The sequence below is a fragment of the Pleurodeles waltl genome, chromosome 12 (genome assembly GCF_031143425.1).
Source record: "Pleurodeles waltl isolate 20211129_DDA chromosome 12, aPleWal1.hap1.20221129, whole genome shotgun sequence".
Lineage (NCBI taxonomy): Eukaryota > Metazoa > Chordata > Amphibia > Caudata > Salamandridae > Pleurodeles > Pleurodeles waltl.
The window spans coordinates 53,906,913-54,483,628 of NC_090451.1; the positions used below are offsets into that span (position 1 = coordinate 53,906,913).

General features: G+C 45.3%; 2 protein-coding genes across 4 annotated transcripts; one reads left to right on the forward strand and one right to left on the reverse strand.

Moving 5' to 3' along the window:
- The first annotated feature begins 10,367 nt into the window (after nucleotides 1-10,367).
- SSBP4 (single stranded DNA binding protein 4) lies at nucleotides 10,368-454,603 on the forward strand. Of its 2 annotated transcripts, XM_069215621.1 has the most exons (18): nucleotides 10,368-10,553; nucleotides 77,401-77,473; nucleotides 107,925-107,986; nucleotides 139,911-139,995; nucleotides 339,856-339,945; nucleotides 386,132-386,215; nucleotides 399,608-399,667; nucleotides 402,340-402,406; nucleotides 404,294-404,364; nucleotides 405,272-405,339; nucleotides 412,743-412,788; nucleotides 414,498-414,533; nucleotides 421,365-421,419; nucleotides 426,117-426,187; nucleotides 428,637-428,715; nucleotides 433,926-433,954; nucleotides 434,625-434,726; nucleotides 450,680-454,603. In XM_069215621.1, exons 1-18 carry the CDS (start codon nucleotides 10,498-10,500, stop codon nucleotides 450,707-450,709), a joined length of 1,164 nt encoding a protein of 387 aa, XP_069071722.1. In that variant the 5' UTR covers nucleotides 10,368-10,497; the 3' UTR covers nucleotides 450,710-454,603. The 2 variants fall into 2 exon arrangements, with proteins under 2 accessions (XP_069071722.1, XP_069071723.1); XM_069215622.1 differs by lacking the exon at nucleotides 386,132-386,215.
- Nucleotides 454,604-527,135: 72,532 nt separating this feature from the next.
- ISYNA1 (inositol-3-phosphate synthase 1) lies at nucleotides 527,136-547,678 on the reverse strand. Of its 2 annotated transcripts, none has more exons than XM_069218508.1 (11): nucleotides 547,361-547,678; nucleotides 545,235-545,373; nucleotides 543,192-543,353; nucleotides 542,099-542,228; nucleotides 541,344-541,537; nucleotides 539,101-539,250; nucleotides 537,099-537,314; nucleotides 534,965-535,129; nucleotides 532,874-532,987; nucleotides 530,488-530,705; nucleotides 527,136-528,156 (listed from the first exon to the last, which is right to left on the reverse strand). In XM_069218508.1, exons 2-11 carry the CDS (start codon nucleotides 545,346-545,348, stop codon nucleotides 527,931-527,933), a joined length of 1,689 nt encoding a protein of 562 aa, XP_069074609.1. In that variant the 5' UTR covers nucleotides 545,349-545,373; nucleotides 547,361-547,678; the 3' UTR covers nucleotides 527,136-527,930. The 2 variants fall into 2 exon arrangements, with proteins under 2 accessions (XP_069074609.1, XP_069074608.1); XM_069218507.1 differs by lacking the exon at nucleotides 547,361-547,678 and adding an exon at nucleotides 546,982-547,125.
- Between the last annotated feature and the right edge of the window lie 29,038 nt (nucleotides 547,679-576,716).

The window sequence follows — 576,716 nt, forward strand, 5'->3', positions numbered from 1 at the left end:
AAAAACATCAGAAATTTATTGAATAAGAAGTCAGAATATGATCCGGTTTGGAAAGCCTTAACGGCACATCTTGAGGAAAGAGCAGATCATTTTTTACATAAATTCGGACACCCAAAGTACCTTAAGAAGGTACGTTTGAAGATACCCAGACATGCATGCAACGTTTGGATGTATTTTCGGGAGGCGCTAGAGATAACTTATTTTTGCAGTTCCGCTCCCATCTGGGACTCACCTGGTACTCCTGAATGCCTTATCGATAAATTATCAATTCCCTTGAGAACGAGTGGGACGGCAAGATGGGGTCAGATAATAGAAGGATCGGAATTGTTAAGCTGGTCTGCATTCCATGAAGGGACTGGAGGGACAGTTTCTAAATTCAAGTATCTTCAGTTATCTAGTTGGGTGAAATCACAACGAAAAGGAGAAATAGGGAGGAGTTCATGGGAAGGGAAATTAAACCAGAAAATCATTAATAAAGAAGTTGCTCTGTGGTATCATGCTCTGTTGGAAACGACAGAGGATGGGGCATCCCTTCCCCTGTTGAAGTGGGGGGGGGATTTTCCAACCCTAGATGTGAAAGCATTGTGGCATAGGTCCTGTTCAGAAATGTGGTTTACTACCAATCCGGCAGGGTTGAAGAAAAACCATTTGTTCACACTCCACAGGGTTTATTGGACACCGGCTAGATTAACAGCTATTGGGAAAACTCAGAAAAACTGTCTGAGGTGTGGGGAAGATAAGGCAAATGATATACATATGTTTTGGCAATGTTCAAGGTTGTTGGAATATTGGGAGGAGATAGGAAACACCCTAAATATAATCTTTAATGTAAACTTAAAATTAAATCTTTCTATGGTGGTGTTAGGGGTTTGTGAACAGGGTACAAATTATCAAAGATTGTCAGTACATCAGGAGCATTTGTTGTTTATATTAATGCTTTTAGCTAGACGAGAAATTTGCCGTAAATGGGTCGATCCCTTTCCCCCCCGTTTTCAGGATTGGCAAACATCTGTAAATCGAATGTGTAAAATGGAACAATGAGGTCCCCTTTCTAGAAGGGACAATTTTTGGGTGAATTGGGAAAATGTTTATCAATAGTGTATCAATTTTGTGTTTCATTGTTTCTGTGTTTGGTCTCCTCCTCTTGCAACTTAAGTCCAATGATTAGAACTCCCCTTTCCCCTTTTGGGTGCTGCTTTGGTTATGACCAGGTTTTGAAGAAAATAGTAATACTTGGTCGATGGCACGTGATTGGGAGAAGAGTAATAAGTAGAATCGGTGGGACGGCTCAATAGAGGTATGGACCGCATACCTGCAGTCATAGTACTGTTCCCCGTGACCTGTGCTTTTCTTCTTTCACCAAAGCATGGGTGATGAATATGAGGACACAAAAAAAAGAAATTTTGAGTCTAAATAATTAGGTACTACAAGTACAGGACATTTTTGCTTCCATGTCACTAGATGCGGTTTGCTTGAACCCCCTACACCATTCACCTACCTGCTTTCTGCTTCCTGTGCCCCCTGGCGCCCTTGCTGTCTGGTGTGCAAGAGGCACTTTGATCAGATCTAGTCCAAGTGCCTGTTTTCCAGACTCAAGTGCTGCCGGAGGGGAGGTCTGTGAGAGGATGTGGTACAGGAGGAGGGTGTATGTTTGTGAAGGTTGGCCACTGACAGCCAATATCTCTCCATGGCAGCCACCTTCATTTGACCCATGGTATCTCATGCAACTCATGGCATTTGATGCCTCCAGCAAAGGAGTTATTCTCAGCCTTGAAGACTATTCTTAAGAAAGTCTCCCCTAGTCCAGCAGTAAAACATCACTGCTCACAGGATCTGCTTTGGAAATTGTGCATTGGTATTCAGATGTAATTCACAACTGAAACAGGATTAAGACTCAATAATCACAGAAAATAATCTTTGTGAATCAGCATCTCTGCTTTGCTCTTTACTCTTGCAAAGTCTGCCATCCTGCACAGATTATTGGCGAGTGGAAAACTATTAACAGGTCAGCTCACTGGTCTTGTGAGCTGCAGAGCACACAAGGTGACCATCTCCTTGGCAATGCTTCAAATAACTCTACCAGAGTACACCCCCACATCTTCACAACAATTCCACTGCATGCGTATCCTGTACTTATTTCTTGATATTGTTGGATTTGAGATTTGTGATTTTTGAGATTGGCTTCCTGATCTTCCATTATCATTGCCTGTGTATTTTTTATTCTAGCTGTTGATTCTCTGAACTCTTCCCGATCTGGAGTCTAACGTTTCACCCTCTTCTGCCTCTGCTCTTAAATCACGACGTAGGTCATAGACATTTATGGTGCAAGATAGTGCTAGCTAAAAATGAAATGGGGAGTTTGTGGGGAAAAAAATGATGAGAAGAAATACACGTGGCTTGTTTTTAGTCGCCTTTTTTCTAATTCTATATCGTTAGTGAAGCGAGAGGAAAATTTGTTTTAAAGAGAGCGTATGTTGAGAGACGATGGCATTGGTGATCAATCAATCAATCATGGATTTGTAGAGCGCGGCTAATCACCCATAGGGTCTCAAGGCGCTGTATGTGGGCGTGCTGCTCAGTCGAAGAGCCCGGTCTTGAGGTCCTTCCTGAACTGCTTCAGTGATGCAGTCTGCCTGAGCTTGAGAGATAGCGCCTTCCGTGTCCGGGCTGCTAGGTAGGACAAGGATCTTCCTCCGGCTGTACTATTTTCGGATCTTGTGGACGGCTGCAAGGGCGAGCTGGGAGGAACGGAGACATCTGTTGGGTACGTAGAAGGCGAGGCGGTGGTTAAGGTATGCCGGTCCTATGTTGTGCAGTGCATTGTAGGTGTGGATCAGGAGTTTGTATGTGATGCACTTGTTGACGGAGCCAGTGTAGGTCTCTGAGGTGGGAGGAGATGCGGCTGTGTCGGGGGATGTCCAGGATGAGTCTGGCTGCTGCATTCTGGATTCTTTGTAGTCTTGATTGAAGTTTCTTGGTGATGCCGGCACAGAGTGCGTTGCTGTAGTCTAGTTTGCTGGTGGATGGACTTGGATACCTTGAGCAGCTCTGGCAGTGGATCGAAATCAAGAAGAGGAATGCCATGGCACTCTGGGCATGGGCTATCGCGGAGGATAACTGCACCATCTGCAGGAGCCACATCATGGGAGATCCGGGACATATACGATCATTCATGGCAGTCTGAAATATTGAGAACTGTTTTTGCTGTAGTACTTTTGCCTGAATATTAAGCATATTTAGAATTTGAAATCATACACTTATAATTTGTCCTGCTGGTTTTCTATTCTAATTTGTCTTGTACATTGTAGGTTTTTCCTCCATCTTCGTACCAAGTGTCACAATTTTATTATGGCCGTCATTAATTCCTCAGAATACCAAGCTGCGTGTTTTCTATGTTTAGTTATCGATTTAGAGAATACAGCAGTATGTACATCAGCAGTGGCACCAGGCCAACACTCAAAGACCTTACAAGACAGTGATAAGCGCAATGGGGCTGTCCATGGGGGGCCTGGGCAGTGCAGGGGCCACCACGGGGCCCCCGGCACCCCATCTCTGCCGGCTTTTACCTGGTAAAAGCCGACAGAGAGGGGACTCGTAATCCCCAGGGCAGCGCTGCCCTGGCGGATTAAGATCGCTGGCACCGCCAGTCCATCGGCAGGCGAAAAAGTGCCGGTGCTGGCGGTCCGACCCTGGCACGTTCGCCACGGCCATAATGTGGAGGCTGGACCGCCGCACTGGCGATGGTCAGACCGCCACCGCGCGTCTGGCAAGGCCTAGGACCACCAGACTTATAATGAGAGCCTTGGTCTTTTTTAGAAGTAATCTTCATATTAGGAAGAGACATTTACAATCTAATGATGAAATGGTCTGACCACATGCTAGGATAGATCTAGAGATCATTTATGTCTATATTAATGGATCACAACTGGTCCCTCCCATGAATCAACAATTCCCAAAGCAAAATGAATCCTCACATAAAGAAACAGCCCCCATTTAGAGGACAATTGATTCTAAAAACTACCCGAAGTCTAAGGTCAATCTAAGAAACATTCTGTAATATGAAAATATAATCATATTGTGTATAAATTTAAGAAAGTGGCTCACATATGAAGTTAAACATTCATCTTTCATAAACATATCATTTGTATGTCAGCTCGGGGAAGTCACAGAGTTGCAACCAACCATAGTCTTGCACAGAGATAGTCACTGGGCTTTTGTATGTCATATCAGGAGTAGGTAATTGGTACTTGAATGACAAAATACTGATAGAGTTATTTCTTGTTGTATATGTTATATATGTCAATGCTACAGCCCTGGAGGTTGATCCATACTGTAAGAACAGCCAAAGAAAAGATATCCAATGTCTCTGTTTTTCTCTCTCTTGTCCCTTTCCCCTTTTCCTTTGTCTGCTGTTAACGAGCATAACCATCCTTCGTATGATCGTCAATGGTTTCAAGGAAGTGCGGATATTACTATTGCTCCCGTTGGATCAGGATTACTGGGCTAGTGCAAACCGGACAGAAAATTATTAGCATACGGAACAAGACTTGAGGAAAACAATGCATTCAACAGGGGAATTAAAGATGACCCTACAAAGGTGCAGACCTCTAGATTTTAACTAACAAATGTTTTGGGCAATGTTATCTTGGAACATATACTGCTAGTTCAATGGATAATTCCAAAGTGGGCAGATTTCTATGGCATATTCAGAATTCTAATCGTTCTAACTTGCAAAAGTGGGCAAGTCCTTGAGACTGGCAGCATTACTAACCTATTTTTAAGATATTGTGGCATAGAGAGGACAGTTGAGGTGGATAAGGTATTTTGGCAAAGGTGTTTTTAATCCAACTTGAATTTAATTGGCTATAAACACCTAGAAAAGGAATAGTTTACTAACTCTTCAGGGTGTTTTCTACATGACTACTTCACGCCGATAAGGTCTTGTTGCATCTTCACTGCTAGGGTTCAAATTGGCCACTGTACAGAGTCATGGAAGATAAAACAAAAACAAAAAAACAGGAGTCAGGTGGGATGGTCCTAAGCAAACACTTCCCCAATCACCATATAACAATGTTTGTGTCTAGCAATGACTTCATCAGAGTCTCCTCCAGTGAAAAGCTGATGAACTGATCAATCAATGCTTGGTTAGGAACAGAAAAAGTTAAAAGTAAGACCATACCTCAACCCCAGCAGCTCCTTTACACAGGCCTTGGACCGCTCCCGGGAGTGCAGCAGATGGAGACCTTTTGTTTCGCTCTTTGCTTGAATTCAATCTTGGTGGCGCTATCTATAGGATATGGCGGCTCACAGTTCTGAGGCTTCAGTCTGCTGGGTTTGATGGGGACATTGGGGTGAGTAAAAAGTTTCAACACTGTGTCCATCATTTTATTTTGTGGTGTTGCTCTGTGCACCTTAAGTGGATAGGGTATGTCCCGAAATGGATCCCTTGCTTGCTGCGCAACTGGTTTTCAAGCTAGCCTGGCTGATGAGGGGTGATACCCAGAAACCAATCCCAGGATGCTTGTTTCTGGTCCAGGGAGGACCTGGCTTGGCTGTTCGGGCATGGACTGTTCCCATGGGAAGCAGGGTCAAGACTGATTTGCATTTGGCTGGGTCCAAACTGGGGTGGCATGGTAAGCAAAAGAACAATGGATTAAACCCAGATATGTAACTGGGGGTGAGTGTTTGCATTGTTCAGCACTCCGTCCATCATCCTTTTGTGTTGCTAAAGTTGCCCTAAGTGGGAAGGGTATGCCCAGACGTGGGTCCCTTGCTCACTGTGCCACTGGATTCAAGCTAGCCTGACTGATGAAGGGTGATGCCCTAAAACCGGTCCCAGGATGCTTTTTTCCTGTCCAGGGAGGGCCTGGCTTGGCAGTTCAGGCTGGTCTGTTCTCATGGGAAGCAGGGTGAAGACTGTTTGCGTATGGCTGGGTCCAAACTGGGGTGGCATGGTGAGCAAAATAACGATGGATTAAACTCAGATCTGTGGCTAGGGGTGAGAGTTTGAAAGGTTTTAACACTCCATCCATCATCCTTTTGTGTTGCCCTAAGTGGGAAGGGTATGCCCAGGCGTAGGTCTCGTGCTCACTGTGCCACAAGATTCAAGCTACGCTGGCTGAGGGGTATACTGGTCCCAGGATGCTTGTTTCCTGTCCAGGGAGGACCTGGCCTGGCAGTTCGGGCTGGACTGTTCTCATAGGGAACAGGGTCAAGACTGATTTGCATACGGCTGGGTCCAAACTGGGGTGGCAGGGTGAGCAAAATTAACAATGGATTAAACCCAGATCTGGGACTGGGGGTGAGTGTTTGAAAAGTTTCAACACTTTGTCCATCATTTTAGTTTGTGGTTTGGTGGGGACACACTCCATTTGTCAACAACTCCCTCTTCTCACCTTTGGATGGAACTTCTGGCACCAGCACTGAGTACCCTGGTGCTCCTTTTCTTGGTGCAACAGTTAGCTCTGCTCTTCTTACAGATTCTGGGCCTGCCTGCCAACCAAGAAAACTGTTTTACTTCTGGTTTCATCCAACAAATGACAGAAATAATGTTTGTTATGTACTTGATATTATCTAACCTAAAAAGTGGTAATGACGTACTAAAAGCTTTATTGGGCACTCACACAGGGAAAAAACTTGACAATATGAAGTGGGACTTGCCACGGTGATTTTTGTTGATTCCGTGACACTGAGGACACATGCCCAGGATGTGCACCTGAGAGGTATTCTTTCAGATCTGTTTGAATTTTCTAAAGTTACAAAGCAGAAATGCCCTTTTTGAGATTGTTATTTAATCTTACTTCATAGTTTATAGGTACCGGCCAAATGTCCTTGTCAGGCTGAGGGCTTTACATGTTGATACCCAGGGTTTGTGATCATAATTCTGGTCTCAATCCATTGATAAGTTACAGACTCCCAAGACGGGGTGAAAACTGATTTACAAACTAGAAGGGGGTTCCCCCTTGGACCACGTAACCTTTGCCAATCACCGTGACGGCTTCAGGTGACGCAAGCAGTGGGCTCGCACTGACGTTTTTCAAAAAGAAAAAAACTTTTATTGATGCGGCCTCGTTTCATTTATGGAACTCAGGCTGCTTTAAAAAAAAAAAATCCATGTTTGAAATAGTTTCACATGGATGGTGGTTTGCTGTCACTTGGAGGACACCACCCCTGTGAAGGTAGCCAATCAGAGGGAGGCCCGAGTCACGACCTGCCTCATGAATATTAATGATAGAAAGTTTGGGAGTGATTTTGGCCCTCTGTGTTGTTTCGTGTTTTCCTGGTTTTCTTTGTGGATCTTGGAGCGCTTCAAAGTTGTGGTCCGATGACAGCCAGCGCTTTACAAAACACTCAAATAAATGAAAACTCATAGTGCAATATTGGACCCCTGCCTTCTCTTTCATTATAAAGACATGATTGACTGCACGAGACGTGGAGGGAACGATGGCAACGTTGGCAAGGGTCTGCACCAGCCTCCAGAGAGAAAGTTCATCGTTTGGTACCAACCTGCAAACTTCTGGTCAAGTTCAGCTTCACAGCGCGTGCCAATGGTTATATTTTTGTACATGGAAAGAACATTAGGAATTGGGCGGCTACAAAATGTGAATGTTACATATAGCCAGCAAAGGGAGCATTCTGATTGGTGGCTATGATCCGCAGTGCTTAATTTGTAGACGTAACAGGTGCATGGCCCAAAGCCCTGCTCAGAAGCCTGCGGGAGACACCGGCGTGCCGAACACCGGTGCTGCTGGAACCCAGCTCATGCCTCTTTAATCCACCATCAGACCCTCCCGGCCCCTTTACCGCCATCCCGCAGTCTCTTGCTTTCCCTCTTTGTGCGTCTTCCCTCTCATGCTTTTGGGAAATGCCCGAGGAGGAATAATAAGTGCCAATGGGCCCCACCGGCTCAAATTAAGCACTGATCCTCTGGGAGCGAATAGGGTTTAGAAGATGGATCTATACCAAACATACTGTTTTGAAAAGTAAGATATTATTTGTTACCTGTCTTCTGGTGCACAAATTGTTTGTCACTGATTTTTACCCCCCAAAAAAAGTTAGGAGTTAGGTTACAAAACTATTACAGGAGGACTCTTCAGATGATCAATAACAAAGGTGCACTGTTCCTGACTATAGGGTGAACAGTTAAAGTTTAGGAGCTAGAACCCTCACACACCCAGTGGGTGTCATGCTTCATCATCGGGAAGCTCCTCGTCAGACCGGCTGGTGCAATGTCTGACGGGCTCCCCTTTCGGGGGCTCTTTGCCGGAGATCTTTTTTGGTGTGTGGTGGCTGCCGTTGAAGTTGTGGAGGTCAGACACTCTGAATGGCAGGAGAGTGGAAAGAATTTAAGATTGATTAGAAACCCCTGAACTCATTCTGTTTAATATGTATCCAGAGGGGTTACGATCAAGATTAAAAACACTATTAAGTGGAGATTGAGAATAATGCTCAGCCACTTAAGAAAGCCTGGAGTACTGGGAAATTGTCACCTGCCCCCTAGGGTCTGGTCAACATGTTTCGCGTAATATTGGTCGTGAAAGATCCTTTAACGCTTCATCAGGACCTACATCAAACTAGACTTCTCCTGGCTATATACAAAAAGAAAGAAAACACTATCTAATAATGTGTATGGAAGGTAAGTAGCAGTCACTTACATTTATGTGAACTGTCTCGTCAGTAGTCTGTAACAATAAATGTCGCCCGCCCTCTTCGTATGGGGGGCCCCTTAGGGAGTAGCACGATCCAGCCTATAGCTTTTGTCTATAGGCGTCTTCAATTTGAGACACCTACCCGCAGGCGTGCTCACCCTGGAAGTCTCACCACTTAATAGTGTTTTTAATCTTGATCGTAACCCCTCTGGATACATATTAAACAGAATGAGTTCAGGGGTTTCTAATCAATCTTAAATTCTTTCCACTCTCCTGCCATTCAGAGTGTCTGACCTCCACAACTTCAACGGCAGCCACCACACACCAAAAAAGATCTCCGGCAAAGAGCCCCCGAAAGGGGAGCCCGTCAGACATTGCACCAGCCGGTCTGACGAGGAGCTTCCCGATGATGAAGCATGACACCCACTGGGTGTGTGAGGGTTCTAGCTCCTAAACTTTAACTGTTCACCCTATAGTCAGGAACAGTGCACCTTTGTTATTGATTATATGTATAGGGAGCATGTGCACTGGACCTTTAATTCTCCCGATCCCTCTCTTGGTTGGGACTCTTCAGATGAACATGTGTGGACAGAAAGAAGGATGAACATAGGTTATGCAATGGAATTCATGACGCGTAATTTCCAAGAAGAGCCCGAGTTCTGCAGCAGAAGGACGCTTTTCTTTCTTACATATTTAGATTTCTAAGAAGTCATTTTGCCCATTCCCTCCTAGCCAAGCTTTATAAACGCAGCTTCCGCCGGGAAAGCTTGCAATTAATTATCTAGTTAGCAAAATAAAAAAAACTATTTACTGTTTTGTCATGCAAATGCTATTTGTATTTGTATATGAATTTGAGCATGTTCTTTATAAAATTACCCATATGTAAGCCTACATTTGTAGATTTTAAATATTCTCTTAACTGCATATCTGTACAGAGCACTCAACTTGTGAAGGCCGTTAAAGGAGAACCTCGAACTGGCCACTCTTTCGCTTTGCATTCTGGGACTTGCAGTCCAGAATGAACAATTGGATGAAAACGAACTACTGATCACGGGAAGAAAAGTAAAAACCCGGACTGGGTGAACTAGGACCTGGGAACTTTTAAAGCTCCCCGTCGGTGACATCACGAGGACAGCATTACATAGGGACTGTGAAATGTAATGTGTCTTCCCACTGCTACCAAAAAATCTCTCCTTATTTTTTTAGGGGGGGCGGGGCTCAATCGGCGGCAACAATTGTGGTATTCAGAAATCGTGTGTCGAGCAATGCTAAGGCAAAGTCAGCTGTCCACCCTTTTGCGATGTGTAAATCGAGAACATTAATTAGATTTTAATAATATATGTTATTTACAGGCTCGGAATCGGCCACGTCGTGGTATTTAGCGCTATTTAAAACGGTTATTATTATTATGTACATAGGTATTAATTATATATGCGAGATTATTCATTATACATATCGATCTTTTCTGCCTATATGCATTATTGATGATACACAGATATATGGTTGTACGTGTATTATCAGAATCTGCCCATTGGCGGGCGCGGGGCCCGGCCCCCCCTGGCTGCACGCTCTGCCATTGCCCTTTTAAGAGGAAAAAAACACCATCTCATCAGCGTGGGAGGAGAGCGCGATTCCTGGAACAGCTGAACAAAAAAAAAAAAAAGTAAAAAAAAAAAAAAGAAAAAAAAAAACCTCGAGCCCCGGCGGTTTCAAGCTCCCCGCTGGAAAAAGTGCCTGATTTGTGGCCAGGGCTTTGGATGTGGAATCGGGAGGTAGCTATGGAGATAGGGCGCAGCCGGGCTCCTTTCTCTGACAGGTGCTGAGCGGGGCAGGTCCTGAGCGGAGCAGCATGTATGCCAAGGGGAAGGGCTCCAGCGTGCCCTCCGACAGCCAGGCCCGCGAGAAGTAAGTGCCCCCCGCGCCCCGCGCACTTTCCCGGCTCTTTGTGCCTTCTTGGGGGCAGAGGGGAGGCCCCGGGCTCCGGCGAGGGAGGCTGGCAGCATCCTCTGCCCTGCGCCCCGGGGGTGGCTGCCGCGGGCCAGTGGGGTGCGGAAGCTGCTGCTTGGCCCCCCACGAATGCGCAGCTCTTTGGAGGGGGTCTGTCGGGAACCCGGGGCAGGATCTCCCCTGTCCTGGGACCGGGTCCACGTTCCCTGCACGCACACACTCCCCAGTACACACAGACTCACACACAAAGGTGCACCGCGCTGGCCAGAAATTGGTCCACGCTCCATCCCGTGCGCACACACACTCCCGGCGATCCAGTGCCCATCTCTGCCACCCCAGATTATCTGTCTGTGCCGTCCGCTTGGCCATGGCTCTCCATGCTGGCCACACTGCCCATCTACCCTCTCCCCACCTAGTGCCAAGCTCTGCCCAAGTCACGTCATCTGCCCTATGGTGGACTCCTGCCCAACTCTCACATTGCTGGTCCCACTGGCCAGACCTACCCATGGTTCATCAGCTGCCCAGCAGTCCTGATGCACTGCCCATGCCGACCAGAGTTCTGCCCTTTGCCCACCCTCATCCCCTATACTAGCCTCTGCCCAGCTGGATTCACTGTCCTCTCTCTGCTAGACCCACTGCCCAGTTCTCCCATGCTGTGTCTGCTGCCCAACTCTGCCCACTGTGGAGCCCCTGACTTCACCTGCCCCTTCTGCTCTCAAACTATCTGCACTGTGTTCTCCTGGGCAACTCTGAGCCCCGCGCGGGCCGGGGAAGAGCAGGAGATGCCGTTTTAAGCATGCTGTGTTTTTAAATGCAGTTTAAAGAGCGCGGGCGGCCATTTGGAGGAGGAACCTTCTCAGCACGGGTTCAAGAGCGCAGGTCTTTACTGCTGGTCTCAGACCGGGTGCGAGTCTGAACATTTACAGTGTAACCCTAAGAAAAGTTTGCGCACTGGTCCTTACAGCACAAAGGTTATTCTAGTGCCCCGTGGCGGGACTTCGCCGTGACCGCTGCGTTTTTAATAAATGGCATGTCTCTTTGTACCTACATGTCTTAAACTGCCCAGAAACGAATCGTGAACAGTTGGCCACGTTACCCGGTTTTGCGTGCTTCTAGGAACATTTAAGAGCACACTGAGGCGCTTAGACGCCCGTTTCATTGTCTAAGCTCTGTTTTGGGAGAGTGCTTCGTTGGTGGTGTTGAGGCGCAGAGGTCGGAGACAGGCTGCCGGTTAGAAGTGGGCTGAGGTCCTGTGTGTTTAGTCTCTTTGGCGGTGTGCATGCTGTTACACGGGGTGTCTCGGAAGGGGACACGCTTTGTACGCACACGGACTGTTAACAGTGCGTACCTAGCACTGCATGCTATGCACATGGGGCGTCTCAAGAGGGCTGTGCAGGGCACACAAGGTGCCTCGAGCAGTGCACGCGGTTACACTGGATGTCTCGGGAGGGTGCATGCTTTGTATGCACGGTGTGCACACTTGGGGGTGCGTGGAATGCATGGTGCGAGTCTCATGTGCTACATACTGTTAGACGGGATGTTTCGGGGTGTGCATGATGCATGACACATGGGGTGTCTCAGGAGAGTGCGTGCTGTGTACATGGGGTGTCTCAAGGACTGTGTACCCAGGATGACAGGGCTATTCACATCGGTGTCTCACGAGGGTCCATGCAGTGCGGTGCACACGGGTTGTCCCGGGAGAGTGCATGCTGTGCTGTGTATACGGGGTGTCTCAGGAGAGAGAGCTTGTTGTGTACAAGTGGTGTTTCGGGAGAGAGCATGCTGTGCTGTGTACATGGGGTGTCTCAGGAGAGAGCTTGCTGTATACAAGTGGTGTCTCGGGAGAGTGCACGCTGTGCTGTGTACATGGGGTGTCTCGGGAGAGTGCATGCTGTGCTGTGTATACGGGGTGTCTCAGAAGAGTGCTTGCTGTGTACAAGTTGTGTCTCGGGAGAGTGCGTGCTGTGCTTACGGGGTGTCTCAAGAGAGTGTTTGCTGTGTACACGAGGTGCCTCGGGAGACTGCATGCTGTGCTGTGTACACGAGGTGTCTCAAGAGAGTGCTTGCAGTGTACACGAGGTGCCTCGGGAGACTGCATGCTGTGCTGTGTACACGAGGTATGTCAGAGGGCTGTGTACCCAGGATGACAGGGCTCGTACAGGCTGTGCATTTGGGCTGTCTCATGAGAGTGCATGCTGTGCCGGGCACATGCGGTGTCTCATGAGAGTGCATGTTGCGCCTTGCACATGGGGTATCTCAGGGTGGTGCATGCTGTGCCGTTCACATGGGGTGTCTCGTGAGAGTGCATGCTGTGCCGGGCACATGGGGTGTCTCGTGAGAGTGCATGCTGTGCCGGGCACATGGGGTGTCTCGTGAGAGTGCATGCTGTGCCGGGCACATGGGGTGTCTCGTGAGAGTGCATGCTGTGCCGCGCACATGGGGTGGTGCATGTTGTGCCGTGCACATGCGGTGTCTCATGAGAGTGCATGCTGTGCCGGGCACATGGGGTGTCTCGTGAGAGTGCATGCTGTGCCGGGCACATGGGGTGTCTCGTGAGAGTGCATGCTGTGCCGGGCACATGGGGTGTCTCGTGAGAGTGCATGCTGTGCCGGGCACATGCGGTGTCTCATGAGAGTGCATGCTGTGCCTTGCACATGGGGTGTCTCAGGGTGGTGCATGCTGTGCCTTGCACATGGGGTGTCTCAGGGTGGTGCATGCTGTGCCTTGCACATGGGGTGTCTCAGGGTGGTGCATGCTGTGCCGTGCACATGGGGTGTCTCATGAGAGTGCATGTTGTGCCGTGCACATGGGGTGTCTCAGGGTGGTGCATGCTGTGCCGTGCACATGGGGTGTCTCATGAGAGTGCATGCTGTGCCGTGCACATGGGGTGTCTCAGGGTGGTGCATGCTGTGCCGTGCACATGGGGTGTCTCATGAGAGTGCATGCTGTGCCGTGCACATGGGGTGTCTCATGAGAGTGCATGCTGTGCCGTGCACATGGGGTGTCTCATGAGAGTGCATGTCTTACCCACAGGCTGCCTCGTGTGCCCTCTGTGCACAGGGTGTCTCTGAAGCCTCCACAGCCCTCTTGCTTCCGGCTGCGGGCACCCTTGGCTCGCGTGTGTAAACACTCTCTGCCCCCGGGTGTGTGCTGTGGGTATATGGGGTGTGCTTCTGCGGAGTGGGTCTTGAGTGGGTAATGTTGTGGGGGCAGGGGTGGTTGGGGGATGGGGTCTCCCAGCGGTTCCCTTTTGGTGTGTGTGTTTTTTTTGTTTTGGGTGTGCATTGTTTGCAGTTTTATATAGCACGAACTCGCCCAAGGTACTGGAGCTCTTTAGACGAGCACCACTTGCATTACACAAGGTCATATTCATGTTTAGGCACGGGGAGACCGAGGTTTGCCCAGAATCACAGGACGTTGCGCCGACGCCGAGACTCAAACCCGCAGCAACGGTGCATCCTCTCCCCTCTTTGTGTCGGTCTTGCTGGGGGAGGGGCCGCTGCCGGTCTCGGATCTGACTGTGAAGAAACTTTCACATTACAGGACAGCGCGCGGCAGTCATGGGGTACAGGGTGCTGGGGGTACCCTAGGTGTGAACTGGTACGGGTGGTGTGCCCTGCTACTCTTGGCCTGCTGGGAGCATGGGACCACGTGCCTTGTGTGCAGGTGGAGACAGGGTACCGTGTGCCTCTGCTGTGCTGTGGGTACATGGTACCTTATGCCCGGCTGTGTGGGTGGGTAAATGGTACGGTCTAGCCTGCTGTGTGGGCGCCTGGGGGCAGGGTACCAGTGCCCTGCTGTGCTGGTGACAGCATGGCACAGTAGACCATGCTACCCTGGTGGGCGCATGGGGGCTGGGCACCAGTGCCCTGCTGTGCTGGTAGTACTGGGGCAAATGTACCCTGCAGTCAGCTCTCAATGGTATAACTATGAGGTGGTTTGAGCGGTAGTAGAAGTAATTGCAGGGTATCCCATGCCATGCTGAGCTGCTGCTGCTGGTGGGAGCAGGGTACCCTGCACTCTGCTCTCACGGTATAACTGTCTGCTGGTTGGAGCAGGGTACCCTGCACTCTGCTCTCATGGTATAACTGTGTGCTGGTTGGTGCAGGGTACCCTGCACTCTGCTCTCATGGTATAACTGTCTGCTGGTTGGAGCAGGGTACCCTGCACTGTGCTGTGATAATAGAAGTGGTTGCAGGGTATGCCATTCCATGCTGAACTGCTAGTACTGGCTGCTGGTTGGAGCAGGGTACCCTGCACTCTGCTCTCGTGGTATAATTGTATGTGGGTTGGAGCAGGGTACCCTGCACTCTGCTCTCATGGTGTAACTGTCTGCTGGTTGGGACAGGGTACCCTGCACTCTGCTCTCATGGTATAACTGTCTGCTGGTTGGGACAGGGTACCCTGCACTGTGCTGTGATAATAGAAGTGGTTGCAGGGTATGCCATTCCATGCTGAGCTGCTAGTACTGGCTGCTGGTTGGAGCAGGGTACCCTACACTCTGCTCTCATGGTATAACTGTCTGCTGGTTGGAGCAGGGTACCCTGCACTCTGCTCTCATGGTATACCTGTGTGCTTGTTGGTGCAGGGTACCCTGCACTGTGCTGTGATAATAGAAGTGGTTGCAGGGTATGCCATTCCATGCTGAGCTGCTAGTACTGGCTGCTGGTTGGAGCAGGGTACCCTGCACTCTGCTCTCACGGTATAACTGTCTGCTGGTTGGAGCAGGGTACCCTGCACTCTGCTCTCACGGTATAACTGTCAGCTGGTACCCTTGCTGTGATAGTAGAAGAGGGTGCAGTGTGTCCCATGCCACGCTGAGCTGCAAAGGCTGGGCGCTGCTGGGAGCCCCATACCTTGTACTCAGCTCGCATGGTATTAGGGTGTGTTGGTGGGAGCATGGTACCACGTGCCGTGCTGTATCAGTGGACGCAGGGTACCGGGAGCTGTGCTGGTGGTAGTATGTGTCAGTGTGCACCACTGTGATGGTAGTACTTGGTGCTGGGGGAGCACTGTACCCTGCTCTGTGCTGGTAGTAGAGGGTACCTACGGTAGCAGGCTGCCCTGGGCTCTGCTTGTCTGGTAGGGATGGCAGGAGCAGGGTATCCCTTGCCATGCCTTCCTGATGCGGCAGGGTGCGGAACGGAGCCGGGTACCCTGGGGTCTGCATGAGTGGTAGTGCATGGTGCGAAAGGGAGCAGGGTACCCTGGGGTCTGCATGAGTGGTAGTGCATGGTGCTGAAGGGCGCAGGGTACCCTGGAGTCTGCATGAGTGGTAGTGCATGGTGCGGAAGGGAGCAGGGTACCCTGGTGTCTGCATGATCGGTAGTGCATGGTGCGGAAGGGAGCAGGGTACCCTGAAGTCTGCATGAGTGGTAGTGCATGGTGCTGAAGGGCGCAGGGTACCCTGGAGTCTGCATGAGTGGTAGTGCATGGAGCGGAAGGGAGCAGGTTACCCTGGAGTCTGCATGAGTGGTAGTGCATGGTGCGAAAGGGAGCAGGGTGCCCTGGGGTCTGCATGAGCGGTAGTGCATGGTGCTGAAGGGCGCAGGGTACCCTGGAGTCTGCATGAGTGGTAGTGCATGGTGCGAAAGGGAGCAGGGTACCCTGGGGTCTGCATGAGTGGTAGTGCATGGTGCTGAAGGGAGCAGGGAACCCTGGGGTCTGCATGAGTGGTAGTGCATGGTGCGAAAGGGTGCAGGGTACCCTGTACTCCCCTAGGCTGGCAGTGCTGGGTGCTGGCGGGAGCAGGGTGCCCTGTACTCCCCTAGGCTGGAAGTGCTGGGTGCTGGCGGAAGCAGGGTGCCCTGTACTCCCCTAGGCTAGCAGTGCTGGCTGCTGGTAGGGGCAGGGCATGCTGTTCTCTCCTAGGCTGGCAGTGCTGGGGGTAGCAGGGTACCCTATACTCTACTAGGCTGGGAGTGCTGGCGGGAGCAGGGTACCCTGTTCTCTCCTAGGCTGGCAGTTGGTGGGGGCAGGGCATGCTGTACTCCCCTAGGCTGGCAGTGCTAGGTGCTGGCGGGAGCAGGGTACCCTGTACTCCCCTAGGCTGGCAGTGCTAGGTGCTGGCGGGAGCAGGGTACCCTGTACTCCCCTAGGCTGGCAGTGCTGGCGGGAGCAGGGTACCCTGTACTTCCCTAGGCTGGCAGTGCTGGGTGGTGGCGGGAGCAGGGTGCCCTGTACTCCCCTAGGCTGGCAGTGCTGGCTGCTGGTGGGGGCAGGGCATGCTGTTCTCTCCTAGGCTGGAAGTGCTGGCGGGAGCAGGGTACCCTGTTCTCTCCTAGGCTGGCAGTTGGTGGGGGCAGGGCATGCTGTACTCCACTAGGCTGGCAGTGCTGGGTGCTGGCGGGAGCAGGGTACCCTGTACTTCCCTAGGCTGGAAGTGCTGGCAGGAGCAGGGTACTCTGTACTCCCCTAGGCTGGCAGTGCTGGGTGCTGGCGGGAGCAGGATGCCCTGTACTCCCCTAGGCTGGCAGTGCTGGGTGCTGGCGGGAGCAGGGTACCCTGTACTTCCCTAGGCTGGAAGTGCTGGCAGGAGCAGGGTACTCTGTACTCCCCTAGGCTGGCAGTGCTGGGTGCTGGCGGGAGCAGGGTGCCCTGTACTCCCCTAGGCTGGCAGTGCTGGCGGGAGCAGGGTACCCTGTACTCCCCTAGGCTGGAATTGCTGGCGGGAGCAGGGTACCCTGTACTCCCCTAGGCTGGCAGTGCTGGGTGCTGGCGGGAGCAGGGTGCCCTGTACTCTCCTAGGCTGGCATTGCTGGGGGAGCAGGGTACCCTGTACGCTGTGCAGGTGGGAGTGTAGCACGGATACTTCAGGTTTTGGACTCTGGTGCGGGCAGGCGTGCCATGCTGAGTACACTAGGTGGGTGACAGGGCGGGGGGTCGTGCTGATGCCATCACCCCTATCTGTACTGATAATGGTCGTTAAAGCAGGGGCGCTCTATGCCCCGCTGTTTTGGTCAAGCTGTACCAGCGGGAGCATGAGTTTTCCATGCCCACCTGTGCCAATTATAGAGGGTACTGCTGGGTGCATACGTGTTTTGTGGCCAACCGTGCCAGGTATAAGCGGAGACGCTGGATATGGGGGCGCTGTGTGCCCTGCTGCGCGGAATGTGTAATTTGACGGCGGGTGCAGGGTTGTTCTGTGTCCCCGCCCCCCTCCGTGCCAGCTGTACAGGGTACCGCTAGGGGCAGGGTGCTGTGTGCCCTGCTGTGCCGGATGATTTGTGTGCTGCAAGGAGCAGGGCCGTGCCAGCTGAAGGGGGCTGCTGTGTGCCCAACCGTGCCAGGTATAAGAGGGGACGTTGGATATGGGGGCGCTGTGTGCCCTGTTGCACGGAATGTGTAATGTGACGGGTGCAGGGGTGTGCTGTGTGCCCTGCTGTGCCGGGAGGAGCAGTGCTGTGCCAGCTGTGGGCTGTGCGTCCTCCTCTGCGGGTACCACTGGGAGCGGGGATGCTCTGCTCCCTCCGGGTGGCACACACGCAGCCCTGGGCATGCCCACTCCTGCCCGCCGGCCTGTGTTTCCTTTCCACTTCACGCTCCGGTGCCCTCGCATCGATTCCAAATCGCCACTGTTTATAGGGTATCAACAGCCCTGATCTCAGGGGGCACCGGCAGCCCTGACTTACCGGCTGTGGTTCTCATACCCGTGTGTGGGAGGGGGCAAATCTGGTGAGGGGGGGCACTTATATCTGTCTTCTGTACCATGCCACCCCAAATTCCACACACTAGTCTCTTTGGTGGCAATCATCTTCGCGCATTGTTTTTACTGGTGGCGCCATTGTGGGCCCCTCCCCACATAATATCCAAGGTGTGACCCCCGACTGCTCCCCCCACCCCCACTCCAACCAGGTACAAATCTCAGTTCAAGTCAGTGCGGGGTGTGATTCCCCACTCAGAATCATGTGTGAGAGACTGAGTGCCCCCACCCTGCCCTCATCTTGCGCCCCCAACCCCCAGACACCAAGCATCAATCTCTCTGTAGCTGTCACTGGTGTCACCCCAAGACCTCAGCGGCACACCCCTCTGCTGGTTCCACTGGTGTCTGCACCATCTGCGCCCCAGCCACTGGTACATCTCCTGCCCCCTGCCCACACACGCATCCCTGCTGGCCGTCCCGCTCTGACTGATGGAGGACCAGGACATCCAGGTCCATTTAACCTTGGGACTCCAGTTCCCACAACCCCCTCCGCGCTCAGGTTGAGGGTGGCGCGCGCCGCGGGCCTGGGTGGGCACGTGCTGTGTCCCTCTTCAGTTCCGATCGTGTGGTCACCAGAAAACAACTCGTGACCCGCCTTGCCCCGTCCAGCGCCTCGTCCCCACCGTGCCGCTGATGAGTCCATCTCCGTCCATTACCACTCTGCATCTGGAAGACTTCAGTGTCACTTTCCTGTTTCCCCATTACCTCAGCAGTTACTTTTCTGCAGTTTTCAGTTCGCATCAGCGCTCTGGTAGACGCCTCTCGCGCTTGGTTAAGGCACACAACCCCCCCATGGCTGTTCTTCGGTGTCTCTCACTTGTGTAGTTGTATCACTGACGATGAGTCCCCCCGATTCTGCTGCCACAGTTTTCAACAAAGTTATGAACCTGCCACATGACCCTTCACCTGATGCACAAACTAGAGGGCGGAACGAAACCTTGTTTACAGCTCAGAGACGGACCAAACCCCATTAAAAGACGGCAGCCCCTTTATAGTCTCTTTTCATTGCTACATCTGGATGTGAAAGTGTTACTGGTGAGGTCAAACGTCTGCCCAGTATTAGCTTCTTTAAGGAGTAAATATCACAGAATGTACAGCAGGAGGGTACATCACTTGCCTTTTCTTGCAGCATAATGTAGTCCTTCTCTTCCGCATAATTCCAGTGACCCTAGAGCCCGAGTACCCGAGTACCTCACTTGAGGTGATCTGCCTCCTGTACATTCCCCCCTGGTTTAAGGCTTGTTTGGTTTTCATCATGCCTCTGGTACATTGCACTTCAGCAAATCCTTTTTTTTTTTTTTTTTTTTTTTATAGCTATCTTCATGGCCTATCCCTCGGTGTGAGTTACCCAGTCGCTGATGCTTTGAAATGCTCTTGTTTTCCTCTAGGCATGACTGCCGTACCCCAAATAAACCATTCATTCACTCATTTAGTCACTCACTCTTTGCTCTCCCCTGGCATTACAAGATCCTGGAATGATAGGTTGAGAACAGGCGGGGGGGGGGGATGAACCCTGCACCATCCCACGACTCCTGAATGCACCAAAAGGGGAGGCCACTGACAGAATATCGAAAACACAAATCTAATTGGACAAAATATTGTCAAAAATATCCAGAACCAAAATATTGAGAAGAGTGCAAATAGCTAGTTAGGGATTTAATATTCTTAACTCCACATCTACGGACCTTGAAGATAAACAAATCGCCAAGGTACATATTTGTGGAGTTACATATTGTAAATGTTTACTTCTCTTTAGAAACACACCTTCACAGTATTTTTGGCCTCGATATTCTTGACACAATATTTTGTCCAGGTGATATTTCTGTTTTTGATATTCTAGCTAACTACCCCTCATACCAAGAACACTAGGGTCTTCTCTAGAGCAGCATCTGGGTAACCTGGGGTGAAGCCCTCCCCTCTACACCCTAGCCCAGGCCGCCCTAGGGTATGGTGGTATGTCTGTCTGTCGGAGACCACCGTGAACCCTGAAACCTCTGCCTCACAGAAGACGCTGGTGATGGTCACTCCCAACTAGCTTGATGTTTAATCCATAAGAGACCCCGATTTACGTCACCAAACAGACCCACATACTAATTCACCTGTCCAGATAAATAGAAATGTATTCCTTGTGCATCAATGTTAATAAGTATTGTACCAGTGGCGGCTGGTAATTTTATGAGGGGGTGAGTTACACATGCACCTCACCCACACCCGTCACACCCATTCATTCACACACGCACTTGCATACCCATTCACAATCACTAACACATACATTCATATATGTACACACACAACATTTTAAAAAAACTTACCTCAAGAGCAGCAGCTTTGACAGTGAAGCCTCAAGGTCTCAGGAGGGCTGGGACTGCTGCCTTCCCTCATTGGCTGACCTTAGGTCCGCCAGTGAGGGAAGGCAACAGTCCCAGCCCATCAGAGTGGGATGTGGTCAGTGAGACTACTGACCCCACCCCACTTTGTGACAAGTTCTCACTGATTGGCACTCTTAAAACTGAAGCACCCAGGTCCAAAGCAACCCGTAACTCCCCTTTGTTATGAGGTCATGAGGCGGAGGGCCTCGAGGCGCCCTTGCCAGGCTGAAGTGGTCAGGCCCACAGGAGCTGTGACGTCCTCAGCCTAGCAAAGTTCAGCTCAGGCAGCCAGGAGTCTGCCTTTGTCCAGCTCCTGGCTGTCTGACCTGAACCACAAGAGTGTCTGTCAGGCTGACTTTTGTTCAGCCTGACAGACACGTTTCAAGTCAGGAAGAGGGTGGGGCCCTGGGTGGAGGGGGTGGGGCTCAGCTCGTATGGGTATGTTCTTTATATAATATGGCCCATATTTATACTTTTTTAACACCGCATTCGCGCCGCATTTTGACGCAAAAGCGGCGCAAACTAACAGAATCCAACTGTATTTTGTTTGTTTGCGCACTTTTGCATCGAAAAGCGGCGCAAATGCGGCACTAAAAAAGTATAAATATGGGCCTAAGTATGTTCAGGAGTGTGTGTGTGTGTGTGTACATGGCTTCATGCCTGCCTTCTTCGAAAGTACATATATCGCAGTATATCAATATCATTATAGGAAAGTGTTACAATATATTTAGATTAAAAATATTACATATTTTTCTCCCTCTCTAGTTCTGTGTGTGTATACATATTCATATATATATGTGTGTTTGTGTATATTTATTTATATGTGTGTGTGTATATCTTTTGAATACCAGAATTAACACACTATGCATCTTAGGGTAAGGAGATGAGGTTGTTGGTATACATTGTCCTTCTACATGGAACTCTGCTTCCTTTGGAAAGTAGGTACCTTAAAACAAATTAAAAATATTGTGTACTTTGACAGAAAATACCTGTGTAATCAGATCATGTAAATGTTGCTGCTTCTATGTATGAGTGTTTATATAGAGGGAGTTACATTTGCTCCTAAAAGTTTACCAAGTGTTGTGTACATATGCTTTTATACAAGTAAATTTGCTATTTGTTGGAGGAAAAAAAAAAGCCTCCCTTTAGCCTTTGTCCCCTCACACCCATTCCAACCCTTTCTGAAGATTATGAGCTCCCGAACATCCTTTTACAAACTTCTGCTTCCTTCTTGGGCAACTCACCCAATGTCCTCCAATCCCGATAACACTGTACAACTTTCCTTTTCTAATCTCCCATCATGCTATCCCTTCCCAAAACACTAAGGCCCAGATCCGAGGGCACAAACTCACCACAACTAATCCACAAGGAGACATCGCAAGGGAGCACTTCCCACTAGTCTGGTGTTCACCTCTAGGTGGGTTATGGAATACCTGCTCTCGGCCCCAGAACGCGTCACTGCCCTGGCAGGGGGAGTAAAAGATATATAAAAACAACGTTCACCCACTTTCTGTACTCTCTACTTCAGGGCTCTCTAGCCCCCACCCTTTGCTGTCAGTCCCTTGGCCCTTACCACCCCCCTTCCTACACCGCCACCTTGGCGCTTAAGGGGGTGGGTGGGGGGCATCCTTTTTGCATTTCCTTGCCACCTCTTTTGGGGGGTCACCTTTTGGAGCAAGATCTGTCTGTTCACAAAGTGTCCCTCGTATGCGTTCTCCAGTAGGTCTCCTCTTCCCTCCATGTAGCGCCTTGAGCCTTTTTTTACGACTGCATTAAACTCTTTACAAGCAACCACCGGCTTCACAACTATCCTACGTGCAGCACATCTCCCGGCCATGTGCTTTCTGGTGGCTACTTGTTGGGACAGGCGCAGCATAGCCGACATGTGTGCCATCTCAAGGGGGCGCAACACTCTCCAAATCCAGAATCAGGAGTGTCAAGCTCCAGGGACCCTGTCTTCCGGTTTGAGGTGTAAGAGGGTGGCACCTTCAAGTTTCAGTGGTCTCGTCCCGGTGTGGCGGGTCCACAGCTGTGACCCTTGTTCACGCCTCCTCGATCCCGTCTTTGCAGTATGTGGTTAAAAGTGGCCCGTGTCTCCTGGCCGCCGTTATCAGCGCATTAATACCCTTCGGTGTTCATCTCTCACGCAGTTAGAGGTTTTTAAGTTCCAGCATCTGTTAACATCTAAATGGAAATTATCAAAAACCCTTTCATTTTTTCTAAATGGCAGAGACTGTATTTTGAAGTGCGCCTCAAAACTTCTTACTGAAATGCGTGTATAAAGTTAGACATTAAACAAAATAACTTTGTAGTGTGGACATGTGGGTTAAACAAAAAGTTAGTGAATAAGAGATTTATAAATTGTCGTTGAAGGGTTCTGAACTGTGGGGGCCAAGCTTTGGGACAGCCTGAAGAAATTGAAAAAGAATCGCCAACTTTTTGGGCACCTGTGTTAAAATTTGTTGAATTTGCGGTCAGAACATCTGATTCACAGTATCAGGATTTATAGTTTTCCACCTAAAAAAATTAAAATAATAATAATAATTCCTGGGGAAATTCACAAACGGTGGCTCAGTTTCTACAGTAGTAAGTTTAGGGTTAGAATCGTCCGTGTAAGCCCACTGATTCGCCACTTTCCTCTCTTATTGTTTTTTTTGTATTTTTTTTAATTGAGGAACCTTTTTGAAGTGTGAACTTGAGCAGCTGCATTGTTCCCTTGTTCTTACCCCCACAGCTGAATGTCCCCTTCCACATACCCATGGGGTCTCCTCGCTCCTGCGCCCCCTCTACATACCCCTCCAGGAGCTGAGTTCCACCCCTGCACCCTCCCCATAAACGCAGAACCCCCCAAGCCCCTGCTCATACCTGCCAATCACTTCCCAGACTTCCCTGGGGTTCTCCATTCTACAGGATGTTCCGCCCTTCATTGACGCAACTTCCTGCAAGGAGTTAATCAGTACATTCTAGGCAGAGAAACTTTGCAGACACAAATCTTCGACTACTCACGACTTGAGAGCGAAGGTTTGTTTCCCCCCCTTGCCACGCTTTCAATAGTGGCCAGCCCACCCTCCTTACCAGCCAACCAGCCCCCAAGGAAGTAATAGTGGTTATCCACGGTGCAAACGCACATGTTTGTGGAGAGGGGATGTTTCTTCACGAGGGAAATGCATTTCAGGTGGAGGAAAAAGAACAGGCCTATGGAGATCTCCACAAATCTCACTCCTGCTGGAGTTTGTAGTAGGAAGTAGTCCTTGAGCAATACACCCCAAAGCGTTACTTGTAAAGGTATATTCAGGGTTTGAAGATTAAACGGGACTTGCCTCCCAGGGCTGGCCCCTTCCCGCAGCCTCTGCGCGCCGGATGCAGATAATCAATGTTTCCTGTTAGCGCGCTGAAGTCCAGGCCGCAACCCCAGAATCCATCACTGTGCCACAATGGTGCAAGCGCGTTTGTGGGAGCCAGTTCACCAATGTGCTCCGAGAAATTCATTACCACCCCCTCAAGTACGTTCACACTTTTATTGTAAAAGAACTATCGACTGCCAAGGGGGTACCAGGTGCTAAATGCGTGCTTTTTAGGGCACCTTAGTTTTGTTAAATTATAACCATTTATAAAGCGCACGTTCACTAAACGGTCTCTTGGCGCTTTTGCAGTTTTATGCAGAGCACATTGGGGCGCGTTACACGACCACCAGTTACATTACACATTCGTGTTTCTAAGCACAGGGTGACTACGTGATTTGCCCAGAATCACCGGACATTGAACCGACGCCGAGACTCGAACCTGGTTCCCCAGCTCCGGCCTTTACCCCACAACCTCTCGCCAGAAGGGGGGGGGCATGCAGAACTGGACTTGGTATTATGGGGTTCACATGCATTCCACATTCTGGGGGAAATAACTGCTAATCCCCGGATATAGTTGTATGGGAAACCTCTGCTGGTCTTGGAGTGGGGTCCGCGCCTGCAGTGGTCGCGGGGGGCAGCTTCCAGGAAGGCAGACCTCGCCCTGCGCGTGTTGTAGTGCGTGTTGTAGTGCGTGTGTGTGTGAATTGTGAGTTTTCTACTGCACATCACTGGATTCCTTCTTTACTCATCCACTGAGAGTGTACTATGTTCTTCTTCATAACAGCAGTAATCGTAGAGGGCACAGGTGCCGTGGACAGGCAGGGCGAGCCCCTGCACTCTGAGGACTGAAGCATATTCTGGGGCCGGAGACGGGGCTCTCTCGTGCCGGCCTTGCAAACACTGGGTCCCCGTTCCCTAATCCCAGCGTTCTAGGGTATCCCGTGTGGTTATGTATTGAGACCTAAGGTGAGGACGTGGGGCCTGTTCTGACATCACTACCCCCAAGAGACTTACCGTAGCCTCGTTCACTGCATGAATCCCGTCGTGGCATCTTTCAGTGCGACCCAAGTGCTTTACATGACAACATTTACTGGTTGAGCCCTACTGTGAAGTCATTCTGTGCTTGAGCCCTTTTGTGGCAGCTTCCGGTGCGACCTGACCGGACAAAAGTAAAAGAGCTTTACTACGGCATAATTTACTGGTTGAGATCTACTGTGACATCATTCTGTGCTTGAGACCTACTGTGACGTCATTCTGTGCTTGACACCTATTGTGACGTCATTCTGTCCTTGAAACTTATTGTGACATCGTTCAGTGCGACCTAACCTGACACAAGTAGGAGTGCTCTACTCTTACATTATTTACTGGGTGAGAGCTACTGTGACATCATTCTGTGCTTGAGACGTATTTTGACATTTTCTGCCCTTTGGAACTATTGTGACATCTTTCAGTGCGACCTAATCCGACAAAATTAGGAGTACTCTACTATGACATCATTTACTGGTTTAGACCTACTGTGACATCATTATGTGCTTGGGACCCACTGTGACATAATTTAGTGGATGAAACCTAACCTAACGTCACTCAGCAGATCAGAGTTATTGTGCTAGCTTTCACTATGTAATATGTACTGTCACGTCACTAGACGAGTCCTATTGTGACATTATCTGAATTCTGGTGTGACATCATTCATATGTAAATAACATACATCATCTCATTCAGTCTAAGAGCACACAGTGAAATCATCCACTGTGTCCTTGTTCAGCTATCGTGGCAGTCTTCACTTGATGAGAATTATTGTAATGAGCTTCACAAGGATAATCTCTATTATGACATCATTCAGTGAATTAATCCTATTGTGACATATTTCCCTGGAGGAGTTGTGCTGCGATATCATTAACTGACTGATTTCTCGTGTGACATAAGTCATTGAACGAGCTCTGTTGTGATAGCACTTAAATGTGTCCTATCGTGACACTGTTCACTGGATACGACATATTGTGACGTCAATGGCTGCTTGAAAGTCATTGCAATGGCTTCATTGGGTCCCACATGTTGTGATACCATGAACTGGGTGAGAGCTATTGTGACATCATCCACAGAAAGGGGGCCCTTTTGTCCAAGAGATACATTGTGTCCTTTCATTAATGAGGCCTTTTGTGATGTGAATCACTGGATGTGAGCTGTTGTGTCCCGCGCACTCCATAGGACCTCTTGTCGCACCAGTCACTCCATGGGAGCTGTTGTGTCCCGCGCACTCCATAGGACCTCTTGTCGCACCAGTCACTCCATGGGAGCTGTTGTGTCCCGCGCACTCCATAGGACCTCTTGTCGCACCAGTCACTCCATGGGAGCTGTTGTGTCCCGGGCACTCCATAGGACCTCTTGTCGCACCAGTCACTCCATGGGAGCTGTTGTGTCCCGCGCACTCCATAGGACCTCTTGTCGCACCAGTCACTCCATGGGAGCTGTTGTGTCTCGCGCACTACATAGGACCTCTTGTTGCACTAGTCACTCCATGGGAGCTGTTGTGGCACTAGTCACTCCGTGGGACCTGTGGTCCCACCAGTCACTCCGTGGGACCTGTGGTCCCACCAGTCACTCCGTGGGACCTGTGGTCGCACCAGTCACTCCGTGGGACCTGTGGTCGCACCAGTCACTCCGTGGGACCTGTGGTCGCACCAGTCACTCCGTGGGACCTGTGGTCGCACCAGTCACTCCGTGGGACCTGTGGTCGCACCAGTCACTCCGTGGGACCTGTGGTCGCACCAGTCACTCCGTGGGACCTGTGGTCGCACCAGTCACTCCGTGGGACCTGTCGTCACACCAGTCACTCCGTGGGACCTGTCGTCACACCAGTCACTCCGTGGGACCTGTCGTCGCACCAGTCACTCCGTGGGACCTGTCGTCGCACCAGTCACTCCGTGGGACCTGTCGTCGCACCAGTCACTCCGTGGGACCTGTCGTCGCACCAGTCACTCCGTGGGACCTGTCGTCGCACCAGTCACTCCGTGGGACCTGTCGTCGCACCAGTCACTCCGTGGGACCTGTCGTCGCACCAGTCACTCCGTGGGACCTGTCGTCGCACCAGTCACTCCGTGGGACCTGTGGTCGCACCAGTCACTCCGTGGGACCTGTGGTCGCACCAGTCACTCCGTGGGACCTGTCGTCACACTAGTCACTCCGTGGGACCTGTCGTCGCACTAGTCACTCCGTGGGAGCTGTTGTCGCACCAGTCACTCCGTGGGAGCTGTTGTCGCACCAGTCACTCCGTGGGACCTGTCGTCACACCAGTCACTCCATGGGAGCTGTTGTGGCACTAGTCACTCCGTGGGACCTGTGGTCACACCAGTCACTCCGTGGGACCTGTCGTCGCACTAGTCACTCCGTGGGACCTGTGGTCACACCAGTCACTCCGTGGGACCTGTGGTCACACCAGTCACTCCGTGGGACCTGTCGTCGCACCAGTCACTCCGTGGGACCTGTCGTCGCACCAGTCACTCCGTGGGACCTGTTGTCGCACCAGTCACTCCGGAGTGTGGGACCTGTTGTCGCACCAGTCACTCCGTGGGACCTGTTGTCGCACCAGTCACTCCGTGGGACCTGTTGTCGCACCAGTCACTCCGTGGGACCTGTCGTCGCACCAGTCACTCCGTGGGACCTGTCGTCACACCAGTCACTCCGTGGGACCTGTCGTCACACCAGTCACTCCGTGGGACCTGTGGTCACACCAGTTACTCCGTGGGACCTGTTGTCACATTGTTTACTCCATGACACGTGTTATGGGATCCTTCGCCGGTAGCCTCCATCCCTGTGTTGGACTCAGTGCGACACTGAGGACCGTCCTTGAGGTACTGATTACTAGATTAGGCCGGTCTAGTGTCGCCTCTGTGCGCCCTGCCATGAGGTCAATGGCTCCATGAGGCCTACCGTGAAACTTCCCACTGAGTGAGACCGGTGCTGACGTCATACGTGGCTAATATAAACATTTCTGTCCCTCCCTACGTCACTTCCTTGCCTTACATGTTCTATGTGTGCTCCGGAGAAAGATGTAAACACATGCCCTGTGGGCAGTGGTTCAACGAAACTTGAGGGCGCCCCCAGCAAAATACATTGTAGGACACTCACTCCCCCCCCTTGAGAGCTCATCACAGGCCCGGGCACTCTGTTGAATGCCCCCCTGGAGTTCTGGGAGTCCCTCGCACCGCAGAGACTGTCGGAGCCTTTGTTATGCCACTGCCTGTGATTGGCCCAGAGAGGGCTGTAAAAAGATGTCCCCTGGCTACTCCAGAGGGGTCTGTAAAGACATTCCCCGTGGGTGACCCAAAGAGGGCTGGAAAAACATGCCCAGTGGGTGCCGCAGAAGGGCACAGACTACTAAGCTACGGGATGCTTCGGAGGGCAGTGTAATGCAAAAGCATGCCCACTGGTGCTCCCGGGGGTGCAGCTGACTGAACACCTGCCCCGTGGGCAGAGCTGTCTTTATAGCAGCTTGGTGTGAGCCTGTGGCCCTCTGCAGGGGGCAGCGCTTTACAAAGACATGCCCATGGGTGCTGGAGCGAGGGCCAAGGACTGCACAGAAATGCCCAGCGGGTGCTCTTCAGAGGACGGGAGACGGAAAAGAAATGCCCCGGGGGCCCCAGAGAGGGATGTAAAGAGATGCCCCGGGGGCCACAGAGAGGGATGTAAAGAGATGCCCCGGGGGCCCCAGAGAGGGATGTAAAGAGATGCCCCGGGGGCCCCAGAGAGGGATGTAAGACATGCCCCGGGGGCCACAGAGAGGGATGTAAGACATGCCCCGGGGGCCACAGAGAGGGATGTAAGACATGCCCCGGGGGCCACAGAGAGGGATGTAAGACATGCCCCGGGGGCCACAGAGAGGGATGTAAGACATGCCCCGGGGGCCACAGAGAGGGATGTAAAGAAATGCCCCGGGGGCCACAGAGAGGGATGTAAAGACATGCCCCGGGGGCCACAGAGAGGGATGTAAAGACATGCCCCGGGGGCCACAGAGAGGGATGTAAAGAGATGCCCCGGGGGTGCCACAGAGAGGGATGTAAAGACATGCCCCGGGGGCCACAGAGAGGGATGTAAGACATGCCCCGGGGGCCACAGAGAGGGATGTAAAGAAATGCCCCGGGGGCCCCAGAGAGGGATGTAAAGAGATGCCCCGGGGGCCCCAGAGAGGGATGTAAAGACATGCCCCGGGGGCCCCAGAGAGGGATGTAAAGACATGCCCCGGGGGCCCCAGAGAGGGATGTAAAGACATGCCCCGGGGGCCCCAGAGAGGGATGTAAAGACATGCCCCGGGGGCCCCAGAGAGGGATGTAAAGACATGCCCCGGGGGCCCCAGAGAGGGATGTAAAGACATGCCCCGGGGGCCCCAGAGAGGGATGTAAAGAGATGCCCCGGGGGCCCCAGAGAGGGATGTAAAGACATGCCCCGGGGGCCACAGAGAGGGATGTAAAGAGATGCCTCGGGGGCCACAGAGAGGGATGTAAAGACATGCCCCGGGGGCCACAGAGAGGGATGTAAAGACATGCCCCGGGGGCGCCCCAGAGAGGGATGTAAAGACATGCCCCGGGGGCCACAGAGAGGGATGTAAAGACATGCCCCGGGGGCCACAGAGAGGGATGTAAAGACATGCCCCGGGGGCCACAGAGAGGGATGTAAAGAGATGCCCCGGGAGCCCCAGAGAGGGATGTAAAGAGATGCCCCGGGGCCCACAGAGAGGGATGTAAAGACATGCCCCGGGGGTGCCCCAGAGAGGGATGTAAAGAGATGCCCCGGGGGTGCCCCAGAGAGGGATGTGAAGACATGCCCCGGGGGCCCCAGAGAGGGATGTGAAGAGATGCCCCGGGGGCCACAGAGAGGGATGTGAAGACATGTCCCGGGGGTGCCCCAGAGAGGGATGTAAAGAGATGCCCCAGGGGCCACAGAGAGGGATGTAAAGAGATGCCCCTGGGGTGCCACAGAGAGGGATGTAAGACATGCACCGGGGGCCACAGAGAGGGATGTAAAGAGATGCCCCGGGGGCCACAGAGAGGGATGTAAAGAGATGCCCCGGGGGTGCCACAGAGAGGGATGTAAAGACATGTCCTGGGGGCCACAGAGAGGGATGTAAAGAGATGCCCCGGGGGCCCCAGAGAGGGATGTAAAGACATGTCCCGGGGGCCACAGAGAGGGATGTAAAGAGATGCCCCGGGGGTGCCACAGAGAGGGATGTAAAGAGATGCCCCGGGGGTGCCCCAGAGAGGGATGTAAAGAGATGCCCCGGGCCCACAGAGAGGGATGTAAAGACATGCCCCGGGGGCCACAGAGAGGGATGTAAAGACATGCCCCGGGGGCCACAGAGAGGGATGTAAAGACATGTCCCGGGGGCCACAGAGAGGGATGTAAAGAGATGCCCCGGGGGTGCCACAGAGAGGGATGTAAAGAGATGCCCCAGGGGTGCCCCAGAGAGGGATGTAAAGACATGTCCTGGGGGCCACAGAGAGGGATGTAAAGAGATGCCCCGGGGGTGCCCCAGAGAGGGATGTGAAGACATGCCCCGGGGGCCCCAGAGAGGGATGTGAAGAGATGCCCCGGGGGTGCCACAGAGAGGGATGTAAAGACATGCCCCGGGGGCCACAGAGAGGGATGTAAGACATGCCCCGGGGGCCCCAGAGAGGGATGTAAAGACATGCCCCGGGGGCCCCAGAGAGGGATGTGAAGACATGCCCCGGGGGCCACAGAGAGGGATGTGAAGACATGCCCCGGGGGCCACAGAGAGGGATGTAAAGAGATGCCCCGGGGGTGCCACAGAGAGGGATGTAAAGACATGCCCCGGGGGCCACAGAGAGGGATGTAAGACATGCCCCGGGGGCCACAGAGAGGGATGTAAAGAGATGCCCCGGGGGTGCCACAGAGAGGGATGTAAAGAGATGCCCCGGGTGCCACAGAGAGGGATGTAAGACATGCCCCGGGGGCCCCAGAGAGGGATGTAAAGAGATGCCCCGGGGGTGCCCCAGAGAGGGATGTAAAGAGATGCCCCGGGGGCCCCAGAGAGGGATGTGAAGACATGTCCCGGGGGTGCCCCAGAGAGGGATGTAAAGAGATGCCCCGGGGGTGCCCCAGAGAGGGATGTAAAGACATGCCCCGGGGGCCCCAGAGAGGGATGTGAAGACATGTCCCGGGGGTGCCCCAGAGAGGGATGTAAAGAGATGCCCCGGGGGTGCCCCAGAGAGGGATGTAAAGAGATGCCCCGGGGGCCCCAGAGAGGCCAGTGGACTACAAGGACATACCTCAACCTTTAGGGTCTACAGTGCGTGTAGGGTTAAGTAATTCGGGGTTCGGTTCCATTGAAATCATTGAAGATTAACCCTTTGTTTGGAGGTGGAGGGGGGCTTCTAGGGCATGCCACTGTCACTGGGGGACAGTCTCTGCTTCTCTGGAAGGTGATAGGTGGGTGACCCCCTCCACATGAGGGGCGCCAGGGGTGCTCGAGAGAGGTATGTGCCTCGCCATGGGCCTCACACCGCGCTGAACGAGGCGCTGCCTCATGGATGGGAACAAGGCCAAGGCGCATAGTCTCTGAGGCAGGGGAGCAGGGCGGGGATGAAGGTACAAGGGGGGGGGGGAGGGGAGGCGAGGAGGGAGCCGAGGAATGTAAGCTGAGAGGGGGAGGCCGGAGGCCCCGCACTGGGGGCACGTCTCAGTCAACCACAGCGGCTGCAGCCCTTTGTGTCTCGGAATGCAGGGACCGTGCTGTCTCTGGAGCAGGGAGGGGTCACCCAGAGCTGCAGGGACGGTGCTGTCTCTGGAGCAGGGAGAGATCACCCAGAGCTGCAGGGACGGTGCTGTCTCTGGAGCAGGGAGAGATCACCCAGAGCTGCAGGGACGGTGCTGTCTCTGGAGCAGGGAGGGGTCACCCAGGGCTGCAGGGACGGTGCTGTCTCTGGAGCAGGGAGGGGTCACCCAGGGCTGCAGGGACCGAACTGTCTCTGGAGCAGGGAGGGGTCACCCAGGGCTGCAGGGACGGTGCTGTCTCTGGAGCAGGGAGAGATCACCCAGAGCTGCAGGGACGGTGCTGTCTCTGGAGCAGGGAGGGGTCACCCAGGGCTGCAGGGACCGAGCTGTCTCTGGAGCAGGGAGGGGTCATCCAGAGCTGCAGGGACGGTGCTGTCTCTGGAGCAGGGAGGGGTCACCCAGGGCTGCAGGGACCGAGCTGTCTCTGGAGCAGGGAGGGGTCACCCAGAGCTGCAGGGACGGTGCTGTCTCTGGAGCAGGGAGGGGTCACCCAGAGCTGCAGGGACGGTGCTGTCTCGCGATCAGGAAGAGGTCACTTAGGAATGCAGGGACCGAGATGTCTCTGGAGCAGGGACAGGTCACCTAGGATTGCAGGGACCGTGCTGTCTCTGGAGCAACGAGAGGTCATCTAGGGCTACAGGGATCGAGCTGTCTCTGGAGCAGGGAGAGGTCACCTAGGAATGCAGGGACCGAACTGTCTCTGGAGCAGGGAGGGGTCATCCAGAGCTGCAGGGACCGAGATGTCTCTGGAGCAGGGAGAGGTCACCTAGGAATGCAGGGACCGAGATGTCTCTGGAGCAGGGAGAGGTCATCTAGGAGTGCAGGGACCGTGCTGTCTCTGGAGCAACGAGAGGTCACCTAGGAATGCAGGGTGGATGCTGTCTCTGGAGCAGGGAGAGGTCACCTAGGAATGCAGGGACCGAACTGTCTCTGGAGCAGGGAGAGGTCACCTAGGAATGCAGGGACCGAGCTGTCTCTGGAGCAGGGAGAGGTCACCTAGGAATGCAGGGACCGAGCTGTCTCTGGAGCAGGGAGAGGTCCCCCAGGGCTGCAGGGACGGTGCTATCTCTGGAGCAGGGAGAGGTCACCTAGGAATGCAGGGACCGAGATGTCTCTGGGGCAGGGAGAGGTCACCTAGGAATGCAGGGACGGTGCTGTCTCGGGGACAGGGAGAGGTCACCTAGGAATGCAGGGACCGAACTGTCTCTGGAGCAGGGAGAGGTCACCTAGGAATGCAGGGACTGAGCTGTCTCTAGAGCAGGGAGTGGTCACCTAGGAATGCAGGGACCGAGCTGTCTCTAGAGCAGGGAGAGGTCACCCATGGCCACAGGGACCGAGCTGTCTCTGGAGCAGGGAGAGGTCACCCATGGCCACAGGGACCGAGCTGTCTCTGGAGCAGGGAGAGGTCACCCATGGCCACAGGGACCGAGCTGTCTCTGGAGCAGGGAGGGGTCACCCAGGGCTGCAGGGACCGTGCTGTCCCTGGAGCAGGGTGGGGTCACTCAGGGCTGCAGGGACCGAGCTGTCTCTGGATCAGGGAGGGGTCATCCAGGGCTGCAGGGACGGTGCTGTCTCTGGAGCAGGGAGATGTCACCCAGGGCTGCAGGGACGGTGCTGTCTCTGGGACAGGGAGAGGTCACCCAGGGCTGCAGGGACCGAGCTGTCTCTGGAGCAGGGAGGGGTCATCCAGGGCTGCAGGGACGGTGCTGTCTCTGGAGCAGGGAGAGGTCACCCAGGGCTGCAGGGACCGTGCTGTCTCTGTAGCAGGGAGAGGTCACCCAGGGCTGCAGGGACCGAGCTGTCTCTGGAGCAGAGAGGGGTCACCTAGGAATGCAGGGACGGTGCTGTCTCTGGAGCAGGGAGAGGTCACCTAGGAATGCAGGGACGGTGCTGTCTCTGGAGCAGGGAGAGGTCACCCAGGGCTGCAGGGACCGAGCTGTCTCTGGAGCAGGGAGGGGTCATCCAGGGCTGCAGGAACGGTGCTGTCTCTGGAGCAGGGAGAGGTCACCCAGGGCTGCAGGGACCGTGCTGTCTCTGTAGCAGGGAGAGGTCACCCAGGGCTGCAGGGACCGAGCTGTCTCTGGAGCAGGGAGGGGTCACCTAGGAATGCAGGGACGGTGCTGTCTCTGGAGCAGGGAGAGGTCACCTAGGAATGCAGGGACGGTGCTGTCTCTGGAGCAGGGAGAGGTCACCCAGGGCTGCAGGGACCGAGCTGTCTCTGGAGCAGGGAGGGGTCATCCAGGGCTGCAGGGACGGTGCTGTCTCTGGAGCAGGGAGAGGTCACCCAGGGCTGCAGGGACCGTGCTGTCTCTGTAGCAGGGAGAGGTCACCCAGGGCTGCAGGGACCGAGCTGTCTCTGGAGCAGGGAGGGGTCACCTAGGAATGCAGGGACGGTGCTGTCTCTGGAGCAGGGAGAGGTCACCTAGGGCTGCAGGGACGGTGCTGTCTCTGGAGCAGGGAGGGGTCACCCATGGCCACAGGGACCGTGCAGTCTCTGGAGCAGAGAGAGGTCAGGCAGGGCTGCAGGGACCTTGCCCTTTCTTGAGCCGGGAGAGGTCCCTCTGGGCTGCAGGGAAGGTGCAGTCTCTTGGGTAGTTTGAGGTCACCTAGGAAAGGTGCCTGGAGACGCATCATGGGTTGTGCCTGGAGAGATATCACATCCGGGACTGTCCCTGGAGACACCTCCGTGGCTGTGCCTGGAGACCCCTCAGGGGCGGGGCGGTGCCTAGAGACCCCTCAGGGGTGTTGCCTGGACACATCATATCAGGGACGGTGCCTGGAGACACGTCAGGGACGGTGCCTGGAGACACGTCAGGGGCGGTGCCTGGAGAGTGCTGGACTCTGGTGTCTGCCTGGTGTGAGTGGACTTCAATCCCCCCCTCCCCCCCCCCCCCCCCCGGCTGAACCCCTCCTTCTGTCAGGCCCCGGAGTAACCACGAGCAGGAATGAAGCCTCCTTAAATAAGTGGAAACACCTTTTAAGCCCAGGGTGATGGGCCGGGCCTGGGTGCTGGTAACCCCGCACTCTGATGTCACGGCTTCACCGCCTAATAACCACAATTAACAGTAATGACTCAATAGTGGGTAATATTTGGGACAGAACTTGAAAGGGGGTATCGGAAATATATAAATATCAATGTCTGCCTAGCAAACCAGCACATGATGCATTACAAGTCTCCGCTCCGCCACCAGTTCTATTACAGCCTGAAGGCAGTGCTCAACCTGCTTCTAAGCGCTTGCAGTTATTTGGCAAAATGAGAGGTTTTGGTGCTGGGAAATATATTATTTGCGAAGTATCACACAGTTTGGTCAGGAAAAGGAAGCCGGGAATAGACTCTTGGAGACAGATCTATTTTGTCATCTCTCCCCTCGCACGGGCCCTGGGATCCGAGTCCACTATAAGTCTGTCTTCACTGTATATAGTATTTGTTCATTCTTGGGCACTCTTGTTTCTCCTTGAGTTTTCACCTACATTCATTTTGTAACCCCGACTTTTGGTATCACTTCACAACATAGTTGTATGCGTAATGACATTTAGTATGGGTTACCAGGGCCATTGGAATTATATGCTTCTGCAGCTGCGGCTTTGCTTTTTATTTATTTATTCTTTTTTTTTTTTTTTTTTTTTGCACAATTCTGGAGTGACATATTTGCCACATAATCCACGATCTCTTGCAAAATCTGCTGATTTTAACAAAAACAAGTTTCTAGCTCAAACTGATCAACATTTACTAAAAGCAAGGCAGCGTGTGTTTGCGTGAAGTGGGGGCTCCTCGCAAGAGTTAACTGGTCATCTTTCACTTGCCTATTTCTGTATTAGACGGTTAAACTGCTACTAAACAGATCACTATTACCATGTGTAACAATGAGAAAATAATTCGGTTTTGCTATCAACAAATGCGCCGCGTTCTGCTACATAATCCCAGTTTCTTGCCCCATAATTTAGACAACCGTCCTGTATTATGTGGTGCTACCGTGCCGCATAATTCGAGTGGCCTTGGCTTTCACGTATGAATGGTGTATCGGTCTTGCGTGCTGAATTCCAGCGTTATGATTGAATACTACAACGTGCATACATTTTTTTAATCTGTGCTTATATATGGAACTTGTGTTTAGTTATGGGGAAAGTATTTCTCAAAAGTTACAAACAAATGTTTTGGGTTGGAATATAGCGCCTTGATGCTTTAGTTGAAATAAGAGCGTCAATAACTAGTGTCCTGTTGGCAGAGAGTTTGATGGAGAGAGGTGGAGTAGTAATTAGAAATGTCACATTTTATTCTCTAAGAATAGATGGATCCCTGCCAAAGCGCCTGCTCGATGTCGCTGGTTGCAGCGCGTCTCCCTGGACGTAGCGCTGTGATTCCCCTGCGCATGCGCGCATTAATAATGACCGAGGCCAGTTGCCCCCTCTCCCCCCCACTCAGCCCTGCTTCCTTCTACAGAACTGTTAATTGTATCTGGTTTTTAATCAAGGCTGTTACTTTGTCTCCGTTCGTGCAGGGAAATCCTTCCCGGTCGCTACATTTGCAATTGATTGTTTCATTTTTAGTATTGGCAACACTTTCAGTGCTTAGAAGCCAAGTGTTTTGTGTTCGAAGAGAAACAATCTGGCATGTTTGTGATATACTGTAGCCACACCTCCCTCTTTGACTTCTGTAAACCCGAGTGCTAGTTAGCTCTGCCGAAGCTCGCTTCGGAGCGCTAGTGGCTCGAGATGGCCACGGGTAACGTCATGGAAGAAAGGACATAGCGCTGCGACTTTCGTACCGCGGGCTTATCGCTATCAGCAATGCCCACAAGCGTTGGCAAAGCCAAAAGGCTATACCTTTCATCTTCGGTCCATGCTTACAAGAAGAAAAACTGCAGCATGAAAAGGCGAAAAATACATCATTTCTTTTTGCATACCCTGCATGTGTGTGGAAAATAATTAAACATGTGATGAGTGCTCTGTTGATACGTAAAATAGTCCCTCGCGTGTGTGGATGCAGAACTGCATAGAAAGCGGCGTGATAATCATAACACCCAATAGCATGAGGCGAGAGAGCCGCCCTCCTCTCAGAACCAGGCATGTCCCGTGTGTGTCTCAAAGAACTGGTAACAACAGCTGGATTGGATAGCTCCGCTGTCCAGCGGTATCTTGTGCTTTGTGTCAGCGTGCACGACTACAGAGTGTAAACACTGCACTGTTTGTGTCGTGCTGTGTGTCAGCGTGAACAACTACAGGGTGTAAACACTGCACTGTTTGTGCCGTGCTTTATGACAGCGTGAACTACAGAGTGTAAACACTGCACTGTTTGTGTCACGTGCTTTGTGTCAGCGTGCACGACTACAGAGTGTAAACACTGCACTGTTTGTGTCATGTGCTTTGTGTCAGCGTGCACGACTACAGAGTGTAAACACTGCACTGTTTGTGTCATGTGCTGTGTGTCAGCGTGAACAACTACAGAGTGTAAACACTGCACTGTTTGTGTCACGTGCTTTGTGTCAGCGTGCACTGTTAGAGTGTAAACACTGCACTGTTTGTGTCACGTGCTTTGTGTCGGCGTGCACTGCTAGAGTGTAAACACTGCACTGTTTGTGTTATGTGCTGTCATCATGTACATATACATAGTGTATACACTGCACTCTTTGTATCTTGTGCTTTGTGTCAGCGTGCACACCTACAGAGTGTAAACACTGCACTGGTTGTCACGTGCTTTGTGTCAGCGTGCACTGCTAGAGTGTAAACACTGCACTGTTTGTGTCACGTGCTTTGTGTCAGCGTGCACTACTTCAGAGTGTAAACACTGCACGGTTTGTGTCACGTGCTTTGTGTCGGCGTGCACTGCTAGAGTGTAAACACTGCACTGTTTGTGTTATGTGCTGTCATAATGTACATACATAGTGTATACACTGCACTCTTTGTATCTTGTGCTTTGTGTCAGCGTGCACACCTACAGAGTGTAAACACTGCACTGGTTGTCACGTGCTTTGTGTCAGCGTGCACTGCTAGAGTGTAAACACTGCACTGTTTGTATCCTGTGCTGTCATCTTGTACACATACATAGTGTATACACTGCACTGGTTGTCATGTGCTTTGTGTCAGCGTGCACACCTACAGAGTGTAAACACTGCACTGTTTGTGTCACGTGCTTTGTGTCAGCATGCACTGCTAGAGTGTAAACACTGCACTGTTTGTGTCACGTGCTTTGGGCCGGCGTGCACTGCTAGAGTGTAAACACTGCACTGTTTGTGTCATGTGCTGTCATCATGTACACATACAGAGTGTATACACTGCACTCTTTGTATCTTGTGCTTTGTGTCAGCTTGCACACCTACAGAGCGTAAACACTGCACTGGTTGTCATGTGCTTTATGTCAGCGTGCACTACTACAGAGTGTAAACACTGCACTGTTTGTGTCACGTGCTTTGTGTCAGCGTGCACTGCTAGAGTGTAAACACTGCACTGTTTGTGTCACGTGCTTTGGGCCGGCGTGCACTGCTAGAGTGTAAACACTGCACTGTTTGTGTCATGTGCTGTCATCATGTACACATACAGAGTGTATACACTGCACTCTTTGTATCTTGTGCTTTATGTCAGCTTGCACACCTACAGAGTGTAAACACTGCACTGGTAGTCATGTGCTTTATGTCAGCGTGCACTACTACAGAGTGTAAACACTGTACTGTTTGTGTCACGTGCTTTGTGTCAGCGTGCACTGCTAGAGTGTAAACACTGCACTGTTTGTGTCATGTGCTGTCATCATGTACACATACAGAGTGTATACACTGCACTCTTTGTATCTTGTGCTTTATGTCAGCGTGCACTACTACAGAGTGTAAACACTGCACTGTTAGTGGCGTGTGCTTTGTGTCAGCCTGCAGTCCTACAGAGTGTAAACAATGCACTGCCTCCATGAAGCGTGATACCCTGAAACCGGTCCCAGGATGCTGGTTTCTGGTCCATGGAAGACCTGGCATGGCAGTTCGGGCTGGACTGTTCCCATGGGGATCAGGGTCAAGACTGATTTTCATACGCTGGGTCCAAACTGGAATGGCATGGCAAGCAAACAAAACGGATGGATTAAACCTAGATCTGTGGCTGGGGGAGAATGTTTGATTTGCTCTGCATTCTGCCCATCATCTGTTGTTTATATGTTGTATCTTAAATCACATGCTTTACGTAAACCTGCACACCTACAGCGTGTCAACACTGCACTCCTTTGTAGGCCTGCATGTTTACATAAAGCATGTGATACAAGGAGTGCAGTGTATACACTCTGTAGGCCTGCATGTTTACATAAAGCATGTGATGCAGAGTGTATACACTGCACTCGTTGTATCACATGCTTTATGTAAACATGCAGGCCTACAGAGTGTATACACTGCACTCTTTGTATCACATGCTTTATGTAAACATGCACGCCTACAGCGTGTAAACACTGCACTCCTTGTGTTGTGCGCTTAGTATCAGTCTGCACTGCTGCAGACATAAACACTGCACCCTTGGGTCAGGCATCAGCGCAGGGTGGCATCAGGGCCTGGCCAGATGCCAGCCAGTGACGGGTCCGGAAGTTGTAGTTTGTGACTAAACTATATCTGGTGTATTTTAGTGGGTTTTAGGTTTTTAGCATTGACTCATCTTGTTCCAACACCTAATTATAACGTCAGTCTAACCTTTGCTTGTATGTAAACATTATTTTTTATATATATATATATATATATATGTGTGTGTGTGTGTGTGTGTGTGTATATATATATATATATATATATATATATATATATACACGTGTGTATATATTATGTGTGTGTAGATATATATAAATATATCTTTATATAATCAAACACTCAGTGCCCATTCCCTACAGGCGTACCACCCCGAAACACCGCAAGTGTGAATCTAGCACAACACACAGTTGAAGCGTAACCTCAGAGGAGGAGATTGTTGTTCGCGGGAGGTGTGTGAATGATAATAGATTTTGTGCCAATGCTTTGTATGTGGGACTAGCAGCTCGTCTGTTGAATAAACTCCTGCGGGCACCAAATGTGGCTGCGTCCCGCTTGCTGAGTCTGCAGACGAGAACCCCCTCCGCTCAGCATTCAAGCCCCTTCATTGATTCTCGGGCACATTTATCAAAGCAATGCCTTGATCTTGTGTGCCTGGCACACTCCTTTGATGGGCCTGTGCCAACGTGCGCGCATGGCCATTTACCATCCGAAAGCCTGTGGCCTGACTTGCAAAGCCTCCCGTTAGCGCCCTGCCAGGGCTTCCATTGGAGAACTTCTGCATGAAAGGTGGACACGTTTTCAAAGGTCTGGTATCAGACATCAAGGTGCGCCATTTCCCCTGCTCTCTTACATTCTCTTAAATTGAAACCACAGCTTGTAGTTGAGCAGAGTGGCCACTTCTAAAGCCAACCACTGACTATGCTCCCTCTCTGAGAATGGAGGGGGCAATGCCCAGAACTTTCAATTGTTTTGATTTTGAAGGGATGGCAGTGGGACATGAAACGGGCACCCGGCAGAAGTGGTGGGCACAAGAAGGCTTTATTCGAATTCAAAGAGTTTTGGGTAGGAGAGCCGTCATATAGACCTAAACAGCTGGGGATCATTAGAAGGGAAAACAAGGAAATGGAATGTGCCCAGACTTTCTGCCTTTTTTTGCACCGTTCTGTTTCTACATTTCCTATATTGGGCAACTACAGGCATTTTTGACAGGTCCTTGTGAGGTTCTGATTTTTCCAGGACTTTCTGGTTTTCAGTCTGAGGGAGAGATCTTTGTGATAAAAAAAACAATCACCAGAGTTGAGGCAGCCATTTTAATAATGATGGCCTCTTCCATGTACGAGATACATTTACCAGGGACAGTGTGCCAGAGGTCCTCGGTCAAGGACCTACCAGCTCCTCACGGCCACTGAATGCGAGTTTTAACTGGCAGGGGTCTCTCATTGCAACCCCCTATCTAGGTATGGTGACAGGAAATTTGCTTCAGATCAGGAAGGTTTCCTCTCAGAGCAAAGGCTTGTCTCCAGCTCTGTGATGGACGTTTTCTTGAGCGTGTTGTTGCAGCAGGATCCTGTTCTGACGCTCTACGAGCGACGTCAGCAGAGGACTCAGATGTTGGGTGAATGATTAAACAAGAGGGTTGAAGTGGAGGCTTGGATGGGAATATATATATATTTATATGGAAATTCTATAGAACAAACCTAACTAAAAGACGTCCAGCTCTGTAGATGGTGAAAGTCGAGTATGAAGTCCACAAGAGGCCAGGAAACTAGCTGGTTTGTGTGCGGTTAATCCCATGTGATGTAGTGTTCTTTAAAGAGGTTCGTCTTCAACCCTTTAGTAAATTGGAACGGCGTTGGGCGCTCTTGATGGATACCGGGATGTTGTTCCAGAACCTGGGAGCATAGATGGGAAAAGTCTGTTGGCTTAATTTTTTCTTTTCTTTTTTACACTTCGAAGTCCGTAGTCTGATGTTGTCCTTACCTCAGGGGTGCCAAGAACCCTGATGATGCTGAACTTCTCTACAAGGCCCCGGTGCTTGGCGTGACGCCTTTGTAAATGATGCACCTGGTTTTGAAGATGGTCTGAGCCTGAAAGGGGAGCCAATGGAGTTTCATTCGGATTTGGGGGGATAGATAGGCATTTTGTGCACCCCACAGAAGCAATCTTTTTTCAGTCAATGCATCAAAGATTTTTGCCCAAACATTTAATCCCTGAGACTTCTAAACGTCTACATTTGCTGCGTGAAGGGCGATCGAAAAAGACCAAAAGGCGCTGTTGAAGATTTCACATGCTGGAGATGTGTTTCTCACTAGAATTTGAATCGAGACCTAAAAAAGTGACTTCCATGTTCTTCTTGCCTCTTCGATGACTATTTATGGATTGGGAACAGAGGTGAAGCTTACAAAGTAAACAGAATCTGAAACCCCCATTAATACTTGTATTCAAAAGCCTCTCCATAGACCAGACATAGGTTTTCAGAAACAAAGTTCCCACTCCCCCACGTGTTACTAGGCAACGGGCCCCCCCGAGGCAGGCTGTTCAAGGAGAAGGCCTCACCCTCAGTGGGGGAGGGGCTGAGACCCCCAAACGAACAATGGGGCGGCCAGATGGCTGCATTCATGAGACTCTGTCTGTTTTGTCCATTTTGTTTTCGTATTTCTGTTATAAAGCATTGGAAGGATGAAAATTCTGTCCACCTCTGAGGGGAAATACATCCCCCATCGCCCTCCCCTCGCCCTCGTGCCCACCACAGGCCCCAGGTCCATGCAAGTGTCAGATGCAGACTGTGGGGCGGCTGGAAGGCACCTTGTGCTGGAACCCAAGGGCTGCACACTTGCAGCAGGGCCTCAGCCTCAAACAGTTTTCATGACCAATAGATGGGCAGTGGAGAATGAACCATTGAATGAATGTGTGCCTCTCTGGATTGGACTAGTGGCATGTGAAATCGCCAGGCAATTGTAGCATTTTAGGCAGTGAGACTTCAAAGCCTAGAACTTTTAATTGTACTTTTCACACCCTACAAATCACAGGAGTCAAACTAATAAAAGTATTTTATTTTTTAAATTACAGGCTGAAGATGTGCCACAAATCTGTGGTGCACGTGGAAATGTTGAGTTTCCACTCAGAAGGATCCACCTATATCAACTTTCTTTTTTAAGTTTCTCCCAAGCTGCGCATGCGCATTCTTTGCGGGACTTGTTGTTTACGTACAGTGGGCTTACGGACCATGAGGATCACTACAAGCATGCTACGAGCCCAGCCTGTACCCCGCCTCCGTGCGCATTATCAGAGCCTTTGTATGATTTGCCAGAGTCTCCCAATCTTCATTGCCGTTCCATGACATTGTGCACGCGTCACGCGACAAGTAGTTGAGCACAGTGCGGAGTCGCTATGAGTCGTATGTGATTATTTGAAATAGCGCGGGGAATACTTTGTGTTCAATGCAAACTCCCTTATAGGCCCACAGCACCTCATCTTCCCGTCCACAAATTAACCATCAGTTGGAGATTTTTAGGTCTGGCATTAGCAAAGATTTTTTTGGATTTATTGAAACTATACTCATAAATATTATTTCTTTTAGCAACTTTGTCAGCCCTCTTCACTCATAGGTCTGTTATCGTGTCATTCACGTTCCTCTTCCACCCACCACACAACACAGGGCAGTGGGGTCAGCCCACTTCAACCATTGGATAACTTGTCTGTGAGTGACATCATTCTGCTCTTTCACATGTATCACTTTCACACACAAAATAGTTCCCTTAAGTGCCAGGGCCTACTATGGCAAAGTGTGCTGTGTGAAACCAAAAATATTTTTGCTTTAACCAGTGTCCTTTATTTTTTTTTTATTTTTTTATCATGACGAGGGAGCAGCAGCTGGAACAACAATAAAGGGGTTGCAAAAAACATTACAAAACAAGCATTGACAAAGTCAAAACATTAGCTGTCTGAGCTACATCTATTAGCTCTGCCAATGCTTGTTAGATCAAACAGTAGGGAAGGTTATGGAAAGGACTCCGAGCAGCAGTCATAGTGTAAACACACTGATAACTGTGGCTTTTTTTCTAATTGCAGCAGATCCATTTTGATACTACCCTAAAATTTCCAAGAAACAGTTTTTAACATTTAGTTTGCATGTTTCTATTCCATATGAATTTTCCAAATATCTCAAAGGGGCTCAGACACCCTCCTGGGAGAGGTTTGGACATTGGCAAAAATACAAAAAGAAATATTCAATACCGCTATAGTAGACCTTGAGCCTGAGCGGGCCACTGCCTGCGCCAGGAGGCCGATCCATCTTCCCAAAGCATTTTTTCCATCACTTAGTGGATAAAAATTCTAATTTCTGTCGGGAACCTGAGCACAGGAGGAGAATGATGCTCTTGTTTGTCACTGACTGTCGCACCCGAGGATTTAAGGCTGCGCGCCCGGTGGACTCCTTTTACGCCAGGTTGCACAGGAAAACAATAGCAGATTGCTTACCACACAGAAGCAGGTTGGACTCAGTGCAGATTTTGCCTTGGGGAGAAGTACTCATCCACCACTACTCATTCCATCACTTTCTGCCCAGTCCCTCAGCCACCATTTATCTGAGTGTGAAGCTCTTTTCTATTTTCATTACAGTCTCCTGACTTCTGCTGATCTGTGCAAATGGGGGTTGTGTATAGAAGCTTGCAGAGTGTCTTTAAAAAATTTGGTAATTTGTCGTTAAAAAAATAGATAATATAATAAAAATAGATAATGTGTCTATAAAAAAGTGTGCAAAATGTGGTTGTGGGTTATCTTTTTTTCAAATATTTCTCAGCAAAGGTATTTTTTTAGTGCCTTTTCAAGCAAATTTAAGAAACCACAAAATATTTTCATTAAAAATGTGCATTTGGACAAAAATGCGAAGTGGGTGGTCGAGCAAAAATGGAGCTGTTTATACTCCAAAAACAGCCCAAAAGTTTGTAAATGTGCAGGGACTTTTGGAGATACTTAACTGTCGTGTTATAAATATTTTTATGTGCTTAGAATGCCAGCATCTATGTTGAAATTAGACACTGCAAGAAATACACAAGTGTCCTGTGTCACAGGATGTGGCTAAGTGGGGAGGGCGGCAGTGGGGGTGTCTCCTGCGTTCACAGTCTGCCAAATTAGCTGGAAGAAAAGAAGAGTGATAACGTTTTACTTCCCTGCACATTACTCCCACATGACTTTCGTGACCAAATTGTCTAGAACTGGAGTTTGGATTTGAAATTAGATATGATGACGTGATGGTGGCGAGATTCAAGAGTAAGTACGAGGCGTTGCAGTGGTGACTTGCATCCACACTCCGTAAGATAGTGGCGGGTCTCCCTCGCTGCTGAGGCTAAGTGTGTAACTCACAGGTAGGTTTATATCCCATTTAAGGGATTTAGATCTTCCAACTCCGAGATCAGTATACAGACTATTACTAAACTGACTGGTAATTAACTGACTATTATTCAATTGACTTATTATATTGACTATTATTAAATTGACTTATTAAACTGACTATTATTAAATTGACATATTACATTGACTATTAAACTGCCGATTATTAAATTGACTTGTTAAACTATTATTAAACGGACTATTACTAAACTGACTATTATTAAACTGACTTATTAAATTGACTTGTTAAACTAAACTATTATTAAACCGACTATTTTTAAACGGACTATTAAACTATTATTTAACGGATTATTATTAAATGGACCATTATTAAACAAAGTATTATAAACTGACTTATTAAATTGACTATTATTAAACTGACTTATAGAGTATGTTAGAGTGCTGTGATATTGGCAAACTTCCTTGCTAGGCACTTTATGAAAATAAACTTATTGTTGGTTTTGCTATTGCTTTTACTACTAATAGTAAACTCTTTAGCATTAAAGAATTCTAGCAATGAGGTCAGGTCCTGTACTACATCAGGATGAATGAAATGTCTCTGTTTGAATTCCCAGCAAATCTTAAAGGGAGCAAAAGTGAATGTTTATTTTTTTTACTTACTTATACAAGTGATCGGAATTGATCAAGGGGGATTACGCAGATTGATGTGGCACTACTGCTGGCTTTTTTAACAAAATATACAAATTAGATTCTAATAATGTTTAATAAGAAACAAAACTAATGAAAATATGTCCGTAAACCCTGAAGAAGACCGGTGTCTCAAAACACGTGTGAGATAAAGTCTTGGAAAATAATCAGCAATGTTGTTTTCCCTCTTTTACATTTGTGGTTTCTCAGTTTAAGATTTTATATAATTTGTAGTCTAACAACAATACAGACTGCACGATTCTGCAAGAGAATACTTGTTTCTTCGTCAGGGCACGATTACCACTGGAGCACAAATCCAGTCCCTAAAAAAATATTAAACATATTTTTGTTGTTTCCTAGAACTTGTTCCCTGACACCTCCAGAACTTGTCACACAAAGATCTTCCTTAATGGCTAAAAAATATATGGACCATCCCCTATTGCCTCTCATTAGGAACTGTACTCCGCATCCACGGTCTTTTCTCAGACAAGGCATATTTAGGCTGTCACCTAGGGTGCAAGCGGCAGGGGGCACCAGATCACATCTTAATTCTGCAAAAGAGATTGGGGCAGCAAAAAGGCTCTTCTCCTAGTGACGTAACACTACAAAGAGTGCCTCACTTCCCCTCACAGTTTCATCTGCCAAAGAAGATGCTCTTCAGTCCCACATTTATACAGACATGATGAGTTCTTGCACAATGTTAAGCCAGCACCGTGAGCACTCCGTGTGCAAGCAGAGCAGGAGACCTCCAAAAATCCCTGTGAAATTCCAGCTGCGGAGCAGGATTTCCACACGTGTCCGCTAAGCTCCCTCTGGCACCATCGAGTGGGGTTTGCAACATGTCCCTCTCCGGTTGCAGGGCACATTTCACCCTACTTCTCAGTGAAATCAATACATGGCCACAGAGTTTCTTCTGCATAATTGACACAAGGCAGGGGCTGGCTGACTGTTCAGCTTCACCAACATAGGACATGTATGTGCTCGGTAAGCTCTCACCACCTCTGCCCTGTAAAAATACCTTTCATCACTGGATTTGACTCTAAGCGCAGCAGAGCACTAGCCGAAACATCAATACTCTAACCGTGGGTCCTGGAGTAGTGTGAAATTCAGCATATAAGCTCTTAACGACTTCATCGGGTAATAAGCACTATATAAGCTTAAAACTTGTCAAACGGAGGGCGGGATATCCGTCACGTTTGCGACTGAGTAATCCCCTCCGCCAAGGTCAAAATCAGGCCCTCTATTTATTTCCATCGATCCCTATTCTCCATTGACTGCATGAAATATTCATACCTCAGTTGTAGCAATGTGTGATCTTGGGCATGTTCTGGTAAAGAGATCATGTGAGGGCACACTTGAGAAGAATGACCCAGCGCAGGAGCTTGGATCTTGAGTTAATAATTTTTTTGGTTAAAAAAAGAAAGATGTAAAATATTGTTAAGAAGGTAACCCTAGGCAAGAGGGACTGTGCCTTCAAGAAATGTGGACGTATCTAGTATTGAGATTTTGTGTTTGTAATTATCAATAAGAATACATATCAATCAATCTATGAAATTACATTTTTCGTGTGGCGCTCAAGTGGGGCATTTCAACACAAAAGTTCAAAGTTATGTTCTTTGTTGTTGTTTTTTTCTCAGAGTATGTAAAGTGAAAAATATTTTAATTCAGTGGACTAAAATTTTGCATTCCATTGTGAATCGTTAAGAAAGTGGGGACGTCCATTTCACAGCACCCTTTACCTAACAATTATTGGTAAATTGCACAACAAGGCTGTGCTTTCTGGACTGTGGGCTTCGCCATTAAACAAACTGTAGGTGCATCAAGCCCCCAGTATTTAAATGCAAGTCAAACATTGTAAAGAATGACTCCCTCTTCAAGCAAAGGTGTTGTTTCACTATTCCGGCAAATCCTTAGTTGCAGGAACCATCAATTAGTGCAAGTGGATCTGCAGACATTGAAGACCCCTCCTTAAGAGCTTTGTCTCTTCATTCGATCATGTTGGAACTGATGTTCAGCCATCGTACTCGCACATCTGGATGGTGATACTGCTTCCCATACTTCACACTGCACCCCATAAAGGCACCCTACACACCGCAGAACATCTCATCCAGGGCCAGAAGAAATACCATCCCATCCCTGCCATCCTGATGGAACTCCATTGGCCCCCTTGCTGGCCCGCACCATCTTCAAAACTAGCTGCATCATTTCCAAAGCCATCAGGGCCAGCACCCCGCTTACAATGCTGATAAGCCCCCCATCTCTGGTGGCTCTGGGCAAACCCACAGCCAGGACACCATCAGGCTAAGAAAACGGAGATTTAGAAGTGCAGACTAAGAAATGTAAAAATAAGACGAGGCCTTTTCCGTCTGCGAACCCAGGTTCTGGAACAGCATCCCCATATCGATCAGGACCACCTCAACGCTGCTCCAAATTAGGAAAAAATTAAGACTTATCTCGTCAAAGAACACTAGATCACAAGGCTTCAACCGTCTACAATCCAGCTGCCTCTCGTATCACTCGTCGACTCTAAGCTGGCCTATGACCATGTTCATCATTCCACAGTCTTTCATTTCATGCTATAGTAATCTATATATTCATACGTTTTTCCTCCGCACCTCTGCTTCACTCATCTGCTTTCTCCATTAATCACTACATCAGGCCCGTCCGCTGAGGTCACTCGTAGAGCGCCGGCCTACTCCTTCCTGTGTGCTTCTGAAATTTCTTGACAAACTGGCTTCTCTCTGTTTTTTAATGGCTTAGCAGGTCGTATCATTTTTAATGGCTTAACAGGTCATGTTATATTTAATGGCTTAGCGGTCATATCTACCGCTTTCAGATGTTCCACGGGGGTCTGACAAGTGGGTTTGATGCACACCAGGATTAATGCACTGTGATGGAAGTCGCACGCTTTACATGGCCTTGATGGCCCTAAAGCCTTTGACACATTCGTAATATTTGTCCAGTTGATAGAATTTAGTCCAACAGATGTCTGTAATTACATTTACAAATGTAACAATACAATAATTTTAATGAGGGACATAAGGTTTCAAAGGGGGCAGGCTACCACCCTTCATATAACATCAGAAAAATACTAACATTTTAACACTGTGGGCCTGATTGCAACTTTGGAGGAGGTGTTAATCCGTCCCAAAAGTGACGGTAAAGTGACGGATATACCACCAGCCGTATTACGAGTCCATTATATCGGCTGGTGGTATATCCGTCACATTTGGGACGGATTAACACCTCCTCCAAAGTTGTAATCAGGACCTGTGTTTTTTAATCATATCGTATTCCATACAAAAGGTTTTACTCACCCTTATTTTTTGTAGTGTTGTACTTTGGTGTGCTGATACTCCTGTTGATTTTAGAGATGTTTTTAATGCACTTTCCTATGTTCGAGACTTTGGAAGTTATTTAAAGTTGCACAGGAGGCCCGGCAGCCCTGCAGTGTAGTCCCGCCCACAGCCAAGCTCTATTCTGATGTCATCCACCTGCCGGCGAAGATGGCACCGCCTTCAGAGTGGACAGCGGTGTGGAGCACGCGCTGAAGGCGGAAGACTTTGCAGAGTGGGGGTCATGTTGTCCAGGCATTTTTTTTTTTTTATACTCCGTCAACTTACAAAGCAGAATTTTTGTTTGTGAAAAACGCAGAGATACTAACCCTGATGTATAAAATTCTTTCCCCAAGTGTAAGGGTCATAATTTCGTTTACCGGCCTGGGATCCTGCGGACCAGGCCATGAACAGCTAGTGGCGGTCGGCTTGCTATATCCTAGCTTGGGCGACCGTCGCTGAGGCCTGGAGGCCCCATGGGAAGTGGTCAGTATCTCACTGATGAAGCCAGCTGAGTCCTCATTGGTGGAAAATCTGTGGTTACCGCACTTCTAAACGAGAGGGCGGAGTCACGAGTATGGAGATGTGGGTGACATCATTTAATGGCAGTTCACAATCTCTGCTGTACTCTCAACCAGCCTATTTGTATTTTTTAAGCATTTTAATTTGCGTCCAATGTAACCCCAGCAGTCAATTAACCTTTTTCCCAATTTAGCCCTATTTGCTTAAAGTGAATGAAAGCACCTCTGCTAACAAGGGCGCTGCTCTGAGATGTTCAGCTCAGTATGGAGTGTTAACGCGCTCCCTTAGTAGTGCTGGCGAGTGTAATTTTCCTGCGCCTCTCTGGCTTATCTCATGGTGGAACATTCCAAGTCCTACCTACAATCATTGGTCTGCATGTAAAGTCCAGGTGGCGAGTGTACCTTTGCCCCACAGGTCTACAAGCATTGTAATGTAAGTTACTTTCTTACAATGAAAATTTGGCAGTAATAATATAGATTTGTTTCGGTGCAGTTTAATGTACTTTGCATACCTAACAAAGTACGGTTTGTACCAGCTTCGTAATCTTTTAATTATCTTTAAGTCCGGCCAATATTAGAACATTCATTATCAATGGCTTTGTTAGACCTGCCCTGTATGTTTTGGGGATTCTTAGCCCTTCCTGTATTTATAAATCTCGAATGAATTCTGTTACGCCTGCCTGTGCCAAAACTGCAGGATAATTCCTCCTCCCCCCATTATTTAAGGATCACCTGTGGTCCAAGGTGCAGTTCAGATTTCGCGAAAAGTGTTGTAACCAGTTTTGCACTTGTTTGTGTGTTTGCCTGAACACAACATGATAAAGTAAAGTGTGTAAACCACATACTTAAAAAAGTGCCTTACGCTGTGCAGTGCTAGACCAGTGCTCACCAAACTTCACTTATGAAAGTGCCAATGAGTTCAGGCAATTGTTAGAAATTTGGTACACTTTGGGAAACAATTGCCAGCGTTATAGACTAAACATGATTTATTAATTTCCGGTTGAAAATATATCTGACCTGAACAATACAAGCGTCTCAATGACGGCGTAGTATATATTTTGTTCTTCTCAAACAACCATTTTATTGGCTTATACAAGGAAAACAAAAAACATATATTTACTACATGCCAAAAAACTCTGCATAAAGGACGGAGTTCCTTTATGAGATAAGTCTAGCAGCAATATAAACATACATGTGTGGTATATATTGTACTGGTATGCAAGCAGCAAGAAAACATAGGGTCATGTGACTAGCAAAGGAGGAAAGCGATTGAAACGCTGAGATGAGGCGCCCACAATGCGGTCACACTGGGTACTGGTGAAGCGAGTTGATTTTTATAAACCCATCAGATGGCGTTAAACTTCATAACATTCGAATGGACGTGCTAAAAAGGAATGGTTTAATAGGGAGGAGCAGGGGGAGGATGAGGCGCAGATTAGGCTGAATCAAGTACGACGCACAAAAAAGCAGGCGGTGGTAGGCCGCTAACCAAAGACCAGATTAACTGAGCTGAAAAGAAATCTCCCCACTGCAACCCTTAAAACCATGTTCTGGAGAAGAGATCATTGAAAAGCCTGCAAGAAATGCTCTGTTCTCTCTTTCATGCCATCAGCACTGCAAAAAAGCATTGGCAAAGCAAATAGGCCTGGCTTTGTAGTGTAGTGAAAATGGGATTGTAAGGGATTTTGCACTAAAAGATGTTTTGTGTATGTTAGAGAATTATTTAAAGCAAAACCCCATTGTAAGACGTTGTGAGCGTAAGACAACAATAAAGAACATTTAGGATGCTAATGGTTTCTCCACACCTCATTCCATAAGTTTAAGTCTAGGCACTAGTTTTCAAAGATAGTGAAAGAATTAAAGGTGTGACAGCAAACACAAAGCTGGCGATCACATGTATGTATCCTCCCTATAGACCAGGACATGTGCTGGGTTGACTGAATCAGTCGAGGCACAGTGAAATACCAGGGCTGTCCCAACAAATCTTTCAGAAAAGCCAGGGCTGTCCACTGTCACCCTACCAGGGATTCAGATGCAAACTTTATTCTGTTATCGTACTTGCGGATTCATATGATGTGGGGTAACTCCTGTTACAACACCGACCGCAATTACAAGTTGTGTGGCCAGCACCGCATAAATATCTGCAGGTAAAATATTCCTAAATTTACAGGGGGAAATGCCCAATAAATAATGGGAGATGCAGATTCTGTGGAGGTGAGCGTCACAATCCACAAGGAATGACCTTTCCAATTTCCAGGTCAGTAGTGCTAAATGAATGCTATTTAACACACACAATAAATTCCAGTCACTATGTGGTGATGGAATATATTGGGTACCATAATTTAGCACTCTTTTCTGGAACGAGAACTCTTTTTCCCTCCAGAATCTGTTTTCTTTTAAGTGAGACTTTAAAGAGAATGAACACGAATATCACAATTGTCAGATATACAAGTCTGCCTGAAAGAATCTTCCTCCTTCAGTATTTCATGTTACTCCTTTCTTGCCCTTTTCCTTGATGACTAGCTACGTCTGAACAGTTGTGGTCAGTGCTGTGGATAACATTGGTCACCACTTGAGTTGCGCTGCTTTTCTGTCCGTAAGTTTGTTCCTGGTGCATCCAATCATGAGACAACTGATGGATCGAAACGCTTGGGTCGGTTTCACAGCCAGTGTTAATTGCCCATCGCGTGTTCAAATCCGTAATTTTTTTAATTTTTATTCCAAGGGAACTAACCTTTCCCGCTTGTACTCCCAAATTAGCATCCTATCATGTTCTGATTATTAGACAATGGGACAATCCTTACCTACTGAGCCATCCTGTCTGGGCATATCATCTGGAGTCCCATAAGGTCTGAAATGTACTATCTAGCTCTTTCTAGATTTTTCAGATTATTGGTTATAGGTGAACATTGTGGATCATGCGCAGTCCGCTAGAAAGAGCATTGTATGCAATGAAGAGTGTTCCGCTTGGTATAGCAATGTTCTCCTTTTATTTGCACCTCTGGGCTTGCACTTTTGCACTTAAATAAATGGCTAAATTAGACCTCGCTTTAGCTGCTTTTTAGGTCGAGCGTGCAAGCGCTCTGATGTGTTGTAATCTATCTGTGAACGTTTAACCACGTCCACTGCATGCTCATCCCTATCTCTTGTTAATGGGCTTGCCTTTCAAAAATCCTTTGTTATCATTGGTAAATGCTTTACGTTTCTCCCTCCTTGGGGCAGTTTTTCTACCACCCTGCTCATCGACCCTGTTACATGGATAATTGCACGATTGCCGATACGTTTGACTGCGAGCGAACTTCTTTTTCTTTTTGTGTTTCTCCATCACGCTCATGGCGGCATGGTGCTTTGACTTGGCTCGCTTATGTCAACTGTTTTACTTTTAATTTTCAATTTATGTGGCAAGAAAAGTCCAGTTAGGAATTTACAACGCTAATAGCTCTAACTCGAGCAAACGCGAGACCCATTGCATTGCAAATGCTTGTTAGTTTATGTGCACTCCTGGATTTCCGATCTGTAATTGGTCTTGTTTTTCTTGCTCTCTAGTAACTTTTCAAAATGTATTTTATAAAACACATTCTCCCCACATATAATTAACATCTTGTGTAGAAGTGTATTTACTTTTAGATTAACGGTTCTTTCTTTTAATACTTTCACTGGAGTTACTTTGAAAATTATGCCTTTTTAACTTTTTTTCTGAATATTTAAAATCTGAAAGCTGCGTAATTGTAAGACTTCTTAGTAAATCCTCCGTAAAATATTCCTTAAATCCTCATTTTCATGGGTAGCATCTCTCAGTTCAGATGGTGCACTATCGTCTTAGTAATTTAGGAGTAAATGTTGCCCACGATGAGTGTCTGAGTGCACTTTGTGGTTTGGGTCAGAACGCCTTTTAAAAGATTTGGGTGTTTATTTTTGCCTCGTGCCAACATTGCATTGAAAATGAAGCGGGGACCCCAATGTTTGTAGCTTGTGATATGAATTAGGTTTAGCTACGCTGTTGCTGCAAATGGGTCCTGGGTGCCTAGGGGTAACCTTCCCACATTCAATTATATATTTTGGAGCACTGGTTTCTGCAGTTATGATATTAATCTCTGTGAAACCTGACACGACACTTTGGCTTTTTCGTGTAAATGTTCTAATAGCCAGATGACAAATATTTGTTCAAGGAAGATGTGTGAATCATTCTGTTCTTCTCAAAGCTGACCGCTTGGGTATTTAAATCTTAGTAGAATACAGGGGTATCGCCCATGAACCCACCTGCCCTACCATGTGGTTGGCTTTCCTACTAGGACACGACCGTCCAAATCTCTCCTTTTTGGCTTTGATGAGCGTTGGTCTAATGTCGGGCAGAAGTCGAAAGTGGAGGTGTGGGCGCTTCATTTCAAATAGAAAGGGGTTCATCAGGAGCGAGGCGCTTGTGCATGGACTACAAGCCTGCACATTGCGTTCTAAGTTTATAGAATAGTTTGAGAATTTCCTTTCCTGCTAGCTGATAAAGCAACTAAAATGGCCATTGACAAAATAGGGTTTTACATCTGTTTAACTCTTTAATTTCCCAGTTTCGTTTCCTAGAGGCATTGACTGCTTTTAGGATAGCAAGTGTTCCCATGTTTGAATGATTTGTTGGATTTTTGGGTCAATTATTTATCACCAAACCACACCCCAGACTCAGTTAGTCTGACCTCTGGTTTTTAAGAACAATTTGTTTAGATTCTCAGATGGAATACGCGACCTCTGTGCAGTTCTGGTAATCTGACATTTTTAGGTCGAGCGTGCAAGCACGCTGACATGTTGTAATCTATCTGTGGGCTTTTAACCACGCCCACCGCCTGCCCATCACTATCACTCGTTCATGGGCTTGCCTTTCAAAAATCCTTTGTTATCATTGGTAAATGCTTTACGTTTGTCCCTCCTTGGGGCAGTTTTGTTACCACCTTGGCCATCGATCCTGTTAGGTGGAAAATTGCACATTTGCCGATACGTTTAACTGTGAGCAAACTGCTGTTTGCTTTTGTGTCTCTCCTTCACGCTCATGGCAGCCGTGGTGCTTTGAAACGGCTTGCTTGTGTCATTTGTTTTACTTTTCATTTTCAATTTATGTGGGAAGAAAAGTCAATTTAGGAATTTACAATGCTAATAGCTCTAACCCGACAAACGAGAGACCCACTGCAAATGCTTGTTATGCTTTGGTGCTGCCAGGTCTGAGGCCGTGCTTCACAAGTCCGGGCAGTTTTGCATAGACACTCTGTCACCGGACTCAGTGTGAGTTTAATGGGAAATGCAGTCTGATTCAGTGCAAATGTCATAACAGGAAGTCCTGTCTCAGACCAGGAAGTACCCTGGAAGTATCACCTGCCAAACAACGCATCATTAAAAAAAAAAAAAAAACAGTGTGGTCAAATAATCCATTTGTACAAGATCATAACGAGTAGAGGAGAGATGGAACGTGTGTGTCTGTGCGTGAGGTTGGTGTGTGTGTGTGTGTAAAATATATTTATGTAAAAATAATACTGTACACGTGTATTTGCATGAAAATGTACTGCCTAATTAAAACACCCTGGAGACAAGATGTGTTGCCAACACGTTTCGGTCTCACAACCCTGACCATAGCACAAATATATGTACATATGTTTGCGAAGCAACAGAACTGTGCACTTTAAGTGAATACAGAATGCTAGAGTACGGCAGGAGATGGAGTCTCTTTGGTTGAAGCCACGTGGCCTGTGTCTTTATGGAGGGTGGAGGAGGGTCTTCGTTAATCAGTGAGCGTCAAGGGGGCGAGTCTAATGTTGTTTACAGTTTTGGGTGGATAGGTTTATAAGGCCTGTTTCATAGTTTCCCTTCCACAGTTTTAACTGGAGCCTGGCAATCTCTTGGCTTCTGGTGTGGTGGGCTCCTCCGGAGATGGTGAGGTATCTCTTGGCTTCTGGTGTGGTGGGCTCCTCCGGAGATGGTGAGGTATCTCTTGGCTTCTGGTGTGGTGGGCTCCTCCGGAGATGGTGAGGTCTCTCTTGGCTTCTGGTGTGTTGGGCTCCTCCGGAGATGGTGAGGTATCTCTTGGCTTCTGGTGTGGTGGGCTCCTCCGGAGATGGTGAGCTCTCTCCACCACTAAAGTAGTAGTTGGTCGTAGCGTTGATGCAGTGAATTTTCTTCGCCTTTTGATGGAGTGAGTTGTGGCAAGCAACACACCTTTCAGCGGTTCAACCGTTGTTTGGGAAGCTCGTGTGCATAGATCTAAGGAGAATACAGGAATGGTGTAGGGTTTTCCAGCACTCGGGGCAAACTGAATTTAAGGAACTTTTTAGGCCCTGTGCAGTAATATTGCGCCGCCACTAGGCGGCTTCCTAAAGCTGCGGTTGTACCTCTCCTTACGAAATCGCTGGTCCTTTGTGGTTCTGATGTGTGTCTTGGGAAAGGAGTGGTTTATTTTTAGAGGAAGGATGCGACTTAAATGTAATTCCCTCGTGTGCTGCTGGCCATGCAGCCAACACTTTCCCACCCCGGCTCCTAGAAAGGGTTTGTCCTAGGGTTGCTTGTTTTGATAGTAGTGATTTTCACACTGGTTCATTGATGGAGGGAAGAGTTATCTAGTGGACAAATGCATCCTCCTGCAGCCTGGTCCTCCGAACAGCCTCATCCATCTCCATCTCCAGCCTCCCCCGACCCTGCCTTCTGCCCTGTAGCCCTTCTGACCGCACTGGAACTTCAGAACTCTCTCTAATGGACCCTTAAATATTTGATGCCACGCACTACTGCGGTGGGATACAGGTGGTCCTGGAGCACCCCGTTCCTCCACTTAACTTTCCATAATGTCGCTTCCCTCGTTCGTGGTATTCTTTCGGCGCTCTGTCCAAGGCTGGACCATTTCCACCTTTGGAGGCCGATGGAGTCCACCACATTTCAGTTTGGTGGCCTGAAAAGTTGCCACCGTTCCCAAGATAAACTCTGCTGGAGTCCACTGAATGTTCCTGAAGTCGACTTGAATTCAATCATAAAAACATACATTTAAATGAAAACCTAAAAGAAACATACATCGATTTTTTTTTTTTTTTTTTTTTTTTTTTTAAAGTTTACCTTAGTTGAATCTGTTCAATGTAATTTTTCTAATTAAACATCAGTGGCGGCCCGTCCTTTAGGGCGGAGGAGCCACGCCCCCCCACCCCATGAAGAGTGTCTGTCAGGCTGAACAAAGGAAAGCCTGACAGACACTCTTCATGTTCAGCTCAGGCAGCCAGGAGCAGACCTGGCTGCCTGAGTTGAACTTTGCTGGGCTGAGGAGATCACAGCTCCTATGGGCGTGACCTCCTAGGCTCAGCAAAGGTGCCTCAAGGCCCTCCCCTGGGTGATGAGGAAAGCGTCACCCATTGATTTCGACCTGGGCGCTTCAGGTTTAAGCCCTGAAGCGCCCAGGGCGAATGTCAATCAGTGACGCTTCGTCACAGAGTGGGGTGGGGTCAGCAGTCTCACTGACCCCATCCCACTCTGTGACGAGGCTGGGACTGCTGCCTTCCCTCATTGGCTGACCAGAGGTCAGCCAATGAGGGAAGGCAGCAGTCCCAACCCTCCTGGGACCTGGAGGCTGAAGGTAAGTGTGTGTGTGTGTGATGTTTTAAATTGAATGTTTGGTGCGCGCGTGCATGTTTGAGTGTTATGAGTGGTGTTAATGGATGTGCATGCGTGAAAGAATGAGTGTGTGCGATCTTTTAAAATTAATGTTTGGTGCGTGCGTGCATGTTTGAATGGTATGAGTGTTGTTAATGGATGTGCGTGCGTGTGTGTGAAAGAATGAGTATGTGTGTGTCCTGCCCACCCCCCTCCCTCCTAAAGCTGACGGCCGCCACTGTTAAACATGTATTAGTTCTCATTAGTAGGCATGCTCAACGAATCAGCGCACCTAGGATTTATGAGCCAAATGCAATTTTGCCTGTGAGTACAATATATCAATGGAGAACACCTGGTGAGTGATGTCACAATCCATTCGGAAACCCAAGGTGACAACAGCAAACAAATCAACATATTAGAATGCAGATCTTTAGTGTTTGTGGCACAGGACTATTTAAAGAGAACTGTTTTTTTTAAATCTACAGTGCGTGGCCCATTTAAAATAATTTGTAATTGAAAGCAAAATATGCTTCAGTCAGAAGGAAATCACCTAACTGTTATACTCTAGGCACTGTTAAATTACAAATTTCCCCTGAAAATAGTCCTCAGTAGACGCAAGTTGGAATAAATGCCCTCACTTATTGTACCGCCTAGTTACTGTAACAAGCAGCTTGTTGTTTGATTGTTAGTAAAAACTGTACATAGTTATAAATAATATTCACTTGATAAATAAAACTTTGAAGAATAAGTTGTCAGCTCGCGGAGTTTGCTTGCCGCAATGAGCCTTTTCCTGTTTTGGCCGGTCCTCCAGGGTAGCTCTGCTTCAGTTTTTTCGCTCGAGAGACGTGAGCTTCTGAGGTTGTGGGACAGTGCCATCAGGTTTTTTCTGTGGTTGTGTATTGGTTGCACACAGTAACCTGTTACTTTACTCCACAGTGCAAAAAACATTGCAGAAGAAAGAGTGCCGGGCATGCGCTAACTTGTCACCTTAGCGAATTGGCTGCAGAAATGGCACAACTTGGAACCACAGAACGAGGCCATTTTGTGAATGTGCGCCAACCATTTAGGGAGTGGCCATAAGCTCTTTTTCATGGGTGCGTCACGTGCCCATGAGGACAAGGCGAAAGGCTGATACTTTCAGCTCCCTCCAGTGGTTGGCTGTAGGATGCGCCGGCAGGGACCGGCAGGGGAGAGCGGGCCTGCCTCCCTGTCAGTATCCCTGCAGGACATGATGGCCTGTCTTTCAAGGGGCACCAGCCATCACCAAAGTAGGTGGGGGAAGTCTGTGGCTCCACCCCTCTACACAGGAGGGGTCTGTACGGTTCCTGGATTCTAATGGCCCGCCACCAGTCTCTTCTATCTGCGTCACCCTGGTGTAGCATGCAGGTTTTTTTTGTACCTATAAAACAGTGTCTGTACTGGGGTGTGGGCAGACTGGCAAGGGCAACCCCTCATTTGCACAATCCAACATCCCAATCAAAGGGGGGAACCCTCACTTTATACAAGCAGGCACCTGCTTATGCCCAGTCAATAAGGATTACAAAAGAGCCCCACTTGTAGCGCATTATGCTTCTTGCACAGTTTCTGTGACCTGCACCTCAGGGCCTGGTTTCCATGGCTTTCACTGGAACCACTGGATCACATCTCCTTCCTGGAGATCTTCTCGACCTCCAGGTGATCCGTAATTACTACCCCCAACTCTCCGCCAACCCCAGCGCTCCCCGTAGTGTTGTGGTGCTGGCCCAGCGGCGGCTTAAGGTGGCCCAGGGCTATCACTGGGAGCCGACATGGTTGCCATCAAGCACTCCTGCTCGGTGTTCCAAGCACACATGAGTTAGACAGAGTTCCCCGAAGACCCATCATTGCCCAATCCCAATGCAGCCGTCAATCTGTTCATCCTTCGGGTTGGTTTCCTGCGGGACAGCGGTGAGAGTACACAACGGACCGTAATGAAATGTGGGGCACTCGACGCGACAGGATCTATTCCTGCAGAGAGCTCACCGGGCTGTGGCTACAGATTCCCGTTGAGGGATTAGAAGCGCCTGCCGGCACTCCCGATCCGCCAAGAAATTGGCCATTTTTCCATGTTGCAAATGTTCCTTAAATCGGTACTTTCATGCTGTGCTTAGCTCTTAGTCCACAACTGCCCCTTTGGCTGCCGGCTGCAAGCTACTGCATGGAACGAGCCTCAATTTTAGCAAATACAAAGAAATTCAGTCTCTAAAAATAAATGAAATGTTGTGCATATTAAAGTCTCAGAGAACTATGTTTGCAAAGGGCCATATATGACCTTTTTTGTTGCTTTTCGACTTCATGGCCATGCCCCGAACGATACATGGTGTAATATATAGAATCTGGGTGCTTGTTGAGGATGCTCCGATATATGGGACATCCACAATTAATATTCATGAGATAAATTTACATATGATAGGTTCAGGCAACGGCTCATGTACGCAATGGTTGGTTTTATTAAAATTCAAACATGGAGCAGTCTGGCAGTCACTATACAAGAACTGAAAGTGGTTGTTCAGACACTGTTGAAGGACATGCCCGGCCTGCAGATCCTACTAGCTATTGGCTCGTCTCGGCCCAGGCTCCAGGGAGAGGTAGTGATGGAACAAGGCGGCCATTTTTGGACAGCAGGCACCGGTGTCTTCAAATCTTTCTAAGCTAGCCTGTGTCAACAGCGTCTGTGTGCGACTTCTCTTCAGTTTACGCGAGCAGCTGCCGTCTCCACATAATGCCTGTATGGCAGCTAACCTCTGTATGGCTCCATATGTAGCTAGAGATGTAAAGAGATGCTCAAAGCCCCTTGCATTTTCATTGCGCAGGATTTAGCATTGGACTCCGTTTCCTGGCCAGTCGATATACCTTTGAGTGAACATTTAGAGTTCTGCATCCTTCCCCGTCACACCTCTTGACTGCTTCTTCTGGGTCCTATGGACAAGCGTGAGATGAGATGGTCCGTGCGAGTTCCTTGTTCTTCTTTCTCTAAGGATGTCATGATTAATAAAAGAGAACAACCAGTAATTGCAGAATAGGAAGGCATCTTTTGGGAGCTGTCAAAATAGATTTTTTTGAACAAGTGCCTGCAGCCATAGTAGCCTTTTAAGAGTCGCCTGCAACTCCCTGTCCCGGTCCTCCTGCGCCCGCCGGCGTGCCCTGGGGTGCTCTCAGCTCCTTTGGCAACAGCAGGGCGGTGGCGGTCGTTTAGAGCAGATGAGAAGAGAATTTATGGTGTTTTCTCATTTTTGCATTTTATATTTATGCATTTTATTCAAATCTGTGGACTGGGGACCTTCCTGGACACACTGTAGGTACAACACTGGAAGTACCCAATGGACAGGCTTGCTTGCATGTATAGGAAAACCCAGATAGAAGGACAGAACTGAGTGCACGTTTCTTCTTCCTGCAAATAGGTTGTGCTGGGCCATTCTGACCATGCATGTAGTCAATATCCAGAGTTTTTAATGTTTTGTAGGATAAGACGCTTCTCCAATCCGAGCCACGATATCGTGGGATTAAGCACAGCCCATGAATCTAGAACAGCTTTAGGGTTTAGGACTTTGTTGCAGGTGACTAGCTTCTTTCCTTTGGTTCAGTATTGCCATCTCAGGTTTCCGGTGACATTCACAACCCTCTTGATTTTTTGGTCTCAAAGTAAATCCTCAGATCCTAAGACCCTTCGGTGCTATTTTGCAGCAATTATCACACAGACCTCGATGATCTTGGACTGGTCTTTCCTGAATCTTGGGAGCGAGGGTCCGGCCAACATAATCCGCCAGGCTGCGTCAGAGGTTGGGGAAAAGGAGGCCTGTCTGTTGCTTTCTCTTTTCTTACCCTGGTGGCCTGGAGCTCAGCATAACTGCCAACAAAATAGTTTAAAATTAGAATTTAGGTAGAACAATTTGGTTCTCTTTATTGAAGCTTAAATCTTGAGTCTCCCTGCAGTGCTTTGTGCATCTAGAACAGAATTCATAGCAAAAAAAGATGCGTACCTATGTTTAGTTCAACATATTTTCGCTTTAAAAACAAGGGTGACTTCTATTTTGGGTGTAAACGATTAAGCGAAATACAAAAGTTGACGAAACATCAGAAGATGTCAGATGTCTCAAAGGCCCGGCCTTGATTATTTTGCTGCCCGATGATGAGAGAACCCCGTGATGGTACATCCCAACTTAGAGACAATTGCCATTTTTCTTGCCTCTATATAATTGTTGGACGCATGAAGTTGGATCCCTCTAACAACTACGAGACATGTCTGACCGTCCATCCATCCTCAGGGATTGTAACCGGAGGCCGGTGACCATCATGCCTCAGGCAACACCATCTGCAACTGGGAAAACACTTCTATTCCAATTTTAGGTCCAGCTTGGGCAAGCAGCTGCGTGCACCCCTCTCTCACAAATTCTTTAAAATATACATAGAGTGGACTTTGGCTCCATCCAGAGCGGCACGACTCTCTCACCTCATGTCATTGGTGTTTTATGTTCCATTCTGCCCCCTATAGAGTGGTTGCATTGCAGCGTATGAGGGACTATTTACATCTCAAAAGTGCACTGAATCCTCACATATAAACCTATTTACTTTATAGGCACACCGTGATGGGGAAACCCTTTTTTTACTTATTTCACTGAAAAAGGTTTTTTTTCTATTTTGTAGTCTGGAACCATGTGCCAGTCCCAAATATGTGTACTTATATATGTTTATATGTGCATGTCTAAGGATGCACAGGTCAGCTTCCTAAAACCAAACAAGTACAGACAAATATCTTGATCTGGCTTTAATAGTTACACCGGGCGCCACAGACATGCCAAATGCAATTTGAATGCCTTAGTACATTAAAGCCAGACTTATTCACTTTGCCAATGCTTGTTTTTAGATGAGGCTTTTTATTTTTATTTTCTCTCTCTCTGTAATTTCCCTAACTAAAATCCCACCAAATATTTGTAATTTGTTGTTACGCCTGCCGCCTGTGTCCTTATTTGCTGTATTAACTTAGAGCTTATAAATTACAAACTGTGTCAGTGTGCTTTACAATAACGGTTACAACACATATAACACTGTAGCGTCATTACATTACAGCAGGCAAGGCTCATGGGAAGGAAAAGGGGCGGTGGGGGGGAACCAAAAAAAAATAATAACAATAATTAAAAGAAAACTTACCTTTTTCCACGCCACGTCACGCCACTCCATCCGCTCTGCTCTCCCCCGTCATTGCAGGCACGGGCTCCCAGCCTGTCCTGCGGCCGATCCTGATGCTGCTCTGAGCAGCGTTAGGATTGGCTGGGAGCGCCCAGCCAGGGTGCTCCCAGGCAGACTGTGAGCCTGTGCAGACTCTCGCCAGCCTGGCAACTCTGTTGCTGGGCTGGAGAGAGCCTGCTGCGCATGTGTGTTTGGCCAGCCCGAGACAGCCGGCCACACATACATGCACACTGAGGGGGAGTGCTGTGCACTCCCCCTCCGTCCCTGTCATACCTGTGGCCCCACCCACTTGTGTAAGTTAAAACATAATAAACAGAGTTTATTATGTTTTTGCTATAAAAGTTTTGCAGCTCTTGCTGGTGGGGGGGGGGGGGGGGGAGTGCGATGCTCCTCCGCCATAGCGGAGGAGCCGTCCCTGCAAGACTAGGTCACCGCAACAATGAGACATACTTCCCATCCCCTCGTGTTTCAAGAGGCCTAATCCCAGTTGTCTTTCTTGATCCAGGGGTTGGGGCGGAGGGGAGTCCTGGGCAGCCCCCACTCCTTGCTACTCTCAAGAGGTACCATGTGTAGGGCTTTTTAAAAGGTTGTCAGGAAGTCCTGAATAATTGATCGCTTGCAGTGCCGATAAATGGATGTGTGAAAATACACCGGGGTCACGTAAGGTGCTCCCACTGTGTGGGGTAATGGCTCCTAGTGGGAGGGCACAGGAAGTTGTGTGATTGACAGACAGCCAAGGAGAGCCACAGAAGACAGTGATTGGTGGTGGTTGACAGAAAGTAACAGGTAAATAAGTTACTTTAGGGGCTCACAGTGAGTACTTGCCAATATCTTTCTTTACGCTGTCTGCTAGTGCGCATGTCATGCCCAACCAATAGAAATCGAGGAATTCAGCAGGAAGTAATGAAGAAACAAGCTAAAGGCCATTGTGTGTCTCAAGTTGTCTCTGAAGCCTGGATTACTGGACTAACTTTGTAAAAGTAATGCGGGGTTTAAGGAAGGGTAAACAATTCAGCTCTGCCAAATTCTCCAGGTCCAAAGCGTGACCAACTGCTTCAGTCCAGGTGTTTTCTTTGAATTCTGGGACCTGTAGTCTAGTTTACTGTTTTATAAATTCCAATGCACTAACTAGGAGCTAAAGAGAGAATCTATAAACAAGGACGCCCACCACTCAAAAACTAGTATATTTATAATAATCTTGTTTTATAAAACCAGGATTACAAGTTGGGAAGCCAGATATAGCAATGCCCCGTATGCATAAGAAGGTAACTGGAAATACTTCTGGCCGGATCAGTGATGGTGGATTTTCATGCGACCACAGATTGTCAGGCTGCTGTGGGTGTTAGCTTTCCGACTGTGCTTTTATGTGCTTTTTTCGAAGTCCCCGGGCTTGTCCTACAAGCACCCATTCATGATCTGATTTATTTATTCCTTTTCTCCCCCAGTAGCTGGAGTAAGCAGTAACCTTTAAGCAGTTGTGGTAGGGGCGCGCAGCCACAGTGCCCAGGTTCAGACTGTGCAACTGTAAAACCGAAGCGCTTAGAAGCCGACATCTGTAATTAACTCTGACCCCTCGTGCGCCCGCGTGTGTGTAAGCGTGCTTGGTGTGTGTGTATTCACGTGTGTGGTTCGAGTGTCTGCATCCGGTTGTTGTGTATGTGGCTCTGTACAAGTGTGTTCATACATTCATGATTTGGATTGTGTTCATGTTGTTTGCGCACATGCATTTGGGTGTTTGAGGTGTGCGTGGCAGTGTATATGTGTACAAGTGTGTTTTACATGCATGTTTGGGACTTACGCGCAAGATGTGTTTGTATGCACTTGTATGTGTTTGAGGGTGTGTGTACCTTTGTCTGGGTGCAGGGTGAGTTGGGATAGCTGCACCATTCACTACCTTACAGACACACACACACACACGTACAGAACAACCTGTGAGCAAGTTAGGGGACCATTAATTCGTTTTTGTTTTTTCCATTCCTGGTAAAGTTTTGCTCTAACCAGGTGCAGTGGGTCTCTTGGCTTGTACATAGTTTTATGGACTTCACCTGCTCTAGAGGAAGCTCTTGTTTTGGGTGTTACACCTTGAAACTGGCGAATACTGACTTTTTCTTCTGGCCTGATGGAAGGCAGTTCACAGGCCTGTGTGCCGAGACCCCCGCGGATGTAGTCATTTGCCTACATCTGGGTGTAAACCTCCGCCTGGATGCAGTTCACAAAGAATCCTAGGTGTCCCCACAACCTCCAGAGGAGCCGGTGACAAGAACAACTGCAGAAACTTTATGGGTGCATCTTTGGTGTCAAGGTCCTTAACCTCGGCCTACTTGTGGTAGGCAGAGACCTCCACTTCCACCAGGTGGAACTGAAAGTTGAAAAGAAAAGGGAATAGCCAATACCCCCCCTCTCACTCCCCCCGCCCCCGTGGGCTCGAGCTCTTCATCTTATGCTGCGAGACCCTCTAGGGCCAGGAATTGACAACAGGGGTAGTTGTGTATCAGTGTGTGGGACGTAAGGTGAGTTATGATGTCTGTGAGTGGATGTAATGTAGTTATTTATTTAGGTTTTTACAATTATAAATAATGTATGTATGTGTAATTATCTAAGGATTGCCATCTGATCTATTTACATTTTAAAACTAATTTGTATGGCGCCTGCAATGCCTTATGTTCTCTGACGATTTCTTAAAATCATATTTGGTTCTGCATTTTTCACTTTTTTTTACAAATATGCTATTGCAACTTATTTTTTATGGATTTCAGCAGAATGTGCAACGTTATTTGAATCTTTTTACGTAGATTTTGCGACTTACGCCGGCATCGTTCTGCCTCCGTCGCCAGTGATGTTTGTGCGATTTCCTTTGCAGTCAGTGAGTGGCCGTTTGTGGAGTGTGACTTACTCCAGTGTTTGGCCGGGGTGCATTTGAGCCTGTGCGGACTGCGGCGCGGCTCGAACGTTAGTGAATTGCAACCCACTTACCCTTTTGGCTTCCCCTTCTCGAGGCATGTTTTCTACCTGCTTGTTCCTTCCTGTGTCACTAGTTAATTTTCAGGTTCATCCTACCAGGTTGTAGTGGCTACTCCCACATTTTCATCCTTTGGTTTTTCATTCTCGCCTACATTTTCACCTAAAACATAGAACGACACGCGTTTAGTTCAACCCGCCCCATGGGCAGAGGACTCCAGGTGGGGCTGCCCACACCCCCTCCCAGAACTGAATTTATAAGTAAGTGGAGCGGTCCTGCAGGAGACTTGAACCCATAAAGTTCATTGGCCAAAAATTCACAATTTGGAACTGATCGAGAACCAACCATTTGTGACTCGGTCCGCGGAAGAGGCGCGCGCCTCTGGCCCATATGAGGTCTTTGAGTTACTGGTTTTGTGTTCTAACCTCTTCCAGATCGCACTGTCTGCAACACAAGAAAGCACATTAAGGCGAGCTAATCAGTGCAGTCCTTAATTAAGATGCATTGAGTGCGGCTACGTTTCAAAAAGGGTATATTCGCGTTTCACTTGGCTCCTGAGGAATGGTCCAAGCTTTGTGAATGTCGAGATTGTGTTGTAATTATTGAGGTATTTTGTGTGTGTCATCGGGGCTCTGTACATTCATTTCCACTGTGATTACTGTACAATTTACGTGATTTCTGTACGACTGTGTTGGTACCCGGGCCTGGTCTTTGGCACAGCTTCTCTGTGCAGCCTCCACGGGGACCCCCACAATGGGGCCTAAAAAACGTCGTTGTTGTAGGGGCAATCGAGCACTCCCAGGGCGAATCACGGTTTTGCCTGGTGACTTGACTGTACAAAGCCGCAAACTAGATAAATCCGTCCATACAGTCACCGAGAAAGGTGTAACTTTGTTAAGCCGGAGGCAGAGTATATAGAAGTGGAAGGCCTGTTAAGTGTATGACTATATATTGTTTAATGTTATTGTACAGACTCAACATGCCGGTTAAAACCATTAAACTGATATCTAATCGATCGACAGCGCCGCCTGTTAATCGCTCAAACCTGAGATTTGTTGTGTCCCGCATCTCCTAATCTTGGATCCCGCAGGGCTGGCACTGCCTGCCATTCTTTCAAGGTTGATAAATTGAGCACTACTAAGCTAGACCTTAACAATACATGTTGTATCAGCATTATGAAACATTACACACAGCAGCACAAGAAGGTCTAAAAATAAGTTTAGTATAAAAATGTACATACTCATGTTCTAGCTAGACATTTAAAATATAGTATATGTACAGAGTGTAATATGGTGTTTATTACTTATGAGTCATCGGAGAGGTAGTAACTCGCAAGAGGGCAGCGCGTGACACTCGCTGGATCTCCTTATATGTAGATAGGGGCAACATTTAAATTGCGCTGGCGTAGTTCATGTAATTTTGTGAATCTTGCATTATGCTGGTTACCTGGCATTCCGCCATCACACGACATTGTGTAATTACACACCATTTGTGACAAAAATGTACAGCAGATGCATAGAAAAAAAAGAGTACTCAAGTGACTGATGTTTTAGGACCTTTTCTGTTTTTTGCCCTTTTTTAGCACAAAATGCGTCGCTTCAGAAATTGATGAAAAGGCCCATTATGGGCTAAAATATTTTCATTTTGTGCAATTGTGAGTAATTTCACATGGTTTTGTCAGACTTTTGTATAATTACCCAAATGGTTATATGGTTAAAACCGTAACGTTGTGTGATGTGTAGTGAAGATCACCGAAGGTACTTAACCTTAACCAGCACCAGGATTCTAGGGCTAAATTCATGTAAAGATACAGTCACTGAAATAGCTTTGTTAGTACTAGCAAAGTCATTTCAGCATCCAGTGTGTGGGTATCCAGCCTTTTTCTCATGTCCCTTGCAATGTTCCTTTTCACACATCTTGGATAACGTGTCAGTATCTCTGCATCCTCACAGTGTGTAGATTTTGCAAGGGCTGAGACATGATACCTAAATAAGACTTCAAATAATCCATTGTCATTTTTCACACTTCTTTTCTGCCTTTCTTTTATTAAACTATCATTCAAGGATCATTAGGGCAGCTCTCCAACACATTTTAAAGTGCTTTATTCTCGTGTTTGCTGTTTTAACTAGGCACTGATAAGAAGAAAAAAATACTGACTCCAGGTGATACTCTGAATGTTTGTACTAGCCAGGAAAAGCAAAAAACTGGTCATGCTGGTAAAAAAACACATAGCCAAGTGGCAACTGCATTGCACCCACTCCTCCCATATGAGAGAGGACCTCTGTGTGTGGCTGGCTGAATCGGGCTGGGTAGCGTCTCCACAGGATCTAGTAGGTGCCCACTGCTCAGCCAGGGCCGGCTTTAGCACTGGTGGCACACTGTGCGACAATCCTTTTTGGTACAAACCCCCACCCACCCCCGTCATAACCTCCTCCTACGATTCCTGTACCACCACCCGGCAAAAGTGCTCCTCATCTCTCCATAGCCTCCCTCACGTACATTTGATTTGTTTTAAAGCGCTGGTAAAGGCTGGCTTTACTAACCCACTTAGCTATCCACATAAAATACAGATCTGTTCTTTGCAGCAGGCACATTAACCCTCTGCACTATTATATGGCGAGTGAAAAGTGCCACTGGACGAAACCCCCGATCTCTCTTTACCATGAACAATAATCACAAGAGTTATCACAGCAGTTTTATTGTTATCTGACAGCTGGAACTCTGCTTCAGGTGCTTTTAAATTATAAGTTGGTGCTAAACACAGTCCCCCCCCCCCCTCCCCTGAGCTCAGTGCCCCCCTCCAGGTCCGCACCCGTGTAGCTGTATCAGTCGCACTCCCTTAAAGCAGGCCCTGTGCACACTTCAGCATGCAGCTCCCCTGAGGTGCATTGCACGTGCCCATCAGTCAGTGTACGCGTCAGTGTGTGAATGTGTTTGTAACTTGTGCTGATGCTGCCTCCTTGACCCCAGCCATTGCTACCTTCTTTTCTGATTCTAATCCATGGATTTTCTCTTCCTGGCCATATGAATACAGATAGGAAATCTGTGGTACATTTAAAAAATGTTCGATTTCTGCAGGACAAAAACAAATCCTAAACTCTGGAGGGAATTCAAAATCTGCTTTCTACTGATAATAATCCATACTGAAGATCTCGACTATCCCAAGGGAAGACTTTTAGAAAGATATGCCACCAATTCAGCAAATTTTGTATTTCAAAATATACTATTTTTATTTCTCTGCTTCGTTTCTGCGGTTCAGTGTGTGTTTTTTTTGTTTTTTTGTTTTTTTTTTTAATTTAAAAAAAAAAAATGACACAAGGGGCAAAACCAAGAGTTGGCTCCTGGCTGCTTGAGTTCCCGCAGTCAGGATGTAGTGCGCTTCCTGGACCTCCGCTTACAGTAACTCTTGGGTGCCGCTGTTTCCTACTTAGTTGGAGACCAGACTTCACCGTTTATCAGCTGGAAAATGAATTGCCGGACATAGTTTCTTTTGCAATACAAGATAATTGGTCTCTGTAGTGGCCACTTTTACTGATACCAGTGGAGATCAGACGAGTGGCAATGTTGAGTTGGCGACTCGCGTACAGCAGACGTTGACCATCGTTTTTAATGTTTTTTTATTGTTGCGGAGGTGGCCATGCTAGAGCACTGCCAAAGTCAACAATGCAAGCGCACAGTAGCCATCATGTTGAAAGAGAACTTGAGAATTTGTAAAATAATGCAGAGAAAGAATCACTACACTAAACAAAGCCGCGCAACCTAGAGTATCAGAGATGAGGGTAAGGAGCGGTGGCCCTTTGTGGCAGAGTTGTGGCTACCGAACCAACAATATGAATAGTGGAGTGCCCTAACATGGAACTGCTTTCAACAGTGTCCCAAGTGTACCGATAATTAGATTATTTAACAGAAACAGATTAATTTCATATGAGAAAAAAGTAAACCGCATCCGGGCGAACCTTTAGCTATGAAAGATAACTGTCCTTGTCACTCCCAAGCATGCTTCTAAACAAGTATTGAGTTGGTCTGCGGATTCAGCCTGTAATTCCTTGTAGCCATTTTTCATTCGCCACATGGTATATGAACGAAAAATACACACATACACAATCACTTTGCTAATTTGTATCATGTAATATTAGTGTTGACAGGGTAGACCAATGCAACATTCGGTCCAGAAATCTGCGCCAGTCCAGTGCAATTTAGGCAGTCAATAAATCATGTTTCCCCGGCTCCCTGGGTAGGTGCCCAGGAACAGCCTTCCAGTGTTGGCAACACCATTGGCATACGCAGCCAATGTAGACGAATCAGTCCTTTTAATTGTGTAAACCTCGACAGTTGGCCTGCGTAGAGTTTTTCACATATGGCCGCACTCCCAGTCATGCAGTTCGTTATCTGAAGTAGCTTGTTGGAACAGTGAGCCTTGCACGAGCAGCCCTCCAGAGGACCGGGCTTTGGGCGGAGTTGTGTGCGAGCAATCACCAAGAACTGCTTCCTTCAGACCGCCACAAGATGGGACACTCTGCCCCAAATAGCTTTGAAGATTTTAAAGCTCTGAAGATGGCGACCAAATAAAGAGCCTTTACTAATTGAGTTATATCGGGCATTGGAAAGACACAGGTATACACATCTCCAGGTCAAACATGATCCCTAAAACCCTACTTACCACTCTGTACCACCAATCTAAACCTTTGTCAAAGTCCAGCCTAAATAAATGAGTTTCCAAGAGTTTTCTGGATTCCAAAAGTTGGTGTCTTCCCTCAGTGATGGATTCTGGTCTTAAAACGTTGAGCCTTAAACTCCTAGAAAACTGCTTCAGTATTTTTTAGTCTTTGGAAAGTTGGTTGAGTAATGCAGTGTGAAGTAGCCGACCAGTATTGCAGGTGCAGAGGTTGAGAAGCAAAGTTTTAATTTTACTCAAGGCTTCTCTTCCAGTGAACTTTGTGGAAAGCAAGAAGACTTTTCAGCTTATTTCTAGATTCCACCGACTGCCAATGGAGTGCTTTCAAGACTGGTTTTACATAGACACGCTCCTGAATCTTCAGGCCCAGTTTGGCGGCCTGGTTCTGCAGTCTTTCAATTGGCAGAGTCGGTCAGCGTTCCTCGAGTCCAGGTGGGAGTAATAGGGTCTTCCTACATAATTCCTTGTTGAGGCCCTTGAGCACTGCATTGATTTAGAACGAAAATGTTTCATCGGTATGAAGCAACGTCAGTATGTACATTCATCTTGAGTAAACCAAGCAAAACTCTGGCAGATCCCATTAAACCCAACTGAAGTGGAGATCTATCCGAATGGGGAACCAGTTGGTACAAATATGGATCATACATTAGAAAAGCAGGCATGAGGAGTTTGATCAATTACATTTTAGATTTGTAAACTAATTTAGCATTATTTTGGATTTCATGTACATTGTATTAATTGAACTCTATGTTCACCGTAGGACTTTTTGGCACTAGCATCTGAAAATCTGGTCCTTAGTTGAGACTGAGGTGTGAAAAGAACTTTAGCGGAATTTATGGGTGAAAATTCAAAGGTTCCACCACCTCATAGGATGATTCCTCTTTTGGTGAGAGGGATCCTCTTTGGTTAAAGAGCGCTTTATAAAAACGCCATTCATTCTTTCAATGAGTTTACACAGCACAGTGGCTCAGACTACAGTCTGGAAACCTTTTCAGAATGATTTTACTTCACCACACAAATCTAAGCCCTTGTACCCAGATTTTGACTAAGTACTTATTTTTCAAAACAGATGCACATGAAAAAGCATTGGCAAAACCAGGTGGTCTGGAGTTGGCTACCAGCTTTTGACTTTACCCATGTTTCTTTTGTTTTGCTGTGGTTTTTGTAGAACATTATCGTTCAGGGATCTTCCGGGCTTGCACTGTCATAGTAGTCCCTGGCTCTTAAGGGAACTACTTTATCTGTGGAAGTACTCTTGTGAAAAGGCTGAATGCTGTCACTCAGAGTGAAGTTAGCCATCGGCTGAAGTGGGCTGACCCAGTGCCCGTGCTGGAATGGGCAGAATAAAATGTGAATGACACCGTAACAGACCAATGGATGAAGAGGTCAGCCTGAAAGTCCCTGTCCATAAGTATATTTTATACTATAATTTTAGTAAATTCAAAAGGACTTGCCCAACACCAGACCTATATAAACGTCATGGTGAGTAAACCATAGCCAGATGTGCCCTCATGTGATACGCTGTTTATCACTATTGCTGAGGGAGGGGCATCCTGACCCATTCAAGGCTTCCTGAGTCACAGCCCCTCCCCCACACACAACAATGGCGGTAAATGCCATATTACACACTCTGCGTCTGTTTCTGTGTATGGTCAGGCCCCCCCCCCCCCCCCCCCGGGTTTCCTGCAGTACTCTGATGGTGTTACCCAAAAGATGAAAGGGGTCTCTGCTCCCCCTGCTTGCTGAGTGTCACGTCCAGGCCAGAGCAAGCCACGGAGACATTCCCTTACCTACAAAACTAGACAGGTCTGAAAAAATGTAGAAGATACCATGAAAGGGGTCAAATAGAAAATACCCTTTTACATCCATTTATATATCTCTTTCTTTGTAGAGCTTCATCTTTTTCTGACATGTTCCTTAAATTATTTTTTCACTTAACTGTGGGCCTTTTTTTGCAGATAAACTCTTGCTTTTCTAGGTAGGGATTCCGGGTGGAGGGTAATTCCAGCCTGTAGAAGGCTAGAAAACCGGAAAAAAACATCGAAATGTATAATAAACCAAAAGATTATTAATCGCTGTAAAAAACCCTGCAGAGCATGACCGCCCAGTGCCTTTCTGATCATTCTTAAAAATAGAAATTCTTACAATTGATACCAAAGTCTATGTTCTTTTTCGTTTTGATGTGCAACTCACAAGAGATCTTGTCCTGTACTTGGGATATTTTTTATTCTAATTAGTTTCCATAGACATTTCTCTTTTCTGCCCATAGTAGTGAAAAGACAAGTGTTCAGTGTAGCATGTACAATTGGTTTGGAACATTTCTATGTAGTTGTAATTTGGGCATGTTATGAATTAAGACTGAAGGAGGTATTGATTTACCCAGGATCACACTGTCTAGATGGCAAAGGATGATTCGTACTCACGTCTCTCGGTTTCACAATAAGCAATTTCATTAAAAAAGCACTGTACCTCCCCAGCCCACTTTTGTTTTTCTCAACCCCCTTCCATGCAGAGTAGTATATCACATTGCTTCTGAGAGCACCATGCTGCCTGGGTGTTGCATAAAAAAGGGAGAAACCATTATGAAGAAAAATACCCTGGTCAAAATAAAAAATAAATAATGGAAAAAGAGGAATTTTGAGTCCTAGAAAAGAAAATCCAGTGAAATTATGAACTTTTCCTTTCATTAGTGACATCAGGGCTGAGGTGGACATAAAGTAAGTATAAGGGTTTTCTGTCTAGTTCTTTGCTTCAGTGATGAGTGGGGTCTTTTGGACTTTGGTTTGGTTTAGAGTTAATAGGCCAGGTGTACGTAGATGCAATTTTGTGTTTCCTAAATAGCGACTTCATAGAAATCGCTATTTAGGAAATGCAAAATGCTACTTACCAAGATACTAAGGGTCAGATGTAGGAAGACGGTAAATTGCAAGTCGCAATTTGCAATGCAGAACGGTGTCTCAGACACCGTCTGCGAGTCGCTATGGGGTCGCAGAGACCCAGCTCATTAATATTAATGAGGTGGGTCGCAAATTGCGGCCCCATAGCGACTCAGGGCACTCACGGGTATGGGGGCCTGCTGTAGTCAGCAGACCTTCATGTCCGTGACTGCTTTTAAATAAAGCAGTTTTTTTTTTCCAAGTGTGGCCCGTTTTCCTTAAAGGAAAACGAGCTGCACTTAAAAAAAAAAACGAAACCTTTTGTTTCGGATTTTTTCAGGGCAGGGAGTGGTCCCTTGGACCACTCCCTGCTCTGAAAAAATAATTTGGGGTCCAGTCACAAAGGGGAAGGGGTCCCATGGGGACCCCTTACCGTTTGCGAGTGGGTTACCATCCACTTCAAGTGGATGGTAACTGTGACTCCATTTCGCGGTCGCAAATGGTATTGCATACCACTGCGACTCGCAAATAGGAAGGGAACACCCCTTCTTATTTGCAACTGTGAAATGCATTTTGCGAGTCGGTCCCGACTCGCAAAATGCATTTCTGCATAGCAAATACACGTTTGCGACTCGCAAACAGCGATTTTCGCCGTTTGCGACTCGCAAACAGTTAGCTACATCTGGCCCTTAGTTTCTAACAGGGAGTCCTACAAAGCAGGAATCACTATTAGGAAATCACAAATAAGATATCCCGTGCCATTTTTGACAATGGGCATTTTTGCATTTCCCAGATAGATATTTCCTATTAGGAAATTGCTGTTTGGAAAATGCAAAACCAGGGATGGCTTTGGACAAAAGCCCCTCAAAATGCACCCCAAAATAGAGCACACACATGCCCAAGGGGCGTGTGTGTGCTCTATTGCGCTTTTAAAAAAGCATCTGGGGGTGCTTTTTTAAAATTGCACATGGTTACCATCAACCTGAAGTCAATGGTAACTGCACCCTCTAAATGCCCAATTTTGTTTTAGGAAATGCTTTGTACATCTGTACAGGAATAACAAATAGGGAATCCATATTTGTGATTTCCTACTCGGATATTCACAAATTGCGATTCCTACGGGGTAGAAATCGCAGTTTGCAATTCCCTAAAGGGCTTTGTACATCTGAAAAGCTCATTTTGCTTCTCTTAATGGTTCAAAATAGCGATTCAGACCAGTAAGAAATGCAAACATTTTTTGTACATCTGGCTCAATATTACTTTTATGGTTAGAATTATGTTGAAGGTCACGGTTAGTATACAGGCCCTGATTAATGTGACGGTTAGGTTAGGAATAAAGTTTCTTCGGGTTGAATACTAAATTTGTGCTCCTTGTTAGCTTTGAAGTTGTTCGCAGCTTTTGTGAGTGTTTGACCTGCTTTCAGAGGTCCGGGTTCTGATAACCGAGAGGTGTCCAGCGTTGGTCTAGGAGAACCGGAACCGTGCAACGTGTTCAAGGTATCTCTTGTGGATATCTTGACCTGGGCTTCTCTAGTACCTGTAGGGTGACCACTTCCCTCCGTCCGTGTCATTACGGACACTCTTTTTTGCCCTGGGCTTTTGTGTGGTAGTCTGATGCATTGCGGGAGTTTGTCTTGTTTTGCATTAGGGGTGGAGACATTGTCTGTATTCGCTTGGAGTGAGAAGGTCACTCTAGGGCCCACCAGTATTCGATAATGGACCACATATTATTAGTCTCATTGAATATTTGCGGAGATTGTGTGTCTGAAAGATGTATTATTACCAATTCTTTAAAATGTATACGGAGTCTGATTTAACTCCACATGCAAAGCTTTTATGGTCTCACTTCATACTATTGGTTATTTGTATGTCATTCCACCATCTAAAACTTCCATTGCAGTGCATGAACTGGACTATATTACGTCCAAAAACAGCACTCAATCATCACATTCTCATAAATTCTATATGCATTTTATAGAGTAAGCAATATTTTTTGCTACTTTTTACCCAGCATTAGCAAAGCCAGTAAGCAGACTTTAAGATGCTGACCATCATTTCTTCATTCAGCTCACTCAGAACTGATTTTAGATACCTGTGTTCACAGGCGTTGGCACATTAAAGCCGCCAGTCGTATTGGATTTGCCAGTGCTTGTTCAAACTGCTGTCACCGTTCTGCAAATGATAATCTAAAAAGTGGGGGGAAGATATTGTTCGAGGTGAACCTGACAGTGGTGATGATGATGTGACTCACTCGTCGGCGGATCACGGCAGCAAGGGCTGTCAAACTGTGATATCACCAGTGTGTGATACGCTGATAAATTAGGTGTGACATCTGGAAGTGTGCTTTCAAAAGCATTGAAGAGTGTTTACCTTCAAGTGTCACATTTTTACAAAATTGCCTTAAACATGAGTGATTGTTCCTCGAAACGAGTGACAATTTAGCGGAATATAGTGTGTCGCTGCTCGTCTTGGATAATTTGTACTTCACGCTTGCTGGGTGTTGAGCTGCACACCTTCGGCCTTGGCCACAGAGATTGGCACATGATTATCTTGCTCTGTTTATCTAATGAAGTGTTTGTGGTAAGTGACTGTTTTAGAAATGCACCGCCATGTAGAAACAGGAGCAAACCACAAGCTACTCGCTTCCCCCCAGTACTACCTGTCTTTATGGGGCAACCGCCTGTCCTATAAACCTCCTAATTATTAGACAAAAGGGCTAATGTGGTCCTTCTAACAACGTAGGGCGGGCCTACGGCCTGCCCATTGCTTACCAGTGGTTGGCTTTTTTGGAACTCTCATCTCATTCCTTTTTATTCGATGTCTGCCTTCGTATTCTTGCGTTTGACCCTCCCCTTGTGCAGTCTCTTTACCTTTGTTTTAATTGGCTGACTTCGCTAACATGTATCCTTTCACAGCTCACTTTTAAGGGAACTACTTTTTTCTTTCTCGTTATGCGCTCCATGAGTGTGCATGTGTGTGGTTTCCCTTGTTTGTTGCTCTCTCTTGCCCTAGTCATTCTGCCCCTCAGCCGCTCTATCCCTTGTGTGGCACTTTTCCCTTTAACCTTCTCCTACCCAGCTTTATTTTAATTTTAGTCCCTGTACCCACACCATGCTTCTTCCCCTCACCGCATCTCCCTTCTTGCCCTCATAAAACCCCAGTTTTGTTAAAAAAAATTTTTAATATATATATATCTATATATATATATATATATATATGTGTTTAATAGGAGGGCCAAGTAACAAATTTATGTCAGGCATTCTGCCTTTAAAAAGAAACTTTTGCCCTAGGTAAACGTCATTTTTTCTCGATTTATTTGTGTGTACATCATCACGTATTTGCGTAAAATAGTGTGGTGTGTGGCTCCATGAACATCACTTACTGGCAAATTCAGGGCAGCATGGAATATTCAATCAAAGCTGGTGCAAAAGTACCACCCACACCCTACGACAAAGAAATATTGTGGCACCTATGTGGCTGTAGTTAATAAGTAATAATCACCGCTTGTAAGGAAAAGCTGCTGCTTGAGGCCCTGGTGACTGCTAGGAGTGAGTTCCAAGAGACCAAGCTTGTGTGAAGTGCATCCCTTCTCTACTCATCCACAGCCCGAGTCTTTGGAATGTCTCGGCTGAGGGGTCTTTCACTCACTTGTCCGTTTCATCCATTGCCTGCTCTCACCCGCTAACAACCAAGCAGCTGTCCGTGCTGATGGTTGAGTGGCAAACGCTCCTTCCCCTTGAAAGTGGTCAACCTCACATTTTTTGCCAGGTTTCAACTGATAAATACTAGGAATTGAGTTTTTTGTTTTCAATTTAGTATCAAAATAGGACAACCTTGACGTGTTAACATTGTACAATCTAATTGTTACTCATTGGGCGTGAGTGTCACCCCTTGAAGCCTAATCTGACTGTTCATTAGGACTCGATATCCTCCTCTCAAATGCAGTTCCCGTTGACCTTCATATGGCCGTATATTTGAAGTAGACGCCAGGAGCAGTCGGTGCTCCATGGCTTTGGATGACTGGTATTGGGTTAGCAAAAAAAAAAAGAATGCTTCAAATATGTGGCCTAGTGAAAGTCAACGGGAGCAGCATTGGAGAGGTTATTGAGTCCTGATGAACAGTCAGAATATGCCTCAAGGTGTGTCTTGGAAGCGCTCAGAGGCAGGGAGGTGAGAGTAGGACTACAATGGATGGATCCAAGTGAGATTCCTAGGATATTCATAAGATAAATCTACAAACAGTGGACTAGAAGAACTTGGTGAAAACAAGCAGCTCTGGTTCAGCAAAGTGCAACAGATTCCACCTCAGTGGAGAGAACATGGTAAGGTCATTTGCAGTGCTTAATTTGTGCCGGTGTTTGCCGGAGCACAGCTCTGGCACCTATTTTTAAACGGCAGCAACTCTTTGACAGATCACCACAGGATGGCGCTGTCTGTACAGTATATTAATGCCTGAAACTGAATTGGTCGTCTTTCTTGCCGTACAGTGGCGTGCTAATATGAAAGGCTTGAATGGCAACTGGTCTTTACGAATAGGTTGATGGCCTGGCCCAGCTCTTCCTTGTGCGATACCTGGCCGAAGACCTTTTTTGTGGTCGCCCATTCAGATGAGCAAGTACCACTCAGAACCATCACCTGAGTTCAAAATAAATGACTTAAGACCAAAAGGGACCATTCAGGCAGCATAAATGAGCCAGTAATTGTGATCGCATTAAGTCTGACTTTTAAGTACTTTTTAAATATATACAGTGGCCCACTGAGACCATTAAAGGCAGGAAGCACTGCTTCATTTTCTATTATGCTTTTATACATGCATAGAAGGAGTGTCGTAATTTGAAGAAACGCAGATTGCTCAATTAAGCCGAACATGTGACCGAAATATATTTCTCTTTTCTTGCAGGTTAGCTTTATACGTTTATGAATATTTGCTGCATGTTGGAGCTCAGAAATCAGCACAGACTTTCCTGTCAGAGGTAAGACTATCATTTCAGATCCTAACACACTCTAGTGATCCAGGTGCCTCATCCCTAAAAGAGATCCAGGTGCCCCACCCCTAAGACAGATCCAGGTGCCCCACCCCTAAGACAGATCCAAGTGCCCCACCCCTAAAAGAGATCCAAGTGCCCCACCCCTAAAAGAGATCCAGGTGCCCCACCCCTAAGAGGGATCCAGGTGCCCCACCCCTAAGAGGGATCCAGGTGCCCCATCCCTAAGAGAGATCCAGGTGCCCCACCCTAAGAGAGATCCAGGTGCCCCATCCCTAAGAGGGATCCAGGGGCCCCATCCCTAAGAGGGATCCAGGGGCCCCATCCCTAAGAGAGATTCTGGAGCCCCACCCCTAAGAGGGATCCAGGCGCCCCACCCCTAAGAGGGATCCAGGCGCCCCACCCCTAAGAGGGATCCAGGCGCCCCACCCCTAAGAGAGATCCAGGCGCCCCATCCCTAAGTTAGATCCAGGCGCCCCACCGCTAAGAGAGATCCTGGAGCCCCATTCCTAAGAGGGATCAAGGCGCCCCACCCCTAAAAGAGATCCAGGCGCCCCATCCCTAAGAGGGATCCAGGTGCCCCACCTCTAAGAGAGATCCTGGTGCCCCACCCCTAAGAGAGATAAGAGAGATCCTGGTGCCCCACCCCTAAGAGAGATAAGAGAGATCCTGGTGCCCCACCCCTAAGAGAGATAAGTGATCCAGGTGCCCCATCCCTAAAGGCTGCAACAGATATTGGTTAACTCCTTTTGGGGCATCATCCTCCTTATATAAAAGTAAAATACAATAGGATATATTTTAGTCCAGGGTCATGATGCAGTAACTATCTTGTAAACCTACCACGGATGACACTCCAGTCCCTGCATAGTTCACTTTGCTATCACCTCCAATCCAAGAAAGTGTCTTTGAAATCTCTTGAAGATAGGTGGTAAGATTCAAGGTCATGTACATTCCGTGTGACGCTATCCTGCCCCCCTCAAACCCGAGGTAAAATTTAGTTTGTGTCCTTTCTTGCAGTTATTGCATCACCCAAAAGATATAGAAGTGCATGAATTTAGAGGTGTGATTGTTGGGGGAAATGTGGTATTGAATATCTGGAAATACTTCATATTACCGCTTTGGCACATTTGTAGTGAAAACTGCAATGCCACTAGTGTGGGTACCGTGTGTTTCCTGCCCTATCCTATATAACCGTGGAAAAAACAATATGACGGATTTTACAACTCTGCACAAAAGAATGCACAGGTACGATCTTATTAATCAGGACATCAAATTTCCAGTGACCTCTATACCACATTTTGCACACATTTTTTAATTGCTGTGCCTAAAGTATAAGGTGGACAGTTGAGTCTGAAAGGTGTAACCGGCTGAACATCATGTTAAATTTCCATGAACGTCCACCACATCCAGTAAAGTGCTGCTGAGGTCTGAGAGACCTGATCGTTTCTTTGTGTTGAACTTGAAGTCTGTTAAGAAAATTGTCCCCATCTCCCAGGATGAGCATTTTTCATGGTCTGGTCCAGGGGTGTCCATCACCGCTTCAGGAGTCTGATCTAGGCCAGATTTTCACTCGTATTTAAATGCAGCACCTGTACATAGTCAAGGTTGTCCTGAAATTCTGGCATGGATCGGGCACTCCTGAACCTACGCTGGAAATCTCTGGTCTATCCGAGATGAGGCGTATGTGTCTGTTCCATCCATCCTATTGGTTGATCAAGAGAGGCTTGTCTCGCTTGTGTTTTTGGTCCTCATGATTGAGTCAGCTTCTGCTGCAAACCTCAGGCTTCTACGCCGTGACCTGCGCGGTTGCACGTGGTCACCAGCAGTCCTACCTGAAGTATATGCGGACCCGCGCCCATTGTAGGGATTGCCTGACCTTCTTAGCATGTGCATCGGTCATATCCTCTGCGACTGGCGTAGATAGGCGCCATTTCCTCCCTTAACCCTTGAACGTTTTCACAAGCGCTTACACATGATATCTGATGTGTTTGTGAATAAATTATTCTAAATCATGCGTAAAAATGTTAACTCTTTGAAGGACGACCGTGCTTGAGTGCGCTTCAATTACTTTTTTGGTTTTCTGAGGTAATTATTTTTTTTCCCTCTGAATTGGCTTTTATTAAGGCCAACCATTACAAATTTTAGGTACCCACAATGGATCGTTCCATGAAAAAATTGCAATATGGAAGTCAATAGAATATTTCTGCATATCTGCATATCTGCATATTATTATGAAGTGACATTAGATCTATTTGTTTACTAATTTTGCCAATTTACACAGTCTTCAACTTACTCAGCGCCCCTTGTATGTGTGGATGCACGGTTGGGAAATCTACATTCAGCCGCACTTCGAACACAAGAGTAACAGACACCAATGCTGATAGATTAGGAGATGGTCATATGAGACCGCGACAAGGTCCTGTGGTTCTTCACTGGTCATTCGTCCATGTGGGATAGTGTTTTAAATAGACAGGAACTGGGCACCTGAACTTCTTTAATTTGAAAGGTAGAGCAGTGGTTCCCAACCTGTGGTCCGGGGACCCCTGGGGGTCCGCGAAGTCATCTCAGGGGGTCCGCGACTACTTAGAAAATTAAAAAATATTGACAAATTAGGTCCCCAGCTTCCAGTCATGACTCAGGCGGGGGTCCCCAGATTCCAATGATGATATAGTGGGGATCCCTGGGTTCCATTAATGTTAAAGTGGGGGTCCACAGAAATCAAAAGGTTGGGAACCATTGAGGTAGAGGATGTTTTAATGTGACTTTAGAGCTGATATACAGGAAATGCAGAAACAATATATTTTCTGCCATAGGTTATTAATCTCATCTGGACCCCTCTCACTTTCCCTTCAGTGCCCCAGATGCAGGGCCACTAATTGGGCCCAGTTCACGTTTGACCAGTAAAATATACTTTACAAGGGTGCACCTAAAGTTTGAGCCCGCCGGTCCTGGTTCTGAGCCAACACCTTTCTGTACGGAGAGGGATAGCCTGCGAGAGCAGATGCAACACACTTGCAGCCCCGCGTAATGCAGACAGGCAGATGCGCGGCTCCCTCTCTGGTATGGATGCAATGGGAGAGGCTTACTTACACGTTACCTGCCAGTCATGTGCCGCACACCCATTCCACCCAAGGGAGCATGGTCCGGTGTACAGGCTTAATGGATCAGTAACGATTAGTTGCCGTCAGTTGTTATTTTGAAATTCTGGTGTGGACCTCTCTGGTGTGGACCCACCATGGATCCGGGTTAAAAAATATTTTGGCTACAAGGAAAACACAATATATAGCAACTTTAGGTAGGGGCAATATTCAAAAAATGTTTAGTAAAAGAGTAGTCCCTAGGGGCGATTGTACACCTTTCTTCAAGTGACACCCAACAGGAATGTCTAAAAAGTAAATTCTGTGAATCGCTTCTGTGGAAGGTATAATTTTGGTAGGAAGCTTACAACGTTTATTGATCCTTATATTTGCTATCGTGAAACAGTGTGTAACTTGATAGATTACTAGTTTTGCACAACAACCACAATCAAAAGTTTTTATTAGTTACAAAATTCAAATTTGATTTGAGTCTATCTGGTGTGATACTCAAGCTACCTGCATGCTCAAGTCAAACGGACATACGCAATAGCCTTGCATTCGAGGGCGAAATGATCTTCCCTCATCTAGATAAGTTGGGGTCCCACTCATAAAAAGATTTACTCACATAAAGATTTTCATGTGTGTAGATCTTTGAGAAGGGGTTGCGGGTGGAGGGGGACTTTGTGGTTAAAGGGAGTGGAAGTCTTAGTTTGTGAACACGCAGAAGGTTACTGGTCGGGGGTTTCCAACAAATTCTCCTTTGGACCTGTCTCCCCCCAGACTAGTCAGGGATTTGCTGTCAAGGGATAAGAGTACATCCTTTCCAGGCCAGGAGTGGAAATAAATACCTCCAGATTTGGTGCAGGGAAGTGAAATTCCTACCAGCAAAAATAATTCCCCCTTGGTGGAAAAAAGTTTTGAGTTGTTGTTTTTCTTAAGAAAAAATGTGTGCATAAATATTTTTGCAAGAGAACATTGGATTCTCTAAACCTTTCCAAACCAGCTGTCAAAAGTTTTAAGTTGCAAAAAAGTCAAAAATCTCCACAAGTTCAGTGTAAATCTTGCAAAAAATAGACTGGGAACATTTTCATGGTAATCTTTCACGCGGCATTAAGAACGACTTTAAATTCACGTACGTAGAGTAAATAATGGAGGTAAAGTGAATCACAGCGCCCCCTATCTTCCGGGCAGGACCAAACTTCAGAAGCAAACACTCCTGAAACCCTCTAAACCTTTAGTTATCATCCAGATCCTATAGAAACACCAGATTTCATAAACATATATCCTATGTACTTTATTAGATTATTTTTTGAGTTTCTTTTAATTGTGCACCCCAGGATCAGTAATACGAATTTGCTGAAAATTGTGTAGTTAAGTTATCTCTGGTGGACAACTTGACACCATAGAAGAACAACGGATTTGTAAATGTGAATGTTTTGCTTTTTTGTGTACTGCCCAATATCAGTTTTTAGCATGGATATGTAGAAAGTAAGCAAACTGAAGGACGGAAATATGTTGATTGCCTCAAGATTACACATTGTGATAAATTAATTTGAGCCAGGAGTATGGAACTTCGGTTGCTTCCTGGACAAAGAGTGGCTGTGGCGGGGTCTTCTCAGCACGCCGGCAGACCCACCAGGGGAAAACACTCTACTTGTGTTTTGCAGACCCCGAGAAACTTTCATGGTCTTTACTGCCTTGCGGAAGAAAGTCATTGTAAGGCCATATTTATTTCTGAGCTAATGTAATCATTCCTAATGAAAAATCGGTCGCCGCCTGCAGTAATGGCTGCATCCAGTACTTTAAAGGTCGTTAATAGTCTATTACCGTCCTGTGTTTGCCAAGATGCTAATTCGGTTAAGTCGTGAGTCAGGCTTAAGACAGTGGGTCAATGAAAGCGTTAATTCAGAAAGATGTCTCACTGAGTCCTCCTCCATTGGCACTGCTCCTAGGTGGACTATATTCCTCCAGGGTAAGCAATGCTTCCTTTAAGTACAGATTATGTGCCTTGAACTGGTGATCAACGAAACCTGGACAATTGTCTATAGCTTATGATGGCTATATATATAATTGTCTCTCTCTGTTTTTTCAAAATCTGGTTGTGACATCTCTATTCTCCTGTAATAAGAAAGTGACATCGCTACTCCACCTTAATAAGTTGTTACACTTCAGTATTAGCCTCCTAGAGCAGTGGTTCCCAACCTGTGGTCTGGGGACCCCTGGGGGTCCGCGAAGTCTCCTCAGGGGTCAGCGACTGCTTAGAAAAATAAATAATATTGACAGATTAGCTCCCCATCTTTCAGTAATGACTCAGTGGGGGGGGGGGGGTCCCTGGATTCCAATAAGGATTCAGTGGGGGGGGTCCCTGGGTTCCAGTAATGATAATGTGAGTGTCCACAAAAGTCAAAAGGTTGGGAACCACTGTCCTAGAGCCGGCAGGGTCACAGAATTCCAGCTCCTTTGTGAATCAGAAAACGTTAAAATAGCATTTCAACTCTCCAACCTTTTTAGGCTGCAAATTCACTGTCACTGGCTGATAGGGAGACATTTATGACAATCTGTTAATTGTTTACACTGCTGGAATTCTTTGCAAGCATGCAGGAATCTGACTGTTAAAACACAGTCTAAGCTGCAGCCACTGAAAATATAATTTACCATCAATTACTAATGCTTATTAGTGAGTTTATTTTCACAGGACTAATTCTTATTTATTATACTTATCTGGAAACAGTGGTATATTCACAAGAAGAAACAGGAGGCCAAGAATTTAAAAGCAGGCAAGGGAAACATTGTGGCGTGACCTTGTATTATAAGAAATAAACTACCCCCACCACCTGCCACTAGGATATTCCAAGCCACATCCAATATCCGTGACTGTAAATTAGCTTTGCCTGTGGCCTTTTGCCTCTTTCTTCACAGAACCCCTAAGTGACATACAATATCCTTACTATGTATGATAGGGATACTTTATTTCATATCATCTATATGCTTAGCAAGCATCCTTGTGTAAGAAATGGTTTCTAAGTTGGTAAATAATGACAGTGACGTGAAACCTGTACTTTGAGCAGCCATTAGCAGGCCCTGTATTTTGCCTAAGTAATGCCAGGAAAACCATCTTTCTTTAATTCGATGGCTTGCAGAAAGAAAAGTGAACAATTTCATATGATTGCTGAAGCTAAGTGTCTGTATTTTGCACCGCAGGCTGTAAATAGCACTCAGAGACCCCTGCTACACTTCTAGAGTCTGGACACTGAATGGACATATTAATCTGGCCAGAGTCCCACAGTTGACCCTTTCATGCCCTCTTGTGCCCCTCCTCCCAGGCCCCCTTCAATGGAGGCCTTTGTATTGTGTCTGGCACTAGGTGAAACCGCATGTAACATTTCCCCTAAAAGTGGGGGCGCGTTGTCATAAAATGAAAGCAACAGAAAGGCGAACTGACTGAAATTTTAAAAGTTTTAAAACTTGTCAACACCAACATTGACAAAAATATTAGCTCGGTGTTAAGTCTGCAGTGAAAGGCGTCTCCTCATTGAGGACAAAGAAGTGTGTATACCCAACAAGTAGCAGAAGTGTATGTTCTTATGAAAATTGTAGAAAGACATATTTTATCATCCTGATGATTAGTTGGGACCTTTTTAGTGTAAGATTAAAAGTTGATATAGAGACATGCAGTGTAGTGTACAAGACAACTTTTCATGTTACCATCTTAATGGTGCCCAGATCATGCCAGTTATTCTCTATCAGCACTCACCTCGCCTGTTTACAATCAATCCTACTTTCTTACAAGCTTTTAACTTGCCACCTTTTGCTATTTCAATTTTATTACATCCCTCTGGAAAATGTATTAGTGTACTCATTTATCTTTCATCATGCAATAACTCACTTTACGTCTGATTTTATCCTGCTCCACAAATACGATGCACAACCATAATTCTGATTCTAGGCAGCTTTTTAGGGTCGAGTGCGCAAGCTCTCTGTCCCTGTTGTAATCTCTCTGGGGGCTTTCAACAACGCCTGTCACTTTGATTGGCTCCTGGGCTTGCCTTCTAAAATTCTCTTGATTTCAATAGTGAAAGGCATGCATACGTCATGCCTTTTCTGGTGTTTAGATCTCCTCGAGAGCACCGGCCAACTACTGAAAACATACGAGGCTCCATGTTTTCCGTATGGTTTCTGGACTACTTTTTCTCTTTATTTTGTAGGCCATGTGATCTCGCATCGAGCGCTTTTCATGACTACCAGTTTAATTCTATTGTTTATCCTTGTGCTCCTTCGTGAAATGTAGGTTTTACACAGCGCAATCATGCTTACATTTTTTTTTTTACTATGCAAAGGCTAAAATGGACCGTTTTTTTTTGTTCTGATTGGTCACCTCCATGCTCATGCCATGGTGCTTTAAATCGGTTCCCTAATGTGAAACTGTATTACTTTTCATTTTCAGTTTATGTGGCAAGAAAAGTCCGGTTAGGAGTTAACGCCACTAATAGCTCTAACTCGAGCAAACACAAGACCCATTGCATTGCAAATGCTTGTTTTCAACAGCATCCTAAATGTCTGCCCACAGTACAGTATCTTTGGCCACAAATGTGTCATCCTGTTTGAAATCCTGTCATAGCTGCAGGATTCAAGCTTCTGCTTTGTCCCTCAATCTCAAATATAAGATTTCACTACGTAAATTCCCTTAAGACAATCTTTTCCTACCTTCATTTGCCTTGTAGCGTGAAGGCAGTCACCTGATTGCAGTCAACTGATTACTGTCTATTGTGGAATACTCCTTTTCTCTTTGCTATCCAGCCCTCCGGCTTCATGAGTTGAAATGACAGAAGAGCGTTCAGTGTCCAGCCTCCTTACTAGGACTTTCTGAGATTTAGATCCTGATACTCCCAAGTTTTCATTGGCTACTTCTCAATAAAGGTTCCTGTGTAGAGCCCACGGATCAGTTTCTATCAATATTAACTTGTTCCATGTAGCAATTTATACCACACGTTGCCATTTCTAAGCATTGTTAAAAACAGGTGTTACCAGTACGCAATCTAATGGTATTTGTTCTTACGGTCTTTCAAGGGGGTTGGTCTGAGTGCTTTCCTTGGATTCCAGTTCATGACTTGCTGGTCGCATCATAGCTCACGGGCAAGTGTTAAGCTCACTGAGCCATCCAGTCAGCTTTGACACAGGGCCACCTCTCCCCAAGTCATGGTTGATCCATTACGTTTCAAGACACCACCCTCTGCCAGTAACATCATTGGCTCCATACTAATCACTTTAAACAGGACCTGGTTGACTAGCCATGCTGTCTCAGTTCTGGCTCCCATCCGCTAAATACTGTTTCCTCCAAGACACCACCTGAAAGCCCAGCTTCTCTTGCATTAAGTGGCACCTGCACATCCCTCCTCTGCACATTAGACTACGCAAGCGTTAAGAAGCAACTTTAATGTTTTATGCTAGACAAATTAACTACATAACAAGCGTGCAAGACTCCAAAATACCAAACTATTTGAAAGCTATTGGTTCAAAACCCAAAGGAAAAAAAACACTCAAGTGAGTGGCAACGTTTCATCAAATACATGGATTTTTGGAATAGCCTTGTATTCAAGGTTATCGGAAGATTATCGACGAAAGGTTCATGGATAAAGCAATGGGTACCATGGTGAAGAAACATTACCTTCCAGGAGGCCTGTCACACAATTGTATTCCAAAATACTGAGTTTTTACATGGATACCTATATATACACATACCTTGACATTATAGGAGAATCCGGTGTACTGGATACAGTATTTTTGTAGAGTGATATAATTAGGATCAAATACAACTTAGTATATATATATGCCTTTTGTATAAATAGATGTGGAGGTAATAACAATAAATCTATACTGACCCTATACATTTACTTTCACAGCACAGTAAGAGTCAATGTTCTGGATTCAATACTTTGAAGTTTTATATACCACAAATATATGGAGGCTCACAAACACCTAAAACTGAATATCTCTTCCATATATCTTCCATGTGTGATGATGTGTGGAGGTAATAACAGTAAATCTATAGTTACCCCTATAAATTTACCTTTCGGGTACAGCAGTGGTCGATGTCCTGGACTCAATATTTTGTAGGTTGATTTTTAAAAAACTATATAAGTAAGGTCTTATAAAACTAAGATTAAATCTCTTCCAGGTGCCTTGATGTAGAGTTAAGAATAGTAAAACTATACGTACCTCTACATTTACCTTCATGGTACAGTAATAGGAAATGTTTGGGATTCAATATTTTTGTAGGTTAATTGAAAAACAGTATTTGGACATTCATCCATGCGATTAGCCCTACAGAGGATAACTTACAACTTACAACAACTTCAACGTATGTAGATGTGGTGTTTAAAAATAGTAAATCAATACTTTATTTTATATATTTACATTGAAGATGTAGCAGTGGTAGTTGATTGTCTGGATTTTAAATTTTATAAGAAGAGTTTTTAAAAAACTTGATAATGTGGTGGCACACCCAAGCTCATTTGTATAACCTTTGGAACCTCAGCTGGAGTTCCACATGATGTCCATTAAACCCTTTCACAGTGGTACATCAGGCTATGTATGTATGTGTGTATGTTTGTGTGTATGTATGTGTGTGTGTGTGTATATGTATATATTTATATATATATATATGTTCGATGGCATGGGTAGCTGCAGATACACATGCTGTGCACATCCCGCCATCTGGTGTTGGGCTCGGAGTGTTACAAGTTGTTTTTCTTCGAAGAAGTCTTTTTTCGAGTCACGAGACCGAGGGACTCCTCCCATTTCGACTCCATTGCGCATGGGCGTCGACTCCATCTTAGATTGTTTTTTTTCCGCCATCGGGTTCGGACATGTTCCTTTTCGCTCCATGTTTCGGGTCGGAAAGTTAGTTAGAATCTCGGAAAAATCGTCGGTATTGTTTTCGTTCGGTATCGGGTTAGTTACAACAGATCGACACCGAATTAAGAAGAGCTCCGGTGGCCCTTCGGGTTTTTTTTCCATCCCCGTCGGGGCCTGGTCGGCCCGGCCACGTGTCTCTTCAAGGCTGATGGAACGGACCCCATTCCGCTTCTGTCCAAAATGCCATAACAAGTATCCATATACAGATCAACATCTGGTCTGTAACTTGTGTTTGTCACCAGAACACAAGGAGGATACTTGTGAGGCCTGTCGAGCGTTTCGGTCCAGGAAGACACTCAGGGACCGAAGAGCAAGAAGACTGCAAATGGCGTCGGAGCCGACAGGACAAGAGCGTTTCGAGGAGGAGGAAGAAACATTCTCCACCCAGGAGTCGGACTCTGAGGAGATCGATCCCGAGGAAACGCCTAAAACCGTGAGTAAGACGTCGAAACCAAGAACTCACGAGAAAAGCGCTAAAGCCCAGGGGATGCCACCGCCAACAGGCCATGGCTTAACCCGAAAAATAGGTGACCGTTCATCGGCACCAAAAAAGGGCGAGCTGGTGTCGAAGTCATCCGACTCCGGTCGAGATACCGGCACACAGCAATCTCAGGCCCGAGATAGTGGCTCAGAGAAGGTTCGGCACCGAAACGGGTCGGCACCGAGAGAGCACGACGCCGAAAGTAAAGAAGGGTTCGTCGGAGCCGAAAAAAGCAGCCGAAAAGGTTTCGGTACCGAAATATCCGGCCTCGGAACCGAAAACAAGTTCCTACACTGAGGAACAAGGACTGTCCACACAAATGAAGACACATAGATTTGGACAGGAATTAGAGACAATAGAGCCAGATCACACACAAAGACGGCTCTTTATTCAAAAAGATACAGGGAAGATCAGCACTCTTCCTCCAGTCAAAATGAAACGCAAGCTTGCCTTCCAAGACAAGGACAAACAGCCACACGCAAAGGTGGCTAAACAAGTAACACCGCCACCATCCCCACATCACTCTCCGCAACCATCACCGGTAGCCACTCCACCAATGATGCAATCCCCAACTCATACAGGAATGAGTCAAGATGACCCTGACGCATGGGACCTTTATGACGCACCAGTGTCAGATAATAGTCCACAATGCTATCCAGCTAAACCATCGCCACCAGAGGATAGTACAGGCTACGCACAGGTGGTGTCAAGAGCAGCGGCATTTCATAATGTCAGCCTTCATTCAGAGCCCATTGAAGACGACTTTCTTTTTAATACACTGTCGTCCACACACAGCCAATATCAGAGTCTTCCTATGCTACCCGGAATGCTAAAACACTCCAAACAAGTGTTTGAGGAGCCTGTTAAAGGGAGAGCCATTACTCCAAGAGTAGATAAAAAATATAAACCGCCACCAACAGACCCAGTGTACATTACACAACAGCTAACACCAGACTCTGTTGTAGTGGGAGCAGCGCGCAAAAGAGCCAACTCTCATACTTCAGGAGATCCACCACCTCCAGATAAAGAAAGTCGAAAATTCGATGCTGCAGGCAAAAGGGTGGCGGCACAGGCAGCAAACCAGTGGCGTATTGCAAATTCGCAAGCTTTGCTAGCCAGATATGATAGGGCCCATTGGGATGAGATGCAACACCTTATTGAACATTTACCCAAGGAGTTCCAAAAAAGAGCGCAGCAAGTAGTAGAAGAAGGACGGAGTATCTCCAATAATCGGATACGGTCAGCAATGGATGCTGCAGACACAGCTGCTGGAACTGTCAACACAGCAGTAACAATAAGGAGACATGCATGGCTGCGTACATCAGGATTTAAACCAGAGATACAGCAAGCTGTGCTGAATATGCCATTCAACGGACAGCAGTTGTTTGGGCCGGAAGTGGACACTGCGATCGAAAAACGTAAGAAAGACACTGACACAGCCAAAGCCATGGGCGCACTCTACTCCCCACAGAGCAAAGGCACATTTCGAAAGACACAATTTCGAGGGGGGTTTCAAGGGCAAACCACAGAAGCCACAACCTCACAAACAAAGCCCACTTACCAGAGCCAGTATCAGCGGGGAGGTTTTCGGGGACAATATAGAGGGGGGCAATTTCAAAGGAATAGAGGAAAGTTCCAAAGTCCCAAAACTCATCCAAACAAGCAGTGACTTCAAGGTCACAAATCCCCAACACATAACACCTGTGGGGGGAGACTGACCAAGTTTTACAAACATTGGGAGGAAATAACAACAGACACTTGGGTCCTAGCAATTATCCAGCATAGTTATTGCATAGAATTTCTCAAATTCCCTCCAAACATACCACCGAAAACACAAAATATGTCAAAACAACATATAAATCTTCTAGGACTAGAAGTTCAGGCATAGCTACAGAAAGAAGCAATAGAGTTAGTACCAAAACAACAAATAAACACAGGAGTTTACTCCCTGTACTTTCTGATACCCAAAAAAGACAAAACTCTAAGACACATACTAGATCTCAGAATAGTAAATACCTACATCAAATCAGATCACTTTCACATGGTTACATTACAAGACGTAATCCCACTGCTCAAACAACAAGACTACATGACAACATTAGACCTAAAGGATGCATATTTCCATATACCAATACATCCTTCACACAGAAAGTACCTAAGGTTTGTATTCCAAACGGATACATTACCAATTCAAAGTGTTGCCATTCGGAATAACAACTGCACCAAGAGTTTTTACAAAATGTCTAGCAGTAGTAGCTGCACATATCAGAAGGCAGCAAATACATGTGTTCCCGTACCTAGACGATTGGTTAATCAAAACCAACACGCTAAGACGGTGTTCACAACACACAAAATATGTCATAGAAATCCTCCACAAACTAGGTTTCTCAATCAACTACACAAAGTCACACCTTCTGCCGTGTCAAACACAGCAATACTTAGGAGCAACAATCAACACAGCAAAAGGGATTGCCACTCCAAGTCCACAAAGAGTTCACACATTTCACAATGTAATACAGACCATGTATCCAAATCAAAAGATACAAGTCAAACTGGTGATGAAACTACTAGGCATGATGTCTTCATGCATAGCCATTGTCCCAAACGCAAGGTTGCACATGCGGCCCTTACAACAGTGCCTAGCATCACAATGGTCACAAGCACAGGGTCAGCTTCTAGATCTGGTGTTGATAGACGGCCAAATATACATCTCGCTTCAATGGTGGAACAGTATAAATTTAAACCAAGGGCGGCCTTTTCAAGACACAGTGCCACAATACGTAATAACAACAGATGCTTCCATGATAAGGTGGGGGAGCACACCTCAATCAACACAGCATCCAAGGACAATGGGACATACAGCAAAAACAGTTTCACATAAATCACTTAGAACTGTTAGCGGTATTTCTAGCGCTCAAAGCATTTCAACCCATAATAAGCCACAAACACATTCTTGTCAAAACAGACAACATGACAACAATGTATTACCTAAACAAACAGGGAGGCACACACTCGACACAGTTGTGTCTCCTAACACAGAAAATATGGCATTGGGCGATTCACAACCACATTCGCCTAATAGCACAATTTATTCCAGGAATTCAGAACCAGTTAGCAGACAATCTCTCTCGGGATCACCAACAGATCCATGAATGGGAGATTCACCCCCAAATACTAAACACTTACTTCCAAATGTGGGGAACACCACAAATAGATCTATTTACAACAAAGGAAAACTCAAAATGCCAAAACTTCGCATCCAGGTACCCACAAGATCAGTCTCAGGGCAATGCGTTATGGATGAGCTGGTCAGGGATATTTGCTTACGCTTTTCCCCCTCTCCCACTCCTTCCATATCTAGTAAACAAATTGAGTCAAAACAAACTCAAACTCATACTAATAGCACCGACATGGGCAAGACAACCTTGGTTCACAACACTACTAGACCTCTCAGTAGTACCTCATGTCAAACTACCAAACAGACCAGATCTGTTAACACAACACAAACAACAGATCAGACATCCAAATCCAGCATCGCTGAATCTAGCAATTTGGCTCCTGAAATCCTAGAATTCGGACACTTAGACCTCACACAAGAATGTATGGAGGTCATAAGACAAGCTAGGAAACTTACCACTAGACACTGCTATGCAAATAAGTGGAAAAGATTTGTTTATTACTGCCATAATAATCAAATTCAACCCTTACACGCATCTGCCAAAGATATAGTAGGATACTTACTACAATTGCAAAAGTCAAAGCTAGCTTTCTCTTCAATAAAGATACATCTTACCGCAATTTCAGCCTACCTGCAAATTACGCACTCAACTTCATTATTTAGGATACCAGTCATAAAAGCATTTATGGAAGGCCTAAAGAGAATTATACCACTACGAACACCACCAGTTCCTTCATGGAACCTCAACATTGTCTTAACACGACTCATGGGTCCACCTTTTGAGCCCATGCACTCTTGTGAAATGCAATACTTAACATGGAAAGTTGCATTTTTGATTGCCATCACATCTCTAAGAAGAGTGAGTGAAATTCAAGCATTTACCATACAAGAACCATTTATTCAAATACACAAGCATAAAGTAGTTCTACGGACAAATCCACATTTTTTACCAAAAGTGATCTCACCGTTCCACTTGAATCAAACGGTAGAATTACCAGTGTTCTTCCCACAGCCAGATTCTGTAGCTGAAAGAGCACTGCATACATTAGACATCAAAAGAGCGCTAATGTACTACATTGACGGAACAAAACTAATTAAAAAAACAAAACAACTATTTATTGCTTTCCAAAAACCTCATACAGGGAATCCAATTTCTAAACAAGGCATTGCTAGATTGATAGTTAAGTGTATTCGAACCTGCTATCTTAAAGCAAAAAGAGAGCTGCCTATTACACCAAAGGCACACTCAACCAGAAAGAAAGGTGCTACCATGGCCTTTCTAGGAAATATTCCAATGAACGAAATATGTAAGGCAGCTACATGGTCTACGCCTCATACATTTACCAAACACTACTGTGTAGATGTGTTAACTGCACAACAGGCCACAGTAGGTCAAGCTGTACTACGAACATTATTTCAAACAACTTCAACTCCTACAGGCTGAACCACCGCTTTTGGGGAGATAACTGCTTACTAGTCTATGCTAAACATGTGTATCTGCAGCTACACATGCCATCGAACGGAAAATGTCACTTAACCAGTGTACATCTGTTCGCGGCATTAGTCGCTGCAGATTCACATGCGCCCGGGAGCCTGTAGCCGTTTAGAAGTTGATCTTGAACATTTGTAAATATATTAGTTTAAACTTCATTATGTACATACGTATTCACTCCATTGCATGGGCACTATTACTAGCATACACAACTCCTACCTCACCCTCTGCGGGGAAAACAATCTAAGATGGAGTCGACACCCATGCGCAATGGAGTCGAAATGGGAGGAGTCCCTCGGTCTCATGACTCGAAAAAAGACTTATTCGAAGAAAAACAACTTGTAACACTCCGAGCCCAACACCAGATGGCGGGATGTGCACAGCATGTGAATCTGCAGCGACTAATGCCACGAACAGATGTACACTGGGTAAGTGACATTTTCCATATATATATAATCATACCACAAAGCTCTTTGTTTATTCCAAAGAGAACCAGGACACCTCTGTATACTGCTCCAAATTTTATTCACAGAAAACAAATGAAATCCACAAATGAAATCCAACGAATACAGTAATTTGTGTATTTCAGATATTGAGATTTTGCACACACTTGCAGACTTGCATGATGGGATATCTGTACATGAGGATGCAATTTTGAATTTAGAAGGACTAGGTATTTCTTTAGATGATCCTTGTCCCAGTAATTTGAAGCCAAAGTCTACATTCTTACTGGCGATTCAATGCGATGCTATCAATGTATTTGAACGTGAGGTCATCAAACACTTGAAAAGAATGAGATACAAGGGGAGAGATGGCAAAATGAATCTACCAAAAGTACAGTGGAAAGCTCTTCAAGAATTTAAAAAAGATCGGACTATTGTCATCCGAAAGTCTGATAAGGGTGGCTATGTAGTGGTTCAGGATGTTAGTAAATATGTGGCTGAAGGTTTAAGACAGTTAAATTTGAGCGAGTGTTCTAAACAAATTCGCCATGAGGATATTAAAATGATGAGTACTATGGTATGTTGGTTGACTGGAGGAAGAAAGGTTTAATAGATTGGGATGAATTCTTGTTCCTTAAATGTGACCAACCCAGAATTCCAGTATTATACCTCCTACCCAAGGTCCACAAGGATAAGAAAAAAAAACCATGTAGACCAATAGTTTCGGCCATGGGTTCTCTCTTAGAGAATACATCAAAGTATATAGACTACTTTCTACGTCCTTTTGTTGAGGCATTACCATCTTATTTGAAGGATACAACACACTTTCTTAAGATCGTTGAAGGCATCCAGTGGGAGGATGATTATCTCTTGTTAACATTAGATGTTACCAGCTTGTATACCTGTATAGATCACGATCTAGGGGTGAATGCCACCAAACATTTTTTAAGGGCAAGATCATTGTCATTGTTTTTTTATTCAGAAATGCTGTGTGATATGATGAAGTTCTGCCTTAGGAACAATTTATTTATTTTTCACAATAAGCTGTATAAACAGTTGCAGGGCACAGCAATGGGTACGTATTTTGCCCCGAGCTACGCAAATGTATTCATGGGCTGGTGGGAGGAACAGGTATCTGCAACAATGACAGAATTTGATGAGAATGTAATTTTATGGTCTCGTTTTATAGATGACATCTTTGTGATGTGGAAGGGGGATGAGAAGTCAGCAGTGCATTTTGTACAGAAACTGAATAAAAATGAGTACAATTTGAGATTTAGAAAACATTTACATCCTAAACAGGCAGAGTTTTTAGATGTGGAAATTACAGCAACCACAGAAGGTCTGATTTCAAAATTACATAGGAAGGAAACAGCTGGTAACAGTCTACTGGATGCTCGTAGTGCACATCTGAGGAGCCTGATACAGAGTATTCCTTATGGGGAGTTACCAAGAGCCCGTAGGAACTGTGGTAATGAGTTGGATTTTCAACAAGAATGTGACAAGATCTGTGAGAGATTCAAAGAGAGGGGTTATGGGTCTAAGACTATTGAATTAGCTAGACACAAGGTGGAGAAATTGAGGAGGGAAAATCTACTTTACCATGTTGATAAGAACAGAAACAAAAGTGAGGATAAAGTTAGATTTGTAACAACCTTCAGCAATCTAGCCTATGAGGTACGGAAGGTATTTAACAAGAGCTGGCATATTTTATAAACGGATCCTCTACTGGATAAGTGCATTGAAGAAGAACCACAAATAACATTTAGGAGAAGCAGGTCCCTTAGGGATGACCTATGCAAAAATGAAATAGTAAGTGAGAGTGATACTAGAGTCAACCTAGGAAATTGATTTTCATGTTGTATGAAGTGCAAAGCTTGTAAGACGAGTAACAACTGTAAAAAGTTGAAAATACCAGGGAGAGATGAGGCCTTCATTATTAAAGGAAGCTACAGTTGTGTGACAAGTTACGGTGTGTATTGCCTAATATGTCCATGCAACACATTATATGTAGGAAGCACAATACATACTGCTAAGAAGCGTGTGTTGGAACATAGGAGGGCAATTAAAAATCAGGATAAGAGTTATCCAGTGGCGAAGCATTTCTTCAGCCACCATGAGGGCAATGAGAATCTCCTAAAGTTTGTGGTTATTGACCAGGTTAATCAGAGTAAAAGGGGAGGTAACAGAGAACAGAAGTTGAGCATATTGGAGTCACGTTTTTTATTATAGACTTTGAGACATTGGACCTCATGAGGCTGAACTCCAGTGAGGAACTAAGTACACATTTGGGATGAATAAGGTAGATTGAAGGTGGATTTACATTCCTCTAAAATTTAGATGTGGGTTGAGTTTTTTAAAAAACTTTTGAGGACTATATTAGATCTGAGAAGTAGAGGAAGGTGTGAAAAAGAAAAAAAGAAAAAACAAAAGGAGGAAAAGAAATATTAGGTAGAGAACAGTAACATGGCAAAGCAATCATGCCCACTTGGGCAGAGTTACTTTATGTATAGATTCATTGAATGTGTATCTAGGTATACCATTAGTAACAATATTGGAAGTTTTGTGTAATAGGAAATACACCATGTAGTGAATTGTTAGGAATTGAAGTGTTTTGATAATAATGGTATAGCAAATGATTGAATTATAAAGGTATATTTCTTCAAAGAAGTTCTTTAGTAGGCAAATATAAGTACACCAAAATGGCCGCCATTGGCAAGAATCGAACTAGTCCTCTTTTTATGTTTATGTATTAGGATATTTAAATGAGATGGAGGAATGTTGTTCTATCCGTGATCAAGGCTGATTGCCGAAACGCGTTGGATTTCATTTGTGGATTTCATTTGTTTGCTGTGAATAAAATTTGGAGCAGTATTCAGAGGTGTCCTGGTTCTCTTTGGAATAAACAAAGAGCTTCGTGGTATGATATTTGGGCGTCCCCTGTGCCCGACCAGGACCGCTGTGTTGAAGCTGCCGCACTATGGGGATTAACTTTGGTGAATAGCATATATATATAGACATACATACATATCGTGGTTCTTAACAGAGAACACCTGTGAAGAGAACTTTGATGCACCCCAAGCTGTAGCTCATAAGGGACTGAGCGTATCCTGGCGGTGGTCTGTTGCTCGTAAAAACTCCTGGGAAAACGAGCAACATGCAACTGTCAGAAAGCTTTCAGGTCTTCAGGCAAGTGCCAAAAATCCCCCGCTAAATGATCATAATTAACCGAATTAAAAAATAATTATGTACAAATTGCATTTGGGAATTAATTATATATGAAGTGTTTAAGTGTGTAATGGCATTTGTACGGTCTCTAGCGAGGCAAACATTACTAAATGGGTAAAGTATACTAATCGCCACCCCTTGTCTTTGTCAGACACTGAGTTGATCTATTTCCGGCGATAATATACCTACTGACCTTTAATTAACATTCTGACAGGTGACACCCTTGCTTTAGTCTCATAGTCACACCATAATCTGCCTATCATATGTGCATCGCATACAGAAGTCCATAATGCAGCTTCTGAAGGCCGGTTCAGCGTAGTTACCTGACCCGCACATCTATCTTCATGCTTACCGCACAGCTCTTTCAGAGTCATCTATTACTTGGACATTGCACGAATCACTATTCCGTAAACTCCTATTGAATATCATTTTTCAAAAAATTTCTGCTCCCCCAAACCAACCTCCATTCCAGTGACCTATTTTCAGTATTTTTAAAATGTTTTCTATTGAATTTAATTAGTGAAAGTATATCACGGATGGTCAACACAAAAGGGAAAAAAACACAACAATTGAAAAAATGTAAATCAGTACACCTCACCTTCAAAAGACAATAGAAAAACAACTGGCAATTATAAAGGCAATAGATAAATAAATGTTAGACATCCTAAAACAAGCCCATGCATTTCATTGTAATAACTCCGTCACGCACAAACCAATCAACTCACTTTGAACAAGTGTATATATGTACCCAAGAATATCTACAAACTGAACGTGCCTTGGGTAAATGTTGTAAGTGTTGCAAGGTAAGCTAATTTCTAAAGAGACTCCAAAAAGGGCAGTTGGGTATAGCTTTATCGTACATTTGGATTATTAAAACCCAACTACCCTTTTGTTAATGCAAACCGGTCCCACCACTTATGCACAGACGTTCTTCAAGCAGGTTTCCAGTTAGAGGTTTGAACTTGATGGGATTGGACATTGCTACATCAAAAAGTTGCTTCCGAGTCAGACTTACTTTACCCAACGGACCATACAATTTAAAAATGAAAATGTCATACAAAAGGAATTGTGGGATGCAAATAACTACTTATTGTTATCGTTGTAAGTTGATAGCAAAACACCGAACACTGAGACTCCACCGATATTTCTATGAATTCTATGTGTCTAGTAGATGTATTGAGTACAATGTCGAAATTAAGTACCGATGCATCCCGGATGATGGGACCTAAGAGCTAATAATGAGCATCAGTGGAGGAAGTGGTGTAATGCCAAACAAATTTAAAAGGTATTTCCTTACTCCAAAACTGAAAAAATAGAATCATTGGTCCCAGACACTAGTTTCTGGGATGAAGATAAAATTGTATTTTCATACAGTATGGCCTTTAACAATTTTTCAAATGTCCCTCCTAAAACATGAGGTGAATGTGGAGAATTTGTTTTAAAATGAGGGCAGCAGTAGATCCCACTACATTGCTCACCTTTCCAAAATGTGTATCTTGTAAGTATTCAGTTGGGATCTTGGTGCATCAGTTAGTTCACTTTTCCGACACACATCGATTACTTACGTTAAGACAAACCAGTTTATCACGGTGGCAAGTGCCCTTCATTGATCATCTGATAATTTTCTTTCTCAATGTTCTGGAAGATTCTCTCCCATCAGTAGCTTTCTGCTAATCCTGGCTGCAATCATTAATATACATAATGAGTGGAATGACTGAACCCCGGTTTACGGAGAATGTTGGCACCCAGCCACGCAGTGCATTGTATTTCACTCGCAGGACGGCATCCAACTAGAAGTCTGCCTGACTCTAAACTTTAGAAACACACTCTTATAAAAGCATTTCGATTTTCTAATTATTAGAGGGAATTCTGCCTTTAGTCTTGGTTAGTGAATACAGCAAGACCGCTTCCCTCTGGGCCAACTATAGGCCCCTTAGACATTGTGGTTCCAACAAGATCAAGCCTGATGGTATGCAAATTACTGCATTGAAAGATTTATTCTTGGACGGTGCTTTTAGCACGAGACACTGTGGAGAGCCCTCAATGAATCCCTAATTCCTCCATCATTCTGCTCCAAATGACAATGTCACTCCCAACTCACCTTCTGCGATAATCCTGCAGTTCAACCATTATCAATTATTGTATATAAAATGCGTTGCCTCACTACCTCCTTGCCGTTACAGCAAATTCAGAAAAAGATCTTTACAACCACATATCTCATCGTTATTCTTTACTATATCTGAAGTGACGTTTACTTATCCCTTACCACATCCTCTTTCTTACTGCAATATCATCAATTATCTCGCATATCTTATCCCGAAACCCACTGTATCTAAAACGAAGAATGTTCCAAACCTCTGCTTCTCCCTTAATGCAATTTAATTCATGTTCTTGCACATCGTGCCTTACAAACCAAGCGCTGGCAGTAACCCTTCAGCAGATCTTAAACTCTCCTATCTCCTTCCCTCAAGCCGAGATCAGTTCTCCATTCTTAATTTGTTAATTGCAAGATGTTTCTGTGCCTTAAATTGAGAATCACACTATGTGGATTTATTTAAAAAATAAAGAAATTCTTGTTTCCGTGTTAGCTCACACCCTGGCTACATTTCCAGTCTCTTGAATGCAGTCTCCTAATCATCTTTGTTAAAGATGCAATAAAAAAAATACTTTATGTAGGTTTCCTGAATAACTTCTGACTCTGGGTCATGATAGATAAATTTATCTTTTCCAGGTCACGATGTCTTAAGTTGTTCGCAATGGCGCTCTTTCAAGGCTAAACGCCGGTAGACTTCCTTCACATCAAGTGAAATTGACTATTCTTTGTTGCACAATTTACATTTTGCATTGGATGGCTGAGGGCCTACTTAAGAGGTATCTCTAACTGATACCTTGTACTCCCAGGCACATTTGCCCTATTAGAGAGATAGCCCTGGAAACAGTCATATTATGAAAGGTCTCTGTGCGGCAGCCGAGCTTCATTTCCACGTCATACAGTCAGAGTAATAAGTGTGATGTCCAGCGGAGGCATCAGTAGTACAGTGGTGTTACCTGCGCTCTAATGCTCTTATCGCGCAGCAGGATCGACATTACTGCTAGATCTGTATTACCTGCTTCATGCCTGTTTATTAATTCAGTCAACCATTTAAAAACGTTCCCCCCCCCCTTTTAAATATTTTGTATTATTTTTCACAAGTAAGAGTTTGATTTTCAAGTGCCAAATCTTTGGACTTTTTTTTTATCCGTATCGACTTTTAGCTTCATACAACAAGAAAGATAGGGGTACAATATAGCTTAAGATGTATGGCATGAGAAAAGTTGAATATATCGTGACAACTCCCACTATATTGTCAAGGTAGGTAGATGTGGAATTCAGAATAATAGTTACATACTTGTTTTGATGATATATTAGATGCAGTATATTTGTTGGTAGATGTGATTGACTTCGATACAGTGACACGCGAGAGTGGTGGTAAATCAAAGTGTCTCTTTCTGCAATAAGCTCGTTGTCAAGAAATGTTTGTGACCAACTGGCCATAAGACTTAATTCCAGAAGAAAAGACTCCAACTTTCATCACGGATAATATGAGTATCTTTGAGCGGGTTAATGTGACATGTTATAAACACTGTCACCCCCCAGCTTCTACCTACTCCTTTCACCTGTTCATCTCAATTTACCTCTCCGTCGTCATCACCGCCAGGGACTGAGTATCTAAGTCCAGCCACACACAACACACTTGTCCTGTCTGGTGAGGTTCACACTCTATTGTGACTCCTCCCACACCCCGCCACATTTAAGGAGGACTTAGGCTGGCATAAAGTGACCAACATAACGTAACCCGGCATGAGTTGCGCATTTTGACTCCACAAGTAATAAAAAAACTAACTGAGCCCAGCTCACTCTTTACCACTACTTGATAGATTTTCTTTGTATGTCACTTCCCTAGTGTAGGAGACCAGCCGTGGTCATTGACAAACACCTAAAACGTAAGGAGTGTGTAAGCGTACCTCTGGAGTTTGCCCTGTCTTACACCGCAAGAGGCTGCCTACCTGCATCAAGTATACAAAACAAAATTAAAAAGCATTGAACGGCAAAACACAAAAAAACAAAATGCTACTGATGAATCACAAGAGAACAAGCAGCAAAAGAGGCTACACGCCCAAAGCAAAACCGAAAAACAGGAAACAGAATCACAAAATGCCTATAATGGAAAAGGAGAGCAACACTGGGCTGGGAGATGTAGATATGGGGGAGGTGAAAGCGGTTTCCAACATTTAAAACAAGCATTGGCAAAGCCAATAGGTCTGGTGTAGGCATTCTGGTGTGAGGGTTAATTTGTTTTATTTGCATAAACCTCAAAAATAAAAAGAAGAAAGGGAAAATTTGCTGCCACCGTGGGTTCTTCATAATTGCAATAAACATTTTAAGTTAAAAAATATTAATCTATGCAGCTGGTTTAACAGTGAAGTTTAAAAAAAATCAAAAATCCCTTTCAGTGGTGCCATGAAATGTGTTTGTGAAGGAGACAAATGTAAATTACCACTCAAATTATAACCAGCTGTAATGATAAGATTTCACTAAAGTACTTTATAAAATACCTTTTAAAAAGGATTCACTCCAAAATGAGTAGCTGGTATTTAAAGATAATAGACAAAAAATAAGATTCAAAGCATCCATTGACCCAACCTTGCAACTGTAGAAAAAGGAAAAATGTTCAGAGCGATATGATGAGATGGATAGCTAGATGGATAATGGATACATGGATGGATGGATGGATAGATAGAGGGATAGAAAGATGGTTAGATGGATGAAGATTGGACGGCTGGCTAGATGGATGGATGGACGGATGGCTAGATGGATGGATGGACGGACGGACGGCTAGATGGACGGACGGCTAGATGGACGAATGGATGGATAGATGGTGGATAGATGGCAGATAGATGGCTAGATGGATGGACAGCTAGATGGATGGATGGGTGGATTTTTGGATGGCTAGACAATGGATGGGTAGCTGGATGGATGGATAGACAGGTGGATGGATAGAGGGTTAGATGGATAGACGGTTAGACAGTTAGATGGATAGACGGTTAGATGGTTAGATAGATGGATAGATAGATCTAGTGTAGGATTCTTCGGCAAAAAACATTTGCGTGAGCCAGCGAAAGCTGTCTGCAAGGCCAGTTTACTGGATGGGCATGCGCATCTGGGTCTAAACTTAAGGGTTTTTATTCATGACTGTATTTCAGACTAAATTAACAATACTACATCTATTACCTACCTGGGGTGTAGCAGGGAGTACAAGCTAGCCTTGGCTCACCCATGCAAGCACATAACGTCTAACTTTACATTTATCAATGATGGGATTTTTAGGACCGGCTTCCTTTGTTTGCTAATACAGGGGTGTCCAACTTTGGTCCAACAGTGCCACGTCCGCGATGGAATTTCAGGCTACTCAATGGTTTTGTAAATGATTTCCATTTAGATTCATTGTATGTAAATTTATGTCCATGTGAAGATCTCAAACCGAGGCATATCACTTCTGAGACAGTATTTCCCTGTCGCCCTGCAATGCTCTTCAGATATGACTTTCTTGTTGGAACGTCAGCAGGAGAAACCTCAAATCTCTTGTTCCCTGAAGAGTTTTCCAAGCTCAGTCATACACTGTCCTCTTCAGACACTTAATGAAGTCTTCAGCAAGACCCGTCTCTGCTTTCCAATAGCACTCCATCGCAGGAATGATGTCCCTGGCCATTATGTCCTTCCATGCAATCCAAAGGGGGAGGCAGGTTTCTGAAAAAGTGCCGCATTATCAGGTTTGAGATGGGAAGCTCAGCATTTGCTTTTTACTTAAAATGGCGGAATAATAGTTTATATGATGAAATTCACACTGAAATGTCTTAGCTAGCCTAGCACTGGAAGGGAGGTGGAATAGAAAGAGACTGCTTGCTGGGTTTCAGATTAGAATAATTCTCCTGCGATAGTACAGGTATCTCTCCGCCCGGGGATGGATGAGTCGCATCGGGTGCCCCATCGTTCTCAAGTGATCCGATGTACTCTCAACAGTCCTGTTTGCGTCTCGCGTTATATGAAATGTTTATTCTTTCGATTTTTGTTAATACCACAAAGAAAAAACTAGGAGTGCGCGAAATTCAGGTCATTTGGTTTTCCATAATTGTGTAAAATTTCAGCAAAATTACATGAAATACAAAGCCATCATTTTGAGCTACATTTTAGCGTGAAATGCGTCCCCGCATTACTTTTTGATTCAAGGTTTAATTTTAACAAAGCACCCATGAGCAACAGTTGCTCGCATTCCGTTGTTCGCGTGTTTGCAGTAAATGTTTACCTCAAAAAGCGCATGATTACGCAAGGTGTGGTAATGGCATAGTTTCAGGACTTTCGCCAAACAAGTGTAATGTAAATGATGCAGATTTTGCTGCCGTAAATTAAATTTCGCACAGGCCAAGAAAAAATACAGAATACATAGCCTGCAAAGTTGAGACAACAATTTGTAGGTAGCTGTAAATCTGGGCTACCAGGCACCTGGATACACACTCATAACAGTCTGCTGAGGATATGGCCGATGGGACGAACCAACCAATAGCCTCCAAGCTAGAGTCACCGCTTCACAACTACCAGAGAACCCCAGGAAAAAGGAACTGCTGATTCACAATACTCCTTGCCTCTGAAGAGGCTGAAACACAAGTAGTCATCTGTTTTTGAGGAAACAACTAAAACGCATATTTTTCACCAAGCAAACACAATCCTAGTCTTGGCAAACGCAATCCTAGTCTTGGCAAACGCAACCTTAGTCTTGGCAAACGCAACCTTAGACTTGGCAAACACAACCTTAGACTTGGCAAACACAACCTTAGACTTGGCAAACACAACCTTAGTCTTTGTGGATGGAACCTTAGTCTTTGTGGATGGAACCTTAGTCTCTGCGGATGGAACCTTAGTCTTTGCGGATGGAACCTTAGTCTTTGCGGATGGAACCTTAGTCTTTGCAGATGGAACCTTAGTCTTTGCAGATGGAACCTTAGTCTTTGCAGATGGAACCTTAGTCTTTGCAGATGGAACCTTAGTCTTCGCATTGTGATGCAAAGGTTTATCTTGCCCTGCTGACACTATAGTTTTTCTGGTAGTGCATCAAGTTCCCTTGCCTTTGGGTAACAATCGAGAGCCACAAGCCGGTGGCACACTGGGCATATATTGCCTTCATCGAAAACAAGCTTTGAAGACAAACCTCTTGTTCTGCTGTTGGTGCGACTGTGTTCATTGCACCGGCTGCTGACCACAGGAAGTTCAATAGGGGGCACCCAAGATTCCATAGGAGTCAAAGCTCTTACCCAAAAAAAGGTAATCTTTGTTTAGGCACTACCGGTACAGAGTTAGTATAGAGAGAGGACCTTCACAAATGAGATGTGACCTAATTACTATAAAACAGAATAATAATATTTGCTAAACATAACACGTAGCAAGACGTTGGTCCTCGGAGGAGGCACCCGCAGTGTCAGAATGGCTGAGAGGGATGAGCTGTAGAGCCAAGGCAAAGGAAGATGTATATTCTAACAGGTGATTCAAGAGTGGGCACAAGAAAATGTGGACTCCTGGTTCAAATGTTTTAGCATTGTCTTTCCAGCTTAGCAGCGGCATATTGTTTACAGGTGTTGCTCTGTATTGATACAACTACCCTCCATTCTCACTCTGACTCATCCCAAATCCCTTCGACCACTTTCATCTCCTAAATATCTCTGCCTAAGCTCTTCCCTCCACCTCCACATCTAACTCACCAAACCTCACTCTACCTCTGTGACCTCCCACACAACCCTACTAAATTCTCCTGCATTCATCTCACCCTGCTACTATGCTCTCCCTAACCCTTCCACATACTCTTCCCTCCTCCGCCCCCCTGTATTCATCCCAAGCCTTTGGGTTGAGTAAATGAAGGATATACTCCCAATTAACACTTCTGGATTTCTTTCCTCCTCCACCCCTACATTACTCCAGTCAATCTAACTAACAAACTCTCATATCCGCGGCTCAAATTAACTCATAATAATACTAAAACTGTACTCATTATTAAATGATACTAATCCATCACTAATTCTCGTTGGGTTCCGGAGTAGCGTGCTACTCATCGAAAAGCGCTTCGACGCCTCGTCAGGGGTAGTAAGCGCTATATAAATACAATTACAATACAATACAATATTCCTCTTTCTCATTGGCTATTAAGGATCTGTTGTTTAATTTCTTAAACCAATAAAAGAACTGTAAAACAAATGAGAAGTGACATCAAGACTTTGAGAGCCATTCGGTATACACAGAAAATACTAAATCATTGCAAGGCGCAGACATGCTCTTTTGTACGTAAGATAATTAACAACAGTGTAAGGAAATCCTGTCTTCATCAAAATGCCCAACCAGAGATGCCCCAAATGTGTTTCACAGGTCGCGAGACACCACCCATTGTGTTTTAGGTTTTCCCAGGGGTTGCACTGCACAGCTTCTGTTTGGTTTGTTTTTTCATATGATGCTGACTTTTAGACTTTTTTCATTGGTACTGCCAGAAGGACATTCTCCGTTATAGCCCGCTGCCGAGGTCTGTACCGGTTGTTAAAGGCCCTGAGCAGATTTCCTAACAGATGATCCTGGAATGTTGGAGCAGAGGCCTATACCAGCCATTGTTGGCCCTGAGCCGCTTCATTGTCTTGAGTGGCTCTCCCAGCGTCCCACGTTCTGATAGTTGTTATTGTTCGACTAGTTTTGAGATGGTTGAATGTGTGATGCCCCAGTTGCAGACACTTCATCAGACCATGCCTTGACATTTGGGGACGTTAAGGAGTTCAAGAAATTTGGTATTGTAAGTATGCATTGAGACTTCATGAAACCATTCCCCCTGCATTCGAGATTAAAGGTGGGTGGGCATGGGCCGGTTGATTGTACGTGGGTGGGTAAGAAGTGTTAACATAAAAGATGACCAGGTGCCCAATGGGGCTGTAGGACCTTCTCTGAGCTGTAATATTGGGATTGTCAGATCATACATTTTTGCATCCAATCCCTAGTGTCCAACTCTAAAATAGAACTCCAGCAGTCGATTGACAATCAGGATAAACCTTTGAATCTCCAACAGGCTTGTATCTCCGAAGGGTTCCTAGGGTTGTGGTAGAACGAGTCGTGAATTAGGATGTACATAACCAGGCGTGACCGACTCTGCTCCAGCTCTTTAAACAACTCAGAGGGAATCCAGCGGATGGGAGCCCATTTAATTGTAGATACGTGCTCTGAGCAGAGACAACATGGCCGCCATGCTGCGTATCCATCCACCCAGCTGCTGGCGTGGACGAGTAGCGAGCGGGCAGTCGTCAGCCAATGGCAGCAGGATGACAGTTGGTGTCAGCAGGCTACTTTGTTCCTGCAGAGTGTGGGATAATGGTGCACAGAGCAGCCGGTGTGCCTGCGATGTTCCACGGTGTGATCCCTAAGCGGCTTCCATGGTGCCTTCTGCACGCCGGCTTTGTTTCCACTGACAATGGACCTTGTGATAGCTGCGCCAAAAACCCCAGGCAACAAAGTCATTGTGCCAAATCGAGTCCTCGTACTCCATGTAAATTGTGATTTGCTTCCTGGCACAGTCAGACAAAATTATAGAAATGACTGGCTGGTATTTGCAAAATGTTACGCGGTTGCAGAATCACCAGTAGCCTGCCCCAGCACCAGCCTACTGAAGAAGCAGGTAGAAGGTATTCTGCAGGCAGGCACAAGAGCTGGTGTTGACAATAAACTGCCAGCGCTGAGCACCGGAGACCACTGGTTCAAATAAAGCCCTGGTGAGCGGCATTTGATGTAAGAGGTGGTGGTGTTGCCACTCCATGCACTGTGTTCCACATGCGCACTTCCAGTGTTACCACGCAGGCTCTTGCTAAACTATCTTTGTATTATCACCGGCCCTGGCTCCTCTTGGTCACTCTGCCCTTCTCTGGTGCTGCCAACTCTTGGTGTTCAGAATCACATTGTACCAGGCCGAGGCCTTTTCAAAGACTACGCCGTGCCACCTCAGGTTGACTTTCTAGGTGGCACCTGCAGTGCTTTGAGGGAGATGTTGTCTGGTGGAAACGAGCTGTAAACATCAGTGCACCTATAAATACCTACTGCAGCCGACACAGTCTGAGCAGTGCAGGAAAAACTCACACCAGCATTTGTCAGAGTTTATGTAGTTCTTCATTGTGTATGTAGGCAGGCGTGCAGCTTCGCACATTTTCTTCTTTGTGCTGGTTATTGTATTTTGCACAGCCCCGGTCCAGTAGTGACTTAAAATATTCACCGACCAGCATAATGGGTGTCTCTCGCACCGTCAGTTCTTCTTACCAACTCATGACCCAGCAAACCAATGCTGACCACTATCAGATGAGCGGGGAACTTCCATGACCAGGTGAGAGGAGATGGCAGCCACAACTAAACAGAAAGGCACACACCATGGTTCAGAATATTAGGAACTACAGGGCCTTCCTTCCTGTGCAGCCCACCTGGTGCGCAGGAAATAAAGCCCCCCTCCCTTAGGGTGCATCAAACCAGGAGCATAGGAAGTGCAAAGCTTCCCTTTTTGTGTACCCAACCAGGTGCAAAGGAGATGCAAGATCTACCTTCCTTTACGGGCAGTCAGGTACATGGGACATAGAATGCCTGCCTTTCTGTGTAACTGCCCAGGTGCATAGGAAGTGCAAGGCCTACCTTCTGGTACAGCCAGCCAACTGCACAGGGAAGAATTCCTACTTCCTGTACAGCCAACAAAGCACTTTGTAAATACAAGGCCTAGCTTTCAGCCCTGGCCACTAGGGAAGCAGAGAAGATGGCCGCCTGAAAGTTTAGAATTTGTGTAGATTTCTCAGGCATGTTTCTAGCAGTTTGATGAGCACTAAAAATACAGAAATCAAATCGAATTTTGACAAAAACGAGATGTACTTTTCTGCCTGTACTTTTTCGAATTGGGACATAGTATTTGCACACAGCAGACGAGCTTCTGGAAACTTTTTAATGAAAATTGATGTGCAGGTGTATTAGTGCCGGATTTTTCTTTATTAATCTGAATAAACCTTAACATTTGTATCAAGACTTTTCTGTAGGCGGGGAAGGGGTGTTTGGGGACTTTGAGACCTTCTAGACTCAGATGACGCTGGGTGTTGGACCAGAAGCTTGAAAAACATGACATGTGTCCAGCTCAACCTTACCTCGTGACTGGCTTTTCATAACTTAAGTGTAAATATGTACTATGGATCCAAGGCAAGTGTACAAAGGAGAGTAGGTTGTTCTTCTACAACAGGCTACCTCCTAACCCGCATATTGCCCGGAGCTTTGACATAACCCCCGATACCTCCAGCTAACTCCACAGCTGCAGCAGTGGTATCCCATGGTGCACTGGGTGAGTAAAGAACTAGAGCGGTTTAAAAAAAAGATGAATAACTAAATGTGAGTTTTGACTTTTTTCCAAAGATTTTAAGAGTCTTTAGAATCTGTAAATAATGTTCAAACTGCAGAGAATTAGTTATATGACTATACGCACACGCGGTTGTACGCCGGCTGAACTTGTCTCGCATTAACTCTTTTTTTTTTTTGCCTGATTTTTACAGATACGATGGGAGAAAAATATTACGTTAGGAGAACCTCCTGGGTTTTTGCATTCATGGTGGTGGTAAGTACAATCTTGTTCTTTAAACGTCTCCCTGATCGACAGACGTAAGATGCTAGGAGTGGCCGCGTGAGAGGAGAGAGTTGTATTAGTAGCTACTGAGGAGGATAGTGAGACGCATTCCAAAATAAACTACCTGAAACAAGAATGGACAGATTAGAGAAACTTAAGATTAAAATCAAAATGTTCATGTTATGTGGATCAAATATCAGTGTTTTTAGACAGACAAATTAATTGGAGAAAACTTAACTAGTTATCAAACCCTACTTGCATGTGTCCGTGCACTGTCAAATGTCTGCTGCCGTTCGTCTCTGGCACCTTTCCCCCATTTTGGCCTGGCTTTACCCATTTACATTGTAGTAGCATTTGTGCTCTTACCAGGACGTGCTTTAAAGTGGGCTGGTAGAACGCTGGTCCATTTCTTTTTCTTGCTTGGTAAAGAGTGGGTTTATTGAGTGGCCTCTATGAGGAGTTTTGGTGTTGTGTGAGGATCAGAGAGGTGCGCTTGTTAGGCGGCAAGCGTGTAGCCACACTTAGGTGGTGAGTGAATCGAAGAACGAGAAATGAAGTTGTGTATGGCTGATATATGCCATATGTTCTATAATTATACGTTTTGCGTGGGTGACTTATTCCTCCTTCGTGGATGTAGTTGTAGGTCTAGTACTGGTTGTACACACCGTGTGTATACATGCATTTACCTTCTTTGTGTGAGTGGCGAGTCATCCTTTGTGGAGGTGGTCCGGGTCGGCACTGGTTATGTATGTATCTGTATGTACTGTCTTTGTGATTCCTACTTGGTGGAGGTATTTTAGGTTGTACATATTGTACCTATGGACTGTCTCTATGAGGATGACTGATTTGTATTTCATGGACATAGTTGGGATCCGCACTGGTTGCATATACCGTATTTAAGTATGTATCATCTTTGTGTGAGTGACTGATTCCTCCTTGTGTGAGGTGGTTAGGCTTACGACTGGTTGCACATAACGTATTTATATACGTACAGTCTCTGTATGGGTGATTGATTCCTCCTTGTTGGAAGTAGTTAGGGTCACGACTGGTTGCACAAACTGTATGTATGTACCGCCTTTGTGTGGATGATTCATTCCTTTTTGTTGAAGGTAGTTAGAGTCACGAGTAGGTGTACATAACATATGTATGTATGTACCGTCTATGTGTGGTTGCTTGATTCCTCCTTGTTGGAGGTAGTTAGGGTCACGACTGGTTGCACATACCGTGTGTATGTACTGTCTTTGTGTGGGGGGTAACTGATTCCTTCTTGTTGGAGGTAGTTGGGCTCATGAGTAGGTGCACATACGGTATGTATGTACCGTCTTTGTGTGGATGACTGATTCCTCCTTGTTCGAGGTAGTTAGGCTCACGAGGTGTACATAACGTATGTATGTACCGTCTCTCTGTGGATGACTGATTCCTCCCGTTGGAGGTAGTTAGGGTTACGACTGGTTGCACATACACCTGTATGTACGTACGGTCTCCGGATGGGTGATTGATTCCTCATCATGGAGTTAGTTGGGTCTAGCAGTGATTTGGCAGCTTTTATGATAATTGTGTTCTCTGTTTGTAAACAGTCAGGTCTTTACCTCCTCCCTGAATTCCAGGTCCTCTATACAAGCGACGCTTTATTGATGATAAAATCAGATGTGGGTCAGAGCCCCATTTCTCTGAAGATGGAGATTTGTAGGATAAAGACGGAGAAGAGGTGAGAGGACTTTGCATTAGACCTGTCACACTCTAGATTATAAGGTGACTCCACAATGTGGCTCTAGACAAGCGCGGCCGTCTCTACGGAGTCGAGCGTCAGAGCTTTACTGCAGGAGGACTGTGGTCCAAACCAGGTCCAAAGGGGCAGAATCAAAGCTGGAATTTCAGGATGTCCACGTGGGATAAATATGTATTCAATTATTCTGAATGGAAGTCATTTACAATGTTGATGGTTTCCTGAAAAAACAGGGACTGGATCTTGCCCTCCTGGACCTGTTTTGGAGTCCCCTGCATCAAGGTGGTCTTGTAGTGTTATATGTGGGTGTGGTGGGGGGCGCTGGTTATGTTGAGGCACACTGTAGGTGGAACCTGATGGGCTCTTGGACAGGATCCTAGTTAAATCGGACCCTAACTAGGGGTTGTCAGGAGGTTAGTGTGAAGAATATTTACTTGTCAGGTTGTGATCTTCTTTGCAGGCTGTCTTTGCACCATCCTTCTAGAGACAAGAGCACTAAAGTGTGTCTTTTCTGACTTTTGAAATCCGCCTTCCCCCATAGCTTGCTTACTGAAGAATGCTGCACATCCCGATGCCTTAGCACATGGGCCTCATGGCTGCCTCAGGGCTGTGGAGTTTACCAGGCCCTTGCATGAATAATCATCCAGTCCAGTTTTAGGTTTTTTAATTCCTGTAGTCCTAAATGTATAATGGGATAAGCAGGACTACAACTACCAGAATGCAAAGGAAAGACCTGGACTGGATCAGGTACTCGGTGGCCTGGGAGACTTGAGAGCCCTCAAGTGCCTTGGAACGTTTATCATTATACCCCAAGATCCTTGTATTCTCTGTCCAGGTGCCTCCAGGACCTCGAACTGTATTGTCCATAGAGTCAAAGGTGGACACACTCTGTCCATAGGCCTCAGGTTTTGTCAACAGTCTGCCCTTGGGCCCCACACTGCTCACACTATGTGTCCATGAGCTCTAGCCTCCTAGGTCAGTCTCTGCAGGGGTCCCAAGCTCCTCCAGTTGTCTGCACATGTGCCCTAAGCTCCCCAGACTGTCTGTCCAGGGTCCAAACCCCTCACACGTGCTCCGAGGTCACGAATGTAAATAGGTGGAAAGATCCAGTCAATGGTATTGAAATGTGGGTGCAGGCGTGGCCAAACAGAGCTGCTTTTATATACAGAAGCGATAGCGTGACAGGTGAGCAGACATTGTTAGAGCCCACGAATGACTTCTTATTTAGAGTTTATCTAGCAGAGCATATGCCCAACTTTTGTGGCTGGCCCAGCCGCCATATTTTGGGTGCCATTGAGATTGATGCGCTCTTGATACAGCTGACCAGGGCACCACACGTTTTGGCAGATGGACCACTTCTGCCAAAGTTTTGAGTATGTATGACCCATAGTCTGGAATGACACTCTGTAGTGGAACTTGGGATCAGAGAACTCATGTTAACCAGTCGTTATGTACATTGGTATCGTAGTTTATTTTTAAAACAAAAAAAGCAAGCATGGGCAGAGACAATTGTTCTAGCTTTTCTTAAACTTGCTATGGCAAAGCTAATAGGCCTGGCTTTGTGTTAGGGAACTTGTATGGTAATAGTTGAGAGTATTTGCCTGTGTGTGCCTCATAGCTGTAGCTGTCCTTGAAGTAACATCTTGGTTACAACAAAATGGAAACTTGGAGTAGGGTCGTTTTGTTGAAGTGATTGTATGAGCATAGTTGAGTTGAAACTAAAAAGCATAAACAGCAAAATATTGTTTTGTAGATAGTTCTGACAATCGACCAATATTTTTGCAGCACATATAACAATGCTTGTCAGCAGTGGCGTAGCGTGGGAGGTGCAGGGGGGGGCGGCCGCACCGGGCGCAACATCTTGGAAGAGACTAAATCCACGGGTTAGGGGGCGCAAATTACTTGCCTTGCCTCGGGTTAGGGGGCGCAAATTACTTGCCTTGCCCCGGGTGCGGACAACCCACGCTACGCCACTGCTTATCAGCATGCATGCCTCTACCTTGTGAACAAAAGGTTGTAAATCGATGAGCATGTTATCAAGCGAACGGAGGAAAAACAATTGAACCTGGAAGGTTTATTAGCGATTAGCTTTAGCCTGCCATAAAGACTAAAAGAATGTCCTTCTGGGGGAAAAAAGACCAAAATCCAACAATTAGTCTAATCATGTGGGTATACATAAGTAACCCCCACCGACTCAGAATTACAAGCTACACATCATGGTTCATCTAAAGTTTATCAAAGGGACTACTTGAGCACCAATGAGAACACAGATGTGACAGTGTAACAATGAGACAATGTAACAACCCGTGAAATGCCTCAGCCTTGATGGACAGCGCATCCAAGCAATAGCCAACCTGAAAAAGCCATGAAAGCCGGAATGGGCTGTCCCAACCCCGCTCTCTGAACTACTTCTTACATGTACTTTTTTAAAGTATTGACGACGGGATGTCTCCTGGATAGCTAAAGCTGCCTGCAGCGAGACCTAAAAAGGAAACTTCCGTAACATTTCATGAGCGCTTTGGAAGGGCTTGTTGAACTGGTATTGAAGGCCCTCGACTTTATTCCGAACAGTCTGCTGGAAGCTCAGTAGCGGAGGTGGCCAAAAGCCGAGAGCCGGCAGGGAGCCTAAATTGACCCTGGAAGCAGCAAGAGTATACTAACTCCTCACGCCTCTTAGCGTTATTGGCACTAGAATTAAACGTCCCCTGTTCAGCACCTGCTGCGACGGGGCCTCTGAGACCTCCATCTTGGCTTCACATCTGGAGAAGCGCTGGCGCGAAGCTCGACGCGCAGCAGCGGAGCCGTTTACAGGCATTTCATAAACAAATAACACAGGCATTGGGCCTATTCCGAAAATAATCAGACGCGGCGTCTGACCGAGCAAGCACCAGCCTAACGTTCAAGGCTCAATCTTCCCCAGGTGGTGTCCAGCTCTGGGAGGACCAAGGTAGCGCCCAGGGCATCCGCGACAGGATAACCACTGAGCAAAGCTTCTTGAGATGGGCTATTGTGAACCAGTCGGACCAGCACTTGGACGTGCCCCAGGTTGGCACTTGATGCATGAGAGGTGGCACGGATTAGTCGCCACTGTGTTTGATTCGTGGAGAGCACAGTTTCAATGTTGCGTTCAACTCCACTGATTTGAGAAGCACTCAACATCCCCAGCCAGAGCAAACTCACACTGGGTACAGAGTGTGATGCGGCCACTTTAAATCTAAGGTGAGACTCTTGTTTGCGGATTGAGTGGGCATCTGAGCAGAAAAGGAACCGCCACTGGGTCAGATGCTGCGGAAACATTGCTTAGCCAGCACTTTCCTTGAGTGAGATCAGAGCTTATATATATATTCTGATTTCAGCAACTCGAATCCACTCTATGTAGTAAGTATTTAAGGACCTGTAGAAATCATTACATATGGTATATAATCAACTGTGATCCCCATTAATGTTCACTAGTGGCTCACAGGCAGTCTGCCTTCTAAGTCACCCCCACCCACCCCCCATTTTTCCTGGATCTCATCTCATCTGAAGGAGAAGCATACCATTATTTGAAATAAATGATATAATCATCCTAGTTTATCCTTAATTGGCAAACCCTGGTGTGGAGGTAGGCTGTGGTGTCCCGGGCTACCTTCGACGGAACCTGGGCACCTTGGTTTGAATCCCAGCCACGCCAATTGTCCCAGCATTGTGTGATTTTGGGCAAATCGCTTCATCTACCTGTACCTAAAACTCTGAAATGTAAATGTGGGTAACGTAAGTATTTGTGTAATTCCCTCTAGATATGCGCAATATCGATTGCCTTCCAAGACCCCACGTAATACACTGTGCTCCCTAGCTAGCCACTCTATAGAAAGATATATATTTATATTAAAAATAAGTCTCACGGGCTCTCCTGTGAATATATATATATATATATATATATATATATATATATATATATATATATACACTCATGTACACTTCCTGTTGGAAAGTGTGCAGCGCTAAGAAGCTGGCTCGACCAGAAAGCTTAGAATTGAGATTTTTCTGCAGCCATTTCTCCACTGCTCCCCTCTGACACTTCATTTCCTTAGATACTTTGGTGCTGGCCAGATGGACTTTTAAATGCCAGCCTGCCTTCTGCACTATTCACTAAATCTATTATTTAGCCCTCTGGTGTCTTATCACACTGAAGAAAACAAGTGCCAGGCAGGATGATCTCTTTTATGTGGCAGCCTTTTAGGACACTTAGAATAGGTAACCCCTTAAACTATTTGGAAATATTCTGCTATTTTTATACAGCATCTAATAATGGTGTTTTGACACTCTTTCAAGATGAGGGCCTCAAAGTGATCTGCAGAAGGTCGCACGGTGTCTGGCAGCGGGGAAGCCAGAACTGGAAGCCTCTCTTCGGTCACAGCCGTGCTCCTGACGGATTAACAATGTGGTGGAGCATCTTTTCACTGACTAATCACGACTCTGGAGAGAAGTCAGAACTAGGCCGAGGAGACAAATAGGCCCGTCAAAGTATTCACAATGTTATTGTTAGGTCTGCTTCAACAGCTTGGGTGTCTCCAAGACCTATTGCACCAGTTATTTAAAGGTATATGTACGATAGACTTTGGTTCCATCCAGAGGAGTATGAATCTCTCACTAACTGCTATTGGCTGTTTGGTAGCTTGTTCCACCTTCCAGGAAGAAATTCTATTGGAGAGCATGAGGGACTATTTTAAATCTGAAAACTGCTTTGTCACTCAGTTTCTCGAATGTAATCCTTGTATTTCCTGTAAGCATGTTCCCAAAAAGCTACCCTCCCTTTTCCTCTGCATTAGCACAACCAATAAGGCAGTCTTTAATTTGCATGCAACACATTTAAACAGCATAATTTTGAATGTCTATACTTACATGTGTTAGCACAGTAATGTCAGTCTTATTGTCTTTGCCAATGCTTGTTCTCATTTATTGTTCATCCATATTAGTAATATGTGAGTGAAATGCAAACCGGTTCGGAAAAGTTTGTAGGGACCACCAACAAAAAGATATGGTCCAGAGTGTCATCTACGGAAGGAACTCCTGTTTGGCCCATTCTGCCCTTCTTCAGGTCTCTTTGAGATGATCTGCTGTCCTCAGCACTGCGGCGCAAAGAGTCGAAGGGCCCAAGCTTAGGTGCTGTAAAAGCATCTTCTCTTGCTTGCTTTAACCACTGCCGAGACTGATATTTATCAAATACCGCTGTCATTGGTGCCTGCAGGGGTGATCTGTGAGCAGAGTCTTTCTAGAACCTCAAGGTTACATCTTGTCGGTCCAATGGAGCGAAAAGTCTTTTGCTCGAAACCAGCATGTTTCGGTCTTAATACAGCTCAGTCTCGCTAGTCCTTGTGGATGGGATTGTCTGTCTCGAATAGGATTACCAACTAATAAAGAAACTTTAAGAATAAGAGCGGAGACATAATACAGTATTGATGCAAGCAAATCCTGGCTTGGCTGCAAATTGATTTAAACACTCCAGAGTGCGAGGGGAAACCTTCAAAGGTTGGCACTGGAGCATGATGGAGGGCGCGTTGCAGTTCGAGTGCTGCAGGGAAGCAGTCGGGTTCCCCTACTAGTTGTGGGAAAGGAACAAAAGTTATATTGTCCAGCCTGCGAATTATGTCACATTGTATCCCAAAACCCAAGCGGACGTCATCAAACAAAACAACATTGTAGAATGTCTTTTGTCGGCAAGGCCGGACTGGCCATACCGGGCAACAGGCATTTCCCCGGGTGGCTGGAAGAGCACGGCAACTTTTGTTACTCGGGGCCGGTTTCATAGCAATTTTAAAAGCACTGCCAAGTTCCTTGTATATCCGACAGTTTTCAGGCAACAATAAAAGTGCTAAGATAACTCTGGTGATTAATGTACTTGCTGGAGACAGACCTGAGTTTTGTCTGGAGGCAGAATTGACTCATCTAAGGTAGCGCAAAGGGCTAACATGCCTGCTGCAAAGAACTTGTACTATGCAGATTACAGAACCGTATGTTAATGCTTAGCTCAGTGGGTTAATGCTTTTGTCACAGAGATCCTTTTGTCACTGTGCAGTTCATAAGTTGCAATAGTAATCTAGCACAGTGAGCTATGAACTGCCAGCAAGGAGCTGCGTGCAGAGTGCATGGTACAGGTTACAAATTTATGTTTTGCCCAGTCTTTCATTATCCTAATTTTGCTAAAAAGGGATTATTTGGATGGAAATACATTATTGGTAAAGCCAACTCTAACCCCGTTTTGAATCCTGAGTTTGTGCTTCCCCAGAACAATCACTCTTCAAGAATAGGAGTCGGAACAACGCATGCTGGAACCATGCATGCCTAAACAACGCGCTCAGAACAACGACCGTATTGTTACCATGAATACCTTTACCACGAATGCCTTAACAACGATTTTTTGTTGTAAAGGCATTCCTGGTAAAGGCATGTGTGAACAGCATGCGTGGTTCCAGCATGCAACTCGACCCCTACAACTACTTCGACCCCCCTAAAACTGGAACTACCCCCACCCCCCACCCCATCTCTAAAACTACAATGACCCCCCAAAACCTAAACTACCCTGAACCCCCACCCCCTAAAACCTAAACTGCCTGCCCCCCCTCCCCAAACCTAAACTACCCGACCCCCCACCCTGCCCCTAAAAACTAAAAGTACCCCAACCCCCCCACTGCCCCTAAACTAACCCGACCCCACCCCTAAAACTAGAAATGCCCCAACCCCCTCACCCCCGCCCCTAAACCTAAACTACCCTGACCGCCCGCCCCTACTCCTAAAACTAAACTACCCTGACCCCCTACCCCTAAAACTAAAACTGCCCCGACCACCCTACCCAGCCTCTAAACCACCGGACCCACCCAACTTCCCCACCCCTGCCCCTAAAACTAAAAATGCCCTGACCCCCATCCCTAAACTACCCCGACCCCCCGCCTAGGGTGACCACCTGGCATTGAGGCAAATTCTGGACAGGACTGTAAAAAATTCAGGACAAAGGGTCAAAATTCAGGACAAAAAATCAAGAACAAACGTCAGTTCTACAGACACACAGGAGAGGCCATGTTATCAGTGCATTTATTTACTCTTTTTTTAACATAGCATTATTTATTCACTGTGGTCTTTTTGTGGTTGCCTCCTGGTACGCTACATTCAGATGTCACATTGCGTCCTTGTTCAGTAGTAAATTAATACCCTTCAGTACTGCAGCAAGGCCATCACCCCTTCCCAAACCTACCCAATCTTTCTGGAAGAGAAAGTAAGAGCAACATTTTGATTGTTTCTGAACATTTTAAAAACCCCTGCACTACCTTTGCCAAGCCTTCTCACTCACACAGGACGGCTGTGCTCAGAACAACTCCATCAGTGGCATGCTGCAGGTGTCTTCAAATTTGGGGATTTGTTTCTGGATGGCGAGCTACTAAATTTCTAAACCCTTGTGGCAGACTACTATCTTCACTCCGGTCAACTCCTCACTTACAAACACCTTAAATAATCATCAAATGCTCTATTTCATGTCTACCACCTAGCACTAACCCTACACAAGGTGTGCCAGAAGCTCTACACCATAGGAACTGGTGGCAAACTGATAGAATGGGTGTACAGACCTTTCCTGCAACATGGAAACCACTCCACATCTTCTCGTCATACTACCTGGGTGATTGATGCGGCCAAACCTCTGCAAGATAGGGACTGGACTAAAATACTAGACTTTCCCCACAAAGTATCCCACGGCTGTCACTTTAGGTACATTCATATTGCTTCCTTGTGAATGTACTTGCTGGAGACAGACCTGAGTTTTGTCTGGAGGCAGAATTGACTCATCTAAGGTAGCGCAAAGGGCTAATATGCCTGCTGCAAAGAACTTGTACTATGCAGATTACAGACCATATGTTAGGTGCATAGCTCAGTGGGTTAATGCTTTTGTCACAGATCCTTTTGTCACTGTGCAGTTCATAAGTTGCAATAGTAATCTAGCACAGTGAGCTATGAACTGCCATCAAGGAGCTGCGTGCAAACTGCATGGTACAGTTTACAAAGTTATGTTTTGCCCAGTCTTTCATTATCCTAATTTTGCTAAAAAGGGATTCCACTGTTGCTTACCATTGGCCTTGTGGTTTCTAACTCACATTTTGTTGCTTTCAATTTGCTGGTTTTATTTGTTTTAGGCTATGCAGCTTGAGTTCGACTCTTCCCTTGCCAAAACCTTATTTGCAGTATCCTTCCGAGTGCTCCTTTTTTGTAAACAAGCCTGTATATCTTGTTCTTATCTCATCACATTTGCTGTGCATTAAAGAAAACAAAGTCAAATGTCGGGCTCTGTCTTCTGTGGGAACATAGGGGGTCATTACAACCCTGGCGGACGGTGTTAAAGCGGCCGTAAGACCGCCAACAGGCTGGCGGTCTTATTTTTAGTATTATGACCATGGCGGTTACCGCCATGGTCATCCGCCGCTTCACTGTTCCGCCCGCCAGGGCGGAGACGACCGCTGGACTGGAGACCTGGGTCTCCAGCCCTCCGGCCATCACAATACCGCCGCCGGTATTTTGACCCGGCTTACCGCTGTGGATTTCCAGCGGTAGGAACCGCCATGAAATCCATGGCGGTAAGCCCTATCAGTGCCAGGGAATTCCTTCCCTGGCACTGATAGGGGTCTCCCCCACCCCCACCCGGACTCCCTGCCCGACACCACCCACCACACCTGCCACCCCCCAAAGGTGGCAGGGCCCCCCTCCCCACCCAACCCCCAACATCACATAACTCACACACACACGACACGCACGCAGGCACCACCAACACACATACACGTACACACACCAACATACATGTCTACATCCACACACTCAGACACGCACACCCATATACAGACATACACGCACACATCCATACAGACATACATACAGACATACAAGCACTTATTCCCAACACACGCAACACACCCGCAAGCATACACGCACTCACACCCCCCTCTACATACACAGACGCACACCCCCATGCACCCACACAACACCCCTCCACCCCCTCCCCTAACGGACGATCGACTTACCTTGTCCGTTGATCCTCCGGGAGGGGACGGGAGCCATGGGGGCTGCTCCGCCGACACCACACCGCCAACAGAACACCGCCGTGCCGAATCACAGGACGTGATTCGGTGGGCGGTGTTCTGTTGGCGTGGCGGTGGAGGTGGAGCAACCTCCACTTCCCTGCCGCCCCCCAGTATGGCTGTTGGCGGCTCTCCGTCGTAAAAAGGACGGAGAGCAGCCAACAGTCATAATACGGCCAGCGGCAAACCGCCACTACTGGCGGTCTTCCGCACGGCGGTCCCTCCGCGGTCTTGTTAAAAGACCGCCAAGGTTGTAATGACCACCATAGTGTTTACTTTTCTTTCTCTGACTTCAAAGTGAGGATTTATGCGACAATCTTGCTGGATACTGGGGTTAGGAAAGAGTTTTTTCTATCACATGACAACATTTAAATAAACGTCAGAATTTATCAGAATTAGGAGTACAAATGAAGCAAATTTTTGTTAATTCTGAATTGTGCTGAAAACAAATACCTTTATATGGTTAAAACAAATCATTGCATTGCAATTTCCACACATAATCGTCTGTGCACAGTATAGTTTGATTTGAAAAACTGTATATCTGAGCAAATGTAATGGTAATTTCAATCAAAAATGTGTTGTCTCTAATGGCAGTGTGTTACCACACCATGCACACTCCACTCCGCTCTGCACCACTGCACCCTACTCTGTATCACTTCACTTTACACCACTCCATGCCACTGCACTGCACTCATCTCCATTCTGAAGCACTCCACATTATGCCACTGCACGCTATGCTTCTCTACACTACTCTGTACCACTCTACTCTATGCCAATGCAGTTTACACCTCTCTACACCACTGCGCTCTCTTCCTATACACGCTATACCACTCCAGTCTAGCAAACGCCAATCTAGTCCGCACAACTCCACTCTGTGCCACTCTGCAACACTGCACTGTACGCCACTGCACTCTAAGCTAATACACTCTATGCTAGTGCACTTTACTCTGTAACACTCAACTCTATGCCCCTGCACTCTACACCAATACAATGTAAGTCACTCTAATCTACTCTGCACCCCTGCACTCTATGCCCCTGCACTCTACACCAATACAATGTAAGTCACTCTAATCTACTCTGCACCTCTGCACTCTACGCCACGGCACTATACACCACTTTACTCTCTGCCATCACACTCTATGCCACTCTATGCAACTCCACTCCGCCCTGCACCTGTCCACTCTAAGCCACCTCACTCTACTGTGAAACAATCTACTTTATGCCACTGCACTCTGTGCCACTGCATTCTATGCCACTGCACTCTACCCTGCACCTCTCCACTCTATGCAACTGCACTCTACTCTGAAACAATCTATTCTACGCCACTGCACTCTACGCCACTCTGATCACTGCGCTCTAGTTCAATGCACTCTACACCACTGCACGCTGACACTCTACTCTGCAACACTGCACTGGCCACCACTATATTCTACACCACTCTACTCTGTACTACTACATTCTGCACCAATACACTCTATGCCACTCTACTCTGCCCCATGCCACTCTATGCCATTGCACTCTACACCAGTGCACTCTAAACAACTGCACTGTATGCCACTGCCCTTTACTCTGCACCACTGTACTCTATGCCACTGTTCTCTGTACCACTCTACACCACGGCACTGACACTCTACTCTGCAACACTGCACTCTACTCTGCAACACTGCACTCTATGCCACTGCACTCTATACCACTGCACTGTGCATCACTGGACTCTACGCCACTGCACTCTAGGCACTATACTCTACTCTGCACTGCACCACTCTACAATACTCCACTCTGCACCATCTACGCCACTCTACGCCACTGCACTTTGTCACATGAGTCTACTCTGCACTCTGACACTGCTCCACTCTGCATTACTGCACTCTCTGCCACTCTGTTGTATGCCACTCTACTCCACTGCACTCTATGCTACACTACCCCATGCCACTCTATGCCACTGCACTTTGTGCCAATACACTCTAAACAACTGCACCGTACGCCACTGCCCTCTACTCTGCACCACTGTACTCTACGCCACTGCTCTCTGTGCCACTCTACTCCACTCTACATCACTGCACTGACACTCTACCCTGCAACATTGCACTCTCCGCCACTGTACTGTACACCAATCTACTCTGTACTACTGCACTCTATGCCACTGCACTCTATGCCACTGCACTCTATGCCATTCTACTGTGCATCACTCCACTCTACGCGACTGCACTCTACAGCACTATACTCTACTCTGCACTATGCCACTGCACTTTCTGCCATGCAAGTCAACTCTGCACTCTATGCCACTGCACCACTCTACACTACTGCATTCTCTTCCACTCTATTGTATGCCACTCTATTCCACTGCACTCGATGCCACTCTACTCTGTCCCACGCCACTCCATGCCACTGTACTCTAAACCACTGCACTGTACGGCAACACACTCTAAACATCTGCACTGTACCCCACTGCACTATACTCTGCACCATTGGGCTCTACGCCACTGCTCCTATGCCACTCTACTCCACTCCACACCACGATGCTACTAACTTTTAGCCATGCTGAACAGCAGCCACTCTGGTGTATAACACGGCTAAAACACATTGGCAAAGCCAATAACTCTTGCGTAGACAAGACCTATTGGCTTTGCCAATGTTTGTTAGTACTATGAGGTACCGAGGTCCCTGAAAGAACTGTGAATGTGTAAGTTCCTATTTTAAACATGCATTCGACACCTTGTCAGGGGTAGTAAGCGCTATAAAAATACAATTATATCATAATAAAGGCTGCTACAAAATGCGCGAATACATTTTGGTTAAATAAAAAATAAGTGCTTCTCAAATACACATTTGAATATTATACAGTTTATACCTAGTACTACCAATTTTTATAACGCACCATTAAAACCACACACTCCACAGCTCACCTTGGAACACCATTACAGTACCTCTGTAAAAGAAAATATATTTGCCATCAAAAAGCTTCAAGTGACCCCTTTGGTTAAAGTCAATGCAGGTTTTCAAGCCCCTTTGCATTTGCAGATTTACTAGACTAGTTGCCCACATTTGCATTTCTGTAGGGAAGGAGACACCCTGGCAAGAGGCCTTTTCTTATCTGTCTGCCCCTCCCTCAGAGCAAAGGAGACACCCTGCCTTCCAATCCAGCTAGGGAAACTAATCTGCCGTAATTTTCCCCTGCCGTCTGCTGTCCTTTTGGTGAAAGGCTAAAATTACAGACAAATGCCTCCGTTAAACCTTTCATCACGGACAACGGATGGCAGGGAGAAATTACGGGCCGTCCGTGAAATTTATGGATTGATGGTCACCCTACCCCCTCCCCTAAACCTAAACCACTCCGACCTCCCACCCCCAAAAACTAAAAATACCCCCACCCCTGCCCCTAAAACAAAAAATGCCCGACCCCCCTCACCACCTAAACCACTCCAACCCTCCACCCCCAAAAACTAAAAATGCCCCGACCCCCTCACACCCGCAACTAAAACAGCCCCAGCCCCACTTACCCGATCACATCCTCCGATGAAGCCGAATCCCTTCTGTGCCTTAACCACGCATGTGCGTTGTTCAGCACATGTGTGGTTAAGGCACCGAACAAGGAAGTTGTGGTTAACGAAAGCGTTGTTCCCCTTTCGTTGTCCACAACTTCGTTGTTCGGGAGTCGTGGTTGGGAATGTTTCCAACTCTTAAACAATGCCTACCAGTATGGATGACACGTGAATCCTACACCTTGCAGTACACTTTTTCGTATGTAACATTTTCTATAAACTGATCTACACGTATGTCCATACATGTGTGTGTGATGTAAAGTGCTCCAACATCCTAAGCTGGTATGAGAGGCACTTAAAACACATTAAATAAGTGTGAGAGAGGGGCTATGGACAGATGAGGCACTGTTGAAGGGTGATGGAGAGGGAATCATTGAAGAGCCCCAGTAAAGATTGCTGTATCCTGGTGCACTGTAAGGTTGTCATTTACTTTGCTTTAAAAACTTAAACATCTGCATAGATAACAAAACGTGTTGTAGAGAGCACCATTTTGACACTTTTTCCCCAAACTTTCTTGGCCCCCAAAACTCCCCCGAAAGCCCCTTGAAGTGGTCAGTCTTACTCGCTGCGCTCTCTATGCACTGTATGGGGACTGATCTAACCAAATGTGCCGGGGCTGCTTTGGGTTCCCAGTCAAGCCTTGTTTGTTGGCGATTCTTGTCTAGGTGTATAGAATTGTTTATTCTGGATGGCCCAGTCGAGGCACCTTGAGCAGGGTCACGTCTTCAGCCACCACTTTGCCTGAGACCAAAGGTATAATTGGAAATCTCTGTCCCTTCGTACGGGATTTTAGGTGTTGGAGCAGATGACTGCAGTTGGTTTAGGAAGCTGCAATGAAATATCCTCCTCACAGGATTCACAAATTTCCAAAATTATTCCCTCTCATCTATAAACACATTATTCCAAATCAAGTATACTTGGGTCCACATTGCCGAGTTGAGTATGTTTATGGGCAATTTATAAAACCTATTAGTTGAATCCAAAATCCACAGACACTCAATTTACACCTACTCAAGGTAAGTGGTCCCTAGTGCATGGGTGTGCAAAAAAGGTTGGCAGAATTGGAAAGCACTATTTTAGCAGACTAGAGAAAAGGCTAGTTTTCATTCCTGAATACCGAGGCCTGTGTTCAGGCTGCTAGGCTACCTCGGACACAAGGCAAGCACAGACTTCCTGCAAAAAAGCCAGTCAGAATGGGTCTTACACAGGTACTTCTTTTGATTGGTTGAAAGGGTGCCCAATCCGATTATTGTAAGTTGATATCAGTAGGCTCTGTGATTGGCTGCTAAAAGCCAGTCAGGGACATTGTGGGACAAATAGCCAGAGGCGTGTGTGTGGCTGGTTATTTTCCATAGGTCGATGGACTGCTGAAGGTTAAAGTTTGCCAGTCTCATTTTTTTCTCGGTCTGTGACAAGAAAAGGCTGATCCCATTATAAGGGTGGAATTGCCTTGGGGTTCCCGTTCTCGGACAGTAGCCCATGTGTTGAAACAAACCTTCAGTTTCCTAACATGATAGCTTAGTCCTGCAAAGTTGGAAGGACAACAAAGGCTGCATCGACATGACCGAAACCTCGATCGATCATCCTATAATGAGGGGAGGTTTCTAGGCTGATTCCAGTCCAAAAGACACTGGTCATGGAGTCAATTCGAGGTATCACTGCTGTTCAAGCTCTTAGGTCACACTCTTGTCAAATTACTGGGGTCAATCTCCTGGGATTCGAGGTGATCTGGTAGTTTACCCTCCTTAGAAGTATTTCCTTGCCATGCTACTTTGGTGTGTCATTGTGCCTATGCGCTGGAGCAGACGGATAAAACTCCGCAATTCATCGTCTCTTGACTTCCTCATTTGTGTTGCGATCCCTTCGATGACCTAGGCAGATGAAAGTAATCCTTTATTCTCACTCCAAATTGCTAGTCGGCACATAGTGGAAACACTATTCAAGCTGCCTGTCTCCGAGTCCGATCCAAACGCACATCTGTCCTGCTTCGAATTCCATGCCGGAGAGCCCTCCATCGAAGGAAAGCGCATTCGCCGCCGTGCGGTAGAGCTGATATACCTGGTCCGTAATGACTACCCCGTGATTGCTCATTGGGTTTTCCAGGTTATTCATACAGTGCCGAAGGCTTGCATCATAGACCGCTGATGGTAGCTGGTCCACCCACTGAGTTATCGCCTTGGATACCCTCCGCAGCCATCTATTACTCTTCATACGAAGAGAGGAAGTTATTTATTGGGACGCTGAAGTATTAAAGGCCTTCTTATCTATTGAACGCGACATCACCGGAAATGGAGCTATTTCCTCCTGCATGGGGTCTACGATAAACCCTGCAAGTGACACCAGAGGTTGCAGCATTAATACACGCCACACGGCAGGGCTGTACGTGATCATGTCCATTAATACGATGCTGATGTGCCCGCATCCCTATCTTGAATATTTTCTATCTCTAAGGGGGTTTAAATCCTCCTAGTTTGCTGTACAAATTCCTCTTGTGTATGGTTGTAGATCTCTTGCTTGAAGCCTTTTGTCTACTCCCTGGGACCTCGTGGGCACACTCCTCTTCCAGAAGTGACGGTGATGTTGTGTGTACACAGACGTCACCTCTTCTATGTATCCTAATTCACATGTAATAATGTCTTCAGAGATTTGTGTAAAAGTATTATCGCAGATTCCAGGAACCTCTTGTATAATTTTATATTGTACCAGCTAAAATGACTTGTATTTAAGTATGTGATACAAATCCTACTGGCCTCTTGTCTAAATTCTCATTTACAAGTTTTAGGAAAATTGTACAGAACCCTTCCGCTAATAGTTTATAATGGGGAAATGTGTTTCTGTGGGTGGCTGGGTACAAGATGTATCAGATATCTTGCCCTTTTTATAACGCCTAAAGCTGTAATAGTTTTAAAAACTCAGTACAAGCCCTTGTGTTGGCCTTGGAAGGATGCACGGCTCAGTTGTCCCCACCAGAATGTGACCTTGGAAGCTGCAGGTTAATGGCACACAGTAGAATAGAGCATAACACTTACACAACTTTATTAACCCAGTTGGATGGTTTCACAATTATGGGGCGCCCAAACAATGCATCACAGACTTGCATTCAGCTGCCAAATTGAGAGGTCCCTTATTCAGATAAGGTTCATGGCAGACTCGCCAGCCCACGGAGGCGAGAACCACATAATTTGCGACCGGAGAAAGAACCCACCGAATAGAAAAGGGTGAGGCAGGCAGGCAGGGTCCCAAACTGAAATTAGTGGAAATTCGAACCCACTTGGCCTGCGACTGAAAGATAAAATCATACATATTGCCAGGAGACACAGGTAAAGGAAACAGCTAAGGGGATGTGAAAATCAGACTATTGTCTATTAAAGTGGAGTTGGTACAGTGTTGTCCTTAAGCAAAGGACAAAGTGCTCGGTATCAAAGAATACAGTGAAAATTTCCATCTGCTAAAGAGGCACAGACCCAGTAAATAGTTTGCAACTTTTAAGGTGACAGCGATAAGTGCGCCAGTGACTAATAAAGAGCCTTTACGTTGGAGCTCAAAGAGCGACCTTTGTGCGGACGCAGGTGGAATCCAGTGAAGTAGAAGATGAGGGGACGATGGGTGACCAACTGGTCCAGGGATGGCCCAGTAGAGGCTGAAAAAGCAAGCCATGGGGAAGCAGTCTCAAGCATAGCTGCATGCAGGGTGAATTACCGTGTGGAACAAAATCCAAAACGCCAAACAAAAGGAGTCCAAGTGAGGTCAGATCCAGGACCAAGAAATGAACAGACCAAGCAACACAATCCAGGAGAAGATTTGTGGAGTTTTTAAATGAGGACAATCACCCTTTCTATTGGGCTTGTGCTGTTTTTTTCCATTTAATGGCAGTACAGTCATGGCGGCTTGTATTGTCTTCATATAGGTCTGTAATTTTGTGGTTCTCCTGCCAGAGTGTGTTGCTAACCCTCTCCCTGTGAAAAGGCTCATCTGACTGGAGTTATGGAGGTTCAGCCATTGAGGTTCTTGCTGATCCAGACTTCTGGGAACCCACTTGAACCTGCTAGTTCTTTGAGCAGCCTCAGACAAAGTTAAAAAGTCTTGGCTTATTGTGGAAACACATGCAGCAATTGCACATCAGAGCAAAACCCATGAGATGGAGATGACTATAGTTTGTAAAGTAGTCTGTCATGCTATTCAGTGCTAGAACTCTTGGAGGTGGAAGGATGCATCCAACCAACCAGTGGCATTAGGTGAGAGACGACCACTGGGCCTGTCAAGACCTAATTGACAAAGTCTAAAGCCAATGGCTCAAAGAACCCATTGGTTGACATAGGCTCATCCAAAGTCCACTGTATTTTGTTAGCAGTAGGTCTGCTTGACAACTGTGATGTCAAAACCCAGATCTAAAAATGAGCTGTAGATGGGGAAATAAATGGGATCTGGCTTAACCTGGCTTCAGCCAGGAAACTCATCCCAAGAGGGAGTAACTTTGAGTTAAGATGGGATATTTCATATGCCTGGTGTGGACAATTTGAGCCACAATTTGCTCATGAGTAATGTGTATGTCTTCATCAGCCCAAGACAGTTTATCTGTGCTGGATACTCTTACCAGCACACCTCGAGGTCACTGATCATCTTGACTTTTTTTGACAGCGGTTTTACGGATTTATTTGTCCTCAGTCCTTCTTGAACCTCCTCTGACTTCAGCGTTAGGACACCGCAAGGGACCTGGAGGGAAGTTGTGTTGACTTGGGTCATCATCGCTTGTTGTGTGTTGCCCCATCCCTCCTTTCTTTTCAGTTCTCCTTTTCAGCTTTATAAAGTGTCAAATGGAGTTATTCGCCCGATTAGTGGCTGTTGAAGCAGAAAAATTAGAACCAATACCCATTTATTTTTGCAAAATTCTGATGCCTGGGAGTCTGGATGGTGATTCCTATCTTGTTTTTTAGAAATACATCTAATATGTGGCTTTTTCAGGGGTTTAGATAATATTTCTGTGTATTTCACTCTCAGTAAAAGTAAAAAATAAAATGGAAAACATAACATGTCGCCCATCCCCACAGCTCCCTTGTGAAGCCTTGCGTGCACGCCTTGGTGGGAGTGCTAAGGTGAGTGCATACTCTGTATGTTGCACTGAGGTGTAAATAGCAGGTGTTATTATCACCTAGTATTATACTACCTCATTTATCAACATCAAAGGTGGAATGGCCAAGTCAACCCCGCCATCGATTAGAAACTATTATTGAAAGGTGTAGTGTAAAACCTCAGCACTGGCTGCTCACCTCACTCGATGTACCTTACTCATACGCTTACTCGTCGGTTCCTCCACCCAAAACTCATTCAATTACACACATGCTCACCCTCTCTGTGCAGCTCACTCTGAGGAGGATTATACCTTTCTAAAATCAAGCTGGAGTGTCGAAGTTCGCTTTGAGAGGCTGAAACCCCATGCTGTCCACTCATGACAACAGATAACTGGTGACAGGTTTGACCTGGAAGCATGGTCCCTGCAGTAACTCTTAAAAACAAAATAAATCAGAAACTTTTCTTTAAGCGGTCCAACATAGGACCAAGATTGATATTAGGGATTCTGGTGTCACTAGTGTAGCTAATTGTGATCTAAAACTCGCCCTAAGGTCTGGAATGTTCATGTTCATCTACTGATGAGGGTCATTGGCACGAGAACACACTGACATTGTCTTCTTCCAAAACGGAGTTTTACAACATCCCTTGGAAAGTTCAACAGTTTCTTCAGCTTACCTCTCTGAACACCAACGTTTTCTTGACTTTGTGGGTAAAAGAGGTCATGCGAAAAAGTTTACTTTTTCTTTAAACACAAAGCTACGCTTAAACCTTCGTGGCATGCCCTCTATTGGGCGATCACTTGCACCGAGATGTCTGTAGAGGGTCCATGGCAGCGAGGCATGCCCACTGCTCTTAGACAAAGAGACTCTTCCAGCAGATGGAGCGAGGCGGCATGGAAGTCAGGTCAGCCTGTCACCAGAACAAAGACCGAGGAATTGACTTTCTCGCTCACTCCCACCATGACAAATCCTCCTTTGCATGGTCGCCGACGGCTGAGAATGGAGTAGTCTTCCATTATCCGGTTGATCGTCAAACTTGAAATGCCAGAATTGGTTGTACACCTTCTGGAGGTTGTAAAGTAGACTCCATACAACACAAGCCACTGTCAGTAGGAGGCGGGATGCTTTTTGTACTATTGGGTGCAAGAAGGAATTCTTTCACAACTCTGCTTCAGAAAGAGAAAAATTATTCTGTATGTGATGAAAATTGAAAAGTTATCCATGCCTAATGCATCTTAATCCTATGTCGTATACAAAGCCGCAATCTTCCCACCCTGGCTGCTAACCAACTTTAATGCACGTATAATGTTTAGCACTATATATCTTAGTGATCTCAATCTAAGCAAACTAATTATACATTAATTGTATGACATGTCTGTTTTCTTTTATTTTTTTCTCCCTTTTTTTCCTCTTTTCGATGCATGTATGTGTACTTCTGATACACTCAGTAAAGCTTAAGTGATACATTTAATATCACGTCTGGTGGAAATGGGTTGATATGAGGCTCGGATACCGTCAATAGATAACATTTTCTTAGTTTTAAAAACAAATGGGATAAAATCACTCAAAATAATTAGGATTGAACTTGAGAAAGTAACAATGCACAGTGGATAAATCTGAGAAAAGCCAGGTAAGGATTGCAACGAGGATCACTCTGAATTATGGTCTTACGCAGAAGGGGTCAGATATGAATGTCCTGACGGAGTCGTGGGCAAATCATTGTGGAGACTGAAACATCAGTAATAATGCCCACATTTTCAGGATGCCCACGAGGTGTTTATTTGCATTCTATATACATAAAATCTACACAAATCAATTCTGGCATGGATCTGGCTATAAACTGGACTGTATTTGTTTAGCAGAATTTTGATTATGCTCTTGAGATGGGTGAAGATGCAGGTTTATTAATCCAAAAGGGACTGTGTACCACAGATTTGTTGAGTTGTAAGGTTCAGTTTTTGACTTGACTATCACACTTTGAGCTGTTTTATTTTTATGTTCTGCGGTTGTGTCTCTACGTGTAATCAATGCAATTATTATATGAAAAACGTCACCCATTGAATACAAATCTCCAAGTGATTTTGGCCCTTTCAGTCCTTTTTCAATCACACTAAACCACAGTGTAAATATTACATCCGGTAACCAAATCTCTAAAAACTAAGACGACCCATTGAAAGTTGATGCAATGAATTTGGTAAGTTACACACCACCCTCCCCCCCCCACACACACACACCTGCTGGGTGCCAGATGATTAGTATTTCCAAAGTGAGCCTGCTTCCTTGCAGATCTTCATGGCAAGGCTTGAGCTGTGTGTAGGACCTCTTTGAAATCCACTGTCATCGGTGTGGCCTCCACGACATCCACACATTCCAAGGCCCTGCATGGTCTAAGTCCGTGAGTAATCGGGGAGAGTACCTTCTCGTCCCTCGCCATGTCCAAAGACCCGTCTGAGGCTCTCATCAGAAGTACTCCAAGGACGATACAGGAGGAACAGTCCTGGCTACACCCCTTGGGTACTGGACAAGCCCCAATCACATTGTTCTCTGGGGTTTAAAGCGGCCCTGCTCTTCAAAGGACAATGCGCTAACTACAGAGGGGCCTCGGCCAGGCATCGCAACAACAACCAGATTGTCTGTAAAGGGACTTAAGAAGAAATCCTAAATCTTTGCGTTGGCCGGACACCACGGCATCTTGCACAAGTCTTCTGAGTGATCTGCCATCCACAATATTAGCACTGGGTATCGGAATGATGTTGCATTACTAGAACGATTGGTACCATTAAGATGCTATTGAGAACTGTTGCTCGGAGAGAATCAGTTTGTAGCAAAGGTGCCCACTGCGGGTCAAGAAGGGAATGGGTCATTCCTGATTCCAGGAGAATCACTGACTATCTAAATCAGGGGGGTCCTACATAGGTCCAGCAAGGCCAAGCCCATGCTAGATTTTCACTTGTAAAAGGGCTATATAGACTCACGGTACATGCATGCATGACACTGATTAAGCCTTCCTGGACCGGAGTTGGACATTTTTTAATCTAAAAAGTTCCTAATTAGATTAATTGTGGTTACTTTTAACCCATTTGATATTCTGAAAATCTAACAACGGTCTGCCCCTTATCGACCAATGTTGAACACTCCCAGTCTGTTGCATTTGCCTCATACATTCAAAGGGTAGAAATTCGTTGTTTAAAACACATCCAAGTAGTAATGAAGTTTATCATTCTTTAAAGTTCTGCTCCCTCGAATTGGACTTCTCCACCACACCTGCGGCTTTAAAGGACCATCCTTTCCGCAAGCCTTGGCGAGTGTCATCGACTAAAGCAGAGCATCATTTCATTGCCGAGGGCCTAATCTGATTGGAGACTTCGCGCTCTCCCTCAAAAGTGTCAGAGTGGCATTTTCCCAATTTTTAACAGGGATGACAGATGTGATCTAGTTACTATGATTCCTTTCGTGATCTTGGGAGACTCTTCCCTGGCAGCTGCCGGATGCTTTTCAGATGGGCTCCTACTGTACTTCGTCTCTTCCCTTCCCAGCTAAAGGCTGTCTTTGGTGATGTTCTTCCAACATTGTATTCTTAAATGGATTTTGTCCCTTTGGGACTGCTTGTCCCCACGGTCTTATGCTGATGGACTCTCTGCCTGACCTGCTTTAGGACTATTGTACGTATACAAGTGGGTGTTTTATGAGTGCAAAACCACTATTACTATTCTCATAGGAGATTTACGTGCTCAGAGTAGGGGGGAGTGGGTAATTAAAGGAGGGAATTCACATAAGTTTGTGATGTAGGAAAGGAGGTTGCAGACATGTAGGTTTGCGGACTAGTTACTAACTTGTCTACAGCTACTTAGTTCTCTGGAATAGGCCAGAGTTTTACTCCTGCAAAGTGTTGGGCCAATTCTCTTTACCGGGGTGGGAACTGGAGGTCCATGGATTCATTTCTATTAAGTGTAGGAGTAAATGCCTTTCTAAGGTGGGAAGGGGTATAACTCATCCCAAAACTGGTCGGAGATGTAGTAGAATGAGTTTCTTCTTAGGATAAAAAAAACGAGCTATCACGTGCATTCAAGAGCTACCAAGTGAGGTTTCTCTCAAGTGAAAACATTCACATTCATATTTTCACATGATTAAATCATATTTATATAGGTTTTCCAGGAGTATTCCTGGGTTACTTACGTCACTTGCAGATATTCCGGGGTAGCCTGGGTAGCCTTTATGAATTCCAAAATAGCAGAAATTTGCACCTATGTGAGGCCAGAAACCTGTCTGCAGGTTTATATTTTTTTATCAGGCCCTTTCTGTTTCCCAAAATCTCTATCGAACAAAGAATAAATAAAAAATAAAATAATAGCAATAAAGAGGCAGGTAAAACGGTATGCTAGTTCTACAAAAAGTTTGTGGATAATGTTAACTAGGTGGGAGAATCTTGCTAACTAGGTCTTCAAAACCTCCAAAATCTGGTCAGGCCATTTGTTTTTATTACTGGGGCAGTTATCGACCTGAACACCAGTGGCAATGTGATTGGCAAGGTCTATTGACTGATTATCAATTATTCAATTATAAATGTTCAAAGAGTATTCCCCCATTCCAGCAGGAAGGCTCTCTCTGTATGACGGGGAGCGATGGAAGCGATATGTAGGGTTTCTACAGAGTACTCCTCTGTGCCTGAGTGGATTGGAGTGAATTACTTCACAGACCCAACCGGCCATTCCTGCCTGGTGCTCCACATTCCTGGTGTATTTAACACTTTTCTACCAGTTTCAGCAAGTGCAGTCACCACCATCAACCTATTTAGGCACAAATGTACACGTTGAAAGGAAGTCTCTTTGACACTTGGCCAAGCCTTATCCAAAATATTTTTTTCCTTTACTCATGTGAGAATTCCACTGTTCCATTCCCAGGTTTCCTCAAAGGACAATGTCAAGTTTGTGTTGAGGATGCAAACCCAAGAGTCTAAGGCGGAGAACGTTTGCAGACTCTCATGGACCTGTACGCGGGCAGGGAGGCCTAATGTAAGTGAAGTGCCTCAGTGGTTTCCCCATATTGGGTTACCCCAGAGCTTCCTCCGGACAGCTGCAGAAGGCTCCGATACTCCAATAGGAAATTAAACACTTATTTTATTAGAAAAGCGAACCTCTGGGACTCAGTTGTTTATAGTCCCGGCTTAGTGTTCTGTCGTTGCTCCTTCTGGACAGTTTTGAAACAGACTTTCTGGTTCTGTGCATCCTTTGAAAAACTAGAGTTGGGCAGGACTAGGCAGCGGAGTTTTGTTACATCTGATGGATAATGGCAGGGGTGGCGGAGGTGTGTCCATATACACTGGCCATTTAACCCTCCCCAGGGTAAGGTTCTTCAATGTTAGATCAACCTTCAAAATGATGCAGACAGCTACAACGAGCTGCATAAGTGGACTTCGGTGGCGCTGCGCTACTCTTGCATAAGTGGACTAGGGGTGGGTGAAGAATTCCACTCCGCCGATGTAGTTTGCGAAGTTTTCCCCACTCCGCACGGAGTGCTGAAAAAATCCGGGAAGTGACGCGGAGGGGAGTTTTTCTTCTTACTCGCAATCACCACCGTTAAGTTGGTGAGCGCGAGAAATTGCTAGGTTGGCGAGCGTGAGTGAGATTTCTGAACGCAAGTGGTCGCGGTAGGCCGTGACCGCTCGTGATGAGAAAGCTGCCCCACGTGCTGAGGAAGCTTCCACTTGAGTAGAAAATCTACTCGAGTGGCAAAAAGAAGATAGCACCCTCTGGCGCTCCGACTGATGCCATTCCCATTGATTTTTAAGCATGGGATATGCTCCCACGCTAAAAATCAGTGTGAACAGCGCACCTTACCCAAACTCTGCCGCTTGCAGAACTTAGCGTAGCGGTGCAGAACTTTTTTGCCACTTTGCGGAGTTCCACGTAGCAGAACTCTACGAACTCTGCCCAGCATGAAACTGGACTGTCCTAATCGTTTGCTCAGCGCACCAGTCTGCTGCTGGCGCCATCATTGAAAGCAAAGTTAGTTTAGGAGACTCAACAGCGGGAATGACCAATGTGGGCCCATGGGAGCTGGATCAGTGCCATCTTTCAGGAGCTCCCAAAGGGATATATTTACATACAGTAAGCTACATAGCAGGTATTCTAGAAACTGGCATGGATCTGGCTTTGTGGACCATATATAGGATGATAACCCCAAAGTCCCTATTATGGTTGTGTCCCAGTACTGCGTCCAGCTAGTGCGAGGGTCACAGTACAGGTCAAAAGACTGCGCGATCATGATTCCTCCAAAAGCAGCGTCCCTGTGCATGTTCATGTTCTAGGCATGTAATCCGCAGAGGCATAAACTGGTGCCGGGTGAGAATTGAAGGGGATCTCTCGCAAGATTGCACTTGGGCCCTTATGTATCAACACATTTCCCCAAATACACAGAAAGAATGAAACCCTTTGCTACATTATCAGTGCCCCGAATGAGTTTTCAAGGAGCGCCCATTACTTTTCGACGTTGATGTGAGAGATTATTTATTTTTGCTTAGTTTAACCTCATCTTGTCAACAGAGCATTTTATTCAGATGAGCACACAATATATTCTGAAATAGAAATTAGTATTTCATACCATAGTTTCTTAGGCCTAGTAAATTACGCGGATCACAACAGCTAGGTGTACCTTGAAGGCACTCCGCAGGCCAGCATGGACCAAGCATATGCAAATCGGACTCTTCCTGCTCCAATAGCAACAGTCCAGCCCAGACTGCAAGGCCCTCCAACTGGGGTCCAGGGAGACAGTGACCTTAGCCCTCACACATACTGTTACTCACTTAGAAAAACAAACAAATGACAGGTGTTGAAAGCTTGCATTGGTCTCAGCCTTTGGTGATTGCGTGGTTCATGTAGCAGGCAACTCTGTTTATCTGTGCAGTTCCTTAAAGAGAAATTTAACTTGCTGCCTGCGGAGGTCCGCACTCCACGATTTACAGATTTAACAGTAACAAAGTGGAGGTGCCCGGAGGCTCCTCGTGGGGCCCCGTGTGTTTCTTCTTCGGCTTGGCACTGTGCAGACAGCAGCAGGATGTTGTGGCTGCTGGAAGCGCCTCCCTGGCCTGCCAGAGGATGCTGGAGCTGATGTCAAGTTCTTGGAATTTCCACTTGAGATGCAGATGTTCTTGGCAACGGTTGTCAGGGGAAACAGTGTCCAATGGAATTCACTGTCCTCGTCAGTTAACTCAGGGGAGCCCGTGCTGCCGGCCCGCAGTGGGAGAGATACGCAGGGCACCGCGATTAATGCTGATGTGAACCGTATGACGCTTCCTAAAAAAAATAAAAAATAAAAACCCTTTTGCGCTTATTTTGTCTCTTGCATTATATCAAATGGAGCAAACCCCACTCCATATACAATAAGCATTTTTGCACCAGTGTGAGAATGAGGAACACCAGCAAAAAGCACTTTCAAAACATCTATAAATTATAAAACAGTTTGCATTTTTTAAGAAACAAAGTCTGCCTCTGAAATAACGGTTAACACAGAATGTAATCCCACTTTATTTGGATGGTTACAATGCTTATCTGACAAGAAATGAGGCGCTCGTGCTGTGCCTAAAATCTAATCCCATCTTTCAAATCTGAAAAATGAAACCAATGTTTTCTTCATCCTTATTGGATAAACATACCAGAAATAGTGAAAAATCAGTTTGATTAATTTGCGCATTCATCCTTTTCATTAGGTGGATCTGCTTTTCGGTTCAGATTCTCTTTTGCTGTAATCAGCAAGTGTGTTTCAATATGAATTTGCTCAGTTTTCATTTGTTTGGTGCACAGTTTTAAGTAAGGTGTCATCTGGTTAGCAGTGGCTAAATTATTGGTAAACAGGATGGCAAATGGGTCTGCCTGGAATTGCTCTTGATGGGGCATCCCCTCTCTGTAAAGTGAGAGATTGGTTGTAGAGATCGATCACTTCTGAGGAGGCAGATTGTATGTGCCCCATAGGTAACGTCTACCAGCTCCCTTATACATAGTTCATTGGCCCCCTTACACAACATTCCCCCTTGTGTGCGAGTGTCCAGTAGCAGTCGGCGGAGCTCGCTGAGTTCTACTCCACGGAATTCCTCTGAGTTACCTAAAAACTCTGTGGAGTTCTGCGTGCAGCGGAATGCCGCATGGTCATGCCACAAGTGTCACGGCGGCCACCATATGAAAATCAGGCAAGCCAGTGGTCCTCATGAGCACCTTCACGCAAGCTCTGCATTGACTGACCTTAAGATGGTGGCTGATGGGGGCATGACCCTACTGTTACAAAAGCAAACAAGACATGCAGAACAAAAAAAAGGACTAAGAGACTTTTGCCTTCAGCCATGATGGGTCAGAACACCACAGTGATAAACTTACTGCTAGTATTGCTTAAACTGTTAGTCTCTGAATGCGGAATAAACAATAACAAACCTTAGAAGCAGCCAGACATGGGAGAAGGCAAATGTTAAAGTGTAACAAGGGTTTGACAAGTGCCCACTCTGCAACAAGCCCAACGCAGGAGAGAGCCCTACTTTAGCCCAGACCAGTGAGCATGCTATGCTTTCAACCTGCAAACAAATGGTAATAGGACCCGGGCACTTACTTTATCCTGGAGCCCATGTCTGCCCCCCTGGATGCTGCTGAGGGGCCTCTGGTGCCAGTGTCTCTCCTCTACCAGGCGGGAAGATGCCATGGTCTTTTTTATGAAACATTCACTCCAAAATATAAAATAAACCATGCAAAGAATGTGTATACCAGTCCTAGGTGTGGGTGAGTGGCGTGCCGGTAAACTCCTCTCTAGCATCGACTGGCAGAGATGTGTTTTTTTTTTGCCAGACTCCATGTGAAGTCTGCTGGCGGAGCAGAGTTTACTGCCCATCCCTAGTGTTCAGTAACGGTGTAGATTTAAGTGTCCCTTGTATATACAGCTGTGTGACTTAAAATGGTGGTTGTCTGTTTGCCGTGCAAAGGATGGTGCAAGTTGTAACCCGCTCATCCTGCTCTGCTATGATGAGCGGAAAGATATATAACTAAATTCCGGAAGCTGTTAGGAAGCCACCTATTCAGTGCGATCGTCTAGATGTAGGCTAGGATCATTCGTTTTCTATTTAGTTCTAGTTCTATTCATTTGTATTCATTCATTCAATTCCCAATTCTTCCCATGAGATTGCTTCTTTGAGAACATGCAGGGTGACAAGCTAGAATTGGCCTGTTAACAGCGGAGTCAGCTACATATATTGAGTTATTTTTCTCCTGCCTAACGTGGGCTGGAATGCACAACTCCGATACGCCACTGTAAGACAAAAACTCCTTACATGACCTTTAAACTGATTGGTTGGTGCTTGATGCTTGCATTTTGAAAGCCCCTACTTGGCAGTGGAAATTTGACCCAACTGTACAAACCCGGTGTACAAAAGCTGGAGCCCTACTGTCACAATCGGAGGAGTTACATCAATTCAGACTAGAACAAAGCCCTAAGGTCTGCACAAAGCCTTGCTGCTAGGGCTCTGCATGTTGTCTGGAGTCTTCCTGCCATCCAGGGAAGACAAAGATAGAGTTCCAGCTTCCAGAAGTCCTCCGGAGAAAACTCAACAAAGACAATGGAGAGTTGCACTTACGATGATTAAGGGTAAATGAAATGATTCCCAGGACCTGAAGCTCCGCGTAGCTAGCGGACTCGCCGGTAACCTTTTTGTGAAAATGGCACCCCTGCTTTCTCAACTACATCTGCTATTGAATTGACTCCTGCCTAGCACAGCGTGACCACATCATCCTCAGGTCTTAGCTTAAGAAGAGCGCAACGAGCTACACAGACGTCTGCTCGGACCCAGTGGCCTGTGCCGAACATCAGCACCTGGAAGATCCAATGCCTGGATCCAGAGTTTATGAACCTGGATCGCAAAGTCCATTGTGGAAACCTTCAGCCCATCTAAACGGGGATTAAAAAATCCTCAAATGATGGATGAAGGACTGTTCTCCCTGGGTGAACAGTATCATTGTGGCCCAAGACAAAAATTTTAAGGTCTTAGGTTCTCCAGCCACAGCAAGAAAGCAGCCAGCCCTGCTGCTGCATGAACCTGTTGACATTTCTTTATGACACTGTATTCCCCAATAAGGTTTGTGGAAGGCAGAGGATGCCTCCTGTTTAAAAGTTAGATTTGACCATATTTCTTGAGTGGTGAGGGCTACAGACCTTTCTTCTAATTTTCATCTGTGCTATCACTTAATGTATGCCGGAAAGTGTATTTTGTCTGTAAATCTACCAGGACATTCCTATTTAATGTGTGATGATGCTACATCTGGCTTAACCTTCACGTCGGCTCCCTGGTGCTAACCCTTGACGGCTCCACCAAGCTACCAATGAAAGGCATGTTGGCTTTTGATGCCCACTTCTGTTTCTCTGGGCACGTGCCAGATGTTGGGGTCAGCAGGGAGCGATTACAACTTGGGTGCTACTGGCTAGCCCCTACAACTTCAGGAATCCACAGAAAGCCCATAGGGGCACAATAAGTGTATGTTTGCATTTTTGGAACCAGGAGCATGCATCATTGGGGGAGAGTTATGGGTCAGTCTGGGAAACTGTGGGAAACAGGAACCATCAGTTTCTTTAACTATTGTCTCTTCTCTTCTGTGTGCACCATTGGAGCTCTCCCAAGTTTGAATATTTTCCTTCAGTTCACCAGGCACTTGTTTAGTAATAGGAAAGTTATATAGTTTTAATAAGTTTAATATTCATGGTTACAAATATTACCTGTACCTTAAATTGTCAGAGTTTTATACTCGGTGTTAATTTATATGTAAAAGTATATAATTAAGTGGTGTAAAATAATAAAATTGAGGTGAATTACAAAAGTAAGTCAAAATAACAGAAACTTAGCTTTATAGATGCCAAAATTATTGTTTGCCTGGAGGAACAGCCATCTAGTACTTTACATTTTTTCCCCTTCTAAATTCACAGTTTATAGCCCAGAAACTGCAGGCCCCCATCTCAAGGGGAACCACATGAATGCAATTCTGGATGTGCGCCTCACATCGCAATGTCTGATTGCCTATGTCATGGGCTAGGAGTCCACCTCAAAATACCAAGGAGACTTTTTGGTTGGTTGCAAATCTACAAACATCCAGGGAGCTTCTCATTTCTTAGACCTTGTCCCAACATATAAAAAGTAGAGTGAATTTGTGTGAATTTAACTGTAGAGGGTTCAGTTGAATCTGTGATCTTCCTGAAATAGTTGTGAATTTTAGGAGCAGAATCTGGGTTTCTGTAATGCTTCACCTACACTTTCAGAGCCATCCCTCTCGTCTCGGGGGATATCGTTGATAGTGTTGCTCAGCACCACCTTTTTAGCATGTGAGACAAACCATACATGGAGTCCTTGTTGTGCCTTCTGCCCTCTGACAGCACCCTCATCTTGTTCGAACAAACTATGCCCTTCCCACATCCCTGAGTGGCCTAGTTCAGTCTTCTTATCTATGAAATCCTCAGGCAGATGTGTGGGAATACAGATAACCTCTGTCCTTTTCCTAGCTTTTTTCAGTAATTGGGTCCAACTACACAGTGGTCCCCAAAAGCTGCTACTGTCTTGCGTTAGTTGGATCTTCCAAATTGTGCATGGATCTACCCTCTGTGGAATGACTTTCTCCTCACCTCTTGCCCCTTATTTCCACTCAAACATCCATAGAAAGAGAACCTGTGCTCCTGTAGTACATTAATTGTGCTTGTACTGGAGTCACAGCTGAAAGCTGAATAATTTTCTCCAGAATTATAGGTAAATTGAGTGTATATCTTTCCAGAGGATGACCATTTGACAACTTGTCACTGAACACCACAAGGTAATTACATTCTGTTAGATTTACACAAGATTCAATTTACTATAGAATTATTTAAGGATTTCAATGCTGAGACTTGAAGATCTGTCACTGACATGCGTTAGGAGAAACTACCATGAAGTCTGGAAGCCTAGTCAAAGGTGGTCAATCTTATTTGGCCACCTGCAAGAAGAACCTCTCGCGGTAACCTAGCTTTCTTGTCCCAATTTCTGGATCTTCTATATGAGAAGCACCTATGCTTCTAAGCCACGAGGGACAACACCCTCATTGTGAATCTGCCTTTATCAAAACTTGGTGCCTGATTTAGATAACAGCAGTAGGGACTTCTGCCTGAAATCATTGGGAGTCTTGTCTGCAATCCTTACCATTCTGCCGCCCTGTCGGCCATGGCGGCCATCTTATAATATGATGACCCTTCCTATTCTAGTGCAGTTGATGTTAGAGAATGCAAAGCCAACTTATTCAACCTATACATTTTAGGACTAGCCATGGTTATTCAACAAAAACACTCTATAACTCTGGCACGGCTCTACATCAATGCAACTATTGTGCTGTATTGTTTAATTAATGTTGCTGAATTGTCCCAGCTGCAAAATGAATACTTAGAAGTACATGAGTAAATAACTAAAATTAACTCTTGTTTGGTTTTCTTTTCTCAAAGTGTGTTTTGGGATCTCTACTGTGCAGCCCCCGACAGGAGGGAAACATGCGAGCACTCGAGCGAAGCCAAGGCCTTCCATGACTACGTAAGTACCCGTTCACTTATCACAAGTAAATACTTTCGCTTACTAGTAGGTGGCGGTCTGCAGGTGCGTGATTTTGATTGGCCTAGAGATTGTTCCGCTGAGGGTTCTTCCGCAGCCAGTCCTGGCATTTTTTTTTTTGCTTGAGCTCTTCTTCAGGCCACTGCTGAAAATAATTGTCCGCCATGTGTTGTTGGAATTCTTTTACAGACTGATAAAACAAAATAGTAATCCAGCTGGAGACCTGTAAGTTTGTCCTACACTGTCCCTACCTTGCTTGCGGTTTACGGTTTTTATGAAGCCCCGGTGGAGGCTTGAGGAACAGCTGGAAAGGCTTTAGAGAAAGCTGCTGGTGCCAGGGAGAGCATGTTTCACTCTGTTATTATGCTTGGCTGTGGCATACACACTCTATAATCCAGGGCGAATGTACTCCAGCGGCCATGGAGGAGTTTTGCATTTAATGGGAGCATTTTGGTGGCAAAGGCCTCGTTTAGTGTTTCGGCTGCGGTAAAAGGTCCCCGTTGGAGGTACGTCTGGGTTGGTGAGCGCCGTGCCACTCATGCTGCTGTGCCATGGATCCTGGCCAGAGTTGACATACACTGCTGGAACACACTTGAATGAGCTGATATCATAGATGTGAAATAATACCTTACTCTGTTTTCGAGACTTTAAAGAGATTTAAGAACAATATCCCATCACAGGCTGGAGAGGAATGTTATTCTCATCATAAGTGGCAAAAATGTTTTACTCCCTCCCACCTGAATGAGAAAGCTGGAGGCAAACTGTTTATTTCTCTTCATATAAATGGCACAACTGGTTGATTCTGTTTGATATGAGTGGCAAGACTTTTATTTGCATCTGCATTATTTACAAAACTATTGTATTCTCTTGTAACTGATTGACAAAGTTGCCTCGTCTCTTCCACGAGTTGCAAAGTTTTTCAATGATGTTCTTATTCAGTTCAAGGGGCTGGGTATTGTCTTCAAATGAGTGATAGGTCTGTTTAGGCGTCTCCCAAATGAGTGTAGCTGATGGTGTATCTGTTCTTTTTCATATGGGAGCAAAACCGATTTATTTTGCTTGATGGCAGATACCAAGCTGTGTTCAGTTCTCTTCCGTAGGGGAGAAAGCTGTCTTCTTCACTCACAGACGAGTCATAAAATATTTATATTCTCCTGACTGTTGGCACCAGAAACATTTTATTCTCTTCCACATCAGAGATAAATATGTTTTAAATTTTCCAGAGAGCGTGCTGATGGTTTATTTTGTTCTTGCTTATTTGTTTTAATTTATGTAAATGACAAGGTTGCATATCTCTGTCACCCATAAGAAATAATGCTGTTCTATGTTTCCCTTTACTACTTAAAGTGGTTTAAATTTCCTCCATGTGACTGAAAATGTTTTGTCGCATTCTGGCCTATGTGATCTGGGTGGCAAAGATGGTTTGTGGTAGGAATGTGTTCTTTCCTAATTAGAACTCATGAGTGAGGCAGTGTTTTGTACATGTGCACATATTACCCTCCTAGACTTGCATGTATGTGCTCTTCCGCTTGGTGATGTGTCAAGCAATTTTTCTAATTAAAGCACAACAGAGGCCACTTGTGGAATCATTTAGACAAAACAAGTTAATGTAAATGTGGCCTTACACGGATTCTTTGACAGTTGCACGAGGTCTTTGTCATAAAAGTGGAAATGCGAACTCAGTTTTCCCTTCAGCAATCCAAGGCAGACCTTTAAATCACCCAGACACAACAACAGTGTAATATTTTGGTTATTTCCAAACTCTAGCGAAGTCATCATTTTTTTGCAAAATCAAATGTAAAACTAGATCCACACGTAAAATGTCTTAATTTCTTGGGATTTGGGATTCCCTTTGTGTCCCTGAGGTGCAAGCATCCGTGTTAGAGCCAAATGTAGGCTTGGTAAATTATAACATTATAGGTTACGGTGCTATAGATGGCTGCTGCTGCGCGTCACAGAATCGAATGTTTCTAGTTTCTCCTCCTATAGATGGAATGTTCAGTGCAGGTCCACCCTTTCAGCCTGCCCACATAAAAATACAAAAACTGTCCGAATGTACGGGGAGGGCTTGAAGTATTGTGATGGTCAAGGGATCGTGTCTTTTTAATTAATATCCGTTGTGTATGTTCATTTATACAAAGCAATAAACATACTTTAAAAAAATTACATTTACATACAGTGACTCTATATAGAACTCATTCACTGGAATCCTGAGAACCAGGCGTGGAACTGGCCCGCCTACACCAGCTTTGGACATATTTATTTTCTCAATGCCTGGGAGACTTTAAAGGTTGTTTCTCCTCACCCAATTGGCCATGGATAGGGTTCATGCTCCTTGCTTAATAGGAGCATGACCTTGGATGGTGCAGGGAGGATGCTCGGTGACCTCTAGCTCACACCTCAGTCTGGTGCTTCCGGCTGAGACTAGGGATCGGTCACCCCCTGCTCACCGTCTCATTGATGGGGGCCTTCTTGATAAAGGGTTCTGGGTCACTCGTAAAGATAAAGGCATGAGTCAAGACACCCTCCTCCTTCCTGTTGTACTCTATCAAGAGATGAAACTTCCACTGTTGTTAACTGAAAGGAAGGTCTGTTGACCAATGAAGCGAAAATCCCACAATAACTTCAGCGTGATAGGTTTGAGCAGAGGTCATACATCCAGGTACGCAGTGGCAGACCATGCCCAGCCCTGTTCAGATGTGTGCCTGAATCTCTAAGCTAATAAATTACTCATGGCTTACCACTTCAAGCCATCGCTTCGATGCCGGTGACTCTCTATTTGAAAAAATAGGCGAACGATGAGCGAAAAAGTATTCGATCCACTATACTTAGGCTGACCAGATGGATCCAGATCGGGCTTTCGCTGAACGGAGCAGTGCATCATGGAACCTGTAGTCTGTTCACTTTAGTTGAATTAACACAACTGAAAACCATGGTGTAAGGAAAGCCCAGGTAAGCGTTGTTTGCTGCCGGCATGGATGCTCTGGTCACCCAACTAGAGCTACAGAAAAGGTCAACCTATATAAAAATAAATGATAACCGATGAAGATCGATAAGATAAGTGCTTCTTTCCCCCTGGTGCTGCTGAGTTTGCTGCTTCATACGGTAATACTCAGACTCATAGCAAGGGCAGTGCAACATCTACATAAACATAAAATCATGTGCACCAGCTGCTCAAAATGAAGGATGATTGAATTGTGAGACAGAAGTATGAATGTAATTCTTTTTAATACACTTTGTTGAAGTGCTTGACCCCAACCCATGGTAAACTTGCGTGGATGGTATGTCCTCCTTTGTTGATTTAAAAATGTCCTCAACTTTAATCCAGGATTGCCAAGTGTGCATGTAACAGCCTAACCCGGGCGCTTGTGCAATATGCCTTATTGTGATAAATACTCAGAATCTACTGTCTGACTCTTTCCTTCCTCACTCTTAAATCAAAGTTTGTTTTGTGGTAATTCAAGAGAAAGCTCAGAATTACTTGCAAGGTAATTCTGCCATTAAATTTCCTATTGTTTGGAATTGTGTGATTAGGAACCAGGTGAGCTGTATTAAGAAAGTAGATATTGGGTGGAACAATCTCGAGATAGTAGCAGTCGGACACCTCGTGGCTTCCCATGCGCTAGTCTTTTCGAGGGTGCGTTTGATGTAGTATGAATTACGGATGGATTTTTGGTTGAGAAACAATTCCTTATGCAGAATGTTATGGGTTTGAGTCAAACATTGATTGGTTGGTTTCGTAGATTGAGGCACAAAGAATTATGGATGCACATCTCCCTAGCACCGTATGTATCTGGTGGTTTCGGGAGGCTGTCTAGATATTTCTTGTGTTTGTGAAATGGCAGTGCCCAGCAGCATTCAAGAGTTTCAGTTGTTGGGTAAATTAAAAAAAAAAATTTAACTCATCATTTGCACTTGATAAAACAAATTTCCAGTTCTTTGTATAAGCTCAGGAAATCTTGATTCTTAAGCTGGAATGTCCAAATAACAAGAAAAAAGTTATCATTGTGTAAGGTGTAAACATGTTCATGTTGATAATTCTTTCAATTTAAATCATGGTAAATAAATCCCTTCTACCCACATTACTTCTTGTACTATTTTTGGGAACCTTAAGATAGATGGGAGATCAATTGTGTATTTATCTCGAACTTGTATTAAATGTAAAAACTGTAGAATGTGGTATAGGAGTCTGGTTAAATATCCTGAAATGACTTCACAGGGGTGGCTATGGAGGCGGTTCCTTTCGAAGCATAGGGATCCCAGCGGAACCAGCACTGGTCTTTAAATTTGGCGATGGTCGTCCATTGGGTGGTGTATCTAATGTCCGCCTCCACCCTGGTGGACCGTGCCCCCTCCATTAAACGTTTAAAATCAGCCCTGTGAGGTGATCTATCTCTGCTTGGTCAGCATAGCGGCTTGAATGCGTTCTAGAGTGTAAATGCTAAAATGATGATCCCAGCGAGAGACATGTGAACTAACAGTTATACCCTCAATGAAAAAAAGTTTGTGAAAGAACCCACCGATTTTAGAACACTGTAAAGTTTGTAAAAATGTCCCTATTACCTTCGCCTTTCCTTGTGCAAAGATTTCCTGCGCGTTGTGCGATAATTTTTACCACATGGTGAGATAATTTTCAGTCTAATGAATCTCTGCCTCGTTAGAAATGTAGGGAGACCTTTCCAACCGTAATGTGCCGTTTTGTGCAGTTTTCATCTGCATAATGACAAGTGTAGGCAGACATTTTCCTTGCAAGTTTATCTCTTTCGAGATAAATTAAAGTCTCAATATTTCTGCAAGTGTTAAAAAGCATAAAATGCTTCAGATTCCTATTTTTTGCCACATTTTTATGGTATTTTGTGAGGGTTGTGTGAAAAACCCTTTTCACATCCCCCAGTATTTATCGACAGTCACGAGGCTCTGAAGTGCACCCCAGCACCCCCATTCCCAGCTGCAGCGCTGCCCAGCCCTGGGAGGGCCCCCGTGGGAACAGAGTGGACAAGAGGTGACCCGTGGTTGGCTCGCAGTAGCTGGAGGTCATTAGAACCCTGACAGTGACCTGAGTGCGCGAGATACTGGATGAAACCCGGAAGCTGTCAGAGTGAGGAAGAGGAGGGAGGAAGGCCGTCTGCGCCCTTTGCCCCATCCCGTCTGCTCTTGCACATGACTTGCAGCAGCCCGTAGAGAGGGCACTTGGAGGGCTTCAGACTGAGATTAATGCACATTTCCTTTGACCCTTGACCTTTGGGCCTTGAACCCTGGTGTTGGTAGAGGCTAATGTTTGCCTGCAGGGCTCCAGATGGCAGAGGGGTTGTTAAGGGGTGCTTTGTTAAACTTGGGAGCCCCTGTGGCATCTTAAGATATGTGTTTACAAAGGCGCAGAAGAAAAACTACCATTTCCGCTCTGGAATTTCCAATATGCCAGTTACTAATGTGTCTTACTGGATCAAGTTTTTGATGAAATACAGGTGTGGGACTTCTACCGACCTGAGTGGAGAAAACTTCCGTTGCATTTTAGAACTTTTACTTGGTGTCTAAATGTGATTGTAGGTTCTAATCAGTATTATTTTGTGTATTTAAACATGCAGACTTTATTTTACTTTTTCAACTTCACCTAAAGCAGTCCAGCGGAGTAACCTTTTGAAACTGGGCAACTGAGTATTTCACTAGGGCTTGGCCTTCACACAAGGTCTCCGCACCGAGAAAGGTTACCATCTGCTTGGCTTTCACCTAGGTGGGTCTGTTGATGTTTGAGGGACACGCCCACTATAATAACACACACACACGCCCCCTGGAGGCCGGCGGTGTGTACTGCTCTGAACAGTACTTTGTGTAGCAGCCGGGCATTCTGGGAAGAAAATGTTCTTTGGTCTAGTCACTAGATAGAAGATGTCCTGCTTTTCTAGATTAACCATGGGGGCACTGGACTAATTTGTTTTAATGAGTTTTTAATGGCCTTAGCTTGTCCCGTAGGGGTTGGTGGAGGATGGAGGTCCACCATACGCAAGTCTCCGCCTCAGCTTGAGGCTGGTGAGACGCTGATTGTGCACTGTGGAGCCTCCATCAGCCCGGCCGATGTACAATCACCTGCGGCAGTCCATCCGCCACAGAAACTCCACCCTTGCTGCATCTAAACCCTTACATGAAATGCACTTTAGACGACAATCTGTGGATTGGGATCAACTCAACAGGCCTGGAAATCTGCCTTTGGAGAGCATTTCTCCTAATAAGGTCACAAACATGTTTTTAAAAGTAGTTGCTTATTGGTGGAGGATGTTAAACGCATCGCACGGCACATATATTTCATTTGTAATTTATATGTATTGACCCAGTCCCGTTTCGTCAGTCGCTGCTTCTTCAAGCCTCCTTGTTCCCCAAGTTTTGAAATTGACTTGCTGACGCCCATCCTTTTCGTCAGTACTGTGCGCAATCAGGGGGCTTTCCTCTGGCCCGCCCGCGTATGTACCAGATGAGTGCTTTAGGTGTCCCTTACCATGATGGGACATCTGTGATTTCTGAAGTCCAGATTCTCTGCGGCTTCCCCAGTGGGTCGGCCCTGTATCCCGCCCTTCGGAAAGCATCTTTCCAGTGCTGATACTCACTATGCAGAGGGCCTGTTGGCTTATGAAAAGTGCTGGTACTCTCCATTTCAAATGAAAGAAATGCAGGTATTCTTTACCAGACAGTACTTCTCCATTGATAGCGCCAATCCCACCTGTGTGTCATGCCACACATCTGCGAGTAACCCATCAGGAAGTGGTTGGGATTCACCGCCAACCATTAGGGCAGCAGAAGATGAATAATCTTCTTGCTGAAAAATAAAAGTTTATTTGTATAAAAAAAAATAGATTTACAACACTAACTGTGAAAATACTATCACTCTTCGAATAAAACTCTAGCTTGGTGTGTTTTAGGTTGCTGCGTGAAAGTGCTTTTGCATCACTCGGCTGTCCTGTCAATCCCATGTGTCGTCACCGGTCTCAGAAGGCTAAGTAACTGGTATAAGAGTGGTGTTCCTCACCTACGGTCAGGCTGTTATTTTATCCCAATTCCTGAAATCTCAGTACTATGGACTGTATTAACCGTGTCAGTTCTGCATTTGGTAGCACTCATGGGAATTGACCAATCAGGAAGAGCCAATAACCAAACTTGTGTTTGTGAAGTAGCTCATGTGGGGTTGTTGGTTAAGAAACTTTCCTCCCTTGACCACATTTGCCATGTTTGAAGTTTATTAATGTATTTATTTATTTTATTTAAAAAAATATATACATATTTTATTTGTGTTAACCAAATCACCGAGTTTCAACAACAGAAAACTGTGCCTCTGAATCCAGAGTGCAAGGTGTAGGTTATAATTACCCGGTTTGGAGTAGACAGGCTGCCAACCCCACCAAGGGGAAGAACCTCTGGGGAACCATGACCATTGTTGCTACACCAATCCTCAGTCCTTTTGGGACTCCCTAACACAGAGTCAGATCAGGTCGCACTATGTCCAGAACTAAAATCAGTCTGCAGAACAGGGCCCTACTGATGAAGGCCATGACTGCTTGATCGGAGAGTCAAGCAGGATTTTAGGGGCACTCCTTTCTTCTCCGATGGAATGCCCAGCTTTGTGGTAGGTAAGGAGCTCTTGCCGTCTCACCTCTGACGCTACTGCACGGTCCTTACAACATGAAGGATCCATATTTTTCAGTCTAGCCGGTCTCTGTATAGCAGACTTGCAAGACGACCGTGACATCAGCGTGATATACTGTTGGCCCTGCCTTGCAGGCATGCATAGAAATGGTGATATCAGTGTGGCGGTTTGGTAACATGTTTTTCTGGTGGTGGCATGGTGTGGTATATGTTGTTGCGCAGACAAGTAGGTAGCTGATGTTAGTGGAGCGGTATACTGTCATTCCTGCCTTAACAGGATTCCAGAGAGCCGGTGGCGGCCGTGTGGTATACTATAGTTCCATCCTGGTAGATGCCTAGGAGCCAGTGGTGGTGGTATGGGTATACTATGTTCCATCCTAGTAGACGCCTAGGAGCCAGTGGTGGTAGTATACTATGGTTCCATCCTAGTAGACGCCTAGGAGCCAGTGGTGGTGGTATGGGTACACTATGGTTCCATCCTAGTAGACGCCTAGGAGCCAGTGGTGGTGGTATGGGTACACTATGGTTCCATCCTAATAGACGCCTAGGAGCCAGTGGTGGTAGTATACTATGGTTCCATCCTAGTAGACGCCTAGGAGCCAGTGGTGGTGGTATGGGTACACTATGGTTCCATCCTAGTAGACGCCTAGGAGCCAGTGGTGGTGGTATGGGTATACTATAGTTCCATCCTAGTAGACGCCTAGGAGCCAGTGGTGGTGGTATGGGAACACTATGGTTCCATCCTAATAGATGCCTAGGAGCCAGTGGTGGTGGTATGGGCATACTATGGTTCCATCCTAGTAGACGCCTAGGAGCCAGTGGTGGTAGTATGGGTATACTATAGTTCCATCCTAGTAGACGCCTAGGAGCCAGTGGTGGTGGTATGGGTATACTATATTTCCATCCTAGTAGTCGCCTAGTTGTGGTGGTGGTATGGGTATACTATGGTTCCATCCTAGTAGATGCCTAGGAGCCAGTGGTGGGGGTATGGATATACTATGGTTACATCCTAGTAGACCCCTAGGGAGCCAGTGGTGGTGGTATGGGTATACTATAGTTCCATCCTAGTAGATGCCTAGGAGCCAGTGGTGGTAGTATGGGTATACTATGGTTCCATCCTAGTAGACCCCTAGGGAGCCAGTGGTGGTGGTATGGGTATACTATAGTTCCATCCTAGTAGATGCCTAGGAGCCAGTGGTGGTAGTATGGGTATACTATAGTTCCATCCTAGTAGACCCCTAGGGAGCCAGTGGTGGTGGTATGGGTATACTATAGTTTCATCCTAGTAGACCTCTAGGGAGCCGGTGGTGGTGGTATGGGTATAGTATAGTTCCATCCTAGTAGACGCCTAGCAGCCAATGGTGGTGGTATGGGTATACTATGGTTCTATCCTAGTAGACGCCTAGGAGCCAGTGGTGGTGGTATGGGTATAGTATGGTTCCATCCTAGTAGACGCCTAGGAGCCAGTGGTGGTGGTATGGGTATACTATAGTTCCATCCTAGCAGACGCCTAGGAGCGAGTGGTGGTGGTATGGGTATACTATGGTTCCATCCTAGTAGATGCCTAGGAGCCAGTGGTGGTAGTATGGGTATACTATAGTTCCATCCTAGTAGACGCCTAGGAGCCAGTGGTGGTGGTATGGGTATACTATGGTTCCATCCTAGTAGATGCCTAGGAGCCAGTGGTGGTAGTATGGGTATACTATAGTTCCATCCTAGAAGACCCCTAGGGAGCCAGTGGTGGTGGTATGGGTATACTATAGTTCCATCCTAGTAGACGCCTAGGAGCCAGTGGTGGTGGTATGGGTATACTATGGTTCCATCCTAGTAGACGCCTAGGAGCCAGTGGTGGTGGTATGGGTACACTATAGTTCCATCCTAGTAGACCCCTAGGGAGCCAGTGGTGGTGGTATGGGTATAGTATGGTTCCATCCTAGTAGACCCCTAGGGAGCCAGTGGTGGTGGTATGGGTATACTATAGTTCCATCCTAGTAGACGCCTAGCAGCCAGTGGTGGTGGTATGGGTATACTATGGTTCCATCCTAGTAGACGCCTAGCAGCCAGTGGTGGTGGTATGGGTATACTATAGTCCCATCCTAGTAGACCGCTAGGGAGCCAGTGGTGGTGGTATGGGTACACTATGGTTACATCCTAGTAGACGCCTAGGGAGCCGGTGGTGGTGGTATGGGTACACTATGGTTCCTGCCAGGCAGCGGCCAAGAGAGACAGTGGCTGCAGTTTGGTACGGTTTCCTCCCTCTCTAGCAGACAAACAGGGAGCCACTAGTGGCAGTGTGGTAAACTGGTGTTCCTGTATAGCAGCTGCCCAGAGCCGGTGGTGGTGGTGTGGTATTCTGTTGTTTTTCCCTAGCAGACAAACATGGAACCGGTGGCGACAGAGCAGGGTGCTGTTGTTCCTTCCTGGCAGATGCCCACAGAGCTGTGGTGGTGTGGTGCACTATCATTCCTGGCACACCTGCCTAGGGAGCAGGTGAGGTGGAGTGTGATATACTGTAGTTCTTGCCTAACCGATTTCCTCGGAGCGGCGGTATCATATATTGTTCCTGCTTAGCACGTCCCTAGGCGGCTGAGGGTGGCTGTGTGGTAGTCTAACATTCCTGCCTAGCAGACTTCCAAGAAGCAGGTGGCAGTGCTGTGGTATACTCTCATTCCTCTCACGCAAATGAATTGGGAGCCTGTGGTGGTGATATGGTAAACTGTTGCAGGGAGACAGTGGTAGCGGTGTGGTAAACTTTCGTTCCTGCCTAGCGACATGCAGGGAGACAGTGGCAGCAGTGTGGTATGCTGTTGTTCCTCCCTAGCAGACATGCAGGGAGATAGTGGCAGCGGTGTGGTATACTGTTGTTCCTCCCTAGCAGACATGCAGGGAGACAGTGGCAGCAGTGTGGTATACTGTTGTTCCTCCCTAGCAGACGTGCAGGGAGCCAGTGGCAGCGGTGTGGTATATTGTTGTTCCTCCCTAGCAGACATGCAGGGAGACAGTGGCAGCAGTGTGGTATACTGTTGTTACTCTCTAGCAGACATGCAGGGAGACAGTGGCAGCAGTGTGGTATACTGTTGTTACTCCCTAGCAGACGTGCAGGGAGCCAGTGGTGGCGGTGTGGTATGCTGTTGTTTTTGCTTAGCAGATGCACAGGCAGCCGTTGATGTGATAGTGTCGTTCCTGCCTACCAGATGCTGAGGGTGCCAGTGGTGTGGTACCCAATTATTCCTGCCTAGCAGACGTGCAGGGAGCCAGTGGCGATGGTGTGTAATACTGTTGTTACTCCCTAGCAGACATGCAGGGAGCCAGTGTCAGCGGTGTGGTATACTGTTGTTCCTCCCTAGCAGACATGCAGGGAGACAGTGGCAGCAGTGTGGTATACTGTTGTTACTCCCTAGCAGACGTGCAGGGAGCCAGTGGTGGCGGTGTGGTATGCTGTTGTTTTTGCTTAGCAGATGCACAGTCAGCCGTTGATGTGATACAGTGTCGTTCCTGCCTACCAGATGCTGAGGGTGCCAGTGGTGTGGTACCCAATTATTCCTGCCTAGCAGACGTGCAGGGAGCCAGTGGCGATGGTGTGTTATACTGTTGTTACTCCCTAGCAGACATGCAGGGAGCCAGTGTCAGCGGTGTGGTATACTGTTGTTCCTCCCTAGCAGACATGCAGGGAGACAGTGGCAGCAGTGTGGTATACTGTTGTTACTCCCTAGCAGACGTGCAGGGAGCCAGTGGTGGCGGTGTGGTATGCTGTTGTTTTTGCTTAGCAGATGCACAGGCAGCCGTTGATGTGATAGTGTCGTTCCTGCCTACCAGATGCTGAGGGTGCCAGTGGTGTGGTACCCAATTATTCCTGCCTAGCAGACGTGCAGGGAGCCAGTGGCGATGGTGTGTAATACTGTTGTTACTCCCTAGCAGACATGCAGGGAGCCAGTGTCAGCGGTGTGGTATACTGTTGTTCCTCCCTAGCAGACATGCAGGGAGACAGTGGCAGCAGTGTGGTATACTGTTGTTACTCCCTAGCAGACGTGCAGGGAGCCAGTGGTGGCGGTGTGGTATGCTGTTGTTTTTGCTTAGCAGATGCACAGTCAGCCGTTGATGTGATACAGTGTCGTTCCTGCCTACCAGATGCTGAGGGTGCCAGTGGTGTGGTACCCAATTATTCCTGCCTAGCAGACGTGCAGGGAGCCAGTGGCGATGGTGTGTAATACTGTTGTTACTCCCTAGCAGACATGCAGGGAGCCAGTGTCAGCGGTGTGGTATACTGTTGTTCCTCCCTAGCAGACATGCAGGGAGACAGTGGCAGCAGTGTGGTATACTGTTGTTACTCCCTAGCAGACGTGCAGGGAGCCAGTGGTGGCGGTGTGGTATGCTGTTGTTTTTGCTTAGCAGATGCACAGTCAGCCGTTGATGTGATACAGTGTCGTTCCTGCCTACCAGATGCTGAGGGTGCCAGTGGTGTGGTACCCAATTATTCCTGCCTAGCAGACGTGCAGGGAGCCAGTGGCGATGGTGTGTTATACTGTTGCTCCTTCCAAAATGACGCACAGGGAGCGGGTGGCTGTGGTGTGGACCAGTGTCATTCTCGCCTAGCAGACACACAGGGAGGTACTGGCAGTGGTGTAGTATACTGTTGTTCCTTCCTAGCAAACGTGCATGGAGCCATGGGTGACGGGGTGGTACTCTGTCATTCCTGCCTAGCAGATGCGCATGGAGCTGGTGGTAGTGGTGTGGTACTCTGTTGTTCCTGTCTAGCCAGCACGTAGGGAGCCAGTGGTGGTGGTGTGCTATACTATTGTACCTTCCTAGCAGACACGTAGGAAGCCGGTAGCATGGTATATTATGGTTCCTGCCTGGCAGACGAGCAGGAAGCTGGTGGCTGTGATGTGGTACATTGTCGTTCGTGCCTGGCAGATGTGCAGGAAGCCATTGATGTGGTACTCAGTTGTTCCTGCCTAGCAGACGTGCAGGGAGCCGGTGGTGTGGTATACTGTTGTTTGTTCCTAGCAGAAGCGCAGGCAGCCAGTGGCTATCGTGTGGTACGTCGAGGTTCCTGCCTAGCAGATGTGCAGGGAGACACTGGGAGCGGTGTGGTATACTGTTGTTCTGTCCTAGCCATAAACACAGGGAGCCAGTGGCAGTGGTTTGGTATACTGTATTCCTTCTTAGCAGATGCTCATGGAGCAGATGGCAGTGGTGTGGTATACTGTTGTTCCTTCCTAGCAGACGTGCAGGGAGCCAGTGTCAGCGGTGTGGTATACTGTTGTTCCTTCCTAGCAGACGTGCAGGGAGCCAGTGTCAGCGGTGTGGTATACTGTCGTTCCTTCCTAGCAGACGCTCGGGGAGCCGGCGGCAGTGGTGTTGTATACTGTTGTTCATTCGGAGCAGACGCGCAGAGATCCAGTGTTGTATACAGTTGTTCCTTCCTAGCAGACGCTCGGGGAGCTGGTTGCAGTGGTGTGCTATAATGTAGTTCCTTCCTAGCAGACATGGAGGGAGCCGGTGGCAGTGGTGTAGTATACTGTTGTTCCTTCCTAGCAAATGTGCATGGGGGTGGTGGCAGCGGTGTGGTACTCGGTTGTTCCTGCCTATTAGCTATACAGGGAGCCGGTGGCGGTAGTGTGGTACTCTGTCGTTCTTGTCTAGAAGACGCACATGGAGCTGGTGGCAGCGGTGTGCTATAATGCAGTTTCTTTGTAGCAGATGCGCAGGGAGCCAGCAGCAGCTGTGTGATATACTGTCGTTCCTTCCTAGCAGACACACAGGGAGCCGGTGGCAGTGGTGTGGTATACTGTTGTTCCTTCCTAGCAGACGCACATAGAGCTGGTGGCAGCAGTGTAATATAATGTAGTTCCTTCCTAGCAGATGTGCACGGAGCCGGCAGCCGGGGTGTGGTATACTGTTGTTCCTTTCTAGCAGACGCACAGGGAGCCGGTGGCAACGGTGTAGTATTATGTAATTCCTTCCTAGCAGACATGAAGGGAGTTGGCAGCAGCAGTGTGGTATGCTATAGTTCTATCCTAGCAGACACGCAGGGAACTGGTGGCGGCGGTGTGCTATAATGCAGTTCCTTCCTAGCAGACTCGCAGGGAGCCAGCAGCATGGGGTGGTATACTGTTGTTCCTTCCTAGCAGACACACAGGGAGCCAGCGGCAGTTGTAGACTCATTCCTTCTAGCAGATGCGCAGGGAGTCGGAGGCAGTGGTGTGGTATACTGTTGTTCCTTCTTAGCAGATGCGTAGGGAGCTGGCGGCAGCGGTATGGTATACTGTTGTTCCTTCCTAGGAGACACGCAGGGAGCCGGTGGTAGCGGTGTGGTATACTGTTGTTCCTTCCTAGGAAACACACAGGGAGCCAGCAGCAGTGGTGTGGTATACTGTTGTTCCTTCCTAGCAGACACGCAGAGAGCCGGCAGCAGCGGTGTGGTATACTGTTGTTCCTTCCTAGCAGACGTGCAGGGAGCCAGTGTCAGCGGTGTGGTATACTGTTGTTCCTTCCTAGCAGACGTGCAGGGAGCCAGTGTCAGCGGTGTGGTATACTGTCATTCCTTCCTAGCAGACGCTCGGGGAGCCGGCGGCAGTGGTGTTGTATACTGTTGTTCATTCGGAGCAGACGCGCAGAGATCCAGTGTTGTATACAGTTGTTCCTTCCTAGCAGACGCTCGGGGAGCTGGTTGCAGTGGTGTGCTATAATGTAGTTCCTTCCTAGCAGACATGGAGGGAGCCGGTGGCAGTGGTGTAGTATACTGTTGTTCCTCCCTAGCACACGCACAGGAGCCGGCAGCAGCAGTGTGGTATACTGTTGTTCCTCCCTAGCAGACGCGCAGGGCGCCGGCAGCTGCGGTATGGTATACTGTAGTTCCTTCCTAGCAGACACGCTAGGAGCTGGCAGCAGCGGTGTGGTATACTGTTGTTCCTCCCTAGCAGACGCGCAGGGCGCCGGCTGCTGCGGTGTGGTATACTGTTGTTCCTCCCTAGCAGACGCGCAGGGCGCCGGCAGCTGCGGTGTGGTATACTGTCGTTCCTTCCTAGCAGACAGGCTAGGAGCTGGCAGCAGCGGTGTGGTATACTGTTGTTCCTTCCTAGCAGACACGCTAGGAACTGGCAGCAGCGGTGTGGTATACTGTTGTTCCTCCCTAGTAGACGCGCAGGGAGCCGCAACTGCGGTGTGGTATACTGTTGTTCCTTCCTAGCAGACGCGCAGGGAGCCGGCAGCAGCGGTGTGGAATACTGTCATTCCTTCCTAGCAGACACGCAAGGAGCCAGCAGCAGCGGTGTGGTATACTGTCGTTCCTTCCTAGCAGACACGCTAGGAGCCGGCAGCAGCGGTGTGGTATACTGTCGTTCCTTCCTAGCAGACACGCAAGGAGCCGGCAGCAGCGGTGTGGTATACTGTCATTCCTCCCTAGCAGACGCGCAGGGAGCCGCAGCTGCGGTGTGGTATACTGTTGTTCCTTCCTAGCACACGCACAGGGAGCCGGCAGCAGCAGTGTGGTATACTGTTGTTCCTTCCTAGCAGACGCGCAGGGAGCCGGCAGCAGTGGTGTGGTATACTGTCGTTCCTTCCTAGCAGACACGCAAGGAGCCGGCAGCAGCGGTGTGGTATACTGTCGTTCCTTCCTAGCAGACACGCAAGGAGCCGGCAGCAGCGGTGTGGTATACTGTCGTTCCTTCCTAGCAGACACGCAAGGAGCCGGCAGCAGCGGTGTGGTATACTGTCGTTCCTTCCTAGCAGACACGCAAGGAGCCGGCAGCAGCGGTGTGGTATACTGTCGTTCCTTCCCAGCAGACGCGCAGGGAGCTAGTGGTGCATTGTGATGTGCTATTTTTCGGGCTGGTAGGCACGCGGAGGGAGTTATTCGCTGGCAGGGGAGCTGTTCAGGCTGTTGCTGTGATTTTCTCTCCTGGCTCCGGGGTAATAGCCGTGTCGGGGGGGGGCAGAACCACTGTGGCAGCTGGCAGATCAGTGGTAGCAGCAGGGAACGTACAAACTTGGGAGACCGAGCTAAGGAGGGGGCAGGGTGGGGAAAAGAGGACTAGAAGGTGGGGTACAGGCTCTGCCAGGCTGTCCTGGAAGAGTGGTCTCTGTGAACTAAATCCTGCCCTTGGGCTTCAGAGAAGAGGCTGAGCTGTGGCCACTTGAATGTGCAGGATGCTGCTTGTGCAGCCATAGAATACTCTGTGCAGACACCATACCCTTATCTGCAGGCACATTACCTCATACACAGACAACGTCCAGACACAAAACACTGGATGTTCAGGAACTAAGTGTTCTCTGTCCAGACCAAGAACACTCAGTGTGCAGACAAATACTGTGCAGCAACAGATGACCATAGGGGCAGGCAGGCCTCTCCTTGTGCAAACCCAATACCCTGTGTACAAATACACCATACGGACGGACACAATACTTTACACTCATACAGAGGGTATGTGCGGACACAACACTGTGCAGCCATGGAATGCTTGGTACTGCGAAAGAATAGGATCTGTGCAGACCCTGTACTCTGCATGTGCAGACCCTGTACTCTGCATGTGCAGACCCTGTACTCTGCATGTGCAGACCCTGTACTCTGCATGTGCAGACACTATACTCTGCGTGCAGTATTATACTCTGTGCGTGCAGACACTATACTGTGCGTACAGACACTATACTCTGCGTGCAGTGTTATACTCTGCGTGCAGTGTTATACTCTGCGTGCAGACCCTGTACTCTGCGTGTGCAGACCCTGTACTCTGCGTGTGCAGACCCTGTACGCTGCGTGTGCAGACCCTGTACGCTGCGTGTGCAGACCCTGTACTCTGCGTGTGCAGACCCTGTACGCTGCGTGTGCAGACCCTGTACTCTGCGTGTGCAGACCCTGTACTCTGCGTGTGCAGACCCTGTACTCTGCATGTGCAGACCCTGTACTCTGCGTGCAGACCCTGTACTCTGCGTGCAGTATTATACTCTGTGCGTGCAGACACTATACTGTGCGTACAGACACTATACTCTGCGTGCAGTGCAGACACTGTACTCTGCGTGTGCAGACACTGTACTCTGCGTGTGCAGACACTGTACTCTGCGTGTGCAGACACTGTACTCTGCGTGTGCAGACACTGTACTCTGCGTGTGCAGACACTATACTGTGTGTGCAGATACTACTCTGCGTGCAGACCCTGTACTCTGCGTGCAGTATTATACTCTGCATGTGCAGACACTATACTGTGCGTGCAGACACTATACTGTACGCGCAGACACTGTACTCTGGGTGCAGTATTATACTCTGCGTGCAGACACTATACTGTATGTGCAGACACTACTATACGCTCAGACACTGTACTCTGGGTACAGTATTATACTCTGCGTGCAGACAATATACTCTGTGTGCAGACACTATACTGTGTGTGCAGACACTATACTGTGCGTGCAGACACTGTACTCGGTGAGCAGGCACTATACTCTGCGTGCAGACACTATACTGTGTGTGCAGACACTATACTCTGCGTGCAGTGTTCTACTCTGCGTGCAGACACTATACTGTGTGTGCAGGCACTGTACTGTGTGTGCAGGCACTGTACTGTGCGTGCAGGCACTGTACTGTGCGTGCAGGCACTGTACTCTGTGCGTGCTGACACTATACTCTGCATGCAGACCCTGTACTCTGCGTGCAGACACTATACTCTGCGTGCAGTTTTCTACTCTGCGTGCAGACACTATACTCTGCGTGCAGAAACTATACTGTGTGTGGAGGCACTGTACTCTGCGTGCAGACACTATACTGTGTGTGCAGACACTATACTCTGCGTGCAGTGTTCTCTGCGTGCAGACACTATACTGTGCGTGCAGTGTTATACTGTGCGTGCAGTGTTATACTGTGCGTGCAGTGTTATACTGTGTGTGCAGACACTGTACTCTGTGTGCAGGCACTGTACTCTGTGTGCAGGCACTGTACTCTGTGTGCAGGCACTGTACTCTGTGCGTGCTGACACTGTACTCTGTGCGTGCTGACACTGTACTCTGTGCGTGCTGACACTGTACTCTGCGTGCAGTGTTCTACTCTGCGTGCAGGCACTATACTGTGTGTGCAGACACTATACTCTGCGTGCAGTGTTCTACTCTGCGTGCAGGCACTATACTGTGTGTGCAGGCACTATACTGTGTGTGCAGGCACTGTACTCTGTGCGTGCAGGCACTGTACTGTGCGTGCAGGCACTGTACTGTGCGTGCAGGCACTGTACTCTGTGCGTGCAGGCACTGTACTCTGTGCGTGCAGGCACTGTACTCTGTGCGTGCAGACACTATACTGTGTGTGCAGACACTATACTCTGCGTGCAGTGTTCTACTCTGCGTGCAGACACTATACTGTGTGTGCAGACACTATACTGTGTGTGCAGGCACTGTAGTCTGCGTGCTGGCACTGTACTCTGCGTGCAGGCACTGTACTCTGCGTGCTGACACTACTCTGCGTGCAGTGTTCTACTCTGCGTGCAGACACTATACTGTGCGTGCAGTGTTATACTGTGTGTGCAGACACTACTGTGTGTGCAGGCACTGTAGTCTACGTGCAGGCACTGTACTCTGCGTGCTGACACTGTACTCTGCGTGCTGACACTGTACTCTGCGTGCAGTGTTCTACTCTGCGTGCAGACACTATACTGTGCGTGCAGTGTTATACTGTGTGTGCAGACACTATACTGTGTGTGCAGGCACTGTACTCTGCGTGCAGGCACTGTACTCTGCGTGCAGGCACTGTACTCTGCGTGCTGACACTGTACTCTGCGTGCTGACACTGTACTCTGCGTGCTGACACTGTACTCTGCGTGCTGACACTGTACTCTGCGTGCAGACACTGTACTCTGCGTGCAGTGTTATACTGTGCGTGCAGTGTTATACTGTGTGTGCAGACACTATACTGTGTGTGCAGGCACTGTAGTCTGCGTGCAGGCACTGTAGTCTGCGTGCAGGCACTGTAGTCTGCGTGCTGACACTGTACTCTGCGTGCTGACACTGTACTCTGCGTGCTGACACTATACTCTGCGTGCTGACACTATACTCTATGTAGGCGCCACTGGGATTATTCGATTCTGCACCATAATGTATTTGGCACCTTATCCATCGATTGCTGCAAAATCCGGAGATTTTAACAAAAACAAATTTGTGTTTCTAACTCAAAGGGATGAAGAGTTACTAGGGTTGCAGCAGCTGGTGCTGTTGCGCAGTGGAAGGCTCTCCCGAAGGTTGACTCCTCATCTTTCAGTTGCTTATTACTGTGTTTGGATGTTAAACTGGTACCAAGGAGGTGAAACCTTTGCCTAGGCTCTCTTCGCATGTGAAGAAATGGCAATGATCTGAAACAATACTATCACAAAATGTGCCTCTTCTTCTCACATAGTGTAGCCAGCCCTGCCACATAATTTGCCTCTTCTTCTCACATAGTGTAGCCAGCCCTGCCACATAATTTGCCTCTTCTTCTCCCATAATGTAGCCAGCCCTGCCACATAATTTACCTCTTCTTCTCACATAGTGTAGCCAGCCCTGCCACATAATTTGCCTCTTCTCACATAGTGTAGCCAGCCCTGCCACATAATTTGCCTCTTCTTCTCCCATAATGTAGCCAGCCCTGCCACATAATTTGCCTCTTCTTCTCACATAGTGTAGCCAGCCCTGCCACATAATTTGCCTCTTCTCACATAGTGTAGCCAGCCGTGCCACATAATTTGCCTCTTCTTCTCCCATAATGTAGCCAGCCCTGCCACATAATTTGCCTCTTCTTCTCACATAGTGTAGCCAGCCCTGCCACATAATTTGCCTCTTCTCACATAGTGTAGCCAGCCCTGCCACATAATTTGCCTCTTCTTCTCCCATAATGTAGCCAGCCCTGCCACATAATTTGCCTCTTCTTCTCACATAGTGTAGCCAGCCCTGCCACATAATTTGCCTCTTCTCACATAGTGTAGCCAGCCCTGCCACATAATTTGCCTCTTCTTCTCCCATAATGTAGCCAGCCCTGCCACATAATTTGCCTCTTCTTCTCACATAGTGTAGCCAGCCCTGCCACATAATTTGCCTCTTCTTCTCCCATAATGTAGCCAGCCCTGCCACATAATTTGCCTCTTCTTCTCCCATAATGTAGCCAGCCCTGCCACATAATTTGCCTCTTCTTCTCACATAGTGTAGCCAGCCCTGCCACATAATTTGCCTCTTCTTCTCACATAGTGTAGCCAGCCCTGCCGCATAATTTGCCTCTTCTTCTCACATAGTGTAGCCAGCCCTGCCACATAATTTGCTCCTCCCTGCCGCAGTGTTTCCGGCGGTCCTGGATGCTTTGCTCCTTTCAGTACTAAGGGCCTTGTTAGCACAGACATGGGTAATCAGGCATTAAATCCCACCCCCTGGAAATAACTTTTGTTCTGTTTGCTTATTTAGTTTTGGCACGCGAATCAGAGTTCACTGTGCAAAAATAAGCTTTTTGGGATGGAAATTAACTCCGTGCCCCATTTGGCACTTTTTTGCAATTTTAGGCCTTATTTTTACCACCAGCTATCAGGTGGTGTCTTTGCTGGTGATTCTCATTACTCGTGCAGTTGCAGAAGACAACTTTGAGATTGATCTTCGCTTTGTGCTGAGTTCAGAGGGATATGTTACCTGAGCAGAAATGAAATACCCTTCAGTTCTGTGCATGAGGGCAATGCACAACTCTATATGGATGTTAAAATGTCTTACCAAAGGCAATCCAATTCTATAAATGTGTGCCTGTTGAAGTATCTATGTGGCCAATCAATTTGCTTTGAATGTACTTTTTAATAGCACCAATGTTCACAATTACTGGGTATTGTAGTTTTAATGCATGCCTAGAAATCTTTTCCTACCCTTATAGAATACGTTTTACTGGCCCACATGCCTAAATCTTTATGAATGTTGCGTTCTATGTTTGTTGACATGCTGTCCATATATGTGAACATACAGTATTACGTGTGGGCACCCCAAGCCATATATGTGTGCCTTCGAAATCTACATAGACGCTAGCCACAGAAAACATCCATGCCCCAAATAAAGGCATTTATTGTTCAATCAACATTAAAAAATGAATAGTTGTACATTTTTGTAAACCTAATCCCACTAGTTTGAAGATGGGTGCCTAAAAATATAATACTCATAAAACCTGCAAACACCATTGCGTTCCACAAATCCTGGGTTGACTGCGGAATAAGTGATATGTTGAGACCAGTTGGTGCAATTTACACTCCTACGAGAAAGATGCCCCATTGATGTATGTTTGGCTTTTAAACTTTTTAATTTTTGCAACTTTTAAAATATCCTCCCAAGATGGGGTTAGCTAATGAGTTAAAAAAAGAAAATCACAAACCTCCTCACCAGCCTCCAGTTCCCAAGGTTGTAGACATATTGTGGGAAGCGTCCGCTATTGGTGTGTTGACATAGAGCGTAAACCCTGTGTGATACCCTCCTGCTCCATTGGGTCTGTTTTACGCCGCTCTCTTTTGTCCAGAAATGGTCTGTCGGGCGCCTGATTGTTCAGACGATGAGCCACCAGCTGGCTTGGCGTGGGCCTCTATTCGGGCATGGCCTCTGGCGGACAATGGCCGCATCAAAGACCATGGGCCTGAATGAAAACGAGACGCCGTACTCAAGGGAGTTTGTGAGCGGGGTCAGAGAAGAAATGATTACCAATGAGGTCTCTCCAGGAAGGACATTCGAATGGCTTTTATGGGTGGAACAATGGGGGTTATCGCTGTCGGGCTACGCCGGCCAACAGCGCCCGCCTCAACCTGCCCTTGACTTCCAATCACAGCCCCCCAGTCTTCTCTTTTGAACTTTATTTCTGTGAAATTGAACCAGATTTGTCCTCTTTGACATGGTGCAGACACCTGCCTTACAATCTGCTCTCCTGCTTGGGGTAGCGCACTCTCCTAGTTTCAGTTCCAGTGGTGTCATGTGGCACTTCAGGAGGGGTGAGGTCAGACCCCCTCACCCCCCCCATGTACAAGGGTGATCCCCATGAAGTGGCTGTTAAATTTCACCGAATACACTATAAAATAAATTTCTAATAAAACAGCCTAGTGTTTTCAAAAGCATCCTCAGGAGGCAGTAGTTTGCCCTTATTCAGCTACTGAATCCCTTCTTTGGGGACCAGACGCTTTAGTCGGATAAGTCTATGGCTATGCACAGAGTATTTGTAAGACAAGTATGAATTACGTGCAATTTTTGAGTATCTTTCAGTTTCACCCTGTTATGCCAGAGCAGTGGCTCCCAACCTTTTGATTTCTGTGGACCCCAACTTTATCATTACTGGAACCAGGGGGGCCCCACTGAATCATTATTGGAATCCAGGGACCCCCCCCATTGAGTCATCACTGTAAACTGGGGACCTAATCTGTTAATATTATTTAATTTTCTAAGCAGTCGCGGACCCCCTGAGGAGGCTTCGCGGACCCCCAGGGGTCCCCAGACCACAGGTTGGGAACCACTCACCAGAGGTTTTTTTACAGCGCTTGATTCTGTCCTGGTTGATGCTCTATGCCCCGGGAGGGACATTAGTCGTAAGAAAGTAGTTGCTTTTGCTCTCAGCACTTCAATGGCTTTATCCATAATTGTTCCAACCTCTTGATAATACGTCTAAAGTTTATGCATAGTTTTATATTACTTGTCTTGTAAGAAGAAATGTGCTCTGAGCTCAGTCTAAAGTATGTTTGCATCTGGCCTTGTTTTCAATCTGCTTCTTCATGCCTGAAGCCCCACCCTGGCCATGCCCAGCCCCCCTTGCCCTGGGGTTGGAGTTAAAGATCTAGCCCCTCCCTCCTTCATGCATTCAAATGAGCTGCAGGGGAGTGGGTCTGTCTCTGCATGACAATATCATAAAACTTTTGGAAGCAACATGAAAGGTGCTCCACAAACATATTTTTGACTCATCACTGAAAATATCAAACTTTTTACATTTGCCATTCAGAGGAAAAAGGGGTGTGGGCTTGGCAGAGGCCCAGGGGTGAATTCTGGCTCCGATTCAACATGCAAACATATTTTCTCAGTGTACCTAGTAAGCTTTCAAACTAGCCACAATTTGCCTGAAACATTCATAGCAAATCTGTCTGAAAGGAAAGCCTGGGAGAGGACGAGGCCTCAAGTCCGGGTTAAACACGGCACTTTTCATCACGATTTCTTTAAAAGAAATGCCTCCAGCTTCAGTTCAGTTTCAATCAAACCTAAATTTCGATACAATGTAAATTTCGTGACATTTTAAAAGTCCAGTCTTTAATGTACTTGTTTAAGACATTGTTTGAACCACTTTACAATTTAAGTGTGTAGGATGCCAGGGACAATGGGCTTCAAACAATAAGTCCAGGAGCACACATTTTGGTCACGTGAGAGCACACATTTTGGTCACGTGGGGAAGGCAAGATTAGATTCCAAGACTCCTCTTTTCACAGTTGGCAACTTGGCTCCTGGATCGCAACACCTCAGTGGCGAGTAACACCTCTTCCTCTCTTTCTGTTCTCTCAGTTCCCCTGTAATAGTCTTTTCTCTATTCCTAGACTCTCACTGACCATAAAATAGCCCTTTTTCTCTTTCTGGTCTCCCAGTGGCCCCGTATTCGTCTTTCCTCTTTCTGATCTCCTTCTGATTGTGTGATTGTTTCTCAATTGCAGCTTTCAGAAGCCCAGAATCCCTTGTCCAATGCATTGTGGTCATTGTAGTTATTCATGTTAAGATGCTCTTAATCAGAGAACAGCTCCCCGGAGAGGACTATGCAGTATTTGGTTTTCAAAGTGCTAGAAATACTATAGCTGGGTCTGCATTAAGCAAAATGTGTCAGTGGCTCAGTACATGCTGTAAATTTTCAGAAAGGTCACGCCCATCAATTTTCATGCAGATTACACGGTTGGCAATGATCATTGATTGTCAAGCCCCCAAATAATTTGTTCGCTCAGCAAAACCCCATCGTTTGTTGCCTAATTTACTCATCTGTGGTCCGAATGTTTGCATGCACAAGACGTTCGTCTTGAAAGTGAATATCTAGATCAGTGGTCCCCACCCTGAAGCCTCCTCACGGGGTCAGCGGCTGCTTAGAAAATTAAATAATATGAACATATTAGGTCTAAAGCTTTCAGTAATGACTAAGAGGGAGTTCCCCAGATTCCAAAAATGATTCAGTGGGGGTCCCCGTGCTCTAGTAATGATAAAGTGGGGGTCCACAGAAGTCAAAAGGTTGAGAAACACTGGTCTGTCTAGCTCATTGTTCATGCAAAGGAATTAGAATTAATCACTGAGTTTTTGCACCTCACATCTCTTAGACTTTGATATTCTTGACTTCCAATTGTCCAGTCAGGGGCCAAGACTTATTGTTAACTTTTTGGGACCTGTAATGCTACCAGACAGTGTGTGATCCCTTGTTCTGTTGGCTGGCCTTTGCTAAACCCTCCTCCCAAAGATGATTGTAACCAGCATTTTACTAGGAAATGCTTGTTTCCAGAACTGGGGACCAACATGTGTTGATCCTAAAAAATGTCCCTATTGGTTTCCCGTCAAAACCAAAAGGAAAACTCGGTGATAAACAATATTCTACTCACCAGCTTCCAAACTCCAGAAGATTCAAAATGTTGTGGTTTGGATTGAACCCCATTAGAGATCAGCAGCATGGCCCAAGTGTTCAGACTCTCACATCAGCATCTGACCCAGGTGCAGTTTCAAGGCCCTTATCACAAGATTGTATTGGTTCGATCCAACCTAATACATCAATTACCAAATGTCTGCCCATCTGCCAAACAAATCTTGACCTGCGCTCCAACGGCAAGGCTTCTCTACAGATCCCTGGTTTTCTGCATTTAGGCAGGCCACTGCAACGTTGAAGGCAGTCACTGTGGACTCTCAAAGACTCCAGGAAGCACCTAGGGGTGCACCTGGTCCCCTCGTTGCAGAGTAGCAGATCAGGAAGGCCAAAGCCCAGGCACACACAAATCTTGGGGTGCAGTGCAATAGTTCTACACCAAGTAGAAAAAGCACTAACAAAGCCAAAAGGTCTGGTGTTGGCTACCAGACTTTTAGCTTTGTCAATGTTTGTTTTGTTTCTCATGTTTCGTTGTAAAATTGTATTGTTAAGGGAGTTCACAGTCCCTTGCCAATGACAAAAATATAGCAAAAAGCAAAAATATACTTTGAGGTCAGAAACCACACATTGACACAGTAGTCCAGGGCACTGAATGGAACTTTTCTTGTGCGCGGATGTGCTCTTGTGAATGATGTCACTCAAAGTAAAGTTTGCCAATGGTTGAAGTGGGCTTACCCATTGCTGCATGTATGTGTGTGTATGTATATATATATATATATATATATATATATATATATATATATATATATATATAATTACCTAGTGCCTGTTAACGCTAGGTGGTTATAGTTAGTTAGAACATAGTTTCTATTTTTAAAAAGTGTTTTTTGTTTTGCTAATAAGTTTTACTCTGTTTGTTTAATCTTCAGGAAATCTTCCAAACAAATGCAATGCTCACTTCAGAGTCTGTCTCTAAAGTTTTGGGGTGATCCATCAAGCGGGGACCGAGAAAAGGGGGTCCCAAAACACTTTTTCCTCAGGCATTTTTCCATAGGTTTTTTTTTTTTTATAACAGGAATAGCGCCTGAACCACTGGACGGAATTACACCAAATTGGGCAGTAAGGTAGCTCTTGGCTGCCAACATTTCAACAAGGAAGCGTTTTGCAGCCATGTTGGGACTTGTCTTCAGCTGAGTCCCAGAAAAAAAATAAAAGGGTCCAGCTCTGATGTCCCAGAGGGATCCTCACCCTCCCCCGTGCAAAAAAGCATTTTGTTTTTTATTTTCAGCAAGTCGCAGCAAGTCCATGGATCAGCTGAAAATTAAAAAAAAAAAAAAAAAAAAAAAAAAGCACACTCACATGCTTGCCCCCCCCCCCCCCACACAGCCCCTGGGAGACTCCCCGGGGCTGATGTGTAATGAAATGCAGGGGGGCCGCCCAGCCCGCAGCCCCGGGGACTGCCACCTCCCTGGGGCTAAGCTGTAATGAAATGCAGGGGCTGCCTGTCCCTCCCACAGCTACCTCCCTGGGGCTAATATCTAATTAAATGTGGGGAGGGGCACCCAGCCCCCTCCCATCAGCCCCAGGGACTGCCACCTTGCGGGGCTAAATTTAAATAGGATAGGGGTCCACCACCTCCTCAGGGCTGTATTGAGGGGGCCGCAAGAAGCCAATGATGGCCCTGGGGACTGCCAAGATCAACCTGAGGAGGGAGGACCAAATAAAATGTTTAGGCCAGGGGATGGGGTCCCTGGGGTAGAGATCAGCCCAGGGAGGAAGGCCATGCAACCCCCCTCCACAAAAAAAAATATATTAACGCCAGGCCCCGGGTAATATGGTCCCTGGGGCCGAAACTGGCCAAGGGAGGAGGGCCACACGGTCCCTCCCCCCCCCAAAAAAAATACATATATTAATCGCCAGGCCCCGGAGATGGGGTCACTAGGGTGAGATCGGCCCGGTGGGGGGGCACACGACTCTCCTCCCCCAAAAAAATACATATATTAACACTGGGCCCTGTGGATGGGGTTTCTGGGGCCGAAATCAGCCAGGGGAGGGTGGCCATGCGGTCCTGCAGCCAACTCCCGCTGCGCATGGCCAAAGGCCTTGTGCAGCATGGGGTTGGGTGGTTAGGGGGTTGACCGTAGGGACTGGCCACAGGCAAGGTTGAGTGATTATAGGGGGTTGGCTGCAGGGACTGACATCAGGCCAGGCTCTGCGGCCAACCACCACCGCACACAGCCATGGTTGGATTAACGTATAGTAATGAAAATTACTTTACATTAAAAAAAAAAAAACATAGAAATTCACTGGAAAAAAACAAAGGTTACAGGGACTTTATAGTTAGTAAATAGAATTTAAAATAACATAGAAATTCCCTAAAAAAAAAAATTTGACATTATAGTTAGGCTTACATTTTAAACGTACAAAACCATAGAAATTCACCTGAAATAGATATCTCAAGTAACTATAACTTATGCCCTAAAGTAATTTGTGGGGTAATTAGCAGTGCACGGCAGGGCGTGAGTTACACTTACCTTAGGGCACAAGTTATAGTTATTTGAGATAACTCTGACAGGTGAATTTCTATGGCTTTGTATGTTTAAAATTTGAGCATAACTAAAACGTCCATGTAACCTTTGTTTTTTAAGTGGCATCTATATATATATATATATATATATGTCTGTGTGTGTATGTATCTTAAAAGGTTTTGGCTAAGGACAGACAATAAAAGCTGCCATCATGTGCCAAACTATGCCAGCAGGCCATGTTTACACTGATTACCAGATCAATTTGCGCAATGCCATATCCAGGAGTGGGTGCAACACGCACCCAAACTCCGATGCTCCCGCCATTTAAAGGTGAGTGCACGCATGACTCACAGCGCCTCTTGAGGATTCGTCTGATACCTCCATCCACAGATGCGTCTTACGCTTCGCTGACTCACCAGCGCTTTGCGGCTTGCTGGGGGTTTGGGGGGCGTTTGAAGCCGTTCTCTTGGCGGTGAAACAGGATGTTATGTTCTCTCCACCCCCTCCTTAGACACAATGAAAAATAAAATGATGGGCAGGAGTAAGAAGAGCTGGATCTTGTGCGGACCTTAGTGGTTGTGCGGTGTTTAAGGGGTGATAAGAGTCTGTACACATGTACAGGGGAAAGAACCGCAGTGACTGATCCCAGCATGTGTGTGCCCAGTGTAGGTCCAGTAGGGCCTCACCCTTGTCCAAGCTTAAAGATTTCTGCTAAAATACTAAAATACAAATGGATTAAGGTTTTTTTTTTTGTTTTGTTTTTTTAAGTAAACAACCAGTGCAACAAAAATGGTTCGTTTTAGATGGCAACAACTGATGTACAATATTATACCATAAGAAATACGATTTAAGGGGCAAGTTCCACAAATTGAAATGTATTCTTCTTCAGTGCAATCCCCCTCTCTTTCACTCACCCTCTTTCTTTCTGTCGCTCACCTCCCTCTTGTGGTCCTGCTTTACAACCCCTCTCGCCGCTCCCTCCTTAGCCTCCCTCCAGGTTAATTCTCTCTCACTCCTTCTCTGCGACACGCTGTCACACAGTCCCTCATAAATATCTGTGTTTCCTCCTCTCGCCCCGTTAGCCTCTTTCTCTCTACTCCCTCTGCCGCCACAACTCTTATAGGGTGGTGGTCCGTAGGTATGAGGCAGCTGATGCGCCATTGAACCATAGGCCAAGTTGTCAAATGCTCGTGGTGCTAAAAGCAGGGTTCAGTGTTGGATCCTTGTTTGTTTATTTTTTTGTCTAGTGCCAACTTGTGCCTTCAGGTGCTTCACTGTGCTTCAAAAGACTACAAATGAACAACCACAAAAGCCGTACAGTGATCAGCAAATTTTGCAACACTTGACGCTCAGTAACCTACTTATGTGATATTATGATCCAAGCGTCTGGATTATGTCCATGAGGTAACTTCCACAGGACCTGGAAAGCATCTGAGAAGGATCCAACATGAGCTTGAGGTAGCATTCAGCATCCTGGCCAACTTCCCATGAGTGCTCTCCACTTGGTTCTGGAGAAGGAACTCTGCAGTCTCCTAGCTGAGCCCTGGTGGAGCAGGATCTGGTCAGACACTAGTGCATGCTTTATGCAACCTCTTGGTCGTCTCAAGAGATGCAGTCCATCTGGGTGGCGAGGATGCACTTCACGTGGGGGTGTAGATTCTGTTTATCCGGTCGCAGGTAACATTGTAAAATTGTCGCTGTCGATGGAGAGACAGTTAAAGCGCAGGGTGCTTGGAGGTCTGCAGTCGATTCCATAGTAGGCTCAAGTTGTATCATGGATGCGGACTGCGAGTGTGGCGGAAAAATGAATGCGCTTTGGTGCCTGTTGTGGTGCTGGTAATGCTATCCATCTGACTTTTAATTCAATTAGCAGCTGTTACTGTGAGTTGTGGTTAGTGAGATCGAAGGAATACCCTTAGCACTGATAACACGAGACAAAGCCCTTGGAGATCAGTCTATGTAATATCTCTCCACTCTTGGGCGTAACCGGGACCTCTGTGGAGAGACTGGGCCTCTGAAATGGTCCTCCCTTCAGCCCAAGGCCTTTGTAAATCTCTCTGGTGGCCAGTCTGAGCAAAAATTGAAGGTCCCCCCAAACCCGTGCGTAAGGGGGTACTTTTGTGTTGCCCCACTGCTTCCATCGGGGGGAATCCTGATGTGTGCACACCCGGTGGACACCCGGTGCCCTCCTGTGGGGGCCCACCCAGTCGGCCTGTGTTGATGCTCTCGAAGAGGTGAAGGCGACCGCCGCCGAAGCCCCACGGCAACGATGGGGTTAAATTAATCCTCCAGCAGTGCCAATCCCTACCAGCCAGGGACATGAGGAATGAATGTGACCTATTTTTATGCACAAGATGGAACTGAACGGCTTATCCCCCCACCCGGGATGCTCCGCTCCCCAGTGCGGCTGCTCCCACCCCGGCACCACCCTCCCTTCCCCCACTCGACTCCGTATTTCAAATAAAAGGAAAATAAATCTTCTCGCTACCTAAGACAATTCATAAATGATGGCTAATGGATCTCACTCAGCAATGAAATCCATGTGTTCGGGGGCAACCATCCCCCTCCCCATCCCCCCTTCCCAGTTGTGGTGTTTTTTTTGTTGTTGTGTTTTTTGGTGTAATGAATGATTGACTCATTATGCGTTGCAGAATGTGAGAGGCGGGCTCGTTTTTCTGAATCTTTTGTTTTCCATCATTTAATCTAAAAGCTTTAGAAGAGGCTGCCAGGCGTTGATATCAGAATGCCATTTTGTTAGGGGGTGGTCAGGGCAAAAGACAGACGAAAAAGCCTGGAAGTGGTTCACTTAAGCCAACTTTGAACACGTTTAATTCCGGGGAAAAAAAACAAAAATATGACTTTGAAATTAAAGACATCCATGTACTGCATCGAGTTCAAATGATGACTTCCCGGTTTGGAGTATCCTAAACTTTCTATAGCAGCAGGAGGCCACTCTTGTATCCGGCAATGACTTCCGGTTTCCCTCCTTCTACATCCTGTGTCCGCGTTGACGCTCATTGGCTGATCCTTATTCTTTTTCCTTCGCCGAATGAAACGAGCATTAACAATAATAATCGCTCTGGGTTTTTAAGTACTAATACACATTGGAAGGTGACACGCATGATAGCACTGCAGTGCTCCAAGATGTGGGGTTTCTTTACATGGAAGATGATGCTACCCTCATACCACATGTGGCAAGGACACTCAAGTACATGCACAGCATATCGAAAAGCAGTGCTTAATTTGTGGTTGTTGTTTCCGGTGCTGAGCACAGACACTTATTTTTGAGGGCCGGGGCTTATTCTTCTGCCTCAGGGATTTACTGCGAGCAAAAAGCACATAAATGAAAGACGGAGGAAGAGAAAAACGAAAAAGCGTCACAAAGGGAGAGAGTAGAAAGCTGCAAAAGTGAGCTGAAGGGGCAGCGAGTGGCTTTATATGGATTGAAGAGGCCCGGGATGGCTTTAGGATCACGCCGCCTCAGTACTCTGTGTTCGCACATTTAATTACAGCAGCCGCGTGTTTAAGAGGAGAGCTTTGGGCACCGGCGCCTTTTTATTTACAAATTAAGCACTGTCGAAAAGAACATATAATCAATACAGTGATGTTCCAAGAGTGTCTACCGAAGTATATCTATAGATATAGCTATATAAATATTTGCTTAACATGTTGAAATATGACTTTGTATGTATGTGTGCATATGTATTTCATTCTGTGGAATGGTGCTGTGCCTGTTTGTTTTTGTGGATGTTCAACACTCCGTCCATCATTTTATTTTGTTTTGTGATGTTGCTTTGTGTGCCTTAAGTGGCAGGGGTATGCTCGACGTGGGTCCCTTGCTCACTGTACCACTGGATTCAAGTTGGCCTGGCTGATGAAGGGTGATAATCTGAAACCGGTCCCAGGATGCACGGTGTCCGTCATTTTATTTTGTGGTGTTGTTCTGTCAGTGCTTAATTTGTGCTTGTTGTTTCCGGTGCTGAGGGCCGGGGCTTATTCTTCTGCCTCAAACATTTGCTGCGAGCAAAAGACACATATGGGATAGACGGAAGAAGGAAAAACTAAAAAGCGTCATAAAGGGAGAAAGTAAAAAGTTGCAGGATGAGCTGAAGGGGCAGGGAGTGGCTGTAAATGGATTAAAGCGGCTTGAGATGGCTTCAGGATTACGCTGCCTCAGTATTCAGTGCTGGCAGATTTAATTACAGCAGCCTCATGTTTAAGAGAAGGGCTTTGAGCACCGGCACCTCTTTATTTACAAATTAAGCACTGTGCTCTGTGCCCCCTAAGTGGCTAAGGTATGCCCCGAAATGGATCCCTTGCTTGCTGCACAACTGGTTTTCAAGCTAGGCTGGCCGAGGGGTGATACCCAGAAACCAGTCCCAGGATGCTTGTTTCCTGTCCAGGGAGGACCTGGCCTGGCAGTTCGGGCTGGACTGTTCCCAAAGGGAACAGGGTCAAGACTGATTTGCATATGGCTGGGTCCAAACTGGGGTGGCATGGTGAGCAAAATAACAATGGATTAAACCCAGATCTGTGACTGGGTGTGAGTGTTTGAAAAGTTTCAACACTCCGCCCATCATTTTATTTTGTGATGTTGTTTTTGTGTGTCACCTCCTGGCACATTAAATAGTTGGAGTGCTGAGAGGAAAGGGGGGCAAGACAAATTAATTACATCTACGGAGCCCATCTACCCTCCTCTCCTCCACCCCCCCAGAGATTTCATTGATACCCTGAGGGCTGGGGGCAACTGCTCTTTCCTTAATCACAATGTAAACCCTTCGGTAGACCTTTGTACTTCGGTGAAAGAAGTCCTTCAGGTCATCTATGGGACCAGGGAAGGAATTTGTGGGGATACGCTCCATTTTCTTGGGGCACTGTCTGGCCCACTTTACAGTTGTGAGCGTCAGTGAACATCTGTGCGCTGGACTGGTCGCTAGTCTGTCCTCTTGGTCCCCGAAAGTCACGGAAGCGTTCACGGACATCCTGGTAAGTGCCTGTAGTATTTGTGCCAGTCTAGATATGGAACCAGTGTTCTGATGATGGTTGGGGCTAATCACCAAAGTTCCCATTGTGTCTAGGAGTCCACAAGAGGGATCAACGATAGAGCAGAATTCAGTATTCTGTGGTAAGAGTCAAGCGGGCTGATCCACAGACACTGAGTTACCCCCTGGAAGACAGGCATGAACTCAGTCAGTCCAAGAGCAGAGCCAAGCTAGCCAAGGAGCAGCTAAGGCCCGGCACATAAGAGACCATGGCCAATAGCTCTAGGTTCACAGCCAGACCATTTCGGAGGAGCAAAGATTGTGTCCCAGCACTCCTGTCACTTCTTGAGGGCTGTCCCTGCAACCACACATGAGCCGGCCTTGGCCTTGGACTAGTCTCTGGAGAACCAAGAGTTTGTCCCGGCAACCTTTTGCATTACATGGCTGTCCTACTAGGGCCTGGTTTAAAATCCCATCCCATGGAATGATCAGTAACATGGAATGAGGAGGGTGTGTGTGGAGGGTGCGTGACTGGATGAGTCAGTCACTGAATGTCCAGGCAGACTGATCTAGGTCACACAAGCTACCACGCAGCACTAGATGGCGGCCGACACTAGATAGAGCAGAGACGTATGCTGGGGATCACTAAATTAACTTTTTAGCAGTTGTTCCCCCAATCCATAAATAAAATGAGGAATCTATAAGATACCACAGAAGAGGATAAAAGGGGTGACAAAAATGCAACCTTTTAACTGTTCTTTTTAGTGTGTGCTTGGAATCTTAGATGGGAAGAAATGCTCACCTTTTCAACTTGCTGGGATTGCACAGTGTGTAGTCATTATGACAGTGACGTCACTAATAGGCAAAATAAGACTGATTTGTTTACTTACATGTTTGGCCAGAGAAGGCTTGCAAAAACGAATAAAGGTTTAAAACCTCTGATTTTCTGTTAATGGTGAACATTAATTATAGTGGTCAGCCTGAGCACAGATGTCAACAACATTGATTTTCGCTTGGCTTGGTTTGTGCTCCATGGCAGAACTCATGAGGTCACCCCTAGCATCTTAAGAATAAATGGCATACATGCAGATAGGAATGACTCATTGCACCAATATCTATTGCTATTTTGAGCTAAATTAGTGGAAAATTATCCAGACTGCAACAAGCACTACAAAAATCCAAACCTGGTGTTTGGTGGTCTTTTAATCCGTAATTTCACTTTAGGATGATAAAAGGACTGCATTCAGCCCATCCCCGTCAACTTAATGATGTAACAAAGAGACCTGTCTCTGATCCACCCTCCTCAGTGCTGCTAACAGGCTGTGACTTGAGTTCCCTGTGGGGTGTGGAAGCAGTTTCTTGATAACTGTTTGGTTGTTCCATGTTGGCCGACCACAGGCATATGTTTTTATCAGGAATTACATTTCATCCTTAAAGAGCGCCTCTGAAATAGGGTTGGGTGTGTTGCATACAAGTCGACAACCCCAGCCACTTCACAGCTCATGTCGATTCAGAGTAGTAGCTGACCTTTAATTAAATACACCTGTAGATAAATCTCACATCATGTGTTTACATTTCTGTACTGAACTCTGAACCTCCCAATTAGATACCTTTGCCAAATTATATATTATTGTTAAACTGGGTGAATTCCTTCAGAAGATAATTTAACTTCCTGCTCTCGAGGATTCTCCAAAATTGATACATAATAATTGTATTTCTTCACACAATTCATCAAAGATCCCCTTATAACCTATTCAAAGTCCCTCTCAGTGCTGGGAAACCAGGCTTAGCTGTCTTTTGCCTTTCACATCCTTTCCACAAGGGAAGCCTGAACAGGAGATTGGTCTAGTCTGAGGACCAGCCGTGGGTAACTTTGGGCCAGATGTGTCAAAGACCTGTTTTGCATTTCTTAAATAGCTAATTTTAAGAAATCGCTATTTGCGAAATGCAAGATGGGATGTAAGAAAATAGCAAATCCCTAATAGCGATTTCTTAAAATTCGCAATCACTGTTAGGGAATGGGACTCCATTCATCCCTATGAGACTGAAGGCCCATAGGTGCGAATGGTTTTGCATTTCCTAATTTGTGAATTCCTTTTAGGAATTTGCAAATTGGGTAATGCAAATCCAAGGGGCCTAAGGCCCCCTTTGACGCACCCCTCCCCCGCAAAAACAACTGTGCACATGTAAAGCGCATATATGCCCTAGGGGCATGTGTGCGCTACATGACACTTTTAAAAATGCATTTTTAAAATTGCACATGGTTACCACCAAATTGGATTTGGTGGTAATTGCATTTCCTAAATGCCCAGTTTGCATTTGGGAAATGCATGATACATGTGCATAGGAAATCGCAAATAGGAATTCCCTATTTGTGATTTCTTTATTTAGGGAACCGCAATTTGCGATTCCCTATTCGCAGTCGCAATTTTAGGGAATCGCTACAAATTGAGATTCCCTAAAATTGCATTGCAATGCCTTTCATACATCATGAAAGGCGATCTTGCATTCGCAAACAGTGGAATCTTGTGATCTGCACCGTTTGCAAATGCAAAATATCTAGATACATCTGGCCCTTAGTTTCTAAGTGAGAATAAAACTAATTGTAATGGAAGGGAGCTTTGGGTTTCTGAAAGTGTATGCCCTGCCCATTCAGTGCAATTGTGACACATATTGAAGGATTTAATGATTACACTGGGGAAACGTTTAATGTAGCTAGATAAGATAAAAAAGAAAAACTGTTGTTTTTCTGAGTTGACATGGGACTGAATCCACAGTAGGTATGTGTAATTTGACAAAATATTATTGTCAATTGGCCAGAGGTATGATACAGTCTGTACAAGAGTTAAGGTCGTTTTGAAAAGGGCGTAGGACTAAGTTTGCGTCTCTGTTCTCACAGATTCTATCATTTCTGTGAAATAAATTAAAAGCCTTTCTCTTACCCTTCTTCTCGTCTTAGTTTCAGGCTGCATCACACATCTCACCACTGTGTCTTTTCCCTCAACCAAAGTGTTCAGTTTCCCCAACAAGGCATTGATTTAAAATTAAAATCAGATGAGATTTCCCTTTTTGGTATATTTCTTCATTAGGATTGAGCAAGTACTGGTTTCAGTAGAAAGTCCCTGGTGCACGGCTGTGGACCGTGGACTTAAACAAATCCACGCTGTTGCAACCAGAGTTGAGTTGATCGTGATCAGGGCAAAAGGTGAATTTGGTCAATTTTTAATAAAAAAATTGGTCTTCTCAGTCTCTCCTCGGGCGCGAGCAGCAGCGATGTATAAGGGGGCAGGGAGGCTAGCTGTAGTAACAAGCCCAGGTTTGACCACCATTGTGGCCGGCTGTGCTTTTGGAAACTGTGTTCATATTTAGTTCTTGCTCATTTTAGCAGTTTTGTGTTAATCCCATTGACAAATGTACTTTCTGATGCTATTTTGTATTTTGTTTCCAAATTGAAGACTATAGAAGCACTAATTACACTCTGCAAGTATTAGAGCCATTTGGCTTGCAAGTTAGTCAAAGGTCCGGGCAGCAGGCGCGCCGCCAACAAACCAGTCCTTTCTGTTTGATGCACAAGCAGAGGGGGTTCAATGTGAGACCCTCGCCTCTCATCCGTCTAGCCTAGAGCCATAGGCTGTGCCTCGATCTCTCGCGGGGAGACATGTCCCCGATCAAACAATGGCTTCCGTTCTTAAATGGAGCCCTTCGCGCCCCGATCCAGACTGTATTTGATCACCAGAGCTGGAACACAGGCAGCAGCCCTCAGGTGCCTTGGTCCTGGGGTCTGCCGTCCTGTTATTCCCTTCCACAATTTGACAACTTCCATAGTTCTAGTTGTCAAGAAGGTGCTCAACTCTGTGCTTAGTAAGTGTTGGTAACATCAGTTGTCACCAATTCCTCGCCGGTTGTTTACAAGGTGATGCAAAGTATATTGGTAGAATTACCTAGTGATTTTTTAATCTCTACCCCATTTAGTGAAAAAATAGTTTCACGGTTAGCAAGGGTGTAGGTCCAAGAACTGGGCTCCATGGCTCCGTTAATCTTAAATAGGAAACTGGAACTTCACATTTTAATTAAATAACTCCACAAAATTTGTGGATGGTGAGAAGCTTAATGCATTAGGCTGATAAGTGTATGCGTCTCGCCTTGCGTTGATTGGAAAGTGACAGCAACTTATTCAAAAATCATAATTTATAAATGTCTTCCCAAATTTTAGAAACTTTTCTCCGTCAGGTGAAGATACCGTCATGTACCCACCCGGAATTCAGTCATTCATCCGAGCAACCAACCAGTGGAAGATTTGGTCATCTGGTCCTGCGGTGATGGAGTTGGACCACCCATCATACTCAAATTAAAGCTATTATTTGGCGCAGGTTGGTTCTTAATGATGAGAGACGCTTATGAAACTGGTAGTGTCTAATTATATCCATAATTACTTATTCAAATTTTAAACTTCTTTGCCACTCAAATATTTTTTCCTGCTAAAACAAAAAATCGGAGTTGCCTTATCCAGGGCAAGCATTGCCGACAGGTCCCAAGAGGCAGGACTCGCTTTGCCAATTCTGTTATTAATTTTATCTGGATGGCACAGTCTGGGTGTAAAAATATTTACACATACCAAATATGGTTTGCCGCATACAAAATATTTTGTGCATCACCCATGTTGGCGCTGCATAATTATGCCTCATAGAGGAAGTTATTGGTGCCAATCCATTTGCAGGCCCCCTTCGCGCCCACGAGCTGCTGTAACCCCGCCTAGTATTTCTCTTTTAAATGCAGACTTTGCCGGTTTGGTATTCAGCTTTAAGCAATACTTAGCTCTGCTTGGCAACCAGGAAGTAAATTGCCTCTTAGAGGAAGGCAGACACCATGCTGAATTCTGAGCAGGAGGAGGGGAGGAAAGTCACAAACTGCATTCAAATAAACTGCTATTAGCACTGGTGTATGCTGATGGGTTTGCGAAAATGAGGCGCAGACCACAACCATTCCAGTAGGGGCTTTTGTTCCATTTTCTGGTTTTATGGAATGTGTTAAGAAGCGTAATATTAAAATACTCCTGTTTACTATTTCAGTAGAGTTCCCAACAACCTGAATTATTTCCCCATTTTTGTTTGTACTATTATCCCACTCAGTGGTACTTATCTTATCAACCACAGAAGGATGAACGGTTAAGCCAATACACCTGGGCTATGTCTAACAAGTGCTCAACCCACTAGGCTATCTCATAGCCCTTTTAAAGAGACCGCATCAGTGCTCAGGTTTTTATCAGTATAACCCAGTGGTTAGTGCTTCAGTTAGGATGTTTGTATGATGATGTCCAAATTTGGAGCGTGGGGGGCCTGCTTAAAGGGCAGAAGTCCAGGTGGCTTTCTTAAGTGTCTTCCAGAGTCCCCCCTCCACTGCCGGTAGTCGCACTGTTTCTCTTCAGATCTCATTGCAGATGTAAATACTGCAGGTATCTTGCATAACAACGGATTCTAATATTCTTTGTTGGGAAGAAATTTACTTACAAAATTTTAGTCGTGGAAATGTTTTAAGATCCAAAATAGTGGGCAGACTTCAGTTTCGAATTCTATGAATCTATCTTCAAATAATTTAGGTCTGTCCATAATTATATGGACTCTGGTAGCTATGCATTAAAAGATTGTTTAGCAATAGGTCCAAGCACAAAGGTTGGTATTGACTCCAGCCTATGGAGAGTAGACAACCTACCTCCACTCGACGCATAAAGTCTTACGCTTTGGACCATTGTCTCAGTCTCGCACAGTTTCAGTGGCCCCCTTGAGGTTGTCTAATATTTTGCTGCAAAAATATTTTTTTGTTGAAATCATCCAGTCTCACTCGTGTTCTCAACTCTATCAAGATATCTCTGCAAAATGAAGCCACATTGAATTCGTAGTTCATTGACACTGTGACACTAAACAAAGACTTAATGAGATTCATCAAGAATGGAGCAGAGGGGTGACAAGACTTCTCCCAATCAGAGGTTTAGGGGCTCAAATTTACCTTGGGGGACCATAGTACATTCATGTTTTGACAGAGCAGGCCACAGCCCACACCTGATTCCCTAGGAATGGTCGGTGATAACACGAAGCGACTACTGCGTCATTACTAAGAAATTTGAGATGAAATTAAATGAACTATGAAAAAAGCTCACAATCTGGGTAGCTGGATTGTTTAAAATTTGGCTGGGGGCTATGGCAAGCAGGACAAGTGAAGACTACAAGTCCCAGAATGCGCCAACTCAGGAAAAGAAAGATTAGGTCTGGAAATATGGCTGGCCTCAAGATGTGGTCATTCGACCTCACGTATGAGTTTGATACTTGTGATGCAAGACAGATTCAGATATGTTGGGTCTGATCTACCGAGCCTGTGTATGGATCCTGTCTGAATTAATTCCCCACGGGCTCCACCTTTCCCGCTTCTCCATCCTCTAGCTTCCCACGCTCCCAGTGTCCTCCTGTAAAAATCCAGCTTTGTGAAGGTCAGGAGAAGAGCAGGAGTGAGTTCTAGTGAATTTCCTTCCTTTCGCCGCTCTCCAAGTCGGCGGTAGCTCGAGGGACAGAGCTATTTATAACCATATTCAGGCAACATTGATTTTTGTGAGGTCTCTGATCTGAGATTTTATTGCACAGGGACCTCACTGTCTCGTACTCTTATTTTGGCCGGTTGTCCCAAGCCTGCAATGTCCCTTAGGCACTCCACAAAGGCTAAAAGCAGGTCAAGGGACAGGTCCAGAGGAAATAAGGCACCCGGTCTTGGCCAACAAGGAAAATTTCCTCTGGAAACGAGATAGGTTCTCAAGCGTTGAAGTGTGAACTCTGAAGCCAGGAGATGGGAATTCTATCCTGGCTTCCGAAACTTCAATCTTATGATCCTCTGCAAATCAGGATAAATACCTGTTCTACAGTTCCCCCCGCTTGTCTGCGCCCCAGTAAGTCTGGAAAAAGCTGCAACTCACGACCTTGCAGTGCTTTATTAAAAAACGGCCCTTTATTTTTTTAAGTTAAGAGGAGATTGAGAAATGACAACCAGGCGAGTGGGGGAGCGCTCCGAGCTTAAAGAATTAACCCAGCATAAAATGCTTGAAGATTTTTACGGTTTGCTATCTTGGAAACCTCATTTTCAAATATTGGCGGGTGAAAAGTGTTTTCTGTAATTTGTTCATGGGAAAGATATTTTCATTATTTTTATGCAATGTTTTAATGGGGTTTCACAAAAGCTATGCGCATGTTCTAAAGATGTTAGAAAAAACAGTGTTGTTGCCATGCTTTGTCTATTTTATTTACTAAATAATCATTTAGAAATTAAATGTGACAATCAATTAGTGACCCATTGGGAAAGTATTAACTAGAGATTTATTCTGCTTTTCTAGTTATGGAGCTTGGAAAGTATTCCTATTACACTCTCAGCTGAGAATTTTGTCTAAAAAAAAATCTTGTTTGTCAGAATTTAGAGACTCTCCTAGGAGGTATATATTTAATTATGAAATACTTCATCAAAGCTAAAAACTCTGTGCACACCCTGCTAAACACAATGTTGTTGCAGACTAATTCAAAATAATTTCTAATATGGATAGTAAATCCAGAACCCTGAGGATTCATGCGAGATGAGCTTTAGGACAACATTTACGTTGCCTTTAATAGAAAGCACCCAACTTGTGACTTGAAGCAGCTAGCACTGGGGGGAAGGGGGGAGATCCCACAGCGCCCCACTGCATCAGGTTCTTCTAAACCTTCACAATGGAGGAACACCAAAAGAATGAGGGCTGTGGAAACAGATGCATACTGGGGACCATTCTGGACAAAAAGTGACATCCAGGAAATGCAGGTCACTTGCCCGGTTAATAACCAGGGCCACTGGAATCATGTGGCAGGAAGCACCAAATTATGTGGCAGGATTTACAACGTTATGTGACAAGTTATGCGGAATAATGCAGCACATTTCTTGATAGTATTACTTCATTAATTTGTACATTGTACTCTCTCTGGAAAGATTTCACCTCAGTAGTACCAGTTTAACAACCAAATTCAGAAATAAGCAACTGAAAGATGGCCTCTTGACCTTTGCATAGGCCCTTCCACGGCACACCAAGGCACGTGGCCACGTTTTTAGTAGCTTTTTATCCGTTTGAGCTAGAACAATTTTTTTGTTGAACTCTGCAGAATATACAACAGATGACGGATTATGTGGCAAATCCATAATTACGTGAAAAAAACTGTAGCCTGCAGAGTTGCAGAATTTCAGTGTCCCTGGTAAATATTTCTCTTTCTCAATATAGTCCCAATGAATGTATGTTTTTGATCATTCGTTCCATTTGGGTAATGGTTGGGACACAATATTTTGTATTGCTTGCCTCCTAGTGCCACCTCTAAAACTAACAACAACCTGGAAAGTATTAACCTAAACATCAGCAGCCTTGGGGTGCAGCTATTGCCCTAAACAGGCCTGCAACCCCTTCTCCCACCTCCCCGCCATCACCAGGACCCAGCTTTGACCGTAGGGTCTCCCAGCTCGAGACCAGCACCTACATGAGGGCGAGGTTTACTAGGTGGGGCATTCATTTGCAGTCATTTAAAAAAATAAAAATTGGCCCTGACCTGTCTGGTGGTTTCAAGATTCCTTTGATCCTTCCCACAAAACATTTCTGGAATTCGTCCACACTGGTGTCTCACTCTGTGTGTTTCTGTCTGGGGGAAGCCAGTTCATTTTTGATGCCAACAAGAAACAGATGTGTACAGCGAGGGGCCCGCATTCGGCTGGGTGTTCAGGACAGAGGGGGCATAAAACTGTGGCACCTGAAGGCTTGGGTGTTTTTGTATGTGTGGGGGATGTACTCATTTGTGTCAAAAAGTTTCGGGCCTTTTGCTTTCACAATAATGTTTAGCGGTAAGAGTTTTCGAACAGGTATCTCTGCTCTTGCTTCTGCACAACATAACATATTTTGAGGATACCACCGGCTTTAGGTGCACTTTAGGAATATTTACTTTATGTGGATATAGGGTGAAAGGATTTTTCGAAACTAAAAACATGAACATGCCATAGACATAAAAAAAAATGTCATGATAACTTCAAAAAGATAGCGCTCACTGACATAGAAAAGAGATTACACAGAGATAATGACGTATCGAAATCAGACTTTTCACGGTAATAACATTAAGAAGTTTGAATGCAGGTGTTTCCGTGAGCCTCTCTTAGAGTCTGGGCATGTATTTAACCTACAGACATGTATCAGGATTCAAGGAGGGAAGATCCAAAACTGGGACTATCCCGGCAACTCCGGGAGGCCTGGTCCGCAGAAACAGACCATGAAAAGGTGGTATGGTTCCATCCGGTGAAGCGGCCCCGGTCTATCCGGCCATTCAGGGGCGTCCGACACCAAGTAGTGCTTTGAGTGAAATTTCAAAGAATTCCTGGAAAATGTAATGAAATACGGTAACCGTACGCTTTCAGTGCAAAAGGTGGTTTGCCTGGATCTTGCACATTTTTTTTTTTTTTTTTAAATGAACACCCCCCTTGCTTACAAAGTCTTGCAAAATACCTTCAGGAGACGAGTTATTAGAAAAATATACATGTTCTATGTTAAGTGCTTCCCGGGCACCTCGTGAGAATGGTTTAGCGTTCACTTGCTTAACAGAAGGTACACAAAACTGTGTAGCACAAACTAGAAACATTTTCATGTAATGCTAAATTCAGGAATTTAATTTCTACTGCATCATTAAACTGTTGTCCAGACCTACAAATTTAGAACAGAATTAATTGTAATCACAGGAGCCAGAGGAATATTTTATTCCGATTACAACTTCATGAGCCCCGTGTAAACGGGGGAGCTGTGCTCCCTGAGGTGTTGCTGTGCATTGCACGGGGGGGGGTAGACTATAGGTGATCCTGTATTCCGACCATGTATCACTCCTGTTAATGCCGGGCCTGGCAGCGGCCCCTAAGCACGTGCAGCTGTGCCCTCTGGCTCCTGTTACAGACACCTCTGGGGTCCTGCGCCGCAGCTGGGGGGAGGGGCTGCAGCTCAGGTCCTCGAGACTCCGCGTGCGCGCGCGTGCACTGCAGGCCCCGGGTTGCTATCCGGACGTACACAGCCAGAGAACGTCCCGGGAGCGCGAGGCCGAGACGGCCGCGAGCTCTGCAAGAGGCCACGGTGCAAAAACTCGCGGGATTTGCGTTTATTTTCATCCCACGCGCCCTGGTCAGAACTACACAAAGGCATTGCATACAAGAAAGGAAATGAACACTCTTGCTGAGAAACAGAGGAGACGTCCGCGCCGGCTGAAATGATTTCACGATGTGTTAAAATATGAAATCATTGGAAAAGTGTTTGCAGCATTTGAGATGCAGTCTTGAAAGTGACGTGGTGACGTGTCTCTAAATTACACATTGAATTCGGGAGGAGTAATCTCGACTCAGCCTCGTATCCTTTTGCTGTGAAAAAAACTATAAATAAATAGTACTGTTTTATTCGGCGTACGAGTACTGGACGTGTATTGCTGTGAAATTACAGGCCTGTGCTATATGCACAACTGTTTATGAAGTAAGGTTAAAAAACGGGGCTGTCTGTGCATAATTTGGGGTCTCATCCCATAATCGTATAGACTAGAGGCACATCCCTTTCTTTGGTTCTGGAGGGCTACGCCACAAAAGTTTTTTTGGGGAAGTTCACACACGATGTTATCACACTTTTTAATAAATACATTCGAAATCTTTAGAACAAAGGTGTCTCACATTGCTTCAGGAAGGCCGAATCCGTGTCAGATTTTCATAACACCTAGTTAAATTCACATTTGTTTTATGTAAATTGATTTGAAGTGCATTTTATGATGCTCTTGCATCCAACTGATCTTCTAGTACCTATGACGGACACACCTCATTCATGGGTTGTCATTAATATTGGGCCTGGCCCCAGTGTTGGACACCCCTGACCTGTCCATCCCTCGAAGCAGTGAAAGAGGCCCATGATACTACTGAAATGAGAATCCTTTTATGTTCTAGGGGAACCTGCCATTTCTTCTTGTGGCTTAAGTTCTGCTTATCAGACGTGATACCAGATTTCTGATACCAGATTTCTGATACCAAACCGCAGCCCTAGAGGTTGGTGCGATCGGCTTTCCAAGATGGAATGGGACCAGCTTTACGAAGCAGCAATTGCAGGTCAATATATATACAACACTTTTCTTCTGTTACTCAGTTGTGATCCATAACACACCAGGAGTGGTTCAAATTTCTTGAAAAGGATCTCCTTTGTTGTGTGTCTAATTTCATTTTGAGCGAGCTGACATTTTAATGGGCAGCGCCGGGCATTTATCAGTATGTTTGGCAGAGAGCCAACACCCGAACAGTGAAAATGGTAAGCAAGTCTCCTGCAATGAGTGGGGTGAAACTCTGGTAGAGAGGCGCGGCATGGGAAATTAAATCCTTTACAAATTGGGACATGTGACCGCAAATGGGATTTGAGCTGATGAAGCGTTGCAGAGAAATCACCCACGCAAAAAATTTCACCCGCACTGTACTCCATAGGTTTTCAGTGCAGGTCTGAGAGGGTGGATCCTTGTCGGATTTTCAGGATTGCCACCAGCTACGTAGAGGTTTTGAAGTGCAGATCCCTTGGACGTAAAAATCTCTAATTTGGATGTCTTGAAAATATGGCATTCCAATTGATACATTGGACGCCCTTAAACACCCCTTCCCTACAGAATACAGTGTCCTTGTTGTGTGTGGCATTTTCAAAGAGAGCATTGGGTCTAGCAATGGTGGCCATATCTCCAAGATAAAAAAAAACCCACAGATTAGACTCTATTCCATGTGTGAGTGACAAGGCTGGTGCAGTGTTTGCACCAGAGAGTGCACCACTGGGCGGAATGCAAGAAGTGGAATTAAACTAAGAAAGGATGGAGGGCAACAATATGACAGATATATTTAAAAGATAATTAGAGTAGAGGCAGAAGGGCAGAGGTGTGACAGATACATTTAAATACTCGTAGAGTAGCTATAGAAAGATAACATTTAAATACCCCTATGGTAGATATAGACAAATACCTATAGGGTCGGTATAGACGGATAACATTTAATTACCGTCAGGGGTAGATATAGAGAGATAACATTTAAATACCCCTAGGGTAGATATAGACAAATACCCATAGGATAAGTATAGACGGATAACATTTAATTACCCCGGGGGTAGATATAGAGAGATAACATTTAAATACCCCTACAGTAGATATAGATGGATAATATTTAAATACCCCAGGGGTAGATATAGACAGAAAACATTTTTAAAAAACCCGGGTAGATTTAGACATAATATTTAAATATCCAAGTGGTTTGGGTCCATTAAGTGAAGAAGAGGGCAGTTATGAAATACAAATGTAAAAAATATAAGGGTAAAAATCTGACCAACGATAAAGAGGTGCAATAGGACAGATACATTTAAATACTACCAGAGTAACAATATGGTAGGTCAAGACGAGAGGTGATAGAACATATTCATAAAAAAAAAAACCCTGCTGTAAAAGTAAGATAGACGGGGAAATGGAGACCTATATTTAAATATCCCAAGGCTACAGATACATAACGTGAAAATGGAAGATATGACAGATATTTGTAAATAACCCATGGTAGGAATACCTGGAAGTATGACATGTACATTTAAACACCAGATGAGTATAAGTAAACTAGATGGAGAAAAGGAGGGCAATAATACAAGAGGGCCGATACAGTAGATATGTATAAATAACAAAGGGTGAGGGATGGTCGAAGAAGAAGAGGGTAGATAGGACAGATCTATCGTCACGCATGATGGATGAAGACAATGGTATATGGGCCGGATGCCTTTAAATACCCACTGGGTAAAATTCGGTAGTCTAAGAAGGTGGTAAATAGAACATAGACATTGAAATACACCAGGGGAAAAATACAAGACGTAAAGACGGGGGATGGTAGGAGAACTACAGGTAAATACTACACTGGTGAATTCTGATAAATTATGTAAGTGAGGAGATTGAAGAGATACAATTGAAGTGGGAAAATAATCTAGATCAAGAAGCGGGTAGCTAGGGTAGATACATTTAAATGCCCTCAAAGTAAAGTATACTAGATGAAGACAAGGGGATATAGGATAGGTACAGTTTAATATCTCATGGTTAAAAATACGATAGGTGAGGAAACAGGGAGACATGACAGATACATTTATATGCCCAGGGGTACAGTACGGTAGATGAAGAAGGGGGCACTAGGGCAGATACATTAAAATACCCCACGGTATGAGTATAGTAGAAGCAAAAGAGGGGAGTTAAGTCTAACACATTTAAATACCCTGAGATAAAGTATCACAGAAGAAGAAAAGGAGAGATAAGGCAGATATATTTAAATACCACATAAGTAAAGTATTATAGCACAAGAAGGGTGGTATAATCGATACAGGTAAATACCCCAGGGGTAAATGTTAATAGATGAAGAAGGGTGGAGACAGGACAGATTCATTTAAAACTCCCTGTCGAAAGGGTACGGTGGACGACGGAAATGGAACTATAACAGATACACTGAAATACAACAATGCAGAATTACTTTGGGTGAAGAAGATGAGCGCCATGAAAAGTAGATAATGGGGGGAAGGAATATGACAGAAATATTGAAAAAGCACAAGTATAATAGCCATATGGATATTGAAGAAAAGCGTAAGTATGATAGATGCCGTTAAACACTGCTATGGTGTAAGTACAGCAAACAGGTGGGGAGACATGCAATATATTTAAATATCCAGGTGTAAAAATACATTAGAAGAAGGAAGAGGGGTGGTTTCCACGATACCTTTAAATATCTCATTGGTAACAATGTTGAAGATGAAGAAGGGGGAAGATATGACGTAGGTTTAAATACTTCAGGATATGACTACGGTAGGTGAGGAGGAAGGGTGCTAAAGAAGATATATTTAAATGCTCCAGGAGTATAAATACAAGGTGAAAATTCAAGACAGGTGGGAGATATAAATGTTAGATTTACATCACTCGGTGATATAAGTGCAATGCAAAAAGTGAGGGCATATAGCATAGAGGAAAAGAGAACAAGGAGTATTAGAAAAGGTGTTGTTATGGAGACTCACCAGTAAACCTTATTTAGGTCTGAGAGGACTGGAACATGTTCAGATAAACTCCTTATGTAGCAATGAGCCCAACATTGATGTGGGACTGTTTGAAAGTTTGTGGGGGGGGGGGTCGTATAATTGACTGTTTAAGATATGGGAGAGTGGAAGAGAAGGCAATTAGTTAAATATACAAGTTATTAATTTAAACCCTGTTTCTGGTAAATAGCTATCATGTCTGTTGCCAATAATGAGCGTCAAACTGAAGGATCCCTTCGCCAAGAAATAAAAGGACCTTTTCGGGTGGCCCAAGAGTTGGCTGCCGATTTAGTTGAGCTGATCTGTAAGCAGTATTATGGAAAAATGTTGGCAGAGTGCAACTGTTGGTGAGTGGCACCTTTTTAATGATATTGAGCCGTTGGAATCCCTCACCAGACTTGCTGTAGAGCTGAACAGCACAGTAAGGTTTATGGCTCAGGGACAAATGTTAAGTATTTTTTGAGGACGAGAAGTACTTTGAGGCTCAGGTGTAGGTCGATGGATGATTAAAAAGGAACATCAGTTCTGTGTGAGTTTAGTACAAAGGATCTTTGCATCAAACATTGGTGGGCGGTGGGCGAGTATTTAGAGATTTTAGTGTGTAGCTAGGCCTTTGGGATAGTTAAGGTCTGTGCACCATCTTCAGAGAGATGCTGGAGAAGCCGAAAGCAAAGATGAAGAAGCTCAGAGTTTAAAAAGATAGGAGCCCAAGAAACCGCCTTCGGGAGCGGTAGATGGAAGATGTGTGTGCAAGACTTGAGACAAGCACCAAGAAAGTGATAACCGATGCTGAGAAAAGTATAATAGCCATCCTCACAAAGTGCTGATAATGCCAAGTGGTGCACGGGTGTTAAGTAGAATTATGTGATAAACTATATTGAATGATGCCCGCCGGTGGGGACCGATGAAAGGGAGTTGTGATGAGCAGTAGTGATCAAACTGAAGAAGTGTGCAAACTGTGTTAGTGAAGTTGAGTATATTGGATCGAGGTAGAAGAGGAGCGATTATTTGTAAACTGTCCAAAAGTTTTGCGAAATTGGCCACTTTTTACAGAGTATAATGATCCTACCACTGACATGAAACCCAGTGTGTAGACTCTGGAGTTCATGCAGAACCTGGGCAGTCTGAAGAGAAAGGAAGATGAACAAGGTCATTTGGAGGAGATAGTAGTGTCCAGAAGAGGCACGAGAGGCATATGCACTTTTTTGGCTGGATAAGTTGTTGCTTCAGGATGTAGAAGAAATAGAAAATAATGTGTAGTTAGCTGCAATCAATAGGAATTCAAGAGAGGGCGAAGTGCTGTCATGGACATGGTAAGAGTGATTCAAAGGTTTTTGATTTTTGAGTGGAAGAAAGTGGCAACCTCATTGGCTAAGGATTTGGATGGACTAATTGTGCTCAGGGGTCAGGAGAAGTGAGTGCAACAAGTGGAACTTTGGGTGCAGTCAAGGCAACTTTATTAAACCTTGAAACAACATGGCTTTAGGTTCATCGAGAACAGTAAGGCGAGTTTTGTGCCATTTGTACACCTCAAGATGCTGGCGAATGTGTGGGTCCTCTTTTTGCACACAATAATGCTCATCATCGTCATGGCGGAACAGAGAAGGTGAGAAATCCAGAGATGGGTTTGTCAAATAAAAATGTGGATAGTATTGTCCATCGACGAAATATCTTAGAGTGGCATTGAATGTGCTAAAGGAATTGGAGCTCGTTAACGGAACATCATTATTGTAGATCTGATCAGGCAATGTGGGTCTAGAAGTTGGGTGAACTTTTCACTTACTGAGTGGATACATATTGAGGATATGAGGAGTGAAGTGCTTTCTCAATGAATAAATTAATGCTGGAGTAGTTCGGGGTGAAAGACCAAAGTAGGTGGCAGGCGGCTGCTTGTTAAGAGGGTAGAGTGAGGCCGAGAGGATTACTGCGAGAGTGGTGTGTGTTGGCAAGGGATTGAACAAATAGCAAATAAGAAGTCTTTAAAGTGTGATTATTTACATTAAGTTATTAAGTTCATGGTATCATGGATGATGTAGAGGAAAAAGGGACATGGTTGGTCAGGGGTATCGGCCCCCTTTCGAACAAGAAAATCAATTGGATCTGCGTTAATATATAATAAAGTGTGTACTCAAAAGTGCTTTCATTACAATGACGATTATTCCAGAGGGGATGGAGTGGAGACGGGGGCTGTGACTGGTTGGTTCTTAAAGATTTGTTTAGAAGTGTGCCAACACCCCTTCCTCCCCCTTATAAGATGATCTGAGCCAGTATAAGTCACCAGTGTTTGTGTACAGGGTGAGTTCTGCTGCAGATGCCTATGTGTCTGACCATGTCTTGGCGATAGTGGTCAAGTGAAGCTGGTCAGTTATGAAGGTTGTCGGACACAGATGCACCATACGTGCATGAGGCAAAGTGAGTTGGTTTGATTGACGAGCTCGGGAGTTAGTTGAGTATTGAGTCAGCTGGGCAGGTTCGTATATGGGTTCAAGTTAGGAACTAGAGGTAGTCATTGCAGGAAAACATGGTAAATGCAAGGGACTGCCGCCCAGCAAAATTAGTGGATCAAACAGAAGTTAAGAGGTGTTAGCATAGCCAATAAGGCTGTCTTTGATGTGCTGATGCTTGCAAACACAGTCCTGCTCAAATGCTGTTTCTGTTGCATACATAGTTGCTATTTAGCGTGTCCAGGTCAGGTCTACTGATGTTGTCAATGATGGGAAACGGTAGGCGATAAACTATTGGTTCCCGTAAAGAATGCATTTAGTAGATAAAGAATAGTGTGTGACAAACTGCATGATGACTTATCCCCTCATTACGAGTCTGGCGGTCCTTGGGCCGCCAGACTCACGGTGGCAGTCAGACCACCGCAATTGCAGCGGTCCGGCCTCCACATTACGACTGTGGTGAAAGTACCACAGTCAGACCGCCAACACCGCAACTTTTTTGCCGGCCGATGGCCTGGCAGTGCTGGCGGTCGTAATCCACCAGGGCAACAGCGCGGCCCTGGGGTTTAGGAGTCCCCTCTCTGCCAGCTTTTACATGGCGGTTGCACTTGGCATTGCAGTGCAGGGGCCCCCCTGGGCAGCCCCGTCACGCTTTTTACTGTCTGCTTGACAGACAGTGAAAAGTGCGACCGGTTCTACTGTACCCAACGCACAGCAACATTGCTGCCGTCTCTATTATGAGCCAGCGTCAATGTTGTGGGCTGTTTCCTGCTGGGCCAGTGGGTGGAAACTCTGTTTCTGCCCGCCGATCTAGCGGGAAAATCGTAATAGCCCTCGCAGTCAGTTCACCGCAATGGCGGTTTTCTGACCGCACAGCTTCGGCAGATGGGCGTTTTATGTCCGCTGAAGTCGTAATGCGGGCCTTAGTGTACTCTTCAGTTGTAAAATAGTTACTCATGCGTTGCAGTGGAAGCACTCCCTATAGGATGGAATGACACACCAGCTAGTCAATAAGATGAGATGAGACAGAGATATCCTCCAGAAGGTGGACCAAATCCTGCCTACTCTTGAGTATTTTAAATAAGTTTAACTAACTCTGGGTTTTGCAGACAAAGCCCAGCCTATGTATATTAAAAATAAATAGTAACAGTAGGTCTCTGGACTGCTGTGAAGTTAATCCAGACCTAAAAATGCTCAGTACAGACACAGTGCCCTTGTAAGCGCCAATACAAAAGCATTGTGTAGGTGGAGTCTTCGTGTTACTGTGCATAGATAAGTGCAAGAAACTGACCCAGCTCTAGCCAATATCTACACATGGGGCAGTGCGTAAGAAAAACCTAATTATAGGTTTAGGAATCCGCTAAAAGCACCTTGGACAGCAACACATTAATCACTAGACGAGTTACTAGGAAATGTAGTGACCCGAACAAGACTCTGAGAAAACCAGGGCCTGGACCGAAACCCTAAAGAATCAAGGTGAATAACCTCGCGTACAGAGGACCAGATTACACCTAATGTTGGCTGTGCAGGCTTTGGAGAAGGTATTTTGACTTTCAAAACACTCAATCTTCTGTGTCTTGATTTTATATTTGTTTTAGGAAGCAGGGAACACTGGCTTCCAAATGGTCTCACAGCGAGGGCTTCAGATGGGATCTCCACTGCCAAATACAATTATTCGAAAATACATATTTCACAATCCTTCTCCCAATTCCATCTTCTTGTGATTCGTGCCGCCCCCCGCACCACCCCATGCCCTCCTCCCACAAATAGCTGAGAAGTTCATGCACCCCCACCCCAGCAGATCCCTTGGGGAAGAAAGGGCCAGCTTCTCTGCCAATGTACTGAAAAGAGAGAGAGACGCAGAGAAAATCAAGGATTACAGGCCCGGGTCCTGAGAGGGTCAGCTGGGCTTTGCAAGCTGCTCCCAGGGCGTCTTTTTCCCTTCTCTTCTCTCCCTTTGTTTGCCTAGGAGAGTTTGCCAGCAGTGCCCTCCCCCCTCCTCCTTCCCATCCCCCTTACCTCTGCCACCCCACCCCCTCCCTGCTGCAGCTCTGAAAGGCTCTCAGGCAGGCCTGGCACCCAGCCAGCTTCCGATCACTTTCACAAGGCGTACGCTGCTAACAAAATATTCCCTCTGCCAAGGCTGGGGGGGCGCAGGAGGTGCGGGCTAAATGCAGTTTGTACCAGTGTTTTTAACCCCATCACTGCCTCTAGCAGCAGCAGCCTCCTGTCCTTGGAGGAGGCTGTGTCCTGGACAGATAAGCTGTCACTAAGATGCGACCTCTGGTGCCTGCGTTTGGTCCATGTACCGGTGCCAACCCTTCCCCTGGCAGCAGGGCCAGACATGAATTCTGCTAGCAGCACCCCGGCTCCCCCAAGGATTGCCTCTATCCTGGCTGTTATTGGAGTTGGTCACCACTGAGCATCACTGATGCTCAAGTAAAAAACAAGTTTTCAGGTCTATATTAAAGATATTTTGCGTCCCTATGAAAGTCGCGACTTCATGCAGTCGCGAGCTGGGGGCGTACACCCCTAGGCAGAGGCCAAATCATGCGTACCACATTTTTACCTGGGAATTTTTGGTGGTTCTTATCAAACCAAACCTGGTTCATTTCACACAACCATTCTCTGTTGAGCACTTCCAGCCTTTCAGGGTAGGACCACAGATTCATGCAACTGGGATACTAGTTGGCCTAGGCGGTAGATTCACTTGGTCCCAGTCCAAGAGACTTCAAATTCTCCCAAAATAAAATCAGATGAAACCCAAATTCTTCTCCTGGATCCATCAACTATACTGGGATAGCATATCCAAGCAAACATGGTTGATTCCTGTAGCATAAAGCTCCAGGCATGTAAGTATCAGGCTCCTTCCACGTCGCAGGTGTTTGACATACACATATGCACATAAGTAGAGTGGTCCGGTGGGTAGTCCATATGCCCAAGGGCCTAATTTAAGTTTCTAGCTATTCTTGGAGATAATACCCCACATGGTAAATTCTGATATTGGATGCAGTATTTTACTAATGCGGTATTAATCCCTTATTCTAAACTATGTGCTTCTGCGTAGGTGGGGGTAGCTCAGAACAAGGAGAAACCCCTTCATTAAAGCGTGAGCTCGGCACAATTTGTGCAAAGCAGATAGGTACAGTTTGGGAATGTTATCTTTCAGACTTATTCTGGTCTGAAGAGAATTCAGGAGTTTTCCTAAAAGATCTGACTGCAACGCCTCCAACCTATCAGGAACTCGTCCTCAAATTAATTTACCTATGATACACAGTGCTCAGTTTAAGTCTTATTAGCCACTGGCAAGGGGTTACATCCACGCCTTAAACTGCAGCCAGCACCACTAAAAGAAGTGGAAATGAATACATTTATATTGTTCAAGACTGCTTCTGCTTCTATGTGAGTTTTCTGAAGCAAGGATGTGTGACCCAGTAGAAGGGTTGAAAATACATCTGCTGTCAAAATTTTACATTTATTGTGCAAGGATTTTTTTTTCTAGGTTATGCATCAAATGCATTCTATGAAGATTTCAGCTCCAGAATTTTCTGATTGGGGGGGTGGGGGCTTCGCAGCACTTTATTACAAGTTATTTGATTGCTTCTATACTTGGAAAGCTTCCCACTTTCACGTAACCAGAGCACGTCTGTCCAAGATTGTGAGTCCCTCTACAAACTTTTGTCGTTGAAGATGTGGACAACCAGGCAGCTACAGTCCTGCAGAATGGGATTGTTCCACCCTGATGCCCCTCTGGAGAGGGGCGGAACGTGTCTTACTGGCGTTGTTGCAGCTGAGGTACCAACAGGTAGATGAGTGCACATCCTAAACACGTGGGGGGTATACTAAGTTAAACAGCTGAGGAAAGATCCCCTTCAGGTGGGGATTAGCGGTCGCATGATGGAATACTGTCCAGCATGGGGGTGCACCTGAGGTTCTGGAATTGCAGCTGTGGAAGAAGGCCAAAGGCCCTGATTACGATCTTAGCGGACGGGGTTACACCGTCCCAAATATGACGGATATCCCGCCCGCCGTAATATGATTCCATTATATCCTATGGAAATTGTAAAACTGAATTTCCATCACGTTTGTGACGGAGTAGTCCATCCTCCAAGATCGGAATCAGGCCCTTAGACCGGTGTATGGTGGTGGAAAAATGTTTGTGATAGGCAGACTGCCCAAAGACATCTGAAAAGGTATGGTCGGCCTAGAAAACATGTAGACGTAGGGTAATCCAACACGGCAGACCAGTGCGTGACGTGCACCTTCAATAGGGAAATACTGCGAATGGGAGAGGAAAAGAAGCTATGATGTATAATATTGTAACACCATGACTCGTGGGATACTAAGCATTGCACACCTAAATATGCACCCCTGTGTTCTGTGCTTATTTGCTCTATCAATAATTTTTTTTTTTTTTAAATGAGAAGAAACAGAAATATTAGAAATGAGTTAATGAAAGCAAGACACTACTGTGATAAACCATGGGAAGAAAAAGGTATTTTAAGAATCAATAGAAAAAAAACAGAGAGAGAACAATAAAAGCAGTGGAGCATACAAACAAACGGAAATAAAGTAAAATAAATAACAGGACAATTGAGTGAAATAGGACAAGTAGAAGTCTACAAAAGGTTGAAATTAAGGAAATGGAAAATGAATTAATGTAGGGGATAATGAAATCTGAAAGAAACAAAGAATCTTTGATGAACATCATGAATGGTATAAGTATAACCAGAGGTTAAAGAAGAAAAGTTGAAGGAAACACAGAAAAAGAAAGAAATTCAACTGACACAATAACAATATAGCACAAGGCATAAAGAACTGGGCAAAACAGGTAGAAGAGAAAAAAGCAAATTATACAAGTGGTGTGTAATACAAGGAGACCACTTTGCCCTCATTAGCTCTGTTAGTCTGCCATAGCAAGTTGTCCTGTAACAAATTTGTGGAAACTAATCTTTTGCAATGTAATGCTGCATACAGTATCCCCTATTCCTATTGGTTAGGATTATCTGGGTAATATGCAAAATGTTGCACTTTTTAGATTCTGTTTAGTAATTTTGCAACATGATAAAATGTACAATTCTTTTAGTTTTCCTGTAGGATCAAAATGTGTGTTAGAGGCGGTTGTGTCACCCTTCACAAAGCGGATCTCTAATGTTTAATCTTAGAATATTGCTAGGTCTCTTAGAAAGAAGGGGGATGGAGAAACAGGGGGGAGCCAAGGAGGCAAGATGGAGTGGCGGAGCGAGGAGGGGAAGGGGGCGAAGGCAACAGATTTCATTTAACTAATGGATACTACACTCCTATTCTTCATCCAGTCCGAAAGCTAATGTTCTCTTGCGAATTATCGATCTGCTCCTCGGATAATAATACTCTGCAAGAAGGTCTACGACGGAATGAAAGTCAGAGCCCTATGCATGCTCTGCTGGGCACAACGTCCAGAAATGCAGATGAGGCCGAACGCGCCGCATAAGCTGCCGCAACTCAACATGGTGGTCGACTGATTGACGTCTTGAATACATCTGCTCATACTTCTATGCTGAGGAACCTTGTATCCTGTCCCCATAGGGACCAGCTGTGGATTGCACGAGCAAAAGGGAAGCCATTTGGAGCACTGGGAGGAGAATGAGGAGTTTGAGGCAGCCATCTTGGATTTCAGTGGGGCAGATTCTAGACTGATGGTGCAAGGATTTAACAGGACAGATTTATGACTGAGTCCTGGAACTTGACTCGCATGCCCCTGCCGCCTGCTGGTGGTCTGAAAGATCAGTCTGTAATGAGGTGCACTGTGCATTCTTTTCAATCTGTTCTAAGGTTGATTTGTTGGTAATTCTTGTGCAAGGTGCCAGCGATCTGCTTAAAACCAGGCCTCGTGAGACTTCCATCTTTGTGAGCGCCGCCTCAGCCAGGTGGTGGTTGACCTGTGCTGAAGATCACACTGAACCATAGCTAGTTTGTACCAAAAAGGGCCAAGTGTGAGTGGCTCAGGAGGTGAAACACAAGTGGACACAAGAAGGGAGTGCACTCACTGTAGTCGCAACTCTTTAGAGAAGGATCTGGGACAGCTCTCCTGTAATACGCAATTAGGGATAGAGATCACTTTTTTGATACCCAGGCCTCTGGACTCCTTGTGCTGGCTGGAGTCATCCACACCAGTGAGGTGAGCAACAGGCCACGCTGGAAGAGCTTCACTGGGGCATCTGCCTTGACCAATAAGAATTAAACTCCATGTACAACAGTGTCACTCTTTAAAGGGCTGAGGTGGGTCTCCAGACTATAATCATAGACCTTGGCTGTTGAGTGGTCCTCATTGCGGATCTCTTTCCAGAACATCTTTACAGAATAAAAACGCTATCAGGCAGCTTGTGAGCAGTTTTCCGCTCTCATTATTGGCTTTGGTAGGCTGGTCCTGATTCTAGCATGAATTATAGGGGCCGGGCACCAGACAGGGCCACTTTCCAAGAGTTCGCTCTGATGACAACCTTTGTGCATTCCCTTGCTGAGAAGCCTTGTGGATTAAAGAACCAAGGCGAAGGCAGAAGTGGTGGTAGATTGTCTGATCACATTGATTTTCTGTGGGCACCAACAATCTTCTGTCTTACATAAGGCTTGCGGCAAACAGATGTTGCAGAACTGAAAATATCCCTAACAACATGTGCACCTCAGAGGATACAACTGTGGTACTGTATTACCAGACGCCATCAGGTACCATTCCTCCGGCTTCTACATCGACAAGCTGTTTGATGTGCCTCACCCTGTAGGTACCCCCATAGAGCCTACCGCCGCACGACGGCGTGCGAAAATATAACACATAGCATCATTGTAGTCACAAAAGAGAGAGGAGGTGGGCCATTGCATCATTGTACAAAGAGGAGATGGGCCAGACGAGGAATCAGAACATGCGAAGGGTTCCAAGCCAATGACATCTGCTTGCCAAGACAAGATGCCCGATTTAGAACTTAGGGACATCTGTCTGTGTTTTTTCTTAATCGCTTGCTTTCACCAACACACGTTGGGAAACAAACACAAAACGATTTGTTTACCAAGCATACCATATGCAAGCAGACACATTTTCATAATTTATTTCGGAAACGACTACATCCATCACTGTAGTTTCCCACAATGGCGGCGCCGCAGGGGCTCATGGGATCACAATAAAACCAGCCGAAACCCTGAAATCGCTCTGCTGGTTCGGGCTTTGTTGGAAATCACAGGCTTTTTTGGAAATCACAAATCCATGCTCTTCCTAACCACAGCCGCCGCGGGGTTCTAGAACAAGCGTCTCCACAAATGCAATACCAGTTACGTCACGGGTTGACGAACACCACGTCAGAGCCTCCTCCCCACTTCTTGAGTTCCGCTAGAAGCTGAAGACCTGACTCTTCGTATAACCACCGTGCGGACCACAAAACGACACACCTGCCCCAGCAGCTGGATATCCTCGCCGGTGATTAGTGCGCTATGCAAATCAGTAGAACATCACATCTGCTCCTCGGGTCTGTTCTAGGGAAGGATGCTCACAAGCTATGCTAGGAAACACGATGGACCTGGTCCACAAGTGTGTTAATCTTATTTATTTTTTAGTTTATACCGTACCAGCAAATCACTCTTTGTCCACTTAAGAGCACCATGTGTGTAATCCAAATTTGGGAGACCGTGCTAAAGGATTTTACAGTGTACAAGTAATAAAGTGAGAATGCCACTGTCAAAGGTGACGTGGCAATGTTTGCAAAAATATGTTTAAAAAACAATTTTAAGCATGAAATGAAAGCAGAGATTAGGTACCACTGACGTGAGCTACTTTCTAGAGACTTACACAAGCAAAATCCCACACTGCGATGTGGCTGGTAAGAAAGCTTTCTCCAGGTCAGCCCTAGTTCTCTAGGGAGGTATTTAAAGGGGTTAGTAAATATCACAGGTTAGAGAAAAATATCTGTATAAACCAAAGCTGATAAGCCAATATTCAATATCAGTATAGACGGCATAGAAACATTAGGTAAGCGATGAAAGAGGCTCATTTTGATATGTCTCACTTATGATGTTCTTAATTTCTAGGGCTGACTCTACTCAGAGTAGAAATAGTTTGGAGATGGCAATAAGCCTCTGCTCTTGCCATAAAATTATATTCGTTTAGGAGCTTGTGACTGCAGTGAATGTACGAAAAACGTGCCCAGGGCCACTTGCAAATCTCCAAGAAACTTAATCAAAAAAATAAACTGTTCTTTTTAAATGCAATCCATTTCCTTAAAAAAACGCTGCATTTCAAAAACAAGAGTTTACTTTATTTGTGATCATATACATGACGGGCTGAAGACCCTAAAGCATACCCCCGTCGCTGTAATAACATCCAATCATAAGTGTGCGACCTCCTATGATTTGGAATTTTGTGAATGGAGCTATTGGTACTTAGCTTGGTTACATAATTATTTTATATTCACAAAATCTTGGTGAATAATTCGTCTCCAGTTTTTTATGAATGGAAATTTTGTACATCAGGCTTATGAAGGAGTAACTTAAAAACGAACGATTCAGGTCTTGCTAGTAAGAAAAGAAACTCTGGGATGGGTGGTGAAGCAAAGAAACCAGAGTTAACAGGGACAGTTGTTTAGTAAGCATAAGACCAGTACATTCAATGGAGGCTCGAGGTACAATATCTTAGAACTTTTCTGAAAAGAGAATTGTTGGCATCACCCTCAGATGATTGGGCGGAGAATGCCACAGCAGGGGGACAATACCAGAGAAAGGGGATTTCATGGCCAGCTGGGCCACATCACCCTAGATTGTTAGGACCCCAATATAAGATACATTTATGTCAATTCAATATAAATGAAAACCTGGCATGGTCCTACGGTGGACGTCCCAGGTGGAGAGGATGGCGGGGTCTTTGAAAGCGTCAACTGAACATCGAGCTGTCCCTCTGGCCTGTAAAACTCATATTGTAAGATGGCCTCTTCAGTCATTAGGTTCACTCCATTGCTTCCATGTGCTGTGACTTACTGCGCCGTGAGGTATCCGCGGACAGGTCACAGGTGGAGTCCCTGGTCCCTGTTCCTTTGGCCATAGTGGAGTCAGGTACTCAGATTTCAGAGATGACCTCCACAGTTACATCCTTGGTAACTATATTTGGTCTGCCCCCCGGGCACGGTGGACCCTTGGACACGGTGGAATTAAATATCCTTGGTCTGCCATTTCTCACCTTTTCAAAAACTGATGTTAAATGGCACATAAGAGGCAGCTGTTTTTTACTTAAAGCAGGGCCATTGGAGTCATGCTATTTTGTGGGCATTATGTTTTCCTCATAATTATGGATTTGCTGCAGTTGCCACATAATCTGTCATCTGCTGCACAATCTGCAGATTTTAACATAAAATAAAATTGTTTCGAGCTCAAACAGATCAAAAGTTATTAAAATGCAGTGACACCTGTTGCGGGACAGCAGAAGCCTGTTTGAAAAGGTTGCCTGGTCATATTTCTATCGCTTATTGCTGTGTTTGGGTGTCTGACTCGTACTAATGAGGTGAAAGCGCTTCTCAGATATTGTTAACATGTACAAAAGACAATACTATAACAAAATGTGCTGCATTATACCCCGTCATGTGCCTTTTCTTGACGAATAATCTAGTAAAGTCTGCCATATAATTTAGTCATCATCTGACACATAATTTCCGTGGCCCTAGCATATGATCACTCTCTCCTGGTGAACCCTCAGGTTTTGGCGTACTGGCTCCACCCACATTAGCTTTTCTCTGCCAGTGTCCAGATGTGGTCATTCGGGATCCATGTGAGGAGAAAACTCCCTCAGATCCAGCTACGGTGTCACTATTGTATGAGAAAAGGCCCTTGTCCCATGCCTGTCTCATCCCTCTCTCTCTCTCTCTCTCTCTCTCTCTCATCTCTCTCGCCTTCTCATCTCTCTCTCACTCCCTCCTCTCTCTCACTCCCTCTCTCTCTCACTCTCTTATCTCTCACTCTCTTCTCTCTCTCTCTCTCTCTCTCTCTCTCTCTCTCTCTCTCTCTCATCTCTCTCGCCTTCTCATCTCTCTCTCACTCCCTCCTCTCTCTCACTCCCTCTCTCTCACTCTCTCTCTCTCTCTCTCTCTCTCTCTCTCTCTCTCTCATCTCTCTCTCACTCCCTCCTCTCTCACTCCCTCCTCTCTCTCACTCCCTCTCTCTCTCACTCCCTCTCTCTCTCACTCTCTCTCTTATCTCTCACTCTCTTCTCTCTCTCTTCTCTCACTCTCTCTCTCCTTACCTCTCAGCTTTTGCCTCTCTTGCTCTCCCCACTGCCCCTCCACAGCTTCCACGAAGACTCTCCCTCTGCCCCCTCTTCAGATCTGTCTGTCTCTCCTCTCTCCCTTTCTTTCTTTCTCTCTCTCCCTCTCCTCTCTCTCTCTCCTCTTCTATCGCTCTCTTCTCGCTCTCTCTCCTCTCTTCTTCTTCTCTCTACCTCTCTCTGTCTCTTCTCTTTCTAGAGTGTCCCTGAAGACGGATTCCCTCCTGCTCCGTCTTTCTGTGTCCCTCCTTAGCTTGCCCTCCTTCCCTCCCTGGTTGGACCCGCAGCTTTCAGGATGCTCTGCGGTCGCCCTTCAGCCCTCGTGGGGCCTCTTGTAGCGTTCTCTCTGTGTGACCCCCCAGCCCCTGTGAACGCCTTGTGAAATACAGTGTATTTGAGGGCCAGTGGGTGGAGGTTCTCAGGAACTGCCCTGTGCCTCATTTGTGCGATGTCGCCTCCTGCCCCTGTGCTGTCCTGTGTGACCTACGACCCCTGCATCTCAGAAGAGCCGTTGCCATGGTTACATGGAGGCGGAGATACGTGTGGTTTCTCCACGTCCCATCCTAGGGGGACAAGGAAGGGCCTGATAACTGGGCTCAGTGTGGCAAAGTAACATGTGAGAGAGATAGCACTAGGGGTAAGGTGACCAGAATTTTATGGCCAAAGTCTGGGACATTTCACAACAATGGAAAAGAGACTACAATTTTACTTCAACCGAGCGCACAGAATGACGGAGCTCCGCAGCATAAGAGTTACAGAAGAGGCCCTAAGAACACAAAACAATGCAGTGGTTAAAACTTGTTAATGAAATTGCTTGCTGATAACACCTGTTAACTATTCCTGCTTTGGAAAGCAAACAAAATCACTTCCCACCCTTTTCAGTCGACCCTCTCTAATAACCGGGACATTAGCTAAATTTCCCGAAATCTGCCGGGATAGCTGGTGAAAAACCGGGACTGTCCCGGAAAAAATCCAGGACCCCTGGTCACCCTTATTAGGGGTCACCAGAGATTGTAACCCACCCACCCAAAGTTATTCCCCATGTTCCCACCTTTTATCTACTTAAACTCTTTATTTTGTAAATTAATCCTGCTCTGTCATTCGCTGTTGAATTAAATGCGCTGTAATATCACGTCTGGTGATGTCATAGGAAGAATTGTTCCGTGATGTCACTCGTTGTGGTGATACGTCCACCAGTATCCTGGCGGAACAAAAAAGGCGGGATGCAACGTCTGAGTTAATCTCAGTTACTGCTAATTATTCAGGGTCCTTTCCAGTCTTCGCTTTTCCTGTCTTTTCTTCCTTACTCCAGAGCGGGAGCAACCATATGCAAATCAGCTTTGGTCTTGGTCCAATAGGAAAAGTCCATCCTGAACTGCCGGGCCAAGGCGAGCAGAACTGGAACACAAGCGGCCCTGGGCAGCCATGTCGGGCCTCCTCAGTGAGGCGTGGCCTGAGTCCGGTGGCATAGCGAGCGCGGGGCCCATGTTTGGGCGTTCCATCCAACTCCGGGACTCACAATGTAGGAATGGTCATGCGTGGTCTCTCCTTCCGATGTCCAAGAGCATAGCAATTGTTATTATTTGCTTCCTCCTAATTAAGGAGAACTTTGGCTCCCACCCTTTAAAATGGATACAAATGAGGTGTAAGCGGGGTAAGTCAAGGAGCAACCTCGCCCGGCCCATGCCCTTATGAAGACAATACCTACACTTGTATGGTGTCCATAAATAGATACTCCTTTAGACCTCATAATGAATGAAACTTTGTTTCTCTCTGATTATGATGTCCCACACTCCCCGTCCTCACAGAGTTCAACCTCCTCTCCTTGTCTTACCCACTCCCCACTTAACCCCGCTGTGTGCATCACTAACCCGCACGGACAGCAGTTTGGTGACGCCTTGTGTTGCGGCTGCTAACATGGATTGCCATCAGCTAGTCCTTCCCCCACGCTTGCTACCCTTGGCACTGCCCTTGCTACTCATGGTCGCTGTCTTGAATCTGCTGCTGCGAGGAAAGAACATAAGGAGGGTCCGACGGGCCTTGGGTACTTCTGTGGTTCCTGATTCTTGCTCTTAACTTGGCTCCTTAGCAGCAAGCAGGAGGAAATTAAGAGTAAGGGGCGGGACAATTGGTCAACTCTTTGATGCCATTGGGTGCGGGACAAGGTGTGTATGTGACCTGACTTCCACCATCGCTGTTATTTTGATGTATGTACATCATGCTTGAAATACTCTGTTGCTGTGAGGACGCCACAGAAAACATTGGATGTTATTTCTTTGGGGCGCTGTTGTGCACTTGCTGATGTTGTTAAGACACCAGTGTTATGCTTGTTGGTAGGAAATAGGCACTGGCGTAACAAAACTTGAGGGACGGCTCTACAAAGTACATGGAGGGCCCCACTCTGGACTCACTCAAGAGCTCTCATGCCAGGTTACTGTGCTGAGGTGGCCTCCTGAGTCTCGAGCCCCACCCCCAACAGGGGCCTTTGTTACGCCCCTGAAAATAGGGTTCATTTACCTTTCTTTCATGTCTGCAGGTCCATGCAAAAGAGCTTTGTACACGACCTGGAAGTCAATCATGCCCCACCCCCCTCCTCAGGACTCAGTCAGGAGCTCTCAGTCCAGGGTACTGTGCTCAGTGGGTCCCGACGGGGGCTGCGGGGGCCCATGTTACGCCACTGCCCCTTCCTCCTCCCTCCTCCCTCCTCCCTCTTTCTTGGTCTCTGCCCTTGTCATTCAGCCTCTAGCCGCTTGCCAGGGATGCGTAAAGGGGGCGTTTATTGATAACTTGTGCCCTGCTGTGTCCCTTCCAAGGCCCTCTCTCTCTCCCTACTCCAGGTCACCCTCATGCGTCGGGCCCCGGAGGTGTGTGCTGCCCCCGCAGGAGGCCTCTCCCTGGCCCACTTGTCTTCCCTCGACCCCGCCCCGGAGCATGCTCCGTGCAGCGGGGGCATTAATATTTCAGGCCCATGCTGTGGCGCTGTGTACAGCCCCCCCGCCGGAGCGCTCCCAGCACATGAATAATTGTGTTAGAGCGGAGAGCGGATCCGAGCCCAGCCCGGTGGGAATAGCGAGGCACGCTTCGGAGATTTCACTCTGCAGCCGGCCCCACAAGAAACACAAAGCCATTTTTTTCCATCTGCATTGCCACCACACACAAAAAATGAGACTGGCAGAAGGCAAGATTTTTTTTTCGAGTTTTATTTAAAGGGGTAGTGTCTCTTGTTCTGTTGGATAGCTCTCATCTTAAAAAAAAATATGTGTGTGTGTATATAACGTGCAGGTGAGTAGAGTGTAAAGTGCTGTCTATTACCATTGTTGAGTACGAAAAGCAGGGGTACACCAAAGGCTCCCTCAGCCCCCGTGGTGCGGGCGAGCTACGGGGGGCTCCTCAGCACGGGACCTAGCCTGAGTGAATCCGGAGGGAGGCCCCTCCTTGTGTTTTGCAGGGTGCCCCCCCTCCAGAAAAGGGGCCAAGACTCATGAGAAGCAGAGCCCCCAACACATCATACCGCCCTCCCCCCAACATTGGTAATAAATACCCGCTTACCCCCTCCATAGCTGTGCGCGTGGTAAGTGCGTGGCATCTGTAAAGCACAAGTGTTTAAACAGAGCTATTTACCAAAGCCAGGGTGCAAGGGGTCACGGTGTGCAGTAAGGTATTGCGTAGCTGTGACCCCGCCTACCTGGGCAGTGCTTTACCTGTGTACAGTAACTGTTATTTGCAATGCTCGCCGCTGTCAGCCTACCAGGACTATGCGGCATGGAGGGTAAAATGATCAGATCATGCGGAAAGGTCCTTTAAGGTATGCAGCAAAACCTCTTGTGAAATGTGCAAATTATGTAATAAATGCATTAAATTCATAATCATGTGGTACATACTGTAGCCACAGAATCGCGTACCCTCACCAGTGTGCATTGTTTGAGGAACGATTACTTACTAAAAGGTAAATGTACCAAAACTTTTTAAATGCAATCAGTGCCCATTGTTAGCTTCACTTTTCAGAAAACAGCCTTTTATAGTGTTTTGCTGAGGCGTGAGTACACAACCAGTGGCTGAACTCACAAGAAAGCTTGTAGAAGATATACCTTGTTTGTGTTTGTGTTGGTGTTGTGTCGAGTGCTCTTATAAGACTCTGGGCCTGATTCTAACTTTGGAGGACGGTGTTAAACCGTCCCAAAAGTGGCGGATATACCACCTACCGTATTACGAGTTCCATAGGATATAATGGACTCGTAATACGGTAGGTGGTATATCCGCCACTTTTGGGACGGTTTAACACCGTCCTCCAAAGTTAGAATCAGGCCCTCTGTGTATATAGTGTTAATCTTATGTTTGCAGCGCTCAGCTCCTGAAGGAGGCCGAGACTGGACAAAATGCTTTCAGTGTACAACGACAAATAGGTAGGGGCATATTTGACACACATGTTAAAGACAAAAAGGAGAGAAGAAAGGCTGGAGCCACCCAGACTGGTCATTGAGAATGAACTGAAACAGAAGCACAAGATTAACAGGAGGTTTAGAGTAAACTTCAGGGAAAGGAGAGTCTTGCAAGCACAGCCTGTGAGGCCACATCAGTACTCACCCACAGGACACCTCCAGGGCAGCTTCAGCAGTTTACTGAAGAGTACAGTTAGAGGGCAGGAGCTGACAGTTCCTAAGCAGCACATGGACAAAAAGAAGCCAGCAGTGCCCAGTTAGCAAAGTAATGAACAAGCAGAGCCCACAGGCCCATTAACTCGAGTGGATCTCTGCAGTGGCAGCTCAAGCCATCATGTTATATGCATGCACAACCTCAGTGAAGATTTGCAACTATCTACAAGACTCTCAGAAATAAAGACATCCAGTGCTTAATTTCTGCTTCTTGTTTCCGGTGTGGAGCACTGCCACTTATTTTTGAGGGCCGGCACTTATTTTTCTACCTCAAGCATTTACTGCGAGCAAAAGACACATATGGGAAAGACAGAGGAAGAGAAAAACGAAAAAGCGTCACAAAGGGAGAAAGCAGAAAGCTGCAAGAGTGAGCTGAAGGGGCAGGGAGTGGCTGTAAATGGATTAAAGAGGCCCGAGGTGGCTGCTGGATTACGCTGCCTCAGTATTCCGCGTTCGCACATTTAATTGCAGCAGCCGCATGTTTAAGAGGAGAGATCTGGGCATCGCACGTTTTTATTGACAGTAAGCACTGAAGATGTCCCTCTGCGCACATGGGCGAAGCCTTGAGCAACTGGATCCACAAACCGAGTTGTGTTCAGGGAGCAGCTTCAGTAATGCTTACATAGACACAGGATGGCTGTGGGTGGCTTGACTGCCTAACCACACTTACTGTTATAACTTCCACACCCGCCCTCCACTCGCCACCTCTTTCAGTATCGGGCCAGCCATCTGCACCTTGTTGGCAACCCTAACAGAGGCCTGCCTAGGATATTGCAGGACTTAAAACCTCTATTATGTCTATGGCACTATAGACATAAAAGAAACACTATCATTTATGATGAAAAAGGTAGTTAATTTTATCTGTAGTGTTAGTAATCAGGGCATTTACTTACGTATGTTAAACTAATTTTTTGTGAGACTGCGATTATTAAAACTCAAAATTAATCTGCACTTGTTCTCAGGCTACTTTAAATTTTGGTCACCCACAAATATTCTTAAATTCAGGGTGATAGATGTGTGACCTTAAAGTCCATAGATGTGGTTTCTATCCCTGTTTGTAGGAAAAAACTGACTGCTCAGGCTGGACAAAATGGTGAACAGGAAAACTAAAACCAGTGAACAGGAACTATAAGACGCTGAATAGGAAGTACAAAGATAGTTTACAGGAAATGCAAAGATGGGGAAACATAAAATACAAAGGCAGCGAGCGGTCAGAACAATGAGATTGAACAGGAAGTGGAATGATTATGAGCAGACAGTGCAATGATTATACACAGACCTGGGAATACATTGATGGTGAACAGGAATTGAAAAGATGACGAATAGCTGGTGCAAAAATAGTGAAAAGTGCAAAGATTTGTGGAGTAAATTCAAATATAATATAGAGGATTTAGAAAGATTATAAGTGCAACCAGAGAAAGTAAAAGTAGTAACAGCATACATTGCATGCCATAATACCTGCCAAAAATACAGAGTTCTTCAGGTGACAGAACAGACCTTGCATAAAGCCATTCCCCCAATAGCAGAATATGTATCGGAGAATGCACCAGTGATGAATCCATTTCCTGTGCTATTTCTTTTCACTTCTGCTGACACAGACTGGGAGTTAGAAAGAAACACAACTAAGGAGCAACACTGGTGATCCGTTCTGAGGTTTGCATCAATTTCAGGTGTGGGTGGTCGAACTTCATGCATTTCAGGATGCTTAGATGTGTTGTAGATTCCACCCTGTCTGTCTGCCTTGCTGCTGTCCCCTACAGCTTGCATGACTGTGTATATCCTGTGAGAGTAGGATCCACGTTAGCATTTAAATATATGAGACCGTGGCCCAATATTTTATATTAAAAAGTGATTTTTAACCGGTTTAGGCCTAGTAACGTTGTAATGTCCTGAATCATATAATCTACTGTTGAGCCAGCAGATGGCTGTGATTAACATTTCTTTCTATGATTGAGAATAATTAGATTTTTTTTACATAGAGCTTCCATTCCAGTAGGTTATCCAATCACTAAAGAGACTACATAGCTCAATGGTGCAGCATTTATCGAGTTTGAATGATGAAATGGTGAAGGGGCCCTGCTCCGATTCAAAGCATTGATTTCCAGCACACACAGTTCTCCGCAGCGCGCACATTAGCACAATAAAACATCTAAGGAGCTTTATAAAACGCCTTATTCCTCAAAGTCTAGGGTACAGGCAGTCTGTCATTTTTTACACTTCCTGGTATTTATGAGGATGAAGATGGGCCAAAGGAACACAAGTGCTTTGGGGCCTTCATGGCAAGGTCAAGGTAAAAAAAAGAAAAAAAAAGAAAATTAAGTGTGGCTATTTTTGCACTAAAAATAGAATATGTAATGTTTATGAGGGTTTCTTTAAAGAGACTTAATATGGATATCAACAAAATATAAAAAATTGCGCATATATATATATATATATATATATATATATATATATATATATACACATACACACACACAAAATGAAAGCAATAAAAACTTTACAATGTAGGAGAATATTCTATTCTAGGTCATTAATTCATGAATTCCAAAGAAAGTTTAAAGGATGGAGAATTCCTCCCATGCTCAATCCCATCACTCATAGGATGGGTTTTTTAAACTGAGATCTACCTTCTGGATTTGAAGGACCAGTTTCTTGTTGGGTTTTCTAAACTCTGGGCATTTTGTTTTGCCGGGTCTGCAGGCCCGGACTGGGAGCCCAGAGCGGTCCTGGCAGATTTTCAGACCAGCCACCATAGAGTGCATAACGCGTAAGCCTGACCGCTACAATGGGGGCTTGGGAGTTCTCCCTCCCAAACAAAATTGGGAAAAAATGGGAAAAACTGTGCGTTCTACAACACCGTGTTATTACATATTCAATTGTATTCATTTTTAAACACAGTAAACGATGATCTTACAGTGCATCAAGATAAGGCAATGTTTCTAGGGGTTCCTCAATGATTCCCTCTAACAGGGCCTCTCATCACTCCATAGCCCCTCCTACATGTCTTCCATGTGTTTTATAGCGCCTCTGTTACCAGTGTAGGGTGTCGGAGCACTTTACATCTCACACACGCACAGAGACAATGAATCATATGTGTGTAAATCAGTCTATAGAAAATGTTACATAAGACAAAGGGGACTAAATGACACGTGTAGGATTCAGCTCCTCCATTCTGGTAGGCATTTGTAAGAGTGCTTGGTGTGGGGAAAGGTGAACTCAGGATTCAGAACGTAACATAATGGTTTGGCTTGACTTTACTAATAGATTATTTCTACCCATACAACCCCTTTTAGAAAAAATAGGATAATCAAGCCTGGGAAAAACTTTCTAACCTGTACCATGCAGTTTGCAGCAGCTCTTTGGGGCCAGTTAATAGATCACAATGTTAGATAATGATTGTAACTTACACAGTAACAAAAGGATCTCTGTGACAAAAGCAGGATCCCACTGAGCACTGCACTCAAAATACCGTTCTGTGATCTGCAATAGTACAAGATCTTTGCAACAGGCATATTATAACCCTCTGTGATACCTTAGATGAGTCCAAATTTCCACTAGCTCTCTCAAGCAGGTACATTAATCACAAGCATTATCTTGGCACTTTTATTTTGTTGCCTGAAAACTGTTGGACATACAAGGAACTCTGCAGGGCTTTTAAAACTGCTGCACTGCTACAAAACTGTCCCCCAGTAACACAAGCGGCCCCAACCCTGCCAGCCTCCCAGGGGAACCCCCGATGCCCGGTACAGCCAGTCCGGCCTTGCGGGTCTGGTTGGACAGTGGCAGTGTCTTCTGGGAGACCAGGCCTTTGGAGAAGCATTCACCTTGAAAGATCAGATTAAATTTGCGGTTCGTGATGGCCAGCCTGCAGCAAAACAAATTGTCAATTGCGATTAAGCGCATACAAAGTTCTTGAAAGTTTAATAAAAGTAGCCAGGCTAAATTAGTTTGATCTGTTTCTATTGATATAACTGATACATGCAACAAACATTGTGCAATTCCACTGTAAACTGAAAAGGTAGCAGAAGTGACATCACAATCCCTGTCTTTGTGGTGAAAGGAACTCAGGAAGTGACGCGTTTGGTCATTCAGTCTTCTCCGAGGTTAGTTTCAACATTGCTGAGTTAGGTACTTGGACTGATCTGGCATCAAACTGTAAATCATTGTTTGACCTAATCCTAATCACCCCTTCGCCTTTCCTCCATTAATCTTATTTGTGACATTATTTGTAAGGAAATAGAGCCTTCTTGCCTCAAGAAGAGTGTTACCCCCATTTTTACAGGGTGATGTAAGCGCCCGGCAGACATATTTACAGGCACCAAACTTTAGAGCCTGTCTCACCTTAGAAGTGTATTTATTGCACAAAAAGGTTTTGTAGCACAAAACGTGCCCTGAAGGGCATCTGAGCTAGGCTTGTCTTTCACAGCCTAGGCTGTGGACTTGTGCCCCAGGCCCCAAGCGCCCAAGGGCGCCTCGTGATCCATGGGGAGGCAGCGGTCTGACCGAGGCCTGCGCGGACCACAATCGCCTCAAGCGCAGGCTTTTTTTGCATCTCTAGAGGGCAGGCGTTTCAGAGCTAAGGGCCCCAAGAGCCACCCGCAGACTGAATTGTATAAAATAGTTTACTGAGATAATGTTCCCACTAGAGTGGCCTTTATGTGCCACTTAAAAGGCCAAGGTTGGATTCCTGAAGGAGCTGTTTCAGCCTTTAATCCTTCCCAGGTCAATGGCAGGGGTGACATTGAGAACAACAAGATTTATCAGCTTCTACTAATAAATTAGTTAAGAACGTCAGCTAATTACATAAACATTATTCTTAATTATGTTACCATACTTATTAATATTGTCATTATTACTTTTATTGTTAATATTATTTTGTTTATCTCTAGGATGGCTAATGGCATTGTTTTTGTCAATAATAATAATAGTACTAATAATATTAATACGAGCATCAGTGAATAAAACTCAAAAGATTCAAGTTCAATATCAACGATCTCCACTGCGCCTTGACGACGACTTGTTCTCGTAGAAGCGCATCACAGATCCAATATAAAATGTGGTGCGTGTCATGCGATTTACCCTGAAGTCATGTATGCCTGGATTTCTGCCCACTTTTCTTGTGCTGTACTCAAGAGGACTTCATTGACTGGGTGGATAAAGCACAAATTCAAGATGCCCCGGCCACTGGAGGGCGCATGTCTACAAATCACATTTGTTCTGCATGTACACCGCAGGGAACGCCGTTTCACCGTGCGGTACAAGCTGGAAGAGAATCTTTAGTTGTATGGGCGATGTGGTCACGATTCCACCACCCCAAGTCAATTCTCGCAGATGTGCCGCTGGATGTTCATTATCCGGATTGAGGTGAGGGAGCAGTGTCGGTTCTCCATTGCTCCACCGCCTGCCCAAGCAGGACCGAAGCGTCTAATTCTTTCCACAAAGTGCAAATGAGCCTGTTGGGGGAGACCCTTTTAAGGGAATAGAATGGAGTCGTTCGCATATTGAGGCACACTTACATTAAAAACACATAAGTCCTGCCGGCGAGTGTATTCCAGCATTACTCTGTGTGAGATTTACAGAAAGGAGACAGTGCAATCCTGGTAAATCCTGGTGCAATCCTGGTAAATCCACTTATTTCATCCTATAATGCATCTCTCAGCCTTCCATATGGGAAGCATGGCACACGGTGCAAATCAGGGCCTGGAGCAAATTTACGTGGAAGCTATAAAGCCACGCCGACTGTCGTACTAGGAGTTTTCCCTCTTTCTTATCTATATCTAGAGAATTTTGTAAAATATCCTTTCCAGAATGCAGAATGGGAAGCAGTGTGTAGTGCAATGATGGGGGACACCTTCACTTTCAGAAATTTGAGGTGTTCAGATGTCGCTCTGACCCCTGTAGCATAGATACATAACGACATTTACTGCAACCGTCCACATCTACTGAGAGGATCAAGAATCCACCTCTGGATGCCTTTCTTTGTCACCTTCCCTTGGCTCTCCAGCCGGCCGACTCCGACCAGACTTCAACCAGCTTTTCAAAAACCCTACTTTACAGACCTCAAGAGAGCGCAGAGAATTTACTTACTCCTCAGTGTATTTGATTCACAGTGATAAGATGCAATTCAGTCAAAATCGCTCTATTTTTGTTCAAGTGCCAACATGCAGCTAAAACCACAGGGGTCTCTGTTACGGTAAGCGGCCGAGCCACTTGGCGAAATTTAATCCCTAGACAAAAGTTTTGGCCTTCCAGTCCTCATACCTACACCATGTGACTTTCCCACCATGAAGCCGGCTTGCCCATCTCTTCTGGAAGGTGTCCAAACTAGAGACCCATGGAGAGCTCAGACTGGGATGAGGGGGCACCAGGAAATTACCTACATTTAATAAAGGGATTCAGTTAAATTGAAGGTTGATGGGTAACTCTATCTATGTGCCAGGGCGAAGAATGATTGACCCTTGATGAACTTAAAGCTTGTTATTGAGACAGCTCAACAGGTAAGCTCATAGCAACTGATTAACAAAGAAACTTCTAAATCTGCCAAACAAAGGCTTATGCCTATGAGTTTTGTAAAGTTACTCTTTTCTGCATGGTTCATGCAAAACACAGCCGACACACAGAACACTACAAAAAATCGTTGTTGCCATAAATTTGTCTAACCATAAACTGGTGGAGCGCTAGTTTATGGTCGGGGTTAAGAAGATCTTATTTGAATATGTTGATAGATTGATTGGTTGATAGTATTTAGTTTGTGCGTCATACACGGTAGCCTCTTGCCATATTTGCATATCAGGAAATCACTTCCACCTTCACCCACTAAAATATTTGGGAGAATTTTTTTATACCCAATTTGCATACTTTCTCCAGCATTTTGTTTACCACTAAAGTTGGATACTCAGATTTTCTGAGCTAGGCCATTGGGGTTAAGGGCCAAATGCTGCAAAATGATGTCCCTTGTTGCAGGGCTGAATATACTCTGTTCTCCTTGCCTGAGTCCTGACCACCAGTCTCTAGGAGAAGGGGTTTCTTTGTCCAGTGAGTTTGAGGTCTCATCAGATGCACCCCTCCCTACCGATAGACTGGCTCCTCATGAACCGTGACATCATATACATTTTATATGATGTCATGGTTCATCGGGAGCCACTCTGGGTTGGTGCCCTTTCTTCTTTCCATGTCCACATTTCCTCCTGAGGCAGACCCTTGATTTGGGCCTCCCCCAGACCAGGACAGCTGGTAAGTTCCACTCACCCAGAAAGCTACTCTGTATAGTGACTGGGTTCTCTCTTCTCCGAATGACAGCAGCAGACGCCTGCACCAGAGAGGATGGTATGTTTCTTCGGGTACGTAGATAGATCTTCTGTCTCTGGTAGGGGCAGTGTCCGCTCATCTCCATGGGGTGGACAGAGCTGGATTCTGAAAACTCCAATGGAGTGGTGCAAACTGGTGGAACTGGGAAGGATGATGGATGCCCCCATAAGATGGTGGACTTCCCTTGAGTGCACAATCACCACTTAAAGAATCATATGTCTATACTGGTCATTCTGTCTAGCAAACACTGGCGTCCCTCTATCATCGTTGGATTGCCTCATGTTTAGGGTACGGGATGAGACAACCAGACCTGCAGTCACCCACACCAATGGGAAGATCTCAAAATAAGGTAGAAAAACAATGAATGAACGAAATGCCTGAACCAACACTGAAAAATAACATATAACCTTAGGCAATTCACTGTTCTTCATTGAAGCCCTGCTGGGAAGTAGCCCAGATCTTAGCAGTCCCCATCCACTGTGCATGAGAACAGGCAATCACAGGCATGTTTTGTTGTTACTGGATGCCGGCGGTGCAGCACCCCTGGCTATGGAGTCATATCTGGAAATGACTCGCTCACGAACAAGGACTCAATACAGTCAACTGCTTGGCCACAGCAGATCAGATTCCTCAAACTGACATATCAAGCAAAACATAAGCCAAAGTCTCAAACCCATGTTTCCATATAACAGTACATGGAGTCCTCAGCAGATCTGAAGGCTTGAACACAAGGGAGCCGGTTGACCATCCATAAGTCGGTGCCCCGATTATTCTAATCCTGGCCGCTCAACAATTTCCCTGTCATTGGAGTTAGTTGGTCTCGCGACACACCTGTGATGTGCTGTAACCGTAAGGTAAAGCTCTCCCTGCTGCGTACTCAGACCTAATTGCTGAGCCCCAAAAGTGCTTTAGTGCTGTACGGGAACATTGGCTGTTGTCGCGGAATAGACGCGTTGACTCGTGCCTTGTGATACGGTGCACACATTACGCCTCATGATAGGATAGATTTCGCTAGAGATCTGTGATGCTGTGTCCCACGTGTACCCTCATTTTGTTTTAGGTGTTGGAGATATGCATTGGAATATATTGAGTGGAAACCTGTCAATGTTGCAAAATAGGAATATCTGTATCGGCTATGAGGACATGGTGTACTTTGTTAAAACCCAACAAGGGATTTTGAGATTGTGTACAGTAGCAGGCACAGCTGACCTTAAGGATGTGGCCGCCCTAGGGGGAAATGGCCAAGTACATACACCCTTTCCATCAAATGTGCACCCAACCCCATTCACAAACATCAGGCTCAACCAAATCCAAGTCCGTTTTGACTTACTGGCCTCACATCCCTCTCTTATACATTCAGATGAATAAATGCATTCAAAACCAAATAGCAAGTTATCTTGGTAATAACATTTAAAATGTGTACTTTTCATTGTCGCAGAGGAAATAAAAAAATACACTGCTTTTTACTTTTTTAGGGGAATGGTTATGTCTGTTGAGAGTAAGGGATTGCAAGCTTGAATATTATATTTTAAGGAAATGCAAACAATGCAAGTGTTATGTGCTGATCACCTCTACCTGATTAGGTCCAGCGCGCAAGTGCTCTGACGTGTTGTAATCTATCTGTGGGCTTTTAACCACGCCCACTGCACGCCCATCACTATCACTCGTTCGTGGGCTTGCCTTTCAAAAATCCTTTGTTATTATTGGTAAATGCTTTACGTTTGTCCCTCTTTGGGGCAGTTTTGTTACCGCCTTGTCCATCGACCCTGTTACATGGATAATTGCATGTTTGCCGATATGTTTGACTACGAGCAAACTTCTTTTTCCTTTTGTGTCTCTCCTTTGCGCTCAAGCTCATGGCGACCGTGGCGCTTTGATTCGTCTTGCTCATGTCAACTGTTTTACTTTTCATTTTCAATTAATGTGGCAAGAAAAGTCCAGTTAGGAATTCACAACACTAATAGTTCTAACTCCAGCAAACGCAAGACCATTGCATTGCAAATTGTTGTCTTTGAGAAGGAGACACTCTGGTATTAAATTAATCAAGCTGGGATCTAAGGGTAACTCCTGCTGCCTCAGGCAAATGTCTGGGCACGGCTAAATATTGAGCCGTAACATGGGGCTTAAAGCAGCCATGGTTCTAGAAGGGTCCCTAATGATGGCTCAGGAGTTAAGTGTCTCCTTAGTTCATTTCTAACCACATATACTGTAGAGGGGAATGGGTGCACTGTGGGACAACACAAAATGAAGGGGACCACCTGCAAAATGCGAAGCGGGCCACTGAGGCTCCCATATCTCATAGATATTTATTGGCCTTGGCTGATTGGGGTGCCCTCTGAAGGGTTTGGGGACCCATGAAATGTTGGGTGCCTCCTGCGCTGCAGAGTCTTGCATTGCACCCCTGTGCATGTGATTTCATCGGGGGCGGGGAGCTCCGTTTGTGTGTGCACACGTGTGTGTGATTCTGTAACCTCTTGTGTGTTGACAGAGTAATTGAAGTTAACATAGAAATTTCATAAGATTCGTCCTGGGCAGCTGCAGAGTTGCCCCTCCCACGATGCACGAATGTTCAGAGCTCAGTGGAATAGTGGCATTGCGCCATTTTACAGTCTCTACTCTTCCAGCAGCAAGGCCCGTTTTAGGCCTATTGTTGAAATCTGCTGCCATCCTATGGCGTCTTGTGGTGGCATCGCAAGGCAACTAACTCCACTGACCTTAACATAGCACTCGGCTTTGTGTTGTGTGAAACATTTAATCACTTGCAGGTTGTTGGCTTAAAGCACTTTGCATTCTGGGACTTGTAGTGCTGCTTTCCTCCTAAGATGTAAGGAACAAGTGTGAATGTGTTCAGTCAGACTAGGCCGCTCCCCGCCTCGCAGTTTTCCACCACATTTAAATATTGGAAAACTGCACGGTTGTTGCCGGAAGAGCCTCAGCTGGCTCTGCTGTTAGGAACTCTTGACTTGATGGCCGGTCCACCATGGGGACCGTCTGGTCATAGTGAGGTTTGCCCTACCCAGATTAGGGCGGGTTGGCCACCAGTGATTTTCCCTGCCCTGGACTGTCATGCAAGGTATGACACTACAGAGCACAGAAGTCAAGCCATGACCCGGATGCATGCTGGGAAAATCAGCTTGTGCTTCAGGGAGCTTTGTTTCATGAAAATTAAAAACAAATGCATAATGCAACAAAAAAAAACATGGCGGCACACTCAGCATCATAGTGATATACCTGCATCCATTTTACTGGATCGTGGACTTTTGTCACCAATCCCCATCCCAGAGGCAGAAATCTCTTTTAATGGCGGGCCTAGGCCTCCGCTGATCTAGTGGGTAGGCGGGCACCCAGAATGCCCACCATGGCCTAATGTAGACCAGCAGCAAAGAACTTGCTGGAAGTGTCACACCTGCCATGGGTCCCCTTGGCACTTGGATAAAATAAGTTTTTATAACTAAAATATCCAAACATGTTAGGTACACTTTATGAAAGTAATGAAAATATGTCCTGTATTTTAATATTCATCTTTGTATTCCAGTTATAACCTGTTTAATGGGCAGGCGTTGTCCAGTGGCTGCGTTGCCCAGTGGCTGCGTTGCTCAGTGGCTGCGTTGCCCAGTGGCTGCGTTGCCCAGTGGCTGTGTTGCTGACTTTGGAACCTTCAGGCGAAGGGTCTCTTCCCAGCTTTGGAACTTTACCAAATACAATGTGGTCACGTGATTCTGGACTAATCGCTTAACTTCCCAGTGCCTAGAATCGGAAATTAAACTTGAAATACTCTGGTTTACTTCTAGAATTCAGGAGAAAGTCTGGGTTATCTAAGATGCATATGACTTATTTTTTTCTTAAAAACAAAACAAAAGCTATGTGTTAAAAAGTCCTACTCTTCAGCAGGTTGTAACAGTGAAGGTCTGATTGGCTACAGTCCTCACGCCCCGCCCCTTCTTCAAACCAAGGCCTCTCCCTCTCCTCCCACGCTCCACCGCACACAGCGAAAGGTGGCCATTCCATAGCTCCGACGGGGAAGGCATTGTAACAAAATTGGGAGGTGAGAAATCATTAAATGGGCCTTAATTCAATACCCCGTTCCCTGGGTAGCGAGAGTTAATGGCTGTTCTGCACATCTGAAATTATTCTAGCCTTTGCCTAATACCACCTTTTGTATTCAGTTGCCACCTACCTGTTATTTGTAGTCACAAAGAGGCTTTTGTTCGAGTTTGGATGCCAGCTTTGAATGGGTGCCACTTTCCCCGGTCCACCCATTGTGTTCCGCTCTGAAAGAGACCGGGAAAAGACATCTTATGCTAACACGCAAATACCTCTCAAAGATGATAGGGATTTTTTTATATATTTTTTTTTTATATGAAGATTTTATGAAGTAATCACAATAGGACCTACTGGAAACTTCGAGCAGGGAGCTTGTTTCTGGAAATGATGTGGTCTGGGCACCTGGCGGCCAAGAATGCCTTGGTTTCAGGTGATGCCATAAAAAGTACAAATGAGTTGCCTTGAGATATGAGCACCTTGGGTGGAGTTTGGCCTGGTTGTCCACCAAGACCCACAAATGGCCCACCATTGCTTGTGGGAGATTCAAGGCTTCTGGCAGGTGAATGGAGAGCTCTACGTATGGTATGGGTCACTTCAGTGCCTTTGCTTTCTCTGTCATTATTAAATGGCCATAAGTTTTCCAAAAATATTATTGAAGGATGTCAGCCTATATGCCCTGCAACTACACACTATTAGCATCTGGCTATAGAAAGCATTAGCTCGCTAGTGGGGACCTTTAGCTAATATAATTGATAAAGAAGGAGGGTTGTATGTCTATTCTGCGGCTCAGCTGGATTTACCAGCCTACGGGATGTGTGCCACGTAGATTAATGCATTCTTTATAAGAGGACATGTATCAAACAGTACACACTCAGATGAAGGTGAAAGGGAAGGAACATGCGTTTTTTCTACCTGTACCATTTTCAGTTTGATGTCGTACCCTAGGCTGGTAACTTCTTAACAGGTGCTTTGTTTAAACACAACACATCTTGGTTCTCAACACACAGAGAGGCCTTTCATTAGAAAGTGCCTTGCCGACTGGCTTTGCCAATGCTTGTTTGCAGACATACTATGAATGCTTTGCCCCACACCAACCTGTGTGGAATCTGTAAGTTCTATTCTGTAAGAACTGCTGACAGGCTGGCAGCAGCCCTCCACTTTTTTACATGGCATTGAGGACTGGGATGAAATGATGCTCTCTATGCCAAATGATCAGGCGTGGCTCTTCTGCTATGGCGGGGGAGTATCGCCCCCAGTCCCCCAGCAGCAGGAGCTGCAAAATGAGAAATAAAAACAATAATAAACAGTACCACAGGCGATGACAGGGGGAGAGTGGACAGCACTTCCCTCAGTGCTCATGTGTGTTTGGCTGGCCATCTCAGGCCGGCCAAACACACATGCACACTAGGCTCTGTCCAACCACTGTGTTGCCAGTTTGGAGAGAGCAGACAGGTGCTCCCACTCTGACTCGGAGTTGCAAGCTAGGGCACTCCGGCCAATCCTAACGCTGCTGTCATGCGGGAGTAGTGTTACGATTGGTCGCAGGGCAGGCAGGGAGCGTCTGTCTGCAGCAAGTGGGGCATGAGCCAGAAGAGCGGCAAGGCGGTGGCGGAGGTCAGTTTCTTTTTTAAAAATGTCTTTGTTGTGCCTCTGCCTCGCCGCTGTGCCCATACAGGAGCAGCCTTTGCAATCGATGTAGGTTTGAAGGTCACATGGAGGGCATTCGGTAAGGAATTGGATGAAATTAAGTTTCCCAACAATGGATCCCAACCAGAGAAGCCTTCCTGCTAATTGAGAGTTGGTGGTGGGGTGGGTGGGGGTAGGCTGACATCACAGATCACCAGCTAAGTGGTTGTGTATTTGCAACTGGGATATGCAGGCAGTTTTGCTTGTGAATTTAGTAATCAGAATTGTACTCATACTGGAGCAAGGGGTACTGATCCTTCCAGACATCTTCCAAATTTACAGAGCAAGATGGGATTTTGATGGCCCCAGCCTTCTCTGTTCTTCTAAAAGTTTTTTTGAAAACTATTAATCCTTTCTGCTTTTTAATATATATTTTATTTGTCAATAGTAAAAAAAATTACAGTTTATAAACAGATTCAAATTGATCTCTTTCTGACTCTTAAATTTTCATCACCGCAAATCATCTGGCTATCCGAACTTCATAGTTACACCATTTTGGTGATGGTTAACATCTTCAAACAACAAAAATAACAGCTGATACAATTAGTGAATGTATGGATTCCCTGGTTCAGCTTATCAGGATGTAAGTATGGTGATGGTACCACATCAGTCCCTAATTAAGAGTTGCACTTCTGTGCATATCCGGGTGGGGTGATGCCACTCACAAATTACCTGTTGAGTAGTTCTGGGTGCGCAAACTCTGGACATAGGAATTCAAGACCCAGAAATACCCGGCCCTATTGCACCGGGCGCGAATGTGCACCATGTGAAACCAGTGTAGTAGGAAGGAAGGGGACTACGGACAGGAGCACAGGCCGACACCTGCAGTGTCACCCCGGGAACACAGAATATCTAGTGACTGCTCTAGCAGGCAAAAGCCTAGATCAGTGGTCTTCAAACTTTTAAATGTTGCGCCCCCCCAAGTGAAAAAAAAAATCATTGTGCCCCCCCTCCTAATTTTTGACAATTATTCTATTCAATTGGCAAAGTTTAAATAGGTCTAGACTTATTTACACATTGCAGTTAAGTTCTGATGGTGTTTTAAAGTGCAATCAAGTACATGATGCCAAACATACTATTCTGGTCAGGCAGGCCTAACCCACATGTCAAAGTATCCACAGTGTTATTAAAAGTGTGGGTGGGGGTTTTGAAGAGTATTTGTAGTTGCTTCCCTTTTGACACATACTCCCAGCTTGGATATAAATGAAAAATCATGTTAGTGATGGCCCATTACAGAACAGTTTACTGCAGCTCCTTTTTTCAGCTTAAAACAAAGCCCTGGTTAGCAGCATAACGCTTCTTTTGGTCAGTGCCTGGTGTCTCCCCTGAGATCACTTGAGGCCCCCGGGCCCACCCCCCAGTTTGAAGGCTCCTGGCCTAGATTGAAAACCTACCCGCATTGTTCGTGCAACTTAGCCCACCAATGCTTGTAAGGCCAGCTCAGGCGCTTGACTGCCACCTAGTGGTGGTGCAAACATACAGCAAGCAAACAAGGAATTATTAACGTTTTTCGGTTTCTTGTTTGTTAGCTGCTACCTTTTGATTTTTAGGTCTGGCATTAACCAATAGCTTTGGATTTTACTAAAAGTATATATACTTACAGGTGCCTTCAACCCAGACCTGTTTCTCCATTGGTCAGTTGTCATTTACATTTTTGTTTCGCCTGCTTCAGCCTGCAGCATGTGCAGTGGGTCAGCCACTTCAGCCACTGACTAACATCACTGCAAGTGATGGCTTTTCACGAGGACCACATTCACACAAAAGGAGGTTCCTTTAAATGTCAGGGATTACTATGGCAATTTTTTTTCTTCAGACCAAAAACATTTTTCTTTTAGCAAGTTCTGTTTGTGTTTTTTAATGAATATATTGGTGATGACCTGATAGCTCATCCAACAATAACATTTTACAAAATGCACAATAAAACAATTATTTACAAAGTTAAAAAGCCGGCAGCTGACGCCAGGCCTGTGGGTTTTGCCAATGTCTGTTTCCTGTTATGGGGGTACTCCAGCAAGAAAAATAAGAGTCTGAGAACATACTTGAATTGTGCGTGCAATGCAAGCCACAAATGCTTGTAGGGCCAGCACAAGGGCTCGGCTGTGGTTCTGATGTGGAAGAGGCTGGGGCCCTGAAGCAGGGCTGCCCTAAGAGTCTAGCGAAACACTTGTGACTGAGCAAGAACAGAGTGTACATTGAAAAAGAGCTCTGTCAAGCTGCAAAAATGCATTGTTTGTCTTTACAGCTGAAAACAATTACCATATACCCTAAAACGGAGATAACACAGGCAGGCCAGACCAGGCCAAGCATGTGTTTCTCCTTCTCCATTACATGTGTCTCAGTGCTGGACTTGGAAATCCTGCCAAGGGGGTAGTAGTTAACCCTGTAGGGTCTGTACAGCCCTAATGCAAGTCTGCCTTGAAGGGCAGCCTTAAGATGCTGGATGAGACAGACAACCTGGAAACTCTGACACGTGTTTCGCTATCATTATAGCTCTTTGGAGAGGTTTTGCTTTGTCCAGAAACAATGGAGCACCGAGTATAAGTCAAAACAATACCCTTTCCAGCTTAGAGTGCTGCATAAATTGTCATTTGCAAACATGTCAGGGGTTGCTTTTATTCATTCCAAGTTGGCTTGGACGGTATTTTAACAATCCAAAGATGTAATACTGTACCTGAAGTGGTAAAAGGTTTTTGTCCGATGGTGCTGGACAGAGGGGGGGCCTGCATTTGCCCATGTCAGGGGCACGGGCAGTGGAGGGACCACTCTGTGGCCCCCCAGCACACCCTTGCCACCATCCTTTCCATGCCGGTCAGACCACCATAGAAAGACTGGCGGTGAGGGGAGTTGTAATCAGCCAGGCGGCAATGAGTTCAATGCCGCCCTGGCTGAGTACAACTCTGTCTGCCATCACACCGTCGGAAACCATGTTCCCGGCGGGAATGGCAGTCCCCTGGTGGGTCTGCCCACCAGGGTTGTAATTGGGAGGTCGGACCACCCCATGTGCGGCGGTCCAACCAACGCAATTGTGGCAGTCCTCGGCCAGCCACACTCTTAATGAGGCCCTTTGTCCCTTTGTAGCTCGGTGTGGATGGCACTGTGCTAATCCTGTGCTTCAAAACTTTGCTAGAAAAACTAACATTTGAGGTGAGCAGATTCAGAGCATTGCTTGTGTTGCAGGGTGCTCTGTATAGGAGGGGCGTCCTACCTAAACCTGGGACCTACCCACAGTAATCTGCTTCATTTTTGCGTAATTTATGCAGCACTATCTCTCTCTCTTTAAAATATATATATATATATATATATATATATATATATATATATATATATATATATATATATATATATATATATATATATTATCTTGACTTAGCAGCAAATCGTCCTCTTTCCCCTAACTATATTGTGGGACTGTAAACTGGCATCCAATAGTTTGAGCTGCAATGAACAAAAAAAAACATGAAGACTTATCCTTGACCCCAAACATTATGTGCACAATGTCGGGCAATAGGACTTCCACGCCTCTTTACATGCATTCTAAACACACAGTAATCATAATACAGTGAGTAGATAAATGGAGAAAACGAACAGTCAGAAATACATCTCTGATGACTATCAGCACACCTCACATCCATCTTTAGCCATGTGTGGTGGAATTTCCCATCACCCCCAATTGAAAACAGAATCAGAAACATCTTTATTAAAGGAGTTTTCTTTGTTTCAGTTAGAGCAGACAAGATAATACAATTAAAAATGACATAATCGGTTGGGCGCACTTTAAAACAGTCATTCAAACCCGATTGCCCTGCAAACGTGTGCAGGGGTTAGGAATGCATGCAGAATGGATGCACGTATGTCTTGTGTTAATCCTCATTGATTTGGAGGTGTTAATGTGGTGCAAAAGCACAAGTGAAACCAGGGGTCAGAAACAGTTGGGGCTTGCAGGGGTTACAAGGGGCAGCGCGGGTGGTATTAATAATCTAAGAATTAAAAAAAAAAAAGTATGTGTGCGCTGTGCCAAGCCCCACTCTGTCTCCTCAGCAGGCAGGCACAGGCTCAGAGCAGCGTTAGGATTGGCTGGGACCGCCCAGCCAGAGCGCTCCTAGGCAGACTGGGAGCCTGTGCCTGCTCTCTCCAGCCTGGCAACACAGTGCCGGGCTGGAGAGATCACAGTTCGCATGTGTGTTTGGCCAGCCAGCCAAACACACATGCGCAGTGACAGGAGTGCACAGTGCACTCCGCTTGTCCCCGTCATCCCCAATGCCCGCCCCTTCAACAACGAAAGGATAATAAACTTAGTTTAGTATTGGTTCCTTCTTAAAGGATTTGCAGCGGCTGCTGCTGGTGGGGGCGGGGGGTGCAGGGCAACGCTCCTCCACCCCCTGGCCAGAAATGTTATCTGTTCTGTGATGCTTCTGCAGCAGTTAACACATGTCGGCCTATAAGAACCTGTCGACGGACGTGCTACCTTTCTGAGGGGCTCATCGGGATAATACAAGTTTCAGACTTTGCGAAAATGAATTTCTGGCGTCCACCATCATACACCACATCGGTTCTAAAGTGTGGTGGGGACTGACTGTACTTTAAAAGAACACAGCAACCTTTCCACACGGGGCTATGAAGAGTGGGCATGAAATGTTCAAGGACAGATGTTCTCATCTGAAAGACAATGCAGTAAACATAAGCTGTGCACTGTTTATGCATTTAAAGTCAATGGGCCCGATTTTGAAAAGTTTTTCTGAGCACGAGCCCCACTGCGGTACGGAGAAAGTTCCAAACTCTGATTGTGAACATAGGATCTGATTCTCGAAGGCAGATTCGCCGTAATTGTGTCTGCGGAGGAGTCACAGAGTGCTGAACACTCTGCGAAGTCGTGTATGTTTCTGAAGTCGTGACACAGAGGTAAGCACTGGGTGTTCCCGCGGACCAGTGACGTGGCCAGTGTGTCATGCGCCCTAGTGCAAGGGGAGAAAATGGGTCCCACTGTTTGAACTGTGAAATACAGCGCCTTGAGACCCTCACGGGTGACTAGCCGTGCTTTATAAAAACTGATTGATTTGAGTGCAGTGGCCTGACAAAACCTTGAGGCTCCAACCCTTTAACGTACATGGAGACCCGGACTAATATGGAGACACCATAAGGCACAACCTTTGTCTCAATATCTTCGTAGAATGTCATTAGACTGACCCGCATGCTGCTTACTGGAAGACACAGCAGCCATTTGCACCTGGTTAACTGGAGTTTCCACCACGGAACAGCTCAAATAGGGGCATAGCTTTCAGTAGTGCAGCAGGTGTAGTGGCACCGAGGTCCAGGGGTCTCAGGAATCCACTGTGCTTGCCAAAAACAAAACAAGTATTGGTAAAATCTGTAGATTTGATATTGCAAGCTAAATTTCAGAAGGAAAAAATACCTGATTTCACTTTGTTCCCAGTTTCTTTCTGGCATTAACATAAAAGTACAGGCCAGGCTGGTAAAACACTGGCAAGGGGGCAACTCTATGCAAGCCATTACTGTGTAACCAGTGGCTCTCTGGGGGGTCCCTGTGCCTCGGCTCCTGCATTAAACCCATCATAGCCATGGCATGTTTATAAACCTGTGTCGAGAGAGAGGTGTGTAGGTGGCTGTGTGTGTATATATATATATATAGCACGATGTCTTTTGTTCTCATCACAAACATGAGTTTGTCGTTTAATGGTGGTCATGTCTGTTGGGCCTTCAACAACCACAAATGCCTCTTGACCTTTTTACAGTTCTTCAGTCTGAAGTGACCTGCAAAGCCCTTGGATTTCTCGGATTGTGGCAGGATATACATATGTGTGTATAGTATTTCTGTAGTTAAAAACCTAACTAAAAGTCAGGGGAGCCTTGTACGGGGTCAAAGACCCGCATATAGTCAGCTAGTGGTAGAAGAGAAAGCTGAGTTGTGGATGGTTAATGCCTCGTGATGTAGTGTCCTTTAAAGAGGTGCGTCTTCAACTCTCTCCTAAACTGGAGCAGCATTGGGGCTGTCCTAATGGGTACAACAACCTTGTTCCATATCCTGATGCATAAATGGAAAATGTCTGCTGTCTTGATTTGTTCTTTATTACATAACGAGTCGGCTGCCCGATGGTGTCTGGCTGCGACTGTGCCAACAACCACCAGAGATAGCTTGTCCGCAAGCTAAGCGGGGTTGCTGCTCGTGATGGCTTTGTATATAATGCAGCTGCTTTTGAAGGTGGTGAAGGCCGGGAAGGGGACCAGTGGATTTCCATAGGGATGGGGGTGATGTGATCTTATTTCTTCACTCGAGTGACGTGGACTCTGGGTTCCCATAGTTTGAATAGCAGTTCTGAAGAGGCTTTCTGGAAGAAACCGTTTGACTTTCTTTAGAACAGAGAACTGGTACAAGGCAATCTTTATTTTTGGCACTTTGTTCCTTGAGGGTGAGGTTGACGCCGAGGGTGAAACCAAGTGAAAGCTGGGGTTTGATACCACCAGGGTTCATGTTGTTGAGTCAGGTTTGTTCTTGGCAAATAACAGGAATTCCATCTTGGTTGAGCTTTGCATTAGTTCTGAACATCCACGCCTGGGTGATGTGCAAACACTGTTTGAGGCATTCAGTACCTGAAGCAGAGAAGACTTTCAAGCAGGGTTCTATTCCATCGTCGTATTGGTGGAATGGGATGAGGTTGAATTAATGTAAGTGCCTATAGGAGACATCTTAAGTCTGACTACGTGAGAAGGACTCCTAGGAGTACTTCTTATCCAGTGGTCCCACAAACCTGATGTCTTGCCTCGACACCTTTGCGTCCAAAGAACAAAATCAGTGGATCTGGCATTGGCAAGCTTATGTACGAGTTACTTTAAAAAAAATATATATAAGCTATGCCACCAAAAAAATGGTACAGAAAAGACGTCACTGCATAAGTGTGGCAGCAGCTGCAATACAAATTTATATTAATAACAATGTAAATATAACTTCTAATTTCAGTAAAAGAATACGGTGCATCCTATTTGTCAGGTCTACTTACAGGAGGTATAGAAACCCTTTTTAGTTTAATGCATATCACATGACACTATAAAGCAAGGAAAAGATGCTATTGGATTTGTAACTTCGAGGCACAGTTGAAATGCAAGAGGATGACTACAAAAATCAGAAAGGATGAAGACTAGAGAAAAAGACATTGACATAGTAAAGTTTGGCCGCACCAGCGCTGGTACTGAATTGCACTTCTTTTTCCCCAGAGGTGCACATGTAATCAGGAAAAATGCCGTCTCCACCGGTGCAAGAGATACACTGGCTGCGGTGAGCTGACCCAGTGCCCAAGAGTGAGGGTGCCGTGTCCTCATGCCAAGATTCTGCCCTCTGTGCCAGGACATCTCAGACTTACTCGGGAGGGGGGCACCGGCTCCCAAAGGGTGCCTGGTGGGATTTCCTTGTTCATATGTGTCCTAATGCATGTGAATGTACACCCTCTTTGTATGCACATTCTCTGCACTAGAGTTGTAAGCCTTATTTCATCATCATTCATGCATCTCTTTGGGTGCCTGAGGATCTGCACATGGGCAGTCAGTCACAATCGGTCAAGGATTTGTATAGCGCTGCTAATCACCCATAGGGTCTCAAGGCGCTGTATGTGGGCGTGCTGCCCAGCTGAAGAACTAGGTCTTGAGGTCCTTCCTGAACTGCTTCAGTGATGCGTCTGCCCAAGAATCTTTACTTTTCTAGCCTGACCATCTGGTTTGTAGAAATTGTGGCTTTGGTTTTTACCCCGGCACACAGGTACTATCATATGCTTATCTGCACAGGGAAGTTGGTGAGTTAATCATTGGCAAGAGAGCAAACACTAGGCGCGTTGGCACCAGTTTTTTTTCCACGCAAGTTGATGCTTGCGCGTTCACTTTGACCTGATGCTGTCCGGCCACTTGCTGGGTAGTCATTGGTTTGCGAAAGCTTGATCAGATGTCAAGTGTTGCTGTTGACTTTGAGCAAGAATCTGCTCGCTACCAATGAATTTGTTTCAGGTCAGATTACCTTCATTGCCTTTGAGATGAACAAAGTCTGAAGACCTTCTCCAAGCCGCTGAACATCATGTTTTGAATATTTAGTCTTGTACATTGTGGCCATGGTTAGTCTTGAGCCGTATTCAGATACCCAACTACAACATATTTTAGGTCACCTTTTCAGCAACCAATGCAATTCATTCAAATGAAATACTTCACAAGAGTTTTGGCGAATTTGACAAACTGACAAATGTCGGTCAGGCTCATGGTTAACGCCAAGTCAGCAGATTTTCTTAACCCCAAAACATTGCATGCCCACAGTAATAGGTTAGTTACCCCTCATATATTATCCTTGTTACATAAGACGTTGAGAGTTTGATTCCTCTAATCCAATGGTGAAAAACACAATTAACAAGAATGGTGACAATATATCATAACAAAATATAAATGCAGCGAATTTGGGAATTTGACTCCTTGGCAAATGTAGCACCATCCATACCTTTATAGGTACACAACGCAGTGTGAGCTGTGTATGTGTTTTTTGTTTATTGTTTCCTTCCTAATAGACAATATTCAATTTAATAGTAATGATTCACAAGATCTAAGCAGTCTTACATATATTTTCAGCATCAAAAATACAGAGGAGACCACTTAACATATTCAACATTGTGAAATAAATGCCCTGCAAAATCCTACGCTCGCCCTTTCTTTTATGTCACACCACTGCCAAAAACTCAATAGTGAAAGTTGTAGATTTAATCACAACTTCATCTGTTTGTAGACACCCAAATATGTTCTCCAGGTTTTTCCAAGATGTCTCTGTAGCCCCTCAGTTTGAATGTCCACCTGTTGGACACCACAACATCGGAGTGGAATCTTGCAGTTTACAACAAACACGCGAGTTAAGAAAACAAAATCTGTTGTACTGTTGTGTTAAAGTGATCCTAAGGTTTGTGGTTTGAGGTTTTTGTGTGGTGTCGTTTATTTTTTAGAAAGGAACTTAACTGATGCCTTCAGTACTTCTGAGATCTTATCTTCTAAAGTACTGTAGTCAGCAGCCATTTTATCTTTAATTCCCATTGATTTTTCTCCAGTGAATTTCCAGTGAAACAGTCTGCAGAGTGAAAGACTTTTGTTGCAGTCCTGTCGCCTCCTACAGGTTGATGTACTATATGATCTGTCCCAGGTTGGCTTCTCTAGCTGTGCATTTGCTGGTCTGAAGGTACATTTGTTTGGCATCAGTCCTGTGATTTCTGAACTAATTAGCACGGCGAGCGGAGCAAGAACCACGCCAGAGGTCTGCCCTAGCCGAAAGAGGCATGCACGGGCCGAGCCGTCAAAATACTTGGCATATAAATCTTGCATCAACCGTAATGTGAAAATATGATGAAGGCTCTTCAAAATTAAAAAATTGTTGCTCCATTAAAATTTGGAAGTAGCTCTATTAAAATGTGAAAGTGTTTCACCTTGTCAATTAAATGATATTGCGGGATTGAGTGACATTTCCTGGAAGGGACAGTTTCTAAGCATTAACTTACAATCATTAACCCACGGAAAAGGTACAAGCAGAAAAAATCCATTATCGAAGGAGAAGACCCTGCCTGAGATACCAGTCTAGCTCTTCAGACCTTTGTGCTTAAGGGCAGAGCCAGACCTTTGGCTTGACAGTTGGTTGGTTCACCTACTTATTTTTTCCTTTACATGGCTAGAGGCCCCTTAACCTTCAGAGTTATCAAAACTTCTCCCAGGGTTCCCCGATGCAGGCTGCAGCCCCAAGAATACAAATAAATAAGATGGATGGCATTAAATTTGTTCAACATGGCTCTGAGATTACGAAACATCACGCGCGACAACACACTTGGTTACGGAGCTGTACCTTCTTTGGCAAAATCCCAAAGTAAACCTTATAACTCATCAAGAGCTTTTCATGGGTCTGAGTCTGATTTACAAAGACCTAGGCACTTTCTGCCCCACTTCCAGGTGGCTCATTATGTGTGCGGGGGAATTCTGTCCAAGAAAATGATGATGGGGATATATTTTAGATCTGAATCTAGTTTGGAATATTTGAGTTCAGCTTGTGAAGAATCATGAAACCGACATGATCAAGTCGCCAGGATCGACCCAGTTTGATCACAATAGTCGGTACTGCAGAGAGCCTGGAACAGGTAAAAGTTCACGGAAGGGGCCTCTCATGTCTTCGCGCCACACCAAGTGGTGCTTCAGTGAGGCTTTTTTGTATCCTTTTTATGGACATGATTTTTTAAAAAGTGGAATAGTTTCATTTGGAAAGCTAGCCCGAATCCTTAATTCCACGCCGTGTATCCAAATTGAGTCTTTACAGATTCCATCAACTTCTGTTTTGTTTCAGACTTGGAGAACCTGAAGGCGGAAACATTTGCCTGGCTCCTCACCTCACTGTTGAAATTGCTTAGTCCCAGAACTTTACACTTTACTTGTGTTTGACTCTGTAAGACTTCTTTTCTGTGTCCTGGGCAGTGAGTGGATCCCGCGCACTCCGTGTCCTGGGTGTACGCTGCTGCTGACTACTGGTGTCCCGAAGCTTCGGTGCGTAGCGCTCCAGGGGGATAACTAAGGTATTTCCTTTGTACACTTAATTCACCAAGTGTAGATACATTTAAATGTCTGCAGAAGCATCCTGGAGACCTTTTACAAAAGGATGAAAGTTAGAGATGGGTGAACGTGAACAGTAGATCCGTACCGCAGAAGCTGACATCATGGAGAATTTACAAAATGATGAAAGTGAGGAATTGGGAAGGTTTAAAAGAAGGCTTTTACCATTGACACATGACATCTTGAGGAGTTCTGGAAAGTGAGAGATCGCGGAAGGTGAAACTTATACTCCTATTACGTGCCTTTGCTTATCACGGGTCCTGGGCAGCCTTTAGTCCAAAGTTATCCTGAATTGACGCCCATGAAGTTGAGTAGAGTGAACTAGGAGGGCTGCCAGGTCATCCCTAAACTGGTGTATTTCTTCAGCATAGCTGCCATTTTTTTTGTGAGGCCTTAAAAAGTTTTCACTCTATCCTGGCATAATTTATTACCAAATACACCATACCTGCGAGAAGAGCAATTGCTGATAGAAGTTCGGATAAGCGCTGCCCTGATCTTCAGCGAGTTGAGCTCCCACACCTTCGGTGGGTTGGAATGAAGAGACCACATTGTTCGGTGATCCTACCAGATGACGCCAGCCTTTGGTAAACCACAGAGGATGGGTGAGGCATTAGACAAAGGTTGAGGAGTGTTGCATAAGACCAGGGAGACTGGAACGAAGAGTGCTGCGGAATTTATGCATGCATGGACATGTAGCGCATCGGCCGACCACCTGCAGCATGGCCAACCCAAAGAACCTGGGAGTGGAACCAAGTGATCGCAGGTGTAACCCTTGAGCTGCTGCTTGAAGGCGAACAGTCGTACTCATTGTTTCACCTGGCTACCATTGCACACGCCGCACACGGCTTGAAAGAACAACAGGCATTCTTTTTCTAAGTGAGTCAGGAGACAAGTTGGCCTGAGACATTACAAGACTTACACAACTCCAGATAAAATTAGGGTGATTTGCTACTAAGGGCCAGATGTAGCAAAGTTGGAAATTGCGACTTGCAATTTGCGAGTCGGAGCGACTTGCAAATTGCAAGTCGCAATTTCCAATGCAGAACGGTGTCTCAGACACCGTCTGCGACTCGCTATGGGGTCGCAATGACCCACCTCATTAATATTCATGAGGTGGGTCGCAAATTGCGGCCCCATAGCGAGACTAGGCACTCGCAAACATGGAGGCCTGCTGTCGTCAGCAGACCTCCATGTTCGGGACTGCTTTATCAATAAAGCAGTTTTTTTTTTTTTTTTTAAGTGTAGCCCGTTTTCCTTAAAGGAAAACTAGCTGCACTTAAAAAAAAAAACGAAACCTTTAGTTTCGGTATTTTTTCAGGGCAGGTAGTACCTGCCCTGAAAAAATAGTTTTGGGTCCATTCGCAAAGAGGAAGGGGTCCCATGAGGAACCCTTCCAATTTGCGAGTGGGTTACCATCCACTTGAGGTGGTCGCAAATGGTATTGCATGCCACTCCGAATCACAAATAGGAAGGGAACACCCCTTCCTATTTGCGATTCTGAAATGCATATTGCGAGTCAGTCCCGAGTCGGTTCTGCATAGCAAAGAGGTATTTGCGCCTCGCAAACGGCGATTTTCGCCGTTTGCGACGCGCAAATCCTTTGCTACATTTGGCCTTAGAAACTGTTTGAAAAAACACAAAAGTTCTATTTATTTTTTGTTTGGGAAAAAAGTGGTCGGAAATGCAGGAGTTATAACGTAAATTGAATTAATTTCCAAAATCCGAAAATCTTTATTAAAATTGAAATGAAGATTAAAACATCCTTTTGATCCCCCTGCTGCCCACAAAGTATCAGTAGAACATATTACTGTTTGTAGATTTAAGGAGATGGAGTCATCGGGTTACCACAAGCATTGCACTACCATCCCTCACAACTCGACAGCTGCAGTTCGAAACAGCCTGCAATCTCACACTCAGAAATATTAGAGCTAACTTGATAATATGACCAATAAAGTCAGCTTCAAAATAAATAAAAGGTTCAACAAAATACGTCGAACAATTAAAATATCAAACATAAAAAATAAAAACAAACAATGCATTCCAGCATGAATAAAACTATTTAAAAATGTTGAAACACTGCAAACGTTCTACGTTGTAAAACCAAACCAGTCAACTGATGAACCAAAAAAAAAAATAACATTTGGAAAAAAAAAAAAAAAAGGTTAATCGTTGATTACCTGTTCCAGACAGGTTGTAACACACCATCAACTTCGCTACTAGGTAGGAGACGGGCTGGGAAGGAGGAAGCGGGGTTGAAAATAGTCCCTCATATGCTCCACAATGCAAGGTGTGACGTCAGCAGTGGAAGGATACATGCCAATGAATCCTAACACCATGAGACCAAAGTGCTCCTGGGCCGGACAACACTGGAATTGGGAGGAAATCCGGAATGAATAACTGGGAAGTGAGAGAGATGAGAAAGTCAACAAATCATGAGTAATGGGCGGACTCAAAGCCCACTTTTGGTTTACTGTTTTGCTCACAATAGGTCTACCTAAAAACTTGTAATAACAAACCCCCTCTATCTCTTATAGAAAGCCCCTCATTGCCTATGGCAGTGGGGCCCATTCTGGCCTCTCTGGCTACAACTCAAAGGTGATTTCTTCAATTAACTAGGGAGAACGAACGCTCACCTCCTAGTTCAATCCTGCCGTTAGGCTCCCCCTACCTTTACTGTGATTGACCTGACTCGACTTTGTCCGTGTTATCGCGTGTACTCACCAGCAGTCGTGTAAGGGTTAAGTCCTCTCTGGTAAAGAACCAGCACTAAGTCGTTCATTCATTCAAACGCTTTAAAGATTGTTGATCTACTCATAGAGGAGATTTTCACATACACCTTCCAGCTGATGGACTGTTGAATGCTTCCTGTGATTTTCTGATTGGTCGGTTATCAACTCTCTGTCCTTTTAACTCCCTTCAACCCCTCTGAACTCTTGTGTGATGGTATGTGCCACTTTTCAATTACTGCAGAATAATTCAACAAAGAATGAGAACTTACTCTCAAACATGTCAGAAAGTCTTCTGGAATGTACCAGAGTATCCCTCGTGAACTAGAAAGCCACCTCTCTGATGGTGGGATCCTAAATTTCCCGGATGTTTGTATAATTCTACAAAGAAAAGAAGTAAATGTGCCTAGTTGTGAACTCACTGACCTTGGTACTTAGAAACCTGGTTTCTAAATCTAGCTATTGTGGGATCTCGCCCAAAAATTATTTGATTCTTGGAAAATTAGTTAAACTTCCTGAGCCCCAGAACTATATGAAAAGACAGTATGTAATAAGGATCAGTGTAGTGCCTAAAAAATATCTATTTAAATCTTCCTGTCCACTCTTCGGCATAGCCACAGTTCTGTTTTCTAATCTCAACAGATTCCAAAGACTGCGCAGTTTCTTGTGCAACAACATTGCTTACGATGTTCCTCTTACTGTATACAGTCTTCTCTGTATAGCCATCTGCTACTTCTTGGAGCACTGTATATCAAATCCCTACAAAGAGATTCCAGAAAATAGAATCAATTTTCCCGCGATCTCCTTAAATTGGGACACATCGTGAGAAAAATCATGATTCTTTGTTAGTAAGATATTGAATATGTAAATATTGATACTCTGGCAAAAAAGAGACCTGATTGAGTATGAAACACATTTAAGTTAAAGGGAACGTTGTCAATAGAGATTGTATATGAGACGCGTAGGCCCAGAACTACCTATGGAGGTGTGTCCGGACCAGCAGAATCGAGGAATATCACTCATTTCCCAATAGGTGGCAGTACCTGTGAATTCCAGTTCACAACAACAGCAGTTGTTTCTAATCAATAATTACCATTGTTTCTGATCTGTAGTATTAGCTATCGTGTTTCTTCACTAACCCAGCTACAGTCCTTAGTAAAACTCAGAAGGTACCATTTTTTATAAGAAGCAGCAGCTGTCATTATTGAGCAAAGGTGGGTGATACGTTTACTGATCAATTCAAAACTGTCTTTTTGGATCAACGTTGGTAAGTATGTAAGTTCCCCGATCTGCGGGTAACCATTGAACACTCAAACACTTGGGCTTCATGTCTAGCTGCCAGGAAACTGTGTTTTACTAAAGCCGTGAGGTCTCTTCTTAGTCTGACCTCAACCCTAGAGCGGAAACCCATGAGATTCCACCTGGAAATTTATGAACAGTAGTGTGCTCCAGTATTAACTTATGGTCCAGGGCGTCAGGGCTAAGTAATGTTTCCACTCTGTAGGTGGAGGAAAACTGACTTGTAAGACGAACTTTGGGTATTCCTGCATGCAGCTCATGTCACGCTGTTCATCAGGAGTGAGGTCTCGATTATGTTGAGGACCATATTAAATTACCACCATTGTTGTGTCGGATCTCGATGTGTACCAAAGAAATCTTTGAAGACTGTTTGTCATGTGATCTAGGACACAGAATTCCCTGGTTTTATTACATAAATTCTACCTCACTTTATCTAGGTAGACCTCCCATTTTGTCTGAGGCATCTGAGTTGCAGAAAGGGGTCGAAGACTGGATTATTAAGACTTTTTTGGCCTTGAAAGTCAAGAAAAGGGAAACCGTAAAGCTCTTAAAACCCTTTCTGCACTCATGGATTATTTACATGTACCATAGACTCTCAGATCCCACAAATTTTCAGCTTTGCCAAAAATGTGTAATGACTTTAGGGATGTATGTAACCCCTAGAAATACATTTTAGGGGTTCAATGAGAAGTGTTGAGAATTACTGATTACCCCAAGAAGGCCTGACCGTACCTGCCCTTGAGTGATGCTCATTCTACTAATGCACAGTTACAGCATCACAGTTCAACTCACCTTCTATCACCTTCTCTTGATCCTTCGTAATGTATAGGATGTGACATGACTTCTTTGAAATATACAAACCAATAAGTAGCTTGTAATTTCTTTCAAACTTACTTTTAAACAGATTACAGTAAATCAGCATCAAAGCTATTTTAAGCTCTAGACTTTAATGTAACATACAGATAACTTCCTGTCTCCAGCACTGAATCCCAGCTGTTCAACAACATAAACAAGGTACCATAAATAGACAATAATCGTGGCCATCAGGAAAATGCAGGGCTGCTGGCATTGTGATGTCACAGCTCAGTTGCCACAAACCCCTACAGGTGCGAAGCAATGTCACAACTATACTGTGATATACTGAATACAGTACTCCTGGCCCAACATAATATATTGCAAGTCAATGAGTTCAATAACCATACAGAGAAGTAACGTTGGGTTCCTTCATAGGGCTATGAATATCCTTCAAACATACAGCAGAGGGTATTTTGGGCCAGATGTAGCAAAGGTTTTTCCCCATTCTGTGTCTAAGGGAAAAAGTGTTCGTACATATGGCCCTTTATTCCTTATAATACATGACTGCACATCACTTTTCCCACAAACCTCTCACATCCTTGATATAAAAGAGATAGGATGGTTGTAAATGTGAGAATAAAATCATAATTAGTAGTGTGAAATTAAACACACCAAAAAGCTAGTAATGTGTAGCAAAACATATTATAGTCACTTTAATGTAAATGAGATTAAAAAGAGCTGTACGTCACAATGAGTGGTAACACTCCGAGAGATTCTTTCCTTCTATTAGGTAACTATCTGTAAAAAGTAAACATTTTGCTATAAATCTTTCATTTGTGCTGATCACTGTTAATTTTCGTAAAACACATAGGATGAACAAAATGTCAGTTATTACTTTCCTTGTTTAAACTGAAGTTGTAATTATACTCTGTGAGCTGCCTTTGCCGTGGCTGCTACCTGTTGCAGCAGGGCTTATCACGTCACAACTCAACTTTAATAAGTCATTACAATTGAGTAGCTATGTCTCGTTTTTCAGGTCACTAGAAATGTCACAACGCTGCTGTAGTATGGAAATTAGAGACCTGTGTTAATAATGGGTTTGCATTATAAAATATTTTCAGACAAGTTAAAGCACTACACAGGGGCGGCCCCTCTGCTATAGCAGAGTAGCATCGCACCACTGGTGAAAGGCAGCAAAAAACAGAAAAATACAAATAATAAAAGTATTTTAATATCATTTTATTTTTCCGCTGACTGTAGGGCAGGGTGAGGCTGAGTCAGCATCCCCTGCGTCAGCAGGGAGGAGGAGTGATAGGTGCAATCTAAGTGCGCATGTCAGATTGGCCGGCTGTCTTGGGCCGGCCAAACTGAGATGCACACTTAGAACTCTCCACCTGAGCTGTATTTCGTAGTTTGGTGGAGACCAAGCACAGGCTACCACTCCCTAATTGAACGGTATTTCATCTCGCTCAGACCAATCCCTACGCTTCTCTCATGCTGGGTGACAGCATGAGAGAAGTGTCTGCATTGGGTGGGGAGGAGAGCAACAAATGAAGAACTGAGGCAGCGAGGAACACTGAGGCAGCGTCCAGCTGCTGCAGGTAAGTGTTTCTTTTCCCCCTTTATTATTATTCCTCCCCACCGATCCTTCCTGGCGGTAGCCACCACTGGCAATAAAGGCTTCTATTTGTTATAATTGTCTTTTTTCCTAAATGTGTTTGGCCAGACTTAAATGGTCCATATGGCTTATCCTAAAAACATAATTAACTTAACACACCAAAAAGTGAGATCTCCTCTTGTGGTTATGACATTGAACTCACAGCTTCACTATGGTATTAAACTTTATCATAGCATTTTGAAAAAGCATAAAAGGCCCTGGTATGTCTCAGAGGCCAGATGACAGCTCCCTGTTTATTAGTACAGAATTTTCATAAAGGTGTTACCTTATGTTTAAATGCATTCCCCGCTTGGACAAGTGTCACATGGTCTTTCAATCTCCATTCCATTGGTGGAAAGTGGGAGGATGCTCTGGGTGGTCCCTCCTGGAGCTTATCAGGACATAAGATACTATACAATAACTAAAACAGCTACAAAAGTACACAGTTAAAAACAAATATTTCACTAACTAGGCTTTAAAACTATTTCATGAGAACAATACAATGTATCTATTCCATGTCCAGATTGTTGCACAAATCAGACAACACCACCCTCTGATCATTGTGGGATGAAATAAGAGGTTGTTATCTGTTACACAACATGTGGCTGTAGATCTTTGAATGCCGCTGGCTCTCTGCTGGCGCTGGGCCTTAGATAGTATGCTGCCACCCAGGCCACCACAATATTACACGGAATGGGCGAGAAACATGCTAGGCTTCCGTACTCTCCAGAGCCCTCAATCAATTAATCAATCCGTAGATTTGTAGAGCTCTACTTGTCACCTGTGAGGGTATTAAGACGCAGCAGGGTCCAGCTGATTAGCCGAATTGCCAGGTCTTCAGGGACTTGCGGACTCTGGAAGGGATGGAGAAGTCTGTAGACAGAAGGGTAGCTTGTTCCATGTCTTCCCTAATAGGTAGAAGAAGCAGTGACCTCTGCATCTGCTACGTCTGATGCAGGGGGTGAGGGTTAGGGAAAGGGATGAGGAGCAGAGGTGTCTGGTGGGCTGATGGAAGTTCAGATGGTGGTTCAAGTAGGCGGCTCCTCAGTTGAGTAGGGCCTGTATGAATAGGTCAGGAGCTTGAACTGGCATCGTTTCTGTACAGAAAGCCAGTGAAGGTCCCTGAGGTACGGAATGCTGTGGGTTCATCTGGGGAGATCCAGGACGCGTCTGGCTGCAACATTCTGTATGGTCTGTAGTCGGAGGAGGAGGTGAGCTGCAATCCCTGCATATAGAGTGTGTTACCTTAATCCAGTCGGTTGTAGATGAGACCTTGGGTGATGGTTCGTCTGGAGCTCTGGTCCTTGAATGACTTCCGCTTTATTCTTCTCACTCAGAAAGCAGTGGCCATCCCACCTTCATTTTTGAAGTAATTTTCTGACATTCATATGAACCAGGAGATTATTCTGCCAGTGTTCTTTCTCAGATCTCATTTGTGTCCTTAGGGAATGTTGATGTGACTCATGTGTGCATTAGATTAGGTTTCTTTTTCTATTGAGTAAGGCACCCCTTAATGCTTGAATAAAACATTGTGAACAATCTCAATCAGTTTGAATATGTGCAAAATAGTCCCAGTTGTTGCCTGGACAAAACAAGAGGGATGCCTTTAAAGTGTCTTTATGTGTACACATTATTCATCCTACAATAATGTAATGAACCCAAACATCCTTTCAGTGTCATCAAAAAAATAAAATAATAAGCACTGCACACTGTATATAGAGGCCAAATTAATTTTCAGAATAACCCCTGACTCTGAAATGAATCATTCACATACAAATGTATTCCAAGTGGATATCCTTTGACTCCCCATGCAAAAGGTCCTTTTTTTACAATTTTCTTGAACCTGCATTAGAGGACCACCACTATTTCAGTCACGCTCTACTGTCATAAAATCCTATTTTTACCAATGGCTGCTTGATTTATGTGCATCTCTATCCACTGAGTTTTCCACATAATTATGGATAAGGCTCCCAGTTTTCCGTTTTTACCGATTTTACAGATTAATGCAGAAATCCTTGTGTTTCTGGTCTGTATCTATTTTTTAAAGCAGAAAAATACAGAAAATGATAAGTCTTTTTATCTACTCGCCATGCTATCATTCTTGAATTTCATGTGTGGATTGACAGTTTGGGGAGTTCAAAAATGGTATGAGATTTCTTTAAATAACTCAATTTCTCAACACTCCGGCCTCTTAAATGCTGTTTTTCATGTGGGTGTAATTTGTTTTAATATTTTTGGCTTCATAATATGCTAAAACCTGGCAGGCAGCAATGTAAGAGTGTGCATTTATTGGTTAAAGAAATGTGGAAATATACTAATTACAACTTCATCAAGCACAAAATAAATATGAATAAATACTGATGAGATGGTCCAAAAATAAATATGGATAAATACAGACGGAAATGTTAAAATAAATACCATAAAACCAGGAGCCCTAATAATGCATTTTCTGCGTTTGCCACATATTCCACTATCTGGTGCAAAATTTTAAGATATCATTAAAAACAAAACGTTTCCATCTCAAACCGACCAAAAGTTACAAACGTCTCACATGCTGTTCAAGGCAGCGGCAGACCAATCACAGGGACAACTGGCTGCCTTTCAATTGTATTCAGCTGTTAGCCTGGCCCTAAAGAGGTGAAACTTTGCCTAAGACACTATTATTGTGTTTTAAATTGACAAAATAGTGAAAACATACCGCCACAGAATGTGCCACGTTATGCTGCAGAATGTGCCTCATTAGACCGCCTAATGTGCCTTCTCTTACCGCGTAATTTTGTCGTCCCTTTTCGTCAATTTGGTTCTCTGTTGTCATAAGTTTCAGTGGTACTTTTACCTTGTAGTGCAGCTGGGGCCTCGTCAATTCTTACTCACCAGTTGTGAGTCTCAGGTCTTGGAGCAGTGTAGATGAGGTTACACACAATTAGTTACATGAAACTCTGGAACATGGTCTACTCTGGGCGATGCTGGGCATCTGGCACCCATCCCGCCTGGTACCATCCTGGAGACCCCCGCGTAGAACAGACCTCTCCTCTGTGGACTCTGGGACCTAGATCTCTGGTCCTATGGAGATGTTGTGCGTCACACTAGTGTGCCAGTAGCCAGGGCCTTCTTTTCAGGCCATGCAGGGCCATGCTGGGAAGTTTATTTAACTCGTGCCTGTGTTCTTTTTTCATTAAAACAGTTTACATTGACTCCTGCGTCCTCACAGCTTCCCCTCCGTTAGAAGCATGCCTCAGCTGGCCAAGGGCTGGCCTGGATCCCTCCAGTCAGTTCTGGAAAGAGCCAGCTGCGGCAGCAGGGGCACTGACAGTTTGACACATTAAAGTGGAGCTGCAAATATGCCACAGACATAGCACAGTGGGTTGCGCGCTGGCTGCGAATAACTGTGTATAACAGGCAGGCTGAAAGTGTCCACTCATCCATTCTTCTTAGACTTGGATCAGAGACGACTACCACTGTAGTGGATGCTCTTAAGAGCTACCTGTCCTAATATACTGAGTGACTCAGGAGATCATCCTTGGGAGAGAAGACTAGTCTTACCTAAGCAAGTCGTGCGACCTCCCCTCCTGACTCGACCATGGTTCTATTGAATATCGATATCAATGATATTGTTGTCAAAGAATATCTTGGACAGAACTTCGACGGTCAAAATATCGAAAGGTAAGTGCATGTAGGAAAGTATAGATTTACTATTCCCAACTCCACATCTGTTTATCTTGAAGATATATGTACTGTTCTATGCAGTGCTTCATTTGTAAATAAAAACATGCCGATGCCCATAGTTCTCCTCTAAAACACGGGCTGCTGCAATTAAATGTGCGAGCACAAAATACTGAGGCAGTGTAATCCTGAAGCCATCTTGGGCCTCTTTAATCCATTTGCAGACACTCCCTGCCTCTCCAGCTCACTCTTGCAGCTTTTTGCTTTCTCCCTTTGTGACGCTTTTTCGTTTTTCTCTTCCTCTGCAGTAAATGCCGGACGCAGAAAAATAAGTGCCGGCCCTCAAAAATAAGTGCCGGTGCCCAACACCGGAAACCACCCGCTCAAGTTAAGCACTGGTTGTATACTTAAAAGAGTTTGGTATAGAAAATCTAGACCTACTTACCAGTACAACACCATATAGTTTAAAACATAGAAAAATTACCCTTAATTCTGGCAACAGCACATTTTCACACGAAGTATCAGGAAACCCCAAAACCATTTAGAAAGTCGACCCCAAAAAATCGGAAAGTGCTGTAATGCCATAGTAATGGCCAGATAGGCGCTGTACACACGGCAGTTACATAAAATATTAAGTGAGTTTAATTGGGATTGGGATTATCTAGTTTTTATTACGTAACACAGCAACTAGGACTGTTTTTACGAGTATGGCTAAATGATGCTGATGTGCCTAGTAAGAGAAGTTACCTGCACGGTGGAATCATTAGTTTAGCCGGAACACCACCACTCGGTGGTATCCACCTGAGATTTAGCCTGCTACAAGTAGGTGAGGGGTGCAGAAAAATCTTAGCGTCATGGGCGCAGTAAATCAGATTTCCACGTTATTCCTCAAAAACTTGGAATCTCCCTTCACCTCCCTGCCCTCTGAGACTACAGGAACTCCCATTAGCGTTAAATCCTGGGGGTGGGGATGGAAGGGTGGGGGGGGGGGGGGGGGGGGGTGCAAAAGAACGGGGGGCTTTACAAGCCAGTCATAATGAGGGCCCCGACTTTCTGATCGGTGACTCCCCATTTACCCTTTATGAAGACAGGCAGCATGAAAAACACTCTAGTGGGAATTATTATTTGAAATTTGTTTTGTTCTGTTCGTCCTACGCATACAGAAGGAGCCGACCGGCGGACTCCGCATTTCATTCATAGGAAGCGGGTGAAATGAGGACTCTGACACCGAAACATACAATGATATCACTTCCCATTGTTGTGAAAATTGTGTCTTTAGCGACTGCCCCTCCTTCAGCTTGTGACAGAGGTTATAACACTTTGCCCCGGTTGTTTTTGTGATTTCCCACTCGCCCCGAGATATCCACAAAAAAAATATATTTTCCGAGCCGCGGACAAACATCTCTGCTCATAGGGTTAAAAAAGAGGAGAGAAAATAAGAAAGCTCTCTAAAAAATCATACATAGTTTTCATACTGCAGTAAAATTGGCAGTGACAATTTTTGCCGGTAGCAAAAAAGGGGGGAAAAAAACATAAAGTCCTGGAGAAAAAAAAGAGCTGTGTGCTGTATGCATAAGTGATTTCCATTTTCGAATTAATGAGTTTCTCCTGAACGGAGACACGGCGGCTTCAGAGAGCAGCCGCTCACAGGTCAGCCGGCATCTTCAGGCCTTGTTGCCATGGCAGCGCCGCCGCGCATATGCAAAGCCCAGGCCTATGGGACTTTGTCAAGGAGCCCCCCCTCCGGCCCCCTTGTCTGGGGGGGCAGAGCTGTGCACAATAGACGGATGGGGAGCACAAAGAGGGGAAACGGACACTCGGGGCCCGCACCCCAACTGCGTCCAGCCCCGCCACAGAATGTGCAACTAGAAAAGTTTTAATCTAAGCATTAAGAGCCAAGTGGGGCATAGCGTTCGGTATATCACCTTTTCGACGACACTCGACGTTCTCCTTTTGTATATAACATTTAAACATAAAGCTTTTATACGAGAAGTGGAGATTAAATGCGACAGAAAGCGCAAACAAAGGTTTGTTAATACCATCTGCCCTTAAATTGTAAATTTTGTATGAAGAGGAAAAGTTAGAAAATGGCACCTCGGGAAAGGAAGGGGCGGGAGAACACTTTTAGGGCAGAAAGAATTATTTAAATTTAGCGACGTGCACGAGGATCAAACAGTGCGTCCGTCTGAGCGGGGCGCGCTGCCCCCGAGATGCTCTGGTCCGAACAGCGCCTCAAAGGTTCGTGAGCGCTGGCGCTCTTTGCTACCGGAAATGACCAACAGAGCCTCCGTCTGTGAACACTTTATTGAGAATAAATACATATATATATATATATTCCTGCACTCAGAGAACTTAACAATAGCAATGGATAAAAAGTCCATCTATAAGGAAATGTAGTCACAATTACAAAAATGAGTTGTTTTCCCTTAATTATCTATGAGAAATACTTAAGTGTTGTCATGCTGGAAAAGGCACAACGGTGGTAATTAAAATGAGCAAATAACTTGCTTTCATGGGGGGAACCACAAGCGTCTTTGGGGCATTTGCACCCCAATACATTGTCTGCTCCTCGCCACTCCCGGCATATTCCTATTTTCAGGTGCATTTTTTCCGCAGTTCTTGCCCGTTTTTCACCTGCTTTGTTTGCAACCGTGCACACTCTGCGCACGTACAAGTTGCACACACACTTTGTTTCCCTCTAGCAGCGCAGGCCTCCGACAGGAGCATCTTTCATTCGTTTATATTGAATTTTCATTTTATTTAACTTTTTTACGCGCACTAATTTTAGCATCTATAAATTACACTTTTCTGTGGCTGGAAGTCTATTTGCAGACATTTATGGCCCAAGGACCCCCACCAGCGGCTTTTCAACAGGACTCCACGGTATGGGATATGAACCGCAGTCAAATCCAGTATTCACGACGCATTTGGGTCCTCTCGCAAGTACCCCAGAGCATTAAAGGGCACCCAGATTCCCAAAGCGCTAAGAGACTGTAGTAAAGCGCTACAAAAATGAATGCAACTTAAAATTCCTTCTCCTTATGGCTGCTTTTATGCAGTTTTTAAAATGACAGCGTTGAAGGAAACATTGACAGCAAATGTAAAAAAAGCATGTATAATGAGATCACCTTTGTGAGGCCTCCACCGGTGGAGATTATGGGGGCACTTTGGGCTGATTCCCAAAGCCAAGTAAAGTTACGCAAAGCAATACTCCTATAATACTTTACGTTCTGTTACAAGACCTTTTGAATTGGTCCCAAAACATCGGAAATGGGAATGAAATTGGAATATTCAGGTGATATTCATATAGATATGATAAAATCTCTTTTACTCACATGGAGTTGGTGTTGCTGACTCCAAGAAGCATGTAAGAGTATGTAAAAGAGTACTCCAGTAGTATTAATTCCTTTACTCATAAATACTCCTGTGGCCCTGTCCTTTGTGTCCAGGGAATCTCACCCTTTGCACAAATAGACACTTCCTACAAGAAGGTTTAACCTGTCAACGTTTTAGACTAGATGGAAAGAGGACATGTAAGACCAGCCCCCCACCGGGGTGGGCTGAACGGCAGCAGACCCCCTACAGTGACCGCTGATGCCACACATGGTGTCGGATGTTCCTTCAATCCTGGAATGAACCAGACACCTTCTAGAATGGCACCTTCAAATGGTCCCTCTTAAAAGCCTCCAAAGCAAACAGACGTGTCCTGGAGTATGTATTCATGCTGAACTGAGCCCTCACGCGCTAACCTATGGCCATAGGGTGGCAAGGCTGCGTATTACCCTGTCGCTTGATACTAGCCAACTTACCCAACCACTTGCCAAAGTCCCTCTCCATATTTCTACATGGCTATGAATCCTGTCCTTCGCTCTCGAGCTATATTGCATTGTCATGGCGTATTCTATTTATATAGGTTTACTACCACTGATGAGGTGTTGAAGTGCTTTACGGTGGGTAGCTCGCTACTCCAGAACCCAACTTTAGTGGTTAATACAGTGGTCATTGTTGGAACACTCTGACTGTATTGCCGGTCTCTTTTGTTCACTAGCACATGATCCTGCTAAGTAAAGGTCTCTGATTCCCGGCCGTGCTTTCTGTGCACAGTACATGAAATCTAAGCACATACACTGGAATTTACAGATAGTCTCCACTCTGAAGTCCGTCACAACACAGTGCCAGATATATGAAAGGGTTTTACCCATTTTGTGCCTATGGGAAAAAGCTTTAGTACATAGGGCCCCTAGGGTTTTGGTTGTCAGCGCTGTACTACAGGTAGGGCCTCTGGAACTATGCAATTCCTCAACCACAAAGTGTTTTTGTGTAATTCTACATTTGAAGCATTTGTCACATATTCCAGCATTTGCTGCATGATTTGCAGATTTCACAAAAATGGTTTATCGCGCAAACTAATGACAATTTACTAACAAAACCGCTAATACGTGGCTCTGCAAATGTTACCCGATAACCCTGCGGTTTCTGGTTGCTGTATTCTGTTACTAAAGTGGCACTCGTGATGTCAACGTTTGCCTATACCACATTAATATGTTTTGGAATGTCAAAATGTGACACATTATGCCCCATAGTTTCACAAAATAATAGCATTTCACATACTTATCTCATACTTAGGTGCCCTTCTACTTACACCTGGCCCAGGCTTTTGTGATGGAGCAAATGTGAGAAAATGCACAAGTCTTCGTAATTAATCCAGGGCCGGAGTTCAGAAGAAACAATATTTCAAGGATTGTTTTTGTCATGGACTTTAAAAGAAAATCAATAGAAAAATATTGCATTTCATTAATATTTACATTTTAAGAATGGCTGCACTATGCAGTGTGTAAACTCTAAACTCTGAGTACAGGTTAAGATTTTAAATCCTATTGGAAACCTATGTATTCAAGGTATCACATAAATGGATCCAAGATTCTCAGAAGGTATCCCAACAGAATATTGTAGTCGAAATAGTCAGACGAAAAATACTGTGGTGAAAATCTGGGTCACCAAAGTAGTGTCAAGGTACATATCTATTCCTAACTCCTCAGTGATGTACTCTAGTAATGTAAACATATTGTTAAGGTATATGGATCTGGAGGTAAGAACAATAACACTAATTTTAGCTCTGTTCCTTTCCCCAATATTTGGCCACAGTATATTTGTAGGACAATATTTCTGTACTTGCTATCCTGACATCCAACCAACTTCCATCGGGATGTTGGGGAGGGGAGGGGGTTATATTTCATCCCTTGGTACATTTTCTACAATGACCCTACTTCTAAGGTAAACTCTGCAAGAGTAAACTCTACCTAAGGGTTCTTATTTTTTGGGCATTCCTGAATTTCGTTTTCTTGCACACTAAAATCTTTGAAAACGTTGGTTTCCCTGCACATATCCATTCTGGTTGTCCTTGCTTCTGTTGGAAAATCCATCGTTTTTGAGTTATGCTTGAGGTGTTTCTTTCTCACCAGCATGAAGATTTTTTTTCATGTATAGAAATCCTTTCAATCCTTTCACCCTTTCCCCTCCTGAACATATTGGGTTGTTTGCATTGTTTGCACACTTCTACTTCCAATTTACTTAATTAGGCCACAATTTGTGGCTACAAATGTTTGTGTAAATATGATATGAAAATCCATTGTAAATATTTCCTAGACAAAGTTGTGTCACCACATTCTCAAAGTCTAGCTCTTCGGGAAGCTTCTAAAAACCTATCCCCAACTTGTTCCTTACAACAACGGAAATTCTGCTATATTGACAATTTTCCCAAAACGCTGGTGGGTTTTAGGTTTTACAGTTGTTAAAAATGTGATTGTTTGACTCAGGATTTGGGAATTTCAGATTGATACCCAGTTTTTTGTGGTTGCAACTAATATTTTTAAAGTTAGTCACTGTTTGAAAGCTGGAGAGGGACTGGGTTGGATGCTTATTTTGTACAGCCTGTATGAGATCATGAACTTTGGTTAATGATACCTCTTAGAGAAGGGCTGCTTACATCATGACTTGAGGGTGATATAGATTTGGGGGACAGGTTACTCCATTTCTGATGCTGATGGAAAGAAAAACACAAATAATGACACCCTGCTTGCGGGGGGAAATTCCCTGAATGTTAAGGTTATTGTTTTTTTTATTTTTCAATAACAAGCTCTCAGGTAGGATTTTGTTTTTGAAATACAAAAAGTTTGTAAATGTTTGTTGGATGGACTTCAAAAATGATGGTAGCCATTCACAAAACCTTTTGACCTTGAAATGATGGGTCCTATGAAGGTATAAAGATCACTGCTGGAGCAGCTGTGACCTCTAAATTTGGGGATCTGTGGTCCATCAGAACGACCATTAGGTCCTCCCCCACCCTGACGAACTGCGTACCACCTGGTAAACTCAACCTGGCCCTTAGTTTCTTGCTGGTTATGTCTTGTTGTTGTTTTCATTAAATTACTATAATGGATTTTTATTACACCCCCCTTGAGTATTTTACAGATAGTGTTTGGGTGGAAAAAATAATGAACGTCCTAATGGGGAAGCGTAATAGATGAGAACAGTGAATGCACAGGAGCGGAAAAGACCAATGAGCGGAGTGTGGATGCGTAAGCTGATGGCACGCCTACGAGCAGCGTCAGGCACAAGCGTCCCTGCAGATTTAGGAGGAGTTGATTTTTTGGTTGTTGTTGTATTTTTTGCATTTCATAAAAGGAAGATGTGTTATATCTTACTAATTGTCCCTTCTTTTATATATTGTTCCTGCAGCGGTTGCTGGTGCCCGGCGTTCTCAACAGAGCGTGCAAAGCGTACAGAATGACTCCTTATTTGACGAGTTTAATTGAATTCCTCTTGTCCTACAGTTGCGTTGTCCGCTTATGTTAGCAGTTGCATAATTAGGAATATTGTTATTGTTTTTATTATCAGTAGTTATCCCCAGTTATTATATTGGTAGTCATTTCACTATTGGGTTATTACTGTTATCGGTTCATACTTGTATTAATAGAACTTCAAGTAACAATGTATATTGTTATCAGAGTTATGTTAGTATTAATGTAGTGAAAATCTTGTAAGTATTTTTTATTTTATTTTTGTATTTAATATTGTTGTTATTACTGCTGTTGTGTTGTTGATCGTCGGTTTTGTCTTCAGTAGTCATCTCAATGGTATTACGAACTCGGCTACCTGTAGTATTATTTGGACTGGTGCTAATATTTCTGTTTATTCTTGTTGCGGTTAGCTGGTATGTCTTCACTGGAATTTCCAGTGCTATTTTTAGTGGTTAGATGTAGTTTTTATAGCTGTGTTGTTTTCACTGTTATTTTATTGTCATCCGTGAAAGTTCCAGTATTGTTGTGGCTGCTAGATTAAGTATTTTTAGTAGTAGTGGTGCTGTATTTTATAGCTAATATTTCTATCAGTAGTAGTTCCAGGCTTATTATTTGTGTTGTTTTTTTTTCATCATTGTTGGCAGTACTGGTATGGATGTTGTAGTTTTTGATTTTACTGTTTCTTGTCATGGATAGTGCTGGCCGTGGTATGGTCGTGAGCGCTGCTAAATCTTCCATCTTGGAGGGTGGGGCTAGCGGGGGCGGCCGTACTTGTCATTGGCTTGGATGGAACAGAATCGCCATGAATCCGGCACCGCTGGACTGCACCTGAGAATCTGCATAACTCGCAGGGGTGCAATAATTACAAAAGGTTATCGCTTTAATGCAGGCAGCATAATCAAATGTGATATGTATGTGCCGCTCCAGAGGAGGCAAGCATGATTTGTAACGCTAATTCAGATTCTCCGACAGCCGCTCTCCTCTTCTGCACTCAATTTATGTTTTCTTGTTATTTTATGACACTGCAACATATATTTAATAAAACAAAATATTAGCAATATCACCGAACAAGCATTGTCTGAAATTGGAGGTTGTCATTAGGCCACTCATAAAATCCAGAAACCAAAATTTTTAGAACTTTTACCCGAATTAAAAATACAGGCACCTTTAAACAGGGTTTGGATTTATGAAAATCAAAACAGTCCCCAATCGGAATCAAATATTCCATTGCTGCTGCATATGTGCCTCTATAAAATGTGTGGCAAACAGCAATAGTAAAAGAAGTCATGAAAAATAAAGTTTTTAAAAACCTGGACCGAATGCCTCTCCCAGAACCATCTCAGAAGTGTTTGCTACACTCCACATGGTAGTCTGACGGAGTCTGCAGTAACTTTGGAGATGTTGATTGTTTCATGTGTCGTAAATTCCATACAATTGTGTGAGGAGAGGTGCATAATAGAACTCAATGTAGACGTAATGCTAAGTGGAACATGAACTGTGTGGGTACAAAAAATACAATGCTGCTTCTTATGTAAATAGATATGTTATTGAAAATTATAACGTTTATTGTGGAAATCTATTTCACAGACAACCCATCCTACCCGGTATGAATGTCAAAGTAATGTTTTGACTAACATATCTTAATTATGACATGCTTAACCACAAGAAGAACAATAAAACAGCAGGCACATATATAATACAAGGTGTGAAATGGTTCAAAAGTGGATATTCAGATTAGTACAGAATGTTAAGAGTTTATGATTAGCGTTGCGCCCTGTCACATTCTAACAGTAGTCCTTCTTCAGGAAAAACAAATTGGGTCAAAAATCATCCATGGAGTGTGGGATGAATTCTATCTGTGTACAGTTATTTTGTGGCAAAAATGCAAGTGCTGGCTTTGTGACTGCCTTTAGTGAAGCCTACAAGCAACCTGTATAACTGAGGATTCTTAGAATTGGTCAACATTTCAAGAATTATGTATCAGTAGTGGTCAGAAAGGCATACAATTTCACCAGCGCCACAAACTTAGGGCCTGATTACAACTTTGGAGGAGGATGTTAATCCGTCCCAAATGTGACGGATATACCAACAGCCGTATTACGAGTTCCATAGGATATAATGGACTCGTAATACGGCTGGTGGTGTATCCATCACATTTGGGACAGATTAACACCCTCCTCCAAAGTTGTAATCAGGCCAATAGTGACATTAAGTATGTATCGGACTGATACTGGGTTTTGGCAATTTGCATAAAATGGAACCTTGAAAATGTTTTTCTCTAGACCTGCTCATTTGTATGTACTACTCGAGTGAGATTACACAAGATCTTCTCTAGACCTGCTCATTTGTATGTACTACTTGAGTGAGATTACACAATATCATCTCTAGACCTGCTCATTTGTAAGTACTACTCGAGTGAGATTACACAAGATCATCACTAATGGAGAAATACCAGCTTAGAGAAAATGGGGCTCGCCTAAAAATAAATAAAAATACTTCCCAGATTGATATCGGTAGCATGGAGCACATCCATACCATGACCAGGGCTAATCAGCTACCTACCGACTTCCACAGTCACATCTAATGAACACAAAAAGAGCTATTTTATTTTAGGTTAGTTGAACCTAGTTTGATCTGGTCTAGGGTCTATTTTCACACTGCATGTACCATTGTAATGGGAGAGGAAGGGAGCAAAGCTTTAAAATGAAGAAATGAACAGCAAGTAGAAAGCCCAGTCCTAAATTTAAGTTAGAAAGAGTGAACATTAATTGAATAAATGCAAAGTAAAACAATAAAGCTAAGATTGACAGCAGGAGAGGCTGAATCCCTGAACACATTTGGACAAAAGAAGCTTCTTCGTGCTGCCTTGGAAATCTGTCGCGTGTCTGAAGGTTGAACAAAGGGAGGATGCGGGGGGCACAGAGTCAAGGCCGCGGCCATTGTGTCGTAAGGAGGCGGGACGGTGGCCCACCGGCGGGACAGAGCGCCACAAAGACGCCGCAAGGATGCTTCAAGGATGGAGTGCTCGTCTGGCCAGCCCAGCTTCCTTTCTTCCGTAGACAAATCCAGGAAAGGAACAAACCATGTGGGTGCACAAGCTACCTGGAAAGCGACGGCTGACTTAACATTTTTGGTAGCCAAGGGTGCGCCGCGACTAGGCTAACAAGTAGTCGCCATGTAGTCAATTAGTAAATTGGATGTTAAACAGATGTACATGTTCTCACCTAAAAACTGAATTCAGGTTAAAATTCCAAATGAACCCAATGCATGCCAAAAGATTGTACGCACGGAGTCAGTGCACACATTTTAATTTCTTTGCACCTGCCCATCTCAGCCGCCTAACTTGCCACACCATCCTGAACTAGCAGTATATATATATATCGGTCACACCAACTCATTCCTGAAAATACTCACTGCGACACCTCGTTATACAGCAGGGAGAGTCATATTCTCAGATGCAGAAAACTGATCACAAAACATAGTAGAAGGTTGATATCCACCCTAGTTCATGCATCACATCTTCGCAGCACCACAACATTACATCCACTCTTCGAACAATCATCCCTCGGAGCCAACAGAACATGTTAGTCAGACCTTCTTGTCTTTTTATGCCCATAACATAGAACCAGAACAATAGCTATGGTCAAGGAATGCTTTTTAACTACACAACTCAACACAACCGTCCAGCAGTGGACAACTGTTGTTCCTTGTGAAGAGGGTACGGCGTGCTCTCCGTGACACATAGGCCCGCCTGACAGGCTCCAACTTTGACCAACGAACTTAAACTAACAATAATCTAAGATATCACAGACCAGATCTACATAACAGCTTCACAACAAGACACTCAACTGCATAATAGCAGAAAGTTGCCATTGAAATGCCGATAATATAACATAATGACACAGAACGGCAACAAAAGACCTTCGTCCTTAGAGCTCACATAAAGCGAGAGGAAGGGAGCAGAGAGTGTTGGGGTTATGATCAGGTTTCTGAACTCAGGAGAAACATTGGTGATCGATGGCACTCGGAAAAGTTGTGGGGAGCTTGAAAGTACTACTCTTTCAAAAGAGAGGGTTATTAGAGTGTGAGAGCAACTGGCAAAACCAGAAGGGCCTGTGAGGAAATATATGGATTTGGAGGTCAACTGACCTGAAATGTAGCCAGGCCCTACCAGCCATTCCCCAGACATCGCCGTGTTGTGAGTCCCTACTGGGCGGCTTTTCCTGTTTGATTGCCAAAAGACTATGTTGTTCGCACAACACAAAGTATCAACTGTTAATGAAAGGGTGAAGACAATAGCGCTGAGAAGAGTGTCCAGAAATGATGGGGTAAAATAAAAAGATCGAAGGTCCAGGGAAGAAAACAAAAATGAAAAAAGGTATAGATGGAGGGAATACAAATTAGGTGGCCTGTGTAAGGTGGAAATTGAGATAAAATACTGAAGATCACATACCCTTCCCTCCCCAAAAAATTAAATAAAATTGTGATGAAATGGCACTCATTTTAAAGACAAAAAAACACATAGGACTGTTCTGCTGTAGAATACCCCATTGACAACCTCAGTGTAAATTTGCGCTTGACACATTGCTCAACCTTTGACCCGATCGATCCCCCCAGTGCTCACATGCAGGAGCTCCTGTCCACCTTTAGGCCCAATCTCCCACTGACATGGAGGGTCGTCCAATTAAGTTATTTTAACTATTTGCGTGTGTTAAGTCTCTGACTGCTGATCAATAGCCAGTTAAGTGGAATTGACTGGAGCGTTTAGTTTTCAGACTTTAGGTATTTAGAGAATCAATGATATCGTGAGCCAGTGAAGAGGCTATTGTGCTCGGAACATTAGAGCCACTATGCTCCTATTCATAGCCCGCTGGTACTCGCGCACAAGTTACGCGCCGGGCTCGTAAATTTATGGCTGACGGGATAATCTACCCCAGTGCAGGCGAGTGGATCAAATGTTCATGGACCAGCCATGTTTAATGGAGGTGGCGGCCGCGTATTTTGCACAGGTGGTTAATCACAGGGATATCCTTCTAGGGGAGGGTGGTGGGCCTTCTTCAAGGTCACCTCTGGTAGCACATCGGATGAGAGTAGGTCCAGCCCGCCCCTTCCGCATCAACATGGAGCTTTAGCAAATTTACTATAATCGGGCATTCACCATTTTGGCTATTCTTACTCTTCTAGAGCTTTGGGGTTGGAAGCCTACTGTAGATGTTTGTTGGACAGTACTGGGGAAACGGTGGAATTCAGTGGGAGATCACGTGGTGTTAGCGGAAGAAACTTCTTAAGAGGAAGTGGATGATGCAACGGCTGGGCCCAGGTTTAGACAAGGGTGGTCTTCTGTAAAAGTTGTTAGGTCTGAACGATGACCCGATTACGAGGGCTAGACACCCACATTCTAATCCAGGCTCTTCCATAATACCAAATAGCATGATATTCACCAAGAAGGTCCAGATTGGTGCCATTTCCTTACCAACCTCAATTGTGACTGCTTTGAAACAGGTTAACGTCAGTACCAGGTGCATAGAAACACTGAGCTTAGATTAGTGGCTGTGGGCCTTCAGCTCAGATTTCACACAATAGAGTTATATTAGTCTGTGCCCTGTGGTAGCCTGGACAGTGACCCGTACTTAATTGAATTATAATGGGCTTCATTACCGGTGCTATAGGAACGCAGCCCTGAACAGGACAAGCATCGGGCGATTACCCATGGCGCCCATTTTGCGGCTTGAATTTACTGCCTAGAATTGTGTCCTTCCACATCTATCCGTGTCACAGCCTGCATGCATGCACGTAGTAGAAAGTTAGTAGGGCAAAACTCCTACCCACACAGGTGGACACCTTGTAGAAGTGAGTTTCAGGTCTCCGTGTTCCTAAACTTACCCCTTTCGTAAACGCTTGGAAGCAATTTTGCTCTGAGTATGTATCTTAAAAGAAAAAAACACACGCCCACAAAGTATGTATTAGTCAGTTTGTATCACTTTTCTCACAGGTCTCGCTCCCTATTTAGAAAACCAATACTGAAAATCATGTGGGGTAGAGTTACTCAACAGATCTGGCCCGTCCTTGTCCAAGGCAACGCAGCGGCTGCTGGCCAACGTCCTTTCTGGAAAGAGACTGAGCAACAAAGTAACCATTTCAAAAATCCCTTGAGCTCTATTTAGAGATTGGCCGGTGGGATACTCCGTCAAAATGTGGTGGATAGCCGTATTACAAGTGCCATAGGTTATATTATGCAAGTAACATGGTTGACGGATACCCAGCCACCGCATTGCAAGTGCCATAGGCTTTAATACACCTGCAAAATGGCGGATGGTATACTCCGTTGAAACATAGTGGATATCCCACCCGCTGCCTTACAATCGCCCTAGGCTATATTGCACTTGTAATATGGCAGACGGGATAGTTGCCAAGTTTGTGATGTAGAATCCATCCACAGCTCTAAATAAGGCCATATCACTGGAAGACACAAAGGGTCAGAGAGCCCCCTGGTTAACATAGGTGACCAGGTGAGCGGAATAGATGTTGTATGGGTTCTTGGAACTAGCACCACGCCCTGCATGCATACACAGTCTTGGGGGAAGCGCCTGTTAGTTTTGTCATAACTTGCTTTTAACATCCAGGTTACTGGGTACCAAGGACGACATAAGGCAGACATAGGCTCGACTTGTCGGTGTAGAGGCGCGCCGATTAAATGCTACGGAGAAGCTCCCATGTTGTTGGCAGCGGCTGAACTGAAATTACTCAGCGGGGTCCTGGCACTATCCATGAAAACAAGGGTTTGATGCAGTTGGCATGCCTCGTGCTTTCACAGCAGCTGGAATACAAGGGCGCATGCGCAGCCGATGGAACGAAGCAGCCCAAGTTTACAAGGACAGCTGGCGGTTACTAAACTACACCAAAAATGTGATATTTTTTGTTGCCTTTTCTGCCTCAGACTCTTTGTTAGCCCACACGATCGATCTGGAGTTTGAGTACTTGCTGCAGGGGTCTGTGCATAGCCTGCAGAATCAGAAGTAGGATCACTGGTAGGACTGATCCAGCCCTTCACACTTCCGACGTCGATAAAATGTGTTTTGCTACCTTCTGTAATTATTTGAAGTGGGAATTTAATTTTTACTCAAATATGTTGTTTCTTACTGTAGGAGTTTCATTTCGGCTTAAATGTTTTTTTAGAAGTTTTTTTTTTTACCTGTACTGCCAGCTTTAGAGTAATCTTCATTTAATCTCCGACACCGGGAGGAACACCAGAGAAGAACAGATTAGTTAAGGGGCCAAAGAATTGCATTTCCTTGTCGGTGCAAAGTGAAAGTAGCTGCATCCTTTTTTCTTTGCTGCTATAAAAAAAATCTAATCTTTGCTTTTTATAGTCTCTTTCGACGTCATTTCCTGTTTCAGAGATCAATGGCAATTCACAAAATGGAGGACAGTCTCGAAGTACCTAAAATGCTTGCAAAATGAAATGACAAAGACGAACTCTGCCTCCATCCTAAAGCAGGCCATCTTGGTGATTAAATGTTTTAAGCTTTCTAGTACTAATCCAGAAGGTGGAACTGAAGATTCAGGCGTATCCTGAAAGACTCACTGATGGAGGATGGCTCTCCTTGAAACTCACTGAAGGAAGCTGCATCTTTGTGGCTGACCCTTCAACTCTCTGAATGAGATAGAAGACCTTGACACTCACTGAGGGAGATGATGGCCTCATAGATGAACCTTCTCACTCACTGAAAGAGGCCACGTCCTCAAGACCGACCCTTCACGCTTCCTGAAGGAGGCTATGTTGTCATGGGTAACCCTACACACTCACTGAAGGATGCCATGTCCTTAAGGATGACCTTTCTCGCTCACTGAGGGATGCTATGTCCTCAAGGACCTTTCACGATCACTGAAGGATTGTATGTCCTCATGGACGACCTTTCACACTCACTAAAGATGGCTTTGTGTTCCTGGACGACCCTTCACGTTGACAGAAGGATGCTGTGTCCTCAAGGACGATCTTTCACGCTCACTGAAGGATGTTATGTCCTCAAGGACGACCCTTAACTCTCACTGAAGGAGGCTGTGTTGTCATGGGTAACCATTCACGCTCACTGAAAGAGGCTATGTTGTCATGGGAAACTATTCTGCAGGATGCTATAATAATATAATGAATTGCATTTGTATAGCGCTTACTACCCCTGAAGAGGCATTGAAGCGCTTTGCGGCAAGTAGCACGCTACTCGGTAGCCAAATTAGTGGTCAGTCAATTGTTTATTGGGGTTAGGGTTAGTTTTGCATGCTCATTCCATGCATTTGGTGATGATTGTCTACATAGTTGTGATCATTAGAGGGGGGCTAGGTGAGACCCAATTTTTAGCTGGAATTATTAATAGATATTGTTATGGTTCCTAAAGAGCTTTAAGGCAGAGAGGCATGATATTTTTCTTTTAGAGTGGCAGAAGATAGAAAGAAGCAGAGGTCGATTTTAAAAAACATAAGTGACAGCCAATTTTTCATGCAGGATTTTAAGGGGTATAACAGGTCGAGAATTTTTGCATGCAAATTGTGGATGTAAACCGGTTGAAAAAAACAGTTTCAAAGATACTTCTCACAGTAAAAAGGGAAACACAAGAGACCATATTTAATACAATGCCAACGACTAATTTTTTCAGTTTATGCAAATTATACACACCATAAACAATATATATTTTAATCATAACATGTTATGTAAACACCACACCAGCTTAAAAATATCACAAGGCAGTTAGTATAGACACATTGCAGTAACTATTCGCATATTCAGGGCCATGTTTGTCACCCATTTAATCTCTGGTTTGTAAGGTGCTGTCCCATTCATCTGGCCCAAGAGCACCCCCCATGTCCAGCAGAATGGATGTGTCTGGGGTCACCTTATGCTTCAGCATCCACCTTGCCTCGTAGTGAAGAAAGGACAACCTTTCACGCTCACTGAAGGATGCTATGTCCTCAAGGACGACCTTTCACGCTCACTGAAGGATGCAATGTCTTCAAGGTCGACCTATCACTCTCACTGAAGGACACTGTGTCCTCATGGACGACTTTTCATGCTCACTGAAGGATGCTATTTCCTCATGGACGACCTTTCACATTCATCGAAGGATGCTATGTCCTCAAGGACAAACCTTCAGGCTCACTGAAAGGGGCTATGTGGTCATGGGTAACCAACCCTTCATGCTCACTGAAGGATGCTATGTCCTCATGGACCACCTTTCATGCTCACCGAAGGATGCAATGTCCCCATGGACAACCTTTCACACTCACTGAAAGATGTTATGTCGTCAAGGATGGCCTTTCACACTCACTAAGGATGGCTTTGTGTTCCTGGATTACCCTTCATGCTCACTGAAAGAAACTATGTTGTCATAGGTAACCCTTGATGCTCACTAAAGGATGCTATGTCCTCAAAGACGACCTTTTACGCTCACCGAAGGATGCTATGTCCTTATGGGCGACTGTTCACGCTCACTAAAGGATGCTATGTCCCCATGGGCGACCTTTCATGCTCACTGAAGGATGTTATGTCCTCATGGGTAGTCCTTAACGATCACTGAAGAATGGTATGTCCTCAAGGACGACCCTTCACGCTCAGTAAAGGAGGCTATATCCTCATAGATGGCCCCTCGCGCTTACCGAAGGATGCTATATCGTCATAGGCGACCCTTCACGCTCACTGAAGGATGCTATATCCTCATGACGACCACGCTCACCGAAGGATGTTATTTCCTCACGGTTGGCCGTTTACGCTCACTGAAAGATGCTATGTCCTAATGGACGACCTTTCGCGTTCAGTAAAGATGACTTTGTGTTCCTGGATGAGCCTTCACGCTCAGTAAAGGAGGCTATATCCTCATGAGTAACCCTTCACTCTACCGAAGGATGCTATATCGTCATAGGCGACCCTTCACGCTCACTAAAGGAGGCCGCCTCCTCATGGCCGAAAGGTCACATTTTCCGACAGCAGCTCACGGTTGACATTTCAAATTCCCTGAGGAAGGACAGACCCCCACCCCATCCTACCTTCCAAACTCTGCAATGGAGGCCGGACCCTCACGGCTTTGAGGTACATAAAACGTGAGACACCGAGCACTTTTCACTAAGTGCACACTACTGCTGCGGAAACCCTTGTTACAAAGCCAGGGCTTGGAAAGCTCTCGACATCTGATAGTAACTAGTCGGACACAGCTTGGCTTCCTGGGCCGGCCCCAGGGCCCCAGGGCCCCAGGACGCCTGGTCTGGGAGTCAGACACAACACATCACGGGCCGCCTCCCGGCATCTTGAGCGGATTCAGGGCCCCGGGAGCGGGGGGAGCTGGAGGGGGGAGTCTGTGCAAACGCTTTGGTTTAGTAACTGGGACTCCCCGTACCTGTGCCCTCTCCCCCCCCAAAAACAGCCCCACCTCCTGGAACTAAGGAAACAGAGAACGTCACACCTTTGTTTTTCTTTCAGAAGTGCCTTTGAATCCAGTAACCTAAGAAAGCTGCCAGGGATGCTGGGGTGGCAGCTGAAGTTGGCCAAAGTCTTAACAAATGTGAAGACGCCACTGAGGAAGGAAGACGATGCTTGTGAGTCTGGAAGGGATGGCAAGCTGCAAGGCTGCTACAGGCAGGAGCATGCTCCGTGGTACCCGTGGCCGGCTGCGACGGGCTCTCACGTTTTGCTTTCATTGAGCGGCACGAGGTTGGTGGAACTGCTCAGGAGAGTAATTGAGGCGTCCGAAAGCTTCATCTTCCCAATCAGATTCCCAGAGTGGAGTTTTGCTGCCAAGGCAATCTCTAAAACCCTACAAACTGCACCTGAATCTCCAAATGATGGGGGAGGGCAGGGGGCATCTCTGAGTGCTGTGTGTGTTTTCTAATTATTAGAGTCTCCAGAACACTAAGACAAAAGCGCATTCTGGTTATCGGACACATTGGCTTGCAAATCTAATTTTTTAAGCAAATCCTTGGATCTGATTTCTGAGGAAGGCATACACAAATCCCTGATGTATATTTTCTTTTTTGGACAAAAGCAGCCCGCTTATTGATTAGAGTGGGGGCTGTGCTGACGCAGGGATCACCCCTGACACTGGGCTGAAAAAATGATTGTATCACATTATGGACGGGTTGCTGTTCCCCCCCAGGTCTCAATAGAAGCCCCTTGGGACACCCACAACAGAGCAGTGTACCCTCATGTATAAAACTGAAACTCTTTAAACCCGTCTTGTGAAAGGGCTGAGCCACTTGTCAGGCCCATATGCACATTTGTGGTTGGTCTTTTTACCTAAATTGACTACTGTTTGCCAGTTCCCCAATTAAATTTAAAATTACGTTAAAATATATTTTAAAGAATTCAAATAACATCAGTGTTAAATACAGTTTAAATAGTGATTTAAATAAAGAAGGAGTTAAGTAAAATGAAACGGATTCAGGGGCAGAGAACAAAGGACACTCCTCCCTTTCTAAACGGAATTCTTAATTTAAATGTTAGTGGATATCTGCATACCCAAGAGTTTGTGGGCGCTCCAGCCGCTATTAGTTCTCTGATCGTCCCCTGTCCTTAATCCTAAATTAATTACCGTGGAAAATCCACTTACATTGTGGATTTTCCATGTTCCAAGTGTAACTCGTCATCATAAACTTTCACAGATCCTGGCCTGTAAATTAAGATGTGGACAAGATCTGTGTTTTTGTGCATAAAAGGTGCAAACTGTCTCTTGTGATCCAGGCATGTCAGCCTTTTAACCAGTGCAGTAGTCAGGGGTTCTCTGCCTCTGTTCTGATACCTGGGATTGTGAGTGTTTAGAAACACCCGTCTGGTAGTATACAGCGCTATATGAACCTGTGGTGTATACCTGTGCATATCTTCTTTGCAAGGGGTGTGAAGCCTCTGCTGTGGCATCGGCGGTGCTGTTCTACTTGTATTTCCATCGAGTGGGAACCCTAGATTCAATCACCTCTGTGTGACCTTGCTGGGGCAGAAGGAGCCGATCTCCCATCGGATGTAGCCCTGTAACCCAAGACGACTAAAGGACGTCCGGGCGGATATCCTGTGGCTGGGGGCGGGGATCTGGCTTTGTGTCCAGGCAGCATGAAAAGGCTTGAGTGATGGGGCTCCCTCCTCTGACCTCCCAGCAGCCCTGAGAGTCCACACTCCACCTTGAGGGCTTAAGAGCCATGCAGGGCCTAGAAAGGTACTAATAACATGGAAAAATAGCATCTTGTTTTTGTAAAGCGCTTATTCACTGCCACAGCGGTTGCTGGGACGCATCTTTATCTTTAACGAACTCAGAGTGGTGCAGATTCTATCGACATCGGAAGGATGTAAAGCAGAGTAGGCCCGCCATGGTTCAATTGTACGACCACAGTGAGTGACTAGTAAGCAGAGTGGAATAAAACATGTAGGACAAAGCCAAGGCTTCCAAGAACTGAAGAAACGCAAATGGGATGACCGGTGTTTTGCTGAGCCCATCTGTGCTGCCTCTTAATATCAATGTCAATATAGGCCCCCCCATCTAGTGAGTGGCGTTACAGTATGTCCCATCTCATGATTTATGGTGCCGCAGGTCAGATCCAGTGGATGGAATTTCTATGCGAGTCCCATTTAGTGAAAGATGTCGCAATAAAGCTCATTCAGTGAGTGAGATGAAAATAGGCGCCACAATGTGAATGATGTCAAAATTAGGCCCAGATTGGACTTAGTCACTCAATATTGAGGCAGAATACCGTATCTAGCACATATCAAAACAGGTCTCATACAGAGAATTCTGTTTACAGTAGGTCTCATCTAGTGAATGATATTGCCGTAAGTCTCACCGATGTATGACGTCACGGTGGCTCACGTCAAGTGACTGGTGTCACAGTAGGTGTTCTTCAGTAGAGGATGTTGCAAGAAGCCTAATTTGATGAATTATAAGTGATCTCATTCATAGAGTGATGTCAGAATATGCCCTTTACAATAAGCAAAATGAACATAGCTTTCTACCCCAGAATGATGTAACAAGAGATCTCATTCTTAAGATTGGTGAACGATGTCACGACAAGTCTCCACTAGTAATGATTTTACAGTAGGCCTTAGCTGGTGAACGATGTCACGACAGGGCTCCACTAGTAATGATGTTACAATAGGCCTTAGCTGGTGAACGATGTCATGACAGGCCGCCGGTCTTAGCTGGTGAACGATGTCACGACAGGGCTCCACTAGAAATGATGTTACAATAGACCTTAGCTGATGAACGATGTCACAGTAGGTGTCCACTAGTAATGATGTTACAATAGGTCTTAGCTGGTGAATGATACCACGACAGCTCTCCACTAGTAATGATGTTACAATAGACTTTAGCTGGTGAACAATGTCATGACAGGCCACCGGTCTTAGCTGGTGAACGATGTCACAATAGGTCTCCCCTAGTAATGATGCTACAATAAGTCTTAGCTGGTGAGTGATGTCACAACAGGTCTCCACTAGTAACGAGGCTACAGTAAGTCTTAGCTGGTGAATGATGTCACAGTAGGTTTACACTAATAATGATGTTACAATAGGTCTTAGCTGGTGAATGATGTCACAATAGGTCTCCACTAGTAACGATGTTACAATAAGTCTTAGCTGGTGAATGATGTCACAACAGGTTTCCACTAGTAACGATGTTACAATAAGTCTTAGCTGGTGAATGATGTCACAGTAGGTTTCCACTAGTAATGATGTTACAATAGGTCTTAGCTGGTGAATGATGTCACAATAGGTCTCCACTAGTAACGATGTTACAATAGGCCTTAGCTGGTGGATGAGGTCACGACAGGTCTCCACTAATAACGAGGCTACAGTAAGCCTTAGCTTGTGAATGATGTCACGACAGGTCTCCACTAGTAATGATGCTACAATAGGCCCTAGCTGGTGAATGATGTCGCAATAGGTCTCCACTAGTAATGATGTATCAGTCAGTCAGAAAATCTTTATTTCGCCCCAATGGCCATAAAAGAGCATAATACAATGATAAAAACAGTCTAAAATGTAATCATACATAATACAACCACACATTAAAACAGCTTAGAAGGATTAATGAAAATAGTTCAAATCATCCTGAATCCTCGTTTTCTCCCTAAGCCTCCACATACACAACATGAACCTGGAAGGAGCAAATGCGATACACCTCTGGTGTCGCTTACACACCTCTGGTGTCGCTACACACCTCTGGTGTCGCTTACACACCTCTGGTGTCGCTTACACACCTCCTGGTGTCGCTCACACACCTCCTGGTGTCGCTCACACACCCCCTGGTGTCGCTCACACACCTCCTGGTGTCGCTCACACACCTCCCGGTGTCGCTCACACACCTCCCGGTGTCGCTCACATACCTCCCGGTGTCGGTCGCACACACCTCCTAGTGTCGCTCACATACTTCCCGGTGTCGCTCACATACCTCCCGGTGTCGCTCACATACCTCCCGGTGTCGCTCACACACCTCCCGGTGTCGCACACACACCTCCCGGTGTCGCACACACACCTCCCGGTGTCGCACACACACCTCCCGGTGTCACACACACACCTCCTGGTGTCGCATACACACCTTCTAGTGTCGCTTACACACCTCCTGGTGTCTCTTCTTTATATTCTAAACGCGATTCTAAAGCTCCTAAGCCCCAAGTTAGGACACAGTGGCAATATCCACTTCCACGGTATGCCGGGCAAAATAATACTACATGCTCAGCAACCTCCACCCCGTCTGGGCAGAAAGGACAGGTTCTAATTGAAACGGAACTAAAACACTCCCAAACACGCCCACAAACAGCACCTTGAGACCGTATAGGTGATTAGCTGTGCTCTACAAATACTTGATTGATTGAAGCAGTAGTGAAAGAGCGCAGGGGTAGAGCCCCAAAGCAAAATTTGATAAACAACAACCTGGCATAAGAGGGTTCAACCTCGTCCAAACGAGGTTCCAAGGAATACTCCACTTTAAACTCCAGAAAGGAGGCAGTAAGGGAACCCACCCTAGGGAGACGCAAGTCCCGCTGATCTACAAAATGCCGATATGCTCTTTTTAGAGACTGCTTGGAAATTAGGACAGAATCTTCAGATCCAATCGAAAGACCACCAAGCCCTATATGCCTTAAGCAGTCTCTCACAGCCCTTAACCAAGGAATCTGATTTGCCCCCGCCACCCCATCACCTCTTCCAGAGCCCTGCGGAGTGAGATCAGCTCAGGAGCTGCCCACAGTCTCTGCCAAAACAGCAGTGGTTTCGATCCAACCGCATCAGTAATTTTCCCCAGTGGATGATCAAGCCGTAGCGGGTGCAGGGGAGCACTAACTGGCAGATTATTTAGACTTCTTATGAATTGGTTTTCGACTAAATCAAGGGACTGAGCTTCTAGGTGACCCCATAGTTCACTGCCTTACAAAGACGCGCCTGGCACTCAAGGGCTGGAGAAATAGGTCGAAATGCCAAGGAACACTGGACTCTCGAGATACCCCCACAATACTGTTCAAACCTAGGTTTACATTTCTGTACCTGAGTTGACCAATCAAAATGCTCCGACAATGTGATCCGAAATAATCAAACACTCAAACCCATTCCAGCCTTTCAACATTGAGGATTGGATTCAAGCGGGAAGTTGTACAAGGATTGAAGACCATATCCTTGGTTTTAATTAGGTTTATCTCAAGTCCCTGCTGCCTGTAGAAGTCCCCAAAACCATCCAGTAATTTCTGAAGACCCGTTGGTGACCTGAAAAGTAACAGGGTGTCATCTGCAAACAGAAGGGCAGGAATTTTGACCCCTGCGAGAAACAGAGCATCGCCCCCACACTTTTCCAGATGGGAAACTAGGTTAATAATATAAAGGAGGTAAAGAGTGGGGGGCCAGCACACAACCCTGCCGCACACCCCGGTTGACAGGAACTGGCTCGGTTAACTCACCCTGAGGGCCACACCTAACCTGCACATAATTATTCAATTAGCTCTCCCTGAGGGCCGCACCTAACCTGCACATAATTATTCAAATGTAACCAAATGATCATCTCTAAAAAAAAAAAAAAAAAAAAAAAAAAATATAGGCAGGGACCTTCAAACTCCACCAAAACCTTCCATAAAGATCCTCTGGGCACAAGGTCAAAGGCGGCTCGGAGAGCAACAAAAATTACCTAGAGACGGCCGCCCCGCAAAGTCATATACTACCAAAACATTTATAACCAGAAAACCTGATCAAAAGTACCAATACCATCACTAAACCCAGCCTGCAGCGGGGTGAGGATGTCTGTTTGCCATCTGTTCATGTAGCCTATTTAACAAGACTTGGCTAAACAACATTTGCGTGGAATCTGTAAGACTGATAGGTCTATAATTGGTTGGGGAGGACCTGCAGCCATTTTTAGGTTTAGCGCTCAAGCGTTCTGGCCTGTTGTAATCTGTGGGCTTTTAACCACGCCCACCGCATGACCATCACTATCACTTGTTCGTGGGCTTGTCTTTCAAAAATCCTTTGTTATCATTGGTAAATGCTGTACGTTTGTCCCTCCTTGAGGCAGTTTTGTTACCGCCTTGCCCATCAACCCTGTTACGTGGATAATTGCACGTTTGCCCATACCTTTGACTGTGAGCAAACTTCTTCATTCTTTTGTGTCTCTCATTCACGCTCACAGCGGCCGTAGTGCTTTCCAGTTAGGAATTTACTGGGTTTATAGCTGTAACTTGAGCTAACGCGAGACCCATTGCATTGCAAATGCTTTTTATAAATTGTGAATATTTCACGTAATAGGTATAGGCGCACCGTCCAAAAGGCCCTTAAAAAGTGTTACAAAATAGGGGCACCATATGTCCTTTAACATTTTGAATATGTCTCCAGGTACTTTGTCCAGCCCAGGGGCTTCACTAGGGGTGATCGTGTGCACGGCAGAGAGGACTTCTGAGGCCGACACTTAATCAACCTGATGCTGCACTAGAACAGACGACGGCTCGGCGGCCACCATATCTGACATAACAGCCCTGTACTGCCAGGCCTTAGAGCCCTTATCGGATATAGCTAGACTTGCTGCATCAGGAATCGAATCCTGGGCAGCTGGACTCGTAGATAAGATCAGAGGATCTGCAGCATCTACCTCGGCATATAAACCAGAAAAAAATGGTCAACCTTAGCCACCAATGAAATCTTTGTGTCTAAGCCCCACATCGCCCCTGCTACAAAACACCAAAAGGTGCTAAAAATCCTTGCATCTTAAGGCGGCCAGCATTGAGGCTCATTTATTGTCTTTCCACATTCTTTTTGCTTGGGTAATAGTGTCCTTGTAAAGCTTCCTGGTTCTTTGAATTGCAACTTTGTCCCCAACTTTAACAGCCCTTAATAAGATAGAAATTGCATCCCTGCATGCCTTCACATACCAGGAAGCCTCCTTTACCCCTGGCAGAGCCCTTATAGATTCTTTTGTAAGTAAGAACCTTAAAGAGGCAAACATAATACTATGAATGTCGCTTATGTTCGCCACGGGGCCTGGGCAGCCACTCAGCTCTATTGCAACTCCCCCATTCAACAAATCAGCAGTCACAACATCTAAGGTTCTTTTAAGGGTTTCTTTAGACTCCACCACCACAGTCCATTTCACCCAGCGCTTATTGCTGGCCGGCACTAGCCTCCCGTCGAGGATCTCATTAGGGCCATTGGGAAAATGATCACCAAGAGACTTCATGGTTAGCCACAGTGCATTGTGGTCACTCTCCTGCCTTGGGGTTACCACCAAATCCACCATAAAAAGCCATAGATCCAGCAAAGATCTAGTAGCCTGGTGCATTGCGAGCGGTTAAACATGTGGGCTCCCCACTTATCAGATTTAGATCGCCCATTGCATGCCCAGAGCCCATTATTCAAAGTAAAACCATTGAACTGCAAAACCGCAGGGGTCCATTTCTTCAGCGTGAGGATGGAAACTCCAGGGGCTTCCCAAACCGTATCTTCATCATTACTAAGAACCTCCCTAAAAGCTGTCAACGGGTCAAGTTTATAATTAACATCACTGACGACTACTTTAAGTGTTAGGAGTCACACCGGCCAAATGCCCGCTGAGCAGATTGATTCCCTGGAACTCCACTGCACATCCTACAATACAGGTTGAACAAGTGAAACACCCCACCAGAAGGAAACTAAAGGACTAGACATGGAATAAATGGGCTTCCCAGCTTAATCTCCTTAAGCCCACAACGGAAGGAAGTCTTAATGCAAATAGAGAGCTCCCCCCCCCCCCCTCTTCCCCACTGAGGGCCTCCCTTTCCCTGAGGTGGTAGCAGCCACAGGACAAGTAACAAACCTAGCACAAAACTGCAGGGCCACAGCCCGCGTTTCTTGGAACGCACAAATATCAAAACCGTCTATGAACGCGCCCCACAGAGGGCAAGAAAGTTTTAAGGCCACCCCACCTATATTCCATGTTAATAAGGTGGTATAATTCAGACAAACAGTAGTGGGAATGCCAGGAGCAGAATGGCCAGACTCTGGCAGTGAACCGGGGTGAGAGGGACCCAAATGAAGCAATGGTACAACAGAAAGGGCTGGCCCTGGCTCAGATGAAAGAAAACTGGTCCCCAGAGTTTGTGGTTCGACGAAACACAAATCACCCTCCTTCCTAGCCCCCACCAAATGGGCATCTTGAAGGCCACTGGAACTAACATCTGGGGATCAAGGTGTCGCTGGATCCGGTATGACATCGGTTCTGGTGCTGTAGAGCGGAGGCATCGGTGCAAGGTGTCTGGTCCTTGCTGTGGAGGTGAGTGGTCGTCGGTGCATAGCGTCAGATCCCCGCACTTCTGGCGGGGTCGATATCCTGCGGTCACTACGTTGTGCGGCGACCTCACAGGGGTTGCGGTCACACCACGAGCCTGCAGGCGCTGCAGTGGAGTCGGGTGTCATGGACATCGGCGACACAACACTTCAGAACTCATGGAGCCGTGGACTTCGGCAAGGCTGCAGCAGTGTCGGCCTGCCGGGTCGTCGCACTCCAGCGGGGGACCATGGCTTCACTAGCAGGCGGTGTTGCAGGATCCGGCAGTGGCATCAGTCGGGGCATCGTCCGAACTCAGTGCACGTGGTTCCTCTTGGTTTTTTCACCAGCTTCTCCTTTCAAGGGCCCAGGGACTGGATTAGGCCCACTGGGCAGGGTCGGAGTCCCAGCAAGAGAGTCCAGGTAATGGTAGAGGAAGTCTTTGATGGCCCTGAGATTTCAGAACAAAGGGCAAGCTCAGTCCAAGCCCTTGGAGACACTTCACAAGCAGGAAAACACTGCAAGGTCCAGTCTTTGTCCTCTCAAAGGCAGAAGCAGCGACTGCAGGCCAATCAAGTAAAGCAACACAGCAAAGGGGCAGTACTCGTCCTCCAGCTCTTCTCCTTGGCAGATGTTCCTCTTGATCCAAAAGTGTTCTAAAAGTCTGGGATTTTGGGTCCACTACTTACACTCCTTTCTGCCTTTGAAGTAGGCAGACTTCAAAGGAAAGTCTCTGTTGTTCACAGGATCCTACCTTGCCCAGGCCTGGCTCCAAACACACTCCAGGAGGTCCGAGACTGCATTGTGTGAGGGTCGGCACAGCCCTTTCAGGTGTGTCGGCTCCCCTCTCCCCACTCTAGCCCAGGAGACTCATCAGGATATGCAGACTACACCCCAGCTCCCATTGTGTCACTGTCTAGAGGGAATTCACAACAGCCTAACTGTCAGTCTGACCCAGACATGGAATACACAAGCAGGCAGAGGCACAGAATGGTTAAACAAGAAAATGCTCACTTTCTAAAAGTGGCATTTTCAAACTGACAATCTAAAAAACAACTTTACCAAAATGTGCATTTTTAAATTGTGAGTTCAGAGGCCCCAAACTATGGATCTCTATCTGCTCCCAATAGGAAATGGCACCCAAAAAACATTTAAAAGAAGTCCCATGTTAACCTATGAGAGGTAGGCCTTACAACAGTAAAAAACGAATTTGGCAGTATTTCACTGTCAGGAAATGTTAAACACACCAGTACATGTCCTGCCTTTAACATACACTGCACCCTCCCCATGGGGCTACCTAGGGCCTACCTTAGGGGTGTCTTACAAGGGAAGGTGTGGGTCTGGCAGGTGGGGACACTTGCCAGGTCGAATTGGCAGTTCAAAAGTGCCCACACAGACACTGCAGTGGCAGGTCCGAGCCATGTTTACAGGGCTACTGATGTAGCACAACCAGTGCTGCAGGCCCACTAGTAGCATTTGATTTGCAGGCCCTGGACACACATAGTACACTTTACTAAGGACTTACTAGTAAACCAAATATGCCAGTCATGGAAAAGCCAAATACACATATAGTTTACACAGAGAGCACTTGCGCTTTAGCACTGGTCAGCAGTGGTAAAGTGCCCAGAGTACCAAAACCAGCAAAAACAAAGTCCAGCACACAGTCACAACATAGGAAGCAGAGGCAAAAAGACAGGGGAGACAACCCAAGGATGCCAAGCCTAACAGTAATTCATAGAGTAAATGACTTTGAGTGGCACGATCGCCATTGGTGACATTAATTTGCATTGCGATATAAATCAATTTCTAAGTTTCTCAAGCAGGTCCTTACTGGCATCAACAGTCTACTTTGTTTAGCATTTTCAGCTAAAAGTAGAAGCGATCTACTATTGTTTGGCGATTAGTCAAGTCCATATCATGTTCCCACCTACATTCTTTTGCGATGTGGTACGCAGAGCTGGGACTAATATGTAGGCTGGCATTTACAGGACAAATATGGATCCACCCAGTCACCTGCGAGTAAGCCTCGCTATCCATTCATCCTCCGTTTTCCATAGCACGACTAGGTCATGAACTTTCTTGTCGTCCAACGGGCATCCTTGCGGAAATAAAGATCCATGCCGCTGTGAGGTACCTTTGAGGCTTCTGGAGTGCCATGCCCTGCAGCCTTGCCCAACTGGAAAATTTAATGATGGCTTCTATCAAGCGGAGTCTTCCATTTACTTATTTATTTTGAGAAGCTCTGGGATGCGCCCTCATCTCCAGACCTTGATGCCTGCAGAAGCCGAGCCGATGCAATGGTAACCTACCTGTTGTCATGGCAACAGCTGCTTTGCATCCAGAGGCATCAAGTCAAGTTGTGATTGACAGAGCCTGACGGGAGTTGGATGGCGGAAGATCGTGCGAATGTTTACAGCTCTGGCAGACAGCCCTGGTGTACCCATGAGACTTGGCTGGTTTGTCGTCTTGTGTGCCAGTTTCTTTGCTTTTTGTTACAGAGTGAGTAGAGGTCACACTTATTAGAAAGTTTTAGGTACTGTGCAGTGGGTAAAGTGAAGTCGACACCTAATCCCTTAAATCTGAAATGTTGCTTTCGTCTTTTGCCAGGTCACATACTACAGAGCGTACTTCGCATCCCTAGTCTATGGATCTACAAAGAGATTTTTTGTTCATGATTTTAGGTGACAGAGCCCAAGAAGCTATAAAATAACACCTTGGCACAGAACAACCCAGGAGTTTAGGAACTGTTAGTACGCTAAAAACTCTGTGGCAAGTCCCTTTTTGAAGGAGTAGGGGTCAATGAAACCCCTGATCCACAGCAGACAGCTGCCCGAATAATGCAGAACCAGAGCCGAGAAGCCAAGAGGGCCTTGCAGATTGTAGATGCAGTGAAGAGAAATAGCTCTGAAGATATCAGAGATTTCAGCTTATTACGTGGCGCACAGTGGCTATGGTTTTCTGAGCCCAAAGTTAGGCCATCTGAGTGAGACGCCTAATTCTGAACTCTTTGTGACATGGGGCGCAAACTAAGGAGAGGTCTGAGTTCCCATAACTGCCGGAGTGGAGCATCACAGACATATTTGGCACTCAGTGATTCAATGATGCAAGTATCATGAGTGATCTGCACTTGGTGATACAATGAAGAATAAGGAGAAACATTGAAGAACATCAAGTTGACTTTTTTGGATCTGGAGGTGCTGTGCTATGGTGGGATTGTATCTTCATCATGACAGCAGAGTCCCTAGAAAACTAACTGTGGCCAATGTTCTTTAAAGACCTCACCAGCAGTAAATTCGTTTTTGTGCGTATAAAATTGTCTTACCGTAGGAGCAGTGTGAGGCCTCCAAGTCCAGAGGAGTCAGTAAGGCTCAGCGAATGGTCACTGGCCGGACACGAAGTCGCCTCTTTGTCCTACTAGTTGCTAATTTGCAGGCTGTTGGACGGCCAGTGGAGATACGCCTAAAGCTAGAGATGGGTTGCAGAATGGGGCTCCACATCTTGGGAAAGATTTAATGCACCTCATTTCCTCCATGGTTGACTCTACTTCAGTTCACTAACGAAACCCGGCACAGTTCATCGTTAATGCAACGTCACCAGCTCGTTTCAATGCATCGACATAAGGCGTAGCACAGGATACGATCCTTCTCCCGTCCTGGAAGGTAGTTGTCGAGCACATACTCCGCCGGGCGGGATCTATTGTTAAGAGAATAGGTAGGTTGAGATTTGAACTAGGACAAATAAAAGGTCTAGAATTTTTGTCCTAAACAATGTTTTATTATGCTTCTTACTTAAAGCTTCTACTTCCAAATGAAAACAAGAGTTGTTCTTAACCCTTTGACTTCTGTGGACCCCGGCCTGTTCATTACTGTACCCCTGGAGCCCCATGGAATCATTATTGGAATCCGGGGACCCCCACTCGGTAAATACTAAAGTCGGTGACCCTGCATAAGCATTTTCGATCATTTGCACCTGCAAAGCAATACATAATAAATACAATAAACAAGCATTCATCAAACACAAATACAATTGATGAAATATTTTATTTAATTCACAAACAAATATATAAAAATCTAAAGCTGCATGGGAAGTTTGGAGGATTTCTAAGTTTAATGGAGACCACGCATCGTTCATTCTGTATTCTGTTTGCTGCATTTGCACTGCTCCGATGAATCAATCTGAGGATGCTCTATTAAATTTTAGCTTCCAATTTTAAATTCCTTATAATTTATAGAATGGTTTAGCTGTTTCAATTGTACGTTTTGCTTCTTTGTTTATATACACTCTATTATACAGTTAATATTATTTAATTTTCTAAGCAATAATGGCCCCTCTGAGTAGGCTTACCGGACCCTCGGGGTGCCCGGACCATAGGTTAAGAACCCTTGCTCTAAGCAGAAGAGGATAAGTTCTGTCCTTAATGATGAAATCCCTCAAACATAGTTTAAAATTGCTACCCATCAGTTATATTATATTCTCCTACAAAGTATCTCACTTTTCAGTCAGGATTTTGAACCATACTGATAAAGCAAATTGTGTCAGAGTGAATCGCTAACTAGAATCTTTTTGTGAAATAACATAGCAGAACGTTTGCTTGTAATAATGGCCATTTGAAGTACATTATTTGATTGTATATATTATGAAATGTATCCACAACAAAACACAGACTTTTAGAGCACAGATTAGGTTTTAAAGTAGTGATCCTTAGACTCCCCACAAAGGACTTCATCCACCCCACTATCACCTCAAGTTTGTGAGTTAGTCTTTAAACTTTAAGTTGTAAAGTCACGTACTCTGCTGTGTATGATAATTGTCCCAGTCACAATTTCCATAAGGCAAGCGGACATGACCAACATTCCAAGATAGGGTGTAAAGTCTGCTCCGTCATTGCTCATTTATGTGGACTTTGTGGGAGGTCTATTAAACCACTCCCAAATTGGTGAGGTAGCTTGGTCTCATGTGGTTCAGTGGTTTTTTACTTCTTCACTCCCAGCCTTGCAGAGACACTGTTTTTTTTTCTCACACACTACACCAGTGGTTCCCAACCTTTTGACTTCTGTGGACCCCCACTTTATCATTACTGTAAACCAGGGACCCCTATTGAATCATTATTGGAATCCTGGGACCCCACACTGAGTCATTATTGAAAGCTGGGGACCTAATCTGTTAATATTATTTAATTTTCTAAGCAGTCGCAGACCCCCTGAGGAGGCTTCGTGGATCCCCAGGTGTCCCCAGCCCACAGGTTGGGAACCACTCCACTACACAAATGCACACATATTCTTTAAGATCTGCAAAGAAGGACTTTTGTAGGACTGAAAAGTTCCCTCGCTGTTATTATAAATAGTACCTATTTCAAGACTCAGTATTCTGAAAGGCTGTAATTGTGAACAATGCACTTTTTAAGTCAAGCACATCAATTGACCAATGGCAGCCTATATTACTTAGTGAAATGTCTAGTCTAGGCATATCAATAAAGATTCAATTAGTGTCATACCATGCATGTGAAGAAAATAAGTGAAATTAGAATAATGTTTTTGTTTTGCAATGTTTCCAGCTTAAACTGGGAATCTCCCACAATTCTTAATGCCCCTTTAGATCTGGGTTGGACAGCAGGGCTGTCAATCAGACCTCTTGTTTCTAAAATACTCAGGGTGGAGTTTTGGGCCAATGCTTTCAGCCACTGGCTCTTGAACACCGTCTTTAATCCATTGGTCTGAAATGTTGTCAATCACATTTTGTTTAGTCTCAGAGGAGATTTACTCTCTCATTTCATGCCATTGGGATACATAGTATTACTTAATGTAAATTCCTACATAGCCCTCCTAACACACAAGGTTGTACAGCCATTTGTAGTTGAAACATGCTGTTTAATAAATCCCTTACACGGCATGGCCTTATTACTCACAATGACTCACATAAGTCAGAGATGCTACTGGTCATGTCTGTCACCCAGTACAACAACAGTCCACGGCAGCAAAGAGATGGGGAAAGGATATGGTGTTATGGTGGCCGTCTTTGGAACTGGGGAACCAGGTTCGAGGCTCAGCATTGGCGCAACTTGTAATTCTTGGGAAATCACTTATTCTGACCTTGCTTGAAAAAAATGAACCTGACCTTTTGAAATGTAACTGGTGCTCATTTAAAGCATTGCAATACCTTTGAGTCAAGTTTGCACTATATACAACTGAAAAAACCTCAACTGAACAGGCATGGAACAACTGAAGAGATGTGCCACATACCACTAGTCACCAGAGGACTTTAATTTAGTCCACAAATCCAGGTCCCAACTGGCTATATACTATGACAGCTTCTGGACATCTCGCAATGACATTCCGACAAGGAATGATTGTAATGACGTCCATCCCAGCGTATCTCGCCATCACCTCTCCCTCCTACCTATGCCTGCTCAGGACCATAAACGGAAACAAAAATCTTAGAATGGACAGCGCTGTGCGGTAACCAGCTTAGTGGTCTGTGATCGTACGAAATACCATAAAGGGACCTGCCGAGCCGATCAAACCTGCCGATTCATCAAAAACAAGAAACTGCGCGCCTATCCCTCACACTTCTTCCAACCGCTCCATGTCCCATAACACGATGACCACACTGTGGAGATCGTCACGCAATACGTCCCACTTAGGATCAAAGCAAACACACCAACCTGCCAACCACACCCCCTACACGTGGGTAGCGTGCTACCCACATAGGAAGGTGTTTCAGTGCTATGAATGTTACAATAGAATGGCAGATTCTATGCAGGTCTGGCCTTGGCACACTGCAATGTTTTTTGCAGACATATGAAATAGAAATTAAATGGATAACCGTACTTAAGGTTGTGCATTTTATTGGTAATCACTATTGGTAATATTTGTCCCAGGGTGCTAATTGCATATGCTGTTTTCTGGCTAGGCGTGTAAGAACTGCACCAATCCATGCACAATGGCTTAGCTTGTATGTGCTCTCTAGCTAAAGTGAGAGACATCCAAACTTTCCCAGTATGCCTTGTTAAATTTAGCATATTTTATGCAATTACACCCTAAGCTTCTCAGTGTTTTGCTTTCATTTAAGGTAACTGCATCTCTTACATGCAGGATGGCTACACCACTGACTTAATAAAAAAAATGATGAGGGCTCCCTGAAAAATATGGTAATGGGCCCTTGTGATTTTCTCACTTAACATATTTAGATAGACCTTGACTTGCTTGGGGTCACCCTGCGTGCCCCGTTCACTAAATAAATATCTTCGAAGCACATTGAACAGTTTTTGGCTTTCATCACATTGGCTAAGTTGTTCATCATAGGGGTAAGACCCTAAAGGTGCAAACTTACTGCCAATTCCTCAGTGTCTTACCGTAGCATCCCACCCCAGCTTACACACACTTGTAATAAAAAGTGTCACGCGATAGTGGGAAAATCTCTTTATCTTTTCTTACAGCGACAATATGACACAGTAGCTTCTGAACCTACGTCGGCGACCAAGTCCTAAATGTGGCTTGTCACTCATCGATTGTTATAGTAAACGATGTGTCATTTTCTCAGACGGGTTCCTTCATGTGAACCATTTCCGTAAAAACGTTCCAGAGCGTTGAGCAATTGAGTGATATTGAATCCTACATTAGGGCTCACACAAGCTTGCCTTCCGCAGGACGGTGCTAAATGGTTACGATCGGGTAATAGAATATATGAACAACTTCAATTTTATTATTTGGCAGTCAGTCATTGAGTTTTGCTTTGTGGTGTGTCTCTTTATAATGCTCCCTCCCCCTAAATCCAGGTGACTAAGAGAGGTTGTAGATGATTGTGGACTGTTATTGAGGGTCAGACTATTAGTTTGGGGTAATTCGTTTAGAGACTTGTAAAATTGTCTATTGGTCACCAGCGTCTTCATATCACAGAATTCCAAAGTCTAACAGCAAACACGGATCCACTCCAGACAACATTGGATGTTTCAGACCCATGGCATCTCCATAACTAAGAAAATTGGATTAAATTTAAAAATTCCTGGTTGATCGAATAATCTTCAGAGGAAGGAAGAACCTACATTTTTTTGTAGACAAGCGTGTAGAAAGTGAGGATATCAAAGTATTGGTCAGTTTTGGGTAGGCCATTGTTATAAACTGTGAGCCTGAAAACTGTTCAGTGGTGAAGGATGGATCAGTTTAAAGAGATGATAGTCTATGGAATGGGTCATGAAAAGATGCAAAGACAAAACAACACAAAAAGTTCCCCTTATAAACAACATTTTTGTAACATTTGCCTAATGGACGCACCTCGAGAAACAGACAAGGGAAACATTACCTGAAAGAGTAATTTGCAGAAAAATCCTAAATAGAGGACCTTAGCTTCAGAGAGAATAGATGCCTAGTTGTTTCTTATTGAGTGCAGTGGTCCTTTAAACAAGGGTGAACTGTTGGGAAGGCACTGGAAGGCCCCAAAATAAGCTTTCACACTGAAAAGCATTTCCTGTTATGAATACTAAAATACAGGTTCATTGTACCAATTGGTGGGCCAATGATGGACCACTTTAAGAATGCCTCAAACGGCGGGCCAAATACACATGCACACTTAGGTGCACTCTCTCCTCCTCCTACCTCCCGAGGCCCAGCCCCGCCCCTCCCTGCACTGCTGGCGAGCCAGAAGCAGAAAAAAAAAAAGATAGTAAACCATTGTTTTATTTTTCTGCTTCTGGCTCAGCCAGTGGGGCGGCGCTCCATCGCCATAGTGAAGGAGCCGCCCCTGCTTTTTTTTTTTTTTTTTTTTTTTTTTTGTAACAATGCTAAACCGCATCAGCAAATGCGTTTTGCTTTTTATCTGTCCTGTTCAGGATTGCCAAAAAGCATTGCAAATCCAGTAGCCTCCCAAGATGCGACCTACTGACTTTGCAAATGCTTGATGTTTATTTGTAAATGTAACTTCTACACTTTCGATACCTTATGCATATGTTTGCAAAATAAAATAAATAGCAAAACAAAGCAATTGCATTAGTTTTCTTATTTGTATCCCTGAATCTCCAAGGGCACTGTCCCTTTCTTTTAGGGTCATTGTTTGGTAGAAGAGAAATGTTCATATTTTGGAGGCCCCAGAAACTGCTACTCGCCTTAGAGTGGCCAGTCATTTTGACTAGTGTTTCTGTCCTTGTTGTCGGCATCTCGCAGCCATGAATCTCGGTGTTTGATTCCAGAAATAAGTGACTGGGAGAAGCTGTGGGTAGATACATTTTTCCTGGAAAGGCGCCATTAAGTTGATTTAATGATTCCAAGTAAAATGTTCCAAGCTAAGTGTCAAAATAAACTCTCAGTCTTAAAAAAAAAAACACTCTCCTTGAGATTTCTTCTACGAAATAACAACTGTCTCTAAAGAATCTCTCAACAAACAGACCAGTTTCACCCTCCTCAGCTCCTCTGTAAACAAAGGGTCAATTGTATTTGTTCATGTGGTTGTAGCAGATGGTTTGCTACAGAGAATAAGTTGGGTGGTAGATGGTCGCCATCTTGGTGCGGTAAGGGATGGTGATACCTACAAAAACACAAAAACACTTGTCTCAGAGTTTTATATACCCCATCATCTCCAGGCAGTCTGCCCCGAATTATGTCCCGTCCCTGAGGTTGGAAAGCTGCTTGGACCAATCTCCACCAAGATCACCAAATGGAATTCTAACTCCAGAGGTTTGTGTGCTTGTGATGTCATACCAGTCACGTGTCAGTGGTAACCAATCAGGCCATAGCACTCTCATCCTACTTCTTTAAAGCTGAAAAGTTTGCCAGGTCCATGGGTGATGTGCTGCTCCAATCCAGGTTTTTTATTTGAATTATGGGACTTGTAGTTCGTTTTTTTTTTTTTTAAATGTAATAAACAAAACTGCAAGTCCCAGAATTCAAAGAGAAAAGCTGGTCTGGAGCAGCACATCAGGCATGGCATGGGAAACTTGGCAGGGCTGCCAGTTACTCTCCAAGTTAAGGTTGAGATGGCTGTGAGAGAGTGCCGGCGAGGGTATTAGACAAGTGAAGAAAGTGCCTGAAGGTGAGCACAGGTGACACCAGAGAGAGGAGAGAGTTAGAACAGACCACCGGACACAGAGACATGCACTCTGGAAGACAGACACCTAACAGAGACAGATGAAAGCGAAAGTGTGAGAGAGCGAGAGAGAGGGTATAACTAAAGAGCGGAGAGCTAGTGAAAGGAAAATCCTGCATGTAGGCCCTGATTGCGAGGGTCCCTGAGCAGGATTTAGGACTTGTCACCCAATAAAGTCCAATTCCCCTGGGTTTTAAATTTGTCAAGTGCAAGAAATACCACATAAATTTCGCCCTTCCTTAGCAATGGGGAATACAAACCACCTCAGGCTCCTTGTGACAGTACTGACCGGCTCTCTGTCCCCTGCTAGACCAGTCTGAGAAGTTTGGGGGGATGAGACTGGTTGGGATACGGTCCTCCCACCGAACTTTGCAGGGGATCCCCCAAGGTTTTGTTATGCCACTGAGGATGCCCCGTGTTTTGTGCCTGGTAAACGGGCTGGTTTATGTGGTTGTGCCCGTCAGAGGCGGTTTTGTTGCCTCGCTGTGTGTTGGACCTCTTGTCCGCGCCTCCTGCCTGCTGGGAAGTTTGGTTCCTTGAATCCCGATCCATGCCACAGGCTTCTTGTCTCGATGTGTCCAACTGGCCATGAAACCTAGTGTTTTTGTGATTTTACAAGCCACTCAGCACCACTCCTTCCGTAAGAATGACAGAGTGCACACCTGTTAAACCCAGCCTCCAGGTGGCTTTGGTATCCAATCCTCTGAAGGCCTGGTGGGTATCGCAGCTCGGAGATGGGAATTCAATGTCCTCAAAATCGTCTGTCACGGGACACAAGTTATTGATCAATCTTTCCCATCAATCCCTTTGCCTATTATTGCATGCTTTGACTTGTCCAGATGTGTGTCAGAAGGGTATAGGCCACGCAAAGGTCCAGGTATGAAGAAAGAAAATAAGCATTGGCAAAACCAATACGCCTAGTCTTGGGGACCTCCTAGCATTGCCAGCGGTTTTTAGCCAGGCTGCACAGCCCTCACGACATGGTACTGACTTGCTTGGCCTACTTGGATTCTTCAGAGCAGTTTGGAAAATATCCATTTGGTTCTTTAACATCCAAATACTTTTTGCCAACTCAAATATAAACATAAGATGGCAGAACTGAACGACGGGTGACAGAGTAAATTACGGGGAATATGCGCAATGGGATTAAGAACAGGGGGAGATCAATGAAGGAGAGAGGGGTATGGTTATAGCTCACAGTCTGCTAGTAATATGGCCTTGCGGCGCCCAGTTGGCTGTGGGCACTCACTTCCAGAGTTTCCAAGCAGCCTGGACTCCGAGGCATCTTGCTGTGATTTGTCTGGGATTATGGGATGTTACCCGTCTCTGTTTGGATGGTAGTGTCGTTTTAGGTCTGGCCTACAGACCGCTTTCTGTTTCACCTCCTTATGTTTTCTGAAAATGCTGTTAGTGGTGTCGTTTTGCCTGGTCACATGCGCACAACTGCCCGGAAAAGAGTGGACTTTTGTGACCGGGTCTGTGTGCTCGAATGGCTAGGCTTGCTTCTTGATGGTTTTTTTTTCCAACATTTGGGCCATATTTAATACATTACCAATAAGCATTGCACGTTCGCCAAGAGCAGACATATTGGATTTTTCAGTGCTTGTTTACGGTGAGCTGTGGGTGTGATTCTGGGGTTAGGGGGCATATCTTCTTAGTTTGGGGTGTCTCGTGCTTTGCTTTTGCTCTTAAGCAGGTTCTTCACTTGTCCGGCTCTAGACCTTTTTATGTCATTATTTTTTCTACATCACTTTTGTAGATGATATTCCAGTGCAGGTATTATTTTATTCTATAAAAGATTACACTAATAACTAGTTTGTCAGGTCCTAGTTTTCTTCCACTTTTTTTGTCCAACGCCTATTTTTAATGTAAGGGTAACTTGTCTTTCATTTTAAACCTCCGCACGCAAAAATACTACCTCGACATCATGAACTCGGGGCGTGTTAAACGTTTCAAACCACATCCCAAAATGTCATGAACTTTGACCTTTCAGCTAGTCAGTGCTCTTTACTCTGCCCCACAATGCATGAGCGTGGCACATGAAGTCATTGGTTGTGTTTGAAGGTCATGATATCTAGCACATGCCTGTTAACCCCGTGTGCTCCAACCCTGGCAGGTATTACAGGTCTAACACGGACCAACATCGCAATGTGTCTTTTCATTGGTCTGAAAAATACCCCTGGCCCTCAATTCTTCTGTAAAGCCACCAAGAAATTGAAAAGAATCTTCCCTGGGAAGTTAGAAAAATAATTTATGTAGAAAAACATATTTTACAGTTTCATGCTTATGATTTAAAGAGTCTACAAATCTCATGCGTTTTTTATTGTTCAGCAGTGGTTGAGATATTCCATCCTTGGCCCCAGCCTGTTTCCCATTCATTCATCGCAGGGATGCTGAGAGAGACTGGTCCATTTAATTACTACATAAGAGCCTGGGCCTGGCCAGGGGTGGGCTGCAGCTGTAGTTCTCCACAAAGTGTTCTGTATTGGAAATCCGATGTCGAGCTGATCTACCTTACTGATCTAAAATCATGTTCACAGACTCCATTGGCTACCAAATGTACACTGAAGCTTCTTCAAGGCACTATGCATAAGTCACAAATGGCTATATAGCTCGAGAAGAGACGACTATATGACCTCATCATTCATTTTACTTGCACCCACAAGAAACTTTAGATCTCCTTTTCAGCACCTGAACTATTCCCAAGTTTAAAACATCTGGAATAGGAGGTCGCATCCTCTCGGTTATTATTCAGAAGACTTGGAACAATGCGCCATACAGGGCCCCAAACTGATCTTACGAGTTTTAAAGAACAACTTAGAACCGACCTGTTAGATGCTAAGATTTAGCACAGCAGTTTTTGGGAACCAGGATAACTTTTCTCTGACGTTTTTCTTTCCACATTGACGTGTCTCATGAGGCTCATAAATATCTCTTCTTGAGGTCTACGATGCAGATCTATGATTTATTCCTCGTTTTTTTAAATATTTAGAGGGAGTCCCCAAGCACCTTCCCATGTTTGCGCCTTGAAATTCTGCTATACGGGACCATTGCCACGTGAGACGTAAGATACTATTTCAGGGTGAAGCACCCCCTTCCCGCCTCCATCCGATATACTCACAATCAATTTCACTCCTGACTTGGCTACAAGTCCTGATTCGTCTAACCCCTCTCCTTTTGTTTTTTGCTGCGTTGACACTTCTCACCAGTTTACAATCCACAGCTTTTTTCCCAGCTTTGCCACATATTCAGGCGTTTAGCTCAGTCCCGTGCTCTGTTTGAGCCATTTAACCATTTGCAGTTCTTAAATAAAAGATGTGTGGAGCTCACTGAACCAATCCTTCCACGCAGGGAGCTGGCTATCAACGCCTTTTGTACAAAGATGGCAGCTTGTATAATGCCTCCGGGTCAAAGCTAATGTCACTTCCGTTGTCCTTTATTTCTGCTGAAAACAAAAATGTGCACTTTAGTGTCTTGCAGATTCCTCCCCTGAATGTGGAGTGTGCCACTCCAAGATTCAGGTATGACAACACGACTTAACAATATGGCTAACCCCGAATTGAAAAACCAAGTTCGTAAACTGCCATCGGTGGAGAGATTCCCCTTAGGCAATTGGCAGGATATTTGGGGGGGGGCTGAGGGCAGGAAGTAGTCCAGTGGACAACTGCCTGGTCTCCCTAGTGTTGTGCTGGTTCCTATTGGTACAAAAGTTGCATCTCAGAATCAGAGACCGGACGCAAATAGTCATGTGCAATTTGCGCCCTGTCTTTTGTTATATTGGTCCCTGCCTTTTTTTTTTTTTATGTGTTTTTAAGGAGTGCATTCATCTGTGCGTCAGTTCTTTAATCTAATTACTGCAATAGCACAAAATGGGTTTTCATATTCTGCTTTTTCTGGCCAGCCCCTGACCCTTTGTGTGAATTGCTACTGGGGACAATTTGACCTTGTTTCTGGCTGTTTCGAGGCGGTCTTGTCAACAGTCTGAAGTGGTCTCCGGGACAGAAGGTTCCAGAAAAGCATGCGCCTCGCTGCGCAATATGTACCAAGTAGGATGCAAGTTCTGGTGACCCAAAGTAAAGCATAAAATGGGCAGTCGTGTGTGCGATATGAAGTCTTTCCACGCCAGGCATGAGTAGCTTATCCAGTCCCTTTTTTATTTCCACTGTAGGACACATAGCCCCTACATTTAGTGTAGGAAACAGCTACAAGTGCACTTGTACCCTTGAGAGCTCTTCAAAAAATGTGGCTGTTGAGTCCAGCTGTACTTCTACAGATGATTTCACGCCCAAAAACCATTAGTGTGATTTTGGAAACCAGTGTAGATGAATAGTCATTGATATCTGTTGGTGTTATTTTGTGAATAGTGTTAAATCGATGATTTGAAACTACTCAGTACTGTAAACTTTGTCCTGGGAAACAGCTGGCAGCATTTTATTAAAATCATATGGATTGCAGAAGATTTGTTGTGTGCTCCTTGTCCACCTGATGACATCACATGACCGTCCAGGGATAACAGATTAACTTTGAACTCAATGATTTGCACACATCTGTTGACCCTGATAAAATCACAGGAAGTGGGCAAGAATTACTGAAAATAAGTGTAAAAAATAATAAATACATTTAGCAGATAAAAGGCAGGCATGGGCGTGAGAAGAAACTTGCAGGAGTTGCAGTGGAAATCCCTGGACTGCCTTTTTGACACCAATGAATACATTAAGATGCCAATAAATGATGGGTCATCAGCCGCCTCGTGATTTCTCTGGAAAGGGGTGGTACATACATATGCACATATCCCCACTAGTGATGTTATTGCTAAAGACTTAGGAGGGGTTGGTCCATATCCAAGTCTCTGGAGTTGGCAGACTGCAATCTCGACTCACCAAAAGAGTGCCCACATGGACTGTCCAGCCGTTGACATTAAATCGGCCACATACTTGAGTACCTTCAAAAGTGGCATTGTCCTCATCTACCCACTTCTCTCAGCGCCGATAAACAAAAACCTTGTTCATTGAGGATCCAGACAGATCATACTCTCGCACATGATGTTGTTTTGTGTTGCCTCGTACCTTAAATAAGGTTTGCACCACTCAGTTTTCTGAGCTCAATACAATGCAGTGCAAACTACCTCAATGGCGGACAACTAAAGACCTCCTCATTAGGAAAGGAAGCCCGTCCGTCATTCCACGCAACCTGCCTACAACAGCGGGCCCACTCTGTCACCCATGAAGAAAGTTCAGGCCTTGGTCAACTTTTCAATTTTCTTTTCCTGTTGGCCACCATGTTAGCAAAGTGACTGGGAACACCTTCTCTCCTCTTTGCATGCTTGAGTTCCCTCTGATGCTTACAACATAGTCCTATTGTGTGCTCTAGATTTGGGGGTCCTGCCACAGCAAAGCTAGACCACAGAACAATGCACTTGCCTCACTTTAGCTTGACTTGAAATAATCTGACCACGTCACCCACCATAAAATTCCCAATTGGATCTATTGAGCTTCAAACCATTCTTCCTACTGCTCAGAGCATTGCACTCTGGGATTTGTGGCAGAGCCAACCTAACCATCGACCAGGCGCATGAGGCTGGCTTCTCAAATTGTGCCCCATATCTGGGTGACAAAGGACCTTTATAAAAATAACTCGGCTTACAAAATGGTCTACTGTCTGAGATTACCAACCCAAGCGCCTTTGTGATTTTTTTAAATGTAATTGACTATGGGCCCACCTGTTTGACTCATGTATGCGCTGTACTCGTACAACAAAGAAACATGTCAAATAGCCGCCTCTTTCTACCTTAGTTATCCAAACTTCCCAACCTCGCCCCTCACGCGTAAAGACTTGCAATTCACCTTTCAAATGTAGAGAAGTACCAAAGTGTAAATATTCCCATTGTATGGAACCAGTATAATTTTTGTTACAGAATAGTTTTTAAAACGCTTATGAATTTAAAAATAAATGCAAAAAGTAGGTAAGGAGCTGTCATTTTTCACCTACTTCTCTGAGGAGCTGCAGAAAATGCCCCAACTTGGTTTTTTTCATGATTCAAAACAATATGAGCGGTAGCAAACCAGTTTTCTCCAAACCATGTTGTTCAAGAATCTACAGCTTGTACCAGTGAGATTTTGTTTCCATTTTTTTGCACGGAGATAACCCGCCTATGTAATATGGGAATAGGATGCTTCTGGGAGGCCTGGAGGAGAGGCAGCCGAATTCCTTGCAAAAGGTTGGGACTAACTCTATTGTACCTGAGAAAGCTCAGAGTAGAAAACAGTTGCAACTTGTCTGAGATTGTGTGAGTGTAAGGGTGTTAAGGAGAGTGTGTTAAGGTTAAAGGATGACTGTTATCATGGTTTGCATTTCCCATTTCTGGATGTGTTCTGAGATGTGCGGTGTTCAGTCATTTAACTAATCTACTTGAACACCTGAAAACAATGACCAGGCTGAAACCTGGTGCTCCTGACGCGTGAGTGTGTGAAATTTGTGTGGACTGGTAGGTGAATATGGAATGTTTTGGGGGCAAGTGGGGGTTAAGGGGGTATTGTGTGATGGCCCGCTTCTTCTGAGCAGTCAGGTGTGTGCAGAATATTCTAGACAGCAGGAGTGGATGAGGTTTCCTCGAAAGTGGGCGAGATGCAAAGCCGTGTGCGTGCTTCCTCATCTGCGCGTGTGTGCATTTTATCGCACAATGTGAGGACGAGACCGGTCACGGTGATGGTAAATCCTGACAATCGCAAACATAATCCCTGTGAGGACCAGCAGACTGTGGATCAGTCTTCAAAAAAACTGAAAGCCTAGTTTCATGTCCTTCCTTCCGGTGCATGACCTACAACAGTGTCAAGGCGTGGGTGGAGTTAGAATAGTCCAAACACATTCCATCACAGTCAATGGTCAGTCCTCGTTTATATTTTTTATGTCATTGTGTGTGTGTGTGGTACATACAATACCATCAGATGCTTGAGGGGTGAATGCTCGGGAGGGCACCTGGAGAGTGGAAGGTGCTCCTCAGAAGTGTGTGTATTGAGTGCTCTGGAGGGCTGCACTCTGCTTGTAAGGATGGACTCCTGAAGAGAGGCCTCCCCTACCTTCTGCCTGGGCCTTGTTGGTCTTGGCCACCTCCACAGACCCTCCATTGTCTTGCAGATGGCTGGTGCTGGCTGTAAAGTGAGTTCAGCTGGGCCAGTGCCCTCTGATCCTGCAGCTGATACTGGAGGCTGGAGTGGGGGGGCAGTGGTTGCACCTCCTCTGTCAGGCGAGGCTTCTTCGGGGTCCTGGCTCCCTCCATGCCCTCACCTCTGCAGGGAAAAAAGAAAACTGCTGGACCAGTTTTCCTGGGTTCCCAGACATAGATGCTGGAAGTAGAGGTGCAGGGGGTGCTGTACCACCCTCAGAATAGCCATGCTGGAGTTTCAAAGGGGAATGAGCATTAAAGATGACTTTACATTTTGGTTTTGTTTTGTCACTTCTGCTGTGTGTTCAAAGACAGGTCAAATGTCAGGCTAGTCTTATGACAAAATATTGCTTTTTTTAAAAAGGAGATTGTGGTTTACTTTTATTTCACTGACTTCAAAAAGAGAGCATTTTGCAAAATGAACTATGTTACAATCTTGCTGGCATGAAAGAAGAAGTTGTAATGTGTTGTGTTTTTTTCTAAAACACTATAAAATTGTCATACCTGTACATGAACTGTATGCATTCAGCAGTTAGGAAGGCAAAAATTAAGTGCATGTTTTTGTTTCTGAAGTGTGCTGGATATAGAGATTTTATTGAAATCATAACAACTCAAGATACTTTACTTGGTGATGCACAAATAAATATTCACAGAAACCTTATTACCTCGCATTATCGTTTGTGTGCAGATTTCTCTGTATTGTATTGCAGCACTAATATAGCGTTTACTACCCACATGCGGGGTGTGTAAGCGCTTGCCTACATAGGTGGAATGCTACACCATGTAGGGTTTGTGATTGGAAGAATGCTGTCTTTGTTTTGATCCTGTGTGGGAAGTGTTTCTATGCCATGTGTGATGACAACAGAGGTTGTAGTTATTGTCTCTTGGGACACAGCACATAGTAGAGTGCTGGAAGGAGAAGTGCAGGAGACAGGCATGCTTTTTTAGAGTCGAGTGCATGCGCTAGCACATGCGTCTCGCATGCAAGACTCTGTGGTGTTCACTAAAGGGCTTGGAACCCGCCAACTGCTCCCCATTTGTTGGCACTCTTCTTTACAGCTTTGTAATTCGTCAAGGCTTGTCAGGCGTCATTTCCGTTCCTCTGTGTGGAGCAGGGATCAAGCACTAATTGATTTCAACTTAATTAGTGCCCGTCCGCTGCTCCTGACGTGATCGAGGTACTATTTTGTTCTAACTTCCAGTGCCCCACAAACAGAAGGCTTGTGACTGGCAAACACGTGCCCAGAGGACAAATAAAATTGCAAAGTTTTAATTTGTAAAGCTAACTTTCATTTATTTTGTTAACTCGTCTTTTCTCAGTTTCCACTCATGTTTTCTTTTGTTTTTGCTCGTGGACGCTGTTGTCAAAAAATGACAATTAACCTGTTTGAAATATGCAAGACCTATTGCACTACAAATGCTTGTTTATGGTTCTCAGTGCGCTGGCAGCTCTGCAGGCCCCTCTTATGGTGCTACATATGATATAGTCTGCTTGGCTGGTTACCGCACTGGGATGTCCAACCTGAGATTTTTTGTACAGTTGTGCTCCTGGCGTGGTTGGAGGGGCTCTGCGCTCCTGTCGAAATTTGCGATTGTAAATGCAATTACACAGGCCTGGAATACACTGTGAATCGCTGTCAAACGTATGTGAGGCATATTCATAAACTTAACTTTACAAAGGTTTATTGGCAAATATCGCCCTGTATTTAATAAATTAAACTCAAAACAGCAAATACAAGAAGAAAGCATTTCAACAGTTTTGTAGAGCTGTCCGAACTATTTCTAGATGGTTATATGTTCAGAGACTGTTATATATAATATAGAGAATTTAAGAAAAATGTATTCAAAAACCAACTCCTGTCCTTTATTCATAAAACATCAACAAATTTACAAACCTACAAATGTGGTATCTGAGAGAGACTTCTAGTTGCAGATTCCTTACCTTAGAATTTCCCCTAGGCGCCAGACTGGATCTGGAGATTTTTCTTCGAGCAATACCCTTGCGCGTCGTTAGGTGACGTCGGTCGACTCCACCGGCGTCATTGGCGTCGTAGTCACGCAGTGACGTCAGTCCTTTTCTTTCCGCGCCACGCGCTGATCCGGAGAAGAGCTACCCTGGTCTCTTTTTGACCGAGGTGGTGTTAGTAGCACAGATCCTGACATCGCTGTCTCAGAATACAATAAGCAGGGCCACTGGAATCGTGAAATTGCGTAGCAGCGATTTTCACATAATTATAGATTTGCCGCATTGCCCACATTATCCATCATCTGCTGCATAACCTGCAGATTTTAACCAAAAAAATAGTTTCTAGCTCAAGGGTTCAAAGGTTACTAAAAGTGCAGCGACACGTGTTGTTGTGCAGTGAGAGGCCCTTTGCACAGTTGGACTGGTCACTTTTCTGTTACTTATTGCTATAATTGGGTATTAAAGTGGTACTGATGAGCTGCAGCCAATGCCCAGTATTGCCAAGCCTAAAAATGATGAAATAATGCAGTAATACCGTTCTAAAGTGTGACCCACTGTGATGCATAAATTGCCTTTTCTTGATGCATAACTTACTTAACCCTGTTGCATAACTTGGCCCTCTCCTGACGCATAATTCCAATGGTTCTGACAATAAGTAGTATTCAAGCGTTTAATAAACCATCCAGCATTGAGGAGTAGATTACACTTGTGGTTGCGCAATCCGAACCCCCCCCCCCCGCCCCCCCCCCCCCCCCGCCCTCCCCCTTTCATTCCCCTTCGATCTTTTCTCATGGGCAGCTTTAAATAACAAAAACATGTTGTCGTTATCGCCTACAAAAATACCACCCCTCCCTTCCTGCAAAAATATACCTGGGCCTTGAACTTTCCCCAACCTGTGCCAGCATCCCTGCCCTTCCCTCCCAGATGATAGGAGAACCTACCTGTCAGTCACCTGCCCTCCCCGCCCCACCCCAGTCCTCATATATCTGAAAACAAATCTGACACTGTGCTGTGTAAAGCGCCTTTACACCTGTCAGCTGTGGTCAGCACGACATAACTTTGCTAATGGAAAAAAAAACATAAGGTGCAAAGATTCTGGGTAATGTTACTTTTCCCTGCAATAGTTTGGTTATTTTAGAATTGAGTAGCAATGGCCTGTTATTTAAACTGCCAGAGTTTATGCTGTGTCAGTTGTCCCGGTGCATGATGACAATAGCTGCTATTCTCGGTGTAGCGCCTCCTGACTCGTAGCTTCAGAGCGCTGTAATAACAGCCAGGAGGTGTATGGAGCCTCTCCCACACCCCGACTGTGGGGAACCAGAAGAAATGTTTGCAATGTTTGGCGATGTATCCAGTTTTCAGGCACTAGTATGACAGAAATGAGTGGTGTGCTTTCCCTCCAGATGTTTTGCAGGGGACAACCCCTGATGAAGTCAACAGTTCCACTCCTCCAGATGATGTACAGATGTTGCTTCTGATGCTTGCAGAAAGCTGGAAGGAATATTGCCCTAAACACAGTTTCATGTTGCAGACATGACTGCTGCTCGAATGTTATGTTGAACATAGCTGTGTGGATAACATTTGGTGGATTAGCTAACCCTGGGATCGAGTCATAGGTTCCAGTCCCGGCACTGTCACCTAGTCACATCGTGTGATTTTGGGCAGCTCGTTTATCAACGAACCCTGTGCTTCACTTGGCATTCTCGGGAACATTAGTCATGCTTGGGTACAGGCCTGCTCTCCACCAGTGCTCTTGGCTTTAAATAAAGGGGCATTTCAGGCACTGGGTGGCAGAGCGCTGTCCGTAATGCGAGGTGTTTAATATGTATTCCCTTGTATGCGCCACATAACCTACCACTGACATACATGTATCAGTCTTTGAAGCTTTGCTGGCCATGTGAAGCAGTGTGTTCCAGTTCATTGGTCACATGAAGCAGTATTTGTCACCTCACTGATCATGGAAGGTAGGAGGCTTTATCCTGTGAACCACATCTTGCTTTTCCGGTCACATGAAAAACAAAATGAGGCTTTACTGGTCATGTGGACCCATACATGGTGCTTTACTTGTCACGTGTAGCAGAATTAAACTTTGCAGCACATGTGAAATAGTACACGTAGCTTTACCGTCATGGGAAGTCTTATTACGGGTTTTAGTGGTCGCATGACTAGTCCACGAGCTTTAGTGTTCCAATGAAGTAGGGTGTGAGGTTTTATTACAATGTAAACCTTATGTGAGGCGTTAGTGGTCTTACAAAACAGTATGAGATTTAATTGGTCATGTGAGTAGTGTGTGGGGCCTAAGCACTCAATGTGAAGACGTATCTGAGGTTTCGTTGCAAATGTAAATAGCGTATAAGGTTTAAGTGATCATGTGAAGATATATGTGAGGCTTCATTGGTCATATAAATGGTCCATGCAGCTTAAGCAGTCATGTGAAGTTATATGTGAGGCTTCATTGGTCATATAAATGGTCCATGCAGCTATAGCGGTCATGTGACGTTGTGTGAGGTTTCATTGGTCATGCAAATGGTCTATGCAGTTTAAGCGGTCATGTGAAGTTATATGTGAGGCTTCATTGGCCATTGCAGTTTAAGTGGTCATGTGAAGTTATATGTGAGGCTTCATTGGCCATATAAATGGTCCATGCAGCTATAGCGGTCATGTGACGTTGTGTGAGGTTTCATTGGTCATGTAAATGATCTATGCAGCTTAAGTGGTCATGTGAAGCAGTATGAGAGGTTATACTGGACATGTAAATGGTCTGTGTACCTTCAGCAGTCATGTGAAGCAATATGTGAGGTTTTGTTGGTTGTGTAAATTATCTTTGTACCTAGAGCGCTCATGGGAAGCAGTATGTGAAGTTATAGTGCTCATGTAAACAATGCAGCTTTAGTAGTCATGTGAAGTTATATGTGAGGCTTCATTGGTCATATAAAGGGTGTATGCACCTTTAGCGGTCATGTGAACTTATATGGCTTAATTGGTTATAAAAAGGGTGTATGCAGGTTAAGTAGTCATGTGAAGTTGTGTGAGACTTAATTGGTCAAATAAATTGTTTATTCAGCTTTAGCGGTCATGTGAAGTTATGCGTGAGGTTTCATTGGGCACATAAATGGCCTATGCATCTTAAGCGGTCATGTGAAGTTATATGGCTTCATTGGTCATATGAAGGGTGTATGCAGGTTAAGCGGTCGTGTGAAGTTATGCGGGAAGTTTAATTGGCCATATAAAGGGTGTATGCAGGTTAAGCGGTCATGTGAAGTTATGCGTGAGGTTTCATTGGCCATATAAAGGGTGTATGCAGCTTAAGCGGTCATGTGAAGTTATATGCGAGGGTTCGTTGGTCATGTGAAGGATATATGAAGCTTAAGGTGTCATGTGAAGCGGTAAACAATGTATGAGGCTTTAGTCATCAGATGGAACAGTATATGAGGTTTTACCAATCACTTCAAGAGTCTACATGGAAATAGCAGTCATGTCAAACTGTGTATGAAGTTTCATTGGTCATTAACCAGTGTAGGAGGCTTTACACACCACGCCAAACAGTCTGAGGCTTCACCTCATGTGAAGCTACATGTAAGGTTTCATTGGTCATGGGAACAGTCTGAGGCTCTAGAGTTCACATGAAGCAACATGCCAGGTTTCATTGGTCATGTGACCACTATGAGGCTTCCATCTGAGACCGTACAACATGCTTTAGTACCCATGTGAAGCAGTATGTATTGTAAACGTTTATATAGCGCTTACTACCTGTGTGTGATGTGCTGAAGCACTTGAGGCTAGCTTACTACACTGCTTAGTGTAGACGTTGTTTTGCTTCTTTCTCAGAGGTTTCTCCATGCCATTCCTGAGGACACCCTTGTGTGGTTATCACATCATGGGACGCGGCGCTAAGTGCGATGGATGAAGAGGTGTGAGGAACAAGTGCACAGTTTAGGGTTTTCAGTTAGCGGAAAGCTTTGAGCATCTCTGCAGGTCCCTTACGGCATGTTAGGATTTGTGTCCAGGTGAGGGTTTAACCTCGTGTACCAGCTATTAATATGTCCCAACCTTTGGAACCACAGCAGTGCATGATTACAAGATGGAATGTGGGAAATGAATTTCCCCAGTAGTACACTGAATAGACTGGTTCCTAAGCAGGAGAAGGCTTAAATACCAAAATGTGGTTTAAAATATGGCGAGTCTCCTATATACATAGCTTAAGCTGTTGTACTGTTCTCAGAGTGCACGGAGTACAAAGTCTGTCTCTCTGGCGTGGAACTGGACACGAAGTGGACAACTTGTGGTAAACATGACCAGTGCTGCAGCAATAAAGCATAGGTGCCAAGAGACTTGATTCAGACAGGAGGCTCCCAATTTTTAAAGCCAAATATTGCTTTATTTTGTCTCTCTCCATCCTGAGATTGCCTCTGCTTCAACGGAAGTCAATGGGAGAAACACATTCCCCGATTATTATTTTTTGTAATCTCCCACTTCCGTCTTCTGAAACGTTGGCATGTCTGATAAAGATGCCTTGTGTGCCTTTTTTTCAAGCTGTGCATTTTGATTTTTAAACACACGTCCAAGCCTCCCTTCAGATGTTGCATTCCCCTTCAAGGGCTATCCGGCCACGTTCCTAGAGGTCCCCTGTGCAGCGGGAGCCGGGCGGGCTCTAGGACCCGGGGGGCGCGGGCCCGCTCTCAGCAGCCAGCCTTAACCCCAGCTCCCAGGGGCTGCTGCACAGGATGCTCCAGCCTGCAGCAGGCAGCGGCAGCCCGGGGCTGAGGCTTGGCAGGCCCTGAGATTAATTAGCTGTTAAAAAGAAGCAGATAGGGAGAGGGGGAGCTGTCTCCCGCTGCTGTGATAAAAGGGGGGACGTGCAATGTCCCAGCTTAACCCCTTCGGGGCCGCCCCTCCTGCACACTTCTCTCTCCAGCAGGGAAAGCGTTTGGTGCATAATGCATTCTGCCCATCTCACATCTATCTGGAAGGAATATTGTCAAATGTCTCTTTAACAAACTTTTATATAGAGATTGTCAACAGTTTTCAGTAAGGAAACTATATATAAATATATATATGTATAACAACATGCAGTAATTTCATGATTTGCCATTCACATTGTTAGACTAAATGTTTCTAACAATATATCATATTTATTTATTTAGGAGTTTAGTTAGGCTCCTTTAGATCCCTGCTACAGGCATTTCATAAATGAACTTCTGAGAACAAAACTCCATCCATAAAAACAGAAATAACCCAGATTTGGTGTCCCTAGTTGCTCCATGTAGGGGTGGTGGAACTTTATATATTAAAATAAAAGATAACTATTACATAGAGAGAATCATAAGTAGCTCACCGTTTATTTTTAAAATTTGTAATTTTAATATTATTTATTTTTTATTTTTAAGGATCCATGTTTATAGAACAATGTAATTGCCTTTTAAGAAAATGCAAACTATTTAATAACTGAAAATCTGAAATGTTATTCTCGCCAATCAGATCGTGTAATTATCCACGCCCCCATTGTATGAACCTTGTGACTGGCACATGTATGGACAAGTGGTGCCATTATTGGCCGTAGCGGCTCCTGGGGTGCGGAAGGGGTGGGGCAGCACGTGGGGGGGGAAGTGAGGAAGGAAATAAAAATAAAAACATCACTTTTTTTTTTTTTTTTAAACAACCACTTACCTCCGCTCCTCCGTCACAGGCTGCAGGCACAGGCTCCCAGCCTGCCCTGCAGCCAATCCTGACGCTGCCCATAACAGAGTTAGGATTGGCTGGGAGCATCCAGCCAGGGCGCTCCCAGGCAGACTGTGAGCCTGTGCAGGCCCTCTGCAGTCTAGCAACACAGTGCAGGGCTAGAAAGAGCACAGTGCACATGTGTGTTTGGCTGGCCCGAGACGGCCGGCCAAACATACATGCGCAGTGAGGGGGAGTGCTGCGCACTGCTCGTCACCCCCGTAGCCCCGCCCCTTTACCAGAAAGCAATAATAAACTCCGTTTATTATCGTTTTTGGCAACGGTTTTGCAGCTGCTGGCGGGGGGAGGTGATGCTCCTCTACTCTAATAAAGGATCCGCCCCTGATTATTGGAATAAAAAAATGAATAAAAACCCTAACCAGTAAATTGAGCAAGCAGTTCCCTCATGCGAGCTCCATTCTGATGGACTGGTTTGGGTGGAATTTGGGACATTCCCAAGCAGGTTGCATTTTTGGGAAAGTACGATGGGGCAGAGCCATTCACAACTACAAAAAAATGAAACAATGTTTTGCTTCCAGAATCGGGAGTCTCCCGGCTGAGTCGGGCCTATTGGCATGTATGTAATCTGACGCGTCCTCTGGCAGCATTACTTTGAGATGTTTGTCATTTTAGTACTCACTAATGCTGTGTAGGCTGAAGTTTGACCCCAGTGGTACTACGTCCTCGGTACCACAGCTGAAAGGGCATCGGTTAACCCTGGCAAGGGGTCAGCCACAGTGCGGCATCTCGTGTTGTGCTTTTTAAGTGACGTTTGCTCCGTTTGAGACAGAAATATATTATTCCTTGGCATCTGCAAATTATAGAGAGGATGGTAAAATATGAGACAGATGTGGTGAGGTATGCGGAAAACAGCACCGCCTGTGCCGGATAGCATGCATGTTAAATGTTCGGCCTTGCATGCATGTTAAATACTCAGCAGGGTAACAGTGAGCAGTAGTAGGCCTCCAGCTAAAGATCCATGGTTCACAGCCCTGGGGGGATATTAAAACAAGGAGTACGTTTTCTACCCACGGTTTACACCCTCCCTCGCCTGCGCCAGTAAGTGCCATATAACGTGAGACAACATTGGTACTCCAAACATGAGCAGCGCTTTGGTCCCAGTGCGCCATGTCGGGGGCCTTGCGGGTTCAGCACCTTGAAGCCCCGAGTAATTCTCGGTTGTGCTAAGGAGGCGCCGGGCGGGCCCCGTTCCAAGTATATACACTGCCCTGTTTACATTGTTTTAAAAGCTTTGACAATACATGGCAGGGATTTCACAAACCACCGGGGTTTCATGTCTAACCAGGTAACCTAATCCCCTCGCCTCCCTGGGCTCTGTCTCAGCGAGTGTGCCCTGCTGTGGCCTGGGATGGTTGGGGCTCAGGGCTCCGAGGATCTCCAAGTGGCCGCCTCTCAGGTGTGACTGACACCTGACCCAGGCCAGACAATGGGGGACAAGTTGTGCTCTCTGTTCTTAAACACTGGGATCTCAGGCGCTAGGAGGGCATTGTGGTGGCTGGGTGCCCCTCCCTGAGAGCCCCCTCCTCGCCGGTGCTTGTTTTGATAGGCACTTACAAAGCATGCAGCAAATCTTTCTAAAATAACAATCTGATGCCTTAGTTCCTAAGAGAGAACCGACCTTGGCATGATGAACCCCCGAGGGCGCTGCTAATTAGAACAAGCTATCGGTGGAACAGCCCCGCATTGATGGTTCACTCTACAGCCCCTGTTCTGATATGTATATGTGCAGTTGCTAATGCCACACATGTCCACCTACAACATGCCTTATGTGTCCCTCTACTCGTGTGATTTCATCTTCCATCTAGCAGCATTGTGGCTCTTCTCCTAATATAATTTAATATAGCGCTTAGAAGTGGCAGGTGCGATATGAAGTGCTGCGCTATAACATGAATCGAGAAAAGATCAGCGCCCTTCGCACGGCAAGAACTAAACACTCAGTTTTTGAACTGGGATGGAGTACGCATTACGTTAAGGCATTTTGAAGCCTGATTTTCAGATGTATTGCATTGTAATTGTATTTATATAGCGCTTATGACCACTGACAAAATGTTCAAGCGCTTCCAACACACTTAGGGCCAGATGTAGCAAAGGGTTTACTCATTCTGTGTCTATGGGAAAATGTGTTCGTACATATGGCCCCTAGTTTCTTACCAAGCACACAGGCAGCCTTCTGTTGTGCACATACGGTTACTTATTACTTGTGTATATGGGGAAAGGTACTCCAGGCAGTCTGCAGCACCGCAATGCCCTCCCGGCTCTTAGCACACTGTGACTATACAGATAGCGGTAAGTTGACGTGCGCATCAGAGAAAATAATAATAAATTGTGCTAAAACGTGTTTAGTTGATAAAGGCGCCAAACTCCCTTAAGTTGCCCGAATAAGCACCTATGCAAAGTTATTGCCGCCCAACACTGAACAGATGAAGATGAATTTAATGTTAAGGAACGTCTGAGGTTTAAATTCCTCTGGTAACATAACTAGTTAGAGGTTTTTGAGGCTTTCTGTCCTTGATGATCCTCCACATAGTTTGTCTATTAAGTTAAAAGTTTTATTTTTAAGGAAACTAGTTGCCTTGTTGTTACAGTTGTAGTGCAGGTTGTAATTCCTGACTACGCTAGCTGAAACAGTCATGATTTATGCTAGATATCACTGTAGGGGACACACACATAGCAACGGCATCAATGTTTCGACTTCTTACCACTCAGTCAGTCTTCTTCAGGTCTAGCGATTGTTAATTAGCTTCTTTTTTATATTTTTGGATCACCTTAGATATTGTAGTGGTGTGGAATGCTCTGGAAATGTTTATTAATTGCTGTCTTGAGACCCTAAAACAGGATTCACGTTTTTAACAACTTTATTTATCCAAGGAAAAAAAAAATAAGAATAGTAGGAAAAAACAGGGAGAGGGCAAACACATGGAGTGTATGTGACTAGTGGAAAACCTGGGCAAAGTATACAACATGGAATTTGTTACAGAAGAAGAAAAGCATTGAAGATGGATTGTCTGTACCTGAAACCTCTGTAGGGTTCCATCTACACAGTTCCAGAGAAACTAAAGTTGGCACTCAGACGCCTATTATCATCATTTTCATCCACTGCCATGTCTTCGCCCGATAGGACTGTGGGGCCTCCTGGGTGTTTCTAGGTCTGAATGTGGATGGAATAAGCAAACATAAATGATGCGAAGCAGTATTACAGTACGTAAGGTCGCGCAACCAGTACCTCGTACTGGGAGAGGTCCCGCCCCATCTCTGTGCACTGCGCCTTTTATCCAGTAACCGTGCAAGTGTGGTAACTTTATTGACTGGCAGAGGTACGTCTTTCACATATCCAAGCACAGCTAACAAGGCTCTGGGTCTATATCGATGTCTATCACTTTACTAAGTTCAGTGAAAGCAGTACCCCAAAAGCGTGCATTCCGGGACATTTTCAGGATCTACGTATGACGTCGGCCACCTCTTCCCAGCATCTGTAGCACCTAGTCCTAGACCCTTCCATTAGCCGGAGTTTAATAGGACTTATGCACATGCTTTAACTGGACCGGTCTGCCTCTTACGCGGAGGGAGAGGTTCTTAAATGTAGGGAGAGGTTCTTAAATGTAGGGAGAGGTTCTTAAATGTAGGGAGAGGTTCTCAAGGCGGAACCACAAAACAGCCATTGCTCACCAGGGATGTCCCGATGAATGTCTGCGCCCGTCCAGAACAGGGAGAAGATGGGGCCGGGTTGTGAGGGAGGGGGCCGAGAGGCAGCCCAGAGAGCTGGAAGCCAGTGGCGAGGAGCGCTGTGAAGCGGGGAGAAACCCGGGCAGGAGCCAGTTGGAAGTGGGGAAAACGGACTCCAAAATGTCTCACTGGCCCAATGGCAAACCCAAATACATGCATCCAAGTGCAGAGGACGTGGCTTGGATGTTAGATGCAAAAGCGAGCACATCTGCTTTTTTTCGGTGCTAGAAATACACACAAAAACGAGAAATTAAAAAAAGGGCGACCTAGCCATCTCAAAATGAAAACCATTTGTGCTAGAGAGGCAGCCTGAAAGACTTTGCCAAAAAAGAAAAAAAAGGCCTTTCATTTTTAATGCCTCCCCTAGGACATTTTCTGATGCTTATAAACGAAGCAGCGATTATATCATGCTCTCGATGGAACACACGAAGAAATGTTCAATAAATTGAAACCATACTCCGAGGGGCCATCGCGCGCCTTGCCGCAGGAAGCCCCGCGCTAACATTCCTAATTCGGATATCGCTGGAAATTAAACAAACAGCAGGCTGCGAACGGTAACTTTATTTGTTTGTTTGGTCACAGATATAATTTGGTTGTTTGTCCCCAAGTCACAGGCGGCTTGACAGCTTCCATGACTCAATGCAATGATCGACACCAAGGGAAGGCGCAGCATTATCGCCTTCGACTCTACCCCAGGAACAAACAGCTCGAGACGCCAGCCAAAGAAAAAGTAAACTTCAGACAAAGGAAAAAAACTGCAAATAACAACCGCACCAGGAGTGTTCCTTCCGCTGCTTAGAGCGGTGGCGGCCATCTTGGGAGTGGAGTGTTTACCCCGTCTGCACATCTAACAATCACAGCAGTGAGCGTTCTAGCAGTTTGCTTTGTTTGATGATGTCACCTGTGGTTTGAGCTGTATTGGCGCATCATTCCAAGAATGTCCCCTTTAAAGATGTTATGTCAGTGGACCAAAGGCCACATGTCCTAAGCAAAGATTGCTATTCGCCAAATCACAGGGTTTGTAGCCACTCAATGGCCTTTTAGTTGTATTAAACCCATTTTGCAATTCAGTAACAGTTTGCTAAATCGCAAAAAAGGTTTAGAAATGCTTTCCGAATTGCAATTTAGAAGGGGCAGTTTAAGGCGTCTCCTCCAAATTGCGAATCACAAAGATATGTATCAGTGGTTTTCAACTGCATTTTCGGTCACAAATTATTGATGGATTACCGTGTCCCCAAAAGACGTGGTAACCCGTTCACAAAGGGACCCCTTTGTGAATGTAGAAAAAAACTTGTTGGGGAGAGGGAAGGGCTCCAGGGGCCCTCAGCAAACTTTGTTGAAAAAAAAAAGTACTTTTTTTTTTCTTAAATTTAGACCTGTTTCCTTTAGGGAACATGGGCTGCATAAAAAAATAATAATACTTTATTTAAATGCAAACCTAGACATCGTGGTCTGCTGACCCTAGTGAACCACAATACCTGTGATGGCAACGAATTAGAGTGAGTCACAATTTGCGGCCTAACTCGTGAATATTGATGAGAAAGGTTGAATATGCGAGTAATTCGTCTTCAGTGCATCTTTGACTAAACTTTGAAAAGTTTGGTTTCACAAGAGCATTGCGGTGCCTGAGTGGGTCCCTTTAAAACAGTAAGGAACTTATAAACTTTATTTTTCTAGGATAGGGCTAGAGTAATTTATTTTGTAGATCAGTGGTTCCCAACTTGTGGACCGGGAACCCCTGGAGGTCCGCAAAGGCTCTTCAGGGGGTATTAACAATATTAACAGATTAGGTCCCAGCTTTCAGGAATGACTCAGTGGGGAGTCCCCGGATTCCACTAAAGATTTAGTGGGGGTCCCTGGGCTCCAGTAATGATAAAGTGGGGGTCCACAGAAGTTAAAAGGTTGGGAACCACTGTTGTAGATAATGCTTCATACTCCACGTACGTTGTTTCTAAGCACTGAATAACAGCTATTACTGTTATCGAATGCTAACGCTGTTCCTCATTTTACCACCTTTGTAAGGGTGGAAAGCTTAGACTTTGTCAACCCTCAAGCTTCTAACCTGAGGATCACACGTAGTACATCAGAGTGTGTTTAACTCGTTGGGCTTTCCATCCGGCATATGAATTACGACTCTGGTGTGCTTCACCACTTGAGTCCAGCGAGGGGGCTCGCACATGCAGCATGGGCCAGGGGTCTTGAACTCCAGATATGTAAGGTGTAGGCAATGCTTAATTTGTAAATAAAAACATGCTGGTGCCCAAAGCCCACCTCTTAAACACGCAGCTGCTGCAATTAAATATGCAAACATGGAATATTGAGCCAGCGTAATCCTGAAGCCATCTCTGGCCTCTTCAATCCATTTACACCCACTCCCTGCCCCTTTAGCTCACTCCTGCAGCTTTCTGCTTTCTCCCTTTCTGACCCTTTTTCGTTTTTCTCTCCCCCTGTCTTTCCAATATGTCTTTTGCTCACAGTAATTGCTTGAAGCAGAAAAATACGTGCCAGTGCTCCGCACCGGAAACAAGAAGCACAAATTAAGCACTGTGTGCAGGGCCCTTTGGGTCCAGCAGGGGAGTGGAGAACTTGCTTTCTTGCCTTGGCCTGGGGTCAGGTCCAATGCAATCACCACAATAAATTGACAAAGTGACATTTTGTAAACCCTCTTGAGGGGAAGCAACAGTTGATGCTGACGGGTGGAGTGGGCTCTGTGCACCGGCTGTGGGGCTTCTAGGTGACCTAGAACCTACCCTGTCCAAACCTCTCTCGCGGTGCTAAACTCTCTCGTGGTGCTAGCTCCAGAAAGCCAGAACCTTAACAGTATACTTCACCTTTCTATCACCTTCCAGAACTTCAAGGGTCCAGTATTCGGTTTTACCTTGGCTAATGCAGGTGAAGATAAACTGTGAACCTTGAATCCTATCAGAGAAGGAAACAAAAAGTGATTTCACAATTATGTGGAGTGAGCAAGTTAAAATCCTGATTTTAAACACAAAATGCAAACCAGCAATCCTTCCTTCATGTACTCAATTTATTGAGGTTGGGGTGGGGCTTGAATTAGTGTAATCCCCTCTGCTGCCATGCACCCTCTGTTCAGTTCATATAGAACAGACTGGAATTGTAGCCCCCTCGTTCCATTAGGGCTCTGTTTTTCTGATTTTTGTTTTTCTCTATCTCTGCTTGTCTTTAGCCTTCCCGCCCTTGCACTACACCCGTGTATTTCACTCCCTACTTCCGGTGACCCCTACGCTTCCGGCAGGCCTGGTGGGCTCCCAGAAGTATCTCGCGTGGATATCAGTGTGCATTGCTCACCGTGGGTCAATAAAACGTGCCTCCTCCCCACGTCTTGTCTAGTCCCCGGGGGAGCAGGGGGTGCTATTTCTGTCTCTTCTGCAGAGTTGGGGGGGATGATGGGGGCTGAGACTTGAGAGACTGGGGAGGTCAGGGCTTTAAGTGGGCCGGGTCCTGCCGGTGCTCAGCACTGGCAGTTCTAAAAAGCAGGTGCTGAGACGGGTCTCTAGCGGGCTCTCTGTTTTTAGCCTCACCCTCAGTTGAAAAAAATATCAACCCTGCAGCAGAACCACCTTTCACTGCCTTTGATGTAACTTCAAAGAGACTTGTCAGAGTTCTTCCACAGTCAATATGTTATACAACAAATCTATTGTTGTTGCTTATTTATCTTAAGCATCGAACAACCATTGACAAGGCCAACAGACCTGGCTTGTTGTCGGTCGCCACTTGTTGCATTATACATCTGGATGCAAAAAGCCGCAAAATGCCAGTTGGTTGGCACATAATGCTAAGTACATATTTGATAGCTTACGTGTTTTAAAGCCACGCCCTTCATTACATCAACCACGCCCCTTTGAGAGACCCACCAGTTTTTTTCATCCCACTTAAAGCCCTGGGAGGAGGGGAGTTAGAGAAGGGGGGTGGGGGGGTGTGGGGTGGAGTTGGTTTGACACGGCTAGCTAGACCTAAACCTGCCAGAGTCCCAGGACAGCAGCTCTGGCGCTTTATGTAACAGGGTGTGTGGGGATGGATTAATCCCATCCCATATACAGGCAGACATTCTACAGAGACGTGTGTGCAGAACTGTTCCTTATTCCTGCTAGGAATTGGTAAAAATTCATAATTTGCATACTTTATCAAAAGCACTACAAAAGGGTAGGCCATTTTATTTTGCCTTTCAAAAACACTTTAGTTTTCCCCTTTGGACCCCCATAACTGGTATTAAGGGTCGTTTCTGAACATTGCCCCCCACCCCGTCTCCTTTCCCCCATTATTTTGTTTCCCCTTTATTCTATTTTCCTCCACGAACCTCTCCCAAGCTTCGAGATAGCTCCTCATCCCACTTCTAGGTGCTCAGCGCCTAGCAGCGTTTATCAAAGGCATGTAGTGCTATATCAACATATACGTAATTCACCGAGCATGACGTCATCACCGTGAGTTTCGGGTAAATGCTGAGATGCAGAATGTACGTCGTGTAGTCTGGTGAATGCAGTTCACAATACAGCTGTGCTGGTTGTGTCCTCGAAGCACTTTTTAACCATCCCAGTCCCTCCCACTCACCTGAAGCCGTGTGAGATACCACCAGCAGACTGTTTCAAGGAGAAGAAGGTCTCCTGCCGCAAGTTATTTTCTCTTCTACATGAAAATCTCTGAAACATTTAAGTCTGTGAAATCTTGCAAACTTTTAGAAATTTGCATAATTTAAAGTTTTGCCATATTCAACTGATACACAATTTTTGCATTTCGTAGATTTGCCTCATGTTAAAAAAAAACTTTTGCCCAGGCCTAGTTGAGCCGCAAAAAGAATGCTGAGGGATAGGCGCGCAGAGACAAAAACCCTGGAATATTTAATTTATCTTTTTTTTAAATGTTCAGGAACGTTGACACAACAAGAGCAGGTTGGTGTACTTTTCATTATTTTTGGCATTGTCCTAAGAAACATTGTGTTTTCACCTTTGTCTCCACAAACTTTGCAGGTTTACCCTCAGAATTCCTTTCTTTCTCTTGCAAAAATATAAATATATTTCTGAAGATTTTCAGATATCTTCCCCTCATTTGAAGGGTCTAGTAATGTGCTTCAGCTATTCTGCATCTCTGGTAGATTTGATGTCACAGTGTATCAAATCAACCAAACTGTACAAAGATGTGTGTGCATCCTGCATAATCTGTAACCTCGACAATCACAGACTGGAGGGGTCGGCAGGCAGAGAAATGGATTCTGCTTCTCGCATCTGCATTTGTAGAGGTTTTAAATTATGTATGACATAGACCTCTTAGAGATCACAGTCCCCACTTGTTGCATCAAGACTGCTCCTTAAAGCGTTGGGGAGCTGGTTAGGTGCCCAGGGCCAGCGCCCTTCCCCCGCCATGCATCCCAAGCAGCCGCGCGGTGCTCAAGATTAGGGCTGCTGGAAGGTGCCTCTTTAGAGTCTGAGCCCATTGAAATGAACCTGCAGCAACCTGGCTCAGCAGGCAGAACTCCTTCCTCAGACCTTCTGGTCCAGCGGATACCCACGCCGGAGCCCGGCAGCCGCCTTGATGCGTCAGCTTGGATTGCGGGGCTGAGCTGGGGATTTCCAAGGCTAAGAATCGAGCAGGGACCAACCGACCCGTGGGATCTCAGGGCTTTTAGAGGCCTGATCTCTTGATGCACCTGGGAAGCTAAACCAAATTATTGCTCCTCTGTAAACACTGAAAGCCGGCGTGGTCGCTTGTGCGGTTGGATTGAGAAGAAAGCCCTAGTTTCCCGGCGCAGTGGCACTCAATTTGCTCACGTTTGTGCGTCCTGATGCTGTGGTCTTCCACGCAGTATTGTGAAAACACTGTTATCTCAGCCGTGGTGGCACCGTTCGAAATTTCCTCAGGAATTGTGTTATCTGGCCAGAGAAGCTAGAGATCGGGAGATGGCAAATAGTGATTTTGTGTAGGCTGGGGTCTTAATGCATAGTCCGATTGGATGGCATTGGCTCTTACCTGCACACGCAAGCCACTTGGACTCGCGATTAATAAGTTATTCGATGATTCAGTGAGTTTACTGCACCAAGGTCAAATTTACCACTATCTTGCCACTTTGTGAAAAAAAGATTAATGTTAAGCAATGGTTCTTTTTAGAGACAACCAGTAATTCCACAAAACAATAAACTTCTATTTATTGACTCTCCTTTTTTGGCCTTTCCTGTCTCTTTGTTGGCCAGAGTGGACGCTTTCATGCTTGGGGCATTTTGGAGTCCACTCTGGGGAGTCAAGGTTTAGGATTTTTCTGGCTGGTTTTATTAGGTTTCAGGGTCTGAGTTTGGAATTTGGGCTAGAGTTAAAATATTTGGTTTGTATGTGTTGGCCTGGGCTTAACAGTTTGGATTTCAAAATGGGGTTATGTTTTGGTTTGTTTTTGGGATTCAACTTTGGTAGGATAATTGTGGGGTCAGGTTGACCTTAGCTTGGCTTACAGGTTAGTATTAGGACATTTTTAGTGTGAACTTTTAATTCATGAATTAAGGTAACATTTTCTTACTGTGTGTTAAATCAACATTTTATCCCAGCCGCATATCTAGTAGGGTATCTTCCTGTCTGCACACCAAGAACACTGGATTTCCTATTGTTTTAGTAAATTTAATGTGTTTTGTGCTTGTGCTATTCGTGGCACAACAATTGTATTCTGTATTCATTGTAAGAGGCGTTGGCTCAGCTTCATTCACCATTGGGTTCTTCTGCTCCAGACGCCTCAGCCATTGGCTTGAGACACTGCCAATCAGATCCTGGGCCAGCCCACAGTGTATTCCAGTCCTACAGTTTTTCTCGTGGCTGTTTGAGTGTATCCTTCCTCCTTCTTTGGGATACATGAGGTACTATTTTGCAGTTAGTAAGTGGCCCAGTAGCGCCAACAAAGCAGCTGAAAAAAAAAATGTTACAGAGAAAAAGATTGTTTTATTTCTGCAGTATCCATTTTTTTCAGATGCTTCTGTCTGCACTTTTTCACCCTGGTTCACAACAATCATTGGTAAAGCCGTTAGCCAGCAGTACAAATGTCAAACTTGTTGGCTTTTTCAATTGTTTTGTTTGTTTTTGCCACTGTGGAATAAATATCTCTAGTCTTGCAGTGTAGCACACCTGAATTTGTCTTCTTTTCTTAGATTTGAGATTTTCCTATCATCCTTTATATTTTAGTTGTTCCATGGTTTTCTGCTGGGATATTTGCTCTTCACCAAGGAACTTGGGTCCAAGGAACCTAGAGAGGATATTAGGGACTTTGAAAATATGCAGTGGATCAAGAGAATTTGCTGCTCAGTTGATAAGCCTAACCTAAAAAAAAAAAATCCATTGTCGATTAGTGACCCCGCGGCCCAGGTAGACTGCGCGTGTAATGAAATAAGCCAGGAGTGCCTCGCGGCTCTGCAGATACAGCATAATTGAGGAATCGGGTTCCTCTCGCTGCAGTAGGATGCGTTTGGCGATTTTAATTAAAATTCATACATTGCTACACGAGTTCATTACCTGAAACCCTGATAAGGGTTTATCCAACGCTTATTCTAGAGTGGAGTGTTTAACTACCGCTTGAGACGAGTCTTGGTGACCAAGAGTTTTTATGTCCCTGGGTATTTGGTGGCCTGTGAGTGTGGGGAGGCAGCTCAGTTGGTTGAGCCCCTGCTGAAGATGTCCGAGTTTAATAAGATGTCTGAGTTTGATAGCTTTTAAGAAAGTGCATTCCTACCGTGATTGTATAGGGTGGTCATGCAAACTAATGGGATGACCCACTGCATATGTTGGTGAGTGAGTCTTAAAACTTCTCTGAGGTTGGCTGTCTCACAGATAAACAACAGGTTTGGCTGAAGGGGTGCACCATCACAGGCTAGTGAGTTGACCCCTAGCCTCCAGTGTCCGGAGTGCAATACATTGCACCTCTGGGAAAGATGTCAGCACAACTGACTCAAGAAATGTTCCATTTTTGCTGGTGCGGTTGTTCATCTGCTGTTTTCAGACCTTGTGAGAATAAGCCTCCTTTGCCCCCTAGCAGGATAAAGGTTGCAATAGCCTGTGCTTGTTTGTTTTTTGGCATAACGAGGAACATTTTGTGAGAATATCATGTCATTATGTCATTTTTTGGTCTTGACTGTCTGTTGCAAGACATTGTTACTTTACAGTGAGTTTAGAGCCCATCCATTGTTTACCATTGGTTTGCCTCACTGGCACTCTCATTTTCTTGCTTCTTATTTGATGGTATGTGTTGGCTTTATTTCCCTATAATGAGTTAGTCCCTCCTGAGGCGTTTGGACACTTTATACAGCTCGTTCTTTTTTTTGGTGATATTTCTTTCTTTTTAGTTAAGCACTCTAAAAGAATGTGCGTGTTTTCCAGCTGACTCACTTGTGTGCTTCTCTGCCTGCCTGGTCTCTTGCCCAGTCTTGCCGTTTCATTTTCTGTCCCCACCTCCGTGTTGTTCATTCTTGCTTTGTGCTTCTCTGCTCCTGCCTATGTTGCTTCCACCCCATCTCTGTGTTGCTCTGTCTTGCCGCGTCCCACGTCTCCATGTTGCTCTTTCTCGCCTTGTCCTTCTGTGCTCCTGTCTGTGTTGCTTTGTCTCACTATGTGCTTGTCTGCCCATCGCTGTGTTGTTACTGTCTGCTGTGTTGCTTTCCCCTCTCGCCTGCAGCCCCCATTATGCTTCCCCTTCATTCCACAGCATTGTTTTGCTTTTTGTTTTGTTTTTGTAAATTCTTTAGCCATGATGCACAGTGTCAGACACTCTGATGTGAGTTTCTCTTAGGAGGTCACATTGTAAGATAGGTAAATCCAACATTGGTTAATGATAACCTGATCAATGTATCCTTTTCAGGATATCAACAGCATTGTACACGCCATTAATCTACATTGGGTTCATTCACAAAGTCAGTGGTGATCCTAAAAATATGGTGTGGACCCTCAAAGATGTAAGGTGGATTTCTTAAAATGAATCTTCATTCCAATGGAGCGTTTCACATTTCAGATACTTTGTAAAGAGTTTAAAAGTTTACATAAAGTCTTTGTTCCAGCCCTAGCTCACCTCACGTATTCAACACTGTAGCATAGAGCACCACACCGCGTGACACAATTCATTATTTATGTTGAATTAAGATTTATTCAGGACTTTGTGATTTAAAAAGAAAACTAAATAGATGCATTTTCAATTTTACATTTTTTATGATTTGTTAAAAACTGATTTTAAAAATATATATATATATATATTTTACCCACGTTTAAAACACATTTTATGGAATGAAAGATAGGTATGTTTATTTGTTTATTTACTTCTAGGAGAAGGAGTATTTTTTTGGAACAATGCTAATTCATGAGTTTTCGCACTCTGCATTAAGAAAGTTCAGAACCTTTCTTGGGTGCAATTGAGCAATAAATAAATATATGAATTACAGTCGCGGCTTGCGGGTGTTACGGGGGCAAGGTGGCGGAAGGGGGAGAATAAGGGGGGGTGGGGGTAATATTACTAAAATTAGAAAAATAAAAAATAAACTTATCTGCACACATGCCGAGTCGCTCCTCTGTCTCCTCTGCTGCAGCCCGCTACAAGCAGAGGCTCCCAGCCTGCCCTGCGGCCAATCATGACGCTGCTCAGAATATCATCATGATAGTCTGCGTGTGTCCAGCAAGGGCAAACCAAAGCAGACTGGGAGCCTGTGCAGGATCTCTCCAGCCCAGCAACTGTGTTCCTGGGCTGGAGAGAGCCTATTGCGCATGTGTATTTGGCCGTCCCTGGACAGCTGGCCAAACACATGCGCTCTGAGGGGGAGTTCTGTACACCCCCTCTCACTGCTCATCACCCCGTGGCCCCGCCCCTCTAGAAGAAAACGATAATAAACTATGTTTATTATCGTTTTCTCTTAGAGGTTTTGAAGCTGCCACTGTTGGCGGGGGCGACGCTCCTCCACCCTAACAGAGGAGCCACCCCTGATGAATTACCTCCGGACTGGTATACACCACAAATGTTTTTTTATGTAAGAGCATTATTTCTTGCTTGGGAAGGCAAACATGTTTCTTAAGGAGTAACATGCTTGATTTAGAAACCAACTTATTTGTTTTTACGCCAACAGGAGCCAGTTGGGCTTGCTGGTCGATAGCAGCTTTCTATAAGGAGCTTTTCACTTGAGAGTTGACAACTAGGCTTGTGGTCACCACATGGCAGCGCTTCCAAACTTTAATATGGTTGAAAGTCCAAATCTCCTGCATGTTGGTTGCTTCTTTCAAACCTGAGGCTATTCAGTCACCTGGAAAAGAGGAAAGTTTGAGAAAACACATCAGGTCTCCAGTACCTGAAAGGTGCTTGTATCTGAAAGACTCTGGATCAAATTTCTCAACTGATAACTTAATGTTTTTGCCCTTAGGGTACATTACTAATTAGCTCCACTAATTTTCTCTAATTAGTTGTACGTTTTCCATGAGGGCAGGCCCAGCTGATCCGGCACATGGGATGTGGCGGGACTGGTGTTGCGCCGCGACCCTGGTGGCCTGTGGGTAATGAGTAGAGCGAGGTGGGAATAGACCCGCCCTCTGCTCCTCAGGTGCAAGGGTCATCTTATCAATTAGCCAACCAGAAGGCAGCTCTCGCCATTTTGCAGCAGTGATCTGAAAGGTGGAAATGAGCAGGGAACAGATATCAGAGAAGAACTTAATTTAATTTGTTTGCCGCTGCCGGCATTGAAGATGTCACAGTTGCAGAAAGCAGGAACATGTTTGGGACATTTAATGTACACATATATGCCAATGGCAGAAGGAGAGTGGTCGTGGGACTTAATCGCGGTCCTGATCAGTAGGACCCTCAGTCCAGGCCTGTTTTTAACTGCACCACAAAGCATTCTGGGAAATGCAGATCTTTGGTTAGTAGGAGTGCAGACGGGCAGTACTCCTGTAGTATGGACACTAAGTTAGAAAGGGTTGCATAGGTGTAGAGACCCTTCCAACTACGCCACCCTATTGATGCATGCACAACATTTGTAGTGCATCGTGTTTGCGGTGGCTAGTGTTTGCGGTGAGCAGTGTTTGCATTGTGATGCTTCAGTCAGTTAGAGAGAAGCTCTGCATGACCACAAAAGCACTGCACTAAACGAACACACCACATTCCCTCGGGCTCCACTACCCAGTCACACCCAACAAGGCACACTGAAGAACCTACATGCTATGTAGACTCTCCTGCATGGTCTCGTGCCCCGGTGGCTCGCGAGTAGGGGTACACTACTGAAGCTGTATCCGGCCATGGGTCACAAGAGAACAGAACTTTAGTTGTGGTACTGTCCTTCTGGTGCATGCATGACTGAATGAGTACACCGCGTGAGAGAGCAGATATGAGGGTGTGCACCAGTAAACTTGAGTGGGAGTGGGTGCACTTTGCCAGGAAAGATGGACAGTATTTTTGTACCCATCATTCCATAGCGTCAGAGTAGGCCGCCTCTAAGGCCGCACATGAGGGGACGCGTATGGGAAGAAATAGGCGAAGCAGCATCTCACCAAGGCATTAGCGTAAGGCACTAAAGCGCTTTGAAGCCCCCTGAAGATCATGAACTGGGCAGCGGTTTCTTTCTGTTGATGCCTCCAAAGCATCGGGTGTCATTTATCCTTTCAACAGATACTATTGGTTGGTCAATAATAATACACTTTACAGTGCCAAGAAGCCGCAAAACTATCATCAAGCACTGCATAAAACACGTTTATTAATTTAAGCAAACAATTCTTAGAAAAAATAGCAATTTACACATAATTTTACAAGGACAATAACAGGAACCATCTAAAACACTGTGTTGGAAAAGCTGTTTATCTGGTTCTCGATTGTATGTTAACACCAGGGTTTGAGCTAATGGTGTAGAGGGTGTAGATCCTACTTCAAAAATAAAAAATTGTTCCCTGATATTCCTGTTTTAACATTCTCACATCTGCAAATCAACAAGTTACTTTGGGCCAGATGTACGAAAATGCAATTTTGCATTTCTTAATTAGTGACTTCATAGAAATCACTATTAAAGAAACGCAAAATGCAATGTACTAAGATACCGATTTCCTAATTGCAATTCCTACAAAGTTGGAATCACAATTAGGAAATCACTATTAAGCAATCCCATTGCATTTGAGTCAATGGGCAATTTTCCATTTCCTAAATAGTGTTTTTTTTTTTTTTTTTTTTAAAGGAAATCACTATTTAGGAAATACAAAACCAAGAATGGCTATGGGCCCCCATTGGAGCACCCAACAATAGGGGTGCACCTGTGGAGCACGTTTATGCCTAAGGGGCATGTGTGTGGTCTAATGCAATTGAAAACATAATTTTTGCAATGCAGTGGGTTTCGCGTTTGCTCGAGTTAGAGCTATTAGCGTTGTAAATTCTCAACTGGACTTTTCTTGCCACATAAATTGAAAATGAAAAGTAAAACAGTTGACAAAAGTAAGTCAATTCAGAGTGTCATGGCCGCCATGAGCGTGAACGCGAAGGAAAGACACAAAAGAAAAAAATAAGTTTGCTCGCAGTCAAACATATCTGCCAATGTAGGACAAACGTATAGCATTGATCCATGTCATCAAAGGATTTTTGAAAGGCAAGCCCTGGAACGAGTTAAAGTGATGGACGTGAAGTAGGCGTGGTTAAAAGCCCACATGGATACTAACATGTTGGAAAAAGTAGCGCTTGCGCGCGGCTATGAACAACTTATAAAAGCACGTTGGGATGCTTTTTAGGTCGAGCATAGCTGCGCGCAAGCACTGAATTTCCGATGTGTCGGTATGTATCTGGGCTTTTAACAACGCCCACCGCGCGCCCATCACTAGTTAATGGGCCTGCCTTTCAAAAAATCCTTTTTCGTTGGTAACTTTTACGTTTGTCCCTCCTTAGGGCAGTTTTGTTACTGCTCTGGCCATTGACCCTGTTACATGAATAATTGCACTTTTGCCGATAACTTTGACTGTGAACAAACTTTTTTTTCCGTTTGTCTCACTCCTTCGCACTCACGGTGGCGCTTTGACTCGGCTCGCTTATGTCAACAGTTTTTTACTTTTTATTTTCAGTTTGTGTGGCAAGAAAAGTCCAGTTAGGAATTTACAACGCTAATAGTTCTAACTCGATCAAACGCGAGACCCATTGCATTGCAAATGCTTGTTTGAAATTGTATCTGGTTACCATCGACTTAAAGTCAATGGTAATTGCATCTCCTAAATGCCCGAGTCGCGTTTAGGAAATGCATGATACATCAGAACGGGAATCACAAATAAGAAATCCCTACTTGTGATTTCCTATTCTGAGAATCACAAATTGTGATTTATATAGGGTACAAATTGCAATTTTCGATTCCTTAAACGGCTTTGTTCCTAAGAAACGCCCAGTTTCCATTTCTTGAGGCTCGAATTAGCGATTCGGACCATTAAGCATACATCTGGTCCTTTATTTCATTTGTAATCTTTCTGTTTAGCGTTTGTCTTATTTCGTTTGACCTTCCTTTCTTGAACTGCCTTTGTTCGTAAAAAGTAAATTACATCAGAAGGGAGTGGGCTGAAGGCGGGATTAAAGGCAGGATGCTAAACCTTGCACCGAGAAGACAATGCAGCCTTTCTCTTGGCACTACTGCTTATTCAGTTGCGCTACAGGCAGTACTTCCTGTCCATCTGTGATGTCATTTCCTGGTTCCAGGCAGTCCACACAATAGAGGACCGACTGAGCAAGAAACGTGCTTATAAATGAAAAAAAACCGTGTAGAAATAGTTGTGCTTTGGGACGCTAGCAGGAATGAAAACATTAAAGGTGAAAAAGGCATATTTTAATTTCAGAAGTGTGCGCGCGCATTCCTTGCGTTGGCCTAAAATACTTAGCGGTGTGTTCAGGACCAAACTTCTGATTATCCCATAACTGGGCTGATGTTCAATCTGTTGGGAAATAGGTCATGTTATTATTGCACCATTCGCAGGCCAAATTCATGAATTTCCCCGTAGACCCGGAAGCAGAATTCTATCCCGCACAAACATGGGGTCAGACGCATCCCATCATTCCTGCCATGTTGGCTCCATGTGTGTAATTTGACTGAGTATTCCCTGACTCCAGGTGGAAGGGGGAGCCTCACAAACACATAACAAGCGAAATTCAACCCAGAGCATGCTCCGGAAATCCATAATCTACTCTCCTGTGACAGATGATTTTAGGTGTCTGACGTGAAAGGTCAGCGGTGAGGTCACGTATTGGAGATAGATGAATGACTGGTGGGTAAACTGCACTGAAACTCCACCTATCGATGGAGCTCTCTGAAAAGCGTCCTGGTTCTTCTTGGGATGTTGGTGGGGGCTCCGCATGGCATAGGCGGCTTCATTCTTCACTCCGTCAGTATTGATGTGCAGTGGGATTCTGGCCATCGCCAGTACTATTGGGATCTTTTTGGATCAGTTTTAGCACAACCAGTGCTTAATTTGTGCTTGTTGTTTCCGGTGCTGAGCACCGGCTCTTATTTTTCAGGGCCGGGGCTTAGTCTTCTGCCTCAAGCATTTGCTGCAACCAAAAGAGACACATGGGGAAAGATGGAGGAAGAGAAAAACGAAAAAGCGTCACTAAGGGAGAATGCAGAAAGCTGCCAGTGTGAGCTGAAGGGGCAGGGAGTGGCTTTATTTGGATTGAAGAGGCCCGAGATGGCTTTATGACTACGCTGCTTCAGTATTCAGTTTTCGCACATTTAATTGCAGTAGCCCGTGTTTAAGAGGAGGGCTTTGAGCACCGGCACCTTTTTATTTACAAATTAAGCACTGAGCACAACATTTGGCGAACCCTAAATCTGGGTGTGTAAGATGTGGTACATTGCCAAAAATGATTTTATAGGTACAAGCAAAATCTGTCAGAAACATGCCAAGCCATCTCCCCCACACCCTCACTCTCCAAACCTGTACTCATTCGCTATTTTGCTATTTTGGGAAAGAGTGAGTAGTCCACAGCCACACAGTGAATCAAGCGAGTGAGCCAGAACTTAAACCCATAACCTCAATACTTCAGCACAAAATCACACCATCTGCAACAAAAACCCCAAATGGCTTTATTTTCTCTATTTTAGTTTGTTGCAAGTTGTTGGTGACAGAGCAGAGAATCTTTGGAGGGGCTCAGTGCTCAATTCGTAAATAAAAACGTGTTGGTGCCCAAAGCCCTCCTCTGAAACACGCGGCTGCTGCATTTAAATATGCAAGCACGGAATACTGAGGCAGCGTAATCCTGAAGCTTCTCGGGCCTCTTCAATCCATTTACAGCCACTCCCTGCCCTTTCAGCTCACTCTTGCAGCTTTCTGCCCCCGTGACGCTATTTCATTTTTCTCTTCCTCCATCTTTCCCATTTGGGTCTTTTGCTCGCAGAAAGTGCCTGAGGCAGAAAAATAAGACACTGCTTTAAAAAATAAGTGCTGTTGCTCTACACCGGAAACAACAAGCACAAATTAAGCACTGGATGGGCTAATTTTCACAAATACACCTAACTATTTAAGACCATATGTGTGTGTTGACTTGGTGCACTCACTAAACCACTCTGAACTTGTTGAATCCTGGCCTGTGAAGGGATTTAATGGACTCGACCAAACCTCTTTCATTTTTTGCTTACTTAGCAAATCTATTTATTGTTTATTGAGGACCACATGCTATCCTAATGTAGGCATTCCATAGGTTACAGCCTCTGCTCCTAGGCACCTTCCTTAATATTTCAGAAAATTAGACTTGGCTGAAGCGCACTTTGTAAATTTTGTGTCACAGAGAGACACTAATAGCTGCCAGAGGGACAAGGGCACATGGAGAGAGGCGAGAGACTGATGCTGTGCCCAGGGATGCGTGGGCTTTGGGAAAACGTAAAGATGGACGCTGGAAACAAAGGAGACATCGACGCAAACACTTGAAGAGAGGACATCATGCAGAGAAAGTCACCCAACACCAAACTGATGTACCACAAACAACCTTCAGCCATTGGCAGAACCTGCACATACCCCGAGCATTAATGAGCTTGAAATGTACTTTAGGATACGACCAGTGGTCAAATACCCCATGACAATGTTTACAATAACTATCACTTTTATAATAGCAAGATTCCAATAACTCAGTACTTTTCTAACCTTTGAAGGCCGCAGTAAATGATATTTTGATTATTCACTGACTTAGTTGATGTCCTATCTACCTTGGCAGAATGACATTCTCAACTGGAACTTACTCAGATCAATCAATCAATCATTCAAGGGGTTCTTGTAGAGCGCAAGCGTGTCACCCCGGGGTGTCGCCAGGCGCTGGGGCTTAGCCCGGCTGTCGGAGGTGGTGGTCGAAGAGCCAGGTCATGAGTTGCTTTCTAAAATCCTTCAGGGAGGGGGACATGCGAAGATGGATGAGGAGGTTGTTCCAGGACTTTGCGGCAAGGTAGGAGATGGAACGTCCTCCGACACGTTCGGTGGATGCGTGGGGTGTGGGCCGGGACGAGAGTGGCTGAACGTAGTTCTCTGGTCGGTTGGTGGAATGGCAGGCGGTTGTTGATGTAGGTGGATCTGGTTTTGTCGAGGGCCTTGTACGCATGGGTGATAAGTTTGAATATTTTTTTTTTTTATGGTGTATAAGAGGTATATGCCTTTATGTAGTTCCGTTTTGATATTAATTTGTCACATACTATTCTGAAATTAAATTGCTTCACAAAAATCAATGCATGCCAAGAAAAATGAGGTAGGAGAAAAAATCAGTAGAACACAAAGATATCTGTGCTTTTTGTCAAAACTATCCTGAACACATTTGTCAATGAGGTTTTTTAGTGTACATCACAAACTGAGACTCCTTCTTTCATTGGTCCCTAAGGAATCCCCGCCCTATTCTGCTGGGCACGGAGGTGCCGCCCCTTCCTGTCACGCAATATCTCCTTCCTTATTGCAGAAACCAAAGCGGTTGTGTCAAATGGAATGATGGATTTGAGGGGAAAATTGTAGGAAATGTGTTGGTCAGGACACAGTGCTCTCGGGGACACTGTGGAAACTTGTCTTGCTTTTCTCACCCTTGCTGTATGCCACAGAGCCCTGCATCATTTACCAGTTGACATCTCACCACATCCATCAATAGGGTCTTGTTGAATGAACCTCTAGTGAAAGTATTGGGCTACAGGTTTCGGCCTTTAATAGAGTTTCAGAGCTTTGCTCTAGGAGGACAGAGGTGGCATGAATCACTATTGCACAAGGAGGAAATGCCTGAGAGATTTAAGCCAGAGCAGCTCCACCATTGGGCACTCTAGGCCCATCCTAGGGTTGCCACTACCCAGGCCGACCCATCACGCTCGTGGTGCGGATGTGATGTCTTGAGGTACGGGGTGGGTGGCCGATGGGACAGAACCTGAAGGGTGTTCTTCCAAAGCATCTTTTAAACAAGCAGTTGTTGCTAAGAAGGTTTGTGGGTTAGGCCAGATACAGTGGATTCTTAGAGCAAGCTAGAGCTTCTCGGATGCCGGAGTCCCTTTACTTGGGGTAAGCCCCCCCATTCTGGCCAGGTTGTACACCAAGGAAAGAGAGGGTGTGTTAATTTAAACTCTCAGCCAATACTGTGCCTCAGGCACTTCCTGTCATGTGTGTACAGAGATTTTACAGCACAACCCTAGCTTGAGAGCAAAGGGATAAAGGTGGGAGCCCTGAGTTACGGCTCAGGGATTGTTTGCAATGAAGCAGGACGGGTGGTGGTCCCTATTCTGTGGCGATGGTATGCTCCATAATGGTGAGTTATCAGATCATTTATGAGTTGCAGAAGGGTGGGGCAGCTTCTGATCAAGGGGATGTTATTCTAGATCCCTGGAGCACCAATGGAGAAGGAATGTCTTCTCATATGTGGAGTTATTTGTTTGCAGTCCAGCGATGTCCTGGCTCCTGGGGTGGGCCTGTCCGCCTGAGGTAGTTAATGTCTATGCCAGGTAAATAGGAGTACCTTTTCCAGAAGCCTTGGATGCACCCTACCTTGAAGATGATGCCGGCTTAGAGGGGGATTCAGTGTAGTTCCATCAGGGTTGGAGTGATACCCTCAAATGGTATAGTATCGTAGACTGAAACAATACTGCAGTCCACACCTCACAAAAAAGGCACCCGTGCAGAGGCTGTTGGGACAGGGCAATTTTATCGGTGCCCAAAGCCTAGCTTTTGGGGTCCCCCCTATGATATCCTTCACACAGCCAGCCTGCCAGGACCCCTTCCCCTCCGTCTGCCACTCTCACCCCACCGAGGACCACTCAGATGCTTCCTGGAAGACTTGTTTACTGGTAATTAATTTACCTGATTGGCATCCCAGCTGTTGGAAAACAAATACCAGCAATGAGGGAGGGGGCGGCCTGTTTTCATCACATCGGCATGGCGCCCGCCTCTTATTGATTAAAAGCCGCATCTGCCAGCTCGCGGGGGACGGGTTTTGTGTGGCAGGCATCCGGTTCGAGCTCCAAGAGGTACAAGAGAGATGGAAAGGTGCCCAGGAGCAATCGAGTTGAATGGTGAAGGAATGGCAGAAGTTTTGGGGCACCGTCGGCGAGCAAAAACAACTCAGAACCAATTACACCCAGTTGGTTGCATGAGACGTAAGTACAACCCCAACCTTACGCATTCAAGAGATGATTGGCCGAAGGTCAGGTTTTCATTGGTTCTACTGCTTCCTGGAAGATGGGCCAATGCTCTCTATTGAATGCCTCATCGCCCAGTGCCATTGGGTGAGGCAACCCCAGGGAGCTCCAGCTCTTGACTCCTATTCGTTACCAGACTTGTCCATGGCATCAGTTGGTGCTTCTGTTGACATTGGCCCATCAAATACACATTGAATTCTTCTCCCATTTTGTTTCTCCGGTTTGCCCCAAAACTGGTGTGTATGTTGAACCTGACAAATTAGATTAAAAGACCGGTAATAGATTGCTCTTCAGCCTCAGTGGTGGTGTTATGCAAGTGACAGAACACTAGGCCTGCCTGGTCAAGTTTGCATCAATGCTTTGTTTGTTGCTGTTTCATGATTGGCCACTCTTCGCTCCGCGTCATCAGACCCAGAGATGCCAACTGTGCCCGAAGATGAGACCTCAGGTTCTGCTGGCACAACCCATGTCAAAACAGGGCCAGTCATGCGTGGACTGAAGGGAGAACCTGCTTTTCTATCAAATCAGTAAAACTGGTAATGCCATTATTTAGCAGAGTTTGCTGCAAAGGACAAAGATTCATAATATTTTACATGTTGGAGGTGACATTTTCCGCATTTCACAAAATTATTCTACGAGAATTTTTACGCCACACTGATCCCAAAATGTGGCTACATGGTCAGTAGATTGGTGGCCATGTTTGCAAAACGCCTGGATTTAGGATGGTTGATATCTCAGGACTGTAATGCAAATGTACACAGTCACGTTGTGTTAAACATGTTTCAAAAATATGTTTCACACAGGCTAAAAAAGAATGTTCATATGTATGGTAAAAATAGATGAAAATATTCAATTGAAATCAATTTAACTAAGGCCATGATTATTGCACTTTATAATTTCCTCGCTAATAACCAAGATACAATTTTGTTTTACGTGAATAATTTAAAAGCAATTCACGCTTTACATTGGCTCGCTTGTTTTAAATATGCATTCTAATGACTCGTGTTCAAACTAATGCATCAGAAAGATAATAAAACGGTATTGCTGTAGGTAGGGCTACTGGAATTATGCGGCAGTGGAGGGCCAAAATATGCGGCAGGGTTTACTAAATCATGCAGCAAGGTGAAGGCACAATTTATGATATTGTTACCTCATTAATTTGTCATTTTTACTCTTTAATGCTGGTACCAGTCTGACACCCGAATGCAGCAATAAGAAACAGAAAGCTGAAGGCTCGACCTTTGCTAAGGGATTTTCTACTCGTTTTAGTCACTTTTGATCCATTTGAACTAGAAACAATTTTTGATATAAAAACCAGCAGATTATGCAGCAGACAGCGGATTATATGACAACTGGGACAGCTTCATAATTATGCAGAAAACATAGGAGAAAATCGCATACTACTGGTGGCCCTGGCCATAGGTGACATTCGTATCTCAGCCCCTGCTCTCGTTATCCACGTGGCCACCGATGCGCAAAGATTTTTCCTTTGTCTCTTTCACACTTTTCTGGAGAATTAATTTTTTACAATATCTGCGATAGACATCAGAACAAGGTGGCATTTCGTGTAAACTGGTGTATCCTTCTAGTTTCAAGGACTGCCGAGGATGAGCAGGGGAAGAGAACATGGGTTGTGTTTGTACTGTATAGCAGGACAAGCAAACCCACCCTGTGGATGGCCTTTGTTAACCACCCACTAGCCACGTTCCTTCGGAGATCAAAACTGCTGGAGTCTGTGAATTACAATGCAGATGTGTAGTATGTATGTCTACAACGCAAGCCAATCCAAAGGCACTGGAGTACTGTGCAGGGTCAAAGGCAAGGATACAGTCAACGAGTGATGGGCGAGGTAGCTGGTTTGTGGGGTCTTACTGCATCTTGATGTACTTTTCTGTAAAGGGGGGCGTCTTCAACTCTTTCCTAAAGTGGGGCGGTCCTGATGGATACGGGCGGTCCTGATGGATACGGGCGGTCCTGATGGATTCGGGCGGTCCCGATGGATTCGGGCGGTCCCGATGGATACGGGGATGTTGTTCCACATCCTGGGTGCACAGATTGGGGAAGGCCTGCGGCCCTGTTATGTTTTTTGCCCTTCCTTGCCTGCGGGCTGATGGTGTCCGGGCTGCGGTGTGCCAAGAAGCACCAGAGATTGTGAGCTTGTCTGTCGGATAGTCACGGATGCCAGCCGTGAAGGCTTTGTATAGGGTGTCATTGATTTTGGCAATGGTGCGGCCGACAAGTGCACCGAGTTGTGTTCTTTAGGTAAGGGGTGACGTGATGATGGGGTGGCGTGATGATATTTCTTCACGCCCTAGATCAGACGTGAGGGTGCTAGTTTGGAGACTGGAGGCCTTAGGTGAGTATGAACTGTGTACACATAGATAGTTTTTGTGAATAATGGTGCCTCAGGCTTACCTTCAGTAGTGAAATGCAAGGTTTTTTTATTGACCTGGGAGTAAATTTAATCTTTCATCATGTATTTGTGCCTGGTTTGTAAGGGGGCTCCACAGAAACAGAATTTGTACACAACTTTGGAGGAATAGGTGGAATGAAAATCCTATTTTGGAACAGAAAGCTGCAATGTTGTTATAAAGGAACTAAATATCAAAAGCTGGTGTTTTGGGGCAATTGATTCTAGGGTGAAGGTTGCAAATAAGGTGTCTGAAAGAGCAAGGGTGTCGGTTTAGCAGTAGCTGCTCATTTATGTTTGCTGCTCCCTAAAGACGTTGCCTGCTGTTTGCTGTATCTCAGGAGCTAGATGAGTTTGTATCCGACCCAGAAGGATAGAAGCTCTCATGATGGAATCCATCATGTTAGAATAGAATGATGGACTACAAATACCAGAATGCAAAGGGAAAGCAGCAATGGCAAATCCTACAAGACATGGAGCAACTCTGGATCATACAACTTCTTTCAAGCTTGTTACTTTTTTTGATTGAGTGGCGACCTCTTAGTAAAATGGTCCTAGCCTAGTCCTTATGTTTTAATCAAATAATAAGGCACCGTGGAAAAGCAATTGTGAAGATGGTAGTGGGAAGAAGCCGAAAAGTGATTGGCGTAAAGATTGAGTAGAAGGTAGAAGGGCGATGGAAGTGATTATGCATTTGGTTAATATGAATATGTGGCAAAGCACTGGCACGACAAGTCACCTTTAAACCACCAATTTCAGTCACTTTGTGGGGGTTTTACACTGATCGGTGGCTTTCAACAACTTGTATCCTAATGCAGCTTCGTTGTTGTTTAGTTTAACAACTTAGGTGACTGGTAAATACTGAACAAGCAGCACGGAAAACTCTTCCCGAGGCCCGATCTCTGTTATAAGGCTGTGCGGAGGTAGCGAGCATCGCAGCCGGAAGTGCGTGATTCGGTCCTAGTTACTAGGCCTCACTGCCCTAACGAGGCACTGCTCGAAGCTTCCGCCACGTATTTAAAACCAACATTACTGAAAATATAAAACTACCATAGGAATACCTTTGGGTGATTTCCAGTCCTCTCATCTTCCGCTGAAGCGAAATTTCCTGAGATGATTCCCTTCGGAATGGTTGGCGGGTGTGTGTGGGGGGGGGGGGGCAGAGGCCGTTAATTCCCCCACTTCTCTGAATCCCATTCCCATAATGCATATTTGAATGTTTTTTGTAACTTGCGCGGCTCCTTGAAGCGCCTCTGCTTGCTGCCTCCTCCAGGGCCCGCGTGATTGACAGCCGCGGGCTTTTTAATGGGCGCGGGAGAGGGAGCCAGGGCTGCGGTTGCTGTGGCAACCAGGAGTGTGAGGCTGGCTCACCTGACTGAGGGATGGGTTTGTTGTGCACAAGTCTCCGACACCGGCTGGATCAGACCCAGCCGCCACTGCGGCTAGAGCCCGGCCAATTAATAAAGCAGCAGGGTGGGGGGGGGCCAAGGATCGGGCTCTAGTAGCACTTGACGCAGCCATTGTCCCAACTCCCAGAGGCATTTACACAGCTCAGTTTTACTTGGGTGCACAAATGCGTAATTCCCATGCTTAATTCACAGGGTCAATAAAGGCGTAAATTTACGCTCCAAAATTACCTCACAGTGCTACACACCAGTTTTTCTGTGGGAAGACGTGCTGCAAGGGTGGGGGTTTTGGGTGTTGCAGGGAGCTGCAACCTGCAAAAGTTGCTGAATACTTTGAGACATACAATTTGGGCGGGCTAACCAAATTTTTGCTCGAAGTTTCCAACCCTGAAATTGTCAAAAATGTAGTGCATCTTACTATGAAGGGCTTCAATAGATCTGTTGTGAAGGTGGGCACTGGGAAAGCACCCTCGAAAGTGGTGGCAAGGTTCAGGACGTGGTATGTACATGGTGGTCGAGGAAACAAAAAAGCGAACATGAAGTGAGATTTCTACTTACAGAATGAACGAATGTAGTTTGCGTGAGTGTGAATGATTACAAGCCGAGTACTCCTGGTAATCTGCAACAGTCCCAGCTTCTGGGGTGAAGCCGGATCTTTTATAATTCTTTCACAATGAGTAATTTGTCTATAACACAGGTGTAAGTCTCCTGCAGTACTACATGGCAATACCTAGTTCATAGTTCGTTCCAGATTTCTCTAAAACCGTTCAAAGGTGATGGTTTTGGGGGTTCATAGACCCACCCTCTTCACCCAGGCAGGGCCTGCGCGTGATGAATTCGGTAGCTCTTCTCTGAACAAACTCACTCCGGGTTGGAGATACCATAAGGGATGAGTTGCACTGGGGAGTTTCTTGCACCACATTAATCCTCTTTTCCTACCCACTCAGGGAAGGTGGCCCCTTGTCCTTGCTTGCGTTAGGAGCAGAAGCGATTACGAAGCCTTTGGAAAACACGTTTTCCAAGGAAGGATATATCTCAAAACAGCGAGGTCGAAAAATGACTGTGCTGTGTATGGTAGGTTTGTAGCGCTTTCTGCTTGCCAAGAAGGTCCGTGTACAGATATAACACATTGACCATACAGCACGGAGGGTAGGGCTGGGCCCAACAACCTCTTCGCCACAACGGGGACAAGCTCACACAGGCTGTCAGCCTTTCCAAGGGAGATGAATCAAGAACCATTGAATTAGGAAAGAACCGGTATTTACAGCCACTACAGATCTGCAACTCTGCCTTGCCAGGCGCTATGCACCTATAGAGAACTCCTGAGTATTTCAGGTACATGTGCCACTAGGGTTTGAATAGCAATTGGAGGGTGACCCAGAGGCCCTACAATACCCCCTTTGGTTTAATCCGTGGATTGCGTTTACCTAAGCCCCTTTACCACACAGTTTGGTAGATTGGGCAGCTGCTTCCAGACTGATGATGTATCGCACACGTGCTCTGTTTTGCTCTTGACACTTTCCCACTGGCCCCAGTGGCAGGTCCATGTTTCCAGCTGGCTCCTCTTGTACTGTGCTTGTACTCCCACAGGTTCAAGCTCCTGGCCTGTATGTGAAGCAGTGAAGCATGATCACTGCAGGCAAGCTTCACAGGCAGCAGGCCTCAGCAGCCCCCTCTCAGCCATTCCAGCAGTTCGTCTGTAACTGGGGAAACATACAGCAGAGCTCAGCAGCTCTCCCTGGCACATGGAAGCTACCAGCAGTCTGCGCCTCGCAGAAATAATTACAACCACACACAATTGACAATTCTTGCTACAAATGTGTGGGTAGAACACTGTCTAAAAAGGCAATATTCTTTTTAGGTCAAGCCTGCCAGACGGCGCAAGTTGTTTAGAGTCCAGCATCGAGGGAAAATCACTCCCACAAAACAACATATGAGTACCCAGGGTCCACACTGGTCAACCCACCCGAAAAATAACATGTGAGTAGGTACAGGGCCCACACTGGTCAGCCCACCCGTAAGAAAACATGTGAGTAAGTACAGGGCCCACACTGGTCAGCCCACCCGTAAAATAACATGTGAGTAAGTACAGGGTCCACACTGGTCAGCCCACCCGTAAAATAATATGTGAGTAGGTACAGGGTCCACACTGGTCAGCCCACCCGTAAAATAACATGTGAGTAAGTACAGGGTCCACACTGGTCAGCCCACCCGTAACATAACATGTGAGTAAGTACAGGGTCACAATAGGTCTCAACCAGTGAATGTCATAACTTTCATCCAGTGAATAATGTCACAATAGGTCTCATCCAGTGAATGTTACAATAGGTCTCAACCAGTGAACGATGTCACAGCTTGCATCAAGTGAATGATGTTACAATAGGTCTCATCCAGTGAAAGATGTCACAATAGGTCTCAACTAGTGAATGATGTTACAGTAGGCCTCATCCAGGAAATGATGTCACAGTAGGTCTCAAATAGAGAAAGATGTCACAGCTAGCATCCAATGAACGATGTCACAATGGGTCTCATCCAGTGAATGTCACAATAGGTCTCATCCAGTTGATGTCACAGCTTGCATCCACTGAATGATGTCGCAATAGGTCTCAACTAGTGAAATGGGTCACAGCTCGCATCTAGTGAATTATGTCACAATAGGTCTCATCCACTGAATGATGTCACAATAGGTCTCATCCACTGAATGATGTCACAATAGGTCTCAAGTAGTGAAATATGTCACAGCTTGCATCAAGTGAATTATGTCACAATAGGTCTCAACCAGTGAGTGGTGTCACAGCTTTCATTCAGTGAATTATGTCACAATAGGCCACATCCAGTGAATTATGTCACAGTCGGCCTCATCCAGTGAATTATGTCACAGCTTGCATCCAGTGAATGATGTCACAATATGCCACATCCAGTGAATTATGTCACAGCAGGCCTCATCCAGTGAATGATGTCACAGCTTGCATCCAGTGAATGATGTCAAAATAGGCCACATCCAGTGAATGATGTCCCAGTAGGCCACATCCAGTGAATGATGTCCCAGTAGGCCTCATTCAGACAATGGTGTCACAGCTTGCATCCAGTGAATGATGTCACAATATGCCACATCCAGTGAATGATGTCACAGCAGGCCTCATTCAGACAATGGTGTCACAGCTTGCATCCAGTGAATGATGCACAATAGGTCTCATCCAGTGAATGATGTCACAGTAGGTCTCAAATAGTGAAAGATGTCACAGCTCGCATCCAGTGAATGATGTCACAATAGGTCTAATCCAGTGAATGATGTCACAGCTTTTATCCAGTGAATCATGTCACAACTTTCATCCAGTGAATGATGTCACAGCTCGCATCCAGTGAATTATGTCACAATATGCCACATCCAGTGAATGATGTCACAGCAGGCCTCATCCAATGAATGATGTCACAGCAGGCCTCATCCAATGAATGATGTCACAGCTTGCATCCAGTGAATGAGGTCGAAATAGGCCACATCCAGTGAATGATGTCCCAACAGGCCACATCCAGTGAATGATGTCCCAACAGGCCACATCCAGTGAATGATGTCCCAACAGGCCACATCCAGTGAATGATGTCACAGCAGGCCTCATCCAATGAATGATGTCACAGCTTGGATCCAGTGAACGATGTCACAATATATCTGATCCATTGAATAATGTCCCAAAAGGTTTCATCCAAAAAATGACGTCACTATAGGTGTGATACTGTGATCGATTCATCTCACAGTAGATCACCTCCAACCACGATGGTCACAGTGGGCTGAATTCAGTAATTGATATCACAATTGGTCTAATCCAGTGCATGATGTCACAGTAGGTCCAGTGGAATGAAAAAGCCAGTGTGTAGCATTAGGTTTATGATGTCACAGAAAGTCGCACACACTGATGATCCAGGAATTATGTCACAGTGGAGCTCATAATGTGAGTGCCAGGGAGCAGGTTGGTTTTGCAGTGCCAACCTTGTTTTTATTTTTATCCACTTGGGATGAACCGGACAGCCTGACTCACACCACCCACTATTAAATGACGGATCCTCCCTGGGGGGCGCGGGCGACTCCAGTGAGGCACGTGCTGGAGACAGCCCAGTGACGGTGAAATTGACTGGTTATTGATCGAGCGAGGCTTGCTGGGAGGTGGAAGCTGTCAATCATGATGGAGACAGGCCTTAGTGACAGGCCTCGTGCAAAAGGGCGCGCCCAGGCAGTCACTCAGGCACGTGGCCAGGATGCTGAGACCAAGGAATGGCTGACTCCATCGGGAGCTGCCCAGCTAAGGGAGACCTTCTTCCCACCGAGGGACTTCAAAACTCAACAAGCACTATCAAAGCAAATGGAAAGATGCTGGGCACGAAGAAATCTGAAAAAAAACTGTCTAAAAACAAGCATATGTTTGGGTCAAAAAATACATATTGGCACAGTAGACCCTGGCGCAAAAGAGAACTACTTCGCGTGTGGATGTGCTCCTTGTTAAAGGGCGGAAGTATCGTCACTGGCAGTGGTTAGCCAATGGCTGCAAGGTGCCGACCCATGCTGTGCCATAGTGAGTGAAATGAAAATGTGAATGACTCGTTAACAGACCAGTGGATGAAGCGGGACATCCGGAAGTCCCTATGATAATGTATTCTTTGTAGAGTGAATGTTGCTTGAGACTTGCTACAAATGTGACCAAATGTAAAGCCACTGCTCGACTTCAGAATGTTGACATGCCCAGTCAGCCCTGTCAGAATTCCAATTCCAATTGTGTATAGTTGAAGTCTCGGCAACTGATGCATTAACCCAATGAGCTGCCTTATTAGTACGTGGAGCAATTATTAGTGCCCACGAGACTGTTAGGCCGATGTCTGCCAGAAAGTGGGCAACCTCTTACTCTTTTCCAGGAGAAAAACAAAATATGACTGACTGTCACTAAGAGGACTATGTTTGTGGAATGTGCCACTGCGGGAGGGGTGTTAAGCATGTGTCACTGCGGGAGGGGTGTTAGGCCCCCACTCTCCCCTGCTCTATGCGCACCCTCTCTCAACCTCCCACAGGCTCTTTCTTTGGTACCACATCACTGCACTCTCCTCGCTGCCTCGCTCTAGCGCCCAGCCGGTGCTTTAAATGGGCAGGGGCTGCCCGGTACTCCGTGCCTGCACTCTTTCATTTGAAAGGTAGAGTACCTACGCATCTTTATTTTAAAGGGAGAGTACCTACACGTCTTTACACTTCTTTAATTTACAAAGGGAGAGTACCTACACTTCTCTAAAAGGGAGAGTACCTACACTTCTTTAATTTAAAAGAGAGAGTACCTACACTTCCTTAATTTAAAAGAGAGTACCTACACGTCTTTATTTTAAAAGGGAGAGTACTACGCGTATTTATTTTAAAAGGGAGAGTACCTACACGTCTTTACACTTCTTTAATTTAAAAGGGAGAGTATTTACACTTCTCTAAAAGGGTGAGTACCTACACTTCTTTAATGTAAAAGAGAGTACCTACACGTCTTTATTTTAAAAGGGAGAGTACTTGCACTTCTTAAATTCAAAAGGGAGAGTACCTACACTTCTTTAAAAGCGAGAGTACCTGTACTTCCTTAATTTAAAAGGGAGAGTACCTATACACCTTTAATTTAAAAGAGAGACTACCTGTACTTCTTTAATTTAAAAGGGAGAGTTCCTACACGTCTTTAAAAGGCAGAGTATATGCACTTCTTTAATTTGAAAGGGAGAGTACCTAGACGTCTTTAAAAGGGAGAGTACCTGCACTTCTTTAATTTGAAAGGGAGAGTACCTACACGTCTTTAAACAGGAGAGTACATGCACTTCTTTCATTTGAAAGGGAGATTACCTAGACGTCTTTAAACGGGAGAGTACCTGCACTTCTTTAATTTGAAAGGGAGATTACCTGCACTTCTTTATTTTAAAAGGGAGAGTACCTACACTTTATTTTAAAGAGGAGAGTACTTGCACTTTAATTTAAAAGGGAGAGTACCTGCACTTCTTTAATTTAAAGGGGAGAGTACCTACACTTCTTTAAAAGGGAGAGTACCTGTACTTTAATTTAAAAGGGAGAGTACCTATATTTCTTTAATTTAAAAGCGAGAGTACCTGTACCTCTTTAATTTGAAAGGGAGAGTACCTGCACTTCTTTAATTTGAAAGGGATAGTGCCTGCACTTCTTTAATTTAAAGGGGAGACACTTCTTTAAAAGGGAGAGTACCTGTACTTTAATTTAAAAGGGAGGGTACCTACACGTCTTTAAAAGTCAGAGTACCTGTACCTCTTTAATTTGAAAGGGAGAGTACCGGCACTAATTTAATTTACAAGGTATAGTACCTAAACATCTTTAAAAGGGAGAGTATCTGCCCTTCTTTCATTTAAAAGGGAGAGTACCTACACGTCTTTAATTTGAAAGGGAGAGTACCTGCTCTTCTTTATTTTAAAAGGGAGAGTACCTACATGTAAGTAATTTGAAAGGGAGAGTACCTGCACTTCTTTATTTTAAAAGGGAGAGTACCTACACGTCTTTAATTTGAAAGGGAGAGTACATGCACTTCTTTAATTTGAAAGGGAGAGTACCTACACTTCTTTAAAACGGAGGGTACCTGTACTTCTTTAATTTAAAAGGGAGAGCACCTACACTTCTTTAATTTAAAAGAGAGAGTACCAACACGTCTTTATTTTTAAGGGAGAGTACCTACACTTCTTTATTTTAAAAGGGAGAGTACTTGCACTTTAATTTAAAAGGGAGAATACCTACACTTCTTTAAAAGGGAGAGTACCTGTACGTCTTTAATTTGAAAGGGAGAGTACCTGCACTTATTTAGTTTAAAATGGAGAGTACCTGCACTTTTTAAGTTTAAAAGGGAGAGTACCTACACGTCTTTAGAAGGGAGAGTACCTGCACATCTTCAAAAGAGAGAGAACCTACACGTCTTTGAAAGGGAGAGTGCGTACACTTCTTTAATTTGAAAGGGAGAGTATCTGCAGTTCTTTATTTTAAAAGGGAGAGTAGCCGAAAGCGAGAGTGCCTGCACCTCTCAGCACTACTGCAATACATCTACTGGGGAAAGTACCGGCACTTCTCAGGAGACAAGAGGCACTCTGAGCAGTGAGTACCTGCACTTGGATATTTCCATCTAAGGCGCTGGGTTCAGCTGTTTCTTGCTCCCTCTCAAGCAGCTCTCTTCCCCTCACCGCCCTCTTCCCCTCACCTCTCACCGCCCTCTTCCCCTCTGACCACCCTCTTCCGCTCACCACCCTTTTCCCCCTCACCACCCTTTTCCCCCTCACCGCCCTTTTCCCCCTCACCGCCCTTTTCCCCCTCACCCTCTTCCCCTCTCACCACCCTCTTCCCCTCACCTCCCTCTACCCCTCACCTCCCTCTACCCCTCACCACCCTCTTCTCTTCCCCTCACCACCCTCTTCTCTTCCCCTCACCGCCCTCTTCTCTTCCCCTCACCGCCCTCTTCCCCTCATTGCCCTCTTCCCCTCTCACCGGCCTTCACTCTCGTCTTTCACTCTGTTTTCTTTCCCTCTCTCACCTGCTTCCTCCGCTCCTCCTCTCACTCTCTGCCTGTCCCATCTCCCTCTTCACTCCTCGCTCCCCTCTTTCCATCTCTCTCCCTTCCCTCGCTCTTTCTTGCATCTACTGCTTTCCTTTCCCTTTCACTCCTTCAGCCTTCCTCTTATCTCCTTCCTCTTCCAACTCCTTCCATCCTTCCCTTCTCTCTCCTCGCCTTTCACCCTCATCTCCGTTTTTTCTGGCCTCCTTCCTCCCTCCATCCTCTCTGCCGTGCACTCTCCTCTCTCCTGCCTTCTCTGCCCTCCCTCAATTCCTGCATCTATCACTTTCCGTCGTGTTCCTCCCTTCTCCTTCACTTCCTCCTGCCTCTTTATCACAAGCCCTCTCTCTCCTCCGTGTTCCTCTCTGCTCTTCACTCCCATCACGCGGCTCTCTCCCGCTTCTTTCAGTCTCCCTCATTGTTTCGCACCCTGTCTCTTGCCCTCCAGTCGCCCCTTCCTCTCTCTTCTCTTCCCCCACTACTCCTTCTCCTTCTCCTTCCTTTACCTTCTTCCGTCCCTCCACTCCTACATCTTTCACAGCCTCCCTCCTTCCCTGTTCCCCCTCTTCTATACCCCACTCTCTCCCCTAGCTCTCCCCATCTTCTCTTCCACTCTCCCCTCACTCTCTCCGTCCTCTCTTCCACTCTCCTCTCACCCTCTCCGTCCTCTCTTCCACTCTCCTCTCACCCCCTCTCTCTGTCCTCTCTTCCACTATCCTCTCACCCCTCACTCTCTCCGTCCTCTCTTCCACTCTCCTCTCACCCCCTCACTCTCTGTCCTCTCTTCCACTCTCCTCTCACCCCCTCTCTCTGTCCGTCCTCTCTTCTCACCCCCTCACTCTGTCCTCTCTTCCACTCTCCTCTCACCCCCTCACTCTCTGTCCTCTCTTCCACTCTCCTCTCACCCCCTCACTCTCTGTCCTCTCTTCCACTCTCCTCTCACCCTCTCCGTCCTCTCTTCCACTCTCCTCTCACCCCCTCACTCTCTGTCCTCTCTTCCACTATCCTCTCACCCCTCACTCTCTGTCCTCTCTTCCACTCTCCTCTCACCCCCTCTCTCTGTCCTCTCTTCCACTCTCCTCTCACCCTCTCCGTCCTCTCTTCCACTATCCTCTCACCCCTCAAACCGTCCTCTCTTCCACTCTCCTCTCACCCCCTCACTCTCTGTCCTCTCTTCCACTCTCCTCTCACCCTCTCCGTCCTCTCTTCCACTCTCCTCTCACCCCCTCTCTCTGTCCTCTCTTCCACTCTCCTCTCACCCTCTCCGTCCTCTCTTCCACTCTCCTCTCACCCCCTCACTCTCTGTCCTCTCTTCCACTCTCCTCTCACCCTCTCCGTCCTCTCTTCCACTCTCCTCTCACCCCCTCTCTCTGTCCTCTCTTCCACTCTCCTCTCACCCCCTCTCTCTGTCCTCTCTTCCACTCTCCTCTCACGCTCTCCGTCCTCTCTTCCACTCTCCTCTCACCCCCTCTCTCTGTCCTCTCTTCCACTCTCCTCTCACCCCCTCACTCTCTCCGTCCTCTCTTCCACTCTCCTCTCACCCCCTCACTCTCTCCGTCCTCTCTTCCACTCTCCTCTCACCCCCTCTCTCTGTCCTCTCTTCCACTCTCCTCTCACCCCCTCTCTCTGTCCTCTCTTCCACTCTCCTCTCACCCTCTCCGTCCTCTCTTCCACTCTCCTCTCACCCCCTCTCTCTGTCCTCTCTTCCACTCTCCTCTCACCCCCTCTCTCTGTCCTCTCTTCCACTCTCCTCTCACCCCCTCTCTCTGTCCTCTCTTCCACTATCCTCTCACCCCTCACTCTCTCCGTCCTCTCTTCCACTCTCCTCTCACCCCCTCACTCTCTCCGTCCTCTCTTCTCACCCCCTCACTTTCTCCGTCCTCTCTTCTCACCCCCTCACTCTCTCCGTCCTCTCTTCCACTATCCTCTCACCCCTCACTCTCTCCGTCCTCTCTTCCACTCTCCTCTCACCCCCTCTCTCTGTCCTCTCTTCCACTCTCCTCTCACCCCCTCACTCTCTGTCCTCTCTTCCACTCTCCTCTCACCCCCTCACTCTCTCCGTCCTCTCTTCTCACCCCCTCACTTTCTCCGTCCTCTCTTCTCACCCCCTCACTCTCTCCGTCCTCTCTTCCACTATCCTCTCACCCCTCACTCTCTCCGTCCTCTCTTCCACTCTCCTCTCACCCCCTCTCTCTGTCCTCTCTTCCACTCTCCTCTCACCCCCTCACTCTCTGTCCTCTCTTCCACTCTCCTCTCACCCTCTCCGTCCTCTCTTCCACTTTCCTCTCACCCACCTCACTCTCCCCATCTTCTCTTCCACTCTCCCCTCACTCTCTCCGTCCTCTCTTCCACTCTCCTCTCACCCCCTCTCTCTGTCCTCTCTTCCACTCTCCTCTCACCCCCTCTCTCTGTCCTCTCTTCCACTATCCTCTCACCCCTCACTCTCTCCGTCCTCTCTTCCACTCTCCTCTCACCCCCTCTCTCTGTCCGTCCTCTCTTCCACTCTCCTCTCACCCTCTCCGTCCTCTCTTCCACTATCCTCTCACCCCTCAAACCGTCCTCTCTTCCACTCTCCTCTCACCCCCTCACTCTCTGTCCTCTCTTCCACTCTCCTCTCACGCTCTCCGTCCTCTCTTCCACTCTCCTCTCACCCCCTCACTCTCTCCGTCCTCTCTTCCACTTTCCTCTCACCCACCTCACTCTCTCCGTCCTCTCTTCTCACCCCCTCACTCTGTCCTCTCTTCCACTCTCCTCTCTCTCCCCACTGCCCTGTCCACCTTCCCCCTCCGCATCTCCCCCCACTGCCCTCCCTTCTTTGTCCCCGCTGCCCTCTCCGTCACTCTCCCCACTGCCCTATCCACCTTCCGCCTCCCCATCTTCCCCCACTGCCCTCCCTTCTCTGTCCCCTCTGCCCTCTCCCCCCTCCCCTTCTCTCTCTTGTTCCCTCTCCCCACTGCCCTCTCCACCTTCCCCCTCCCCATCTCTCTCCACTGCCCTCCCCCTCTCTTCCTCTGTCCTCTTTCTCTCTTCCCCTCTCTCCCTTTCTCTCCACTGCACCCCTTCCCTCTCCCCCTGCCCTCTCACTCTCTCCATTCTCTCTCCTCGCTACCCTCCCCCCTCCCTTTCTCTCTCACTCTCACTCTCCTTCCCTTCTCTCTCTCTCCCTCCTTCCCTCTCCCCACTGCCTTCTCCACCTTCCCCCTCCCCTCTGCCTTCTCCACCTTCCCCCTCTCCATCTCTCTCCACTGCCCTCCCCGGCTCTTCCTCTGCCCTCCCCCTCTCTTCCTATGCCCTCTCTTTCCCTCTCTTCCTCTGCAGTCTCTCTCCCCCCCCCCTCCCCCTCTCTCTCCTCTGCCCTCCTCCGCTCTCCCCTGCCCTCTCCCCCCTGCTCCCCGGGATGTATCCGCACCCCCGCCCGCTCTCGGCAGCGCTCATTGACATGCAGGGGGTTTGCTGAGCCAGGCGCTTTCCTCCCCGGCCGAGGCATCGTGGCGGGAAGGGAGGAAGAGGAGGCGACAGCCATAAAGTGACAGCCCCTCTCCCCCTCCCCCACCGCCCCCTCCCAGACCCTTGAAGCCCGGGAACAAGGCGCTCGCTGTATTCTGCTCAGTTGATGTTGTGGTTAAACCAGCGTTAACCAGGGAAGCTGAACACAGCGCCCCCTCATCGTGTAGCTGAACCCCCTGCAAAGGGGGGGGGGGGGGAGGGGGAGGGGTACGACCTCAAGGCACAGGCCCGGCTGTGAGGTAGCGCAGTCTGGAAAGCGCCTGCTGCACTCGTGTTTGTGTAACCACTGGTTACTAGGTTACATCAACTTCTGCTTCCTATCCATGATAACAAGCAGCTTTGGTGACTAAGTTATTGAGGTCCAACATGTGAGCCACATTTTGAGCTGTGTTACACTGTGTGCTATTTTAAAACTCCCACGGCATTGTTATCATTAGCTGTTAGAAACATTTGTGTCTTCCCAGACTGCTTCTGAGGTCTACAACTGATGCTCGAGGCCTTCTCGTAAGCTCTTGGTCCGTCCTGCAGCTGAGGGCCTGATGATGGAGAGGGTCTCAAACGACTGATATGGTCACAGGGTATCATGCGTTTTGGAGATTTCACTCACTGAGGTTCGAATGTTCCAAAATTAAGGGGAAACGGAGATCCAAGCACTGGAACGTTGTAGCAGATGGTCTGATCCAGCCAGTATTGGCCCTCGGCCAATCCATTGTCTGCAGTGCCTCCCAGCAGTCCAGTGCTCTAAAATTGTTTTAATGCCTGCTGACAAGAGCATTAACAGCCATTAAAGGCCCTCCAGCTAAGTCATGCCCCCGAGTTGCAGGTGAGGCACTATGACAAGGCTATAATAATATTAGAACATCCCACCAACTGGGGGACAGAACGCTCAGAATTACACAGGGAGAAACAGAAACACAGACACTGGACTGTTGGAAGAGAAGGTCTGTTGCAGTCATTATTGGCCCTGAGCTGCTTCATTGGCTACACTGAAGATCCCAGGATTCCAATCTTCTAAAAAGCACATCTTACCGAGTTGCTGAGGTCCATAAGGATTGTTAAAGGCCCTGAACCAGAGTTGTAGGCCGAGACTCAGACAGTGGCTCATGAAGAGGGTGGAGGCTTTTAACAACTGATACAGCCCGAGGCCGAAGGGCTGTAATGATATTAGGACATTCTTCCCGCTGAGGGTAGAATGTTCTAAATTAAACAAGAAGAAACAGAAAGATAAACATTGGGGTGTGTAGGTCTGCAGAGCAGCCATTATTGGCCCGAGTCATTCCAGCGCCAAGAAGGTTTCCAAAGGCTTAAAATGTATGAACTGTATTTATTTTGTATGGGAAGAAGGAAATGTGTTGGTAAACATCAGTGGCGTTGTTGTGACACATCTGGACAACCACAGCATGTACTTGGCCTCTAAACCTGTTCTCCCCGCGGACCCACAGCAGCCCCCACACTCAGTCACCAGCCAAGGATTTCAGGCCCCGGACTTCAGGCAGTGCTGACTTGCTATGGGGATGGATGGCACCTTAAAACAGGCTGCACAAAAAATCATGTTCAAAAATGTCTGTTTCCTCATAAGTGAAATATTAGCATTCACTCCAGGACATATCAGGACTGAAGCTAGAACAACAGCTTACAGTAGGCTGGAAAGGAGTTTGGCTGATTATTTAAAACTGGGTGAGATTTTGGACTTGGACATTTTTGTTTTTTTCTATATCATCACGTTTCCACACCAGATTATTTTGAGAATTGTCATCGTCTGTGTTTGAGGACCTGGGTGAGGTCCCCATCCTTCCATTTGGGGTCTTTCCCTCTCTTAGGGTGCCTCATGCTCCTGGCTTCAGAGAGATAGATAGATGGATAGATGGATAGATAGATAGATGGATAGATAGATGGATAGATAGATGGATAGATGGATGGATAGATGGATATATGGATAGATATTGCATCGTCCACTTTGGAGCTGGTTAACCTTTTGCTATTTAAAGGTCCAGTGACATTACTTATCAACAGATACACCCATCGGTGGGTACAATATTGCTAATAATGTGCTGCCCACCTATATCAGGCGCAGGACACCAGGCTCTTGTGTGCCAGGGAGCCTCCGGCTAGCCCTGCACACCAGAATGGGATGTTAAGTTTCTAGACCAGACAATTCCTGGAAGTGCCACATATCTCCTATCCAAGCAGGCCGAAGGCGTCGGAGGCTTGGAACTCCACACTCTGCCAAAAGATATTTCCGTCTTGCAGAATTTATAATTTTAGACCCTGCGAGCATTGACCTATAAGACATGGAGAGTAAAAAGAAAAATCGGAGACAGCTTTTTTAGAAAAAAAATGGTGTATTCCATGCAGGAAGACGGCAGGTCCTTGCCCGCCGGGTGAGATATAGAGAGGGTGAAATATGGTGGCTCTGTCGCACCGGTTACCGCGCCAGGGATTTACCGCCGTGCCAGCGTAAAATGCAAGCATTTGCTTTAGTTGGACAGCCAGTTAACTTGGCGGAGGAGGTTATCGAATGTGGTTAAATCATGGCTTCTGGCGACGAGGTGCTTCCGCAAAACACCTGACCCAGGTGCAGAGGCTTCCAGCGCATCCAGTCTCTAGGCCTCGTCAGCCTTTGTGCCACACCTTTGAACCCTTTGCCATACGTGCAAACATTTTAGAAGAGCAAAGTGGGAGATTAAAAAAAATAATCGGGAGAATGTATTTTCCCCATTGACTTCTATTGAAGCAGAGGCAATTTCAGATGGGGGGCAGCCAAAATAATGACCTTTTTGGCTTAAAAATCAGTCGCTTGAATGGGGTCTGTTGGTACGTATGCCTTGACCATGCTGATCGATGTATGTTTTTCATCTGTATTAATCTCGATAACAAAAAGCATAACACTAAAACTAATGTGGGAGGTTAACGGAGCAATGTTTGCTCATGAACCCTATAGTCATTACATTATCATGCATAGAAAACAAAAATGAATTACCTCATGGCATTTGCCACCTAGCTCAAGGGTATTCATTTTGTCAGCTTCTGAAGGATGAAAGGCTGACTCAGTCGTGCCATGTCAAAAGCCTTTATATGGTTTCACACAAGCAAGTATTGTAGTGTATTACAGCATTTATATAACTCTGACTATTGCTATGAGAGGCGCTGAGGTGCTTGCCTACATGTGTGGCAAGATATTCCATGTAGTGTGTGTGGTTGAATGTATGTTGCCTTTGTTTTGTGATCCTCTGTGTGGCGTGTTTCCATGTACAGCATGATGACCACTGAGGTGTGGGAATCATGTTATGTTACCCTGCTCGTAGCAGTGCGTTGGATGATGAAGTGTAACAGGCATGCGCAGTTTTATGGTTCTCAGTGCGCTGGAGGCTTCGATCAGCTCTGCAGGTCCCTTTATGGTATTTCATATGATATAGTCTGCTTAGCTGGTTATGGTACTGGGTTGTCCAAACTGAGAGTTTGTGTTTACTTGTTTTTCTTGACATGTTTGGAGGGAGAGAGTAGTGGAGAGATCGGTTGGAATCAACATTTCTTTCCATCATACCATAGTGTGATTGTGTGATTGTGTGATGTAAAGAAGTGGTCAGAGTGTAAGGATATTTTGGGACCTGCGTGGTGGACTATATTAAAGTCATCCGAATAGTCCAGCAGAGTGTGACAGATCTCTCCAGTTATTCCATGCCTCTTCTTTCGGTGAAGTCTGGTTTTTTCGGCTGTTCTGTGCTGGTGATGGACAACCCTCATACCAGATATGTCTTAGGCGAATAGAAGCGGTAGAAGTTAAAAATGTGCTGTTTACTGCTGCATACTATGGTTTTAGTATTATAGTGGGTCATAACTGGTATACTGGAAGTACATAAGTAACGCCATGGCAAACCGACGGTCACTTCTTAGCTTACCTGCATTTTGAAAGGAGGTTGCTGGTTGAGTTGTTTGCAATTTGTGTGTTGTGAGCTGAGGATTGCGCTTGAGGGTGTGTCGGTCTCTGGGCTTTGTTGCCAGCATATGGGTGATGCAGTTTTATAGGAAATAACCAGGTTTTCAGTTGTCTTCAGAAGTGTGTGTGGTCCTGGGTGCTTCTAATGCTAGCTGGTAGTGAGCGCCAGAGATTGGCTGCTCGCACTGAGAAAGCAGCACCTCCTATGGGTTGTGCATGGTAAGGCGGTACGATAAGTGGTGCAAGCCTGGGTCGGTTTGGTTTGTAGTGCTTAAACCTAAGGGTACAGCGGTCCTTTTCCTTGAGAAGTTCTGCTGACAATGCAGGATGCCTTGAACATGGCCCTTCTAGCTCAGGTAGCCAGTGGAGCGATTGCAGGACTGGAGACATGAATTCGCTTGGGTGAGGGCGGAGAAGCATTGCAGCAGCATTTTGGATGCGTTGTATTTTGCGTATAATTAATGCGGGTGTGCCGAGCTATACGGTGGAGATTACAAGCATGAGGATGGTTTGCACTTTATGTTGATGTGCAAGGTACGGGAAAATGCAATGTAATGATTTCATTGTGTAGAAGGCGCTGTTTGTGACATTGGTAATATGTGGTATCAAGGAAAGGTCTGAATCTGTGATTATCTAGGTTTCTAACTTATCTTGATGTTGTTGGAGGGAATATGCAATGCTTCCTTAATCCACTGAGCTACCTTGCACCGACACAAAGCTGTTTAACCTGACTATTAACTCAGACTGTGTAAAATAAATATTGAAGAAAAAGCTGAAATTGCATTTTATTAATTGCTTGTAAACTGCTTAATATTGCCCTGAGACCATTTCAAAGTGTTTGATCAGATTGCAAAAGAGGGATCAGGGGAGAAGAATTTGTGGAAGAGGCTTGCGAACAGAGCCAGTTTCCCCATGACCAATGCCGCTGGTGGAGTGGTGGTATAGACTGTGGTCTGCAATCGTAGACGCCTGATTGGTGGGAAAATGGGCAAGGCTATTGTGAGGGGTGGGGCCAAAGAGTCACCTCCAGTCTGCCCCGGATCCATACTTTATACCTCCTGGGGTTGGTGGGGTGGTTTGGGGAAACAAGGAATTGTGGGAGACGAGGAGAGGTACAGTTGGCCCAGATATGTACCCCTCCCCCCCCCCGAGGTTCTGGGAAGGCTGGAAGTTGCCTAACGCCACACCTGCCAACTTTGGAACTGGGGAACCAGTTTGGAGTCTCCATGTTAGCTCAACATCCTGTGATTCTGGGCAAATCACTTAATCTCCCAGTGTCTACAAGGAAAATGTGTAGAATTCTGTAATGTAACTGGTGCTCATGTAAATAGCTCCAATACCTAGGGTCGAGCTTGTTCTATATGAAACTGCAATACAAAAAAAAAAAAAAATGGCTGAAGCAGAAGGAATGGAGAGGAAGGACTCCAGGTGAACCTGAAAACCAGTACCTGGCATTCACTTAGATTGGGGTGTTCTGGGCTAGGCTCTCCTGCCTCTGTCACCCTAGGCAATCTAGACCGCTGCTCTGATTAAGCTATTTCTTCAAGTAGATTGTGGAAAAAAGTCCCAAAATTCTCTCAAGTTATGTCGGTTGCAAACAGAACATGGCAAAAGATGTCTGTGGTTAATGATAATTTTTAAAACATGTCTGAGTTACATCTGCAGTCGGTGACATGTAATTGCATTTGTACAGACACTTCGTACCACATTGTGGGGTGCAAAACTGCATTGTGGGAAGTGTAAGGAGTCTTGTAGGGCTGGATAAGAGGGGGCAGAGATCCACCCGGAGGGTTACAGTCATGTGTTGTGTGCATTGCTTTTGTACCCGAAGAACTTGTAGTTCTTCAGAACAAAGGTGGCCAACATAGGCCAAGGAGGGCCAAATTCATGCCAGGTTTTAAGGATTTCCATAAGATAAGCATTTTTATATAAAGAATATAAATGTGACTTCACATTGTGAGTGGTTACCTTGAAAATCTGGCCTGGATCTGGCCCTCCTGGTCCTACGTTGGTCACCCATGATTAAAGCAGGGGTCTTCAGATTGGGGGGCGGGCTCCCCTGGGAGGCCTCAAATGGTCCCAGGGGGGCTGGTGGGGCCAGACTCTGGCCAGAAGAAGCATTATGCTGATAACAGGGCTTTGGTTTAACCTGGAAAAAATGAGCAGCAGGAAACCCCTCTGTAGTGGGCCATCACTCACGCTTAGTCATTTATATCCAAGCTGGGAGTATGTGTCACAAGGGAAGGGACTCTACTACTCGTCAAAACCCTCATCCCCCACTTCTACTAATCAAACTCTGGATACCTTCACAAGTTAGTAAGGCCTGCGGGGCCAGAAGAGTATGATCGGCATCATGTGTTTGATTGCATTTTAAAACAGTAACATAACCTAATGGCAGCGTTTAAATAAGTCTAGACATTTTCAAACATTACCAGTTTAATAGAATCAATATGGAGGGGGCCCAGTTTATTTTTTTCCCCACTGGTGGAGGGGGGTAGCATGAGAAGATTTGGAGGCCACTGCTTTAGTGTGTCCAATTTTAAGGCTTTTGGGGGAAGAGAGCAGGTCCTGCAGGGATGTACTTTATTAATGTCATTCTAAAGAGCAGCCTTTGTGTGCCCTCTTTAGTCCATTCGTTGCACGGATCCATTCATAACATCGTGCTGACGTTTCATTGGAATCCTTAAATCATGAAAAAAGCATGTCTGTCTCCCGCGTCGAATGTGTGTCCACTGTGCTGCCGCCATGTTGGGAGGACATTTCTCAATAAATTGCTTTCAGTGGGTGTGATTTGTAACAGGTCTCTGGGAGAGCAGCATTTTTTCTAGGCAGGTTTTTTTCTTCTTTTGTTTTTTTTACCAATTAATCCAATTTACGTGCTCTAAGATTTTGGACAAATCTGAAATGTACTTACACCTCTAATTACCCACCACCCCAGTCTGCCACATCTGGGAATGTTCTGTCCACAGCCTTCACACTGGCTCGGATTATTGTAGGTGGCACCAGCGACTGACGTCACCGTACTTTCTCTCATCGGGTGCAAAGTGTTTTTATCCTGTGTTCTCGGCTGTTTACGGGTGGTGATATGAGTTGTGGGAGTCAGGGTAACTTTGTGGAGCAATCTCCTTTTCCCTGACATTAACAGTTACAAACCTGAAAGCTGGCAGCAGTTAACACTCAGCAAAGAGGTCCATTGACTTCCTGATCCACGGGAACCGCGCCCTCCTCGTGCTCACCGCATAATGAGGAAAGGTCGCGCTATGCCCTACCTGTTGGGCGGGGTCCTTCACCCCCAGGAATGTACTTTCGAATATGTTCTGTAAGGAAGTGATGCGTATGTTGGGTAAGGCTACAGGAATTATGTTCTCTGGAGAGCTTTCCGCATAATTAAGGGTTTGTTGCATTTGCCACATAATCAGCTATATGCTTCGTAGTTTCCAGATCGGAACAAAAAAAATCTAGCTCAAACGTTACCGAAAAGCGAGGCGTTGTTACACATTGGAAGGCGCTTCGCAAAGGTTCAATGGTCGATTGTCAGTCCCTGTTTGCTGATTTTGTGTTAAACCTGTACTATGAAGGTGAAAGATGTGCTTCTTGTTTTCGGTGGGGGCACCGGTACTTATTTGTGAGGACCGGGGCTTATTCTTCTGCCTCAAGCATTTACTACGAGCAAAAGACACATATGGGAAAGAGGGAGGAAGAGAAAAACGAAAAAGCGTCACAAAGGGAGAAAGCAGAAAGCTGCAAGAGTGAGCTGAAGGGGCAGGGGTGGCCGTAAATGGATTGAAGAGGCCTGGGATAGCTTCGGGATAACGCTGCCTCAGTATTCTGTGCTCGTGCATTCAGTTGCAGCAACCGCGTGTTTCAGAGGAGAGCTTTGGGCACCGGCACGTTTATATTTACAAATTAAGCAGTGGTGCTCTTCTCAGATGATATTAACATCTATAAAAAGGCAAAATCATGAAGTAATACTGTGGAAAAAACGTGCCGCATTACACCGAAAAGCGCTTCGACGCCTCGCCAGGGGTAGTAAGCGCTATAGAATTACAATTACTTGTTTTTCTTGCCTCATAATTGTCAACCCTGTTGCATAATTCGCCCTTCTCCCATCGCATGTTTGCAGCGGCCTCGATGTATGGCCTAGTTTGTGAGTGGATGGGCTCACACGATGGGTGATCCTGGGCAGATCACGTTATCGCTCTGTACCTTGAATGCAGCGGCTGGAGGTGCTTAGAAACAAGAATAAAGCTATATTTAGGTAACTATTTTATGTTTATTTTAAGGACAAACACGTCCTCGGAGGCCCCACCACCGGGCAGTCCCGGAGTCTGACACAAGCGGGGCAGCTGGTTCTTAGGGGGGCGCTGGCTCTCGCTTGGGGCAGACATGTTTCTTCGGGGGAGTGGGGGGGGGCCGGGGGGGGGGAAAGGGGGGAGGAGGACGCTGCTTGAAATGGAAATCGGACGATTTGTATTCACTGCCGGTGGGGCTTGCCGAGCCACCTTTCCGCGCTGTTGTGCTGGACCCAGAGCGCCCACATCATGCGTCAGGCCGCTTTGTATATGTCACTTCTTATCTAATCGTCATAAAGCTCCTCGAACGCCCAACTCTGCGGGCACTGTGCGCTATACATAGCAGGATGAACGAACGTTTACTAATTCGTTTATTAGACGTTTTTCTCCTGCAGTGCATTTTGCAAAGGGTTCTCAGCTCTGCGTTGGAGCTCAGACCCTGCTGACTTCGTGGCGCCCTCCCCTCGCGCACGCCTCCTTTCGTGGCACCAGCCCTTATTTTCCAGAGTAATGTTAGATTGAACCAACTGCTCCTAGGCACAGGGATCAGGGATGGGCCATCGGGGTTTTAATCACATCGATCGGTTGATTGCGGTGCATTGTGGGAAATTCACTACAGCGCCCCATCCTCTCGGGCACAGTGGAGAGTGGAATGAAGTCCAGTATTTGTCTTCAGCAATAAATAAAACTGAACAGTGTCCACAAAAGTATCAGATTGATAGACGTCTGACAGTGACAGACTCTTCTATGCAAAGGATGAAGGGCTATACTGTTTTGCATGAAATGCATAATGAAATAATTATCATAAACATTTCGTGAGTTGTTCATTGATATCTGTGGGCACAAGATACTTTGTCTGCTAGATATGGCGATCCCACTTTAAATAGGTCGTCTGAGGCAGTGAATTCTTGGCCAACCAGAAGTTTGAATATGGTGACTTTCCTGGTCTTGGATGTCTGAAGCATTCTGCGAAGTTACTCCTGACCATGTGACTTGCCCAGTAGACTTTCAGGTAAAGTCCATACATGGCTAGAACAGTGGTCAGCTTGGGGTGGGTCAGGCAGGCTGATGTGTCACCAGATGTAAGGATTTTAATATCATGTCAATGTTCAGTTCTGGTGGACAAACCTCGTGGGCTCCAACTGTCCTCGCCCCGGCTACTTTCTTTGTTGCATGTCCTTCGATTTGTCCAAACCCTTCAGGAAGTATACAGTTAAATAAAAAAACAAGCTCTTGCCACCAGGGAGACTTTAGAAACCATAAGTCTGCTATTACCATAGAAACAGTCCAAACATGTGGCTAACACTTCAGCCCCGCAGACCGCACAGCCTCATGCGTCCCCTCAGAGAGCGTATCGAACTCCACGATATGAATCAAAGGAGTAAACTGCTGCTCCGACCTGCTTACAGATTCCAGCTGCCTGTGGTCAGGCAGGAGAACAAGAAGTCCGGCTGCGTTCCCAGGTCACAGCAAGGAGTTGTTTTCCCGGCTCCAGGATCCTCGGGAGCTCATTTTCTCCTTGCACGCTGGGTCTCTTTTGAACTGCCCCGTGCACACACTACAGCACTTCGTTCTCTCTAAATGCACATAACTGGTCCAAAAAGGTAGATTCACATACCAGAGATTGATTCAATGTACAGGAGATGGATTCACCATACAAAAAGATAGATTCACTATACAAAAGATCATCTTGCAAAAGTTAAAATCACCTTACGAAAGATAGATTTACCTTCTAAAAGCTACATTCACCATATGAAAGTTTGATTCGATGTAGGAAAGCTAGATTCACCCTACGAAGGATAGATTCACCACATGAAATATAGACGTACCATAGAAAAGATAGCCATATGAAAGATAGATTCACAGTATGAAAGGTAGAGTCACCTTACTTTTTTTCTTGATTTTATTTATCTTCTTAGTGAACATTGAAATGTGGAAGAGGGCTTCCCAAAGGGGCATTGGAATATGTTTCTGCCGTCATGTGACCATGAAATGTGAGCCTGTCAGCGGGTTGGGCAGAGACACTTGCGTCCCACCAGGCCCATCGGGCAGTCTGATTGCTTCTGCTTTTCCTGTAGGACACTATGTTCTACCTCATCCAGCACTACCACCCCTTGCAACCATAGGCGCACAGGTGAATATATCTAGTAGGGAGAATCTGGTGGGGATATTTTACCACATAATTTGGGCGAGAGTTAGAAGGCAGTCTGAGTTCCAGGGGCTCTTCCACCTTAGTTACTTTTAAAACCCGGACCCTGATTTCCACCGTGCCCTCCACCCGCACTTTTCTCCCTCTTCCTAACCTCACGCCTGCACGTTCCTTCCCTTCCGGTGTCTAGGAGCAGGCGGCCACACAGCACTATTGCTCTGTTAGATATCAGACTAGTAGGTGAGGAGGACTCGTGTGGTACCCATAATGGGATGCAAGTACTTGGCACAAAGTAGTGTTAAAGGAAACCTACTTAAATTGTGGAAACATTCACATGCATTACAGGCAGAAGGAGTAATGCCCAAAACGTCTAAACGTGCACACCCTTGGCAACTTGATCATAATAAAAGCCTTAACCAGACTCCCACCTGAACCCTCAAACCCTAAAGCCATCTCTTAGTTTGATCAGTATCCTGGCCCCAACCCAAAGAGCAATCCTGCCCTCCCGCCCACCGTTTACTCGCATCTCACCTGGTATTCTAGCCTAATCCTAAACCAAACCCCATTCCTAAACCTTTAACTAATCCATAACCTGCGTGTTACAACACCCCATCCCATCACCTTAAACCTTATTTAACCTCATCTTTTCCCAGGTTTACACCCAGGCCTGACACTTGTATGACAGCTTATTCTAGCCCCATCCTTTAATCTAACCTAACTCCTAAACCTCAACCAAACCGCAGGCCTAATCCAAACTCTTTTTCTAATTTACCCCAACCTAATCCATAGCCCGCCCTTATTCTACCCACCCCTTACTCTCACCATAACGCTAACCCTTAAACCTAATCCATAGCCCGCCCGTATTCTACCCACCCCTTACTCTCACCATAACTCTACCCCAACCTAATCCATAGCCCGCCCTTACTCTAACCACCTCTTACTCTCACCATAACTCCACCCCAACTAATCCATAGCCCCGCCTTTATTCTACCCACCCCTTACTCTCACCATAACTCTAACCCTTAAACCTAATCCATAGCCCGCCCTTATTCTACCCACCCCTTACTCTCACCATAACTCTACCCCATCCTAATCCATAGCCCGCCCTTATTCTTCCCACCCCTTACTCTCACCATAACTCTAACCCTCAAACCTAATCCATAGCCCGCCCTTATTCTAACCACCCCTTACTCTCACCATAACTCTACCCCATCCTAATCCATAGCCCGCCCTTATTCTTCCCACCCCTTACTCTCACCATAACTCTAACCCTCAAACCTAATCCATAGCCCACCCTTATTCTACCCACCCCTTACTCTCACCATAACTCTAACCCTCAAACCTAATCCATAGCCCGCCTTTATTCTACCCACCCCTTACTCTCACCATAATTCTACCCCATCCTAATCCATAGCCCTGCCCTTATTCTTCCCACCCTTACTCTCACCATAACTCTAACCCTCAAACCTAATCCATAGCCCGCCCTTATTCTACCCACCCCTTACTCTCACCATAATTCTACCCCATCCTAATCCATAGCCCGCCCTTATTCTACCCACCCCTTACTCTCACCATAACTATAACCCTCAAACCTAATCCATAGCCCTCCCTTATTCTACCCACCCCTATTCTACCCACCCCTTACTCTCACCATAACTCTACCCCAGCCTAATCCATAGCCCGTCTTTATTCTACCCACCCCTTACTCCCCCATAACTCTACCTCGTCCTAATCCATAGCCCGCCCTTATTCTTCCCACCCCTTACTCTCACCATAACTCCACCCCAACCTAATCCATAGCCCATCCTTATTCTACCCACCCCTTACTCTCACCATAATTTTAACCCTTAAACCTAATCCTTAGCCCGCCCTTATTCTACCCACCCCTTACTCTCACCATAACTCTAACCCTTAAACCTAATCCATAGCCCCACCCTTATTCTACCCACCCCTTACTCTCACCATAACTCTAACCCTTAAACCTAATCCATAGCCCCACCCTTATTCTACCCACCCCTTACTCTCACCATAACTCTAACCCTTAAACCTAATCCATAGCCCGCCCTTATTCTACCCACCCCTTACTCTCACCATAACTATAACCCTCAAACCTAATCCATAGCCCACCCTTATTCTACCCACCCCTATTCTACCCATAACTCTACCCCGTCCTAATCCATAGCCCGCCCTTATTCTTCCCACCCCTTACTCTCACCATAACTCCACCCCAACCTAATCCATAGCCCATCCTTATTCTACCCACCCCTTACTCTCACCATAACTTTAACCCTTAAACCTAATCCATAGCCCGCCCTTATTCTACCCACCCCTTACTCTCACCATAACTCTAACCCTTAAACCTAATCCATAGCCCCACCCTTATTCTACCCGCCCCTTACTCTCACCATAACTCTAACCCTTAAACCTAATCCATAGCCCCACCCTTATTCTACCCACCCCTTACTCTCACCATAACTCTAACCCTTAAACCTAATCCATAGCCCGCCCTTATTCTACCCATCCCTTACTCTCACCATAACTCCACCCCAACCTAATCCGTAGCCCGCCCTTATTCTTCCCACCCCTTACTCTCACCATAACTCCACCCCAACCTAATCCGTAGCCCGCCCTTATTCTACCCACCCCTTACTGTCACCATAACTCCACCCCAACCTAATCCGTTGTAATGTTTGGAGCCATCTCTCAATTGTGTTGTGTGGAGTAAGTTTACTATATCAATGACAAATGATATAGTATGAGCATTGTAAGAAGTAAATTAGAGGCATTTCCCAAACAAATCCCTTGATTGAATATTTAGTGTGCCTTCCACCGGTGTTCTTTTAGCAAACAACTTATTTGAAGCACTTTTCCAAATTGAGGCCATTTGTCCATCACACCTATTAGCTCTGGTAAGACATTGTACCCTTCGGTAAGGACTGAGTCTGCGGTCATCACTCCTCTTCAACAAGTTGGTCTAGCAGAAGATCCAGCCCTTTGGTAACAATTAGGAGCTGGTCCCCTAAACCGCGACAAACCCAGCTTTAATGATGGAAGGATGTGTTGTTGTGGGGTGTGGCATGTAGTATGATTGTTGCGCCCTGCTGCTCCCCCACCTGTCAGCTGGTTCCAGTGGGGGCGGCCAGCCCAAGTCCAGGAAGGCCAGATCCATGCCAGTTTCAGGTTCATCACTGACTATGTACATGAGTTCCACGTACATTTTTTTTAGGTCTGCTTGAGAGCGTAGCTGTTTGCTCGACCTATTGTCATCATTTCTTTAACATATACAGAGTGACCCTTGGTCTACCCACCGGGGAACTCCTCACTTAACACTTGGTATTGGCTGTTTGGTGTTTCATTCTACTGCCTATAGAGTGCAAGCCTTGTAATGCAGCACAAGATCATTTTACATCTCGGGCACAATACTCTGTCATATTTTTGTCTAATAAAATGTATTTATAAACTTTAAAAAAAAAACATTCTTAAACATCCCACATTTAAATTGGTTATACCATAGATCCAATGTATGCATAACATGAAACATTGTGTTTGCAGAAGGTCCGTCTAGTGTTTTTCACAGGACTTGAAACAAGCCAGACCTATTGTCCCCTTTTGTCGAAACGCCAACTGCTATTTCAGCTAAAAATTGTGGCCTTTATGGTCCAACGAAGTGTATAAATCGAAGGTCAAGCATCATATGTGTACATATGGGGTTTTTATATGTCATTTTGGTGTTTCACTTGCGCCGTTCACCAGCACGGCCGTCGCACCTTGTGTTCACCTTCACAATTTGTCCCTTTGAATTGTGGTTGCGGTTTATTGTCCTCTATGGCTGGTTAAACAATTATATAAACATTTATTGGTTTTGTATCCTTCCCTGTGTCACCGTTCATTTCCTTGAAGCTGGGTTTTGAATTATACCCGCTGAGGCAGTGTTGTAGGTTTATAGCTTTACCCGGGTCTCAACTGAGTTTTGTTTTGTTTGCTCTTAATTCTAAATTACCCACATTTTCCCAAGTAAACTTATCAGACCAACACAAAACACACCCAGGCAGGTCCATTCAGACATTAAACAAGAAACCACAAATATACACTATCAGACACACAACTATAGAACTTTCAGATTCACCGATTATCCGTCATCAAGCAATAATTATCAAAATCCCTAAAAAAGCAACCTGTTTCTTATTCAGACTGGTTTTCTTTCTAGCCGCGGGGATAGTTGTGGTTTCGGATTTTGCCCTTTCTTGGCTATTGTTCATTTGTTTTATTAGGGTGACTCAGATGCTCTCCCGCCATTTGGAAATCTTAAAATGATTAATTAATATCAAATGTACACTTTGTGTCTATGTGGTGGACTGTACATGTCTCGGGATCAAAGGTAATATCATTGTCAATACTGGTGCCAACTATTCTAATAGCAGGTTGCTAGTAGGTAATCCAGCTGGCACAAAAAGAGGTGCACCAGACCACCGATGGCACCCTAGAATTGTAACGTTTGGATGTTGTGATCCTGCTTCACGAGGGGCTGCTATAACCTTTTTTCTATTTTCTTGAGTTTGGTAATTTGCTTTTACCCTCTAATAATTTTAGAACGTCACAGAATAGTTAGAAATATTTGTTACTCTTCCAAATAATGGAATTTCTCCATCTTTTCTACCCATCCCCACTTTGTGATATCAGTGATGCCCAAAATTTGCAAATTGTTGACGGTGGTACTGGTTGTCGTAATCCCTCACTGGTGATGAGTTGAAAATGGTGATAACCGTTCATCAAAATGTCTCTCATTCTTCTTACAGAGTGCGGCAGCTGCCCCAAGCCCGGTGATGGGCAATATGCCTCCGAACGATGGCATGCCAGGCGGGCCGATGCCTCCCGGCTTCTTTCAGGTAGAATTGTGTTTCCTGCGCTGTTTGATGTTTTATGGTTTGATAAGTCTTAAAAAGTAATGCTTTGCACCTTTAATCTTTAATTGAGCAATTGAATGCTCTCCCTCTAAAACCTATGGATTGTACACTTTTGTAATAACATTATTGGATTATGTGGAAATCTAAGTAATAAAAACATAAATTATATTTTTAAAAACTGTTTGCTGGGAAAACAAACTTGGAGAATTGCATATCATTTAAAATTCCATAGACTTTAATTTATATATTAATTAAATATGTCTCATGTCTTCCCAAATGCTCTAGTGAGGTAGCCTGCTAGTGTCAAGAATGAAATGTGTGCTTGGTTCTTTTGCAAGAGTTCATGTAATAGTGCATGCAATTGTTACTTGAAGGTAGGTTCCCCAACCATCAGAACACTTGGCAAGGTAATATGGTTGTTCACTCTTTGCAGAACTTGGACTGTTCTTGTTCAGATCTTAAGAGAGAGAGAGAGGTCTAAATCCAAGAGGAGAAAGCAGATATCTGTGATAAGTCAGCTTGTGAAACCAGATCTATCCATCATTAGTGATAATTGTCTTTGGCGTGTTGAAAGCAGAAGAGGCGGGGCCTCAACACCTTGGTACTCGGAATACTTATAGAACATGCTTGTGTTCCTATGACGAGTAGTTCCTACAGAAAGAATAGGAGCTTGGAATGAATGCGTCCCTGGGACGCTTCCTGTATCTGACTGAGGCAGGTCCACTCAGAGGAAGTGACTTCATGTGGGTGGGGCAAGGTGGGAGGATATTCTCTTTTGGGTAAGGTAGTAGGGTCAGGGGTACTAGATGATTGCTTGGAGGCTACTAAATGGTAGGGGCGAAGGACCGTGAGTAAACGCACAATGATGTGTGAGGTTTACACATTAAGAGCAGGCCTCCCCAGCGTAGGATCTTCCCCTCCTCGAGTCCGCTGCACCAAGGGGGTATTGACAATCGGTCCAAACTTACCTTTTTAAACATTGTGTTGGAAAGTCACGTATGTGGGGAACGATGCGTGAGAGGAAACTGGCAGCAGGTTGATAGCGGAGGTCATTTTCCCTACAGTCCAGAAATACTGCAGATACATTTAGATTTCAGTGTTAAATTGATTATGATGATGATGGTTTTTGTTATTATTTTTATTGTTTTTGTTATTCTTACTATTGTTATTATTTTTTTATTACTATTCTCGTTATCATTATTATAGTTATTTTTGTACTATAATTGTTATTGTTGTTTTTATTCAGCAATTGTTACTACTATCATTGATAACAAAAATGAAAGTAATTGTTCTAGTTGCTATTTATTATTGTTGTAGTTATTGCCGGTGCTCATACTATTGTTAGTATCATCGTATGTTATAATAGTGATGACAATAATAATGTTTTTTACTGTGAGGTAAGACCTGTGTGGCGCAAGCTGACAGTGGAGTTCACTTTTCCCGCCGTCCAGAAATACTGCATATGATTGAGATTGAGTGTTTCATTGCTGCTGAGAATGATTTATTGTTATGAATATTATTGGTATTTTTTGGTAATATTATTACTATTGTTATTATTTCTATTATTACTATAATCTTTATCATTTTTGTTATTCTTATTATCAGCATTACTTTTATTAGATTGATGCTATCATTATTATTGATAATGATGACAACAATAATTATAATAATAATACAATCATTTTTTCTAATTGCTATTTATTATTATTGCTGTACTAATCGTTATTCCTGGTACTCATACTATTAGTAGCAATGTCATTTTCATTATCGTTATAATAGGAATAATGAAAAAAAGTAATATTAATAATGTTTTTTAACGTTGCAATTGTTTTTAATATTTATTCCCATAATAGAAATCTAATGTTTTTTAACATTGTTTCACACATTTTTTGCCCCTTAAATGAGGATTTTCAAATGTTTCAGATGTGAAAATGCACTCTTTAAATTCGAATTTATGCTGGTATAGCAAATTTCCCCCAGAAAAATACTTATAATCCACATTTGTAACAAAAATTGGGACAGTGGCGCTCGCTCTACAGAGGAACTAAAGACGTGGTCACCGCAGAGAAGGCAAATGGTACAGGTGTGTGAAAGTAATTTCCCTCTCAGAACGAGTGTCAATGTAGTGCTACTGCTTCTACACCCCTCAGTCTAGTAGTAGTAATGACTGTAGCAATATTAAAGGCTGTAATCCCAATACCAGTAATTGCAGTGGTGCTGTGTGCACCACTACAAGGACCAAGATCATGGGATTGTGTAATAGTGATGTGTAAAATATGTGGGGCTAGTAGTTGTATCATTAGTTGTACCTGGCACTCTGTTACTAGTAGTAGTAATGACTGTAGCATTATTAATGGTTGTAATCCCAAAACCAGTAATGGCAGTGGTGCTGTGTGCACCACTACAAGGACCCAGATCAGGGGCTTGTGTTCTAGTGATGTGTAAAATATGTGGGGCTAGTGGTTGTATCAATAGTTGTACCTGGCATTCTGTTACTAGTAGTAGTAATGACTGTGGCATTATTAATGTCTGTAATCCCAAAACCAGTAATGGCAGTGGTGCTGTGTGCACTACTACAAGTAGTAGGACTCCGATCAGGGGCTTGTGTAATAGTGATGTGTAAAATATGTGGGACTAGTAGTTGTAGCAATAGTTGTACCTGGCATTCTGTTACTGGTAGTAGTAATGACTTTGGCATTATTAATGGTTGTAATCCCAATACCAGTAATGGCAGTGGTGCTGTGTGCACTACTACAAGTAGTATGGCCCAGATCAGGGGCTTGTGTAGTAGTGATGTGTAAAATATGTGGGGCTAGTAGTTGTATCAATAGTTGTACCTGGCATTCTGTTACTAGTAGTAGTAATGACTGTGGCATTATTAATGTCTGTAATCCCAAAACAAGTAATGGCAGTGGTGCTGTGTGCACTACTACAAGTAGTAGGGCCCAGATAAGGGGCTTGTGCAATAGTGATGTGTAAAATATGTGGGGCTAGTAGTTGTATCAATAGTTGTACCTGGCATTCTGTTACTGGTAGTAGTAATGACTGTGGCATTATTAATGGTTGTAATCCCAACACCAGTAATGGTAGTGGTGCTGTGTGCACCACTACAAGGACCCAGATCAGGGGCTTGTGTACTAGTGATGTGTAAAATATGTGGAACTAGTAGTTGTATCATTAGTTGTACCTGGCATTCTGTTACTAGTAGTAGTAATGACTTTGGCATTATTAATGGCTGTAATCCCAAGACCGGTAATGGCAGTGGTGCTGTGTGCACTACTACAAGTAGTAGGGCCCAGATCAGGGGCTTGTGCAATAGTGATGTGTAAAATATGTGGGACTAGTAGTTGTATCAATAGTTGTACCTGGCATTCTGTTACTAGTAGTAGTAACTGTAGGTGTTCTAATAGCACCGGCGCCAGTAGTAGGACATGTAGTATGCAAGGTTGCATTAACACTGCCATCTGAAATGCTACTAGGGTAGCGGACAGCAGGGTAGTGGTAGGCTTCTAGAAGTACTATAGGGCGCTCTACTTGACCATGAGAAATATCCTGATGATCTTTTTGTTGAATGGGATCAGCTCTTAGTTTGCGTTGGTGTTTGCCAGTGCTCGTCACCTACCCTTATTTTTAAACACCGGCACATATTTCTGAGTAGGTGTCGCTATGTGTGTATTTTTTAGCAGAGTTGATTAGTGGAGCATTACACTATTTAATATATTTAAAACATGATAAACCTAGGTCTTGATCATCCAGTTTAAGGTGACTTGGGGGTGGTGATGACTGCAGTGGGCCTGTGTGAAATATCTTGGGCCTGGCGCTTTATTGTTTTTTTTAAATTACAAATTGAGCACTGAATGTGATCAACCTTGTAGTGTCTTCCATACTTGATAACTGAAATTAGATTCAATCAACTTGACTCGATGTAAAGGGGCCTTCTAGTTCTTATGTAGAGTAGATGAATTTGATTCTGCGACACAGAGATCCATTATAGGCAGGGCTTCGGCGTGAAGAGGTCCATTTTTGATAGGCAGGTTATATGAGCATTAACCAAATTTCCCATCCTCCCACTACTGAGTATCCACTCATTGCTGGATATTGTGGTCTGGCCTGTGTGAGGGGGCACTTTGATCAGGACATAGGTATTGGGTAAGAGTTTTATTTCTTGTTCCCTCAATGTCGGTCCTCAAACTTTGAAATTTCCTGCTACTCGTGAATTAACGCCAACTTTGAGGATGGAGCCTGTCAAAACACGGCCTCAAAACCTGTAATTTTTTATTACATGTGCCAGTTAGCCAAGTTTAACAGCGTTCAGGCAGACTTTCTTGGCTCTTGCATTTCGCAAACAAATGTGCCAATCTCGCGGGACTTGTGAAAAGAAGCCACCGTCTGGGCTGTCAAGCACTTTAACGCCAGAGCTGGTTTGACCCGGAGCCCAGTCAGGCACGCGCCTCCTGGATGATGTGCGCGTGCTTGTTATATCATCGCACCCTTTTTTTTTTTAAATTGCCAATGGGTAAGAAAGGCAAAACCTATTCACTTTGCTCAATGCATGTGATTTTTCTTCTATTGCTGTTTAATTTTTGCAACCACTTTTCAGAAATTCAGTATTTTGTGAAACAGGAACATAATGTAAGGCGGCCAGAGAGCTCTCGTGTTCTTAACCCACCCCAGAACAGCAGAGTTTATGGATCATTCTTTCCCATTTCACCCCCAAGGGCAGGGACATGCATTTGTTCCGTCAACGGTGGCCATGGTGTTTCTCTGCGCGCTTGGATCCCCTTTAAAGAATTGTTTTCAACGTAGCGTAGTTTTCTTTTCTTTTATAGTAACAATAAGAAACAGCACAAGGTGTTTGCTGTTTTCAGATTACAGAATTCTTAACAGCAGTGTCAGCCGGAGCCAGGGGGCACTACATTTTTGGGGATTGACTCTGGGAGCAGACCAGCGAGTTTTACATGTTCTGTCCAGTGAACCCAGCATCGTCTTCACAGCCTCCCCAATAGCCCATAAATATAGGGAATATATTTGTTCCAGCATGGGCTGCTAGGCGAAGAATCTTTTTAGGGCAGGTAACTTTCTCTTCAGTGTTTAAAAAAAAAAAAAAAAATATATATATATATAAAAATCTTTCAAAATCTTCCATCAGGGGCCCCCCAACCCTGCAGGGCGGCCTCAGTGCAAAGGGTGGGGTGTCCCGGTAATATAGCAACACAAAGAACAGATTGCTGAGGCCCAGTTATAGTTGGCTTCCGAGATTTTATTCAAATTGAACAGTAGCACCACCAAAATCCTTTTTTTTGTGGTGCTGCTGTTCAATTTGAATAAAATCTCGGAAGCCAACTGGAACTGGGCCTCAGCATCCTGTTTTTTGTGTTGTTATTTATATATATATATATATATATAATTTTTCTTTTTTTTCTTTTCACACAAAGCTTCTGCAGGAGCCCGGACCCGAGAAGGGTGGATCATACCAGTAGAGCGTGTTGGAAATAATGTCTCAAAAGGGTCCATAAAAGTAGGACACTCACTCACTCAAGGTCATGCGGTGGAAGGTCAGGCCTTTACTGCACTTGGCCTGACTTGTCATTGCATGACCCCGAGTGAGCATCATCTTACTTCATTGACTGTTTTGAGATACATAAATACAGTTAAGAAACTGAGCCTTGGTCCTGGCTCAAGTGTGCAAAACCACTGAAATATGCCTGTTACGGGTATCACCACACACAATAACTGTCGCCACTCACCATGTTGTTCTCTTGATCCCTGTACCTGTGTCAAAGGGTGTTTTGGACATAGAATGTGGTGTAAATAATGGTTTGTGTGTTGGTGCCACGAGTGGAGAATTCCAGTGACTTTGAGCTGTTGAGCCAGAACCATAACTCTGTTTTTTACTAGGTGAATTAAATGTTTTTTCAATGATGTACTTAATTTCCTTTGACCGTGTGCAGTGGGATTGGCAGTGCGCCCAACCCCATGAATGTGGCCAAACCCAGGTGTGCACGGCCATTGGAGAGAGCCATGCCAAGGGTGAGGGGTGAAGCAAATGAGGGAGAGAGCACTACAGAACATGGGATGTAACTTCACGAGAGAGAACACGTGCAGTCTCATGGAGTACTAGGCCATCTCATGGAGTACTAGGCCATCTCATGGAGTACTAGGCCATCTCGTGGAGTGCTAGGCCATCTCATGGAGTGCTAGGCCATCTCATGGAGTGCTAGGCCATCTCATGGAGTGCTAGGCCATCTCATGGAGTGCTAGGCCATCTCATGGAGTGCTAGGCCATCTCATGGAGTGCTAGGCCATCTCATGGAGTGCTAGGCCATCTCATGGAGTGCTAGGCCATCTCATGGAGTGCTAGGCCATCTCATGGAGTGCTAGGCCATCTCATGGAGTGCTAGGCCATCTCATGGAGTACTAGGCCATCTCATGGAGTACTAGGCCATCTCATGGAGTACTAAACCATCTCATGGAGTACCAAGGCATCTCATGGAGTACCAAGCCAAAAAGTAGTTACCTAAAAGTAAGCCTCGGGAGGATACAGGTCAGCCAGTCAAAAGGATTCTAAAAAGGCTGTGCTCCAGACGCAAGAGGAAGCCAATGAAAAGAAAGCAAGCAGATGGGAGTGACAATAAATAAATAGGTAGGCTGCATCAGTCGACTATAAGTTCTTGGCAAGCCCACAATAGGTCTTCCACAACCAAACACCTTGCACTGTCTGGGCAAGAGCTAAAATTTACTGAAGCATCTTGAGTGAGACTGGAAGAGTACATTAAATGCGTTTACAGGTTAACTTATAGGACTTCTCCACAAGTACTTTACTTTATACTTCTGCACAATATGGTTGATGACTCATCAGGCGGAGGGTGCTGTACCAGCAGAGGGCTCCATAGCTGCCGTAAATCACGCGCAGTGGTTTATCAATCGAAGCATAAATAGTTGAGTAAATATGCTATTACATCCTGGCAAATTGGATTGCGGAAAGCCTGATTCTGTCAGTGCTGGAGAAGGGATATTGAGATATTTACCGCAATCGTCATTTCATAAACCTGGTATGAAGCACAATATAAATAATGCCACAGGACCACCAGAAAAGCGCTTTATGACTCGAAATGGGTATGGAAAGCACTACATATTTAACCATACAATTCAATGCAGTGGACATTTTTCATCCTCTAGCCAGTAGTTGGAGCAAATATTTAAGGTTGGTGAAGAAGGTATTGCAAACAAGTAACTCAGTTCTGGCAGTTACAGAGCCCAAGCCTGCAAGATCCATGTGTGAGCTGAGTTTCTCTTTAGGGCTGGGGTGAAAAACGTTAGACAAGCAACAAAGTCACCTTGCAATGATAACGTATTCCTGTGTATTGTAAACACAACAAAAAAGGTAAAACTGAAAAGCAGTAAAATTATAAATGTAGAATTCTTGCAGAATACCAAGGTTTTAGTTTTCGCTGTTTTGGGGTGTTTATCGTTGCTCGCCTTAACGCAGGCAGACATGTGGTGTTTTGTTAAGAGCCTACTGCACAGAAATAGGGAGCTGGTTATTTCAGATTTCTTGTGTAACATCAATATTTGATCATTCACAACTTCATTTACGGAAAGACAGATGGCTACCTGGGAAAATCATGAAATACATTTGTATCTATGTTGTTATCACGGTCTATAAATAATTAGCACTGACAAACCTATTAGGGCAAACTTGCATTTTTTTCAAAATCCAGTGTTTGAGTTTTTCACCTTTTAAAACCATGAAATTCAACAGGGGGAGACCTGAGAACACAGCCATAACTAGGCCAAAACTCAGACATTCTACCCAACAATGCGTGGCAGTAACCTTTGGAGTGTGTACAAGAGCATGTTTACAATATTTTGTTTTTTTAATGCATTCATAGAGTAAGGTACTCCACTAGCTTCACCAGGAGGCTTACGTTTTCAGTCCTCACTAAATATTGAAAAAAAAGAGCCTTAAACAGTAAAAAAATAAATAAAGAAAACAAAATCTTGATTGCTCTCTCTATCCAATGTATCTATACACTAAATAATATAACGTATGATGATTCTCAGTACCTTAGAGGTATGAAATAGTCCCTCGAGCATTGGAATGCAGTCACTTCATAGATGGTGGTTTGATACACCGAACAGCCAATAGCACGAGGTGAGAGAGTTATACTCCTCTGAAAGGAACTGAGGCCACTCTCTGTACTTTTTGAAGAACTGGTAAAAATAAACCTTGCAAACAGCTAGGCCGTCAAGCCAGACCAAACAACTAGGCTGGCAGACCTTACAAAAGTGCCCTTTTCATGTTCCATTTCTCCCACACGAGTTGAACAAGTCTGCTCTAATTGTTTGTAAACACTGTACGCCCAGATTATCTGCCTTAATTAGTTTAACCTTTTGGATAAGGTATAGTAATTATCTGTTTTTCTCAAGGAGAAATGCTCTTTAAGCCAGCATCCATCTCTGGAGTTCCTCGGATGCTGGAAAACCCTGTTTAACCCTCAGAAAGATGGAGCGTAGCATCAGCATATTATTGTAAACATTGCAGTTTATTCCCTCAGTGGACAAAGAGTCAGACATGATGCTTGCCCTCGAGAGGACGCCTCCTCCACCTTCCACATAGCAAAACTGAGTATAACGCTGTATTTTATATAGAGCGCTTCCTAGCTCATATTGTGTCTTTTGGAAGTTGGATTATTGTTACCTACCACAGTCTTCCTCGGCCTATCATCCTCGTAGTGTTGATAGCCGAGTCATTGCTGCAGCAGTCTAAACCTCTGACCACTAGATAGGTAACAGTCACTTCCCATCAAGGAGCGCTTTACTCACCGGAGTAACACACTAGTTAGACCCACCAGACGGGAACCAAGAGCTGCCCCTCCAGCAAGAAGCATAAAAGGCAAGCATTAATGTGCTTGATTATGTTTTAGTAAGAGTTCTACTGAGATGTTTGCTAACAAGGTTCCTTTGAAATATTTTAGAAATCTTTCTAGGAGACCATTTAAATTTACTAAATTTACTTATAAAAAAAACTTTGGCCACAGGACATCAGATTTAAAAAAAATGTTCTAGAGTTAATTAGTGAAAGGTCCTCACAGGAGTATTAAAATCAGCACCTACGTTTACTATTAAAAGATGGCCGCCTTATTTACAGGGTAATCTAGTTCTCTCTTCCTTCTTTCTGGCCTAAGAGTTACATCGGCACAAATGGAAGGAGGCTGGGGAGGGGAGGGGAACAGGAACATGCTCCCCTCTGGGAAAACAGTTTATTGCCTATCAAGCAGGGTCTTATTAACAGTGACAACGAATGTATTTTTGGGGTGTCTTAACCCTAAATAAGCCAGAGCATATTTATAAACGAATACATTGTGTTTGTGTGTCGAACACTCTTTAATGGAAGCTGTAGTCCGAGAAAAAGATGTATTTGATATTGTTTAAAACCTTGTAAATCTTTTATGTGGTTAAGTAAGATTTGTTTTTAAATGCATTGTACTGCATTTATGTACTGTAAAGTTCAATAGAAATTCAAGGCAGCAACGGTAAAGTCGGATTAAATGTTGACAGTAGTAATGGGATTGGTTTGTTGCACTCAAAGCTGTCTTGGTATCATTTTGTGGATTCAACTGTATAATGCAAGGCTTGCACCGGCATACATCAGGAAACTGAGGAATATTGTTTTTCTTGTTTAATGCAGGAATATTGATATCAGCCATCTGTGATTTGTACTCCATGTGCCCTGAAGGGGGTCTCTTCTCTCCTTTGAGCTTTTATAGCCACCTGATGTAGAAATGCCCAAATTCCAGCAACTGTAGCGTGCATCTTTTGAAATGATTCTCTATCCCATTTTAGTTGTTTTTTTCAGTGACTGGAAATGCATTTGAAAAAAAGTTCATAGAACTCTGAATCTGATCATATACATTTTTGTGAAGTTACCAAAGAAAAGACCCCCTTAGAGTCACAGAATACAGATATAACAGGCAGGGGTAAGAGCTGGGATTCCTGGTACACTTTGAAAAGCAAGTGTTTTGAAACACCTGAAAATGAAAACCCATTTTTTTCTTTTTATCTTGAGTACTCCAGAGGCAAGGTTTCATATTGCCATGAAACAGAACATTCTTGCCATCTTCCTGGTACGCTGCATAAAGAAAACTCAGAATATCAAAGAAGGCTAGATTGTGCTTGAAGTGTATAGAGTTTAAATGTGTTCTTATCGCAGGTACTTTTCAGATAAACTTTCAGTCATGCGATGAGCACTGTTTTGATTCATGAATATTTTTATAATCTAATAATTTATAACTGAATGTATTATAATTTGCAGCCTTTGTAGTTTATATGCATACTAATAACAGCCAGATAGCCTTAAAGACCACAGCAGAGGCGGTGTGACTGCATCTTGTGGTTCGTTGATATAAAACTTTTATAAAAGATTTGTGATGGTGGTGAAGGCCATGCGTGGCGGGCGGTTGGCTACACGTGAAGGTTTGGGCATTGTACCTGGATGCAGGCCAGGCCCAAAGTCCTGCCCCCTCCTGCACACGGCCAAAAGCCTGTCAGCGCCAGAGATGGGTGAATAGGATGAAAAAAAACTGAAATTCACTGAAAAAGCAAAGGTTAAAGTGATGTTATAGTTAGATCTGGTAATAAGATCATACTTTATGTTAAAAGAAACCCTAGGAATTCACTGAAAAAAACAGATTAAAGTGACATTGCATTAAGCAATGGTAATAATGTAAAAAGTAAGGTTTTGGGGGAAAAAATGAAATGAACCACTTACAGTTTACTGAGCTAACTCTAACTTGCACCCTGCCATGCACTGCTTGTGACTTTACATATAACCTTGCCCATGACTGTTATGACACATAGATCACTGTGACATCCTCCTGTAAAGTTTTGGCCTTGAATTATTTCAACATACTGCAGGCGTGGTCAGCGTTCTATACACCTTAATGTGACTAGCCACTTAAATACTTCACATGACCTGCAATTTCAGTAAAGAGGCTGACTGGTATGCATTTGCCACTGTAAAGACACTTTTTCCTGGTACTGTGGACCACATTCCGTGGTTTAGTAAGATAAACTATACACATTCCTGAGAAGAGAAGAACGTCATACATTCATACAACATGACAGCCGTGGCTACAACAGGACTGAGAGAGGAACCACCTCTAAGTAGGACACCCCTTCATTCTACAATATTCAACAATCTCAATGCATCAAAATCTTTAGGGTCTTCAAAATCTCTAGAAATACTCATCCAATTTATATAAACATCCTTTCTACATAGAATTTGTCAATAGCACTGCATCACAACTATTGAATATGGACATAACCCCACATAGCCACTGCTAAATAATCTATTATGAATAGAAGCGTTAGCCTTTCTCACAGCTTGTTTGGAACAGGCTTTTGCATTAAGCTTCAGCCCATGTAGGAACATGCCCCTGCAACCTACATTAGGAGCGCTCAGCCTCCCAAACTTTAGAGACTTGGAAACTGTGCACCAAATGACTTTCAACATGCACAACCATGCTTACCCCAGGGATTATGCTATTTCCATGCTATTTCCATGCTATGGACTCCCACATGTAGACATTGTAAGCTCTATGTGATTATGGTCTTATCAGTAATGTCATCAGTGATATAACCAATGATGTCACTTAACATGACATGAGTTTTTGTAACGTTCGGTCATAAGTGCTGCATGGTGGTGGTGCAATTTATAGTTTGCTCAGTAACTTATTACTGGCAAATTTCAGTATTTTGTTTTAGTTCTAAAATGTGTAGGTCCTAACTATAACATCACTTTAACCTTAGCTTTTTAGTAATATATTACCTCGCCAAGCACTGTTAATTACCCCATATATTGCATTAGTCATGACATCTTCTGTGGCATCATTGAAATTAATACCACAACATTTGGAATAAACTTATCGATAAGGAAACTGTGCATGGCGGGGGAGTGAGTTATAGTTACCTTAGAGCACGAGTTATAGTTGCTTGTGATAACCATAATTACAACTGCTGAATTTCTATGGTTCTGTGCGAGTAAAATGTAAGCCTTACTATGTCCCTGTAACCTTCGGTTTTTAGGTTGAGCATAGCAGCGCACAGGTGCTGCTTTTCCGCAGTGTTGGTATGTATCTGGGCTTTTAACCACGCCCACCGCACCCCCATCACTATCACTCGTTCATGGGCTTGACTTTCAAAAATCCTTTGTTTTCATTGGTAACTGCTTTAAGTTTGTTTCTCCTTGGGGCAGTTCTGTTACTGTCTTGGCCATTGACCCTTTTACTTGGATAATTACACTTTTGTCGATAACTTGACTGTGAGCGAACTTCTTTTTCCTTTTGTCTCTCTCTTCACTCTCACGGAGGCGCTTTGAATTGGCTCACTTATGTCAACTGTTTTAGTTTTTATTTTCAGTTTGTGGGGCAAGAAAAGTCCAGTTAGGAATTTACAACGCTAATAGCTCTAATACGAGCAAATGTGAGACCCATTGCCTTGCAAATGCTTGTTTAAGTAAGTTTCTGTGTTTTTTTAAATTCTATTCCCTAACTGTAACATCCCTGTAACCTTTGTTTTTTAAATTGAATATATATATATATATACACACACATATATATATATATTCCCTGAATAAACAAAGGTGAAAGTGGCATTATAGTTATAGTAGACTAGATGCAAGCTGTATTTTGTGTTAAAAAATAAATTTGCTGAAAGAAAGGACTGAGACACGAGCTAACCTTACAATCTATTGAACTAATTATAATGCACCAATGTGTCACCAGCGGATGATGATCCTTTCAAGGGCTTTAGGTAAGGAGGCGGGAGAAGAGAGTAGAGGGAGTTAGTGGTTATAGGATAGGAAGGGATGGGGTGGCTCAGGAAGTGGGAGAGGTGGGGTGGGAGTTTGAGCCAGTGGAACAGATGGAGTGATGGTTAGAAGAGCCGGGGTGGGAGTCAGGGTGGTAGGTAGAGGCATGGGTAGAATGAGAGTTGGGGTGGTAGGTAGAGGCATGGGTAGAATGGGAGTCAGGGTGGTAGGTAGAGGCAAGGGTAGAATGGGAGTTGGGGTGGTAGGTAGAGGCATGGGTAGAATGGGAGTCGGATGGTAGGTAGAGGCATGGGTAGAATGGGAGTCAGGGTGGTAGGTAGAGGCATGGGTAGAATGGGAGTCGGGGTGGTAGGGAGAGGCATGGGTAGAATGAGAGTTGGGGTGGTAGGGAGAGGCATGGGTAGAATGAGAGTTGGGGTGGTAGGGAGAGGCATGGGTAGAATGAGAGTTGGGGTGGTATGCAGAGGCATGGGTAGAATGGGAGTTGGGGTGGTAGGTAGAGGCATGGGTAGAATGGGAGTCGGGGTGGTAGGTAGAGGCATGGGTAGAATGGGAGTTGGGCTGGTAGGTAGAGGCATGGGTAGAATGGGAGTTGGGGTGGTAGGTAGAGGCATGGGTAGAATGGGAGTTGGGGTGGTAGGCATGGGTAGAATGGGAGTTGGGCTGGTAGGTAGAGGCATGGGTAGAATGGGAGTTGGGCTGGTAGGTAGAGGCATGGGTGGAATGAGAGTTGGGGTGGTAGGTAGAGGCATGGGTGGAGCAGTAGGTTCTGCAGAGATCAGCAGTTGGATAAAATAAAGTGAGTAGGTCAGGGTGTGGTTTACTTCTTTTACTTACTTCTGCACTCTCACGTCTGGCTGCACCCGTTCTCCTATAGGCTACTCTTTGTTCTAGTATGCTTTCTCTACTCCTTTCTACTTCTAATCCTCCCTACCTCCTCCTTGAACCTCATTTCACCTTCTGCCCTCCTCCTACTCTCTACTGCCCATTACCTTTTTGTGTTCTGGCCTCCCTGGACCACTCAACCAGCCTCTTCTTCCCTGTCCCCTCCATCCACCACAGAGGGGGCGAAGGTTGCTTCCCACCCTGTGCCTCAGCTCACTGACAGAGGTAGCTTTGTTTTCTTGCCTCAGAACTAAGCTTCCCCTCCCAGCAGGAGGCTTGCCTTATTTTCTATGGTGATTGACAGGTGTGGCTGCTTCTGCCCTTTAGCTCATTTATTGGGTTCCTTCCGAGGTTTTGATATTTCAATAGTTAAGGGTGTACGTGTGCTAGATAGCACAGGTGTGTGCATGTGAGGTTGTGTGTGTGTGTCTCTCTGTGTCTGTGTGTGTGTGTGTGTGTGTGTGCCCGGTGTCTGTGTCTAGGAAATATCTTTTTATGTGTGTACCCTGCTTTCATTTTGGGGCATGTGTATCAGCTGGCGCCTGTGTGCTTGAGCGCATGCATGCCTACAAATAAGTAAATAAATATGAGTGTGGCCTTGTGTGTTGCACCTTTTGCTCATATAAAGCATTCCAATACCTTCTGGATGCATTCGCCCAATATTAAACTACAAAATGTATGTGCAGAAGTGTACGTGCACATCTACGAGTTTGTGACCGCCTGTGCGTTTTTGAATTCCTGTGAGACTACGTGTAACTTGTAAGACTTTGGGGCTCATTACGAGATTGCCTGTCAGACGAGCCAACCGCCAAACTCGCGGGGATGAGTCGGCTGTCCACCCATCAACATTGTATTACGAGGTTCCCGCAGGTCAGTCCGGCGGTAACAGTGTTACGGTATTGGTCTCGGAGCTGAGGCCAATACCGTAGCACACCAGCACCCTCCGAATACAGACAATGCACATTCCAAGGGTGCTGAGCAGGGAGGCCCCTTCACTGTCTATGGGCGTGGGCAATGCAGGGCCCCCTTGTGGCCTCCAGCACTGTGTTTCCACCAGTATTTCCATGGCAGGGCCCCCACCATGGAATGGGTGGCGAAAACTGGAGTTGTGATCAGCATGGCGGCGCAGAGTTCAGTACTGCCGTGGCTGACTGCAAGTCCGACTACTGTCAGCCCGCCAGGAGCCATGTTCCCGCCAGTGATGGCGGTCCGACCGCCAGGGTCGTAATGAGGCAGTCGGACCACCTGGAGTGCAATTGTCCGACTGCGAGTCTGCAGTCCTTGGACTGCCAGACTCGTAATGAGGCCCTTTGTGTTACTGTGTGTTTAAGTGTGCATGCATAAAGGTCTGTGTGTGTGCAGAGACTTAATTTATTGTTAATTTGTATGTCTGCACATGTATAGATACGTGCTTGAGCATGACATGTATCTGTGTTTGTGTCTTTGTGTATAGCTTTGCCTTAGCCGTGTGTCTGTATTGTGCATGGGTGTCAGCCTGACTCCACATGGTCTGTAACCCACTATTGCAATTTTAATTTCATCTGCTCCACGTTAGCGCTAATGGCAAGTGGGGCCACCCTGCGGTGCCAGAATCCTAATGCAGGAAGGTCCCTGTACAGACATCTCTTGCAGGTACCACTGTGGGCCTTGTTTGCCCCCCTACCGGCGCGCGCGCGCACACAGGGCCCTGGAACCACAGGGACGACGGGGGTGTCTGTCCCTTTCCTAAACAAGCTGTTACTGCTTTTTTTCTGGCTTGCGATTATTTTCCAGATTTTTTTTTTACCTTCTGAAAAACAGTTGGGGGCCCTTTTTCCTCACAGCCACGCTCAGCGGTGCAGCTGGCCGTAAATCTCGAGGTGTGGGAGGGACGGGGGGAGCTGCATACGAAGCTCCCCTCCCCCCACACGTTGAGTTGGAAATCCCTCTCTCAGCTCTGGCTCTCAAGTCGCTTCCGTCGGTGGCAGCTTCTGCTGCTGATAACATAACAACCATTTCATACAAGTGTGGGGGGGGGTGTCTTTGTGGATTTTGGTGTGTGGGTGGGTTGTGACTGTGTGTGGGTGGGTTGATTGTGTGGGCGGTTTTAGGTGTGTGCTTGGTTTCAGATCATGAATGTGGTAGAGTGCTAGTCCAACTGTGTGTGTTTGCAAATGTGCATGCATGCGTACACACATGCATGTGTGTATGAAGGCGGGGATGTGGTGTAACAGTCAGAGCTGCCTACTGTGGAGCTGGTTTCAGTCTCCGCATCGGCTCAACCTCCTACGATTCTGGGCAAATCACTTAGGGGGTCATTCAGACCCCGGCGGGCGGCGGGAGCCGCCCGCCTGGCGGGAACCGCCGAATGACCGCACCGCGGTCAAAAGACCGCGGCGGCCATTCTGTGTTTCCCGCTGGGCTGGCGGGCGACCGCCAGAAGGCCGCCCGCCAGCCCAGCGGGAAACCCCTTCCCACGAGGACGCCGGCTCCGAATGGAGCCGGCGTAGTGGGAAGGGTGCGACGGGTGCAGTTGCACCCGTCGCGAATTTCAGTGTCTGCAATGCAGACACTGAAATTCTATGTGGGGCCCGCTTACGGGGGCCCCATGACACCCCATACCGCCATCCTGTTCCTGGCGGGCGAACCGCCAGGAACAGGATGGCGGTATGGGGTGTCGGAATCCCCATGGCGGCGCAGCAAGCTGCGCCGCCATGGAGGATTCCTGAGGGCATCGGAAAACCGGCGGGAGACCGCCGGTTTTCCTGTTCTGACCGCGGCCAAACCGCCGCGGTTAGAATGCCCTGCGGGGCACCGCCAGCCTGTTGGCGGTGCTCCCGCCGACCCCGGCTCCGGCGGTCCTTTACCGCCGGGGTTGGAATGACCCCCTTAATCTCCCTTTGCTACCAGAAATAAATGCGTCCTTGTGCAATGTAACTGGTGCTCATGTAAACCGCTCCAATACCTTCGGGTTGAGTTTGCACTATATAACATTGCAATGGGTAAAAAACAAGGAGCATGTGCCACCATGCTAGTGCATGCATATGTGGCAGTCACTTACATGGTATTTAAGGGACAAGACTCAAAATACTGCCTGCATCTGATTTGGACCGTACCCATGGACTGAGATGGGCCTAGTTTTTCTGAGGTCCTCCTGGCTTCTCCTGGCTTGCAGTTTGGTAGTTTGGCCAAGCGCCAACCTTAAACCCGGCAGGAAGCGACGAGAGTTCCAAGCTACAGACTGGCTCGATTTAAAACAATTAAAGAAATAGGAATATCATTCAAAGACAAAAGAAGGTCCAATGATAACTGTAATGTATTACAAGACACCGCTCCTGACAAAATAAAGCAATATTATGCTTAGTGGGGAGAAATCTATCCAAGGCTACCATGCCGTGCGGTTTGCTACTCTGGTCAAACGTACAAGCAGGATTGAGTTTCTCCTGCTGTGTTGTGTTAAATCTCAAGCTTGTGATGTTGTTTCATTTTAAACTTAGAATGCTGACTGACATTTTTGTTAAAATTGCTTGTAAATGGGGACCGGTTGTGTAACGTGATCAACACAGAGGCTGTTTTAGAGTTTGGCAGACAGGGCACTCAACCATAGAGCTGTGGCAGCAGCTTCTCTGAAGGCTAAGAGGTGTGTGAGATGGGCTGACATCTCAGAACACAGTGGGCGGTAGTCCCTGCCAGGGCCATTACTTCCAAAGGCCTGGCAGAAGTCAAGCTGCACGTCAGTCATAAAATCAGGCTACCAGCCATTAAAAAAAATATTCTCAGGCCTCAAATTTTGAGGAAACTAGGAATAGATGAACACCTCTACTCTACATGCTGATTGAGCGGTCGCATGCCCAGAGGCCATCCATCTCTGGCCTCAAAACAACAATCTTAAACCAGTGAAGGCCTCAAGTGGTGGCCTTCTGCACAAAGGTTGCTGCATTTGCTTTTCTGTAAATATAGATGCTGGTCTCAGGTACAGGCGTGAAGCTGCTGGAAGACTTTTCAATGATGACCTGTAAATCAGGCTTTACTTGTCTTCTCAGACTCTCTCGAGAGGTGCTGGTACCCTAGGTGACATCACGGTGACGTCATGTCCCCGCTAGAGGAGCCAGACAGGCAGGGCTGGGGACTCCGATCATGTTGCATTTACGGTGAATCAGCCCATTCGACCTGTTCTTTTGACAATTCTATTTTTTACTGGAGTCTTCTAGTCCTTGAAAATGTCATGAATGAGCTTTTCGTGACAAACTCTAAATATGATCTCTAGTTAGTGACCGCCTAGGCCCTGGAGCTTCTCAATTGGTGGAGTTCTATAATCTTTTAGAGGACAATCAAGAATATCCCATACTTAGAAGAAACTCTGAGGGCCGACTTAGAGTCACCCGCCTAACTTACAGATGGGTGGACCTTCACTAAGTCAATGGGTAGTCTACGCTGCCTCCACCGCTGACATAAACCTCCGACAGCCTGACTGAGTAAGGGCAGTCGGTTGTTCAGCTATGTGTCCACCGCCGCCGATTTAAAGTGGTTGAACACGTGGCCAGTTATCACTATCCACCACCGCAACGGGGCACTGAAAACTCTCCTTGCTAGTGCTCTGTAGCATAAAACAATCTAAAATGAAGGACGCCATTTGGATCAGTAAATAATAAAAAATATATATTTCAGCTGTGCAAAGTGCTTTTTGCATTACGATGCACCCTGGCAGGTGCTTGGTCTTTCAAAAAATAAACAAATATGTAAAGAACCACATGGTATTTGGTGAACAACGGAGGAGCGGGTACAGAAGCGGCTAATGAAGGGCAATAAGGAGTGTGCAGGGTAAGGGAGCAAAGGAGGTGCTTTTGGCTGGGGGATGAAGAGGAAAAAAAATCATAACAAAAAAAGGCAGTATGTGGGGAAAGCATGGACAAGCTTAAGCAATAGGTATGAGGGCGCACCTTGGAGCAGACGGAGACGGTTGCCTGGGAGCAGCGGCAGAGGGAGAGAGAGCTAGGACAAACATTTCTGCACTTTCATAAAGTGCTTAAGGAGAGAGATAGGTAGTTGCCTGAATCAGAGCAGTGGGAAAATACGAGCTATCCAGTCAAAACCATGGTAAAGAGGCTCTGCCTCCATGGAGGGACAACCACAAGAGGAGGAAGCCATGCCAACCAATAAGAACAACCAAATGAGAATGACAAGAAAGTCAGCCAATGGTAAGCATTGGGCGGGCTCTAAGACCACTGTAAGTTTTTGGTTTAGTCCAAGTGAGGTCTTTTACAAACAACGCAGTCTTGTTGGTGAGACCTAAAAAGGCATCCATTGACTAAGTTTGCCTTACGCAGGTTGCTTCTCCTCTCCCTGTGCTCCCCAGGTTGGGAGTTGCAAACTTTCAGCACACTTTGCTCCCAGTGAAACACAGAAAAACAACATGGCTCTTCGAATTGATAACGATTGGTCCATTTAGATGGCTCGCGTGAGCAGGAGTGTTGGGGTTAATGGCGGCCAAGACCTACAGTTCTTGAATCTTCCAGAGTTTTCTTATTTCTGGTAGGAACAGTGGGGGTCATTTTCCTGTTCAGCCGAGTTCTACATTTGCTTCTGCATCTTGCAACTCATAATTCAGTTTTTAATTTGTGTTAACGTTTTTCACTTTGATTCAACATGAGTGTTCCAGCTGAGTTATTCTGACTGTGAAAATTGGAATGAGGCACTGAAAGGGCATCTTCTGGCTGAAGTTGGACAACAGTGAGGCTCGGATCCTGGTGGCCAGCAGGGTCTATGGATTCATACCTTATAGCCCAGAAGATGGATGCTTTTCCCAAAAGTCAAAACCCTGGGATGTGTAGTTGAGTCATACTTTTAAGCATCCTTAGAGTGGGCTGGTTTTTATGTGTGAGGATCTCAAAATAGATTCTCCTGGCTAACATTCCCTCATGTTGGACAAAGTGAGTACTTCTGGACTTCAGTGACTATCTTGCTTGTGCATTGTGGCCACACTCCACAAATTCTTGCAGCTTATTCACAATTCAGCAGTGAGCTTGCACTTTAAGGTGAACAAAAGTTTCCTTATCGCTTACAAGCTTTGTAATTCTATAAAAATATAAATCATGGATTTGATTAGGTCTAGGGGTTGACTGTAAAGCAGTCAAGCAGACGTATTTCCTTTAATAGAAATAGAGTTGGCTTTGAGTCCATCCCTTTCAGCCATGATTTTCTTCGACCTGCCTCGTTCAACCATTGGCTTCACACTTAGCCAATTGCATCTGAATTCATCCCAGAGAAGTATTCATCTCTCATCAAATGCTATTGGTTGTTTGGGTGTGTTTGTCTGCCTCAATTTGTGTGCTTGCATTGAACTGGGGACTACTTTACAGTAGTCACCCTTCCTATGTCAACTCCTGCGTGTGTTCCTCTTGAGTATTTCAGTGTAAAGTGCTAACACTCCATGCATTGGAAATTAAACCCAGACCAATAGGCTTGCTGGGGCTTATGAGTTGTCATCTGCACTTCAAGTATAGTCTTTATTTGGCTTTTAGAAAAAGAACAGTCTGTATGAATTTCATGAAAACTTTTAAAAACTGTCTTTGACCTTCTTAAATCACACTTTCTGTATCCCCAACTAGTCCCTTCCTGTTGCAAGAAGCCCTGTTAGATGTATAGCTGATGTGTAAATCATTTTTGTCTGAATTATAAAGCTTTGCTTGTAAATTGCCTGTCATCAGAGCATTTTTATTCTATGTTAAAATAACTATTTCTTAAATGACGCATTGCACAAATATTGAGTCAAAAACACCAACTACAAAAATATCTATTTTACACTTAGTCATTGAGAACCAAAGCCATCCATTAGAATAGCAGAGTCTCAAATATCCACTAATCACTTAGGGGGTCATTCTGACTCCTGCCGGCCGCAGTAACTGCAGGGCCTGCGGGAGCCGGCAGAATACCGCTGCGCGGTCATAAGACCGCCGCGGGTATTCTGTGTTTCCCGCTGGGCTGGCGGGCGACCGCCAGAAGGCCGCCCGCCAGCCCAGCGGGAAACACCCTTCCACAAGGATGCCGGCTCCGAATGGAGCCGGCGGAGTGGAAGGGGTGCGACGGGTGCAGTTGCACCCGTCGCGAGTTTCAGTGTCTGCATGGCAGACACTGAAAATCTTGGTGGGGCCCTGTTACGGGGGCCCCTGCAGTGCCCATGCTGTTGGCATGGGCACTGCAGGGGCCCCCAGGGGCCCCACGACACCCCATACCGCCATCCTGTTCCTGGTGGCCAAAGCCGCCAGGAACAGGATGGCGGTATGGGGGTCGGAATCCCCATGGCGGCGCAGCTGGATTCCCCAGGGCAGCGGAAAACCGGCGGTACACCGCCGGTTTTCCGTTTCTGACCGCGGCTGTACCGCCGCGGTCAGAATGCCCTTGGGAGCACCGCCAGCCTGTTGGCGGTGCTCCCGCGGTCGGAATGACCGCCTTAGTCAGCTAAAGTATAAATATCTTTTGTGAAAAGTTTGTCGTGTTTGCCTTTGCTGACTTTTAGGTACTTTCACCATAAAATCTTTTTTTGCCCAAAAGGTCCTTTTTAATCTGCAAAAAACAGTTGCTTCTTTCTATGTCTTTGGTTAGGCCAGCACAACATTTCATCACTAGGATCTCACTTCTTAAAGGCATCTTATAAAATACCTCTTGTTTTGTCCACATTTATTTTCTTCCTCTGTTGGAGTATATTCTTAAGTCCGCACCAGGCTTCTTTCTTTAGAATTTCACTATGGATTGGGTGAGTGCTTCATTTCCTCAGGTGTTTGAATTATTCATTTTTGGGTCTTATATTTCATCATTAGACCTTGACCAAAAGTGGAAGAGAAAGCCATAGATGGGGAAAAACCAGGAAGAGAAAGAAAAGAAAACAGTGACAAAGGGTGAAAGGAAGAAGATCCTGAAAAACTGAGGGAGAGGCAGGAAGTGTCAGTGGTGGAACAAAGAGGCATGCGGTGGAATAAAGACCAGGCAGCATCCGTATTCATGAGATAAAGAGACAAGAGGTGTACAATGGTGGAAGGAAGAGGCATGAGATGGAATAAAGACGAGGCAGCATCAGTATTCATGAGATAAAGAGACAGGAAGTGTATGGGGTAGAAGAAAGAGGCATGAGGCGGAATCAGGACCAGGCAGCCTCTGTATTCATGAGATAGAGACAGGAAGCGTAGGTTGAAGACAGAGGCATGAGATGGAATAAAGACCAGGCAGCCTTGGTATTCATGAGATAAAGAGACAGGAAGTGTAGGGTGGTGGAAGAAAGAGGCGTGTGGTGGAATAAAGACCAGGTAGCATCAGTATTCATGAGATAAAGAGACAAGAGGTGTACAATGGTGGAAGGAAGAGGCATGAGATGGAATCAAGACCGGGCAGCCTCTGTATTCATGAGATAGAGACAGGAAGCGTAGGATGGTGGAAGAGGCATGAGATGGAATAAAGACCAGGCAGCCTCCGTATTCATGAGATAAAGAGACAGGAAGTGTAGAGCGGTGGAAGAAAGAGGCATGAGGTGGAATCAAGACCAGACAACTTTAGTATTCTTGAGATAGAGACACAGGGTGAAATCAAGATTAGCTGGCCTTGGCGTTGATGTGATAGAGACAGGCAGTGTAGGGGGGTGGAAGGAAGAGGCATGAGGTGGAATCAAGACTCAGCAGCCTTGATATTCACGGGAAAGGTGCATGCATTGCAAAAGACACTGGCCAGCCTTTGCATCTCGCAAACTTGCATTTGGCAGCGCCAGCCGTGGGCTTCTTGGAAATATTTTAGGCCACTGCGCTTACGTTTGCTTACAAATTAAGCCTGAGCGCAGCATGTGCAATCTTCTGTGAGTGTGCGAGACCCACTACACCACAATTTGGTGTCTTTTACTACCTGGCAAACGGGAGAGGATCCGTTTTCCTTGATTGCATTAGGACCCATGACATACTTGCTACATCACTGAAAACAAGGTCTCCATCGCCTGTTAGTGGATTAGTTTGTAAAAATGCCCCTTAAGATGTCATGTGGCCTGGTAGATTCTGCTCTGATCCAGTGACTTAAAAAGAAAAAGACGTGTCACACCTGAATCGAACAACTGTGTAGAGATTTGCCTGGGTGTGCACTCTGTTTCACAGTAAATGTAATTAGTCGGGAGGTCACAATATGCCCTTAATGAATTTTCGAGCACCATGCACAGCTGGCCAATACAGGAAGCTCATTAACACTTCCATCCAGTCACTCCTTGGAGACACACGCCGAAACCATACTGCTGTGGTTAGGTGCAAGGTGCCCAGGAGATAAGATATCAACATGCCCGTGACATGGGCAAACTGATTCCTAAAGAGTAGGGGGAACTGTGAGCAAGAAAAAGGCACTAGAAACATGGCAAGTGGTGTGGCTACCAGAGAGAGAGAGAGAGTGAGATATATAATATACACTGGTCTATATATTCTGGTTCTGACTCAAAATCTCAGTTTACGTGGCAGTTCCGGCTTCTTGCAGTGTCCGTCTATGGTTCCTTACAAGCTCTTCCCATTACCGGACATGAGCCTCACAAGGTCCACTTCCCAGTAGTTCCTCAAACTTTTTGTCAGTCTGTCCCTAAGTTCCTCACGCAATGAATGTTTAACATAGAGTAGGGTTGTTAGGGAGTGTATAAGCCCATAGCGGGCTGGTAGAGGGGCGACTGGAGCGTTACTGGATCATGAACACACTTCTTGAAGTCTACAAGCATAAAGCTGGGTGGTCAAGAAAGCGAGTGGAGCATTGCTGGTTCATGAACTGACTTGCTGGAGTCTACAAGCATAAAACGGGTAGTCAAGAGGGGGAGTGGGGTGTTACTGGTTCTTGCTGGTATCTACAGTCCTATAGCAAGGGAGTCGATGGGGCGAGTGGGGCTTTCCTGGTTCATGAACAGACTTGCTGGCGTCTACAAGCATAAAGCCGGGTGGTCAAGAGGGCGAGTGGAGCATTGCTGGTTCATGAACAGACTTGCTGAAGTTTGCATGCATAAAGCTGGGTAGTCAATGGGGCAAGTGGAGCATTGCTGGTTCATGCGCAGACTTCTTGAAGTCTAGAAGCATAAAGCTGGGTAGTCACGAGAGCGAGTGGGGCATTGCTGGTTCATTAACAGACTTGCTGGAGTCTACAAGCATAAAGCCGAGTAGTCGATAGGGCGAGTAGAGCATTGCTGGTTCATGAACAGACTTGCTGGAGCCCTCAAGCGTAAAGCCGGGTAGTCGATAGGGCGAGTGGAGCATTGCTTGTTCATTACCAGGCATGCTTAAGCCTTCAAGCGTAAAGCCTGGTGGTCAAGAGGGCAAGCGGGGTGTTACTGGTCGATAACAGCCTTCTTGCAGGTTAGAAGCATAAAGCCAGGACTTGCTGGAGTCTGCAAGCATAAAGCTAGGTAGTCGATAGGGCGAGTGGAGCATTGCTGGTTCATGCACAGACTTCTTGAAGTCTAGAAGCATAAACCCCGGTGATGAAGGTGGTCAGTGGAGCATTGCTGGTTCGTGAACAGGCTCCCTGGAGTCTGCAAGCACAAACCTGGGTGGTTGATGGGGCGAGTGGGGGGTTACTGGTTCATGAACAGACTTCCTGGAGTCAGACCCAGGTGTCGTGGGAGAAGGTGGCCCAACTCAGGAGCATGGTGCTCTGAGAGGCTGAAGAAGACGCTGGTACATTGAAGACTTCTCTCCCAGTCGTAGCTTCTCTGCACACAGTCTTGCTGGACTCTCGCCAGGTAAGGCTCCCCCCCCCTTGCACCGGGGCTTGGACTGGGATTCGGTCAGGCAGGTGGCCTGCATTAGAGAGGACATTTGTGTGCAGCATCCCTCATCAGGGACCTCTTGGCCTCTTTCACGGTGCAATATAAGCAAAGCGGACACCGTTCCCAGGGGTTTGCTCTGCTCTTGAAGACTCCTCTCAGTGCTGACTTGCGCTTTTGCACTTGCGAGCCCCGGCACCGTTTGATAAAATGCAGCTCTAAGCACAAACAAAGCAACAACATCTCTGGTCATAGAACTGCAATCCACACCCCGCCCCTTCTTTTCATCTAGTAAAACCCCTGCTCTGAGATGCCATAGTGCACGGCCCCCAAGATGTCCTGCTCAGATGTGGGCGGCTCCGCCTCGGGGTGCCCAGGTCAGAGTTGTGTTCCACTTTTGCCCACAGAGGTCTCCAGAAAGATTTACTAGTTTTGCACCATTCAGGACTAATTTAAGTCTTGGAGAGAAAAAAACATTCCCCTGTCTCTAACCAAGGTTTTGGGGGCACCAAGATTTTCAGGTTAGTGAAAGGGAAGTGCCCGCCAGCTGCTCACAGCTCTGCCCCTATGTCAAGTACAGAATCTGGTGGCAAGCTTTGGAGGAGTGCCAGCGTGGTCCTGATGGGGCGTGAGACTGGGCACCATCCTTTCCGCTGTCATTCTGCGTCTCCATGGGACATCCAGAGAACACCGACCCCTCGCCCTCTTCAGACACCTGTGAACAAGCGAAACATGGTTCCTGGGGGATGGTGAGATGTCTTAGTCCTGCACCAGGATCTGCCACCAAGAGCATGTGTACAGCCTCCCACTGAAGGTGGTGGGGCATGATTGCAAGGAGGGGGCAAGAGGTGCATCTGAATCCTGGCAGCATCTGATCTGCAAAATCTGTTTACTGAAAGCATGAAGTCAGAATCTGAAGGACATTTGAAGATGATTGGAAACTGAAATGTTGTGTATTCATTGGTGTATTTATAAAGCACAAACAGGCACCAGGGCACTGCACATAACAGGATAGGTGACCGCTGGGAGTACACAGAGCAAGGCTGGCACTCTCACAATATGATGGGCAAAAGTAAGCGCTTGGAAAATAGAAAGAGGACTAGGAGGCTAGCATCACAAACTGTGGGAGCGGAGAGGGAGTCTAGCATGATTGGAAGATTGAATATGGGAGGGTTTAGAGACCTTTCCTCAGTGGCACCAATGAAGGAGCAAGGAACAAATGTACTAATTTGCATATTGTTTTGGGAGTGTCCCTCATCGCCTTTGTCCCTTAGACATAGGTGAGTCGGTGGTGCCCGTGGGCTGCTGACAATATGTCTCTCCTTGAAAGCTCATGACCTGGAAATTATAATCACTCCAGCTATTCACATTGCTCGTGTCCACCTCATCCAGGTGATCTTACATAGCCGTGTCTGCAGCCGACAGCCTAACTGCTGGCACAGTTAACCATCCGGTAATGTTAAGCGTATGTGCTGGCTGGCTTACCTGGTACACTTATGCATGGGCTGAAGGCAATAATGAATTTGTAAATAAAAACGTGCTGTGCCCAAAGCCTTCCTTAAACATGTGGCTGCAGAGATTAAATGTGGGAACACGGAATACCGAGGCAGCGTAATCCTGAAGCTATCTCGGGCCTCTATAATCCATTCACAGCCACTCCCTGCCCCTTCAGCTCACTCTTGCAGCTTTCTGCTTTCTCCCTTTGTGACGCTTTTTCGTTTTTCCCTTCCTCCGTCTTTCCCAAATGTGTCTTTTGCTCGTAGCAAATGCTTGAGGCAGAAGAATAAGCCCCGGTCCTCCAAAATATGTGGCAGTGCTCAGCACAACTTAAGCACTGGCTGAAGAAAGGAATGACTGAAGATCCCATGTCCATGTGTCACAGGAAGGAAGGGATTGATATAGCCAGAGGTTGTCCAGAGATTATTGTTGTATATTCAGCTTGCTGCCTGGGGTGCAGGCTGTGACATAATGAAACCATAGGATGAAGGTATTAAATCCAAGCCAACACTGGGGCAAACGTCCCATGCCATCCTAGCAAGCGGATGTGATGGGTTGGCAGGTGGGTGCAGCCGGTGAGTAGCTTCATCATGGCTGGTGCAACTCTTTAATGCTGCTAGTGTTATGTGCTCCCTCGTTGGTGTGAAAGTGAGCTATTTCCCTTTCACGACGGTCTGGGCATCTGTCAGTAAGTTTCGAAGGTCCTTATCCAATCTTGATTCTATATAAACAAACATTTCTTGCTGTTTCATCTAGGCCCTTGTGAACTGTGCCTCAGGGTAGCAACCTTGCCTGCAGTGTAGCCTGCCATGGGACGGCCTAGGGGGTTCCTGCTTTGACCTGACTGTAGAGCAGATTCCCATCAAGCCATCCATCCTGTGCAGGGATGAGCAGTGCATCTCGGGTGAAGCCTAGCCCCTGGCCTGCTTCCGTGTTTCTTGTTGTGAGTTTCATGGGAGCAGTCACTTGGTAGTTGTTGCTCGTGGAACTGTTATTTCTGGGGGTTTCTAGCCATGCCTAGGCTTGCAGTAACGTAGGGGTGTCTAGGAAACCTTTTGAGCGTGGGATCCAAACTATGGGTACAAAGCAGTAATTGATTCCTCGGTGAGCCATGGCTAAGTCATTATTCTTGGTACGGCAGCCGGCATTTGGACTTCATTCCTGTTCTGGGGTTAATTTCTTTAATTCTGTTTTATATTCACCCTTCCTGGAGCAACTAAACTGCTATACTCTGCAGTGTTACCATAATCCATCCCACCAACACTGGGAGTGTCGTCATACTTGAATGAAGTTCATAAAGACAGTGGGGGATTTTAAAACAATTCTTCACCCAGCTGTTTTTGAATGTGATCAGTGCTCATTACTACGCAGGAAAAATTCACTAGAAATAATTAGGTAACACTTGACAATTCTTGTATTTGATTAGTGTTCCTCATTAGTCAAAAAATGTGTATAGTTCGTATAATAAACCAGCCTACCACTAAATGAGACCCTATCAGCCTCCTATATGTGTTGAACTCTATAGAGTTCACTGGTTTGGACTGGTGATGGCTGTTTGGGATGTGGAAATAGCCCGTATGTTGGAAGCCCCTCATACAGAGCGCCAATGCGTTTCAACCTCCTCAGTTGTAAGAATTAACCATGGAGGTCTTCATCAGGAGTTGAGGGTACTCGCAGGTAGATGGCACCTACCCTCTGTTTTTACCGGGTAGATGCCCTTTACCCTGCCAAGAGTGTGGCCCCACAGAAGTATGCTACGCTTGTCCCGGTGTAATTTTCAAACACTGGGCACATTCAGCGCCTGCAGGTTGCTTTCCTTCAGAGCAGCACCGTACAGGCAGCAAGGGACTTACCAGAATCCACCCGGGCCCAGGACAAAGGCCGAAATTAAGGGGCTATCAGGCCTCCTTTTGTTGCAGTATCCTGGCTGGGAGCTATCTGGAGACTCACCTAAATGCAATGGAGGGGAAATAGAGGGGCACAGCTTGTGATCACCTTCACAAGTACTTAAGAGAGGCGGCTTTTCACTTTGTTCAGTCCCTGCATATAAGAGATATGAGTGCACTGTAAGAATGTCAGATGTGTTTGTCTGTACTAGTGTTTACACAATTAGAAATTTAAATACCACTATTTTGTTTATTTCCTTTATAGCACTACTCAACCCAATGCAGGGAGTCAGAGCGCTTTACATCAAACATACATATTATACATTAACAATAAAGTAAACGTGTGTAGCTCAATGTTCAGGATATCTTACATAAGACAGTAAGGGTTACAAGGTGTTGGAGTCACATATCGTCCAGCATTGCTCACTGTGCTGTATTAGGATTACAAATTGTGAACTGCAAGTAACAAAAGAATCTCTGCATTAAAAGCAGTAACCCACTTACCTAGTCACATAAAATACAAATCTGTTACCTGCATGTTACTTGCTGTGATTTTGCAGTGCTTAATTTGTGAATAAAAACGTGCCGTGCCCAAAGCTCTCATCTGAAACATGCGGCCGCTGCAATTAAACATGCAAGCCTGGAATACTGAGGCAACGTAATCCTGAAGCCACCTCGGGCCTCCTTAGTCCATTTACAGCCTCTCCCTGCCCCTTCAGCTCACTCTTGCAGCTTTCTGCTTTCTCTCTTTGTGGCGCGTTTTTGGTTTTTCTCTTCCTCCATCTTTCCCCATTGCTTGCAGTGAATGCTTGAGGCAGAAGAATAAATGCTGCTGCCCTGCACCGGAAACCACCAGCTCAAATTAAGCACTGTTTGCTGGAGACACATTAACCCTATATGCTACTTTGATTCAAAACTGGGACTAGAAAAAACACAGATCTCTCCAGCAAATATATTAACATCCAGAGTTATTTTACCATTTCTAGTCTTCCCTGAGATTTACTTGCCACACAAAGACATGTGAAATAGGTACCTTAATCCCATAAGATATTTTAAAATGCAGACTTTGTAACCAATTAAGCAAAATTGATTTACTGCCAGATTTCCTGTTGTTGCCAATTTGTTTGTGACAGAGTTTTAAAATGTAAATGTTGAGGCTCACATTTTGCATAGGGGGTTGTCACTTTTTTGGCCCAACTCCTTCGCAAAGTCGAATTTGTTAAATATTGTAATGCGCTCAGATTTACTCATGACAGACCTGCTAAACATATGTGTGAGGTCTTAAGATCTGATGTCACTGATTGTGATGGCAGGTCCTGTGCGGTCATGAGTTGTAATGCCACATGTGATGTCACATGCGGTGATGTCACGCTCCATGATGTCACTTGCACACTACCTAACTTCTATTTATAGGACTTGTGCCCCGGTCAGGCCTAGGGACGTTCATGTTTCAGGTCAGTTGCAATGCAATGGGTCTTTCTTTTGTTTGAGTTAGAGCTATTAGCGTTGTAAATTCCTAAATGGACTACTGCCAGAAAAATTTAAAATTAAAAGTAAAGCAGTTGACATGAGAAAGACAATTCAGAGCACCACAGCCGTCATAAGCGCGAAGCAGAGATACAAAAGGAAAAAATAATTTTGCTTGCAGTTATCCATGTAACAGGGTCGATGTCCAAAGCGGTAACAAAACTGCCCCAAGGAGGGACAAACGTAAAGCATTTACCAATGACAACAAAGGATTTTTATGCCTATGAACGACTGATAGTGATGGGCGTGCGGTCGGCGTGGTTAAAAGCCCACAGATAGATTACAACACGTCAGCGTGCTTGCGCGCTCAACCTAATAATTGTATTTCTTTTTGTAGATGGTACACAGAATCCAAATGATGTCCTCTTTTCCAGGTTTCGTCTCCTGCTACATTCCCACCTGTTACATCCCCAGAGCTGGGCATTGGCTAGCTTTGCTGCATGGGCGTGAGATAGCATTCTTGGAAGTCAGTTCTTGGAGGTCTAGGGCAGCTGCTGGTTACTGAGAGGCGTCAGAGCTAGAAGTCCATAACTCCTGACATTGTTGTTGCTTTACTCGTTGGTCCATGGTGCAGTTGCGTTTGCATGATTGGTCTCCTTCATGCCCAGTGCACGGTGAGTGCTGGAGGCGACTTGCCTTGCTTGGTTGAGTTGCACTTGTGAGTAGCGTTTCTTATACTGGGAAGGTGAGCTCGAAGCTCCTGGGGCAGAGGGTGAGGAGTTGCAGGCATATTCCTGGTTTGTGGGATGAGCTCTCCGGATCAAGTCGAGACTTGTGTTTGTGCAGGTCCCTGGTTCTCATTCTCCCGCTGCCGCTTCTGTCATTGTACCTCCTTCCATCCTTAAGCAGCACTTTGAACTGGCCTCAGTATTGGTGGAGCACCATATGAACAATCAGCATGAGATTATGGGACCAGCAGCACCAGCATGTTGGAAAAGCAGTGAAAATGATATTCTTCACATAAGGTCTGCAGCACTTGACAAGGTGACAACTCAAGATTCAGCCTGGTGTAACCCTTCAAAGCCTAGGGAACCAAGATCTGAGGTTCTCTTCCTGTAAAGTTTAGAGCAGAAGATGCTCACTAGAGGTTGGAACACCTATTGAGGAGAGATGTATCCTGTGCAAGTCAGTGGGGCACCTAGGAGCTACGCTTAAGCATCTAGATACCTCACTTGTTTGGTTCTATAGGGAGCCTAAAGGTATTTGAAAATAACCCTGTGTACGTCTGCACCTGAGGGGGGGGGGGCGTTTCGGAAACTGGAGGAGTTGAAACATTTGTCTGAGCTTAAATGCAGGTTATGTAAATTATCGCCTAAGATATCAAACTGTGTGAGATATCACAATCTTTAATTTCTAAATAACTAAATGGGACACTGCAGCATTTTGTCCTGTTGAGGGGCTTCAGGGGAGATTCACTGTCGTAGCAGCGCCCCAATATGTATCTTTGCACCTGCCCTTTACCTGGGGGTAGGCATTTTTTACTTCTCTCTCGCCTCCATCTCGCTTGGGTTGTGCGATACTCCATTGCCATATCATCAAGTGCCCAGTTGTGAAGTATTTTTCCTATGCGCTGAAAGATCATTGGTCATTGTGTATGCCAGTAGTGATAGTTTTAATCGGAGTGTCCACCTGGATACAGAGTTGTTGTGAGGTGCCAACTTCGAAGATCAGAACAATTTTTAATGATGAGTTGAGGGAAACGCAACATTTTTTAAAACTCCTTACCGCACGGTGTAGGGTCGATGTATTGTTCCGGGGAAAGAGAAAATTATTTGGTGCTCCAGGATTGCGCTGCTCAACCAGAGCAGAATGTAGGACCTTGTATATTTCGCCGTTGAGCTTTGGAGCAGACTTCTGTTGGCGTCCAAGGCTTCTTCATTTCCAAATTAACAAAAGGCATTTCACTCAACCTGATTGGCTGGCTTGTAGACAATCAGATTAGACAGAATGTTCCAGACAGGCTCATTGGGCGCGAGTCATACAGTGAGATTGCAGAGAAGGGCCGGCGTCCCTTTGGAATGGGTACATAAGTTTCATTAGGGACGAGTTCTGTCTGCTGCTAAAATGTTGTGGTGTGGGGGGTGAGGGTGTGCATGGATAGGCCATTTGGCCATGCTTCCATCTCAAATGAGTCCTAAAATATAGAAACTTGTTAATTTTTGGAAAACGAATGAAGCCAGAATAACAGTTTCATCATGATGCTGGGGCCACAGAAACTGGAAATGGACCAGTCCAAACTGCTAAGCATTCCACTCCGAATGTATGGAAAAAAGAGAATGCCAATGGTACATGTTTAGTCCCATTTTTTTTTTTTATTCCTGAAACTTAACGTGTAGATATGATTGAGTAACACCTTAGGCATGGTAAATGAAACCGATTTGGGTTAAAATCAAAGGATTTAGAGTCCAAACCACAGTGGCCCATAGAAGAATGCTGCAAATTAGCCTTTTGTCCTCAGAGACAAAGAGCAATAATTCAAGAAAGTTCTCACAAAATCTACACCCCGCGCCACATTAATTATTTCGTATTTTTAAATTTCACATTTTCAAATTAATTTAAATAAATTGTTTTTTAAATAATGTTTTTATTTACTTTTTATTGTCTTTTTTCTCCCTTCTGTTTTTTCTCATCTTTCCCGTATATTTTCCAAATGTTTCTTGTGTTGTATCTTTAAAAAAATATATATATATATATTTTTTACCTCAATATTTGTCTTCAGTGTTTTGTATATATGAAGGAATTCTGGTCTTTTGCTTGCATAATTTGCTTTCAGACACTTGTCGTTAGGAAGGTGGGTTAAACCTGATGTTGCCAGCTCGGGGTCTCGGCACCACTTCGCTGGTTAGTGCCAGCCAGAGCTGGCATCAAAGCGTCTCAGAAGCTGGAAGTTTGACGTTCAAGGGCCACCTCGCTGAACTGGGCCGGCCCACTTCCAGTAGGGTGAAAGGGAAACTGTGTGAAGCTGAGACAGGCCGATTCACACCGGTCTCTCTCCGGATACACTTTAAACAGAGGGCGTGACAAAAGCGGAGTCGCTCCGCGCCCCCCGGTTTAGACTTCAATATGGCTGCCTTTCATGTCTGAGTGAGAATCCTGCAGAGTCCATGTACTAAAGACAGCTCTGCTGATGAGCACATTTCACACTGCAGACTCCACATTTTGAGGCAGGTTAATTAGTGCAATTTTTAATTTTCCAGGGGCTCCGGACAGGGTCACAGTTGTTTAAATAAATTTGTCAAATGCAGAAACTGATCCTGATTTCTGTTGAGTGATGAGTTTTTTTTTAACCTGTCTTAACAAATGCCTCAACTGGATGATGGATACCAAACCAATAATGTCATAATTCTGATGCAGAAAAAGAGAAAATGTATGGCAGCACAATTCAGTAACTTTTGCAACAATTGTCCTTCAACATAAGAAATATATTACAAGATAAACATACATCAATATTAAGTTGAAAGAGTTTGTTTTCAGACAATGTGATCTAGACGATTTTATTACATTGTTCTTGATCCAGAGCTTTGGTGTGGACCCTCCTGCCTCTGCTTCACTTGGCCAAGGCTGTGTTCTACCATTTAATATTGTGAGGCTTTGAATCTCTGTCATTATCAAGAATACATTTACAGAGACATTGTTTTGGAGGAGCTACTACAGTGAAAAAAAGTTGTACAATAACAACTACAAAAATAACTTAACTGTTAATCAACAGAGAAAAAAGTTGGTACAGAAACATATATTTACAAAGAAAGTACTAAAGGGAAAAGTTAATTAAACATTTTTTAATAATCATTAGAACGATCCTTAAAGTGAAACTACTACCGCCAATTACTTTACAATTACAATTGAAATGTCTTACTTTCTCTGTGTCCGGAACGTGTACATTACATCTCCCCCTAACCACAACCCTAGCCCAGTAACTGATGCGTAATCTAGTTCTCAAGAGACCGCAGACATTTACCGTAATCCTTATTCCTAATTCTAGTCCTAAACCTGTCCCGATTCCAACCTTACTGTAAACTAATGTCAAACTAGTTACTTTCTTTAACTGGTTTTAGGTTTTGCTGCAACAACCTAACCATTATGTTTTTTTCTTTGTAAATACTTTGCTCTGGGGTGGTTTCTTTGTAAGCATGCTTCCCTGGAATTAATTTTTGCTGTAGTGATCTTTGTGTGAATTTATTCCATTATTCAGTTTTCCCTCCCATAACATAAGCTTCTGTTTTTTCATTTTTTGTGATGTTATCTTATGTTTCGTTATCTTATATCTGTAAATACCCTTTCATTTTTTCATTCTCATATTTTGTGTTGCTTAAGTTCTAACACGTAATGTGCAAATTTGATATTTTAGGTTATATTACACTGCTGAGCTGTGTCACGCTGTGGCACTCCATGTTGATGTGGTTGATGCTGTGGTGTTTTCTGTTACTTTCTTGATTGTGATCTAATGTCTTGGCTTGGTAACTAGGCTGACCTAGCTACTGACCAATCTTTATCCAGTCTCCTGAAGACAAGTCCAGGATCCTAGCTATGACTTGCCCACAAGGGCCTGATTATTGTTGTATTTCACTTGCAGAAGCTGTGCAGAAGGTCCATTTTTCTTTCTTGCAGTAGGGCCCATCACCGCTAGACAACCCCTGCTGCTCTCCAACTTGTGGCTCGAATGGAGGACCATAAAATCTCACAAGATCTGGAATGTGTTCAGATGGCACATAGTTTGTGCAACAAGTAGACCAAACTGTCTCCTTGTGGTCGCCACACTAGTCATTCACATCTTTACTTCTCACTTTAACATCTGTGTCTTCATTGGGGACACCATTAGTAGACTAGGTCATTCTCTTCTCCCTTCCTCAGTCCTTATGCAAATTTCTATAGCTCCATCCGCAATCCCACAGGGACTCTGTTCAAGGCATATTGAAGTTCCAAATTACACTAAGAGCTGTAAACTACCTTCTGACTCATCTCTACAGGGTGATGTCCTCCCCTGATGTATGTCTCGGGTTACTGCACATCACTCCAACGCCTGCTCGCGTCTGTTTCGCTCTTAACAGAACTCTATAAATTGATAAAGAAAATATTGGTCCAGTTGCCAGTTGTATCCCCCAGTAGAGTAGTTTATTTTCCATAGCAGACCCAAGAGGGTTGTTCATAAAGGAAGCGGGGGGAGAAAATAGATGTCTCACTGCAAATCAAAATACGTATGAGACGGGTGAAAGTGAGGTAGTGTGAGAGCTGTGCAGAGGACATGTAAGAGAAGGGTGTGTGAAAAATGCAGAGGCCGCTTGTAATAGGATGCAGATGAGAGACTGGGGAATTATGAAATGTTTGTGGGTGAGACTAGAAGGTAGATCACACTTGGATTCTCTGATCAAGTTAAGATACTTTTGTTCTAAAAATTCAGTTTTTCTTAAGAACGCATTCTACATTATTTTCATTTTTTTTGTAAATACATTTTCAGGTTTTTGTGTCCCTGCCACCTTCCCAAAGCAAGGTGAGTAGGCGGTCAGTGATGCTGGGAGGAATGTTTGAGTTGTTTGAAGAATTTTGTGTTATTTTGAAGGTTGGATGATCTCTTGGAGAGGAAGGCATGTTCTACAGTTTTTCTGGGTGTCAGTACAAAGAATGGTCTGAAATCTAAGTTGGTGATTCTGTTGAGAGGAAACTTGTCTCATAAAGGCTAAACTGGTTGTAGGGGGGTAAAGGTTAAGATAAAACATGTATGTACCTCTAGCTGAAAGTCATGATTCTGTGATCAAATCCAACATATTTGTTAATCGGAAGCACAGCTATCTTGGGCAAGCGTCATGGGTCCAACTCTTGTTCAAGAACTAAGACTATAGCTTCTTGCAAGGATTGGCAAGAGTTGCACAATGTCCTTGCGTATCTCTGATGGGGAAAAGCACCTAGGAGAGTGGAATTCACACTAACCTCAAAGCCCTAATGCACTCTTTGGTCTATGGTGATGCTGCTGAGGTTTGTATCAGCCATAAACTCCCAGTAGCTCTACTGGCAATAGACTGCTAGAGTCCCCTCTTTGAGCAATGGATGAGTCCATCTATAGACTAAGGGAGGACTAATTGAGTCGTTGTCCAATTAACTGGTCCCTGTTTTGACCCACTTGGAAGGGATGAAATCGGAAACATTTGAGAAACCATGGTAGAACAGGCAGCTGCTGGGCATGGTGCCACAGACACAACTGAGATATTTCAGTATTGTAAATATAGTTGTGTAATTTAAGTTGGGTGTCTGCGGGGGCCCCGCCGTAGTCTAAGTAGTGATGACCAGAAGGCATCACCTTTTATGATTGTACATGAATAGTATAGTTGTATGCATTCTAAATTATTTGTTGGAAAATGATATATTCCCATAGAAAATAGTTATAAATTACTTCACATGAAGCAGATAAGTTTAATTTTATTATAGAAATACCATCATAGGGTTGGGCTACTAATGAGTGAAACGGGTGAGGGTAATTGATTTTCCCAGGTGTTGTGTGACTAGTATGCACTTTAAGCAGGTATTTTAATGTTTGCATTGTTGGTAGCTTTTTGAAAACGAACATGTGGTAGGAAAAAAATTGTTTTCACGGAGATGAGGATGGCCATGCACTGAGTTTCCTCTAAATTCTGATTGTTAATGTCTATCTTAAAATATTTTTATTTAATACTAAATGATAAATAGTGGTTTGCTTTACAGTATACATTCTACAATTTAACAATAAGTAATTGAAACACTATATACATTCTACAGCCCCAAAATAAGTATTAGAAACATGGGATTCTAGTTAGTTAAACATTATTTTATGTTTAGGTAGTAAATGTTTTAGTTGAGTCTAAGTGCTCAAGAAAATGTCCTGCAAATTATATTAGAGCAAATGATTTTAATATTTTTTTTGTTCATTTCAAACAAGCTGCCCTGAGCTGCAAAAGTTACTGATCTGGACCAGCTAGATGTGACCACTGGACTCTTTCCAACTCCATTTTCTTTGACTCTCTGTGAAATGAGAACTAATCTGAGGGCTTGATCAATACACTGATCTTATTGCATTTTTTGCACCCATTGCAAAGTGCCATTGTTTTGTTTTTAAAAGGTAATTGTCCCTCCTCTTTTAATGATTCTGTATCCTTAAATCTGTTGCAAAAGGAGTGATGTTGTGCGTGACTTGTCCGCTGCAAAGCTTTCCTAATACTGGGTTCTTCACTTAACAAGAATTATCTGATCCAAAACAAATCCCCTTTTTTTTTATCAACGTGGTGGCTTCGAGACCAGATACTCACCTGCTGGTGAAAACGGTTCCTACTCTTGAAAAGCCACAGCTCCTTGCTCATGAAGTTGGGAGGCTGTACGCCCATGTGTGTCAGCCAAGCCGACAAGTTTGCACTGACCAGCCTACCATTAATTCTTCACAAACTTTTCTTGCTTGCTTTTGTGGTAAATTTTTGGATGGTTGTGACATTCCACACACTATGACACTGAGAAAGGCCCTCACTCTTACAAGGGCCACTGCAGGGTTCCGCCTCTTCAAACAAATCTTTCATGGCGCGGCCCTAATCTGCCAGCGTATGGGCGTAGTTCTACGGTTTAAAGAAGGCCCACTTCTGATTGGCTTTTACTCGGCTCTTTCTTCCACATATGTTATTCTAAAGCCGTACGAGTAAAGGCAAAATGGATAAATGCCTGTCTACCTCAGTAGTCTGCTTGAAAAACTCCTTGGCAAAATGATTTTGAAAAAAAAAAACACAGTTTCATTGGAAGGAAGCGGCTGTCCTGTGTGAAGATGTTTCCAGTCATCCGGCTCTGCCTCTCCCTTCCATCTAAGTTTGCACATCGGGCGCCATGAGCAGTGTACATAAATGTGCACACAGTGTGGGGATTACACTCAAGAGAATAGCATGCAATCAAAATTTTTTTTTTTTTAAAAGAGTCCTTCCACAGGGAAGAGTGATGTCATTGTCTGTGTGACAGCGTGTTCTGAATTTGGATCATTTGGCATCTGGTAGAAGTGTTGTCCATCAGTCAACCCAATTCTACTGCCAAAGTCCTGATATCGGCCACTTGGCTCATTTTGCTGTGGTATGATTCGTGGTATCATTTATCTCGCACTAATACAGACACCCCCGATGAGAGGCGTTAACCGTCTCTCTGCTCATGCATTCAAGCGGACAGTGGCTGCGCGTAAACCAACCACGCATCTGTTGGCTCCCAGCCTTGCAAAGGGTAATCTTCAAAGCACTACTAACCTTACACACAATTGTACCTTTGAATATTGTGCATAACAATATTATGCTATCATCATATCGGGGGCTAAAATATCTAGGGACAAAATATCAAATGTAAGTGCATATTGAGGAAGTATAGATTTACGAAACATAACTCCACACCTACGCACCTTGAAAATCTTAATATCTATAAATATGTGTGTGTATATGTGTATATATATATGTAAATATATATATAGATATAGGTACAATGTACCTTCGAATATTGTGCATAAGAATATTACGATATCATAATATCTGGGGCCAAAATATCTAGAGACAAAATATTGAAATGTAAGTGCATATTGAGGAAGTATAGATTTACGAAATGTAACTCCACACCTACGTACCTTGAAAATCTTTATATCTATAAATGTGTGTGTGTGTGTGTGTGTGTAATATATAGTCGTAGATGTAGGTACATAGCCCAAGGTACATCTAAGTGGAGTTAAGTATACAAAATCTACTGGCCTTTCAATATTTTGTCCATCAATATTCTGTCTACGACCGATATTGCCGTTCTTTGGAGCTGGGTGGCTCCATCTGGAAGTAGGGAAATAAAATCTAAACTAAGTTTCATAGTCACCGTCCCCATGTGACTGCATCTGCTGCAAGTAGTTCCTATCTCATGCGGTCATGTATCTTTGAATGTTGACACGCCCAGCCCAAGCAGTATGCGTTTCCCTTGGCTTGCCCGCTGATCCCCTGTGCTGCCATCATTATACCTCGAATGGGGGATCATTATCCACTGAGAACTGCAGTAAATTAGGGTGTTTGGGTAATTTAAATTAATTAGGATTCTGTATTTCTCTATATTAAACAAAAAAAAAATGATAATTTATATCCGAGCGCTATTAGAAAATCGGGAGCTATGTTATAATCAGAAGTTATCTTGCCACATTCTGATCGATTAACTTTCCGCTGTCGAGTTCCAGTCAATAAGTTGTCGGACCCGCATGTTTTTGGCACCAGTTGTGGGTGATGAGAAGGTTGTCATTTGTACGTCAGTGGTCGCGAGAGGTGCTGTGCACCATACATTCTAATATTGCATCCTGTACTGGTCACTGTGTACCTGCTCGATGAACTGATCCAGGGCATTGGTCCGGAAGAAATATAAGCCAATTCTACAGGGGCGGCTCCTTTGCTATGGCGTGGGATCGTCGCCCCTCTGGCTGTGCCAGAAGCAGAATAATAAAACAATAGCTTACTTTTGTTTTATTTTTCTGCTTCTGGCTCGGCCAGCAGTGCAGGGAGGGGCGGGGCTGGGCCTCGGGAGGTGGGAGGTGGGAGGAGGAGAGAGTGCACCTAAGTGCGCATGTGTGTTTGGCTGGCTGTCTGAGGCCAGTCAAACACACAAGCGCCCTTAGGTTTCTCCAACACAGCCGGGCTGGAGAAACTGCACAGACCCCAGGGCTGTGTCTGAGCGGCAGACCAATCCTGGCACTGCTTTCATGCTTGTTTTGCATGAAAGCAGCACCAGGATTGCTGGGGAGCCTGTGCTGGTGCCCCAGCAGAGAATGCTGGGACACCAGCAGAAGAGGCACGCAAGGCGGCAAGGACGGAGACAAGGTAAGTGCTTTTTTATTTTTACCTCGTCTCCATCCCAACACCCCCTCCCCTTGAGGTACGCGTCGGCCGCTGCTGCAGTTCTTCCGTCTTTTGCATCATGAGTGAAAGATCTCAAAAGTTGAATTATAGTTTTTCTTGGTCTCTGCTGCTCATGTAGGTTCTATTGGCAAGTCCCACCTAATGTGACTTGTGAAAATGAGCAACAAGAAAGTTTTTTTTAAAGTATGGATTGAAATGGCGATTCACTGAACTATCCATACCAATCAGCTGTGTTAAATTTATGGAAATTTGGTTCCCATCTATTGTCGCCTATTTGCACAGCATTTTGCACTCTTGTGCCATTTGTGGTTTATCACTGCTGTCAATACAAGAGAATTGTGAAGTTGTCATCCTGAGGGTTTAGACAATAGTGTACACAAGTCTTTTCCATTTCAGCTACTCAAGACATCCACATTAAGTAAATTTACATGAACTTAATCTTATTTGGAAATGATTTACGTACTCTGTGGTTATTCTGAAAACTTGGTGTGTAAATGGACCTGGCTAGACCAGAGCTGGCTTTTGGTGGTCAAGGCATCAACATGAATTAGGACCTTAGCCACCATCACTTTGATAAATTTGGATTAAACATGTGAGCAGGGGAGCGGGAAAGGTGGCTAGAAGCAACCTCTTGAATTTATTTGATTTTTCTTTTAAATACACTTATTAAATTCTCTAAATGTAAAACTGGAGCTGAAAGTGAAATTTTATAGTACATTGCATTGAGTTGAATGCTGTAATATTGCTAGGTATACAGGAAAAAAAACTTTATTTAGTAGACCTGAAGCAAAGCTGAACAGAAAACTTTCTCCTAAAAGTAAACAGAGCAAAGTGAAACAAAAAAGAATGTGTGAGAGCACTGATGGGAGATCGATTGCAGAAGTTGTTCTCAAACTTCTCTGGAAAGGAAAATGTAGTGCTTATGTTAATGTATGTCTGAAAATTGGTAGAGAACATTTCATACAGAAACGCTGCCATTATATTTTTGTTGACATAAGATGGTGGAATGAAATGACCTTTATACTGGTGGGGCTTGTGTAGGAGCCAGTCAGGACCTCTGGAATAATGCAGTAGAGGAGGGCCATACCATGTGGCAGAGTTGATGAAATTATGGGGCAAGAAAAGGCAAATTATGCGGTGTAATGCGGCACATTTTGTCACTTCATTACTTCATTATTTTGTAATTATTCCACCTGGTAACACTATCTAGGATTATTAGTGCCAATTTAGTACCCAAATGTAACAATAAGCTGCTGAAAGATGACCAGTCAACCTTTGTGAAAGGCCTTTTTGTGCATAGGAACACGAGATTCCACTTTTTTTTGTAATGTTAGATCCTTTTGAGCTAGAAACAATTTCTTATTGTTAAAATCTGCAGATTATGTGCAGCAGTTGATTGTTTATGCAGCAAATGTTGTGCATTCATGTTTGTGTGATAAACGCCACGCCCATAAAATTGCATAATTCCAGTGGCCCTGGCTGAGAATCACTGAATTTTGGTTACTGGCACGTCTGGGTGCAAAAGGTTGTCAAATTGAGGTGGATTTGTTGTTGGCCATACCCTTTTTCGGGCAGTTCAGCTTCCCCACTCACCCAACTAGTTCTGGTGTTTTCTTAGCCCACCATCTGCACACCGCCGTTTCCCCTTGGAACGTGTCCTTTGTTGAGGCCATTTGTTGCAGCCTGGCGCCCTCCTGTGGCTGGCTGTGGTGGTGCCTCAAGGCAGCTTCTAACATTGCCAGTGGTCTTATGCTGAAGCCAACAGTATAGTTATCTGGTTCTAATTTCTTGTGTCTTGTGCAGTGTTGTGTCTGAACTCGAAACTCCTCATATATGCCCAGGCTTGGTTTGCGCTCTAGAAAAAAGGGGGAGACAACAAGTTTATTTGCACTGCCTTACTTTAAATGCTGATTAAAACTACTCTGACCTACTTGTGTGTTAGTCTGAAGACACATCCAGGTGAAATCCTAGTTGGCCAGGTACAAGTGTTTTTTTTGCACCCAGGTGCAGTGCCTATGCTTTTGGACATTATATTAGCAATGACAGTAAAAAGGAGAGGCAGGGTGAATGCTAATTAAATTAATTCGAATTTTCCGACCTCCGAGCCACCAGATCCAAAGCAAACCATTTCATAACCGATCAACTGGGGTTTCTTCCCAGTTTGGTTTGGTTTTGAATCCAATATAGTGTTTTTTTCTCTCCAAATGTGACGCTTCTACTTTGTTAACTTGGGTTCAGATTTGATACCTTCCAGATTTTAAAACCCGAGTTGTTTTTTCCTTAGCTGCAAAGTGGAAAAGAATCTCCAACTTTCAGCCGGTTTCCAGTTTTTAAAATCTGCTCATGTCTTCTAGCCGATTCACAATGTGCTCTTGCAGGTAAAAAAAAAATGAAAGAAAGAAAAGAGCGAAGAGAAAATAAAAAAAGTTTCACTTGTTGCAGTCTACAGTTTCCGAATAAAAATGAACCACACAGCCTTGGCGTAATTGATTCTCGTGTAGACAGTGCCCCCCAGTGTTTCTTTTCATAAGCGCAGCCTTCTGTGAAGTATCAACCGGCGAGATGCAGGATGTCGGATGGGGAGCACCGCTGAGCCAAATAGTTATCCCCTTAGCTGGATAGAAAATGATTTTATTAATTGCATCATTTACCACCATTCCTTGCCCGTGAGCTGATTGGCTGGGAGCCTCCCAAGCGGGAGCCGGCGCAGTATTGCAAACCCTGGCCTGCCGTATGTCGCCCATTATTCCCAGACAGCGACTGCAAAGCTGCGCGCACATGATTATTAAATAAACACCATCCGTTGTGCCACTTTTCTGCTTCTGTTGGCCTGGGGTGGGGAGGGGGGCGGGAAGGTGCACCTGCAGGGATCCTCATCAAGCGAATTCCCTGCTTTGGCCCTAATTTTTTTATTGACAATGCATCAGCTGCAGTTCTCAAAGATCTATGGAGCGCATTGGTTTGCCACCTTATTATAGAGGCCCAGGTTCGGGTTTGCATGGTAACGGGGACACAGAAATACTCTGGACCATTTCTTACCAGAATTCCCTCCCACGAGCATGAAATTCCTAGTTTGGGTGAGCGGGATGAGGAATAACACATGGGACGAGGAAATACAAGTTTTCCTGTCTCTTACTAGCTATGAAGTCATTCTCATGCCAATGCAGAGGAACATAGTGTATTTCCCCTCGCTGCATTGCACGCTGTTACTCCAGGAGGTCCTCGTGAAATCACACCAGAGGGATCAACTGATTGAAGGTGCCGGCGGTGGACGAAAGAACCAGTGGGGCAGATAACTCCTCTTGCATGCCTTTGGTTTGTGGACTCTTCCCATTGTGTATTGCTTCTGCGCCTGCTCAGTGTTCATGCTAACTATTGCAAGTTGTTTTTCTGAAACTGATTTTCAAAGTTTGTGCTCACTAGTCGGTTATTTTTTGTATCTTTGATCATTTACCCATCTGTATAGCGCTCTGCAGAATGGCGGGGGTCTCCGAAGCACCGTTTCACAACTGCACCAACTAATGGCCTTCAGCAGGCCACAGCGAGGCCACAGTGACTGTCAGTTGCGGTTTGTGGGAAGGCCTTACCTTGCATAGAATCTCCTCTGTCCTGCTCCCTGTGTTGTCACTGCAACATATTTTGGGATATTTTGAGTATCTAGTGCAGAGGTCTTCAAACTTTTTCATGCCGGGACCCCCTTTTAAATTTTTTTAGGTGTAAGGACCCCCTTCTGATAAAAATTTCATCATCAACAACAATAATAAACGTCCCCATTTCCCACAGCAAATCATTTTTACTGTGAGGAAATAATATTAAACAGTGTTTAGCAAACCAAAGGTCAGTGAGTGTGGGGGCGTTGTCAAGGGTGTGACTAAAAACAAAGGTACTCATTTATGAGGATTTGGCATAGGACAGTCCCACAAGTGTTCTTGCTACACTGCCCCACGCCAATACAAAAGGGCAGGAATGCACCATATTTATGAAATACAGTGCATTTCTGTCCTTTCCCCCCGCGCTGGCGCACAATTGTTGCCTGGCGCCAATATAGGCAGGATTGTATTTGTGCCGGAAGTGGCACCTTCCGGCACAAAAACAATCCAGAGAGGCATTGTACCTCTTTCTATATGTGTGGCAGATAGCAACACGCATGGAAAGAGGAAAAAACAAGGAGAAATGAAAAAATTTTTCCTCAGTACGCCTGCTCTGGGGAGGCGTAAGGTTTTGGCACTGCTCCAGTTTACGTGATTTTGTAAATCTGGGGCAGTGTCAAAATCCATGCGTGTTGCATGGGAACACCCACCACTACTCCCATGGAACGCCTCTTCGACGCAAAGTTAGGCAATGCAGCTGTTTTGCCTTTCTCCATATCTACAACGCCATTCAAAGCCACTCAGGAAGGCTTTGCGTCAACTCATAGGTATGACTGAGAGGCTTGTGATGATGGAGCATAAAAAAAAAAGGTGATGCTCCAGCAGCGCAAGCCTCCATAAATAAACGCAAAATATTCTCAACGTTTTTTTTAGGTCTTTCACTGTCAGGTAGCTACATATAAAATAACAGCCAGCTTAAATGAAAAATACATTTAAAAAAGTTGTTACTCATTGTTAAATGCACTGTAGTGCATTATGAAACCTCTATTAGTTAATGCACTGCAGAGGTCTGCGTGTAACCAGAGAGCGACAGAACTAAATCTTGGTTAGTGCAATTGAGAAAAGTGACTTGTGTATTTTTAGTGCCATGAGGTCACAGTCTGTGACAGAAAGCACTGCGGATATGTGAGGCATTATTTTATATTTGCACTACACACAGTATAAGATAGGCCACTACAAAAAGGATAAAGATAAAACCCTTTACATTTGCAGATGAGCTCGTAGAGCACATTTGCATTTCATTCAGGAAGCAGACGCCCTGGGAAGGCCTCCTTAGCTGTCTGTGCAGCTTTCACAGCACAGGAGACTCAAAGTTCATCTGAGGCATTTTGAGGATTGCTGTGGGAATGTGGGACCCCCTTTCCAGGACTCCACGGCCCCCCTGGGGGTCGCGACCCCCAGATTGAAGACCTCTGATCTAGTGTTTCAAAGTTCTCTGGAATATTGGTTAATAGTTAACTTGCAAGAAGTGTCCAGTCAAGGGTTTTTATCCCTCAAGGCTGTGTTTTAATGGCTACTTTACAGACAGCCATTTCAAATTTTAATACACATCATCAGCTTTAAAAGACATCAGTGGATGACCATTTGTGAAAGTAAAAATTAACAAAGTTGAAATTGTTTGAGGCTGGGTGCTGGTAGAGTTTTTTAGTAAGGTGCTTGGCGTGAGTTTCCTTTGGTTTCATGGTTTAACATATTAACCATGTCTTTAGAAGGCGCTTCATTATGAAATGAAAGGAGTACAGGGCTCTTCTAAATATAGTGCTTTACAAATAATGCACTTGCCTGCTTCCCTGTGCTCTACCGTACGTGGACCGAAACGTGTCGATCAGTGGCTGTTCAGATCCTCTTCCTTGTGGCTTTCGAGATGATTACCACTGGTCCCATTAGCAGAGACTGCTTCAGTAGCAATGCCAGTTGCACAGCTAATCAGATTCTGCAGGCTCTTGCACAGCGGCCTCAGATTTAATGTTCTGCCTTCCAGTCTCTTAGGCCGGTGAGGTCTTCTCGTGGAAAAGTAGTCAGATGTGGAATGAGCGGAAGCTTCAATTGTAATTCCAGTGTTTCCACTACAGAATGTTTGCGGTGGCGTTTTGTCTCCTTGGGCCTTATTTCCTTGCCTTACAAAATGGGACATGCATACAAAGTGCTTTCCAGCCCTGTAGAAATAGTAATCCATAAACTTCAAAGTAGCATTTTCCAGCTCTAATGATGAATTTATATGCCATTGTTGCCTTTTCTGCTAAACATGCTATTTATTTTTCACCCACGCTCCTTGCATTTTGTCTGAATTTCTTTATAGACGTGTTCAGTGCAGGGTTTTATCCACCTGGAGCTTTGTTTCGAGTGACTACTATGCTTGTATTTAAGTTGCATTCAGGAATCTGTAGCGGATTTGTGCCTTTATTTTTTCCCTTGTGTCTGGAGTAATATACATGTATGGAAGAGGGTGACTAGATTTCCGACCAAAACATTGTAACACAGTTTGCACGTATAAAGGAAAAAAAGGTAACCCTTCTGCTAAAAGGTTGTGAACATATTGACGACATGTGGTTTCAGGCCTGGCAAAGCCATGAAGCAGTCAGTGGAAGATGGCTGATTGAATGTAGATCTTATGAATTTGTGAGTAAGCACAAAGCCCAGGGATCTCCAGTTGCCCCAGATCAGTTGTTGACAATTCTCCCAGGCCTGGCATGTTCCTTCCATTTTTGGTGCATGTAGAAATTAATTTCTCTTTACAAATGCAGAACCACAAGTACCAGCATGCACAGAGGGAGCCGAGCGGGTGTTACTCACACCTGAAAAGGACCAATTTGAGTTCACAGGTGACCTTTTCTGTGTCACGAGCATCATGCAGGACTAGGACGTCTAATTAGGAATCTAGTCAGTAATGTCACATCTCATGAGTTGTATCTTTTCACCTCACCCGTTGCTATTAATCGAAACACACTGAGGTGTTAGCTGGCCCCGAATGAACTTACTAGTGGTTGAATGGTCATGGCAGTGGATGTATCTGTACCCCATTGGCAGACCCGCTTGGGAATGGGTTGATGCACAGGGGCACATGAGCGTAAAGAGCTTGACCCCTGTGGCTGCCATACCGTAGATACACCATCTTCCAGTACAACCATCCAACCACATGCCAAAGAAATTCACACTGCCTTGCAACATTGTTAAGAACACGTGCACATGGCTGAAACTGAAGGGCCAATGCACCGCTGGCCAACTGAGCAACCACTCCCCTTTCCTAAAAAGTAACCGTTGCCTCTTTTATCTTGTTTCTCTTGAAGGGACCGCCAGGCTCTCAGCCATCACCTCACGCACAGCCTCCTCCACACAACCCCAACAACCCCATGATGGGCCCTCACAGTCAGGTAAGGACTTCCAACGTGGCAGCTTGAAAGCCCTTACAAGAGGCTGGTTTCCATGGGGATGTAGCGTACAGCCCCAGGGCCGCCTGCACGCGCGCAACAAGTTGTAGATTCATCAAAGTTGTTTCGAATGATTTGTGACTGTTCCTAAAGGATTCAAGCTTTTTTTTAACAAAACAAAAATGCTGTTGCTCACCACTTATATTTTTACATCAGATGAATTTCCCAATCAAAAACCCTGTAGTGCATTTTAAGTTTGGTTTATTTATCTCTCTAATGCTGTTCTCTATAATTGTTAATTTCAATGTTTTTTAAAGATAAAAATGTAGAGTCTGGTTTAGTTTCCTATTTAATAAACTGCCTCCAGGCTCCAAAACAGGAAGTGACATAGCAGGAGGAGGTGGAAGTGGAACCTATACATACTTTACAGTAGCCAACAAGTCACAGCACATGTTTCATTTACAGTTTGATAGGAGAAAGACAGTGCACGCTTTCACTGTGGACCTTGTGCTGTAATACCGGTGCGCACTGAACTTCCTCTCAACCGCTATGTCATTTCCTGTTTAAAATGTTACAGGCTGTCCACAAAGTAAACGAAAACATAAAAGAGGAAACTTCTTATAAAAAGTTAAAAAATAAATAGACGAAAAGATATTTTGATTATTTGATAGATGGAAACAGTTTTTGATTATGAAATCTAGATGTTAAAAACTTAATAGCAAGGAGCATCATTGTTGCTTTTGTAATGAAAAATATATATCCCCTGATCAGCATATTGTGCGGTCAGTCACCCCAAAGAATGCATTCTATTGTAAAATTAACAAATGTGGGACGTAAGGGTTTAGTAAAGGAATATTCAGTTAAATGAATGATGCAAATGATCCCTGTGTCCATTAGTATTTAAAGTATGGTACGCAGACTGCGCTGCCAAGCGATTTGAATTTACCCTCTAAAATGCACCATTGTAGCTCTATCCAGATTTGTCTGAGCCAACTCGCGTGGTCAGCGGTCAGTGAGCCCAGGAAGAGAAAAGAATTGGAAAAGACACCGCAGGTTATGGGTGATGTCTTGGGAAAGTCTGAAACTTGCCATCATCAAGTGTAAGGGATTTGAGGGTAAACTAAGGAATAAACTATGTGCAATTCAAAAGCCAAAGATGAACATTCCTTTGAAAATGACTTTAAAAATGGTCAGTAATTTGGAAGCTGAAGCATTTAAATGTAAAATGAATGTTAACTTTAGAGGTTATTTTATTGATAAATATTTGGTTTACTTTGTTGAAAAAGCACTACCTGACTGGCTGCTAACAATATGTGGTTCAGCACATCTCTACTTTTCTTCATTTGGTTTAATAAGTTTTCAGAGTCCTTTGTTCAGCCATGCACCAGCCTGTGGTTTACTCATTATGTTACCTAAATGCTATTATTCCCGGCATGTCGAGGTCTATCAAATTTTTATGTTAAATGTCTTATAATGTGTTTGCAAGCTGAGCCCCTTCACTGCTGTCATTTCGGGCATTATTTATTTTGGCCCATTGTTTATTTCTGTAATGATCTTTTTAATAAGGACATTGACAAATGTACAATTAGTGCTTAGGAAATGACTGTTAAAAAATAACTCTTGAAATACTCTAGACTCGATGAATTTATAAACGTCTGATTGGGAGATGCTGCAGGCCCGCTCTGATCTGTTGGGGGCTGTAATCTTTAATCCAGTCCTCACTCAGATGGTGTTTCCATTAAGGTGTCAGCAGGAGTACCAAGGGACACAATTTCTAATGCCACCAAATTAGTGACTGACACTGGTCTTGCTTCTCAAGGATAAAAAAAATTAATTGTCACAGGCGGGATAGAAATGAATGCTTTTGATTTGCATGAAGAAATTCCCATAGAAATGTAGACAACAGAAATGACTCGGGTACATGGACCGGACATCTGGTCAATAGATCCCAAACACAAAAGGTGATGAGAGGAAGCTTGCAATGAGTCTGACCACTGGCAGTCGCTCGGGGCAGCATTCCAACCCATCGTCCTGTCGCCAGCCTACCACCTGACATGAGACCCAGCCGGCCAAAGCAAAAGCTAAAAGGAGCGTCTGACCCCAGGTAGGACCAGACTTACGCAACACAAAAGGATGCTGGAAGGAGTGCTGAACAATGCAAACACTCACCCCCAGTCACAGATCTGGGTTTAATCCATTGTTCTTTTGCCCACCATGCCACCCCAGTTTGGACCCAGCCATATGCAAATCAGTCTTGACCCTGTCCCAGACTTACAACACCACGCACAAACCTATATCCAAATCTGTACTGGAAAAAAGAAAGGCACTGGTAAATAATTCATCCAAATCTGTTTGTGCTTCTGGTGCAGCACTCGGCGGTGAAAGGAAAATAATGCAATATTAAACATGTATCGACTACCTGTTGTATCATGGGAGTACCGGAGCAAGTGCAGGCATTCAGACCCACCCCAGGTTCTCAGAACAGACTGCTTCGCTCATCCATTATTCAGCGCTCGCCGAGGCCCGTGCGCGGCAAAAGTTTAGAAGGCAGCAAACTGCTCCGGGCCGTCTCCATTTTTTGTGGCAGTTGTTCTTGCTTCAGATAATCACAGATGTGTTAGTCTGTATTGGAATCGAGAGGTTTGACCAGTGGTGGCTGCCGCAAATCTCAAGTGGGTTTGGGGGTGGGGGGGACAGTGGATCAGGGAAATAATAATGAAAAAAAGTAACTGTCCTGCTGTCGGCCACCTCGCTCCTCTTCTCTCCTGCTCCTCATGGTGTCCCAGCAGTCCTTGGGACACCAGCACAGGCTACCCCCCCCTACACACAATCCTGGTGTTGCTCTCATGCTATACCAGCATGAGAGCAGCACCAGGACTGGTCTGAGCGGCTTGGGTTGCTGCTCAGACAGTGCATGGGAGTCTGTGCTGTTACTCCCCCGACTGTGCAACACAGCTGGGTTGGAGAAACCTAAGTGCACATATCTATTGGACGGCCTATGTCAGCCGGCCAAACTGACATGCACACTTTTAAGTGCACTCCAGTGACTCCAAACCACTCTTCCTCCCCCCCACTTGTGGCTCGGCCCCACCCCTCCTGCACACGCTGGCTCAGCCAGCAGCTGAAAAATAAAACAATAATATATTATTTTATTTTTCAGCTGCTGGCTCTGAGCCAGTTATTTGATGCTCCTCTGCCATTACGGAGGAGCCGCTGCTGGGTTTGACCACAGGCAGGTGCCGCGAAGAGCCGGGCTGGGGTGGAGTGAGTCGCTGTGAGCCTGGAACGGTGCCCTACTAGTGAGATCTAGGTAACGCCTAGGGCTTTTAACCACAGACTTATCCTGAGAGCTGGCAGTCCTGTGGCAGAATGCGTCACTCTGAGCCTTGATGGGTAAAGTACTGTTGAGATGTAACTTACTCCTGCTTGGGGTACTCATGACAGTACAAGGGCTTTTTATATTAGCAATTGTGCATTTTATTAGATTGCTAGCAGGCAGACTGACACGAATGAAAGGGAATATTCACATGCTGATAAAAGGGCACCTAGAAATAGTGAATTATAGTGAAATACTCTTCACGAGAGTTCAGCACTTGTACAACTTGAGGTTCAGATATCGTGTATTCATCATATAGTGTTATCGGATTAGTAAACCTCAATGACAGGTGGGGTGTTATGCGCCATTAGCAGGGCCATGGAAGAAAGTTTGGGTACCCCCACTTGGCGTCCCAGCAGCTCGCCTTCTTACAAAGATATAGATTCTGATACAAAAAGAGGAGACCCGGGTATGAAATAACACCCCCATCACCAAATAATTCTTCCAATCACAAAATCACACTGACCGCTGTTAGGGCGCACTTCTTGATATCGATATGAAACATATAATGTAGGGAGTCACTGTGACAACCAGTTAAGGTACACAACAAGACCCTTCCGGCACCGAGCGAGACATCTTAGCACCAGACATGGAGCACACAGAATAACACTATATGGTACCCATTTAAAAATCATGGCACCATTTTACACAATTTGGTACCCGCTCCAGCTTCTTGTTACACAGTCAGATGCCCTGGTACAAATTTACCAGTCATTTTCTCCAATTCAGTATCTTGTTACTATTACTCAAATCCTGTTAAAGTTTCCAACATTTGGCTACTTATTGAAGCCTCAGTTTATATGCTGAGTAGATAAAATATGTGCCAAAGATTTCTGTGTAATAGAGCGAATTAAGATCACCTGCGACCAACTCGTATATGGTATCCACCCGTCATACAGACCAGAACGATTGAGACATCATGGACGCAATTCTGATATGCTTGCAGGAGATCAGACCAACTCTGACCACATATTTCCTATTACTAAATCATATATGTGGATACCAAATACGAACTTCTGGGACTACATGACACATGAAGTGAAATGGCCTAGTGTGGAATGAGATAGACTGATATCAGGCGAGGTGTACTGGGTGCAAGAGAGACCCAAGCATCATTGAGCATCCCAAGTATCAAATGAGATGCTCTGATACTAAATGAGAGTGTGATATTCTGGTCACAAAGCAAACATCTTAGTGCTAAACTAGAAATGTTGGTGCCACATCTGTACGGCTAGCAAATAGCAGAGCCTGCAACCAAATTTACTCGTGGGATAGGTCCAGTAGCCAAGGTGCAGAATTGATTATTAGAATAGCTCTGAAACGTAGAGAGGACCTGTGTGGGTGGGATAGAGGCAGGGCGATGCCCCAGCATGCCCCCCCATCATTATGGAAATAACTCTGTAAAGTCATTGGGGTCCAGGCTAGAACCGGCTAGCCATCCTATGATGTAGGCAGCAGGGAAAGGTCCATAACCATTGTGTGCTACCCTTTACAAAAATATAGATTTAATATATTTAAAATCTCTGTGGATATCAAAAACCCAAAGTGAAGTCATCCTTTGAAACTCTTGCCCCAAATAAAGCTCTTCAGTCTGTGTCTATGGTTGCCATCTTCAAAAGAACAATCGGACAACTGAACTTATCATTAAAACCAGCTGATATTTTTATGTTGTGTTTTCCCAGTTTTCTAACGCTCTTCTCCTCTGACAGATTTTGGATATTGAGATGCAGACATGTTTTTTGTTTCAAGCCTGGACTAGCTTTTTATGCTGTCACAGTACAAGGCTGCACGTTGGCACAATGGGTGCTGGTCTGCATGTTATGTGGGGCTTTCCAGAAGTCCTAGTTGCTTAGCTGTCTGGCAGTGCTTCACATCTTCGCTCTGGTTACCATGTATCGATGGTGGACTTTCCATATACTGGAGCGTAATCTAACTGAGCGCCCCAGTGGTGGAGGACCGACAGGCTGCTTCCTCACCTCACCACATAGTCAAAGTTTGTCAGAGCTGCAGAAGCGTTTAAGATGGATTCAGTCGATAAAGTGCAAGCCACAGATAACTTTGTGTAGCTTCTAAGTAAATATCTTAACTGGGCAAACGTGGGCTTTCACCCAACTAAGGCTGCGAAAACGACTTCCCTTAACATGGTAAGAAGCACGACTCTTAGTGTAGCTGTCAAGAGACCATTTGTTTCGTGTGAATTTTGCAAGGTTGGTCAAGGTATGAAACAAGAACTATTACAAAATGGAATGCATAGCGCCTATGGATTGTGGCCACATGTTGATATCTTAGGGTTCTGGTGATACAGCCCACAAGGCCATAAGTGAGATAATCCTGGGTTGGAAACACTAGTTTTCTCCTACTTACCAGTATAAAGGCCAGTGAAGATGGCTTCCCAACGTAAGGTCTCCCGATATTGACTGATGGTCTCATTCGTGGCATCTCAGTGGGCTTTATAGACAATAGAACCAATGACATCAATGGCACAAATTAGGACCTCAACAATGATGTCATCGGTGATATCACTACTCTGGAAGTTGAATGCACCTTTTCGCTTATCCTGCAAATTAGGGGAGTACATTTAAGTTTTAGAGCACTTTATGGCCCTTTTGAGGAATGGAAGACCACAATTTTATGCACATAAGACAGCAGCACCTCCTGGGGCTGACAACACCACTTCTTCATCACAGGATGGAACTTTTGGAGTCCTATATGGTACTGTAGTTGTTCAGCCGGGTCACATTACTGTCAGCTCATTTGTTGTTGTCAGTCGCAGTGATGCAGTTCAGTTGCTGCTGCAATTCTCCCTTATAGGAGTGTGATGGTCATTAGTTCTTGCAGATCACACTCCCTTAGGACCAGCAGTTTATTGGTTGGTGTGGCTCCGCAGTCTTTGCAGTTCATTAGCTGCAATAGTCCTTTTTGATCCCAGTGGTAACATTTTAGTAGCCAGGGTAGTTTGCTCCGATTTCAGTGCTCAACGTGTATGGGTTGTTCCTGCTCTATGGTCAAGTTGCTTATAGTTCATTGGTCCGTGTAGTTCTTTTTGAATCAGTGCTGGCTGCCCATTGGCTGTTATCACTCTTTGATTGTAGTTCTCCCAGTTTACTGGTCTATCTCGAATTCGTATTCCCTGCTGGTAGCGGATTGGTTGCAGTATTTTATCAGCTTGGTGTGCTAACGGTTGGTTATTTCCTCTAGTTCTGTGTTGTACCTGTGCTTACGCTGATGTACCAGATCTGGTTGATCCAGCCACTGTATCGATTGCTGGAGGTCCTTCATCCCATTGCTGACAGCCAGTTGATGTAATGTCTTCATCCTAGTGCTAATAGTCGATGATTCACTGTATTATCAGCTCCACAGAGTTCATTGGTCACCGTGGTCTTCCTAATGCTGGTGCTGACTCTTCATTGGAGGTCAGAGGGTTTTTGATTTTAGTGCTAACAGGTCATTGGTTCCTGTGGTTCTCAGATCCCAGAGCTTATATTGCATAGGTTGTACCATTGTTCTTGATCCTGTTGATCCTTGAACAGTTCATTGGATGGTCTAGTATTCCTGATTCTGGTGATTACAGGTCATTGGCTGTTGTGGATTTGGCACTTCTGAGTTGATGCTGTTTTGTTTGTTGTGGTATTATGAGATTTTAGTACTGTTGATTGATTGTTCTACTGCACCACAGGGGTGAGAGTTCATTGGTTGCTGTAGTGTTGTTGTTTTCCTTGCTGACAGTTCATTTGTTGCAGTTGTTCTCATATTTCAGCATTCATAGTACATTTGTTGTATCAAGGATCCAGGTGCTGACAGTTTAGTGGGTGTTTTACTTCTCAGATCCAAGAGCTATATATCACTGGTTAGTGTGATATTAACAGATCACGGTCCTTCCTACTGGGTGCTCGGGCGGTTTTGTTTCATTTGCTGACAGTTCATTCGTTTTGATCCCAGTGTCCGAACACCATTGGTTACTTTAATTATAGAAGCTCGCTACACAGATGCTCCATTAAACGGTATAGTTGTTTCCATCGTACAGCTTTTGGCAGCCATGTCTGAGTGGTTTTTATGTTCTATTAGCTCAACCTCATGTCTGTCCGTCCATTGTTTTGTGGTTACAATTGTAACAGCACAAAGAATGGCGAACCCTTGAATGACAGCAGTACGGTGAGTACGCTGTCAAAGGGCTGCTCGATTACGTGCCTTTATAACTCAATACCTTTTCGGCGGTGGCGGAGGGTGGAATGATATCCCATAATCACCGCAGGAGTACCTGGCCCCGCTCCAGTTGGCAGGGACTTCTGAAATCACACCAGCAGCACAAACACACTGTGCACACATCATTATTGCTGCTAATTGGCCATTCAGAGGGCTTTTTGTAACTCAATGGATCATTTAGCGGAGTTGATTGTGCGCCTTGTTTCTATGTATTCGCTTGATTTGGTTGTATACAAGAGAAGTACATTAACGGCATATGTTGGCGATCTACACATGTAAAAAAAAAAAATTAAAAATGGAGTGTAATTACCAGGCGGTAGTGAGTTATGCAAAGTGCTCTGAAGTGCAAAAAGGCGGGATATTGACATGACAAATATATGAAAAGTGAATGAATTATGGATCAAATTAGTAATTAAATTCACTTATAACTCATTAGATTGATTTTCAATATGTGTGATGTGCGGTACTCATGTATAAGGCCCTTATTCACATCTAGATCGAGGCAGTAGTAGGCAGCTGCTCAAGGCACCACAAGAAGCGGGCACCAGGGCATCAGTTATAAATATTCCCCCTATGCCCATGACAAGCAAGAGGCCTGCAAAATATCGCTTACCATAGGGCAGTAAAGAGTTTGTGCTTGTGTAGTCTTTCTTCCAGCTCCATTATGGATGTTATGAATTAGTCAGAACAAAATGGAGGTGGGGGTGTAAAAGGGGGGAGTGGCTTATAATTGTAGGCGTGGCCTAGAACTTAGGAACTAGAATCCTGTGCTTGACACAACATGCAACCTGACCAGTATTCTGTTGCCCCAGTAAGTGGTTTATGTTGGTGCATCTAGGTACGACACAGCTACAGACATAGATCTAAAACAAGCGAGAGCTATTCCCTTAACAAACCCTTGTTAGCCCTGATTTTTATTCAGTTTCAGTGAAATGAGTAACCAGTCCCATTCTTTTTTCCACATATATATTCAAAGCAACTTCCCTTGGCCATGACGCCAGTCAGTGCACAGATCTGCCAATGTATTCAGATTATGTGATTTATTTTCTTGCTTTCCTTTTTCCCCCCCCAACTCTCTCAACCTCCGACTTGGTTCATCATTTACTTACCTGCTTGCAATTTTATTGTTGCGGTTGGTGGCCTCCGAGCGGAATGGGGGAGGCAGACTCTCTGTGTCCTGCCGATGAGAAAGGAGGTGACCCAGTCCAGAGCTCTGTCACGGATTCCTGCATTGCTGAGGCCTGAGCGTAGGGTGTGGTGGTAGACGGTGTTGAGCACGCCCGAGAGGTCCAGGAGGATGAGGCCCGTGGTTTTGCCATTGTACAGTATAGTTCTGATGTCCTCAGTGGCGGCGATGAGGGCAGTTTCGGTACTGTGGTTTCTGCGGAATCCAGATTGGGAAGGGTCCAGGGTGCAGTTCTCCTCGAGGAAGCAGGTTAGTTGTCTGTTGACAGCCTTCTCAATTACTTTTGCCGGGAAGGGGAGCAGGGAGATAGGCCGGAAGTTCTTGAGGTCCTTTGGGTCCGCCTTGGGTTTTTTGAGGAGGACGTTGATCTCAGCGTGTTTCCAGCTCTCCTGGAAGGTGGCAGACTCTAAGGAGCTGTTGATGATCTTCTGTATTTGGGGTGCGATGACGGAGCTTGCTTTGTTGAGGATGTGGTGAGGGCAAGGGTCAGATGGTGAGCCAGAATGGATGGTTTTCATGATTTCGATGGTGTTGTCATCGCTGACGGGGGTCCAGGAGAGCAGGAGGTTGGTCGGAGGTGAATATGTGGTGTTGGTGGTTGCCGGGGGGTCTGGGTGCTGAAGCTGTTGTGGATGTCTGCAATCTTGCGGTGGAAGTAGGAGACTAGAGAGTCGCAGAGGTCTTGAGATGGCGAGATGTCATTGGCATTGGAGAAATTCCTTCATGATGTTGAAGAGTTCCTTGTGGCTGTGTGCGTTGTTGATTCAGTCTTTGAAGGCGGTTCTCTTGGCAGTTCGGATGAGTTGGTGGTGTATGTGGATAGCGTTTTTGAAGGCTGTGTGGTTGTCCAGTGTCTGATCTTGGTGCCACTTTCTTTCAAGTCTACAGCAGGTTTGCTTAGATTCGAGGAGGTCATGGGTAAACCAGAAGGCCCTTTTGTCGGTGTGTCTGTTGGAGGGATTCTTGATCGGGGCAAGAGCATTGGCACAGGTGTCGATCTATTGCCTGAAGTTGCGGGCAGCTGTGGCAGTGTCGGTGGTGTCCACGGGTGGGTTCCGGGAGAGTGTCGCGATGAGTTAATCTTCAACATCTCATATCATATCTACTTTGGGTTCTCACACACTTGTTGAGAAGGTTTTGGGACATAGAAAGGTGGATAGTCTTTGTAAAACAAATTTGTAATCCTTAAATCATCCTGGACCTCTAGAGAGGCACAGACTCCCATTTGGAACGTGGTGACAAACCCCTAGGTGGGAAGTGTGGAGGAGAACGGTAGGATGTTGCCAGAATATGAGCAGACATAAAATCCTAGAGTCTCTTTCACATCCCTCTGAGAACCTCCAACCCCCCCATGCCAGGACTGCACGTAATTCAATTCTGTCTAGAATTCATTAACCTGCAGCTCCCTTTGTTTACTCCCTTAATGCGAAACTCCACTGCGCTGCCACTTCCGACTGCAAGATCCCGGTGTTCATCCCACTGATAATCAAATAACGGAGTAATAGCTTATGAGGGACCGGATGGTATTTCAGTCTTTATAAGAACAAATTTGCAATAATGAGCAGCTCATAAAGATACATTCAATTTAAAGACTGAAATCTATCTGGCACTGGAGTGAGCCACACTTTGCAGGTTCCCAGGGACCAGATGAGCTGTACAGACAACTGGGGGCATGGATGACCATGGGCAGTGGAGAATGAGGCCCTGTGTGTTGGACGGGATGACCACATAACCACCGGACAAAAGGCTGTGGTCAATCCGTTCACCTCCACATACTGTTGAACTGCAGACTCCGTGGCATAACAATAGTCCCCGCGAGGTGAGGAGGTGGGCCCTAGCTCCAGGGGTCCTCCTCAGCACAGTACACCGGCTTAGAGCTCCTGACTGGGTGGGGGGGGGGTCCCAGGGTGAGGGGGGTCCCCCTCCATGTACTCTGCAGAGGGGGCCCTCAAGTTTTTTTCTGCCACTGGGCAGACTGTTCCTACCTAAGATCGGAGACTTCTTAAGACATGGGCGAAGTAGGTGATTGCCCAGGACCCCCACTTTCCCAGGGCCCCCCTAGAAAAAGGCTTTCCTTTTACTTTATCTTTGCATTTTCTTTCAGCAACTTTATCCTCTCTCTGCTTACCTCTATCTCTGACTCTCTCTACCCAGTGTCATTTTAAGGATTTTTGGGCCCCAATACAGTGCTTAATTTGTAGAAAAAGAGAGCTGTGCCCAAAGCTCCTCTCAGAAGCCCGTGGCCGGCACCAGCGGGCCGAATACCAATGCAGCGCGGCTGGGCGCCACCGCTTGTCTCTTTAATCGACTACCAGGTACCCCCTGCCCCTCTATCCATCTCGCAGTTTCTGCTTTTTCTCTTTGCGACTTTTTCTGTCTCTCCCTTTCACCTTTTCCCCTGTGTGTGTTTTCTCTCCCTCGCTCTCAGGAGATGTCAAATGAGAAACCATAAGTGCTGGTACCCACAAAATGGGGCGCGTTTGGTCCTCACCGGCAACAACTGGCTCAAATTAAGCACTGTCCCAATATATATGTAACTCAGTATTATTTGGCATTATGCACGCTTTAATTAGTAGATTAATAGGAAATATAATTTGCAGCATTTCCGAACAAGTGGCCCCAAAATATGTCTGGCCCAAGGCCACAGAAACCACTAAAATGGCACTGTCTAAGGTGAATTGCAGATGTACAGTTTATATGAGGATAGGGTAGGGCTGATGTCTGACTAATGTCTGCTCTGCCCTGATGTGATATGTGATCTGATCTGATGTCTTCCTTACTTTAATTCGGTGTCTGGTTTGATGTCTTGTGTGCTCTAATCTTGTGTCTGATGTCTTGTCTGCTGTGGTGTGATCTAATGTCTGATCTTTGGTCTCATCTGTTTGCTGGTCCAATATCTAATCTGATCTGATGTCTGCTCTGAAGTGATTTGATGTGTGTTCTGATCTGATATCCGGCCTGATGTCTGTTCTGCTCAGATTTTATGTCTTTTCCGATCTGATCTCTGGTCTTGTGTGATGTCTGTTCTGTCCTAATCCAATATCTTCTGTGGTCTGGTATCTGGTCTGCTCTCACCCTGTGTCTTTGATAAACTTACGGCAGCTCTGATTTCATGTCTGTTCTTATGTATGCTCTGTTCTGATGTCTGCTGTGATGTCTGTTCTGATCTTGTGTCTGTTTAACCGGATTTCTGTTATGATTTTGTGACTGTTCTGATCTGATGTCTATTCTTACCTGATGTCTGTTCTTGCTTGATGTCCGCTCTGAACTTATATCTTCTCTGATCTGATGTCTGCTCTGATTTTGTGTTTTCTGGGATCTAATACCCGGCCTGCCAGGTCTGCTCTGATATCCGGTCTGGTGTGATGTCTGTTCTGATGCAGTATCTTTTGTCGTTTGATGTCAGCCCTATCCTGACCATTTGTCTGCTCTGTTGCCTGGTCTATGCTCTAACAATACAACTGAATGTGATAATATATTTATAGCCCAAATTCAATGAAGGGCTTTGAGTGACTGCACAGTCAGTGCACATTGTTTACTTCTGCTAAAATAGTTCCTTTCTTTTCAGGCAAATATGGTTCAAAGTGTGTTTTTAATGGTGTTTATTTTCTCTATCATCAAATGACAGCAATATATTTTGTCTGTATGTACATGGGGGGGGGAGGCGTAGATGCTGATTTTATTTTTCTGAGCACTTTTTACATTCTAAAGTGTTTAAGTAACATTGTAGCTGCCTTCCATTTGACTACTTGCTTTTGTGGTGATTAACTCTTGTCTGCTTTGCAAATAACAACAGTAATACAATACAACAGACAGGCTTGATACTTAAAAACAACACTGGTAAACCAAAATATGCAAGCATGGGGCATCCGTGTTTAGATTGTAGTTTTTTATTTGTGTGGCATAATCTTGCAATAAAAAATAAAAAGCAATTTATCATCGCACAGCCTGCCAATGCCTGACCTATAGGCTTTGTCAGCAATTGTTGGTTCAAATACTGGGAGGGCCTTTAATTCCTGCAAATTCCATAAACGAGGCACTGAGTTGGCTAACAGTAATTACCAGGTGAATCCAGCCTGAACTCACCAATTTACCTGGCAATTCCCAGTTGCTCAGAGGAACCTCCGGGTCCCACGTGAAGTACCTGCTAACTCCACGTTCGTAGAGTTCATAGGATCCTGGCAGGGTTAGCTCCGTAAGTGTGGGTTCGAGGCGCTACTAATGAGCCCGTCTGTGTTCAGCATTTCCTTCGGTGCAGATTGGTGGGTGCGGAGGAACCTCTGCTTTGCAGCATCCATCAGGTTTGCACCGGAGCTGGGGCTCTGCAGTAGTTCTTGAGAAGCAAATCACCCGTGGCCTTTTAAATAAACCGAGCTTTGCGCGTCTCAGGGTTTGGAGGTGCAAACCCCCCACGCCTTGGCACATTTATACTTTGCTGGGGACCATCGATGTTCCCATGCCTGAGCTGTTGCAAGATGTCCTGTTGTGCGGGGATGATCTCAGCTAGTGTCTTGAAGCGCATTCCTCCGAATCTGGCCCGGAGCGCGCGTGCGCCTACTGAGCGCACCAATGTTTGAATACACATCTGCATCTACTGAGGACATTAACGCTGGCTTCTTTCCTTCCTCAGCCCTTCATGTCTCCACGGTACCCTGGCGGCCCCCGGCCCTCCCTGCGAATGCCAAACCAGGTAGGATGACAGGGCTTACACTTCCAGAAATAGGTGAGGATTGTGACATTATTCCCAGAGACAGCTGTACCTTCACAAGCTCGCCTGTTCTGCTGCTGAGACGCGTGATGTTTGGAAATCTCTGTTAACAGCAAGGTCTTCTTTCATCTCTCGTGCTCACAGATGCACTTTAGGGGATTCCCTGACGTTGGCCCCGCGGTTGTGCAACGCAAGTTGTCTGGAGACGTGCAGCGGGAGATTGTTTTGTAACACATTGAAGCCTGCAGTAGGGCGACCAGAGTTTGAGCAAAAACCGGGACAGGTCAGACATAAAAGAAGGACTAAAGACTTTACTCTAACTTTTATATCTGGCCTGTCCAGTTTTTTGCGTAGCTTTGTGAATGTGTGCATATACATGTGTGTTTATATGTAAATGTATGTGTGTGTGTGTGTGTGTGTATATGTATATATATATATATATATATATATATATATATATATATATATATATATATATATATATATATATATATACACACACACATTTACAAGACTGTATATATAAAATTAGCTATGGCTTGACCTCCCACGCTGCACTCCCAAGTCGCCCCCATCAACCTCTCTCGGCTCCCCACTCGTCTCTCTGCTGGGAGCAGACAGGGGACTGTGTTGCTAGACAGTAACAGATAAATTACTTTAATTATTTCATACTTTGTAGGCGTCTTTAACTTATGCTTCCCTAGATGATCTGACCTTTGTCCCCATAACTGGGCCATTTATTTAAAATTAAAAGAAGCGTCGGGACACCAGGACCGTCCTCTAAAAACCCGGACTCTCTAGGGAAATCCAAGACATCTGGTCACCCTAACCTGTAGTCACTGTAAAAAAACCCGGTTTCTAATATTCATATGTACTCTAGATGTGAGAACACAAGTCACCTGTAATAAGAAAATTACATAGCTACTCTGCTGTAATAACTTATTACGCGCAAGTTGTGAAGTTATAATACCTGCTGCTATAGACAGCAGAGTGTGTGAAAGTCTGGACACTGGGTCAGTGTAACACCCTAAAACCCAGAAGGGATAGCCAGCTTGTCAGCGCTTTCAACTGAACTATTTTCCCCTGACAATGTACAGTCAGTTGTAATTATTGAAGTACATTTATTTATTGCACCTCATAAGTTAATTACTTGAAAACAGGAACAGGGCAGTGTCTATACATTCATAACTAAGGCCGGCGTTGAAAATGACTTATAATAAACTGTTTAACTCATTTGAGTCTCGATACTCGCTTATTCCAGGGGCAAAGGTTTCAGATTTATTCTACATGTCTGCAGCCCTAATGCCTCTCTCAGAAGAAGGAACAGTAGGCCAAAGATACACCAGTTTGGGGGTAAATGTGATGCTACAACCATACAGCCTATGGAATAAAACCCCATATTGTACGTTATAAGTCTCCGCAGGGTTCCGTGACCATAGTGAGAAACTCTTTCTTCTGTGATTTACTTTACCCGGTCACCACACGCTTACACTGTCTTCATTACGTCAGGGCGGAGGTATGTTAGTCACTTTTGGAGTCCCACCATGCTCCTTCTCCACTTAAGGTTTAATCCAGTGCTTGAAATGGAAAAATAGAAGTGCAGGTACTTCTCTGTCAGAGTACCTGCTTGCTTCCGAGAAGTGCAGGTACTCTCCAATTATAAGTATTACGTTTGTCTTGAGAAGTGCAGGTACTCTCCCTCCCAAAATAAAAAAGTGCGGGTACTCCGTACCAAGCAGTACCGGCTCATTTAAAGCACTGGTTTACTCTACTCTCATGTTACTCTTGCTTTGAATAAACCATTCCTATTACTAGCACCTCCTCCACCTCTAACTAACATTACACTCCGAGCCTAGTTCGTGTTGCAATGAACAACAGAAAGGTCACCCATTTAGTTTGAAAGCAAAGATGCCTGAGATGTACCACTTCTAGCTCTGCCTTATTAGCCTGAAATACAAGGAAAGATATTGACGCTTTTCCAGAGCTCAAGATGGGAGGGGACGACACAAGGCAATCCAAATCTTTCTGGGAGATGCAAATGTAAAATATATATGTATCCATCTAGGATGTTTTTCATTAATTGGTTCCAAGTGATATGTTAGGCAACAAGGGCAACTTTAGAGATCTTTGATGTTGGTCGAAACACCGAGACGGGGGTGTCCAATCAGAGACTCACCATTTGACTTTTGTGATGGACATAGCAGTGAGAAAACATATTTTGAAAAACCTGAGGGGACAGATGGGATAGCATGCCATGGTCATTAGCTCTACCCTGGAAGTGTATGGTCATATATGTGAAAAGAATAACGAGTGGCCTATCAGAAATGGCCATTTCTCCCGTGCCCCACGTCACTATACCTGATTGACACTGGGATGACCAACACTGTGTCCTGTCCTCATTACCATCTACCCGTGTGTGAAGTGCAGGGGCTGGCTGACCACCAGGCCAGGGACCCTAATAAAGACCCCACAGGCTGATAAGTATTCAACTCTTCCTCCACCCCACCAGAGTTTCAGCCCCCTGACTTGTCAAGATGTTTTCAGATTATCCTATGGCTTAGTTTAACTCAAAGTCAAGATGTCAGAGGGTCCTTATTTTTTCTGCACTGCTTTTTGCATTAACCTAAAGTTGCAGTTTTGTTCATTTCTTGCAGCCTCCTGTAGGAGTACCAGGTTCTCAGCCATTACTGCCAAACGCCATGGACCCCACAAGACCTCAAGGTGAGATTTATATGGTTCACAGAGTCCCCTATGGTGCCCTCTAAAAGATTGTAAGGTGGGATGGAATATATCACAGACTCCTCTCAAATAATGAACCCCTCAATGTGAGATGCTATAATTTACACTGGATTATCTGTGCACTCCAAATACATATACATTTACAAATATCAGATTTAGGCTTTTCCACTCATGCACCTTTAAAGCTGGACATACATTCCCAGCCACATCTCCAGTCTATTACATAGTCATGCAGAGAGAAAGAAAAAGAGGTGTAGATTGATGTACTGACATCAGAAAAGTGAAGATGTTTCGGTGTGTACGAGTGAAGGGCTGCAGGCTCGGACTTCAACAGGAGCTGTTTTTATGGTTGTAAACACAGCTTGCATATATGCAAATACATTTTATTTAAAGTGTAGAGTGAGGTGTATATCTGCCCTTTTTGGTGGCCCAAAAGCAGTGCAACAGTGGGGAACCCCTTTTATTTCTTTCCCACCATATAAATTGTTGATCTTCAAGGAAATGTTTACAAGTTGAATAGAAACTGATGTGGACTACGGTACATATCAGCCTCCGTTTTCTCCTGATTCATTCTTCGATTTTAATTCATGCACCACTTCGTCCTGCTCAAAGTAGGCGTAATTCCGCCCACCCGCACTCGCAGCCCTATTGCCTTCCTGTAGTTTAGGTTTTTCATTGACTCTGTAATGAGTTTTGCTGCCAGCCATGAAAACTTGTTATACTCATAAAATTTATTGAATTTGCAGAAAATGGCCTTTGGAGAAAGTGATAATGTAGATATTACCTAGACAAGGAATTGTGTGGTAAAAGATGAATAGGGACAGGTATTTTGCATGTAAATTCAAAGTTTGATTTGATTTTCAAATACCATGAAACCCAATATAGACCTACATATTTTGGAACAGAGCCAGGGTGGTAGAGCAGGTTGGCTTCTTCAAGGAGGATTTAAAGCTGAGGAAACTGAGGGTCTCTATAGAAGCTGATGTGATAACTCAGTGGGTGAATGCAGACTGCAGAGATGTATGTATATAGGGGGCCAGGAATTCTGGTAAAGCTGAATCAAACTTTTATCCTTCTCAATTGATAAAATGCACCCTGGTAGTTGTATTGTTTTAAAAGTACCCTTTTTCAAAATCAGACTTCAGATAGCATTTAAACCAACAGGTGAATTTTCATGTTAAAAAATTGTCCAAAAAGTTTGTGCAATTTCCAAAACGTATAGGCAGATGGTCTGAACGTGTGAAGTTGGGTGTCCCCCAATTTTTTTTTTATTTCATTTTTTTTTTTCTGTTAGTCAATTTCATGATGTTGGAAATGTTTTAAAATAAATTATAATTAAAATTCACACAAAAAGTAAGTCCTGTGGAAGGGAAAGGGAAGACCCACAACTGATATTTTTTGTCACATTCTCACTTCCAGAGAATGTTTTTTTTATTTTTTATTTTATTTTTTACATAGTTGCCTTCTCAATTTTTGGGCGCATTAGCAGTTTTTCAAAGTTTGTGGCCACTGCGAAATTCTGCAGGTGGAATTCCAAGCAGACTAACTTCTGGCTGCTCCTTGAGCGTGTAAAACACAAAATCTGTAATAGTAACTTGCCGTCTTTAAGAACAGCTCAGTCACACTGAACATGTAGTGGGCAAAGCATGGAAGGTTGCTTTGATGCACTCTTCTAAACCAGAAGTTAAATATATAAATGCGAAAAGGGGAGAGGGCCGGCCTAATGCTTACCTCGTCTGCACAATTCTGATGGCGATATCGCTGATCCTGCTAAATTTGTTGTAGAATCCCCTGTTCATCGTGTTGTGAAACCCCTCACTAATGTGTCTGTCTTCAGATTTTTAATTTGTTATTTTCTTCCTTTGACAGGTCATCCTAACATGGGTGGGCCAATGCAGCGGATGAATCCGCCGAGGGGGATGGCCGGAATGGGACCTCAAGTAAGTAGCCATAGGTTCAGAGGTACAAAAGATAAGATAAGTGGTAATGGTGGGTGTTAAGTTTTTCCTAGAAATGATAGAAAGGGATTGTAAGACATTGATTTGATTATAATGATTACAATGTTTGGAAATCGGGCATTCTTTTAATGCCATGGGACATCCAATGATCATTTTTCATTTTTTTGTTTATATATTTCGATGTGTCGTTAATTAGATAATAGCACAGTTTCGGACAAGTGCCGTAAGGTAGTCTGGTGAATCGTGTTACAACATTTGCTTATAATGTGTAACCAGAGAGACCAAGGACATTACAGTGCAAAACTTTGCAATATAATCTAAGCCAGGTTTGGAAATCCGAAGCGTGAAAACAGTGGTCGAAAGGGGTGGACATAACTAAGGCAATACAAAAGGATGATAGATGGAGCGCTGAAACTTTTCAAACACTCACCCAGAGTCACAGATCTGTGTTTAATCCATCTTTCTTTTGCTCACCATGCCACCCCAGTTTGGACCCAGCCATATGCAAATCAGTGTTGACCCTGTTCCCCACCCCTTTTGTGTTGCTGAACCTAACATATACCTGGATACTAAATCCAGGTATGTCTTTCAACTAAATGCTCTGAGAACGGGGCATAGTTAGACCTTGATAGACGCACAGAGCTGGTCACCTACTTTCTTGAACATAGGATCCTTTTCAACATGGACCAGCTCTCCCCAGGGAGGAAACAAGCTGTCTCTGTCAGCCTCTTACTAGCACACTTGGGCGCTGAGTGGACCTCATATTCTAGCTGATGTCCTGTTAAGGGGTGTTTCAGATGTGGTGAGAGCCCCGATGTTCTCCTTTTCATCACCTGCTGCTTACATGCCTGGTCCCATCTCACATCACGATCCCATGTTTTTGTTTCAGAATTACGGCAGTGGAATGAGACCGCCCCCAAACTCCTTAGGTGGCCCGGGCATGCCAGGAATGAACATGTAAGATTTTTGTTTTGGCAATTTATCTGTAATTCAGCTATTGTTTGTAAAAGTTTTTATGGATCACTCATGGCTCTGAACAAACCTCGCTAAAAACATATGTTCTGACGACACTCGAAGTGTCACTATTCATTTAGAGCTATTATATTTTTTTGTAAACATGCAAATCTGGCTACATTTCATTTTTGCACCAATAACCTAAAAACTTCATATATTTAGTGTTTTTTTTTTTTTAATTGAGCGGACTGACCCCAAGAAGTATGTTCCAGTTTCGAATTCACTGTTTATGAGTACTTGTACAACTGTATAAAATTGTTCCTCCACTTATGTTTCGCATATTGTGGTTTCTCAAAAATGTGCTGAGGGAGAGGAAGAAATGAACAAATCCACCATTTGCTGAGCTGCGGAGTTCTCCCTTCCAGAGCTTTTGGGCTCCTACTCCTTGGAGTATTTCACACTGCGGAATGACAGGGCGCCATCATGTGCACTGGTAGAAAATAAATGTCTACGTTACAAATGTTCTTTTACGTTTTCTGAGATTTGTGGAACACAGCATTGTCATTAGCATGACCTTACAGCTCATCCTTGAATGGGAATAGTGACATCAAGAATGGTTAGATAGCCCCGGTTCAGCCTTTTCGCTAGGATTTATAACAATATGTTCGATGGCATCTGTCGCTGTAGATACGCATGTTCTGCAATAGCTCGCCATCTGGTGTTGGGCCGGAGTGTTACAAGTTGTTTTTCTTCGAAGAAGTCTTTCGAGTCACGGGACCGAGTGACTCCTCCTTTTGTCTCCATTGCGCATGGGCGTCGACTCCATCTTCGATTGTTTTTTTTCCGCCATCGGGTTCGGACGTGTTCCTGTCGCTCCGAGTTTCGGAACAGAAAAAATAGTTAATTTCGGAAGATTTTCGTCGGTATTGTTGCGTTCGGGATCGGCGTACTTAGATTCAACACCGCATCGAAGATCGAAGAGCTCCGGTGCCCTTCGGGGTAGTTTTTCGATCCTCCGTCGGGGCCTGGTCGGCCCGACCGCGTGCTGAGGAACGCCGATGGAACGGACCCCGTTCCGTTTCTGCCCCAAATGCCACAATAAATACCCCTACACAGACCAACACTTGGTCTGCAACCTGTGCCTGTCACCTGAGCACAGCGAAGACACCTGCGAGGCCTGTCGTGCGTTCCGGTCCCGAAAAACACTCCGAGACCGTCGAGCCAGAAGACTTCAAATGGCGTCCGCACCGACAGCCCGACGGGAGTTCGAGGAACAGGAAGAGGAAGGTACCTTCTCGATCCAAGACTCAGACTCCGAAGGATTCGACGATACACAAACCGTGAGTAAGACGTCGAAAACCACACAAAGAAACATTTACAAGGCCCAGGGGACGCCACTGCCACCAGGCCATGGCTCAACCCATAAAATCGGTGACCGACCGTCGGCACCGAAAAAGGCCCAAACAGTGCCGAGATCGTCCGACTCCGGTCGAGACACCGGCACGCAGCCTTCTCGGGACCGAGAAAGTGCTGGAGACAAGCCTCGACACCGAGATGCCGGTGTGGAGACGGCTGGACGCCGAGAGGTTTCGGCCCCGAAAAGGAAAAAAGTCACCTCGGAGCCGAAAAAACACGCAGACAAAGTTTCGATGCCGAAACAAACTGCAAGCGACCCAGCTTCAGGCTCTTATACAGAAGAGCACTCGCTAACCTCCCAAATGCAGAAGCATAGGTTTGAGGAAGAGCTACAAGCAACTGATGCGGACCATACGCAAAAGCGTATCTTCATTCAGCAGGGGACAGGAAAAATAAGCACCCTTCCCCCCATTAGGAGAAAGAGAAGGTTGGAGTTCCAGACGGAACAAGCACCACAACCAAAAGTGGTGAAAAGAGTTACACCACCACCCTCTCCTCCGCCCGTGATTAACGTTTCACCAGCACAAACGCCATCACACTCCCCAGCTCACACCACCATGAGCCAGGGTGACCAAGACCAGGACGCATGGGACCTATACGACGCCCCAGTGTCAGATAACAGCCCAGAGGCATACCCTACAAAACCATCTCCACCAGAAGACAGCACCGCGTACTCTCAGGTGGTGGCTAGAGCAGCACAATTTCACAACGTAAGCCTCCACTCAGAACAGGTCGAGGATGATTTCTTGTTCAACACACTCTCCTCCACCCACAGCTCCTACCAAAGCCTGCCTATGCTCCCTGGTATGCTCCGGCACGCAAAAGACATATTTAAGGACCCGGTCAAAAGTAGGGCAATCACACCAAGGGTGGAAAAAAAGTATAAGCCGCCTCCTACGGACCCGGCTTTCATCACAACACAGCTGCCACCAGACTCTGTTGTTGTAGGAGCAGCTAGGAAAAGGGCCAACTCTCACACATCTGGAGATGCACCACCCCCAGATAAAGAAAGCCGCAAGTTTGATGCAGCTGGTAAGAGAGTCGCAGCACAAGCTGCAAACCAGTGGCGCATCGCGAACTCCCAGGCACTACTTGCGCGCTATGACAGAGCCCACTGGGACGAGATGCAACATCTCATTGAACATCTGCCCAAAGACTTCCAAAATAGGGCAAAACAAGTGGTTGAGGAGGGACAGGCCATCTCCAACAACCAGATCCGCTCCTCCATGGACGCTGCAGATACAGCTGCACGGACAATTAATACATCTGTAACTATCAGAAGGCATGCATGGCTCCGAACGTCTGGATTTAAACCAGAGATTCAACAAGCAGTTCTCAATATGCCTTTTAATGAAAAAGAACTGTTCGGTCCAGAAGTGGACACAGCGATTGAGAAACTCAAAAAAGATACGGACACTGCCAAAGCCATGGGCGCACTCTACTCCCCGCAGAGCAGAGGGAATTACAGCTCATTCCGTAAAACGCCCTTTCGAGGGGGGTTTCGGGGTCAAAGCACACAAGCCAGCACCTCACAAGCCACACCGTCCAGTTACCAAGGACAGTATAGAGGAGGTTTTCGGGGACAATATAGAGGAGGGCAATTCCCTAGAAATAGAGGAAGATTCCAAAGCCCCAAAACCCCTACTACTAAACAGTGACTCACATGTCACTCACCCCCTCCACACAACACCAGTGGGGGGACGAATAGGTCATTATTACAAAGCATGGGAGAAAATCACTACAGACACTTGGGTTCTAGCAATTATCCAACATGGTTATTGCATAGAATTTCTACAGTTCCCTCCAAACATACCACCAAAAGCACAAAATTTAACAACACACCATTCCAATCTCCTAGAGATAGAAGTGCAGGCACTATTGCAAAAGAATGCAATCGAATTAGTGCCAAACACACAAATAAACACAGGAGTTTACTCACTGTACTTTCTGATACCAAAGAAGGACAAAACACTGAGACCAATCCTAGACCTCAGAGTAGTCAACACTTTCATCAAATCAGACCACTTCCACATGGTCACACTACAAGAAGTATTGCCATTGCTAAAACTACACGACTACATGGCAACTTTAGACCTCAAGGATGCTTATTTCCATATACCAATTCACCCATCGCACAGGAAATACCTAAGGTTTGTATTCAAAGGAATACATTACCAATTCAAGGTACTGCCTTTCGGATTAACAACCGCACCAAGAGTCTTTACCAAATGTCTAGCGGTAGTCGCTGCACACATCAGAAGGCAGCAAATACATGTGTTCCCATATCTAGACGACTGGCTAATCAAGGCCCATTCGTTAATAGAGTGCTCAAATCACACAAATCATATCATACAAACCCTCTTCAAACTAGGGTTCACCGTCAATTTCACAAAATCCAAAATTCGGCCACGCAAGGTACAACAATACCTGGGAGCCATAATAGACACATCAAAAGGAGTAGCCACTCCAAGTCCACAAAGAATTCAAAATTTCAACACCATCATACAACGCATGTATCCGACACAAAAGATACAAGCAAAGATGGTATTACAACTCCTAGGCATGATGTCATCATGCATAGCCATTGTCCCAAACGCAAGACTGCACATGAGGCCCTTACAACAATGCCTAGCATCACAGTGGTCTCAAGCACAGGGTCACCTTCTAGATCTGGTGTTAATAGACCGCCAAACTTACCTCTCGCTTCTGTGGTGGAACAACATAAATTTAAACAAGGGGCGGCCTTTCCAAGACCCAGTGCCACAATACGTAATAACAACAGATGCTTCCATGACAGGGTGGGGAGCACACCTCGATCAACACAGCATACAAGGACAATGGAACGTACAGCAAACAAAACTGCATATCAATCACCTAGAACTTCTTGCAGTTTTTCAAGCACTAAAAGCTTTCCAACCAATAATAGTTCACAAATACATTCTCGTCAAAACAGACAACATGACAACAATGTATTATCTAAACAAGCAGGGAGGGACGCACTCCACGCAGTTAAGCCTGTTAGCACAAAAAATTTGGCATTGGGCAATTCACAACCAAATTCGCCTAATTGCACAGTTTATACCAGGGATACAAAATCAACTCGCAGACAATCTCTCTCGAGATCACCAACAGGTCCACGAATGGGAAATTCACCCCCAAATACTGAACACTTATTTCAAACTCTGGGGAACACCTCAGATAGACTTGTTTGCGACAAGGGAGAACGCAAAATGCCAAAACTTCGCATCCAGATACCCACACAAACAATCCCAAGGCAATGCCCTATGGATGAACTGGTCAGGGATATTTGCTTACGCTTTTCCTCCTCTCCCTCTCCTTCCTTACCTGGTAAACAAACTCAGTCAAAGCAAACTCAAACTCATATTGATAGCACCAACTTGGGCAAGGCAACCCTGGTACACAACGCTGCTAGACCTATCAGTGGTACCCTGCATCAAATTGCCCAACAGGCCAGATCTGTTGACACAGCACAACCAAAAGATCAGACACCCAGATCCAGCATCGCTGAATCTAGCAATCTGGCTCCTGAAATCCTAGAATTCGGGCACTTACAACTTACCCAAGAATGTATGGAAGTCATAAAACAAGCAAGAAGGCCATCCACCAGGCACTGCTATGCAAGTAAATGGAAGAGGTTTGTTTGCTACTGCCATATTAATCAAATACAACCATTACACACAACTCCAGAACATGTAGTGGGTTACTTGCTTCACTTACAAAAATCTAACCTAGCTTTCTCTTCCATTAAGATTCACCTTGCAGCAATATCTGCATACCTGCAGACTACCTATTCAACTTCCCTATATAAAATACCAGTCATTAAAGCATTCATGGAGGGCCTTAGGAGAATTATACCACCAAGAACACTACCTGTTCCTTCATGGAACCTAAATGTTGTCCTAACTAGACTTATGGGTCCACCTTTTGAACCCATGCACTCCTGCGACATACAGTTCCTAACCTGGAAGGTGGCATTTCTCATCGCCATTACTTCCCTGAGAAGAGTAAGCGAGATTCAGGCGTTTACTATACAGGAACCTTTTATACAACTACACAAAAATAAAGTCGTCCTAAGGACCAATCCTAAATTTTTGCCAAAGGTTATTTCACCGTTCCATCTAAATCAAACAGTGGAACTTCCGGTGTTCTTTCCACAGCCAGATACCGTAGCTGAAAGGGCACTACATACATTAGATGTCAAAAGAGCATTAATGTATTACATTGACAGAACAAAGAACATCAGAAAGACTAAACAACTCTTTATTGCATTTCAAAAACCTCATGCAGGAAACCCAATTTCAAAACAAGGTATAGCCAGATGGATAGTTAAATGCATCCAAATCTGCTACCTTAAAGCTAAACGACAGCTGCCCATTACACCAAGGGCACACTCAACCAGAAAGAAAGGTGCTACCATGGCCTTTCTAGGAAACATCCCAATGCAAGAAATATGTAAGGCAGCCACATGGTCTACGCCTCACACATTCACCAAGCACTACTGTGTAGACGTGTTATCCGCACAACAAGCCACAGTAGGTCAAGCTGTATTAAGGACATTATTTCAGACTACTTCCACTCCTACAGGCTGATCCACCGCTTTTGGGGAAATAACTGCTTACTAGTCTATTGCAGAACATGCGTATCTACAGCGACAGATGCCATCGAACTGAAAATGTCACTTACCCAGTGTACATCTGTTCGTGGCATCAGTCGCAGTAGATTCGCATGTGCCCACCCGCCTCCCCGGGAGCCTGTAGCAGTTTGGAAGTTACCTTCAATTATTTATATATGTATCATCTCAACCTTAAATAGGTGCATACTTAGTCACTCCATTGCATGGGCACTATTACTACAATTCAACTCCTACCTCACCCTCTGCGGGGAAAAACAATCGAAGATGGAGTCGACGCCCATGCGCAATGGAGACAAAAGGAGGAGTCACTCGGTCCCGTGACTCGAAAGACTTCTTCGAAGAAAAACAACTTGTAACACTCCGGCCCAACACCAGATGGCGAGCTATTGCAGAACATGCGAATCTACTGCGACTGATGCCACGAACAGATGTACACTGGGTAAGTGACATTTTCAATATATATATATATATATATATATATATATATATATATATATATATATTTTTTTTTTTTTTTTGTTGTTTTTTTAAATGGTGCTTCTACAACAATGTCAAACACAATGTACTTTTTTTTCCCTTTGTGCGCTTGGCCGACATGTGTTTCGCTCACCCTTTCAAGTCTTCTATATTTGCCTAGGATGCCACTTGAGATCCAGGCACATGATCTTCTCGTTTCTTTATCTGCCTGTGTATGACACGCACTTCCAAAAGTGACTTTCCCTCACATCTGGACTGGTCATAAGAAATAAAGGGTTCAGGTACAGGAAGTGCTTAATAACACACACTTGAATGTCAGACACAATGAAATAGAATAATTGAAAAATCGTGGAAGAAGTAATTTCAAGGCGTACTTGGGTGCGCAAATGATTCCTATTAAAATACAATGTACGGGGTTATCCCCAAAAATCTGAACTGGCCACACCAATAGCCACGGCCACAGGAATTGGAAGGAATTGAGAACCACATTTCTTGTTAATTTCATTATAAAACAAGACATCAGGTCCCAAAATTCAAAGGTAAAAAACCTGGACTGGGGCAGCACATCACACATGGTACCAGGAAGCACGGCAGCTGTGCCATTTGAGCTCAAAACGTATTTTCTACAAGTCTACAGTTGATGCAGCAGAGGGTGGCTTATGTGGCAATAGCAGTAAATCCATAATTATGCCGAAAATGCTGCAGAATCGCATACTCCCAGTGACCGTGCCCATAATCTCTCACACTGTCAGTGGTCAGGACTTCTTTTGGAAGTTACATATCTATTGATGGGTGTATCAAGGAACTAGCCCTATGACTAAAAGATGTTGGTAAAATGCCCTGTTTCTGTCTGTTCCAGGGGACCAGGAGGAAGGGGCCCCTGGCCAAATCCCAACGCCAACTCGGTGAGTCCTTTTACTGCTGTCTTTGAAAGATGTTGCATAAAATGTGAATGGTAATCTGTGGTCCTTCCTTGTCCAGTACTATTTCCAAAACAAAGTTGTTTTCCCCCATTTGCATGCCCGAGAACCCTAACAATGCTCACAATTTTATTTCTAAACTAAAATGGCATTTTCACGTCAAATAAATCTCTGTTTGTCTCTGATCTGAAGCACTGATGACTGCATGTTTGTCTTATTTGTGGTTATCTGAAAATACACACAAATAAACATGCTGCATTGTTTGACCTTCTATATCCGGTGTTTGAAACGCAGGCCCAGGAAGCCTGGATTAATTTCAGAATCTAAATACAAAATAATTTAATTAGTCCATGGTGATATGACAATCTGGCACGGGTCCACCCCTCTTCAACCTGTGCTGGGCACCCCTTAGACTAGAGGTACTGTAGTTAGCCCGGTAGGTGAAACATTATGCTCTGTAAGTGGTTATTTAACACGTATTTTCCTCATTCCCTAGAAACCAATTCTGTGTCACATAATCCATCTTCCAGAAATGCTGTTGTCGTAATGCCCAGATTACTTGGTGATGGGCCCATCCCCAAACTATTGCACAGGTTAGGGTCCCAACAAAATAATCACTTAACATTTCATTATAAAGGGCAATTCGTTCTTCTGATTCCTGGTAAATTGATATGTTTTCCATTTTTTGCCTACTAGCAAGTATTTTGTTCAAGAGGGCATCTAGAGACTGTAGGTTGCACAACCCTCTCTGATGTCAAACCAAGGGACATTCCATTGTCGATTGTTGATGACGTCATATTTAGTAAGAAAAGAAGCTCTGTACTTGTCTCTGGTTAGCTCCCTTGTGGTTAAGCTGTGACGTCAGACGTACTAAGTTTGTGAGCAGGGTGAAGCACCCCTACAGAGAGGGTGCCTCACAACATCTGCTGTCAGAAGGGGTCGCAGAGCTATCGGCCTAATGATTGTGGATTGGGCAGGTGGTACACGTGACTCCCGGTGATTGGCTACAAACACAGTGATGGTGCCCCACCCCGAGGCATTCCCATTCCTAACCGGGAAACTGACCTGGCGATGGTTTGGAATAAAAACATTCCCTGTCTGGGGAAACCTCGTGGAGCTGGCAGTGGCCTCTTAGACCTACTCCCCCAGGGTTGCTAACAACGTTCAAAAAGACGCTGTGGGTCAGCGGCGGGTCACAGCGGTAAGAAGTGTGTGAACTAACCTTCTTGAGTGTAGACTCTGTCAGAGTGTGTTTCATAGTTTCTCAAAAAGTACCTATGCATCCTGCAATCCATGCTAGGAGTTCTGGTTTTCTTCGCATAGCATAGACCTTCTTCTGTTTTTCATATTTGTTATTTAAAAAGCATATTTCTAATTCAGACATTTTATACGTGAAATTCTCTTGATATATGAAATCCATTTTTCCATATAATGATGTTTAAAGGGGCTACCGTTGTGCAACAAAGACACCTGTGGCACTAGAAACGAATTCCATTATGTGGTCTTCTCAGGTATCCCTCCCCCAAGTTAAGCCTAGCCCACATTGACTAAATACTAAGATTAAATATATTTTAAAATACCAGCAATACCGGTGCGGAAGGGACATGTTGAAATGCTGATCCTTGTCAACAGGTGTTAGCAGGATTTGTTTTTAAAATTATCATAATCTTATCTTTATCGCTTTTTTAATCTAGATAGCTTATTCGTCGTCGTCTCCAGGGAACTATGTGGTAAGTACCTCCTTGTTACATTACCTGATGCCTGCTCCATTCTGTGGAACACTGTACACAATGTGAAATATGGAATACCGTACACAGTGTGATATATGGAATACCGTACTCAGTGTGATATATGGAATACTGTACACAGTGTGATATATGGAATACCGTACACAGTGTGATATATGGAATACCGTACACAGTGTGATATATGGAATACCGTACGCAATGTGATATATGGAATACTGTACACAGTGTGATATATGGAATACTGTACACAGTGTGATATATGGAACACCGTACACAGTGTGATATATGGAATACTGTACACAGTGTGATATATGGAATATTGTACACAGTGTGATATATGGAATATTGTACACAGTAATATATGGAATACCGTACACAGTGTGAAATATGGAATACCGTACACAGTGTGATATATGGAATACCGTACACAGTGTGAAATATGGAATACCGTACACAGTGTGATATATGGAATACCGTACACAGTGTGATATATGGAATACCGTACGCAATGTGATATATGGAATACCGTACGCAATGTGATATATGGAATACCGTACACAGTGTGATATATGGAACACCGTACACAGTGTGATATATGGAATACTGTACACAGTGAGATATATGGAATACTGTACACAGTGTGATATACGGAATACCGTACACGGTGTGATATACGGAATACCGTACACAGTGTGATATACGGAATATTGTACACAGTAATATATGGAATACTGTACACAGTAATATATGGAATACCGTACTCAGTGTGATATATGGAATACTGTACACAGTGTGATATATGGAATACTGTACACAGTGTGATATATGGAATACCGTACACAGTGAGATATATGGGATACTGTACACAGTGTGATATATGGAATATTGTACACAGTAATATATGGAATACTGTACACAGTAATATATGGAATACCATACTCAGTGTGATATATGGAATACTGTACACAATGTGATATATGGAATACCGTACACAGTGTGATATATGGAATACTGTACACAGTGTCATATATGGAATACCGTACACAGTGTGATATATGGAATATTGTACACAGTAATATATGGAATACTGTACACAGTAATATATGGAATACCGTACTCAGTGTGATATATGGAATACTGTACACAGTGTGATATATGAAATACCGTACACAGTGTGATATATGGAATACCGTACACAGTGTGATATACGGAATACCGTACACAGTGTGATATATGGAATATTGTACACAGTAATATATGGAATACCGTACACAGTGTGATATATGGAATACCATACACAGTGTGATATATGGAATACTGTACACAGTGTGATATATGGAATATTGTACACAGTAATATATGGAACACCGTACACAGTGTGATATATGGAATACTGTATTCAGTATGATATGAAGAGACTGTAATTGTAATAGTATTTATATAGCGCTTACTACCCCTGGCATGTGTCAAATCACCTTTTGGCAAGTAGCACGCTACTCTGGGACCCAAAAAGGATTAGTGGTGGGTTAGTCTAGAGAAATATGAGTTAATTTGAGCAGCGGACATGCAAGCCTGTTGGTTGGATTGAATAGGATAATGGAGGGATAGAAGAGGGAAGACAAGGGGGAGGAAGCTCACTGCATCTCATCCCAGCACAGTTCACCCCATTGCATCCTGGTAAATGCAGTACACTTACTTCAAAGTTGCTGTAGTTTTTCACCAAAGTTGGTGCAGGTAGTGTTACATCTAGACTTGTGTTTTGGGGTTTAGCCCTTCATCAGTAGAGAGCAGAAATAGTATAGAGCAGAGAAAAGTCTGCCCAAGTCTTGACAGGTCACAGTTCCACTTCACAGTCACGCAGGAGCATCCCAGGTGAGCTTTTCAGGATCAAGGGAGCCTTTTAAACACCAGGTGGGAGAGAGCACACTTCCTCTCATTCCAGCACAGTTCACCCCCTTGAATTCTGGTAAATGCAGTAAGCTTACTTCATAGTTGCTGTAGTTTAAAAAAATGTTAGTGTGTTGAAAATGGCCCTTTCTGCAGGGCTATTCCCAAACTTTTTGCCTTTTTCCTCCTATTATTATGACCATCTTTTTGTTGGCCTTAGGACTCCGAGCACTTTACCCCTGCTAACCAGTGCTAAAGTGCATTTGCTTCTCCCCTAAATCATGGTAATATTGGTGTATCCACAATTGGCATTTTTTATTTACCTGTAAGTCTCTTGGAAAGTGGTATACCATATACCCAGGGCCTGTAAGATGAATGCTACTGGTGGGCCTGCAGCGCTGATTGTGCCACCCGCTTAAGTAGCTCTGTAAACATGTCTCAGGCCTGCCACTGCAGAACCTGTGTGTGCACTCTCACTGCCACCCTGACTTGGCATTTAAAACCTCTTGCCAAGCCTTAAACCCCCATTTTGTTATGTAGAAGTCACCTCTAAAGGAGGCCTTAGGTAGCCCATGGAGTAGGGTGCCATGTAAGAAAAAGGCAGGATATATACTTTTAAACTTTCATGTTGTGGCTATGAAAAACTCCCAAAGTCACTTTTCATTGCTGTGAGACCTGTCTGTCTCATGGGCCAGCAGTCGGAATTCCTTATATTACCTTTAAATTGTAATTCCTGATCTGAGAGGAATAGCTCACTCATGTTTAGTACCACTGGAATGGTGATAATAAATCCTCTTTACTGGTAAAGTTGGATTTATCATTACTATTTTAGAAATGCCACTGCCCTGTGTGCCCACAGCTGGTCTCCAATACACGTTTGGCTGGGGCTAGGTGACAGTTACGTTTGTGCATAATCTTCAGACACCCACAACACAGGATACTCAGCTGCATGCATCTGCATACTGATAGGCCTTCCTGGGGAGGAGATTGGTACGGGTTCACGCTTATACCTCAAAGGGTAGTGACCAGAGTCCACACAAAGGGGCTGATTACCTCCCATTGATAGTCTGGAGCCGATGCTGACATGCAAGGGGGACCTGTGCACTTCAGAGGAACTCTTAGTAGTCACCCCACATCAAAGGCACTTTCTAGTATAAGTACTGAGTCCCTGACCCACTAAAGACAATACACTTCTGGGCTCAAGAAAATGTTGCAGGAGTAAAGAATGCAGTGTGCCAGGATTGCCACTCTGCCAGGATTGACTGCTCTCAGGAACTGCTGCCCTGCTTTGTTGTGCTGCCCTGCTGCTTGCTGATCTCTTCCCAGTAGCCGGAGACTCACTCTTCAAACCCAGAGTGTCTCAGTGGCATCTACCTGACTTTGCTACTCGCTACTGTCAATCTCAACATGAGCGGCTTTGCCAAATTTCACCTCTTGCATCTGTGAAAAGCCTGGAGTGGCCCTGCTTTCTTTTGCTGCTTGCTATTTTCCGTCAACCCTCATTACTTTCTGTTAACCCAAAAGGCTTTGCCAAACTTTGCTGCTTGCACCTCTGAAGTGCCCGTAGTGGCCCTGCTTTCCGTTGCTGCTTTGCTAATTTCTGTCAACCCAAGCGACTTTGCCAAATTTTGCCACTTGCATCTGTGACCTGCCCAGAGTGGCCCTGCTTTCTTTTGCCGCTTGCGACTTTCCGTCAACCTGAGTGGCTTTGACAAACTTCACAGCTTGCATGTGTGAATTATCTGGAGCAGCCGTCCTTTCCTTTGTGGCTCGCTACTTTCAGTCAACTTGAACGGTTTTGCCCAACTTAGCCGCTTGCATCACGTTCTGAGCGGCCCGGCTGAGCCTTTGCCGCTCGTCGCTTCAGTCATCCCACATGGCCTTGCCCAACTTAGCTGCGCGCAGCTCCCTGAGAGGAGCACAACCAGGACAGTACTGAAGTCCATAAAAACACTGCACAACCATGCCAAAGAGCCCCTAGCACGACCCCTTTCATCTCTGCATTTGCTCATCAATCTTGCTTTATTTTTTGAGACTGCAAAGCAAATATTCAGCTATTTCTGAATTAGATCTGTATCATGCTGATCTTAACTTAACGATATAAACAAGTTTTATTTTTCCACATCCATGTGGAGTCTCTTCTTGTGGCGTACCTCCTGTGGTTATTGTGTTTGTTGCACAAGCCGTTTTCACATTGCCTTCTAAGTAGGCCTGCCTGTTTTGTGCCAGGCTACCAGAGGGTGAGCACGAGCTCATTTATGTTGTGTCATTGACCTGCCCAGACAAGGATTGTGCTCCCTATTTGGACGGGGTGCATACCTCTGCCAACTAGAGGCCCCATTTCTAGCATGCAGTTAGCACTGTTATAGAAGAGGGAAGAGTCTTGAAAGTGTTATTTGGGAGATCATAGTAGCAAGATGAGGTATGGGATGAGAAAAAGGAGGATAAAGCTAAAATGGAATTGACATCTTTCTAACACAATATGCGCCGACAGAGGGATCAAGTGTGAGTGTGTTCTATCACCGCTTCTCTTTTAGTTCTTATACTGCAGATATGGAGGGTTCTCTTTCAAACTGCAGGCACTTGCCCAAAAAAACCCTCAGGTTAGCATCCTGCAGTAAGACCAGCTTATGTTTAACCTGGAGTCAACAAACAGTAATCCGTTTCCCAGAAGGATGCGATCCATCATCAGACCCATCTGTATGGACTTCTCAAAGGTTGCACAAGGACTAAAAAAAACACTTATGCTCAATAACAAAAAAGTATGAAAAGATCAGGCAAAAAATCTGCAAATTCAGCAATTCAACCATTCGATGTGTCCATTTCAATTTCCCAGTTTCTACCTGATATAAATGTAAATTGTCTTTTAATTGATATCCCAGGGCACTTTGGAAGTTTCTTGTTTGATTCTATTGGATGTTTGTGGTGGCAAATACCAGAGTACATTAAAAACCGCCTTCCAGTACCACGTTCAATGCTTTGGGATTCACCAGCTCTGTCCACTTTCTACATCTTGCACGAAGCACTACAAACAGAGAAAACGTTTTCTAAGTTCTAGACAACTCTGTTACCATGAACATTCATCGCGGCTGGTGGGTTCACCAGCTTACAGTTCACAAGCACTTGTGCACCGCAGAGTTTAAGCACTGTACCAAAAAAAGAACTGATCAAAGAAATATCCTCAGGCCGCAAATGGGAATCGAGATCAAAATGGAGGCCTGAATAAGTCACCCCTTGTAGCGTTGGTCTCTCCCCATCAGGGTTAGGCCTCAAAACAGTGTGGTGCACCTTGCGCTTCCTTTCGGTCTCTAGTCTGGGTGAATGAGAAAGAAGCACTATGCCCATGCTGAATGCACTACTAAAATCTGCATGCACCTGCAATATGTGTACATCACTGGGAACACACCACAGGGTCCAGGTTGGTACACTAAGATGATAAGTACCATGCGGCATGGCATCTGCAGAAGATGCCCAGTTTTACAGAAGTGGTTATCAAGAATTCAGAGTAAAGATATAAAGAAATAATCTGGTTGTATGTCAGTGTTCTGGCTTAAAAACACATCTTTGCCAGTCCACTTGGTGGTAATGATTATCAATATTACCAGGAATAGCCATTATTCTATTATAGAAACCTGGGGGCATATTTATTGATCTTTCGGGCAGCGCAATGCAGAAAACCACCTTGATGCACTGCGCTGTTTGAAAGAAAGGCAGGAATGCACCGTGTTCACCATTTTAAAAGGCATTCCTGTCCTTCTCTAGCAGTGACGCACTTGTGGCTGCATAGTGCATCACGGTGCAAGGGTGCTTGCGTTGCAGGCAGAATTGTTTTCTTGCAGAAAGCGGCATCTTCCTGCACAACATCAATCCTGAGAGGCAGTTCCCTCTTTCTAGGTGTGGTGCAGAAGGGAGCACATCTATAAAGAGGGCAAATAAAGATAATTCGCCTCACGCCTCACCTGGGGAGGCGTAGCATTATGACGTAGGTCTACCACTAACGGTAAATCTGGGAATGCTCCAAAGTCCATGGGTGGATGCATGCGAGCCCTCACGCTCCACCCACGAACGCTTCCCTGCCGAAGAGTAACACAAGGCAGTGATTCCCGCTGCCTTGCATCACTCTAGATTTATCAAGATAGCCACGCGAGGTGCGTGGTGCACGTGCGACTGAAACACCTGGATAAATCTGGCCTCTAGTCCTTAGCTTCAGACATGAGCACGTGGTCACCGGGTCTTCCCACTTTGGTGCCCATGGTAACATCAGCAAGTGCGCCTCTTCTCACAGCACCTCATCACCCAGCCTCTTGGATTCCATTGCTGTTTTCACCATGCACCAAACACTACCACAGACTGCTCCCAAACATTAGCTTGGGGTGCGTAGAGAGAAGTCCACGGGTCTTGGGTGGAAAAGCAATTGTGGGTTGATTCCAGCTAAATGATGTACCCCATATCTTTTGGATATAATATTTCTCACAAAGCATGGCAGAAACAGGGTATAGTGGATATTCTGCGAGTCCTCCTTTCCAATGCCCATTGTAGACACCTAAAACATATATTCTAGTAAACAAGACGCTTTCTGAGCCCACCCACTAGAGGGTTGATGCAAAGCTTCTGAATCTAGAGGGGTCTCAAGCTGTTAGAATATTATCAGAGATGTGTAATTTTCCAACCTATAACAGTTCTACCGGATGCTTGGTGAATATTCTAGGGCTGCTGTGTCAGGTTCTACCAAATGTCACTCGTGAGGTAGCCTGCGTCTTCCATGATTTCTGCTGTATAAATGTGGTATTTGCTAATAATTTTCATTTCATGAAATATCCAAGGTGGATCCCATTGTACATTTGCTTTCCTGTGCCTGCATGACAAGTGTTTTTCTTTGGAAAGCTCAGAATCCATTAAGTATATATTTTTGTTTTTGATTTTTAGGGTCCGCCTGGGGGTGGAGGGCCACCAGGAACGCCCATCATGCCTAGTCCGGGAGGTACGTACTTTGCAAAGCAATTACTAACATACGTAAGTTTTTCCTCTCGACACTGTGCGGCTTACAGGAGCCTGAGGTGGGCGTCAGGGCTGGTAGAGCTTGTAATTGGTCCTCCAGTGTGCCTGTCCGCTCTAGGATACCCTGACTTGTCCAGTATGTGCCTGCTCCTGAGTACTTGCCACCTGCTAAAAGCATGCCAGGGATGCTTGTGACACTGGAAGCCGCTAGCATATGTGACACTCAAAGGACACTTACCGCCGCGCCCATGTGGACGCAGACAGGATTGCACATGTTTTATTCCGCCTGTGACGTGTTTTCCTCTCCATTGTGTCTGGTTGCCCTAGTTACTCTAAAGTGCTTCGCCTGACAGGCAGACATTTTGATTTTTTGTGTGCAAAACCCTAAAAGACGTGTTTCTTAAGAGTCAGTGAATGGTCCTTCAAATGAGACCGAAATCTGAAGGGGCCAAGGAGAAGGCCAGGCAGGTAAACAAAGGCCTCACTGAAGCTTGCTTCAGCCCAGGCCGCAGCCATCACCAAACTGAGAGGAAAGTTTTCTGCTTGTCTGTAACTTCCCTTGTTTGCCTCTTAGTCTTTCGAGTGAGCAGCGCACAAAAGCAGGTCAGGGTGGATCTTCTGTAAAAGGAGACAAATACGACCAATGCGGAGCCACTGGTGGGTATGACTTGCTTCTCTGGCAAACAGCTGTTCTTGGTGGTCTTTGATGCTGATGTGGGACTAAAATATGGGTATTCTTCCGCCAGAGATGGCCTTCTGCACCCACACCTCTGTTTCAACCCATCTGCTCACATGCAGTGCTGTGGGCACCAGTAAAAGGACCAGGCTGGAGGCCACATGTTAAAAAGGGGAGTACACCGTAGGGGTCCTGAAAGTCAACAAGCTTATGGGTGCTCCAGGGATGAACTTGGCATGTTGCAGGTCACGCAAGCCTTTTGTTACTCTAGTGTTACTCAAATGCTATTTGGTGGAACCCATCCATGCCTTCTTCCAGTTGCGTACGTACTCTAGAGGTAACTTTGGGGGAAAAGTTTGTTCCCAGTAGTGTAGATCTTTGCCTAAATTTGGTGAAGGGTGCTGTCAGCGCCTGTGCACAGAGTACCGTCTTCTTCCCCTTGAGGCCTCAAAGAGATGCTGGGAGTGAAGGTCTACGAAAGAGAGCAGTGCTTCATTTGTACTTGTTTCCGGTGCTGAGCACCGGCACCTATTTTTGAGGGCCGGCGCTTAATTTTCTGCCTCAAGCATTTGCTTCGAACAAAAGACACATATGGGAAAGGCAGAGGAAGTAAAAAACGAAAAAGCGTCACAAAGTGAGAAAGTAGAGAGCTCCTAGAGTGAGCTGAAGGGGCAGGGAGTGGCTGTAAATGGATTGAAGAGGCCCGAGATGGCTTCAGGATTACTCCGCCACAGTATTCCGTGTCCCCCACCTTTAATTGTAGCCGCTGTCTGTTTAAGAGGAGGGCCTTGGGCACCAGCACGTTTTTATTTACAAATTAAGCACTGGAAGAGAGAGAATTTGTGCCTGGTACTGGTGAGTTGCTTTGACTGGCTGTGGCACATTTGGGTACCACTGGGGAGGTCTGTATTTCTACGTCACCCCTGTTATTTGTTGTTTATATTCTATGACATGGGAAATAGCTTGGCCATGTTTGGCTCGATTCAACTTAGTTGAATTTAGGAGTGCAATGAGCTTGACTTACAGGTGTAAACTTCCATTTGTTATTCCCAAAATGTGAATTTGTGCTGCTATGTAGAGTTGCTGACATGAAATGTGATGTAATTCTGCTTCCAGTGGTAAGTTTTGGGAATTCCAGGACCGGATCCCTGACTAAGTACTCAACACCCACAAACTAGTTGTTGCAAAAATATTCATCTGCTACTTCCCCATTTTGGTCAATGTAAGAAATGTACTCCTGTCAAGGGCATAAATAAGTCCTATCCAGTGTTTGCATGGGAATAGGACACTCCCTGAATTAGTGGGGCATATGGGAAGAAGGGCGGGGGATCTCCATTGAGGGTGAGTATTTTACCTGTAGATAAGCACCAAAAAAGGGTTTAGAGTGCTAAAGCACTTCACATTTTATTTGGGCATACACTGAATGTACGCCTGTTTTGTTTACAAATGTGCAACAGTTTAAGTATGTGAGTGTTTTTGAAAAAACATAACTTTTGCCATTCCTGAGGCACTGTGGCGGCCATCTTGAAATGGTTCCTTCACTGTGGTGCTGAAGCGACTTCAATAGGTTTAAAGTTGAGTCTGCATCCTTTGTACAGTAACTGAAGGGGCACTGTAGGCTTGACCGAGGTGGACATCAGGTGCTGCATCCAGGCGCAGGTGCTCACGGACAGGAGAAGGGTGCTGTGAGGCAGCGCACGGCGCGTTTGCTGCTGAGAAGTCTGCTATTGTGCCTTAAAATCTTGCATTGGTGCTAAGAAATTATAAGTATCTGCAACCAAGCCTGTATCTCTTTTACATCCCCGTGCTTCCCTCCATACTTAAGCGCAGCCTACGCGCTCACTGCAGGACAACTGTCGCAACCCAATGAAGGTCACACATGACCCCCAGTGCTTTCGATTAGGCCACGCTTTGACCCAAATCGTTACCAGTCTTGCACAACAAACATTGTAGCCTCTGCTCAGCCACCCTGAAGTGCTTACGCGCCTCATCATAGTTACAAAGCGCGACACAAATGCTATAAATACAATGTAACACAAGATAATACGCACACTAATAATATATGCCTCGGAATTATTTCCTCCCTTAAATTAACAAAATTAATTGCCATCATACATCTAAGGTGCACCTTGTTAATGGCAGCGCCAGCACTGAATTCCAGGGCGGAGCATTGTGGAAAACTTTTGAGAAATGAAGAGCGTGTGCAGGAAGCAAACCTGCCGGTGGGAAGTCGGTCTAAGGCTGCCGGTCGCGACAGACATCCTCGTCGCCAGTGTCGCAAACGCAATGTTGACGCATAAGACCCAGATCAAGGTGGCACGGAAACAGGGTGCGGGAGCACTTCACCGGTACTGGGTGATTCCGAGTCCTCACATGTGGAGTAGGGAATAATATTGGAACAAGCATTATTACTGCACCATTTTCTGCATGTTTTCCAGAATTCTGGCCCATTTCCGGGCACATTTCAACCTACATCTGTGGGGTATATATGTGGAAATATCAGAAAATATGGAATCCTGTTTCGGCTTCTGGGACCTTAATGAAGGAGCAAGACTTACTCAGGTGCAGCAAATGAGCTTGTTTTCCCTTCACTTACAAGAAAAGACACTGGCGCGGACACTGGCGCGCACACACCTCTTTGTGACCCTCAACTTTCTTGCTCTAAAACTCCCAGTTCAATTCAGCACATTTTCCCTTTCTCTACAAATTCCAAGACACACAATCGGATTGTATTCCTGAGATGGGAAGAACCAAATAAACAGGAACACTAGACTGAGACATTTTTATTCGTGAAAACTGACACAATTTTCAAACTTTATAATAAACTGCAATCTCATTGGGGCTGATGTTGCAGAGACACAAAAGTGTAAAAAGTTCTGTTTTTTGTAAAACCGCCCCCCTGTGGACCTGATGTACAAAGCACATTTGCAGTTTGGAAATCCTGCAATTTGCAAAAGCACAAGAGTTGTGCTGAACTGGTGGCCTGTGGCATGTGTAGCTGTAGATACTCATGCGTTGCATACTCCTGCATCTAATGTGGCATTTGGATGTGTGCAACTTGTTTTTCTTCAAGGATAAGTGCTTCAAATCAGGAGGGATAGTGACTCCTCCTGTGCCTGGTAAGGACCAAGGGCATCAGCTCCATTCTTAGAATGATTTGTTTTTCTGATGTCTGTTTTGGATGTGTTTCCACTGAGCTCCTGGTCGATGACCATTTTAGGACTTTTCCTTCCTGTTTGTCAAAACAATTCTTGTGATGTACTGACAACTTTTTGTGAGTTAGAAACTCTTGCCCGCAAAAGAGGTTTTCTGACTTGTTACAAGTTGCATTTAGGAGAGGATGTGACTGAGGCATCAGACTACCGGTAAAAAAAATATAAAAAAATGTTATTCCTGAAAATGTTTCGACTGCAACAACGTTATTTTTTGGGAGACTATTTCCAGCAAAAACTGTTTCTGTGTTTTTCTCCTACATAATTTTATTTTTAGTGTTTTACTACCAACTTTTTGTTAATATAATCTGCATTGTCAAGTTATTTAAAATAACTAACTAATAAAAAATACAATGCTTGTGGAAGGCAACTTTGGTCCTGATTTAGAGTTTGCCAGGGGGGTTACTCTGTCACAAATGCGACAGATATCCTGTCTGCCATATTATTATCCTCTTCGAACCTACGGAAATCATAATATGGCAGATGGGATATCAGTCATGTTTGTGACTGAGTAGCCCCCCCCAAACTCTAATCCAGGCCCCTTGTCCTCTTTGCATGCACCTACTTCTATTTAAGTCTGCAAGGGCAGCTATTGTGGTGCATTTCATTGTTACGTTCAGGGTACATGGAGTTTTTACACATTATGCTATGATAGGTTTCGTAATTATACGTTTGCACCCCTCCCTTCCCTCTATAAACAGCAGCTACAGATGGTGCTCAAAGACATAAAAATGCCATTATATTGTCTGTTGGCAGCAATTTAAGTCATTGTGAATTGTCTTTTATGTGCAGATTCTACCAACTCCAGTGAAAATATGTACACAATGATGAACCCTATAGGGCCCGGAGGAAATCGACCAAATGTAAGTTGCTGCCGTGTGTGTCTGCTGGGTGGGTTGGTGGATGTCGGGTCACAAATACCTTTATTACCTCGCTTTACTTACTGTTAGTGCCCGCTAGTATCGGGCACAGTCCGCCACCAGTATGGCAACATAATGGCTTTTGGACGTCTAGAGGTGACTTTTCTCAAAATGGTCGTCATCACAGACTTGAATGTGATTCGGCTTGTGGAAGTTTGTCATCAGTGTGGGATTGTTATGTACGTTTTTCTGTATCACTCACTCCCCCCCTCCCTCGTTGCTCCACTGGTGAGTAAAATCCAGTCTGCTTTGCAAGATATGCATAATGAATACATCTGAGGCTTATTGGTGGATGCTACAGAATTTGTGGTTGTGTGTGCCACAGAATTCCACGGTGACAGTGGGGTGCAAACCTATCGGGGTGTACACCCTTCAGTCCGTGACACCTTAACCTGTGACCTGTGTAAGTGCGCTCTTATGAATTCATGACTCTAACCCTCAGCCATGAGGAGCCTCACAGGTTCACACCCAGAGCTTCCCACATTACAAGCCCACACCGAGCCCAGCATGGGAAAAAGCATCTTACTCACACGGTACTCACCCACTTCCGAACCTCTGCAAACAAGATGCTCCCACTGCTCTGTTTCACTCCATACTAAGGGCATCTACCTCACAGATGTCGCAACCCTAACCCGGGGCGGCCCACTTATGCAAACCCTAAGCCCACTTGCTGCCAACCGGGCACAGCAAACACTGGATCCCCACACTCAGCCAACCTCAGCTGCCCTGAGGCCTCCTCGTGGGTAGAAAGCGCCTTACAAATGCTGTACGAGATAAAGGGTGCCCACTGTTGGCACAGGCCTCTGCCTTCATGCCACACTGCATCACTGAAGTTAATAAAACCAGCGCCCATGATTCAGCCACGATGAGCACATGATGGGCTGTGTTCACAACAGTGAAAGTTGGAGGGAAGTCATATTCCTTGAAAAGGCCAACGGTGTTGCTGATCACTCGGGGGTTAGTTAATGCCCCATTCAAGGGGTGAAACTGGAATTACTCAGCCAGGCACAATCTGTATGTTTGTCTTGATCAATAGTCAGAACTTGGAACAATACCCTAAGAAGGATGATCTTTTGCGAGAAAGTCTTTTGTATGGCATTTATATTTATTAAGCATTATTGCCCTCAGCAGAGGATGTTAACCACTGTTAATTGCCCACCCTGCAATGACGGACCTGAAAGAATGACGTAAAATGAGGGGATGGGTAATTAACAGCTGTTAACACCCGAAAGCAGGTGGAAGATGAGGCTGTTGGCATCCAGCTCTCTACTCGACCGAAAAACATGAAAATAAACACACCCACTGTCTCTGTCTGCTTTTATGCACCCAAATAACCAAAGGTAATGCTGCATTGCGATTGGTTGTCTCAGTCAGAGCATCCCATACAAGCAGGCGCAGCCCGTCCTTTAGGGCGGAGGGGCCATACCCCCCACCTTTTGCCCCTCATGAAGAGTGCCGGTCAGGCTGAACAAAGGTCAGCCTGATAGACACTCTCCATGTTCAGGTCAGGCAGCCAGGAGTGAGACATGCGCAATTTGCGCAGACTCCTGGCTGCCTGAGCTGAACTTTGCTGGGCTGAAGAGGTCACAGCTCCTGTGGGCGTGACCTCCTTGCCTCAGCAAAGGTGCCTCGAGCCCCCCTCCCCGGGTGACGAGGGAAGCGTCACCCATTGATTTCGACTTGGGCGTGGGCGCTTCAGGTTTAAGTCCTGATGCGCCCCGGGCGAGTGTCAATCAGTGACATCTCGTCACAGAGTGGGGAGGGGTCAGAAGTCTCACTGATCCCATCCCACTCTGTGATGCAGTTGGTCTGCTGCCTTCCCTCATTGGCTGACCTAAGGTCAGCCAGAGAGGGAGGGCAGCTGTCCCAACCCTCCTCGGACATCCGAGGCTGAAGGTAAGTGTACGTGTGTGTGATCTTTTTAAATGACTGTTTGGTGCGTGCGTGCATGTTTGAATGTTGATGAGTGTTGTTAATGGATGTGCGTGCGTGTGTGAAAGAATGAGTGTGTGTGTGCTTCCCACCCACCCCCCTCCCTCCTAAAACTGCTGGCTGCCACTGCATGCAAGGTGCCCATATTCCTTATAGCGGCAGTTTGGAGACACTGTGATCTGAATACAAGGGTGTCATGCGCTGAGCCAGTAATGCCTTCTTGACTTAATGCAACAAATTTCTTGCTAGCTGTACATTCCTGAACGGATTGGCCAACAGGTTTTTAAGTGCGCCGGCAAAGCAATCATCTGCAAGGCACCCCGCGTACCACTCCACGCTGCAATTAGAAAACTGGCAGCAAGAGCGCTCGCTTAATATGGAAATGAGAAGCCTGCGCGCGCTGCTCTGGCTCTCTGCGCGCTGCTCGCTCTGGATCCTAACCTGGCGCCTTCTCTTGCAGTTCCCCATGGGCCCTGGCCCCGACGGCCCAATGGGGGGAATGGGAGCCATGGAGCCACATCATATGAACGGATCGTTAGGTAAGCATCTAGTGCGCATGCTCCCTCCGACTGGGTGCCTCTCGCAGTGCTTACCATGCATCTCCACACATCGGCATGCAGAGTTCACTCGGCAATCTGGAACCACAGGACTCTAGGGATTTGAGATCACTGAAGAGTTGTGCAAACCCAGTTGTAAAAATGTGCCAATCACCAGCAGAAACGCTGGGGTTCACCGTGTCACGTGGTAAGGGGTAGGCACTCGCCCAAGCCACCAGTCTTGGTAACTTTTAACGAGAGGCTTTTTTTTATTTATTTCTACCTTCTACCCCAGAACACTACTCCTATTTCAACACATGGTAATTCCTGAGCAAAATGTGACTTTCACGTCCCAGGGCTCCCACTTGTGTTGCATCTGCCTGCGAGAAGCCATCTGCCTGCTTGGGGTCTCTGTGCTGAACGCTGGTTCAGCAGATGCACTTTCCAGAAAGTTAAATGCCCAGAGTTTCATGTCTTTTCGTGAACTCTGTGTTTTATTTTTGTATTTGACTATTAACTGCCCAGAGCAGCTGTATGTGAAAGGGTGAAACAGCAAGGGCTTGATGTACTTGAAGCTTTCTACGTGTGGGAGCCATTGTCTCTGTCATGTGTCAGGGATGGTCATGCAGGGCTGGCTTTAGGGTGGTGCTGCTGGTGCAGTCATGCTTGTCGCTGAGCTTTGGGGGGTTTGGGGGGGGTTGCTGCATTTTTATAATTGTGTCCAGCAGTTCTGGTTATTAATGTTCCTGCTGGCGAGTGATCTTTTGTCTGGTGTCAGTCTTGACTCCTTATTGGTGTTGCTGTACCCTGAAGATCACAGAACCGTCATTTATGGGGATAGCTCAGTGGGTTACTGCTTTTGTCACAGAGATCCTTTTGTTTCTTGCACTTAAGTTTCAATCCCAATGTAGCACAGTGACTTATGAACTGTCATCAAAGAGCTGCATGTAAACTGCTCGGCATATGTCTTTTCAAGTCTTTCATTCTCCGAATGTCGCTAAAATGGGGTTGTTTAGGTATAAATAGATTCTTATTAGTAGAGCCAAATGTAGCCACTGTGGTATGCTTTAAATCCTAAGTTTGTGCTTCTCGTGGCCAAGCACCCTCCAAATACACTGCGTCCTAGTATGGTTAACGTGATTCCTAAAATGTGTAACCCGTGTTGCCTTGTGTAACATTTCCCATTATATAGACTAACACACCATATTATGTTTGTGATATAAAGTGCTCCGACGCCATACACTGCTATGAGAAGTGTTATAAAACAAATGAAAGGCATGGGAGGGGGGCTGTGGGGTGCTGAGGGGCCCTGGTGGGGGGTGGCAGTGAGAATCTATGAGGTCATCGGTGGGACCTCCACCAAGATTGCTCCCGGGCCGCCACCGGTGCTGGAGCCGGCCCAGGTCGGCCTGGTATGGATGAATGTTGGCGGCTCAGTAGCTGGCAAACTGCCACCGTTCATTGACGGGCGCATCTTCGGTGCCATAGAGAGGTTCGCCCACTCTAAATGGGGCGCAGACGCTACAAGTTTAGTGACTGCCACAACTACCGATTTACCGCAGTCCAGCCGCGCCGCCGGATTCCCAGATTGTTTAAATTAAACAATAAGACTATTTGTAACCAGTCTCAGTTTTACTGCAAGCTCAGGGAGACAACGTGGTTCCGCGAGGTCCAAGCAGTAAGCACATTTATCGTGGCAGGCTTCCAAATAAAAAAAAAGTGGGCTATTTCTTGTAATTTGGCGCCACCTAGAGTTATTTTTGGAAATTCCAGCCGTGTCTAAATTCAAACCGCGGGTGCCCTGTACTGAGGCCCCCTAGAGTGTGGATTTCCACAGTACTGCTAGCACGGCTCCCTCTACAAGGGCATCTCAAAGGGCATCATTTTTGGCCAGTTCCCCGGGCCCCTTTCTCTGCATGGGAATGGAAAAAGCCATGGACCTCGGCTGGTGATCCGCAAGGGAGTGTAGCCTGTAGACGTGTTATATGTGCTTGCTGAACTTATGCTATGCAAAAGAGATTGACACATGGTCGGTGCTTCTCTGCAGGATAGTAAGCCGTAGGTGCCACAGCCAGCCACAAGATGATGCCATAAAAATGATGAGTACTCCAGAGGCAAAATGCTATTTCCCTGGAATGGTGAAAAAACCTCACCTAGATCCCGGGGGCTGGCACATTTAGTGTCCTGTTTTTGAGTATTCATAAATAATTGTAATGGCTTTGCCACACCTATGACTACCGAACACCTTGTAGCCCTTACCCTCTCAAGGGAGAGGGTGTAAACCACGCACCCTGAGATTTACAACTCTCTCTCTTCAAATACCCTGAAGTACTTGAGCTGCTCGGAGCCACCAAGTAAAACCAGGGTAGTTTGTCTGTAGCAGTGAAATGCTCGCTTAATTTGCCAGTTCCCAAACCCTCCTCTTAAACATGTGGCTGCTGCAATTAAATGTGGGAACACGGAATACTGAGGCAGCGTCATCCTGAAGCCATCTCAGGCCTCAATCCATTTACAGCCACTCCCTGCCCCTTCAGCTCACTCTTGCAGCTTTCTCCCTTTCTGACGCTTTCTCTTCCTTCCTTTTCCCCGTATGTGGCTTTTGCTCGCAGTAAATGCTCTAGGTAGAAAAGTAAGTACCGGCCCTCAAAAATAAGTGCTGGTGCTCCGCACCGGAAACAGGAAGCACAAATTAAGCACTGCCGACAATGGTGATTAGCGTGGAAAAATCTGTTGTAACAAGTAGTTCACAAGTAAGTACAGTGTATGTTTGACACGAGTGTCTTCTGTATGTACACCTGTGGCACGAGCATGTACTGTACATGTGAAAGAAGCGTGTACTCTGTACATGCTTGTGCAGCTGGGAAAGCTCCGCTAGGCACCTGCTGCTGAGATCTGCTTGTAACGAGGCCCCTATGGATAACACCCTCGGCGGCCACATAAACTGAGTACTATTAGGTCGATTATCATTAATACGTGTTAATTACGGCTCCAGAAATGGAAACAAGCGCGTGCCATGCAGAGAGAATTTGGTGTTATTTTAATTATTATATCAGCGCCACAAGAGAGCAGCGGTAACTTTCCACGGCAAAACCTTGCGGCCTCTCGAGCCCAGGATTAGCATCAGTACTTAATTACATATTATGCAAAAAGAAAAAAAAGAAAGTCACTTATTTGTAAAAAGTATATGGACCCTTGTTGTAGCGCCTCAGTCCACGGGGCTGTCTACCGGAGCCATGCGTTGTAGAGTCAACGCGTCCCCCTAAAAGATGTGGCGACCACGATAGTCTTTCTCAGATGTATTATTTTAGCTACTTTTAGTGTTAACATGTACAGGTTTTCCATTTTATGGTATTGGAGCGCCATCTGGTGTTTATGAGAAATAATGCAAGTTACTTTAAATCTAATGATGTGTGTGTGGGGTGACTTGTAAATGTCGGTGCGGGATTTCAAGCTTTCTCTCGTGCTCTATAGGCAGGGCCGTAGTTTCGGGCTGAGGGGTGGGGTGTTTTGGGTGTTACACCCTGCACCCCCAAATTTACTTTCCTGGTGAATAGGTGGGTCCAGGTGCTTTCATTCGGGTCTGGTCATGTGTCTGTCGGATTTCATCAGGAATGTTGACATACACACGGACCAAAACGCACACACACCTCTCTGTTTTGAAAGTCTTAACACACTTCGGTTACTTTAGAAAACAACCTGTTTTCCCTCAGTCAGTACTCCTACCAATCTGTATTCCTTTGACTTTCCATCTGCCCCTCACATGCATCCTGCTTGACGTGTAATGTATTTTAACATTACATGCCTGTGTGAATGTTGAAACATTTCAAGGTCATTCTCCCCCTGTCTTACTGACCAAGCTACGTTCCTGTTTATAGGTTGCAGTATAAAAAAGCATTTGCAATGTAATGCAATGGGTCTTACGTTTGCTCGAGTTAGAGCTATTAGCGTTGTAAATTCCTAATTGGACTTTTCTTGCCACATAAATTGGAAATGAAAAGTAAAACAGTTGACATAAGCGAGCCAAGTCAAAGCACCACAATGAGCGCGAAGGAGAGACATAAAAGGAAAAAGAAGTTCGCTCGCAGTCAAACATATCGGCAAAAGTGCAATTATCTATGTAACAGGGTCGATGGCCAAGGCAGTAACAAAACTGCCCCACGGAGAGACAAGCGTAAAGCATTTAGCAATGATAACAAAGGATTTTTGAAAGGCAAGCCTACGAATGAGTGATAGTGATGGACGCGCAGTGTGTACTTGCACGCTTGACCTAAAAAGAAACCACATTTCGTGCTTAAAAGTGAGTGCACTTATGAAACTGAATACTGCTACTACATATTCTTTTGGCCCTGCCCCTAGAACAAGGACACCTGCCTGATGTCTGTATTTAAACAGGGAGATCTCTTATATAAAGTTAATTGCAGGCAGTGGTGGATTAGCATATTGAGAAAATACAATTAAGTCCATCAGGATGAAGGGATAGGAAAGAGGCCGTCCCATGGCTGCACTAGACATGTGCCGAAACTTCCCCATGCTAGGCTGTAGCTTCATTGAGGGTGTTTGGGTTGTTACAACCCCTTAAAATGTATCCTGTAATAAATAGTGGGGTACAGATGCTTTCAGTCGAGTATTGTGACGTGTCTGTCGAGTGTCACCCTGGATTTCTACATGCTCACACCAGTGCTTAATCTGAGTCAGTGGTTTCTGGGGCTCGGCGCCAGCACTTAATTGTCAGCACCGGCACTTACGACAGTCTGTTTGATTGAAAGAAGAGCGCAACAACATGTTTCCTAAATAAATATAAATTAAAATGACTAATAAATGCTGCTGAAGCCTTTCTTACATCTTTGGGGGCAAGCAGTAGTCTGAATTGTCACACTTGTAGTAGTGTGATGGTTAGTGGTTGTGTTGGTATGACATTCGCAGCGCTGGCAGGGGCAGCGGGTGGTGCACGCTGTAGCGGCCTCCTGACGAGGGCCCTGGCACTTAAGTTTTTACAAATTAAGCACTGGCCCACACTGATAAAACACACACACATTCTCTCTCCCCCCTCACTCTCTCGATACACCAGCATAATTGTTGGGAAATCTGAAGCTTACAAACCCACCACCCAGATCTCACTGGCCAAGCTGGGCCAAGCCCAGATTACGATCGGTTACAGTGCAGTGTAATCCAAATTACTAAAATAAATTCATGATTTCTCTTTTTCGTTGTAGGTTCGGGAGACATGGATGGTTTGCCAAAGGTGAGATCATGCATCATAGCGCTACTGGGTGTGGCTGCTGTGGTTGGGAGATGTTACAGTAGGCTTCACCTTATTAGCCAAGGAGCGCGCAACATGCATCACAAGAGCTCTATGTATTTTGTGGACAGAAGAATAAGTTTAGTGTCCTATAGCTGCACGATAGAGCCTGAAGCGCCTCTCCGCTGTGTCCTACGAGAAAGCAAACTTAAACAATATATGAGCGATCATCGCCATGGACAGGGGATGGCTTACGTAGCAAGAAAACACCACCTATCCAGATCCAAGTAGAAAGTACCCCTTTTGGATTGGCTTTCTTATCACTTATTAAACCTGAGAATGCCTAAACAGCAGTTTACAACATTTAGAGGTTGTAGTAAAGGGTTTGCAGCATGAATTGTTTACGGTTTCACACGCTGTGGTTAATTCTGCCATCTAGTGATTGGCCTCAGAATTTCATTTTTTTGGGAATAAGTTTAAATGTAGGTATCCACCAACTTTTTTTTTTTTTCTCGTTCCTGTAATCTACCAGACCTGTGTAGTACAGAACAACTATCTAGGATATCAGCACATTTTTTGTTTGCCAGTCCGTGTCAGTTATTCATCCATTAACTTGTTTTTATCTCAGATTGGCATTAGTGGACTGTTTAAATTGTTTACATTTCCTTTTTAGAACTCTCCAAATAACATGGCAGGGATGAACAACCCACCAGGAACTCCTCGAGACGACGGCGAGATGGGCGGAAATTTCTTAAACCCTTTCCAAAGTGAAAGTGTAAGATCTCTTCATAAAACTACTAAAGTAAATTGATTGACAATATACTGTGCCACACCCCTAAATGTGTACAGTTTGTTACCCAGTGGATGGTGTAAAACGTTGGTCTTCCTCAGCAGGGCTTACAGCCTAGCCAACACTGATGGCAGCTTCCTGGGGAACCTGGAGTTTAAAATCTCCCCGACTCTTCTCCTAAAACAAGCCCTAGCCCTGTCACCTTCTTAAATCTTGTAGCTAATGGGTGCCAAGTAATGCAGGTTGTGGGCACTGGCAGTCATTTTTGGAGACCAAAACCTATTTTTCATCAATTTGACCCAGAGCGAGATAGAGAAAGTTGAAAAAGGGAGGAGGAGGAGAGCGATTTGAAAACAGTGACAGATGGAGGAAAGAGGAATGAAAAACAACCCACAAGAGTGAGATAAGGAAGGGCACAGGAGGAATAGCAAGGAGGACAAAAGATGCATCATGTTGAAATTATGCGGCATAATTGTGCCATGGCATCATTTCAAGAAAAAGTTTAAGAGCACCCGGGTATAGCAGAAACTTTTACTAGGCCTGGTGAAAGCACACCCTGTTCACAGGCCTCAGAGCTGCACACCTATGCCAGTGGCTGAGTTGTATAACTGCTGATAATATTGCATAGTGATGGCTAATTGGAATATATGCACGATTTGTTAGCAATATATGTCTTGTGCAATTGTGCTTCAAGGTGTAAACCAGTCTGTAGCGCTCTCTTTATTAATCCATATACTCACCAACTTATTCAGCTGTGGCGCCTGAACACAAGGCGGGGGTTGTGCTGCAGTCTTCAATCACAAATGACTGGCATATGCAACTGAGGCAAAGCTCTTCTCTGAACATGTTTGTCATCACATCCTGGGAGTTGGTGGCAGGCCTGCGGCAGAATCCCCTGTACACACCACATGTGTCTTTGCAAAGTGAAAAAGACCTGAACGTCTCGCACAGCAGAATTCATAGATAAATTCCTGGCTCACCCAATTGCCGCTGCAAAGGTATTTTACATAGGATTTTTTACAAAATGCAAAGGTATGGCTTGATTTAGATATTGGCAGACGGTTTAGTCTGTCACATCAGTGACTGATATCACGTCTGATGAAATCTAAATCCCATGATTTCTGATGGGTTTTGGATTTTGGCGGATGGGGAGATCTGTCACTGTGGTGATGGAGTAACCTGTCCGCTGAGCTGTAAATCTGGCCCTTAATCTTTTGGTTTTATAATCTAAATATTTAAAGTGACCTTCCAAACCCTGCAAAAAGCTAAAAGTGGACACGACATGTTCCTAAAGCTATTAATTACTTGGTATTTCTGATATTGGTTAATGCGTTTATAAGGGGTTCGTTTAGAGACTTCCCCGCATTCTGTAACTGGGCCAAACGCCACTTGAAAATAATGCAAATTCTGCCCATTTTCGAGTATTTTATTTGCCAGCTGAGTTGTCTTTTGTGATGTTCTGTGGCTTTATTGATGTCCTGTAATTGGTTTATGGGTAGATGCATTTTGGGGCACGGACTGAGCCAAATTGGATTTATTTGTAAGAAAGACGTTGTTTTGTAAGGTTAGCAACTCACGAACACCTCCTGCCATCATGGGGACCTCAGAATTTGTCTTACCTGGTAAGATATTTATGCAGGGCCACAGGATATTTTAAAAGTGATAATTAGCATTGAAAAATAGAATAAAAATCAATCTTTAAAATGAAAAAGTGAAATAAATTAAGAGATACATTGATTTTTGTTATAATATGTTTTGAAGTGCTTCGGAGTCCTGCCAGGCTTCCAGAGGTACTTTACTAGTTTGAATATCATGATGACACCACTGACCGAGAACTATATTACATGAAATCCTTTTTTCTAAGGCCTTCTCTTCATAGAAATCATTATGTGTGAGTCCTGTGTGGCTGAAGATACTGATGCTTAGCATAATCCTGCCATCTAGCGTTGGGCTCAGATGTGTGCAACTTCTTTTTCTTCCAAGAAAGTCTTTCGAGTCACGAGGTAGTGTGAGTCCTGCTCTTGCTGATAATGTGCATGGTCATCGAATCCATTGTTAGATTTTCTTCCGCCGTCTGGTTCGGACCTGTGGTGTTCCGCTCCAGATCTCCGCCGTCTTGGTATATACCTGTGTTCGGTCTGTATTGTTCTCGATAACGGTTCTCTCTTTCCTGTTTCATTCGACTACGTCACCTTCGTCAGGGTGACTTGTACCGACCACAGGCCCTCATTGGCCTTGGCCTTTCATGGCACTGCTTCGATCCGTAGGTCCTCCCCCACCTCATACCCTCTCACTGATGGAGCAAAGGCCTTTTACATTTTGTCCTTGGTGTTACGCTAAATAGCCGTGCACCGACCTTCACCAGGTGTGTAATCTTTGCCTCTCCCCTGAGCAGGACGAGGCCAGCTGAGACCTGCCACTCCTTCAGCTCCAAGAAGACTATGTGATAGTCAGGCTCAACATCTCGAGGTGTCTCGAAGGAGCACAGACTAAACATTGGACCTGTTCAGATATGAGGACATCCAGGAAGAATAACAGGCACAGGCGTTGGCTGTAGACAAGGGACTTACTCCCTCAGTGATAGCTCCAGCTCTGACATACAGATGCAAGATCTGCCTCCAGATTAACCAGTTATGAGTTCTATGCCCCCATCACCTCACCATCGACCCCAGCAGACCACCACAAAGGGTTGATAGCGTACCCCTGAGAGACCTAAAACTATTGCCAGGCCACCACTGCCTTTGGGCGCTGGTCGACAGCGGCCATCTTCTCCAGACACACCCAGCCCCAGCTCAGCATCAAAAAGATTATAAAAGCCACATGCTTCGGAGCCAAAGCCTTCAGCAATCGACACACCACTCCATGTTGGCACCAAAACCAGCTGCTTTTGAGCCAAGACCTTTGGCACCCAAACCATCGGCGTCAGAGCCAAAAATATTTGCACCCAACAAAGCAGCCATAGATCGGGGTCTGTTGAACCCCTACTTCAGGGACTGCAAGAGGAAATTGACTCCAGACAGAAACACATAATGATTCACCCTGATACAGGCCAGATAATTACAAGAACTCCTCAAACTGGTGATCAACCCTCCAAGAGACCGCTTTCTTTTAAAGAAGTTTTGGATGTGCCTTCTCCACCCAAGCACAGGAAGAAAACGAACAGGTTCACAACTCCTGTGCACATCAGCCCACCGCCTACACTGGCTGCACACCATGCATCCTCACCACCCGCTTTACTGGCTGTCCTTGCATTACATTCCCCAGAGAAGTCGTTTCATTCTTACATAGGGGTGATGATAATGGGGACTGTTTGGATATTCTACCACAAGGTGACCCGTGGGACATGTACGATACTGATGCACCAGCTAATATGGCCTCCTTCTACTACACACACAGCCTGTAGAGGATGATTCCTTATTTGAGACACTCTCCTTCACACAGAGTTCAACGCAATGCTTACCTGTGCTCAAAGGCATGCTACGCCACACCACTGACGCTTATAATGACCCGGTACGATCTAGGGTCATAACGCCCGGAGTTGATAAATAGGTTTAGGCGTCACCTAATGACCCCCATATATATTAAAGGTCAACTTCCACCAGCCTATTTGCTATTGGCACCAGCATGTAAAAGAGCAAAGTCACAAACATCTGGCGTAACACCCCCACCAGGTAAATAGAGTAAAAAGGTTGATGCAGGTGGACAGAGAGTGGCTGCTCAATCCACAGATGACTGGAGAATCGCAAACGCGATCCGCCTCCTCTCCAGATACAACAGAGCTCACTGAGTTGAGATGGTGGAAGCACAGTTCGATACCTTCCAGACGAACTTAAAAAATTGGCATATCAAATTGCTTCTGAGGACAACTTCATTTCTAACACCAGTTTTGCTGTGCCCTGGACACTGCTGATACTGGAGCTAGAGGGATACATTCTAGTGTATTAGGCAGGCATGCCCGCTCTGGGTCTCAGACTTTAAACTCGAAGTACAATAGGATCTCCTGGACCTTCCATCTGACGGAAAGCAACTCTCTGACCTTCAAGGAGAAAACCTCCTAGAGAAAATAAAAAAAGATAATGTAACAGCAAAGGCCATGGGAGAGCTGCAGGCTCCGTCTCACTGTGGCTCCTCTCGCCACTCATCTTAACTTGGAGGCCCCAAGACCACCTCATCTGAGACCTCTACCTCTTGCCAGCGGCCACAAACCCAATTCATTTCACCTGGAGGATGCTACTGAGGTTCATATAGGGGTGCCTACTCCAAAGGCTGAGGCAAGGGTGGATGAACCAAACTATCCACCACAACCGCAAAACCCTGACCTTGCACTCATCCCCTTGGATACCAGAATACATGTGGGGGGTCGGCTATAAGGGTTCTTTCCCACCTGGTGGAATATCCGCTCTGACCAGTCGGTGATTGATATTATCCATCATGTTTATTGTCTGCAACTTACTTCCACACCTCATGACATTCCACCCTGCAAACACAAACTTGCCCCCACAACATCAGCAGTTGCTCAAGGAAGAAATACAATCACTCTAGAACCTGTGGCACTCCAACATCAGGGCACAGAGGTCTTTTCGCTATCATTCCTTATTCCCAAAAAGGACAGGTCCCTCACACCAGTCTTGGATCTCAGGCCCCTGAATGAGTACATTTTCTCGGAACACATTCACATGGTCACTCTTCAAAATGTCATCCTGTTCTTATAACAAAGCCACTTCATGGGCACACTTAGTCTCAAGGATGCCTATTTTCGTATTCCTCTTCACCTGGCACATTGCCTGTATCTGAGGTTTGTAGTAAATGGTCAGCATTTCCAGTTCAAAGTGCTCCCCTTCGGGGTTACTACTGCACCCAGGGTCTTTACCAAATGTCTTGCGGTAGTAGCTGCTCACCTGCGCAGACAAGGGTCATGTGTCTTTCCATACCTAGACCACTGGCTCATAAAAAGTACAACTCATCAAAAGTGCTTCCAACACACTCAGATCACCAGCTACCTACTCCACGAACACCTTGAAATCCAACATTCAACACCTACAGATCCAACCTTACCTAGAAGCAGTTCTCAACTCAAAACTAGGAATATCTTACCTGAATAGTGCCAGGTCAAAATCAGTTCAGGCACTCTTTCCCCACTTTCAACCAGGTCAACAACTAACAGTGAGGGCAGTCTCCTCAGCATGATGGCTTCATGTATAGCCATAGTATTGCATGCCAGACTGAACATGCGTCCATTGCAGGAGTGCTCAACGCACCAAAGGACTCAAGTGGAGAGTCAGTTGGAAAATTTAGTGTGGTTTGGCTGTTATGCGTACCACTCTCTGCAGTGGTGGAACACCAATAACCTGTTCAAGAAATGCCTTTCCTAGACCTAATTCCACAGAGGGCCATTGTAGGAAGTTGGCTCTGTATGTGCTATTTCAAAGTAAGGAATAGCATGCACAGAGTCCAAGGGTTCCCCTTAGAGGTAAAATAGTGGTAAAAATAGATAATACTAATGCTCTATTTTGTGGTAGTGTGGTCGAGCAGTAGGCTTATCCAAGGAGTAGTGTTAAGCATTTGTTGTACATACACATAGACAATAAATGAGGTACACACACTCAGAGACAAATCCAGCCAATAGGTTTTGTTATAGAAAAATATCTTTTCTTAGTTTATTTTAAGAACCACAGGTTCAAATTTAACATGTAATATCTTGTTTGAAAGGTATTGCAGGTAAGTACATTAGGAACTTTGAGTCATTTCAATTGCATGTATACTTTTCAAGTTATTGACAAATAGCTACTTTAAAAGTGGACACAGTGCAATTTTCACAGTTCCTGGGGGAGGTAAGTTTTTGTTAGTTTTACCAGGTAAGTAAGACACTTACAGGGTTCAGTTCTTGGTCCAAGGTAGCCCACCGTTGGGGGTTCAGAGCAACCCCAAAGTCACCACACCAGCAGCTCAGGGCCGGTCAGGTGCAGAGTTCAAAGTGGTGCCCAAAACGCATAGGCTAGAATGGAGAGAAGGGGGTGCCCCGGTTCCGGTCTGCTTGCAGGTAAGTACCCGCGTCTTCGGAGGGCAGACCAGGGGGGTTTTGTAGGGCACCGGGGGGGACACAAGCCCACACAGAAATTTCACCCTCAGCAGCGCGGGGGCGGCCGGGTGCAGTGTAGAAACAAGCGTCGGGTTCGCAATGTTAGTCTATGAGAGATCAACGGATCTCTTCAGCGCTGCAGGCAGGCAAGGGGGGGCTTCCTCGGGGAAACCTCCACTTGGGCAAGGGAGAGGGACTCCTGGGGGTCACTTCTCCAGTGAAAGTCCGGTCCTTCAGGTCCTGGGGGCTGCGGGTGCAGGGTCCTTTCCAGGCGTCGGGACTTAGGTTTCAGAGAGTCGCGGTCAGGGGAAGCCTCGGGATTCCCTCTGCAGGCGGCGCTGTGGGGGATCAGGGGGGACAGGTTTTGGTACTCACAGTCGGAGAGTAGTCCGGGGGTCCTCCCTGAGGTGTTGGTTCTCCACCAGCCGAGTCGGGGTCGCCGGGTGCAGTGTTGCAAGTCTCCCGCTTCTTGCGGGGAGATTGCAGGGTCTTTAAAGCTGCTCCTTGAAACAAAGTTGCAGTCTTTTTGGAGCAGGTCCGCTGTCCTCGGGAGTTTCTTGTCTTTTTCGAAGCAGGGCAGTCCTCAGAGGATTCAGAGGTCGCTGGTCCCTTGGAAGGCGTCGCTGGAGCAGAGTTCTTTGGAAGGCAGGAGACAGGCCGGTGAGTTTCTGGAGCCAAGGCAGTCGTCGTCTTCTGGTCTTCCTCTGCAGGGGTTTTCAGCTAGGCAGTCCTTCTTCTTGTAGTTTGCAGGAATCTAATTTTCTAGGGTTCAGGGTAGCCCTTAAATACTAAATTTAAGGGCGTGTTTAGGTCTGGGGGGTTAGTAGCCAATGGCTACTAGCCCTGAGGGTGGGTACACCCTCTTTGTGCCTCCTCCCAAGGGGAGGGGGTCACAATCCTAACCCTATTGGGGGAATCCTCCATCCGCAAGATGGAGGATTTCTAAAAGTTAGAGTCACTTCAGCTCAGGACACCTTAGGGGCTGTCCTGACTGGCCAGTGACTCCTCCTTGTTGCTTTCTTTGTTCCCTCCAGCCTTGCCGCCAAAAGTGGGGGCCGTGGCCGGAGGGGGCGGGCAACTCCACTAAGCTGGAGTGCCCTGCTGGGCTGTGACAAAGGGGTGAGCCTTTGAGGCTCACCGCCAGGTGTCACAGCTCCTGCCTGGGGGAGGTGTTAGCATCTCCACCCAGTGCAGGCTTTGTTACTGGCCTCAGAGTGACAAAGGCACTCTCCCCATGGGGCCAGCAACATGTCTCTAGTGTGGCAGGCTGCTGGAACTAGTCAGCCTACACAGACAGTCGGTTAAGTTTCAGGGGGCACCTCTAAGGTGCCCTCTGGGGTGTATTTTGCAATAAAATGTACACTGGCATCAGTGTGCATTTATTGTGCTGAGAAGTTTGATACCAAACTTCCCAGTTTTCAGTGTAGCCATTATGGTGCTGTGGAGTTCGTGTTTGACAAACTCCCAGACCATATACTCTTATGGCTACCCTGCACTTACAATGTCTAAGGTTTTGTTTAGACACTGTAGGGGTACCATGCTCATGCACTGGTACCCTCACCTATGGTATAGTGCACCCTGCCTTAGGGCTGTAAGGCCTGCTAGAGGGGTGACTGACCTATACTTGCATAGGCAGTGAGAGGCTGGCATGGCACCCTGAGGGGAGTGCCATGTCGACTTACTTGTTTTGTTCTCACTAGCACACACAAGCTGGCAAGCAGTGTGTCTGTGCTGAGTGAGAGGTCTCCAGGGTGGCATAAGACATGCTGCAGCCCTTAGAGACCTTCCTTGGCATCAGGGCCCTTGGTACTAGAAGTACCAGTTACAAGGGACTTATCTGGATGCCAGGGTCTGCCAATTGTGGATACAAAAGTACAGGTTAGGGAAAGAATACTGGTGCTGGGGCCTGGTTAGCAGGGTCCCAGCACACTTCTCAGTCAAGTCAGCATCAGTATCAGGCAAAAAGTGGGGGGTAACTGCAACAGGGAGCCATTTCTTTACACAAGCCCCCCCCCCAGCCCACAGGCCAGGAGACTCAGCCAAAGCTGGAAGAGTCTTCCTAGTCTGTCAGGCGAGGAAGAGTAGAGGAAATAGGCTGGTTTGTTGCAGGGCCTACTCTGCCTTACATCCTCCTGTTCAGGTCATTCCCTCTGGGGAACTGACCCACTTCCACAGTGATAGGACCTAGTCTGAACTGCCTCTTGTCTGTGCTTTTTATGTCTTTACCCATTCTCTCTATTTTGAGGTCAGAGGTATCCACCTCTGCTAATCTTATCTTAGCCAGGGTCACCCCTAGCTTACCCAAAGAGGTTACCCAGAGCTGGAGTAACCCCACCATGACCAACAGGGTCAGGGGGCCTAACTTGTTATTTGGCATGGGGTCAGACCACCATGCCAAGGATAGTGCAGCCATAAAGGCTAACACCCAGCAGAGGCCACTGACAGCTGTCAGTGCCCAGAACCACACCTTTAGCTCTTCACCCACAAGGGAAGGGGCTAAGTTACAGGCTTCTTTGGGTTCAGGGGGCCTGGCTGCTGTATTAGAGTGGGGGGTTACCACATCTTGTAGTAAACACCCTTCTTCCACTCTTTCTTCTGTTAGCTGAGGAGCCACCCACTCAGGCCTAACAGTTGCCTGACTAGTCAGGACTTCTTGTGGGTCAGGTTGGACTTTATCAGAGCCACTTTTGGAGTTCTCCCCTACTGGAGCAGAATCTCCTTGGCTTGCTGGAACCTTGGCTAAAGGTTGTCCACCTTTCCTACTCTGTTTCCTTTTCTTTTTCTTCTGGGGCCTACTTGCATTTACTGCAGAGGCAGGCACTCCAGAATCCTTGGGAGAGGACTGGCACTGGACCAGTTCCTCTCTTGGGCTCTGACTAACCTCTGGGTAGTCATTTCCAAGGAGACAATCAAGGGGGAGGTCTGTACTGACTACCACCCTTCTCCAGCTAAAAGTCCCACCCACTTCTATGGGCACAAAAGCCACAGGCCTATTAGTGACCCTGTCTGGGCTAACTCTTACTCTGGCCATCTCACCTGGGATGTACTGGTTTGAGAACACCAGCCTGTCATGCACAATAGTGTGACTGGCACAAGTGTCTCTCAGGGCAGTGGCTGGGATTCCATTCACCAGTAGGTGGTGGAAGTGTCTACTTCCCTCTGGAATCTCCAACTCACCTGTTGGGCCCTTTTCCAGTTGAAGGCTATGAAGACCTGAGGAGTCATCCCCAATGGCTACACTGGTCACCCCTGGGATTTTGCTAGGGGGTTTGTTTTTGGGACAAGAAGTGTCCTTGGTGTGGTGCCCTGTCTGTTTACAGTTATGGCACCATGCCTTAGTGGCATCCCAGCTCTTACCCTGGTACCCACCTTTGTCTTGGGTTGTGTCTCTGGGCCCACCCACCTGGTCTGGTTTTTGGGGGCCTACAGGGGACTCTTTTTCTTTGTTTCTAGTGTCACCCACTTTCTCCTGGGGAGGCTTTGTAACCCCTTTCTTTTGGTCACCCCAGTGGAAGTTTTGGTTACCCTAGTCTTGACCCAGTGGTCTGCCTTCTTTCCCAATTCTTGGGGAGAAATTGGACCTAGGTCTACCAGATACTGATGCAACTTTTCATTGAAGCAGTTACTTAAAATGTGTTCTTTCATAAACAAATTATAAAGCCCAACATAGTCATACACTTCATTTCCAGTTACCCAACCATCCAGTGCTTTCACTGAGTAGTCAACATAATCAACCCAGGTCTGGCTCGAGGATTTTTGAGCCCCCCTGAATCTAATTCTATACTCCTCAGTGGAGAATCCAAAGCCCTCAATCAGGGTACCCTTCATGAGGTCATAAGATTCTGCATCTTTTCCAGAGAGTGTGAGGAGTCTATCCCTACACTTTCCTGTGAACATTTCCCAAAGGAGAGCACCCCAGTGAGATTTGTTCACTTTTCTGGTTACACAAGCCCTCTCAAAAGCTGTGAACCATTTGGTGATGTCATCACCATCTTCATATTTTGTTACAATCCCTTTGGGGATTTTCAACATGTCAGGAGAATCTCTGACCCTATTTATGTTGCTGCCACCATTGATGGGTCCTAGGCCCATCTCTTGTCTTTCCCTTTCTATGGCTAGGATCTGTTTTTCCAAAGCCAATCTTTTGGCCATCCTGGCTAACTGGATGTCCTCTTCACTGGAGTTATCTTCAGTGATTTCAGAGAGGCTGGACCCTCCTGTGAGGGAGCCAGCATTTCTGACTACTATTTTTGGAGTCAGGGTTTGAGAGACCCTGTTCTCCCTAAATAGGACTGGTAGGGGGGAATTTTCCTCCAAGTCACTATCTTCATCCTCTGTGTTGCCATCCTCAGAGGGGTTGGCCTTTGCAAACTCTGCCAACAGCTCCTGGAGCTGTAGTTTGGAAGGTCTGGGGCCCATTGTTATTTTCTTTATTTTACAGAGTGACCTTAGCTCCCTCATCTTAAGATGGAGGTAAGGTGTGGTGTCGAGTTCCACCACAGTCACATCTGTGCTAGACATTTTGCTTCTAAAAGTTGGAATACTTTTTAAGAATCTAAAACTGGTTCTAGAATCTAATTCAAACTTTTACAAACTTTTAAACTCTAAAAGAAATGCTATACAGGATCTAACACAAGGCCCTAGCAGGTCTTTTAAGAATTTAGAAAACTTTTCAAATTGCAAAAATCAATTTCTAATGACAATTTTGGAATTTGTCGTGTGATCAGGTATTGGCTGAGTAGTCCAGCAAATGCAAAGTCTTGTACCCCACCGCTGATCCACCGATGTAGGAAGTTGGCTCTGTATGTGCTATTTCAAAGTAAGGAATAGCATGCACAGAGTCCAAGGGTTCCCCTTAGAGGTAAAATAGTGGTAAAAATAGATAATACTAATGCTCTATTTTGTGGTAGTGTGGTCGAGCAGTAGGCTTATCCAAGGAGTAGTGTTAAGCATTGGTTGTACATACACATAGACAATAAATGAGGTACACACACTCAGAGACAAATCCAGCCAATAGGTTTTGTTATAGAAAAATATCTTTTCTTAGTTTATTTTAAGAACCACAGGTTCAAATTTAACATGTAATATCTTGTTTGAAAGGTATTGCAGGTAAGTACATTAGGAACTTTGAGTCATTTCAATTGCATGTATACTTTTCAAGTTATTGACAAATAGCTACTTTAAAAGTGGACACTTAGTGCAATTTTCACAGTTCCTGGGGGAGGTAAGTTTTTGTTAGTTTTACCAGGTAAGTAAGACACTTACAGGGTTCAGTTCTTGGTCCAAGGTAGCCCACCGTTGGGGGTTCAGAGCAACCCCAAAGTCACCACACCAGCAGCTCAGGGCCGGTCAGGTGCAGAGTTCAAAGTGGTGCCCAAAACGCATAGGCTAGAATGGAGAGAAGGGGGTGCCCCGGTTCCGGCCTGCTTGCAGGTAAGTACCCGCGTCTTCGGAGGGCAGACCAGGGGGGTTTTGTAGGGCACCGGGGGGGACACAAGCCCACACAGAAATTTCACCCTCAGCAGCGCGGGGGCGGCCGGGTGCAGTGTAGAAACAAGCGTCGGGTTCGCAATGTTAGTCTATGAGAGATCAACGGATCTCTTCAGCGCTGCAGGCAGGCAAGGGGGGGCTTCCTCGGGGAAACCTCCACTTGGGCAAGGGAGAGGGACTCCTGGGGGTCACTTCTCCAGTGAAAGTCCGGTCCTTCAGGTCCTGGGGGCTGCGGGTGCAGGGTCCTTTCCAGGCGTCGGGACTTAGGTTTCAGAGAGTCGCAGTCAGGGGAAGCCTCGGGATTCCCTCTGCAGGCGGCGCTGTGGGGGCTCAGGGGGGACAGGTTTTGGTACTCACAGTCGGAGAGTAGTCCGGGGGTCCTCCCTGAGGTGTTGGTTCTCCACCAGCCGAGTCGGGGTCGCCGGGTGCAGTGTTGCAAGTCTCACGCTTCTTGCGGGGAGATTGCAGGGTCTTTAAAGCTGCTCCTTGAAACAAAGTTGCAGTCTTTTTGGAGCAGGTCCGCTGTCCTCGGGAGTTTCTTGTCTTTTTCGAAGCAGGGCAGTCCTCAGAGGATTCAGAGGTCGCTGGTCCCTTGGAAGGCGTCGCTGGAGCAGAGTTCTTTGGAAGGCAGGAGACAGGCCGGTGAGTTTCTGGAGCCAAGGCAGTCGTCGTCTTCTGGTCTTCCTCTGCAGGGGTTTTCAGCTAGGCAGTCCTTCTTCTTGTAGTTTGCAGGAATCTAATTTTCTAGGGTTCAGGGTAGCCCTTAAATACTAAATTTAAGGGCGTGTTTAGGTCTGGGGGGTTAGTAGCCAATGGCTACTAGCCCTGAGGGTGGGTACACCCTCTTTGTGCCTCCTCCCAAGGGGAGGGGGTCACAATCCTAACCCTATTGGGGGAATCCTCCATCCGCAAGATGGAGGATTTCTAAAAGTTAGAGTCACTTCAGCTCAGGACACCTTAGGGGCTGTCCTGACTGGCCAGTGACTCCTCCTTGTTGCTTTCTTTGTTCCCTCCAGCCTTGCCGCCAAAAGTGGGGGCCGTGGCCGGAGGGGGCGGGCAACTCCACTAAGCTGGAGTGCCCTGCTGGGCTGTGACAAAGGGGTGAGCCTTTGAGGCTCACCGCCAGGTGTCACAGCTCCTGCCTGGGGGAGGTGTTAGCATCTCCACCCAGTGCAGGCTTTGTTACTGGCCTCAGAGTGACAAAGGCACTCTCCCCATGGGGCCAGCAACATGTCTCTAGTGTGGCAGGCTGCTGGAACTAGTCAGCCTACACAGACAGTCGGTTAAGTTTCAGGGGGCACCTCTAAGGTGCCCTCTGGGGTGTATTTTGCAATAAAATGTACACTGGCATCAGTGTGCATTTATTGTGCTGAGAAGTTTGATACCAAACTTCCCAGTTTTCAGTGTAGCCATTATGGTGCTGTGGAGTTCGTGTTTGACAAACTCCCAGACCATATACTCTTATGGCTACCCTGCACTTACAATGTCTAAGGTTTTGTTTAGACACTGTAGGGGTACCATGCTCATGCACTGGTACCCTCACCTATGGTATAGTGCACCCTGCCTTAGGGCTGTAAGGCCTGCTAGAGGGGTGACTGACCTATACTTGCATAGGCAGTGAGAGGCTGGCATGGCACCCTGAGGGGAGTGCCATGTCGACTTACTCGTTTTGTTCTCACTAGCACACACAAGCTGGCAAGCAGTGTGTCTGTGCTGAGTGAGAGGTCTCCAGGGTGGCATAAGACATGCTGCAGCCCTTAGAGACCTTCCTTGGCATCAGGGCCCTTGGTACTAGAAGTACCAGTTACAAGGGACTTATCTGGATGCCAGGGTCTGCCAATTGTGGATACAAAAGTACAGGTTAGGGAAAGAACACTGGTGCTGGGGCCTGGTTAGCAGGGTCCCAGCACACTTCTCAGTCAAGTCAGCATCAGTATCGGGCAAAAAGTGGGGGGTAACTGCAACAGGGAGCCATTTCTTTACAGCCATAACAGACACCTCCCTTATGGGATGGGGAGTGCATTCTCAGGATTTAACTGTCCAGGGCTACTGGGCACCCAGTCAGTGATATCTCCACATAAATCACCTGGAGTTTCTAGCAGTTCACATAGCACTGAAAGCATTCCTTCCTCACCTGATTGGCAAGGTAGTCCTCATCAAGACGGACAACATGACAATCTTGTATTATCTCCAAAACCAAAGGGGCACAAGTCCCTGCAGCTTCCTCATTTAGCTCAGACCATTTGGAAGTGGGCTCTATGGTACAACTTTTTCCTGTTAGCAGAGTACCTACCAGGTGAACAATGACTTTGCAGATCTCCTCAGCAGGAGGTGCCAGCAAGTCCATGAGTGGGAACGCCACCTGTAAGTTCCTCTCCAATACAACCGCAAATAGAAAGTGTTGCCACAGCAGAAAATGTAAAATGCCCAAACTTCGCCTCCAGGTTTCCCCACCCACATTCTGAGGGCAAAGCACTATGGATGACTTGGTGAGGGATATTTGCCTACTTATTTCCACCTCTCCCACAGCTTCCGTTTCTGGTTCACAAACTTCGACAGACATCTCTTACCCTCATCCTAGTGGCTTCCACATGGGCACGCCAACCATGGTTCACCATAGTCCTCAAGCTGTCAGTAGGTCCCCTCCAAATACTGCTGAGCTGGGAGGACCTTCTCACAGAGAACTATGGCGAAATCAGTCACGTGGACCCCAGATCCCTCTTTCTGTGATCTGGCTCCTAAAGTCATGGAATTTGGTTACCTTAATCTCCCACTACAGTGTATGGACATCCTCAAAGAGGCATGCAGGCCTACTACTTGGGCCTATTACGTTGCTGAATGGAAAAGATTTGTTTACTATTGTCATTCCAAACACATCGATCCCTTAGCAGCCAAAGTACAAGATATTGGTTGTTACTTATTTCATTTGCATACATCTGATTTTGCCTTTACATCTACAGGGCCACAGCTAGTGGTGGGAGCCACACACTTACAAACTAGGCAACACACTTCCTTATTTAGAATTCCAGTCATCAAAGCCTTTCTGGAAGGTTTTACATCATTCCTCCTAGGGTGCTACAAGCTTCCACATGAGATCTCAGTATTGTACTAACAAAGGTAATGGGCCCTCCATTTGAGCCCCTCCACTCCTACCCTCCCCGCCCTAGTTTTTATCTTGGAAAGTAACATTCCTGGTTGCTATCACTTCACTTAGTTGTGTAAGTGAGCTTTAGACTCTAACTTTAAAAGAACCCTTCTTCCAAATACATAGGATAGGGTGGTACTTCACACCAACCCTAAATGTCTTCCAAAGGTGTTTTTCCCAATTTCACCTTAATCAATCTATTGAACTGCCTGTCTTTTTTCAGCAACGTGACTCAGTTGCAGAAAGGGTTCTGCATACCTTAGACGTAAAACAAGCTCCTATGTATTACATTGACAGGACTAAATCATTTAGAAAGACACAGCAACTTCCTCAAAACCTCTACAATAACTTTGCCCATTCCTACCAGAGCTCACATTACTTGTAAAAAAGGAGCTTCAGTGGCCTTGCAGGAAAACATTCCTATAGCTGACATATGTAAAGCAGCTACATGGTTTGCACTGCGTACATTTACAAAACATTACTGTGTATATGTATAAGCCCATCAGCAAGCTAATGTGGGCCAAGCAGTTCTATGTACACTATTTTGAACAACCGTAACTCTCACAAGTTAGCCTCTGCTTATGGAGAACGACTGTTTTATAGTCTATGCTAACCATGCTTATCTACAGCTACACATGCCTTGAATGGAAAATGTTATTTACTCACTAAGCACCTGTTCCTGGCATGTAGTGCTGTAGATTCACATGTACCAACGCTCCTCCCTGGACTCCTGTGCTTGTTACAGTTGCTTTCACTATTTTTTCACAAACTCCTTTTGCATGGACATCTTTTTATACTGCACTTTGTTTCACGTTCCATCCTCACCCCCCCCACCTTTGAGAAAACAATGAGTTGATGGCCATGTGCATTACCAGCAAAAGACTGAGTCACACTACCTTGTGACTTGAAAAACTTTCTTCAAGGAAAAACAACTTGAACATATCCAAGCCCAACTCTAGAGGGCAGGATTATGCTAAGCATGTGAATCTACAGCACTACCTGCCACAAATAGATGCTTACTGTGAGTAAGTAGCATTTTCCTTCCTTAATCATGTGCCTTTTCTTGAAAATAATAACATCCACTAGTGCCACGAAATGCATACTTTCCCTTAATACCTGTTGTGCCTTTTTGTGTATATCCAGACCTTTGGGGTTTCTGCTGGTTTATTTCTTTTTTATTTTGTTGTGGACTTTCTGATGTTCTTTCTGTCTCTTTTCCTGCAGTACTCCCCTAGCATGACAATGAGTGTGTGATCTCCACCAGTAGGATGAGTGCTGCTTAGCCATCACCCTGGAAATGTTCCTTCAACTGAAGAGTTCAAACGTGGGCCATGAAAATGACAAAAAAACTTTCAAAGTATGTATTTAAAAACAGGACATTTCCAGAAGGCTGCTAAATTTCTTAAATTCCATCCTGTGGGCATACATCCAAGAGCAAGGAAAAGGGACTGCACTTAACAGGCTGAAGACCTTCGCAGAAGAATATGAAAAATTGCACCTTGCTCGTTACATCACATCACCGCCCTTGTCTGCCCTCCGGTGGTAACACCACCTAGTTCTTACTGGGGGAAAAAATTACGACCAGAGCAGTACACCTCCTGACTTTGCGTCATGAGACCTGGAATACAAAGCAGTAATCACATAAGAACACTTTTGGGCGAATCGCATGAAATATTGAATGAGGTTGTTTGGTTTGGGGAAGGGCCGTCATAGGAAGGGGTCCAAGGCAGTCCGAATATTTGCAAGACTGTTATGTTGAGCTCAGCATATAGTCATCGTCACAAGGGAAATGTGAAATATTCTAGAGATGTTTTTTTGTTTTAATTCCCAACGGCTAGCAAGTTGGGATCTTTGTCCATCCAAAGAGAGATCCTCTTGTGAAAGAGGGTTATAACGAGAGCGTTGATGGCCACCGTGATGAATATCTAAAAAATAAATATTTATTATTTCAGGTAAAAAAAAAGAAACAAACAAATTACAAGCCCACCCTGAGGTCATGACGAGGCAGTGGACTTTTTGGCAGCCCTCGTTTATTGATCTTTTCACTGGATTCAGCATCTCCTAAGGTCCAAGCACATATCAGTATTGAAGACCTCAGTGCAAGTCCCAGAATTTTAGGGGGCTGCAGATTGCAAAACTCTGGATTGATTTCTCTGGCCTTAGTAACGTAGGACCACATGGTACTCTTAGCTGCATTAAAAAGTTTGTTTTTTCCACACTGGGAGGGGGCGGCAGGGTTGGAGGGGGAAACTTGCCTGTTTTTTTAGTAGTGTGCGCACATCCATGCAAACACTAGGGTTGTGTAGGGTAAACGGGGTGCAGCAATCCTAAACGATCGGCAGGGGCTTTCCACCAGCTAGTTGTTAGTTACTATTGCTTGAAACATTCCATCTGATGTGGTTTAGAAAAACGTGCCTGCAAATACCCTGTGGTATTTTGAAGTTAATCATGTGGTGGTTCCTCGGTTTCAAAGCTTGGCTGACAGTGATCCAGAAAAGTCTCAAATTTCCCGTTTGTTTTAGGTTCAAATGTGTGCTCATGAAGTTGTGTGCCAATTTCCGTGTCCGCCTCCTTGTGGTATGATCAAAATGATCTGCGCATGGGGTATTTTTTTTTAGACTTGGTCAGGGAGATTCTACAAAAGCACTGTATAAAAACTGAACCCATAGCTTGCATTTATCTTCTGGCTAAATTTAGCATCAGACTGACAGCTGACCTTGTTCCAGAATGAAGCTCTCTTGAAACTGCCCAGTCTAACTCGTACCTGACATCGTGCCGCACTCCCATCCCAGCCCCCGACATCCTCTGATTTTAAACATAAAAGAAATGAAGATGACAGCGATTAAAGGGAAATGGTTATAACCTTTTTTTATTCTACATACTGTAAAGTACAAACTTTATCAGGTTAATGTCCAAAACAAAAGATTAGTAATTTGTTGTCCACTGTGTATGGAAACCACAAATGGACTGCTTGAACAGCCACTGTGGAAATATTTGTCCAAACATTGCAAAAGAAACATTTTGTAGAAGATAATTGATAAGATAAATCTCTCTGTGGTCCTCAAGTCCCAATCTGTTCCTCGATGTGATCTTCAGTGATCGAAGAGGGTTATTAATCAGTTGTGCGTGTGAACACGTTACGTGCAAGCGCTACCTCCAAAGGACACGGGTTAGAGATGCCTGCAAGCCACTCTGCCCTTTCAATTATGAGAAAATACTTGGTCACAGCGTAGCAGCATTACAAGTCACTGGGCTACAAGAAGAATGTCCAGCTGTCCTCCACGAGGGCTGCATCCATGCCAGGGTTTCTAGTTCGCCTCATAAGGGCAGTTGAGAAATAATACATTTAATTGGAAGTAGTTTCCACAGTTAGTGGTTATGAATAAAATAAAATATGCTATGAATCATTCCTGCTTGGAGCAAGGGTCAGACCAATGCATCACACAGTAGAAATATTTCCTGCTTAAAGTTTTAAACCTTCCATGTGATCAAAACTATACATAACACAGATTAAAGGGACCTCTTTGATGAGCTGTATCTGCTTGATTTAAGTGGATTTTAAGAGCAAGCGCAAATTCATTGTGATCTCTTAAATTCTCATCTCTTGAAAGTCACTCATTAGAATTGACAACATTTTCATAAACACGTTTGGGATATTGCAACAGAAGAAAAAAATGTAACTTCGTCTGGGAACAAAGAGTGCAAAAGCTGGAGCCCTCTTCCTTGCCTATGGATACACATGATCGGAGATATTTGTCCAACGAAGATCATGTCAGTTTTTCTCTTTCTTGACTGGTGGTGAAAACTTCAACTTCAGTACTGTAGACTATAGTCTCAAAAAGATGGCTGGATCGCTTAGTTGATTAACACATAGAGCAAGGTCCCATTTTTATATAGAAACAAAAAGTCACCACTTCACTCATTTCCACTATTATTAAGTTTGATACAATTAATTAAACTGACACCAAAAGTCAAATCCATCATAGCCAAATGTATTAAGTAAAGTATCTGAGCCCCAGGTAACCCAGACGTCTACCGTGCATATACTTTTTGTGGTCTTTTTTCAATATTCTACATGACTGTCAGCATATGTATACATTGGCACGTCAATGCGTTTCTCTCTTTGTTGGGCTTCCGCATGTCTTCAGTGTCATATAAGATCAAGCTGCGGCTACGCTTGCGTGTTAACCCACGTCCGTGGCCTGGAAAATGTTGGAAGCCTACACCCTCTACAGCGACCCTCATGCAGCACCGCGGAGCTTTCAATTCCCCACAGCAAGGAACGTCTGAAAGAGATACGCGTGTCTCCACCCTACACCCTCTCAGCTGCGCTCAACCCCACCATCCGCAACAAGCAAAAAATTGTTAATGGTGGTTGCCTCTTTGCTCCAGATGTAGCACTTGTTTTCTGGAACACCACTGTGATTTTACTCCCTCCTTCCACCAATCTTCGCCCCTACGTAGAATGATGTCTGTGCGTCCATGACACTGGTGTGACTTCAGGGAGAGGTACCCAAAGCCCTCAAGTTTTGCAGAGCTCAGTAGTGACATGTTTCATGTCAGGGCAAAAAAGGGCTTTGCAAAGAGGGTTGGCATGTAGCTGAATTCAGATAAAGTGTAGGCGCCTGCAGCTGAGAGCAACCGTCTCTTTACATGGCAAGGGACCACTTTTAACTTTAATATGAAGGATTTTTTTCCTATTTTATAAACATAAAGGACCTCATTAAAACAAAAGGACGTGTCTGTGTTTTTTCTGCTATTTTATCCCAAAGCAGCTATGTACAGATGAATGCTTAAGTCCTCCCCTTTTGTTATGCCTTTTTAATTTTAATGTTTATATTTTTTTGCAATGTCTGCCATTCTGCGTAATTCTAGTGTGATGTAAAATACTGTAACATTAGGACGGAATTTAAAAGAAAAAATGTACTGTTATTTGTCCTTCATGATATGACAGTATTGAATATAAAGCGCACTTGAGGTTGCTTTGTATTTGCTAGTAGGGATAGAAAATCCAGTCCTAGGTTTTAGTTGTTATGTGTAGGATATATATTATGTCATTTGTATGTTCTTTATATTGTAAAAATTCTTTAGACTGAAAGTTGCTTATCAAAAAACTGCATCAATAAATGTAATTTGATTTTTTTCATAGTTCCGTCTGTTTGCTTATTGGCTGCTCTCAGTGATAAACCCGGTTGGAATTGTAAGGGATCCATTTGACTGATTGTGAGAAGCTTATAGGTGAAAAATGGCTGTGGACCGCAAGGGAACTACCCTGGAAAACTCGCCGCAGTAGTTAGCTGGAAGCGTGTGGGTGCTGCACTAGCACGAATTGCCATAGGCAAACTCCGAACGCAGGTTTCATCTTCAATAATTCGATGATCTGTTCCCAGGGGGACAGCTAGACCAGCTAGCGGGTCCCCCTGACGTGACATACGGTGTTCATTATCCAAACATCAAGACTTGGCGCCTAACTTGGATATGGCGTTTGGGTACTATGTCAAAACATTGTGGATTTCCTATTCACCGTATTACACGTGCCATGGGCTATAATGCACTTTTTCAATGGAGGATGGGACCTCCAAAATGTTTATGCTGGAGTATCCCACCTGTTAAAGTCCCTTGGTGTTTTCTGCAGAGCATGAAGGCCAGCATTCATGGTATCGAACATCTGTAAGTTCTAACCTTGCAAAAAACCTCCTAGAGTCCAAATCACACCTCATTGTTGATGCATTTAAAGAAGTTCTAGGTGAACTAAACATCCAGTAAGACACCACCTCTCCCTATTGTTATAGTGGTCACAATGCCTGGCTGTGTTTACGGATATTAGTTGACCGGCATGCCGGGTCCATTTGGTCCTTGAGGGCTTCGATCAAGAGCAACTGATGATGGGACTTCTGAATGCCAGTTTAGGGGCATCTGGTCATGTCTGGCTGCCTCCTGATCCAGGCTTTATCTTTCGGACAGCGTTAAGTGCTGCAGAACTTAATTCAATTTTCACACGGTTCTTCCCCCACTTTTTACCTTGCCCCAACCTTCTTTTATGTTCCTTACTTTTACTTCTTGGTTCAGAGTTAATCCTTTTATTTGCCTCCCACCACTGTCCTCTACTGAAGCATCCTTGCAGGTTCCTTGTTGTCTCTCATCCTGTTCTGATTATTATATCTTTCATAGGTATTCGTAGCTTTCTGCTGGCTTAACCTGTTTATTTTCGCATCCTAGCAACTTCCCTTTCAGCTGCACATTCTTCTAGGAGATTGTGACCAATCATATCCTGTGCTAGAAATAGGAAAGATTTTGAGAAATATTGAAAGTATTATTGAATCCATTGTTTACAATTGAATGCATATTCTGCTGATATTTATTTTTAGTTCTAAACACCTTTTAAAATTGAGATTTAAAGCTTATTCTGTCACTTTTGTAACTGAGATTCGGTACTGGGTGGATCCATGATCTACATCGATGTGGAATTTGAATGATTCAGGGTCAATGAGGGTGGTCGTGTACAAGATTTCCAATAATCCAGGCAGGCCAGAATTTGTTTCTTAGACGTAGGTATATGATATAGTGTAGGATATTTGGATTTTGCTGTGAAAGAGCTTGATTATACACACTGTTTTAAGATTTAGTGATCAAAATTGTTAACCATAGTCCCTGCCTCATTTTGAATATTTTAGAAGGGGAAGTGTATATGAAGAAGTTGTTATTATCTATTTTAGTCAAATTATGAGGGTCATTCTGACCCTGGCGGCCGGTGGCCGCCAGGGCCACCGACCACGGGAGCACCGCCAACAGGCTGGCGGTGCTCCAACGAGCATTCTGACCGCGGCGGTTCAGCCGCGGTCAGAAGCGGAAAGTCAGCGGTCTCCCGCCGACTTTCCGCTGCTCGTGTGAATCCTCCATGGCTGCGGAGCGCGCTCCGCAGCCATGAGGATTCCGACCCCCCCTACCGCCATCCTGTTCATGGCGGGAAAGCCGCCATGAACAGGATGGCGGTAGGGGGGGTCGCGGGGCCCCCGTAAGAGGGCCCCGCAAAGTATTTCAGTGTCTGCCTTGCAGACACTGAAATACGCGACGGGTGCCACTGCACCCGTCGCACCTTCCTACTCCGCCGGCTCGATTACGAGCCGGCATCCTCGTGGGAAGGTCGTTTTCCCCTGGGCTGGCGGGCGGTTTTTCAGCAACTGCCCGCCAGCCCAGGGGAAAACTTGTAATACCCGCCTCGGTCTTTTGACCGCGGCGCGGTATTTCGGAGGGGGGAATTCTGGCGGGCGGCCTCCGCCGCCCGCCAACATTGGAATGACCCCCTATATGTCATGAAACAGCCTGATTGTTTTAGTTAGTTTGGCACAATATAAAGTTAGTTTCGAGTTTGAAACATTTTAGTGTACTGGTCTGATGGTATGAGCAGCTCTACTGTGATATTTAGACTTCTGGTTTCAAGTTTGTACAGGTAAATTCTTTATTAAGGGTCATAAAAAAAATATTACTCCAGTATTGGAACTTTCGTAGATTCATATGCTTGATTCCTTCCCCGTCATCGAGATGGGAGTCCCCGGGGTTATAAAAAAATATATCATTCTCGAACATAGTAATACATTCCATGTGTAAGCTGTTCAGATTAGTAACATATCAGTCATTTTAGACAAAAGAATCAAACGTCAGAATGCGCCAATCAGATCACACCACCCTGTAGAACCCTCCAGGGAGGAGCTTCCTTCGCTCAGATTTTCCACTGCATGTCGTGCTAAGGGAGTCTCCACTGAGCTCTGCTCAGTTTTCTCTCACAGACATTCTTTCTGAGGTGATTTTGGACAATTACTCTATGACTTCAAACAGGTGATTCAAACTGACCAGGATGTCAGAGACACCAAAAAAGGGGCTATTCAGACCGTGTGCTACCTGTATGAAAAAATGGCTGCATATTGACAACCCCTATGATGACTGCATCTACTGTCTCTATCCAATTCATAAAACTAGAGACTGCAAGGTATGTCATACATTCTCTACCAAAACTTTGAAAGACAGGGAGGGCTGTCTTCTTCTGTGGCTACAGAAGTTGAAAACAAGAGCTGACCCGGTTTCTGAGGATGATAGTGCCTCCTATTCTAGGTCACTCACCAAAGACCCTGTCAACCGACATATGGAGGACGACTAGAATGGGCCTCCTAAAAAAGCAGTCAAAAAGTCTTCAGAGAGCTCCTCGAAATCTAAAAGCCCTCTCAAGAGGCATTCTACAAAATATATAAAATCTAAGACATCTTCTGTATCTGCAACACAGAAGCAGTGTCAATCTGAGCCCCGACACCGCCTTCACAGGTAAAACACAGATTCAAAAAACTATAGTCGGCACCATTGACGATGAGATTGTCTACAACGTCACCATCAACGGCAAATGCATCGACGACAACGCCTACAGTAGTTACCATTTCCATGGCAACATCAGCCTCTGCAGCATCCTCGTTGACGGTAGTCACATTCTCATTGCCTTTACGTCCTATGGTTCTACAGCGACAACGCTACAGTCCACGGACAACTTATCGATGCCATTGACGACAACAGCCCCGACGACGGCACGTCTACTGTCAACAGTGCACCCGTCAACGACATCACCGTCGACGGTGCTTCCATCAATGACAACCATGTCAATGCTCCCATTGACGATTATCCTGGCGACGCCACCACTATCATCGACAATTCATTTCTCGTCAACGATTAAGACCATACCTGGAAAGAAGCAGAGACCTACATCATTGCCTCTGTTTTCATCAGCCTCACAGACACCACTTAAGAGGCATACACAACAGAATATGACACCATCCATCACTTCACCTAGTAAGGTTTCTCACCTCCTACCGTCACACTTGCTGGATGACGATGAATCGGACGAAGATGGCTTTTATGGGATAGCCAGAAGCCCTTCACAATTGCATATAAAATCTCAGGAATACTCAGATGATGATTCCTACTACGATCAACAGTACTATGACCAGCCACCTCAACCAGACCTTCGGGGCTAGTAACAGACCTTCGGGCTATGCTGGCAGACCACAGGGAACGCTTCCAATCTGTTCCCGCATTAGAGCAACCCCAACCTTCTGGGGCACAGGTAATACCACCACAACCTCAACACACTCAAGTGAGTTCCCCACCTCATCTACAGGACGGGCATACTTCTTTTGATGATGGAGAGGATGAGAGATACGCACCCATCAGGATGGATGGGATGAATACATTATACTTGCACCCGCCTCTCCCCTCCAACCAACAGCAGACTCGCCTCCTGAGGATATAGGAGGTTTTCACAACTTATTAGAAAGGGCGGCCATACGTTTTGATCTCCCAATGCCGTCAACTCAACAGGATTGTTTTTTGTACGATTTTAAAGAGCCCTATAGGAAAATGAGCAGGTCTATCCCGCTCATAGACCACGTTTGGAACCAAGGTCTTAGAACCATGCGCAATCCTGCAACAGTCCCTGCAGTATTAACAAAACTCGACAAAAAGTATAAAACAGAGGATGCACCAGCATGTCTTACAAACCACCGTAAGCCGGACTCGGTTATCTCCCAAGCAGCTCAGCGCTGTTCCAAAATTCCTTCAGTACCTTTATCGGCACCACCAGATAAAGAAGGGAGGCAAGTGGATATAATAGGCAAAAGGTTTTCATCGATGTTTGCCATTGTGGTGCGAGCTGCAAACTCATTGGCCATCCTTGCAAGGTGTGATAGACAATTATGGTCGGATATTTCCCAGTACTTAGAGGATTTACCAGAAACTTCTAAGACTGAGGCAAAAAAAGATTTTATTAGAAAGCCAGCGGTCATCCGCTGAGATTATTGATTGTGCGCTGGACATAGCAACCATGGGTTTTGGCAATTAGCTGAAGCCGCAGTATTGAGGCGACAAGGATGGCTGAAAGCCACTAACTTCCGGCCGGAAGTCCAAACAAAAATCTTAGATCTCCCATTGGATGGCAAAGCCCTCTTTGGAAAGTACGTTAGTGATGCCCTTCTGTCCATAAAATCTGACAGGGACACTGCCAGATCGCTAGGGACTCTCCAATTCAGGAAGCCTCCTTTTCGTGGAGCAATTTGTTGGAACCAGCCTTCCTTTTGTGGGGCATATCAGCAATACAGCTATCAACCTTACAATCCTGCTAGCCAGTCCTCTAGACCACAATACCAGCAGTGCCACCCACCATCAGCAGCTTACGGCAGGCATGCTCAAAGAGGAAAGCCTGGAAGGCAAGGCAGGGATTCCTCCCGTAGACAATGACAACATTCACCCGCCGGCTGCCTCGCACTTCTCCCCACCAGCATCTCAAGCAACTCTAAAACACCACATTCTTCATTGGTGTCACATAACCAAGGACCGACGGGTCCTAGATATAATACAATTTGGCCATCTGCTAGAATTTACACAAATACCTCCACCCACCCTGTCTTCTCGGGTGCAACAGAAATACCTGCATCTACTAAACTTAGAAGTCAGACCATGTTGAGCAAGAAGGCTATAGAGTTCATTCCTTTTTCTCAGAGAAGAGGCTTTTACTCCCGATTTGCAGAAGAAGTCCTGTCCATAGAGGCCAATTTTGGATCTCAGAGAGCTAAACAAATATCTAAAGAAGAAAACCTTCTGCATGATCACACTGCCGGACATCCTACGATTGCTAAACAGAGGAGATTACATGGCCTTCTTAGACCTCCAGGATGCCTACTTCTATATCCCCATTCATCCAGCTCACAGAAAGTTTCTGAGATTCACAGTAGCCGGCAAGCACTTTCAATTCAAAGTGCCTCCCTTTGGCCTCAAGTCCACTCCCCGAATATTTACCAAATGCTTAGCCCCAGTAGTGGCTTACCTCAGATGAAATCGGCACCAGGTTTTCCCGTACCTGGACGATTGGTTGGTAAAGCACCCACTCTTCAAGCTGCATGTCATTCCATCACAGCAACTTTACATCTCTTCAAGCAATTGGGTCTCCATCTCAATCGAAAGAAATCAGTGCTCAAACCAGCAAAGCGAATAACATTCCTGGGTACTATTCTAGACACCTGACTACTTAAAGCCTATCCAACATCAGACAGACAATCAACCTTAATCAGACTATCAGAGCGCCTTCAAGCAAAAAGGTATCTTTCAGTCCAATACAAATCATTAAAAGGGATGATGTCATCCTGCATCAGTCTCATTCCACAGTCGTCTTCATATGCGCCCGTTGCAAGAAGAACTCCTCAAGCAATGGAAGCAAGCTCAAGGATCTTTTGAGGACATTATACGTGTAACCCGGATAATGATAAAATTGCTCCTTTGGGGGACAATGCCGGCCAATCCGTCAATAGGGCTGCGGTTTTCATCGCAAGCCCCTCCGTTAACAATCACAACGTATGCGCCAATAGACGGATGGGGCGCGTTCCTGCAAGATCTACAAGTGAGCAGCAAATGGCCAACCTCTTACCGTATGTTTCACATCAACCTGTAGGAACTAAAAGCAGTCTTCCTGGTGTTACAGGACTTTCTCCCACGGATTCAAGGAACATCTGTGCTTGTCAGGACAGACAATACCACGACAATGCACTACATCAACAAACAAGGCGGAACTCGTTCCCCTATCCTATCTCAGGAAGTTCAGGACATTTGGAAGTGGTGCATTCTCAATTCAATCTCCATCAGAGCGGAACATGTCCCAGGAGCTCAGAACGCCATTGCAGATTCTCTGAGCTGGTTACCAACATCGAGCCACGAGTGGGAATTAGATCAGCATACATTAGACAACATATTCTGTTTGTGGGGCAAACCGAAATTAGATCTTTTTGTAACCTCTCAAAATGCCAAATGCTGATTCTATGCAAGCAGGCATCTCCAAAAGTGGTTGTGTGTGTGTGGGGGAGGGGGAGATGCATTTTTGATAGCATAGTCAGGGATCGATGCTTACGCTTTTCCCCCAAACCCTCTTATTCCAAGAGCGATTACCAAGATCAAATCAGAACCATGCCAAGTAATTCTGATAGCCCCAGCGTGGCCTCGTCAACATTGGTATACAGAACCTTTGCTGATGTCCCTATGCCCACCCCTAAGACTACAACCAGTTCCATCATTGCTCACTATGAACCAGGGCCAAGTGAGACATCCGTATCCCAAATCTCTGAACTTGTCAGCATGGCTCCTGAGTTCAGTGAGTTTGGCCACTTAGACATTCCAGATGACTGCAAGGAAATTTTAACCAAAGCCCGAGCGGAGAGTACCAACAAAACATACCGTCTGAAGTGGAAAAGGTTCTGCTTGTGGTGAAAATCTGCTAAAGTACACCCCTTATCTTCAGCTTCAGAGAAAATCTTACCTTATCTCCTTCATCTGGTGCGCTCAGGATTGCAGCACGCATCCGTTAAAGTTCACTTAGCAGCAATCTCTTGTTATAGAAGACAGGCAGGAAAACCATATCTGTGGTCTCATAGACTCATAAAACATTTCATGAAAGGTCTCTTCAGGTCCTATCCACCAGTCAAAGCCCCTCTGCCAGCATGGCAGTTGAATACAGTTCTAAGCCAGAAGCCACAGTTTGAGCCTATTCGCAAAACAGAAATCAAATTTCTTACTTGGAAAGGGGCACTCCTCCTCGTGCTTACATCCGCGCATAGAGTGAGTGAAGTACAAGCCTTCACAATGCAAAAACCCTTTTTACAATTTGCAAGGGATAGGGTATCTTGCGTACGAATCCGAAGTTTAGTCCCAAAAGTCCCATCAGACTTTCACCTCAACGAGCCAATAATATTGAAGTCATTCTTTCCTAATCCGCAAACGGCAACAGAAAGATCTCTTCATTCATTAGATAGAAGCAGGTATCTCAAATTCTACCTGGAGAGAATGAAGTCTTTTCGTAAATCAAACCAGCTTTTCATAGCCTACAGTAACCCAAGAAAGGGGTTCCCAGTTACAAAGCAAACCATTGCTCGCTGGATGACATCAGCAATTATCCTCTGCCATAAGAACGCTGGTCTACCTTTAGACTCTAAGGTGCATGCACATTCTACCAGATCAGTATCCACCTCCTGTGCATTGTTTTCGGGAATTTCACTTCTGGACATCTGCCGGGCTGCAACGTGGAATAGAGCCCACACTTTAACGATGCACTACTGCATGTATATTGAAACAAACAGAGATGCGGCAGTCGGTCAAGCAGTCCTCAGACACCGATTCCAATGAAGGTGAGCCCTTTTTATTATCACCCACGTCCACTTTATTTCTATATCTAGGTGTACACATTTTCAATAGTTTTCCGTGGTTCACTTTTCTTATACATAGCGTAGTTGAGCGAAAACAAGCATTTTGAATGTTCATATTTCTTTTCATTATATATGATTATAGAAATAACTATAGAAAATGTGTTTGTTACTGCTTGCTATTCTGATTCAAGCATGTGAATCTATGAAAGTTCCAATACTGGAGTAAGAAATAAGTTACTTACCTGTAACTGTAGGTTCGATGGCATCTGTCGCTGTAGATACACATGTTGTGCATAGCCCGCCATCTGGTGTTGGGTCGGAGTGTTACAAGTTGTTTTTCTTCGAAGAAGTCTTTCGAGTCACGGGACCGAGGGACTCCTCCTCCTTGTCTCCATTGCGCATGGGCGTCGACTCCATCTTCGATTGTTTTCTTTCCGCCATCGGGTTCGGACGTGTTCCTTTCGCTCCGGGTTTCGGAACGGAAAGTTAGCTAAATATCGGAAGAATTACGTCGGTATTGTTGCGTTCGGGATCGGCTTAGATAGAATCGACACCGAATCGAAGAGTGAAGAGCTCCGGTACCCTTCGGGGTAGTTTTCGATCCCCCGTCGGGGCCTGGTCGGCCCGACCGCGTGTAAAACAACGCTGATGGAACGGACCCCGTTCCGTTTCTGTCCTAAATGCCACAACAAATACCCGTATACAGACCAACATTTGGTCTGTAACCTGTGCCTGTCGCCCGAGCACAGTGAAGAGACTTGCGAGGCCTGTCGTGCGTTCCGGTCCCGAAAAACACTCCGTGACCGTCGAGCCAGAAGACTGCAGATGGCGTCCACGCCGACAGCTCACCGAGAGTTCGAGGAACAAGAGGAAGAAGAAACCTTCTCGATCCATGAATCGGACTCCGAGGAATTCGACGACCAAAAAACTGTGAGTAAGACGTCGAAGCCAACACACAAGAAAAGTGACAAGGCCCAGGGGACGCCACTGCCACCAGGCCATGGCTCGACCCATAAATTCGGTGACCGACCGTCGGCACCGAAAAAGGCCGAAATAGTGCCGAGATCGTCCGACTCCGGTCGAGACACCGGCACGCAGCCTTCTCGGGACCGAGAAAGTGCTGCTGAAAAAGATCGACGCCGAGATAGCGGAGCCGAAACTGCTCGACGCAGAGACAGCGGCACCGAGGAAGATCGACGCCGAGAGGGTTCGACTCCGAAAAAGAAGAAGGTCACCTCGGAGCCGAAAAAGAGTACAGACAGGGTTTCGGTGCCAAAGCGACCCGCAACCGACCCAACTACCGGTTCCTATTCAGAGGAGCAATCACTGTCCTCTCAGATGCGAAAGCATAGATTTGAGGAAGAGTTGCAATCCACCGAAGTGGACCACACTCAGAAACGTATTTTTATACAGGAAGGAACAGGGAAAATAAGCACCCTTCCCCCTATTAGGAGAAAAAGGAGACTGGAGTTTCAGTCAGACCAAGCACCACAAACAAAAATGGTGAAAAAGGTAACTCCGCCACCCTCTCCTCCACCTGTAACTAACGTTTCACCGGCACAAACTCCATCACATTCCCCGGCTCACACCACCATGAGCCAAGGTGACCAGGACCAAGACGCTTGGGACTTATACGACGCCCCAGTGTCGGACAACAGTCCAGAGGCGTATCCTACAAAGCCCTCACCACCGGAAGATAGCACAGCATACTCACAAGTGGTGGCTAGAGCAGCAGAGTTCCACAACGTGTCCCTACACTCGGAACCAGTCGAGGATGACTTCTTATTCAACACCCTCTCCTCCACCCATAGCTCCTACCAAAGCCTGCCTATGCTCCCAGGAATGCTTCGGCACGCAAAGGAAATCTTCAAGGAGCCGGTCAAGAGTAGAGCAATAACACCAAGAGTGGAAAAGAAATTTAAAGCACCTCCCACAGACCCTGTTTTCATCACCTCACAGCTGCCACCAGATTCCGTCGTAGTAGGAGCAGCTCGCAAGAGAGCCAACTCCCACACATCTGGGGATGCACCACCCCCAGATAAAGAGAGCCGCAAGTTCGATGCAGCCGGAAAGAGAGTCGCAGTACAAGCTGCAAACCAGTGGCGCATCGCTAACTCTCAAGCACTACTTGCGCGCTATGACAGAGCCCATTGGGGCGAGATGCAACACCTCATTGAGCATCTACCCAAAGAGCTACAAAAAAGGGCGAAACAGGTGGTTGAGGAAGGACAGAACATATCTAATAATCAGATACGCTCCTCTATGGATGCAGCGGACACAGCTGCAAGAACAATTAACACATCTGTGACTATAAGAAGGCACGCATGGCTACGAACGTCTGGTTTTAAACCAGAGATACAGCAGGCAGTGCTCAATATGCCATTCAATGAGAAACAACTGTTCGGACCAGAAGTGGACACGGCAATTGAGAAACTCAAAAAGGACACTGACACTGCTAAAGCCATGGGCGCACTCTACTCCCCGCAGAGCAGAGGCACTTACAGCACCTTCCGCAAGACAACCTTTAGAGGGGGGTTTCGGGGTCAGGCCACACAAGCCAGCACCTCACAGACAACACCGTCCAGCTACCAGGGACAGTACCAGAGGGGAGGCTTTCGGGGCCAATACAGAGGACAATTCCCTAGGAATAGGGGAAAATTTCAAAGCCCCAAAACCCCTACAACCAAGCAGTGACTCACATGTCACTCATCCCCTCCACACAACACCAGTGGGGGGAAGAATAGGTCAGTATTACCAAGCATGGGAGGAAATAACTACAGACACTTGGGTCTTAGCAATTATCCAACATGGTTATTGCATAGAATTTCTACAAATCCCTCCAAACATACCACCAAAAGCACAGAATTTATCAAAACAACATTCCGAACTCCTGGAAATAGAAGTTCAAGCATTATTGCAAAAGAACGCAATAGAACTAGTACCAAGGACACAAATAAACACAGGAGTTTATTCACTGTACTTCCTAATACCAAAAAAGGACAAAACACTGAGACCAATCCTAGACCTCAGAACACTAAACACCTACATCAAATCAGAACACTTTCACATGGTCACGCTACAAGAAGTGTTTCCATTGCTAAAGCAACAGGACTACATGACAACCTTAGATCTCAAAGACGCGTATTTCCACATACCAATACATCAGTCGCACAGGAAATACCTCAGGTTTGTATTCAAAGGAATACATTACCAATTCAAAGTATTGCCGTTTGGTTTAACAACCGCACCAAGAGTCTTTACAAAATGTCTAGCAGTAGTGGCTGCACACATCAGAAGGCAGCAAATACACGTATTCCTGTATCTAGACGACTGGCTAATCAAGACCAACTCACTGACAAGGTGCTCACACCACACAAATCAGGTCATACAAAACCTCTACAAACTCGGTTTCACCATCAACTATACAAAATCACACATTCTGCCGTGCAAAGTACAACAATACCTAGGAGCCATAATAGACACAACAAAAGGATTAGCCACTCCAAGTCCACAAAGAATTCAAAATTTCAACAAAATCATACAACGCATGTATCCAACACAGAGAATACAGGCAAAAATGATATTACAACTCCTCGGCATGATGTCCTCATGCATAGCCATTGTCCCAAACGCAAGACTGCACATGAGGCCCTTACAACAGTGCCTAGCATCACAATGGTCACAAGCACAGGTTCACCTTCTAGATCTGGTGTTGATAGACCGCCAAACATACCTCTCGCTTCTATGGTGGAACAGTATAAATTTAAACAAAGGGCGGCCTTTCCAAGACCCAGTGCCACAATACGTAATAACAACAGATGCTTCCATGACGGGGTGGGGAGCACACCTCGATCAACACAGCATACAAGGACAATGGGACGTACATCAAACAAAACTGCACATAAATCACCTAGAACTGCTAGCAGTTTTTCAAGCACTAAAAGTATTCCAACCAATCATAACTCACAAATACATTCTTGTCAAAACAGACAACATGACAACAATGTATTATCTAAACAAACAGGGGGGGACACACTCAACGCAGCTGAGCCTTCTAGCACAAAAGATATGGCGATGGGCAATTCACAACCACATTCGCCTAATAGCACAGTTTATTCCAGGGATCCAGAATCAACTTGCAGACAATCTCTCTCGAGATCACCAACAAGTCCACGAATGGGAAATTCACCCCCAAATTCTAAACACTTACTTCAAACTCTGGGGAACACCTCAAATAGACTTATTTGCAACAAAAGAGAACGCAAAATGCCAAAACTTCGCATCCAGATACCCACACAGGCAGTCCCAAGGCAATGCCCTATGGATAAACTGGTCAGGGATATTTGCATACGCTTTTCCCCCTCTCCCTCTCCTTCCATATCTAGTAAACAAATTGAGTCAAAACAAACTCAAACTCATACTGATAGCACCAACATGGGCAAGGCAACCCTGGTACACAACACTGCTAGACCTATCAGTAGTACCCCACATCAAATTGCCCAACTGGCCAGATCTGTTAACACAACACAAACAACAGATCAGGCATCCAGATCCAGCATCGCTGAATCTAGCAATCTGGCTCCTGAAATCCTAGAATTCGGACACTTAGACCTTACACAAGAATGTATGGAAGTCATAAAGCAAGCTAGAAGACCATCTACTAGGCACTGCTATGCAAGCAAATGGAAAAGGTTTGTTTGCTACTGCCATCATAATCAAATCCAACCATTACACGCATCTCCAAAGGATGTAGTGGGTTACTTGCTACACTTACAAAAATCAAACCTAGCTTTCTCTTCCATTAAAATACACCTTGCGGCAATATCTGCATACCTGCAGATTACCTATTCAACTTCACTATTTAGGATACCGGTCATTAAAGCATTTATGGAAGGCCTTAAAAGAATTATACCACCAAGGACACCACCCGTTCCTTCATGGAACCTCAATGTTGTCTTAACAAGACTCATGGGTCCACCTTTTGAACCCATGCACTCTTGCGCAATACAGTTCCTAACCTGGAAAGTTGCATTTCTCATCGCCATCACATCTCTACGGAGAGTAAGCGAAATTCAAGCGTTTACAATACAAGAACCTTTTATCCAAATACACAAAAATAAGGTAGTCCTAAGGACCAATCCTAAATTTTTACCAAAGGTTATTTCACCGTTCCACCTAAATCAAACTGTAGAACTACCAGTGTTCTTCCCACAGCCAGATTCCGTAGCTGAGAGGGCACTACATACATTAGATGTCAAAAGAGCACTAATGTACTACATTGACAGAACAAAAAACATCAGAAAGACTAAACAACTATTTATTGCATTCCAAAAACCTCATGCAGGAAACCCAATATCAAAACAAGGTATAGCCAGATGGATAGTTAAGTGCATCCAAATCTGCTACCTTAAAGCAAAAAGACAGCTGCCCATTACACCAAGGGCACACTCAACCAGAAAGAAAGGCGCTACCATGGCCTTTCTAGGAAATATTCCAATGCACGAAATATGTAAGGCAGCCACATGGTCTACGCCTCACACGTTCACCAAGCACTACTGTGTAGACGTGCTATCCGCACAACAAGCCACAGTAGGTCAAGCCGTATTAAGAACATTGTTTCAGACTACTTCCACTCCTACAGGCTGAGCCACCGCTTTTGGGGAGATAACTGCTTACTAGTCTATGCACAACATGTGTATCTACAGCGACAGATGCCATCGAACTGAAAATGTCACTTACCCAGTGTACATCTGTTCGTGGCATCAGTCGCTGAAGATTCACATGTGCCCACCCGCCTCCCCGGGAGCCTGTAGCCGTTCGGAAGTTAGCTTAAGCTTTGTACATTTGTAAATATATTATTTAAACCTTAAATAGGTACATACTTATTCACTCCATTGCATGGGCACTATTACTACAACACAACTCCTACCTCACCCTCTGCGGGGAAAACAATCGAAGATGGAGTCGACGCCCATGCGCAATGGAGACAAGGAGGAGGAGTCCCTCGGTCCCGTGACTCGAAAGACTTCTTCGAAGAAAAACAACTTGTAACACTCCGACCCAACATCAGATGGCGGGCTATGCACAACATGTGAATCTTCAGCGACTGATGCCACGAACAGATGTACACTGGGTAAGTGACATTTTCATTCTCCAGTATTGGAAGCTTTCATAGATTCACATGTGACCCACCCGACTCCCCTGCAGAGTTCACCTTCAGATTCTCAGTGTTACCTATGATTCAGCACTGCTGCTTCAAAAATCTGAGGGAAGGAAGCTCCTCACAGGCGGGTTCTAGAGGGTGGAGTGATCTGATTGGTGCATTCTGAAGTTTGGTCCTTTTCTAAAACGACTGTGATATGTTACTAATCTGAACAGTTTATACATGTAATGTATGTTAGAGAATGATATTTTTTTATAACACCAGGGACTTCCATCTCGAAGACGGAAAGGGATTCAAGCATGTGAATCTATGAAAGCTTCCAATACTGGAGAACTACAGTTACAGGTAAGTAACTTTTTTCTTACTTAGCAGTCTGGGAATCATAGATCTGTATGTTATGGATATCCCTCAATCATAAATTAAAATCTCACAAAAACAGCCAATACTGAAAAAATATTTTCCGGTAAGTGTGTAATACTGTCAACAAAGGAGTGGATTTTTCTGTCCCTTACTCACTAATACGATTTAAAACGTGTATAGTCATTGACTACACTGGGGTTGCTCTAACAAGCTACTGCCTATGTAAATAAGTTCTTGTAGATTCATTGGATGTAATTGCATGGTTTTGTAGTATTCCACATAATGTAAAGTTTGGAGGAAAAAATAGAAACAGCCACATTATCATCTCCACCTCTAAATCTACATAAAACACACTTTAACAGAATCCTAATGCTAACCCTTCCTTCAAGGCGAGTCATTCACCAGAATTGTACACCCTAAAAATAAACCATTTACCAAAAAGAAATGGAACCTAGACCTACTCCTTTCAACTTTTGCTTTCTATGCATTTTTGTTTCATACATTTTCTGTTTTGCATTAGCTGCTGTTTAATACACAATTTGTAGCTAAAGGTTGAAAATAAGATATCAGTTACTTGCAGAATAGTGAGTATTTTAACAATTTGTCATGTTTTGATGTTGTCTTTCCATGTTGTTGGTTTTACCTGTAACATTTTCTGGAATATTTGGGCTTCTATAGAGGGTTGGGCAGTGTAATTGTCAGCAACCTTTGTCATCCTCTAAGCCTTACCATCTAAATGCTTCCCTCAAAATATGCAACTTATAGTCGCACCAAGTAACATCTCCACACTGTCTACTTCCATAAAGATGCAGCGGAACATTGTGGACATTTTTCTTGAATCAAATTGCTGTGAAATATATTTTTTAATTGAGCAATAATAATGTATCATCTTTTTTTTCTATCCCTAATCTTGAACACCACACTTCTGTCATGCTCTTACTTTCAGAGAAAGCAGTTAGAAGGAGTAAATAAGGAATGGTGGTTGCAAAGTTCTTCCAAGTCTGGCCACTGTCCGTTGGTTTTCCTTTGATATCACTTGGTGGACTCCATTCCATCAATGTGGGAAGGAGCAAAGCTGCCTCACGTCAATTTTGTGTGGCCAAGCAGCGAGTGGCATGTTATGCCACATCGCACACCTGGACAGGTAAGAAATAAAAACATGCTGATTCCTCCTCAGATACACACCCTTTTCTGCATATGTTGGCCATTTAGGTATTGGTAATTAAGACTACCATGCCAGAAGCATAAAGGAGGAAGTACTTTTTAAGTACCTAGCAACACTGATGTGCTCGGCCACTGCATGTAGGAACCTGGGTAAAAGAAACACAAACTTCTTCCTGCACATATGTGGGATGTTCCTTGTAGATGCTGACATGTCCGTTTGCTGAATGATAAATGCTGATATTCATAAATTTCACCATAGATAATCACAAATCTAAATTCTCATACATATTTATTTCTTTTTATCATTAAATTGTAAAACTTATTCTTGGGCAATGGACATGAATGAAATGTGCATTTCATATAGACGCATTAAGGGTCCTAATGCAATAACCTCAAATATAGTCATGCTCGACATTTATCAAAAATAACGATGTGCACATTCCCGAACCACTAGGCCTTATGAATATTTAGTACTACAAACAAATTAGCAATAGTTATTAAAAACTCAAGAGACAGTAAATCAAATCACATTAGTATGTTTATCCCTGAAGAGCACCATCTTCTCATCCAGTTATGTTATGAACCAATCAAGGTAATGGCCACCTGGAATATACCAGTGAATTTGTACAGATCAGAGGCTGTTAAAATCCACATGAATAGATGTATGTGTGTTTATATAAATATAGATATTTATATATACATATTGGTAAGTTGGTTTCCTTATACATTAATTAATAGGTTATTCATTTGACCTACATTTGCCTGGTTTGTGATTAACCCTATTCCCCCACCCCCCTCCACAGCGCCTTGAGACCCTTCCGGGTGAGTAGCACGCTTAATAAATATTTTGATTGATTGATTGACTGGTAATATTTACTTGCTACCTTCTGCAAAACTTTTTTTTATCTTTCAAACACTACAGAACCTTAGTCAGAAAGTGTGCTTTTGTTGGATTGGTGTAAACCGCCCAGCAGTTTTTGAGAACTAACCAGTTAAATAAAAGTTACAGAGGGCTGTGCAGCATGCATTCGCTCTCCACAGCGGGTTTGATGATGAACTTCCTAGATTTTCCAAGATTGTGACTGGACCATAAATGTTTGTAACTATACACACACACACGCGCACACACACAACGTGTTAGCCTTTCTCTGCTTTCACCAGTGCATGTGTACTCCACCTGAACTGAGTGTCTGCAAAATAGCTTCTTCATATGCAGGTCATGATGTTCTGAAGATCCTGTTAGGGAGGTCAAGGATGAAAACTGTCAGAAGATACTTGGGGTTGACCTGAAATTTAATACTGTGTTTTCTGTGGATCAACATTTAAAAGTTCTTGGACTTAGCTTTGTACTGTGATTCCCGACCCACCACTGAGCATGCCTCTTCCCTGTCTGAATGTTGCCTTTTGACCAGCTCCATCTATCATGCTGGATATTTGAAGTCTGTATGGAATTAAAAGTTAGACTGGGGGCAGAAATAGCAAAGTTTAGCAACTTTTTGCTCACATGCCCCTTCCCAAATCCCTTTGATATATTGCAAGATGAAAGATTGTAGTCTGAACTATATTGGTTTCTGATGTCTTGTTTCTTCCCTAAAGCCAAAAGAGATGGCAACTGAAGAAAGGATTGTTCTTCATTTATTGGGAGAGTGTTTCTTGTCCTAGAATTTATGTGCTTTATCGAAGGGGAAATCTTACCAAATGAAGAAGTTTTTGGCAAATGTAAGGCTGGAGCATTGAAAGTCAAACTAGATGTTTCAGCAGACAAGCCCTCTGAAATATTTACACCAAGCTCTCTTGAAAGCAATCGCCTACCCTTTAGGTGTGTCACATTGTCGATGAAGGCAGTTTCCTTTATCTTAAAATATTGGCTTTCTTTGCTTCCTGATGTGTTTTGCTTGGCATTTCTATGACATTCAGTGAAGGAGAGAAACCTTGTTTCCATGGCTCATAAATGTATATAAATGTTTCATCAAGTCTTCCAAAAACATGTCCCCCGTCCTGTTTGATGCGAGTTACACTTAATTTTTGTTGACAGCAGAGAGAGCCAGGACATCGAAGCTAAATGGCTCTCGAAGTGTGGTGACGGAAAGCCCAGAAGATGCTAAATCTTTTGAAACAATAATAATATCCTTCCCTTTGTCCTTACAGACATTGAGAAGAACGGCCAATGTCTTCTTTTCTTTGGCATTGACGCATAAACCACAGCAGAGGATCCTGTGGAGTTTCCATGATTGGGTCTGCTTCGTACGATAATTTGTGTTGCTATTTCAGGGCCAGCTTTCCCAATGCCGGTGTACATCACTGCGGTTCTCCCAAAATTATCCTGGATGCTGGGACTGACTTAGTTTGCAAAGAGGAATCAGGTCATTTAAAAATTTTTACATGCTTCATTTTCCTCTTTGCAGGAAAATGAAAGTTTCTCCTGAGTGATTTTGCTCCTTTATATCAGCCCGGCATTTACCAGGAGCCTTGCCTGACGCGGTTGTCCAAGGCTTGAAGCTCTTAGAGAACCTCCTGAACACAAAATTTCCATTGAATCCTTTACAAAGTTTTGATATTTGTGATCTATTTCAGTATCTTCACATCATCCGAAAGATAGGATGGAGATGGTGTAGAAATAAGAATGATGCATAACAAATATGTATACGCATGGTGGCACAAAATATTTGGTGACCATGACGTGTCTGTCGAAGCTGGCAAATGTTTTGCTAAACATCTTGCCATTAGAGTTGCTAAACATTTGTCTTAGTTCTAACCCTCTGTAAAGTTCAAGACTGTCCACCCACATAATTCAGTCATGCAAATTTACATTATCGACATTTGATGTTCCTGGCAAATGTATTGCTTATAGTTTTTCCTCCTATGTGTGACTCCCAACTGAGGCTTCTCAACACGGCTATGGAAACAATGAGATGGCTTGTTGGACGAGGCACGCCCAAAGACCTTGTGGCCTCAAATTATGTTCTCTTGTTTCTTTAGAAATCATGGTTTGATTATGGCTCAGTAGACTGATTGTCATTTAGGGCGCGGTAGCTAGAAGGGGCAAAAAAGAGCAGTACGCATGACTGAACGACTGCACATAACACAGGTTTAGTTTCTAATATTAACAACAGAATGTCGACTACCACAGTACCATCAAGGTAAATTTATGTATAGATTTACTTTTCTTAATTCTATAGTTACTTATCTTCACAGCATAAACCTTTAAGGTACGAAGTTATAGTGTTAACAGTTAATCATGCATGCCTATATATATTTGTGTGAGTGTGTATGTGTGTATATATATATATATATATATATATGTTCGATGGCATGTGTAGCTGCAGATACACATGCTGTGCACATCCCGCCATCTGGTGTTGGGCTCGGAGTGTTACAAGTTGTTTTTGTTCGAAGAAGTCTTTTCGAGTCACGAGATCGAGGGACTCCTCCCATTTCAGCTCCATTGCGCATGGGCGTCGACTCCATCTTAGATTGTTTTTTTTCCGCCATTGGGTTCGGACGTGTTCCTTTTCGCTCCATGTTTCGGGTCGAAAAGTTAGTTAGAATCTCGGAAAATTCGTCGGTATTGTTTGCGTTCGGTATCGGGTTAGTTACAACAGATCGACACCGACTTTTGAAGAGCTCCGGTGGCCCTTCGGGGTTTTTTCGATCCCCCCGTCGGGGCCTGGTCGGCCCGGCCATGTTTCTCTTCAAGGCTGATGGAACGGACCCCATTCCGCTTCTGCCCAAAATGCCATAACAAGTATCCATATACAGATCAGCATCTGGTCTGTAACTTGTGTCTGTCTCCAGAGCACAAGGAGGATACCTGTGAAGCCTGTCGAGCGTTTCGGTTGAGGAAGACATTAAGAGACCGAAGAGCGAGAAGACTGCAGATGGCGTCGGCGCTGACAGGACAAGGGTGTTTCGAGGAGGAAGAAGAAACCTTCTCCATCCAGGAATCGGACTCGGACGAGCTCGATCCCGAAGAAACGCCGAAAACCGTGAGTAAGACGTCGAAACATAAAACTCACGAGAAGACAACAAAAGCCCAGGGGACGCCACCGCCAACAGGCCATGGCTTAACCCGAAAAATAGGTGACCGATCATCGGCACCGAAAAAGGGCATGCATGTGGCGAAGTCATCCGACTCCGGTCGAGATACCACCACACAACAATCTCGGGCCCGAGACAGCGGCTCCGAGCAGATTCGGCACCGAGACAGTGGCACCGAAATGGTTCGGCACCAAGACACCACGACGCCAAAAATAAAGAAGGTTTCCTCGGAGCCCAAAAAGGCGACCGAAAAGATTTCGATTCCGAAACATCCAGCGTCGGAACCGAAAACAGGTTCCTACACAGAGGAACAGGGATTGTCCTCCCAGATGCAAGGACATAAGTTCGGAGAGGAACTTGAATCTGTTGAGCCAGACTACACTCAAAGAAGGCTCCACATTCAAAAAGACACAGGGAAGATAAGCACTCTTCCCCCAATTAGGATGAAAAGAAAACTTGCCTTTCAAGAAAAGGACAAGCAGCCACAGGCAAAGGTGGCAAGACAAACAACGCCACCACCATCAATGCACACATCACTGGTAGCCACTGCACCACTGATGCAATCCCCGACTCATACTGCAATGAGTCAAGATGATCCTGATGCATGGGACCTTTATGATGCTCCTGTATCAGATAACAGCCCAGACTGTTACCCTGCGAGGCCGTCGCCACCTGAAGACAGTACATCCGACACGCAGGTGGTCTCAAGGGCAGCTGCGTTTCATAACGTCACCTTGCATTCAGAACCAATTGAGGATGACTTTTTGTTTAATACACTCTCCTCCACTCATAGCCAATACCAAAGCTTACCTATGCTCCCGGGAATGCTAAAACATTCCAAACAAATATTTCAGGATCCTGTAAAAGGCAGAGCCATAACTCCAAGGGTGGAGAAGAAGTACAAGCCACCACCAACAGACCCTGTTTATATTACGCAGCAATTAACACCAGATTCTGTGGTTGTTGGGGCAGCTCGCAAGAGAGCAAACTCTCATACCTCGGGAGAGGCACCACCTCCAGACAAGTAGAGTCGCAAATTCGATGCTGCGGGTAAAAGAGTTGCAGCACAAGCAGCAAACCAATGGCGTATTGCCAATTCACAAGCACTTTTGGCAAGATACGATAGAGCTCATTGGGACAAAATGCAGCATTTCATAGAACACTTACCCAAAGAGTTCCAGAAAAGGGCACAACAAGTGGTAGAAGAAGGACAAAGTATCTCCAATAATCAGATACGGGCATCAATGGACGCAGCAGATACGGCTGCAAGGACGGTAAATACTGCAATAACGATAAGGAGACACGCATGGTTGCGTACGTCAGGATTCAAGCCTGAAATACAACAAGCCGTGCTGAATATGCCCTTTAATGAACAGCAGTTGTTTGGGCCGGAAGTCGACACTGCTATTGAAAAACTCAAAAAAGATACTGATACCGCAAAAGCCATGGGCGCACTCTACTCCCCACAAAGCAGAGGCACAATTCGCAAAACACAATTTAGGGGAGGGTTTCGAGGTCAACCTACAGAGGCCACAACCTCACAAGCAAGGCCCACTTATCAAAGCCAATATCATCGGGGAAGTTTTCGGGGGCAATATAGAGGGGGACAATTCCAAAAAAATAGAGGGAAGTTCCAAAGCCCCAAAACCCCTCAAAACAAACTGTGACTTCCAAGTCACACATCCCCAACACATAACACCTGTGGGGGGGAGACTAAGCCAATTTTACAAACATTGGGAGGAGATAACAACAGACACTTGGGTACTGGCAATTATCCAGCATGGTTATTGCATAGAATTTCTCAAATTCCCTGCAAACGTCCCACCGAAAACACACAATATGTCAAAACAACATATAGATCTTCTAGGACTAGAAGTTCAGGCATTGCTACTGAAAGAAGCAATAGAATTAGTACCAAAACACCAGAAAGGAACAGGAGTTTACTCTCTGTACTTTCTCATACCCAAAAAAGACCAGAGTCTGAGACCTATATTAGATCTCCGAACATTAAATACCTACATCAAATCAGATCACTTTCACATGGTGACATTACAAGACGTAATCCCACTACTCAAACAACAAGACTACATGACAACACTAGACCTAAAGGATGCATATTTCCATATACCGATACATCCTTCACACAGAAAGTACTTAAGGTTTGTATTCCAAGGGATACATTACCAATTCAAGGTGTTGCCATTCGGAATAACAACTGGGCCAAGAGTTTTTACAAAGTGCCTGGCAGTCGTAGCTGCACATATCAGAAGGCAGCAAATACATGTGTTCCCGTACCTAGACGATTGGTTAATCAAAACCAACACGCTAGAAAAGTGTTCACAACACACAAAGTATGTCATAGAAACCCTCCACAAACTAGGTTTCTCAATCAACTACACAAAGTCACACCTTCTGCCGTGTCAAACACAGCAATACTTAGGGGCGACAATCAACACAGCAAAAGGGATTGCCACTCCAAGTCCACAAAGGGTTCAGGCATTTCACAATGTAATACAGGCCATGTATCCAAAACAAAAAATACAAGTCAAAATGGTGATGAAACTCCTAGGCATGATGTCCTCATGCATAGCCATTGTCCCAAACGCAAGGTTGCACTTGCGGCCCTTACAACAGTGCCTAGCATCACAGTGGTCACAGGCACAGGGTGAACTTCTAGATCTGGTGTTGGTAGACCGCCAAACATACACCTCGCTTCAATGGTGGAACAGTATAAATTTAAACAAAGGGCGGCCTTTCCAAGACCCAGTGCCACAATATGTAATAACGACAGATGCCTCCATGATAGGGTGGGGAGCACACCTCAATCAATACAGCATCCAAGGACAATGGGACACTCACCAAAAACAGTTTCACATAAATCACTTAGAACTATTGGCAGTATTTCTAGCGCTGAAAGCATTTCAACCCATAATAAGCCACAAACCCATTCTTGTCAAAACAGACAACATGACAACGATGTATTACCTAAACAAACAGGGAGGGACACACTCAACACAGTTGTGTCTCCTGGCACAGAGAATATGGCATTGGGCGATTCACAACCACATTCGCCTAATAGCACAATTTATTCCAGGAATTCAGAATCAGTTAGCAGACAATCTCTCTCGGGATCACCAACAGATCCACGAATGGGAGATTCACCCCCAAATACTGAATACTTACTTCCAGAGTTGGGGAACACCACAATTAGATCTATTTGCAACAAAGGAAAACGCAAAATGCCAAAACTTCGCATCCAGGTACCCACAAGATCAGTCTCAGGGCAATGCGTTATGGATGAGTTGGTCAGGGATATTTGCTTACGCCTTTCCCCCTCTCCCACTCCTTCCATATCTAGTAAACAAGTTGAGTCAAAACGAACTCAAACTCATACTAATAGCGCCAACATGGGCAAGACAACCTTGGTTCACAACACTACTAGACCTCTCAGTAGTGCCTCATGTCAAACTACCAAACATACCAGATCTGTTAACGCAACACAAACAACAGATCAGACACCCAAATCCAGCATCGCTGAATCTAGCAATCTGGCTCCTGAAGTCCTAGAGTTCGGACACTTAGACCTTACACATGAATGTATGGAGGTCATAAAACAAGCTAGGAAACCTACCACTAGACATTGCTATGCAAATAAGTGGAAAAGATTTGTTTATTACTGCCATAATAATCAAATTCAACCCTTACACGCATCTGCCAAAGACATCGTAGGATACTTACTACATTTGCAAAAGTCAAAGCTAGCTTTTTCTTCCATTAAGATACATGTTACAGCAATTTCAGCTTACCTGCAAATTACGCACTCAACTTCTCTATTTAGGATACCAGTCATAAAAGCATTTATGGAAGGTCTAAAGAGAATTATACCACCAAGAACACCACCAGTTCCTTCATGGAACCTCAACATTGTCTTAACACGACTCATGGGTCCACCTTTTGAGCCCATGCACTCTTGTGAAATGCAATACTTAACATGGAAAGTTGCATTTTTAATTGCCATCACATCTTTAAGAAGAGTAAGTGAGATTCAAGCATTTACCATACAAGAACCATTTATTCAAATGCACAAGCATAAAGTAGTTCTACGGACAAATCCTAAATTTTTACCAAAAGTCATATCACCATTCCACTTAAATCAAACAGTAGAATTACCAGTGTTCTTCCCACAGCCAGACTCTGTAGCTGAAAGAGCACTACATACATTAGACATCAAAAGAGCGTTAATGTACTACATTGACAGAACAAAACTAATTCGAAAAACAAAACAATTATTTATTGCTTTCCAAAAACCTCATACAGGAAATCAAATTTCTAAACAAGGCATTGCTAGATGGATAGTTAAGTGCATTCAAACCTGTTATCTTAAAGCAAAAAGAGAACTGCCTATTACACCAAAGGCACACTCAACTAGAAAGAAAGGTGCTACCATGGCCTTTCTAGGAAATATTCCAATGACCGAAATATGTAAGGCAGCAACATGGTCTACGCCTCATACATTTACCAAACACTACTGTGTAGATGTGCTAACGGCACAACAAGCCACAGTAGACCAAGCTGTACTACGAACATTGTTTCAAACAACTTCAACTCCTACAGGCTGAACCACCGCTTTTGGGGAGATAACTGCTTACTAGTCTATGCAAAGCATGTGTATCTGCAGCTACACATGCCATCGAAAGGAAAATGTCACTTACCCAGTGTACATCTGTTTGTGGCATTAGTCGCTGCAGATTCACATGCGCCCACCCGCCTCCCCGGGAGCCTGTAGCCGTTTAGAAGTTGATCTTGAACATCTGTATATTTGTAAGTATATTACTTTAAACTACATTATGTACATACGTATTCACTCCATTGCATGGGCACTATTACTAGCATACACAACTCCTACCTCACCCTCTGCGGGGAAAACAATCTAAGATGGAGTCGACGCCCATGCGCAATGGAGCCGAAATGGGAGGAGTCCCTCGATCTCGTGACTCGAAAAGACTTCTTCGAACAAAAACAACTTGTAACACTCCGAGCCCAACACCAGATGGCAGGATGTGCACAGCATGTGAATCTGCAGCGACTAATGCCACGAACAGATGTACACTGGGTAAGTGACATTTTCCATATATATTAATGTATACACGTACCTCGCCAATAGAGTGGTCTTCAATACTCTGCAGTTGATATACTTGTAGGTTGATATCTGTGACCTAGACATTCTAATGTGAGTGCATTTGGCCATCTTTGTAATTGTCTTGACCAACAAGTGCCATCACCCCAATTTTTCGCCCTAAACAAGGGCAAGGTTTTCTTTTTCCTATTCCATGGCTACAACATATACACACTCTTATAAAAGTTGAGCTGTTTCTTTTAACACAAAGTCGGCCTTCCATCGTTTTGCCCACATCTGGGCTCTTCTTTCTTGTATTATCACTTTCTAAGTTTCTCTCCTACAGTCTCCACAATCGTTAATCTTTTGTTTGGTTTACATCCGCGTGCCTTGTAGGGGGGTGGTGTGCTATATTCTTGTTATTTCATCCTTTTCTTTGGATTTGAGTATATGGTACGTTCCTATGCCATCTTCTCTATTTTTGCTATTTTCTGGTGTTCTTCATCTCAGACCTTCTATTCCCCTCTGCTATGGATATCCTGGGTTTAATCTGCAATATATTGCTTCCCGTTAATTTAATATCAATTAGGCACTTGCAGGGTGCCCCTTAAATTTATTTCAACTGCTCCTGTGATCTGAAAGTCATTCGCTTTGGAATCGCCAATCGGTTACGGACAGCCTCTTGCTATAGGTTGTCCCTTTTAGGCAGCCTCTTGTTCATTAAACTTTCCACTCCTTCGCTCCACCTGCTTCATGCAGCAGGGCTTGTCACCTGCCATTCCTGCTTTTCTTTGTATTAAATCTTCATTCATACACACACCCTGCACTATGTACATTTTGTCTCTCATTGACTAGTCAATTCGCACTATTCGGTAAATCTAAGAATTTAATTTTTTTTTTATTTATTTCTTGCATAATAACCCCAAAGCACATTAATGGCCCTTCAGCTGTAACAGAATGTTCGATGGCATCTGTCGCTGTAGATACGCATGTTCTGCAATAGCTCGCCATCTGGTGTTGGGCCGGAGTGTTACAAGTTGTTTTTCTTCGAAGAAGTCTTTCGAGTCACGGGACCGAGTGACTCCTCCTTTTGTCTCCATTGCGCATGGGCGTCGACTCCATCCTCGATTGTTTTTTTTCCGCCATCGGGTTCGGACGTGTTCCTGTCGCTCCGAGTTTCGGAACAGAAAAAATAGTTAATTTCGGAAGATTTTCGTCGGTATTGTTGCGTTCGGGATCGGCATACTTAGATTCAACACCGCATCGAAGATCGAAGAGCTCCGGTGCCCTTCGGGGTAGTTTTTCGATCCTCCGTCGGGGCCTGGTCGGCCCGACCGCGTGCTGAAGAACGCCGATGGAACGGACCCCGTTCCGTTTCTGCCCCAAATGCCACAATAAATACCCCTACACAGACCAACACTTGGTCTGCAACCTGTGCCTGTCACCTGAGCACAGCGAAGACACCTGCGAGGCCTGTCGTGCGTTCCGGTCCCGAAAAACACTCCGAGACCGTCGAGCCAGAAGACTTCAAATGGCGTCCGCACCGACAGCCCGACGGGAGTTCGAGGAACAGGAAGAGGAAGGTACCTTCTCGATCCAAGACTCAGACTCCGAAGGATTCGACGATACACAAACCGTGAGTAAGACGTCGAAAACCACACAAAGAAACATTTACAAGGCCCAGGGGACGCCACTGCCACCAGGCCATGGCTCAACCCATAAAATCGGTGACCGACCGTCGGCACCGAAAAAGGCCCAAACAGTGCCGAGATCGTCCGACTCCGGTCGAGACACCGGCACGCAGCCTTCTCGGGACCGAGAAAGTGCTGGAGACAAGCCTCGACACCGAGATGCCGGTGTGGACACGGCTCGACGCCGAGACAGCGGCACCGAAACAGATCGACGCCGAGAGGTTTCGGCCCCGAAAAGGAAAAAAGTCACCTCGGAGCCGAAAAAACACGCAGACAAAGTTTCGACGCCGAAACAAACTGCAAGCGACCCAGCTTCAGGCTCTTATACAGAAGAGCACTCGCTAACCTCCCAAATGCAGAAGCATAGGTTTGAGGAAGAGCTACAAGCAACTGATGCGGACCATACGCAAAAGCGTATCTTCATTCAGCAGGGGACAGGAAAAATAAGCACCCTTCCCCCCATTAGGAGAAAGAGAAGGTTGGAGTTCCAGACGGAACAAGCACCACAACCAAAAGTGGTGAAAAGAGTTACACCACCACCCTCTCCTCCGCCCGTGATTAACGTTTCACCAGCACAAACGCCATCACACTCCCCAGCTCACACCACCATGAGCCAGGGTGACCAAGACCAGGACGCATGGGACCTATACGACGCCCCAGTGTCAGATAACAGCCCAGAGGCATACCCTACAAAACCATCTCCACCAGAAGACAGCACCGCGTACTCTCAGGTGGTGGCTAGAGCAGCACAATTTCACAACGTAAGCCTCCACTCAGAACAGGTCGAGGATGATTTCTTGTTCAACACACTCTCCTCCACCCACAGCTCCTACCAAAGCCTGCCTATGCTCCCTGGTATGCTCCGGCACGCAAAAGACATATTTAAGGACCCGGTCAAAAGTAGGGCAATCACACCAAGGGTGGAAAAAAAGTATAAGCCGCCTCCTACAGACCCGGCTTTCATCACAACACAGCTGCCACCAGACTCTGTTGTTGTAGGAGCAGCTAGGAAAAGGGCCAACTCTCACACATCTGGAGATGCACCACCCCCAGATAAAGAAAGCCGCAAGTTTGATGCAGCTGGTAAGAGAGTCGCAGCACAAGCTGCAAACCAGTGGCGCATCGCGAACTCCCAGGCACTACTTGCGCGCTATGACAGAGCCCACTGGGACGAGATGCAACATCTCATTGAACATCTGCCCAAAGACTTCCAAAATAGGGCCAAACAAGTGGTTGAGGAGGGACAGGCCATCTCCAACAACCAGATCCGCTCCTCCATGGACGCTGCAGATACAGCTGCACGGACAATTAATACATCTGTAACTATCAGAAGGCATGCATGGCTCCGAACGTCTGGATTTAAACCAGAGATTCAACAAGCAGTTCTCAATATGCCTTTTAATGAAAAAGAACTGTTCGGTCCAGAAGTGGACACAGCGATTGAGAAACTCAAAAAAGATACGGACACTGCCAAAGCCATGGGCGCACTCTACTCCCCGCAGAGCAGAGGGAATTACAGCTCATTCCGTAAAACGCCCTTTCGAGGGGGGTTTCGGGGTCAAAGCACACAAGCCAGCACCTCACAAGCCACACCGTCCAGTTACCAAGGACAGTATAGAGGAGGTTTTCGGGGACAATATAGAGGAGGGCAATTCCCTAGAAATAGAGGAAGATTCCAAAGCCCCAAAACCCCTACTACTAAACAGTGACTCACATGTCACTCACCCCCTCCACACAACACCAGTGGGGGGACGAATAGGTCATTATTACAGAGCATGGGAGAAAATCACTACAGACACTTGGGTTCTAGCAATTATCCAACATGGTTACTGCATAGAATTTCTACAGTTCCCTCCAAACATACCACCAAAAGCACAAAATTTAACAACACACCATTCCAATCTCCTAGAGATAGAAGTGCAGGCACTATTGCAAAAGAATGCAATCGAATTAGTGCCAAACACACAAATAAACACAGGAGTTTACTCACTGTACTTTCTGATACCAAAGAAGGACAAAACACTGAGACCAATCCTAGACCTCAGAGTAGTCAACACTTTCATCAAATCAGACCACTTCCACATGGTCACACTACAAGAAGTATTGCCATTGCTAAAGCTGCACGACTACATGGCAACTTTAGACCTCAAGGATGCTTATTTCCATATACCAATTCACCCATCGCACAGGAAATACCTAAGGTTTGTATTCAAAGGAATACATTACCAATTCAAGGTACTGCCTTTCGGATTAACAACCGCACCAAGAGTCTTTACCAAATGTCTAGCGGTAGTCGCTGCACACATCAGAAGGCAGCAAATACATGTGTTCCCATATCTAGACGACTGGCTAATCAAGGCCCATTCGTTAATAGAGTGCTCAAATCACACAAATCATATCATACAAACCCTCTTCAAACTAGGGTTCACCGTCAATTTCACAAAATCCAAAATTCGGCCACGCAAGGTACAACAATACCTGGGAGCCATAATAGACACATCAAAAGGAGTAGCCACTCCAAGTCCACAAAGAATTCAAAATTTCAACACCATCATACAACGCATGTATCCGACACAAAAGATACAAGCAAAGATGGTATTACAACTCCTAGGCATGATGTCATCATGCATAGCCATTGTCCCAAACGCAAGACTGCACATGAGGCCCTTACAACAATGCCTAGCATCACAGTGGTCTCAAGCACAGGGTCACCTTCTAGATCTGGTGTTAATAGACCGCCAAACTTACCTCTCGCTTCTGTGGTGGAACAACATAAATTTAAACAAGGGGCGGCCTTTCCAAGACCCAGTGCCACAATACGTAATAACAACAGATGCTTCCATGACAGGGTGGGGAGCACACCTCGATCAACACAGCATACAAGGACAATGGAACGTACAGCAAACAAAACTGCATATCAATCACCTAGAACTTCTTGCAGTTTTTCAAGCACTAAAAGCTTTCCAACCAATAATAGTTCACAAATACATTCTCGTCAAAACAGACAACATGACAACAATGTATTATCTAAACAAGCAGGGAGGGACGCACTCCACGCAGTTAAGCATGTTAGCACAAAAAATTTGGCATTGGGCAATTCACAACCAAATTCGCCTAATTGCACAGTTTATACCAGGGATACAAAATCAACTCGCAGACAATCTCTCTCGAGATCACCAACAGGTCCACGAATGGGAAATTCACCCCCAAATACTGAACACTTATTTCAAACTCTGGGGAACACCTCAGATAGACTTGTTTGCGACAAGGGAGAACGCAAAATGCCAAAACTTCGCATCCAGATACCCACACAAACAATCCCAAGGCAATGCCCTATGGATGAACTGGTCAGGGATATTTGCTTACGCTTTTCCTCCTCTCCCTCTCCTTCCTTACCTGGTAAACAAACTCAGTCAAAGCAAACTCAAACTCATATTGATAGCACCAACTTGGGCAAGGCAACCCTGGTACACAACGCTGCTAGACCTATCAGTGGTACCCTGCATCAAATTGCCCAACAGGCCAGATCTGTTGACACAGCACAACCAAAAGATCAGACACCCAGATCCAGCATCGCTGAATCTAGCAATCTGGCTCCTGAAATCCTAGAATTCGGGCACTTACAACTTACCCAAGAATGTATGGAAGTCATAAAACAAGCAAGAAGGCCATCCACCAGGCACTGCTATGCAAGTAAATGGAAGAGGTTTGTTTGCTACTGCCATATTAATCAAATACAACCATTACACACAACTCCAGAACATGTAGTGGGTTACTTGCTTCACTTACAAAAATCTAACCTAGCTTTCTCTTCCATTAAGATTCACCTTGCAGCAATATCTGCATACCTGCAGACTACCTATTCAACTTCCCTATATAAAATACCAGTCATTAAAGCATTCATGGAGGGCCTTAGGAGAATTATACCACCAAGAACACTACCTGTTCCTTCATGGAACCTAAATGTTGTCCTAACTAGACTTATGGGTCCACCTTTTGAACCCATGCACTCCTGCGACATACAGTTCCTAACCTGGAAGGTGGCATTTCTCATCGCCATTACTTCCCTGAGAAGAGTAAGCGAGATTCAGGCGTTTACTATACAGGAACCTTTTATACAACTACACAAAAATAAAGTCGTCCTAAGGACCAATCCTAAATTTTTGCCAAAGGTTATTTCACCGTTCCATCTAAATCAAACAGTGGAACTTCCGGTGTTCTTTCCACAGCCAGATACCGTAGCTGAAAGGGCACTACATACATTAGATGTCAAAAGAGCATTAATGTATTACATTGACAGAACAAAGAACATCAGAAAGACTAAACAACTCTTTATTGCATTTCAAAAACCTCATGCAGGAAACCCAATTTCAAAACAAGGTATAGCCAGATGGATAGTTAAATGCATCCAAATCTGCTACCTTAAAGCTAAACGACAGCTGCCCATTACACCAAGGGCACACTCAACCAGAAAGAAAGGTGCTACCATGGCCTTTCTAGGAAACATCCCAATGCAAGAAATATGTAAGGCAGCCACATGGTCTACGCCTCACACATTCACCAAGCACTACTGTGTAGACGTGTTATCCGCACAACAAGCCACAGTAGGTCAAGCTGTATTAAGGACATTATTTCAGACTACTTCCACTCCTACAGGCTGATCCACTGCTTTTGGGGAAATAACTGCTTACTAGTCTATTGCAGAACATGCGTATCTACAGCGACAGATGCCATCGAACTGAAAATGTCGCTTACCCAGTGTACATCTGTTCGTGGCATCAGTCGCAGTAGATTCGCATGTGCCCACCCGCCTCCCCGGGAGCCTGTAGCAGTTTGGAAGTTACCTTCAATTATTTATATATGTATCATCTCAACCTTAAATAAGTGCATACTTAGTCACTCCATTGCATGGGCACTATTACTACAATTCAACTCCTACCTCACCCTCTGCGGGGAAAAACAATCGAGGATGGAGTCGACGCCCATGCGCAATGGAGACAAAAGGAGGAGTCACTCGGTCCCGTGACTCGAAAGACTTCTTCGAAGAAAAACAACTTGTAACACTCCGGCCCAACACCAGATGGCGAGCTATTGCAGAACATGCGAATCTACTGCGACTGATGCCACGAACAGATGTACACTGGGTAAGTGACATTTTCAATACTTCCTGATGCCCTAATGGAAGTGGCTGATGTGAGGGTACTCTCCTGCTTAGCCCCTCCTGCCACTGAATGGGCTGTGTGGGGCAGAAGAGTTGGTGGCCCACAGTGGTGGCATACTTCATGTTCAATTTGACAGAATGTAACCAACTTGCTGAAGGTACTACTGCCACATACTCATGGTATAAGTTGCTCTGCAAATGGTTATAAGAGTATTACTCTGGTTTTCTGTCCGGTTGCAGCCATTAAGTTGCCTTCTTTTCTCCTGCCATAGTGTGGTCTTGTCCGCTCCCTTGTGTGTGGTCTCTCTTTTAAGTCTTGCCTACAGACAACTTTAGCTGTCCAGCAAGAGCTACTGTGAGATCTCTCTCTCTCTCTCTATAGCAGGGGTGGGTGGAGGGGGGGGAGAGGGTGTGTATGTGTGTGTGTGTGTGTTTTCGATGGCATGTGTGACTGTAGATACACATGCAAGTCACAAGGTAAAGTGACTCCTCCTTTTGGTGATACGGCACATGGGCATCGACTCCATTGCTAGATTGTTTTCTTTCCGCCATTAAGTTTGGACGTGTTCTTCGGTGCTCCAGTTCAAGACCGTTTCGGGCTCCTTCAGACCAACCTTTGACTTCCATACTGAACGGTATTGTTTTCGATAGGGCCTCTTTTTTTTCTCACACTTCAGTATCAAACAGAAATATGCTGCTGATGGAACAGACACCATTTCATTTTTGTTCTAGGTGTCACGCCAAATATCCACATGAAGACCTCCACTCAGGGTGTAAACTTTGTTTATCACCTGATCACAACAAGGAGAACTGTGAGGCCTGTTGATGGTTTTGGTCGAAGAAAACGCTGCGGGATCGTCAGGCGCGTCGGAAAGAAATGCAGCAAAAAGAACTCAAGGAGATACTGGACATCTTCGGGCTCCAGGACATTGAGCCGCAGGAAGAATTCAATGAGGTTTTAGCAGCAGAAGAGGAGGCTTTATCCATTTCAGACTCCGGATCTGAGTTGGAGACTGAGCCGGGCGTACAGACAAAGCAGGTACTACCAACAGCTCAGCACGCAGGGAGTACAAAGGCCTATATAACAAAGAAGCATTCGGCTTTGACAGGGACTAAGGCTACCAGGCCACCACTGCCATCAGGCCATAGTCGCCACTGAATAATTGCCAAGGATGCCCCGCCTTCCGGCACGGCACCAAAGACCAACCCTAAAGACTCTGCCCACAAACTAGCCTCAAAGGTTTCGGTGTTGACACAACCTAGGCTGTCTTCATTTCGGCACCACAACCTTCTTTGTCAGCAAAAGTTTCACCATTCGGATCGAAATCAACTGTTTCGGTGCCGGAGACTATTTTACAGACTATGGCGGAGAAGCTAGATCCAAAACAAAAAATTATACATATTCAACTAAATACTGGTCGGATTGTCACAAAATCTTCTCAATATAAGCCCCAAACTTAAATCGAGGAGGCTGATATCCAGCCACCGCCACAGAAGACAAACAGACGTCACCACTAATCCGATACCTCCACCTTTACCACCCTCTCATCCGCCCCACTCACACTCGTAGGAAGAATACTTAATGGAGGAAACTCCATTAGGGTCACCACACTCCTATGTAGAAGATCAGGGGAGGGATGATTACACACAGCAGTCACCACTAGACCCTTGGGACACATATGATATTGACCCACGGGGGACACATAAAATATCTCCACCAGATGACACCACATCATTCAATGAGTTGGTAGCTAGGGTGGCTGCATACCACAAAGTCCCATTACATAAGAACCCAACAGAAAAAGATTTCTTATTTGAAAGCCTTTCTTCCACCACTAGGGCATCTCAATCTCTGCCCATGTTAAAGGGGATGATGCAACATGCAGGTGAAATTTTTAAAGACCCTGTTCGTGCTCGATTAATTACACCCAGGGTTGTCAAACAATATAAACCAGTCCCATCAGATCCTGCTTATATTAACGGACACATTTCTCCAGGTTCCTTCTAGTTTCCAATGCTTGTAAACAAGCTAACTCTCAAACGTCTGGGGACCCACCTCCTCCAGACAGAGAGCCCTAGTTATTGACGCATCAGGCAGAAGGGTGGGGGGTTCAAGCAGCCAACCACTTGAGAATTGCCAATACGCAAGCACTGTTTGGTAGATATGATAGAGTACACTGGGATGGGATGGAAGATCTTTTTCAACTTTTTCCAGAAGAATTTAAAAAGAAGGGACAACAGCTTGTACAGGAGGGGAAGTTAATCTCTAACAATTCTATTAAATGTGCTCTTGATGCTGCAGATACAGCTGCCAGGGGAATAATCACTAGTGTGTTATTACGCCGTCATGCATGGTTGCGTATGTCAGTTTTAAACCTGAAGTTCAACAAACGCTTCTAAATTCCCTTTTTGATCAGGAACACCTTTTTGGTCCACAAGTCGACCAAGCTCTAGAAAAAAATGAAAAAAGACACAGATATTGCAAAGTCTATGGGGGCCCTACAAACTCCTGGAAACCGAGGCTCCTCTCGTAAACCAACCTTCAAACAAAGCAATAGGCAAGCAAAATCAGAATCCTCTCCCTCTTTCAGGCAACAGCATTCACCAGCCCCTTCAAGATTTTTTTTTATTTTTTTTATAGAGGATCATATAGGGGAAACAATTTCAAAGGTCGAGGAAGAGGTGCAGCCACTCGTACCACCCCTTTCATCTCAAAATGATTCTTGTCTCATTCCCCTCATTCACACAACACCTGTCGGGACGTCTACAACCATTTTTTCCCAACTGGCAAAGCATAACAGACCAGTGGGTGTTGGACATTATCCAACATGGTTATTGCCTGGATGTCATAGCCACACCGCCAAACATACCACAGAGAAAGTACCAGCTCTCTCGAGAACATCTGCAATTATTAAATCAAGAAGTTCAGGCTCTCCTTCACCAAGGAGCAATAGTTAGTTCCCAATCATCAAAAAGGACGAGGAGTTTATTCTCTGTACTTTCTCATTCCCAAAAAAGATGGGTCCCTTCGTCCAATTCTAGACCTCAGACCACTAAATCAATATATCCTATCAGAACATTTGCATATGGTCATTCTATGAGCTGTAATCCCACTTGTAGGAAGCTGGCCTGGTGTGAGGTAGGCACCTATGGTGTTGGCACCTTATAGCAGGTCCAGGCAACCCCTATTAGTGAATGAAGACAGTGTCTAGGAAGCCAGGGCTCTCTCGAGTTAGCTGTGGACGAGCAGCCAAAATGTATCAAGGAGGAGTGCAAAGTGCTTGCAATGCCACAACAGTCACACAGTAGTTTATCATACCTGAAAGAACCGCACATTGTTTTAGTAACACTGAACTAGTTTACTTATAGGCTATCCCCTAACTGGAGGTAAGTACACACACACTATATATATATATATATATATGCATACACATACACAGTATTAATTAGGAATTAGCACAGGAAACAACAAGCATTGGCAACAATTAGTGAAGAATAGTGAGGGCCCTAGGGGAGGACCAATCATATACAAAAATAGTAGAATGCAAAGTGAAGAACCCCACCTAACGGTATGGAGTAGTTAGAGAGAAGCTGGAAGAACTTGGGACCCCAAAAGGTGAGTACCTAAGTGACCCCCAGTGACCAGAAGAGCAGAGCTAAGTACCTGGTCTTCCCAAGGACTTACAAGAGGACTTGAAAAATGTATTGTGCAAGAACAGGACCAGACCAGGGGAACCCAAAGGTGGATTCTGGAAGAAGAGGACCTGCAAAAGAAGGGGACAGAGTCCAGTCCTCGATGGAGTGTCTAGACATGACAGGAACCACTATCCACCCTTCTGTGGACGAAGATCTGGGTTGACAGGGGAAGGAGAAGATCAGCTGTGGAGCCCAGGAGCTGCAGAGGAATCCTTGGAGTGGTGCAGATGATGTCCCACATCGGTCGCCAGGTCGCAGATGGTCAGTGGTTAGAAAAACCACCAACAAGCCTTGGCAAATGCAAGAGGAGGCAAAAGAAGAGTTGCAAGGCTGAAGAGGATCAATAAGGTCCAGGGGACTCGACCCTTGGAAGGGAGTCCAGGCTGTTCCTCAGCAGTCAGAAGAGCCAAAATAAGTAGTCGCAGCTCCTACAGGCAACCCACGGGCAGCAGGCACAGTAAGTTGCAGTGAGGCCAAATCAGCACAATCCCTCTCTGCTGGAGCAGCAGAGAGGGGCCTGTCCTTGGAAGGATGAAGTGCTGGAGGCCGGGGCTACTCGGAGCCTGAAGATCCCTTGGAGCTGGAGAAAAGCCTAGGTTGCTGCAAGAGTTGCGGTGCACAGGGGTACTGTCCTGCAAGGAGAGCCAAGGGCTCACCGTCTCCCAAGATGGACCGTGGGCAGAGAGGACCAAGGGGACCACTCCAGACCACCACCTGTGTTGCAGAATCCACACAGTTCCAGAGGAGAGCAGATCCATGCAGCCTGTCGTTATTGCTGTAGGTGCCTGCAGATGCAGGGGAGTGACTCTTTCACCCCAAGGGAGATTCCTTCTTGCTTCTTAGTGCAGCTGAAGTCTTGCCGACCCCAGAGGATGCACAGCTGGGGCAATGTTGCAGTTGCCGGAAGGAGCTGGGGAAACAATGTTGCAAGGCAAAGTCATCCCAGGAGTTGCAGTCTTATTGGTTTCTGAAGTGTCCAGTTGCAGTTCCAGTGGCCAGGAGCAGAAGCAGATGATGCAGAGGAGTCCTGGTGGAGTCTTGCCCACCGAATCTGGGGACCCACCCACAAGGGAGACCATAAATAGCTTGCAAAAGGGGTTTGGTCACTGCACTGTGACCACCTATCAGAGGGGGTCACTGACATCACCTGCCTGACCGGGCCACTCAGGTGTGACCAGCGGCCTCTGTACATCTTGTTTCCGAAAAGGCAGAATCAAGTGGCCACCTGGAGGAGCTCTGGGCACCACCCCTGGAGTGGTGCTGCACTGGTGAGTGGTCACTCCCGTTTTCTTTGTCCAGTTTCATGCCAGAGTAGGGACCAGGGGTCCCTGGACTGGTGCAAACCGGTTTATGCAAGGAAGGCACCAAATGTGCCCTCCAAAGCAAACCAGTGGCTTGGGGAGGCTACTCCTCCCAAGCCTTGTAACATCTATTTCCAAGGGAGAGGGTATTGCCGCCCTCTCCCACATGAAATCCTTTGTTCTGCCTTCCCCTGCCTGAGCTGGTCAAGCAGCAGGAGGGCAGAAACCTGTCCGAGGGGTGGCAGCAGCGCGGGCTGCCCGGAAAACCCTAGAAGACTCGTGGGAGCAATACTGGGGTCCTCTAAGGAGCCCTCCGAGTGCATGGAATCATGCAACTAATACTGGGAACAGTATTGGGGTATGATTCTGACATGTTTGATACCAAGCACGCCCAGGTCTGGAGTTACCATTATGTAGCTGGACACAGGTGGTGATCTGTGTCCAGTACACTGGTAAAATGGCTTCCCCGCACTTACGAAGTCCAGTGCATTGGAACTAGCGTTCGTAGGGGCGCCTCTGCTCATGCAGGGGTGCCCTCACACTCAGGGAGCTGCACCCTGCCCTCTGGGCTAGGAGAGCCTACCATATGGGTGACTCACAGTGACCTGGTGCAGTGGCCTGTGGTGAAAGGGTGCATGCACCTTTTCACGCAGGCTGTAATGGCAGCCCTGCAGACTCATTTTGTATGGGCTCCAGTGGCTGGCAAAATACATGCTGCAGCCCCTGGGGAACCCCTGGTGTCCCAATGCCCTGGGTACCTAAGTACCATATACTAGGGACTTGTAAGGGGACCATCAACATACAAAAATCACACCGAAAACCATCTCAAATACAGCCTTATCTAAGGGCTGTTCTAAAGACCCAGGATTAGCCTACCCCAATACAAGTGGGATTCAGAATATAACAACTCTGTTAAGTCAAGTACTCTCAAATCAACGTAATCTAGTACGAACAGTCCAGAGAATTCTAGGGATGATGGCATCTTGAATTGAAATAGTGCCATACGCACGACTACAAATGCGTCCACTGCAGGAGTGTCTGATGAGTCAATGGTCTCAAGCACAGGGTCAGTTACACGATCTAGTGTTGGTAGACAGCCGCACGCACTCTTCTCTGCAATCGTGGAACACACAAAATCTGACAAAAGTGTGGCCATTTCTAGACCCTGTTCTTCAGATCACTCTCACAGCCGACTCATCCCGTACAGATTAGGGTGCTCATCTCCAAAATCTCTTAATACAGGGGTTGTGGGACACCAAACATCATGCTCTACACGTAAATTACTTTGAGCTTCAAGCCATTCACCTAGCACTCAAAGCTTTTCTGGTTCATCTCCAAGGCATGACTGTTCTAGTCGGGGCAGGCAATACAACAGCCATGTTTTATTTACAGAAACAGTGGGGGACACTCTCTACAGTTGTCTCAACTAGCTCAGACAATCTGGCATTGGGCAATTCGCCATCACATTCAGTTGTTAGCAGAACACCTCCCAGGGTCAGACAGTGATCTTGCTGACCTACTCAGCAGGATGCGGCAACAAGTCCACAAGTGGAAACTCCACCCTCAAGTCCTACAAAAATACTTCCGTCGGTTGGGGTTTACACACATAGATCTGTTCGCCACAGCAAACAACTCAAGTTGCCCAAACTTTACCTCCAGGCTCCTCCCACAACCTTTCTCCAAGAGCAATGCTCGATGGATGAGTTGGTCAGGGATATTTGCTTGCGCTTTTCCACCTCTCCCTCTCCTCTTTGTGGTGAGGAAGCTCAGACAATCCTCTCACCCTCATTCTGGTTGTTCCCACTTGAGCATGTCAACCATAGTTCACAACACTACTCAAACTTTTAGTAGTTCCACATGAGAAGATTCCCATACACCCGGACCTTCTCATTCAGAATCATGGAGAAACCAGACACCCAAATCCAAAAGAACTCAACCTTGTGATTTGGCTTCTGAGGTCATAGAGTTTGGATCTCCAGAATGCATGACCATTCCTAAGGAAGCACCCAAATCTACAACCAGAGCATGCTATGCCGCTAACTAGAAAAGTTTTGTTATCTGTTGTCCAAATAAACAACTTGATCAGCTTAATGTAACTATTCAAAATATTGTTTGCTATTTGCTCTACTTGCAAACTTGTAGGCTAGCATATACCTCAATATGGCTGCACTTGGCAGCAGTAGCTGTGTATCTACAAAACAGACAACACTTAACATTATTCAAAATACCAGTAATTGAAGCATTTATGGAAGATTTTAAAGAGTGATTCCACCTATCGTACCCCCAACACCAATATGGAATCTTAATATTGTACTTACCAGACTTATGGGACCGCCATTTGAACCTTTACATAAATGTCCAATCCAGTTTCTCTCTTGGAAAGTAGCATTTTTGGTGCCAATCATGTCACTAAGATGTGTGCGTGAGCTTCAGGCATTAACCTTAGAAGAACCTTTTTTCCAGGTACGTAAAGATAGGGTAGTTTTTCGTACCAATCAAAAATTTCTTCCAAAAGTGGTTTCCACTTTTCACCTGAACCAATCAGTTGAGCTACCAGTTTTCTTTTCTCAGCCCGATTCATTTGCTGAAAGAGCTATACACACCTTAGATGTTAAAAGAGCCATAATGTACTATATTGATAGGACCAAAGAGTTTTGTAAGTCTAAACAACTATTTGTGGCTTTCAGGTACGGTAAGGCTATATCTAAAGCTGGCATATCAGAATGGATAATCAAATGTATCGAAAGATGCGATACTAAAGCTAAAAGAACCCTACCCATACCTCCTAGAGCACACTCAACTCATTAGGTAGGTGCAGCTATGGCCTTTTTGGGTAGTATACCAATAATTGACATCTACAAAGAAGCCACATGGTCAAATCCACACATATTTACTAAACATTACTGTGTGGATGTATTCACAGGGCAACAAGCAAAGGTTGGACAATCTATGCTTCGTACTCTTTTTCAGACAACTGCAACACCCACGGGGTCAGACACCGCTTTTGGGATGGCATTGCTTTACAGTCTAGGCAGAGTATGTGTATCTATAGCCACACGTGCTATCGAACGGATTATGTTCCTTACCCGGTAAGCATCTGTTTGTGGCATATAGTGCGGTAGATACACATGCACCCCCGCCCACCTCCCCGGATTCCCGTGGCCGTTGCAGTATTTAATTACACTTCACATACATCATCTCTTCCTAACTCTATATTCACACTCCATTCTTATCCAACTGCGGGAAAACTATTTAACAATGGAGTCAATGTCCATGCACAGTATCACCAAAAGGAGAGGTCACTTTACCTCATGACTCTGAAAACTTCTTTGAAGAAAACAACTTGTACACATCTGGACCCAACACTGGATGGCAGAAGTATGCAGAACATATGAATCTACAGCACTACATGCCACGAACAGTTGCTTACAGGGTAACATGATATATAATCATGTCCCAAAGAGTGGTGTACATTAGAAGTTTGTGAACCCCCACAGATGAGAATGTTTGTGGACATTCCCAATTCCCCTCCTTGCCCTTTCCATTAGAAAATGGTCAGAGTTTTGGTCCACTAAAAAGCTGAAGCAACTCCCCATCCAGGGTGGAAAGGAGAATGAATAACTACCACAATTGTTGGGAGTGTGAGGAAAGGGCTTTCGCTGCAGGGTAAATGTTTTTGTCACAAAGCAAAAGAAAATGAGCATTTGGGGGAGGGGGATGTTTAATCATGTTCGTACTCTTCCAATATAGAGATCTGCATTCAGACAGTAGGATCCCTTTGAAATAATCACATGGCATTTCCCAGAAGTATGCTTGGAATCCTGCACCTGGCTCTGATTTCAAGGCGTACGTCTAGGAATGTTTGTGAATCCCAAAAAGTTGTAAATTAGCACCCGCAAGTAGATTTAAATCTACAGGTGCTAATTTTACTGCTTTTTCCACAAATCAAGCCCTATGACTTGAGGTTATAGTAAATCAAAACTAAGAGCACATTTTCTTTGCATCAATAAACATTTTAGCAATGCACAATAAAACTAAAAAGTGTTACATTACTTTTTCTAATTACACTTGCCTATTAGAAAATACTTTTACATTTTCAATAAATAATATATGTGAAGGTTATTTTTTATTGAACATGTTTTTAGCAAGCACATATAGCTGCAGTGTTTAGCTGGTGGCTTGTTTTTTTTCTGTGAGATAAATAATTTAATTTGTGATGAATGATGAACCGTTATGCGCTGCAATGTAAGCATTCTAAAGGAGGTGGAAGGCTATCCCATAAAAAGACAATAGCATGAGGCGAGAGAGAAATACTCATCTAGGCAAGGTCCTCAATGTACATTTTAAAGAACTGGTAACAACAGGCCTTGCATACAGTGGTGCTGCCAAGCCACAGATGGAAAATGTAACAATCTCAATAGCTTGCCAAGACCAGAGCTGCTGACTTTGCCAATGCTTATTTTGTCTTCTCCCCTTCCCCCCCACACACACTGTACACACCATAGACATCATGTTGTGTCAGTAGTCACTGACTGCCTTCTTTTATCCAATAGAGACATCTATCTGCAAATTCCTTATGTTTGAATTTCTCAGACATCTGGATTTGGAAGATTTTTCTTGAGCAGTACCCCTGTGCGCCGGTAGGTGGCATCGATTGGCTCCATGTGGTGTTGTCCGCACCAGAGGTGACGTTGCAGTCACCTATATTGGTGCCACCTTGGCGTGCTTACGTCAGTTCTTTTCTTTTTGCGCCAGTTAGCGCTGATCTGGAGAAGAACTACCCCTCAACATTTATTTAAACATTTTGTCGACTTAGTTTTTCAGGACTTTTGCTCCTGGTGATGTCGAGGATGTTTTTGAGGAAGACCAGGTTCAAGCCATGTGCTGCCAGTCATTGCGCCATGTCTGTTACAGACCCACACTTTGTGTGCCTGTGGTGTCTCCACCATGACCCAACTTCAAATTGTGCTCGGACTGCCGGGCCATGGCACCAAAGAGTTTGATGGAGTGGTCCTTACAGCTGCTACTGGCCCAGCAGGCGACGCAACATCGTGTGACTCCTGGGAGATCTTGGTCCTGGTCATGAGGAAGGTCACTGGACTGTTTCAGAAGCCCCAAGTGCTCTTCTTCCCACTCAAAGTCATCTGGACATTCTGAAAAGAGGCCTAAGAAGCACAAGATTTCAAAGCGTGCTTCGACTTCTCGGTCATTGGTGGACGCAATGATGGAACATTAGTGATTGAGGCACAGTTCTGTGGAGCCATTGCCAGGTTTGAGTTTGTGCCTCCCTGCTTTTCTGGAAGCCAGAGCATCCCCCACTCAAGTAAGAGGAATTTTATGAGGCCATGAGCTGTGTATCTGAGCTAGCCGACCCCTCCAGAGTGCCTTCCTGCCCTGCGAGGTTGGAGGGGGCCCCCATCAGGTTCCATGCTGGTAGCTTTTGCCTCAGCTCTGATGGGCCCCCATGGATCAGATCATGGGTCTGAACCGGTGCCGGTTGTGCCTTCTCCAACGCACCCGGTGCCAGCCCCATTTGGATCCCAGGATCTGACAGAGAACCAGAACACAGTCGACCAACGCCGCCGACTGTCAAGACGAATATCTTGAAGGAAGTGCTGCAGCTGGACGCTTCTTATACCAAACCCCTGCTCCCTTTCAATGAAGCACTGACAGACGTCCTACTGGGAACCTGGCCCAAGCCCAGCACAGGGGCTCCTGTGAATAGGACAATTGCCCGCCACTACTGCCCATCACCTGCAGACCCAGACTTTCTCACTCAACACCCCCACCCCAGAGAGCTTGGTAGTGCAAACCCCAGACTGCAAATCCAAGGTTGGATAGCTTAAGGAAGAAAATGTTTTCTTCCATCAGCCTTGCTTTGGGGTTGGTGAACACTGCAAGCTTATTGGGCTCATATTTCCAAACTTTGTGGGACACTGTTGCGCAAGTGCTGCCATAGGTCCCGGAGAGGCTCAGGCATTTCTCTCTCACGTGGTTAGACAGGTGAGATGCAGCAAAGTTCCCCATCAGGTGTGGTTTGGACATGACCGACTCACTGGGCAGAACTGTTTCCACATGACACCTGGTTGAGAACATCTGGCTTTTCAGGGGATGTCTAGGATTCCCTTATGGGCATGAAAGGTCTGCTACAACCACCGATGCCCCAGCAACCGCAGTCCCTAAGCCCTCCTAATCTTGCACGTCTAGTTGGTGTCCGAACCAGCCATCATCTCCACCACTGGCAGTCCATAGCATCGGACAGGTGGGTCTTACAGGCTACTCCCTCCTCTTCGAATCCTCCCCTCTCCACATGCCTCCATCTCATGATTGGCTGATGGAGGATCATTTGTCCTGCTCCACGAGGAAGTCAAAGCTCTCTTGGCCAAGGGAACCATAGACATGATTATGATGTCAAAAGTAGGCAGTGGTTGTTATTCCTGCTATTTTCTGATACCCAAAAAGAACAAGGGTTTTAGGCCTATCTTAGACCTTTGAACCTTCAATCTCTTCCTCAAGGAGAAGTTCAGGATGTTCACATTGGCTCATATCTTGCCTGCACTGTACCCAGGAGACTAGATGGTGGTGTAGTACTTGGAGAACACTTATTTTAATATTTCCATCCTGCCTGCCGATTGTCGCTACCTGCGGTTATGGGTAGACCATGAGCACTTTCAGTTCACCGTGGTCGCTTTAGCCTTACCAGCGCTCTTCTGGTGTTCACCAAGATAATGGCAGTGGTTGCAGCTCATCTGCAGAGATCAGAAGGGCCAGGTTTTTTTTTTTTTTTTTTCTCTCTCTCTCTCTCTCTCTCGCGCCCCAGGTTGTTGTATCCCACCTCCATACTAAGGGGAACCTCCTGCATTTGCTGAACTTCCCTATAAACATGCTGAAGTCACACCCAACTGCCTCTAAGTCCAGGATATTCAGGCTATGATACTGATGCTTCAGCCTCTGTCCTGATTTTTGGTAAGAATTAATTTGAGGCAGCTAGGCGTCATGGCTTCCTGCTTATGATGCATGCCAGATTGTATATGCAGGCTCTGCAGTGGGACCTGAAGTTCCAGTGGGCAGAACATCATGGAATCTCTTTGACATGGTCCAGATCTCAGAGGGAACTGCAAAATACCTGAGTGGTGGCTAACGCTCCGCAATTGGGTCAGAGGCAGACCCCTCTCCCTTCCCCAACCAGATCTCACAGTAGTGACAGATATGTCATATTCTCGGGATGGAGGTGCCCGTCGGGGAGAGGTGAAGATCAGAGGACTCTGGTCTCTGGCGGATTCCAGACTCCACACCATCCTGCTGGAGCTCCAAGCAATCAGACTGGCATTGAAAGCTTTTCTCCTCTCCTGTATGCCTTTCCTCCTATGCCACTCTTGCCCAGAGTTTTGAAGAAGGTTAGGAATGACTGGGCAGTTTCTTTGATTCCCTGTTCAGGGGAGCATAAGGGAAAGTGCCTTTGAAAGTTAAGGCTTGGACCACTCAGGAGTAGGGTGTTGTGTAAAGAAGGTTGGGTCCCCAAGTGCAGGGCAATGGTGGCAGGCAATCGTCCTGTTCACAGGAGCACCAGTTTTGGGCTTGGACCAGGTACCCAAATGGATGCCCGTAAGGGCATCATTGAACGGGAGTATGGTTTGAAGTGGAGGTTCCCAGTTGCAGCACCTCTGTCAAGAGTTTAATCTAGACTGCCACAGAGGGTAGTTGAATGTCTAGGAGCTCAACTGCACTCCACATCACCATTGTGTAGTATCTGGAGAAGTATCTACTCCTACATGGACTGGCATGAGGATCTGGATGATGCCATCTGTTTCTTCATCGGGCTTTGAAAAGGGTCCAATGACCCACCTCCTCCATGTCTTCCATGAGGACTAGCTCAAGGGAATAGAGCTGAAGCTGCAATCTAGGAGGCAAGACTCTTGCTGTCGGTGTTGGACGATGCGCATCCAGCTCTGTGTCAGAGATGGGGATGAGAATGCTGACGGTGCTGCCAGTGGGCACCGGCGGTGCCCGGAACCTTGCGGGGATGGCAGGGCGGGGCTCATCATTGTCAGGGCTGGAGCCACTGTTGCGGACCCGATGGAACCCCCTCTGGCCCAAAGAGACCCGAAGGCACGCCGACTGGGTTGGACTGCTTAAAAATAAGGTGTATGGCTCATAAAACTCTTTGAGCTGGGCAAGAGGAACGCCGGCTCCAAGAAATTTGGGAAGGAACAGAGCCAGTACAGGATGGGGCAAATTTGAAGACCCCTTCGACTTGTTGTGCCTGTTTGAAATGGGATCTCTAGTTAGCACTGGTGTGCTCCCTGTCCAAGTAGGGATCTTCTAGTCAGGGTAAGAGCCATATAGCTAAGATAACCCCTGCTCACCCCATTGGTAGATTGACACGAGCAGTCAGACTTATCTCAGAGGCAATACGTAAAGTATTTGTGTGTATGTATATCTATCTATCTATCTATCTATATATATATATCAGAAAACAAGATTCTCTTTCTATTTAGGCAAGAGAAAACCGCACTCTGTCGTTGTGCCAAAAAAATACTTTAACTTTAATACATTAGTGAGATCATAAACAAACAAACAGGAATCCCCTGACGCGTTTCGGTCTCACCGGACCTTGTTCACAGGTGTTCACAAAACACCTGTGAACAAGGTCCGGTGAGACCAAAACGCGTCAGGGGATTCCTGTTTGTTTGTTTATGATCTCACTAATGTATTAAAGTTAAAGTATTTTTTTGGCACAACGACAGAGTGCGGTTTTCTCTTGCCTAAATAGAAAGAGAATCTTGTTTTCTGAAATATGGTTGTCCTGCCTCAAACCAGCACCACCGGAGAATCAAGTGCGCCGTAACACGCTATTCAGGACATCCTTTCTTTCGTACATATATATATAGATATATAGATATATAGATATATATATATATATATAGAGATATATATGTTCGGTGGCATGTGTAGCTGCAGATACACATGCTGTGCATTATCCTGGCTGTTGGGCTCGAAGTGTTACAAGTTGTTTTTCTTCGAAGAAGTCTTTTCGAGTCACGGGATCGAGTGACTCCTCCCTTTCGGCTCCATTGCGCATGGGCGTCGACTCCATCTTAGATTGTTTTCTTTCCGCCATCGGGTTCGGACGTGTTCCTCTTCGCGCCGTATTTTGAATCGGGAAAGTTAGCTAAAGTATCGAAAATTCGACGGTATTGTTATCGTTCGGTACTGGGTTAGTGTTAGTGTATCGGCACAGACATCAAGACCGCTTCGGCAGCCCTTCGGGGCTTCCACTCTTCACCGAGGCCTGGTCGGCCTGACCACACCCGTCGTCCCAGACTAATGGACTGGATCCCCTTCCGTTTCTGTCCTAAGTATCACGCAAAGTATTTTATACAGACCAGCACCAGGTCTGTAACCTGTGTTTGTCACCCGAACACAGAGAGGATACTTGTGAAGCTTGCTGAGCGTTTCGATCAAAGAAGACCTTACGAGATTGACGAGCAAGAAGACTGCAAATGGCGTTGAAACCGAAAGAACAGCTCGACGTCGAGGAAGAGGAAAGAATCCCCATCCAAGAGACGGACTCGGATGAATCCGACAGTGAACGACCCCCAACGGTGCAACAAACCGTGAGTAAACCTGCCCCGTCCCAAACTCAGGGTCACACCAAGAGACTTAAGACCATGGGGACCCCACAGCCAGCAGGCCATGGCTTAACCCACCGAAAGGACGGTGACCAAACATCGGCACCGAAAAAGGCCAAGGAGTTGCTGAAGACTTCAGACTACGGTCGAGAATCCGGCACCAAAATATTTCGACACCGAGTGATCGAATCGAACAAACCCTATAAAATCTCATCGGAACCGAAAAAGACTATAACAGCAGAAACTTTGGTACCGAAAAAAGCGGCCTCGGAGCCGAAAAGAGGCTCATATACAGAAGAGCAAGGACTTTCCATGCAACTCAAGGAAAGACATAGATTTGAGCAGAGTTAGATATGGAAGAACCTGACCATAGACAACACAGGTTACATATCCAAAAAGAGACTGGCAAGATTCAGACTTTACCTCCACTCAAATCTAAAAGGAAACTTGCATTTCAGGAAACAGAAATGCAACCAAAGGCCTAAGTGGTTAGAGACAAGTCACCAGCACCACAAGTCGTCCCACAACAATCCCCACTGCACTCACCACAATTGTCACCAGTGGGAACACCTATAATGCAGTCATCCACACATACTGGGATGACCCAAGATGATGCTGATGCATGGGATTTATATGATCCACCAGTATCGGATAACAGCCCAGAATGTTATCCAACCAAGCCGTCACCACCAGAAGACAGTACTGCATATACGCAGGTACTATCCATGGCAGCTACGTTCCACAACGTAGCAATGCACACTGAGCCAGTGGAGGATGACTTCCTTTTTAACACTCTGGCATCCACCCATGCATCCTATCAAAGCCTGCCAATGCTTCCGGGCATGCTCAAGCACGCGCAACAGGTCTTCCAGGAGCCTGTAAAGGGAAGAGCTATCACGCCTAGAGTTGCAAAGTAGTACAAACCACCTCCAACAGATCCAGTGTTCATAACACAGCAACTCACACCGGACTCAGTGGTTGTAGGAGCAGCAAGGAAAAGAGCAAACTCTCAATCATCAGGAGATGCTCCACCACCTGACAAAGAAAGTCAGAAATTCGACGCTGCAGGCAAGTGAGTGGCATCACAAGCAGCCAATCAATGGCGAATTGCGAGTTCACAAACCCTACTTGCATGCTACAACAGGGCACACTAGGACGAGATGCAAGACATCATACAGCACTTGCCCAAGGAACACCAAAAACGTGCCCAGCAAGTAGTTGAAGAGGAACAGGCCATATCTAACAATCAGATAAGGTCCGCACTAGACTCTGCAGATACAGCAGCACGACTGTCAACACGGCTCTAACCATTCGCAGGCATGCATGGCTGCGGAGTTCTGGATTCAAGCCAGAGATTCAACAAGCGGTGTTAAATATGCCGTTTAATCAACAACAGTTGTTTGGGCCGGAAGTTCATACTGCCATTGAAAAAAGACACGGACACGGACAAAGCCATGGGCGCGCTCTATTCCCCACAAGTCAGAGGCACCTTTAGAAAACCACAATTTAGAGGGGGGTTTCGGCAACAAACATCTGAACCTTCCACCTCCCAAACCAGACCCACCTATCAATCACAATACCAGAGAGGGGGGTTTCGTGGTTCCTATAGAGGGCAATTCCCAAAAGGAAGGGGAAAATTCCAAGCCGCCAAACCAAGCCCTAGCAAACAGTGACTTCAATGTCACAACACCCCAACACTTGTCACCAGCGGGGGGAGGCTAACCACATACTACCAAAACTGGACACATATTACCACAGACACATGGGTCCTATCAATTATCCAACATGGTTATTGCATAGAATTCAGCATTCCCTCCAGATGTGCCACTAAGAACGCACAGACTGCCTCAACAACACTTAGACCTATTACATATAGAGGTCCAAGCACTGTTACAAAAGCAAGCAATAGAGCTCATAACCAATCACCAAAAAGGAACAGGCGTTTACTCACTGTATTTCCTTATGCCAAAGAAAGACAAAACGTTAATACCTATCTTAGATCTCAGAACATTGAATCTCTTCATCAAATCAGATCATTTCCACATGGTAACACTTCAAGACGTAGTTCCCTTACTAAAAAAGGGGGAATACATGACAACACTGGATCTCAAGGATGCGTATTTCCACATACCCATCCATCCTTCTCACAGAAAATACCTAAGGTTTCTAATTCAAGGCAAACACTATCAATTCAAAGTGCTACCGTTCGGAATAACAACAGCCCCCAAGGTATTCACAAAATGCCTAGCAGTAGTAGCAGCTCACTTAAGGAGACAGCATATGCACGTATTCCCATATTTAGACGACTGGCTAATAAAAGCCATCGCTCAACAACAATGTCAATTTCACACGCAATACGTCATAGAAACTCTACACAAACTAGTGTTCTCTATAAATTACCAAAAATCACATCTGCAACCATCCCAAATACAACAATACTTGGGAGCAACACTCAACACACAAAGAGCAATTGCCACTCCAAGTCCACAAAGAGTCCAATCGTTCCAAAATGTAATATCAAATATACAACCAAACCAACAATACACAGTGAGGTTTGTAATGAAACTACTTGGCATGATGTCCTCATTCATAGCCATTGTCCCAAACGCAAGACTACACATGCAGCCCTTTCAACAGTGCCTAACAAAACAATGGGCACAAGCACAGGGTCAACTACAAGATCTAGTGTTGATAGACCGCCAAACACACTCTTCCCTTCAATGGTGGAACCCTATAAATTTAAAAAAAGGGCGGCCATTCCAAGACCCAGTGCCTCACGCTATTATCACAACAGATGCTTCCATGGTTGGGTGGGGGGCACACCTCAACCATCACAGCATACAAGGTCAATGGGACAATCAACAAAAACTACTTCACATAAATCACTTGGAACTGCTTGCGGTATTTCTAGCATTAAAAGCGGTTCAACCACTAATAGCCCACAAACACTTTCTTGTCAAAACAGACAATATGACAACAATGTATTATCTCAACAAACAGGGGGGGGGGGGGACACTCGTCACAACTGTGTCTCTTAGCACAAAAGATTTGGCATTGGGCAATTCACAACAACATTCGCCTAATAGCACAATACATACCAGGCATTCAGAATTAGTTAGCCGACAATCTCAGTCGAGATCACCAGCAAACTCACGAATGGGAAATTCATCCCCAAATCCTACAGGATCACTTCCACCGCTGGGGAACACCAAACATAGACCTATTTGCAACAAAAGAAAACGCAAAATGCCAAAACTTCGCGTCCAGGTACCCACACCCTCAGTCCAAGGGCAATGCTCTATGGATCATTTGGTCAGGGATATTTGCTTACGCTTTTCCCCCTCTCCCACTCATTCCTTATCTGGTCAACAAATTGAGTCAAAACAAACTCAAACTAATACTAATAGCACCAACCTGGGCTCGCCAACCGTGGTACACAACACTGTTGGACTTATCAGTAGTACCCAACATCAAACTACCAAACAGACCAGATCTGTTAACACACACAAACAACAGATCAGACACCCGAATCCAGTATCGCTCAATCTAGCAATCTGGCTCCTGAAGTCTTAGAATTCGGACATTTAAATCTTCCACAAGAGTGTATGGAGGTCATTAAACAAGCGAGAAAACCTACAACAAGACATTGTTACGCAAACAAATGGAAAATATATTTGTTTGCTACTGCCACGCTAATCAAATTCTACCACTACATGCCTCCACAAAGGACATTGTAAGCTATTTATTACACTTACAAAAGTCTAATCTAGCTTTCTCTTCCATTAAAATCCATCTCACTGCAATATCTGCCTATCTGCAGATTACACATACATCATCACTGTTTAGAATCCCAGTCATTAAAGCATTTATGGAAGGACTAAAAAGAATCATACCCCCAAGGACACCACCAGTACCTTCGTGGAACCTTAATATTGACACGACTCATGGGCCCACCATTCGAACCCATGCATTCTTGTCAAATGCAATATCTAACTTGGAAAGTAGCCTTTCTAATTGCTATCACATCACTTAGAAGAGTGAGTGAAATACAAGCATTTACTATTCAAGAACCCTTTATACAAATACATAAACATAAAGTGGTTCTCCGTACAAATCCAAAATTCTTACCAAAGGTCATATCACCATTCCACTTAAACCAAACAGTGGAACTCCTAGTCTTTTTTCCACAACCAGACTCAGTAGCTGAAAGGGCCTTGCATAAATTAGACATAAAGAGAGCACTAATGTATTACATTGACAGAACGAAACAATTTCGCAAAACAAAACAAAACAATTGTTTGTAGCTTTCCAAAAACCTCATGCAGGTAACCCTATATCCAAATAAGGCATTGCCAGATGGATAGTTAAATGCATTCAAACCTGTTACCTTAAAGCAAAAAGAGAATTACCCATTACACCAAGAGCACATTCCACTAGAAAGAAGGGTGCCACAATGGCTTTTCTTGGAAATATACCAATGACGGAAATTTGTAAGGCAGCCACTTGGTCTACGCCTCATACATTTACTAAGCATTACTGTGTAGATGTGTTAGCAACACAACAAGCCACAGTAGGACAGGCTGTATTAAGAACATTATTTCAGACAACTTCAACTCCTACAGGCTAACCATCGCTTTTGGGGAGATTACTGCTTTGTAGTCTATGCACAGCATGTGTATCTGCAGCTACACATGCCACCGAACGGAAAATGTCACTTACCCAGTGTACATCTGTTCGAGGCATGAGACGCTGCAGATTCACATGCGCCCTCTCACCTCCCCGGGAGCCGGTAGCTGTTTTTTTTTTTTTTGCATGAAAATTGTAAATATGTAAATAAATATTATTTTAATAGACACTATGTACATACATTACTACTCCATTGCATGGGCACCTCTAGTATACTCACAACTCCTACCTCATCCTTTGCGGGGAAAACAATCTAAGATGGAGTCGACGCCCATGCGCAATGGAGTCGAAAGGGAGGAGTCACTCGATCCCATGACTCGAAAAGACTTCTTTGAAGAAAAACAACTTGTTACACTCCGAGCCCAACACTAGATGGAAGGATAATGCACAGCATGTGAGTCTGCAGCGTCTCATGCCACGAACAGATGTACACTGGGTAAGTGACATTTTCCATATGTGTACATACGTACACACACACACCCCTCCCCACTCACCCATTTAAAAAAGTTGCAAAGAGCCTTAATCCAGAGGAATCAATGGTACCTCTTTTTAACACACAGTACCTGGGATGTGTCAAAAACAAAGACGATGCATGGCGCAGAGGAGGTGAGGTGTGGGAAGAAAATAAGTTACTCACCTGTAACTCTAGTTCTCTAGTATTGGAATCTTTAATAGATTCACATGCTTGAATCATTCCCCGGCACCATGTAATAGTAATACCATTTTAAAGATAGACTGCAAAATTGAAGGGCCTTATTGCACTATCAGAGTCAATTTAAAAAAGAGACAAAACCTATCCTTCAGCCAATCAGGCAGCAATGCCAATAGAACACTCCTGAGAGAAGCTCCAGTCCCTCAGATTTTCTGTAGCACAAGTGTCGGAGAAACGTACGAGAAGGGAAAGGAGAACCTCTCAGAAGAGGAAGGTGGGTTGCATGTGAATCTATGAAAGATTACAATACTGGAGGACTACAGTTAGAAGTAAGTAACTGTTTTGCTTCACTGACGACCAAGCTGAAACACTCATGCACTGACACAAATTTTTCGAATGCGCTTCTTAGTTTAAAGAAGACATTTATTAATTCACTTCGCAAGATTCATAAAGGAGATTAGCATGCTGAAAGTACACGTTTAAAAATGTTCACAGCAATGAAATGAAAACATGTACAAATTATTCTCCACTGCAATATACACAGCAAATATATGTATCTATATTACAGTGTAAAGCAAATAATGAATTAAAAAATGCATCACCATGAGGCAAGGGCAAATCTGCTTCATCTCCCTCCTAATCAGCATCAGATCGCCGGAATTGATCATGGAGTGAGAGCTCAATTATCCTCACGGGATGACACACCTCAGCGTCCTGAGCATGTCCGAGATCTGAGTCACTCCAGGTCTATCTGGTCTCGGCCTCTTATACTTTGAACGAACAAGAGAGGAGAATTCTAGAAACTTCCTCCCACTGCATAGGTTTATTATTAAAAAAATCCTGGTTACTTTGTCAGCTTTGAAAAGAACATGTTGGGAATTGGTCAAAATCCCAAGGTGCCCTCCATCAAAACAAAACCGTTCCCTGCCTTCCTAGTACATTCTTATCAGCCTAAGCCCTTGGTAAGAAATAACACACAAACACCCAGAATAAAAAACATGAGCACATTGTATAACATGGAAAAAATACTTGCAGCTTTTAATGTGGCGGTGGCTAATGCTAAAATAAAGTCAATAGGAAAAATGAAGTTGGTGGTTGCTAATGTGATGGTGTGCTGCTAGGCTAAGTGCAACGTGGAGTCAGTGGTCAAAACACAAATATCATTACAGTAACTTATTTTCTTACTCCAGTATTGGAACTTTCATGGATTCACATGCTTGAATCACAGTACAAAGCAGTAAGGCACATTGTAATGTCAGTTGTGAGTACCTCAAAAGAATCCAACAAGATCTGTAAGCAAATACATAGGCATAACGTGGAGCAAACACAACTGCGTACATGTTACCAGAAACTGTGCAGCACAAACATTTTGTTTGATACATTTTAATGCAAACAATGTGCTGAACTAAACAAAGGATGATGGGAAGACAGAGATAGCTCACCTTTAGCAGAAAAGATGTCTTTGGACCGCCTGGCCCACTGCTACCTCCCCTTGAGAAGTGGAACGAGACAATAAGGTTGTGTAAAGGTATGTTGATTCTTCCAGGTAGCAGCTCTGCAAATGTCCTAGAGTGGTACACCCACCAATAGTGCAGTTGAGGTCGACAGCTCTCGTAGAGTGAGCACAGACAGAAGTCTGCAATGGCTTTCCTAGTGGCAAAATCAAATCGCACCGGATATCCATCTCTCGATGCTTTGTTTAGAAAGGGGTTGGCCCTTTCTTGGTGTACTGTAAGCAACAAACAACTGATTAGTCTTACGGAAAGGTTTGGTCCTGTCGAGGTAGAATTTGATGCACCTTCTAACATCCTTTCTGTTGGTGGAATTCCGAAGGGACTTTATGTATGACTTGTGGGTTTGTATGTAGGATTATCCTGTTGTCTCTAATCTGTAAGAAAGGTTCCTGAATTGTCAAAGCTTTGATCTTACTGACCCATCTGGCTGATGCGAGAGCCAGCAGAAGGGCTAGCTTCCAGGACAGAACCTTCAAAGTGGATCTATGAATCAGCTCAAATGGCTGTTTACTGAGCTGTGCAAGGTCGGTGTTCAGATGCCACAAAGGAGGGGTAGGTCTGAATTTTGGGAAGACTCTGAAGAGTCCTTTCAGGTTTTGTTTGAGGAGTCTGTAGGACAATAAGGAGGGTGTCCTATGTGAACGTCTAAAACAAGAAATGGCAGCCAGATAAACCTAGATGGAAGCATGAGCTAGGTCTGAACATGCCAAATGTAATAGGTAGGGTAATATCTGCTCTGGTGAGGAAAACAGTGGATGTATCTTTTGCTGTTGACACCATAAACAAAACCTATTCCACTTACTCTTGTAAGTTTTGTTAGTGCTGGTAGCTCTGGCCCTGGAGACTATGTCCCTGCACTCCAGAGGCATGTTCAGATGGGTGAACTCATTGTGTTTAGGTGCCACGCTGATAATTGAAGAGATTCTGGATTCGGGTGCAAGACTTGACCCTTGTTCATGGTCAGGAGATTAGGGGAGACCTTTAACGGGATGTGAGGTCTCACTGACAGCAGGAAAAGCTCTGTAACCCAGTGTTGGGAGGCCTCGTTGGTGCTATTAAGATCAGTGTGCAGATCTTCATTTTAGTGAGTACCTTTGGAATCAGGTGAGTGGGCAGAAAGGCGTAAGCAACGATTCTGTACCATGCCATTGAAAATGCATTCCTCCATGATCTCAGATGGTGAAGACAGTTTCCGAAGAATCAGAATGTGGTGTTTAGTGGACTAGTGAAGAGGTCGAGATTGGGTGTTCCTCACTGGGAGACTATATAGTCGACTGTCTCTTTACCTAGCTCCCACTCATGGCAAGCTGGTTTCATTCTGCTGAGAGTGTTCGCTGTCTCGTTCTGTTTCTCTGGGTTGTGTTATGCTCGTAGATGCCATCCCATGTGTGATGGCCCAATTCCAAATCGCTTGTGATTCTTGAGAGAGGAGAAGAGACTTCATACCTCCCTCCTTGTTCAGGTAGTGCATTGTGGTGGTATTGTCCATCCTTATGAGAACCTCCGAGTTGGCAATCCTGGGGAGGAAAGCTTGCAAGGCCAGATGGACTGCTTTCAGCTCGAGGAGATTGATATGCTAACTCCGATGAGGTATTTGCCACTTGCCGCTGACATGTAGGTCTTGACGCTATGCCCCCCATCTGTCCAGTGAGGCATTGGTGGTGATGACCAACTGAGATGTTGAGAGAGGAAGGAGAGGCCGTTTGAGAGGTGTTTTTGCTGAGTCCACTAACTTAGGGTTTTGACCATGATTGGAGTCATTGTGATAAGATCGTCGAAATTGCCTGTGGCTTGAATTCACTGGAGGCTTAGCTCCTCTTGGAAGGGACGCATCTGTAGCCTGCACAATGGTACTAGTGGGATGCACGAGGACATCATCCCTAATAAAGACTTGTAAAGGTGTACTGAAAGAGAAAAAAAAATTCTGAATGGCTTTTGCCAATCCAATCAGACTTTGTTGTCTTTCTGCAGTGGGATAGGCTATGTTGGATGTGGTGTCCAGGTTTGTCCCCAAAACTTTGCTGCCTGTTAGGGCTGAGGCCTGAACTTTCTCAAGCTGAGGGTGATACCAAGCTCGTTGGACAGGGCAATGCACACCCTTGTAGATTTCTGTGCTGCCTGAGAGGACTTTGCCTTGACGAGCCAGTCGTCCAAGTGCAGAAAGACTTGGTGCTTCTGTTTTCTTAAGAATGCGGCCACAGGTGCCAGGCACTCTGGTCTGAAATCATCCCCCAGTATATTCACAAAGTGTAGAACCTGAAACTGGTAGTGGCTGCCGCTACTACGAATCTGAGGAATTGTTTAGGAATACATGTTTAGATCTCTGAGCTCATGGATAGGCCGCCATTCCTTCCACTTTTTGTAAATTAGGAATAAACAAGAGTAGAATCCTTTTTATTGTTGGGAAAAGGAGACCCTCTATATGCCTCCTTTCTGAAGCATGATCTTGACCTCCAAAATGAGCTGATGGAGATGTTTGGGAACGGAGGTGTGTAGATGGTTGAGAGGTGGACGCTGGACAAACTCCAGAGTCTGTCTGAACTAAACCAGGTCCAGGACCTTTTGGTCCAATGTTATCTCCTTACACCAATGGAGGAATGAGGATATTCTGCCCCCTAGTCTGAAATTTGATGGGCTAGGGGTAGCCAGTGCCTGGGACAGGTCATTGACAGTGAGTAGAGTCTTTTCCCTGACAGGCTGGTCGCCACCTGGATGCAGGTCTGTTGTATGTCGCTTGTGGAGGTGGACTTTGGGTGTATTGTGAAGGAAACTGCCGGGAGGTAGACATGTAAGAGGGGTATCTGTATTTTCAATAGCCTCCCCTATATGAAAGCATGCCACGTCCTCTGGCTCCTCAAAAGGAATGCCTACTGAACTGCAGTATGCCAAGTGATTTTTCCAGTTTCAGTGTCAGTTTTATTCACCTGTAGAGCCTCATCAACATGCTTGCCAAACAGGCTTGTCCGTTAAAGTGGAGATCTAGCATCGTATTCTGTGCTTCCGGGCGCAATGAAGTAGCTTTTAATCAGCCTTGCCTCCTGAGCACAGTGGAACCAGCAAGCTGCCGAAATGTGGTGGTGGCGGCGATATCCATGGTGCAGCCTATAATTTCTGCTGATGCCTCTCACTCTTACATGATCTTTTTTGCTTCTAGCTTGGCCTCTTCTCAAAGCTGTTCTATGTATGAGGTGATATCAGCCCATAACTGTCTATCATATCTGCCCGTCTGCCACCCTCATTGTGAGACCTGACATAGATGAAAAATCGCTTACCGATGTTGTCTAAACATCTGCTCTCCCTGTCAGGAGGTGCAGAAATCGGGGTGAAGGGGTTTTAAGAGTGTCTTAGAGTTGCTTGAGCAAAACCTGAATGTGGATGTGAATAACCAGTTAGGCAGGCTGGAGCATCCTCCGGGGCTTTTTACTTCTTGTCAAGGCATGGAAGAACTGTGGGGACTGTAGCAGGATTTCTCATTACCTTCAAATCCTCCTCCCATATGTAGTTGACAATAGGCATGGAGCGCACACTTTTCTGGAACGGGTCCTTAAATTCATAGAAGAAACAGTCCGTCTGCTTGGATAGTCTTTGGAGTGCAAATCTTTTAGCAGCCCTCTCACGTAAATTATGGAAACCTCCAATATCTTCAGGAGGCAAGTCAATCTTCATGGACAAAGGAAACAATGGGGTAGGGATTACGTAGTCAACCCATTCCGGATGAGCCTCATGGAGCCCTCCTTCCTCTTGTTCTTAGTCTGAGATATCTGGGCTGTGGAAAAGAGCTGTGGATGGTGTATGAATTACTGTGAGAGGCAAAGGTGAAGGCTTCTGAAGCGGAGTGGCTGATTGAGGGGCTTGGAATCTGGATGAAGCGCCGCCTCTCCAGTGGGTGGAAATCTTTTTCTGTAAGCCGACAGCATGAATTGCAAGTCAGAGACTAGAGAGCGCGGCAGAGACCATCTCCTCCTGGAATGGCTGCTCCTGGGAAGCATAATATTGCAGATCATAGTCCTCGCAATATTCCTCCTCCTGGCATTTTACATTTAGCCGGGATGGTCTGTGCGCGATCCCATAGGGCCTTTCATCATCCGAGTCCTCTTCTAGCAAAGGAGTTGGTATGAGGGGAGTCACCTTACTAGGAGAGGGGCGCTCAGGGGTCAACAATATCGATTCCTGATGTTTGAGTCTTTTTCCTCTCCTCGTCAGAATGATGGAGGAAGCATCCGTCTTCGGCTGAATCATCGTCCAAGGGAGCGTGGACTGTCACACTGTGAGTAGTGTCAATGGAAGATACGATCATGGGCATCGATGGCTTAGTCACGGATGCCATCATCGATGATGTCACTGTCAGGAAGGAGGGAGACGTGGACAGATAAGAGATAGCGACTGTCATCTTTGTTGATGATGCTGCCTAATACGTCTTGGTTGTCGACAGTGTCGACCCTCTCGTTGACGGTAGGGTGCTCGTCGACAGGTGGCACTGAGGAAGGTTTTTAGAAAGTATGGGAGACCTTCGGAGGAGGTGTGGGCAGCTCAGAGGAGGTAGAATGTTCTTTTCTCTCCTTTACTGATGAATGCGCCCTGGATCTGTGAGGAGACTTGGAAGGGCTGTGGCTTTTGTAAGACCCTGAAGCGGTCTTTTTTGGGCTTTTTCATTTTTTTTCTCTCTCTCTCTCTCTCTCTCGCAATATGAAAAGGAGTCCTCGCTGTCAGAATCTGAAACTAGGTCTTTCCTGGTTTTAAGCTTTTGTAGCCAGATAAGCAGCCGTTCTTTGAGGTTTTTGTAGAAAAGGTACGACATATCTTTCACAGGTGATCTGGGTAGAGGCAATAAATGCAGTCCAGACGCGAGCCCAGATGATGCGCTTTCGCCACAAGTATTATAAGCTCTGAAGAGACTTTTATTTTTCTTGTCAGACACAATGTTAGCTCTCTGATAAGGTGAACTGTGAGTACCGAAAGTGAGAGCCCTCCGAGCAGTAGCAAAAATTTAGACTATAATCTTATCAATTATCCAAATATTTTGCAGCTGAGTGGAGCTCAGTGGAGACTTCCTAGCATGACGTGCGGTAGAAAATCTGAGAGACTGGAGCTTCTCCCAGGAGTGTTTTAAAGGGCATGGCAGACTGATTGGCTGAAGGATAAGTTTGGTCTCTTTTTTAAATTGACTAAGATAGACTGCAAAATTGAAGGGCCTAGGTCCTTCATGCACTATATTTACCATGGTATTACTGTTACATGGTACCGGGGACTCCCATCTTGACGACAGGAAATGATTCAAGCATGTGAATCTATGAAAGTTCCAATACAGTATTTCACTATCAGGACATGTAAAACACACCAGTACATGTCCTATCTTTTAAATACACTGCACCCTACCCATGGGGCCGCCTTAGGCCTACCTTAGGGGTGACTTGCATGTAGTAAAAGGGAAGGTTTGGGCCTGGCAAGTCAGTGCCCTTGCCAGGTAGAATGGAAGCTGAAACTGCACACAGACACTGCAGTGGCAGGTCTGAGATATTATTACAGGGTTACTCCCAGGGGTGGCACAATCAGTGCTGTAGGCCCACCACTAGCATTTGATTTACAGCCCCTGGGCACATGAGGTGCACTATACTAGGGACTTACTGTGGTGAATCCATTTTCGTTTCCCCTTGGGACACAGGAGTCCGCTTCATTATCAGTGATACATGTACATGTAGGTATTGTCATCATGTCCCTTTCCCACTTATGTGTGATTGGAACATCATGTGCACTTGTTAAGGATTGTTTATGCAATTGCTGACAACACGTCAGTTACATTATCAGTTGTTTAGGAACATATATGCACCAGGGATCCTACATGATCTGTTTTAATATACTTCACACGGACAAGGTCATCAGAGAGGTTCCTTCCAGATGGCATCTATGTTGCACGTCACCTCGCTGCAGAACTCAGCCTTTGTGTCACCACGGAGTCTGACCTAGTGACCTCATTCCAAGGTAACAAGGGTTGGGGGGGGTGCTTCTCATGGACATAGTACTGGCAGATTAGGTTTATCATACCTAGCTCATTAGGGTAGAGATTAGGTTTTCCAGGTTAGGAACGTTATATCTCATGTTTATAGTAAGATGTTGGGTGTTTTTATATTCACAGCTCATCTTCACAATTATGCTTCTTTTACTGTTCATTATCCTAATCATTGCAACACAGGCATTTTATTGCAGATTGCAATCTTTTCAATAAACCTATTGAAAACTTCCCTGCATCTCCTTCATTGCCTGTGTGTGTATGAGATCTGTTGCTAACGAGAGAAAAGGGTAACTTCCGTTCCATCACGACTTCCCTGAGCGGTCTAATCTAGAGCAGAAATCAACTTTGCTGAGTTTTAGTGATGTGCTGCTTGTGAGCCGGGAGGGTTGGGCCAACGGTTGCAACTTGCAGGAGTGACTCAGTCGCCTACAAATAAAAGTGCTGCAATTCCTAAACCAGCAGTCTCGCTTAGGAGTGAGTGTCCAAGTACGACATTACTAGTAAATTAAATATGGAAATCATGGATAAACCAACTTGCACTTTAGCACTGGCCAGCAGTGGTAAAGGGCTCAGAGTCCTAAAACTAGCAAACACAAAATGCAGCACATACTCAAAAACAGGAGATCAGAGTCAAAAAGTTTGGAGAGAACCCTGCAAAAAGGGCGATTTTCAATACTCTTGAGGATTTGGAATGGGATGAAGAAGATTATGCGACCGGTCCCAGGACCTTCTCCTTCGACCGGTACTTGGAGTTGCATGCCAGGCTGCAATCAGCTTCAGAAACTGCTCCTTCAAAGCATGGCCTGGAAATTGGAGCATGATTTCAGGGTGTGTTTGTGCTCCAAACACCACAGACAGACGAGGTGTGGATCTGTCACAGGCCGATGACTGACTCTCCAGGGCTTGAAATCACTTGTGCTTGATAACATCCTCAACACACCAGGAGGAAAAACCTTAAACAAATATTGACATCTCAAAAAAGTCCAGTCAAAAACTGACTGAGGGGTAGCTCTTTTACAGATCAGCACTAATTCTTTTGTGAAAAGAACTGGCACTGGCGAGTCTGGGTGGTGCCTATATAAGTACTGCAATGGAGCCAATCGATGCCAGCTACCCGCACGCATGAGTACTGCTCATGAAAAATCTGGATCCAAACAAGTCTCTATCAAATAATATTTTTTTTTAATATAGTTTGTAATTAAGTGATTTACAATGTTTTATTCAGTTATTCATAGTATAGTGGGTAGTTGAATTTGTAGGGGGATAGGGTAGGATGCTAATTAGGTAATAATAAAGTACATTTTATTTAGTTATGATTGGTATTCTGTATTAGTATAATGGGCGCAGGTAGCATGATCTTTAGCACAATTTTTTTTTTTTTTTAACACAACTGTTGCATAGAATATGCACTATTAGTAGAATCTTTTGAATACTCTGTGGTGTATTTCTCATGAGAGTTTCAATGTTTGCAAATAGTGTGGTATACAATGAACTCTCTCTACAGAGAGAACCGTTTCCAGTACTACGTTTTCTGATATCAACTTAATTTCTTAATGTAGGTTCAGTGTGTACCAGGGGTTTGATACAGATCAAACATGTCTGTAGTAGGGCATTTGTTTTGGTATTGACATTCACTATTTTAGCTTTCTTTGAAAAGTTGTATACAGGTTGAACACCGTACTCAATGAGGGTTTCCAGTATATCTGTGGTTGATTGTTAGTATGAACTATGTTACTTGTAAAGTGTATGCTATAGGGTCAATGTTGCACATAGTGCTTGTTTTCAACACCTCAGGGAGTTGTTTCTGTGCTGGTAGTAATGATACGTGATCTTCTAAACTATTTTGTATTTACAGTCAGACCTCTAATACCATAATAATTCATATAGCAATATGTGGGGGAAATTAAGCTTGGAGGATGTCATTGAGTATGTCATGAGTGATGTAACATGTAACATAAAATAATTCGTAATTACCATATGTAAATGCAAACCTCCGCTGAGCACGCCCCGCCTGTGGTGAGGCCCTGGAGGCAACACCTCCTACCCCCACACAGCACATGGCAAACGGCCATGTGCATTTGGGAGGACGGGGGGTGGCCATAGGGCTTTGTCCCGAGTACCTGATTCCTCCCACCCCCGCTCTTTTTAAAAATTTTAATTAAAGGGGAGGGTTACCTCCTTCCTGAGCTGTTATTGGCACCGGGGCCACTTACCTAATTAAAGAGGAGGCAGCATGTGGTTTCTCTCCCCAAGCTTTGTTGACTACCAGGAGCCTATCCCCTGGGGTCTGGTGTGGTTCTTTGGGGGATGGCGGGTACGCGGCCCCCTCTCCCTGGGCTTAGAGTAATCTTTTTGGAGAGGTGGGGGGCAGCATTTTTTTCCTAGAACTTCAGGACAGAAGACTACTATCCCAAGTCCTGAAATGGCTACAAGCAACATTTTAGTCATTGTGTTGGCAGTCAATCAGAGCACTTGCTTGGGTTCCCGTGGGAGCAAGATGGCCCAAGGGAAATCAGAATGCTCCATTTTAAAATTTGTGCTCCTGTGAGAGTCGCTGAGACTCTTGTGAGCTGAACTGCCAAAATATATCATTTTATTTCAACGTTAATCCCCCAAGAACTACTGGACTGATCACCAAATCACAAAAATAAACATAGGCATTGAGCACTGTAACATCACAAAAAGATGAAGATCTAGCTTCCTGCTAAATTTGGTGTAATTCTGTTCAGCAGTTTTTGTTGTAGCCCAGCCTAAAGAGGTCAATAGATAAATCCTGGCAAATTTGTGTTTTGGGACCCCTGGTTAACGCATCACCTTGGAACTTTCTATGCACAAATTAGATGAAAAGTAGCACCTTTTTTGCAAGTTTCTAATGTTGCCAAAGTTACTAACAACACAAAAACGTTTTTCCTATGCAACAACTGACCTAACTAAAACTACCTAGTGGCGACTAATTTAACTGTGTGTATATTAAAAAAACATTAGTGAAATGTATTTAGGGCCATATTTATACTTTTTGACGCAAAACTGCGCTAACGCAGTTTTGCGCCAAAAAAATTAGCACCGGCTAACGCCATTCTGAAGCGCCATGCGGGCGCCGTATTTATTGAATGACGTTAGCTGCCGGCGCAGTCTGGTGTGCGTTAAAAAAAACGACGTACACCAGGCAGTGCCGGCGTAGGGGGAAAATGGCGTATGGGCGTCCACAAATGGTGCAAGTCAGGCTGAGGCAAAAAAATCGCCTCAACCCGATTTGCGCCATTTTTTTACGACGCCCAACCCCCATTAAAATGACTCCTGTCTTAGCAAAGACAGGAGTCATGCACCCTTGCCCAATGGCCATGCCCAGGGGACTTCTGTCCCCTGGGCATGGTCATTGGGCATAGTGGCATGTAGGGGGGCACAAATCAGGCCCCCCTATGCCACAAAAAAAATTCAAAAAAAATACTTACCTGAACTTACCTTAATGTCCCTGGGGTGTGTCCCTCCATCCTTGGGTGTCCTCCTGGGGTGGGCAAGGGTGACAGGGGGTGTCCCTGGGGGCAGGGGAGGGCACCTCTGGGCTCATTCTGAGCCCACAGGTCCCTTAACGCCTGCCCTGACCCAGGCGCTAAAATCCGGCGCTAATGCAGGTTTTTTTGACCCGCCCACTCCCGGCCGTGATTTTTGCCCGGGAGTATAAATCCGACGCACATGCCTCGGAGTCTTTTTTTTAGACGTGAACGCCTACCTTGCATATAATTAACGCAAAGTAGGTGTCCACGCTAAAAAATGACGCTAACTCCATGGACTTTGGCGCTAGACGCGTCTAACGCCAAAGTATAAATATGGAGTTCGTTTTGCGTCGAAATTGCGTAAAAAAAACGACGCAATTTCGGCGCAAACGGAGTAGAAATATGCCCCTTAATTTACATTTACTACTTTAAACTCTATATTAAAAAAGATATTGAAAATGTCACTTACCCAGTGTACATCTGTTCGTGGCATTAGTCGCTGCAGATTCACATGTTTGGCACAGTCCGCTGCCTGGTGTTGGGCTCGGAGTATTACAAGTTGTTTTTCTTCGAAGAAGTCTTTTTTGGTCACGGGACCGAAGGACTCCTCCCTTTTCGGCTCCATTGCGCATGGGCGTCGACTCCATCTTAGATTGTTTTCCCCGCAGAGGGTGAGGATGGAGTTGTTTGCTATAAATAGTGCCCATGCAATGGAGTGAATATGTATGTACGTTAAGAGTTTATAATAATTATTTACAAATGTACAGATGTTTAAGATTTATGATCTACTTCTAAACGGCTACAGGCTTCCCGGGGAGGTGGGAGGGTACATGTGAATCTGCAGCGACTAATGCCACAAACAGATGTACACTGGGTAAGTGACATTTTCAGTTCGATGGCATATGTTGCTGCAGATACACATGTTTGGCATAGACTATAAAGCAGTTACCTCCCCTAAAAGCGGTGGTTTAGCCTGTAGGAGTTGAAGTAGTTTGGAATAATGTTCTTAGTACAGCTTGGCCCACTGTAGCTTGTTGTGCATTTAGTACGTCTACACAGTAGTGTTTAGTAAACGTATGAGGCGTAGACCAGGTTGCAGCCTTACATATTTCGCTCATAGGAATGTTTCCTAGAAAGGCCATTGTAGCACCTTTCTTTCTGGTTGAGTGTGCCTTTGGTGTAATAGGCAATTCTCTTTTGGCTTTAAGATAGCATGTTTGAATACATCTGACTATCCATCTAGCAATGCCTTGTTTAGAGATTGGATTTCCTATGTGTGGTTTTTGAAAAGCTATGAACAGTTGTTTTGTTTTCCTGATTAGCTTTGTTCTGTCAATGTAGTACATTAGTGCTCTTTTGATGTCTAATGTATGTAGTGCCCTTTCAGCCACGGAATTTGGTTGTGGGAAGAACACTGGCAATTCTACTGTTTGATTTAAATGGAATGGTGAGATTACTTTTGGCAGAAATTTTGGATTTGTTCTTAGAACTATTTTATTGTTGTGTATTTGAATAAATGGTTCTTGTATGGTAAATGCCTGTATTTCACTTACTCTTCTGAGGGATGTGATTGCAATGAGAAATGCGACTTTCCAGGTTAGATATTGCATTTCACAGGAATGCATGGGTTCGAAAGGTGGACCCATGAGTCTTGTTAAGACGATGTTAAGATTCCATGAAGGAACTGGTGGTGTTCTTGGTGGTATAATTCTTTTTAGCCCTTCCATGAATGCTTTAATAACTGGTATTCTAAATAGAGACGATGAATGAGTAGTTTGTAGGTAAGCAGATATTGCTGCGAGGTGTATTTTTATAGATGAAAAAGCGAGATTTGCTTTTTGCAAATGTAGTAAGTATCCTACTATGTCTTTAGTAGAGGCATGTAATGGTTGTATTTGATTGGCATGGCAGTAGTAAACAAATCTTTTCCACTTAGATGCATAGCAGTGTCTAGTGGAAGGTTTTCTAGCTTGTTTTATGACCTCCATGCATTCTTGTGTGAGGTCTAAGTGTCCGAATTCTAGGATTTCAGGAGCCAAATTGCCAGATTCAATGATGCTGGGTTTGGATGCCTGATCTGTTGTTTGTGTTGTGTTAACAGATCTGGTCTGTTGGGTAGTTTGACATGCGGTACTAGTGAAAGGTCTAGTAGAGTTGTATACCAAGGTTGTCTTGCCCATGTGGGTGCTATTAGTATGAGTTTGAGTTGGTTTTGACTCAACTTGTTTACTAGATATGGAAGGAGAGGGAGAGGGGGAAAAGCGTATGCAAATATCCCTGACCAACTCATCCATAGAGCATTGCCTTGTGATTCGCGGTGTGGGTACCTGGATGCGAAGTTTTGGCATTTTGAGTTTTGTTTTGTTGCGAACAAATCTATCTGGGGTGTTCCCCAAATTTGAAAGTACTTGTTTAGAACTTGGGGGTGAATTTCCCATTCGTGGACTTGTTGGTGGTCTCGCGAAAGGTTGTCTGCTAGTTGGTTTTGTATTCCTGGAATAAATTGTGCTATTAGGCGAATGTTGTTGTGAATCGCCCACTGCCAAATTTTTTGTGTTAGGAAGCACAATTGTGTTGAGTGTGTTCCTCCTTGTTTGTTTAAATAATACATTGTTGTCATGTTGTCTGTTTTGACAAGAATGTATTTGTGTGTTATTATGGGTTGGAAGGCTTTCAACGCTAGAAATACTGCTAACAGTTCTAGGTAATTGATATGAAATTTTGTTTGGTGTATATCCCATTGTCCTTGAATGCTGTGGTGATTGAGGTGTGCTCCCCACCCTGTCATGGAAGCATCTGTTGTTATAACGTATTGAGGCACTGGGTCCTGAAATGTCCGCCCTTTGTTTAAATTTTTGCTGTTCCACCATAGAAGCGAGAGGTATGTTTGGCGGTCTACCAACACCAGATCTTGAAGTTGACCCTGTGCCTGTGACCATTGTGATGCTAAACACTGTTGTAAGGGTCGCATGTGTAGTCTTGCGTTTGGGACAATGGCTATGCATGATGACATCATGCCTAGAAGTTTTAGCACAAATTTTGCTTGTATCTTTTGGTTTGGAAACATAGCACTTATTACCTTGTGGAATGCCTGCACTCTTTGTGGACTTGGAGTGGCAATTCCTTTTGATGTGTTGATGGTTGCTCCTAGATATTGTTGTGTCTGACACGGTTCTAGGTGTGATTTTGTATAGTTGATGGAAAACCCCAGTTTGTGAAGGGTTTGTATGACACATGTGGTGTCGTTTGCGCATTTTTTTACTGTGTTGGTCTTGATTAGCCAATCGTCTAGGTAAGGGAACACATGTATCTGTTGTCTCCTGATGTGTGCTGCTACTACTGCTAGACATTTTGTGAACACTCTTGGTGCAGTTGTTATTCCGAATGGCAACACTTTGAATTGGTAATGTATTCCTTTGAATACGAACCGTAGGTACTTTCTGTGAGAAGGGTGTATTGGTATATGAAAGTACGCATCCTTTAGGTCTAATGTGGTCATGTAATCTTGCTGTTTGAGCAGTGGAATGATGTCTTGTAGTGTGACCATGTGAAAATGGTCCGATATGATGTAGGTATTTAGTGTCCTGAGATCTAATATTGGTCTTAATGTTTTGTCTTTTTTTGGAATTAGAAAGTACAGGGAGTAAACTCCTGTGTTTTTTTGTTGTACTGGTACTAACTCTATTGCATCCGTTTGCAGTAGTGCTTGAACTTCTAGTCCTAAAAGTTCTAAATGTTGTGGTGACATTTTGCGTGTTTTGGGAGGGATGTTTGGTGGGAATTTGTGGAATTCTATGCAATAGCCATGTTGGATTATTGCTAATACCCAATTGTCTGTTGTAATCTGTTGCCAAGATTGGTAGAATTGGCTTAGTCTTCCCCCCACTGGTGTTGAGTGAAGGGGTTGCGTGACTTGAAAGTCACTGTTTAGGTGGAGGTGTTTTTGGAGTCTGGAATCTTCCCCTACTCCTTGGGAATTGACCCCCTCTATATCCCCTGAAACCTCCCCTTTGGAAGGAACCTTGATATGGTGTGGTTCTTGTTTGTTGGCTGGTGGTGTCTGTGGGTTGGCCACGAAACCCCCCTCTAAATGGAGTTTTTCTAAAAGAGCCTCTGCTCTGCGGGGAGTAGAGTGCGCTCATGGCCTTGGCCGTGTCTGTGTCCTTTTTAAGTTTTTCAATGGCTGTGTCCACTTCAGGGCCAAAAAGTTGTTTTTCGTTGAAGGGCATATTAAGGACAGCCTGCTGGATTTCAGGTTTGAAGCCTGAAGTGCGGAGCCAAGCGTGTCTCCTTATGGTGACAGCAGTGTTGACTGTTCTCGCTGCAGTATCGGCTGCGTCCAGTGAAGAGCGGATTTGATTGTTTGAGATCGTTTGTCCCTCTTCAACTATTTGCTGCGCCCTTTTTTGGTATTCTTGGGGAAGATGGTCTACGAGAAGTTGCATCTCATCCCAGTGAGCGCGGTCATATCTGGCCAACAGCGCTTGAGAATTTGCGATGCGCCACTGGTTGGCTGCCTGTGATGCTACTCTTTTTCCTGCCGCATCAAATTTTCTGCTTTCTTTGTCCGGAGGTGGGGCGTCGCCAGATGTATGGGAATTTGCTCTTTTGCGAGCTGCCCCTACTACTACGGAGTCAGGTGGTAACTGCGAAGTAATAAACACTGGATCTGTGGGTGGTGGTTTGTATTTTTTATCCACCCTTGGGGTGATGGCTCTTGATTTTACGGGCTCTTCAAAAATTTGTTTTGCGTGCCGTAACATCCCCGGTAGCATTGGGAGACATTGATATTGGCTATGTGTAGCCGAGAGGGTGTTAAATAAAAAATCATCCTCTATAGGATCTGAATGCAGTTGGACATTGTGGAATTCTGCAGCCCTAGCCACCAGTTGTGAGTATGAGGTACTGTCCTCTGGCGGTGACGGCTTTGTGGGGTATGAATCTGGATCATTGTCCGGCACTGGGGTGTCGTATAGGTCCCAAGCGTCTTGATCCTGATTATCTTGACTTATGGTAGTTTGCGCTGGTGAGTGCATTTGTGGCGGTGTTTGTGCCGGCGATGCCTGTTGTAGTGGAGAGGGCGGAGGCGTGACTTTTTTAACCACTTTGGCTTGTGGTTGTGCGTCATCCTTGAGGAGACTCATCCTTCTTTTCCTCATTATTGGGGGAAGGGTTGATATCTTCCCTGTGTCTTGCTGGATGTACAGTCTCTTTTGTGTGTAGTCTGATTCTACACTTTGGAGCTCTTGTCCAAATCTGTGCATCTGGCCACTCATTCCTTGTTCCTCTGAGTAGGATGAAGGTGTGGTATTTTTCGGCGCCGAGAGAGAATCTTTTTTCGGTTTCGGCACCAACAGAATTTTTGTTCCTTTCGGCATGGATTCTCGGTGCCGATTTTTTTGGTGCCGGTATCTTGTTTTTGTCTCTCAGAGCCGCTTTCTCGGCTCCGAGGTTGCTCCATGGCGGTCCCTCGACCGGAGTCGGGTGTCTTCGCTATGGGCGTGCCCTTTTTCGGCGCCTTCGACGGGTCGCCTGTTTTATGGGTTGAGCCATGGCCTGTTGGCAGTGGCGTCCCCTGGGCTTTCGGTTTGTCGATGGTTTTACTTTTCGACGTCTTACTCACAGTTTGTTGCTGTTGTTCGACGTCGGAGTCTCCGGATTCTGATTCCGGAACCGAGAATGTTTCCTCTTCGTCGTCGAAACGTTGTTTTGTTGGCGTGGACGCCATTTGTAGACGCCTGGCTCTTCGGTCCCGGAGTGTTTTTCTGGACCGGAAGGCTCGACAGGCCTCACAGGTATCCTCCTTGTGCTCGGGGGACAAGCACAAGTTACAGACCAAGTGCTGATCTGTATAAGGATACTTACTGTGACATTTTGGGCAGAAACGGAACGGGGTCCGTTCCATCGGCTTCGATGTCGCACGCGGTCGGGCCGACCAGGCCCCGATGGGGGAATCGAAGCTACCCCAAAGTCTTCCGATGATCGGTGTCGATGTACCTAACTATCCCGATACCGAACGGAACAATACCGACGCTTTCTTCCGAGATTCTGACTAACTTTCCGAACCGAAACACGGAGCGAAAAGGAATACGTCCGAACCCGACAGCGGAAAAAAACAATCTAAGATGGAGTCGACGCCCATGCGCAATGGAGCCGAAAAGGGAGGAGTCCTTCGGTCCCGTGACCAAAAAAGACTTCTTCGAAGAAAAACAACTTGTAATACTCCGAGCCCAACACCAGGCAGCGGACTGTGCCAAACATGTGTATCTGCAGCAACATATGCCATCGAACATATAATTATGGGCAATATTAGTGTCAGTGTTATTTTGGTATTTACCATTACAAGTATAGAAACAATATTTTGGACATATTTTTCTCACTGATATTGTGTCAGTGATCCATCAGCTAAGACCAAAATAAAACATGTAGGCATTGAGCACTGCAAAAACACGTGGGTACTAGGAATGTACCCTCACAGTTGGAGTACAATGTTATTACCTCCATTTCAAGAGTCCATAGTCCTTGAAAAGCTGAGGTTTTTTTTGTAATATTATCAGAGCCAGTTCCATTCCACCTTAGTGGCAGACCACCGTGATTTCCTAGGTAGTCTTTCACTGTACTGATGTTGTCAGAAATGGCAGTAGTCTGTGGGTAACACGATTGGTTATCCAATCCATCATCCTGTCTGGTGACTTGGTCTTAAATAAGGAATGAACAATTAAAGAGTATTGAGTGGCGGTCTAACCTATTTGACTTGGAGAAGAAGGGAGTACAGGGTCCATTCTATTTAAATTTGGGGAGGAATGAGCAAGGGTCCATCCTGTTTGACTTCACGAAGGAATGACTGCTGGGTTCAGGCCTACAAGACCAGCTGAAACAAAGCTACTTGGATGTGCGTCAAGCAGTGTGTGGAAAAGAAAGATGCACTCCGCCTCTTCCGACTTCAGTTTACTCTTAGGAACTATGATGGTAGCAACTGAGGAAAAACTCAGAAGAGATAGTTAGAAATAGTGCAGGATTTAAGAGGATGGTGCTGTGAAATGGCTTAGTGGGCACTTTTTTCTGCGATACTGGCATGCATGCAGCCAGGAAATTGCCTAGTCAACATTTTTTGCTAAAGTGTTCATGCTCTAAAATTCCCCATGGACACAGGCAAATTTAAATATTGAGGACTCATCACCGATGAGCCAAGCAGATGTGATCTCTGCTGTGCAGGGAAGTGGGATTACCCTTCATCACCCAATTGACTTGGTGGCAGCCCAGTGTTCTCTTCTCTGACTGTGACCCTGGCTGAAGGACCAACTTATGGTTTTTGCCACTTCAAGCCTCCTTGCTCTATTTTGTTAGGAGTACTCTGAGCATAGACCAAGTACTGATTGCTTCTTTTTGATTAGTATCCTTCTGCTGTGTGCTCTGGGCTTGAGGTACTCTTTATTTGTTCCCGCATTGTCCTTGTCGTTGCTTGTTCCCAGGGCCCCTTTCTATGTCATTATGTGTACCACCACCAACCACCCTATACACCCTACCCATCCGCACACTAGCAAACTCCCTACAGTCCTAAACATCACCACCCTACTACAACCTCCTAAAACCATCAGCACAATCCCACTAACTTCCCCAATCAGCTTATCATCACCCTACACTAATCTCCACTGTATCTTATCCACCACCACATAACCATCCTAACCACCACCCTAACTTCCATCACCAAACTATCCCTCACAATCTGCCTACCCATCGTGGCAACTACCACCACAACCCTTCACCACCTTCCCCCCCTCCCACCTCCCCGCAGAGAGCGGATGTTAGCACAAATTATGTAAACATGTGTTATAACAATTTAATGAAGATATACAAATCTCTGATCTTACACAGTTACATCGTCTCTGGTCTTAGTGGTATGCTTCCAAATGTTCCACAAACACGTTTCTTGTTAAGTGGGCAGTTAGGCTGTTTTGTATTATTTTTCGAATCAGTTGTATTACAGTCATTTGATTCAAGCATGTTTTCCTTCTTATGAAATAATTTGAAAAATGGGTGGTAAGAGGCGGTTTTTTTTTCAGCAGCAACTTGGTTTTACAAATGTAGGCAGCAGGCTATCTACGACCAGAAATGGTGTAAAAGTGACTGGGAAATTAATGAGTGCTTGGCAGGGGTTCCTGTCTGCATACAAGAGGTGCCCTCAGTGGAGCTGGTCTCCTGGCTTTGTCGTTTGGCAGATATTAGACTTTCCTATTAAAAAAAACTGGTGAATAGAATGTCTAAGTGGTTAGCGATCATATGCATATGTATTTGTCTTCTTTAAACTCCAAATCAATGACACTTTACTAGATGAGCAAAGCTTCCATTAAACAAGCCCCAAAAGTCAAAAGGAGTGTGTGGCCTTTGTCCTGGCTACATACTCCACATCTCTCTTACCCACATGCAACGTACATCATTGTACAATTGTTGCCTGTCATCTTCATCTAAAGACAAGAGCTTGGGTCGTTTAAGTGAAAACACTCATTTTCTTCCTCTACACGATTGAATGTAAGCTAACCACTATGAGCTTGCTGATCTGTTTTACCTCTTCCCCTCACTGTAGCTGCTCTGAGCATTGCAAAGAGGTAAGTCTCGAACTATGCCTTAATTTAGATAGTGTTGTATGTATTGTTTTACAGTAACTTTTAATTGTTAACTTTGCGTTTTCAAGGAACTCTGTGGGTCTGCTGGAATGGTCTGGAATAGATGTTTTGAGAGGCCATGGAGGGATCCCTCGTGCAGCTTGAAAAAAGTTTATTTTATGACCGTAAAAGGTGGAATATGAACATTTGTAGTCCTAAACTAGCTGAGTACCAGGCTTAAGGCCTTTAATGGAGCCAGACGGTCCTAGTCATGTGGTATTGGTATCGTATATTTGTTCATTTTTATTTCTTCAGTGAAATCTAAATATATTTGGTGTAAGTAATAGGTCGGTTTGTTAGAAGATGACACTGACTTGTGTGGCATAAAACCAGGAAGAAAGGGTGTTAGTTTCTGGGTTAGGAAATTAGGCAGCTGTTTTCGATATAGGGTGGTGGTCTGAGTAATAAACACTGGTGCTCATTTAGGTGGGATGGCCTTGAGACAAGATAGGGGCCAATCACTGAAGTAGTAAGATACAGGAGCAACATTTTAAGAAGTATAAAGGCATGTCAGTCTGTGTATCTCGATCTGTCCCCAAAGCAGTCAGGAATGGGTAGGAGGAATCTCTGTCTCCCTCTGCGGCACTGGATCGCAGCTGCATCACTGGCCAAGGTACAATAGTATATATTTAAAAACAAAAACTGGAAATCATTGCATTCGGCCCCTCCTCGTTATGTGGAATTGCCCACCTACTATAGTTGCAATTTTGGGGCTGGAATGCAGTTGTTATCTTGAGGTTATACTTCTAAGTAAAACATGCCTATTGTGGCAGGAGTTCAACAGTATGTTTTACTAGTATAGAGCTGGTTTTACGAGTAGTTAAAGTGTGTTAGGAATTAAGGTCGTCATGGTTCATATGTGAAGAGGTTTGCTGAAAATCGGGAAGTCAGTTTAACAAGAAAATCCAGCAACTTGGGTAGGAAGGTTAAGAGTTAAATGGTCATGGAGAGAAGCTCCTTGACGACCGAGGTGATTTGTTTAGAGGAAGGAATAGAATAGTTGTTCATATTTAGGAATCTAGGATGTAAGGTAATGGGAAGCAGTTTGTGCATAATGATGATTAATATTGCCCATGGGAACTGTATAAAAAAAATTAACGATCAGAGAAAACAAAGTACTAGAAAATTATTTATTGAGATACATAACAGGAAACCATTTCACACTGTTAAAGTTCACACAATATAAAATATCAGTAATTTAAGAGATCAAACAACCAGCAATTTTTGTTGGACATAAGACAAAACCTGTAAACAAGAGTCTTGATCTGGGTTCTGTTATCATCCTTTTCCAAGTGTTTAGCCTCCAAAACGATCCCAGGTCTTTCCACTCACAAAAAGGTGCATAGCAACTACTCGCTGCTGAAGTAGTAGTGGTTAGATTCGGTAGTTAACCCAGTCATTCTTGAAAAAGGTTAGTCCAAAGCAATTTTTACTACTTGAGTTTCAAGATCCATCAATTATATCAAAGCTTAGAGCTTTCAAATTGTTCCCCAAAAAAGGTAAATTACCAAAGAAGAGGATTTTAGTTACCAGCAACATCTTTTGACTGTTTGACATTACCTTCTAGGCATACTCGTTAGAATCATATGGAAGACCAGTCTCATCAAGCTCAATGTGTAGCATTTTTTCTACAAAAGAAAGTTTTTAGAGATTGGATTTTTTTTTTGCAACATGTAGCTGATTCATATGTTGAAACGTATTATTGCAATTATTTTACATCGTAGTGCAGCATGAATTTCTTTGTTGCTTCTTCCTGCATTCTACGTTTTTCCACTCCATTGCATTTCTCGTATTGTGTGCTAAGAAGTAAGACTTCACATGCCGTTGAAGAGTGCAATATTTGCTAAGGTATAGAAGACTGAGGTATTATCACATTGTGCTTTGCAGGGCTCGTTTCTTAAAACAGTCTGCTTAATTATCAATTTCCAAGTGCCCGTTGGTGCCAGCCCTGCTCAGTCCATTTTTGTGGCCGTTTGCAATGGCCTTGGTATGGTAACCATTGGAAATGGCAGTGGCCCTCTTTTTGGCTATTGGCTCATGCAAGTAGCTTTTGTTTGGACGTTTGAGACTCACAAAGCTTCTCTGCATCTTGTGCTCCAGTAGCATGTGGTTCTGGGGTGTAAGTCCAATGCAGGCCCTGTTAAGTAGAAGACAGGAATTGATTTTATAAATTACGCAAGTCAAGAAGGACTGTCCTAGAATCACCAAGGTATAGACCCCAATACATCTTGAACCAACAAATATTGACTCTACAGAGTCATAGGTAAAGCATTTTTTTCTACTAGAACTGCATCAACTATTTAGTCTAAAAATGCACAACCGCTCTAATAAGTAGAAAGAGCATGCATTTAACATATTTACATTCAAAATAGGATCATAGGAAACCAACACCAAAGAGGTCTTGAAGAATATCTTCAATGCCCATGGTCTGTGCAAAAGTAAACAGGTTATTTTAAGGGACACAGGTCTGATGTGCACAACATGGCTACACCTTTTCTAGGTTTGATATATTTCTGCTAAATCTATATGAATTGTATAGAAGCAGCAAGCCTTTAATTCTCAAATTCAACAACCCCTACAAATGTCTTATAATTTCAATAAGTATAGAAAGAAACTATCAAGTGGTTTGAAATGTAGTGAAAACTTTGCACGTTTATGATTTGAAACAACTAGTCAGCAAATGATTTCCTACTGCGAGTGAACATAACCCATATTTCTCTTCACAAAATAGAACTACCTGATAAGCAGGCACAAATAAATTCTAGATAACATTGTTTTTGTTAAATTTTAACAGTAGAAAAGCGCCAGGTGTAGACTTGACAACTCATATTTTGGCTGCCCAGGACCATCAAAAAAAATTAAGTCGTAGATCTTGGACAAAGAAACAGTGGGCAACCACATGTGTACGCTCTCGAGTTAGCATAGTAACTTTAGTATGCAAATTGGCTTTAGCAATGAAACTAAAGTCACCCAACCTCATGAACGTTTAGGATAGTCTAGCTCTCACACCAACTCATTACTTTTATCTGGTTAGCCTGGGGTCTGCATCAGCTAAAGGACGGCTCAGAGTAGAGGTCTGGGTGGTTGCAAGAAAAAGATTAGTTCTACACACCAACTTTCATGTAGAGAGGTCATAGCATTACAGCACATCATGTGACAAAGGTTGTTTAAAAAATAATGGCTATCCTGCCTCCCTTTTGCCTGTTCTGTCCTCTCCAATTGTCTCAAAGCCAGTGGAAATTGCTAGCTCGAAATCTGGATAACATGAGTTTCTCAACTAGGCCTCAGTAATAAAGAGAAAGTAGAGATCATAGTTGCTAAGGACCTGGTGAAATTTCCATCAATGTTTAGGGCCACGCATTCACTCACAAACCCACAAGATAGGGCTCCTAAGCTGTCTCTGGGCCTGAGAGCACTTGCGGTTAGAGCTAATGTTGGTTTTAACTGAAATGGTTTGCAACATATGGATTCAGACTTTTCGTTAAGGTCTCTGTAGTTGGTATTGAATGGGCTATGGCCATGGTTCCCTAACCTGTGGTCCGGGGACCCCTGGGGGTCCGTGACACCTCCTCAGGGGGTCTGCGACTGCTTAGAAAATGAAATATTATTAACAGATTAGGTCCCCAGCTTTCAGTAATGACTGAGAAGGGGGGGGGGGGGCGGATTCCAATTATGATTCAGTGGGGGTCCCTGGATTCCAGTAATGATAAAGGGTGGGTGCACAGAAATCAAAACGTTGGGAACCACTGGGCTAGGGTAAATCTCTTTTTAGTCTTGACAAATAAAACTGACTACTCACAAACGTCATGGGTGAGAGGCAGGGAAGAGTTTCTACACAGAGATAAAAATGTTCTGTGGAAAACACAAATGTTTTATGGCAATGCATGGATGCCTTTGCCCTATGTAGAATTGTATTGTACAGCATGTAAAATTCTGCAATAGGCAATGGCCCACAAAAGTAAAGTCATAACTATACCAGACTTCACCTGGAAAGCTGTGCCAGGCACAACTTTCCATACGTACCTAGATCAGGTTTCATGAATACGGAAATAAGGTCACGTAGGGGAAAAAAAAATAATCTTAAAACATACGTTCGCGTTTTTTGCTACTTGGACACAGTGCATTTATAAAATGGATTTTGAATTACTGTTATCTAAGAATAGTTACTTGAAACACCTACAGAGTTGCCCCATTATTAAAGTCTGAAGATCCAATGTCAGTGCCCAATAAGGCACAGCTTTCGTTCCAACATTAAGAATCACAATATGCAAGAAAATATTAAATGACCATCCAGACTGCAGTTACACATTCGTTGTCAATTTTAATATACACTTAAAGATTTATGTGCTCCCAAGGAAATTAATGTTTGTGAGTTGGGAAGACCCTGCAAATAATCTCAAAATGCAAACAGCTAGAGTTACGCCACCATCACAACATTCGGTATCGAAGGTCAACCCCACAAACTTACCTTAGTATGTTCTCAATGCAACTTCTTTGCCTGAAGAGAGCGTTCACTACTGGGGTCCCTTCAGGAACCAGGGGTGCCTTGCAGAGGAAGCTAAGGATCGACAGGACACTATGGAATGTTTGAAACTCTGGATCCTCCTCTGTGCGGAATGTTATCCTCTGGCAGAGTTCAGTGAGGACCACCAAGTCCAAGATGAGAGGGCTTGCAAGCAAGGAATCCTACAGTGGCAAAAGAAAATCAGTCATTGTGTGAGGGAATGTGATGGGGGATGAACTGTGGGACATGAGTTTCTAGAAGCTTCCCGACTGGCTGAACGTTTGCCCCACAAGGAAGCACATATGTCACCACACCAACGTGCCTTAACTCACCACTGAAAAAGTTTGAATTCCCGGTCCACTCACTGCTTGAACTTCACCCTAGACTAACAATCAAGATTTGCTTTTGAGGCAGTTTTAAAAGGATTGCACACAGAAGGTTGGCAGTCACCTGATGAATGTAACTCGACCAAAACAATTAATCAAACTAAGCTCGCCCTATCCTAAATAATAATAATAATAATATCAATCTTCCTCGCTTTACCCACTCTAAGGGTAAGTGTACCTTTGTAGTAACTGTTGCATCTCATCTGTTCCCGTGGACACGCTTCCCTCCCCGCCCCCCCAGCATGGAAATTACTTCCCAAGGCTGTTAATACAAAGCGTGGCCCAGCAAATCCGTGCCCTGTGGGCGTATGTATACATAATCACACCTCATTCCCCTGCACATATTTTCACCAGCTCCCACTTTAGAAGTGGTGTGTGTACTAGATGTACGCTATTGCTGAGTGGGTAGACAGGGGAGTAACTGTCCATGCTCATACAGTCTTTCACCAACTTCTAACCTAGGACAGAAAGATAACCGAAGTGAAAAGGAGAAAAGTGGCATTGGCCCTTCAGCCATACAGGAATAACTTGTTTACTACTTCATGGCTGGTCCCCGTTCACCTCGCGGAGGTATAAAGATTCCTTGCATGATTATCTGACAAGAACATGCCTAAAGAATAACCCCAACATTTGGTGGAATGTGCAAGGACCTTCGAAAGGATGTTCACTGTACTGAACTGTAAAGGGGTCAGTCAAATGGAAGCTGACCCTCTGGCAGTGGATCTACTGAAGCTGGTCACAAGAAAGAAGATCCTAGCGCTATCCAGACAGAAACAAGAATGTGCACCCCATTGATTTCTATCTTTCCAACCTGAGGTTTTGTGAATCAATCCCTAACTGATCATATTTCTTGTGGAAAGCCACAAGTAAGGTAGTAGCTACCCATAACTCATCGAACCCCCATACGTTCTGGCCCTGGGGTCTGACGTGGCTCTAACTCCCCATCCTTAATCACACACAGCCACAGTTTTAGTTTTCCTCTTATGCTCATTTCTTTGCCCATACAGATAAAGTGTGGAGCTTTGATTTCTACTTGTGCATTTTGGGGATGGTGATTAATAATCCCATAGTTCTGGCCTGCTCAAGGTTTTTATGGGCGCCACCACGCAACACATGGCTCAAGTCAGTGCTCTTGCATTGCTTGACCACCCGCAGCATCCCCTCCGCCACAATGGCAGGTGTCTTGACTACCCAACACTCTGGGTATATCTCCCAGAAATGTAATGCCCAGCTTGTATCTCATACCCAATGCCCATCTCTTCCCTGTGTCACACAAAGCAGCAGAGAGCTAGAGCGTCTGCTACAGTCTCTGCAGTGATGTGCTCCTCCCCTCTGCGGTGATGTGCTCTTCGGCAAGAGCTACGTGCATGAAACATACTACTTCAGCTCTCGGATGCACAGCATCAAAACTGACATGAACCTTCATAATACCATCCACACCAAGTTCACATCTCCCTGGTTTTTTAAAGCAAGGTGCTCCCGCAAGCAACCAAGTGACTAGAAAAATGATAGCCTCCTTACACTATGTGCATAGTCAAACCTGCCGGCATCCCCCTAACCCAAAACGTGTTTATGAACCTACCATACAGATTATAACAAAGTCCAGAAAAGGTAGCTCAAATTCCCCAGTCTGCCAATGGAAGTGAACCTAATTTAAGAGGCAGAGCACCTCAGTCTTAGGAAGTCTTGGCACCGATGGGTGCAATTATCAAAACTTTACAATGTACACGTTGCCCTGTCACTCTGCATGGAATGTTGCGTGTTATTGTATACTGGCATTATCTATCCGTGTACAATGTAAAACATATCATGGTCACCTTCCTTGTAACGTGAAGTGCATTAAGACTAACTGCTCTATACAAAATAATAAATAAATCAAGATAATTGCTATATTAACACAACGTTTTAGGACACAGCTGGAATTAACCTGAAAAATGACAGAGACAGCAGTACAGGTGACCTACCTCACAGGTATTGTGAAGGACTATGGTGTTGGAGCCGCCCATCATGATTTCCGAAGTATATTCATCCATAGCTCGTTTACTGTCACCCACATAAGGGACATATTTTATAACCACCTGCAAAGTGAGAGCAAATTACCAGAAAGCCTTTCCAACAACAAATGTTTGCAAATTATTGTAGCTCACGGAGACTTTTGGTGTTCGATAAAATCTAGGGTTAAGCACATTAATAGGTATGGGTAAAACATTTAGGGCCACATGTAGCAACCCGTTTGCGAGTCGCAAACGGCGAAATTCGCCGTTTGCGAGTCGCAAACGTGGGTTTGGCATGCAGAAATGCATATTGCGAGTCGTTACCGACTCGCAATATGCATTTGCGACTCGCAAATAGGAAGGGGTGTTCCCTTCCTATTTGCGAGTCGCTGTGGGATGCAATACCATTTGCGGTCGCAAATGGCATCGCAGTTACCATCCACTTCAAGTGGATGGTAACCCACTCGCAAATTGGAAGTGGTCCCCATGGGACCCCTTCCAGTTTGTGACTGGACCCCAAAATATTTTTTCAGGGCAGGGTCCAAGGGACCACTCCCTGCCCTGAAAAAATACCGAAACAAAAGGTTTCGGTTTTTTTGCAGTGCAGCTCGTTTTCCTGTCAGGAAAACGAGCTACACTTCAAAAAAAAAAAAAAACTGCTTTATTTAAAAGCAGGTCGCGAACATGGAGGTCTGCTGACGTCAGCAGGCCTCCATGTTAGCGAGTGCCTATACTCGCAATGGGGCCGCAATTTGCGACCCACCTCATGAATATTCATGAGGTGGGTCATTGCGACCCCATTGCGAGTCGCAGTCGGTGTCTGAGACACCGTACTGCATAGCAAATTGCGACTTGCAATTTGCGAGTCGGATGGACTCGCAAATTGCGACTTGCAATTTGCGAGTCGGATGGACTCGCAAATTGCAAGTCGCAATTTTGCTTTTTGCTACATCTGGCCCTTAGTCACACCAGTCATTCACTTATACTAGCACATCTGCATGAACAGCAACCCTAAAATACATAACACTCCATAAACCTTTAATTATTAGGCTACAAAAAAAAAAAGAACGAAGTGGATTTGTTAAACAGTCTTGTAAAAACAGAAACACTTCAAGACCCTAGTAACATAAGATATACTAATGCACTGCACGTGAATCTATGAATTATTCACGTTGCTAAACCTGGCCTTTGTTGAGTATTAAGCTGCTGCTGTGTTCGGAATAAACAGGTGTTTCTTAAACTGGCTCCTTGCTATTCACTCTAGAATTGCATGGATGAGGGGAGACAAACTAAGTCCATATTCCACTAAGGGTAAAAAGTAAATAAGTCATTCTTGCACCCTCTAAAACTGTCATCTTTCAAGTTTCTGGGTGTTTCCAGGTTCTCAGAAAAACTCATGGCTTAATCTAAATCCGCTGCCAGCACATTCAGGAATCATTTTTGCTCACCCCTTAAAGTATCAAGAACGTCTTTCAAAAAGTGCATTCATACAACCTGCTGCATGAGACCATGGGGGTTAATGCAACAGGCAGCCATTTTGCAAATGCATCAGTTGTATGGCTCAAGGGACCATATAAATTACAGTCAGTGTATTTTAATATAAGCGGCATGCTAAATATATATATAGAAGCTCACCGTGATCATTGTGAGTGTAAATATCTTGCCCCCAATGATAGCCAGAGGTATAGATTGCTATATATTTGCCTCTGTTCATGGAACGGACTAGCATCTACCCAGCCAAGGCACAGATTCTATGCATACTCACAAGACACTGTACTAAACATCTGGCAACAAGATGAACTTTTACATGTTTGGGGCAACTTTAAGAGAAAACTTGCAGATCCACCTAGCCAGATCCCCAAAGACCAGCTGACCATTCACACCACTAACCTATGCAGGAGTCAAGCACATGTCTTAGCATCTACAAGTGCATGAGGAAAGTCTGTTAACGACTAGAACACTGCACCTGCTGCTCTCTGGAAAAGCCCAAAATCAGTTTGTTCCTTACAATATTACTGCTGCGCATGTGCCAGTAAGTACAATGTCACCAAGCTTACTTACACAGTGGTCGGGTTTCTCATCCGGAGCGTAGAGGATAGGATTGGACTGAACCATGTCATCCACCACATTGCTCTTGGATATCTCCTTGGACCGGAACTGCTGAGGCGCTGAGAGGTTCTTCCCATCATTATTTCCCAGGTGATTGTAGCTCACAATGGACACAGTCTGTTGAACATCAGGCAATTTGTGTTAGTGCAGTTCTAAAGAGAAGCCCAGCACCATACATACCAGCACAGTATTCAAGGACCCATGGCAATTTGTTTAAGTTCCGTAGCATTCTTTAGGAGGAGGCTAGGGGGCTTATTTAGAGTTTGGTGGATGGGATACTCTGTCCGCAACATGGTGGATTCTCCAGTCCACTGTAGTGTAAGAGCATTATATAGCCTTTTGACACTGTGGTATGTTGTGATAGAGAAGTCACATTTTGATGGATTATTCCATCCATCAAACTGTAAATAAGGCTACAAGTATGGAAAGTCACAGTTATATATGATCAAAACGGATGATCAGGTGTGTCCAAGATAATAGAACCTGGACATCCAGGTCATCAATACAGAGAAGACAATGTATCATTACAAATAATCCCTAATAAAAGTCTCCTCACTCCAACACTAAACCTGAACTATATTTGAATCATTTTCTTAACCAGAAACCTAATTCTGATCTCCAACCATTTACTTGATTTTACTTTTTATTGCCTCTTAATGTATATTTTCTCAATATTTATGTGTTACAACTAGTCTGTTCTAGTTTGTCATGAAATAATCAAAGCCTGCATGAATTACTGACTGGTGGATAGGACATGAACAAATTAGAGTGGTATGTTGCCAAATACGAAACAAGGTATATTAGCATGTAGTGACACTTCATAAAAAGGTTAAAAATTGAGCAATCTGAGTACGTTTTCCTGGTTTGACATTAACAATATTGTGTTTATGTAAGTAGAGTGCTGTAATTTAAGGTTTGCATCTTGCACAAATGTGTAAATTTCTCCATCCATTTTGCTTAATGTAAATTTTCTTGTGTTACACCTTTGTTGTGAAATAGGTTTGAACAGAGAAAGAATCTGCACATACCAGTCACAATGGTCACTGACGAGAATGCCACTGCCAAAATTCCACAGGCAAAACTAAAAAGCAAAGGTTCTAGTAGTAAAAAATGCATGCCACATTCTCTTTTCCAAGCACTTCCAAACAGAAAATGTGCATTTTTTTATTTATTTATTAGACGTTTGCATAGTATGTTTTCTAAAAATAATTTTAATTCTGGCAATTGTGATTTTTGACTATTGTGCAAAATAAAAGAATACGCTCAGTGTATATAATTGCAACTAAAATGTAGTGACTGCACTGACTAGGTTTTTGTACCTGGCATGAAGGGGGCCTACTTCTCCTCTGATTGCTCCAGCAACGATTGTCTGAAGACTTAAGAAATTTACATTTTCCATTTCTAGAAAATTGTTCTTTATGGTTATACTTATTGGGGGCGGGTGGGGTTGATAATTTTTCTAGTGGGATTAGCCTCTACGGGATGTACAGTCTTACAACGGAGAAAAGCCAAGGTATGCAGCTGAAATAATCTTAACATAAAAGCACTTTATCTGTAGCTCATTCTTCTTAGGAAAGGACAGCCTAGTATGTCAGAGACCTGAGAGCTCGAAGTGGAGTATTTATTCCCCAAGTAAAGAATTATGTGGCACAAACAGCGAATACACAGAAAGCCTGGCCTATGTGAAGAACCCCAATGAATGGCCATAGGAGAAATAAAGTTTTATGTTGTCAGCGGGAAATTAAGGGAATGTGAGGGGTTTGGCATTAAAGATCATGGGGAAATTTAAATTGGAGATTCTTGAATGGCTTTCACAAATCTATCCAATAACGTTTTCTTAATAACAGATGGAAAATGACATTGGTTAATCAAATTAAACTAAACAAGAATTATTATAACAGTGCAATCATAAGTCTTGAAAACCCCTGTGAATGAAAGAGCTGGGTGGATGTGTGCTTCAAAGATAATTATTTTAAAATAAAGGAATATTTCCCTCCATCTCAAGTTTTCTATGCATTGACATACATAAATTAATCACCGGGCATTACAAGAGTCAAACCCAATAATAAGATAAGCATTGTGTCACCTTGAGGCCGGAGCTGATGAGGAAGTCAACCAGAACGGATTTTATCTTGGTCTGTCCGGACTTAAAATCGTCTCCTCCAATGAAAACTTTGTTCTTAATGGCAAGTTCTACAGCTCCAGGGACAAATGTATTTTGAGGTGACCCATTGATGTATGCACAACCCTCCAGGATGCTGGCCACAGCAAACAGAGTTGAAGGCGACACCTCCCGATCACACTGTAACAGATAATTGAAAGGAAAACAAGTGATTTTACAAGTTGGAGCAGAGTCTCTCATACAGAAACTACTGTGATATGAATTATGGTAACTGAATACATAATAACAATGTCTGTGAGATTTCTGTAATACCCAACTGCTTTTGGTTGTAATAGGATGGGACTGTAGCGGCTACATGAAGCCAATAATGTTAAAAGGTTTACACTAACATATCTAGTTCAAATCTCAAACAGGATTTTTTTCTCTCCATCTTGGAACCCTTTCTCCCTCTCAACCCACCTTTCCTGCCCCCAACCTTCACTGCCAACTGCTTTTTTCAACCCATCTTTTCGATGCCTGCTATTCCACAGTTTTAAAGCAATAGGCTGCACAATTTACAAAGTCTATGTTTGGTACCTAGTCTCTACAGTTTCTAAATGTCTGATCTATAATCATCATGGAGACGCACTGCCCGTTACCTTCTCAGAAAGGAAATATTGCAAAAGGGCAAGGCCAAATGTGGAATTTAAAATCAGTTTTCCAAAAAAATGTATTTGGGTTCAGAATAGCGTTTTTAAAGTGCAGGCTAAGTTTAGAATCTCTTAACCCTTGCATGCTGAAAACGTCATGCACAGCACTGCTTTTATTTGGTGTTGACACACAATTCACATGTAATCTTGTAAAACATCAGTTCACACAATTTCAGATGCAGCAGCTGCTTGCTGTAAACACCGTCAGTGAACCATGGACTGTGTTTCTGCGCTTAAATGCTTTCCATTTTGACATAAAAAGAGGAAAAAATATATCCTTTGACATTTCTCCTAAATGTTTCCTTCCTTCGGAAAAACATGAAAAGGGAAGACCGGGGCTACCCCTAAAGCATGCATTAGTTATGGACATTGTGAACATAAAAAAAAAATAGAAAAAAGTACATAAAAAGGTATAACGTGATTTTTAAATGTAATACACTTATGAGGACTCCGATAACTCACATGTTTATCTGAAGAAATCTCCTCAACATGTTGGGATGCGTAAAAATCCCAAATATAATCAAACCCATTCCTATTAAATAAAAGACCATGATTAAGACATAAATACATACCATCTGATGGCCGTTTCATTGTAAATTCAAGTGTTATCTTACAAAAAGAAGGAGCCAGGTCCTCCAATCCCCCAATGAAAGGCTCATAATGAAACTAAGGGCAGGATTTATGAAAAGTTAGCGCTGCCATTGTGTCATTTTTTGACGCAAAAGCAGCACAAACTTACAATTTTGCGTCAAAAAATGACGCAAAGGCGGAGCTAACTTTCCATAAATCAGGCCCTAATAGCGTGGACCGAAATGCCAACACCCCCAAGGCAGTGACCAGAATCTTTGCATGTGTGTATGACAGCTTATTAAAACACAAGACTAACTACATCGATATTTCGTGTGCACTTTTATCAGCACTCATTGTCTCACTATCTCTCACAAATGAAGGCTGCCCTTTTACTGTTAACTCCATTTAGATTTTCCTAGTATTACATATTATGGCATACGTCTACGCTTATGTTTGATGAATAATTGATTAAACGTGAGCAGCGAATAAACACCTATCATGTTATCAATCAACTATCGCTTGCAGGATTAAATTGCAAAGGGAATGTTCTGTTGCCGACTGTTGAAGATCACCAATTAACTATTTTCTTCACCTTGTTGTTTACCTGTACCAATATGAAATGTTTTGAGCGGCTATCTTAAAAAAGTATTAAAAAACTAGCATATTCTTTCTATAAAACAGTTATGATGCGTTAAAACGTTGCTCACCTCAATGGCTTTCAGCAGATTGTATGCTGTGTCATTTACACCTGGAATCAGATCACAAAAGCGCTCAGTGTTGGCTGTCCACAACACAATGACTTTTTCCACCCCGCTCTTCATCTTGAAGTCCTGAATATCTTGGCGTATTTGCTGGACCTGAAAAACAAAACAAAATTTAAGTAAACCATGCCAAAGTCCCAAAGGGATATTTCTAAAAAGAACAAATACTAGTGAACGAACCATATAGGTATACATGGCAGGTTATTTACTAATAGTTGCGTGGGCGCTTGTGGAGACGTTGCAGTTTTGCACTGCGCCCACAAGTTTTTATGATTATAACCACAACGCTTTGCGTCACATGACTGCCTGTGGTAAACCTGTCAATTACATATTTTCAATGTAGAAATGTGGTTATGTAACGCTATCCTTGTGATGTGCAACTGCAAAAAGGGGACCTTACAAATTGCAAAACTTTGCCAGCAATCTTTGTGATTAAAATGGTAACCTCGAATGAGTTTCAGTGAATGAAAGCAAAACACAAAACTGCTGCCTTCATAATTATGTGAGGGGTCTCTGTAGTCTCTCAAGTGTGCGTGTGAAACAGCACACACTGAATCGTCTTCTGGTGCTTAATTCATAGAGATAATTCATTAGTCATTTATACTCTCTGAAGGGAGAAAGGTTACCTCAACCCTATCTGGATTGAAACCTGTGACTATCAGGTTAAACAACAACGTCGACAGCAAGCACAGTCAACCCACTGAGCTGCCTCGGTCATAAACTACGTCAGTTTTGTAGCACCCATGCCTGCCTGATGTTTGCTGGTAGGAGAGTTTCAACGTCCATCGTCTCAAGTAAACGTTCTGCACCTCCAAGGCTAGCTTTCGTTAGTAAATGAGAGGGGTGCCATGTAAGTAAGAGAACAATAAAGAAGCCTGCGCACATAGCACAGCTCAAGATCCTAAAACAAACTAGTGAAGAACTAGGATCCAAACAAGGACGTCAGGTGCCAACCAATTATTGATACTTATGCAACTAAGGGAACAGCGCTCCAGGACCTAGATGGATGACTTGCTAGCACCATCCTTACATCCAAGTGGTGATTTAAGCTTTTTGCAATTATCTATATTGTGTTGCCACTCAACCTGCCACTAGTGAAAGAAGATCATGCTTCTGGGAGCCTTGGAGGCTACTTTGGTCTCCCATGTCGTGTTCTGGTTGCTCTCTTCCTCCAGCTGCCACAAGTTGCAGTGTGTGGCTCCAGCCCATACAGTGATTCTGTAAGAGTGGAAGGTGGAGTGAGGAGCCAATTCATACTGAAGTAGGAGACTATATGCAGGTAAAGACCTCCGGGACAATAAAGCCTCGGATCACATATCATGCATCTGCTGCAGCATGCCACAATAATGTGCATTTCTTACTGCAACTATTTCTATGTTAAGTACATATAAAGAGAAGATGAATGTGGTAGAAAGGGTAGGAGCCTTTTCTGCTTATAGACTGTCCGGAATGAGGGCACTCATTACTAGTTGGTGCCAGCACCCTCATCAAGATGGTTGGCCGAAGACACCCCACTGCTTACCAGCATCTTCTAAAATGGATTTCAATGTCCCAAAACACTCCGCAGATGTCAGGGGACTCGTTCAACAACCGATTAGCATATGTCAACATATTTAAACTTCCTTCGGCAAAACCTGTCTGACCTGTATTTAACATAGTGCATGATCTTTGAGGCGTTTATGCTGTTGGAAAGCCTGTATTACAGGATATATGATTGCAAAAATACAATGCAAAGTACAAAATAAGCAAGGAGGCAGAAATGGTTTTCATACTCGCTAACTTCACTTCAAGACCCATAAGGAATTGTAGAGGACAAGGGTTTGTAATAGGAGTCCCACTAACCTCCGAGTCTTGCTATTCATTATATGAACCAATACTTTGCAGTGACAATAGGAAATGAGAGAATGACTCGCTGATCTGTTTCCGACTCCCAGAGACTAAGGCTTTCGCAAAGTGGAAACTGTTCCGTAGGGACATCTTCCACCTTGTGAATGCTGTCTGCTTGGATGGGGTGCTATCAGGTCTAGGGTTTGTGGAACGTTTTCAGCAAACGGCAGCCTTTGCCACCGCACTTCAATCAAACGGGAGACAAACTGCTAGTTCAAGATGTATTTATTAACTTGTAATGCAGCAATGGCCAAACCAGCAAACTAAATGCTTTTCACTGCAGTTCTTGTTATATCAGTTACCTGTTCGGCTTTAGTCCCTTGCAGGACATGGTCAGCGCGATCTTCTTGGTTGGCTGCAATGAACTCTGGGATGTAAATAGAAGGCCTTGGCTTCATTTTCTCCATGTGAGGTCTCAGCTGCTCCTGCAGCTGCCAGTCTAGGACTTCAGCCCTCTTCATGGCATCTGCCAAGTTCAAACTGGAGATGTCCCAGCCTAGAAAACAGAAGAACACTTGGGTAATAAACAACATATGAGACTTGTCCAAAGGCAACGAACTGAAATCCAATGTGTGGTAAACTAAGGAAATTTAAATATGTGGTATTTAGGTGACATTTACTACCACAACGAGGCTTTGCCAATGGTTGGCACGCTACCCAGCGTACCTCTGTAATCGTCACTGTACATTTTTGTCTACCATTTGTTTCACCGGTTGTGGCCAATGCAAGCCGTAAGGAGGGGGATGAGGGGAGCACTAATACATTTAAAAAACAACATAATTTACCCATATTAAATAAAAAATAATCCATGCCTGTTAAAGTTACATTGATCAACGGGTACCCTTTACTTCTGAGGCTTTTTTCCTTTACCCCTGAAATGTATTTGAGGAATTTAACATTGCTGACTTGGCACATTTTCACAACCCTAAGAAACGTTTTCAAAACCACCACTGAAACATGATTTTATTTTTATTTTAGAGAACATTTTCCACGTGAAGTCTAGTCTGTTAAAATCAGAGCAACTCACTTACGGAAGTAAAATAAAGCATCCACCTACCATCAAAGACTATGTCATTTGGATTGACCATGGGAAGAAGGTTACAGAAGGGCACATACACGTCCCCGCTGGCACTGGTGCCCAGACACACAGTAGACGCCTGCAGCATCGATCCATAGTAGTTAGCAAACTGGAGAGACAAAGAAGCTCGTTACTGGCAGCTGGAATACTTGGCAATGATACAAAACCTTACCGCGGCTGGCTCAACAATGCCCAGACCTTGGCATGAGTCAGTGACACATTAAATTGGCTGTGCAGTTGGGTTCACTGAGTCTACATCAGGCATGCTTCCTCTCAAGTAACCTTTCACCCAGATTTAGGGTTATACAATAGAAATGGAGAGGAGTATGTGGAAAAGGCATCTACTCTGTAAAGTGAGCTATATACTGCTTTAATTTGTTAATCACTTTTTTTTTTTTACAGATTTCATGGTTAAACTGTGCTGCTAAACTGTTGATTGTTTCTACTGCTTAGTAATCAAAATGCATAGGAATCGATTCTCCTGTCAGTGCAAGAGGCAGTCTTGAATGAATGTCTTAACTTGGTTTAGAAACCGATTTTTTTTTAATCCGAAGTGGCTGCTTTGACCCTCAACAACGACCCTAAAGGTGGAAATTATTTACTGCCTATGAAGACCTGAAGGTGCTTTCAAACATCTTGATGTTTTAAAAAACAGTAAGATCAATTTCAGGAGGAGATATTTTACGCTTGTTACGGAGATCTCAACTCGCTGTCACTCTCACAATCGTTTAAGAGAAATGCGCATCCGTTCGGGAACGCAGAATCTCTTTCAGTATATTTGAAGGCTAGATATTAAATATACAGGGAGGGTAAGGTTGCATGGGAAGGAAGTCGAAGACCTATTGCCTTGTATACGAGTATAAACCCTTTCAATTCCCTCACCCCTTATTCTGCACTTTGTCTTAACCTTTAAGTCTTAAATTCAGGGCGGACGATTAATAGTTAATGCCCTCAGGGGAGGGCTCGAACACTGAAGAGACACAGCTTTTCAACATAGTTGCTGAACAACCTCACTTTGGGTGGATGTCAGCCTCTTGGATCGGTGCATGTATACCAGGAAGCAGGCGCTTACCTTTGGCCCATTTTTTGTCATCCAGGAAAGGCCCAGTTTGTTTGCCAGCACAGCTGCAGTCACGGTGGTGCCATTGTTGCCTCCCCACCCGACTAACATCACTCCAAGTTTTGGAACTCGCCGCTCCGTGCGGAAAGTAAATTTGGTGGAACAAGGTTTGACCTTAAAAAATAAAGAGACAGGACATTAAAATAAATGTTTACAACTTTTAAAAGTGCATCATTAAAAACGTCACTGTTTTCTCCCACTCTTACTTTAACAAACCATTAAAGACATTTTTTTTTCGGGAAGGTCAATAAGATGTAAATGTACAATTCAACTGCCGGAAAATAAAACCGATATATAGAAACATAACCGCTTTTATTGAAAATGTATTTCACTTAGACTGTTACAAATCACTTAAAATGTCTAAATAGCATCTTCAGGTAAGAGTCACAAATGTTATATAATAAATCATACTTTGGTTAAAATATTCTAGCAAAATAAGTTAGGCAGAGAAAAATAAGATCTATTTTTTTAAAGGTACCAGTAATATTTGTTGACAATACTCCTTCTAATCTCGAATGTGTATTTAAGTGCGGGGTTAGCTACACCATCTCTATCCAGCTCCCAGTTTTTCCGTAAGTGCCAATTTCAACTCATACAAATTCCTGCCACCAGGATAGGGGCTCCACGACCTCCTTCTGAAGCAGAGCTGGAGCATCTCAGCTGTGGCATATGGACCCAGAGCATGGGTTAGACCCATAAGGCAGCTTTCAGAAGCAGCAAGGATCTGTCCTGTGGGGGTGTCCCCAGTACTGTGTGTTACCCAAAGGACCATGGCTTGGGCAGCACCTTGGTTTACCCTAGCAGGCAACCAGAAGTAAAGTTACAAAGTGCACAGCTTTTTGTATGCAGAGGTCGGGATGGAGTAATCACAGATGTATCCTATTATACAGAGTCGTATACATCCATAAACTTTGCAACTTAAGATAGACGTCATGTGGGCATGTCTAGTGTGTACGCATTTTAATGCATGCCCTTATAATGTGTACTCGCTTTACATGCGCAAATAAAGTATATAGTCTGTTACACAGCTCATGGATGAAAAATATGTTTTTTCAAAGATTAGGACTGATTACTACAGCCAGGCCTTGGCATCCAAATACCTTGCAACACACTTCACCTCCAGTAGTGTGCGGTTTATGTGGATCTTTGGCAAGCTGGAAGGGATAACTCGCAGAACGCCTGAGAAAGAAATAAACACTTACACTAAGTGGTGAGAGAATTCTCCTACTGCAGGCAGCTCCTGTGGACACCTCATCACTAACTGCAGCACTGGGCTGGAAAGCAAGAGCTCCGACTTAACCGTAAATCGGTACTTTGCTAGCAACACCAGCAACCTTTGGCCCCTGATGTCACTTTGGTACTAGCACTAATTATGTTGGACCTCAATGGACACCTCGGAGCTTGCCATATTAGGCATGTGGCACACGTCAGATGCACTGGATACCGTGCAGGTTCTCCTAGGAAGACTTTGAGGGCCGGAATGTGGCCCAGGAAGCAGATTCCTGGTGGTTGGGAGGAACTATCGAAAATAACACAAGATCTCAGTATTGCCGCTCTGAATAACTGATGACACGTCTGAGACTGTTGCCCTCTTATTGCAACAAATCCCTTGCAGATCCATTGGGTGCCAAATTCAAATATGTGCAGTCGCTGTAAGAGCAGGCTGGTTAACTGCAAGCAGTCAGAGCGCATGTAGTGCCATGAGGGGTACTTACGCTGACCTGCCTGGGTGAGTTCACTGGTGTGATCCTCACAGCTTATGCGATGAGCATGTCACATGCTGCTGTCCGGGACATTTCCTCACGCTGCTATAGGAACCATACCAAAACAATGAAAAACCACAACGTAGCAACCTCTAACTCAGATTTTTTATAAATGCATATTTACTAAAACTCATTACCCAATTTACCATTAAAAATTGATCTTAAAAGTTAAAAATTGTATAAAACCAAAGGACCATTATATAGATGCAAACTCAGTCAAATTCGTTCTTACCTTGGTGATTCCATTGTCTGTGAAAACTCGTGTGGTTTGGTATGCATAATCTGCTTCGATGTACTCCTTGGAGTACTTCACAGCTGGGCTGTCCACAATAAACTGTTCTGCCATCTTCAGAGGTTTTAGAGCTGTATTCCTGCTTACAAAAACAAAAAACAAAAAAAACACGGTTAAAAGTGCACTAGATCTGTCACCTCTGGGAGGATAAATATACAAATTATTTGGCTCATAAAATAAACCAGCGTCAGTGCTCTCTCTCCTGCTGATTCGTCATCATTGCATCACCTCTTTGCCTCGTCATCCTCTTGCACTCCCCTGACCCCTCTTTCTGCTCACTCATTATTAGCACCGTCATCCACTCCTCAGTCCCCTCTGCCAAGTCTCCTCCCTCATTCATGACTAAGTCGCTTCTCTGCCCCGCCCCAACCCGCGCCTCGTGATCCACAAACTCCAAAGAAGTTCCTGACCCTGGGGGCGTGGACACAACGAATCAGCAGAAATGCTTCATTGTGCCCCGAAATAAACAAAAACACATCAGGTCCAACACTCACTGTGAGCTTGGTCCTCAAAATAGAAGTGCTTATTGCAACAACTGAAAAAGATGAGCTAATTTGGCAACCTTGGTGCCCTCCGTCACTAATACAGAATGACTACAACAAAAGTGCAAATAAGCAATAACATTTGGCCTACCGATAGATACTTCATGATGAAATCACGTCACAAAGGAGTCCTAATTTCACTCTAACATGCAAACTTGGGGTTCAAAGGCAGCCACTACTTGATTTGACACGCAACTACTAGTGTCTGGAGCAAGAAGCACACAGACAATGTGAATGGGGAGCACATGGTCGGACTGTGCAAAGTACATGGTCATCTCCCACGAACTTGTATCCCCAACACCCAAATGACATTTTCTCTACCCTGGGTGTAGTCAGTGGGAGGCGCCACCGTGCAAGGTTTTTCAGAGTTTCAGGCAAAATGATGTTTTGCCTTTTGGGCGCTCCCTGTCATCTAGCAAAAGACCATTTATTGCTTACCTTGACCTCCTGTTACCGTATGCGGTGTCAGCATAAGGCAGCTGTGTAGATTAGCCATAACAAATCATCGCCACTACCACTCAATTTCCAGCTAACATAGCTGCCGAGCGGACTTCTGTCCAGTGTGACACGATCAGCAGAACAAAAAATAGCGTATTTGAGACGCTGCATAATGCCAAATTTAGAAAAGTGCATTTGGCTGGAAAGGCAGGACAGGTTGAGCCCCTTACCTGTAAGTTCACCTTATTTTGGGAGCCGCCAACCTCTTTTTGAGCATATTTACACTTTGTAAAATAGGCAAATGTCCTGGTAGACTTCTTTAGGGGCCCTCGTCTGTTTACAAACCTGTTAACATCCTCCAAAATGAGTTTATTGTCCATTCACTCCAAATCAGGTCAAACACTGAACCACTTGGCTTTACCCTCTTTGGGGTGCAACAGGTGGGGTCTCACCTCGCCGAGGGGGGCTCAGAGACGGGAACACCCAGAGCACCGGGGCGTGCAGCTTCCCCACTGCAAGAAGGGACCTAGGAATGTAAAGTTGCTACCGGATAACAGAGGAGCCACACTGGACATGTGAACACCCAGGCCGTGTCAAACAAATCATCCTAATATCCCGAACAGCAACACGGAACATTTTCATAGGTAAACAAACAGTTAAAAACTAGCCTTTCTTTGTCAGTGTAAATATTATGCATTTACACTTACATATTCCGGACACAAAATCTCACAATTACAAAAGTAGGAGTGTTTTCCTCGTGTGGGTTGCTCTGCCAGTCTAGATATAATAATCCTGTCGAGGAAGGGGCGGCCCCTCGCTGACAGGAAGCAGAACACCGGCCGACGTGCGAGAAACACACAACCAACTGTCAACGAATGAATGAACCGGCTTGCGGAAGGAAACAGTGACACTCCGTTAAAGAGTGCGCTCTATCCGTAGAGAAAGCACCGCCTGGCGACCGCGGACGCTATGTCCGGCAAATTATCTATACACTCCTGCCGTTCCCCCAACAACCATTTACCAAAACAACACGGTGCGCTCGAGCTGTCAGGGAGGTTCGGGACAGATCCGCGGAAGGATACGCACCGAAGTAGCTTTACGGTATTCCGTGCGTAGCTTTCGCGGTGCTTCTCGAAGCTTCTGCCGGTGACGCACTCGTCTCGAGGATGCTGCGGCGGTTAGGATTCACACGTTGGCTTGCACGAGGACCGGTACCGTGAGGAGTTCGCTCCGCTCCGCTCTTTATAAAAGGCGCGGCGGCTCCTCCCCGCCCGGCCGGGCCACGCCTGACCCCCTCCCCGCCGCCGGCCGCCTGCGAGGGGAACTGCGGCTGGTGAATTTCCACAGCCGAGATTGCGCCTTCCGCTGCTCAGCACCCACCCTCGTCGGGGACACATTGTCCTCGGAGTCTGCCAGCACGGCTCGGTAAATATTCCGGCCTTGCCTGAACACACCCACTTCTCGAACAAAGCAACAACGGCGATGCGTTCCTCCCTCTGCGAGACCATCGAAATTGGAGCGGCGTATTCTGTCGTTAGCGAAAGGACATTAAAAACATTTATAATGCAAACGTTACTTTGCCTCCTCAAACTTGCGCATCTTAAAGCAGAAATGCTATCACCCTTCACAAGCATACAAGTTGCAGAAGGGCAACATAAGTGGCACTGGGCAAAGTCATGGAAAGAGCCGAACCAAGAATCTGGATTGCACCAAGACCTAAAGCACAAACAGTGCTATGGAAAATGCCGGCATGCAATTTAAGTCTCATGTCACGGAAAAATATAGGGCTCTTGAATTCCGAAATTATGTATTTTGTTGAAATCTGTCCCGTTCTGCACACACCAGGCCCAGGGACCATTGCTAGGCTAAACCAAAATAATGCTCATCTTTCTGGCTAGCTGAGACTAGTGTGCCTTTGCTTGCTGACAAGTTTGCAGACCTTAGTACAGATGGGCTGGTGAAATTACACTTTGAGTCACAGTAGCATAAAAGTGCATAGTTACTAACTTGAATGTCACTGTTCCTTTCTCGCCATTTCATGCTCATCTTAGAACGTTTTAGTAAAGGAGTTTTCACACTGCATCCTTCTACTCGGGGTTTCTTCAGCTTGAAACTCAATAGCACATTTGCAGGTAGGTTTATCATTGGGGTATGTGTGAAGGGTGTTTCAGTATTTACAGATAAAATGGTACATGGCGACTTGTACACTGTCACCTCCCCATCTTTGCATTGACCCGAGGCCATCTCAAGAACTCCTGATAAATAGGTTGAAATATGCAAGATAAACTGCAAATTCCTGACCCTGAAAAGTAGACCATTACTGGTACTCTGTTATAAGAGAAGATTGTCAAGTATATGATTTTTTTCATATTTAAGAATTTCTGTAGTAGCGATTAGCTTTAAAAAATTTCAATACCTGGGATTTCAATAGGGTCATCCTTAATAGCCAGCACATGCCTTTCACTGGGAAGACTGGCAAAATCAGCACAGTTTTGGTGCAAGGCACAGCTGCCGGGAGATCACTCAGACCACACTGCCACAGGCATTTACTGCAAGCAAAATACACATATGGGAAAGACGGAGGAAGAGATAAATGAAAAAGTGCCCAAAAAAGAGAAAGCTGCAAGAGTGAGCTGAAGGGGCAGGGAGTGGTTATAAATGGATTAGAAAGGCCCGAGATGGCTTCAGGATTACTCTGCCTTGGAGTTCTGTGCTCGCACATTAAATTGCAGTTGCCACTTGTTTCATGGGGGAACTTTGGGCACCGGCACGTTTTTATTTACAAATTAAACACTGTTGAGCGGACATCTTCACTCTGGCCATGATGTGGCACTTCCATTTTTGAGGCTGTACAGTACCCACCCATCAAGGACTGTGACCCCACCAGAAGGACAAGTTACCTACCTTCATTAATACCTAATATGGTATAGACAATATATAGTTGCAGGTTCCTTACCTTAGAATTTCCACCAGGCGTCACTCTGGATCCAGAAACTTTTCTCAAGCAGTACCCCTGCGTGCTGTTAGGTGGCGTCGACAGGCTCCACGCCCATCACCGGCATCATCCGTGCTGGATGACATCGCCGGTTGTATATATAGGGGTCCATCCTGGCACGCCGACGTCCTTTTTCTTTTCATGACTTTCCACGGCAAAAGCTCAGAGCCACGAAGAACACGGACCACTGGTGTGTCAAAACTAAGGCCCTCCAAGGGGAGTCGCTGACCCTAGAAAACAATTTGCAGAGCGTGGAGGATGGGTGGGTCAGTAAGAAATCTGCAACTAGATATTGTCCCTATCAGATAAAGCGTTACCGAAGGTAAGTAACTTGGCCATCTGAAAGAGACATCTAGTTAAGGATTCCTTACCTTAGAATAGATACCCAAGCAATACCATCCCCGGCGGAGGGTCTGCAAACTAACACCATACTATAAAGTCCTGCAGGACCAAACAGGCAAAGTGCCTGTCACTACGGACCTGACAGTCCAGGCAGTAATGTTTGGTAAACATGTACAAAGATGCCCACGTTGCTGCCTGGAAGATAGCATGTGTACTTTCAGTCCTTGACAATGCAGTGGTCGCAGCTTTAGCTTTGGTAGAATGATCATGCAAACCCTCAGCAGGTTGCTTTTTGGCCAGTGCGTAGCAGATCTTGATGCAAAGTACAGCCCATCTGGAGGTAGTTTACTTCTGCACTGCCCAACCATTCTTTGCACCCACATAAATAGATAAAAGAGTTGATCATCCACCCAGAACTTTTGTACAGTCAAGGTACAATGCCAGTGCTGTTTTCTGGGCCCAGGCGGTGGAGTGTCTCCTCTTCCTTAGAAGGATGTGTAAAAAGTAGGTAAGGTGATGGACTGGCCTACATGAAAGAGTGTGACCACTTTTGGCAAAAAGTAAGCCCTAGAGCGAAGCACCACTTTTCAAGATAGATGGAATGATATGGAGGCTTAGATGACAATGCCTGCAGCTTACTCACCCTGCGGGCTAATGTAATGGCCGCAAGACAGCTGTTTTTAAAGCGAGAATCCTGAGAGGATAATTGTGAAGAGGCTCAAAAGGAGCGCACATCAGAAATGTCAAAAACACATTCAAATCCCATTGGGGCATACTGAATGGGTATGGAGGAAACCATGAGTGAGGCCCTTAGGGAACCTATTTACAGTACAAGACTTAACAAGGAAGTTTGATCAGGCTACCTCAAGAAAGCAAAAATGGCAGAAAGAACCTTTGAGAGTGCCCATATCAGAATCCTGCTGGGCCAGAGAAAGGATAAATAACAAAACCTCAGAAAGGGGGTCAACAGGCTTGTCTGTGCACCATGCCACGGCTGACATATACTGTCTTTGTGGAGGGACGCCTGGCAGCCAACATTATGTTACAGACCTCAGGTGGAAGATCAAAATCTGTCAACTGTTGCCACTCAATCTCCATGCAAGAAGGGGGAGACTGGACAGTTTGGGTGGAGAACCCTTCCCTGCTGCTGCAATAGAAGATCCTCCTAAAGGGGCAGTCTGATCGGAGGATCAATGGCAAGGCTCAAGAGTTCAGGATACCCAACTCTTTGTGCCCAGTCCGGAGCCACAAGGATTACTTAGGCCTGAACATTCTTGATCTTCCTGAGAACTCTGGGCAGAAGTGGTATGGTTGAAAAGGCGTCCAGGAGGCCAGAGTTCCACTCAAGACGAAAAGCATCTCTGAGCGATAGCTGCCTTGGAAACTACAAAGTTCAAAACTGCTGGCATTGCACGCGTTCTGCAGAGGAGAACAGATTTAACCAAGACTGTCCCCACTGCTGCAAGAAACCTTTCCCCACTGCTGCAAGAGACCTTGCCCCACCTCCGGACTGAGACACGGTTTGTGATCTACTAAGCATTGAAAGCTAAGTTTTTCTGCTCTGCAATCAGAGAGCCCGCTAGATGTTGAACCACCAGGGAAATGCCATGTTGTTCCAGCAATGTCCAGGGACGAACAGCCTCTTGACAAAGGGTCCACGACCCCACTCTGCTCGTCGCTGGACGGGGTGTTGTCCGTGAACACCTGCACTACCTTCCCCTCGAGAGAGGGAAGAAAGGCCTCAGCAGGTTGATGTGGAGCCCGAACTCGCCAGATCTGTCTCTCCCAGATGGCCGCCCTATCCCAAGAGTTACACGTCTGTCACCACTGTCTGATCTGGTTGGGGAAGGGAGAGGGATCTGCCTCTGACCCATGCGCCGTTCGTTAGCCACTACTGCCAATCTCGCACAGTTCCCTCCGAGATTTGGACCAGGTTGGAGCGATTCCTTTGATGCTGCACCCACCAGAACTTCAGGTCCCAGTGCAGAGCCTCCTTGTGCCATCTGGCATGTGTCGTTAGTAGGATGCAGAAGGCCATGAGGTCCAGCAGCCTGCCATTCTCACCGAAATCCAGGATAGAGCTGAAAGATTGGTATTAGCCTGAATATTCTGGACTCGCCACTTTGGAGGATAAGCCCAAAACTGCACTGTGTCCAGAAGATCTGTGAGGAAAGAGCGTCTGAGAGGGAGGCAGGTGCGACTTCGGCACGTTTATAGTAAACCTCAGTGAATACTGGAGGTCCGCCGAAGCCTAGAGGAGGGAGACTACAGCCTGGGGGTGAGCCTGCCTTCAACAACCAGCCATCGAGATAGGGGAAGACTGATACCCCTGATCTGCGCAGATGAGCTGCGACCACTGCCATCGCCTTGGTTAACACCCGAGGGGCGCACAGCAAACTGAAAGTGCTCGTGGCCTACCATGAACTGCAAGGAACGTCTGTGGGTAGGCAAGATGAGAATGGGGAAATACACATCCTGCAAGTCCAAAGCTACCATCCAGTCTCCTGGGTCCAGGGCAGATAGAACCTGAGCCAGAGTGAGCACTCTGAACTTCTTCTTGAGGAAAAGCTTGAGGGACTAAAGGTCTAGGATAGGGTAAAGGCCCTTGTCTTTTTTGGGCACCAGAAAGTAGCTAAAATAGCAACCATGTCCTACTTCTGGCACTGGGACCCTCAATGGGCCCCTTGGTCGAGAGAACCGTATCGTCCTCTCGAAGAAGTGCCAAGTGATCCTCTGTCATCCGATCATAGGATGGTGCATGGATGTAGAGGTAGTCTTGAAGGGGAGGGCCTTCAGACTATCTGTAAAACCCACCTTTCTGACATGGATTGCCAGTGGAGCAGGTGAAAACAGATCCTGCCTTCGGCTGGTCCCTGGTTGGGAAGAGTCTGACTAAGAAGGTTTGGAGGCAACTGCAGGGAGAGAAGGGGCTGCCTTGAGGCCCAAGGACCAGGCCCTAGCTGCAGAATCATTGAAGCGCTCGAGTGAAGCGTCTGCTTTTTCCTCTGAAGAGACGGGTACCATCAAAGGGCAATGCTCATAAGGTTGGATTGGACTTCCCCTGAAAAGCCAGACATCCTCAATCAGGTGTGGCGCCTCAAGGCCACTGTCAATGCAACTGTTCTGCCTAGTGAGTTGGTCGTGTCCAGTCCATATCTGATCATGAACTTTGCTGCCTCTCTCCCATTGGCAACTACTTGAGAAAGTTCAGCCTGGACCTCCTCCGGGATCTGTGGCAGCATTTGCGCAACCGTATATCAGAATGTGGGAATAACGGCCCAAAAGGCATGCAGTGTTCTGATGGATACAACTACCTGTGGATTCCTCACCTCATGAATACTCCCATGGCGCCAGCATTCGACGGAAATCTTCTTACTAGTCTCTGCACGTCGACGAGGACGTCACTGTCGCCCACGCGACGCCGTCTGACGTCATACAGGCAATAAGAGGTCCTCGACGACGTGCGGACGTCAGTTCCCTTTTTTCCGTGCATTCGAAACGGTTATCTTCGAGGGAGCAACTGTTACTCTTGCGGTTACAGTGTATATCTTGCTGCGTAGTCTTTCGCTGTGGAAATAATGTCGCAGAGAAAGTCTGGATTTAAGCCTTGTCGTGAGTGTGGAGGCAAGATGTCGGTGACGGATCCTCATTCCGATTGCCTTTGGTGTTTGAGCTCCGACCACGACGTCTCGACTTGTGATTCATGTCAGCACATGAATCCAAAGGCTCTTAAAGAACGTGAGGCGAAGCTGTTTATGGCCAAGTCAAAGGAGAAGCATCACAAGAAGTCTTCTCCAAGACATCGGCGTCATCGAGACTCCCGGCGCCGTAGAGAATCTCGGCGTCATTCAAGGGAGGCTCGTTCCAGGTCTCCGGATCGGCGCCGAAGAACATGGGAGGTCAGCCCCACGGTTACGCCGCATCCTTCGACGCCGTTGCCTTCTCCGGCGTCTCCAACTTCACCTGGACAGGCGTCGGTGATTGAGGTATTGGAGCCTCAGGTGTTTTCTCCGGCGCAGACGCCGAGGCCGGCGTCGGGGTCGCCTCCGAGACAGGCACCCCAGTATCCGGCTTTTCCCACCCCTGGAGCCGATAGTTCCGCATTCTTGAATGCGATGTATGCCATCTTCCAACAGATGGCTCCAGGGGGTGCTCCGGCTGGGCCTTTGGCCTTTTCTTTGGGTGATCCTGCGCCTCTTCGGCCGGCACCCTTTATGCCCTTTCTCCCGTTTGGGAACGTGGGCTCGGCGCCAGTGTCGGCGCCGGTGGCCGCTCCGGTGGCTTCGGAAGGATTGGCCCCAGGGATTTCCATCCCGTCGACGTCGAGATTTCGGCCTGTGACTCCGGTGGGTCCATCCGTTTCAACTGCTCTTCAGTCGGCGCCGAAGTTACCTGTGGCGCCGGATGCGGCGTCGGTGGCTTCGGAAGATCGGCGCCGATCTCCGACTTCGGCGGAGGCATTGTCGACTCCGCGGATTGAGCAACGACTGCATTCAAGGAGACGTGCTCTCCGGGTACTAGAAGAGCAGGAGTACCAACGAGCCCTAGAGGAAGGAGAGCTAGAGGACTCGGGTGATGGGTTGCGTGGACTGGAGTCGGCCAGTGGGCTGGACACTTCCCCTGAGTGGGACCTTTCGTCCCCGGGGGAATATACTGAGGAGGCTTCTTCCTTTCATGCAGTGGTACGGAAGGCAGCTAGTTTTTTGGACCTGCCTTTGCCGGTGGTGGAGGCGAAACAAAACCTTTTGACAGAGGTGTTACATCCGGCCTCAGCCGCGGCGGAGCCTCTGTTACCTTTTAATGACGCTCTGCTGGATCCGGTTTTAGAGGTGTGGAAGAGGCCGGCATCTTCCCCAGCAGTTCACAGAGCCGCGGCCAGGAGGTATCGGGCGGCTCCAACTGACCCTGGTTTTCTGTCCAGGCACCCTACGCCGGAGAGCTTGGTGGTGCAGGCCTCCTGTTCGTCCAAGTCAGCGCCTGGTTCTTTTCCGACGGTGCCTGGGGACAGAGATTCAAAGAAGCTAGAGGCGCAGTCGAAGAAGATTTTTTCGTCCTGCAGTCTGGCGTTAAAAGCCACCAATGCAACCTGTATCCTGGGGAGGTATATTCATGCTCTGATGGATGACATCTCCTCTTCGTTTACAGAGCTTCCCCAGGGTCTTTTGGATCTTGTCTCAAATGCCCAGGCTGCTGCGACCCAAATTATCCAGACGGGACTGGATACCACCGACTCGGTAGCCAGAGCAATGGGCACAACTGTGGTGGCAAGGAGACAGGCCTGGCTCCGTAACTCGGGCTTTTCGGCTGATGTACAGTCCACATTGTTGGATCTCCCGTTTGATGGGGACAAACTGTTTGGGGCTAAAGCTGATTCGACCTTGGAACGTTTTAAGGAAAGCAGGGCCACGGCTAAGTCGTTAGGGCTCCAAGCTCCTTCTTCCACGGCCTCTTCCAGGTTTTTCAGGAGGTTTCGTGGATTTGGGCGTGGCTCTTCCTCCTCTTCCTTTCGGGGAAGATATCAGCAACCTGCCTCTTCCCATCCCTATAGATCTTTTAGGGGGAGAGGTAGGGTCCGCACCAGAGGAGCCTCTCAGCAGCACTCTGCCTCTTCCTCATCCTCTGGCGGGGTGCAGCAGGGGAAGCAGCCTTAGGCTTCCACCATTTCCAACTCACGCCTCTCCTGTAGGGGGAAGATTACAGCATTTTCTCACCAAATGGGAGACTGTTACGTCGGACAATTGGGTTCTCAGTGTTGTGGGAAAAGGCTACACCCTTCCTTTTCGGGAGTTTCCGCCCCTCATCCCGCCCCGCCCTTCGTATTGTTCACAAGAACACCTCCTGTTGCTAGAACAGGAGGTAGAAGTCCTCCTTTTAAAGGGCGCGGTGGAGTTGGTCCCGGAGCAAGAAAGGGGTCAAGGAGTTTACTCAAGGTATTTCCTAATTCCCAAGAAGGATGGTCGTTTGAGACCAATTCTGGACCTGAGGATCTTGAATTGGTTCCTCAAGCAGGAAAAGTTCAAGATGCTGACCCTAGCACAGGTGCTTTTGGCGTTGAACATGGAAGACTGGATGGTGTCTGTCGACTTGCAGGATGCTTACTTTCATATCCCGATACTCAAGTCACACAGGAAGTATCTCCGGTTTGTGGTGGGATCGCAACACTATCAGTTTGCGGTCCTTCCGTTTGGTCTTACTTCAGCACCTCGAGTCTTCACGAAGGTGATGTCGGTGGTTGCGGCAGAACTCAGAAGGAAGGGAATAGCAGTATTCCCTTACTTGGACGACTGGTTGATCAAAGCCAAGTCCCCGGAGCTTGTGTCGCATCATCTGCAGTCAACAACCCAGTTGTTGTTCGACCTGGGTTTTTCGGTGAACGAGCCCCAATCTCACCTAGAGCCCTCTCAGCGCCTCCTGTTCATAGGGGCAGTACTGGATACAACATTGGGTCGGGCCTTTCCTCCGCCTCAGCGGATTCAAGATATTCAGGATTTGGTTCCAATGTTTCGAAATGGAGCGGTAGTTCCAGTCCTCAAGGTCCTTCGTCTGCTCGGTCTTTTTGCCTCCTGCATTCTGTTGGTCACGCATGCTCGCTGGCACATGAGGGCTCTTCAGTGGTGCCTCCGAAGGCAGTGGTCTCAACACAGAGGGGATCTAGAGGGTACTGTCAAGATCTCCAGAGATGCTGCTGTGGATTTGAAGTGGTGGATTGTAAGCAACAATCTTTCGCAAGGAAAGCCGTTCCAGCAGTCGCCACCAGTGGCCACAGTCATAACGGATGCTTCCACTCTAGGGTGGGGAGCTCATCTGGGGGATCTGGAGATCAAAGGTCTTTGGTCTCCAGAGGAACAGATTTTTCACATCAATCTGTTAGAATTACGGGCTGTACGTCTGGCTCTCAAGGCCTTCCTCCCTTCCCTTCGTGGTCAGTCGGTACAGGTCCTAACGGACAATACTACCACGATGTGGTACATAAACAAGCAGGGAGGAGTGGGGTCGTACCTTCTCTGCAGAGAAGCTCTTCGACTATGGTCCTGGGCAAAGGACCATCGGATTTGCTTGATAGCAAACCATCTGGCCGGAGTTTTGAACGTGCGTGCGGACAGTCTCAGTCGCCGCTTCTCGGCAGACCACGAGTGGCGTCTCCATCCAGATCAAGTCCGTTTAATCTTCCAGAGGTGGGGGTTTCCTCGGGTAGATCTGTTCGCCACTCGAGAGAACGCGCATTGTCCGTTGTTCTGCAGCCTTCAGTATCCGATGCAGGAAGCGTTGGGGGACGCGTTTCAAATGACCTGGTGCGGCCAGTTGCTTTACGCGTTTCCTCCCATACCCTTGATTCCTCGAGTATTGAGGAAGATTCGCCAAGACCGGGCTCTAGTAATCTTAATAGCTCCGGATTGGCCAAGGAGGGTGTGGTACTCCGACCTTCTCCAACTCTCAATGTGCCCGCCGCTCCGTCTCCCTTTCAGGGCAGACCTCCTCTCGCAGTCGCAGGGGCAGGTTCTACACCCCAACCTCCAGAGTCTGCACCTACATGCCTGGAGATTGAACGGGGCAACCTGAGTTCCTTCTCTCTCCCGCCTGAGGTAGTGGATGTTATATTAGCGGCCAGGCGACACTCCACTAAATCTATCTACGCTAATAGGTGGTCTAAATTTGTTGCGTGGTGTGGAGAGAGGCAGATTGATCCTTTGCATGCTCATCTATCGGACGTTTTGTCTTTTGCTCTATCTCTGGCGCAGAAAGGTTGTGCAGTGGCTACCATTAAAGGTTATTTATCGGCCTTGTCAGCCTTCTTATGTCTTCCAGACCAACCATCTTTATTTAAATCCCCTATTGTTATCAGATTCTTGAAAGGTCTTCTAAATCAATATCCTCCAAAGCCATTCGTTATGCCGCAATGGGATTTGTCCTTAGTCCTGACTTTCCTTATGGGGTCCCCTTTTGAACCTATGCATTCTTGCCCCTTGAGGTATTTGGTTTTAAAAACAGTCTTCCTGATAGCTATAACATCAGCAAGGAGAGTGAGTGAGTTGCAGGCCTTATCAGTAAAACCCCCTTATACAACTTTTTATGGGGATAAGGTGGTGTTGAGGACCAAGGCTGCTTTCCTCCCGAAGGTTGTTTCACCCTTCCATTTGGCTCAGGCAATTACTTTGTCCACGTTCTATCCTCCGCCTCATCCTTCCAAAGAGGAAGAAAGACTGCACCGTCTGGACCCAAAGAGAGCGTTGAGCTTCTTTATCGATAGAACAAAGGATTTCAGGCTGGAGGATCAGCTGTTTATTGGATACGTGGGCAAGAGGAGAGGAAAGGCAGTCCACAAGAGAACACTATCCAGGTGGGTTGTTCTTTGCATTAAAATATGTTACTCTTTGGCAAAGAAGGATCCTCCTGAGGGCATTAGAGCTCATTCCACCAGAGCTAAGTCGGCCACTTCGGCCTTGGCCAGAGGTGTTCCTGTGGCCGACATCTGCAAGGCCGCAACTTGGTCGTCCCTTCACACTTTTGCAAAACATTACTGTTTGGATTCTGAGGTTAGAAGGGATGGCCATTTTGCACGGTCAGTGCTGCAGGATTTCTTGGTTTGACCATTTAGGCACCCACCGCCGGGCGTGGTACTGCTTTGGCACTCTATTCACGAGGTGAGGAATCCACAGGTAGTTGTATCCATCAGAAGAACGAGTTACTTACCTTCGGTAACTACTTTTCTGGTGGATACATTAGCTACCTGTGGATTCCTCACGGTCCCACCCGCCTCCCCGTTGCCTTTCTGGTCTTACCAAGTAATCCTTGAGTGCGCTCCTCTTGGTCTTTGAGGGTGCAATAGATGTATATATAATATATATATATATATGTATATATGTATATATCTTTATGTATATACTTGGTGTGTGTATATATTTTAAAAGAGAGAGTTTTATATATATATATATATATGTACATAAAAAGATTTACAGTTATTCATACAATGTGGTGTATTTTTACAATATAATGGATGTTGCCTTGCTCTTTCATTGCATTGCCTGGTTGTTCTCATGCACGTAAAAAATGATTGGTACTGACGTCCGCACGTCGTCGAGGACCTCTTATTGCCTGTATGACGTCAGACGGCGTCGCGTGGGCGACAGTGACGTCCTCGTCGACGTGCAGAGACTAGTAAGAAGATTTCCGTCGAATGCTGGCGCCATGGGAGTATTCATGAGGTGAGGAATCCACAGGTAGCTAATGTATCCACCAGAAAAGTCGTTACCGAAGGTAAGTAACTCGTTCTTTAAGGACCACAATGCCAGGCTGGCAGAAGATATTTTTTTCTTCCCAGGTGTGTCCAGCTTCTTGGATTCCCTATCCAGGGGTGCAGAAGGGAACACACCATCTGAGATAGAGGCTTGGACTAGTAAGCTCTAAGGGGGTGGGGTGTTGCGTAAGGAAACCTAAGTTGCCTAGATAAGGGCGATGACAATGGACAACAGTCCTGTTCACAGGAGCCCCTGTGCTGGGATTGGACCAACTACTCAGTAGGACATTCATAAGGGCTTCAATGAGGGGGAGCAGGGATTCAGAGGATGAAGCTCCAGGTTGAAGCACCTCTGCCAGGTTAGTCATGACCTCCACTGAAGGCAACTCAAGGTCCAGGACCTCAGCTGGTCTTCGCCCCACCATAGAATAGGACGCTCCCTCCTCCGTAGCCATGGTAAGGGGAGAAAGCATGCCAGTACCTGGGTGCAGTATCCATTCCACTGGCTTCAACAAAATCCATATGTCAGTGCCTTGGAACTTTTATTATAAAGGGTCCAGTGACCCCCCCTCCCCATTCCTCACCATAACCTAGCTCATAGGAAAAAGGCTCAGGATCTAACATAGGAGGCAAGGCTCCTGTTGACACCCATCTGGCTCCATATTGGAGTCGGCAGTGAGAATGGAGATAGCGCCTTGGGGGCTTGGGCGGCATTGGGAGCATCGTGTTAGGACTGGCGTCAGGGAAGGTCACGGTGTTATGACCAACGCCATCCTGGATCCAAGCATGGATCCCTGGTGCACCTTGAAGCCGAAGCCGCCGGCACGGACCTCGAAGAGGCCCCGTTCCGACTGAGGCACTCCAGCAGTGTCGGACTGCCTAAAAATGAGGCGCATGGCCTCATAAAACTCTTTTCTGGGCAGGGGTTACTCCAGCTCCTGGAAACTCCAGCAAGCATAGAGTTCGCCAAGACGCAGATGCCACAGAGGGAGGGGTAGCGAGATGACGCTCTCTTGTCTCATCGGCCAAGGACGAGGGGAAGTCGAACTTATTGTCTTCTTCTTATGCCTTGACTTACCCAATCGTCCCAAGGACGTAGAATGGGACGAGGACAAGGGAGACCGATCCTGAGACATTCCTCTTGACCAAAACCGTGACTTGCGAGTCAGGTGCCGGACCACCATCAGCTTTAGGCACCGCTCCCCCAAAGCCTTTCGATGCATGGCCTGGCACTCTGAGCACGAATTCAGGTTGTGGTCCCAATCCAGACACCAAAGGCACACGAGGTGCGGATTAGTCACAGGCATCGCTTGATGACAGGACCTGCAGGGCTTGAAACCAGTCTTCCTCAAAGACATTCCTCGACACACCAGGATTTGAACAACTGCAAAAGCTTTGACAAAAGTAAAAAAAAAAAAATGCCAGTCAAAAATTGACTGAGGGGTAGCTCTCTTCGGAACAGCGATGGCTGGCATGGAAAGAAAAAAACTGATGTTAGTGCGTGGTGGTCATGCCTATATACAACCCACAACGTCATATCTGGTGCAGACAACGGACGGAGCCAATCTACGCCACCTAATGGCACGCAGGGGTATGGCTCCAGAAAAATCTCCTGAACCAGGCGGATGCCTGGGGAAACACCTAAGTTAAGGATTCTGCAACTGGATGTCTCTATCAGATCTCCAGATTGGAACAGTCTTCCTCTTGCATGGGTCATGGTCCCAACTCCACAGGCAACACCTTGAAATCTAACTTGCTAGAGAGATTCCGCAGAATATCAAGGACATTTTTTGGTGCGCTTTTTTCATGGCACTTTATTTTGGCGTTGCTAAGTTTGATTTTCAGACTTCCTACCTTTTTCATACAGAAAACTGCTACCTCCAAGAAGGTGGTGAGAGTGAGAGTCCTGCAACCCAGTGATAGTATCCAAGGTCTGTGGTAGCATATGAATTGTCAGAGTTCTTTTCTGCCAGTGCCTTATCCACACATGACCTGCTAGAAAGGAATGGGATAGAGAAAGAGATACATCTTCTCTTTCAGACTCCAACAATTGCAAGAATAAATATCAAGCATTAACACTGAGCCTATAAAATCTTGCAGCTCAACACTAATTTTCCTACTTTCTTACCTTATTTCACAGGTTTCTATGGTGAAGGAGCAAAACGTAATCTCAGTGGTTCCTATCATGTACCTGATCCGCAAGATTATTTTCTCTGAAAAGTTCTGTACCTACCATTAACCACGCTATGTACTTTGGGGGAAGAGTGTGCACAAGCATTCATATTTGTGGCCAACAGGCTCTTTAACACTAAGGTTTTACCCAATGAGATTTAGATTTAGTTTTTTAACATGCATATCTTGAAGTCTTAAATTAGTCGAATGCCACCAACAGTGTCTGTAATTTTTAATTGCCTTTTCATCTGTATGTTGGAAACTGGCATGTTTCTCCTTTTTTAGGTCGAGCATAGCAGCACAAAAGCGCTGCTTTTCTGACATGTTGGTATGTATCTGGGCTTTTAACCACGCCCACCACACGCCCATCATGATCACTCGTTCATGGGCTTGCCTTTTAAAAATCCTTTGTTTTTGTTGGTAACTGCTTCACGTTTGTCCCTTCTTAGGACGTTTTTTTTCCTGCCTTGGCCATCGACCCTGTTACATTAATTGCACTTTTGCAGATAACTTTGACTGTGAGCAAACTTCTTTTTCCTTTTGTCTCTCTCTTTGCGCTCAAGGTGGCCGTTTTGAATCGGCTCGGCTAGTTTTTATATTCAGTTTGTGCGGCAAGAAAGTTCCATTTAGAAATTTACAATGCTAATCGCACTAACTTGAGCAAATGCGAGACCCAAGCTTGTAACATATGTAGCCTGCTACCTATGTTATACAGTAACCATTCTCAACACACTGCTCAAGTAAAATGCCTACAAAAAACTAAACTCTCAGTTCAGATTCACCTTGTAACTCAGTTTTCTGCAATGTTAGAAAATTTCAACCGATGAACAGCAGCCGTCTACATACTACTGTTTGCAAATGATGTTAATATTCCATATCAGTCCCAAGTTTGTACGCAAGTGGGTCTACAAGCAATATCCCATTTTTCCACTCATATTTTTTTTTGTAAATTAATGCCTCAAAGAGCAAGATAGCTATCTTCTCTAAACATCAAATAGGGATAAGGTTCGACTGAAAGATTGGGCATGCACCTTTTGAAAGAGTAAAAGGTTACACTTACCTTGAAATAGTCCTATCTGAGAATCTTTTGCGCCAGATAACTTGAAACATCTAGTAGGGAACGCCATCTTTCATTGTGTAGGGCTGTGATCCTGTTATGAAACATAGCATAAACACTTAGAAGTGACCTTTAAAGTGCATCTCACTAAAATACAACCAGGCCCTTTAAATGGTATCAAAGGGTTGACAGTTCATAGACTGATGTTTTTAAATAGACTACAGGGAAGATGTTCAGACTTAGGAGTATTTTACCAGCACAAGCATTTATTTGACATGATGAGTTGCAATGTGCTAGCTCTTATTGCCTTTATAAATTTGGGTTTCCATATAAGCCAGGCAGCCTCAAGTGCCACTAGACACACAATAAGACGCTAAAACTCTGTAGTACTCAGCTAATATTACTCTTCAACATAATTTGGATATTGTTTTGAAAAGCTTAAACTTGGATTATGTTGGTTTTGTTTGAAGTGACATAACATGAACCCGATAAAAAATATTGTTAGTTCAGGAGTGCTCGAGTTAAGTATTCGTGCTGGATATAAACTACTGATAATTGTTCACAATGTACTTTTTATGTATATTATCTTAGTCACCAACACATTTTTAAGGCTAGGTTTATATATGGCACAAGTAGCACAAAGGAAATTTCCAGATTTGTATTTTCTCCCACACAACAATGGGTTGCTGAAGGGCGTTTCCATTTTTCAACCAGTTTTTAGATTCATATTATAGTGATTTTAAACATTCTTATGAAATAGATATAAATGTTGAGATGCTACTTTATGGACTCTAGACCAATTTTTTGCGACAATATGAATTTAAAATGTTGTATTTGTAAATGGAGTGTACCATTTTGATAACTACATTGGGAGGGCTTTATTGAAACTGAATTAATGAATGGGTTTAATTTTAGGAGTGCTGCAGGCTGGCTCTCTTGGGTAAACAGCAAGAGGGCATTCTCTGTAGGTTCAAGAAACAAAGCTTTGATATGTCTATTTTTTTATTCCAGAAGATATTCTGTAAGTAAGGAAGTAAAGTCTCCCAATGTCGGGGCTTTGTGGAGTTTCTACATCATATGATACAGTGAAGCGAACTTCTGTGTCCTAGTTTAATTCCTAATGAGGCCTACAGAGGATATGTAAACATGGCGTGGAATCAAATTAAATCTTATCTAAATTGTGAGGTGTTTTTTGAATACCACCTGTGACCATGGTTACACTGCAAGAAGTTTCAGTATTTGATCAATTAGCCATTGTGAAAATTTGATCAGCCAGTGAATAGATCACCATCAGTTAGGAGACCAATCGCTCAATACCTTGGTTCAGAGTTATAGTGTTATATTAAGAACAGTCTTACACAATAGTCTCTGTGGTAGTTGATGATGTCAGCAGACTTGTAGGTCTGCTCAGTATTAAATCTTTCATGAAAATGTCAAACAATACCATGTTAAATCTGTGTAACTTAATTTCCACGGTGTGCGGGGTAAATAAAAAACAGCTGAGCACACAGTTGCAGCGGAATTTAGGGTACTAATCACTTTTCAGTAATAAAACGATAGTAACAAAACAACTGGGGTGTTAAGCTCTGTCATGACTGGGTGAAGCTTCAAGACAGCACATGCCACAACCTGTGAGCTGCATAAATACCTGAAAAGTAGCTCTTGCAGAGATGTCCAGAGCATACGGAGCTTCAGATAAAGGGTCCCGAGCCGCTCTTTGGGTTCTATTCTCTGCCTTTGGCAGCTGGTGATACAAAGAACATGGTTGTGGTGTCCATGATTTTGGTGCCTGGAAATAGCTCCCTGCTTGAGCTGAGCTGCAAGGGAAGTGCTGGATCGGTTGTGGGTGGTGACTACCCTGCGACCTTTAAAAAAAGTTATTTCTTACGGAGAAATCCCATCCCATGGGGTAACTACAGTAGTCGCTGGTAAATAACTATTATTCAGAATAACTTTTTGGTTATAAAATAAATTCAGTATGTTACCAAACATGCATAGCATAACCAAATTCTTTAACACAGGTATTCAAAAACAACACATTTTTATTGGCGATTTATAAATGATATATCAAAAAGACAAGGCAGTACATTAACCCTGTCGATATATACGTACAAAAAATTAAATAGAAAACAAGCCCGGGCATATCACTCTCAAAAACGGTGCCTATTATAAGGATGAGACCAATTACATTTTTTTTTTTTAGCAAAGGAAAGAGGCTATTAATCCAAATACATTGAAATACCGTATGCAATAGCCTTAATTATTTTATCATTGTTTATAGTGAGTTGGTCTCCTACAAGAGTTTCCTCATTTCTGCCTTGTGCGTTCTGGTTAGTCTTCTTCCCAAAGTCCTTAAATGGTATCTTTTGTTGTCACCTTATAGCTTACAATTTCAACAGCATTGCTGGTGACACTTGTATCAATGTGGATAGTCATATCACTGATGGGGTGTCAACTGCTTCTATCTATGGAGTCATTAAAATGTGTGCTACCATAGCTCCATTGTCGATGTTCTAGTTGTTGTTGTACACCAAAGGGTGCAAAGCCAGGATCCAGTAATGGCCAAGGGAGACACTGGAATTAAATAGGCTCCAGAGTGCCAAGAGAGTCCGAATCGTTAAAAATGACAACCCACTTGTTCATTGCCTCCAACAGAGTTGATCCTCACACAAAGAGTAGTGTGAGAAACATTATAAAAAGCTGCACTTAAGTCCAAAAAGATAGTTCTGCACTTTCCCTATTTCATGCAGTATACGGTTATCACCCATAACTGCTGACAAGGCCACTTCTGGTCCACGTGAAGGGATCAGCCCAGCAGGAATGCACCTAAAGATTGCTAGGTTAATGCAAGAAAATTAATGATTAATACGACTTTCTTTGCTGAAAAAGGAAAACTGGTCGATTGCTACTCAGCACCACTGAGTCAGCAGCAGGCTTCTGTAACAGCAGAACCAACAGTTAATCCGTCAAGGTCTGGAGCACTGCAGCTAATACCAAGGAAGGCCTGGATAACGCCATAAGATAAGGCATGATTACATCACTAGCCATGTTAAAAATAGAGGTGGGATAGTGATCGTTTTGCGATTCAGATATAGTCCAGGACAAAGTTTTATGTATCATCATAGCATAGAGTTAAAAATGCCATCCTAAAACAACCCTAATCCCTGGTGGGGCAATTGTCAACCCTTTTAACTTCAAGCGTTTGATGATTTGTTCTTTCTTTCATGGGAGTAAATGGCTTCACAAAACTCAAAGGAGCAAATAATTCTTGAGCCAGCAGATTGGTCAGATGACATAGGGGACTGGTTCAGCTACTGGTGATGCTGACATTTTGATCTACCACTGCCTCGAAAGGAGCAGTACATTTGCTGAGGTGTCTGGACCAACTGAGAGAATTGTCTCTGTCTGGACTGCTGAGCTCTGGACTATCTCCTGAACTTTCTGTATTGCTGATGGAACCACCTTGTAGGTGAAGCAATGGCGAGCTAGCAGGCTTTAGCAATGCAATTCTTGAGGCACTCCAAGCAAGAGTCAATCTTTTTATCAAAAAGCTGCTCTCCTTTGAAGGGCATGTCAATCAGTGTGGCCTAGACATTTCCTGAAGAAGCTATTAAATGCATGAAAGCACAAGAGTATAATGTGATGTTCCTGCCCATGGACGGGCCAAGCTAACTATGGAATCTAATCTGCACTTCAGAATCAGGCTTGAGGCATCCAAGCAACTGTTACCCAATTCAAAAACTGGTCCTGCATGTCTTCCAGTAGTCTTAGAGCTGCCAGTTTTTTTTTTTTTTTAATTCCCACAAGACCTGGGCATAGTGGCCACGAAGGAAGGTATGTGGCATTTGTCATACAGAGAGAAGACTGCCCAAAGTAAAAGCTTTTTGGCCCATGGCATGTGCTGCTTTGAAACCCTGTCTAGAGGGGCTTATAGGCATGACATTGGGGCTCACTTTTGACTGTTAGAACCACCAAGCTCTCTGGCGACCGATGTGAGGACAAAAAATTCAGATCTGAAGTTGCCCAGTGGGATCTGCCAATTTGTCTGCAGCCTGCAGACAAAGGCTTTTCCCAGGCAGCCACAAGAGGTTTCAGAGGAACCTCGTTAAATGAGAGAGGAGGGGCACTGCAACTGAGATTTGATTGCAAGATTTACATCAAAATGTTAGACTTTAACTGTGAGAGCAAAGTCTAAACCGAAGTGTCTACAGCTTATGCAGAGTGGCACATGAGGATGCGTGCTCTTTTAGGGCCCTCGAGGAGTAGGGGATGTGTCCTTCTGGGGAGTTGTTTAGGCCATTGACATTTTGTGAAGTCAAGCTATATCTCCATCAGAGTAATGAGGAGGAAGCATATTGTCCACCTCAACGTTTTCTTCCTTGGGATCCCAATCCTTATCAAGCATGGCTGTGGAGCTGGAGCCAAATAATTTCACTATCAGGGCAAACCTTTGGGCCTGAGGAAACACCTGTTCAAGGCAACCCCAGCCTGCTCTTCTGCCACCCAGATAATTTTACTAGACTTTGATGGAGGTGCCAGCAACTACAAATGCTGCGATGAAACCGGCTCCTGGGGTAACATCTTGAACAAGAGATTGTTTGCTGCAGTCTGAAGAGTTCTACCAGGAGCTACATAATTCTGCAAGAAAGTTTTTTTTTCCTGGCTCGGTGGCCAGCACCCAATAAAGCACCAAGCCTGAATAACAAGTTACTTACCTTTGGTAATACATTATCTGGTAGAGACTCTCTAGCTACAGATTCCTTAGAATTTCCAGGCATCAGCTTGGAATCCAGAACTTTTGCTGAGTAATACCTGTAGGAATCTGGCCTGGTGTGTGGTGGGTACCCAAGGTACTTACACCTTTTACCAGGGCCAGCTATCTCTCTTAGTGAAGTGTAGGCAGTGTCTAGAAGCCAGGCTCTCTAGAGGTAGTTGTGGATGAGCGACCAAGGCTTATCTAGGAGACATGTAAGCTCATGTAATACCACTGTAGTCACACAGCACTTACACACATGAAACAAAACACTCAGTTGTACAAAATTAAAGTTACTTTCTTTTTGGCACTAACCACCACAAAATACTACATAGGTGATCCACCTTTAGTAGGTAAGTAGTGCACTACATATATATACTAGTAATCAGAAATAAGCATAGAAAAAGTTAGAAAACAGTGAAAACAGTAATAACCAATAGTGACCATTGGGGGAGCACAAACCATATACTAAAAAAATGGAATGCAAACAAGGCACCCCCACCTAGGTAAGAAAACTGTGCAGAGGGGCGCTGGGGGGATTAGGAAACCACAGAGGCAATTAACACAGCACTCCCCAGCGACCAGGAATGCAGGAGTAAAACCCTGGAATTTCCCCAAACCACCCAAAAGAAAGAAAAGAAGAAAAAAGACACCCAGAGAAGGCTGCAAGCAAACCAGTGGTTGTTTCCTGAAGAAAGAAGACCTGTGAGGAGAGGGGACCAAGTCCAGAAGGTACAACAGAGTCCAGTGGGGGCAGGAGCCCCTACCCACCACACTGAAGATGCAGGAGATGTTGGACAGTGCCGAAAAACAGGTTAGCACTGCAGCCCAGAAGCCGGAGAAGAGTTCCTGATGGAGGCAGATGGAGTCCCAGGCTGGAAGGAAGATTGCACACGGGTGTCGGTGCAGGAATTCCACTAACAACCCTTGGCAAAGGCAACTTCGGGGTTGGAGGAAAAGAGGTGCTGCCAGGTACCATCAAGGCCCAGGAGGACTCAACCCAGGAGGGGGGAAGTCATAAGGGACCGGCAGTGTCGCATAGAGTGCGCAGAGGCAGCACCCACAGGAGCCCCATAGGACGAGGACACAGAAGGTGCAAGAAGGAGCCCACGCCGCAGGAGAACCACACAGGAGGCTGGGATTTGCAGGAAGGCGCACTGGGGACTGGACCTGCACGATGCCTGAAGATCCCTTGGAGGAGACACAAACCAGCCTTGGCAGCTGCAAGGGACTTGGTGCACAGGGGTGTTGTCCTGCGTGGGAAGGCAAAGTTTTACCTCCACCAAAATTGGACAGCTGGCTGATAGGACAAAGAGGACTACTCCGGACCACCACTTGTGGTGCAGGATTCAAGCAGCTCAGCAGGAGAGGGGATCCACATAGCCGGTCGTCGCTTGTTGTAGGTGCCTGCGGTTGCAGGGGAGTGACTCCTTCACTCCAAGGTAGATTCCTTCTTCTTCTTGTGCAGGCTGAAGAGTTGCAGTCTTCTGAGGATGCATGGATGGAAACTGTTGCAAAGCTGGCAGGAACTCTGGATACAATGTTGCAGAAGAGTCTTCCTCATGGATCTGCAGCTTGTAGGTTCCTGGAAGGTCCACTCACGGTTCTGGTGGGCAGAAGTCTAAGCAGAGGTTGCAGAGGAGTCCTGCTGGAATCTTGCAAGCCGAATCTGAGGACCCACCCCAGAGGAAGACCCTAAGGAGCCCTGAAAGGGGGACTGGTCACCTAACCAGGTAAGCACCTATCAGGAGGGGGCTCTGATGCCATCTGCCTGGCTTGGCCACTCAGATGCTCCCAGAGTTCCCTGCCCATCTTGGAATCAAGATGGCAGAACCCAGGGACCCTCTGGAGTAGCTCTGAGCACCACCCCTGTGGTGGTGATGGGCAGGGGAGTGGTCACTCCCCTTTCCATTGTCCTGTTGCGCGCTAGAGCAGGGACTGCGGGTCCCTGAACCGGTGTGGACTGGTTTATGGAGGGAGGGCACCAAGTGTGCCCTTCAAAGCAAAACCAGTGGCTTGGGAAGACTACCCCTCCCAAGCCAGTCACACCTATTTCCAAAGGGAGAAGGTGTAACACAATCCTTTGTTCTGCCTTCCTGGGCTTGAGCAGATCAAGCAGCAGGAGGGCAGACACCTGTCTGAGGGGTGGCGGCAATGGGGCTGCCTGGAAAACCCTGGGAGACTGGTGGTAGCAATGCTGGAGGTCTTCTGAGGAGCCTCCAGAGTACATGGAATCATACAACCAATACTTGCACAAGTATTGGGGTATTATGCTGACGTGTTTGATACCAAACATACCTAGGTTTGGAGTTACCATTATGTAGCTGGACATAGGTAGCGACCTATGTCCATTACACGCAAAAAATTGCGTCCCTGCACTCATGAAGTCCAGGAAAACGGAGCTGAAGTTCGTGGGGGCAACTCAGCTAGTGCAGGGATGCACTCACACACATGTACTTGCACCCTGCCCTCTGGGCTGGGAGGGCCTGCCATAGGGGTGACTTACAGTGACCTGGTGCAGTGCCCTGGGTGTGAAAAGGGTGCAATGGCAGGCCTGTAGAACACTTTGCATGGGCTCCCTATGGGTGGCATAATACATGCTGCCCATAGAGATCCCCTGGTACCCCAATGCCCTGGGTACCACCCTACCATATACTAGGGACTTACATGGGGGTACTAGTATGCCAATTGTGGGGTGAAAAAGGTACAAATTAGAGGAGAGAGCAAAACTACTGAGGTCCTGGTTACCAGGAACCCAGAAGACACAGTCAAGCATACTGAAAACAGGCAGAACATGGGGGTAACCATTGCCAAGAAAGAGGGCACTTTCCTACAATACCCCTGCACGCGCTGTCAAGTGGTGGTGTTCAGATCCACATGGCATCGTTGGCGTAGTTGGAGTCGTCTATGACATCACTGTTACCTATAAAAGCACCAACCAGGCGTGCTAACATCAGTACTTTTCCACAAACTTTCACCCCAGAAGCATAGAAACATGGAAAGAGCTGACCATTTTGTCTGTGCTAAAAACTTGGGCCCTGAAAAGAACAATTCCTAACCCTAGTAAATAAGTCCGCAGAGCAGGGAGGCATGAGTGGGTTGTAAGGAATCTGCAGCTAGATAGAGTCTCTATCAGATAATGCGTTACTGACAGTAAGTAACTTGTTTATTTGCTAGAGACTTCTAGCTGCAAATTCCTTTAGTATAGATACCCAAGCCATAACCTCCTGGCGGTGGGCTGTGGACAAATTCACATCAAACTAAAAAGACCTGCAGGACCCAACAGGCAAAGTCCCCGTCTCTGCAGACCCGACTGTCCAGGCAATATTGTTGGGCAAACGTGTGCAGACGCCCACGTTGCAGCCTGACAGATGTCCAGGACTGGTATACCTCTTTCTAACGCAGTGGAATAAGCTCTCAAGCCCTCAGGAGGCTGCTTTTTGGTCAGATCATAGCAGATTTTTTATGCAATGAATGACCCAGGGCAAAATGGTTGTTTTTCTGCACTGCCCAACCTTTCTTTGCTCCCACATACCCCACAAAGAGTTTGTCATCCACCCCGAACTCTTTTGTGCGGTCAAGGTAGAGCGACAATGGTCTTTTTGGGTCCAGTTGATAATCACCCCTCTTCCTTAGAGGGATGCGGGGAGCAAGGAAGGTGGGCAAGGTGATGTTCTGACCCAGGTGAAAAGGGGTCACCACCTTAGGGAGAAAAGAGGCACGAGTGCGAAGCACTACTTTGTCTGAAAACATGGTGAGATACAGAGGTTTGGATGAGAGAGCCTGCATCTCACTCACCCTCCTGGCAGATGTTATAGCCACTAAGAAGGCTGTCTTGATGGTGAGCAGCCAGAGGGGACAACTGTGCAAGGGCTCATAGGGAGCACACATGAGAAAAGTGAGCACTAGTTTGTCTCACTGAGGCATGATCGAGGCCGCAGGAGAAAACATACACATGCTCTTTAAGAAATCTACTTACAATAAGAGACTTTCATTCTGAGCACAACTTCGAGTTTTGGTCTCGCTCAAGACACCAAAGGCATACCTGATGGGATCCGTCACCGATATGGTGCGATGGCAGATGCCACACGGCTTAAATCCTGTCTCCCTCAAAGTTATCCTTTGCACAGATTAAAAATACTTGATGAAAAGGTTTGTAAAATGCCTGTCAAAAAAAAGACAGTGGGGTAGCTCTATCCCAGATCGGAGCTTAACTGGCACGTAACAAAAAGAACTGACGTACGCGCGCCTGGGTGGTGCCTTTATAGGTGACCGTGACATCACAGATGGCTCCAACAATGTTGACAATGCCACACAGATCTGAACCATGCCACCCGACTGTGTGCGCAGGGATTGCTCAGCAAAAGTTCCAGATTTTAAGCTGGCACCTGGGAAATCTAAAGGTAAGGAATCTGCAGTTAGACGTCTTGATCAGATGGAGCAGGTCTACTCTTGAGGAGCGGCCTAGAGGGCGCTGGAGCAGTCCTAAAAATATCCAACATGTCCCCCACAGCAAGCCTCAATCTGTCATATCGGAAGAGGAGTTAGAAATTCCAAAATAATCTTCTGCAGCTTCAAAACAGGCTCAGACGATGAAGAAGAGCCCAAAATTTGGCAATGGTGCAGTGACCCTGGAAGGTCCCAGGAATATTTCCTCAAGGCAAGAAAAGGGTTTCTTCTTACTATAGCATGTTTTGGTGGGGGTTCTTGGGTTCAGTGTTCTTACACTGAACGTTGCGATTAAACTCCCCAACTGTCTAGGATGCACTCTTTCCTTAAGAAAGATACTGATCCCCCTGTATCTACAACTTACTTTGCTTCATTACACTGGTCTATCCTTCTCCCCCACTGGATTTTGGATGATTCGCCTGCCCATTTGAGACTCAGGTTATTGCTCCTTCTTATACAGAGATTTTATAACAAGCAAAATAGGGCCAGGGCATCCTCACTGGATCAATTAGGTCACGCATTGGAAGCCTTTTTACAGCACAATGGTAGCCTAGTCACAGGTGAGAGAGATAAGGTCTTGTTACATCCTTCTACCGGGAGCTACATAACTCTGCAGGTAATTGGCTGGGGATTGTGAGAGATATCTAGACACTATATGGATCCCAAAGGTACTGCCAGAAGAGAAGGCGGCTTTGTTGTCTGTGGTTTCCCATGGTGGCATGCGAATAATATTTTGTTCAGCTGAAACTGTATAAGGGCTTCAATCCGGATGGTTTCTCAGTTGTCTTTTATTGAATGCTTGAGTTTTAGAGGAAACTTTTGATGATGGATTGATGGGTTACCCCACAAAGGCTGAAACCAATATTACAGTAACTCACATGCAATTTAATTAAAAAAAAACAATGCAAATTGCACTCTCTTGAATTTTAACATAAAGGTCTGTATGAAGTTTCTGCCCAAGAAGCTAGAATAACTGTTACGGACATTGAGTCACCCATAGTAACCTGGATCTTAAGGGTCGACAGATTGAATAGTTAAAGGAATATTGCCTAGAAAGGTCTCTTGATGCAGAGACCGGTGATACTGAGAAGACTGGTTATGTTGATGAATTTATTAATAGGTGTATGGTAGGATATCTAACACTATCAGTGAGGGTTGTGGGAAGCTTATTTTTTCGACCCCAGTTGAAATGAAGAGATATATGGTATAGCTGCCCAAGTACTTGTGTGATGGCAGAATAAAGTTATTATAGGTATGTTTGCCAGTGCTCTACTGTATGGTAAGCAATATAGAATAGAACTGACATGCCCACCGGTGCTGGAAGAGCGTTTGACTGGTCATTATCATGTTGGTTACTCTGACAGTCGGGGTGATGGGGGGTGGATAGTGTACCATCTGGGTATGTTGCAATGGGGAAAGGATTGAACAGCACCCAAGGGTACCAGGGTTTGATGGTCGATATATGTGTCAACGTACTTTAATCGCCCATTCTTTCCTCCTCTTTTTCAGTGTTATGTGTGCTTGATTCTTGTTGGTTCCTCTGCTACTGTAGACCTGGTGGGATGTTTAGGAAAGGTTTCTGGGTGACAGCGCTGAATAAGTGTTCTTTCCCTCAATCTATCACTAAAAAGTTTTGTTTAAAACAACTGTCGACGAGTTTCTTTGCCACTCCGTATTTATTAAGGCTTCAGCATCCTTTTCCTTAATACTGCAGTAAGTATGGTACTTCGGCCTTTTTCTGAGTGTTGTTAATCTCAGTTCTTTTTGCCTTTGAAAGGGGGAGCCTGATCCGCCTTTAACTCGTGACCACCAGCGTGCGGTGTTCGTCAGTGCCGACTGATCAGGTCACTGAGCCCTCTGTGAGGGAGCTACGCTGCACTGCACCCGCTAGTTAATGTTGAAACAATGCGTGTAGGAAGGCAGCTCGAGGCAGGTAGAAATCAGCGTCAGCTTTTACTATCTAGCGCCTTGTTTAAACAGCTGCGTGACCTTTGAAGTGTACAATTATGCAAAACTTTTGAGACCCACCAGCCCCCTTTCCTGATGCTGCATTAAATAACACTGAAGGAATCCCTGGAGCAGCGCAGGTTCATGGAGTTCAGTTGTACAACCGGCCTTATCAGCATGCTCGAGTGATGGTGCGAGGCAAGCGTAGTGTTCCATAACCAGTGGCCTTTGAACTTCCAAGGCAAAACGCGTGCCTTCGATGCAAAAGACACAGAATTTAAACAGCATACCCCGCCACACCACAGGTCGTATAATAGTTCTTGCAAACCCTGCATTCGAAACAAGAACTCGTGGTTTTATAGAGGTTCCTGCCCAAGATTGTTGCTGCTTCAAATCACTGAACATAAAAGGATTTAGGCCCGTATTTATACTTTTTTTGCGCCGCATTTGCGTCGTTTTTTGACGCAAAAACGGCGCAAACTTGCAAAATACCATTGTATTTTGTAGGTTTGCGCCGTTTTGCGTCAAAAAGCGGCGCAAATGCGGCGCTAAAAAAAAGAATAAATACGGGCCGTAGTATCATGCTCACAGGGCAGCTCAGCGAGCTAGACGGTTCCTCAAGATCTCTGCTGTGAGCGGAATGTCACAAACACCATTATAGCAAGTCATGGGCTTCCATTCCTCCGAGGACGAGGAATTAAAAATAAACTGGTTAATACTAATACATATCACTTACTTTTCTTAGAATCAGCAGAACTGCAGTGTGAAGTCTTCGACATGCAACATCTTTGCCTTATTGTATCGAACATGAAACGCTGAGTTGGCACTGTAGGAATATAAACTGGTAGTCTACAATTAATACACCCTTCAAATATGTTTGTAATGTAGATTTTCATAGTTTTAATGACGGAAAGTCAATTTTACTCAAGACACAGAGGCGAGTATTATGCGTTTCTTTTCTTGCTTTATTAAGCAGCAGCAAGTGAATATAAAACTACAAATCCCAGAGGCGAAGAGGAAACGAGCCAATGCGAAATAAAGGGTAGATCAGACAACAACAGCCAATCAGGATACATGTATACTATTATTACGTCACTTGACTGCAAACAGCCCTCTTTTCTTGCACTAAGAGTCAGCTAGAACGAAATAAAGGAAAAATAGAAAACAAAATAAGGACTGCCATAATAAAGAATAACAAGTCCGAACAAAAGTTCATGAATCCAGGAAACTGAAGATGAACAGGAACACATGGATGAGTTGCTAATGTTGCTGGTGAAGAAGGTAAATGAAGAGACGATAGTCCTGTATCCAGATCACAAGATGAAGCTCTACGAGGAAGGATGAGCTGAGGATGATGACACTGAAGGGATGGGAGGAAAAATAAATAGTAGTTTCAAAAAGCGGTGGGATAATACTCGCCTCTGTGTCTTTAATAAAATTAAGACTTTCCGTCATTAAAACTAGGAAAATCTACATTTTATGACAAGACCGGAGGCTCCTATTATACTTGTTCAAAGCAAATTAATTACATTCATAGAGACTGTATCAATAGGTTTGCAATAAAAAACTCTAAATACATAATCATTAGACCAATCTGCGGATCTAAGAATGTCCTCAAGATGGGAACCCGCCCAAAAGGCTTTAGATGCCATAGCTCCTCTGGAAGAGTGTGCTCCAAACCTGGAGGTATTAATCCCCGCTAGTGACATTATCCCTCTAACCCAACGGGCTAGAGTGGCTGAAGATACGGGTTTGTAAGGTTTCCTAAAAGAAATAAGTAGTTGGGGAACTGAGGACGTTCTTAGCTGTGCAGTCATTTGTTCGTAAACTTTTAAACATTGTGCAACACATAACTTGGGATGCTCAGGAAAGTATGGATAAAAAAATTACTTTAAATTAGTTTTTGTTCGACGAGACACAGTAAATAACAAACCAGAAGGAGTAAACTGTATAAAGGAAATGTCTAAAGCTTTAACATCAGATAGACGTTTAATGGAAATAAGGCACATTTGGTGGATAACATCTTCAACGTAAGAGAAGAATTATGGGGCCATGACCAGATAAGATCTAAAACCACATCAACGTCCCATAAAATTCTGTATTTTGGTAATGGAGGATTAGAAACTTTTACTCCGTTTAAAAGCCGGCAAATAAGAGGGTGTTCTCCTACTGGTTTTCCATTTACAAAAACATGGTTGGAAGAGATGGCTGATCTGTACAAATTAATGGTATGGAAAGCTTTGCCTTTACTAGCCTCAGCAGCTTGAAAATTCACTATAAAGGTCACATCTGCTGAAAGGGAATCAACGTGTTTTCCCAGACACCAGCTGTGCCATAAAGACCAGGCTGACTTATAAGCTTTTCTGGTCCCCGGTGCCCAGGATTGTCTGATATATTCTGAAGCTTCAGACGAAAGGACAGGGAAAGGATAGGAATTCCTGAGATCTTCCATGCTGAAAGAGAGAGAAGATTGTCCAAAACGAGGTTGTGTTGACCATGTAAAGGATCCAAGAGGAGGTCTGGAAATTAAGGAATGAGGAAAAGAAAAACTATTGAAAGTTCCAAGAGAGTTGGGAACCAAATTTGGGATTGCCAGAATGGAGCTATGAGAACTAAAGTGGCCTGCTGTCGTCTCGCTTGGGCTAATACCCTGCTGATCATGATAAAGGGGGGGAAGGCATAGCTGGGGGACTTGGACCAATCCTGAAGAAATGCATCGAAAGCCAAGGCCAAAGGATCTGGATGCCAACTGTAAAATTGAGGAAGCTAAGAATTGAGGTGAGACGCGCACAAGTAGATCGTCAAAGGGCCCCATTTGTTCTGAACTGATTGAAAGATCGATGGATGAAGTTTCCAGTCGCTTGAATCATGGAGATGACGAGAATGCCAATCACCAATAGAGTTGAGAGCTCCTGGAAGATACTCTGCATGAACCGAAATTTTGTTTGAAAGGCAAAGTTCCCAAAAGCCCTTTGCGAGTTCTGCTAATGGTTTGGATTTTGTGCCTCCAAGATGGTTTATGTAACGGACTGCCGACATATTGTCCATTCTGAGAAGGATAGCACAACGAACTTTGTACTTTGCAAGACTTCTGATTGCAAAGGAGCCGGCAAGCATCTCTAAACAATTGATATACAATCTGGTCTCCCCTAAAGACCATGTACCTCCAGTCAATATTGGTCCATATCGGACCCCTGAGCCTGTTTGGCTTGCATCTGACTCTAATACAAGATCTGGGGCTGATGTAAAGATAGTTCTTCCGTTCCAGGCATTTAAATGGTCTATCCACCATTGGAGCTCTGTTCGAGAATCGAGGTCGAGAGGAATAATGTCTGCGTATGAAAGACCTTTTCTTAAATGTTGAATCTTTAACCTCTGGAGAGCACGGTAATGTAAAGGACCTGGAAATATCGCCTGAATGGAAGAGGAAAGAAGACCGACTACGCGGGCAAGAGATCTTAGAGAAATCGAAGAGTGGCGTAGAATCGGGAG

Coding starts and splice junctions, on each gene's coding strand:
- ISYNA1 (XM_069218507.1), bottom strand. Junction 543,354..545,234: donor CAGACAATGGAATCACCAAG/GTAAGAACGAAT, acceptor TTATTTTTTAAG/GTCAAACCTTGTTCCACCAA. Junction 539,251..541,343: donor AAGGGACTAAAGCCGAACAG/GTAACTGATATA, acceptor TTTGTTTTTCAG/GTCCAGCAAATACGCCAAGA.
- SSBP4 (XM_069215621.1), top strand. CDS start 10,498: ATGTATGCCAAGGGGAAGGGCTCCAGCGTGCCCTCCGACAGCCAGGCC. Junction 10,554..77,400: donor GACAGCCAGGCCCGCGAGAA/GTAAGTGCCCCC, acceptor CTTTTCTTGCAG/GTTAGCTTTATACGTTTATG. Junction 139,996..339,855: donor CCAAGGCCTTCCATGACTAC/GTAAGTACCCGT, acceptor TTCTTCTTACAG/AGTGCGGCAGCTGCCCCAAG.